Consider the following 552,154-nt stretch of genomic DNA (forward strand, 5'->3'; position numbering starts at 1 on the left):
AGTTTCCTCTCCCATATCACTGAGTCACTCAGTGCTCCAGCAAGGCTGGGCAGAACATGAATAGGTAATATTTGGCAGCAAAATAGCAATCCACAATATACAAGGTACCACAACATTTCAGCAATGTCAGACTGCATTGACAGGGTCAATCCATGCCTGGTTCAATGGACTAATTATCAGAATGGCCTTTCCTCTCAGACCTTCAACCACACTCCCCACTAGAATCCAAAGATTTGGGTTTCCCAGAAGTTTCCTGGAGTGTCATGGGAAGAATGCCGCACCTCTATATCCAATCAATCACCAAGTCTTGTTCATATAAACTCCACACTATTTCTTATGCTAATTTCCTTTCTCTCTACTCATTGGCCACCACCCTGGTTCAGACCCTCATCACTTCTCATCCATTACAAGAACCTCCAAATTGGCCTTCCTTCCTGCCTCCAGTTTCCCACCTCTCTAATTCATCTTCCAAACAGCTGTCAAATTGTTCTACCTAAAGCTCAAGACTCCCATGAGCAAGAAAATAAAATGGTTGCCTTTACTTTGAGGATAAAATACAAACTCATTTATTTGGTATGTAAAGCACTTCACAATCTGGCTATGTTTCTAGGCTTGGTGCACATTACTGTACTTCACCTCCTTGATGTTTCACCCAAACTGTTCTCCTTACTCTTTCCCACATAGTACATCCCATCTCCATATTTTTGTACAAGCTGTCCCCCTTAGCTAGAATACACTTTCTCCTCATTTCTCCCATGTAGAATCCCTCAGTTCAAGTACAGGCTTCCTTCATGGTATCTGACCCGAGCCCCACATTTTCTAGTGTTCTTTCCCACAAGAAATTATTTATTTTGTTTGCATATATTTTACATTTTTAAACCCTATATCCATGTGGTTTTTTTCTCAATAGAAGACTAGCTTTTTGAGGGCAGGGACCATTTTTGTTTTTGCATTTCCAGCATCTAGCACAGTTCCCACCCCCAATCAGCTCTCAATAAATGCCTGCTGAAATGAACTGATGAGGATAACAATTCCTTGTCCTACTGGATGATCTTTATGAGTTCCCATGGACAAAGCAATTAATCACTTGTCTGCTGGCCTTCCAAGGAAAAGCCTGGCCAAACAGTTTAGACCTTTAATGACAGTCCTATCATTGTATCCATACTCAAAACCTTTCTAGCTTGGTAGGACCTTGTGAAGACTGTGATATGGTCTCAGATAATCCAGGTTCACCTCTGTAATATGATAAAGCCTTAGGATGCAACTTAAGAGGAGAGCTATAAATACATTTCTTTCTCATTATCTTGCTGCCAATCACTGACATTTTTTTTTCTTTCTTGTTCTTTATCATTTTGGTACATGGCCTCTCTTCTTCTCTACCTTATAACAATTTAGGGGATCATTGAAAATAAGCAAATCCAGGAGCTTAGTAAACTCTCATCCATTAGGACCTTGCCCTTACTGTGTTTAGTTGGCACTTCCTGATAGTCTTATAAATGGCAAGATTGAGTTCTGGTTGTGGTGTTGTACACCTGTCATCCCTATTTCCAGGGAAGTTGAGGCTGTCAGATCTCTTGAACTACAGGAGTTTTGGTTGATAAGGTATCCCCACTAAGTTTGGCATTAATGTGGTGAGTCCCTGGGAGCAGAGGAGTACTACGTTGCCTAAGGAAGAGTAAAATGGTCACAGTCCAAAATGCAAGAAATCAAAGCTCTATCTCACTCAGAATAGGATTAGACCTGTGGGTTTGATGTGAGATCTTATACTTCCAAACTGGGTGTGAGAGAGAAGAAGAAAAGGATGAAGTGGGGGAAATAGGAAGAAGAAAAATGATGATGGCAGCAGAATTAAAGCAAATCTAGGTTGGCTATTTCAGAAAAAGAGTTATTATATACAGTAAGCAGAAAGTGGGATTATTGTCTTGAAATAACCTCCCAGAGTTAAACATTGACATTCCATGAACTATATGGATAGCCCAAAGGAATTTGAGTGGGCCAATAGACATACTATGGTATGACAGATAGGTGAGCCATTAATAATGCATTAATTAATATACTGACAACTGAACTTCAGAATCAAGGATTTCACTTAATTGAAAGTTCAGAATATTAGAATTTTATAACTGAAATAGACCTTGTTTAGTACAAATCTTTTATATTCCTAAAAGCAACTGCAACACCAGGAACAAGGTCCTAGGTCCTGAAACAAGGAACTAGGTCCTGAAAGACTATGATCTATCTCTCCAAGACTTGATTTCTTCCCCAGTAAAATTTTTCAATCATCTTACTTCATTTTAAGAAACAATAGGGGGGCAGCTAGGTGGCACAGTGAATAGAGCACCAACCCTAGAGTCAGGAGTTCAAATCTGACCTCAGATACTTAATTAACTAGCTGTGTAACCTTGGGAAAGTCACTTAACCCCATTGCCCTGCAAAAACAAAACAAAACAAACAAAAAACCAAAACAAACAAAAAAGATAAAAAAAAGAAAGGATAGGCTCTAAAGAATGACTCATTGTTATTCAGGATACTCACTTGAATATCTTGCCCTTTTTAGAAAATGCCTTTCCTTAAAAAGTATTATGATTAGAGGCTGCATAATTTTAGAGTCCAGTAAAAATCTATTGGAATTAATGTTTTCAGTTTTACAAATTTTCAGCCAAAAGGATTCCACAGAAATCCCTCGATTTTTTAAGGGTTGACTTTTGTTTCCACTAAAATGTTTCATTCCTTGGGAGAATGTTCAGATCCTCTGGTCCATAAAAGTATTTATAATACTAGTAGATAAGTAAGAATATGGTCATCCATGACCTAAATAGCAAGAAGATTTAGAGGCAGAATAAAATTTGCTTAAATTAAAATGTTTAAGCAACAGTCATCTCTTAAACCTGTCTTCACAAAATATCTCATTTGAATTATAAATGCCCAGAATGATAAAATTTAGAGTAAGAATCAATCAAAAAACATTTTATAAAGTGCCTACTAACGGTCAGTCAATGTGCTAGAAGGACTCTTGTTGCTCATCTAGCTCAACCCCTATAACAAGCCACCCTCCAGTCCCTTCATTGTAAACTGCCAATGAAAGAGAATGTAATACCTCTTCAATTCCATGTCTGATTGTTAGTTCTATCTTCCTGATTTAAAACCTAAATTTGACTCGATTATTCTTGGATCTGCCCTTGGTCAGAAACTCTTTTCCATATGACATTCTTTCAAATGCTTTAATGCAGGTCTTTCTTCCCACATTATCTTTTCTTTAGGTTAAACATCCACAGTTCCTTTTATCTCATCCTCATTTGTCATGTATCAAGATCCTCCCTCATCCAGATTACTACCTTCTAAACATTCTACACTTTACCAATGTCCTTCTTAAATGATAATGCCCAAAATTGAACATGGAATTTCATATGTGATCTGAGTATGTAGGAATTTAGAGAGACTCCTCATTATTAAATACTGTGCTTCTCTGAACTTTTTGACTACCATATTACACATACCCCTAATATTTTTTACTCAGTTTGATTCCCCATTCTGTGCTGGTGACATTGATTGTTTGAACCTATGTAAGACTTTGCATTTATCTCTATTGAATTTCATCATATTATACCCAGACCCATATTCTAATTGATTGAAGATCTTTTTGGATTTTTAATCTCTCTCATCCTTAGTTTTGACTTCTAAGTTATCTTCATCTTATCAATTTTATGCAATTATTTTATCTCCTTTTTGATTCTATTTTTTCTTCTTTATGTCACTTTAAAAAACCATTATTGTCTATGGTTTCTCTTGCCAATCTCCATTTATTCTGAAATTTAGAATTTTGGATACTATTGTTATAAGATTATGCTATGCTCTACTTATTACCTGTCTTTCTTTCCATCTTCCATGCCTAATACTTGAAAAAAAACTAAACTGGTTAGTTAGTTTCTTGTTTTACATCCTCATTATATGTTTTCAGAACTTCATTTTTGAGGGCTTCTCAATCCTCAAAATGACTTCCCATAGATCTATACTTCCTTGGAACCCTTTGAAACCCATATCAAGTTAGGCCTCTATGTCCTATATCATATTTTTTTTGAAGGGAGAGGTCATTTCTCCCTAAGTTTCCCATTATTTCCATTCCTATAACCAGTTCCTCTCTATTAATGATAATAAAATTCAATATAGAATTTCCTGATGTTGATTCCTTCATCATTTGAAGGATAAAATTATGATTAAGGCAAATCAAGAAGTCACTAATTACTTTGCTTTTGACAGAAAAACAATCCTAGCAGATGACTGGATAAATGAAAGACCCTATAACTTCTTTATCATACATCTAATTCCCAAATTCCTCATCAATTTCCTTTGTCTAAATGGTCTATTGCATACTCTGATGACAAAAATCACTTCTGGTTTTTCTTCCATTGATCTTTCTTAAATTCTCTTCATACAGTTCCTTTCTCTGGTTTCTTATAAATATACCTTCCTGATGCTACCTATACCCAATCTTTTCCTATTTCTCTTTAAAAATTAAACCCATCTAGAGCCATATTCATGGCTTCTTTCCATCCATATTCAGGGGTTTCATCCCATTAATTCCCTATGATACCTATATGGCCAAATTTGCCTTGTTGCATTATGACTTATTAGAGTTTCTCTTTTTTTTTTCATGTTACCTAAACTTTGGATATTTACTTATAGATATTTGAACCCATGGGTTTTAATATAGGATCTTTTCTTGGATTTTGTCTCCTGTTTACTTCTTAATGTCTCAGCTATTATTCTTTGTTCATTTTAGCTACCTTCCATGGTATCTAGCTTGTTGAATAGACATAGGTAGTTTTCTCTCTTCCCATTCTGTTTAGTTTAAAGTGCTTTTGGTTAAATTTGCAAGACAGCCAGCACATACATTCCTATTGGCCTTTGTTAGGTGTACTCCATCCCTGGCCAAGAATCTGCCATCTCTGTATTTTATATTATAGTCTCACAACCTCTGAGGTAGCTAAGACAAGAATTATTATCCCTATGTATAACATGGGGAATATCCGGCCCTGAAACATTAAGTTACTTGCCTGTGGAGGTATAGTAAATTGATGGAAACTTTGGAGCTATAGCCAGGGTATCAAACCTCATTCCTTCTCCTGAATTAAGAACATCTCCTGAGGGCTTAGGTTTCTAGTTCCTGAATCCTAGAAGGTGCTAGCAGGAAGAAGGCTGATACCCTATAGAACAGTTTCAATTGTGAATCAGTGAGATTCCAGGTTGGTATCTTCTACTCTTTGGGTAAGGGGGTTATGTGTCTGCACAATTCTAAGAGAACCAGAAGTGGAATCTTATTTTATACTAACTCCTTCAATATTGGAGAAAGAGAACATAGGAAAATCCTCTATATAGGGAACAGGTTGTAGGCCAGGGCTGGCAGGGATTATTTTGAACTCCTGATTTAGAGCTAGTATACTTGGGATGTGCCTCAGGCAACTCCCTAGGATTTATCTACTAAGTCAGAGATTTAGTGGAGGGAGTTCCCCACCCAAGCTGGATGAAATCATAGCTCCTTCCTGTATCCCTGTGATAATAGCTGACATTTCTGTAGTGTGGTTTTAAAGTTTACTTCACATGTATTCTTTCACTTCAGCTTCACAACAACCCACTGAAGCAGGCATTATAGTTTTATTTTCCCACTTTACAGAAGAGGAGCCTGAAAGTCAGAAAGGTGAAGTGACTTGTTTTGGGGTCAAAATCCTCCCCCCACACACACACACACATGCAAAGTTATTCAACTAGTCCATGGCAGAAATGAGATTCCCATAAAGGCCTTCCAAACTTCAAGATTCTATCAGCTCTATAATGTTGCCTTTCATGATTCTGAAAAGAGGAGAAAGGGAAAGGAAATATAGAGTACACATTATACCAATAGCTTTATAATTATTATCTTTTTTGATCCTCCCTGAAAGATAGATAGGTGCTATTATTTCTATTTTAGAACTGAAGCAGAAGAAGCTATGTGCTTTGAGTTACATAGTTAGTAAACTTCTGAGCCCAGGTCTTCCTGATACCAGGCCCAGTGTTCTATCCACTATACCTAACCAGCTGCTTCTGTGCAGTAAGCTCTAAATTATTTTTTTCTTTTGGAAGCGAACTGCATCATAGAGATGCTAAAACATTTTTTTTAGGTTTTTGCAAGGCTTGCCCAAGGCCACACAGCTAGGTAATTATTAAGTGTCTGAGACCAGATTTGAACCCAGGTACTCCTGACTCCAGGGCCGGTGCTTTATCCACTACTCCACCTAGCCGTCCCTAAAACATTTAAGTCATGTAAATTCAGTAATCTAGAACCATCAATAATTCTATCACAGCAAAAACTTTTGAAAAAGAAAAAAAGATTTATTTTAGAAGCTTGTTATACAATATTTAACACAACAGAATTCCTTGTTAAAACAAGACCTGTGAGGGTCATTTGGAGTGTTCTAGCAAAAAATCTTGATGTTTGGTCTAGAGGCAATGTGAATTTTCCTTACTTCTCCAATGAGGTTTTTTATCATACAAATTATTACTTTATATTCCCTGGATACTCACTGTCTGACAGCTGGAGGGGACAACAATTAGAAACCAACATGGGATTAAAGTTAGCCATAGATAATTCACAAACTACAGAAAATTAAGAACTAATTATAGTCAGGATAGTGATGATGATGATGATGGCAATGATGATGATGCTGGAAAATTAAGAGCTACTCATCGCATTGATAGGGATGAGGATGATGTTGAATTTTAGTTTCCCTGGTGCCAAATTCATTCTACAATCAGGTGATAGTAGAGGTGCATTATTTCTCTTAAGGCACTAAAACTTTCCACCTATAGCATCCTAAAGGCTACTCTACTGGTCTCAAAAAAGTTACTTTTTCACTTAAAGTTACCTTTGTGACCTAAAGTCCCTGGCCTACAACCTAGAAGTATAGTGAGGACATAGGGTCTTTGTATATTATTCTTAAGTGCTATAAGGACCAGAATCTCTTATACTACTTCTTCATGGAAATTGTGCACTTCTACAAACATTGACCCACTCTTGCTCATGATCCATGTACATTCTGGAAGGAGTATAAGCCTGGGTGCCTGAAGATTCGGGTTCAAATTCAGAATTCCCATTCAGGATTTTTTTTTTAATTAATGCTAGTCATCACATCCTTTGCAATTGCCCCTGATATGTTAAATGACTTGCACAGAGTCACGCTGCAGTATGTCAGAGGGAGGACATTAATCCATGACAAACTAGATAAAATATACAAAGCACTTTACAAACCATAAATGCTAGGGATAGGTATTGTATTTGTGATTCAATAATACTGAAAAAAAATTAGGTGCTATACAGATACTCAAGTGGACCAGAAAGCATCCTTTGTGTCTGTCTGTTGTGCTTCAGGTTGGCTTCCTTCATCTCTAAAAGCAAAAATCAATTATTTCCATGATGGACCTCAATGACTCTCAAACCACAGCTTTGGTAAATTGCCAAAGACATTTCCAAACTGCTTAGAAAGACACATCCACTAGTGAGAACTGAGAAGTGAGACAGGCTCATTCTGATTTTCCACCCACCTGGATAAGAAAAATTCCACTCATCTGTGTTAATGTTTGATCAACATTGGGAGTCTCAAGAAGTCTCAGTTATTCCATTTTTGATTTTCATTTCTAATTTTTCTTGCTTCCTCATATGAACACGGATTCTTGGTTCCTGAGACCTGCAGTTCTCACCCAGTGGATAACGTTAAGACATCATGATGGATATAAAGAGCATGATTGTTGACTACAAGGTCACATTTTTCTGTGAAACTAAAACATAATAAAAAAAAGAGATAGATTTTTCAATTTTACTCTGTATTTTCAAACTTTTAATGCTTTGGGGGAGGAAAGGAAACTCTGAAGAAGTCAGAGGATACACCCAAAAATACCTAGAAAAATTAGTACCTTGGCTATTCATAATGACTTCCAGAGATGGCAGATGATCAATGGACCTGATCATGTTTTTACTGTGTGTGTGTGTGTGTGTGTGTGTGTGTGTGTGTGTCTGTGATCCCTATAACCATGAGCTCAAAAGTCTAGTTCCCATCTGGTACATTGTTTAAACTCTTCTAATTATGTCGTACCTACAGGTCCCTGCCTTCATCTCATCGCCTGCACCTTTCTTCATCCTTTGTAGTCTGGCTTCAGACTTCATCAATCTAAGGAAACTCTATTCAGAAACCCAAGGGTCTTTTCTCAATCTTCCTCCATTTTACCTTTCTACAGTTTTTTATATATTTAAGGCAATGGAGTTAAGTGACTCGTCCAAGGCCACAAAGCTAGGCAATTATTATGTGTCTGAGGTCACATTTGAACTCAGGTCCTCCTGACTCCAGGGCCAGTGCTCTATCCACTGCATCACCTAGCTGCCCCCCTCCCCCTACAGTTTTTGATGCCATTGGCTTTCCACCTAAGCCTTGGCTTCCACAACACTGCTCTCCTCTGGCTCTCCTGCCACCTGTGCGATCCTCTGTTCCCTCTGCTGGATTAGCATCCAGATCTGCAGTCTTTTTCATTCTTGGCTTCCCCCAGAGCTCTGTCTCTGTCTCTGTCTCTCAGTCTCTCTGACTCTGTCTGCTTGTTTCTCTTCTTTCTTTCTCTTTCCCTCTTCTTTCTTTCGTTCTTCCCTCTCCTCTCTTTTCCTCTTTTCTCTCTCTTCCTCTCCCTCTTCCTTCATCTCTCCTCTCTCTCTCTCTCTCTCAAGTTATTTTTTTTTACTTCTCTGTGTACATACTGTGAGTTTGCTATATCCCTCCATCCCTTCCTTACTAGAATGTGAGCTCCTTAAAAGCATAGAGCTTTTCTATTTTCTTCCTGTATCCCCAATGCCAAATCCCTAAGCACAATGACTAACTTATAGGAAGCAATTAAGAAATGTTGGTTGTTGACCTCAAATGAAAAAGAAAGTTATCCTCATGTAGTAGCAGCTATGGTCATTGTTCCACTGACATCCTAGGGCTTCATAAATTTAGGATAATCTGTAATAAGGCCAGCCCCATATATATGTGACATAAAGATGGCCAATGTATTCCAACCCCGATTTTGGAATCAGAATCCTAGTTCTGTTGCTTTAGGGATAACATCAGGAGATTTTAACCTGAGGTTAAGAATTTTTTTTTGGGGGGGGGGTGAAAGGTTCATCAGCTAGGATGAGGAAAAAAAATACATCTTTATTTTTACTAAAATTTACTTTTTCTTCAGTTACTTAAAAACACAATCCTGAGGAGACCTCAATAGATTTAATCAGGTTGGTAAAGGGATCCATGACACATGAAAAAAAGGTTAAGAACCACTGAACCTAGAGATTTCTCATGTCCAGTCTAGTTCTATTTCCAACAACCCATCCAAAAGTTTGATGTGTTTTAAAAATAAAATTCTGAATATCTTTTGTCAGAATTTTGAAGAAGGGTGGAAGTCCCCTTAATCTGATCAGTAATCTTTCATTTTCCCCCAGGTCTGTGGATTCCCATTTTAAATAGTATTTCAGTCTTTTTTTCCTAAGTTTCACAAATGAGGAGATTCACATGACTAAGCAAACATAGTTCAAATAATTAAACAACAAAGACACCTTTAAAGTTCATCTTAGGCAGAATATCTCAGACTGATGAATACAACAGGAGGCAGGGAGCTTCAGAAATCCCAGCTGTGAATGCTTATGGGCTTCATATTACAGGTGGAGGTCGAAGGCTTAACAGGAGAAATACAGGAAATAGAGAAAAGCTAATTAGAATTAGAGACCAAAGTCAACATGCCCATGTCAGCTTTGGTATCCGCTCCTTGATCATTATTCTCTGTTAGCAATGGAGCCTTCCTGAATGACTCCAAAGGCTGAATCTTCTTCTCCAATCCCTGTTTAATCAAGACAAAAATTCCTAGCCTAAAAGCAAGTCATTTCCAGAAAAGTCTAGGCTTTTTTTCTTTTCCTTTTTACAACTTGAATGAGAAAGGAAATGGGAGTGTCATTTTCCTATACATTGCTGTAACTATAAACAATGTCTTATCTTCTTAGCAACTATCATAAAACTTTAAGCATTTAAAATATTTACACCAACCCTTGGAGATTTTCCCTCAGGGTCCTTGGGAGGCTCAAATAAGATAATGTATATACAAAATGCTTTGCCAATTTGAAAAGCACTCTAGAAATGTCAGTTATTATTATTAGACATAAAACTTTCATGTGGACAATTATAATAGACTTTTATTGCTCTCCCGACTTGTAGCCCCTCCTTTCTCCTAGCCTTCCTCCACACAAAATTGAAAAAAAAGAATCTTTTTAGGACAGGACAGATCTGATGACACTGCCCTACAAGGTACCTTCAATGTCATTCTATTGCCTTTGGACTAATATCCAAATTCTACTACCTATCATTAAGTTCCGACCTAAGACCTACTTTTCTCTCCTTAGATCATAGTAGTCCCCTTCGCCTATTTTAAGCTCCAATCACAATAAATTATTTCCCAACCTTAATGCTCCCTCTCCCATCTCTGGGGCAGCTAAGTGATGCCCTAGTACATCATCTTCCTGAGTTCAAATCTGGTCTCAGGCATGAGCTGTTTGATCCTGTTCAAGTCACTTAACCCTGTTTACTTTGTTTGGAGAAGGAAATGACAAACCACTCCACTAGCCTTGTCAAGAAGACCCTAAAGGGGGTCATGAAGAATCAATATGACTGAAACAACTGTACAAAAGCAACAACTCTCAACTTTTTGTATTTGCACAAGTCATCCCTAACCCAACAATGGGCTCCCCCCCCCCCCACCTTAATTCACCCTCTTAGAATCTTGAGTTTCCTTAACTCACATCCCATCCTCTTCCTGGAGACTTCCCTGATCCCTCCAGTTTTCAACCACTTTCTTTCTTTCTTTAGTTTTATTTATTTGGGTCCATCTTTCTCTTCTCTCTCAAGGAACTCCTTGAGATCAAGAAGTTTTATCATTTGTGACTTTATCTCCTGGCTCTCACACAATGCCTTGATTGTGTTAGCATTCTGTATTTGTGTGTGTAGAGTTGTATATGTGTATATGCATGCATACACACACACACACACACACACACACATATATATATATGTATATATTAAGTTCATAATAAATGTTTGAAAATGTCTTCTCTGCAAAATAGAGCTTCACATGAGCCAGTTTCAGTATTAGGTGAACCTTTCCAAAAGAGATCAGGTTTTCCTCACATCCTTTGGTCTCCTCCAGAGAGTCCTGGGGAAAATCTTTATAACAAATTTCAGGTATGACTATTGTTTCTCCTAATAGGGATGAACAGGGTCTCTTCTAGAAAAGGTACTCAATATACGCAGCTTGGTGGTATAGTAGATAGAGAGCTGGCCCTGGAGACAGGAAGGCTCATCTTCTTGAGTTCAAATCTAACCTCAGACACTAGCTGTGTCACTCCTTACAGATCACTTAAACCCTATTTTCATCAGTTTCCTCATCTGTAAAATGAACTAGAGAAGGAAATGGCAAACCATTCCAGTATCTTTACCAAGAAAACTCCAGATGGGGTCACGAAGAGTTGCATACAACTGAAACAACTGAACAACAACATAGGTCAGCTATTTACAAAAGACTCATTATCAAACATTTAAAATATGAAATAATAACCCATCACACTTATTATTCTCTCCAGAGAAGTAATGACAGCTTTGTATGACTGTGAAATAGATGTTTCTCCTTCACTTTAGATCTACACTGTCCTAGAAGCCAGGACATGGCTTGTAGATTTACCAAAAACTGCTTCTTCTACTCTTCCAGAATTAATGCTGGAATCATCTGCTGGGCATTCAGTACCAGCTTAGGAGATCCTGACCTCTTAGACTCATGAAGTTGCTACCCAAGCTGGAAACTTTCATTTTTGGGTTTCACCATTTGGTTCACTTGGAGTGGTTTGCTATTTCCTTCTCTTGTGACTTAAGATAATCAGAGGTTAAGTGGCTTGACCAGGGTCCCACACTTAGCAGGTTTCTAGGGCTGGATTTGAATTCAGGTTTTCCTGACTCCAGTTCCAGAACTCTACTGTGCTACTTAAATGGCTTAGTCTTATATTTCGATTCTACTTCTATTGACAATCCATAGTCTGAATGGTCATGTTATATTTCTAGCTCCCTGAAAAGGAAGAATCATGGAATGTTGGAACTGGCAGGGACCATTAGAGGACCAAATTCTTCAATTTACAGATGAGACAACTAGAGAAAAGCATTTCCAGTTGGGTCCGCAGGGTCCTATGTTGGACCCCCAAGTTTCTTTTAATGGCTTTGGAACTTTTTTATTGAAGGAGAAGCTTTCATCTCCTTCAATTCACAACACAAGATTCGATGCCAAGGAGGTAATTTGTGTAGTAGTCTTTGGGGCAATATACGCTTTTTGCTTTGAAGAAACAAGACTGAAGCTAAACTAGAATCTATTCTAACCTTAAGACAATGTGTTGCTCTATTTGTTTCAAGTTTTCTGCTCAAAGTGTCAGATTCTCCAGGTTAAATTCATAAGATGAATATTTAACGAGACTCTGGAGCTGAGATATCAAACACATGCAGCTGGAAATAATCTGAGTGGGTCTGAACCAGATTAAAATGCAATTGGGGAATAACTGATGAAATAAAAACTCAATAGAATAAAGTTAATGATAACATGTGACTTTCTATGTCAATATGCAGAGCTTTCATCTATTGCTAGTGAACTTATTTCTCTTTGAGTTGGACACTGCCACTAAAGAATCTCAATATTCCTCTAATGAGAAGAACTGGTTAGGGAGGACTAGCCTTTAAAATTTTCAATATTATATTCAATATAAAAAAAAAACTTTCAATATTATTTGTTGTTAGAGAGACACCTTGAATTAGTGGCTAGCCTGTTGACCTCAAAGTCAAGAAACCCTGAGTTCAAGTCCCATATGCTGATTGTGTCCCCCTGGACCAGTCACTTTTTGGAGTCCCAAGTGACAAAGACTGAGTTGCAGAGCAGTTCCTAACCTACATCATTGGAAGGGCTTTCTTTGCAGTTCCCTATACCAATATAATCCCAGGACCAGGCAAAGAATCCAGGGAATGAGGAGATCGAAAAGGAGAAGGAGGAGGGGGAGGAGAAAGAGAAGAAGAAAGGGATAGAGGAGGGAATGGAAAGAAGAAGGAGGAAGAAGGAGGAAGAGGGGAAGGAGAAAGAGGAGAAGAAGGAAAGGCAAGAGGAATGAGAAAGAAAAGGAAGAGGGGTAGAATAAGAAAAAGGAGAAGGGGAGGAGGAAGAAAATGGAAAAGGAAGGAAGGGGAGGAGGAGGAAGAGAAGAAGATTATAGGAGGGAAAGGGGAAGGAGGAAGAAAGAAGAATAAGAAAAAGAAGAAGAAGAAGGAGGAGGAGGAGGTGGAGGAGAAGACAAGGGTGGAGGGGGGAGCAAGACAGGAGAAAGGAGGAGAGAAAGAAGGGGGAAGGAGAGTGGAAGGAAGAGAAGAAGGTTATGGGGAACAAGAAAGAGGAGAAGGAAGAGGAGGAGAAGGAGGTAACATTTATGAAGGACTCTAAGGTTTGCACAGCCCTCTCCCATTTATTAATACCATTTGACCCTCTTACTATCAATATTCCCATTTTGCAGATAAGGCCCTAGAACACAAAGTTAATGCATTTTTTTTTAGGTTTTTGCCAGGTAAATGGGGTTAAGTGGCTTGCCCAAGGCCACACAGCTAGGTAATTATTAAGTGTCTGAGGTCGGATTTGAACTCAGGTACTCCTGACTCCAGGGCTGGTGCTTTATCCACTGTGCCACCTAGCCAACCCAAGCTAATACATTTCTGAGGCAGAATTTGAACTCAAGTCTATGTTCAGCTTTTCCCATTAATGATAATAAATAGCACTTTCAAGTTTGCAAAGTACTGACCATTTTGTCTCTCTCTCATCTCAGTCTAGAAAGATGGGCATCATTATTATCTCCATTTTACAGATCAGGCTGAGAGTCTGAGAGAGGGTATCCAGGATCCTATGGCTATTAAGGGTATGAGGTAAGACTTGAACTCAAGTCTTCCTTAAACTAAAGGAGAACATGACCCTTCAAGAACTTTAGGAATATTCAGATGCTCTATGAGACATTCTCATCTTTCTTTAGTTTTTTTTTAATATATATATTGCCTGATAGAGGATGACAGGAAGCATGGTGTTAGGAACATTTGTGTTTAATCCAACCCCTTGTATGTGTCCATAGATAAGTTATTTGAACATGATGCATCCCTGGGCTTATAAATGGTGTAAGGAGTTTCAGCATCAGGAGTTTCTGGGGCTGCCAGTGTCACAGGTCTATTCCCAAAACAAAACCCTATGGGTAGATAATTCGATGCTCATAACACCCTAGGTCCTATCATAGGTTTTTATAGATGAGTTTTTTTGAGGAAACTGAGGCAAACAAAGGTGAAACAACTTGTTCAGGATCAGTAAGTCAGAGGCTGAATTTGAACTCAGCTCTTCCTGACTCCAGCTCCAGTTCTCCATCCAGTTCAGTTAACTGCCCCATAAATGACCTTCACCAAAAAAAATGGATAAATTATAAAAATGGTAGGCTACCAACTAGTGTTTCCAGGGGAACCGTCTGACTACCCTGTCCTATCTTCCTGTTGGAAAAAGATCCGAGGATGCAGACTCCCAAAGAAGCATGAGTCTCATGATCCAGGCAGTAAGGTATTAGTATTCCTGCCTTGGCAGAGAGTCTGGTTCAGCAGAGGAAAAGCTTTATCTGCGTAAGCTGATTCATGAAGGAAGGAGATGAGGGAGGGGAAAGGTCTGGGCAGTGGAATCCTGGAAAGTGAGGGAGGTTGTACCAGAATCATTCTGAGAGGATATGGAACAGATTTATCCTCATGTTTATTCATGATAATGAAATAGCCGTCCCTAGATAGGCATTTTAATTTGGGAGAAAGTTGTGATCATGGAGAAGGTACATTTTTTTTCAAAAAAAAATTAAATAAAATCAGTTTAATCCTGCCTGGAACATGATTCATTCTTTTGGAGCAAGAAATGGTATGAGATAGTGTCCAAAGGCAATTTTCTTTTCCTTTTTTTTTTTTCTTGGACATGAAAGAACTTTTTCCTTAATCAAAATAACAAGCAGCCTTGTGGACTAGGAAACACCTATGTGGTGTTAAGAAATTTTATCTGCCCTCAATATTTCCCTCCCTCTCCAGACCTACCACTAGGTCTGACATTTCAACTCCTTTGGGTTAAGGCGTTGTCTTCAGAAAGCTTCCACCACCATGCATTTCTGCTATCTGGGAGGGGCAGTACATTAGGAAGTTAGACTGTCAGGCTATTTGGCTATCTAGCAAAGGGTAGGGTTCTGAATGAGTGGAACATGGGACAGATAAGTTTTAAAAGAGGAAAGGGACCTGGCTTTCTGGGAAGACAAAATTCAAAAGAGCCCCACTGAGTCAAAGGTCTTGGAAGATACAGGAAGGCATGGGTGATCTTTGGGGACACAAATTTACAGCAAAGGAATGTGACTCAGGTCTCTAGCCCTCCAGTATTGCTCCTTAAGTTTTACCCTCTTTACTCAAGGCTGTCCCTGAAGGACTCTAAGATCCCAATTAGAATTTTTTTTCTTTTTTGGATTTGAGCAGAAACCAAATTTTTCCTCTGTAATTTCAAAGTGCCATCAAAAATAGACATTTGTTGAATGAAATTTAAGCTCTTTACAGTCTAGTCACAACAAGGGTCTTAGCCATTTTCTGTTCCCTTGACTGTACAATTACCCAGAAATGTAACTTGTTAGTCTGAGACTGAGATGATGGCAAAGTAGAAATTCAAGCAAACTCTCATTTTGAACCTGGCTTCTCAGCAGGGCTGGAGGTGGTGACAAGATTAAACCATTTCCCCCAATCTAATTTAGTCACCTTCAGTTTTCCAAAGCTCAGCATCCCTCCCATGGCAAAATTTAAAGAGATACATCTGTGCAAGGACTTTAGTTTTCACTGCAGCATGGGACCCAGATTACACTGAAATGCAGGAAAAATTGGCAGTCTTTCCTGAAAGAAGGGAAATAGAATTTGTTGAATTAATCACACCATCTTCTATCAACATTTCCTGTCTGTAATTATTCAATTGTATCTGACTCTTCATGACCCCATTTGGGGTTTTCTTGGCTAAGATACTGGAGTGGGTGGTTTGCCATTTCCTTCTCCAGTTCATTCTACTGATGAGGAAACTGAAGTAAACAAGATTACGGGACTTGCCCAAGATCATACAGCTAGTGAGTTGAAAGATGAGTCTTCCTGACTCCCTGCCCAATGCCCTTTCCACTATGCCATTTGGTTTACCCACATTTTCTATTGGGGTAAAGGTTATCAGATATTCTTTAGATCACTTCCTCCATTCTATATCCTATGTTTTAATCCAGATTGTTCAACTTAATTTTTTTGGTCACCATGATCCACTGTTCATAAGATTATCATTCTAGAGTTGAAAAGTGACCTTACAGGTCATTCGGTCTGACCCCCTTACTCTTTACAGATGGAGAAACTCAAGCCAAGAGAGATGAAGTGATTTGGCTAAGGTCATACAAATAATAATAGTGGAGTTGGGATTCAAATTTAGATCCTATAACTCCAAATTCAGTGCTCTTTCCACTGAATCACACTGCTTCCATATTGGTGCATATGAAACTTCCAGTCCCTCGAAACTCTCAGATAGCTTTTGTTGATACTCTTGCTTAGTAGTCTTATTCTCAGGCAGTTGATTTTTTGTGTGTCCAAATGTAGGAATTGATTTTATTGATAGTAAAGTCATTTTATGAGATTCAGTCCATCATTCTTACCCTGTTGAGACCTCTTTGAGCCTTCAAATCTGTCATTCAATATTTACTATCCCTTTCAGCTTAATGTAATCTCCAAATGTGATCTCCAAGCCCTGTATGCATTCCTACATGTTTGTGATAGCATCATTAACATAGCTCAGAGCTAAAGATGGGTTCCTATAGGAATCTATTGAAGATTTTCTTTCAATTTAACATTAATATTCTGGGTCTAGTCATTCAACAGTTCCAATTTTACTTCCTATATTTTGAAAGTTTTTAAGGGGTAGAACAGATGACAAATACTGATTGCTTTTTCAGCATTGACTTGGTGGCCCATAACCTAGAATAAACAAACTATAGAAATGTCATTTTTAGACCATCATAATTCAGTATTATTCAATATTAATATTTTGATGCCCTAACCATGAAGTCTATATCTGCATATCTCATACACACGTGTATATATATGCATATGCATGTGTATATAAATATATACATATTCATAATGCAATCTAATTAAGAACAATTAGTCTTTGAGTGACATTAGATTTCTTAACTTGGCCTCAAAGTATGTAAAAGTTATATTCTGTTAGATAAAAGATACCCACTGCTCCTATTCCTTTTATGAAAATTTTGCTTGTCACAATGAATATTTTTTCTTTAGTTTTTTTGCAAGGTAGTGGGGTTAAGTGGCTTGCCCAACGCCACACAGCTAGGTAATTATTAAGTGTCTGAGGCCGGATTTGAACTCATGTACTCCTGACTCCAGGGCCGGTGCTCTATCCACTGCACCACCTAGCTGCCCCCCACAATGAATATTTTGAGCTTATATCTTATATCTTTAAATCTCTTCCCCCCAAGTCCAAGATTAGCTTACTCTATTCTTCAAGAAGATTATTGATCTCAACAAGGTTTTCTTTGGGAGGTAGTTAGGTGTCACAGAGAACAGAGTGCTGAGGTGTGCTCCCTAAGTTCAAATCTGATCTCAGACACTTACTAGCCATGCAACCATGGGCAAATCACTTAACCTGCTTGCCAAGAAAACCCCAAATGGAATCAGGAGAGTCAGATATAACTGAAAACAACTGAACTACCTATTGAAAATCTTTCATTGCTGTGGTTTCCAGTGGGAGCATCCATGATAAAAATTTGTGTCTAAGAAATCCTAGGATTCATTTGTGATTATTTGAGGAATGGGGATGGTGTAAGAGCATTACCGGTTCCTCCCCAAAATGGTAGATGAATTTACATAAATTTATAGGTTGCTTCATACCCACTTAAATCAGATGATGTTAATTTTTTTGGAAATTATGAGAGAGGGAAAGAAAAGAGAATAAGACTATGTGTATCAATGACAGTCAAAGTGAGGATAAATAGTAGTGGTTTGACACTTGGTATATCCCCCACCAAACTTCATGCCAATTGGAACACAGATAAAAAGGATTAGGAAAGGGATAAATGTTGGGGGGGGGGTCTGAAGAATAGCCCAAAGATAGTTGACATTTCAAATAAAGTGTCTACTCCTGGTTGTAGACTCCTGGGAAGACTAGTGGATTCTTTCATCAAGGCTAAAAGCAATCAGATACCAGATTACCAATCTGGTGAGTCTTTGGGAGAGACAGTGGGGGCATCAAGTTGCCACAAGAGGACAAACTAGCTAGAAATAGAGCAGGTCAAAGTCAAAGTTTATTGTTACCAACAATGGGGTCAGGTCCATGAATAATGGCTGCATTTCCATTCCAGGTAAGATGGGAGAATTCTGTTTCAAAAACAAAATAAAACAAAAAACCCAACATGGTGCTTTCTTTCTTGGATAATGAACAGAGGCTGGAGATATTTGATTCTAAATGACTGGCTCCTGAGAGGTGGTCATACTGGTTCAGGGATTAACTGTATCTAAAATAAACCATTCTCTCTAATTCTTGGATTACTTAACTATCATTCTCTTCATCCTTTGATTAATTATGGTTACATGCCTTGCCCAGATTCTTGGAAAGGTCCATAGTGTTATTTATGTTCATTGAAATATTACTAATGGTGGTGTCATTCATAAAAAAAGCTTTAGTAGGTAGCTGTGGAAATTCTATTTTTAACATTCTTCAGTTCTATAATTTTTTATTTCAAAGTGTCTCACATTCCTCCATTATTTTCTTTTTTAAATTAAATTAATTTTTAAAGGTTAACAAGTAATTATTTCCCCTTCATTAAAAAAGAAAAAAGAAAGACAATACTCTTGTAACAAATATGCAATCAAATAAAACAAATTCTCACATTGGCCATGTCCAAAAAAAGTATGTTTCATCTTACACCTTGATTCTATTATTTCTCTGCCAGTAGGTGGGTAGTATAATTTCTCATTGCTCTTCAAGAATTGTCTTTCCTTTTCTATTCCCACTGCTACCATACTCACTCAATAAGTATTTATTGAGCACTATTTATTAATAATTAATAATAAGAATTTATTAATCATACATAAATATATGAAATAGCATTTATTAACTACTGTGTGCTAAACTTTTCAGAAACAAAGAAAAGCAAATTCATGTAAAAGAATGCACAGCTTAATTGGAATGACAATAAGCAACTGTATAAAACAAGAAACATACAGGATAAATTGGAGGTAATCAATAGAGGGAAGGCACTAGTACTAAAATTGGCTAGGAAAGGATCTTAAAAGATTTTGACTGGAGTTGAAGGAAGGCAGGGAAATTAGGAAGTGTGGATAGCAGGGAGCGAATTCCTAGGATGAAATAAGCTCATGAAAATGCATTGTCAAGGCAAGTTCTTGTTCGAGGAACATAGCAGGGGTATCTTACAAAAATTCTTAGCACTTCAAACTTGAATTCTATTATTAGCTTTCAAACTTGTCTCCTCACTTCTAAACTCTGTTGTTTATATAATTGAATCATTATATCTATGATCCCAAATAATCAATGCATTAAAATCCAAAGTCCTTCACCCTCTCCAATATGACCCCGACACACCTTTACATCCTCATTGTCTATTAGTTTCCCCTCAGAATTTTCTCAACTTGGATAACTCACTGTCACAGGAGCTTAACATTTCCATGTCAAGACATTTCCCTTACCTTGGGTAGCCTCATGTAACTTAGCCCAATCCTTACAAGATCCTGCTAAACTACCACTTCATGAAATCTCCAAACACACCTCAGCTGGTAGGGAAGGACCATGCACCTACAATATGCCAGTCACTAATTTAAAACTATTGTCACACTTGATCCTCAAAACAGCCCTGCCAAGTAGGAACTATTATTATCCTCATTTTACAAGTGAGGAAACTGAGCAGATAGCAATGAATGGACTTGTCCAGAGTCACACGACTAGAAAATATCTGAAACCAGTTTTGAACTTACGTTTTCCAGACTCCAGACCCAGTCCTCTATCTACCATATCACCCAACTGTCCCACAAAGATCTCTCGTTTTTTATAAACTTCAACTTGACCTCAGAACCATAATTTTAGAACTAGAAGAGACTTTTTAAATTTTTTTATTCTTTTAAATTTATTTATTTATTCTTATTTTGTACAAATAATGCATTTTATACATTACTAAAATATTCTTTTTTAAGAGTAACATAATACTCCCTCCCCCCAAGGAAAATATAGACCCGCATAAGTGATAAAGTAAAGGGGAGAGAAAAAATTAAAATTAAAAATAAAAATAATAATAATAGTAATAGTAGTAGTAGGTATGACCAGGTGGCACAGTGGATGGAGCACCAGTCCTGGAGCCAGGAGTACCTGAGCCCAAATCCAGCCCCAGACACCCAACAATCACCCGGCTGTGTGATCCCATGCAAGCCACCCCAACCCCATTGCCCTACAAAAACCAAAAAAAAAAGACCCAAAATAAAATAAAATAGTAATAATAATAGTAGGGGTGGCTGGGTGGCAGACAAATCACTGGCCCTTGAGCCAGGAGCACCCAGGTCCAAATCCAGCCTCAGACATCCAACAATCACCCAGCTGTGCAGCCCCAGGCAGGCCACCCAGCCCCATTTGCCCTGCAACACCCCCCCAGAAAATAATAATAATAAAAAATGTTCTTCAGTCTGTGTTCCAACACCACCAGCGGGTGGATCACATACTTTAAGATAAGTCCATCACAAAAGTTACTTCCATATTTTTCCACTGTTGCCATTGCTGATCACAACTCACACCATTCATACTTCTCTACTACCATGAAGTATATTTTCTCTCTCCTTTTACTCTGTCTCTGCTGTATGGTAGTTGAGTGGTGCAGCAGACAGATCCCCAACCCTGGGGCCAAGAGGCCCCAAGACCACATACCACTCCTTACCCAGCATCCACCTAGCCCTATGGTCCTGGACAGGCCCTCCAATCCCAGTCCCTTGCAAGAAGTAAAAAAGAAAATATGTTATATCTGACCACTCTCCCCCCATGGCCCATCCTCTCCTCCATCACCCACATCCCCCCCTTCCCCCTGTGCCCCCCCTTCTTATTCCAGATGCCTATACCCCATTGAGTATATCTGCTGTTTCCTCTCCTAGCCACCTCTGATGAGAGCAAAGATTCCCTCATTCCCCCTTGTCTTCCCCCCTTCCATATCATTGCAGTAGCTCATTGTAATAAAGAAAAATCTTATTATATGAAATATCTTAGCCTATTCCTCCTCTCCTTTTTCTTTCTCCTATTATATTTCCCTTTTATCTATTGACTCGATTTTTACACCACTATATATCTTCAAATTCAGCTTTCTCCTGTGCTTAATCTATAAAAGCTTCTTCTACCTGCTCTGTTAACTGAGAAGGTTCATATGAGTATTATCAGTATCATTTTTCTATACAGGAATACATGTAGTTCATCATCATTAAGTCCCTCATATTTTCCCCTTCTCCTCCAATCTCCATGCTTCACCTGAGTCCTGTATTTGAAGATCAAACCTTCTGTTCAGCTCTGACCATTCTAACAGGAACATTTGAAATTCCCCTGGTTCATTGAAAGTCCATCTTTTTCCCTGGCAGGGGGCATTCAGTTTTGCTGGGTAGTTGATTCTTGGTTGCATTCTAAGTTCTTTTGCCTTCCAGTATATTATATTCCAAGCCCTACAAGCTTTTAATGTAGTTGCTGCTAAATCCTGTGTAATCCTGACTGCAGCTCCACGATATTTGAATTGTGTCTTTCTGGCTGCTTGTAATATTTTCTCTTTGACTTGGGAGTTCTGGAACTTGGCCATAATATTCCTGTGGGTTGTGTTTTTTGGATCTCTTTCTCAGGGGGATCGGTGGATTCTCTCTATTTCTGTATTGCCCTCTGCTTCTAGGATATCAGGGCAATTTTCCTGTAGTAATTCTTTGAAAATTATGTCTAGCCTCTTTTCCTGGTCATGACTTCCAGGTATTCCAATAATTTTTAAATTATCTTTCCTATACCTGTTTTCCATATCTGTTGTTTTTTTCAATGCAATGTTTCACATTTTCTGCTAATTTTTTCATTCTTTTGGTTTTGAAGTATTGAGTCCTGATTTCTTGTAGAATCAGCAATCTCCCTGAGTTCTATTCTTTGTCTGAAGGATTTATTTTCATCAGAGAGCTTTCTTATCTCCTTTTCCATCTGGCCAATTCTGCTTTTTAAAGCATTCTTCTCCTTAACTTTTTGAACTGTTTTATCCATTTGAACTAAGCTGGTTTTTAGCATGCTATTTTCTTCAGGGTTTTTTTGGATTTCCTTGACTAACCTGACCTCATTTTCATGTTTTTCCCTGCATCTCTCTCATTTCTTTTCCTATTTTTTCCTCTATCTCCCTCACTTGATTTTCAAAGTCTTTTTTGAGCTCTGTCATGGCTTGAGCCCAATTTCTGTTTTTTCTTGGAGTCTTTAGATGCAGGAGCTTGTACCTCCTCATCATCAGATTGTTTTAATCCTTCTTGGGATCACAGGCAAAGTATTTCTTAATGGTGTTCCTCTTTTTTCTCTGCTTACTCATTTTCCCAGATTGAGCCTGGTTTTGGGGTGCTTCCTGAGCTTTTGGGACACCCTCACAAGGATCTCAGTGTGTGAGGCTCTGTCCTCCCTCCTGGTCTGTGAATGACCATAAGCACCTCCCTCTGCCACGGGACTGAGGGGGGCCTGCTGTTCTGGGGGGGGGGTAGACTGTGATCAGGATCTGAATGTGGTCAGAGCCCCAGAGTCCTGTTCTAGGGGCAGAGGACAGAGCTTGGCAGTCTCTCTCCCCCCGCCCCAGGTTCAATGGCCTGGGGGCTCCTGCTTACCAGCTCTGCCTGCTTCCCGTTTCTGGATCTGGACTGCCCTGGCCCCCACTGCTCGCTGTGTGCCCTGAGGGTTGTGCTTCATATTCTTGCTCTGGCAGAGGTCCCCAACTGTTCCCCCAAGTTGTGCTTGGTGCTCCCCAGGGTGTAAATCAGGAAACTTCCCCGCTGCTGTCAGCCGGGGCTCCCAGCACCCTGGGGCTACTTCCCGGAGGCTGAAGTTCCTTCAGTCTGGCAGGCTACCCCTATGGTGGGCCACCCTTCTGACCCTGTGGAGCCGAACCTTTCTGCTCTTTTCCAAGTTACCTTGGGTTGGAGAATTGCCTCACTGGATCCCTCTGTGGGTTCTGTCTCTCGAAAATTTAGAGTCCTTGGTTTATAAGTTTTGCTTCAGAGCAACTAAGGGAAGGTCCTCTCCTATCGCCATCTTGGCTCCACTAGAAGAGAGTTTTCAACCTTCATATAACACACCCCTATATTTTAGAAATGACCAGACTGAGACCCTCTGAATTTTTTAAAAAAGATTTTATTGATGTCTTTTTTTAAACATCCCAGTGGTTTTCCCCAGTGTTCCTTTCCCTTCTCCTCCCAAAATAATATTTTTTAAAAAGACAGAATAAGAAGGAAAAGAAAATCAGTACAATCAATATATTGAAAAAAAGTCCTAAAATATGTACAATGTGCAAACTGGTCCTTGTATTACTTATTAATAATGTGAATGTATGTAGAACCTAGCAGAACTTGAAGTAATATGTAATTGTCAGTGGTTTTTATTATTTATTATTCTCATAGTGATTTCATTATTGTAGGGAATTTCCAACTGGAAACTGCACCAATGCAAATCAGCAATTTTTCTTCAATTTAAGCCTCAGAGAATTATCTTAAAGTACTGAAAGGCTGAGTTATTTGCCTATGATCATGCAGTTAATATGTTTGAGAGGCTGAATTTCAACCTCCATTCACTATGCCATGATGTCTTGCAGAGAGATATAGATGTATATATATATATATATATATATATATATATATATATATATATATATATATATATATATATATTTGTGTGTGTGTGTGTGTGTGTGTGTGTGCAAAATGGACAGAGTGACAGACCTGAAATCAGGAAGAAATCTTCCTGACTTCAATCTGGTCTCAGATACTTAGTAGCTATATGACCTGGGCAAGTCCTATTTGCCTCAATTTCCTTTTCTGTAAAATTAGCTGGAGAAGGAAATGGCAAAACATTTAAATATTTTTGCCAAGAAAACCTCACATAGAGGTCACAAAGAGTCAAACATGACAGAAGTAAATGAGCAACTCTCTTTGTATATGTATAGACACACACATACACATATATAAGCAGCATATCTATATATAAAACATACATATGTACATGCACATATAATTCATTTATAGGTATATATACATATATGTCACCTTTTCTATTAGATCATAAGTTCCTTGAGGACGGCAAGAGTTCACTGTATTTCTTCAAGGCCCTCTCCACATCTAGCCCACATGTTGGGAATTTAATAACTATTTGCCCTATGAGGAGAAGACCATACTTCTCAAGCTTTCTAGATTGTACCTTGGGATAGTCAGTCATTTCAACATCTGGATCCAATAACATATGGAAAATGTAGTTTTATGACCTTCAGAATAGATGCTGAAAAAGGATTGGTGGGTTGTTTGCTCTTTAAAGGTAACAAAACAGAAGCCTTAATAGCATTTTATATGAATATGTATTCAACTTATTAGACAGGAAGGCATTTCTATAGGTCCATAATTCAGTTTTATCAGGTGATGTTTCCTCATCTACAGAATTCAATATTAAAAGTTATAAATAAAGCCTTTACAGAACAAAACATCTTAAGGAGATATTATTGTTTTTGAATTTCTTTGCAGAAATAAGGATGCAGTATAATAAATGTAAATAGACAGAGGGTAGATGGAAGGTAACACAAAGAGAAATGACTAGTCAATGAGAACTGGCGTTGGATAGCATTCTTGAGGCTGGGGGGTTTAGCCCAAGGAACCTTCTAGCTGAGGCCAGGTCTTCCACATAAATGACCCGATTATCATTGTTGTCCTCACCCTGCACACACACCCTTTCCCTGTAGAGCCTCCACTTCTTTTCCCAAGAAGGTGGGCTCTGGCCTTTTGAATGCTTCAGTAGTAATAAGTAATGTCCAATTGCAGCCACAGGAGTGATGACAGAGAGATGGGAGCTGGAGGAAACAGAGGAGCCAGGTTTCCTGTGTTAAAGAAAAGCAGAGAATTGAAATAATTTAAAGAGGTGATGCAGTCCGAAAGGGGTTTGGGTCTCAGGGACCTCACTGGATCTTGCCAACTGAAGAGGTCTAAATAAGCCAAATGGGGGCTTCCAAACTCCAGATACTCACTTTTGTCTTCCACTTGTTTCAGGCTGTACTAAGGAGGATAACAAAAATGGGACACTTGGAGAGTCTCCCTGGTTCAAGAGAACCAACCAGTGGCTCTGCAGAAAAGTCTTTGATGCCAAAAAATAAAGTGTGTGTGTGTGTGGGGGGAGAAATTGACTTCCTTCTGAGAGAATTCCAGTGCCTGAAAGAAATGATTCCAGGTAGGGAAGGGGAGGAATAAATACAGAACAAATATCTTTTCTTCACATACAGCACTGAAGGGGAGAGGAAATCAATCTGAAAAGAATCTTCACTGGGCTGAAGCAAGGAGTCAAATGTCCTAATAAAAAAACTATGATTCAATATTATGGCATAATAGAGGAAAAAACTTGGAGATTGGCTAGACCTGAGATAACTGCCTACTCTACAAAATCTTTTGGTCTGAGGATCTTCTCCAAAAATTGGAAGTTGAGAGGGAGAGGCAGCGGCTTGGACCAAATGACCTTTAAGGTCTCTTCCAGCCCTAAATCTCTAATCACCTTTGGGTCTAGAACTTCTAGATCTCTGGATCCTCACTTTGTAGGAAAAGGTTCCAATATAGAGGGTTTTTTAAAAGTCATGAACATGATACATCCAGAATTTTTTGAGTCGGTCCTCTCTGTGTGCAAGCTGCTCACTCCCTAGGGATCTTAGGCACCTGCAGTAGATTTTTTTTTTTGATGTTTTCTCTTGGCCACGGGGGTTCTATTTTGTAAGTTGTCACTCCAATCCATGAGTTGAAAGATTCCAAACTTTTTCATGTTTTAAGACACTTAAGGAACTGAAAGTGTCTTATAATGTATATTGGGCTAGGGAGGGTCCTAAGGACCCGAGGTGATTAAAAATTGGTATCAGGGTAGGAGAAAGAAATAAAAGGGAGATACCAGGAAAATAAACACTGATCCACTGACAATTTTTGTTATATAATGGAATGGTTGGATTCAATTATTGAGATGCAAGCAGATCATTAACTTTAGTAGGGAGTCATCATTATGAATAATGCATAATGTGTAATTGTCTATTTGGACTTACACCCCAGGAGGGGGGCTATAAAACACTTATTCTGGAAACCCCTGACTCTATTACCCTTAAATGTCTGAATCTGAAAGGGGTGGGTAATGCAGAGTAGTATTTCCTTATGGCTCTGAGTAATTTCTGCCCCAATTTCCTTAAGTGTTTAACCCTGCCCACATATGTTAAAAAAAAATCTACAATCCACAAGGGGCTGAAGTTGGCATATCATTTCCTCCACTGAATGTCTTGTCACTGGCAGAACAGCAACTATTTCCTCATGAATGAATCGTTTGGGTCTTTGTGGCATCACTGAGATATTTTTGTGGCTGTTTTTATGCATCATTGGATAATAAGATTTAAAGATGGAATGAAATTTAGAGATTAGATTACAATTTTCTTATTTTACAGATGAGGAAATTGAAGCTTAGAGGGAGAATGTCATTTATTCCAAGACACAGATAGTAAAAAACACAGCCAGAATTTAAAGCCAAATCTGTACTTTCTTCTGAAATAGAAATTATTGGTAAAGTCAGGAATCAAATGGTGGGTGGGCTGTTCTTTCTCCTAGGATTAGAGATGGCACTTAGGAAGAAATGAAAAGGATCCTAGGAAGCCAACCTAGAAAAGAACCTGGAGATGGCTAACCTCCTCAATTTACAGATGAGGCTATTAAGGGGTCTGAGTAGTGAACCAGTTTGACCTGATATTTGTCCACTAGCTGCTACCTGTTTTGGGGACAGTTGCTTTCCTTGTATTTCTCTAAAATAAATTTTTATTGATTTCTTTTGTTGTTGACATCATCACAGTTTTTCTCATTTCCCTTCTCTACCAAAGAACCATTCCATATAACAGTATTTTTTAAATGTAAAAAAGAAAAAAATCAGCACAATCAGTATATTGAAAAAGTATAAAAATATGTGCACTATACAATAGTGGACCTCTCATTTCCATTAGGGAGTGAGTTGAGATTATCTTCTCGGATCTTTTCTTTTGAGTCATGCTTGAGCTTTATAATTTTGCAACATTTCATTTTGATTTTTTTGTGTGTGATTCTTTCTATTTTCTTTGTCATAGTCATATATATTGCTGTTTTTGGCTCTGCTTACTTCATTCTGAATCAGTTTAAATACATCACATATACTCTTTTATTACAGCACAGTAATATTTCTTTGCATTGATGTTTAGTCATTCTCCAAACAATGAAAAACCTACTATGTTTACAATTCTTTACTATCAAAAAAATGCTACTCTAAATATTTTGGTGTATATAGAGACTTTCTTTTTATCAATGACTTCCATAGGATATAAGTCCAGTAATGGGATACTTGAGTTAAAGGGTATCAACATTTTAATCACTTTATTTGCTAATTCCAAATAGCTTTCCAAAATTTATTGTACCAACTCATAGCTCCACTAACAATGGATTAGTGTGTCTATTATTTCAAACTCCTCCAACATTGACTATTACCACTTTTTATTATATTTGCCAAAATGTGAAATGTAGGGTGTGAAACAAAACCAGGTTACTATTAGTAACAGATCATTCTTTCATTTGATTGTTAATATTTAGTAAACTGTTTTGAAAATTTTTTTGTTCATGTCCTTTGACCACTTACCTATTGGGAAATGACTATTAGTAATATTGTTTTTCAGATATTCAGTCATGCCTGACTCTTCATGACTTTATGGACCATACTGTTCATGGGGTTTTCCTAGTAAAGTTACTTGAGTTGTTAGTCATTTCCTCCTCCAATGGATCATCTTTTGTCAGAACTCTCCACTATGACCAGTCTTGGCTAACCCTTGCATGGCCCAACTCATTGTTTCATTGAGCTATACAAGTCTCTTCACCATAACAAGACAGTGATCCAGGGAGAGGATTAATCAAAATGAAAATTATTTATATATCTATATACACTTAAATACATACATCTGTTTGTATGCATGCACATATGTAAATATATACACACATATTTTACATCTTTATTAATTTAGTTTATATTTTAGATACCAAATTCTAATCAAGGATTTATGATGCAAAGAATTTGCCTATTTGGTTGATTCCTATCTTAGCTTAGGCATATTCGTGTTGATGCAGAAGCTTTCAATTTCATATAATCAAAAAGTATCTATTTTATCTTTGGAACTTGCTTCTATTTCTTATTTACTTAGAATACCTCACTTGCCCATAGCTATGAGAGGCATATGATGTGGTTTTTTCCTAATTTTTATGGTATAATCTTTAATATTAAAGTCACAAATCCATTTAGTGTGCTTATCTAAGATGTTGACCTAAGTCTAATTTTTGCCAGACTTTCCCCTGCAAGTTTTCTCATCAGTTTTGGTAGGGCTTCTCTTGTACTTTGAAATTTATAAATACTTTCCCCATGAATACTTTGGTGAGGTGGATTGTTATTAGCATCCTCATTTTACAGATGAGGAAGTTGAGGCTTATACAGGGCAAGTGGTTTGTACTGAACTATATTGCCAGGAAGAATTCAATCTAGGATTTGAACCTAGGTCTGTTAAATACTGAAAATCCATGCCCATGTCATAAAAACTTTCCTTGTTTTGAGAGAATGATTTCTGTGGAGAACTGGGCAATTTCTTATTCTTAATGGAATAGGTTTAAATTCTAGACCCTTGCTTCCTGTATTCATATATGGTGAGGACTCTGAGATTCACCTTCCAGAGCCAGGCCTAGCATTGTAGGGTATGGCATATTAATCACTCATTCTGGTGTGTTCCCCTTCCTCTGTTTGCTGCTACCAATCACTACCACCCCTGCTTGATATAATCAGTGTCATCAATGAACTTTTAAAAAAAAGTGTATTTACTTTGAAGGCATCTCAAGAACAGAAGTACAAACAATTTCTCCTTTTTTCCTCAGTACCTTCTAAATGCAGCATTGTTGCTATTATGAATCTTTTTCTCAGATACTGTTAATTTACCTTGTGAAGTTCTCTTGTTCCCTTAGGTCTCAAAGGTAAACTATCTGGACGCAAAATTCATCATGGCCTTGGCTTCTGAGCCATTTGAAAATCAAAAGGTCATAGCCTCCAATCTCCTTCACTTAAAACAAAAGAACTTGTGAAAAGACAAATTGTATTTGGAAAACGGGGACCTATATTCATGGCTTCCATAGATGAGGAAGATCAAAACGTCCCCCCTTTATCACATCATCCCTCTTCTCTGACTAGAGGTGCCAAGAAGACACCCAGGGCTGGTCAATGGTGCCTTTTGATTGTACCCACAATTCTGACTGAGCTAATCAGAAAGGCTAGAAAAAATCAAAAAAGAGCCCCAGGATATCTATGCATACTCCAAAGTGTCTCCAAAGCATTTCTATTACATGTTATAACTCTTTTGAAGAAGGCTTCCCAGCCTTTTCCATGCAGGGACTGAGTCAGAAGTACTTGATCTTGAAGACTAGACTTATTGGCCAGTTACTTATTGCATTTTCTTCATTCACTTTAGGGACCTCTCCTATGCTGCATCCTTGCCCCTACAGACTTCAGAGGATCCTTTACCTAAGGAAACTGTGATTCAGTAGAAAGAACCCTAGTAGATTTTGAGTCAGATGGTCTGGGTTCAAATTCTGTTTCTGATGAATAAACAAGTAGCTTAATCTCTCTAGGACTTAATTTCCTCATCAGTGAAGTGGTTGGTTAGACTAGAGGGTCTTTAAACCCCCCTCCAGCTCTTGAACTTTGGCATTCATCTGCCCTGTCACTCTATCGAGTCTATATTCTCCTCAGTGTGAACATCCTCTCTGAAAATACAGAGTACAATTTATACATTCCTGTATCTCTTATGTGTCTCTTGTCCATGTCCTATAATCTCTATAGAGAATCCCACCATTATGTTGGAAGCCTCCATTGAGTTCTGTTCCTAATCACAGTGTTAGCCACGGAGCATGTGGGCTCTCCATTGGTTCCCCCTTCCTCTTAACACAGGAAATTTTCTTTGTTGATCCTACCATTGGCTTCATTCTTTGCTTTTCTTCTACTTTGAAATTCCTTGTTGATAAAAGAAGCAATTACAAGCTAGGAATCCAAACAGGAAGCTCTTGGCACATAGTAAACACCCAATAAATGCTATTTCAGCTGGGAAACACTTTTTATAGCAAATGTCACTGATAAAGGACTCATTTCTCAAATATTTGGGAACTGAGGCAAATTTAGAAGAACACAAATCATTCCCCAATTGAGAAATGGTCAAAGAATATGAACAGGCAGTTTTCAGAAAAAAATCAAGCTAAATATAGTCAAGAGAAAAAATGCTCTACATCAATATTGATTAGATAAGGGGCAGCTAGGTGGTACAGAGGACCATCCTGGGAGTTAGGAGGACTTCAAACATATCCTCAGATCTTTTCTAGTTGTGTGACCTTGGATAAGTGACTCAATCTCCATCTGCCTCAGTTTCCTCAACTGAATAATAATAGCCCCTATCTCCAGGGTTGTTGTGAGGTGTGCTTAATAAATATTCCATTTGCTTTGGAAGACATTGTAGAGATTGTCTAGTACCAACCCAACTTTTAGCATGATTCCCTTCTATCATATCCCAAAATATAGTCATTCAGCCTCTGATAGAAAACCTCCGATCTTAGGATCCAAAGAAATAAATATTTCTGAGGCCCCTTGTCCTGTGGGCACCTGGCTTCCTGATAATCTGGGAATTCATCTCCTTAATTTGTACAAACCCAACAATGCTCCTCTCCAGGAAATAATACCAAAAGGCAGTCATGAAAATAAACATGGTATCATCTGTATAGGTGTCCCAGATTGGGTCTAAGCTTTAAAAGTTGTCCTTGGTCTTTCACATATATCCATTTTAAAGGGCTCTCCTCTCAAAAGTATCAAGAAAAGCAGTGACGATATAAAAGTTTATTTCTATGAAAAGACATACTTGTCCAGAGACTAATTACTTTCAGATTTGGATCTAATTTCTTTGAGCTCTTGGACCCTTTGTTCAATGTGCCCCAGTTATAACCCTGTTAGGTCAACTACAAATGAACCAATGTCCTAGTAACTAAGAGTCTCTCCTCTGATGACAGCTGCAATGACATCAGAGCCAGACATTGCTTAGCAAATTAAAGTGGCTTATAAAGTCGCTCTTAAGAGCCTTTCTGATAAATAGCACTTGACCTGTTCCTTGTATGGTTGTAGACAGCCCCAGGATGAACTGATTTATTTTGGACAGGCTCTGGTTCCCATTTCTTAAGAGCCTTTGGCATCTTGCTCTTCAGAAGGGTAAATTTCAATGGGTCCTAGATTCCCTTGAGTTTCTGGTCCCTTGGAGTCAAATGTCAGATAGATTTCCTCTATTATCTCAAAGAGCAGAGGTGCCTGGGGCTTGTCACATTTCCCAAGTCAATGACTGTCTTGTGGCTTAAAAGAAGCTCATATCCAGAGGCATTCAAAGGGGCAGCAGGAGACCTTGTAATAGTTGTGGAGGAGAAAGTAAATAGTCTTCATCTACCTTTTCCTTTGGTTAGAATCATTGAACCTTGGAAGACGTCTCAGACTTCAGCCAACACCTGAGCAAGGATTTCTTCACCAAATTCTGGCATGGACCCTTTTCTTATTGTAGCACTAATAGCTGCCATCACCTCTTTTTTGAGTTGATCCATTCTACTAATATCGCTAGTAAGTTTTCCTTTACATCAAACCAAAATCTCTCTTTCTACAACCCCACCCATTACGGCTGCTAGATCCAAGTCAAACAAGTTTAATCTTTCTTCCAAGTCATCAAGTCAATTTTGAAAGCATTTATTAAGTGTCTCAGTTACTGTGCTGAGGGCTAGGGAATATCACTTCAAAAACTTGAAAACTGTTAGACTTTAGATTAAATATCCCCAGAATGTAAGTTCTTTCTTCTAAATATCCCCAATTCCTTCAAAGTTCCCATTTCATATGGAATGTTCCAAAGGTGCTTCGCCATTTTGCCCACCCTACTCTGAACATCCTCTAACTAATTATGCTGCCTAAAATATGGTGCCCACAGTAGAACACAATATTCCAGATGTAGTCTAATCAGGCCAGAGTTCAGAGGACCAATCATCTTCCTCATTTGAGACATTATCTTTCTTAAATTGCATTAATTTTCTTGGCTGCCATATCATGCCATATCATTACATTGAAGATTTTGTTCACTAAAACTCCTAGATATTTTTCAAAGAAACTACTATATTTATATGTGTATATACATATATATATATATATATATATATATATATATATATATATATAGTATCTAACTAGGGAATGCTTAAATATTCCTTTTCATTTTTCTCATTTTGTGTGTGTATATATATATATATATATATATATATACACATATATATATATTATCTAACTAGGGAATGAAGTATTGCCTAAATATTCCTTCTCATTTTTGTATTTTTGTTGTTGATTCTTTGGAGAAATGTGAAACAGTAAAGAGAGCTTTGGGTCTGGAGTCAGGAAGACTTGAGTCCAATTCTGGACTCAGATACTTAGCGTGTGACCCTAAGCAAATTACCTAGAACCTAGGCAAATTATCTCATGTTCCTTTTATGTAAAATGAGCTAGAGAAGGAAATGGCAAACTCCATTAACTTTGCCATGAAAACCCCACACAGTATTATGAATTGTTGGACACAACTGAAAAACAACTGAACAAAAATAGTATCTAGCCATATTTCCCACATCTTAGACTTGTGAAATTGAATTGTTGAATCCAAAGGTAAAGCTTTACATCTATTTATTTATTTGTTTGTTTGTTTGTTTTTGCAAAGCAATGGGCTTAAGTGGCTTGCCCAAGGCCACACAGCTAGGTAATTATTCACCACCTAGCGGCCCCCAACATTTATGTTTACTAAATTACATTTCAGTCTAACATCTTTTCTTGATTCTGTCATCTGATTTGTTGAATACCCAGGATCTGAGAAATGCGCCTTCTATGCATTTAAACAAGTTACTGACTGTAATATTAAACTTCATGAGGTCTAACAGATGCACTCCACTAGAGACCTTCCTAGCTGACAGCAAGGCATTAATTATTGTTCTTTGGTTTTGGTCATTAGATGAGATCAGAATTCATCTAACTAAAGTATTAAGTGGTCCTCATCTCTCCATTTTGTCAAAAATATGAGAAACTGTTAAACGTTTTGTTGAAATTTAAGTAACTATATCAAAAGTATTTACCTATTTATCTATAGCTAGCAACCCTAAGGAAAAGAGAAATTAGATTGACCCCTAACTTCAATTCCAAAGAAAACACAGAGGTTCTGGGTTAATATTCTCAAGTGAAATGGTTATTTATCCCCACAATCTTACCAATTCTTCCTGATTGGTCAGAATAGGGACTAGAAAAACAGTTCCCTTCATTGTTTTCTTTCCCTTTGAGTACTGAAATGGACAGTAAATGAAATGGTTATTCTAAAGTCAAGAATTTATCAGCTGCTTGGCTTTGGGTAGGTAGAGAATTCTACTAGATAGTTCTAGTAGATAGAATTCTACTTGATAATTCTAGTAGATAGTTGACAGTAGATGGTTCTAGTTGTAGCAAATGTCTTGATAATTGATAATACTGTATAATGCTCCCATTTCGTGTTTATAATCTGTTTCCTGTATTAGAATTCACAGACAATGTTGCTACTGTGATGATAACATATTATACAGCACTTTAAGGTTTAGAAAAGACTTGATAAAAATCTCAATTGAAATTTATAACAGCCTTGGGATTATAATTATGATGGAAAAAATTGAGGCAAATAAAGGTTAGATAGTTTGCCCAAGATCCTACGGTTAATAGGAACCTGAGGCAGGATTTGAACTTGGATCTTCAGATCCAATTCCAGCATTCTATCCACTCTACCACCTCACTTCCTTGATGATGTTCATCCAAATATCCTCCACCAGATCATGCCCCACCGCCCAAGGGAAAATCCCCTAATTCCTTGATTTTCATGTGAATATTTGAAGTTGTTGAGAGCTGTTTAAATTGTGTCCAAATTCTTTTTGGTGTTTTCTCAGCAAAGATACTGGAGTTGTTTGATATTTCCTAGGAATAGAGGCAAACCAGGTTAAGTGACTTTCCCAGGGTCACATGGCTAGATTTGATCTTATGAAGATAACTTCATGATTCCAAGTCTAGTGTTCTATCCACTGTGCCACCTAGCTCCTCGCCATCAAACTTTTGGGGTCTCCTATTTGCAAGACATTGTTCTAGTTTTTGGAGATACAAAAACAAATAATGAAAAGATGTGAGGATTATTATTATTATTTCCTACATTCGATCATGAACAAATTGATGAATATGAGCATTCTATTTGTTGTTGTTGAGTCAACTCAGTTGTACTCTATCCTCTGTATCACTTAGCTACCCCTTATGAGCATATCTTTTTAATATATTCCTCCTTTTCTTAATTATCCTCTTCCTATTCTATACATTATACCTTTCTGAAGTCATAGACCTGGTCACATTTCCCCTACCACCAATTTAGTTATATTCAGAAAATCAGATTTGCTTTGAAGGATCAGCATCACTTTGCTTTTTATCCAGATTTTATGTGCATTTGTGAAAATATAACTAAAATCATGGGTTTATTAGAAGTACTTTTTTGGATCTTAACTCCTGTTAATTTCTGGCTATCTTTACTCCTATTTTTTCTTATATCATAGCTACTATGAAAGATCTATGGACCTAATTTTCTCCCTCTTTCTTTTTAGTTAGGCACCTTCACTCGATTTGCAAAATTTCAGTTAAATAAGTTCCTACCAGCCTTATTAGGTCTGTTCTATCCCTGTTCTATCCCTTCTATCCCTTTACCCATTCCCCACCCTTCAAACATATTTTAAGGTGTGATAGAAAAATCTCAATTCTGTTCTCAAAATGATCTTCTTAACCATCTCAGAGAGTTCATGTAGAGTAGTATCATAGGAACCTCAGGAAATCACATTTAAAAACTTTTTGTCTATTATTGACTGGCTAGTATATTCTTGTACATTATAATATTTTAAGGTTTCAAAAGGAAATAACATTGATTGCTATCAAAATTTTTTTGGTCCTTAGATGAATTGGGAGAACATTCATATTACCTGTTTCTGTTTGCCACCTCCACATAGGGAGATCTACAAAAGAAAATCTAAAATGGTGTTGCTTTTTATGAGGTCCCAGTGAGAGATATCATAATGGCTTCCTACTTAATGAAATGAGAGTATTAGTTGGTCCCTGAAGTCTATGCTATCTCTAAAATTCTATGATCCTAATTCTTGATGAAATAAATCTGTTGAGATTATTTTATTACAAACATGAGCTTCATTAGTAATCAGTCCCTGGAACACCTAGAGATTCCCAATGGTCATTAAGTCATACTCTGAGAAGCACTGCTCTATCTCCATGAAAGAATAGCTGAGAGACCTAGAGCCACATGTATAGCTTTAGTATTTTATGGGTATTGGTTGAAGCCACTAGAAATTATATTATTGCTATGATCAAAATAATATTATGATCTATTAGACACTAGCTAGAGTCTTAAAATATTAGTATTTCAATTAGCTAGCAATAAAGAAAAAAAGTCCAATAGCCAGATTTGATATTTATAGACATTATGGACATTTATATTAAAAAAATTCTTTATGTCACATTTATTCACACAACCCTGTGAAGTAGGGGCTGTGAATGTATAGATGAAACTGAGGCTGGTAGGGGTTGAGTCACATATCCAGAATCCCACAGTCATTAATTATGTGAGGCAGAATTTCAAATTGAGTCTTCCTAACTTCAAGTTCAGCTTTCTATCTACCACACCATCTAGTTGCCCTCTTTAAACATCTTTAAAGGAATTAGATGTTAACATTTTGAAAACAGACATTTTATATTACAACCTGCCTTTCCAGTTTCATTTCACCTTACCCTTTCCTGCCTCCTACATTCCAGTCAAACTGAATTCCTTGAAACTTCTTGCATATATTCACATACTTCCCCTTCTTTCCCCCATAGTCCCCCATGCTTGGAATGAATTCCCTTCTCAACCTTGCCTTTTGAAATGTTCATCTTCCTAAAAGGACTAACTCTGATGTCACCTCCTGTTTGAAACTTTCCATGATCTCCTTACCCTCACTCCCCAGGTGTTGCTGCTCTCCTTCCCAACATCATCTAGTTTTATCTGTGTATATGTTATGTCTCTTCCACTTTCCTGGATAAACTATAAGCATCTTGAGAGCAAGTACTGTTTGATTTTTGTATGTCCCCATAGCCTAGCACATAGCCAATACTCAATGAAATTTGCAATGAACTGTCAGTAATACCGGTGAGTTCTCATTCATACTCTTGATTGGCCCCTTTTCCCTTTCTTTATGCTTGCCTCTATTCATGTCTTCCCAGATAGCTGCTGATTTCTAGCCCTTTTCAATATCAAGATAACACAAGTTTACAGTTATTCTAGATAATAAAGGTTATTTACCGATTGTGCAAATCTTTTACCCACTCCTCAACAGAGTCAAATTAGGAAACCAAAATGCCATATGAAGTGATGGAAGGAATCTTTCAGGGAGCACGAAGAGGCATGGAAGAAAGTGAGCCAACTCTCTTAGGGTAGGCTTATGGCAGTCCATATTTAATGGTAAATTGTAACTGTGGAGTCAGAGTTATTCATAAATGTATACTCAGGGGTGTAAAGAGTTATAATATATGAACTGACTTTGGAGTAATATGTAATATGCTTAATGTAACATTGCAACCCGGGGAGCTATTTTTTTAAAGAATAAAACAACTGGGGAGTGTAAATATCATTAATACAGAATGAGTGACATGGAAGTTCTCAATGAACAGGGGATTTTCTCACTCTGACAGACTCCAATTGCAAGGGGACTTTGCTGCTAGTCACTCATATTTTTAAAAAATTCATTTAAGTTGGAATTCATTTGAAATAAGACCTACTGGGATTGGGGGTGGTAGAGGCTCTTGAAATATAGCTCTCACTTTGGTTAGGACCCCCAGAGAGAAGCAGCCATTGGTCACCAAGGCAAACTGGAGGAAGTAAAATGAGTCCACTTGCTCTTTCAGATGATGCCATTGGTTTTTGTAGGAATTGCTCAGATCACTCAAATGCAAACAAATATTGAATTGCTTATTGTTTAAATTGACAGTTGCTCCAATTTCTCTTATTTCTCTGTGGTCTTGGATATAGGTGTCTAGTAAAAGTTCTGAGTTTAGACCTGAGTCACCACTAGGGTGATGAAGTTCTAGAACCTTAAAGAATCCAGAATTGATATCTTAATTCAACATTTGGGTCTGTCTGCACATTCTAGACCCTGGTCAACTCAGTGGGGTCCTCTTGGTCCAGGACTTCTACTAGATATTCATAGCCAAACCAAAGAGAACAGAGTAGCTATCTTAATTTGAATAATAACCATTGCATACCTGTTTGTATTTGAATTTTTTTTACGATTTGCAAGGCAATAGGGTTAAGTGGCTTGCCCAAGACCACACAGCTAGGTAATTATTAAGAGTCTGAGGCTGGATTTGAACTCAGGTACTCCTGACTCCAGGGCCAGTGCTCTATCCACTGCACCACCTAGCTGCCCCATGCATTTGAATTTTAAGGATGGAAGAAGAATCATTCAATCTGTTGTTCCAAAAAAGTTGATCCAGAAAAGGAGCACCACAGAGTAATGCAACTCTGACCAATGGCATTTGTGGTTTTATTTTCTTTTGGGGGTGGCACACTATTAATTGTCCAGATTGGGTGAACCAAACATTCTGTGACACCACAAACAACTTAGTTGTGGGACAGGTGATTATTATTCTTCTTTTTCTCCCATATTTAGGTAATGAGAATACGAGAAACCAATACAGCCTTGGACTCCTTAGAGGGATTCTTGGACTTGGCCAATTTCCTTGATATTATCACCTCTTATGACCTTGAGAGCATCAACTTTAGATAAGACTTCATCATCTCAAGTAGCTTCTTCATCTCTGAGCATGACCATACCTTTTTCTCGAATATTTTATAGATGTTTTCTTCCATATATCCAGGGATAAATCCAGGTTTTCTTTTGGTCATATGATTCAGGATTTAAAACATCCTCTCTATTCAGTTGGTTCACCCTTATGTTCTACCTCAATAATGCTTCTTGCCATGATTCAGATTCACTGGCTCATAGATCTACAGCAAAAAAAAAAAGGCAGATTTTCAGTTCACCTAGTCCTAGCCTCATATTTACTAGACCTAAAGCTAGGAGAGGTCACACAGATAGGAAATGGTGGAGATAAGAATTAATCTCCAGGGTAGTGAGGTGATACAATGGATAGAATGCTGGCTCATCTTCCCAAGTTCAAATCTGTCCTCATATACTCACTCACAGTATGACCCTGGGCAAGTCACTCAGCCCTGTTTGCCTCAGTTATCTCACTGTAATATGAGCTAGAAAAGGAAATGGAAAACTACTCCAAGTATCTTTGCCAAGAAAATTCCAAATGGGGTCAAAAAGAGTTGGACATGATTGAAAGGATGACTGAACACTGACCTCTGACCCAAACCAGTATTCTTTCCATGGTACCTCATGACTCAACAGAGTTCATTTAGCTGATACCAGTTGAATAATGACCACTACTAATTGTCATATAGTGTTTTGAGATTCGCAAAGCATTTTATAACAACCCTTGTTGGAGAGAGGCTGTTATTAATCCAATTTTACACATGAGGAAACTATGTGTGTTTTTGTGTACGTGTGTGTGTGTGTGTGTGTGTGTGTGTGTGCGTGTGTGTGTGTGTGTGTGTATGATAACGTCTGGAGGAAAGCAGCTAAGATAGTTAATTGTGGAAGAAAAAGTGCAATGTAAATTAAAAATTATAGTACTGCCAGGATAATGGAACAAGGAAATTGTATCACATAGGGAAATCATGTTTTTAGCTATTATCAGCTAAACCAGAAAGGTTATATTAGCTTTCTCTCTTAGATAGCAAAACAAGTTGGTTTTGACCTGGATCCATCATATCATATGCACAGGAAACAATGTGGAAATTCCCTCCACCTAAAGATTGTCAGTCAATGGCCATTTATTGAGCACCTAATATACTTCAGACTCTGGAATAAGTAATAGGAATACCAAGAAAGGTAAAAAAATAAATTCCTCCTTTCAGTGAGCTCACAGTTTACTGGAAACAACTTTAAAAACTGTATATAAGATAAATTGAAAGCAATCAATAGAGAGATGGCATTAGAATGAAGAGGGATTAGGAAGGGGTCTTGTAGAAGGTTGTATTTTATTTGGGACAGTATGGAAACCTGGAGACTAGGATGAGGAGGGACAGCATTGTAGGCTGGGAAGAAGACAGTGAAAATTTCTGGTTTGGGGGGGAGGTGAAATGTCTTGTTTAAGGAAAAACAGGGAGGCCAGTGTCACTGGGTTGTAGAGTATATGGAAAGAGAGGTTCTGGAATGATGTATTAGGTATATGAAGATTGGAAAGGGGGAGAGGCCAGATTATGGAGGGACTGAAAACCAAACAGAGGATGTTATATTTTATTTTGAAGGTGATAGAAGCTGCTGAAGTTGAGTATGGTGGTGACCTCTGTAACATAGGGGTCTTTTTTAGGTTTTTGCAAGGCAAATGGGGTTAAGTGGCTTGCCCAAGGTCACACAGCTAGGTAATTATTAAGTGTCTGAGACTGGATTTGAACCCAGGTACTCCTGACTCCAGGGCTGGTGCTTTATCCACTATGCCACCTAGCCACCCCTGTAACATAGTTTTAATGTTTGGGTCACATAAGGGTTAAGTGGCTTTACCCAGGTGGTCTGTCCAAGGCAGAAATCCAACCAAAGACTTATCATATTGTTTTACATTAAAAGAGATAAAATAAAAATACTTTGCTTCCAAAGTATTACCAACTGCCATTGACTCCTGGCCCATGAAAGATACTCACTCTGCTCTGTCATTTCCCCACCTCTGAGATGTGGAAAAGGGCATGAGACATCAAGTGGAAGGGTCCAGGTTCAAATCCTATTGCTACTATTTATTGCTTGGGTGACCTTAAGCAAGTTACAGGACCTCTCTGAGCATCAGCTAACACTTCTGTAAAAGGAAGAATGTTGGACTGGATGACCTCTGAAGTCTGAAGTCTTCAACTTCCAGCTCTAAAGCTTGGGTCCTATGGGCTCCATTTAGTTTTTAAACTGTTTTTAACTTCTTCCTTCTCACTAACTTTTCTATAATTTGTTACTTACCCTTCTCCTGGCCTTTTCTCACCTTTGGAAAGGATCACTCTAGACTTTGTTGGTGTTGTGCAGTCATTCAGCTATGTCCATATGGAGATACTGGAATAGTTTGTTTCCTACTCCAATAGATTAAGATAGAGATTAAGTGACTTGCCCAAGGTCACATAACTAGTAAATTCTGAAGCAGATTTGAACTCAGGTTTTCCTGACTACAAGCTCAGTGCTCTATCGACTGCGTTATTTAGCTACTTTCCATTCTAGCCTGTTAATTCCAAATATTTCTGCTCAATACATGTCTTTTCCCTCTTCCTGATCATCTACTATATTTTATCTTAACATTAAATAATTATCATGGCTTGGAAATCCATTAGAATGAGGTATATCAGCGTGGCTAGGTGGCGCAGTGGATAAAGCACTGGCCCCAGAGTCAGGAGTACCTGGGTTCAAATCCGGTCTCAGATACTTAATAATTACCTAGCTGTGTGGTCTTGGGCAAGCCACTTAACCCCATTTGCCTTGCAAAAAAAAAAGAATGAGGTGTATCAAGAAACAAATATAAAGAAGGACAAAGGATATGAGTAAGAAGGAACGACCCTCTTTGGTCTCTTTTGGTCCTAGAAGCATGGAATATTATCACTAGACAGAACCTCAGCATCCTTTGAGTTCCACCCACCTGAATTGTAAGCTCAAAAAGTCTTTCTCTGATGTCCCTGATAGACATCTTCCAGGGATAGGGGCTGTTTTCCAGTTCATCTTCACTTCTGTCTACCTTCAGCTTTCCCAGTAAAGCTGAAGACACAAATAAACCTTTTGCAAAAATTCTTCATCCAGAGCTATCAACATCTTCTTTTTATTTCAATTCCCAACAGGGTCCAAGTTGTTCACTCATGAACTGAAGCCAAATATACATATGCAATAGCCTTTAAAATCCTTGGATTCTTCCCCCCTTAGCCTTTCCAGAGAGGTCCAAGAAGTATGGAACTCACTTGAAATTCTTACTTTAATATCAAACTCACTTTCAAGATTCAGCAATGCATAAGTATAGATTTTATTTTTGTATTTTTTTACTTAGCAAACTCAAGTTCAGGGAAGAAGGCAAGAGAGGAAAGGGGGATGCAGGAACTTGGGAATCATTTAATTTTACAACCTGTTCCTGAACCTTTACATCCGAGCCAAAAGATTATTTTTAAGGAATAGAAGTAACACACTGAAAATATCTCATTTGATCCTCAAAGTTATTCTAAAAGGAAAGTGCTATTATTACTGCCATTTTTTTCAGATAAGAAAACTGAGGCAATCTGAAGTTAAGTGATTTGTCCAGGGTCACACACCTAGCAAGTATGAGACTGGATTTGAATTTGCATCTTCTGGACTCCAGATTCATTGTGCTATGGGGGTCTTTTCAAATACTTCCTGCACCCCCATGCCCCAGTGCTTTTGGTGTGTAAAGAGTAACAAACAGCATCTTCAATCCAGGTGCTTGATATTTTCATTAGTATTGTCTTCAGAAGCAAATTAAAAAGAAACCTGTCAAAAAGAAACATCAACATTAATTATCCAGCATATTCTTGATAGCCTGCTAGGTGGTGCAATGTACAGAGCATTGGACCTGGATTCAGGAATACCTGAGTTCAAATTCTACCTCAAATAATTACTAGCTTTGTGACTTTGGGCAACTCATTTAACCTCTCTGTGCCTCAGTTTCCTCCTTTGTAAAATGGGGTTAAGGACTGTAGTCTCTACCTCTCTGAGTGGTTATTGATGATCAAAGGAGATGACACAAATGCTTTGCGAACCATTAAGTTAAATGTAAATAAATGCTGACTGGGGGTGGAAAAGGTATGTTTTGATACCACCACCACCATGTCCTTCTCTATGGCAAATCCCTTCTTTCATCTATGTCCTTGATTTCAACTCCTCCAGTCTTTACTATAGTAGTCTCATGGACTCCTTTACCTTCCTCACCCATCTCCCACTGTCTGATTCCTTTTTATCTTATTCCTTTTAATCACTACTAAAAATTGCTCTCTCATTGTTCTTTTAATTACTAAATGCTACAGCCTCTATTTAGGTTTTATCCTTCTGGTTCTTCTTCAGCATCTACAAGGTTTACCTTTACCTTATTGAAAATCCTTTCTTGACTTTCATATCATTTCCTTACCCTACATTCTTCTGCTTCTTGGATTGCTTTCTAATTACTTTCTTTTCCTCCTAAGTTTATCCATTCCCTAAGTCACTTTCACTTCTATCCCTCTACATTTTCCTTAAAAAGACTTCTAAATCAACATCTCCCAACACTTAAGACTCCAAATCTACTTCATCTCTTCATATACTTCTCAAGTCCTCATTTCTTTTCATTGGCGCCACCATCGTCCCGTTTCCAGGTTTGAAACTTGGACATCGAAATTGCTTGGCTTCTCCCTTTCCCACACTTCTCCCCTCCAAGCTGCCTGTTATAAAGCCTTGTTGATTCTCCCTCATGTCTCTCAAATTCAGTTCTCTTCCATTCTGATCTCAAACGAGGCACTTATTCCTGGAATGACCTTCTAACCAATGGACTTGCTTCTAATTCTTATCCCCTAGTGTATATATTCTAGTGCAAGATTAGCAAATTCAGGTTCTGAAAGTAGACTTCTGACAACAAAGGTTCTTTACTGTCACAGAGGAATCCATTCTACACATTGTTGAAAATAATCATTTAGTTTTACTTAAAGATCTCCAGCAATAGGAAACTGCTTACCTCCTGAGGCACCCCATTCTCTCTCTCTCTCTCTCTCTCTCTCTCTCTCTCTCTCTCTCTCTCTCTCTCTCTCTCTCTCTCTCTTTGGATAACTGATTGTTGAGGGTCTTTCCTTCCTCTGGAATGCCTTTCTACAACTTATATTTCTCCTTTCTTTACTCTCTGGATTTGAGCAAAATTTTTAATTACTCCTCCATACAACAGAGCTTTACACTTTTGTTATTGTTTAGTTGTTTCAATCTGTGACCCCATTTGGAGTTTTCTTGACTGAGATACAGGAGTGGTTTGCCATTTCCTTCTCTAGATCATTTTACAGATGAGGACAATGAAGCAAAGAAGGTCAAGTGACTTGCCCAAGGTCTGAGGCTACATTTGAACACATAAAAATGACATTCCTGAATTCAGGTTTGGCACTCTACCCATTGTGACATCTAGCTGCCTAATTTTTATTTACTTGAAGACAAATGTCTTATCTCTTTACCCTTGAAATTTTTTTTCCTCTAGTACAAATATCCCTGGTTTCCTTCAATCAATCCTCACATTAGATGAATTTTTTTCAAATTTAGTTTTTAGTTTTATCTATTTAATTTATTTATATTAATTAATTAATTAATCTAATTATTTAATCTATGGAATAGGAAGAAAGAAATGTATATATGATTTCTCAATGGTGTTTTATTAGTGATAAAACCTTACTAAGTGATAAAAACTTACTAAGTTCATGAAATGTATAAACCTGCTGCCAAAATGAAATTTTGATGTGTAATTTGCAGCTCATAGTTATTGTCTCCTAGCTCTGCTCCTGATTTCTTGCTTAACAATTGACTTCTCTACTCTGTAAACTGAGGAAGTGGCATCCCAAGATCTCTAGAACTTTCCAACTCTATGCCCTTCCTTTGGGCCTGGTAACTTGAACCCATTGAGGACAGGGTGGATCTGTTTATTCTTTTTGTTCTATTCTTTCTAGTCTGAAGATGATTTTCCTTGGAAAACACTGACAGACAGACAGAGAGACAGACACACATGCTAGACCTGATCAATTGAAAAAATAAATTTTCTCTGAAACAGTCTTAGCTATCTTTAATATTGAAAGGTTAAGTGATTTTTCTCAGGATGTTTTGGTTTGGAGACCTGCTCTCTTTTACACTGCCATTATCTACCCTTATTTACACCTATATTACAATATATATTAATAAATAAATTAAAATTATAATAAATTAAAATGTGAATTAATTCCCTACATCCTTGTTGTGATTAGATGAGAATTTCACTCAATATCATTCCATCTCTCTTGAGCCAATATCCCTTCTTAAAAATCTTGGTGGCTTTCCACTGTCTACTATAATTAGCTCTAAATTGCTAAGTTGGGATTTAAGGCCCTTCCATCACTTTGTTCCTGTCTTATTGACCACCACTCTCATGCCCATATTGCATCCCTAGTCAAATCGACTTGTTCACTATATCCCACATAATTATGTCTCCCTCTAGTCATAATCCTTTCCTAAATCTCTCCAGTAGGAAGAAACCTCACCTTCCTCCAAACTCACCTGGCATATTTTGTTTTTCATAGTACTTATTACATGGTATACATATTTTCTTCCCTTCTAGACTGTAGGTTTTATAAGAGAAACCACATCCTACTTCTCTCTGTTACACATCTCCCACAGAGAGATATGGAGATATTCATTCCATGTTGATGGTATGTATGAGTGACCCTCTCCCCTGTAGATCTTACCTGTGAAAGTGGTTCTGTTTCCCTTGGATGCAGGTGTGCACTGAATAACCAGGGAAAATGGTGAAGTCAAAAAAGATTGTGTGATACTTTCTATTGTTTACTTCAAACGATTTCTAGATAAGTAGGAACCTTTATTAACACTGAAATTGTGAGGGGGGAAAAGTCATGAAAGAATGACTTCTTAAGAACTACTCTTTACTGTTCTAAATGTGTAAACGCAGGTGTCTTTCTCAAGTGATGATGGTTGTAGGTTCTTCTCCTTTTTCCACAAAGTGAAATCCTTGAGTGGCCACGTATAACTTGGAGATACTCAGACTTCTTTCATCCAGATGTCACCAAACAATTATTGTCATCTTAAAATTCAGCCATTAGTCAAAAGGAGTAAATGAATAAAGGTGCCAATATTGGTACAATGCTCCTGTTCCAAAAACAAGCCATTATGATTCTAGTTCAGGTGTAAAAAAACAGAACATTAGATTATCATCAGTGGTCCTGCTTCTGTAATTTCTATCTGTGTGATCCTGAGCAAATAGCAAGGCATTTGATCTCTATGAACATCTTGGAAAAGGAGGAAGGGGAAGAGATGTTGAACTAGTTGGCTTCTAAAGTCCCTTCCAGTTGCATATTTATGATTTTATCATTCATTTCTATATCACAAAGATTTTTCAAATGAGTCTATATAAGTGAAATGATCTTGAAACAATCACACTAGATATCCTCAAAAGTGTATGCTCAGTGATGATTTCCTTCCATCTTTCTGGCACACTCAATATCTATGAGGACAGTCAATTTTGAGATAAGAGAAATTCTAAATTTTCTATTTTTTAAAAATTGTTAATTGTGTTTCAGCATAGTTTCTTTGTATATTTTATTAATTTAAAAACTTTATTCAGAGAAGAGATTCATTAACTGTGGCAATGTAGTCTAATGACACACAAAAGGCTATGTGTTCCTGACTTAGGTGATGGCTCAATTTTCTAGGCCACAGATTGTTAGGCGGTCTTATCTTCTATTACCAATGATGCTACATTTAGAATCTGAAGCTACACGGGCTGTTTTCCCATGGAGGTGCCAAAGTTCTTCTGACACCAAAAGCTACAAGACATTTGAAGACTTAGTAAGAAACAATTGGTTGCTGCAATACACAAAAGTTTATTTTTGAGATTTTTTTTTTATCTTTTCTGAAGGCAAAATATAATAGAACTGAACATCCATGTATTTTGTACAACAAAAACTTTTTTTTTAATATGAGAACAGACAATCCATGAAGAATTTTTTTAAAGTCTTAGAACGGCTTCCCTTTAAAAAAAATCATGCTTTCTCGCGGTCAACAAGGAGTCGGCATGGAAGATATCATGGCAGTCGGGTCGATGCTGGGGATGGGGGGGACAGAGAGGTGAGGGGAGGCGGGGATGGGAGGGTGTGTCCCTTAGATCCTTGTCAGCTGGTGCCACAGACTGGATGGCAGGATACTTTCTACCTTCTCCATGACGAAATTTAAAGGGGCAAACAAAGTGCTGAGGAACTGCAAAGAAACCAGAGAGACATGAGAGTCAGAAGACAAAACCTCACCCAAGAGGACGACACACATCTGAACCTGCACTGTACTCTGCCTTCGCGACGGGGCAGCTCCCAAGAGAAGCAGAATTTATTTATAGGGAATAGAAAACATGGGGTGGAGAGCTGGAAGAAGGAACCTCGCTAATCAGTATATACTTTATCCAAGTTTAGTAACTCTCCCAGAGTTTCCCAGATAGTCAGTATTAGAGGCCTCCTACTTGGTGGAGCCAGGATTCAAACCCAGGCCCTCTGACCACAAATCTGGCCCAAGTCTGGGGGGGGCACAACTTGCATTCCAACACTTTGTCTCAGCTGGGTGGATGGACAAGGGCCCTCTCTGTTCCCCGGGTGTCCCTTGTTCTGTAGTTCTGACAAGTCTGTGAGGCAGCCAGGGCTAGCATCCAAAGTGAATGGCCTGAGGACCCCTGGCCAGTCGTAGCTGGGACTAACAACAGGCCTTCTGCATCCTCCCTGCCTGGAGTGAACTCTGCTGAATACATCAAGGCTCTGGGATTTCACGGATGTGGACATTCCCTCCTCTGACGCAGATGGCAAGCCTACGTATGAGAGCAAGGTTTATCCCACTCTGACCGTTCTGCTAATGAGCCTTTCTGAATGGAGTGAGGCCAGTCCCCAGACAACAGGAACCTGGTCCTGGATCGGACTAGTGGTCAGAACCCTTCTCATGCAGGCAGCACATGCCAAGAACTAAGGGTCACCATTAACCACAGCAATATGTAAATAAACTTTCTTTGTTCCTAAATTCTTCTGGGTCAGAGAGGGTCTTTTAAGTGAATTCCTTTACATTAGCTCAAATCCTTAAAGCCTTTAGCCGGCCACATTTTTTCAGCAAGAATATAACTATTGAGGCAGCTAGATGGCACAGTGGATAGAGCACCGGCCCTGGAGTCAAGAGGACTGGAGTTCAAATGCAGCCTTGGACACTTAATTATTACCTAGCTGTGTGACCTTGGGCAAGTCACTTAAGCCCACTGCCTTGCAAAATCCAAATATATATTTATATATACACATACATATATATATGAAAAAATGAAGGACAAACATTATTATTATTATTGTAATGAACAGACTTATAGCTATCACATGATATATATGGTATTTTTCCTTTGTATAATTAAAGATTTTGTTTCTAAAATGTGATGAAAGAAAAACAAAAACAAAAGTTGATCCTAAAGCATAATGAAATACTTGGGATCAAATGCTGGCTTTGTCACTTACTTTCTGAACAACTTGCTTTATCTTTCTGGCCTCAGTTTCCTAACATGTAAAATAAGAAGGTTAGCATAGATGACCTCTAAGGTCCCTTTGAGCTGTCAACTAAAAAAATTTTTAAAAAAGATCTAAGGGTCACAAAACTCTATGATGAATGGCTCTGGAGAGCTCTTGTGGAGGTCACTCTATTATGGGATTGAAAACAAAATAAAACAAAACACCAAACAATTAAGTGCATTTTTGTCCCCTTCCACCTTACTAATAAACTCCATGTCCCCTTAAAAAATAAACTTTTTTGTCTTTCTTGTTATAAAATCAAGAATTTATGTTTGAAAGAGGAAAGTTCATATTATATTTTAGATTTGATCTACCAACTCTATTTTAAACTGTTTCTAATCTGCCAAACCAACACCTGCCAGAAAATCAGACCTAATCTACAGAGGGAAAAATAGTGGTATTTAGCTTTGTCAGAGATATAACCTATGTCTCTTGGGGGGAGCCATGCTGTTGCTTGCCCAGTCATCCATATATACCACAATTGCCTCTACCTCCTTACTTCTATCCATAACTTAGTATTAACATCTCATAACTACATAGAGAAGAACAAATCAGGGCAGAATACATGATAAGATTTAAATAAAACATTTGATAGCCTAGGTAAATATATTTAGCTCATTTCTATTTGGGTCTGCAAGTTTTGAGGGTTTAGCAGAAAAGCATAGTGAACATATGAGGCTTCTGATAGTCATGTACTCTGCTGAAATTCAACATTTAAGTGCCTTTCTTGTCTTTTTACAACACACATTGAAATTAGCTATTTACCACAAATAGTAACTTGGGTTCCCAAGAGCTGTTAGGGTGCTTGATCCTCAAAATTCTGAGAGGCCACACCATGAGTCATTTTAAGAGATGGACTTTAATACTGACAGGCAGAGGATGGTGAGCACAGGGAAGACCCCACTGAGTCTGACAATCACATCACTGCAGTAATGCTGTATCCTGAAGGACAATCCTTCTAATTCCATTGAATATAATAAGGAGAAATTTGGAAAACCAAGTTACCAAGGACTTCTATAAAATTCCACTTTTGTGTACAAGATGATGATACCATGTCATTGGGGAATTGGTTTAAACAACAGGGAATATTTACTCTTGGGGAAAATAAAGGGTAGAAATGTTGATTTTTTTGGTATCTAAAGGGTAGTCACATCAAAGCAAAAGAAGTTACTTACATGTGATAAGTGTCAGAAGAGATGACATCAATGGCATGATCTATAACCATATCAACAATGATATATAAGAAGGCAAAGCGATGTAGGAGGGATATGTAACCAGAGGGAGGTGAAGAGTGAGTGTTGTCCTGGTTTTTAATGAAATAGTAAGATTCAGAGGAAGGCCTCCAGTAATCATCTTGATACACAAAGTTAAATGATGAACTGATAGCAGTGATCTGGCTGTTTCACATGAGTGGAAATCACCAAACCCGGAAGAACAACATCTGAAAGCACTACAAACTGGTAGATATGATTGTTTCATTGCTATTGTTGGCCTTTAAAAATCATGGGAAGCAAGAAAGCTGATATTTTAATTTTTTTTTAAAGGTGAGAGTAGAGTCTATGCACTACAATCAAATCTGTTTGCCCTAAAATCCTCTAAAATATTGAAGGTAAAATTGATAACATTTACTTTAAAAAAGGCAAGTTTTGGGGGCAGCTAGTTGGCACCATGGATACAGCACTGACCCTGGAGTTGGGAGGACCTGAGTTCAAATCCAGCCTCAGACACTCAACAATACCTAGCTGTGTGACCTTTGGTATGTCACTTAACCCCATCGTCTTGCAAAAACTAAAAAAAAAGGCAAGTATTATTAAAAGCCAGCATTAGCTTCATCAAGAATAACCAGGCATCGGGGTGGCTAGGTGGCATAGTGGATAAAGCACCGGCCTTGGAGTCAGGAGTCCCTGGGTTCAAATCCGGTCTCAGACACTTACTAATTACCTAGCTGTGTGGCCTTGGGCAAGCCACTTAACCCCATTTGCCTTGCAAAAACCTAAAAAAAAAAAGAATAACCAGGCAGACTAATTGCTGGATTTACTTAATTCTTTTTTCTACCTTCACTGCATTATTGAACTGGTAAATCAGAGAGATGTTGTAGACTTTTTTAAAAACTTCGATTTTAATGAAGTGTTTGACAAAACTTGATATGCTATCTTTGGGGACAAGACAAAAAGATGATAGGTGGATTTGGAACTGGTTGGATGATTTGATCTAAAAAATAATCAATTAATGTTGGAAGATTCAAGTGCCCTAGGGACTTGTTCTTGGTCCTGTGATATTTATCATTTTTATAATTACATAAAAGAAGACACAGATAATATAAAGCTGAGAAGCAAAAGATAAAATGATGGATGACAGGATCCCCAAAATATAAGCAATTGAAATATAATTAGGACAAATATAAAGTACAGATGAAGTCTCCACCGATTGAATAGCAGGTTGATCAAATTATGGCATATGGATACAATGGAATATTGAGCTATAAAAATGATTATGATAAATTCTGAAAAAATTGGGAATGCTAGTATGTTCTATTGCAGAGCAAACCACGAATCAGACCAACAATTCACATTATGTCCAAAATAATTTAAAGTAAACAAATAAAAGGCTGTGAAACTCTGATCAATGCAGTGAGAATGATGACTTCATACAACTGATTAGTAGTGAAGCAGGTCTCTCATCTCTAACCATAAAGGTGGACTTAAAATGTAGAATTAGGCATATATTTACAGTCTTGGCTAATATCTTGATTTGACTACTCATAGTTGTTCCATGAAAGGGTTCTACTCAGGGAGAGAGTCATAAAGAATTAATTGACAATGATGACAAAACAAAAACATGCCAATAAGCCTTTTTAAAAAAAAAAGCAAATAAAAGTTCTAAATTAGAAAATTATAATTAAATTAAGAAAAACACATCCAATTCAGTATGGGGGGAGACATATGTAGATGAGAGCATATGAAAAAGATGTAGAAGTTTTAGTGGATTATGAATTCAGAATGAACCAGCAGTGCAACACAACCAAATGAACCCTATTCTAGATTATCCTGAGAACTGCAGTGTCCAGAATGATAAAGGTGATATTCCTACTCAGCTAAATCCTAGTCCAAACCAACTAAAGAATATGACTTTCTGTTCCGGTCACCATAATTCAGGAAGGGCATTGGTAAATTGTAGTGCTTTCTTAGGGAAACCAGGATGATAAATTGATTGAAGAACATGCCACCTGTAGAAGAACTGATGAAGCTGGGGATGGCTGAATCCAAAGAAGAAAAGATTTGAGGTAGATGGGATAGCAGTCTTCAAAGACCTGATATAATGACATGTGAAAGGAGAATTGTACTTGCTCTGCTTGGACCTTTTCTCTAGAGGTCAGATCTAGATGGAAGAATAAGCTTTCCAATGATGAAAAATGTCTCCAAATGGAATGAACTGTTTTGGGAAGTGGTGATTGATTTCTCAGTGGAGCTTTTGAAGGCAGAGGCTGGTTGTACTTATTAGAGATGCTAAGGGATTCCTGAGAATTACTAATTTTTGAACTCAGTATACTATTGTTAGGCCGATGAGTTTCAATGAAAGTTATCACAGTATTTATACATCAAAATATGGTTTATGGGACTACCATCAGGTGACAGAAAGATGAGACTAAAAATTTCCTCAGGAAGAAATGATTTTCCCTATCCTTGGAGTCCTCCTTAAAGGACAGACTAGCATGAAATATAATATTTAGAATCTAGAAGTATCTAGAGTATCCTTACAATTTAAATTCTGCATTTTACCAATAAGAAAAAGTAGGACTAAGGAGAGATCAGAGAGATTCTTTGCCCCAAAGTCAAGGATGAGGAGCCAGTGATTAGTGAATGAAACCCAGGTTTAACTTCAAAATGCCATTCCACTAATGCTGGGTCTGTGAATATGCTAGTGTTTTACCCTCAATCATTACTTCTAGACACAATTAGCAAAGGAGAACAGCAGCTTCATTTAAAGTCTTGGAAAGAAAAGTTTCCTACAGAGTTAAGATCACCCGGAGCACGGTTAACAGCTCATCTATCTCAACATGCAAAAATTTCTGTTCAGACGGCAGAGACAAATTTACCAAGTCTCAAACTCAAACTCGCAACAATTAAAACAGCATATCATGGTGAGAAAAAGCAACTGTAATAATAATAAAGAAAGGAAGAGTGACACTTCAATCGCCTGAGTCTCATTTCCCTGAAATTCCATTATCTCCAAGAAGGTCATGGCTCCCAATGTGCATCATTAACATTTGAAACGCCCTCGCTTATCTGAATATGTTCCAGGTGCCCTATAGCAATCCAACAATTGACATTTCTCTGTAATCAATAGCTGACTTCAAAGAGTCCCTGGCCTAGGTCTGAAGAAGGGGCTAGGGCTAGGGGTAGGGGGTGGAAGGCAGTGTTCAGTCTCAGGACAGAGAACAGAAGAAGCAGAGACAGGACACTTGAAAGCCAAGAGGGTCAGCATGCTGACCTTCCCACATTCTATGGGAGATTGGGCCTGGAATGATAACTTATTTAGATGAGGACCCTTATCTTTGTAACCAAACACACAAAGAGCGAGTTTTAAGTCACAGGGGTGGATCACCTCTTCCCCTTCTCAGCCCTTTAAAGCAGCTAAATAAATGTCTTTCATTTTACTATTTCACAAAAACAATACATGCTTCTTTGAGTTTTTCTAATGTCAATGGACTGATGTGCTTGTGGATGGAAAAACATATAAACACATTGAACATTTCTTAAGTTCACTACATCTCATGGGGGTGGCATATTAGTTCAATCTCATTTGCACTTACAAAATGACATTATCCCCAAAGCATTATCTATGTCTGAACTGAGAAAATCATTTTCACAAGCTGAAAATGGTTGCAAACAGTCCACAGGGCAGCAGTGATAACCTGTGGGGAGTGTCTGAGGAGCCTGGGTGAGGTGACAGGGGTGATGAATGTGAAGAAGACATTGGGGGCAGGGTGGGGAACCAAAGGGAGATTGTGCTTCTCTCATCCAGGCCATCCATCTTCAGTTTTTCCATGAAGTCCCTTCTTACATTTTGGAATCTGCTAAACCTTCATGAAAGGTAAGATGAATGTGACCCTCTGGATTAGTGTGGGGGCTAACATAAAACAACAACAAACAACAATCATTCCCAATCCTACATAGTTGAACAAACTGTGACCCATGTAGAAGTATTAGCACAGAACCCTAAATTCAACTCAACCCAATTCAATTCATTTATTAAGCATCTACTATGCACAAGAAACTCTGCTAGATACTGAGGATACAATGATGAAATAAGACACAGTCCCTGCCATCAAGGAGCTTACAATCTAATTTATATTTCATAAAAATATATCATTTCATTTATCTAGACATAAAATCAAGGCTCCTGAAAGTTGAAAAAGGAGAGATGGAATTTGGTAATGGAGCCTATAATGGCTATAGCACTCCAAGACACTAGATAGCTGTGTATTCAAGATATGGTAGGTGGTTTTCCTCCTAGTAAGCACACTATTGGGTCTCCAGCTTTCCCCCTCTTACCTCAACCAGAACAGATAACAGGACGAGAGTGTGAAGTTAAGCTTTTTCATGGGTAATAGAATAAAGTTCAACAGTTTTGAACAGGAGAGGCCGGTTTGCATCATATCCAGACATCTATGATGTGCCTCAAGTTGCAACTCACACTAAATCAAGGTATTTGTGAAATCTTTATCTTAATGAATAACATAGATCTGAAGACCTTTTTTTGAAAAATTTTTTTGATATGTGGGGATTGGGGATGGAGAGGAGAGTATACAAAAAGAGGTTACTGATAGTAGTGAATTAATTTGTGATGCTAGATTTGAGTCAAAGGTCTTGGGTTAGAATCACAGCTTTGTCACTTTATGTTCTTGGACAAGTCTTTTAACTTATCCAGGTCTCAGTTTCTTCAACTGCAAAATGAGAATAGTGGACTGGATGACAGCTAAGAACTTTTCAGTCCTGAACCCAATGAGGATGATCTATGGTGAGGCAAATATATCCTGATTTTAACTTTTACAAATTGGATTTTTATTTTCCTAGAATTTAAGCAACTTGTCAGCGGCTCTGCTGAAATTGGAAGGAAGTATTGGTAGGTGATTGGACATAAATAAACTGGAGGGTGTTTAGAGGGGTGTGAAGGATTTATAAAGCATGTCATATGAGAAACAGTTGAAGGCTTTGGGGACATTTTTGTTTGGAAAAGAGAAGAGAGAGGAATGACAGCTGTCTTCAAATATCTGAAGATTGTTATATGAAAGAGAAAAGACTTCTGTGCTACTTCATGGGGCAGGAGGACAAATGGGTGGAAATATGAGGGAAATAGATTTTGAAAAAACCTAGGTATGTTAGGCAACTTTCTAAATGCAGTGGTCAATTTGTCAGATATATAGAAGGGATTCTTGTATTGGTCAAGGGATTGTATTAAATGACCTCAAAGATCCATTCCAGCTTCAAGATTTTACGATGTCAATTATCAATGGGGGCAGGGACATTTGATTGGAATACTGTTTTTTTTTTAAAATAAGAACCAACACAATGAATGCAGCTAAAATGAACTGTACCACCCTCACATCTCCCATTCCTAACCACCCCTCCACCCCCATTCAAACTGCTAACCAGGCTGATTTCAAAAATAAAACAAAACAGCCCACTAAAGTTAGAAATCCTCCTCCCTCTCCCCCAACTTTTTTTAAACCTTGTCTATCTTAAAATTTAAAGGGAGAGCCAGAGAAACCCAAACCCCCTGGCAATGTGTTTTCTTATTATTTCTTTTGCTTGATAATCATCTGTGTACAAATCTGCAAACCGCTTCTTCCAGCCCATGTTGTCTAAGATGATCAGATGACTTAGTGAAAAGCATTTTCTATAAGGACAGCCACTGATGTGTTTTGGTGCTGTCTCTAGAAATTGCCCAGGTCACTAAGTGACTTATTGGCAGTGCCTTTCCCCTGTGAATGGCCTTACCAGCTCAATAATAGCCTGGCTTGCATGTGAACCCATGAGTGGATGGTCCAACTCTGCACTTCCCTTCAATTCATTTCCTCAAACGAGCCAAAGATTTATAGCTTTTTATTTTTAATTTGTCTTCATTAGATTAACTTCAAAAATACAGATTCCATTTACTGAATGGGAAAAGCTACAATATCCTAAGCTTAGAAATATGCCATATAATTCAAATAAGATAAACAAAATGGAATTTATCAATTGCAGATTCCCTAAGCTTTTGACAAGTGACGTTCAATGCTTAGACTTCTCTGCTACTAAGGAAAATCCAGGCGCTTGCTCAACAGTCGGCAGTGGCTAGGTCAGGGCCATCTCCATTTCTAAAATGCAGGGTCTTGCGGGCTTCCCCTCGGGGTCACTTTGGCTTTGCTCTCGCTCTCCCTGAGGGCTCCATACTGAAGAGTACTCACAGCTTTTGCGAAGACCCCCATAAGCTCTGGGAACTGATGCGTCAGGAGGGCCAACATGGCTGTGAAGGAACATAATCCAGCGGTGAAGAGAATAAAGAAAGGAAGCTCCTTCTTTGGGTAAACTGATACTTCGTGGAAAGCTGCGGGGAAGACACCGATGGAACAGTTAGTATTGCCATGAAATAACTTGTAGAAGACTTCTAAACCGTGGGCAGGTGACATGGTCTGGTAGAGAGGAAGCCCAACACCGCTTCGGTTTTCTACCTGGTTGACCATGGGCCATGTCATCTGACTTGTGCCTCAGTTTCCTCATCAGTAAAATGAAAAGGCTTGGGGTCCTGTCTAGCTCTACATCTCTGTTGCGATACAAAATGGTGAACCTTGGGCAAATAAACTTCTAATCAAATACTTGTTCTAGTCCTGCCTTGGTCTCATTCTTTTTCGTGTAGTCCTGGCTGGTCATGGTACCTTTTTACTAGTGTTTGTGCATGGGGAAATTGATTTTAAGTGATGTGTTCACGCTCACAGCTGAGGTTCCTTCAGTTCTGAGTGTGTGTGTAGTGATTTGTGCTAATTCTTTGTGGGACTCAACAATCCTTATTTAAGGCATCCTGATACTACTTCCTTACCCTGCTTTGAGTGATTGCCATATTCAAAATACTTTGTTGAAGGTTAAGAATAGAAAGATAAAAATAAAATCATCCCTGACTTCAGGGGTGGCGAGGGGAATAAACAACCTGTATACAAAAAAGAGCTGATGTGAAGAAGCAAATAATGGTAACAACCAGAAGGTTGTTATTTAAAAAAAAATAACTGGAAATGCTCATTTTACTTGGTGTTAGGTTAAGAAGACTTTTAAAGAATATGATGATTGCTGAACATAGCAGGTTGACAGAAGGAACTGCTGTTGTTATTTTATATGACAAAAGTTCCTTCCCTCCACTAAAAAATCTGGCTACTGGTACCCTGGAGAATCTCTCTCAGATATTAAGCTTCAAATCTATGAGCAAAATTATAAGCTGTTTTTCATGTATTGTGTTTACTGAGGATGCCTTGGAGTCCTGGGGGTAATCAGATGAATCCAAAGCAATTTTCATATCCAGACTTTCTGGGTCTGGAAGCATCCCAGCTTGTGTCTAGGTGAACCCAGCTCAATACAGCTGTGGGCTCAGATGATGTGGCCCAATGATCAACCCAAAACTATTACTTTGGGCCAAGGAGAGGATACTGGTTTCTACCAGGGGGTTCTATGCTATGGTGCCCACATGTCTTCCTTTTTTCTTTCTGGGTGAGTAGAGAGAGTAGGATAGAGACCTTGACCTCAGTGTTAATGATGAGGCACTATCAGAAGTGGAAAGACAATTTGACTATAATTTGTCACTGTAAATTGAAACCGTAAAGATTTTTTCCTCAACAGCCAATGAATAATAAGCAGTAAGCTAGAGACTAGAGTGAAAGGGAGGCCTAATTCATATATTATATCTATGTTTTTCTTTGGGGATTAATGTATTGACTTTTTAATAGCTAATACGATGATCATTACTTAAAATAAAACCCACCATTCTTCCATCTCAAAAAAAAATAACATTTTTTTTTTCAGGAGGCGAGATTCAAATAATCTCATTCACTTATACAATGTGGGAAAGACTTTATTTTTGAGTTTATAAATTATCACCCTTTTAGGGATTCCTTTCAGAAACATTAGCCTTGATCTGACTAGATTATAATTCTACAAGAAGGCAAAAGTAACACTTAGTTCAGACATTAAATAACTATTTTGCTGTAATTTTTCTAAAAAAATATTATTTTCCCTACTTTCAAACTGCAGGGAAAGGAGAATATAAGGTTTAAAGTCTTAGCTCATTATGGTCATTCTCAAGTACTGTCATTTTTGCACTAAAAAAAGAAAGCTAACAACTACTAATTTCTTTTTAAAAGAATAAGGAATTTTTAATTAGGTCTGGTAAGTAAGGAAATGAATAAGGAACCTCCTGCTACTTCCATATATGATGACAGCAATTAGTTCTGAACCTAAACCCCACAACTTGGTGATTTATGACTGGTTCAATCATCTGAAAATTTGCTACACACTCCACCCTCCACTGTTATAGTATTTTTAGTATGAAGCATTTTTGCATTATATCTATGAGATATTGCTATAATTGGAGAGATTATAAAGGGTGGGGGAGAGAGAGAACTTAGCCAAGGTTTGAAGCTTATTATCTGAGAAAGAAAAAATGTCCTAACAAAATGTCCTAATAAAAAGCCTGGAAGTGATACTTGTACACAGTTTACCCAAAACTGATTTGATAACAATTATTTAGCCCAAATTGTCAAAATAATGTTGTAATACACTAAATTCATAAATAATACTTTCCACATGTGGTATGGGTCACTAGATTGTTTGCCTATAAAGTCCTTGAGGGCATTATCTGTCTTGTTTGTTTCCTTACGCTGATGAGACTGTAAAGGTTCTCAATAAATGTTAAATCAATTAGTCAATCAATCTGAGGCACATGGGAAATCCCTCCAAACCAAGAGGATTGCATCACCAAAGAAAGCTTCCCCTACCTCAATTTTCCTTTTCTCCCCACTCTCCCACCTATTACTCATCCATAAGCAAAACCCTCCCCAAGTCATCGCTTTCTCTTCAAAATAAAAGTCCCTCAAAATACCATTATACATGAAAGAATATACTTTTTAACCTTCTGCTGTTTCCATTGATGATCCTTTCTCATTCTTACCTGCAATTTATCCCAAACCAGAAGTACCTAAGATATTCTGGGCACTCAATAAATGGCAAATATTTTTGCTCGAATTTATATTTTCCTTGGGGTTTTATCCTTTGAAGAATTTGGAGAGATTTGGTGAAACCACTAACCAATTATTCAGCAAATCCATCTATTCAACTAACCCATTTGAATACAATTGAATTAAAAGAATAAAAATGGTTAATGGAAATATTAAATTTCTATCACCCCACTCTCCCATCTGCCCTTGTCAGTGAATGCCATCAACTTGGTATAGAATTCAGATAAAACTTACATGGAAGCAGCTCCCTGTCTGCTGTTTCTGTACAGATTGGATAAGGGTAAAAAAGATGCCCTTTTTCCAAGGGATAAGGGATCATCCTAAAAGCTGAAAAGAAACAAAAAACTTATTATAGACTCAACATTCACTTTCCTACTTCACAATTTCAAGAAGGACTTTGGGGCATTTTCAGACTTTGGAGAACTCCTGCAAACAATGTTGGACCTATGGGAACTCTGATCCCTAGAGCAGATAAGTGGGCAATGATGATTATGATCTATTACTCAGGCATTAATCTCACAGTTCAAGTTGTGGGTGTATCGCTCAAACTGGGGTTGGGGGGAGGGGAAACCATCAATAATAATGACCTGACCCATCATCTGTGAAATATTCAAAAAATGTTATGAGCGCTGACCCAAGAATTCAATTGGTAGTAAAGCGCTACAAGGACATAAATCTAAATTGATTCATTTGGAACATGTTACAAATGTAAAAATATGAAAGGTATTTTAACATAGCTTTTTTTCTAAATATGTCCAAGTGGAATAAATTTTCAACCAGGATGTATTTAAAGGAAAAAAGAACTCAAAAATGCAGGACTGGGAGGGGGAATTTTTTTGAGCTTATGAAACTTTTAAATCTTCAAAAATCATCTGAAAAATAATGGATCAAGAGAGGAAGAGATTGATTGATTATCTGCATTTTGGTGATGTCAGGCCACCTGAATTATGCTCTTGTGACTTATGATAACATTAGACCCTGAGACTGAATTATGACTTTCCAATCAATCCATCCTTTTCCATTATCATGGATGTTATTCTCACTGTTGCAATGTCATCAAGCATGTTAGTCTCACTGTTCCTATGAACAGCATTCACTGAGGTGATTTTTTTCCACTGCAGATGTCTTTTCACTACAATACCCTGTCGATTTAGAACACAAGACTTAGAATGCAATCAAACTCCAATTCTCCCTTCCCTGTGCTCTTGTATGTGACTAGTGGGGAGTGAGGATGACGCGTGAAGCCCGATTTTCAGTTTCAAAGACTGTTTCAAGTCATTGCAGCTATATTCTAAGTGATGCAATTACCTAACCCATCTCAAAATCCTGTCAATGTATGTATTTATCTTTTGCATACTTATTTCAAACATGACTGAGAAATACAGAATGTTCTCCCTCACAAGAAACGACAAGGTTCCATTGTAATCGGCTTCGGCGCACATATGGTATTTATTCTGGTGTCTGAATATTATTTAAAAGTAAAAACATTATGTATGTGATTCCAGCATTTGGAATGCAGTCAATCTACACCACAGTGGTATCACTCTGAGGTTACAGCACATTGCCACAGAGAATATAAATCACAATAAACTCGGGATTAGAACAGAGCCAGTTTGCTGGCAGTTTGCTGGGGTAAAAATGTTATCAATTTTCTTCTAGTAACAGAAACCTCTTAAACAGAGATTAAAACATTAAAAACACCCCAGGCTTTAGTGCTTCTTAAATGAAAGGCTCACCCTGGTTCAATCAGATTTTTTTTAATCATATAAGCAAAGATGACTTGTGCTGGAATGTATATGAAAGAGGTCTCTCTAAGCAGGTTGTTAGCTCAAAGACTGCTTGAAAGAACCAAACTTTCCTAAATGAAACTAGCCATTTTTGGGGGGGGGGGGTCAGGGAGAGGGGGAATGAAGATAGAAGGGATAGGATAGGGATAGGGATTTTATTACTCTTTTATATGACACACTAAAATCTCTTCCAGGAAGCAATGAATTGAAATTTTAAACTACAATATGGTACAGTTTTAATACCATTTCCCATAAATGATGAATGTTGAGATAGCATCCAAAAATGTGGAAAAACCTACGTGGAGAATGTGCTTGAAACCCAGGTTCTGTATGTTCATTTTAAAAAATAATGATGTTGCTATAATTAAGCACTTATCATAGTTCGCATGATGTAAACCTTCTGCATTCAAAGTGGTTATAAATGTGAATTTAAATTTCATCCATAGTTGAAACTGGATTTCCACCTCAGGGAGCCATTTTAAAAAATGAAGTATGGAAATTCAAGGTCTTGAGAGTGTTAAACTTTAAAAATCCAGTGGTTTGTTGGTGCCTTTTCAGTGTTCTGTGCCAAACATCTTTTCTTTTGGTATTTGGCATAAATATTGAACTTGCATATCAAGTTAGTTTTTTTCTTGCTTTAAACTGTTTTGGTTAGGGGGGCAGGGAGGAGTAGGGAAGAGGTCAGAAACTTTTATAATATATAGCTATGTATTCAAAGTGTGTATGTTTATATGTATGCGTGTATTTTTCCATGACCATAAATGCTTTTGTGGAGCTCTTAGGCCCCTTGTCAGTTGTCATCTGCTTTAAGTCCATTAAATAACATTAAGACTTTTGGCTTCACTAAACAAAAACAAATACAAAAAAAAAATTTTTCGAACTGGAATTCTATCCCTTATCCACCCTGTTATGCTTAGGTTTAAAAATGTGTGAGATAAGTCCTGGAGATCTCTGAGACAGCTGGATAATAGGTACTTCACAAACTATTCCAGTCTTAACTCTACATTTCCTAGTTTCTTTTCATTTCAGATGATGATACTCCTCCTTCATGATGGATAGACAGTGTCCTTTCCCAAATGGTGTTCAGTCAAACCTCCAGTCGTTGTACAAGCAGTGGGACATGCCAATTTGGGGATATAAATAGTTCTGGAGTTATTCTATGTAGAAAAAACAATTTATGCAACTCTTTTTTGGTAGTTAGTGTTATGGGCAGTTTTCTGGTTATGGGGCTGTAAGAACCCATATCTATCTTCTTCTCTGTCTTCCCATATGGAGACTACTACTGAGGGTTCAGAATTATATAATTTAGATTTATTATCTGTCAAGTTTCTTTCAGCATTATCCAAATGGAATTGCTCTGTGGGAAGCATTAGAATTTTACTCATGGCTGGATAAAGGGAGGTGAGGTGGTAAGGGATTCGGCATACTCCATAAGCCCTCTATTTTACCTGTGCTCCTTAGGTCAAGGCCATGGTGGCAACCCTCCCACCTGAGTGATCTATACCTGGAAATATTCACAAAACATCTGGGGATCCACAGCTACACATATCCACAAACTAATAAATTTTCAGGAACTTGTATGCACCCAGATCTTCTCACAGACTACTGAAACCTAATACATATAAGGCTTTGGGTAAGTCACAATCTCCTTGGGGCTTCAGTTTCTTCATCTGCAAAATAAGCAGTCAGATAAGATGGACTCTGAGGTATCTTCTAGCTCTATTCCCTCTCACTCTATGCCCCGTATCACAGCCTTTCATCCAATAAATCATTCAGACCATAAAATTAGCTCTTCCATCTGTGCAGCTCTCCAACTCAGTTTTAAACACATTCCAAGTGAATGGGCAGGTGATGGCTTTGTGAACCTTCCTACCATGCTGATGATCAGTAGTGCTTCATCCTCTTGTGTAATCCTTTTTAGCATAGGAGTAAACTAGTATAAGAAATTAGGCCTTTTCCAAGTGAGAATCAAAGTTACCAACTATTTAGAGTTTATCTACCGGACAAATCTATAATAACTCTTCCACAGCAACTTAAGAAAATAACTTTTTTTAAAAAGATTTTCCAAGGTAATGGGGTTAAGGGGCTTGCCCAAGGCCACACAGCTAGGTAATTATTAAGTGTCTGAGGTTGGATTTTTGAACCCAGGTACTCCTGCCTCCAAGGCCAGTGCTCTATCCACTACGCCACCTAGCCACCCCATTAAGAAAATAACTTTTTGAAGAACCTATGGTGACAAATTGGATAGTGTAGCAGGCCTGGAGTCAGGAAAACTCCCGAGTTCAAATTTAGCCCCAGACATGTCCTAGCTGTGTCATTTAACCCTATTTGTCTCATTTCCTCATTTTTAAAATGAACTATAAAAGGAAATGGCAAAACCACTCTAGGGTTTTTGGCAAAACAAACAAAAACCAAAACCCAAATAAATAGCATTTATTAATTGTCTACTATGGGCTAAATATTTTGCTAAGGATACAAAGAAAGGCAAAAGGTGAACCCGTTAACTGTCCAGATCTCAAGAATTTACCATCTAATGGGGATAAAACAATCAAACAATAATGCACAAACCAGTAAACACTAGTTTAATTTTACATTCCTCAATTTAGGTCTAGACTTATAAAATATTTCTGTAAGACCTTGATGCTAATATATTTATAGGTAGGGAAACTAAAATTACTTTTTCAAATAATTCGACCATTGCAGAACAAGGATTTGTAGAAAAATGTAACCTTTAAAAGAGTCATCCAACTGGTGCTAAATGAATTTCAGTTGGTATGAATGGGCAATAGGGGACCTAAAAGAAAAAAAAAAGATTCCTTATAAATAAGTGTATAGCGTATGCAGAGACTATCCCTTGGTATAAGTAGTCTATCAGCAATGCACTAGATTGATAGATGTTTTTTACAAAGTCACAAAATGGGAAGGCTTATTTTTATAGGCTTTTATTGTTTCAGTTTTAATGTTCAGTTGGAGTTAACAACCTTAACTTTTTCTGTCACTAAATGTCATTTGTCATCAAATTCAGAGACAGAATAAATAAAAATTATAGTCTTATACTATCTATCAAAACTGAGATTTTTTTCCCCCATTCAAAATAAAATCAATTGCTTTAAAGGAAATTAATGTCTTGTCCTTTCATGGCATCTTTTCTCACCTGTTAAAAAACCCCAAACAAGGGGGTGGTTAGGTGGTGCAGTAGATAGAGCACCAGCCCTGGAGTCAGAAGTACCTGAATTCAAATCTGGCCTCAGACACTTAATAATTACCTAGCTGTGTGGCATTGGGCAAGCCACTTAATCCCTAAAAACCTAAAAAACCTAAAAAAAAAAACCCAACCCCAAACAAAACCTTCAAGACAGACATATTTAATGAAGTCTCTGTATTTCTTGAAAGGAAAAGTAAGACCATGTCCCACTTGGTCAAATGAAAAAAACAGAAACAAAATAAGGCTAAGTGAATTGACCCAAGGTCAAATACTAGCCTTTGGAGAATAAAGAACTAGAAACCAGATCTCTCAAATCCAAGTTCAGTTTTTAGGCCAACAGATCATAGTACCATTAAATAAATAAATAAATACTATTAAAATAAAGTCTTGAGCAGAGGAAGTATTAGGGAGATAATCTTATATCAGCATTGGAACCTGGTAAATTGGGCAGAGAGGGTGGCACATTTAAAGAAGGGTTTCATAAGGTATATATTGCTTTAAATGGAAGCCACTACAAATGGGATTTCTCATATATATATATATATATATATATATATATATATATATATATATATACACTTTATAGACCTTATAATCTGGTCACATTTACAATAGTGTGTGTGTGTGTGTGTGTGTGTGAGGATAACCAGAGCCTAGAATGTTTAAAATGAGTATAATTCAGATAAGGTGGCAGCTGCTTAATGAACTAAGTTACATTGTAAAAACACAGCATAAAATTTTTATAAATAAAACATTTCTTTCCTTAGTGATTACCCAGACTTTGAGGAACATATTGTGTAATTTCAGAGGCTGGAACAGAGATGAATCAAACATTTCTGGAAACCTCTGAAATGTTGATATATTTGTGGTGGAGAACCGAGATTTAAAAGGAAAAAATCCATCTGCTTCAAAACCAAGCAGTTTCATTCATGCATCAGCTGGGCTTTGAAATTTTATTAAAAATGGAAATTAATCTTCTATCTGGTAAATAGGAAATGATTTGATTCCATGGAATGAAAGTTATCTCATTGTTATCATTCATTAAGAAAAAAATTCCAAATCAAAAAAATAAGCAACCAAAACTTTGTGACTGGAATATGAAATCCCCTTCTGGAAAATAAATATTTCACCAAAACAATCACTGTTATGCAGAAGTTTGGGGAAATTTGGTGTGGTTTAAAAAAAAAAATCCCCTCTTTCCTCCCTCTGTTCAAATAATCCCTTGCTACTTACGTACAATCCCAAAAATAAAAGTTGCAAAAAAAGTATTGTTTCTACAGGAGCAGTGAAATTACTTGGGCTAAAAACTCGTTTTTTTTTTTTGGTTTTTTTTTTTTGCTTTGAAAGCAAGAGATGTCAAAATACACCACCAAGTGGCCCAATGGATGAACTGCAGCTTCCTTCAGCTCCCCCCCCAAAAAAAGGAAAACCACCTGTAAGCAACCATTGTGGCTTCAAAGAAGGCTCCCCACAAAGTACTGCTAGCTCTTAGATCATAGGACCCCTTGATATGAATGGGGGGGGGAACCATGCAGCTGCTTCAGCTGGTCTTAGGGGAAATATGGAATCTCTCAGCTTTAAAAGATGGTACATGGAAGAGACTAGTTTCATTTAATTTTCCTCATTACTGGAGGGAACCTTAATTATGAACTAGACATGAATTAGGTAAAGAAGCCCAAAGAAAGTTCTTCATGTACATCTTCGTTACTAGAATGTCTGGTAGATGGACACCTGTTTTAAAAATGGACTTTCATAAGCTAGCTTTGGAAATAGATTTTTTTAAATGAAAATTCAGCATCACATTCATTTATTCAATAAACATTTAAATCTCTATGATGTATAAAGCACTGTGCCGGCTATTACTGAGATAAAAAAAAAATAAGGCATGGTTACTACCCTAAGGGAACTTACGATCTAGGTGAAATCATTTCATATTGAATACACAGTTATATTTATTTAATGTCAACTTTATATACGTTTCATTTGATCCTTATATCAACTTATGAACGAATCTAGTGTGACACTAATATTACCATATGAAAAATAAGGAAATCAAATTTAAGACTTGTCAGCATTTATAAAACTTTAATCGGTATCACCAATTCTGAACTTCAGTCTTCCTTCCCCCCATCAAATTCAGTAATCATGCTGCCTCTAACATGTTTAGCAATGACATGTAAGCTATGACATAATTTCTAATAAGTTGAATTCTGCAAATAAAGGCAAAAATAAAATTCCTTTTGTGCTATGTTAATCTCAAATACAGAGAGATAAGAAGATGATACATTTATCAGAGGTTCTTAAACTGAATTCATTTCTAAAGTGTTTTGATAATTATCGATATAGTTTCCTTTGTTATCCTACTTATTTTGTGTACTTAAAAACAGTCTGAGGATTCTCTAACTTTTATCACTTTACTAAAGGATTTAGTGACATGAAAAAGTTGAGCACTCTGGCTTAAAGTTAGTATTTACATTAAAAGACATTCGAATTTTTTTAATTACAAGGTGTTATAACTATGATTTAAAATTTTTCTAAACTAGTGAAAATATCTCAAATTTTGTTTGGAAAATGTATTTTCTAGAATTGGAGTCATTGGGATTTCTGGTATAAGAGTGGAATATGGAAAATTAGGATTAAGACTATAAGGCTTTTCATAGAAAATCTGAAATATTTTGCCAAACTGGTCATAAATACCACCTAAAGGGAGGCTGTGGCTATTACCTCACTTGACAGCAACCTTAAAGCTTTTATACATCCTAGTCTTTTAATTTACAGATTTGTCATTCATAAAATTATCTAACCCATTGTTTAATACAACTGAAGGTATTTATTTCCAGAAGTTAAGTGAGTAGATGATTTATTTATCTTGACTTGTTTCATTTTCAAAGGGTCTTCTTTTCTGGAGCTTAAATGAACTAATAGGTAAACTACTCCATTTATTTGTTTGTTTATTTTATAAGTCTTTTTCACATCTCCTCTCAGTCTTTGCCCTTTCATATTATTTCATGCTCTATATTCTCAATAGATTTCTGCCAATACCTATTTCTCCAATCACATTAAGTTGCCTTCTCTAGACCTTCTCTAGTCTCACCATGATTTTTCTTGAGTTTCAATGTTAGGATTGCAAACAGTAGTTAAGAAAAGTGTTATAAATAAATAAATAGACACATATATATTACAGAAAAAAGAAAATGCTTTATAAAAAGTAGGTTATCATTTCCTGATGCTCCTTCTTGAAGAGCCCTACTGGTCTTTTATTGGTCTTTTTGGCTACACTATACAATGAGACAACATCCTTAAGGAAGAAATGACAATAACTCCCAGACTCTTCTTCAGTGACAAAGGCTATTGGGTTTCAATTATTGTCAATTACTCTGTGAGGATATTATTTCAATATGCAGATGTAAAGCAGAAAACCCAACAAATTAGTGAGTATATAGATGACACAATAGATAAGAGAGTTGGGCCTTGAGTCACAAAGATCTAAGTTCAAATATGTTCTCAGACATTATTAGATGGGGAAGTCATTTAACCTTTCTTTGCCTCAGTTTGCTCATCAGGATTTTTATGAGGATAAAATAGGATAATATTTATAAAGCACAATATCTGCTACATAATAAAACTGCTTTTCCTTCCTTCCTACATACTTAACCACTTTAAAACTAGTCACTGCTTTGTCTTATAAACAACTGGTCTGAAGGTTTACTGGAGAGTTGTAATGTATCTGAATCAAGAGACTGCCCTGCCCACTTTTTCATCCTTGAATTCCTTTGAAATTTTTAGGTAAATGCTGTAGGGCTCAGTGATTTATCAACATTACTCTTGTCAATTTGGCTAAGAAAACTCTGGAAAATAACCACTATTTTATCTAGTAGCAACTTGTCCAATTCACTTGTCTGGCAACCTCTCTTCTCATTAAAAACCAAGGAAAAGAGTTCATTCAGTGTGTCAGCCTTATTATCACTCCCTCAGAGTTCTTTCTGATGGCTTAATTTTTCATTTATTTTTCACTGATCAGGCTTTCTCTTTGGGCTTTTCTGATCTCACCGAAGCTACCCTTCCAATTTTCAGAAAATTTTCTTTGCCAGCTATCCTTTCACCTGAAATTTCTGATCTCTGCTCACTTTTTAAAAAAAATATTTTCAGTCACCTTATACACTAACTTTTATACTTTTATTTATTAAAAAATCCAAACTGTACAAAGACTCTTTTTTGTGAAAATTAAATGCCTGTTTGATAAATTTCTAGGCTTTGTCGGTACTAAGTGCAAAGACCTTTTGTGTTATAGACACTTAATAAACATTTGTTGGATTCTACTCTTGCATTAGGATCCTGAACTACAACAAATACAGTAGGCTGGATTTCTTGCTGTCCAGCAATCAGAAGATTTAGATATGTCTGGGTCCTTAGAGATCCTCTAGTACAATCCCATCATTGTACAAATTAGGCATTTGAGAGCTGAGATGACTTTTTCAAGGTCCCATAGCTACTAAGTAGCAGAAACATAATCTAAACAAATTTTGTCATTCTGAATTCATTGTTCTTTTCCTTATATCTTGTTGCCTCTTAAACTAAATTGAAAATATTTCCCATCCTCAAGGGTTTTTGAACTATCCATTTTAAGAAATATTCCTTTGCACTATCTATAAAGCTCTACTGTATTTCTCCTCCCAATAATGCATTTAATTTTTAAAAATAAGACCAGAAAGAAAAAAGGGGACCAGATTTCTGAAGGGTTTCAAAAGTGTTTTTATATTTGATCCTGGAGGTAATAGGAAGTCAATAAAATTTAATGAATAGGATAATGATGTGATCAGGAAATATAATGTGACAGCTGAGTGGAGGGAGGATGGAATGAAATGAGGAGACCTGAATCAGGGAGACCAATCATCAGATTATTGGAAGAGTTTAAGCATAAGATAAAGGAGGCTTGTGGCAGGGTGGTTGTCAAAGGAAAGAAAGTTGATATACAACCTAAATATGGGAGGGAGAAAAAGAATGATCAGTTAAGGATCATACCTAGGTTGCAAGTCTGAGGGACTGGGAGGCTAGCAGTGCCTTCTCTATAACTGGAAAATTAAGAAGATTGGAGGGTGTTGGAGGAAAAGATAATTCAGTATTGGACATGATAATTTTAAGATATCTACATCAAGGTAAAGATATCCAATTGTATAAGTTGGAAGTAAGACTAGATATCCAGAGAAGTTGGGGCTGAACAAGTATATTTGAGAGTCAACTGCATAGAGATGATAACTGAAACCATGGTCTGGCAGTCTTTATCTTTTTATGATGGAACTGCATAAGATTTAATTTTCCTAAAAAAAATTTTATTCCTATAAATTATCCCTAATTATACCACTTCTTTCACATACTTTGCTCTTTTCTTTCTGGAAGTTTATTGTCTCAGACTACTTTATCTTACCATCTTACCACCATCAAGTTTCTAAGACTCCTACTAAAAGCAAGTCTACCCACTTAGCACTACGTATTTTGATTAATCTATTTATTTAGGTTCTAGCATTTATCCAGAAGCCTTTATATGTTGTATTTTGATGTTTTTTGTCCTTTCTGTAATCTATCTGATATATAGTTTGATGGGTCAGAATTCCTTTTTTTTCTTCCTCATATAAATTCTTATATTTTTGAGAAAGACAAATATAGACAATAATAAGTCCACTATTGGATGGGAGCATTTATACACTCACACATGCCATGAGCCCAGGTGTATTCTGGGGGGTTGAATAACACACCTGGAATATATTATTATGGGGATGGGAAGAATCTAAAATAAAATCAAAAAACCTCAAGCTCTGGAAATAAATTATGTAACAAGATAATACTCTCCAAGGGAACTCTTTTCTTACCAGACTATCTTAGTGACCCATGAAAAGAACAATTGCTTGAGTCCCATGCCTGTCAGTTTACCTCTAATACCTACTAAAAAAGTTTTTCTTAATTTCAATTCAATAAACATTTACTAAGCACCTATTATGCACGTGGAAACATACCACACACACACTGGGGAATGCAAAGATAGAAAATGAAACAGACCTCGCCATTAAGGACTTTACATTTTCCTTCTTTCCTTCCATTCTTAGAGCAAAATGGGAGGGCCAGAAAGGAGAAAGAATCATAGAGGACAAAGCAAATCAAACGAACAAACATACCAAAAAAAACCCCAAAAGCACTGAAAAGATATTTAAATTTCAATAAAGTACACTAAATGTTTCCAATGAAAATAATGACATAAACATGATTCAGTTAATTGCATTCAAGACTTTTCCCACATTTTTCTGAAAACAGTTCACTTTGACTTTGACATTAATTGTGTTCAACTTATTTACTGTTTTCCCTGACACCATTTATACATTTTTTGTTTTAAATTTTGACTCATGCAATGTTGCCTACAAGGAATTACACTTCATCCCCTTCAGACTTTCCTTGTTAACTTTCATTCTTTCTTCAAAGTCTTGCTCACATCCCTGCTTCTCTATGAAGCTTTACCTCATTGCTAAAGAGCACATTTATTTCTTCATCTTCTTAATTCCATTAGGACTTACTGTCTCCACCAGGCTGCTGAATCTGTTGTGACAGTGGAAGATCACAACTTATTTATGTCTTCTCATTTTAAACTGCTGTTATCCATATGTACTGGATGTGTGTGTGTGGGGGGGGGTAGAGGTAGTATTCTTAAGGCACTTAGAGCAGTTTCTCTTTAATTTTAATATGTGTATTTCCTTCCTCAATTAGATTACAAACTTCAAGAATAGGGACTTTCTTCTTCATCCCCATCTTCAGTCTCTTAAAACAGTAGGAAGTTCAATAAATATTTACTGAATGGATGAATGCATTTGGGTACTTCTTTGCTTTTTTGAACTCAGATGGTCTAACAGTGGGATGGTAAAACAGGTATTTTTTGGTGGATTACCTTGGAAAAACAGTATGGGAAGAGAATGTGTGCATGTGATTGTACATAGATATGTGTACACATGTACACACACACACACACACACACACACACACTCTAACTCCATACCACATATTACTTTTTAGAGACAAAAGCTTTCCTAGGCTTTGACTGTATATTTGCAAAGAAATGGTGATGAAAGCTTTCATCTTCATGATTGTATGAACTTCTCTTCTCTCTTTAAAGGTAGCATTATCACAATAATATTCACCTCAGTGGGGAATTGTGAGTCTAATTAATTAAATGTCTCTAAAGTGATTGGAGATCATAGATGAAAGGAGCTATATAAATGCAAATTTTCATCATTCATCATAAGCACTCTGGGTAAAACAGGTTTAATATCTTTTCATGTTCTTTTTTTAGGAAAATATTTCAAAGAAAGAATATTACTTACTGCCTTCCCACGTACAATGTAAAAGATTCAAAGCCCCCTCCACCCTCTTCCAGTGCTGAAGATGAAAGAAAGCATAGGCTATTGCTTCACTGTCTCCTCTCTTCAGAATATGTTCTGGGGGTAGGATTAAGCTTTTCATTTCTAGTAGGTACTGAAATAAAAAAAGGCAAGAGACAGATGTGTTAATATGCAGTCATCTGAAATTCAACAACACATAGAGATAGATCAATTTCCCCAAAGTACGATTCATGACTATTTCATCAAACTTGAAATCTCATTAGGACATTTGAAGGCAATTATTGAAACATCCAGCCCTTCCAGAGCTTGCTGACAGATGGTTAATGCTGTAGAAGTCTCCTTTAGTGAGGGCCAGAGAGAATTTCAGGCATAGATTCTCTGATCAAAAGAATAATTAGACTCAGTCAGTATAAAAAAGAGAGATTAAGTTTGGATCTAATTATAGGTACATATTTAATTTTGTAACCTTTATAAAATATGCAGAATGGCCATATATAAACTTTAGCATCATATGACAAAACTAACCACTTTAAAGAAACTTACACTGAACAAGACAGTAATTGATTTTAACCACACAACTCTGGCAAAAAAGAAGGATCCGGCACTTTAACTTTATCACTATACTGCTGGTGAATCTATCTTGTCTCTTTGTGTCTCAGTAGATAACTTCATATCCTACTTTACTGGGGAAAGTGAGATCATAAAAAAATCCTCTTGATACCTTCACCCATTCTCTACCCTTCTCCAATCTCTGAGGAAAGAGGAAAATCTTTCAGACTGTCAAAGTTAGACCCCTTTATTTTTGCTCTGATCCAATCTCATTTCCTCTCTGATAGCTTGATCTTTAAACCACTTCTCTCATCTTCAATATGCTCCCATCTACTAGTTCCTTCTCTGTCACCTAAAAATATCTTTAGGTCTTACTTGTAAACAACAACACACACACACACACACACACACACACACACCCCAAAAAACCACCCTCTTAATTTTATCTCCTTAAGTTCTCGGCCTATATCTCCCCTTCCTTTCACTGCCAAACTCAAGGAGCGTTATCTATAATCATTCTACTTCTTTGCCTCTAGATGGACTTTCAACCCCTAATCATTAGACTTTTAACTGATAAAACTTTCTTGGGTTTTTTAAAGTTTGTTTTTTTAATTTATTTAAGGCAATGGGATTAAGTGACTTGCCCAAGATCACACAGCTAGGTAATTATTAAGTGTCTGGGGCAGGATTTGAACTCTGGTCCTCCTGACTCCAGGGCAGGTACTCTATAACTGTGCCACATAGCTGCCCCCAAAATGTTTTTGTTAAGGTTACCAATGACAAAGTCCTAGCTACCAAATCCAAACTTTCTCTGTCCTTTTCTCCGTAATCCCTCTATTTTGAAACTATTATGCATAATCTCCTGAATAGTCTTTTCTACTTGATTTCTTTGACATGACTCTCAACTATTTAACCTACCTGTCTTACCACTTTCCAAGTTTTCTTTGCTAAATTATCATCCATCTCCTTTCCACAATACAATTAACTCTCAAATCTATACTTCCAATCATAATTGGTCTCCAATTATCTGGTTATCTGTCATGGGTTTCCCATAGACATTTTGACCCAGCATGTCCATGTAGCTCATTACTTTTGCTCCTATTTTAAATTCATGCTTTCTCCAAATTTTCTGTTAGGGATATTGCTATCTTCCTGGAAATTACATCCATAACCATGGAATCATCCTAGAGCTAGGGTTCTTAACATTTTTTTTCGTGTCATGGATCCTGTTTGGTAAAGCCTATAGGCCCTTTTTCAGAATAATGCTTTTAAGTGAATATAAATAAAACCAACCATGTTAAAATAAAGATGGAATTTGTTGTCTAAGTTTACAGACCCCCAGAAATCTATCCCCAAAGCTAAAATCCTTTGTAGAGTCTTGCGTTTCTCTTCCTATAACATTCAACTTTACAATATCATATTCAAATCTTTTCCTCCTTGTCCTTATTCAAATGGTCACCATCTTAATTCAAAGTCCTCATTACTTCCTGTCTGATTTATAATTGGTCTCTCTTTCCATTCTCTCCTCTGTCTCATAAATCCCCCATCCAACTTATAAAATCATTTTCCTATAAAGCATATATCTTATTACATTATTATCCTCTTCAAAAACCTCCAGTGCCTCCATACTCTCATAGAATAAAGCAAAAATTCCTCAGATGCCACATCACACTGTTAACATAAATGGAATTTGCAGTCCACTAAAATGCTCGTATCTTCTTTCCCAGAAGATGTCTAACTGCTGTCTAACACTGTCTCTCTGGGGTTTCAAAATCAATTTAATCAGTAAAGATGTTTACATTCATCCCAGAAAGACACAGAGACATTCTGAAAGTTGTACTGTACAAGCCAGAGAGAGGTGTGAAATTATCCATTCTTGGCATCAAAAGCAAAATAAATAACTCAAAACATTGTAATAGGTGCTGGGAATACAAAGATGAAAAATGACTCAATTCTTGCCCCCCAAGGAACTTACACCAATATGACATGTACAAATCAAGTCATGTAGAACGTGATACTTAAAGGAGAAAACATAAGAATGCTATGAAATTTAAGAAAGGGAAGGAAAAAAATAAAAATAAATCCATTAAGTTGGGGTGGAAGAAAGAGAGAGAATCAAGAGAAGTGAGAAGTCCAGAGACAGAAGAATGCAGTAGGGTAATATGAGCAACATTTAGTAGATAAATTTGGTTGGAACAAAAGAGAGATGAAGGAGAATGATGTGAAATAAAGCTGTAGGACCCTGACAAGGTTGAGAACTGGAAGGGACTTGAGTGATCATTTAGTCCAACTCTTTCATTTTAAAGATGAGGAAACAGAGACTGAGAAAGACTGACCAGTCCCAGGTCACCCAGGCAATAACTGACTGAACCACGATGCCAACAGAAGACTTTGGATTTCAAGTCCAGAGCCCTTTCCATTCTATAACATGGATTTCAGAAAGAAGTTGAAATGTGAAGGGACCTTAAAATAACAGTTTATATTAACATTTGCCAAGAGCTTTACATGTGTTGTTCCTCACAAAAAACCTTGTGAGCTAAAGATTACAGATATTATCTCCATTTTATAGAAGAGGAAATAGGGTCTCAAGGGGGTCAAGGGGCTTGTACAGGGTCATAGCTAACAAGTATCTGAAGCAACAACGGAGCCTGGGTCCATTGTAAGTTATTTTCTTTGCCAAATTAAAGAGTTTGTATTTTATCCCATAGACAAAAGGATCTCACTAATGACTGGGGTCAAATAAGAATTTGATTCTGACATTAAGATCAAATTAACTACAAAAATTCTTGTTTTTTAACATTGTGGGTAATTCCATGATTTATTCTATATTACAACTCTGGAAGCTAGGTGAGACAGTGAATGATAAAGCAGGAACTCAGGAAGACCTGAGTTCAAATTCGACCTCAAACACTTGCTGTGTGGCCCTGAGTAAGTTACTCAGTTTCTTCAACTATAAAATTGGAATAACAGCATCTGCCTCACTCAATCATTGTGAGAATCAAATAAGAGAACACTGGAAAAAACCTAGACACACAGGAAGAATTCAATAAATCTCTCCTTCCTTCCTTTCTGTCCCTTACTTTCTCCCTTTTCCCCCCTTCCTTCCTTTCTTTTCCCTTTTCTCCTTCCTTCCCTTTCCTGCTTCCTCTCAAACTTCTTCATTCCTTTCCTTCTTCCCTTTCTCCCATGCCTTATTAAAAGTCTTCATGAGTTGTTTTAGCCCAAAACTTTCATCACCTTGTGAGGGAGGGGAGGTGTCACAGTTTTGTATAAGGCTCCAATTACTTAGTAAGTCCTATGGGCTGTTCATCTAAGAGTCCAGAGAAGGCTGGGTTGTGGTTGGTGAACTCTGATGTGGTGGTGATGGCCTGAAAGCTGTCTAGTCATAGCCCATGAATCCATTGGTAGGAAGTAAATTTGAGTACAAGGACTATTTTTTTGTTTTTTCTTTGTATTCTCAGCAACTAGCAGAGTGTTTGAAGGAAGATAGATTTACTAAATGTTTACTGATTCAAATTGGTTTGGCAGGTAATGCTGGGGAATGCATTATGCTGGCACTGTTTTTGGGAACCCTGAGTCAGCTCTACACTATGATAAAGCATTAGAAAGTAAAAGTTAAGATGCGAAATGTAAAAATAAATTTTATGAAAATAAAAGTTGTTGAAATTTTCAACAGAAATTAGATTTGGAATTTATGAGAATCAGTAAAAAAAGCTAAATAATAATATTTAGTATTATTATTATTTAAAAATAAAATTGCTTTCTTCTTTGTAGTCTTATTTGGCTTGAGAAATACTTATTTTATGATTTTTATGAGACTCTGTATATGAATTTAGCCTAATGAACTGGAGAGCAGTAAAGGAAGTAGAAAGAGGGTCTGGCACTGGTAAATGGGGAGTCCAGTAAATTGGTCCAGTAAATTTTGGGAGACTTAAATATTTAAGAAAATTGTTTGCAAAATAATGCTTTTGAGATGCTAGTAACAGTGCCCCACTCCTGAAATATCACTTCCCCCAAGTTTTAGGATCTATGCTCAAGAAGTGGTGTTATAAAACTAACCAAATCAAGTTCACACCATGGAAACCTAATTTCCTTCTCATCATATGGGTTTTATGTCTAAACTAGGCTATGCCTATAAATTAGATTTATATTCCTGTATGGTTCCAAACACAATGTTGGCCCTAACCAGATAATGAAGACTAATAACAACAATGTGCTATTTTTTGGCTAAAGTTAAAATGCCTGGCACGATCAGTTCTCAACATGTGCAACATTTAAATTAGAAAAGCATGGAACAACATTTCACATCTTACATGTCAAGAGAAAAATAAATGGAAGAGGGCAGATCCCTATCCACAAGTATGCAGAAATCAATTAGAGTAACTGAGGCTTGAAAATCAGAGAATTCTATCTGCCTGCCTATAATAATTATTTGGCTCCTACCAGCTAGATCTGCATACCAATTTATTTAGTCTGCCATCTTTCTTGTCATTTTCTTCAGAGATCCCCAAATAACAGAATTTCTAAAGGATTCAGAAGCAACTTTCAGAATGTATTTGTATCAAGATCCTCTTCCTTCTCCCCCCAAAACCCGAGCATTTACAATGAAAACTTACAACTAAGATGACAATTTTAAAGAGTTAGGAAATGTTCTTCTCACAACTGATAGTGTTCAAGAAAAGACTTGGCTAAACAACTATTAAGGACAATGAAAAAAGAATTGCTTCATTTGGCATGGAGGCTAGACTAGATGGCCTCTAAGAAATCTTCCTACATTAAGCTTTGATGATTCAAAAGGAAAGTGATATTAACTTTACCTTTTGTATAACTGTCAATACTAGAGAACGAATTTCAAATTCTCATTAGTCTTTTCACTTCCAGTAATAAATTAAGTTGAGTTAAGGCAAGATGCAATGATGATGGGTAGAGTGGGGATGTCAACTCAAAAGACATCTGAGAAACACTTTTCTGCTAAAAGCAGAGAACTGATACATTCTCTTACTTCAGAGGTAAAGAAATCGAGGAGAGGTGCTGTTACCCTAGACCTAATTATGTAATCAAGAAAGTACTTGGAAAATTGGAAAAGTTAGGAATCTATAATGATGAGTAAACATGTTAATTTTCAACTCATCATAGCTAAGGAAAAAATAGAGGGTATTGTCAGATATATATTAGACTAGAGCTATGGAACATCTGACCTACAGCACTCACAAGCACAGCTTGAACCAGACTAAAATGGAAGTGGGAAATATTTGACAAAAATAAATTTTAAAAACCCAATAAAATTGATAGTATTAATCTATGTTTAGCTACATTAACTAATTTCTAAGTTAATAAGGGGCTCTTTTTGTATGGTTTAGAGGCTCTCATTTCTATTTGAATTTGACTCCACTATCTTTGACAACAGAAAGGCAGATCCTTAGAGAAGAGATTAGAGGATCATCAGAGTTAAAGGAGGAGGGCTCTTAAGAGAGTATCACAAGTTGCCAGGGAAGTAATGTGTCGTAATGGAAAGAACCCTTGACTTGAGCTCACCCTTTTTGTGAGATCCAGACTCCCAGTACCATCTAGATGTCTCCTAGGGATCTCAGTACATATATCTTAAATGTAATTCATCATCTACCTCATCAATTATTTTTTTTATCAAGAATAACACCATTCTTCCAGTCAATGAGGTCTGCAGTCATGGAAGAATCCTAGACTCTTTAATCTCCCTCATATTTCATGTAATATTGGTTGCCAAATCTTGTCTCTACCATCTTAATATCTCTTCATCTGTCCCGATCTCTGCACTCACACAGCTAATCTTTTCAAGTCTCATTTATGGAATAAGAACAACAAAGTAAACTCACAGGATTATTTTGAGAATCAAATCATAAAAATTATCTAAAATTCTTTGTAAACTATAAAGGAAAATATTATTACTTTCATTATAAAGGTGAATAATTAATATTTTATTTAGTTTTTTTTTGGCCAAGGCAATGGGATTAAGTGACTTGCCCAAGGTCACACAGCGTAGGTAATTATTATGAGCCTGAGGCTGGATTTGAACTCAGGCCTTCCTGCCTCCAGGGCTGGTGCTCTATCCACTATGCAACCTAGCCACCCCTGAATAATTAATATTTTGGAATTTAAAAAACATTGATTACCTTCTTTCCTTGGATGCTCTATTCTGAATTTATAAGACAATATTGCTTCCTGATTCTTCAACCTATTTGACTATTCCTTTTGTTTGCTTTGGTCCTTTGTTTTCCTACCCCTCCCAATAAATATATATACCCTCTCCTAGAGTCCTTTTCTTTCTCCACTCTCTGCCATGGTAATTATTCTATACTCCCATGAGTTTAATAATCATCTTAATGCAAGTACCTCCCAAATTCACATCTGGTATTTATAAAATATCTCCTCTGACCCTAGACCCACATCTTCAATTGGCTGCTGCATATCTTTCTCCATAGGGATAACCCTCCAGCACATCAAATTCAGTATGTTCTAAACAAAATTCATCATCTTCCCTCCTAAGTATGTCCCTCTCAACTTCATTAATTCTGTTACTGTACCAGATACCTGGACTCTACATTTCAGCCACTTTGCACTCTTTCACCTCTCTCTTCTTACATTTAATTAGTTTTTAATGTTCTGTGGACCCTACCTCCACAATGTCTTTCTTACCCATCCACCTTTTTTTCATCAAACTCCCACATTAGTTTAGACCTTCATCTCTCACTTTAACAATTCAAATAGCTTCTTGACTCATGTCCCAGTGTCTCTAGACTTTTTACTCTTTAATCATATAGCTAACAAAATAATTTCCCCAAGATTGGTCATACCAACTTGTGCTCAAATACATATATAGCTTTTTAATATGACTAGGATAAATATAAATTCCTTAAGCTGGCATCTAAATTCAAAATTCAAAATTAAGCTGCCATCTAAGTTCAAATTCAAAATTTGTTGCCAGTCTACCTTTCCTAACACATTTCATATTTTCAAAGACACTAGTCAAGTTGTAGTTTCTATATGTTCCCTGAACATAATAAGTTATATTTAATCTTTATGGATTCATTCTGACTGTATCTCATGAGTAGAATGCTATGCCTCCTCTCCCTTCATTGAGAATTTACATTTAATTTAAAGCTCTGCTCAAGTGATAATTTCTATGTATAATCTTCCCTGCTCTTCCTATTAGGAAATGTTTCTTCTTCCTCAAAATTTCCCCAAACACTTTAGCTTGAATTCTCCTTCTTTTTAAATGTGGCATCACTGATCCTTCCCCATTCTTCTGGGTATAGTTACCAATATCATAGGGAAGAGGTTCATCCCTATCTTAAGAGGGTCAGTTACTGTACTACACTCTTAAAGAACTTTCCCAAAGCAAATGAGACATTAGCACATTCTGGGGACAAGCTCTTAATATTTTATGAGTTAATTCTAGTGATATTAATCAGAGGTATAAAAATTGAAGTTTAAGTTTTGTGTTTTAGAAAAAATAATCTAAACATTTTATAGTCAGAGACACTGTCTTGCCAGTCAACATGCAGTCAAATAAATCAAATCTCTTTAATAATGGTAGGTTAAATCAAACATTTATTAAATGCCTATTAAATGCCAGCATTACTTTAAAGATCACCATGCAAAATGCTGTCCAGTGTATTCAAATCCCAGATTAAAGATTTCTTCAGGAAGTTCAGAATCTGACTATTGGTTTGGCAGCTAACTTAATTTGGTAGTCTCTCAGAGACACTAATTTTGAAAGATGTCCCTGTGCTTCTATTAGGAGCATAAGGAAAAACACTGAATTTAGAGTCAGTTGAGTCTTGTTTGTATCCTAGCTGATAAAAATTTATCTTGCAAAGCTGTTATGGCCAAGTTATGGTGTGCTAATTAAAGGTAGCTTGTTGGCACAGTGAAAAAGATCATTGGGTCTGAAGGCAAGAAAACCAGAGTTCAAATCAGTCTGAGACAATTGTGAGCTGTGTAACCCTAAGTAGATTAACTTCTGGCTGCCTCAGTTTCCTCAACTGTAAAATAGGGATAAACATCTATGTCATAGGGTTGCTGGGAGGAGGAAATGAGATATTTGTAAAATGCTTAGCACAGCCTGCTTAAGAAATGCCTATTCCTTTCCCTTCCCATTTATTTACTTCCATTCTTGCTCTCAAGAAATAAATTTGAATGATATTATTATCATGTATGCCCTTGCTTGGAAAGAAAAGGGAACATTTTCAAAAGAAGTCAATGCAACTCCTTAGGTAGCTCTGCATTGACTTCAAATTCTGAAAGGTAGTGTGTGTGTGTGTGTGTATTAGACAACACAGGAATGTGCAACCAAAGTTGAATGTGAAAGACTGTTGAAGAACTCTTAGAATGTTAGGTAGACTATCTCAGAATATACAGAGAACATTAAGGAAACAAAAAATATTTTGGACTAAATTCATGGAAAAAAGTATTTTGTCTGGGAAATAGCTTTTGTACCCTTTACTTCCTAAATTCTTTATATTATTTGATCACAGAATCATAAATTTAGAGATCCAAGGGTCCTAAAAAGCGGATGAGTCTAATCTCTTCCTTCATTTTATAGATTAGGAAATTAAAATATAGATTGGTAAATGCATTGATCAGGGTCATACACCTAGTAAATCTGTTTGAGGGTCCAGGTCTACCTGACTTAAAATTCAGTACTCTGTTCATTCCAACATGCCCCTCTTCTTTAATATAAGTACAGCTCTAGAACCAAAAGGAAGATGGAAGAGTTTACTAGTTCAACCCTCTTGTTAATGATGAGGGAACAGAGGCTCAGAAAGGATAAATAACTTGTTTAATATCACACAAGTAGAGAGTGTCAACTAGGGCCTTTGACTCCAAATACAGTATTCTTTCTGTTGCATCATGCTGCCACTGTGTATATGTAAAATATAATACATTTTAGGCAGGGGATAATGCCATGTTTTCCTTTATATATTCCTTGAAATAGGAACAGGGTAGGCATTTTAATATCTGTTGAATTCAAAAAGAGTATGTGTTTTTTGAAGTGTAGAGTGCAATGTTAACAGATGGCAAGAAGTATCCAAATTATATTTTTTTCTCTTATAAAGAATAATGTACAATCTGAAAATGCGGAACAAAAATGATTGAAGGAACTGAGGTCTAAGACAAAGGAGAATTATTCCAGTGAGATTAATCCCAGCTATTTTAAATAAGTAATAATCATGCTAGTTCTATTAAATCAATTGAATTACATATCAGGTTACCAAAGAACTCCTCTATGTGATGATGAGACCCCACTTTAAGAGAAAAGGCTGACAGGTGGTAGGATAGTGAGGAAACTTGTAATTACGTTATAATGGAAAGAAAATAAATGTGAAAGGAAATGATACCTTTATACATCTTAATGACTGTCACTTTACAGATGAAGCAAATGAGGCCCAGGGAGGTTATAATTTGCCCAAGGTCACACAAGAGGTAAATGTAAGAGGCAGTGACTTCAGAGCCAGAGTTCTTTCCACAACAGGGACAGCTAGGTGGTGCAGTGGATAGAGCACTGGCCCTGGAGTCATGAGGATAGGAGTTTGAATACAGCCTCTTGACTCTTATTAGTTGTGTGACCTTGGACAAGTCACTTAACCTTGACTGCCTCCCATTCAGGGACATCTCCAGTTGTCCTGATTCATATCTGGCCACTAAACCCAGATGACTCTGGAGGAGAAAGTGAGATTGGTGACTTAGCATAGCACCCCTCACTCAAATCCAATTCATGGCCTAACCTTCCTGAAGTCCTAGTCTTCTTCAAGAACAAAGGACAAACATCATCATCATCATCATCATCATCATCTTTCTACAACACTATGCCATTTCTGATGCTTCTGTTTTTGGATAACACTGAATTAATGATTAGAACATGGCAATGCCTCCTAGATGATATCTCTCTGTGCTGAGGGGTCTCATCAGTCCTCTAAGGATCAATGATCATCTTGGTATAATTAAATTCCAGATCTATATACCTAAACCTAGTCTCTTTCCTGAGCTCTAGTCACCCATCACCAGTCTCCTATTGGATATTTTTTTTTTTACTGGATGGTCTGCATGAATTTCAAATGTTCCAATTTCTCTTTATTTATTGTCTTCCTCTTTAGAATGGAAAGCTCTTTGAGAGTAGGGACTGTCTTGTTTTCCCAGGACTTACTATTTGGTTTTTGACTTTATATTGCCAGTGTTTAGGCAATGAATAATGATTAACCATTGTTCTTCTACCCTTTCTATTATATCTTTTCTTTTTTTTCCCAACAAGGTATAGTCTTCCTTTTCTGTATTTGTTCTATTACATACTTTGTGATGCCTATAAGACTGTATTAAGTAATCCATTAAAACTTTGATTAATTTTATCTACTATTCATATTCTATATACCTCACTTGTAGAAATCTGAAACCAGAAGTATCTTTCCTAGTTTTGTCCCTTGGAATTCCCAGGAATTACCTTCTATCTTTTATCCTTTCTATCTAATAGCTAGAATTTATCTCCTGCCTATTGTCCACCTCAGGATTCAACTTCAACTTTACAGTTCTCTCTCTCTCTCTCTCTCTCTCTCTCTCTCTCTCTCTCTCTCTCCCCCTCCCTCTCCCTCTCTCCCATCTTCCCAACTCCAAAACTAAGGTTCTCCTGTTAAAATAAGAAAACATCCCATTCCACATATTCTTTTCTCATTATTAAATTTTATTTTTATTTATGGAATATAACAAGCACTTCCATAACATGGTACAATAAAAAAAAAGATGATTGCACATAAAACTGCAAATCTACTATATACAGCTGGCTATTCTTTTCAAATACACAACAAAATTATTAAGTAAATTTCTTTTTTTCTTCCCTCTCCATTCCCCTAGAAATGGCCACCATTAGATACAAATAGGAATATGTACATGTATACACACAGATGAATTGTATATTCTACATATTATAGATCAGATTTTGTTAATTATCTATCTATCTATCTATCTATCTATCTATCTATCTATCTATCTATCTATCTATAATTCTCCCTCTCTCTATATATGTACATACACACACACACACACACACACAATCTTATACACACATATTTATATTCACCCTGTATATTCTTACTGAAAATCACATTATAGGACATAGAGCTAGAAGGTTATAGAAGCTAGATCTTAGAGTAAATATGCACCAACCCCCTTGGTTTACAAGATAGGTAGTTTGATATAGAGATAGAGAAAATAAACTTCAAATTAGGAAACCTAGGATCAAATCCTATATTGCTGGCTTTGTAAATGGAAATGGGGCACATACTTTGGAAATCAGAGAACACAAAATAAATATGAGCTAATCTTCTATTTGAGAAAACTGAAGCCATGAGAGGTCAAGTGACTTGTCCAGATTCATATAATATACAGTGAAGATAAAATTCTAACCCAGGTCCTTGATGTGAAATCCAGTATTAACCACTATCTTTGTCAAGAATTTCTGTTCTCTGACATCACCTATATGAACCAACTTTCATTTCTTATTTTGTTCTTTCTCCTCTGAATTACTGATAACTGACAAGTCAAAAGAACATCCATCAATTCCTTAGTTTTCTAACAGAACTTCAAAGTCAATGGAGACAGTTTAATTTTCTTTTCAAAGTATAATTAATTTCCATGTGTATGGGCAAAAGTGAGTCACAATGGTGCACTTGAGTCTAGAAATATTTTTCTTCATAATGAAAGATAGTAAGTCTAAAAGATAGTATTGTTCATAATTAACAAAATCTCATCTGCAAAAAGCTACTCTGAATAGAGTCATCAACCAAAACTATGGCACAAATTCAAGTGAAAACAGCCATAGTAGAAAAATTTTTTAAATGTCAACTATGACAAACATGAATTAAAAGACCTCATCTTGTCCTCTTGGCCCTTCAAAGGTAGAAGGGATGTATAATTCCATATTATAACTACATGTTCCTGGAGAACCTTAATAAATTATTTACTTATTCTGAAAATTATTCTGATGGAACTGAAGGTTATGTCACCCAGATTTAGATCAAATGATTTTATATATATATATATTTATATATATATGTGTGTGTATATGTATACATACATATATATATATAATTAATATATAGCTTATCTGGAGAAGAACTGGCATCTATAGAAAAGGATTGGTATTCTTTATTTCCTCAAGAAAAATCTAATTTGGTCCAATTCAACTCAATTCCATTCAATAAATATTTTTAAGCATTTATTTTGCACTAAGCTCTATGTTTGGTAATGAGAATATAAATATGTAGAGATGACACAGATTTAGATCTCAAGGAATTTATAAGCTACATGTACATATATAATAAAGAAAACAAGTTGTCAAAGAGAACTTTATATTCATTTTCTCATTTGATCCTCTAGTGTTCTACATACCTTTGTGATTATGTACAACCATTAGCTAAAAAGGGGGGGGATGGCATAGATCTTTAAAATGCATGCTTATTAATTTACAAATTATATACATGTGCTAATATATCAATGATTATGTATATGATAACACAAAAATATAAATTAGAAAGATGAAATAATATTTGATCCAAGTATCAAAAGGGAGTCACTGGACTTTGTTTACTGTAGGAGTGGTATGGTTGGAACTATCCTTAAAAAAAAATCACTTTGATGTATGAATGGGATGAATTGGAAGAGACTTGACGCAGGGAGACCAATTAGGAATCTATTTAAATAATCCATTGGAGAGGTCCTGAGGTCCTGAACTAGAGTGATGGTTATGTGAACAGAGAGGAGAGGGCAGATGTCAAAGATTTTGTGTAAGAATATATGATAAGCTTTGGTAACTGATTGGATAGGTGGAGTAAGAGAGGGTGAGGAACATACAATAACATTAATGTTGTGGATCTGGCTGAGCGTAAGGTACCAGGAACAAGTGTTTGTGCTGGAGACAAGCCCCCCATATTGGCTATCTCAGGAACACTGGGGTATGAGGCCTCTTCTGAGGCATCTTCTTCTCCAAGTCTATCTCTCTCTCTCTCTCGCACACACACACATAGGTTCAAGCTACAGTTTCCACTTTAGAGACTATTGAGCAAAACAACCCTGTGAGGCAATATCACAGGAATCATCATCCTCATACAGATAAGGGAACTAAGTATCATAATGATTATGTCATTTGCCTAGGATCACTCAGCTAGTAAGCGTCCAAGAGAACTCTATCTTTTATGCCATATGGCCTCAAACAAATATGTTAGGCATAAAGGAGTGGCAGAGGTAAAGTACTAAAAGAAGTTGAGGAAAGACCACTTTTATTTGGTGTGGGAGTAGGCATGTAAGCTAGATTTTTTAGGAAGAAAGAGACATCGATGCGCTGAGATGAAGGACAGTGTAAAGGATAGGAAAAGGCATGAATAATTGCTTAATGGGAGAAGGAAATACAAGAACCTGGAACCACAAATAGTTCATATCATTGTAAGAAGAATAGAGAGATGAAATTTAATAAGTTTTGTTAATCATTGGTACACCTTACTTCTGTGTGATTGCCTTTTTAAAAGAATCTTCTTTTGCCTGCAAAATGTCAGTAACATACCAGAAATAGATGGCTTGCTTTTTCCTATTACTGATGGAATTGTTTGGTTACCCTAAGACAAAAAAATCTAGACAAAGAAATGTATCTAGTATTTTCTAACCATTCAAGATTCTCATAAATAAATAATTTCAACTGTTTTCTAGAATAGATTATTAGGGATATGTTTGGTAAATGTTGCAGAAAGAAATCAATAATTATAAAGAGACAATATGGGGCATCAAGAACAGGTCATACCAGTCTAACTTCATTTGCTTCTTTGACTGAATTAGTAGATGTGGGGAATGTGAATATATATTTTTGCAAACCTTTTAAAAAAGCATCTAATACTATTCATGTGCAAAAGATGGAGAGATGGGCAGCCAGACTCAAGGAGTAGTTTTTAATGATTCGATGTTAAACATGGCAGAAGGTCTCTAGTGGAATATCCCAGAAATCTGTTATGGGCTCTAAGTTATTGAATATTTTTTTTTCAGTGATTTGAATAATTCCATACATAGATGACATGTTTTTTAAGATTTTCAGATCTCTCTCTCTCTGTTTCTCTGTCACACACACACACACACACACACACACACACACACAAACCGTTAAGATATAGAGCTAGTCAAAAGGAACTATGGAAATCTTCAAAGATGGTGAGTTATTCATTCCTTTTTTTCAAGGTCTTTAAGAAGAGGCTGAACAATCACTTTGGGGGGATGGTGGGTATATTCTGTGTATGAGTTGAACTAGATGTCTGATGAGGTTCCTCTGAATTCTCCAATTTTGTGATTCTCTGATTCTCCAAAATGTCTATCAGAATTCAAGCATTCCAGAATAGAATTTTTTAAAGAATAGAAGGAACTTAGGAGAAACTTTAATATTGAACCTTGGTCTAAATTACATACAGATAAAGTCTTTTTTTTTGCCTCTATAGAAAAAACAGAAAATCATGTTGAGCTTTTTATGGTGATCTCATTGTAGTTTTTGTTGATTTATTAGAGTGATTGCCGTCATTCCAGTGACTAAATTTTCACCTGCTTGTACCCTTGGCTAGCCAACACAGACCTGCTAAATAAGCAGTGATGGGTCAATATTAAGCTTTAAATGGAGTATTAATAAGTTTGGTTCCAATGCATGCATGGAACTACTCTTAAAACAGTGATTATTAAAAACTCCCCTGATATCTTAGATGCAAAGGTAAACTAGAAATTGAAAGAATCTACGTATCACCTTCTGAAAGAGATCCCAAAACAAAAACTTCCAGAAATATTATAACCAAATTCCCCAGTTCAAGGAAAAAATATTGCAAGCAGTCAGAGAGAAACAATTAAAATAACATGGAGCCAGTTAGGATCAAACAAGATCTAGTGGCTTCCAAATGAAAGGACCAGAAGGCTTGTAATATGATATTCTAGAGGACAGAGGAACTGAGATTAGAAACAAGAATCACCTTTCCAGCAAAAATTCTTCAAGAGGAAAATGGATATTTAATGAAATAGAGGTCTTCCAAGCATTTCTGATGAGAAGGCCAAAGCTGAACAGAAAATCTGATATTCAAATAGAAGACTCAAGAAAAGCCTGAAAAAGTAAACATGAAGGAGTAATCATAAAGGACTCAATGGTTAAACTGTTTACATTCCTGTATGGGAAGATGAAACATGTACATGTAACCCCTAAGAACTTTATTCTTAATAGGACAATTAGAAGGTGTCTGCATAGACAGATGGCTCAGATCTTAACTGATTATGTTGAAATGATCACCAAAAATATAATATAAAGGTAAGAAAGAAGGGTACACTGGAGAGGAGAATAGGGAGGGGGAAATTTTTTCATATAAAGGAGACATGCAAGGGAGAACTTTTTTGTGAAGAGGAAAATGGGGGGGGGGTGGTAGGCAATGCTTGAATCTCATTTTCATGAAAATTGATCCAAAGAGGGAAGAATATATATCTATCTTACTTAATAAAGAGATAAGGGAGGCACTGGATAAGAGATATGGGGTGGGGGATAATAAGGAAAAGGCAAATTGGAGGAGGTGGTGGTCAGAAGCAAGAAAAGACTTTTGAGAAGGGACAGGATAAAATGAGAAAGAGAGGGGGGGGGGAGAGAGAGAGATAGAGAGAGAGAGAGAGAGAGAGAGAGAGAGAGAGAGAGAGAGAGAGAGAGAGAGAGAGAGAGAGAAAGAGAGAGGATAAACAAGAAAATACAATGGAGGGAAACACACAGTGATCATAAATGCAAATGTGAATGAGATGAGCTAACTCATAGAATGGAAGCAGAGAGCAGAATGGATTATAAACCAGATTCTAACAATATGTCCAATACAAGAGAAACACTTGGGACAGAAAGACACACCCAGAGTTGAAATGAAGGGCTGAAGTGAAGAAAACAAAGGTAGCAATCATGATCTTAAACAAAGTTAAAAAAAAAAGCAAAATTAGACCTAATTAACTGAATAATTAGGGAAACTACATTTTGCTTAGACAATGAAATAATATCCAAATAAGTTTATACCAAGTTTATCTGATAAAAGCCTTATTTCTTAAATATTCAAGGAACTGAATAAAATTTATAAAAATAAGAGTCATTCCCCAGTTGATAAATGGTTAAATTAAATGAAGAGGTAGTTTTCAGAAGAAATCAAAGCTATCACATAAAAAATACTGTCATAATTATTTAAAGAAAGGAAAATTAAAACAACTTTGAGGTACTACCTCACACCTATCAGAAATGACAAATGCTGGAGAGGATGAAGGAAACAGATATACTAATGATGTGGTAGAGTAGTGAATTGGTCCAACCATTCTGAAAAGGGAAACTCCCAATGGGCTATAACTAAAACTGTACATATCCTTTGATCTAGTAATAACACTACTAGGTCTGTATCCCAAAGAGTAGATACTGGGAGCGGGACACATTTCTAAAGAGAGAAAAATTTCCAAAAACATATTTACTGGGCGGCTAGGTGGCGCAGTGGATAAAAGCACCGGCCTTGGAGTCAGGAGTACCTGGGTTCAAATCCGGTCTCAGATCTGGTCTCAGACATTTAATAATTACCTAGCTGTGTGGCCTTGGGCAAGCCACTTAACCCCATTTGCCTTGCAAAAAAAACAAACCTAAAAAAAAAAACAAACATATTTACTACACCATTGTGATAAACAGGATAAATGAATAATGTCAATAAATTTAGTCTCTTAAATCAAGTTTTTTTTCAGCTATACTTCCACTCCATGTCCTTTATACATACTCAAAGATCTACAATTTGGGGGAGCTTATAATTGGCTTATAGGGTTGATATTGACTTGGAGGACATTTTCAGGGGGGGCGAGTATTGAAAATCACCTAATTGCTTCCCTAGAAATAAGATAAAAAATTGATTTCCACTCCCTTTTCTCTTTTAAAAAACAAAACAAAACAAAAACTTGGAGCAACCTATTCAATTTTTTAAAATTTATATAAAAATAATATTTTTTCAAATGTAACACTGATATGTAATATCCCCCTCAAAACTAGCAAGGACATTTTAGTTCTATTTTCATGCTTGAAGCATTTTAAAATGCTAAGACCCACTACACTCTGTGTTTCCTAAATTGGATTAAGAAACAATTTCATACTCTGTCAATCAGTCTTATAGAGATGCAAAGGTAGGATTGCCATGCTGTTTGCATAAAAATAAAACTTTCATTCTTATAACAATACCCTACAGACACTTCATCACCATATACAATTACTGGGATGTCTCTCTTGACAAGTTTTCTGAAATCCTCATGAAATTGGAGTCTGCAGTGATAGGTGAAATTCTTTTTTCCCCCTTGTGTAATTTTTCAAAGAAATAAATTTATGTCACAAAACTGTTTCTCCTCACCTTTTTCATCCTAATGGCCTTTAACATACTTCATTGCTAAATTTTATCATGATAATATCTACTAAGCATCTAATTCAACTTCTTACAATTTCAATTTAATCTTGACTGTTCAGTCAACATACTACTAAGCCAATCTTTTAAGAAGACAAAATTTATTTGGGGAATTCCTTCATCCTTCCTTGCTTAACAGTTCTCCCAGGTATCTAGTGCTCACATGGTGTCCCACTAATCCCTTTGGTGTACATCTTCATGCCATCTCACTTGCTGTAAATCTTAGTGACAATGTTTGAGCGTCAAGATATTAGAGCTAGAAGGGCAGACTAGCTAGCTAAGTTTGCTTATGGACTTAGAGCGTGTATAAAATTAAGTCTTACACACTTAGTAAATTGTAATCCTCTACCAATGGTTCTTCTCAGCTGTTCCATCCTGTAGCCATCTAGTCCCATAGTATCTGTGATTTTTACTACGAGAAGGTATGAGTGACCTGGGAGAAAGGCATGTTGGAAGATCAGGATATTTTCTGAATGCGAACAAAACATTTTCTTCTTCATAAATGCCTTACTCTATAAGTGTTCAATTTTTCTCCTATATTTTTAGGGTTAGTGGAAGTTATGTATCTTCTTTCTGTCACTATCTATCTGTTGTTCTATCTACTTTTTGTTTTGATGTCCATCCAGGAACATTACAGAACTACCAAGGGCAATTTGTCATAAAGACATTGCTGACCATGGCATGGGTGAAAGAATATACTAGGTCCCCGTGTCCAGAGATTAATTGATACCGAGGGAGATTTTCACATTTCAATGATTAAATTTCATTGATTAAAAAAGCGAAATGCCTAATGCCTATTGTTTGTTATCAATATTAGGGAATGTTCATTTTGTTGGAGCAAATCTTAAAGAAATAAAAAAGGCTCCTCTTATTCAGGACAAATCCCAATACACATAACAAAGATGAAGATGTCCATACATTATCTCTATTATCTGACTGGATAGAATTCGCTCACCTATTTCTTTTTTCTATCAACATATTTTTTTCCATTAAGAATAATAATATCATAACAACTAATATTTTTATAATGCTTAATATGCTAAGCATTTTTATCTCATTTGATTGTCACAACAATTCTGGGAGGAGGGTGCCATTACTATCCCCATTTCACAGGTAAAGAAACTGAGGCAAACTGTTCAGAGACATATAGCTAGTAAAGGAGGCTAGATTTGAACCTAGTCTTGCTGACTCCACACCTGATAAAGGTAGGGGAGAGGAGAAGGAGCATATTTTAAAAACAGGAACCTATTTTTCTATCAAAGTATACTGCAGTTAGAAATAAAAAAGAATTCAGGACTGGGAACAAGGGAAGCAAAAAATATAAACAGGTCCTTTTGCCATGGCTATCCTAATGCAACAGGGAAGAAATGATTTCATTCAATGTTATTATTACTCTGAAATATCCAAGCAGCACATATATAAATGAATTACGCATAAGTGAATAAATTATGACTTAAAGTCAATACAACATACATTTTTAGCTCTAATAAGTACTCATTATCATATACCTGATGAATTGCTTATTTTTAGAGACTAATTTACTTCTTTGTGGATCTCTGGGGCGCTATTTAATTCACAGGAAGTATGAATTTACTAACTGGACCTTAGTGGCCAGAGGGAGTTCAATGTAACCTCCTCCCATTCCACCTCCAAATGAGCGATTTAATTGTCTTTTCCCACAAGTCACATACTGGGAAGTGTAAAACTGAAGTAATATATATGAGCAATAATGAGCTATACAATGCTTAATTCCTTTAAGAACAATTTTTTTAACTTGAATGATTTTGGATGGAATTTAAAAATATATTACTATCTTCCTCACTTTCATAAATAAGAGTATCCTGAACCTTTTATTTTTATTGATGGCTCAGATCACTATGATGACCTTTATTTATTTACTAAGTTTAATATAATTTTCTTTACCCTTTCTTAGTGTTAGCTGCATCAATTGCCTCTTACAGCTCTTTTCCTTTTACTGTGTAATGAGAAATCAGATTATCCAGGAGTCAGAACTCTATAAGTTAAGAGGCAATAAACTCTGAACTATGACTAAATCTCATCACCTTCCCTTTCTCTAAGGTTTCATAATGGTAATTTTAGTGATTCAAAAATCTGTAGAGAATGAAGGGAAATGGAAAAGGCTATCTCCTGATCCCCAGTTTTAAGCTATGTTTTTGATGGTCAAGACTGTCAGAAATCATGCTAAACTTGGAAAAGGCTACTAGCACTACTTTTTTTTACATTTCTATACAAATGTAAAATCTAACAGCTACTACTTATAATGCCTGCTCTGAAAGGATAAGTCAGTATTATTATTATTTTTTTTTCCGGTTTTTGCAAGGCAATGGGGTTAAGTGGCTTGCCCAAGACCACACAGCTAGGTAATTATTAAGTGTCTGAGGCCCGATTTGAACTCAGGTGCTCCTGACTCCAGGGCTGGTGCTCTATCCATTGTACCATCTAGCCACCCCTAGTCAGTATTATTTTTAAGAATAATTAGTATGTATCCTGGATGACAATTCTGTAGTCCTACATATAATATGTATGTATGTGTATGTATGTATGTATGTATGTATTATGTAGGGTGTTTTTCATAAAGCAAAACTATCCCCAGGAAGTTTACTTATGCAAGGCAATTAAGAAAGAGTTCTTTAAAAAAAGAAAAGGGGGTGAAAATGATTTGCCCTATATAACTGAGAGTGACCATATATTTTGTAAAGTAGATTTAACAGAGGGATCAATAGAGTCTTGAGTCTAGAGAAAGGTTTCCTTTATGAAAGGAGTATCATTTTTTCTGGGAATCACTGATACTTCTATTGTTATTTTTTATTCCCATCTCTGCTTAATTTCTGTTTCAGTTAAGAATAAAGTTCATCTGGCGCCTACTCTACCAACCACTACCTCTGTTTATATAATTTCATATATCCTAATCCATGAGAGAGCAAGCTCCAACTTCTTCTCATTCTTCTGTGTTGAATTCTGTCTTTTACTTTCCTTTGTCTTGTATTCCAAGATCTCTCCTTTTTAGTAGACACTATCAGGTCTTGTGCTATCTGGATTGTGATTCTTATACTAATTCTTTCTGGAAGCCTGCATTATTCATTCTTTGATGTAAGGCTCTGGATATTGGCTAAGACATTCCTGGCAGGTTTCCTTTATAATTCCTCTTAGGAGGTGATTGTTGAGTTCTAAATTTGCTCTTTTACTCTAATAGATCCAGGCAGATTTCATTTATGATTTCTTGAAAAAAATTTAAAAAGTAATGTTTTCAGGGAGCCCAAAGATTCTTAAATTATTTCTCCAACTGTTTTTTTTAAATCAGTTTTTTAAAACAAATACTAGAGCTCATTTTTTTAATTTTAAAATTTTGTTTTAATTTTTCTTGCTATCTCATAGCTATTAATTTCTGTTCCAGTTTTTAGGTATCCCATTTCTTCAGTAAAGTTTACTATATTTTCTTTTCTAATCTACTTTTTTTTAATTTTTCCCTCAAGTGCTTTTATTTCATTTTTTATGTCTTGCTTCACTTCTTCTGAAAGTCATGTATTTTTTAGTGGAAAATGTACTTTTCTCCTTGAGTTTCTATGATCATCACAAGATTAACTTTGCAGTAAATTTTTATACCAATGTATTTTTTTAATTGATTTATCTATTCATCTAAATTAGGGCTTGTTCCAGGGCCAGTCTCTGCCTCCACTGTACTTTTGGGTGGGATAATTAACCTTGCTTGATCTTGCCATGGGTCATTACACTGCCCTCTACTACCGAGGGTTTGCCCACCCCCACCCCCCGGATTTCTGAGGTTCAAAGCACTGGATCTCTGTAGCATTTTATGACAACCTTAGGGAAATTAGAGGACCTGAATTTGGTCAATCTCAATCTAAGTGCTAGCTATAGCATCACAGTGGTTATGATCTGCTTCTTCTTCTACCTTTAATCCCTTCTTTTACACAATGGTTCTTTGAATACTTGAATTCAGCTCTAATATCACCCTTTAACCAGACTTAAAAAACCTCACTTTCTTCAACTGACTCTCATTTGGTATGCCTTCCAGGCCCATTTTATCCTGCTGAACTCTTCTGAAGTTGCTCTAACTTGCAAATGTCTTATTTAAAATATGGTAATTAGAAATGAATTCAATATTCTGACTAGGACAGTAAGACAATGTTCTTCATTTTAGATAGATGACTCTTTTTTTTTTTTTAGGTTTTTGCAAGGCAAATGGGGTTAAGTGGCTTGCCCAAGGCCACACAGCTGAGACTGGATTTGAACCCAGGTACTCCCTACTCCAAGGCCGGTGCTTTATCAGTTATGCCACCTAGCTACCCTGACAGATGGCTCTCTTAATGCTTCCTAGAATAGCCTTAGTTTTTTTGTGGCAGCCAAGGCACATTCTTGACTCTTATTGACTTAATACATTTTTTTAAAGAAAAACTATTATGTTCTTTTATTTTGTATTTGCAAAGCTGAAATTTAAAAAAACTAAATATAAATATTTGCATTTATGACTATATTTCAACATATTAGATTCAGCTTGTTCTAATCTGCCAAGTTCTTTTTAGAATATAGTTCTGTCATTCAACATATTATATGGTTTACTAGCTTTTGTCTATACATTTGATGCATTTTCTAAGCCTTCATTCATCCGAGTCATTCATATAAATGTTGCTGAAGAAAGAAGTCACCCTCCAAGTTGACATCAACCTATTATGATTGCTCCTTGGGTCCAGCCTTTCAAATAGGTCTCAATCAACACAACTGTACTATTATCTAGACCACATTTATCCATTTAATCCAAAAAAAAATTGCACAAGAGAATCTGTCAAAATGTTTTCCTGAACTCAATATTTGTCCTTTTTCCTGATCTACCAGTCTGAAGAAGCTAATCTGTCACAACCTAATGTTAATGAAGTCAAGCTGGATTTTAATGAACAGGGTTAGCCTTCCTGGATGCTCATGAAAGAAGTCAAGGTCATTAGTATACAGCTTTCGGCTTCATCTTCTTCCCCATTTCAAACTAGAAACTACATTTGCTCTCCTCCAGTCCTTTGTCATTTTTCTTGTCCTCTTTAGTCTTTCAAAGCTCAGTGAAACATCACTCAAAGTTTGGCAGTTACCTCTTCAATTTGCTGGATATGGTTCCTTCAGGCCTGATGCCTTGAATTCATTGGGGATAACTAGATACGCCTTTGGCATCTTCCCCTTCTGCAAATTTAATACTTCACCACTAAAAACATCAACTTGACTTGAGTCAATAAACATTTGTAAGGCACCCGCTATTCTATATGTCATTATAGAAAAATTCCTTCCTTGAATTATTGTAGCCATATGAGAAAAACAAGTTTACCTTATTAATTTACTCCCTAATAAAACTCATTCAAAGACAGTAGATATTATACCTGAAAGAGGTGTTCAAAAGGGCTAGTGAGGAAACTAAGTTATACTTGGCTAAGGTAAATCATGTCTTTTGCTCCCTAATAAGAATTACTACTAGGCAATGCATATGCATTTAAGTTTTGATCTTCCCCAGCAAAGTGCTCTGCCAAAAGAAATGCTTAGTAGATGATTGCTGAATTGGTGAACTTACTGAACAGAAAACTGTAGCAAATTACAAAAAAATGCAAAAAACCCCACTACAGGGTGGCTGGCACTGAAATTCTCAAACGGAACAAATAATGGCACTTTTAAATTTACTCAGTCATGTGATTTACATTTGAAGACTGATTTACTCTGAGTTTAAAGTGGATGAAGGATCCTAGTACCAGAGTTGAAAGTGACCTAAACCTCAGTACTATGCAATCCGAACACTTCATTTTTGAAAAGAGGAAACATGGGCTCAGGAAGGTTAAGCTGATTTGCCCAGAGTTCCGTGGCGAGCCTCAGAGGCAAGATTTGAATCCAGATCCTCCGCCTCCAGAGCCCGCAATCTTTCCGCTATTTGCACTTTAACCATGTTTTAGTGTTTCTACTAAAGCCCTTTCTTCTTACAATTTTTTCTGTTTGACTTCCTTTTTCCTTCTCATACATTTTCTTGCCTGATGCAATGCCGTTTATTCACGGAGACACAAAATGCCAAGGCGCCCAATTCGATAATTTGTTCTCGCCCAGATTTATTTCCCGAGGCTTCGGGGCCAGACTTCAGCTAGCCCCGCGCCGAGCCCGAGCCCGGCTGACCCTGGGCTGGCACGCGGAGGGCCCCGGCTCAGAACGCGGTCACGGTCACGGTCACGGCCGCGGCCACGCCCACGCCCCCTCCCAGGCGCAGCCAGCCCGGCCCCGGCCCGGCCCAGCCCAGCCCGGCCCCGGCCCCGGCCCAGCCCGGCCCCGGCCCCGGCCCCGGCCCCGGCCCCGGCTCACCTTGGGCACGTGGGGGTTGAACTCCACGGCTCTGTGGATGGCCTCCACCGCGTTCATCTCGGCCGTGCTCAGCCCGCGCCGCGACGCCGCCTCCGGGGAGAACCTGGAAGGGAGGGACAGACGGACAGGGCGTTGGCCGGGGCTGCCGCGGGCCCGGGGGGCTCCCGCAGGGCAGCCGGGGGGGCTCGGGGCCGGCCCCGAGAGCCAGGCCCGCGCCAGCCCCGGCGGAGGCGGAGCGCCAGCTTGCGTCTACTTGTGCCAGAAAGTCATTTTCTCTCTCTAAATAACTAATCTAAAGTGCCTACGGGTACCTGCTCAGTTTGGGGGGGCGGGGGGCGGGCGGGGGCGGGCAGGGGGGGCTTCAAGGGCCAGACCGTGTAGGAAAAAGAGAAAACCATGTTAGGGAAGAGTGGGGTGTTAAAAACAGAAGTTGGGGAGATCTGGAGGGTGGCCCCACCCCAGTGTCGTCGGTGGCAGTGTGGGGAGTCAAGGTGGTGGCAGCGTCGGCAGCAAGCGGGTCTGCTGTCGGCTGGACCGGCAGGGGTGTGCATGCCCAGACTGGGGGCAAATCGGCTGCCCCAGTGGATGAAAAAAAACCAGACCATGCAATCTCTTTCTCACCTCACACCCCACGGCTAACTCCAGAGCTGTACTTGGCAGGCAGACACCACAGGGAAAGCTGTGACACCCCTAGCCCTGCCCTCCCAAGTTGGAGTCGCTGTGTAGGGAGAAAAGATGTTGCAGTAGGTACTGGCGATCTACAGGATAAAAAAAAAAGAATGAAAGAAAATTACTTCGATCTTGAAGTGCACACACACTGAACAGCAAACCTTTCTGAGAGCAGGAAAAGAAAACAGCCTCTGCCCTATCTGCTTCCCGACTCAAGAGAGGGCTGCACGCTTGGGAGAGCTGAAAAACCATCACGCTAATCTTCTTTCACCTGCCAGTCATCCTTGACTATTTTAATAGAAAGACTATGCCACACCCACCTGCCTAGTGGATAACGTGAGCAAACACCACCGGGGACGCTGGCTGTCAAAATGAAGTGATGCTGGTGGGGGGTGGGGTGGGGTGGGGGTGATGGGGGTGTCCTTATTTTGTTGGTTTGTATTGAAGAGGCAAAGGATGTGTGACTCCCCTCCCCCAGGCCCTCCGCCATACTATGGGTTTTCATCAAAACCACTATCTGTCTTGGATTGGTGAAGGAGGAAGATAAAAGCAGAAAAAAAAAAAAGGAAAAGGAAAAGGAAAAGGAAAAAGGAAAAGAAATAAAGGAAGGCATCTCATCCAATTCCCAAGCAGGCCTTTTTTGGTATGGACTATCTGGCAGCCATCACTTGGGAGGTACTGAATTTGATAAGTGTATATAAATCCCTCTTTAGGGACCCACACACACTTACAGTACTCAAGGGAGATACAGTCTGTTCTGCTAACAGTGAAAGAAAAGATCAGCAGACTTTGGAAAATGCATGCTCAGAAGCAGCAATCTCATAGACTAAGAGAAGCCTCTGGTGGAAAGGGCTCAGAGCAACCCATCTCTGTAAGTTGATTCAGGCACTTAGCTCAGCAGAAGTTACGATTCACTTACTTGTCAGAGACAGCCCTTGCTTTGAGCAATGCAGCTGTGTAGCATATTGTGGCCGATTTGGGTAAGCTTATATCTGTTGGGGGGAAAAAAAAGAAAGCAAGAAGGCTTGTAAATTTTTGGAAACAAAGAGTAATTATTTTTAAAACACCATTATTTTAATCATGCTACTCAATTATTATAATATAAATTATTTATACTTTAAAAGTTAGAGGTAGGTTTAGGTTGCTTTATGCAATGAAATGCATTCCTGAAATGATCCTTTTGTAAATTCAATATTTGAAAAGGATCTTGGTAGGAAACTTATTAGGAATCTTTCTGTAAGAAAATAAAGAGGGGCAGCTGGGTGGCACAGAGGATAGAACACCAGCCCTGGAGTAAGGAGGATCTGGTTTCAAATCCAGCCTCAGATATTTAATAATGACCTAGCTTATGTGACCTTGGCCAAGCCACTTAACCCCATTGCCTTAAAAAAAAAAGAAAAGAATCATCTTCTAATTTATCTCTTTGAAATCTGGATTTTCTGATATTAGTTTGACTTGAAACAGCCTACATCTACAAATGAACAAACTCAGATATTAAAAAAAAATATATGGAGAAGTTATTCTCCCTTTATTTTGAAAGACAAAGTTCTTCCTAACTTAAAGAAACATCTGGTAAGCAGCATTCTATTTGAAACTTCCTTAACATGAACATAAGACATTGACCTGGAAAGCAAAATAGTTTTTAACCGTTCTAATTGTTTGTTCTTTTTAAATGAACACTTCCCCAAAAGGTTTTTCTTTAGTAATCAGATTTATGTTATGTTTTTAATAGTTTTTAAGTGGTAGAATCAAAGAATCTCTGAGTGGAAGAGACCTTATGGGTCATCTAGGCTAATTCAATCAATCAACAAGTAATTATAAAGTGCCTACTATTTGCCAGGCACAATGGATTCAAGCACAAAGAATGAAATGCTCTTATATTCTAAAAGGAAAGACAGTAAGGACACATAAAAATAAACAATATATGTGCCCAAATACACACAGACGTGTATATGCATGCACATGATTTAAATACAAGGTGCCCACAGAACTCAGGACTACACCTAAGTAGTTATAGTGCTAGGCCTGAAATCAGGAAGAACTGAGTTAAAATTTTGCCTCAGACACTTACTAACTGTGTGACCCTGGGTAAGTCATTTAATCTTGTCTGCTTTTATCCAGTGGAGAAGAAAATGGCAAACCACTCTAGTATCTTTGCCAAGAAAACTCCAAATAGGGTCATGAAGACGCACCATATCTGAAAAACAACTTAGTTAACATATACAATTTATATAACTCCCATACCTGATTAAAAAATCACCTCTACATAATACTTGAGAGTGGTCAACTAGCTTTGATTTAAAGACCTCAAAAATGAGAAGGAATCCCAGACCTTGGAAGAATTTGGAAGAGTGTGTTAGGAAGTTTTTATTTATATAAAGCTTAAACTTCCTTCTTTTGAAACTTCCACCTATTGATTCTAGTTCTATTTCACATTCTATATCCAAGAAAAATCTACTGAGCACTCCTAGTTCAGAAAATGGAAGACATCTCTAAAGAAATATAATTTACTTCTATTTTTCTTTTGTCTGCTTCTAAGAAATATGATTTTTCCTTCTTTGTCCAGAGAGTTCTCCTTAGCTTCTATAGAAAGACTTAGAGTGAGAAAGATTTGATATACAGGTAAATAAAAATAGATGTTATTGACATCATAGATGACAATCGGTTCTAGGAGTACTTTTTGGTCCTTTCTGAAATATTTATTTTAAAATTTGACTAATCATAATGTTTTAGCATTTACTTAGAAATTCCAACCAACCTTAGGCACCAAAACAGCTTCTTGTGGAAGGGTTTCCTAGCCCAGAACATGCATGATAATAAGAGCTAGACCCTGGAAGTTCTCAGTGCAGGATAGAGGAACATTGACAAATAGAAATACAGCAAAAGATGTTCCTTACATAGTTAAGTTTCCATATACAAAGAGGCTTAGTTAAAATAATAATATAAGTAAAGCCTCTTAATTAAGCAATGGAAGATTTTGGAATCTTATCAAAGAAAATAAAAAATTCTTCCATTTCCTCATCCAGTAATAAAAACTCATAAAAGATTACTACATAACTTGATTTTCAAAGAGAAATCTTCAACAGAGGGAAATTGCAATGGTTTAATAATAATCAAGGAAACTGTAAAAAGTCTCAGCATAAGGTATTTCCTTAAAACAAAGCTTATTAAAAAATTTACATTTAACTTAAGATTTAGAGCCAATCTAAACACAATCTAGAACAAAGATATTTAGGAAATGATGGAATTGGGGGCCTATTTTTTGTTTTTCTTAATATGCATAGTTTACCCAGTGCAAAGCAACAAACTATTGAATTTCCTGGTTTCTAACTAAATTGTCAACAACTTGAGACAAATAGTTTATTTAAAAATTTGGAGTTTGATCAGGAATGGTGCTAAACAGTAAAATTCTATCCATGTCAATTTTAAGCAATTTAGTAAACATTTGAGTGCTCAACCAACCAAAGGTAGGGTGGTGGAGAGAGACTTCTGAGGTCTGTCCTCTGTACTTGGAGCAGGACTCTGGGGCTCTGACCACTTTCAGATCCTGATTGCAGTCTAGGTCCCCCCATACAACAGCAGGATCCCCCCCCCCACCTCAGCCCCATGGCAGAGGGGTGTGCTTGTAGTCATTCACAGACCAGGAGGAAGGATAGAGCCTCAGACACTGAGATCCTTGTGGGGGGGGGGATGTCCCAATAATACTCAAAAGCTCAGTAAGCACCCCAAGACCAAGAGGCTTTTCATTGGTCTCCTGCCTGCCTAGAATCTTTCTGGTTTCTAGTCTACAGCTGCTAAAGCAATTGTACATGTAAGTGCTAAATAAATGCTTCTTTGATTAACATATATGTGATAAGTGAATGAGATCGATGGTGTGGATCAGAAAGGCTCCATTAAGGAGATAGTATTTAACTCTGACCTTAAAAAAAGGACAGGCAGAATTTCAATAGATGGTATAGATACATGGGCAGGAATTGGGAAGAATAGGGCCATTTTTAGCATAATGAAAGCATGAAGCAACAATACATAACATCTTGGGTCTTTCTATTCCCTACAACTTATATACTTTTTCTCGTAAGGGTATAATTTATCTATTCTATATGTATCTTGCATACTCTGACTTATGGACATATTGCTTCATTCATTAGAATGTAAGATCCTTGTAGGCAGGGACTGTTTTTTGCGTTTTCTTTATTTCCTAAGTATCTAGCATAGTACTTGGAAAAGTACTAAACTTATATTATACTAAACTTACTACTAAGTTTTAATATACATACTTGTGAATGAATGGAGGGCACAGGAGGGAGACAAATTTGGAAAGGGAAGTGGGCCATGAACCTAGGTTAAGGACATTATTCATTAGTTGAGAGGGAATGATAAGAGGTGTGTATATTAGGAGAGCCTAGGCCAGCAATAAACACAGAATTTTTAACACTAAGTTCAGCAATGTGAGACTAATGGTAATTGAAGCTAGTCAAAAGTCATTCTGCAGCAGTGTTTTGACAAATAGAGCATTTTGAAGTGATGTTAGGGGTTGGGACCTGTCTTCATAATGGTCAGTGAATGTAGTTGGTCTGGGTTTACTAAGTCAAGGATAAATCCTTAAGTGAAGAAATTATTTCTTCACTTTTTGGGCTCATAATAAGTGCTTAATAAATATTTGTTGAATGAATTCATAAAAGTTCTCTAGGACTATGAGAGTTCTGGATATTTTTGAGCAATAGTATCTTATGTTTGGGATATTAATTATATTTGGGTAAATATTATTTGGGTATATATAATTTTAATTTGGCAATTAATTATTAAATGTAAGGCTTTATTAACAACATATTGAGCCCTGAAAATAGTGTGATGTGCATTGGTTTGGGAGTGAGAGGACCTGGGTTCAAATCCCACCTCTGATATTTACTATCTTGGTGACCTTGAGTACTTTATCCTACTGGGTCTCCATACAAGTGCGGTTGGACTAGATATTCTCCGAGATCCTTTTTGAATCTTGTATCTATGATTCTGTTATCCCAAGATGGGGAGACCATTTAATTGATTGGTCATTAGATCATGTGAAGGAGGTATATTGGTAAAGTAAGGTGACTGTGAAGGAGGTACATGGTAAAGTAGGGAGGGCTCAGCTCACAAGAGTTTGAGGATGAAATGAGGAAGAAGAGGTAGCTTTTCTTTCAAAAAGTTAGTCAATGAAAGGGAATAAATATGAGATGGTTATCTTAATGGGTTACCACAGTCTTGGAAAGCTATTTTTTTGGTTGTTATTTTTAAAGAATAGGTGCAAAGTTGAGATTGAAGGGACATCAGTATATGTTTGGGTAGAGCAGACAATCTAGTAGATGGATGCTGAAGAGATGAGTGAAAGAAAGGATAACAGATGAAGCAAGGTCCTGTGGGAGAGATGACCAAGTACAAAGGTGGAGGAATGAGCATTGGAGAGAAGGTTAAAGATAAAAATGAAATCAGAAATTTAATTGTAACAATAAGACAGGAGTTGGGCACAAGAATTAATTTAACAATTGGGAAATAGATACGGCCTCTTTTGCATATTCATCTTTTTATTAACATTTTTAGAACACAACTAAAAGTTCTATTTTAAATATAAGGACTTCTGTTTTTTATTTTCTAACAAGAGGTTACTTTAAAAGGGCAACACAAAACTATGTTAAAAATTAAAGTAATTAAAAAGATTTTAGAAGGGAAACAGCAAAACAGAAACTCTATAGCATGTACTGATTCAAACTGTATATGTTAATAACCACTAAATTAACCTTTTTTAAAGCTCCATTAGGAGAAGCAACATGACACCATTGGTAGAGATCCCTATCAGGGTCCAAAAGATGTAGGTGCTGAAAATAGAAGAATACATACTAATTGCAAGTGGGCAAGTCATTTAATCTCTAATCACAAGCAAGTCTAAAACTATAATTTACATATGAACTGCTGATCTGGATTGAGGGAGGGAGTTCTCACATAAGGAATTCCTTAGGCCAATGAAATCACAAAGTACAGGCACCCCTACCCTCCAAAAAATGTTCCTATCATTTTTACTCTACTAATACTTCCATATTCTATAACAATCATGGGAAAGCAGACTTTATGTCAAAAAGTTTCTTTGATGTTTAAATTTTCAAAGTTGCCAATATTTAGCAAAGTATGTGTGTGTGTGTGTGTGTGTGTGTGTGTGTGTGTGTGTGTGTGTGTGTATTTGCAAACAATTATATTTAATGGGGAAAAAGTGACTTGCCAAAAAAATGTATAAAACTTATTGTAGTTACAAAGTATTTATTCTTGGGACTATGTTATATCAGTAATTTCTCAAAAAATTAAGATAACATATTCCAGATTGGTATAATTAAAAAGGCATAAATTTCTAAGGGGGATTAGCAGAAAGGAGAAAAATAGTCGTGATAGTTAATATTGCCCTGGTTGGAGTATGTGCCTGCCACAGAACTGTCAAATCAGTAAATTTGTGCTTTTGTCTAGTAATACCTGCCATATGAATCTGAGAAAATATCTGTGTGTTTTGGCTTACATTTCTAGAGGCTAAAAGAACACTGAGAATTAAGTCATTCTTATTTAGAGGAAAGTTAGTACTTATGAGCTGGTTACCCTTTATGGAAGGAATACTTATTACCTTGCTGTTTTGTTTTGTTTTGTTTTTAGTTTTTTTTCTTTGAAAGGCAAATTGGGTTAACCCAAGGCCATACAGCTAGGTAATTATTAAGTGTCTGAGGCCGCATTTGAACTCAGGTACTCCTGATTCCAGGGCTGGTGCTCTATCCACTGTGCCACCTAGCCGCCCCTATATTACCTTATTTAAAAAAAAAGTTCCAAGAGTGTATATCTTTGTTTCTTCTCCTTATATCTTCTTACTGCTAAGAAAATATGTAGAATTGTATGGAATATAGATATTGTAGCTAGTGGTGATGGTGAATCTAATTATATCAAAACTTCTGAGCATGTAGTATTCATAAATATAATTTGCTTTTGAGTCCTTCTGGTTATTAACCCAGAGGTAAAGGAAAATATAAAAGCCTTCTTAGCAAATTTGTCTAGAATATTAAAGTCTTCAGGAGACTCCTTTTTAACAATGTCATGTCTAACAAACTGACAAGTTCAATATTTTCCTCTACTTTTCTACTTTTTTCTAATAATCATATCATGCTGTTTTACCCTCCACAAACTCTCTCTCTTCCCTTCTCAGTATTCACAGAGGTATCATTTTAATTCAAGATTCACACTGCATTAGATGGACAACTGCAATAACCTCCTATTTCATCTGGAAGTTTTCCCCAACTCCTCTTAATCCTATTATCTTCCCTCTGTCAATTATTCCTTATTTATGCTTTGCATATGTTCATTTGCAGCTTGTCACTCCCATTAGATTGTAAGCTCCTTGAGGATCTCATTTTGTATTACCTGTCCTTAAATGTGTCCTGGAACATAGGTACATTTAAAAATGTTTCTGATTGAATAAATTACTTATTAAGATTTTTATGAGTTTTGACTGTCCCTAATACCAAAAAAAAAAAAAGCATCCTTATGAATTCTGATGCCAAGGAGACAGAGGAAGGAAATTATTGGATGTCTCCTAAGTCTGTGAATCACAGCAATGACAAAGGATACCAAATGCATTTTTCTCACTTAAAAAGTAGAATTGATTTCCTTAGGGGCCTGAAAACTCAGTATTAGCTCTAATGTTCCACTTGGCATTCATCTATCTGTTCTCTCATAACAAGTGTTTTTCTGGAAAGGTCAAAGATTTTCCCCCAAAATGTCTTCAATATGAGTATGTGAAACTTATGCAAGTGATTTCATAATATAAAGTGTAATCCTGTGGTCAATTCACAGAACTAATCCTTCTCTCCTTGACTCCTCTATAAGCCAGACTTCCCCAACTATTTACTTTCCTTGTATCTTTCTGATCTTATTCCAAGTCATCTGAATCTTTATGTTCTCTGATAACATACTAAGAATTTCCCAGTCTATTTATACAGCTAAATTCATCCCTGCTAAGGACTTGAACCTTATCACTGTCAAATCAATCTCTTCCTATTCCACTGCACTGTTTAATTTGGTCAGTCCTGTGTTTTCTAATATAGGAAGGAGAGGACACACACTTAGCCAGCCAGATAAGCCAAAACAATAACCGGGATTAGTGGAGTAATACTAATATTGTCATATAATGTGAAGGATCCTGGCTCTGGAGTTACAGCTCCTGAGCCAATATGTCATTTATACTTTACCCACTTCAAATATTTTCTAAAGAGGTATTCTAGGATTTCAAAACACAATAAAACTTGCTTAGTTTATGTGGACATAATTCACAAATTACTCTCATTTACTTAACTGAGTTGGTGATATGTCAGGAAATTAAATTTAGATCAGAACTCAAAGGCTATTTCAAATTTTAAGTTCAGCATTTCAACTTAGCATCAAATAAATCCTAGATTTGATTTATCTGTAGTTGTCATCTTTGTAGTCATATTCATGCAATTACAAATGAGGATATGTCTTTGAGGCTTCTGAAAAGGAAAATGGATGATGAAATACTCTATTTTACAACTGTTCATGTACAATGTTCACTAGACTGTTTGCCACTGGGGGGGAGCGGGGTACAAAAGGAGGGTTGAAGAAAACTGTATAATTCATAAATATGCAAGTGGATGAATGTTGGAAAATTTTCATAACATGTAAATGGAAAAATAAAATATTAATAAAAAATATTCTGATTTACATGTAATAATCTCAGTATCTTAAGAGTTGAGAAATGAATTCAGATATGATCTCATCTAACCCTTTTCTCAATGCAGAAATTTATTCTACAATATTCCTAGAGGATATTGCCATTTTTTAAATGACCTTTAGTCATCCTTGACCATTTCTTCTTTACTTTCCCACATCCAATTAGTTCTTAGGTCCCAGTGATTCAGTCTTTACACAATCTCTTATCAGATCCCTTCTCACTGTACCACCATTCTAGTACAAGCCCTGATCACCTCTCAATAGGATTATTGAAATTACCACCTAATTGTTCTCTCTACCTCCAGTTTTATTCCTCTCTAATTTGTTCCTCATACATATATAATCTTTCCAAGGCATAGATCTGACCATGTCCCTCTCCTGCAAAAAACAAACAAACAAACAAAAAAAACCCAAACCTTAGTTACTTCTCTATTTTATTCTATTGCTCTTAAAATAAACTTCATATCATACTCCTTCCTATCCCACCCCCTCGACATTCCAAGCAAATTGAGTATCTAGCTGTTCTCTAAACATTCCACTGCCATTTCCATAAATGGTCAGCATCTGCCACTCATGCTCAGAGGTACTTCCTCCCATTTAGATCTCTAAACCTTGGCTTTCTTAGGTTCATTTAAAGTTTAGTTTCCTCCAAAGAGGATTCTTCCAGTTGTTAGTTCTCTTCTTCCTTAAATGACCTTATATTTATGCATTCACAAGGTATTTCCCCACTCCCCAGTAGAATATAGGATCTAGACTCTTTTGCATTCATTTTTGCAAGCTTAGTATAAAACACAAAACTCTGAACAGAATAGGTCCTTAAATAATTAACTAGTTAATTAAAATGAATTTTTAAAGTTAATATTCATTCTCTAACAAATATCTGTGCACTAAGGCTTATTGGTTTTATCTTCAATGCATTTCTCACATAAGTCTCTTTCTCCAGATGCTGTCACCAACTCACTCCGGAGTGAAAGGTTATGGCTTCCTGGTCAACCTGCCTGAAATATCTTTCCATTCTGGTCCATCCTCCACTCAGCCATCAAAGGGATACTCCTTTGACTATGGCATCCTCCTTAGCAATCTCCAGTGGCTCCCCAATACCTTAAGGATCCAATATAAAATCCTCCATTTGCCTTTTGAAGCTTCCATAACCCAGCTCTTTCCTACCATTCTAGTCTCCCTACACCTTATCTCCAATCCAGTAACACTACTCTCCATGTTGCTCAAGACACTCCGGCTCCCAACTCTCTGCATTTTCACTGGAGGTCCCAAATGTCTAGAATTCTTTCCCTCCTCCACTGCCTCCTAGGTTCTCTAGGTTCCTTTAAGTCTGTTAAAATCCTACCTTAAACAAGAAGACCTGCCTCATTCTCCTCAGTAGTTGCCTTCTCTTTGAACTTAAGGTTGGGGACTTACAACAGCCCCTCACTCAAATCTAATTCATGTGCTTGTATTGACATCACCTTTCTGGTGGCATGGTCTCTTTTGAAAATGAAGGACAAACATCCATCATCTGGAATTTATCCATGTATCTTGGTTGTACATAATTATCTCTCCCATTAGATTGGGAGCTTCTTGAGGACAGGGACCTGTTTTTTGCTTTGGGTTTTGGGCAGATTGGTAGTCTTAACTGTTGATTTGACTAAGTCAAACTCATTCATTTAAAAGTAGTGATCTGCTTTTCCCATATTTTTGAAAGTACTTGATTCTTTTGATCTTTTGAGGCTGACTCTTTGTTAGACATTTATCTGTACATGGTACAGTAAGGTAGTAAAAAAGATAAGAGTATAGGCCTATATTTAGAAAGAGTTGAGTTTCTATTAGTTCAAAATATCTTTGGAGGATCAGTGGACTATGGTAATGGCTATTTTAAGAACCATTACAAAGGTTTTGAACTTATTTTTCATTTTATGATATACTTTCTAAAGTGTTTATCTTCCTATTATCTATAAGATTTCCAAGAGAAAGCATGAAATAGAACTGGTAAGAACAGAGGAAATGGGTTCTAAATGGAGAGTATTTGAAAGAGAAGCTGGAAAAAAGCAGTAATGAGATAAAAGTGTACTTTCCAGTGTTGAACAGGGGCAAACAAAAATAAAAAGAATTTTTAGCTAAAAAATAGAAAGGCATGACATATATTTTCTGGGTTTCCTCAGATCAGATTAGGGCAAGTATGAAGTTGAGAGCAAAAGCAATCTTCTTAACTAAAAATCTTATGATCTTCCAGAACCTGTAAATAGCTCAATGAAATAAAATTAATTTTAAGTGAGTATATGTAATATAGTATAAAACTGTGGCTTGGGTGAATCCAATGTATAACAGAGACATTATTTAGATTGGATACTAACTTGAATGAACAAATAAGGTATTTGGCTTTGACAGGTTATTTAATCTTTCCAAATTTCTCCATCAATAAAATAATGATAAAAAGACCACAGACTTAGAGCTGAAAGGGACCTTGAAGGTCATTTTGTTCAATCCTCACATTTTACAGATAAGGAAACTGAGTCTCAAAGTCTTGCTCAAAGTTACCCGTGTAAATGAACAGCAGAGAAAGGATTCAAAGAAAGGTCCTTTGAGGCCATTTAGCCCATTGGTATGGAATTCAAATAGAAATAGATCCATGCTGTTCTGCATATTGACTTGGAAAACCAAATTTATATCATGTTGTATTGTATGTTTATTTATTTTATTAATCACTTCCAATTATACTTTGTTTGGCAAGACAAGGTTAAGTGACTTGTCAAGCTCACACAGCTAGGTAATTATTGTCTAATGCCAAATTTGGACTCACGTCCTCCTGACTCCGAGGCCTGTGTTTTGTCTACTGCCCCACCTAGCTGACCTTCCAACTTCTGATCTTGTCTAATTACCTCACTTTCCAAAATAGTAAACTAAATCCAAGAGATGTAAAGGTTATTATCTAAGGTCATACATATGATAAAAGCCACGTTTTGGTCACTGGTCTTCTGATTCCAAAACACAAGTTCTTTTCTACAATATGCTGCCACTCAACAGTTACATAAATCTACAGGATGATTTAATATGAAATTCTTCATAATTTGGGATACTTAATGTATATCTTAAATCATGAGAGAGAAAAATCCCAAGAGATCTCTTTTGCAGCAATCATGCCCCACAATCCAAAGTAAGTATTTTTGGTTCAAACACAATTCAAGGCTAGTAAGATGTCAACTGGAGGGGAAGATCTAGGAGCCAACTTCCTTCCAGAAACAGAGGAGTGTTTCCCAAGAACCTCAAAGGCATGAGAAACCTAGAAGTCCTGATAGTTTCATCACCCATAGCAAACTTCATCAAAGGCCTTACAATCAAAAAATTTGTATTCCAACGATGCCCAGAAAATTTCATCTTCTACTCAAAGGCAAAGACCATACCACTGTGATCTAGCTGTTACTTGCTTTTTCTGAGTCCTGAGAATGTTTTCGTGGGCCCCATAGAAGCTGAACCTGGGGCAAAACTCACGATTCAGCAACTCACTTCATAGTGGCAGCTGGTCAACAAGGTCATATTAGTTCAGTAAGTAATGATAATCTACAGATAAAGATTAAAATGGGTCAATAATTTATATTAAACCCCAGATGAATTTAGTAAATCTGAATAAAAAGACATGCTATATTTTTATTAAATCAAATATATCTATTCATATATATATATATGTATATATACATATATAACCTAGGGTATTTTTTAAGTTCCTTATATTAAAGGATGTTGATGGATGGTGACATGAAGGGATCGAGTCTTAGGAGCTCTCTGATAAAAACTCATAAACTAAGGACTCTAACTAAACTTTCGAGAGACAGAACCCACAAAGGGACCCAGTGAGGCAGTTCTCCTACTCAAGGTAACCCGGAAAAGAACAGAAAGGCTCTGCTCCCCGGGGCCGGAGAGGTGGCCCACCAGAGCCAAAGAACTTCAGCCTCCCAGAGGCAGCCCCAGGGCGCTGGGAGCCTCAGCTCACAGCAGCGGGGGAGTCTCCCGAGCTGCACCCCAGGGAGCACCGGGCACAAAGTGGGGGAACAGTGGGGGACCTCTGCCAGAGCAAGCACTTGGAGCCCAGCCCTCAGGGCACACAGCAGGCAGCGTGGTCTTTCTGCAGCCTAGACCCAGAAACAGAAGCAGGCTGAGCAGGTAAGCAGGAGCCCCCAGAGCATGAGCCCATTGAACCTAGGGAGGGGAGTGAAGAGAGACTGCAGAGCTCTGTCCTCTGCCCCTGGAACAGGACTCTGGAGCTCTGACCACATTCAGATCCTGATCCCAGTCTAGGCCCCCCCATAGAACAGCAGCCCCCCCACACACATCAGCCCCTCGGCAGAGGGGGGCGCTTATTATTATTCACAGACCAGGAGGGAGGACAGAACCCCACACACTGAGACCCTTGTGGGAGTGTCCCAAAAGCTCAGGAAGCACCCCAAAACCAGGCTTAGGCTGGGAAAATGAACAAACAAAGAAATAAGAGGAAGACCATTGAGAAATATTTTGCAACTGAGCCCAAGAAGGATCAAAATACTCAGTCTGAAGATGAGGAAGCACAAGCTCCTGCATCTAAAGACTCCAAGAAAAACAGAAGTTGGGCTCAGGCTATGATAGAGCTCAAAAAAGACTTTGAAAATCAAATGAGGGAGTTAGAAAAAAACTGGGAAAAGAAAGGAGAGAGATGCAGGAAAAAACATGAAAATGAAGTCAGCAGCCTAGTCAAGGAAATCCAAAAAAATGCTGAAGAAAATAGCACGCTAAAAAACAGCTTGGGTCAAATGGATAAAACAGTTCAAAAAGTTATTGAGGAGAAGAATGCTTTAAAAAGCAAAATTGGCCAGATGGAAAAAAGAGATAAGAAAACTCTCTGAGGAGAATAAATCCTTCAGACAAAGAATAGAATTCAGGGAGATTGATGAATTTACCAGAAATCAGGAATCAATACTTCAAAACCAAAAAAATGAAAAATTAGAAGAAAATGTGAAATAACTCATTGAAAAAACAACTGATATGGAAAACAGACTTAGGAAAGATAAGTTGAAAATTATTGGAATACCTGGAAGTCATGATCAGGAAAAGAGCCTTGACATCATTTTCAAAGAATTACTACAGGAAAATTGCCCTGATATTCTAGAAGCAGAGGGCAAAATAGAAATGGAGAGAATCCACAGATCCCCCAGAGAAAGAGATCCCAAAAAACCAACCCCTAGGAATATTATAGCCAAGTTCCAGAACTCCCAAGTCAAAGAGAAAATATTACAAGCAGCCAGAAGGACACAGTTCAAATATCATGGAGCTGCAGTCAGGATCACACAGGACTTAGCAGCAGCTACACTGGAAGCTCGTAGGGCTTGGAATACAATATACCGGAAGGCAAAAGAGCTTAGAATGCAGCCAAGAATGAACTACCCAGCAAGGCTGAATGTCCTCTTCCAGGGAAAAAGATGGACTTTCAATGAACCAGGGGAATTTCAAAGGTTCCTTTTGGAATGGCCAGAGCTAAACAGAAGGTTTGAGCTTCAGATGCAGGACTCAGGTGAAGCATGGAGATTGGAGGAGAGGGGGGCAATATGAGGGACTTAATGAGGATGAATTGCATGTATAGAAAAATGATACTGATAATATTCATATGAACCATCTCAGTTAATAGAGCAGGTAGAGGGAGCTTTTATAGTTGAAGCACAGGAGAAAGCTGAAGTCGAAGATAAAATATGGTGTAAAAATGGAGTCAATAAGAAAAAAAGGGAAATGGAATGGGAGAAAGAAAAAGGAGAGGGAATAGTCCAAGCTATTTCACATAATAAGTTTTTTTTATTACAATGAGCTATTGCAATGATATGGAAGGGGGGAGGCAAGGGGCAATGAGGGAACCTTTGCTCTCATCAGAGGTGACTAGGAGAGGAAACAGCAAATATACTCAATGGGGTATAGACAACTGGAGTAAGAAGGAGGGGGGAGCAGGGGGAAGGGGTGGGGATGTGAATAAAGGAGGAGAGGATGGACCATTTTGGGACAGTGGTCAGATATAACACATTTTCTTTTTTTTACTTCTTGCAAGGGGCTGGGATTGGATGGCCTGCCCAGGACCATAGGGCCAGGTGGATTCTGGGCCTAAGGGGTGGTAGGGGGGCTCAGGGCTTCTTGGCCCCAGGACCAGGGATCTGTCTGCTGTGCCACTCAGTGACCCTACAGCAGAGTCAGAGTGAAAGGAGAGAGAAAATATAGTACATGGCAGTGGAGAAATAAGAAAGAAGGGAGTTGCGATCAGCAATGGCAACGTTGGAAAAATATGGAAGTAACTTTTGTGATGGACTTATCATAAAGAATGTGATCTACTCACAACAGAGTTGATGGTGTTGGAACAAAGACTGAAATGCATTTTTTGTTATTATTATTTGGGAGAGGGTACAGGGCAAGTGGGGCTGGGTGGCCTGCCTGGGGCCACATAGCAGGGTGATCATTGGGTGTCTGGGGCCGGATTCAGACCCAGGTGCTCCTGGCTCAAGGGCCAATGCTTTGTCTGCCACCCAGCCACCCCTACTATTATTACTATTTTATTTTATTTTGGGTCTTTTTTTTTCTTCTTTTTGGTTTTTGCAGGGCAGTGGGGATCGGGTGGCTTGCATGTCACATGGCTGGGTGATTATTGGGTTTACGAGGCTGGATACGGACTCGGGTGCTCGTGGCTGCAGGGCTGGTGCTTCGTCCATTGTACCACCTGGCCATACCTACAATTATTACTATTATTTTTTTTAATTTTAATTTTTTTCTCCCCCCTTTACTTTTTTGCCCAAGCAAGTCTATCTATATTCATGGGGGGAGGGGTATTTTGTTTACTTGTAAACAAGTATATTTTATTAATGTAAAGAAAAACATTTGTACAAAATGAGAATAAAAAATAAATTAAAAAAAGGATGTTGATGCTAATGCTTTTCTATATAAAATTTGTTGAAATGGCACACTACCCATAGAAAGGATTTTTTTATGCTTATTGATCACCCTACCATATGTGTCAAGACCATGGTTTTCATTTTGTGTTTTGGGTAGATTGAAGTCTCAAAATCAACTTGACCACTTCTGGTAGCCTCATATTCATCAGTCTACTTCTGTGTCAAAAGATGGAGTCCATGGTTATCTTAGAGTTGTTCTCCTTTCCTGTTCCTGGAGGCATTCAAACAGAATACAGAAGACCACTGGCTGGAGGCGTTCTACAGGGTTTGCATAATTTTAGTACAGTGTGACCCGGAAATTTGAAGTCTTGCTGAGTTTATTTTTCCTCTCCCTCTTGCTTGGTATAACACAGTCATCAATTCTTCAATTCTGTAGTTCAGTGAATTGAGTTCCACTAGGCTTTAATCTCTCTCACTGGAGACTAAATACATTTCAGACTTTTTCTTCTTCTGTTTTACCTGGCTTTACATGCCAGTGATTAAACTCATCTGGAAACTAAATCCAACAGTGGCAGTGGGTCCTGGCGATGTGGAGAAAGCTGAAAAGCTGCAAGGGGCTTTGTGGAGCTTTAGATAATTCTGAAGTTCACTTCTCAGCTACAGTACTCCACTCATTTCCTCAGTCTCTATCTTGCCTTTGAGAAGGAGCCCCTCTTTTGGGCTAAGAGTACAAGTCAATCATCTAGAGAGCTGTCCCTCTCCTAGGTTTGGCAAACCCAGCTCTTTAGGTTTCCCTCAAAGGATACTATTGGCTTCTGATCAGCTCTGATCAGCAAAACAGAAGCCAGAGTATCCCCTCTCTATCATAAGGATGTCTGCTTCTAATGCCCTGGCAGTTACTGGAATTAGGAGGAGGAGTGGGAAGACAATTTCTCATTAGTACAGATACTTTCCCGATGTCTCAAGGCTTCCTGTCATGCAGACTTCACCAGGAGAAACACTTAAAACTCATGAAGACAGAGAACAGAGTGCCAAGCCTTTCAGTCTAGAAAATCTGAATGAAAGTCTTGCCTTAGACCCTTACTGTGTGACTCTTAGCAAGTTTCAGTTTTTCCATTAGTAAAATAGGGCTGGGGGACAGCTGGGTATAGAGCACTGGCTATGGAGTCTGGAGGACCTGAGTTCAAATCCAGCCTCAGACACTTAATAATTACCAGCTGTTGTGACCTTGGACTTAACCTCATTACCTTACAAAAAAACAAAAACAAAAACAAAAAAAAAAAACAAAAAAGTAAAATAGGACTAACTAAACCTACTGTACAGAATTGCTGTGATGATCATATGAGATCATCTATGTAAAGTGCTTTGCAAATCTTAAAAGTGCTTTGTAACTGGTTATTATTATTATTATTATAAAAGGGCAAAGTCAAGACTTTTAGAAAAAAGTTTTGAAAGTACAATTAGGTGAACTTAGCTTTCCTCAGCAGTACAATAATCTAGAACAATTCTAAAGGACATCCATATCCAGAGAAAGAACTACAGAGTCTGAATACAAAGCAAAGAATATATTTTCCATGTAAAAATTTGTTTTATGTTTTATGTTTGTTTTTAACTTGTTCATGGTTTTTTTGTTCCCCTCTAATTCGTCTTTCACAACATGACTAATATGGAACTACATTTAACATAATACATATTGCTTGCTGTCAAGGGGAAGGGGATGGAAAGGAGGGAAGAAGAAAAATGTGGAACTCAACATCTTACAAACGTGGAACTTAGAAAATCTTAAACAAATTAAAGTTGAAAAGTATCTTTGCCTATAGTTCGAACAATAAATAAATTAGAAAAGAAAAAAGTACAATCAGAATCCTAAATCTTGGCGGGGGGGGGGGGAGAGTTTAGAATGCAAGAACCTTGCTTTCAATCAACAGATCCAAGTTCTGCCATGTTGAGGGCCAGCTCCTGGGAGTGATTTACACATATCCTTGGTGACCTTTTCCATCAGAGATATGTATGTATGTATTCTTACTCATTAAATGGATTTGTTGACTCTCCAATGAACCCTGACCTGGGACAATCTTTTTTAAAAAAGCTTTTCTGATAAAGAACTATGCAGATTTCTAAGAATAAATATGGTAAATTTACCCAGGAAATTGTGAAACTGAGTCTCCTTTAACCAGTCATTCCTGAGATAAGTTTCTGTTATTAAAAAGTCTGAGTTTCTGAAAATAAATCAGTAGATTTTGCATCACAACCTTGCTTGTACCTTTCTACTTGACCTGACTCTCGTTCAATGTTTGGACCCACACTGGAGCTATCACGGGCAATAACTGATGCCTGAAACAGGACAGACCTGGAGGGGAATCAGTCTTGAAAGGAAAGACATTGTCTAAACATCCTGCTGGATCAAAAAAAAAGGAAAGAAAGAACTCTCTTAGAGGGATAGCAGGCATTAAGGTAAATAATTTTTTTTTTTTATTTTTTGATCAGGTCTAAAATAGACAGCATTAATATGGGACAGGGACAATCTAAGGATAGAGAACATTATTTGAAAGTGTTAAAGCACATAGTTAAAAGAAAGAGGCTTGTTAATAACAACAAAACAATTGGAAGAATTTATTGAATGTGTACAAAAATGTTGTCCTTGGTTTCCAGAAGAAGGAGTACTAAGTACTGAAAAATGGAAAACTGTGGGGAAATGGATTAGTGAACATTTTAAACAGGAAGGTCAGGAAGCATTTCTTATAGGAGTCTTTTCATTGTGGAATATTTTAAAAATCTGTCTGACTCCACCTGGAGATCTTCCTTTGGCTCAGAGTATATTAAAAGTTGATGTAGATGTTCAAACTATTCAGCAGGAAGATAAGAGTAAAAAAGAGTGGTGACTTTTACCTCCAACACTACCTCCTCCTAACTTTAATAACCCACCTTTTGTTCCTTTATGGTATAAAGAAGAAAAAACTAACAGAGATAAGGGGCATATAAATGCTACTCAAAAAGCAGTGGTTAAAAGAGAGGAAATTCCATGAGACATGAGAGTTATTTTTCTCTTTTCCCCATGCTTGAGAGACCTGATTCAAAGATTCCAGGGATTGTTTTGAGAGAATACGATAATTTAAAATTTAAATCATTTAAAGAATTAAAATCATCAACAAACAATAGCTCATATGTTTTAACTATGATAGAAAGATTAGCTAGACAAATATTAGCCCCAGAAGACTGGACCACAATAGCAAAAACTGCTCTTACACCAGAATATTACTTAATATGGAAAAGTGAATTTTTTGAGAATTGTACTAGTCAGGCTAAAAGAAATGAAGCAGCAGAGTTAAAAATAACATTTGAAATGTTCTTTAGCACTAATCCATGGGTAAAAGTAAGTAAACTGGGTACAGCTTACAAGCATATAGCAAATATCCACTGCTGAAAAATGGACATGGCTGAAATTGCCTGAAAAACAAGGAGGCAACACTTCATTTACAAAAATAAAACAAGTAGCTAATGAAGATTTTGCACAATTTCTTGCTAGGCTATAACAGGCAATTCCAAGGGGAATGAAAGATCAGACAGCTTGCTTATCTAGCTTATCTAGATCTTGAAGTTAACTGAGAGAGGAATTAAGAAAAAAACACTAGATAAGAGAATTGTTTCATAAAGACTTGATAAAATAAAAACAAAAAATAAAATGTTATAAAATGTTTAAAAAGGGAATTTATTTGAAGTTTCAGAAACAGAAAAGTGACAGTGAGTATTCACAGATGAGAAAGGTGTGTGTTAAATAATCACCAAAAAATGCTATTTAATTTCAAAAAAAGATAATCAGGTTCACTTTAAAGTACATAATTTGATTATTACAGAAAATATGGGATGATTGAGGATTTAAAAATAGAAGACTTCCCTCCCAGAAAAGATTTAAGGCTGTTACTTTAAAAAGAAGTTATCTGGTTTCTCTAAGCTGAAGGAGGACAGGGGATATTCCAATTAGGCTGAGGGATTTTTGAGTGACTGTTTGCCTTCTCAAAAGTTATAGTTATGGTTATAGTTATAGTTCAAATCAATGTCTTAGTTATAGTTATAGTTATATAGTTATAGTTCAAATCAATGTCTTAGAGATCAAAACCTTTGAATGGAAAAATCGATTATGAAAAATGGATTCTCTGCATTTTTCCTCTGGTTTCTTGGAAGATTTGTCACCTTTGGTGGTATTTGTTTTGTTTCCTGACCAGAGTATGTGTGTGTTTATCTGGTATCCTGTTGTTTTTTGTCTTTGTGTAATGTTTAAAGGGAGAGCAAGTTGGGGTTTCCCCGGATTTCAGGGGCCTCTCTGATTCTAAATTCTCTGACTCCGTTTATGTGTCTATATGTGTTTGCTTTAAAATACAGGCAGAGAGGGGCAGCTAGGTGGTGCAGTGGATAAAGCACTGGCCCTGGAGTCAGGAGTACCTGGGTTCAAATCTGGTCTCAGACACTTAATAATTACCTAGCTGTGTGGCCTTGGGCAAGCCACTTAACCCCATTTGCCCTGCAAAAAAAAAAAAAACCTAAAAAAAAAATACAGGCAGAGAGAAGCTCTCAGCAGTCTGTCAGGCCTGCTGTTCTCTGTGTTCTGATTGGCCAGTCTTCGAGCTGGCCCTCAACACTGCCATTTCTACCAGTGATTTTACTTGACTTCAAAAAAAAAAATCACATATCTTGCTTGGCCTCACTAGTTGATCTCTAAATTCAACAACTGCAAAATTAATAAAGTAGTTCATATAAAGATATTGTGTACTGAACATTGTCATCATACTAGTCAAAAACCAGTTAAAAACATTCCTCAAAAAAAAAAAAACTGTTTTTGTTATAAACCAGTGACAAATTCTGAGGAGTAATAATGGCTGGGTAAGGACTGTCTTATTCATGAAACTACATTATATGACCACAGTAAAACGTCCTATGATGATTTGTTGGCTACTCTCTGCTTATTTTCACAAGATAATGATTCATAAATGGCTTCCTTAATAATAATAGTGAAAAACTAATATAGCATTTTAAGTACTGAACAAAATGTTCATTAAATATTATTTTCCTAAGACTTATTTTTCCCCACCTATTTAAGGTGGGAAAAGCTTTACTGAATGTCAGAAATATATCTTAAAATGCTACTTATAAAACAGAGTTCAGATATAATTACTGACATGAGTTGGCTTGATAAAAGTCAAATAAAATAGTATAAGCACCTATATGAACTTTTTGCATGTTTCTTTGCATCCTGGACTGTTTAAAAAAACAAACAAACCTACTTTTCCTTTGCAGTAGATAGTTTTACTTTGAGAATTTGGGACATCTGATTAATGGTTAGAGTAGTAATCCAAAAGAACTTAGGCCAAGTTTTATTACCATTGGTGGAAATGATCACAGTGCTGAGGTAGCTGTGATATCCAGAAGCGCCACTTCTTTTTGTCCACAGAAACAAAAGTGGTCTTTTGAAAAAATTCATGGCACTTTTTCAGTGCTCCAAATGTTAAATAAAGATGGGTCTCCAGAGAAAATAGAATAACAGCTAAACCTATATATTTATATAGCTATGTGTGTGTATATATATATATATATATGTATATGTATGTATGTATATATGTGTATATATATAATTGCCATCAAAATCTAGTACTTTTTATAATATTTAGAATTTTTCTTTAATTTTCATAACATTTTATATGATTCTTATATTAAAATAAAATATATAATATAAAATAACATATATAGATTTTATAATATTTAGAAGACATTAATTCTGTCTTTTTCAAAAATATTTACTCTTATTATCATGCTCTGGACATGAAGACCTTAAAATAGAAAATGGAAAGTATATTTAGAACATGAGAAAAATTGAAACCTAAAACAATCAGTGTCTTTACATTTGAACTGAAGAATTAACTTTAAAGAAATAATTAAAATGACAAATATTCAAGTGGTTATGATTAAAATAGGAAGAAAGGGAACATGAATAGTGGATAGAGAGCTGGCCTTGCAGTAAGGAAGATGTGGCTTCAAGTTTAGTATTAGTAGATCCTAGTTTAAAAAAATGTGAAGAAAACATGCTGAATAAAAATTCCAATCTTTGGGTTGAAATTTTAATTTTAGCTAGTATTTGAACTTTTAAAGAACAATCTAAAGCTTGTGTCAATTTTTTCCATTAGCTTTTTTTTAAAAGAAAGTTATGATGACTTACTGGTGTTAAATATTCTGCATATCTATGGTAGAAGCTAAATGAAGACAAAGATGCCAAAATCCAAATGAAATGAACAGCAAAGGTCAGTTTCCAAATATTAATAAATGCATTAGGTAAGGCTTGGAGAGGAAACTACTGTTTAATGATGCTTTCAAAGAGAGTCAAGCAAGTATACACAAACTTTTCTACCATTCTGAACTTGTGACTTGACTAGAATGGCACAGCTAACATTATATTTGGCATAATTTAGATTCAGAAAGGAAATATTCAACTAAATATGAACTCCTTAGCATCACCTAATATGTGAGGAAAACAAGAACTGTGGAAGTTTTAGCTAGTATCCTAACAAGCTCCTTATAAAATATCTTTCATGAAGCAAAAATTTAATACAAAAACTTGAGAAAAGTTATTGAGAAATAGTGATTAAAAAAACAAAAAACTGAAGAATTTGGGAATGGAAAATAAACAGCCTTTGAGAAAAGTAGCTAGATTTGTAAAAAGTGGAGACATATTAGAAACAAAAGTAAAATTGAATGTAGACAGTTTTCTGGGGGATGGGGTGGGAAATGTCAAATTTAACATAATCCCAGGGGCCATAGAATAAATATTTAATAAAGGATCAAAAATGTAAGGCTGAAATAAAATTGAAGAAAAGGGGAATGGAAGGAAAATACACTTTACCTTACTCCATTCCTAGAACATGCTGTTTACTTTTTTCTTTCTTTAAGGAAAAAAAATCATTTTTGGCAAAAGGCAAGAATCGCATTGTGTCATTTCCCAACATAATATTCAAAAAATTCAGCCACCTGGCAAATGTTATGAAGAAGGATCACTGTACCCATAAGCTATCCAAGAAATAGCTACCCAATGGGCACATTCCATTTTGCAAAGATAACATACAATCCTGCTGCTTGGGTGTGGTTCTATGGGGAGGTGCAGAGGCTGGGATTCAAAATGCTGTCTCCAACATCATGTCTTAGGATGATGACATTTGAACCATGAAACATTAGGGAAAGGGTGTCTCTTTAAGATATCGCTTATAAAAATCTTGAATTCTCAGTTTCCACCTACAGAGCTCAGATAATTGGTCATCAGAAGACTACCGTAGGCTTCCAGTTCTATTATGGTTTTTCAACTTTTCTCTTATAATCCCAATAGAAAAAACATCTCAAAATGAGAGGGAAAGAAAACCAAAGAAGCTTTTTAAAAAAAAATCTGAATCCTCAAGAACAGTAACTTTAGCAGCCATAATCAATTCTTCTGTAAATAACATAGACCTGTGCCAAGCCAGAGCCAAAAAATCCCCTTTAGAATTCAGTTGTGGTTAGGTCATCTGCACTCTATTGACAAATGTTGAACTCTTAAAGCTATAATGAGGTAGCTCAGCAACAGAATGTGTCCTGCCACTAATGAGGCTCTTTTTCCATGAATAATGAGTATGGACATCATCTCTGTTGCCAGGTACACAATATAAACAAAACTGAATACAAGACACTTGGTATGGCGAGTTGTCCACTTATAACAGGAGTTTTTCAAAATATGAGCCAATTTTTTTGCAGAGGGTGGGACCAGCTGTTTTAAGAAATAATCTGAACATATGTTATCAGAATCCAATAAATCAGCTTTGGTTATAACTGAATGAAGACTGTGGAGTGGGACAGAAAGAAAAGGGAGATAGAAAGCTATGAATGAGTTCATTTCTTTATATTACAATCAATCTTACCACACATAAAGCTGATGAGTTTTGTACAAAAAAAAGAGCCTTTTGAGATTTATGAATCCCAAAGACTATTTGGTTAAATTGTTATTTCTTAAATCTAGATATGTAATGTAAATACTGTGTTGAATATGGAATAAATATGCTGGTCACAAGAGTGGAATTCAGCCAAAAGAAGGTAAAATTGGTCTCTATTCATTGGGGGAGTAGATGAGGACAAAAGGGAGTAGAGGAGTGGATGAGGACAATTATTTATTTGAAGTCCTAAAGAACCAAAGTATAAGGTGTATTTTATCTTTAAGACAATCCTCTGAGGACAGAGACCCCAGAAGACAGCATTATAAAAAGATGCTAAAGTATAAATTATCTCTATTATTTAATCCCAATTGAATGCCAAATATTTGGATGTTTTTACTTTAAAGTGCACAGTTAAATTTATTTTTCTTTTTGAAAGCAATTGTGTGATAGCCTATATGTTATTACATGGGATACTTAGGTATAATTAGGCAGAATAAGCACACAGTGTTGGGTTACAGTTTTCTGTCTTTACTTTTCCAACTCATTTTGAGATTTACTTTAAAAAAAAACAGTAACAAATAATAACACTGTTGTACCTTAGTTTCCTACTCTTAAAAACAAGATGTAACCAGATCTGTTTAATTCAGAATAATCTTGAGAAATGGCATAACAATTCCTGTAAAATAACTAAAAATCATACTAGCAAATCCTGCAAATTAGATGTACTTCACTTTAGAAAATGAAAGATAAGCTGTTTGGTCAAGGAGGCACAAGATGGAAGGACCCAAAGGGTTAATCCAGCTCTATGATTTCACTTGGCTTAATTCCTAATATGGAAGCTCAATTAATGCCAATTGGCAACTGTCATTTACAATCCTGGAGAATTGCCTGGGGCATGAAGAAGTTAAGTTGCTTATCCATGGTCAAATGCCTGAAATGGGTCAGTAGCATGACCTGAACCCAAATTTTTCTTACTCCAATACCAATCAAATACCCTATTCTGGCTCTCATAATAATATAATAATTGACGTGTTCCATGGAAACCCAGCAGTTACAGGAAAAAAAAAAGAGTAAAAATTTTGTAAAGTAAGTAATTCTTTTATAACACAGATAATCACTCCCCTAATTAACCTGTTTGGTAAGCACTGATAGTGCGTTTTAGTAATTTAGGTCCATACTTAGTTCCAGTTTTTGATTTGGGAGGTTTCCTTAAAGCAAAATGCCATATAAAAGCAAGTTCTCTATACTGATAATCTTGGTTCAAACTAATCAGATCACAAAATCTCAAAAGGAATGTGAGACTCACTGAGAAACAATGCTGGCAGGACAATTTTTACTGTACTATACAATTTTCCATTTCATTATTCTGGTTTGTCAAGAAATAAAACATCATGAAAACTGCTCAAATCATTTTATACAAGTCTGAATGTCTACACGTTTTGACTAAGACTTGGAATGATTTTATCAACTTAAGAGTTGAATTATATATACCAAACACATGCAAAAAAATAATATTCAAGGACTTACCATCATATTTTGCTAAGACTGCCTGAACATCAGCATAAGCTTGCAGTTCCAGTAAAGCTTCTAAAAGGTTTTCATGTATGTTGAACATGCTCAGAAGAGGAAATTCCTTCATTAGCTGAGAGAAAGGGGTAAAAATAAAAATTAATATTGAATTTCAGGCAATAATTTCATTTTCTCCTCTTTTTTTTTCCAGAAAAACTTGTAACTCTGAATTTACAAAGACATATATGAGAAGTTGAAGAACACTTAGGAAATAAACATTTTCAACAATAATAATTTATATTTGAGTAGATCTCCAAAGTTTGCAAAGTTCTTTCTTTATAACTTTGTAAACAGTATAAGTATTATTTATAGCTACATCTTACAGACAAAGAAACTGAGGCTCTTCTGTGTAGGTAAGTGACTTGACCAAGATCACATTGCTAGGAAACTATAGCGCTAGTGCTTGGGGGGAGAGTCTCCCAACTGCTAGGGCAACATTTTATTCATTTCACCTTGCCACCATCTTCTAGAAGTAGATCATCCTATCATGGTCTTTATGAGGGTCTTTATGAGGATCTTCTCTTTTGATGATGATAGTAATAATTGTTATGATTATTATTAATGTATACATTAGTTTTAAAAAATTAGGGGTTTCCAACTCTCTTCCTCCCTCCACCAGACCTTCACCCAACTCACTAAAAAGGCAAGCAATATGATACTCGGGATACTATGTAAAACATATTTCCATATTAGCCAAGCTAAAAAAAAAAAGAAAAATAAAGAAATTGAAAAAAGTATGTTTTAATATGCATTCAGAGTTTATCAGTGTGCTCTCTTGATGGTGGCCAGTATTTTTCATCATATGTAAAGGACCAGCTTCTATGGAGTGGAAATGAAGGCATCCCTGGTATGAAGGTGACCAGAGTCCAGCATGGCTGTCGAGGGCCAGACCCTAGGAGTGACCTTTGCCACCAGAGATATCCATGTATTCTTTGTTTTTTTAAAGATTTTATTTATTTTGAATTTTATAATTTTCCCCTAATCTTGCTTCCTTTCCCCCACCCCCCACCCCCCACAGAAGACAATTTGTTGGTCTTTACATTGTTTCCATGCATTGATATAATTTGATTGATCTAAGTTGATCTAAGGAAGAAACATAAAGTATGAGATATAGCAGAATTACATAATAATATAATATTTTTTTAAATTAAAGGTAATAGTCTTTGTTCAAACTCCACAATTCTTTCTCAGGATACAGACAGCATTCTCCATTGCAGATATCCCAAAATTGTGCCTGATTGTCGCCCTGTTGGTATGAGCAAGTTCATTAACGTTGATCATCACTCCCATGTTGCTGTTAGGATATACAATGTTCTTCTAGTTCTGCTCATCTTGCTCAGCATCAGTTCATTAAAGGGATTTGTTGGCTCACCAGTGAACACTGACCTAAGATATATGTGATGTCAAAGGTGTTTGAGAAGCTTTTCGATAAGGAAGTTTACAGACTTTGAAGGATAAATACCATAAATTTAACCAGGGAAGCTCTGCAGCTGGGTTTTGTCTGACCTGTTATGTATGAGATAAGTTTTGTTATAAAAGTCTGAGTATTCAAGAATAACGTTAGGAGAGATTGTTTAATGACCCTAAGTGTTGGTGCTTTCTTGAAATCTAGGTGTTCATGGGACATTTCCTTTAACCTGGCTCTTAAGTAAATGCCAGACCCACACCTGAGTTATTGCGGACAATAGTTGACTCACCAATGGACCTTGACCTATACATCTACTGAGCTTGGAATGTACTGGGAAAATTCTGATAAGGAAGGCTAAAAGACTTCAAAGTACAAGTATCTTAACTATAATCAGGGAGATATTCATTTGGATTTCATCTGACTTATTATATCTAAGATAAGGTTATAAGAGAATGGATGTACAAAAATAAAGTCAAAAGAGAGTTATTCATGACATTAAGTTATTTGTGTGTCTCTCCAACCCAGTTCTGATCATACCAAAGAACATGCCAAATCACTGGCAGCAACTGGTGCCCAAACAGGGACCACCTAGAGGCGAATCAGAGTCTTGAAAGGAAAGACTTTGTCTGGGTAACCTGTGTTCACGGAGCACAGCACGCCAAAAGACACAGGTAAAGAGGATATTTTTTTCATTGGGTTTAAAATAGAGAGCATTGATATGGGACAGGGACAATCTACGGATAGAGGACATTATTTGAGAGTGATAAAGCAGATAGCTAAAAGAAATGATGCAGTAGAGTTAAGAATAACATTGGAAATGCTCACTTCCACTGGTCCATGGGTAGGAATAGATAATCAAATAGCCATTACTGCAAAACAGGCATGGCTGAAATCACCCAAAATGGAAGGACGAAATACGTCATTTATAAAAATAAAACAAGGAGCTAACGAAAATTGTGCAGTTTCTCGCCAGGTTGTAACAGGCAACGGTGTAAGAGACCAGACAGCTTGTGTCATTTTGCTACAAAAGTTAGTCACGGACAACTGCAATGCAGAGTGTAGGCAAGCACTACTAGGTGGACCCAGGGATATGACGGTCACAGACATGATTGCCGGATGTCACAATGTGGCAACCTTATCACATCATGCTAGTGTACTGGCAGCAGCTTTTAGGGACACTAATGTACATACTAAGGCAGGTTTCAAGTGGGGGAAAAAAGGACATTTTAAGAAAGAATTGCTTTAAGAAGAATGATTTTAAGACAGGACCCTCTTCAATCTGCCCTAAATGTAAGAAAGGAAAACATTGTTCTTCTAATGTAGGTCAAAAACAGACAAAGAGGGAAATCAGATTTCGGGAAACTGGAAGAAGGGCCCAGCCCAGGCCCCATCAAATAATGGGGGCAGCCCTATCTATGACTCCACCAAGGAGCATTCCCAAAGAGAACTCCTATTTCTAGCATCAAGATTGACAGTGTCTGATTTAAAACATGCCACAAGAGGACTAGATTTACCCGGGGCACATTGTTTTACTTTAATGGAGAGGTAGTACATGCATACCTACAGGGGTTTCTGGTCCTTTGTCTCAAGGAAGCACAGGTTTAATCATTGGACATAGTATTTCTACTGCTGGGTTGTTAGTCATCCCAGGAGTTATTGATGAGGAATTTTTAGGGGAGATTCAAGTTATGGTGCATTTGGACCTGAATACTACTAAATATGAAATACAAAAAAGGACAAAGATTAGCCCAATTGCTTCTATTGCCTTAAAAGGGGAAACAGGAGAGAAAATTAGGGAAACTCAAGGATTTGGAAATACTGGGGTTTATTGGAGTCAAGAAATAAAGGAAACAAGACCCATGATGGAAATAAAACTTTAAGGGAAAATGTTTATGGGTCTTATGGATACAGGCACTGATAGAGCAGTTATATCAACAAAACATTGGCCAAAATATTGAGGGATAGATCAGGGTCCTCCAATAATGGGGAGTAGGTAATGTATAAGTAACAGTTGTGAGCTAAAGTTATCTACATTGGAAAAATGATGGTAAACAAGGTATATTTAAACCATATATATTAAATACATACCTATTAATTTATGGGGAAGAGATATCTTGAAAGATTATGCAGGTGAAGATTGGTAATGAGGAAGAGAAGGTTTTTCATAGGGGGTCACTGTTGAAGATATAATTTTAAAAAAAAGGATATAAAGCTGAGAAAATATGTTGGAAAACAAAAGAACCTATTTGGGTGGAACAGTGGCCCCTCTCAAAAGACTAAAGGCTCTAAAAGAATTAGTTAAGGAAGCCTTAGAAAAATGGTCACTTAGAGGAGTCGAACAGCCCTTGGAATTTTCTTGTTTTGTGATTAAAAAAAGAGATCAGGAAAACAGATTGCTGACAGATTTAAGGGAAGTAAATAACAGAATGGAAACAATGGGGGCTTTACAACCAGGATTGCCCACTGCTTTTGTGATTCCAAAGAACTGGCCATTAGTAATAGATTTAAAAGATTGCTTTTATATTATTCCTTTACAGGAACAGGATAGGAAATTTTTTGTATTCTCTATACCCAGTATAAATCTCAGAGAACCATATGAAAGATAGCATTGGAAAGTTTTACCACAAGGCATGAAGAATGTGTGTGTCAAAAATATGTGTCCAAGCATTGAAACCAATTAGACAAACATATAAAGGAAGTATACTTAATATATTATATAGATGACATTTTATGTGCATTTCCAGATGAAACAGTTCTGAAACAAATATTGAAAGAAACCACAGTTCAGTTTGAAAACATGAGTTTGGTCATTGTACCTGAAAAGGTATGGATTAATTCTCCATATGAATATCTTGGAACTATAGTAGAAAAAGATAGAATTAGACCAAGAAAAATAAATTTAAAAATGGAATGCTCGCATACCCTGAATGATTTTCAAAAACTATTAGGAGATATTAATTAGATAAGACCATACTTAAATATAGGTATTTATGAATTAGGAAAATTATTTGAGATTTTACGAGGGGATTCTAATTTGCATTCACCACGACAATTAACATCTGAGACTAGGAGTCAACTAATTAAGGTGGAAGAAGCTATAAATAAGTGTCGATTTCAAAAGGTATAGAAGTACCTTTTGGGGTGTTGCATCAAGGGACTGGGATATTGGAATGAAGATATCTACCATAACAATAAAGTCTCAATATATCTACATATCCTCAGATGGTGACTAAATTGTTGTATAAATTGATAAAAAGAACAAAAGGATTAATAAGGGATGTTCCCATAGGCATACATCAAATGTATAATAAAAACAGATAAAAATAATACAGGAAGATATGGAATGACAAATATTACTTTCTATTTATCAAGGCCCCATTGATAACAAGATACAAGATAACTGTACCATATTTACAATTTATGAGTAAACAATCTTGGATTTTCCTGACAATGCCTTCTGCTGTTCCAAAAAAAGAGGCAGACACAACTTATACTGATGCTACAGATAAAGGTGTTGCAATCTATGTTATTCCCAAAATAATAGAAAAGAAATTACAAATTACAATATGCCATACTAATGGTATTAAAAGAACAGTCACAACCCCTTGATATGTTTACAGATAGGAGTACAATTATCATGTGGTCAGACACATAGAAACAGCCTTTATTAAACATAATACTAATGAAGAATTATATCAAGTCTAAAAAATTACAAGAAGATACAATCCCTTTTTATTGAACATTTAAATTCCCACACTGGATTGCCTGGGGCTATATATGAAAGTAATCATAGGGCTGATCAATTAATCCATCCACTCCTTATAAGCTTAGTATAAAAGCAAACTAGATTGTCTCCCAAAAATTTTCATCAGAATGCTTCTTAATTAAGGAAAGAAGTTAAAATCACCAGAGAGCAAGCTAGGAATATGGTAAAATCGTGTCAACAATGCATTCCATACTTACCTACCCCTCCCAATTACTCTAAGAATCCTAGAGGCCATGCTCCTAATGAGTTGTGGCAGATGAATGTGACTCATTAATGCACCTTTTGGAAAAATGAAATTTATTCATGTTACCGTAAATACATTGTTTATATACAATGGCAACAGCACAAAGTTCAAAGGCTACTTAAGGTGTGAGTAATCATTTATTCCATTGTTTTGCTATTGCAGGGATACCAAAATCCATAAAAACAGATAATGGCCCAGGATATATTTCTATGGCATTTAAACAATTCTGCCTATATTACAATATAAAACATATTACAGGCATTCCCTGTAACTCCACTGGTCAAGCTTTAGTAGAAAGGAAACATAAAGATCTTAAGAGATTTCTGGAAGTACCAAAAAAGGGGGAATATATAGGGACAAAAGGGAAACAAAAGAGAAGAATAAATCTTGCCTTATATACCATGAATTTTTTAACATTGAATGATAAACAATTAACACCTGCAGCAAGATTTTTTAATAAGGATATGCAACATGAAGAGAAGGACATGGTCATGTGGAAGGACTCCAAGGATGGACAAAGAAAAGGATCTGATCAATTATTAACATGGGGATGAGAGTATGCTTCTGTTTTGTCCACAGATGGAGAAACTGTTTGGATACTAGAAAGGAATATTAGACAGTTATTCATTTTCTATATTACTTGATTCATCTGGTGAATCTGTGCAGATCAGATGAATCAAGTAATACAGAAAATGAATAACTACACTTAAACAGAAAAAGAAAAGACAAAAGGAGAAGGAAGAACAGATCATGAAAAAGGAGGGCACAACACAGACTAATAGCACAATTTGTGATGCTTATGTTCATCGTGAACAATTTGGGAACTGTAATGGGAACTGAATATTGGACTTATGTTCAAAACCTTCCCTGGGTAACTACTATACAATGGGGAGAAAGAATGAATGAAGTTGTAATGATATGGGAAGCTGAAAAACATTTGGGATATAACACATTTACTGTTGGAAATATCTGAGAAGAGAAGTTAGGTATGATTTTTATGGCTTAAATAGTATGACACCCATATGATTTTGTAAAAATTGTACTGTCAAACCATGTATTTAAAGTAAAGCTAATCATACAGCTCTTCCAAATATGTATAGCATGGGATCATTTAGGACCTTAGAAATGCAAGGAGTTCTACTTGAACCGAGTACTAAAGGTATAAGATTTCCTACAGAACCTCCTTGTTTAAATTTATATGCTTGGGATTATACTCATGAATATTTTCCACCTCGGTTTGCATGTCACACCCCATATAGAGGAATTGATAATCATTCTATTTTTTTACAGGAGTGAAATTTTCCTGATACAGCTATTCCATGGGGAATTCCAGGTTATATTAAACCAATTATATATCCAGAAATAGTTAGCTAATTCAGAAATATGGAAGGTATGGAGGCAATAGATGAAATAAGATTTATACATCTGAATATGATGCAGGGCAAAAAAGTCTTATGCAGAAGAAAAATTATTAATGACTGCAAACACTGGATCAAATATCACTTTCATGTAAATATTATTAGAAAAAAAGAGGGGTATAATATTAACTGTTATAATTGCAGTATTCGAGCATGTGTAGATAAAGAAGTTGTGAATGATGACATTTTTATAATAAGACAATCAAGGGGCAGCTAGGTGGCACAATGGACAGAGCACCAGCCCTGTAGTCAGAAGTACCTGAGTTCAAATCTGGCCTCAGACACAATAATTACCCAGCTCTGTGATCTTGGGCAAGTCACTTAACCCCATTGCCTTTCAAAAACCAATAATAAAAATAATATTAATAATAAGACAACCAAAATTTGTTATAATTAAGGTACAAGGCTGATATATGTCTCCTGCTGATGATTTTTTAGTTAAGTATTAAAAAGAATTAGGCAAAAGAGATGTGTGAGTTGCATTGTGTTCAGAATATTAAGTATTATAGCCAGTATTGTAGCTGCTACATCCACAACTATGCACATACAAATTTTAAAAAAGGAAAAGATAGAAGTGAAATATATTCAAGAATTGTCAGAAAATGTTACTAGAGCATTAAGAGTTCAGGATAGAATTAATGAAGATCTTTATCGATTGATTAATGTATTACAAACTTCTGTAATCAACATAGGGGATATGTGGACACGATAGAAATGAGATTACAATTACAATGTGATTATAGATTTACTATTTGTGTTACTCCTTTAAAATATTATAAAAAATATTTAAACAGAATATGGCATAATGATTCTATAACAATGGATAGAAACCAATTGCATAAATTAGTTATTGATACTGTATTGGTACTTGGAATGGAAATGAGCTCAGTTATTGATAATTTGTTTAATTATGTTAATAGGTTTGATCCTTTTCATGAACATATTAGTGAACATGCTTTCTGGTAGTTTTGCATTATTATTGGTATTACGTTTTATTTCCATTTGTCTCAAATATCTTTCTTCTTTGGAACAAAGTATGGGTATCCAAATACATTTCTTAAAGCTTTAGCAAAAGAAGGGGGAATTGTAGAGGGCCAGCTTCTGTGGAGTGGGAATGCAGGTGTCCCTGGTATAAAGATTACCAGAGGTCCAGCATGTAATCCTGCTCAATAAACAGGATGGATGGCTCACCAATGAATCTTGACCTACATATCTGCTGGACTTGGAATGTAATGAGAAAATTCTTATAAGGAGGTCTAAAAGACTTCAAAGTACATGTAGGGAGCTATGCATTTGGATTTCGCCTGACTTTTCATGTCTGAGGTAAGTTTTGTTATACGAGGATGGATGTTCAACAATAAAGTTAAGAGAAAGCTATTCACAACATTAAGTTGTTTGTATATATCTCTCTTCAAGCCAGCTCTCATCATATTGAGGAACATGCCAAAACACTGGTGGCAATATGCACCTTAAGAACTGTCTTGGATCACTTCACTGATCAGAGTAGTTAAAGACTTCCAATGTTAATCACTGTTACTCTATTGCTATTACTATGTACAACATTCTTCTCATTCTGCTTACTTCACTTTGCTTCAGTTCATTTAAATCTTCCCAGGTTTTTCTGAAATCACCCCTCCCTTCATGATTTATCACAGCAAAATAGTATTTAATTACTATCATATACTGCAAATTGTTTAGCCATTCCCCAATGTTTGGGCATCCCCTCAATTTCTAATTCTTTGCCACTGAAAAAAGAACTGCTATAAATATTTTTGTATTTCTCCCTTTTCTGTTTTCTCCTTGGTCTCTCTGGGATATAGACCTGATAGCAGTATTGTTGAAACAAAGGGTAAGCACAATTTTATAGCCTTTGGACAAAGTTCCAAATTATCCTGCCATCAATAATTCATTAGTGTCTCTATTTTGCATATCCCCTTGGAGGGTCTTCTAAGAAAGGTTATCCCATTCTCCTGGGGGATTAAGGTTATAATGGTAGACAAAGAGGACCAAGTATGGAACAGCAAGAATTTGATATCATTTTCAAAGAATTACTATAGGAAAATTTCCCTGATATCCTAGAAGCAGATGGCAAAAATAGAAATGGAGAGAATCCACAGATCCCCCGGAGAAAGAGATCCCCAAAAACCAACCCCCCCAGGAATATTATAGCCAAGTTCCAGATCTCCCAAGTCAAAGGGAAAATATTGCAAGCAGTCAGGACACAGTTCAAATATCGTGGACCTGCAGTCAGGATTACCCAGGACTTGGCAGCATCTACATTAAGTGCTCTTAGGGCTTGGAATATAATATTCCAGAAGGTAAAAGAGCTTGGAATGCAACTGAGAATCAACTACCCAGCAAAACTGAACATCCCCTTCCAGGGCAAAGGATGGACTTTCAATGAAACAGGGGAATTTCAATGACCAGAGCTGAAAAGAAAGTCTGATCTTCAAGTACAGGACTCAAATGAAGCATAGAGAGTGGAGGAGAAGGGTAAATTATGAAGGATTTGATGAACTGTATGTATTCCTGCATGGAAAAATGATACTGATTATACTCATGAACCTTCTTATTTATTTATTTGTTTGTTTGTTTATTTGTTTATTTATTTATTTTTTAGAAAGATTTTATTTATTTTGAGTTTTACAATTTTTCCCCTAATCTTACTTCTCTCCCCCCACCAGAAGGCAATTTGCCAGTCTTTACATTGATCCAAATTAAATGTGATGAGAGAGAAATCATATCCTTAAGGGAGAAACATAGTAAAAAGATAGAGCAAGATCAGATAATAAGATATCAGGTTTTTTTCCCTAAATTAAAAGTAATAGTTCTTGGTCTTTGTTCAAATTCCAGTTCTTTCTCTGGATATAGATGGTATTCTCCATTACAGACAGCCCCAAATTGTCCCTGATTGCTGTACTGATGGAATGAGCAAGTCCATCATTGATCATCACCCCCATGTTCCTGTTAGGGTGTGCAGTATTTTTCTGGTTCTGCTCATATCACTCAGCATCAGTTTATGTAAATCCCTCCAGGCTTCCCTGAATTCCCCTCCCTCCTGGTTCCTAATAGAACAATAGTTGAACCTTCTTATTTAATAGAGCAGGTAGAAGGAGCTTTTATAGATGAAGCACAGGTGAGAGGTGAATTTGAGGATATATTGTAAAAATGGAGTCAGTGGGTGAAAAGGAAATGTACTGGGAGTAAGAGAAAGGAGAGGTAGAATAGGCTATAAGACATTTGTGGGGAAGGTGAGGGGGGATGAGGGAACCTTCAATTCTCATCAGAAATGACTCAGAGAGGAAACAGCATACATACTCACTAGGGGATAAACATCTAGAGGAAAAAGGAGAGGAGGGGATGGGGGAAGGGATACCTGGGGATGTGGGTGATAGAGGAGAGGGTAGATCATAGGAGAAGATAGTCAGATATCACACATTTTCTTTTTTTTACTTTTTGCATGGTGCTGGGATTGGGTGGCCTGCAGGACCACAGGGCTGGGTGGTTGCTGAGTCTCTGGGGTGGAAATGTGGGTTTGGGGACTCTTGGCCCCAGGGCTGGTGCTCTGTCTGCTGTACCACTCAGCTGCCCCATAGCACATTTTTGAAGAGGGACAGAATGAAAGGAGAGAGAAAATATAATCGATGGTAGTGAGGAGGAATGGATGGAGGGAATGTCACAGCAATTGTGGAAAAATATGGAAGTAACTTCTCTGATGGGCTTATGATAAAGAATGTGATCCAATGGAGACAGAGCTGATGGTATCGGAACACAGACTGAACACATTTTTCTCTTTCTTTTACTTTATTTCTCATGAGGTTTTCTATTTTTGTGGGGGAGGAGGTATTATGTTTACTCTTAAACAAGAATATTTTAGTAATGTGTAAATAAAAAAATTAAATAAAATCTTTCTTAAAATTTTGGTGGGGGGAGAAAATGTTGGGATTAGATATTCTATATGAACTTCCTTCCTCAGTCTCCTAAAGAGAGATCTTATCACATTTAGTTAGACTTTTCTAAATTATTATTTTACTAACAAAATAGCATGTGGTCCAAATAGAAGGCAATAGAGCTATCCTTTGAAGGTAATATGTCTAATGTACCTTTCCTTGTAGAAACAAAGGTTTCCAAAAAAAGTCTAATTCATCAGCAAGAATTCATTAAATGTGGTCTGTGCTGTATATTCATCCAATACTTCATCTTACATCAGAGATGTTTGTGATTTCTTTTAAAGAAAAAAATTATATATTATAATCTGACAAAATAAATAAAACTTTGGAGTTCCAGAGAGCATTGTGTTACAAATTAACTTACCAAGAGAATTTTAATTTCCATGAAAGTGACCACCCTAACTCTCCCAAGAGATCTGTAGCAAGTTCTTTGTTAGAAAGGAAACCAAAAGATTATGTCACAGATTATGGATGTTCTGTAACCAATAAAATACTTTTTACCCTGGTTCACTCTGATCACAGCTGATATTACTCCTTGATTTTTCCCCCTAATTAGGTTCTTTTTTTAAGATTAAGTTCTGTATCACTCAGCACTTGGCAGCAAACCATTTTCAAAACTGCCATAATTAAAACTTTAAAATTTTCGTTCAGGTAAAAGTCTAACCTTAAAAAACCTAAACTCACACTTTAATTTCAAACAAAAGTATAACTCCAAATAAAAAAATGAAGTTTTAAACTTTAGAATTAACTCACATTATGAACCAGGCAAAATATAAGGACTTGATTCATATCATGGGAGTAGGGGACAAGTATATATAGCTCTTATAGGAATATGATGCTAAAACCACAGGAGTTAGACCTAGAAGAAAACTTTAAGAAGCAGTGTGATATAGTAGATAAGAGTTTTGGGTTGGATTCAGGAGAACCTGGGTTCCAATTCTCCCTCTTTACTTAGTAGCTCTGATTCTTAAGACTACTGTCTAAGCAAGGAAATAAATAAGCATTTATTAAGTGCTTATTATGAGAAAATACTTTGATAACCCCTTTTATAAATATCATCTCATTTACAACAGCCCTGTGGGGAAGGTGCAATTATTATGCCCATTTTACAGATGAGGAAACTGAAGCAGAAGTTAAGTTACTTACCCATGGTCACACAGCAAGTAAGTGTCTGTGTCAGGATTTGAACTCAGGACCTTCCATTTCTTTATCCACCACACTACTTAAGGTAAAGTATTTAATCTCTTTAAGTCTCAGTTTCGTCAAAAGTAATATGAATGAATGAATGAATGAATGAATGAATGAATAAAAAGAATAAACTCTATAGAGGACTACAAATGAAAAAAGCTGTTGATAGAGTTATCATTCTGAACAAAAGGCTTAAGCTACCATTGTGGGAACGTCCATGGAACCACTGTAACTGACTCTTAATCCTCTCTGGAATCTTTTACTATATATTCCTCCTTTTCTTAGACTGGGCCAAAATTCCTACTATTTCCAGTCTCTGTAGGTTCTAGTTGAAGCATCTCATAAATGGTAAAAGAGACAGAACAATAGTAATGGGTGATCCTCTATAAATAATTTCTAGAAGCAAATGAGAAGACAGAGACATTTTATTCTGTATGGACATGGATGAGACTGAAGAGTCATCCAAGTAGGTATACCAAGTAGGTGTACCAAGTAATGATATTTCATTAGGTATGTGCTTTTTGATGCAAATCTAAGGAGTGATTGTGTGGCAATTGGGTTTTTAAAAAAGAATGAGCTTTTTTTTAACTGCTAGCAAGAGAAGATATTTCTCTGGTCAAGGACTCCCATAGCAACCAGTCCATCACCAAAAATCCTGTTTCCTATCAAATCAGTGGGGGTGAAATGGTTTTGGAACAGTCAAGTGAGAAAGATGTCTTCGTATAACATACCCCTCATTATAATAAACATGATGTACATGTCATGCCACCATTAATTTGGTTGGTGTGGTCTTTGAAATTGAAGGACAACCATTATCAATTACACATTTAATATAGTAGAGGCTTTAACTGGTCAATATAACACACATACATCTAAGTGACATCCCCCTTTGTTTAAAAAAAACATGAATATCATATAATTGCAGTATAATACATAAGACTACTGTAGAATTACAAAATTATAACAATAATCTTGGTTAATATATAGCTCAAAATTTTATTTCTCAGTTCTACTTTGTCCTTATTACTAGCAATACTTTTAGTAACAGGTGTTTCATTGTGCTGAATTTTTAAGTGTTTTTAGAGCTGTGGTAAGCTTCACTTTTTCATCATTCTTAAGTAATATTTCATTCCAGAATTCTAACTTGATTAAGGAGAACATCTATTCTTTAGAAGATCTTCTCATATATTTTTTCTCAAAATTCCTAAACAAATTGGAGAAGTATCTGTTGTTATCTTTTTGCCCAGAATTACATCAACCACTGGCATCAATTAATAACTATCCATTACTCCTGCAAGACATACAACAAATAGCAAAACAATATATTGTGGGACTCCAGAGAACCTAATTGATTAATCATGTTGAATAGAGTGCTGACATATTTATACAATTTAAAAGTTCTATTTGTGCCCTTGCTGTGAAGATGTTATTTTGGATTCTATAATATATCTTAGTTTACTTATAAAAAAGATGATAAAAATGTACAATTCACATGATGGGGTTTTCAGTGAAGAAAAGTAGGCAGTTCTCATAATAAAGACTATTTAAGAGAACATATGATACAGATAAGGACTTTATAAAAGCCAAGCTATTCTGAATGTGTTCAAGTTTCAGCACCCTAGGAGAGTTCTCAGTTTATTTATTACCAGTTATGTACCCTACACTGGTAATTGCTTTCTCCTGGCAGCAAGAAATTTATCTGCCCTGCTCTGCCCAAACACTGAAATTCAGAGTATGAAAGTCTCTCATTCTTCCAAAACTCCTACAATACCTATGGGGAAGAAGATGGGATGGGCTAAGGATAGAATTTCAGTTTCAATTTTACATCATCTGGCTATTGTCAGTTCAAGTTTATTTCAAGGGAAGAATTTGATGCACTTATGAGGTTAACATTTATGAGCTCAAATTGGGGGGGAAAGAGAGCTAAATTCACTGGATTTGAAATGCTCTTTGGACAGCACTTAGCCTGTATGTGTTCTCTTAGCTGTCTTACAAGATGAAAACAGCTGTTTAAACCCTTCAGGATTGATTTGTATCCACTTAAACATTTTATTAGTTTAGTTGTCCATGTATTGTTTCTTGAGTGAGAAAACTGAAGTGAAAAATTTTTACATTTTTTGGGGGAAAGGTAATTAAAGTAGATACTCGGCCAGTTTCCCATTGAAGTCAATACAAGTTTGGTCTAATTAAAGTATATAGAAGTTGGCCTGCACTGCATTCCAACAGCAGATTTTACATTGTTAAAATTGCAAGTTTATTATTATTCAATTACAGCTTTAAATAATGGCCTGACCAGGAAAATTGAAGACACTGTATTGTTAGCTGTTCCATCAGTGATTTTTACTGACACTCTGGGCCATGAAATGAAAGAATGAATTGTTTACCAGTGTCCTCAGAGCCTCATGATATCACTAGATTTATTTTTATAGAGTTCCATTTAAACAAAGCTTTAGAAAATGTCTTACAGAGAAGCTTAATCATGTACCAAACAGAAAATGACACTTTCCAGAGAGGATCTGGAGCAAACGTTTACTCTGGACTGGAAAAAGAATTGGTTGGAAAATGAAAAGTTCAGCCACAGTTTGCTCTACACAACAGGTTTAAATGACCTGTTAAGCAACCAGTTTAACTGGTTCTTCCTTTGATAGACAATTACTTAAACTGAATTGATTTGTAACAAGATATAGAGACTGAGTCAATATGAATAGAAATACCAGTTCAATTGAGTTCCATAATTATTTAGCAGTCTTCTATGAAATGCACTGTGAAAGGTGCCAGTCATACACAGATGCCTCTGCCTTCAGGCATCTTATTTTTAAGTAGGAGAAATAAACATGAGTTAGAATATAATAAGTCAATTTGAGAAGAGAGAGAGACAAACCACTTCTAACTGGAGAAAGTAAAAGAAGAGATGGTATCCAAGTGAAGTCTTGAAGAAAGGGAAGGATTTAAATGAGAGGACAGGATATTACTTGGAATGTGGGTGAATTTGGGCAAGTCATTTATTTAACCTTTCTGGATCTCAGTTTCCTCACATGTAAATTAAAAAAAATAGCTCATCTGTACTATTTTAGATTTGCTTTTAAATAGTCATTTCCTGCTGTAAATCTAAGATATAAGTCAATCAACAGGCACTTAATGGCACTTACTATGGTTTGGGACCAAGATGGGCCCTGAAAATTGAAGACAAAAAAATGAAATAGTTCCCTGCCTCAAAGATCTAATAATCTTATGATATGTTGAGGTTGGGAGGCAGAAAGAAGACCATTCTAAATATGAAGCACAGAAGCAAAAGCACAGAAAGCAAAAGAAGATAAGGTAAGTCAAAGTACAGAAAAGCACAGAAGCAAAAGAAGATAGGGCAAGTCAAAGTAAAGTGAAAAAAGTGATTTGTCTGGAAAATTACAGTAGCATAAATATGAACAAGTAAGCTGGAGCCAGATCATGGAATTAGACAAGTGATTACTTTCTCTAGACTCCCAACACTGAAAATGAACCTGGGTAATATTCTAAACATTTACACCTTTTTTCTCTGTCAAAATCTCATATTGATTGGAGAAAACAATTTCCCTCAACCATGACTGAATATCTGAATACCACTATCAAGGGTTATCACCATTAAAAAATCTCCTGGGAACAATGCTGCTACAAAGGAAGCCAGATTAAAGACAGAAACAAACAAAAACTGGCAGATGTCCATGACCCTCATAGTAAAATTCATTACACTGAAGAGTCACAAAGCATTTATATTTTAAGTTTTTGTTTCCCAATGTTCCTTAAAGTACTTTCAGGCATCAGCAAGGAGATATGAAGAAAACCTACAGGTCAAGCTGTCTTGTTCTTTCACACCAGATCTATTCAACTGGCTCTGAAGAAATGTGATCAAGTTCAGGGGGTAATTTTCATGAGGTGGCAGGGTCAGAAAGAACTATCTATAGCATCTTCCCAAATAGGAGTTGGGAAAGTTATATGAAGTTGCAAAGGTGTCTAGCTTTGAAAATTACTGGAAGAGTCCAGATTACTAATTTATTGGCTTGTTCCAAGACCTCTAGCCCATAATAGCTTGGCATAGGTTGGCAATAAGTTTTCTGACCTCTAACCCCTTTCTTCTTCCTCCTCTGTCCCAAGACTACAAGATATAAAGAATACAGTATTTGATTATTTTTCACATCATAACTTCCCTTCTTATACCTCTAATATTATTCACTCCTCTAGTTATTAAGTTTCAGGCAAATAAATCCACAGATTATATATATCATCTGTATGTATATTTGTTAACTGAATTTTCCTTCATCTTTTTTATATCAATATGCTACCTATGATTTAATCATAATTTAATAGCAACAAAAGTTAATAGCCTGTGTCTCTAATCTACAATCTTGAATGAGAAGTCAAATGTCATGGCTACTATTACCATTATTAATAATTATGATAATAACACTACTGAAAGATAGCAAGGCAGACAATAAGGACTTCAAAGTCAGACTCCTCTTTCCTTGCCTATGAGATCCTGTATCTTATTACATTACTTAACCTCTCAGTGACTGAAGTAACCACATAAGACTATTTAATTGACAAAGAAGCTTTTGATCTCCATTGGTAGGAGAATTTTCTTGCCTGGTTCATTTTGAAATAACATACCCAGGATAAAAATTTACTATCATTGCAAATACATCAGCAACTGAATTATAGACCATAATAATGACCTAACACTAAGCATTAACCTCAATACTTGAGAATATAGTGGTTCTGTGATGTACGTAGGATAGAGTCATGTGGAGATTCATTATAGGAGTCTTTTAAATGATGAGTTTCAGTAATACACCTGAAATACAATTTAATTTTCATATAATTTCCGGGGAAAGGAGAAGAATAGCTCTGTAAGATAAAGTAAGACATACCAGAGCTGACTTGACAGAACAATCTAGTTGAGACTCATTCCATTATGAAATGTGTGCCCAAAATATAATGAAATCTGTCAGTCACAGGTTAATAAGTTGATTAACATATATTAAGTGCTTATTTTATGTCAAAGGCAAAATAGAGTTCTTGCTCTCAAGAAGCTCAATCTAATGGGGAAGACAGCATACAAAGAACTATATATTAACAAGCTTAGATACAGATAAGTTGGAACTACTCAACAGAAGGAAAACACTAAATTTTTAAATTTTACTTTTATATTTTTTAACTCCCGCTATAGGCAAAAGCAAGTCTCAACATTTACTTCCAAAACCTTGAGTTCCAAATTCTCTCCCTTCCTCCCACCCCACATCCCCCACTGAGCAAGTCAGTTACTTGGTGTAGGTTAAAAATGTATAGCCATGGGGCAGCTAGGTGGCACAGTGGATAGAGCGCCAGTCCTGGTGTCAGGAGGGCCTGAGTTCAAATCCAACCTCAGACACTTGCCTTGGGCAAGCCATTTAACACCATTGCCTTGCAAAAAAAATGTATAGCCATGAACACATTCCTACAATAGTCACATGGTAAAAGTAAACATAATCCCCTCCCCACAAAGACTCAAGAAAAATAAGGTGAGAAAAAAAAAGTGTGCCTCAGACTTTATTCAGTCACCATCAGCTCTGTTTTTGGGTTGGATAGCATTCTTATCATAAGTCCATCAGAAAAAAAATGCTTCAATATTTTTTCCCACAGTTGCTATTGCTAGCTGTATTTCCCTCTATCCTATTCCTCCCCACCCCTATTTATTCTATTCACTCTCTCCTCTCACCCCGTTCCTCCTCAAAAGTGTGTTGTATCTGAGTACCCTCTCCTACAATCTTCTCTCTCCTCTATCACCTACACCCGCCCCTCCCTCTGTCCCCTTTCTCCCATCCCTTTCCTCTCCTATTTTTCTCTAGGGTAAGATAGATTTCTATACTTGAGTCACTTCCAATGAAAGTAAATGCACACTCACTTCCCTTTTCTTTCCTCCTTTTCTACTAAACTGCTAAAGCTTTTTCTTGCCTCTTTTATGTGAAATATTTCACCATATTCTACCTCTCCTTTTCCTATTTCCAGTACATTCCATAATGCACTAAAATGAAGGCGGGGAATCAGGAAAGGTTTCCTACAGTACAGGGGTGGGAAATCTCTGGCCCATGGGTCATATTGATTTGGTGTTGCCAAGACAGGTGGGACTCGAAATCCAATAAATCCAGGAACTTTTTACAAGTGAATTAATTAAATGTTTGACCAAATATAGCTGAGAAGGAAGGTTATAAATATCCAAATGGCTCTTGGAAGAAAAGAGGTTCCCGACCTCTACAATAGGAGGTGGAATTTAAGTCAGGCATGGAAGGAAGTCAGGAAAGTTGGAGGGTGGAGAACTTTCCATGTTTGTAGACCATCATAATCAATCACATTCTTTTTCACAAATAGCACATAATATCTGATTGTACAGGTAGCCCAAGAATGCTCAGAGGATCTTCATACCTCACCTACTCCCAGTGCTGGCTTGAAACTCCATGGATATGATTTCTCTAACATTATCAATGGAGAATCCATTGAGTCAAGTCAGTCTCAAGTAGCTTTTAGGAAGGGATTATTAAGGTGGTACAATAACACTCAATACAAAATATCTCCTCATGAGGAAATATGTTCCACATGTGGAAATCTGTTTTACATTTGTAATGTTTCTGTTTTTCTTGACTTCTTAATGGATAGGGATAAAGAGGTTGGAAAGAATTTTGGAACTGAAAATAAATTGAATAACATCCCCTCATTCATTTGATCTATATTCTCCCACAAGTTCAAATAGCATCAGGGACAAATGATCTCAATTTCAGAGAACATATGTGGCAAACAGGTAATTCATAGATCTTGCTTGTGGTAATTCCCTTTCTCCTATTCAAGAGGGTGAGCAAAAAATTTCCCTTCAGTAAAAAGTCAATCTGTGATCATCTATCCTCAGCTCCCAAATCATGATAATACCCTCAGATGACTAGGGATACCACTAAACCACTGATGGAAAACTGGGAAATCCAAAATCTTCTGGACCACTTGAAACTTGCCAAGTTCTTGTACTAAATAATACTTGCCCCTCAACCCCCTTGATAATTTAGAGATGACCAAATCTCTTTGGCTAAGTTGGTATGATTCATGCGCAATGTCATTCCACTTCAAAGTTCTATTAGTATTTGGTCTTAAGGACTATAATTGATAACAATGTGCTCTAATATAGTTAAGATATCAAGACAAAAATGGAGTAGGGGTGTTTTTCACTTTTGCACACAAAAATAAAGTACTTTTCAGTTCATCAGTGTTTTAGCGTCTGCTTATCTCCTTACCTTCAGTATATAGCATATGCCACAAAACATCTCCTTTGCTATTACTGACAGGATTATGATTTTTCTCATTATGCCCATTAAACAAGAAACTGATTTCAACAACATGCTAAATACTCAAGTGGATATGTGATCTACATGGTTTTGGAGATATTGCCAATGAAGCAAAAATACAATCAACCCATGCCTAGCCACCCTATGACAGTCTTGTTCATAGTCTTCTCTTCACCATGGGAGTTATGCCCAACATACTGATGGGCCTTTTTGCATTCTCCTAACATTATGAAAGTACTGAGGAGCATTATTGGTATCTACTGGTTATCCTGTCACTCTCTATTTATTATACATTTTCTTAATTAAAAAATTGTATACTTTTGTTCTTAGAAAATCCTTAATGGTTATATGATGTACTTTGCTAATACACACCCAATCACTTCTCCACTGTCCCTGTAAGACAATTTTAATTCTTTAGAGATTATTGTACCTAACATACAACATCCCTGGTGAACTGTTGGTATTGAAAAGATGGGGCTCTCTTTCCTTAGGAAAAGTCTGGGATCATTAAAGGAGTTTTGCAATTTCTCAAAGGTCATTCAGCCTACTATCCTTATGTTCATTTCTTACCCAGATTCATCTTTTTGTATGGTCTTTCTTGGAGATACAGACTAATAGCCAAGTTCTAAAAGTTCTCCATCTAAATATCTGCTATAAGGTAGGCCTATTTTTTAAATTAAAAGGTGTGAGGCAACATGACTAATATGGAAATACAACTTACATGATTGTACAAATATAAACTATATGAAACTGCTTACCATCCTAGGGATGGAAGGAAGAAAACTTGGAACTCAAAAATTTTATATAAAATTAATGTTAAAATTTTCCTGTACATATAATTGAAAAAATAAAATACCATTAAAAGAAGTGTTAGACTTTTTCCATTTCTCTATTTTTTTTCTATCAATTCCTTTTTTCTACTTATCCCTCAGTATTTATACAATCATCTTCTCCTCCAGCACAGATCTCTCTCTTTATATATACAATGGGCATAATAGGGTTGCTTTACCCATCTTTGTTCTCTTCTATGTCCTCTTTCCAATCCATGAAACATGTCAAATAATAAAGACTAAATAATTACAACAGACAAATAGAGCAATCAAGCCTTGGTCAAAATACTACAGGCTCTCTCATTAAGACCAACAATAGTGCTGGCCCTAGTCTTTGTGGTACAAAGAAATTCAATATTCATTTTTAAAGTCTTTGAGATTCTATTTAGAGCATTCAATTTCAGTCATCTGTCTGCTGGCAGAGCAATGATCATATCTTGACTCATGCCAAAATCATTTACACAGATATTCACTGGGAAGTAAATTAACATAATTCATTATATTTAGAAAATTTGCCTTTTCCATTCAATAAGTTACACCTAAACATCTTAAATACCTCTAAATAGATACTACTAAAAAAACTTACTGGCCTTTAAGGGTGAAATATACTCCCAAATTAACTTAATTATCCTATTCTAGAATTTTCCAGAAAAATGACAAAAGGTCATGAAAAAGGGAAGTAGAAAGAGCAATGGAATGAGAATAGGACAAATGAAAAAAATAGGATGAGAGACTAGAACTAGACCGTAAATTAAAATTGTGATGAACAGAAAGTATGTTATCTTTAAAGTTATCTTAAGTATTTTTCCTTCCAACATATATATTTCTATTTCCAACATAATATAGGAACCTCTAATGCGAGATCAAGCCCTAGGAGGAATAGAAAGTAAATTTCCATATAAGGGTTAAGACAAGAAAATAATCACATTTTTCCCTTAACAAAACAATGATTTCTTGAAAATACTTTTTGCTTATTGATATGAAAAGATAATTGAACATTTCTTAAGCTTGAGGAGCACAGTTGGTGTCTTCTACTTTTATAATGACATTTTACCATAAAGTTCCACTCTTTAAACATTATATAAAAGAAAGTAGTCTAGTCTTTGGCATTAACTCCTGGATATTTCCTTATATATCAAGGCATGTCATCAAATTACAAAACTCCCAAAACCTCTCTTCATTTCTCTCCTCCCTCCATTCCCAATCACTTCTTTCCTCTGCCCCCTGTCTGTGTCTGTATTGGTTAACTTTTAAAAGTGGGCAGAGGTGAGCATTGGAGATTTGCGGGGAAAGAAAGCAAACCATGAAGAATTAACATAAATCTCTGTTATGAAAACATATATCCATTCTTACATCTAGATTCTGGGTTTGCTGACTTCTCCCAACCTCTGCTCCCTTCTTTAAACATAATTTTTTTTTATCAATGATGGAAGAAACTGATTTTTATAAATGACTTCATATTAAAGGAGTTAGTGCAAAAAATTTATTTCCCTTCACAGTAAAATTTGCAGTTTAGAAGATGACTATGTAGAGATTCCATATCAAAGGAATTAGTCTAAAATGGAAATATTTCAGACACGATGATACCAGTTCCTCAGAATGAACAATCATTGGGGGTTTTTTTAAAGGCAATGGGGTTAAGTGTCTTGCCCAAGGCCACACAGCTAGGTAATTATGCTGGATTTGAACTCAAGTACTCCTGACTCCGGGGCCAGTGCTCTATCCATCATGCTACCTAGCTACCCCCAGATTGAACAATCATATTGCACAGGCAATCAAAGACTCCCTTAACTGACAAGTGAAGTTTGTACTAGAACTAAGGAATTTGAAAAATTTACCTAGAACATTAGCTAAGCAAACTGGTCAGCCCCAGCATGGATCAATGAACTTTGTTTTATGACCATAGTCATTAATCATTCGCTAAGTATTACTATCTTTTTCATTTTATTTACTGTCTTAGGTGGGAGGCAGTTTGGCACAGTGGAAAGACCACTTGCTCAGTTGTCAGAGTGTCTAGGTTCATTTTCTATGTGACCTTGGAGAAGTCACTTAATTTCTCCAAGCCTCAATTTTTTTAATCTAAAAAATGAGGAGGCTGGATTATGTAGTATAAGAAATCTTTCAGATCTAAATTTATGATCCTAAGATGCTGCTGACATTTACTTATTACCTATATGATCTTAGACAAGTCATTGAATACTTGTCTGTCTTAGTGTCTTCTTCATTAATGAAATGAGCTTTTAATCTATTTTCGGAAAACTCAAATTATTTGTCTGTAGAGAAAGGAAATAATAAATAGCCTATTCTAAGGACCAGAATATATCTTTCCCATTTTTTCCCAATCTAATGTTGGGCCCACTAACAATAATCCTAAAACATTTTTACATTACCCCCAGGACATCAATTACTTTATTAACCTTGTTTTCAAATAGGACAAAACTGTACCCAACAAGAGCTCTATGTACATTGGCATTCTAAAGCTAAATTAACACTAAAACTTAACCTGAACTTGGAGATAAGACTTTGTTAGGAATAAAGACAAAAGACAAGGCTAGAAGTAGAACTATTCTTAAAGGAAGGTCTATAGAATACACATAAAAATTATCTTCCAGTAGCCTGAAGAGGGCAGATAGCCACCATGTCAGAAAGGACAGAAATGGGCATTAATGATATCCTTGTACCTAAGTTAAAAAAATGTAGTTCTAAGACCAAGTTATTTTTCTCCTGAATGCTTTCCTAGAAAAAAATTATTTTGTTTAAAACAAAAGAGAGGTCAAGAATCTCAGCTTTGCAGAACCACCAAAGGCCATTCAGCCTATTCTCTACTTTTAGATAGCTTTAATCCTTAAGGTCATATAGAAAATGAACCTAGACCCTCGGACTACTGAGCAAGTGGTCTTTCCACTGTGCCAAACTGCCTCCCACCTAAGACAGTAAATAAAATGAGGAAGAGTTATATTTAGTAAAATCAAGGCTATTTTCACTCATTGTTCCTGGTTCTACCCTTTGGAATTAATAAATATAAATCAATTCTTCTTCCACCATGACAGTATTTTTCAAATACTTGAAGACTGCTACCATGTCTCCTATAACTCTCTTCTAGGCTAAAAATCCCTATTTCCTTCTATCCATCTTCATAAAATATGAAGGTGAAGCCTTTCATCATCCTTGTTACCATTCTCTAGACATTCTCTGACATGTACTTCCTAAAATGTAGGACACAAAATTAAAAGTATGATCCCCAGAGTACCATGGAATTATAACTTCCCTAATCTAATAATCAGCTTTCTTGGTCACAGTACTATACTGTTGACTCTTTTAAGTTTTAAAGTCCATTATAACCCTCAAATCTGGTGGGAAGATAGTTGTTAGGACATAGAAGAGGAAAATGTTTTTCCTACCCTTTTTATAAGTTGAAAAATATACTAGAAGAAACAGTGATAAAGAAAGCAATATCAGAATATCAGAAAATCATAAAAAATATCTGCTACCATATTTTAAGAAGCCATAAATAAAAACCATTCAAATCTAAGAGAAGCAAAGATAAAATGAAAATAGAAATGATTCACTAATCATCTCCGGAAAGAAATACCAAAATGAACATTTTCATAAACAGCGTAGCCAAAATTCAGATTCCAGGCAAAAGAAAGAAGACGGCAAGCAGCTAGCAAGAAAGAGTTCAGATACCAAAGATTTAAAGTCAGGATCACTCAAGACTTGACATTTTTCATGAACAAAAAGAGAAAAAGAACAAATCTATCACTAGAGCACACAACTAGAATTAGAAAAGCAACAAACTAAAACTTCACAATTTAACATGTAAGTATGAAAAAAATTAACAAAGTTGAAAGCTAGAAGTTATTGAATTGATAAATAAAATTAAGAACTTTAAAATTTCTAATAAAATAACCAGTGAATCTCATTTAAAAAGAGAGAACAAAAATAAATACTTGTATAAAAATGAAGGAGCAGGATTCTCAAGTGAAGAGATCACACAACCAGAATCACACAACCAGAAAGGATTTTGCCTAATTATATGTCAACAAAACCAATAACTTCAGTGAAACCAATGAATACTTACAAAAATATAAAATACCCTGATTAAAAAAAGAGAAGTCAATTTTCAAATAAATCACTATCAGAAAAAACAACTCCTAAAGAAAAAAACCACCAAGACTAAGTGGATTTAAAAGAATACTAACAAGACTTCAAAGAATAATTAATTTCAACCTTACATAAACTATATGAAAACCTTTACCTAAATCAAAGTATATAAAGTGGAGAAAGGAAACTATAGATCAATACCCCTAATGAATACTGATATAAGAAATTAAATAAAATACTAAAAATAAGCTAAAGAAACATTTTTAAAATGTAGGTATTATACTGGGTTGGATTTTCTTAGGAAACATAAGCTTGATTCAATATAAGGAGTATTAAAAATATAATAGACCATATTAATAATAAAAAATAACCACATCTCAATAAATATTGAAATGTTTTGACAAAATTCAACATTCATATCTATTAAAACATTAGAAGGTATAGGAAATAAATGGACTTTTCTTTCAATATAATAAATAATACCTATATATAAACTGAACTTCCATCTAGTTATACCTTCCCCATTCCAATGATTTTGAGCCTCAGCTGTCAATATGCTCACACATGTCCCACTTTAAAGTCACCCTTCCCCTTTCTACTCTTCTTTCTGGAATACATGCTGTGAAGGTAATGAACCTAAGAACCTGATTTCATCTTAAATCTTCCCCTTTCCTACTCCTATCTTCTGCTCTCACTGAGACCTGGCTCCATCCAGAGGACATCGCTTCCTTGGCCACCAGAAATTTCCATCACTGTTTGAACTTTTATTCTTTATCTCCTTGGTCAAGGAAACTCCTCTAAATTCACAAATAATCACATTTTATCCTATCTTCTCCGGTAGATCACCCCATCCCTGCCATTGTCAACTTTGTGTTTATCTTAACTCTCTCTCTATCCACTGGATGCTTCCCTACTATCTAAAATTATGCCCAAGTCTCCTCCATCCTCAAAAAAACCCCCAAACCTTCCCTTGATCTGTTCCTTCCTGTTAGCTTTCATCCCATATCTTTCATCCATTTCTGCTGAGTCTCTCTCTGAAAAAATACATCAACTAATACCTCCACTTTCTTTCTCTCACTTTTAATAGTATGACTTCTAATTTCATCATTCAACCCAAATCTCTCTTTCTAAAGTTACCTCTCTATTAAATGCCAAATCTATTTTTTCTCAATTCTCTTCCTTCTGGATCTCTATGCAGGCTTTAACACTATTGCTATTAACTCTTCTCCTTGATACTCTCCTATCTCCAAGAGTCTATCAGACACAGTGAATTGGATGTTCTATAGACATCTTAAATTCAAGATATCCAAAACTGAACTCATTAATTTCCCCCCGTCTTCCTCTCTCCCTTTCTTATTATTTTTTTATTTAAAATTTTAAAATTTTTATTTAAGGCAATGGGGTTAAGTGACTTGCCCAAGATCACACAGCTAGACAATTAAGTGCCTGAGGCTGGATTTGAACTCAGGTACTCCTGACTCCAGGGCCAGTGCTCTATCCACTGCATCACCTAGCTGCCCCCCTTTCTTATTTTTTGATGGTACTACTATCCTCTTAGTCATCCAGGTGGCATATTAGCTCATCCCTCATTCCTATTCCCTATATCCAATCTACTGCCAAGATACATTGATCTTACTTTCATAAATCTCTCATTCGTGCCTCATTTTTCTTCTTATGCTGCTGCCATTCAGGTACAATACATTCAGACTATTGGAATAGTTGGTTTATCCCCCTATTCAAATCTCTCACTACTCTGTCAATCATCCTTCACTCTGTTGTCAAATTAATCTTCCTAAAATGCAGATCTAACCATGTTATCCTCCCCCACCCCCAAGCTCCAATGATTTCTCATCAGTCCCAGAATAAAATAAAATCCTCTTTGTGGCATTCAAAATCCTTCATGCCCTACCTCCCTTCACCTTTCCAGGGTTCCCCCTCCTTATGTGCTCCTTCCATACACATACACTAGGATCCATGGATAACAATTTCCTTGTTGATCCTCACATAATATTTCATTCCTCTACTCTGTGTTTTAACTAGTTTTCTATAAAGCCCAGGATTCCTTTTCTCCTCAACTCCACCTCCTAGGTTACCTGGTTTCCTTTATGTCTTGGCTATGATTCTTCCCCTCTACAAGAAGTTTTTCCTGGTTTTCCTTTAATGTTAATGTCTTCAATTGTTGATTATCTCCAATTTACTCTCTATAGAGCTTGTTTGGATACAGTTGTTTGCATACTGTCTCCCTCATTAGAATGTGAGCTCTTTGAGAAAGGATGTTTTTTGTCTTTCTTTGTATTTCCAGTGCTTTATACAGTTTCTGATGCATGATTTTAATCATTCTACAAGCACTTGTTGCATTTAATAAATGCTTGTAGAATGACTAAAACTAGAAGAAAACATTAAATGAAATCAAGAAAAGTTGGAGGCCTTTTCAGTGACATTAGGGTCATTATTACCATTACCAAATAAAATTTAATTTAAAAAGTTAATTTCATTATCATTATCACAACTACCACTACTATTTAATATAGTATTGCAAATACTAACTTGAGCATAAGACAAGAAAAAGGAGTCAAGGGAATAAACATATATTCAAAGAGGAAGCAAAAATATTATTTGTCTTTCATTTAGAGCAGATCTAACATATAGTCTTCAGGCAATATATACATGACACAACTCTCTTGAACATAGCCCAAATGTAATTGGGAAATATTTAACAAATTAAATAAAAGTAGAGCAAAACAGAGAGGATATTACATTTTAAAAGTAAATCAATGTGCAGCTCCCAGGGATTCTTATCTGTAGATTATTGGCCCCTGTTTCCTATTTGAGTTTGATGCCATTTGATCAAGATAACCCAGAGTCAACTAAAAATTAACTGAAACAATGATTTTAGCAAAATAATAAGACCTAAATTAACTCTACCCAAAATATTCATATTTATATATATATATTGCCAATAAAACCCAGTAGCAAAGGACAGAAAGAAGAATTCCATTAAAAACAACTACAGGGGGCGGCTAGGTGGTGTAGTGAATAAAGCACCCGCCTTGGAGTCAGGAGTAAGTGGGTTCAAATCTGGTCTCAGACACTTAATAATTACTTAGCTGTGTGGCCTTGGGCAAGCCACTTAACTCCATTTGCCTTGCAAAAACCTAACAAAAAAAACAACAACTACAGAATGTATAAAATATTTGAGTCTATCAAGAGACACATAAGATCTATATAAAAATAGAAATGAAACATTTTTACAAAAATATAGAACCAAATAATTTGAGAAATAAGTTGTCATGTAGGTTAAGTTAATATAATAAAAATGATAATACCAAAATTAATTTGTTATGCAAATCAAATTATCCCTTTTATTTTCCAGAGTTAGGAAAAATAACAAGATTCAATTGGAAGAACAAAAGATCAGAAATTTCAAAGGAAATAATGAAAAGAAAAACATGAGAAAGAAGGGGACTTAGCAGTACTATACTAGCTCTCAAACTATACTATAAAGCAGAACTCACCAAAATGATTTGGTACCAGTTAAGAAGAGAAGCCAATTAATGGAACAGATAAAATAAACAAAAACAGAAGCAAACAAACAAAAGAGCATAGTTTGGGATAAATTCAAAGTTACTCAGTTACTGGAGTAAGAACTCGCTATTTGATAACAACTTCTGGGAAAATTATAAAGCGATATAACAAAAATTAGGGTCAGAGCAAGCTCTCACATTACATATCAACATAAGCACTGAATGGATAAATGATTTAGACATAAAAAGTGACATTATAAGAAAGTTAAAGGACAAGGAATAAATTACTTTTCAGACATATGTATAGGGTAAGAGTTCATGCATAAATGTACAAAGGAAAATAAAATCACAGACAATTCTAGTTATATAAAATTAAAAAGATTTACACAAATAAAAACTAATCTACTTAAAATTAGAAATATGTATTAGAAATATGAAATATGTAACAGGGATTAAAATCTTTGGAAAATGTTTCTCTCATAAAGGTTTTCTATTCAAGATTTATTAAGGAACTGATTGAAGTTCATGAAAACAATTGATAAATGGGCAAAAGATATTAACAGGAAGTTTCAGAGAAAGAACTCTAGCAATATGTACAAATAGTCTAATTTACTAATAATCCGAGAACTGCAAATTACATCAACTCTTCAAATTAAATCAATCCTGAAATTCTACTTTATGCCCTAACAATACATTTGCAAAGATTATAAAAAAGGAAAATGAAATTGCTAGAGGGATGCAGGGAAAGAAATACATGTGTGTATCACTGGTGAAGTTATAAATAACTCCAGTCATTCTAGAAAGTAATTAGGAACAATAAACCCGAATTTCTATACTGTTTGACCCAGGAATAACAATGCTAGGTCTAAACACCAATGAAATCTTTTTGTTTTGTTTGTTTTTTTACAAATGAATTTTAATTTATTATTACTATTATTACAATAATTTTGCTATAAGAGTAAATAAACCCCCACAAAAAGATGAAAAACCTCAAGAATAGTGAGAGGGAGAGGGAGGGGGAGGGAGAGGGAGAGGGAGAGGGAGAGGGAGAGGGAGAGGGAGAGGGAGAGGGAGAGGGAGAGGGAGAGGGAGAGGGAGAGGGAGAGGGAGAGGGAGAGGGAGAGAGAGAGAGAGAGAGAGGGGGAGAGAGAGAGAGAGAGAGAGTGATAGTAAAAAGATGGAGGCAGTGGGTGATAAAGGAAAGTATTGGGAGGAAGAAAAAGGAGATGAAGAAGAAGCTAAGAAATTTCACATAAGAGTCAAGAAAAAGCTTTTTCAATGGAGTGGAAAGGGGGAAGATGAGTGAGCCTTCATTCTCATCAGAAATGGCTCAGAGAGGAAATAACATTCACACTTAATAGAGTCAGGAAATCTATCTTACCCTAGAGAAAAATGAGAAGAAAAGGATGGGATAAGGAGGAATGGGGGCAGGGAAGGGGGAATAGGTGATAGAAGAGAGGGAAGATTGAGGGAGAGGGTACTAAAATACAACACACTTTTGGACAGGGCCAGGATGAAAGGAGAGAGAGAACAGAATAAATGAGAGTGGGGAGGAATAAAGTGGAGGTACAGCTAGTAACAGTAACTGTGGGAAAAATATTGAAGCAACTTCTCCGGTGGACTTATGATAAAGAAAATAACTCACCCCAGAGACACAGCCATTGGAATCTGAACACCAACTTAAGTACACTTCTCTCTGACTCCAAGGCCGGTGCTTTATCCACTAGGCCACCTAGCCGCCCCTAAATGTGCATTATCTTGCAAAACAAATTCCCACATTAGTCATTTCCAAAGATATATGTGTGTGCATATTACATGTGTCTCATCCTGCATTTTAAATCCATCACCTCTCTAGTAGAAGATTGGTATCCTGTTTCATCTTCAGACCTGAAGCACCGACCTTGGAGTCAGGAGTACCTGGGTTCAAATCCAGTCTCAGGCACTTAATAATTACCTAGCTGTGTGGTCTTGGGCAAGCCACTTAACCCCATTTGCCTTGCAAAAAAAAAAAAAACCCTAAAAAAAAAAGATAATGCACATTTATTATGGGGGTTTAGTTTTCAGTTTTTGTTTGATGGGGAGAAAGAAATAATGATTACCAAAAATAAATTAATCAATTAAATAAATTAATAAACAATTTTAAGTAAATGCAGTTGGCAGAAGGCAATTGAAGGAAGAATTCAAGGAGTCGAGAGAAATTTAAAACTGGTGTTTTGCCAGAGTGCTTTCTATGGTTATAGGAGTAGACAAGGAAAAGGAAGGAGAAAGAGGTTAATTTATTACAACTTCTTAGAGCAGAGAGTGTATATTTATAAGAGGAAGGACATATAGTCAGTGAGTGGTAGGGTAGGAGTGAATTAGGATGGATGAATGATCTTGCTCAAATGAAGAAATGTTTAGGTCTGCAATATCTATAATATTCTCCTGATTGACAAATCTAGAAATTCTGGTGCTAGTTTGCTGGCCCTTCCACTAACTAGCTATATAAAGGCAGGCAATTCAGCCTCCTCATTTGAAAAATAAGAATATAAGCTTAGATCACTCCAGATCTAATGCTTTATGAATAGGGTTATCAAAATTAAAACTTTAAAAAAAATTCAACTTTTTAAAATAAAAAGAAACTTTTCATTTTAGAATTAAATTTCTTTATTAAGACACAATCCAGGGGCGGTTAGGTGGCGCAGTGGATAAAGCGCCGGCCTTGGAGTCAGGAGTACCTGAGTTCAAATCCAGGCTTAGACACTTAATAATTACCTAGCTGTGTGGCCTTGCAAGCCACTTAAGCCTGTTGCCTTGCAAAAAAAATTAAAAAAACCCCAACCCAATCCCATGTTATATCTCTATTTCTTCACAAATAATCATCCAATCCGTCATGCTGTTTAGATGATGACATGACAAAAACAGCATAAGGCCAATCATAGGTACTACTGATAGCCCATTTCTAAAATAAAATACTGGACAAATGGGCAAATTTGATGACAGGTAACTCTATGAATTTAGAGGATTCATTTTAACACCTTCAGCTTCCCCTGGGAGAAAAGGGTGGCAGGTCACCAAACTTGGAGTCAACCTTGAATTCTACCATTCCTTTGTCTCCTGAGGCCAAACAAGTGCCAATTTTGTCTCTGCCAGGTCTTTCTGTTATCTAACCCTTCCTTTTTGTTTCAATTACTATTACCTGAGATCAGGATGCATCCACTTGATCAGACATTTTCAATAGCCTTGAATCCTAACTATAATTTCTTTCCCTTCTACCTATCCTGAAGACTCCTAATCGAACAACCTTTGAAAAAGAACTTGAATTGTTTCATTCCCCTACTCAAAAACTTTTTTTCTGCTGACTCTAAAATAAAATTCAATTTTTCTGGCATTTCAAATTTTTGTTTTTGTTTTTGTTTAACAATAGAAGCCAAATCTATCTTTCCAGTTTCACCTCTCACTACTCCCCCATTTTCCAGACAAACTAAACAATAAACTGTTCCTTAAATATGTACTATTTTCTTATTTGTCTTCTTTTGCCTATGATACTCAAGAAAATCTGCACTGGATTCCTCCAGTTGAAACTTTATCTATCCTTCAATGCTGATGCAAATGTTGTTTTTTTATACTATTTCCTGATCTCTCCACCTACATGTAATCTCTCCCTCACATGAGTCACATTCTCTGTATCCCTCTTATGAATTTGCCTTATTTGTTATCCCACCTTAAACCTCCTTAAAGGTTAGGATTATGTCGTATTCTCATATAACCTACAATATCTCTTCAGTACTTTCAAGATCATTGATTTGATCATTGTGGCTAACTCCTCAATCAATTCACATCACAGATCTTGCCTTATCAGATGGTTTTTCTGAGTTGCTAAGGCTATAAACTCAAGCCAGTCTGGTCCTGGGCTGGATGATCTGAAGTTCAAAGCTAAATAAGCTTGTGGAGAAAGCCCTTCCAGATGACCAGGACTTGTATCCCACTGGTTAAGCCTTGAAGAATCCAGGTTTATTTCTACATCATGATAAGAAAGCTGAGGAATAGGACTTGGGTATAGGTTGTACACAGCAAGTACTTAATGAATTTGTCTCGATCTTGCATATACTGTCAATTAGCTATGTTGCTATCTTTGGGAATGGGTTATTGGTCCTGATAAAATGACAGTAAAATACAGGGTAAAATGATAACAAATCTTTCTGCCCTTAGCCATGCAAGTATTCTGTCCTGTAAGCCCAGACTTTCTTCTCCCCCCCACCCACGGGCCTATTTCTTTGAACAAATTTGAGCAAAATAGGAATTTAAGGCACCTACATGGTATACTAGATAGAATATGGGACCTAGAATCAGAAGAACTCAGTTTAAATCCAACCTCAGACACTTGCTAGCTGTGAGACCTTTTTTAATATGTACAATAAGTTACTTAACCTCTACCTTAATTTCTTTAATTGTAAAATCAAAACATCTACCTCCCAGAGCTGCTGAAAATAAGATAGCATCTGTAAAAGTACAATGCCTAGAATGTAACAGAAGCTTAATCTCCCTCCCTTTACCCCTAAAAAAAAAGCCTAATCATCATAGGATATCATTGTTTCTACTTACTTACCAAGTTTTATGGTAAACTAGTATAAATGAAAAAGGCTGTTAAAACTATAATGGAGCTACATCCATTTAATTTCCAAACTCATTCTGCCTTTCATGATCTTTGAGCTCTTGCAGATCCAAAGTTGCTGCTAGTATTGACACCAATCAAGAACAATATTATGTAGTGGCATTCTTTCAAGGGTAAGCATTTTGAAAGGTTATGCATTGGCTTCAGCTTCCTTTGCCTAGCATTGATATTTCATCATACCATTTAGCAAACCATAACATTGTAAGCAATTCTCTATTTTTTTCTACAGATACAGGGTAGTGATTTTGTCAAAAAGAGAATGTCTTTAAATGGTACCATCTTGATATTCTCCTACCTCCTACCTCTTCTATTCTCCTAAATGAGAATAATCAGGAGAATGTTATTTCACCTGTGTGTTTTATCCCTTCCCCATTCCACTGAAATTGAATTGACATCATTCCTACACTCTTTGTTTATAGAACATGGGAGGTAAATTAATTAAAAACACAAAATTACTAGGTGAGGCAGAAGATCTGGGCTATCAGAACCTAGGTCTCCTAATTCTGATTCCCAGGATGGATTTTTGTTGGTCATTACAATATGCTATTTTTCTGTAGTTTTTTCTAACTATTTCTCAAAAATAACTTGGGATTGAAACTATAGTTCACTTCCGCCAAGGAGGACAGCTAGCTATTCAAACATTGTACTAAACAACCCATCCTTTCCAAATCTATGAAAGGTTTCCATCAGCAATTTTATACAAGCTTGGTCTCAGAATAAATTTGGACAAGATACTTTTTTTGGTACAATAAGTTATAGAACGGTGTAATTGGAAGAGTGTTTGAAATTGAAACTAGTACTTGGGTCTCCTAAATTAAAAAGAAAAACCCTTTCCAATATATTTTTAAAATCCTCATGAGGATATGAGGATAATCATTTTATGCTCACAATTTCTATCAGAAGGAGATTTTAAGCATGGGATATTCACAAAGGAAGATCCAGCTTCTCCCATTAATATGTCTGTTTCTAAACATAAGGTTCCTGGGATGTCTGTGAATCACATTAGTGATTCAGGAAGTAAAAGTTCCTTGATGACCTTACTTAAAATAATCAATAACTTCCTTTATTATGATTTATTATACTTCATAACCCCCCAAATTAAGATTCTAACTTCTCTCTTTGCTTCCTTACATTTTCTTAACTACCTTATCTCTATAAGTTAAAGTCTAAAAAAACTTCTGATATTAGACAGGAACCAGAGAAATATGTAAAACAATTTCAGTAGAATAGGGTTATAATAGAGTACATTTTTACATGGATCCAAATTTAATGTTGGTTTAAAAACATACACAGAACAAGCCTAAATCAACATGATTTAACTTATTCAGTTGATTCTAGAACTGGTTTCTGATGTCAGTTTTTAAAGCATATTATATCGACTTGAATTTTCACTTGTAATGACTATTATAATGATTTCTACCATATCGAGAACTTCCCATTAGTTATCTTGCCACAAGCTCATAATACACAAAATCACACTCACATCTCTCATCATTTTCACTGCCTCCCTGGTCCTCCCAAGCTTTCTTGCACACATCGCTAGCCTCCTCTTAATGTAGACCAAGACATTGGTATCTCGTCCTAGAGAGAGAAAGAAGAATGAGAATTATGAAACCATGAGTGTTCTGCTGAGTAAAAAAAAAAAAAAAAAGAATACAAAGAGGTCCATTTACCATCCCCATAGAGGAAAAACACAAGTGAAGATTTATTGCTCTCCTTCAGCACTTTTGCTATTGCCAAGAGTCAGAACCCTATTTTGGGTGATCCACAACCTGAACCCATTAACAGCAGAGTGAATGTACCACAAAGCACTAAGATTTTGAAAGGTCAGATTATCATGTGCCTGATGACCTAGACAATGTTATTAAGTAAAGACGCTGAACATACAAATTAATATCAGATTAATGATCTAGTTCTTGGTTAAATATTTATTAAAGAAATTCATATGCTAAATAGTGCTTAAGAATATGAATAAAACCCATCTTGCATAAAGACTTATAGCCAAGAATTATACTCCTCAACTGTGCATGTTTCTTCTAAGAATGCAAAGAGGTGAATCTCAGGTTGCATCCTGATGAACAACTTTTTTTCCCTCTTTGACATGAAGTCTGGAGAAGCCACAGCTTGAACTTCTGTTTCATATTATTCTTGCCCTAGCACCAGTGACATCATAATCATCTCCAGGTCCCCAAGGCAGTCTATGGTAGATGGCAGCCTAACACATTCCAGATATGACAATAGAATATGCATTGGAATACAAAAATACTCTTGTGGTGGAGAAAACATTGACAGGCTAAATAGTTATAACAATAGCCAAATACGACTCTTAGAAAATACATTACCAAGTTTTCATCTTAATATTTTATTTAATTCCATGTCTTTTTAAATACGTTTTCAGATCAGTGAGAACATGCATGCACTTAATCCTCTATAAAATTACCATATTTCAGAAAATATGACACACCTGTTGTAGATTAAGTACATGTATAATATGTAACCATTAAAAGATTTTAAGACCAAAGTCCTAACATTTCAAGTCTTAAACAATGAAAACAAGATGTGTGCTGAAAACTTTCCAAGTACCTACAAATTATTTTAAAGATGTGATTATACTTTTTGGATAGATTTAAGCAACAGGTTGAAAGGATTGAATTTTTGAGGAGAAAAGAAACAAGAGGAAAGAGAAAATTTCTTCAGCTGTATTTCAGATTATGTAATTTTATGTATTAATACCCCAATAGTTCATAAAACACTCATTAACTACATATGTCTTCAAAATCCATTGTGTTGTGCCTAATGTTCATGTTTTCCAAATCAGGGCGTAGAAACAGGTGGTGATTAGCGAATTGCTTAACCATGTTTGCTCATTGTAAATTAAATCTACAAGTAATGAGGTATGTGTACATATGCCTGCATATGTGGATTGTATGCCAAAAGATCATTCTGGTATCTGGAATAGTGAAGACTAATGCAATGTGAGTTGTCACACAAAACTAAAATCAACACTGATGCATAATTTGACACTCCCAGCTATGAGAAGAAAACTCCAAATCTCATCTCTTCCTTTATAAATTACAGTTGAGAGAACACTGAAGGAAAAGTCCACTCTGTTCTGAAAACGACCTGTTGATGGGCAATGACACCATTTTCTATAAGGGTGGCTAACTTCAAAATTCAACTAATGAGTACTGAGGATGCCAAAAATGACCTAATTCTCCAGTTTCTGTCTCATGTCTCAGTACTATAAGCCTAAGATAAATGAACATAGGATTAGAAGAACAGAACATCAGTTGATGTAAAGGAAAACCAAAAAGGGGCATTAATTTGAGGTAGTCTTTAAAGACAGCAATAGAACATTTCCATTAAAAAAGAAAAAAAGGCTATTACAACCAGAGCAAATAGCATATAAACAGTTAGTCTCCTGTATTTAAAAATTTTTTTTACTTGTCTTTTTAATATGTGTTATGTGCTTGAACAATCAATAATAATTACTTTCTTTCAGGTGGTTTTATTTAGTAATTATACTGTCCTGAGTTATGAGCTATGCTTGCTGTTAACATATGGGTAAGCATTAACCTCGCTGCGCCTCAGTTACTTCATCTGTAAAATGAGGGAGTTAATCTGGATGAGTTCTAAGAAACTTTCATGCTCTAATATTTTATGATTCTCTGAGTCTTCCAAGGCCAATTTAGTTGTTAAAAACAACTAATTTATATTTTGGTCCAGGAGACATTTTATAATGGAGGAAAATGTAGAAATATTATAGATATGTTTCTGTACTATTAATGTTCACTTTTATGATGATGTCTCAGGCAGAAAAGAAATAACAAAAAGAAGAGTCAAGTTGCAAAGTTATCTGTCTACTTTTATGCATAAAACTCATTTCCAGATCTCTTTAAAACAAATAGAATGCTATTAGAATTCTTTCTTTTGAGGAAAGTTTAGGTGCCAACTCTTTCATGAGCCCTTCCCTGTTTCACACCCCCTCCAACAGAAGGGCTCTCTCCCTTCTCAGAAATGCTTCAGGTCTCCTTTCTGCTGAACCTCTTCCTGGGCCTTTATTGAATTCTTAATTTGTAATATAATTACTTCTGGATGTGTTCAACATCCCATAAGAATATAAGCTCCTAAAGAGGAAAGGTTATCTCTTTCTATCTTGTATCCCAAACATTTAGCATAATCAAGGGATTAAAAACGTTTTGCTGAATTACCTTGAATGGAAGAACCTACCAAAGGATGTGTACACACACACACACACACACACACACACACACACACAAACACACACACACAAACACACACTCACACTCTTAGAGGCAAAAGAGGTCCATAACTAAATTAAAATAAAAACTAACATACTTGTTTTGGTCTAAGAAAATCAAATATTGAAATAGTGGAGATGGGGCAGGGGCAAGGGGCAGAGGGAAGGAATCTCATGTTTTTGGCCTTTATTGATCATAACATTCACAGAATTAACTCAGAAGAAGTCTTACTGTGTTGGGCTTCATACTGAGCTCCATGATGCTGGAGCTGTTGAGATCGTCTGTAGCAGCCTTCTCCTGCCTTCAGAGCCTGTTTGAAGAGTTTCTCTGCCTCTACAATTGTGGTGGCTTCCTCCTCAGCCAGGAGGATATATGCTGTGGCACACCTGTCAATAAAAGGAGCAAAAAGCAATCAGCAACAATAAATCTAAGGGAAACATTTAGGGGATGTGGGCAGGTGGGAGTGCAAGCTGAAATTTGTAATCAAGCTGAGAGCGGGGGTCATCTGGCTCATTTTCTACAATGTTTGTCTCTACAGAATAATTATTGTTATTTGGGGGGGTGCAAGGAAATGGGGTTGCCATTTCATCTTGCCCAAGGTCACATAGTTAAGTGTAATTATTTTTTTTAAAAGAATAAAGAAAAACCTGCATCTCAAATTGAAGTTCCACTAAAAAAAAATGGGTCAGCCTTATACACTAGGGGAAGGGTTCTGGTTTTTTTTGTTGTTTGTTTATTTGCCAAATGGAGATTCTTTTGAACCTGTGGTCTTCTTTGGGTAAGCCTTTTCATGGCATGTCATGGAGTTGACCCTGGCTTCTTGAAATCCATGCTTCTGTAATATAAGCTTTGGAAGATTTGAGTCTTTGTCCCATGAAGGGAAGAAGGTATAGGACAGGAGGGAACACCCATTTATTAAATGTCTATTATGAGCAAGCACTGTATTAAACCTTTTACAACAAGATCTCACTTGAAGATCAACATAATTAATTATTAGAATTCTTTAGTCATGACAATCCATGAAAACCCTCTCTTGACCAAATAAAGAAACAAAGAAGAAAAATGGGATTAGTTCTACTTTTCACAGCAATGATGACAGAATGGCGGAAACGGGGAAGGGGAAAGAAGGGAATTAAGAATTACATACTTTTTAGACTGTCCATAAATAATAGTGTAATTGTAGTTACTCAAAATGAAAAGTTTTTGTCCACTGACCAATGAAAATAAATCATTCTAGAAATGCTAACAACTGGAACATTTTGTTTATTTGTTTTCTATTAGATGCAACAATGAATGACCTTGGGATGATGAGATTCAGTTGAGTCTCACCAAAACAGTTTCAAATAAGGTACCAATGCTGGCAAATACAAAAAATGAAAAATATATTAACCCTGATGAATCACTGTTTCTCACAAAAATTTAAAATAGGATCATGCATTTAGATTTTAGAAATGCCCAGGTTCACATAGTTAATAAGGGTCTGAGGCAGCATTATAACTTGTTTTCCTGACTTGAAGACCAACACCCTCTCCATTATACCACCTCACTCATGGAGTAGTCCTATTTAGGCCAGGAGAGCCCAGAAACCATTTAAGGCAGTACAAACATTGCTGTCCTTTGCCAAGCAGAGACAAAAGGCAGAGGTGATAATGGTTAAGATGACAAACTAAGATGGAAAGGGCCACTGATTTTTTATGAGTAGAGGAAGAATGGTATAGGGGAAAGAGTGATAGATATGGAAGCAGAGGACTTGAGTTTGAATCTTATCTGCCATTTATCTGAATATCCTAGAGCAAGTCATGAAACCTCTCTAAGACTCAATTTCCTCATCTGTAAAATGAGGTGGAAGGACTAGAGGACCTACAAAGGCCCCTTCCAAATCTAAATCTGCTATCTTGTGACCTCACAAAAAAAAGAAAGAATGAAAGAAAGAAAAAGGAAGAGGCAGAAATAGAAAAAAGAGAGGGGGGGGGAAAGAGAGGGGAAAAAGAAGAGAATGAAAGAATGGTGAAGTACTACTACTATCAAGTACTCTACTAAGTTCTGAATACTAATACAAAAACAAAACAGTCCTTCCTGCCCTCAAGTAGTTTAAAATTGTAATAGGGGAAACAAAATATACAGGGAGCCAGTAGTCAGGGAGGGATATACAAGGATGGTGTACAAAAAGCTTGGGCTGAATCCCAATCGAGTCTCTCATCATCCCAGAGGTATTCATGGTTGAAACTGAAACAAAAATGGAATGTATTTGTTAGAATTTCTGAACTGATTTTTGGTTATTATCAGTGACAAAAGGAATCCTATTGAACTTTAAAACATGTCTGACTAATGTGCTTCTTTGAGTAAATTAAAATGGCACATAAGAAGACAACATGAGAAAAGTGGTATCATCACATGAACAATAAGGAAATCTGTTCTAATGATTATGTAATCTTGTAAAAAAATCTTGAAAACACACAAATCTTGAAATTTTCACTTGAAAACACTGAAGGATTATCTTATAAAATGGTAAGATGGTAACAACTAACATTCATTAAATACTTTCAAGTTTTAACTTGCAACTCACAACACTATATCTCCCAATATCTTATTTTAAAATACTTCAGAGAAGTTGTAACTTATAATTTGAATTCATATATACTCTTCACTAGAAGGCCAAACTCTTCATTTCATTTAACTCCCCACTCCCCATCTGTGTGTGTGTGTGTGTGTGTGTGTGTGTGTGTGTGTATAATATCAAGAATGTTAAAGCTAAAATGGGTTAAAATTAACAAGGAATGCTAAAGAAAGAAAAACAATAATTTTAGATATTTTAGAGGAAAGATAAACAAAAAAGGGAAATAACTGCTATTTGGGCTAGCCAGAATATAAATGCTGGATGCTAAAAAGAAAATACATCTACTTAAGATACAGTGAAAAGAACATTTTTATTTGGAATATTAGATATAGAATTTACTTATAACACTTAAATGGGCAAACACTTAATTTCTCTGATCCTCAGCTTCTTCTGTAAAATGAATAAATTGTACTACTGTAGTCAGAGATCCCTTCCAGTTCCAAATCTAGTATCCTACTCAATTCACACTTTGCTTCTATTTTCTTTACCAGGAAGAATAAACTCTGGACTAGAAAAGTCAGAACAAAAATGGCTGAAAGTTAAAAAAAAATCAAGATAAGTAAAATGATAGACAGTACATAATTTTATTTTATTTTTTTTTTTGCAAGGCAAATAAGGTTAAGTGGCTTGCCCAAGGCCGCACAGCTAGGTAATTATTAAGTGTCTGAGACTGGATTTGAACCCAGGTACTCCTGACTCCAGGGCCGGTGCTTTATCCACTATGCCACCTAGCCGCCCCTGACAGTACATAATTGACCATGATAAGTTTAAAGTCACCAGTCCTAAAGGAACTGCTTACCAGGATATTGAAAAAACTGGCAGACTAGCCAAGTGACTGCCAGTGATCTTTAAGGGATCACGGAAGAAAGGTGAATTTCCCAATATTGAAAAAAGGAAAATTTGAAAATTTTGGTCGAGGAGTTAATTCAAGATCAAAGTATTTAATGAATATGTAGTAAAGATCTACCTATCTAGGGAAGGAAAAGCAATCAAAATATTTCTATGGTTCCATTAAGAAAAAGTCGCTCACTCAACAGACATTTCTTAAACATGAATTATGTGGTATATACTATCCTAGGTATGACAAAAAAAAAATTCTTGTCCTCAAGAAGCTTACAGTTTATTGTCAGACTAACTTTATTTACTTTTTTTAAAATAAGGAAACTAAACATATATATTAATATAAAGTGCAGATAGAGTTTGTCTAGATACATTCAAGCATCTGACAATGTCTTTAATGTTTTCTGTGTGTGTGTAAAAGATGCTAGCTATAAAATAATTCAGTCAAAATTAGTTGAATGATGAGATCAAAAGAGTAGTCATTAAGTATTGGCATCAACTCAAAAGGAGGCCTAAGACTATAGAATCATAAGTTTAGAACTAGAAAATGCCTTAGATGTCAATCAGTAAATATTTATTAATCATGTATTATATCCTATGCATCAGACTGTTAAGACAAACCCTCTCATTTTACAAATTAAGAAGCTGATATACATAGAGTTTAAGTGATTTTCCCAAGGTCACATAACTAGAATCTGAGATAGGAGTTCAATCAAGGTTTTCCTAACTCCAAATCCAATACCACATTCAGTGGTCATCTAGGATGTAAGTAAGTTCTACTTCATTGCTGGGTTGCGAGGGAAGAATGGTAGACTATATGTGCCGGAGCATTCCATACTTCCACTTCTTTTGCTTTCCCTTTCATTCTCTATGCTCACCTTCTTATTGTCTCTTTCCCAGTTTCCCCAAAGGTTCTACTGCTGGCAGCAACTCAAGCAGTCAAGAAGTAAGGGGGTTCTTTGGGAGTTTGGAGTAAGAAGAGAAATGTGGTTTTTTTTAATGGGGATTGGGAGGACCACTCAAAAGAATCGCATCTTAAGGTATTTCTAAACTCCTCTTATCTGCAGGTCACTTTCCTAGTTTCTTGAACTGATGACTGATAATTAGAAAGGTAGTGCTATTTTAAACTCTTTTTAACTCTGAAGTTACATCCTTTTAATACCTTGTTAGTAATATTGGTTTTATTGATTTTTATGATTCACAAATGCTTTCCTGAATCTCATCCCTGGACTTGCCTATTTTAGCTATGGCCCTGAATACAAGGCATGATTATAGGTGACACAAAGCTGAAAAGGATAGCTAAGACAAGTGACCACAGAGTCAGGATCCAAAAAGACCTTAATTAGTTAGAATAATGAACTACATTTCAAAAAATTCAATTTAAGAGAAATAAATGAAAAGGTCTATTTTTGGAGTTCAAAAATATCAAACTTAGTAAGTACAATATAGATTTGTGGGTTTTAATGGACTATAAGCTCAAATTGTATCAATAGTGGGATATGGAAGCCAAAAAGAGCCAGTACAATATAGGTTGCATTAAGAAAAGCACAACATGCAGGACTAGGAAGGTGATATTATTGCTATACTCAAGCCAGAAAACTTCTAGAACAGTGTGTTTAGTTCTGGGCAATTAGTTTTAGGGAAGAATACTGATAAACTGGAAAGTAAATAGCATGGCAAAGGATCTGTAAATCATGTCATACAACAATTAGACGGAGTAAAGGGATGTACTTTCAAGAGAAAAGACTTAACTGGAGAACAAAATTGTCTTCAAGTATCTGAAAGGAAAGGGATTTAATTTATCCTTCTTAACCCTTGAAGGAAGTTAGAGAGGAAGATTCCGGCTCGATATAATGGACATTTGATCATGATGACGAGTGCTGTCTTCTTCACTAGAGAACATAATGTGCAGACTGGTCAGGGAGATCATGAAAAGGATTTTTGGTCAAGTCTAAGTTGAACTAAATCATTGAGACTTTTAATCTCTTGAATTTTGTATGATCCACTACTTATTTTGGAAATAATGATAATAATATCTAGGATTTTCAATTTCCCATAGTTCTGACTCCTTTCCAGCTACTGTATAGTCAACTCTCATTCCCGAGAATTAAGATCCAAATTCTTTTTAATGATGTTTCCCCACTTAATCTTACTAAGAAAGCAATAAGTGATTAACTAATTCTCAATAGGAGGTTTGGTGGTAAAACTGACACTTCTCTAATTATGTCAAGAGACTTCTGAAAAATAAAATGCAAAAGAGAAATAATGGATAATATTAGATACTATTTATCCAATGTCAAATAGTTAGATAATTAGAAAGGTAGTTCACTGTCTTGTCTGTGGTCACTTCCTTGTTTATCAACAACTTGATCAGGCCACAAGAAGAAAATGAATACTTAATAAAAATCCAGATTTACTGATTAATTTTGATTATGAAAAATGGCAGTGAGAGAGGGTTGACTCAATCACTTATAGGAAGGTTGGTTAGCTCCTGGTTTTCTAAGTCATTTTGCCTTGAAAAGGAACCTTGTGAAACTATACATCCTTAGAAATGTTGCCTACTCTGAAATATTTTCTTGATCACAGTTGAATCTCATTTGGCATTTTATACTTCTTATGTACTTATGTGGGGACAGGAGAGCCTTTAGGGCATATTGTAGTAGAATGGATTTGGTTTCAGTTTTGGACTCAGAAAACTAATGCCAATATTGGTTAGACTTCATCAGATCAGTCATTTAGCTTCAGGCTTAATGGCAGTAAAAATAGAAATATCTAATTTTTCTGTCTCTAAACCATAGGCTATTATTATAATTATTATTATTATTATCACCATCATCATCATCTTCTTCATCATCATCAGACTTTACAGTTACTTGTCCATGTGTCATATCCCCCATCAAACCATAAGTTCTTTGTATGTATACAGGGACCATGTCTTATCTAAGTTTAGTACCTTCCCCTATTCACAAGCACATTTCTTTACCTACAGTTGATATTTAATAAATGTTTGCTGAATTTAATGAGTCCCCTTCACTGCAAGAAGTACTGGATTTTAACTTTCTTAAATTTATATAAAGATTTTTCAAAATTTTTTAAGACTCTGCTTGCCTATTTACAAAGAGGACCACATAACTTCCCTTAGTACTTGATTCCAATATTTAACAGCACTGTCAGGGCAGCATTTTTTTATATCTTTGAAACATGCAGATATATTTCATTATTTATCTCTGTGGTATGCTTCTCCCATTAGCAGGGATAATGTCTAATAAATGATAGCACTGTGGAGAATTCTGAATCAGTTCTTCTGTTTAAAATGCAAGATTTAAAAAGCAAATTTTGTATTTACAGGGCATTCTGAATTTCAATTAGGTCTGAAAAATTTACTTTATGTCATCTCTATGTGATAAAAATTTTTTTTTGTTAAAAATTCATTTTGCTACATAAAATTATCTAGTTCAAATTCACTATCTACTACAGTCTGATACCAATGGCAACTCTGCATTCCAGACAAGGATGGAATTTTCATCATAGAGATTAAGAGAAGACATAATATTCTTCTCACTTACTCATTTAATTCTAAGGCTTCATGTGCTGCAGAAATTCTGGCTTGGGGGTTCCTTTCTCTCCAGGCTTTCTGCATAACTATTGAATGAAAAAAAAAAAGACAAAAACACATCAATCATTTTAGTAGCATCAGAAGAAATCAAGTATACTGTGACATCTAATTAACTGCTTGAATTAGGAAATACTTTACATACCAAAAGAATCAGTCAGTCTCCCTAAAGATACAGAATCAATTGAGTTTGTTATTCTCTTTTATATTCAGATTGCATTAAGCCTTTGTTCACTGATATATCTACAGAACTTACATTTGGAGATTCAAGAAAAATGAGGAAAAAAGTTTCTAATCGGTCCCTGATCATTGATTTTAATGTCAGAATAAAAACATACTTTATCTTCTGTATCCTCAGAAAACTGAAGTATCAATATCTTCCTTCCAATTCAATTGCACCATATGTTTTTGCCATCTCTCTATTGACAATGTGTGCTGCAAGGCCCTGGACATTACAATGCCTCTTGGAGTGGAAGGTCTCCCTTAAAATGGTTTCTTTTGCAAAACAAAAAGTTACCTATTGTATCCATTACCGTATGTATGTCTAGTGGACTGTGGAGTGTGACTAATGATGAATTAACTAAAAAGTAGGAAACTTTTATCATTTACTTTCACCATTTCTTATGTTCTAAGCAGACAAAGTGTTTTGTTCAATCATTCAATTCTGAATCTTAAGTGTAACTTGCTTTAATACAATATCTGTCTTTGAGGGGGAAAAAACATGAATGCAAATCTCATTTTTGCATATCAAAATGCATTTAAAAGTACTAGGAAAGATATATTCTCTCTCTCTCTCTCTCTCACACACACACACACACACACACACAACTGATTTAGAATTCTGTTCTCATAAAGCTATCACTTTATTTCAGGCCTTCATCTCTTCTAACCTAGATTATAATAATGGTCTCCTAATTGGTCTTGCTTTCTACTCTGCTCCATCTTTCACACTGCTACCAAAATGATTTTCTTTAAATACAAATCTGAACAGTTTATTCTCCTACTCAATAAAAATTCCAATAGCTCTCAAATTACCATTGGGATAAAATATAAATTTCTATATCTAGTATTAAAAACATTTTACAGTCACCTGACTTTAGACATTACTCCTACATTCTCAGAATTCTCTTTCTTCAAATTGCAACTCAAGCATAACTTTTTACATATATATATATATATATATATATATATATATATATATATATATATATATATATATATATGAAGCTGCTGCTAAGTCTCCTCAATTGCTAGAGCCCTCTCTCTTAATCTCCTTGTACATACAACTAATTTGTATTTATTTTTAGCTATTTTCTCTATATTTATTCTATATTTGGGGCTCTCTCCCACTAGAATGTAAGTTCTTTATGAGTTGTTTCATTTTTTATATTTGTTTCCCTTCATGCCTACCAGAGTCCTGGTATATATTAGATACCTAAGCAATTGTTAGACTTTTCTAAAAACAATTACAAAAGGGGGCAGCTAGGTGGAACAGTGGATAGAGCACCAGACCAGTCAGGAGGACCTGAGTTCAAATGTGTTCAAATGACATCAGACACTTAATAATTACCTAGCTGTGTGGCCTTGGGCAAGTCACTTAACCCCATTACCTTGCAAATAAAAAAAAAAACCGAACAAAATAACAAAACTGGAATTTTGTCTGCCATTTTACTAGGTCTTTATGTGTATGAACCTTTGTTTGTAAGATTTTCCTCAAAGATCACTACCTATGATTATTTTCCCTCAAAATTAACTTCCTTGCAGAATGTATCTGAAATACATTTCTCACTTGCATCTGCAGGCCGCAAATGATCTGTGTCACATGTAAAGAATGTCTGATGGTCCTGTGCCGAAAGATTCATGTCATAATAGGTCAAAGGTTCTCGTCCTGTTACCCATGTATACCTGTAAAGGAAGATAAGGCAATCAGATACTTCTGAGAAAGAGAAATAAAAATCCTTTAAATGCCATTATCTATATAGGTGTAGCAATACTAACATCATCTATATATTGAAACATTGTAATAAACAAGTACCAAAAGTATATGGCTCATAATCTGTTTTAATCATATCTGTATAGTGATAAAAACAATTAAGATTATAATTTTTCTCTAGTTCCAGCCTGAATTATGACTTACCATAGACAAGGAGCTAAAGAAAGTCTTTACTAACTAATGATAATGAATAGGAATATTTTTCAGAAGCCATGGAAATGCTTCAAAATGGAAATTTGCCCAATTACTTTGCTAAATTAAATTCAGATACATCTCCCATAATTTCTCTTTATTAATATATGCCAGAGAAGCTTCAAAACATTTTGATTTGGTGATACATATGTAGCGTGAAGCATTAGAGTAGTGTGCCCATATAAATTACAGTTCCTATTAAGACATTTAAATTCTTGTCTTGTGAAAAATGTTTACAGAAAGTCAGCAATGGTTCCAAATGCTACCACAAAAGGAGTTGTGGTGAAGTGTTGATTTTTTTTTTCCCGATGTATTATTTTTAGGGAGGCAGAATTTGCCATCATAGGACCCAGGTTAAATCTAGCTTGGCCACCTGTGTCTGACCTTGGGCAAGTTATTTAACTTTTCTGGCCCTCAATTTGCTCACATTCAAGATGAGAAGATTGGTCCAGATGACCTTTACGATTCCTTCCAAACTGCAGAGCCATCGTCTTTCTGTAACACAGGCTCTATCACAAGCCACCATGGCAGAGTTCCCTAAGCAAAGAGCTGGTCTCCATCGAGGCATGCCAAAGATTCCAGAGGACTGGTGCCAGGGAACCATATTAGTTCTAGAACTGACTAGAAAGTTTTTACTTCATCAAATTTTTAAAACACTTACCGATTATATTCAGCCCCTCTAAATAGATTTAGTGGATTTCGCCAAACTTTGCACTCTGTAGCAAAGAAAAACATTTTTAAAAAATTAACAGAATTAAGGAAAGGAACAATTCATTAATTCAGCAAAACCATATTTGCCCACATCATAACATGATTTATTTTCCAGTTCTCCACATAGGCGATGGTTTGATTTGTAAGAAGAAAACACACTACACAATCTATACAGATTATCAGGAGAACTGGGTTCTGGATAAATATCAATCTTGTGTCTAATGTCTTTATGGCTCAGTTTCTTATTTGTAAAACTAGGAAGTTGTTCCAGATGACCTTGAGGAATGTCTGATAGTTCTGGGCCCAGACCTGACTAGCTGTGTGACCAGGGAAAGTCATTAAACGTCTCTCTGAGACTTGGTCTCACAAACTTCAAATGGAAGTAATAATGGGTGTTCTCTATCTCACATTGCTGTCATAAAGAAATTGATTTGCAAAGTTTGAAGCCCCTCTGTAAGCTGTATTCGCTGGGCTTGGATACAAGAAACTGATCTCCCTTTCAGTATGAAGAAAATTCTATGATGAATTCTAACATCAGTGAAATGTGATACAAAGCAAAAGGAACCTTTTTCAATAGCTTAAATTTTTTTTCTTCAAATTTGACTATCAGGGGTGGCTAGGTGGCGCAGTGGATAGAGCATTGGCCTTGGAGTCAGGAGTACCTGAGTTCAAATCCAGCCTCAGACACTTAATAATTTCCTAGCCGTGTGGCCTTGGGTAAACCACTTAACTCCATTGCCTTGCAAAAACTAAAAAAAAAAATTTGACTATCTTTTCATATTAGAGATGCTTATTACCTATGCAACCATTTTCTGAAGTGTAAAATAGGGATAGTGTGGTGATTCAAATATAATAATGTAATGCTTTATAAACTTAAAACCTATATAAAACAGTAACCATTATTGTAGATTTGAGGGCAGGAAAAATAATATTTAATACACTGTTTCCATGATTGCATGTGTATTTAAGGAGAGGAATTAACATCAAAATGACACAGAGAGTAGGAATATTAAGCTTCTGGTCACAGCTATTAACTTTGTGAACAGAAAATTATGTTTTTTTTTTAATCTAGGCATCATGATGCAAGAAATTATATTGGTCAATGATAGATAAGGTTATGTTCAACTAGTTTTAGTTCCACAGGTTTTGAAGAACAAAAATCAAAATTAAATAATATTGTTTATAAAAATAAAAAATCAATTACAAAAACAGAGTAAATGCTAACCTAGCAAAGTTCAAACAATTCCAGGAATGAGAAGGGAAGCTCTATGACAGAAGGAAGTTTAAAACAACAGAATTTTGAATGGTTTGCCAACTTTGAGAACACACAAGTGACTCCTCTTCAAATGAAAACATAAAATCACAGAATTTTCAAACTTGAGAAGACCTGGGAGATCATCTAGTACAGATCTACTATTTTACTGATAAGGACATTGAAGCCTAAAGAGTAAGTGATTGCCTAGATTTTATAAGGCACTTTCAATGGGGAGGAAGCAGTAAGGGGAGGGATCTGAAAACATTTTTTTTCAGAGGACTTTGCCCCTCATCTTCCTCATACCCTGAGTCAGTATTTGCAAGGTATTTATAACTCCCAATAATTTACATCCTAGAAAAATTGCCTAACCATTCTGAGTTTTATTTCCCTCTTCTATAAAATGTGTAGCTCACAAGGATGTTTCAAGGAAATACTTTATAAGACATTAATTTTGTTGCTGTTAATGTATTATTATTATTATTATTATTATTATTATTATTATTATTATCATTAACTGTGCATACACAGATTTCCAGCTATGGGTTCCTTAGGTGGATGAAAGTAATTCAGTGTAGAGAAGAATCTCTAAAGATTCTCACAAAGGAAAGCCCAGTTGATCAGACTAGTAAAGCTATGTGAAAAGAGCAAGGAGAAAGTAATTACATGAATAGGGAAGCAATGAATAATTGACCAAAATATTGACAGAGAAAAGTAATGAGCAGTCCATACCAGCAGAGGTCACTGTGTGCCAGACTTAGGGGAATCAGGGCAATGATAGGAAGATTTTTTATCTCAAATGCCCAAGTCATATTGAGGAACTGTCCTAGGGCAATGAAAACACTGCAAAATATTACAGTGCTTCAGTATATTGTGATCTATTGAGCATACAATTTATGCCTGTTGATTTTTATTTTTAACAAAAGTTCTCTCTGATATGTTGTGACACATTTAACAAGTCAATAATTGTTGCAAAGCTAATAAAAGGTCTATGAAGACTTTTTTTCCTGCCTTTCAGGGTAGGCAATCAAAGCAAAGAGTAGATCAACACCCCCCCCAAAAAAAAATTAAGCTTTTTATTTTTGTGTCATGAACATCCAGGACATAAGAATTATAAAATTTATCATACTTAAGGCTAAAAGATACTCTACAAATATTTATTAAGAGTCTACTGTCTATGAGGAACTGTCCTAAGACTTGAGAATGCAAAGCAAAGCAAAGCACACAAACAAGATGTGTACAAGGAAAAGTGGAGAGAATCTAAAAGTGAAGATATTAGATTTAAGAAAGACCCAGAAAAGATTCATGCAGAAAGGAAAATTTTAGCTGAGACTTGAGGGAAGCCACAAGGCAGGGATGAAATAGGAGAGAATTCCAGGCATGGGGGAATATCTAATGAAAATACAAAACTAGAAGATGGAGCATCTTTGGTGTAAAGAACAGCCAGAAGTCCATTATCACTGGCATACCTGGAGGGGAATGAGGTGGGAGAACACTCAAGGATTGGAGTAGGCAAGGTGACCATGATGATTAATAAAATTAAATCGGTGATTTAGAAAGATTCAATAATGAGTGGAGAATGGATTGGAGTGGGAAACAAATCAGGGTGACTAAGAAGAAAGGTATTGCAATAGTCCAGGCATGTGTTCCAGGAGAGAAGCAGGCACCTGTAAAACGAACTAGCTATGAATAAGTGAGAATGGGGCAGTGAGGAAATTTAAAAAAAAACAAACTGTGGATTTTGCAACAGAAAAGAACTGTCCAGATTCTACATCTGGTACTGAACTAATTTATGTAGGATCATGTATAATTCACTTAAACTCTATAAACCTGTTTTCTCTTCTGAAAAACTAGAATAATAACTATAGTGTCCACTTAGCAGTACTGTTCTAAAAATCAAATGAGATGATGAATTAAAGTGTTTTTCAAACTTTAATGGATTCTGTAAAAATTTCAGTTATTATAGTGTTATATTACTGAACTTTTCTGAACTGTTGATAGTAAACTAACTATATGTTTCAAAGTTCAGTAGAAAATTAAGAAATTTCCCCCACAGGGCACTATGATAAGAGGATGAAAGTAGTTATTAAAGCTTTAAATTGCACTAAGAATTGGAGGCACCCTGGAGAAAACCCTTTAAAGTTTACAAAGCTGATGTATAGACATTATCTCATTTAATTCTCAAAACAGCCCTTTGAGGTAATTGCTAGATAGTTCAGTTCATTACCAGGAAGTAGATCACTGTTATGCTGGTAAATTGTGAAATAAATTCCCTAAACATTTTACATTCCATTACATATCTAAAATAAATTTAATTGTTTAAAAGATGAATAACTCCAAAGAATTTTAGTGAAGTATAGCACTATATAGTAGGCTACAGTATATGGGGGTCAGTGTGGTGCAAGGTGAAAATCTCTGTTTTGGGAGTCATTGCAGCCAGGTTCAAATTCCAGTTCTGCCAATTCTACCTATGTGACCTTGACCAAATCACTTTAACTCTCAGGGTCTCAGTTTTCTCATCTGTTAAATGAGAGAGGTATATTAGAAAACTTCAAAGTTCTTCTTCTGGATTCAAGATCTCAGGTGCATGGAGTTAAAGCAAGATAACAAATAGATGCAGGTACCCCTTCTTCATGATGCAGTCTTTGATTATGTGGTGTTACTATTTATCCAGGAGGGGGGGTACAACAAACATCATTTTGATCAAGTGTGACTTGATTTGCACCTAAAAACTAGACCTTTAAAAATATCCCTTATTGAGGCAGTTAGGTGGAGCAGTAGATGGAGCAGCAGCCCTGGAGTCAGGAGTAACTGAGTTCAAATCTGGCCTCAGACACTTAATAACTACCTGGCTGTGTGACTGTGGGCAAGCCACTTAACCCCATTTGCCTTGCAAAAACCTAAAAAAAATCCCTTATTGATGAAATTGTACAATTGTTTTTGTCTTAAAAGCTGTTTTACATATATATATATATATATATATATATATAATATATGACATACATAGGTATATATATACATTACCATTCTTATCATTAAATTTTATGCATATCTGAACATTCAGCTTTGAAGATATATTATTAAAGAGCTTCCTAGTATATTTTATATCATTCACTACACATAAATGTACATATGTGTTCAAATACACATATAAATGCATAGACATGCATACAAGTTTGAAATCTGGAACTCACTATATGTTCTAGATAACAAATGTCCCAAATAATATGAAGTATCCTTAGGAAGCATCTACATTAAATATCTTTATAGTTGAAAGTTCAGATACACATAAAAATTAAATGGCAGAGTATGGCATATATAATATTTTCAAAAACAAGCAGTTACAGCAAGAATGCAAATGTAATTTAAATTTGCAGGATCTAAGATAACACAACTTCTTTCAATACAACAAGAAATTTAAACTGCTTAGAAAACCATTTTCTCTTTTTGATGAGGAGCAAGCAAAAATATCATTTAGTTTCAATGTAACTTTATCTTAAAATTGATTTGAGAAGTGGTCATTTGGAAGAAAAATATTTTATAATGTTATTACATAGTCTTCTTAAATTGGGTCACAGCTATGGTAATTTCTTCTTAGCTGCTCTCTTTCTTCAAGAAACTGTCTTTGGACAGAAGTGCCCTGGGCAACATATCCTATAAATATTAGCTTGCCTGATGTTTTAATGATATGGACAAAGGAGGTTACTGCCAAACTCATTACATGAAGTCTGAAAGCAAAAGCTTAAACACAGGTCTCTGGAGAGTCAAAGCTTTTTCACATGAGGCACAATTTCTTTTCCTGCTTATTCCTCTGAAGAACAAACTCCATATTTTAATCAGATTTAAATATATTTTAACTCTAAGTGGAATTTTCTATCTCTCTTAAGATCCCACTAATGCCCTTTGACTGTCATGAAAAAGCTGATTGGAATTCCAACAAGAGCTCATTAATGTCATTACTATCTTTTTTCTTTCCCTTTATGTCTCTGGAATGATGTACACATCCACACAAAGATTTCCATTTCTATCTGTCCATGGAGTCAATGCCACAGGATCATTATGCTGACAAGATTATTTGTTCCACTCCAGTTCTCAAAAATGATATCCACACAATGCATATAATAAAGCAGTATACCTAGTCCTTTAAGTCTATAGAAAATTATTTACCCTTTGGATAGCATCTATTTGGTGCTAAAAGTCTCAGCTAAATTTTAACCTTCTGTATGAGTCCTGAGAGCACCTATTTGGAATGTTTCCTTACTATCTAAGAATATAAGACAATCCAATAGCAATTGTTCGATTAGATGAACAGTATTGTCCCCAGTAAAATATCATTCTAGTGTGATCCACAACCTGATCCCAATCTATTTTTTAATCCTTATTTTTGCATCATTTCCCTATCTGCTCCAATCATACAGCTCTTACTCCACTTTCCCTCCTCTACTCAAGTCAGAGTTATATGCTAAATTATGAGATAGAGATGACCCTGAAATCTCAAAGACATTAAGGTCTGTCAACCAAGCTGGGATGATTCAAACATAGGCTGATAACAATCCATGATCAAAATTCAGCATGTAAACATTATGATATCAAATATATTACAAAGTTATAAAAGAGGGTAGGAAGAAGTATGCTTTAATAAATGAAACCCACTGTAGTTTAAAGAAAAGAGTTCTGGGCTTGAATTCAGGAACCCTGATTTCAAGTTCTGTTTGGGTTTTTTTGGCCACATGTTACTCATATGGCCTTGGGTAAGTCATTTAATCAATTCATTTATCTGAAAAATAGAGTATTTGAATAGATATTCCTTAAAATCCCCTTCTCATTTTCCATCAGCATTAAATATATGATATTATAAGCTTTAAGAGCCCTCTAGCTAGTCTATATGCTTATATCTTTCTTAACTGTATTATAAATTCACTGATTTATACCATTCTATCTGATTTTCTTACATGCTGTACAAAGGATGGGGCTTTGTGGATATAAAGCATTTAATAAATATTTCTTGAAGAGAAGGTTCCCTAACCTTTTAGTTCTTCTGGGCCACACTGACCAAAAAAAACTTGTCAAGGGTCATACAGGGAATTTAATATTTATTGGGTTTTTTTAAGGTTTTTGCAAGGCATTGGGGGTTAAGTGGCTTGCCCAAGGCCACACAGTTAGGTAATTATTAAGTGTCTGAGGCTGGATTTGAAATCAGGTACTCCTGACTCCAAGGCCAGTACTGTATCCACCGCGCCACCTAGCTGCCTGGAATTTAATGTTTATTCATGAATACTATGTAGCCTACATTACTAATGAGTATAATAATAAAATGTAATAGTGCTGCATAAATAGGTTTTGAGGGTCACCATGTCAGACATACCTGTAAGGGATTACATGGATTAAATGATTACCAAGGTCATGGACTAGATCATTAGAAAAGTACCCAATTCTCTTGATACTCAGACTTGGCATTAATCCTTTTACAAAACAGGGTTATTCATAAACCTTAGTTTAAAGACTCTTACTGAATAAATAACTCTGACTTGTGGTTTAAGATAGAATTGAGGAAGATGACATTAAATATCAGCCTTATAACAAAGTCAATGAGAAATATATTTATATATGGGGGCAGCTAGGTGGTGCAGTAGATAGAGCACCAGCCCTGGAGTCAGGAATACCTGAGTTCAAACTCGACCCCAGACACTTAATAATTACCTAGCTGTGTGGCCTTGGGCAAATCACTTAACCCCATTGCCTTGAAAAAAAACTAAAAAGAAAAAGAAATATATTTATATACACATATATATATATACATATACATGTATACACACACACACACACACATACACACACACACACACACACACACGGCATACCTAACACCTGGTTGGATTGGGAAACTCAAAAGCATGGGTAGGATGTGCTCAAGCAACACTTCTTACAAGATTCCCTCTATCCTACCATCCAAGTCCCAGGAGCCAGAGTTTCCTTACCCTCCAAAATTATGTTGTATTTATTTTTCCTAAATTAAGTATCTACTTTTGGATTCATATGTTGTTGCCCCCCCAAGAGACGGCTTTATTTTTGTCTTTGTAACTCCAGTGCCTATCATTATACCAAAAATAGTAGTTGCTTAATACAAGAACTGAAATTTCCCTATGTACCAAATATTTTGCAAGGAGAGAATTTATCAACCATAAAAACAAGAAATTCTAAGAAAAGGTACCTAAATACATAGAAGAAGCCATAGTTTCTGAAATTTTTACTCAAAAAATTTAGAGTAACTTTTTTTTTTTTTAGGTTTTTGCAAGGCAAACAGGGTTAAGTGGCTTGCCCAAGGCCACACAGCTAGACAATTATTAAGTGTCTGAGACCGGATTTGAACCCAAGTACTCCTGACTCCAAGGCCGGTGCTTTATCCACTTCGCCATCTAGCCACCCTCACTATGCCACCACTTTATCCAATATGCCACCTAGCCGCCCCCACTACACCACCTAGCCACCCCTAGAATAACTCTTAATCCCCTCTTTCCAGAGGCTTTAAAAGGACTTTATCAGACTAAGGCAGAGCTTCTCCCACAGTGACATATTCCAAGGAGTATAAATGTGCTCATGCTAATGATGACATTATCATGAACAGTAGCAACATCTATAGGAGCAGCTTGATTTCTAGATCTAGTTTCTTCTAAGAAGTCCTCAAACACTTTCATATCAATTATTTCCTTTCACCTTAAAAAAATGCCTAACATAATTTAGGGAGGGGCACGTGATATTCCTTTTATTATAAAGGAGAAATATACAAAGATGGTGATTTTTCCAAACTCTTCCCATAAATTAATAGGAGTGGAGGGGGAGAGAAAATTCTAGACTTCAGATCTTTTTTGGTTCAGAGGCCTACAAAAGATCCTCAAAATAAGCAATAGTTTATATACTATCTGTAAATATCAAACATTCAATACTTCTTTGGATATTGTCTTTCTTATGTTGTTATCCTTAGAGTGAGGAAAATATGAGCTTGATTCCTGCCTCAGACACATTATTAGATGCATAATTCCGGACAAGTCACTTAACCTCTGTCTACCTCAGTTTCCTCCTCAATAAAATGGTAATAATAATAATAATAATAATAATAATAATAGCACCAATTTTCCAGGGTTGGTTGTTAGGATCAAATGTGATACTATTTATAAAGTGTTTTACAGCTCTTTAAGTTCTCTATAAATGCTAGCTATTTTCATAAATTCTAAGCTAGACATGCAAACATGGGTAAGTTATTTAAATCTTCCAGGGCCTTATACGCATCATTTGTAAACTGCAAAGAATAATATTAATAGAACCTTATAATATTTGTACCTACCTGACAGAGCTGTTATGAGAAAAGCAGTTTGATAGTAGAATTGAGTTGAACAGAAACATCCCCTGAAATTTCCCTATCTCGTATCTCTTTTCATTGTATTTTGACAGTTCTATCTTTAAGCTTTATTACCAAAGGAATTTTATGAAACATTTCTCTACTGGCAATGACTACTAAGGAAAAGCAACAGAGGGCAGTGAGGAAAACTCAGGCTGAGGTCCTGCATGAAACCAACTGTCCATAGCCTCCAAATCCTGGGTAAAGAATTCTGCAAATGTCAACTTATTATCATCCTCTTCTGGGTGCAGAGACTTCATTTAAATTAAAAAGAACATAAGTACAGAGTTGGAGGGAACCTTAACACATAGAACTATCTAGTCCAAACTCCTCAGTTTTATAGATGAGGAAACTGAGATCCAAGGTTTCAAAGATAAGATAACAAAGATAGTTTGCAATGGAGATGTTAATGAAAGACAGTTTAACTCCAGAGACAGTGCCCATGTCTCCAGTCACTCTAGTAAGGACTGTGGTTTCACTGATAATGGTGATTCCTCTAGCAAGGCATATCAAAATTCCTCCATAACTTCATTGACAGACTTTATAAATTGTTGCAGCTTAAATTTTTTTTTAAAAAATTAAAAAAAGGCAGCTGGGTGGCACAGTGGATAGAGCACCAGCCCTGGAGTCAGGAGGACCTGAGTTCAAATCGGTCTCAGACATTTAATAATTACCTAGTTGGCCTTGGGCAAGCCACTTAACCCCAATTGCCTTGCAAAATCCTTAAAAAAACCCAACCCATTGACAACTTTTGTTCAGCATTCCAAGGATGCCACTTTCTGAATTTGGGACAAAATTTATTGTTGGATCCACTTGAATTTTTTCCAGCTTGCTAACACTTGCTAAATCTTGTGCTCTGTTCAGTCTTCACCTTCAATTTCTTCCTCCTCCCTGACTCCTGGTCAGTAAGAACCATCCCCGTAGTATACTGAGGCTATGGAGGCTGGTTTGAGCAGGACTTTAACCTGAGTTTTTCTTATGTCTGATACTTTTTCTCTTCAGTAGTCATAGCCAGTAGAAAAGTGCTTCATAAAAATTCCTTTGGTGATAAGGACTTTAAAGATGACTTAGATAAGGACTAAAGATGACCTAAATACAATGGAAAGAGATACTAGATAAGGAAATTTCAGGGGATGTTTCTGTTCAACTTAATTCTATTATGAAACTCAAAGTATGGGTCTACCCCAAGTAATATCATCAAAGAAATTTAGACAAAGAGGCAAGTGTTTCATGCAAACCTTGGGTAAAACATATCATCTCTTGTAGCCTCAAGTTTTCTCCTGAGTAAAGTAAGGGGTTGTTCTAGATCTTTTTTGTCATTTGAGTAATCCCAGGTTGGAAGAAAACTATCAGCATTTTTTTAAAAAATCTAAGTCAATATCAATCATCTCTCTTTGCTCCATTCACTCAATGACTCCTCCCACTGCATCTCATGACAGGCCATGTGGGAAGGGAGTTTTCACTCTGCTGAATTCTTTTTGCCTCCAAGAAACAGGTTTTCATCCTTGACCTTTTTCATTTCTAAGTAAAGGGAAAGGAGTCTCTGATCTTTAAGATCAGGAGAACAATCTACATGAATCTTGATTCAACACCCATTGTGGGTGTTGTAATCTGTCTAGCATCAGTGCCCCATGGAGCAAGGAGTGATTTAACTTCTTGGACTTTTACTTGCAAAAGCTAAGAGGAAGACTCAACCAGCAGTAATACAGACAAATTTGGACATGCATTTCATGAGACCAATGTCAGTCAAATAGGCCCTGAGATAAGTTTTAAGCTAGTCCACTCAAAAAAAAAAAAAAGAGAGAGGAAGTAGAGCAAAGTTTTATCATGCAGACATTAGAGAAAATATTCTTGATGTTCTTAAGTAGATATCCCTTTGTAAAAGCTACCTTGGGTTAAGTGGTTAAATGGAACCGGATTCAAATCACTAGCTCCTAATAAATGGAGAAAATACAGTAATATAGGCTTAAGTCAGTGGCAAAAGAAGAGAGAACATTCACAAATCTTTTGGAGAACCTAAGTATCCTGGGAGGAAGCTGGTCTGCATCTGGGAGAGAAGGGCAGAGCATTCTGCCATAAACAGCACCACGGTCGCATGGCTGTTTTGAGAATCAAATGAAATTCTCTCTCTCTCTCTCTCTCTCTCTCTCTCTCTCTCTCTCTCTCTCTCCCTTTCTCTTCCTATATATTTACATATATATACCTGTACATGTATATAAATATACTTATATTCATATACATACACACAAATATATATATATGTATAAATATTGTGAAAACCCTAAAAGTATATATATATAAATGCTAGCGAGCATTGTTATGAGTTGTCATTTTGCTTCAATGAAGGGAGTTTCCACACTGGATACTCCCCATTGACATAAAATCAGAGGGAGGTCTAGACCAAATAAATAAAGTTAAATAAAAGTGAATTATTTATGAGTTTCTGGGCAATGTGAGCAACCAGACTGAGGACTGGCTATTTCCCCTGCTCCCCACAATCTCTTAAACTAGCCAAAACAGACATTATGTGCTGAAGATAAAGTAACATCAGCTGTATCTGTCCTCTAAGACATCCAGAATCCAAAAGAAGCATGCTTCAAAGAAAAAACAAAAAGAATTGGTGCCCATTGACCCGAGCTCACTCAGCATCCTTCCTCTACCACCCACACCACTGACTGTGAAGCTGCACCAAATGACACTAGGGCAGGAGAGCCTATGATATCTTCCTTTTCCCTCTTTCTAGGGTCTGGAGCACCGCACTGCAGGAGATTGCTCAGTGATGGTCAGGATCGAAAATGCCCCTCGGAAGCAAAATTGTGTGGGGGCAGGGGGCAACGGCCACAACAAATCAGGGCAGGGGCAGGTCATATCATGGCATCAACAGGGCAGCCCTCTAAACTACTGGTGCCAACCCTGAGAACTAAGGGAAAGAAAGCAGGAGGCAAGATGCCAGGTCAATATTACCGAATAGGAGGTAGCACTCCACTGAATGTGAATAAAAGATCTCAACATCCAGTGGGGTCAGTTCTGAGTACCCAAAGATATATGGGAGCAGGGACTTCAGCTGATGAACCTGCACCAGGAACTTCCCAAGTGTGGGAGGACACTGAGACACTTTGAGATCTAGCCCTCAAGCAGCCATCAGTGAAGAAAGAATAGGAAAGTGAGCAATAGGGGAAAATAGGATAGCAAATGAGGATGGGAATAAAGGGACTGACATCACTAAAGTTCTCAAGAAGAGGAAAACTCAAAGAATGTGGAAAGGAATACATAATATGGAAAACATTAATAATAGAAGGAAACATGGCCACCAGATCCAGTAAAGTAGTTCGGGCATCCTTGAATAATACTACAAGACAAAGGAAAATGATCTAACATTTTATGAAACAAAGGATCCTGTAGAAAATGAAGAGAACATGGAAACACAACTCATTGTTCCTGAGTGTTCAAAAGAGAAATGAGAATTATGAGGACAGATTTTTTTTATATGTACAGCAAAAATAAGGGGCAAAATAGAAAAAATGGAATCAATGATGGCAAGTTTTATCAAATATAAGAGAACAATGGACTGGGAATGTAAATATGCATAAGTGAAGGACAATCTAGAAGAGAAGTCAAATGCAATAATATTTAATTATTTTAAAAGAAAATATATTCACTATGCAAGCAAAATAAACTGATCTTGAAGACACAATATATAGTGACAATCTAATGATTATTGATCTCCCAGAAGACCACAAAAGGACAAAATCTTTAATTGTCCATGAAACCAAGAATAGCCCAGAGCTTATGAATGTAGAATGCCAGTTGAAAAAATTCATGGATAACTTCCAGGGGAAAAAAACTAAGACACATTGGAAGTTAAATTTAGAATTCAAAGAGAAAGACCTGCTAATATAAAGGAAAGGAAATTCAAATAACACAAGAAAAAATGAAATATGATGTTCAAAAGAGCAAAGAATAAAGTCCAGTACTGCAAAGCTGAATTTAATCATATATGACAAAATATAGTTGTTCTATAATAAAGAAGTATTTTAAATGTTTTAAGAGAAAAAACAGAAATGAACAAATTATTTGCTTCTTAATCACTTCAAACAACAGAAATGCAGAGGTGAATAAATGCAGCAGTCATGGAAAAAAGTAATACAGTAACAGTAAGGAGACTTCTTACTAAAAGGAGACGAAGGTGAAGGTGGAAGTCTGTTGTGGTCTTGGGTCATTATGGATAGAACCTGGTGACATATGCCTACAGTGAAACTATTTTTGTTTTGTTTTGAGGTTTTTTGTTTGTTTTTGAAGAGCCTACATTACAGCACAAATTAGGAGTGTTTTTAAGTAGAGAGACAGAGATGAATGTGTGATGTGCTGGGGTCAAATCAAGAGGAAGGTGACCTCTTAGATAAAAGATTGTAAGGGAATGGATGAGAAGGAAAGGGGGAAGGAAGGAGACTTTACTTTGGTAGTAGGAAGGGCTTCCACTGATGAATATTTCTGTGGGTAAAAAGATATGCTCTATAATGGGAAAGAGAGACTTTGTACAGGGTGTGTCCTGGGGGATTTAGTGATTGAGAAGTCCCCTTGTCCTACCTCAGGAGGCAGGGAATTGGAATCCCTAAGAGTAGCTGGTATCTGGGGTGGGAGGGGGAGATGGGAGATTTTGAAGGAGGAAAAAGTAACTGGAAGAGAATATGAATGATGGGCTGGATAATCAGGCATGTGGTGGGAGAAGGACACTACCATGGGGCAGCAACCTCTTTGAAATCTGTAATAATCAGCATTCTTCTGGGAATGATGCACAATGGAAAAAAAAAAAAGAGAGAGACCACAGAGCAAACTCCACAAGATAATGGCAGAAACTGATAATTAGAGGAGCCATGAATCAGAGATGGATCACCCAGAGAAAACAAATAATCTGAATAATGAAGAGAGTGAAAGAAATACTTTTTGGGAAAAAGTTGCAAAAATGCTATTTTTTTTAAATGGAACTAACTGAAGAGGAGAGGAAGGGATAATCTATTTGATTAAGAGGGAAAAGAGGAGGGAGAAAGACTTATTTAACTAGTTAAAAGCAGGAGAGAGAGGAGGCTAGGTGGCGTGGTGGATAAAGCACTAGCCCTGGAGTCAGGAGTACCTGGGTTCAAATCCGGTCTCAGACACTGAATAATGACCTAGCTGTGTGGCCTTGGGCAAGCCACTTAAACCCACTGCCTTGCAAAAACCTAAAAAACAAAAACAAACAAACAAAAAAAAAAGAATGAGAAGAAGCAAGACAGAGGGAATAGGGTATCTCAAGGTGAGGAACAGAAGGAACATTGTACTGTGATTAAGGCAGGAGAGAGAAAATCTTAATTGAAAAAAAATGGAGGGGCGGCTAGGGGTGCAGTGAATAGAGCACCGGCCTTGGAGCCAGGAGTACCTGGGTTCAAATCCGACCTCAGACAGTTAATAATTACCTAGCCATGTGGCCTTGGGCAAGCCACTTAAACCCACTGCCTTGAAAAAAAAAATTTAATAAAAATTGGAGAAAAATATTGACCTAATTCTCATAAGTTTAAACATGAATGGATTAAACAATCGGATAAAACAAAAGTTACAGATTAGATAGTACACTACCATTTCTCAATAAATAGAGGATTGAATCAAGGATACCCACTCTACCCACTATTTTCTGATATAGTTTTGAAATTGTTAGCAACTGCAATAAGACAAGAGAAACAAAAAGGAAGCATGAAGAAAGATAAAGAGTAGATAAAACTATACATATTTGCTGATTAAGTGATAGTACAGTTGATTCTAGGGAATCAACAAAGATGCTAATTTAGACAATAGCTTGAGCAAATTGCTGGATAAAAACAAAGCCTTAGAAATCAACAGAATTTCTAAATAATATTAACAAAACACAAGAAGTAATAACATAAAGGGAAATGCCATTCAAAGTAACTACAAAAATGCATAAAGTATTTGGAGATTATCCTACCAAAGCAATAAAAAGATTTATATAGATTCAGTTACAAAAAAGTTTCTTAACTGAGACCCAAAGGGCAACAAAAATGTGCATACCCTTTGATCCAGCAATACCACTACTGGGCCTGTACCCTGAAGAGATGATGAAGAAAGGGTAAAAATATCACTTGCACAAAAAATATTCATAGCAGCCCTGTTTGTGGTGGCAAAGAATTGGAAATCAAGTAAATGTCCTTCAATTGGGGAATGGCTTAGCAAACTGTGGTATATATGTATGTCATGGAACATTATTGTTCTGTTAGAACCCAGGAGGGATGGGAATTCAGGGAAGCCTGGAGGGATTTGCATGAACTGATGCTGAGTGAGATGAGCAGAACCGGAAGAACATTGTACACCCTAACAGCAACATGGGGCGGGGGGTGATCAATCTTGATGGACTTGCTCATACCATCAGTGCACCAATGCAGGTCAATTTAGGGCTGTCTGAAATGGAGAATACCATCTGTATCCAGCGAAAGAACTGTGGAGTTTGAACGAAGCCCAAGGACTATTACCTTTAATTTAGGAGGGAAAAAACCCGATATCTTATTGTCTGGTCTTGCTGTCTCTTTTGCTTTATGTTTCTTCCTTAAGGATATGATTTCTCTCTCATCACATCCAATTTGGATCAATGTATACCATGGAAACAATGTAAAGACTAACAGACTTCCTTCTGTGGGGGGGGGGGAAGTAAGATTAGGGGAAAAATTGTAAAACTCAAAATAAATAAAATATTTTTTAAAAAGTAAAACAAAGTTTCTTAAATAAATGATTTAAATAACTAGAGGAATATTCAGTGCTCAGAGTTATAGGTCATGTCAATATAATAAAAATATAAATACTACCAAAATTGATTTATGCTTTGAATGCTATACCAATCAAATTACCAAGGGGATATCTTATAGAACTTGCTACAATTGTAACAAAATTCATTTGAAAAAAAAAAGAAAAGATCTAGAATATTAAGGAAAATGATGAAAAGTAGTAGAGAAAAAGAGGTAATGGAACTTCTAGAACTCAAACTATATTATAAAGCAGGAATCTCCAAAAGCATCTTGTAATTTTTTTTTTAAAGTGATAGGCTGGGGGTGGCTAGGTGGCATAGTGGATAAAGCACCGGCCCTGGAGTCAGGAGTACCTGGGTTCAAATCTGGTCTCAGACACTTAATAATTACCTAGCTGTGTGGTCTTGGGCAAGCCACTTAACCCCATTTGCCTTGCAAAAAAAAAAAAAAACCCTAAAAAAAAACTAAAAAAAAAGTGATAGGCTCAAAGGAACACTGTAGACTAGGGAAAATCAACAGAACTAAATAACTCATTATTTAATAAAGTAGAAAACAAAAATTAATAAGGTAAAAAATCATTATTTGGTTAAAAACTGCTAGAACAACTGGAAAATGGTCTGGCATAAACTATAGGCTTAGACTAATACCTTATATCATCTTCCACAGTACATTACAAGTAAATATTTAACCTTAATATTAAAGATAATACTATTAAAATAAGAAAGGTAGCAAATCATACATGTATCTCTCACACCTATGAGTAAGAGATATATTCCTAACAAGAGATAGAAGCAATTAGAAAAGATAAAATGGACAATTCTTAGTATATGAAACTGAAAAGCTACATATACAAAATCAATGCATCTAGGATAAATAGGGAAGTAGTTGAAAAGGGAAAAATCTTAATATCAAATTTCTCAAATAAAGATTTGGAATCTAAAACATAAAAAATTTCATATATATATATATGTATATATATATATATATATACATAGACATATTCATATTTAAGACTAATAAGAACCATCTCCCAATAGATAAGTGATCAAAAGATATGAACAGTTCTCAAAAAACAATTTCAGTCTTTCATGACAACATGAAAGAATATTCCAAATCACTAATAAGAGAAATGCAAATCAAAAAAACTCTTGAAATTGTACCTCACACCCTGCAAACTGAAAAAGATGATCAAAAATGTCAATAGTCAATAAAGTGACTAAGATGTCCATATCTTTTGAAACAGAAACTCCATTATTTGTCTTACATTAAGTAAACCTTCAATACAAAGAAAGTCCCATATATACCAAAATATTTATATCAACATTTTTTTATGTTAGGAAAGAATCAGAAACAATATAGAATTTCATCAATTGGAAATGGATAAACAAAATTTGCATATTGGAATACTGCTGTACTTCAATATAAGAAATGTATGTGATGAATACAGAGAAACATGAAAAGATCTACATATACTGATCGAGAATAAAATGAGCAGAGCCAAGAAAACAATATGCATGGTAATCATAACACTGTAAATAGAAAGAACTATAGACTAAAAACACAAATATTAATGTAATAAAAATATTAGATCAAGTAAGAATAGAATGAAGACATATGAGAAGAATTCCCCTCCACCAATTCACCTTCCATGGAAATGGGACATCTACAAGGTATTATGTAGAGCATATGTTTTTGGATTTTTCTTTCAGTATACTGACCAAGTAAGCTGACTTTTTCTCTTATCTTAAAACAAACTGCTATATGGGATGGCAAAGGATAGTTGGAATAAATATAATAAGAACCAGAAGATATCAATAAAAAAACTTGTTTTTATTTTTTTAGTTCTTACATATAGATATGCATTTATTTTTACTCAGGTAATTTTCTTTCTTTTTTTAAAAAAAGTAAACAATATTTTTGTCTTCTCTCTAATTACACATAAAGACAATTTTTAACATCTGAGATTTTCAATTTGTGAGTTCCAAATTTTATCTTTCTCTCCCTCCCTTTCACCTTCCTGAAATCATAAGCAAGTTGACATATAAGTTATATATGTGCATTCATGTAAAACATAATCCCATATTGGTCATTTTATAGAAAAAAACCAAACCAAAAAAAGGATGTGGGGTGGGGGGAATGAAAAATAGCATGTTTTGGTCTCTATTCAGATGTCATCAGGTCTTTCTCTGAAGGTAGACAGAATAAAAACTTTTTTTAGAAGCGAATTATCCTATGGAATGAACATACAGAGCTTCTTTGGATACTCAAAAATCTTTATCTTAAAATTAAAATTTACTCTGTAAACCCACTTATAACAAATTATCATATAGGTATCAAAAATTCAAGAATATTACTGGGTCCTGTGAATTGGATCCAATTACCTAGGAAGAACCTCAAGAAAAAAAGCAAAGTTTGAATTCCTAAGCTATGTTATACCATAATTGCTCATTATATTATATTATAATATAATGAGGAAATGCCATTAAGAAAAGTAGGTACCTTGTCAATATCAGAATAGTTAATTCATTAGCACTCTACCCATTTGTCAAACAGTGCTAAAAATAAAGTCAGTGAATTGTCCTTGTATGTTAATTCAATCTGAATATTTAGATTTTTTACTATATATATGAAAAAATCTTTAATGAAGTATATTATTGGCTATACCAATTCCTCATCCACCCACAAATACAAACATATATGTATGTATATGTATATATATACACATACACACTCACATATATAGAGATATCTATAGATACCTATATACAAATATGTATGTATGTAAGCATATATATAGAGCAAGATATCTCTAGCCATCTATATACACACATATATGTGTGTATACACATGTATATATAGAACAAGATATCTATAGATACCTATATACACAGGTATATATGTACATACACACACACATACATACATGTCCTGAACAAAGCAATCCACCAGTCACTGACTCCCCTGCAGAAGAGGATACAGGTTTGCACCAACATGTTTGACAAATTTGATAGTCACAAATCAACTAGATCAAAAATAATCTAAAAACTCAAGGCAATTGTTCTCTGAAAATTACGAGGACTCAATTTTCCAAATTATACTTCTTGAGAATAAGGATTGTTTCTTTCTTTGTATTTTATGTAAAAAACCCACTTTTTTCCATTAATGACTGACGCAAAGTAGTTATTTAAGAAATGCTTGACTGAAATACCTAGAATTCAGAATATATTTATGTTATAGCATACCAGTGACGAAGACAAAATTAGAATAAACCTCCAATGATTAAAATGACAGGAATTTAAAAATAAATTCCTCTTTATGGATATCTATCCACAGTAAATTTATTCGGTCATCCTAGCTTAGAAATTTCCACTCTTATTCAGATTTAGTTGCAAATAACCCAATGGTTATGAGCTTGAAACTGTTTGATGGTACACAACAGAAGTGAATGAGAAGAAATGCTGAGTCGGCCACATACCTGAGACACTTTGTCGGTTTGAATCCGAATCCCCATTGCTTGTGTTTGAGTTGCTGGGAGAGTTACTGTCTACCCCTCCCAGAAGGGGGCGTAAATGACTCACTGATACTTGCTCAATGAAAGATGTTCCATACTTCCGAAAATACCACCATTCAAATATCTGGAAAAGAAAGAAAGAAGCACAGAAGTTCAACTGAAGAGTGTCTTGTGATGCATTCTATCTTTTACATTCTATATTTGCCATATTTTTGAGTTTTAACATTGTTAATACACTAACACTGTAAAAAGGGGGGAAAAGCTTATAATAAGCAAAAAACAATCAACAAGATAGTCTTCCTCCAGATTCAAAAGTTTCCTGTAAACATTTTCTGTTAAAAATGTTTTTAATGGGTTGAGCTGTTACATTAATAAAAAGTAAATGTAAGTGAATTGCCTTTTAAAATATACTTATAGATGCCCTATACTTTGGAAATGGACTTAATATGAGTATTCAAATATTTGATTTAGGCATTCAACTTAGTAGAATTTGAATAGAGTACATGTGTGGAATGTGTAACAGTAAAATTTCTTATTCAAGTTAATTTTTTTTAAAAAAAGAATATTCATTTTGCAAATTGAGAGAAACAATCTTGTGGTACCCCAAGTTTCAAATCAATATGATTTCCCACTCATTCATTCATTGCCAATGTTACAGCTGCTAAAAATTGCTTTAAATAAAAACCCAAGTTTCTAAATCTACTAATTTGTAACTGTACTCATATACAGTTTTGCAAAAGAAAAATATTTCTTTAACAACAAACTTCCCAGATTATATGCTGATACACTGATGAGTGACTTCCAAAACTCCAGGGCTATACTCCACAGAGAAAATCCTCCAACAATTTTTCTCTTGTGGTCTCTCTTTCTCCACCACCTGCTTTTCATTCCTCCCTCCTTGTGACAGGTGTTTAGTTTGGATCTGGCTCTTTTCCATCCCCTAGCATTTGTATTCCATAGTAGAAATTTAATAATACTCAAATGTATCTGCAATTGGCTTTCGCAACATTTTCTTGAGATGAAGAAAACTTTCCATTTTTACATAAATCTCTTTACTAAGACTAGACTTGATCCAGAATAACTCATGTCATAAAAATAAGATTTCTGTCGAAAATCACAGAATAAAATATGTATTATTGAAAAATGGGTATTTTATTAATAATCTTTATATGAGTCTCTAAAGAAGGTGAACAGTATATATGTAACTATTCATGAGGACATTCCACCAAAACAATATCTAATCTCATAAAAATGACTTGACTTGTGTAGGAGGGTAAGTATAATGTGAATAACATTAAAAAAATCTAAAACACTGCTTGATGTATACAATTTGGGAAGATAAAGACTGGAAAAGGGATATTATTCAAGTTGATTAAATCATAAAGATATTACATGAGAGGCTGAATTAGGTTCCCAAATCCCAGAGTTCTATAACTAAGAAACACTGTTTTAAAATATGCTATTTTGGAAGCACTACAAGGCCCTTTATCACCCTCAAGAGGCTAAAGAAATTTAAAATGAAGAATTTTTTTAAGGTTTAAATTAAAAATTTCTGAAAATTTACCTTATTCATTCCTGCCCCAAATCTAATTTAGAAAGGAAATACTAGGCCTCCAAAACCTTACAACCTGGGGTATGGTGTCATCATATTCTCTGTTAAATCTCAAGCTCTGGTCAGAGATACTTCACTGTTTCAAACATATATATATTTTAGTGTCCCACAATGTAAACCCAAAGGCAACAAGGACCATAACTGGAGGAATCTTGGTCACTTAAATCTTTCAGGGTTCATAGACAACATTAAAAAACTATATCAGGACCGGGAGTCGCAATTCATAGCAGCAGGGGCAGTTTCCTGACCTACACCCCAGAAGCACCAAGCATAAATTGGGGGAAAGGGGGGGAGCTCTGCCAGAGCAAACACATGAAGTCCAGCCCTCAGGGCACACAGCAAGCAGCATGGCCACCACAGCCCAGATCCAGGAACGGAAGCAGGTGGAGCCGGGAAGCAGGAGCCCCCAGGGCATGAGCCCACTGATCTGAGGGAGGGGAGTGAAGAGAGACTGCCAAGCTCTGTCCTCTGCCCCGGAACAGGACTCTGGGGCTCTGATCACATTCAGATCCTGATCGCAGTCTAGGCCCCCCCATAGAACAGCAGCAGCCCCAAAACATCGGCCCATGGCAGAGGGGGGCACATATGGTCATTCACAGACCAGGAGGGAGGACAGAGCCTCACACACTGAGATCCTTGTGGAAGTGTCCCAAAAGCTCAGGAAGCACCCCCAAATCAGGCCCAGGCTGGGAAAATGAGCAAGCAGAGAAATGAGAGGAAGACCATTGAGAAATAGTTTGCCTGTGAGCCCAAGAAGGATCAAAACACTCAGTCTGAAGATGAGGAAGCACAAGCTCCTGCATCTAGACTCCAAGAAAAAACAGAAACTGGGATCAGGCTATGACAGAGCTCAAAAAAGACTTTAAAAATCAACTGAGGGCGTTAGAAGAAAAACTGGGAAAAGAAATGAGAGAGATGCAGGAAAAACATGAAAATGAAGTCAGCAGCTTAGTCAAGGAAATCCAAAAAAAAAAATGCTGAAGAAAACAGCATACTAAAAACCAGTTTAGGTCAAATGGATAAAACAGTTCAAAAAAGTTACTGAGGAGAAGAATGCTTTAAAAAGCAGAATTGGCCAGATGGAAAAAGAGATCAGAAAGCTCTCTGAGGACAACAAATCCTTCAGACAAAGAATAGAACTCAGGGAGATTGATGAATTTACCAGAAACCAGGAATCAATACTTCAAAACCAAAAGAATGGAAAATTAGAAGAAAAATGTGAAACATCTCATTGAAAAAAACAACTGATATGGAAAACAGATTTAGGAAAGATAATTTAAAAATTATTGGAATACCTGAAAGTCATGATCAGGAAAAGAGCCTTGACATCATTTTCAAAGAATTACTACAGGAAAATTGCCCTGATATTCTAGAAGCAGAGGGCAAAATAGAAATGGAGAGAATCCGTCAATCCCCCCGAGAAAGAGATCCCAAAAAACCAACCCCTAGGAATATTATAGCCAAGTTCCAGAACTCCCAAGTCAAAGAGAAAATATTACAAGCAGCCAGAAGGACGCAGTTCAAATATCGTGGAGTTGCAGTCAGGATCACATAGGACTTGGCAGCAACTACATTAAAAGCTTGTAGGGCTTGGAACATAATATACCGGAAGGCAAAAGAGCTTAGGATACAACCGAGAATCAACTACTCAGCAAAAATGAATGTCTTCTTCCAGGGAAAAAGATGGACTTTCAATGAACCAGGGTGATTTCAAATGTTCCTGGTGGAATGGCCAGAGCTGAACAGAAGGTCTGACCTTCTATATTGTGATTTTAATGAGGTTTGGATTTGTTCCTGTAAATGACCCTCTCATACAGTTGAAAATGAAAGTATTTTAATAATGCAAGGAATAGATTGCTTACAATAATATTCTATATAGCAAATAATATATATAATATATAAAAGAAAGGATTATTAATACTATAACAAAAGTAGAAGATAAAGAAAACATCACCAATTTGGGGGAGCACCAACTCTTAATCTGTTTGGCTGGATAATTTCCATTCAACAGCCACAGTCCCGAATGGGAGAGTCAAAGGCAGAATGTCTTCTCCATGGGTGGGATTCCCTTTCTTCTGCTTCTTCTCCTTCTTTTCATCTTCATCTTCATAATGACTGATTGGAGTCTCAGAATATTTATTAGGGGAGAACAAAGGTTTGTTGCCAAATTCAACTGGAAAGGATCCCAGAGTTCTTATCATGAACGTAGGAAGTCAGTAAGTGTTATGGCGTTAGGAAGATGTCATATGAGGCCTCAAGACACAACATAATTAAGGTCAGTACTGTGAGAATAGCCAGTTCTTTTCAGTACTGTTTATGTTCCAAGGAATGGCTAGTTCCAGGGACTCTAAGAACGCGGTCAAATCACACAGGACATGTTCCAGGGGGGAAGGACACGTTCTCATACAGGCTCGAGTGAACTTACTCATATAAGAATCTCAATTTCTTATACACCTTCAAATACAGGACTCATGTGAAGCATTGAAGATTGAAGGAGAAGGGAAAAATATGAGGGACTTAATGATGATGAACTGCATGTATTCTTGTATAGAAAAATGACACTGATAATACTAATATGAACCTTCTCAATTATCAGAGCAGGTAGAAGGAGCTTTTATAGATGAAGCACAGGAGAAAGCTGAATTTGAAGATAAATTATGATGTAAAAATGGAGTCAATAGAAAAAAAGGGAAATGGAATGGGAGAAAGAAAAAGGAGAGGGGGAATAGGCCAAGATATTTCATATAATAAGATTTTTCTTTATTACAATGAGCTATTGCAATGATATGGAAGGGGGAAGACAAAGGGGAATGAGGGAATCTTCACTCTCATCAGAGGTGGCTAGGAGAGGAAACAGCATATATACTCAATGGGCTATAGACATCTGGAGTAAGAAGGAGGGGAGACAGGGGGAAGGGGTGGGGATATGAGTGATGGAGGAGAGGATGGACCATGGGGGGAGTGGTCAGATATAACACATTTTCTTTTTTTACTTGCAAGTGGCTGGGATTGGATGACTTGTCTGGGACCATAGGGCCAGGTGGATGCTGGGCCTAAGGGGTGATATGGGGGCTCCAGGCCTCTTGGCCCCAGAGCCAGGGATCTGTCTGCTGCTCCACTCAGCTACCCTACAGCAGAGTCAGAGTGAAAAGAGAGAGAAAATATAGTACATGGTAGTGGGGAAATACAAAAAGAGTGAGTTGCGATCAGCAATGGCAACAGTGGAAAAATATGGAATTAACTTTTGCGATGGACTTATAAAGAATATGATCTACCCACGACAGAGTTAGTGGTGCTGGAACATAGACTGAAGCACATTTTTTTAATTATTATTTTTTGAGGGGGTGCAGGGCAAATGGGGCTGGGTGGCCTGCCTGGGGCCGCATAGCAGGGTGATCATTGGGTGTCTGAGGCTGGATTCAGACCCAGGTGCTCCTGGCTCAAGGGACACTGCTCTGTCCACCACCCAGCCGCCCCTACTATTATTACTGTTTTGTTTTATTTTATTTTAGGTCTTTTTTTTCTTTTTTTTTGGTTTATTCAGGGCAGTGGGGTTGGGGTGGCTTGCATGTCACACAGCTGGGTGATTGTTGGGTGCACAGGGCCAGATATGGGCTTGGGTGCTCCTGGCGGCAGGGCTGTTGCTCCATCCACTGTGCCACCTGTCCATACCTACAATTATTACTATTATTTTTTTTTATTTTTATTTTTATTTTTTTTTCTGTCCCCTCTATTGCTCAAGTGAATCTATATTTTTTGGGGGAGGAGGTACTTTGTTTACTCTTAAACAAGAATATTTTATTAATGTATAAAAAATTGTACAAAGTGAGAATAAATATTAAATTACAATTAAAAAAACTATATCAGGATTATTTGAACAGGCGTCAATATCTATGGCTAGGGAATAGGCCAGAAATTCTTTTTTTCTTTTTTTAAATTTATTTATTTATTTTGAATTTTACAATTTTCCCCCTAAATCTTGCTTCCCTTCACCCCCCACAGAAGGCAGTCTGTTGTTTGTCTTTACATTGTTTCCATGGTAAACATTGATTTAAGTTGAATGTGATGAGATAGAAATCATTTTCTTAAGAAAAAAAAAAGTATAAGAGATATAATGAGAATGTGTTTTTTTTAAATTAAAGGTAATTAAAGGTCTTTATTTAATCTCCACAATTCTTTCTTTGGATACAGATGGTATTCTCCATTACAGATACCCTAAAATTGTCCCTGACTGTTGTGATGATGGAACAAGCAAGTCCATTAGGGTTGATCATCACCCCCATGTTGCTGTTAGGGTATACAAAGTTCTTCTTGTTCTGCTCATCTCACCCAGTGTCAGTTCATGCAAGTCATTCCAGGCTTCTCTGAATTCCCATTCCTCTTGGTTTCTAATAGAACAAGTGTTCCATAGCATACATATAACACAATTTGTTCAGCCATTCCCCAATTGATGGACATTCACTCAATTTCCAATTCTTTGCCACCACAAAAAAAAGTCTGTACAAGTGATGTTTTTACCCTTTTTCATAATCTCTTCAGGGTATAGACCCAGTAGTGGTATTGCTGGATGCACATTTTTTGTTGCCCTTTGGGTGTAATTCAAAATTGCTCTCCAGAAAGTTTGGATTATTTCACAGCTCCACCAACAATGTAATAGTGTCCCAGATTTCCTGCAACCCTTCCAACATTGATCATTGTTCTTTCTGTCATATTGACCAGTCTGAGAGGTGTGAGGTGGTACCTCAGAGATGCTTTAATTTGCATTTCTCTAATAAGTAGTGATTTAGAGAAATTTTTCATATGACTGTGGTTCACTTTTATTTCATCTGTAAATTTAAGTCAGAAATTCACATAAAAACCATCATTAGTTTCTTATATCAACATATGCTTTAATCTTTGGTAATAATATTCAAGAGAAAATGAGTCCTGAGAAATATTAAGAAAATTATAGTGAAAAATGTTTGAGGGTCACAAAATAAAAGAAAAGTCCACTTTGCAGCTTGAATGACATGAGTCCTTTCCTCAAGAAGAAAAATGGAAGGCTGTGGGTGGCACACACTAAAATGAAAAATGAAACTCTATTTAAATGGTTGGGAAATGAATGATTAATCATGAAGCAATCATTTCAGAATCAGCAGACCAATCACTGAATATTGAAGCAAAAGTTAAAATGGATACAGAAATATGAATCAAGACATAGTGACAACAAAATAATTCCAGCCAAGCTGTCAACTCCAAATAATAAACACAACGATCCCTGCCTGTAATCACAGGCAAGTCTCTAATCCTCAGGTTACTTGTCATAGGAAGGTGTTGGACTACAAAATGACAAAAGTCCTTCCAGCTCTAAATCTTATGATCTTTGCCAACTAGAGGATCATGGGAAACATCAGTTTAGAGTGCAAACTCATTTGTAAAACATTATAGAGAAAGAAAAAATACAAATAGTATCACCTCACAAACCAATGGAAAGCAAATAAAGTGGGAAAATAATGAAATACAAAGAATTTCGTTTCCCTAAATCGCACAAAGACTATTTTGGGAGAAAACTGGAAAAACAGCAGATAGCAATCAATCAACAAAAATTTATTAGCCACCTACTATGTGACCGAGGACACAAGAGTGAAACAATATCTACAAGTTTTATTCTTATGAGAGAAAGATAAGGTGTGTGTGTACAAGCATGTGTGTATATAAAAAAATAGATACATATAGAACAAATACAAAGAGACTGTGACTCAAAGGAAAAGAAGGATTTGATGAGGTGGCAGTGAGGAAGAAAGTGTTCCTGATATGGTATCCTGCAAAGTCTATGTAGAGACATGGAGACGGAGGACAGTGTCTTCTGTGAAGAAAAGAGAAAAACATCAGTGGCTAGATCTCAGAGTTCAAAAGAGAAGCAATGTCCAATAAGACTGGAAAGATAAGTGGGAGGCAAATTTATAGGGTTTTTAAAAGATAATCTGAGGATCCAACATTTTATTTTAGAAGAAACAGGGAACCGTTGAAGTTTACTAAAGGGAAGGGTGACATGAGATTTAGCAATCAAGGAAAATCTCCTTGGTAGGAGTGTGGAGAATGAACTAGAGTGAAAAATTTGAGGCAGAGTGACCAAGTGGAAGGTCATCATAATAATCTAAGTGAGAAGATTAGGAGGGAAAAAAATATGAGAGATGTTGTAAATGTAGCAATAACAAATTTAGTAAAATGCACATATAGGTTGAAGGGAAGTGAAGAGTTAAGAACAATATGGAGATTACAAACCTGGGAAATTGGCAGGATGGTGGTGCCTTTGACAGATATATGGGGAAACCAGTTTTGTACAAGCTGGTTTTTGAAAGACATGGAAGAACATCCTAACCCCTGCCCTCATACGGGGTAGGCTAGTTTTCTGTTTTTGTCTTTCCTTAAAAAGTATTGATTGAGAAAGTTGATTGGTTCGGGGATAAAGGCTGCTGACATTGCTCCCTGGTCACCTGATACTAAGGAGCTTACTTAGCTTGGACAAAGATAGGAAACTCTGGTAAGCAAGGTTCACTTAGCTGTATTGATTTGAGGTGTCTCCAGTGTCTATTCTAGATGAATTCCTTTTCCTTCTATATTTAAATAAATCTCTTTTGATTAGCTATTTAACAATCTATGATTGTATCACTTTCTTCCAATATCAAACATAAACTACCAGATGACTGGTCTAAGGAAGGTCAGCCTAGAACAAGATGTTGTATCCAATTTGAAGTGTCCAATAGACAAGTGGAGATATTATGACTGAAGCTCAGGAGAGAAAATGGAGTTAGAAATACAGATTTGTCAGATATCTACATAAAGATGAAGATAAACCCATGGGAGGTGGTTAAGTAACCAAGGGAAAAAAAGTGTTTGGAGAGAACAGAGCCCAGGACAAAACTGTAGGGAAATTCCAGTTAGGGGCATACAGATGTCATGCCAGCAAAGGAGATGAAGGAGTGATCAAACAGGAAGGAGGACCAGGAGAGAATATCATGAAATCCCAAGAAGATAAAAAGAGTGATCAATAGTGACAAATGCAGAAACCTTTAAAAAAGACCATCTGACTTTGGCAAACTAAGAGAACATTAATAACTTTGAAAGCAGCAATTTTATTACAGTGACCACATCAAAAGCCAAATAACAAAGAGATATAGGGAGGAAAGAAGTGGAACTATTAGCTACAGACAGCTTTTTCAAGGAATTTTACTATGAAAGGAAGGAGAGATATGGGATAATATATTAAGAGAATGGCAGACTCTAGGGAAGGGGGTTTTTTGGTTTTTAAATATGGGGAGGTTTGGGCCTAAATGAAGTTAGCAAAGAAGGGAAGAACAGAAAATAAGAGGCTGGAAATTTGAGAGGTAGGGAGGATGACTGAGGTTTCAATCTCCTATAGAGGACAGGAAAAAATATGACATAGATAGAATAGATGTGCTAATGTTCCACAGTGATTCTCAATCTTTTTTGGTATCTTGGAGTCATCTTTGACAATCTGGTAAAGCCTATGTCTTTTCAGAATAACATTTAAAAAAAGCATAAATTCAAATTCATAGGATTGCAAAGCTAACCAATTATTCTAAAATTGTTTTATATATATACACACACACACACACACACACTATATATATATATATATATATATGTACATATGTATTCCAAAACAAGGCTAGTACATTTGATCTCTATCGTCTTCCTATGAGATGTGACAAAGTGGAAATGGCATTTAACAAAATAAAAAACATAAGACTAAGGTTAACTGAATACATATATGTATTGGAAACAAGACAAATTTAAATCTCTTAAATCTCAATGCAAAATCCAAAAGATTCTAATTGGCAGGTATTTTTAAATGTGACTAGCATTAGTAACCAATGATCCAAATAACCACTTTTTCATCCCTATATCATCCTTATAAAAATGATCTCTGTATAAATGGAAAATATTAATTATCATAATACAAGAGGGGAATAGGATTTTCATGGACAACTTTCTTCATCTAACCATACCTTCAGACATTCATCCCACTAAAAGGTATAGAGAATATAAGGTTCCATTGTGTCTGTTATTTATTAATCTCTAATAAGTACTTGATCCAATATAAAAAAGAAGGCTTCAAGGATCTCCTCAAATAAGATATCTTTCCCACATATGTCAAAATAATACAAGAATTTATGGTAGAAATAGTAAGACTGGCTAATGAGATTTGTCCCTGTATCAATTCCCAAAAAGATAATTGGTGAATTCATAAGGTATAACCCAATAAAGAACCAAAGAAACTATATAAAACTTGGATATGGTTCTGAATTTGGATTGTTGATAATGTATTCACATGTGAATTTTTGCTCACTTATGGTGAATATATCCTTAAAAAATGTGAGGTTTTAATTACCTAGAAGTGATGTATTTGTACTTGAAATAATTGAAACCCTTGGTCCTATAAGTCACTTGAATTCATCCACAATCTCGAGTACAGTCAATAAATTCCTGTGTTTACATGTGTAACAATTTATTATCTCAGAATCAGGACCCACTGGGACTCAGAGTTGGTTACAATTTGAGGGATACTGTTGCTAGCTCCTATAGACAAACTGTCAATTGTTAAATTTTCAATGTGAGTCAGGAGTACCTGGGTTCAAATCCAATCTCAGACACTTAATAATCAAGAAATATTATAAATCAGTTTGAATTATTCTATTATGAATACTTTTTTTCAGAGAGCAGGTTTCTAAACATTTATCATAGTACTTCGAGTAACAATGTTCATTCTGTACCTATGTTCTTGTGATAGTGATAAATTAGTGAAATAAGTTTTTACTATATGATCAGTGTCCTTTAAATCTCTAATCAAACTGGATCAAAAAATATTTATATAGGATATTTGCTAATATCTGGTGGATTTTCTACCCCAAGTCCAAGGAGAAGAATTCTCTATTGATGATGTTTCTTTAAATGTTCCCCTTAGCAGATGACATTATATTTATTGAAGCTCAAAATTCCCTAAAGCTTCCTCAATGAAATTCAATGTTTTGAGAGAGATTAGCATAACTAGTCAAATGGGAAAAACAAAGCGGATAAAAACAAAAACAAACACCAACAAAACACACACACACACACACACACACACACACACACACACACACACACACACACATATATTACTCAGACTGCAACTTGCAGCAGGATAGGCAGTACACTGAGTTAGGTCTTTAATAGGTGTAGATAGACAATGATTTTCACCAACAACTGCCAAGAATTGGAAAGGCTCACATTTGGTAAATTCCCACAATAATTTCAGGAATTTCTACATTATTTGCTGCTATAAAAGGTAACTTTTTTTAATTAATAAAAGATAAATTTTTAGCACTAATATTCTCCCAGTAGTGTTATACACTTCTAAATCAAGGATAATCTGCAATTAATAAAAGATAATTAGTGATAATTTGAAAAGAATCAAAATTACAGGAAAGATGCATGCCAGATTTAAATAGGAGAATAATATAAAAGAAAAAAGATATGAAGAAACATGATGAAGTGGATCACAATGGATTTGTAGTCTTTCTGACCTTGGGAAACTCACTTCATCTTTGTGATCTTCAGTTTCCTCACACGTAAAAAGAGAGAGTTGGATTCAAGGACATCTGAAGTTCTTTTCAATCCTAAATCTTTGACACTTAAGACACAGCTTGCTAAGGAGCAGTACCTAGTAGACACCTCAATAGATCTCTGATCTCATCAATTTGAGTATTGTCTCCAATAATTCAGATCCCCATCCGTGAAAGTTTTCTCATCCTGTATGTTTCTTGTGCATCCTTATCAATAAGTCCCACAGGAGATTAATCTAACAAGAAGAGAGTCTTCTTTTATATCAATCAACAGGCATTTATTAAACAATTACTATGTGTCAAACACTAGGTTAAATAAATTCTAAGGTCTCTTAACATTATATGGACATATGTGCAGAATGCAGACTCTCAATCTATTATCCCCTACTCTTACATGGCCAGTCTACCATTTTTTCCCCAATCATTCACTTCTGCTCTCTGGGGGATGCTCAAATAAACCTCCATTAACTGTTTCCTGAGAGTGTTCCTAATGACTTCATATGGCTGTCTTCATCATATCATTCAGTGAGAAATGCTTTCAGAGTGACTTGTCATATACTAAAAATGTTCCTAATAATGCAACAATAATTTCAAAGAGAGACAAACTGAATGAGTTATAGAACTAATTTCTGGCTTCTCTTAATGATTTTCACTGTTTCCACATGTTGGTACACCTTTGTATTTCAGCTTCAAGCATTAAAAATCACAGGGATAAGGGGCAGCTAGGTGGCGTAGTGGAGTCAGGAGTACCTGGGTACGCCTTGGAGTCAGGCGTACCTGGGTTCAAATCTGGTCTCAGACACTTAATAATTACCTAGCTGTGTGGCCTTGGGCAAGCCACTTAACCCCATTTGCCTTACAAAAACCTAAAAAAAAATCACAGGGATGTTTCCAATGAATAAAAATGGATCTGTGTGTGTGTGTGGGGGGGGGTGTGACTAAGGGTTAAGTACTATCACTGAAGATTTTAGATGAAAGTATATTTTCTATCAAGAAAAGTAGTTCCTGAGCAGTCATCAAACTCTTTCCTTTAGGAAAATAATAAAGAATAGAAAAGTAGGATTATTAATAAGATCTTGCAACCATATGATCAGATTTTCCTAAATTGGGTTGAATTTTGCTCAGCTGGTAATACTGATTATAAACCCTATCTCTTCCTTTTGAACTTTACATATTTCATATAACAAGTTTCATATTATTTCCTGGATTCTATATATAAATAAAATATATTTCTTGTTACATGTAGAGAAATTTCTCAAGAGTCCCTTCTGAATAATTAATCTTTTATTCATTCTCATGAGAATAAAATGATTCTCATCTCCTAAAATGGGTGATCTCTTCCTTATGACCTCCTCCCTGGGACCACAACTAAAATGAATCACAACAAGTAAAATTACAGAGAATGTTGGAGAGTGAAGAGAGGGGAAATATGAAACTTCCCTTCAGTGTTCTATGAGATAGCACTAACCCATAACAGGAAAGAACACTAAAATGACACCAGCTGGGTAAGTCTTTGAAAATTTATCTGAGAGTCAACAGCTTTCAGAAAGAATAGAAGATTCACTGTGAATAGTAGATAAGCTTTTGAAAAAGACAGGAGTTTTAATGATAAAAGTTATCAACTAAAAACGGTAGAAAGCATTCTGAACTCATCATCAGGAGGGCCTCAATACAAGTATTGATTTGGATAGCTACTTGTTGTGTGATCCTGGATAAGTCTCTGGGTGTCAATTCCTTCATTATTAGTAAGTAGGGATAATGATACTAAGCATTAGGTAGTAAATGGCTCAAGAAAAGGAGTTGGAAACCAGCTTCAGATACTTACTAACTGGGACCCTAGGTGGGTCACTTAACTTCTGGGTGCTTCAATTTACCTATCTATAAAATGGGAACACCATACTCTCTGGGTTGTTGTGAAAACAGAATGAGGTATTATTTATAAAGTGCTTTGAAAGCCTTAATGCATTATATTAAATGTTAGCATTAATTTTTATTGCTGTTTTTATTGCTGTTATTTCTAGAGGGGCCTACCTTACAAGACTGTTTTGGAAGAAACATTTTATTAAGTCTAAAGCAGCACTCACATATGAATGTGAGTTATTATAAGAAATGGCAGTTCACAAGCATCTTTACCCTTTTTTAACCCTGACTTCTTAACCCATGGTTGTTTTTTTAATTCCTTGAAGCTTTTTTTAGAGATATAAGACAGCTGCAGAGTGGGTCCAAGTCTCCTGCTCTAAGCCTCAGTTCCAACCCCCTCAGTTCCCAGCTCCCTAAGCAGGTGTCATATCTATTCCTAAAAAAAATGTGCTCCCTGATTCCTTATCCCCTCCCCAGACACCTGGTACCCAAGGTTCTGGGGAGAGGGGGAGAAGAGGGAGAACAATGGGAAGAAAGAGGGGAAGAGGAAGGAAAAAAAGAGAATAAATGACATAAAGATTCTCCATCACTACAATGATCCAAAAAACTAAAATCTCTAGCAAAAATCATTAATCATTAATAGATCATTAATTATTATAGACTTGATGAGAGTTATCTCCTTGAAGGCTCTTGAAGCAAAGGACACTGAAAATGGAGAAAGCAAAAGATACAACACGGTAATGTTCTGGCTATTCTTGTTAGTTCAAGGTTTCAGAGATGTGCTCTAAGTTGGTCAAATAAAAACAAAAACAAAAAAATGCTGGCATTTCAAAAACTTTTTTTAAGATTCCTATTTTTAAAAGACTAAATCACTATTCTTTAAATGCCTTCCTTTGCCCATACCTCACTTGATTCTTTAGGCCAATTACTTGTAAGGATATTTTTGTTTTGACTGGCCCAATAAATTGTTAAATACAGTGGTAAAGTATATCTTTCATCAGATCATAGAATAAGAGGTGGTAGAGATGTTAGGGATCATTGAGTTTTAAGTCCTGGACTGGAAATCACAAAGTTTGGATCCTTATTCTAGCTCTCCTTTAACTTGAGGAAGTCACTCCCCTTCTCTAAGGCCTCAGTTTCCTCCTCTGAAAAATCAGGAATTATACGATACAGAGAAGCAGGCATCACTAGCATGGGAAATTATACTGACCCTTTCCTGAAAGTGTCTTCTAAACCTTGTTCCATTCATTCCATGGCCAACCACTACCCCAAGACACTCCAATTCTCATCTTCACAATTAGATCCTTACAATGTGGCAAGCCTCCCCAAACAGTTGGCTCTTCCGACTCCTGCAGAGAGCATTAATTTTCATGGTGAACCCAAGAAGCTGTAATCTGATAAGGCTGCTGGCTCCTCAGTTCCCTCCCATTGTCTGCAGCTTCCTCAGCCATCTGGCCTCCACAGCTTCTCACCCTTTCCCCTTAGAGCCAAAAACTCAAGTTTTTATAATACACATGCTCTTGTCTTCTCTGTGCTGCTCCTAAGACCCCAAATAATTTACTCTAATTTTCCTGGTCCCTTCTCTGACCATTTCTCATTCCCAAGACTGTAGACTGGCTGGAACCTGATGAGCTCCAGAAAAATGATGGGCAGTAATTTTTAAAAAAGTACAATTATGGACTAAACTAAAAGATAATATTTTAGTTATCCTAACAGCCCATCTGAAAAAGTGTTATGACGAAAGCAGGTCTATCCATTTTTAAAGAGGCTTTTTTTTAAGTATGAAAAAGAGCTGTCTTGAGAGAATCTGATAATTTGTGAATATAATCCCTTTGGTATTCATTTCAAAAACAGTATCATGTTTGTTTTTCTATATCCTTTATGTAAGTCATCTTTCCAATGTGCAGTATGAGACAAGCATAACAAATAAGTGATCTATGATTTGTTTACCTTGTCTCCTACCCATTTCATGACTCTTTTGCCAACTCAACTACATGCTAAGTTTTACCCTCAACCCAATCTGTTTTCTGATTCTTTTCTTCATCATTCTCATTTTCACCTATTTTCTTATGTTCAACCTCCCTTTTCCTTTGCTTCATTCATGTGTGGATCTGTAGGTATACATCTGTATGCCTACAAAGTTTTCTACTTGCATATATAACACCTATCTCTATACCATATGATCTATGTACTGCTTCATATTACCTTCAGAGTACATACTATGTACTACCACATAAAATAATAACAATTGTAATTTATTAATATTGATAAATAATAATAGCTATGATTGATATAGTACCTTCTATGTTACAGGCACTATATTGAGTCCTTTGAATTTATTATCTCATTTGATTCAGCAACCCTGGAGTGTGTTATTATTATCATCTTCATTTTATTTTATTTTTTATTTTTTAGGTTTTTGCAAGGCAAACGGGGTTAAGTGGCTTGCCCAAGGCCACACAGCTAGGCAATTATTAAGTGTCTGAGACTGGATCTGAACCCAGGTACTCCTGACTCCAGGGCCGGTGCTTTATCCACTACGCCACCTAGCCGCCCCTATTATCTTCATTTTAAACATGAAGACTTCAGAAAGAAGTAAAGTGATTTGCCCAAGGGAGATTTAAACTCTGATCTTTCTGAATCCAGGCATAGCCCTCTAGTCATTTCACCAACTTGGTGCCCCCAATTTAAGTGCCACCCACAACCAACACTACAAATTTTCCCCTTTGAAAAAAAGTAATCTGGTTGCCAGTCTTTTGCTTTTTTTTCCTGCTCCATTCTCTCAACCGAATAGGTTTTGTCCTTGCTTAGGCTCATAAACCAATAAAGGGTTACATTGGCAGGTTAGAGTGGTAATGACAGCTGCTGTTCCTAGGACTGTTTGGGGGGGCATGGGGGGTGTCATGGGGAGCAGAATAAGGAGAAGCTAGTGCCAGGAAGGCTGAGAAGCAGCTGGCACAAGAGGCTGTTCAAAGTTGAGAGGCAGAGAGGCAGAGAACCAGAGTTGGGATCTGGAATAATGGGACAATGGCGGGTTAGGGAGGAATCTGGCTCTGAAACTATCACTTTTGATTTGGGGCCAGTTCTCAACCAATGAGATTGAGCTGCCCGAGATGGATGACTCATATCTGTGCTCCTTGTTTTAAAGAACGCACATCTGGGAGAACAAAGCAGCTCTCTACTGAATGAATTTTATATTCAGGCAGGTGGGCCAGACTAGACTGATGGATTTTGTTTCTACAACAACAGCTACTCCCTTTTCTACCCTTTCCATCCCCACCTCCCCTGCTTCTCCAAGGGTCATTAAGTTCTCTGATCTATAGCTTCTAAAGTGTCTACAAACAAATTTATCCCCCCCCCAAGGGCAATGCTGGGTTTTTTTTTGGGGGGGGGGGGATTACAGCAAAGTCTTAACTCTAAGAAGACTACCCCAGGGTATAGACATTAAACTATTCTCTCTGTGCTGACAGTAAACAAAACCAAAGTGTTTTATGAATATACAGCTGCTATTTATGGGGGACCTGATGCTTTACTTCAATTTGATCTACATTAAATGTACTACACATGAAAGAGGTACAAGAAAGGCCAGAGGAAAGAGAAGCCAGAGCAATGTGGAAGGTGTGATGTGGACAAATAAAACCAAATGATGATAATGTTCCCTAAAACCAAGTACAATGAATAATGTGACAGTGTTGATGTTTCTCCAGTCCTTTGGGCCTGAAAAAATTTTTAAGTGGATAATGAAATCTGTAATTGAATTAAGGCTTTCCTCCAGAAATTTCACCAGCGAAAATCACTTGTTTTCCAAGGGTGCTAGGAGGGCACATGCAACAAGGATACTTGAAAGCCAGACCAGCTGCTAGAGGGAAGCATCAGGAGCTAACAGTTATGTTGAGAATGCAATATACAACTCACAAGTCCTGAATAGCAATATTCATGGACTGGGGAAATTCCTTTATCTAGAGAGGCAAGAGGATAGAATAAGGATCCAACAACCATTTAGAAAGCAAAAGAATGATGGGCTAAGGATAGAACAGTAGAAAAATAACAGAGAATGACTCACAGTTTTTTCTTCCAGTAGCTATACATTCTGAGGGGCCCTCAACAGAGTGCTTCTATGATATAGTCCAAGCTAGGGCTTATTGAAGAGATGAGAAAATCAGTGGAAAAATTCTGACCTAGAGCTTGTCATGTGATCTTCTTTAAAGGAAGGAATGAACTACCACTTGAAAAATAAAATGAACTTTTCTTCTCTGTCAATGACTCCTTGGTGAATGCAATAAGTACTCATCTTGCCATAAGAAAAACATTCACCTTTCTATAGTTCTTTCTATGGTTTTAGAAATAATTGGTATTCCTATGTAGAGAAAGCATAAAAGTTTTAAAGGCAACACTCTGAAAATTAAAAACCCCACAAAATAACTTTTTAAAAAATGCTACATTTCAAAAACATAAAATTGATTGTTATTAAAGGATCATTTATGCATAATGAGAAGCATATTTGTTCATTCAGCATATCCGAAATTTCTTTTCTCTATCCAGAGTTGTTTCTCCCTTGTCCATTAACACCTCTTTTCTCATTTGCTACCTGATCATTCGTATTATCATCTTTTCTTTCCTTGACCTCTATGTCAATTCTTTGGACTAGACTATGACAGAGTCTAACAATGATTCTACCAAAATGCTTTCCCTAGTTGACTCTTCAATATACTGCCTCTTCTTTAAACTCTTGTTAAAATATCAAATCTACTGATTATTTGCTCATTTATGGTACAGTGGAAAAAACATTAGCTCCTGAATCAGAGCATCTGGATTCAAATCTGGCATCTAGTCTTCACTATCTGCGTGACCTTGAGGAACTCATTTAAGCTCCCTTGACTTCAGTTTCCATGTCTAGAAGTTAAAGGCACTGTACTAAGTAGTCCTTGAGGCTTTTCCCAGATCTGTGTCTAAGATTCTATAATACTACTTTGATATCCATTCCACTTTTTTTACTGCTTTCTGGCAAATTGACTTCTTTTATTTTCACTCTCAAAATACTTCATATTAAATTCTTTTGTATTTATTTATATTTATTATCTTTTTATTGAGTCAATGTTTACGTTTATTCTACATTTGCTGTCTTGCCCATGAGAATGTAATCTCCTTGTATGTAGTGACTATTTATGGTACAGTTAGGAGCTGATTAGCACAAATAATAAATTTTTAACTGGTCAGCTTATTTGAGTATATTTCCATTGGACCAGAACCACTTACCCTAATTTATAAAGTTATGCAAATATTAGATTGCAAAAGATTAATTATTTCCACTAATCACAAGCTAACTGTATTTATCTCACCAGGGCCTGCACATAGGTGATTAATAACTACTTGTTATCTGATTGATGTTCACTAATTGCCTCTAGCCACATGTTTTCAAGTCTCATCAGAATTCAAAGACAAGCTCACTAATCTATGGTCTGCCAACTTCATTCACTGTTCTTTTTTTGAATCTCAGGATATTTGCCCCTTATAGTTATCCTGGCCCTGGCAACCCAAACTCATGACTCTCAACTCATTTGGAAGAATAGCAAGAATTGATCATTTTTATTCTATTTCAAACCAAGGGTTATTATCTTTGTAAGAGAAAAACAAAGCAAAATAACACTTGTGTTTTATTTATAACAATTATGCCTTATTTATATCAACTAAGATATGACTTCCATTCACTCCAACCAATCCCTCTTATCTTATAGTGGAATGTTGTTTTTTCTCCAATTAGCTTTTTTTCTAAACCATTTTAATTTTCTTAATTTCTTGACAATGTCCTTAATTTCTTGACAGTATCAGTTCAATCGGTTTTAATAATACTGACACTATTGTTACAGGATTAAGTCATACTTTTGTATTGATCCTCTTTCCTTAGTTAAACCTTTTGTACATTCACGTCAAGCTCTTGAAACAAGAATCTCCCTTTTCCTTCTCACCTCCAAAAATGATTATTTCTATTTGGATCTTTAGAATTTCATTTGAGGTTTTTCATTCATTGTGTGTTGATTATCCCTATAGAATTTTATCCTATCCTATCTTTCCTCTTAAGATTTTGAAATCTTTCTCCAAAAGGATACAGATCAGACTAAAACTAGTCTAATTTTCCTTCTCTAAAGTAAATTCTAACTGCTAATAATCACTTCCTCCTGCTGTTGGTAGTTACTACTACTACTACTACTACTACTACTACTACTACTACTACTACTACTACTTCTACTACTGCTACTACTACTACTACTACTACTACTACTACTACTACTACTACTACTACTACTACTACCACCATCACCACTACCCCTACCAACACCTCCACACTACCACCACTACTACTGGTATTACTACTACTACTACTACTACTACTACTACTACTACTACTACTACTACTACTAGTACTACTGCTGCTTCTACTACTACTACTACTGCTACTACAAATACTACTAAGAGTACTACTACTACTAAATAGTATTTAAATAAAGGTTTAAGGCTTGCAAAGCACTTTTAAAATACTGTCTCATTATATCCACACAATAAACCCTGGAAAGCAGGCACTATCATTGTCCCTGTTTTTGTTTGAGAAACTGAAACAAAAAGAAGTTAAATGATTTGCCCTAAGTCACAAAGCTAATAAGTGTCTAAGGTGAAGTTTGAACTCAAGTCTTCCAGATACTTAGTTCAGTGCTAAGGTCACTATCCAACCTAGCCAGCTCGTTTCCAACATTCCATCCTATGAGTACAAACCAATTTCTTCATGTTGCCAAGAATCAGATCCAATAAAGTATTGCCCTAAATTCAGAGGCAGTTAGGTGACTCAGGGGAAATCCAATGAAGAAGAAAATGGCAAACCACTCCAGTATCTTTGTCAAGAAAACCCTGTCTGAATAACAACAATAATTCTAATTTTCAAAAGATCATTAAAGTACATAATTAAAGTGAATTTAAAACTGACTAAGCACACTGATATGAAAGTATATTAAAATACCCTTGTAGTTCTAATAAAACTAACAAGAAATAATTTTCTCTAGTCTAAAACCCTTTTTTCATATTTCAAAGGTATGTTAGGTCAAGAACAAAAGGCCTTTCTTGGGGGAAATGGATTCATGATGGTAACCAAACTTAAAACAAAGTATGATTTTGGATGTTTTTAGATATTGCCTTCCTAGACTCACAGAAGTGATTTAGAGCTACTGAACCATCTAAGGGCAGTTTCTTCTTTCCCCAAACTCTGAACAAGTACATGTGATTCACATGTTAAAGAGCAAAGAGAAGATAAGGAAGAGATTATGTCAATTTCGACATCTCTCTAAGCTACAAATGGTTTACATATTAGTGTTAAATTAAACACCAAAATAGAAGTCCTGAAGGAACTGTATTTAAAACAACCACAGATAAAATAGATGAGTCATTAGCTAATTTTATTTTAAAAAAGAAGTCAAATCATTAATATCAAAAATGAAAATGGTGAATGCACAGCCAATTAAGAAATAAAATAAATTATTAAGAGCTATTTCACTCAATTTTATATATATTGATAAAAGTGGTCATCTTAAAAAAAAAGATGAATATTTACAAAAATACAAACTGCCCAGATTAATGGAAAAGGGAACTGGATTTAAAAGTGAATTCTAGGAATTCAAGGAATAAGCATTTATAATACATTTGCTATGTGCCAGATATTGAGGTAAAACATTTTTTTTAAAAAATTACTTATTTGGGGCAGCTAGGTGGCGTAGTGGATAAAGCACTGGCCTTGGAGTCAGGAGTACCTGGGTTTAAATCCGGTCTCAGACACTTAATAATTACCTAGCTGTGTGGCCTTGGGCAAGCCACTTAACCCTGTTTGCCTTGCAAAAACCTAAAAAAAATAAAAAAAATTATTTAAGGCAATGGAGTTAAGTGACTTGCCTAAAGCGGCAATTATTAAGTGTCAAGCTAGATTTGATCTCAAGTATGCCTGACTCCAGGGCCAATGCTCTTATCCACTGCACCTCCTAGTTGCCCTAAGGTAAAATTTTTTTGCAATTATTTCATTTGAACCTCAGAAGAACCCTGCAGAGCAGGTGGTATATTATTATTCCTATTTTGCAGTCAAAGAAACTGAGGTAGACAGAGGTTAAATGACTTACTGAGGGCCACACAGCTAAGAATCTGAAGTTTGATATAGATGTAGGCCTTCCTAACTTTAAGCTCATTTCTAACTTTAGGCTCAATGTTCTGTCCACTGCATGACCAGCTGCCTCAATGTCCTAAAATACATTTAAAGAATAATTAATTCCCAATACTATATAAACTGTTTTGACAAAATAGGCAAAGAAGAAATCCTACCAAACTGATTCTAAGACACAAATTTAGTCTTGATACCTAAACCAGGGAGTCAAAACAAAAAGAAAACTACAGACTAAATTCCCTGAATACTAATGTGAAAATTTTAAATAAAACATTACCAAATTACAGCATTATATCACAAAGAAAATATACTATAAACCAGACTAGATTTATATCAGGAATACAACACAAGTTCAATATCAATAGTATCATGAAAATAATTGACTCTATTAATAATAAAAGCAACAGAAATCATGATCATTTTAATAAAGGCAGTAAAAGATTCCTGTAAAAAAATTAGAAAACATCAGAACAAACACTGCTTTCCTTAAAATTATCACAGAGAAACTATATAAATACAATTATGAAACTCATTCCAAATAAACACAGATCTAATTAAGTGGAGAAATATTAATTGTTCATGAGAAAGCCAAGTCAACATAATAAAAATAGTTATACACCTAAATTGTATTTTAAAACTTTTTCCAATTACTTGTAACAATAGTTTTCAACATTTATTTTCTTAAGATTTTGCTTTCCAAATTTTTCTGCAACCCAAGACAAGTAATGTGATATAGATTATACATGTATAAACACACTAAAAATATTTCCATATTAGTCATGTTTTGAAAAAAGAATCAGACCAAAAGGAAAAGAAAAAACCCAACAAAAACATTTTAAAAAGTGAAAAATAGTATACTTTCTTTGATATGCATTCTTATAGTTCTTTCTCTGGAGGTAGCTGGCATTTTCCATAACAAGGTTTTTGGAATTATTTTGGATCTCTGTATTGCTGAGAAGGGTTAAATCTATCATAGGTGATCATTGCACAATATTGCTGTTAATGTGTTCTTCTGATTCTGCCACTCAGCATCAGTTCATACAAGTCTTTCCAGGTTTTCCTGAAATCCACCTGCTCACCAACTCTTATAGAATAATATAAACCCATTATATTCATATGCCACAACTTATTCATCCATTCCCCAACTGATGGGCATCCCCTCAATTTCCAATTTTTTTAACCACCACAAAAGAGCTGCTATATGTTGTGCATGTGGGTTCTTTTCTTTTTTATGATTTCTTAAAGATACAGATCTAGTAGAGGTATTGTTGGAACAAAGAGTATGTATAGTTTTATAGCCCTTTGGGCATAGTTTAAAAATGCTCTATAGAATGGTTGGAACAGTGAATTAGTATACCAATATTACCTAAATTAATTTTCTTATTCAGTGCTATACCAACTAAATTACCAAATAAGGGGGGTGGGGAAGCATAGATTTAAGAGAGGTTGGAAAAAGTTTCCAGTAAAGGATGAGATTTTAGTTCAGAGACTTAAAGAACACAATAGAGGAAGAAAAACACCCTAGAAATGGGAGACAGTAGGAAAAAAGGTCAGAGTCAAAAGTGTCTTATTTATGAGAGAACATACAGACCAATGTCATCAGATTGATGAATATGTGACAAAGAGTAAGTTGTAAAAAGACTAGAAAGGTAGGAGGAAGTCAGATTATGAAGGGTTTTAAATGCCAAAGAAAGGGGTTTTTTTTTGTTTTTTTTTTTTACTGATCCTAAAGACAATAGGGAACCAATGGAGCATAACAAGCAGTTCGGATGGCATGGTCACATGTGTCAGTTAAGCTTTTTAGATGAATTATATTTGTAGAATCTTAGAACTGGAAAAGACCATAGAAATAATTGTATCAAAAAAATTCAATGTTTTATTATTGTCCTATAAAAAGCAGGCAAATATGAGTTTTGAAATAAAAAAAGAACTTAAAGTATCCCTCTGATCTTGACATAATGCCCCTTCTCATGTTCACTACTCTATTTGGTAACAAATTAAAATGAAAATAATATTTTCAGTACTTACCAAAATAAGCCCTGAGATTAGTGAGGAAGTGCCTGTCAGGGCAACGTAGAATTTCGGTGTCAATGTGTTCAAAAACATACTCACTGGAGGGGAGAAAAAGAGAAGAAAAAGAAATATGAATGTCAATAACATAGATTCTCTTCTACTTTTTCCATTTCAGATAATTTGAAATATCTAAAATACAGCAGAACTCTATTATAAATTGATGCTTTGAAAAAAAGGTGGGGGGGAAGGATATATACATGGGATCCAATCACAAATCTTGAATCATAGAAACTATAGCAATTGTTCATTCTGCCTCTAAATTCTATTCTTGTTAGACTATTTTCCATTATGAACTGAACACTCTATGCAAACAAGCTAGTTACTCATCTGTCAACCAAATGCAGGAAACACATATCTCTATTTTTGTTTTCCCAATACCCTTAAAAGCCAAAGTTATAACAATTCTACAGATGCAAAGTAAGTAGAACAGTGATTAAGATATTCTATATCCCATGGTAACCAAAGGGAAGGTTATAAATTGGATGTTCACTGGTAAAATTCTAAAAATTATTTATAGGACTACTGGGCTGTCCTATTTATGGAGCAAATAAACCATGCTAATACACAACCATTTAATAAATACTCTTCCTGCAATCATCTTAACCAAATTCTTCCCTGCTCTTCCAATTCATTTGCTAAGAAAATCTGAGTTGCTAAATTGATTTTTTTAATTATATACTCTTTTCTCAAAGTCTGAACAATGTCCAAGTTAGGTATATTTTTATTAACATAACACTATACACTGCTATATTATATAATTTTAATTATATATTTTGCTATTCAGAAACTGACCTTTAATTGTTCTGATTTATCTTCTACTTTTTTAAGCAATGTGCACTCAATGCATTTCTGTTTCCCTACCATATCCTTCTCTGGAAGAAAGTCAGTTATTAACTCTAATTTTAAAAACACAAAACGAAAACACAGAACAGTAGCGTAACTAGGGTGCCTATGCCAAACAGCCCTAGGGCACCAGGCAGGAATGGCACAGAGAGAAGTAAAGCAGACACTCACATTCTAGTATCCAAATAACTGGAGGGTCATAACGTTAGTCTAATTGTGAGGGAGAGGGATAGTACTATGAAAGATCATGCTGGATTAGGAGAGACAGGCCAGCTATTTTTTGCCAAATACAAAAATTGCTGTTTGTCATTTTCAAAGATAACAGAAGAAGAAAGAAATTAAAGATCTTGATTGATAATAGATTCTATGGACTTGGGATTCGTCTCTTTATTGATCACAATGGGATATCTTCTACCTTTCAAATCATACTACCTACCCCTCCTATTCTGGATTTCTACTTGTATGACCTTGAACTATATGAACACACTATCTTTTTAGTGAATTTTAAAAAATAAACTTGCTGAAACTATAGTAGATATTAAGTTAAATCAGAATCTCTTGAAACTTGATAATGATTCCCCAATTATAGAAAGAATGAAGTGAGAAGAGAAAAAAAATTTTATTAGTTACTTAGTCCAAGAAAAAAAAAGCTTATCTGTGTATGTGTATATGTTTGTGTGTATGTGTGTCTTTTTAAAAAGGAATTGGATTGCATTAAAACAGCAAATTAATTCATATATCAATTAAACAGGTAACAAAACTCAATTCTGTAAAGCATATAATGTAGCAAATGCTTCAATTCTTTATTATATTCAATTCAAGAAGAGGACATGAAAATGAAAATTAGGCAGGCGAAGACAAATAAAATGTACAGAAAGTGAGTGAGTGACAAAGTTAATACCTTATTTTTAATACCTCCATCTTTCAGGATATTGTTGGTAAAATTTTTAAAAGTCACATTTCACTTTAACAATTATATAAATCGAATGTCACCATTGCATACTTAGCATATGGTCTGAATGAAACCTAGCCCATGCACTGGGGCTCCTCTAGTGTGCTATAAAGTTATTATGGTCAGGAAAAGACAACAGACAGACCAAATAGGAGTTATCTCTCAGCAAATTATCAAAGTAGATAATGACCCATAAAGTTTGTTTTCAGGTGAAGTTTTTTCACCTAAATTGATTGAGGTAAATTAAGAAATGCAAGAACTAGGGGTGGCTAGGTGGTACAGTGGATAGAACACCAGCCCTGGAGTCAGGAGTACCTGAGTTCAAATCCAACATCAGACACTTAATAATTACCTAGCTGTGTGGCCTTGAGCAAGCCACTTAACCCTATCACCTTATAAAAACTTTTTAAAAAATGCAAGAACTCTATGTTCCTTTTGATATGATGATGATGATGATGATGATGATGATGATGATGATGATGATGATGATGATGTCCTGGTAATGTACTTGATTACTAACTTCACTTGATTTTAGGTAACAAAAGGAATCCATGTGAAACCAAATGAAGACAACTTATCTAGTCTATTATTATTTTGGTACATTCTGCTAGAGCTAAGGGCAAAAAGTCATCTACTCTAGTCTTCAATAAGAATGAAAAGAGCTAAGCAAATGCTGTAATTGTTTTGACATGTACAAATCACTCATGGTTTTGTAAAAAATAAGTCATCAAAATGTAAATAAAAGGATATCTGATTCACCATGGACCTGATACATTTTTGGATTTAAATAAAAATTCCTGAATTTCTATGTCCAGTATACAAACATTTCAGTCCCAAAAGTTTTGGTGCAGTTTAAAATATAAGCAGCTTAAAACTTAAGTTTTAATAGCTTTAAACCACACTAAGACTTTTGGGACACAATATATACCAAGAAGTATTATTAAAATACATTAGGCATAGCAAAAAGAAAAGGGGAAAATGAGTCTTTTCATTAGGGAAGGAGAAAACTCAACCAATTATACTAAAAGGCAGTCACTTTTAATACATGCTTTTATTTCTTTGAAAAAATAATTGCATGTGCTCCACTGGGATGAAAGGACAAAAAAAGCAGCATTGAAATAGGAAAGGATCAACTTAAAGAATACTCAAGTAAATTAGATTGTCTGAGTCTACAGATTTGAATGACCCTTAGCTGAGGGCAACTAAGGAATTAGTTAAAATGGTCACAGAAGCCATTCATATTAATCTTTTGAGTATTAATGGAGGCATGGTAAAGTCCCCGAAACTGGGAATGGGGAAAACATATCCTCTACATTTTCAAAAGGGTAAATTGAAAATTCAGTTAGATTTCCAAACCTTTTCATAGGCTAAAATATAACAACAAAAACAAATTCCAACCAGCCCAACTCTGGGAAAAGCAAATTCTTGCAAAGCTCTTCTAATTTCTTTTTAAAACATTAGAAAGTCCAATAAATCACAATGAAATTGGTGTAATATATCTTAATTACAGCAATGCTTTTAATTTGATCCAATATGACATTCTTAAAGTGTAATTATTCAAAGGAGCATTTATAATTTATTGAATGTCCACTTTATTAAGGATAATTTTTAAGAAGGTAAACTTTAACCTGATACAATTTTCTCATTTTTACTAAATGACCAAAGGTAACAGAATAAAAAGTATGTTGTTAAGTGTGCAAGAATTGACAAATTAAGTGTATGGGGGGGGCGGGGTTTACAACTGGGGAAGGAATTTAAAAATAACTTTTGCAACTTACAGTGATGAGTGAATAAAAAGAGAAAAACATTCAAAGGGAGCAAGTAAAGGACAAAGGAGAAGAGGGCAAGCTCACAACTACCAAAGCATGGAGGGCTCACTTGTATAAGCATGGTTGAAACTTATCAGTGGAACTAGAGACAATCTATGCTATCAAGCCCCATCCCACGTGGCACCCATTGCATAAGGAGGTCTTCCATTTACAACTTACATCATGCAGGTTTTTGAAAATAAGTTGGTTCCTACTTTTAAAGCTAAACGTATTCCTGGAAACCACAGAATCACAGCAAGTTATCCAAAGCAGGTCTGCATATACTGGCACATTATTCTACTCAAACAACAGGATCTATCAGCAGTGAAAACTGTCCATTTATCTGGAGGGTATGGCTAAAAAGTAAATTAAAAATGTCTCAGGCAATGTTGAATTGGTGAGATGTTATAGAGGGAAATGCAAGAGTTTGCTAGTCCTATGTTCACTGTAAGATCACACAACTGAAATATAAAAAAAAATAATTAAGACAAATCTAGGCGGCATAGTGGTTAGAACACCAGCCCTGGAGTCAGGAGGACCTGAGTTCAAATCTGATCTCAGACACTTTAATAAAGACAACTGTGTGATCTTGGGCAAGTCACTTAACCCCACTGCCTGGCCAGAAAAGAAAAATCTATTTTTTTTTTAATTTAGAAAATTTACTTTACAAAAGATGTCTAAAGCTAGGTTTATAATGGAAAATATTTATGAGAAACTCAGTAAAAAATAGTCTTTAAATTAACTTCTACGACTGGCAATGAAGGGTAATTTTCAATTTATACTAGGGTCACAGATCCAGAACTGGAAGAGATCTCAAAGGTCATCAAATATAATCTCAACTACAGATAAGGAAATTGAGTCCCAAGGAGATTAAGTGACTTGCCCAAGATCACAATATCAGAGAATTGTCTGACTATCTCACTCTTAGAGACACTGTTCTCTCAACTGCACCACAGAGTATGAGACAAATAGTTTCAAGAGGCTGGTATTAATCAAATAGGTTTGGTTTTCCTAACTCTATGAAAATCATCCCATGAAGATTTTGAAGGAAGGGCTAAAGCAGTAAAACTCAATTAAATTAAATAAGCATTGAAGGGTGCACTTTTCCAATTCTTTTATTTGCTTCTTCAAGCAGAGGCTTTGAATCACTCTCAAAGTGACTCATTTTTATTCAGAACTTCAAGACTGCTATGATTGAATTCTTCAAGGACCATGTCCACACATTGGTCCCTAAAACCAAGGTTTCATTTAGAATACCAACAACTCAGATAAAGTTTATGGATGGTTTCAGAAACTATAGGATTCTCAGCAGCCTTTGTCTTGTTTTTCCTCCATTCTGGCACCATCACTATTGATGCAGAAGGCTAAACAGACAGGAATGAGGTACATTTTGTTTATTTCTTTGTACATGAGTTCCCACTGCCAAAAAATTCATCGATAACTGGCCAATCTACTGATGAAGAACTTTCTGTATTTTAGCTCAGTCAGATCCTCAGAAACTAGATTCTGTCTGTCTGGGACTGTATTCAAAGGAGCCTTTCCAACATGGTAGAAATGTACCAGAACTTGTACTCTTAAGATGGTCATGGATAAAAGTCCCCCTAGAATGGGTTGCAATCAGAATAATTAGTAAGAATATCCACACTGATAATACTGAAGCATTTGAGTATTTCAGTAAGCATTATTAAAAGAAATTCCAAAATACTAGAAGGGAGAGTTCAAATTACTTTAATTTTCTTAGTAATGAAGAGTAAAGCAAGGTACTTAGTTCAACATTACTGAAGATCTTTCAAAAATGTTTAAGTATATTTTCCTGACTTTCTCTCCTATCTGTGGATTATATGGGGGGGTATGGGTGTACATTGTATGTATACACACAAACACACATAGAGGATACACTTTTTGAGTTTAATATACATCATTAATATTTTCTCCATAGACAATATAGACAAAAGAACAATAAATTAAATCATGACCTGCAATGTTTGCTGATTTCCAAGGTATACCTGCTCAAACTCAAAATTTAACAATTATCTTTCATGGGTTCTTAATAGCTAGCTTCAACAAACTCCTGACTTTAGAGTACAGTACAGTTTTTTTTTTTTAGAAAAAAGGCTAAAACCACGAACAGATCATCAGTCATATGGTAGGGCTAGTTGGAGATTTAATAGAAGAAATTCACTATTTGAATAGAGGATGAACTTGATAGAATCTCTTTAAGATCCCTTCTGATTTTAAAGATTCTAAGAATCTTAAAAATTTTCTTGTTATTTGCTTCTTTTTCCTTAAAGCGTAATGTGCCAGACCAACTAATTAATTATCTAGATGCTAGTTAATAAAGGTTTTGTTGTGTTGGAATGGACTGTTTCAAAGAACTGCCTAGTGGCAGCAGGATACAAATCTAGTATTCCTTCTGTAAAGGGAACTATCTAGACTTTGGGGCATATAAGGCTGCTAGTGACATTTTCCCTGACCTTCTTAAATTAATTTGTGGTTTACAGAAGGATATCGATAACTGTAATATTAAGCCAAGAAATATCCTCAAGGGCATAAGTTTCCAAACAATTTAATCAGAGTGAATGATCAGTGGATGAATCAAGTCCTGAAATTGGGATATCTGGCTGGAATAATGATAGTTTATTTCACTTAAATCAATATTTTGGTTAAAGTTGAAAGAGTAGAAATTCATCTAAATATCCATGTCTATTGAAGGCACACTGGATACAGCACAGGTTCTTCAATCAGAAAAAACTAAATCCAAATCCCACCTAAAAAATGTACAAGTTGTGTAAATCTGGGCAAGTCATAGAACCTCTTTTTGCCTTAGTTTCCTCTTCTTTAAAATGGAGATGATACATCTGAGAGCTATTATGAGGACAAAATGAGATAATTGTGAGGCACTTTTACAAGCCTTAGAGTAGTTGTTATTGTTGTTAATGATGGAATACTAAAATCAAGTGTTAACCTTGTAGCAAATAAAGAATATTATAATAATAACAACATACTTATATTACACCCTAAAATTTACAAAGTACTTTCACATAAATCATATCATTTAATCACTATATAAAACAAGTCTGGGAAGAACTTCCACTCAAAAATTGTTTTCCCATTTTTCAAAAAGTATGGGGAAGAAGACAATTGCATTATTTAGTCTACCAATTGCAATTTCAAATATGGAGAAAAAAAACAGTTCAGTATAGATATTCTCTCTTTGTTCGTTATATCTCTAACCTGGTATCTGATTCTCTTTTTTCCCTATTGACTGGAATTTGAAGGGTTACTCCCATTTATTGACTTCCTCATCTAAATGAAGGAAATAACATCTAACCTACTTGCTTCAATTCAATTCAATTAGAGAATTAAATCTGAAGACTGTCCTTCCCTAATCACAATATGATATTAGTCCTCAAAACAACAACAATAACAAAATAACACTAATACAACTTTGTTTTTGCATGTAAGGACAGATAGTGTATAGCATATGAATTAAGTATGGGTTTCACCTACAGTTGGAACTCCAAATAGTTAATTGCCAAAATATATTTTAAACCTCTGTTATTATGACAACCTAGGTAACCTATAAACTAATATTTGCCTTCATAAATCCAAGAAAGTAATTTAAGAAAAAATTAAGAAAAACATTTAAGGAAAAACTTAGAAATTAAATTTTTGTGACAGCATTCAATTTTATGTATAAATGTACATGTAAAATTAGTCCTATTCCACAGCTTTTAAAGCAATATAACCAAGAAGGATAAAATTCAGCTTCAATAAGTTCATCCTATGAAATGTGTCTACTTTTCCTTTAAGCCATACCAACTAGCTCTCTATGTAATATCTAAAGCTTCTAGGTACCCTGCCCTTTATAAACTCTGCACCATTTCTCCTGCTGAGGGAAAATAGAAGATATATTTTTAGCCTTGTTCCTATGGCAAGAAATCCATCACAAATCATTCTGTCTATCTTTTCTTTTCTCCCTAAATATCCTAAGCAGTTTCAGTTGCCTTGGCAACCTGTAAAGGTAAACTATTCAGCTAGCTATCTGGGCATCTGGTTCTAGTGCGGAATGGATTTCTCCTGTTTATTTCCTTTTCCCAGCTCTAAGCCATAGGAGACCAAGCTACATCATCCCGGTTCCTCAACCACATGACATCTCTTGTGTTAGGTCTTAATGAGTCACTTCTCCCTTGCTAGAATGAGCCCATCTGTACAGTAATAGCTTTGCAAAGCTTGGTCAAACACAGGCTGCTCTGCTAACAGAGAATAGTGATGCAATGCCTCATAGGATCAATTTCCTCTCAATTAATAGGAATGCTGATAGACTAAAACGTGTGATTTTAGCCCATAGAAGAGTGATGCTTCTCTTTCTCCTCACCTCTTTCTTTTTTAAAGACATCTTTCAGGTACAGCAAGACTTGGGTCCTAGTCCTATAACAGGAACTAACTCTGTCACCTTTGGAAGTCACTTGACTTCTTAAAATAATGCTCTATAAGGTCTCTTATGACTTGAATAATATTAAAAGAACCATCTATGAACTTTTATTTATCTGTTCCTCTTAGACTTACAGTAACATATTCTTATGGGAAAGAACACAACAGATCAGACACTATTCTTGGGATTCAAGAGTGTTACAAATTAAAAAGTGCTATAATGTAATCCCTTTGAAATCTCTAATAATCTCTTAGGATCTACTCAATTCTTCTAGCTCCAACAATTCAGAAAAGGTAGTACTGGACTTGGGAGTCAAAAAGACTTGGCTTCAAATCTCTTATTTCAAACTCAGACATTGGGATGACCCTGGGTAAAATCACTTGAGCTTTCTTCATCCGTACAATGGAGATATCTGCAGTACTTTGCATTTTACTCTCTGTCTCTGTGGACCTGGACAATTTAATCTCTCTGAGTTTCAGTTTCCTTATCTAGAAAATGGCAGGGTGAATTCAAGGAACCCTAAAGTAAGGTTCCTTGCAGCTCTAAAACTATAACCCTATGACATACCTTATCATGTTGTAAGGATGAGTTGAGATAACTGACATTTATATAACCTTAACATGTTATCTATGAGGTAGGTACTTAGATTTATCATCTCAATTATAATTGAAGACACTGAGGCTCAAGTAGGTTAATTCACTTGACTAAGGTCACACATGTAATATAAAAGGGAAAATTTGAACCTAGGTCTTCCTGGCTCTACAAAACTACACCAGAGAATAATGTAGACCAATACTACCTTAAGGTGCTATAGAAATGTCAATTATGAGGACCCTATAAGTATTTGTTGACAAGCTGAATATCTGGGTATTTTAATGCCATTTCAAACCTTAATAAGTCTTATAGAACACCTATATAGCAAAAATATAGCTAAGAATCCTCATAAAATATGGAAATATGGATTACCAAATCAGAAAGCTGAGGATTTATCCATAAAACCTTTTATTTGAACCATTTTTATGCAAAATTTTCAAAAGCATACTATGCCTTCATATATACAATAAACTGCTCCAGTATTTTCTGGATGGCCTGAAATCATCTTTCTAACCCATCATTCTAGCCTCATCATATATGACACTCTCCCATTGCACAGTGTCATCTAGACATCTATTGCTCACACAGAACACTCTCTCATTTCTCTCCATCTTTGTATTGGCTCCCTTCTCTCATCACAGCCTTACAGAATTCCCTCTCTTCCTTCAAAGCACCACAAATGCATCTCCTTCTACATGAAGCTCTTCCAGATTCCCTCAATTGCTAGTGCCTTTCCCCCTCCAACTACCTTTGAAGTTAGTTAGTTTTTTTATTTATTTGTATAAAATGTTTATTTTTTTTTATTAGCTGATGAATGTCCTTGTTGTCTCCTTAAATAGAAACTTCTTGGGAGTACACTTGTTTCATTCTTTGGATTGTATCTCCACTATCTAACATAGTCTTTGGAACATAGCAGTGGCTTAATAAAGTTTGCAATTTGATTGCTTATCAGGATCATCAATTATCACATTATAGTACAATACAATTATGTCCAAGGGGTATATTATTGAAGCATGTTAAGGTTGTTTGTCTTTAATTCTCCATACTTCTCTGCTTTTTTTCATTCTTGTGTCTGCTTTATGTAGTTTTCCTCTTTCCCTCTGGTTGGCAACCAGCATCAGTTGGCAACAGTTATCCCTGATTGTCATTTCCATGCCCAGTTTAATTTGCTACTTTGAGTCTACTATTCAATGGGAAGTTAAATAAATAAAAAAAAATGTGAAAAGGAATAATTTAAATAGACAGTCCATGAGCTCCACTGATACTCAAGTAAGTAATATTAGGAGATCTAGAGGAATGCCCTCCTCTACAGAAAGGTTTACATTTAATGGATCCTCTTGTGAAGGGTTTACAGGAGGATTTGGGAAAGAGCAGAACTCTCATTATAATAATGGTGATAAATTGCAATTCAAATGTTTTCAGACATTTGAGAAAAATGCCATGGATCCTATCTGATTGCAAAAGTCAAATTCCTTTAACACAAAGATCTGGAATTGAAAAGAGGTTGTACAAACAGTCATCACATTCCCAGAGAACAGTCTGACTATAGTTTCATATTGGAACATCAAATTTAGATTGGGCCAGAAGAGTGCCCAGAGATTCTTCCCCCCCCCCTTCTGATCAGTTTGTCATTTTATGTGGGAGAGTGAAATATGTTACAGTAGACAGAGTGCTAGGTCTTGTCATTTTATTATAGGTAAAAAGGAGCCACTGAAAAATGTTTTTGTTTTGGAGAGTGAAAGATGGCACAGTAGATAGGTGATGGGTCTGAAGATAGGAAAACAAGTTCAATTTTGACCTTAGATACTTAGCAGCTATGTGACTCTGGGCAAGTCATTTGACTTCTGGTTTCAACTTTCTCACCTGTAAAATGGAGATGTTAATAATAATGTCAAGACCCCAGGGTTGTTGTGAGAATACAGTAAGGACAAAACACTTGGCTTAATGCCCAGAAAATGGTGCCATATTAATAATACTATTATTATTATTATTATTATTATTATTATTATTATTATTATTATTATTATTAATCTGGAAACTGTTAACTTTAGAGAAAGGAAACTATGTTCCAGTCAAATTTCCTTCTACTTTTATAGTCTGTTTCATAAAATTTAGCTCATAATATTATCTGTTCCTCTAACAGTTTCATTTTTATAGACTTTGTCCCTCCAATAAGAATCTAAATTATATATGAACTTGGATTATATCTCATATTCTTTTCTTATGTAATCTAACTCCTACATTTTTAGATGAAAATCAAAGTCATTTTTAAAGGGGCCAAGCACCAGTCAAGTAAACAAAAACACCAAGATTTCTCATCATAAGGGAATATGTTTTCTGAAAGTTCCTAGCCTGAAGTTACTCTTTTACTGGAAGTTATTTTTTTTAAATTTTTTTTGTTTAGATTTTTCAAGGCAATGAGGCTAAGTGGCTTGCCCAAGGCCACACAGCTAGGTAATTAGTGTCTGAGGTCGGATTTGAACCCAGACTCCAAGGCCGGTGCTCTATTCACTGTGCCACCTAGCTGCCCCCTGGAAGTTATTTTTTAAAAATTATTAGGTAGTTTACTGATGGTAACAAATTGAAGTTGAGATTATCCTACCAAGAAGACTAAGATAATTAATTTAATTCAATATGCTGAAGCAGAAATCGCAAAGGGAAAAATAACTGAGAATGTCAAACTAATTTCCTAGTAATAAGAATTCAAAATATTAAATACAATCAATTGCTTGAAAAGCTGGCTAACATTTATAGGACAGTTATTAATGTGTTGGTCACTGTGCTAAACACTTTTTAATGTTATTTTATTTTTTCCAATTATATACAAAAGATAGTTTTCAACATTCATCTTTTTTTTAAACAGGAACAATTTAATTATTTGACTTAGACATCAAGAATCTCTAAATAACTTGTAAGAGCAACCAATACCTAGAATTGTAAGAGTAAGGAACATTTTACCAAGAAAAAAACAAAATTTGAACTGTCATTATTGATAAGAATATCAAACAAACACTCACATGTACCCCAGAGAGGCAGATTGAATGGTCCAAGCAAGCATCTTTAGATTGCCAGAAAAATCAGAAGACAGTGGGAAACTTTAGAGCATACAAAACAAGGTAACTGCAAAAGGCAGAAGTCCTTAGAAAGCACTGTTGGGGTGATGGGAAGTCTTGTTTCATGTACGTACTATCTGAAAAAAGTTGATGATTGCCTTATACCTAAATTGTGGGAGCCGTCAAGCAGTCTAGATTGGTTTCTAGGGTCTGGAGCAAGAGTTGAGCCAAGTCAAGAGTTCTTCTGGATCTGACAGAGATGGAACTATCTGCCTTCTTATTTATTATTTTAACAATTTCTACAGTTGTTTTTTTAATATACGTTTCTTTTTGGTTTGTATTAAACAAAAAATTAAAATAGCACATAGAAAAACCAAGAAAACATTAAAAAGTGGCCAAAGATAGCCTTGGAATATAGAACTCCAACGGGGGGGGGGAGAGAAAGGTAAAGAGAAAATGATTTGGAGATTATTATATTGCAAGATTAAACAGTGACGTTAAAAAAAGAAGAAACAGTGACACTAACCTAAATTTCAATATCTGCAAGTATCAAGTATTTTCACTTCTTCCCAGCTGCTTTTCTTGCTAATTTCTGAGCTGCAACATTACCTCCATCTTTTGAATAAGCAGGTACATAATTCCACTCAACATTCATGCCCTGAGTCACATTATCCAGTTTAATGAATTGCTCTCTGTGGACAACATCTTTATTTTTACTTGTTTTCCAGTCATTTCCTTTCCAGTTGTCAATCCACTCATTCATACCCTTGGTGACAAGTTGGCTGTCTGTGCACACTATGATGTTGTCCTTATTTTGGACCTTTGCTTGCTCAACTGCTTTGATTGCTGCTTCTAATGATGCACTTTGGTTTGTCTGTCGTCCAGAATACCTATCACTTATGTTTAGACCATGCTCTGATCTCCAGTGGACACCAATACCTCCTTGTGCCCCTTCTCTTCCATTATTTTTGCAGGTACCCTTGACATAGACAATGTTAGAGTCTGACCCTGGATGTGATTGCCCACAATAGCTTCCATGGATGCTAGTCTGCCAATCATAGACACAGCTCCAGGGATTGGGTTTCCGACTCATGTCTAATCTCAAGTAATCCTGACCTTCAGAAAAAGTTTTTTTAAGTTTTTGGGTTCCATATTTTTCTACCTTCCCCTCCCCTCCCACCATGATAGTGAATGATATGATATAGATTATGCATGTACAATCATGGTTAACATATTTCCATATCAGCCATATTATGAAAGAAGAATTAGAACCAAAGGGGAAAAAACTATGAGAAAAAGAAAAAAACAAAATAAATTTTTAAAAGTGATCATAATAATATATTTTAGTTTGTATTCAGACTCTCATTTTTTTTCCTAGGTGTGGATGGTATTTTCCATCATCACAAGTCTTTTAGAATTGTCCATCATGAACTACGGAGATGAGATGAGGTAAGCACTTTACAATTATTCTCTCATTTGATCCTCACAACAATAGGAAAATTGTGACAAACAGAATGTTAGTGACTTGCCCAGGGTTACACAGTCTGTAAGCATCTAAGCTGACTCTGAACTCAGGTCCAACAGGAGTCAAAAGACTCCAGGCCGAATATTCTATTGAATTATCTAGTTGCTCCTAACTACTTACCAAGTAACTCCTAACTCCAAAAAAGCACAGAAATTTCTTAGAAAAGAGAAAAAATTAACAAAAACACTAAATAATTCTCTATATTACAAAGAATCCTTCACCAAAGAAATGTTTTATTACTATTACCCTAATCATTATTAAGGGAAGCTAATCAAAAGGAAAATGAAAGATTGTTATATCACATTCTCAGAGAATGAGTTACTACTAAAATTAGGAATAAAACTCAAAATTGTCATATACACTTTGAGCCCATCATATAACCCTCCTCAGAAAGAGAATGGGATACTTTAACCTTCATAGATCCTTAAAAAGGTTATCATTTTTGGCTTTGCCCTTATCATTTGTACATACTAACAATATCATTATCTGGGAAGATAAAAAACAAAGTTTTTTTTCTAACATTTTTTTTAGTTTTTTGTTTTTGCAAGGCAATGGGGTTAAGTGGCTTGCCCAAGGCCACACAGCTAGGTCTGAGGCTGGATTTGAACTCAGGTAGTCCTGGCTCCAAGGCCAGTGCTTTATCCACTGCGCCACCTAGCCACCCCCCCCCCAAATATTTTTTAAACAGAAATTCTATAGCAATATATAATATCATTTTTAAAAAAAATGTTAACTGGTTTTCAATAGTTTCATTCTGTATGTTCCATCTATACCTTTTTACTCTAATTATTTATGTATATAGTAAGCTTTCAAAGTCCTCCCCTGCCAAGACTGAGGAGTGAATCAACAGAGGACAATAGTTTAGACAAGATCCCACCTGGAATTCACAAAGAAAGACAAAGCTGAAATCAATGCCAACTTCTCCTTTCTTAAAGCTACATAAAACTCTTTATTACAATGACTAATTATTTCTCTCCAGAGGAGAGTGCAGCTACATGATGAAATACCTGCAGGAAGCTGCATGCCTACCCTTCTCTGCAGTGGAGAAGCCACAAAGATAAGAGGACACAAGTGGAAACCACCAAGCAAGATCAACTTTTCTATATATTCAGTTGCTTCAATGGCCTGGTGGCCTAAGTTAAGTACTTTGCTTATTATTTTAAAAATCAAATGACTTGACTGGAATCCAGTAGTAGATGGTTTATCTCCATCTGAATGCCCCAAGGGCAAACCTTATAATCCACAAGCCCAAAACAGAATCATTTATCTTACCCTCTAAACCCAGACTTTCTCTTTACTTGGCTACTGGTTGCAGAACCCACCTCCCAGGCCTCGTTTCACAGACACCTGGTTTCACAATACAGGGTTATCAACCCAACTCTTCACTCTTCTTCAACCCCACAACAATGGTCAAATCCTATCCATTCTACCTCTGCTGCAGTCCTCACATTTCTATTTTTCTCTGCATTCATCCCACAAGCACTTAATTCAGGTCCTTATCTAGCCTCAGTTAATACAATTTTCTCCTAATTGTTCTCCTTGTTACTAGCCCCTCTTTCCCTCCACACAGCTGCCAGATTAATATTGCTAAAGCACAGATCTTATTATTTCATTTCTGCAGTTCAAAAAGGTCATTGCCTCCATCTTATGTCACTAAAAAAAAAATACAATCCCCTCTGCCTTGATAGACATTCATCATATAACTCCAAACTCTTTTTTTCACCTATCTCTTGGCGTTTCAAAATTTAGGTGAAATTAATGTCACCTCTTACCCAAGGCTTTTCCTAATGCCCCCCAGGCTATCACTACTTTTGCTTTCTATTCCAAATTTACTTTGTATTTATTTAACATATTTTTTTAATTCCCTAACTTATGCACACCAAGTTCTCTCTTAATAGAAGATAAGATCTTTGAGGGAAAGGATGTTTTTCAGGTTTTGTCTCTTTACCTACAGCACCTTACTAAACTGCAATGGATATGCACTCAAATGCTTTATTTAACTGAACTGAAAATAAAGAAAAATGTTGATGATGTCTACTTTTTCGGTCTCCTGCCAATGGTATGAATTAAGTTAGAGAATTGAGTTAAGGGGATTCTCTAACAGAAATCTGGCTTCTTTGCCAAATGTATCAAGTTGGGCATTACTATGTGGATTTTCCCACTGGAAAAAGGGAACAACCTTCATAATATAAAAGAAGTCCTAGAAGGCCACTGGATTTAGAACTAGAAAGAATCAGCATCCTCCAGTCCAAATCCCTCATTTCTTTGAGAAAAAGAAGTTTGAATAATGAAGTTTTGTTTTGTTTTTGGATTTTTCAAGGAAATGGGGTTAAGTGACTTGCCCAAGGCCACACGGCTAGGTAATTAAGTGTCTGAGGTCAGATTTATACCCAGGTACCCCTGACTCCAAGGTCAGTGCTCTATCCACTGTGCCACCTAGCCACCCCATAACAATGAAGTTTTTAACCCCAAATTCAGTGTTCTTTAACTTATACCACAAGTCTAACTCTGAGAACTCTGAGATGCAGGAAGGACCAACTTTAGAAGAAATCTCTTTCTGAGGAAAAGTCATTTTTAAATTTTTCCCAAGTCTTAAGATCACTAAGAATCAAAGATATTACTGTGAATTTCCTGATCATGGTAGGGAGAAAAAAAAAAGTCTGCTGAAAGTGAAATTTCTTATTAAATTTTAATCTAGTAGGTTCCATTTCCACAATCTTTGAAGAACTCTTTGCTTAGCTCCAGAGTTAAAAGACACATCTTGTGGAGATGGTTTACGGGATATACTGAGTTGAGACTAGTTTAGTGATATCATGAAGTAGCACAGCTCTAGAAACATTTAAGATACAGATTTCACTAGAGCAACCCATGTCTTTTTCATTATCTCTTTAATGGTTTTGTCAGATCTTTGTAAGTCCATATCATCTGGATTCATAATTTCTGTGGAAATCAGGGCAGAATACTTGTTATAAAGGACCTTTTCCTTTGATTGTCCCTGTCAAGCAATTATATCATATTTAATTTATCCCTCTAAATCTGAATGGCCAACATATTGGAGATTTTTTTCCTTTCTTCCCTTATCCAATGGGTATTAGGCCATATGCATTTTTGAGAAAGTATTTTCCATCTTTCAAAATCCTCTTAACAATAAAGGCTGTCAATCTTTCTGATACCCATATGGGGAAGTTATCTTCTTGATGACACCAACAGAGTTGGCTTAAGATTTTGTCCTTTCCTTTGCCTGAAAAAGAACATTCAAAAAGCCTGTTTTTCATCATTATCCATTGCATTGTGTATAGCAAAACATGAGGACTTCACGAGGCATTCTTTTTAATGCTACATAAATCCTATGAACAAAATACCACCTTATTAATTCACTCCAGAAAACAATTACAGGAATTAAAAAGGACTAAAGCAATATCAAGTATTCAAAGGAATTAAAATTCTACCTAGTACTTCAGTAGTCCTTAAAATTCATGCTAAACAAAGGCAAAATCTTTGACTATTCTACAACTCTAATGGAAATTCCATCAAACCAAATAAAGTGAGAATGGCTAAGGAAACACAGTGGAATTCATTAGTTCAAGGATCCACCTGATAAGATACTTTGAGATTTGCCAGTAATCCATCTCTATAAGTTTAGAACAGCTACAATAATGAGATATAACTTCTTGAACAACAAATTTGGTGCTGCAATATAAAATTATATGGTCTTCGGGTTGGAAGCAATGTTAGACTTCCTATAGACTTCCTTTCTCCTTCATATATAAATAAGAAAACTGAATCATTGGGACATCAAATAAAATATTCAAGATTACACTTTTAGTTTAGTATTCTTTATATTATACCACTGTGATAAAGAAAGAAACTTTATGGAAAATCACCCAAAGACAGGCTAACCGCAAAGGCCTAAATGAGCTGGCAAAAAGACTTTTTTTCCTAACTGAGAAAGTTCCCTATAATCAACAAACCAAATCAACAAGTATTTCCAGTCTGCCATATTACCAGAAATTGTGTTGAGCCCTGAGGATATAAAGAAAGGCAAAAATAGTATCTGGCCTCAAGGAGCTCATAAGTTAATGAGAGACAATGTGAAAACCAATTAAAAATAAGATTAGATATAGATATGTGCTGGAAATGTTAGAAAAAAGTGTGTTTTTAATTGTATCTACTTCTTAAATTAAACAGGCCCCTGCCAATCTATTATAATAAAAACTTCTCAAAATTTATTTTACATTTTTTCTTTCAGTTAAAATAAAAAACTGTAATTTTTTCTTTCATTTAAAATAAGAAACTGTAAATTATGTATGGTTGATATTTTCTTTTATTTCCACCATTTTTCTCCAGTCATATTTTTCTCCAAAGTAAAATCCAACACATCACATATTTTCCAAGCAGAAAGCAGCAGGACTACCCAATAGCCAAAGCACAAATACAGTTCTTTTCATTGTTTCCATGTGGTAATTTTAAAAATTAAAAAATTAACGAGTATTTTTAGATTTCTACTGTATGGTATGAAATGTGCAAGAAGCTGAAAGAAATATAAAATCTGGTTAAGATACAGTTCTCATGCTCTTGAAGTTTAAACGCTAATAGAGGGAGGACATATGATTCCTACACAAATAACCATAATTAAAAATAGTACCCAATAAATGAGAGGTACAAAGTGTTTTCCTCTATAACACAGTAGGCTTTACTGCTAAATAAGGGTGCCTTTACACTTGATGTTTTCTTATCTTTTGAACCAGGCTATAATTATGGTACAACTTCATTTACCTAATCAGAGCTCTAAATATCCTGAAGACCATCGAAATAAGCATATTGGGCAGGGATTCACCAAAAATATGAGATGATGAGGAAGGAAAGTTTCATCCCTGACATGTTCAGGACATCCTGCATCCTCTAGGTCCAGTATAGCTTGAAAATATGGCAACTCAAGAAGATAAGTTTATAAATATTTTATCCTTCTGTCTATTTAAATTGTAGCTGAAGAGAAGGTCACTGTTTCCTGCTACTGAAGAATGAAAACTTGTAATTTTTTTTAGGTTTTTGCAAGGCAAATGGGGTTAAGTGGCTTGCCCAAGGCCACACAGCTAGGTAATTATTAAGTGTCTGAGACCGCATTTGAACCCAGGTACTCCTGACTCCAAGGCCGGTGCTTTATCCACTATGCCACCTAGCCGCCCCAGAAAACTTGTAATTTTTTAACAAATAAAAACAAAAAAGAGCAGAAGTCTTTATCACTGAAACAAAGTACTTTTCAAGGATTAGATATTTCACAACCTTTGTCAAGGAAGGACAAGGTCTGGCCATCAGTATTGTAGAGATTAATTATGGCAATGTAACCTTACACATGTCTGCAGCTTCCTGACAATATAACAACATCCTGAGGCAGACAAATAGACCTGTAGGGAAGCAAAGAAAATGTGTCTGGTAATGAAAACAACAAAGGCTGAGCTCCATTTGGAGAGAGAGAGAGAGAGAGAGAGAGAGAGAGAGAGTGTGTGTCTGTGTGTTTACACAATTTAAGCTTGCCTTGGATTGGTATGGATAATAAGGTCGACTCTCACTCTCTCTGCTTCTGTCTCTTTTACTCTCACTTTTTTCTCTCTCCTCCCTTCCTTCTTGTCACTGAAAACTAGGAATCTGATTTATAAATTTAGTTTTGTTTCTTTTCCAGTAAGGGAAAAGCCTGTGATATTTTGAATAACTAATATAATCAACTCAGAAAATATATTAGGCATACAGAAATATATTAAACCTGATGGTACTTGTACAACCTAAATCAGATTGTTTGCTGCCTTGGGGAAAGGGGAGGGAAGAAAGGGTGGTAGAAATATGTGAAACTCAAAAGCTTGCTAAAGGATGAATGCTGAAAACTATCTCTGTATGTAATTGAAAAAAATAAAATGAAATAAAAGCTTTATTTTAAAAAAAATGTTATCAGGAAGCACCTATAGAGCAGATAAGGGGAAAAGCTCAGATAAGACTCACCAAAAATGTTAGTACAACTAGGAAGCCTTTCAGTAAAAGCAGTTTATCTAAGTACAGGCTACTCTAAATTCTATATGTAGGGACCCAAAATGACAACCTCAAATTAATTTATCTTGATCATAGCTTTCCTTAAGGAATTGGAAGAACTTAGAACCTGAAAAGACCCTAAAATTATTTAATCCAATCCATTCAATTTAATAATAAAATTTGAAATAGGAAATGAAAAATGAGCCATAACTATACCATGTCAAAATGAAATGTATGATGGTTTCCTGATAGGCCATCACCATAATATCCAGAAGGAAGAGGACCCCCAAAAATGAATACTTCCTCAGGACTGTGGGAGCAAATTCATTTAACGTGCTCTTCTAATCCTTATGATAATCTCCTATCCAGCTCAATTCTATCATTCTTTGGTCATTTGCTTTCTCTTTTGATTGTGCCCTTATTATCTGAGGATAACAAACCTCTTTAGTCCAAGTGCTCAATTCTTTTAGTTCCTTCTTGTAAACCTGTGACTTTCTGATAAGACACTGCATCACTCTTCAAGCTGTTTGCCCCTATTCTCATTGAAATGGGAACAGAAAAAGGAGTAATTTATTTCTCATTTCAGTTTATCACTTCCAGATCTCCTCTCTGCCAGTCAACAAAAACAACAGGATCTCACAATAGACCCGGTATTGTACTGAGTTTTTTTCAAATACTGTCTCATTTGATCCCGGGAGGTAGGTGCTGTTATTATCATTCCAATTTTACAGTTTAGGAAGCAAAGCTAAAGGACTTGTCTAAGGTCACACAGTAACTGAAAGATACTGGGATTTTAATTCAGGTCTTCCTGATACCAAACCCAGTGTTATATCTATTGCATCACCCATATGCCTCTGGAAACAAAGAAAGGCAATAGCGTGATTCCTGCCCTCAAAGATATTTCATTCTTTTAAGGGAGACAAAACAGGCAAGCAATTACATACATACAATCTCAAAGGGCGACCACTAACAGTGGGGAAGATTGGAAAGGGTCCTCTACTGAAGGTAAGATTTGAGCTTAGTCTTTAAAGAAGCTGGGGAGGAGGGGGGCAGCTAGATGGCACAGTGGATAAAGCACCGGCCCTGGAGTCAGGAGGACCTGAGTTCAAATCCAGTCTCAGACACAATAACTGCCTAGCTGTGTGATCTTGGGCAAGTCACTTAACCCCATTGCCTTAAACTAATAAAAAAAATTTTAAAAAGAAGCTAGAGAAGCCTGAAGTGAACAAGATAAAAGGTAATCTGATAGGATCAGAAAGTAACAAGGATGCACTAGCATGGAAAAGAACTATCTCTTCTAGTGGGACAGGGCTGAAGGATAAGATAGTGGAAGAGAGGTGAGTGTTATGAGATGAGGAGATAAGAGAGAACTCTCAGAAAAAGTTCTCATTTTTCTCAGTGAAGTGTGAGGTAAGATCTTTAGTTGAGAGGAGAGGTAACAAGTTACCAAAGGAAGATTAAGGAGGCATAAAAAGGTTCAGAGTAATCACCCCAATAAAAGGGATAGTGAACCAATTAGAGATAGGAAAAAAAAAAGGAGTGCCTTGCTTCAGTGAGGACCCTCATTAGATTTTGTTACATAAATTTGAGATGACCCATTTGACACAGTTTTGAAATTTTCTCCAATTCTGTTGAGCAGCATATAAATAGGAGCAAAAGCAAAAGACAGAATAAATGAAGGCTATAAGGGGAATTCAAGTGTAGAGCAGAATAAGCTTAGAGGAGTAGAACTGGCTCACCCAGAGAAGGAAGGAGAAGACAGTCAATGTAGGAGTGAAAATCTAGGAAAGAATTGGGGTGGAGGGAATTGAGGTCACAGGTAAGATGATGGATAGGGTAAGGGGTTGTAAAGCAAAGGGAAAGATGGAATGATAAAAGATAAAGAAAAAAATATTCTACCTTAGAATGAATCACTTGTTGCAATGATCCACCCACCTCCAGACAACGCTTCCTTCTTTGTCAAGGAGTTTAAATTAGTACTTGGTGACCACTCTCTAGCTCTCTTTACTCCAATCCCCATTCTCTTACTTGGAGACATCAAGATACGTTTTGATATCCCCTTAAACAAATTGTCCCAGTTTATTAACATTCTCAACTATAATGATTCAAATCATCACTCAACCTTAATTACGTTTAAGGATACCCATACCTTGGTTCTCACAATTCCTCATAATTATGTCACCTCTGTGATTTTGAATTCTAAGTTTTCACTCCCTAACATTTTCCATCCTTCCATCTATCCCTCTATTACATTCTTTAATTTAATTCTTTAAACCTCTCTTCACTACCTCCAGTCTTTCCCATACCTTCCTCTTCTATTCTATCCAAGATCCAGTCTCTTCTGGTGTGACAAGGCTGAAGGGCAAGATGTGGAAGAGAAGTGAGTGTTGTGAGATGAGGAGATAAGAGAGAGTTTCATAGTCTTGTCAACCAATTCAAATATGCATTGTCCTGTATCAACTCTTTGGATCCCTTGCCCTATTTCTGTTCAAGCCTTGACAATGGTCAACCTTGCCTCTATTTCATATACTACTACATATTGTTCAATATACTGGTTAAGTTTTGTTGTTCTAATTTAACTAAATAATCATAAAACTAACAACAAAAAGTCAAGTTTTAAAATGTTGGCAGTACTATTGTAATAAAAATTCAGGATACTAGATTGTTACTTTGGAATATTTGTGATTCTATTATTCTTGTATAAATAGAAAAATCTACCTCCTACACAAAATCTCATTTTCTTTTAAGACTTGGGGTATCAATGTAAACTAGGGTATTCATCTGTATACCCTAGTAACTCTTTTTCCAATAATATTTAGCTTCAATCATATATGTGTGTTTAACTGTAAAGACCTAAAATATAATTTCTTCATGTACATGTTCAATTTGTATAAGTTCTGACGTACTTTAATAATTTTTTTCATGAAAAGAAGCTGAAGGAGACAAAAGCAGGAGCTGACAACCTGCAGTTGACTCCACACCTGGCCTAACTTCTACTACAGAGATATACAAAAATAAATATTTCCTTTTTTTTGCTTTCTTTCTGAAATGTTGGGGGGCTGTTATTTCTTAATTTAAACAGATTAAGTCAAAGTCTGTAAAGATTAGAAAAAAATTCTCCCCCCAAAAGAAAGTAAAAGTCATTGGAAGAATTTTTTGCAGCACTAAAAATCAACCATAAGCCAAGAAGGAATCCTTTCCAGCAAGTCTGATTATTTTTTTTTAGGTTTTTTGCAAGGCAAATAGGGTTAAGTGGCTTGTCCAAGGCCACACAGCTAGGTAATTAGTAAGTATCTGAGACCGGATTTGAACTCAGGTACTCCTGCCTCCAAGGCCAGTGCTTTATCCACTATGCCACCTAGCCGCCCCTAGCAAGTCTGATTATTAAGATAGCTCTACCAACTCCTTATCAACAATATTATTTACATTAAATTGATGTATAATCCTAATCCTAAATCTGGCTGAATCCAGTGTACTAGAATTTCCCTACACATATATTCTGGTTCAAAATAAACAATTCTGAACCAAACTTTTTAACCAAAACATTGTTCTATGTTGCTTTCTATTCAGTATGAGAGAAAAAAGATTGTTAGAAATCTCATCTGGTATTGATCAACTTGGAGTTAGAAATAAAGATGTAAACATTATGTGATGATCAACTATGGCAGACAGTTCTTCTCGGCAATACAGTGATCAAAGACAAGGCTAAAAGACTTGTGATGGAAAATGCCATCCTTATCCAGAGAAAGAACTATGGAGTCTGAAATCAGATCAAAGCATATTATTTTCACTTTTTTTATTTGTTTTTTCTTTCTCATGATTTTCCCTTTTGCTCTGATTCTATTTTCATAACATAACTTATATGGTAATATATTTAAAACAACTGTGCATGTATGACCTCCATCAGATAGCTTGCTGTCTTTGGGGAGGGGAGAGGAAAGTAAGGGAGAAAAATTTCAGAACTCAAAAATTTTACAAAATTGAATCCTGAAAACTATCTTTACATGTAATAGGAGAAAATAACTTAAGAATTTTTTAAAAAGAAAAAATGCAAATAAAAAAATGGAAAAAAGTTAAAAATCATGTTAAGACAGCATCACCAAGAACCCAAGTAACCAGTTGATTCTCTAGCAAAAATAAATAAATAAATAAGTGTGCTTTATAGAATGTAGACATAGCCACAAGGCGAATTAAGCCTATTAAGGATTTCTACTTTAATAATTTAAAAAAAATGATGCCACTTAAAAATACTGAATCATAGAATATTTGAACTATTAGGGACTTTAGAGATCATTTAGTCCAACACCCCAGTGCTATTCATAACAAGTTACAAAATGAGTGTGCTTATTATACTTGTCTCCTCAAAAGCAGGAACTATTTTTTGTTTGTTTTTCAAATTTTGGTTGGAAGTATCGGGGGGAGAAAAAGGAGAGAAGGATGTCTTTCTTTGTATCCTTGGTGCTTAGCACTATACCGAACACATCTTGGTGATTAATAAATGCTTTTGACTTCACTTAAGTGGCGTAATCTAAATGCTTTGATTTTACTTGATTGGCATAATCTTCAGACATTTTGCCCAGATTCAATTTAGATTTCTATCTTTCCAGAATGAGGTTTTACTAATGGTTTAGCACTAATGATCCTCACCAGGAACTCTTTCAATTCTATTAATTTTCATTACATCATCGCAGGCTGTTTTGCCTGCTTTGGGATTCTGTAATCATTATTATAGACCGAAACTTCCAGGTTTACAACCTTGACTGTGGTTCTTGTTAGAGAAGAGGAAAGGAGAATGAAAATAACATTTATAACTATAATACATTAAAGATGAAGCAAAACTGTTAACAGTACTATATTCAGACACAGAATGTTAACAATGGGCATGAAAACATGGAAAAATTCTATCACTGATTCCTCTCTCCATGAAAGCAGGAAGATCCAGAAAATACTGTAAGAATGTCTTTTACATGCCTACCCAAAGATGAAAACTTGTATCAAACCTATTGGTACCTTGAAAATTACTTTTAATGGAAATAAAAATCTTAAAACTGCAGGAAAGCCAAAAAACCTTTCTCTTTGGTTTTGGTTTTGTTTACAGATTCACTTTTTATTTATTCTCAAACCTCTAACTTTGATGCTTCTATTTCCTTTATCCCTCAAACCTCAATTGTGGGTATTCCCCAAAAGTCAAACCCCCACAACTTTTCTCTGTACTTTTCCTCTTGAAGAAGTCATACATTCTTATTAATCCAAGATATTAAATTAATAGGTAATGTTTATAAATGACTTAACAAAATGCTTTTTTCTATTATTTATTATTCTGAATTTCAATACTAATAAAAAGAACATTACTCTGTACACAGTAGAACATACCAAAAAAAGTATTGTAAATGGAATTATGAATGTACATTACATATTGCTTGTTTCCTTTTAAAGTACAAAATGAATACCATATGTTATTTTCAAAATTGTCCTACTTTATCTGTGCTTCCTACTGAATTTCTTCCTATTATCTTCTGTGAATTTTTAATTGTCTTTTTTGGGCATCACTATTGTGGATCCACCATCTCTTATCCCTTAATTAAAAGTCTAGAGGGGGGCGGCTAGGTGGCATAGTGGATGAAGTACCGACCTTGGAGTCAGGAGTACCTAAAAAAAAAGTCTAGAGGCTTTTTTTTTTTAAATGACCTGTAACAGAGGCAGCTAGGTTGTGCAGTGGATAGAGCTCCGGCCCTGGAGTCAGGAGTACCTGAGTTCAAATCTGACCTCAGACACTTAATAATTACCCAGCTGTGTGGCCTCGGGAAAGCCACTTAACCCCATTTGCCTTGCAAAAACCTAAAAAAAATGACCTGTAACAAATAAGTATAGCCAAGCAAAATAAATCCACACAATGGCCACATTCAAAAAATATATTCTTGTATTCTTCACCTTGAGTTGATGAGTCATCACTCTATAAGGAGGTAACTAATATGTTTTATTGTAGATATTCTGGAGAATAATGGCATTGATTAGGGTCCTTTTTTTCCAAGTTGTTTTACTTTACAATACTGTTGTCCTTATATACTCTGCTCCTACATCTGCTTATTTCTCTCTGTGTAAGTTCATACTACATAAATGAATTTTGTAATTTCTTATAGCACAATACTGTCCCATTACACATCTTATATACTATGATTTTGTTCATCCACTCCCCAATTGATGGGCATCCTCTTATATTTTAGTTACTTTTTTAAACACCCTTCAAGATCATGAAGTTTGTTTTATTTCTAGCTATTTCTTCCTCCCTTTCTATGGCCCTATCCCTAACCCACTTGCTTCCCTTTTAAGTTTTATGTATTTCCAAAAAAAAATGCATGTGTTTTCATTCCCCTGTCCACTTCAGATGAGAGGAAGATTCATCTCCCCACCCCCAACCCAATCTTCATGTTTGTAATCCTATTTTTCATTAATTCCAATTATGAGGAAAAAACAAGTTTTATTCCTTTCTTCTTAGTACATATTAGTTTGTTTGTACTTTCTGTTTACTTTCTGTTCTCTTTCTTCTCTTAAACTAATATACAAACAAAACTAATATACCTCCCATTACTCACTTTTTCTTATTTGATTCATCCACTACTCTTTGAACATGATATGGTCTAAAGGTACACTTGTATCTAGGTTCTTCCCTTATCAGAATGTTAGCACTATGTTATCATGCAACCTATACCCATTGCTCAGATAAATATATCTTTTTTAAATAAATGCAGATTTATTTTTCAAAGTTTCTTTTTTTCCTCATCAAAATGCTTTAAAATGCTCTCATTCCATTAAAAGTCCATTTTTTCCTTCAAAAGGATCCCATTTAGCTTTGCAGGATATTATTCTTGTAAGTCTATCTTTTTTGCTTTTTGGATGATGATATTACAAAATCTCCGCTCCTTAAAAGTTGAAGCTTCCAACTCATGTATGATCCTGACAGAGTGGTTGCTTTTTTCTCAATGACTGCAGAAGTATTTTTCCTTTAAATGAGTGCTTTGGATTTGGGTTTATTTCTGGGAGATTTTTTCCTTTTGGAGTTGCTTTCAGGAGGTGAGCAATGTCTTCTTTCTATCTTTGTTTTATGGTTCTAACAGATATAGGGAATTTAATTTATGCTTTCTCAAAATACAGTACAATGGTACTTTTTTAAATCATAGTTTTTAGGAAGTCCAGTGATTCTTAAATTCTCTCTCAACCGTAAGGGTCAGCTATTTTTTTAATCAGTTGAATTAAATTTTCTTCTTTTTTCAAATCTGTAAATTTTGTTCTAATATTTCCTGCTATTCTACTTCTTCTATAATAATTTTCAGGGAGACCATTACTTGTCTAACATTTACCATATTATCTTCTAAACAACATATTGTCCCTACCAATTTTTCTTCCAGAGCTTACATTTCATTTTTTCAACTTTCTCTTAAGAAATATATAAACTTGGGGGGGGGGGCAAGATGGCAACAAGAAGGGATCAAGTCTTTGGAGCTCTCTGATAAAAGTTGAAACTAAGGACTCTAACTAAACTTTCAAGAAACAGAACCCACAAAAGGACCCAGTGAGGCAGTTCTCCTACTCAAGGTAACCTGGAAAAGAGCAGAAAGGCTCTGCTCCCCGAGGTCTGAGGGGCGGCCCAACAGAGGGGTGGCCCGAGGGAAAGAACTTCAGCCTCCCGGACGCAGCCCCAGGGTGCTGGGAGCTGCGGCTCACAGCAGCAGGGGAGTTCCCTGACCTACACCCCAGGGAGCACCGGGCACAAAGTGGGGGAACAGTGGGGGACCTCTGCCAGAGTGAGCACGTGGAGCCCAGCCCTCAGGGCACATGGCAAGCAGCTTGGTCTTTTGGCAGCCCAGACCCTGAAACAGAAGCAGGTAGAGCTGGTAAGCAGGAGCCCCCAGGGCATGAGTCCATTTAACTGAGGGAGGGGAGTGAAGAGAGACTGCCTAGCTCTGTCCTCTGCCCCTGGAACAGGACTCTGGAGCTCTGACCACATTCAGATCCTGATCCCAGTCTAGCCCCCCCCCCATAGAACAACAGGGCCCCCCCCCACCTTGGCGGTGTGGCAGAGGGGGGCACTTATGGTCATTCACAGACCAGGAGGGAGGACAGAGCCTCACATACTGAGACCCTTGTGGGAGTGTCCCAAAAGCTCAGGAAGCACCCCAAAACCAGGCCCAGGCTGGGAAAATGAGCAAGCAGAGAAACAAGAGGAAGACTATTGAGAAATATTTTGCAAATGAGCCCAAGAAGGATCAAAATACTCAGTCTGAAGATGAGGAAGCACAAGCTCCTGCATCTAAAGACTCCAAGAAAAACAGAAACTGGGATCAGGCTATGACAGAGCTCAAAAAAGACTTTGAAAACCAAATGAGGGAGTTAGAAGAAAAACTGGGAAAAGAAAGGAGAGAGATGCAGGAAAAACATGAAAATGAAGTCAGCAGCTTAGTCAAGGAAATCCAAAAAAATGCTGAAGAAAATAGCATGCTAAAAACCAGCTTAGGTCAAATGGATGAAACAGTTCAAAAAGTTATTGAGAAGAAGAATGCTTTAAAAAAGCAAAATTGGCCAGATGGAAAAAGAGATAAGAAAACTCTCTGAGGAGAACAAATCCTTCAGACAAAGAATAGAATTCAGGGAGATTGATGAATTTACCAGAAATCAGGAATCAATACTTCAAAACCAAAAAAAATGAAAAATTAGAAGAAAATGTGAAATATCTCATTGAAAAAACAACTGATATGGAAAACAGACTTAGGAAAGATAATTTAAAAATTATTGGAATACCTGAAATTCATGATGAGGAAAAAAGCCTTGACATCACTTTCAAAGAATTGCTACAGGAAAATTGCCCTGATATTCTATAAGCAGAGGGCAAAATAGAAATGGAGAGAATCCACCGATCCCCCAGAGAAAGAGATCCCAAAAAACCAACCCCCAGGAATATTATAGCCAAGTTCCAGAACTCCCAATTCAAAGAAAAAATATTACAAGCAGCCAGAAGGACACAGTTCAAATATCGTGGAGCTGCAGTCAGGATCACACAGGACTTAGCAGCAGCTACATTGGAAGCTCGTAGGGCTTGGAATACAATATACCCGAAGGCAAAAGAGCTTAGAATGCAGCCAAGAATGAACTACCCAGCAAGGCTGAATGTCCTCTTCCAGGGAAAAAGATGGACTTTCAATGAATCAGGGGAATTTCAAATGTTCCTGTTGGAATGGCCAGAGCTGAACAGAAGGTTTGTTCTTCAGATACAGGACTCAGGTGAAGCATAGAGATTGGAGGTGAGGGGGAAAATATGAGGGACTTAATGAGGATGAACTGCATGTATTCCTGCATAGAAAAATGACACTGATAATACTCATATGAACCTTCTCAGTTAATAGAGCAGGTAGAGGGAGCTTTTATAGTTGAAGCACAGGAGAGAGCTGAATTTGAAGATAAAATATGGTATAAAAATGAAGTCAATAGAAAAAAGGGAAATGTAATGGGAGAAAGAAAAAGGAGAGGGGGAATAGGCCAAGATATTTCATATAATGAGATTTTTTATTACAATGAGCTATTGCAATGATATGGAAGGGGGGGAAGGCAAGGGGGGATGAGGGAATCTTCGCTCTCATCAGAGGTGGCTAGGATAGGAAACAGCAAATATACTCAATGTGGTATAGGCATCTGGAGTAAGAAGAAAAGAGGGGGACAGAGGGAGGGGGGGGATGTGAGTGATGGAGGAGAGGATGGACCAAGGGGGGAGAGTGGTCAGATATAACACAGTTTCTTTTTTACTTCTTGCAAGGGGCTGGGATTGGATGGCCTGCCCAGGACCATAGGGCCAGGTGGATTCTGGGCCTAAGGGGTGGTATGGGGGCTCAGGGCTTCTTGGCCCCAGGACCAGGGATCTGTCTGCTGCGCCACTCAGCGACCCTACAGCAGAGTCAGAGTGAAAGGAGAGAGAAAATATAGTACATGGTAGTGGAGAAATAAGAAAGGAAGGAGTTGCGATCAGCAATAGCAACAGTGGAAAAATATGGAAGTAACTTTTGCAATGGACTTACCATAAAGAATGAAATCCACCCATGACAGAGTTGGTGGTGTTGGAACAAAGACTGAAGCACATTTTTTGTTATTATTATTTGGGGGAAGGGTGCAGGGCAAATGGGGCTGGGTGGCCTGCCGGGGGCCACATAGCAGGGTGATCTTTGGGTGTCTGAGGCCGGATTTGAACCTGGGTGCTCCTGGCTCAAGGGCCAGTGCTCTGGCCACCACCCAGACACCCCTACTATTATTACTATTTTATTTTATTTTGGGTCTCTTTTTTTCCTTCTTTTTGATTTTTGTAGGGCAGTGGGGATCAGGTGGCTTGCATGTCACATGGCTGGGTGATTGTTGGGTCTATGGAGCTGGATGTGGGCTCAGGTGCTCGTGGCTCCAGGGCTGGTGCATCGTCCATTGTGCCATCTGGCCATACCTACAATTATTACTATTTTTTTTATTTTAATTTTTTTTCTCTCCCCTTCACTTTATCACCCAAGCAAGTCTATACTCATGGGGGGTGAGGGGTATTTTGTTTACTCTTAAACAAGAATGATTTATTAATGTAAAAAAATTTGTACAAAATGAAAACTATCTTTGCACATAGTTGGAAAAATAAATAAATAAAATATTTTGAAAAATACAAAAAAAACAAAAAAAGAAATATATAAACTTAGAAATTCCTCAAGAAAATTCATTTTCTTATTTCAGAAAATGTATGCAGTTGCTACAATTTTGTTTGCTCCTTTTAAGGAATCTCTATATCTACAGTAATTTTTATACTATTTGATGTTTCCTTTTATTTACTTGTCCCTCTAGTTTTAGTTCCTCAATTGAGGCTTGAACTACATCTATTATCTGGTGTCTATTGAGAGAAGTGGTCAGTTCTTCTTGATTTAATTCTGCATTCCTGATATTTCTATAATGACCTCCATCCTTTGAGGACCTTAAGCTTATCTTGATCTTTGAAGTTCAAAGCACTAATTTATAATCTATAGGGCACTAATCTCCAAGGTACGGCAGGATTGAGGGCTATGGACCTCAAAACTCCAGGGCAGTCCTGGTGTAACAATTTTCTACAACATTACTATGGACTGCACCCTTGAGTATTCTGACATCCCTATGGCTTCTTTGCAGGGTACCCATTCTTCCTGACTCTTCCCATGACCGGATATAATTTTGTCTGGCCCATCACTGGACAGGCTAGGAAATTGGGTTTATTGACCTGCACTGTGGAGCTGGCTTTGTTAGAGGTCCCCTTTCCTCTTGTATATAGTTTTTTAGCCAAATTTTATGCAATTCTAGATTGAAAAGATGCCTAGTGTAGTTTTCATCAAGTTTATTTATCATCATTCAATCTGGTGGGAATTTCTAGTGTTGTTTTATTTTTAAGTTTGTGGGTATCTGAATTGATCTCACTACTTTCTGGCAGCCATCTAGACTGGAAGTCTCAAAAAATTCTTCCCTAAGACTAAGAGTTACTATCTCTCATTTCTTTTTCTGACCATTTCTTATGTCAGATCATCTTCCCTTCAAAATATCTGCCCTCCCAGTTGTAATGTTTTTATCATACTTTTATGTCACCCAGGTTTATGGTATAGTGGTAAAAGGTATACTGAAATTTGATCTCACGAGTCTTGTATTCAAACCCCAGCTCTGCCACTTTCTGCCTGTAGGAGGTCTCTTAATCTCATGCCTTGATTTGCTCACTTGTAAAATAGGAGCTAAATTAAATTACCTCTGAGTTCCCTTCATTTATAAATCTGTGACCTAATGATCCCTATATTTAATCAGTTATCAAGTGTTGTGAATTTTTTAATTCAATAATAACTTTAAAATATCTCATTTCCCTACTATATAATCTTCTCATTCTATCTCCTTAATCTAGATCAACATCAGCATCTCTGAGAAATGACAGGAGAAAATGAAAAAGTGCAAACTCAATGATGTCAATCATTTGAGAGTAGAAGGGGCAAAAAGAAAACATGGTTTCAAAAGATTGTCTGTAAACTTGAAATTGGGCTTTTAAATCATACCTATGCCCAGAATGACTCTGACCATTTAGATATGACATTTGTGCATGGAAAAATATTCATAAGGTCTTATTTGTTTCAGGGTAAATATGATTATTTATGGATATCATACAGACATTTTAAATCTAAAGAATTTTTTTTTACCAAGAAGGAGACATATTACTACTGCAGAAGCATATCAAGTATGATTCAGAACTGATGCATTCTGCACAGACCTGTGCCAACAACACAGTTCTTCAGTATGGCAATGGTTTACAGACATTTAATTACCAAGTTATTGCTAATTATAAAGTAAAAAGAAACTGAAATATAATCCTCACAAATTGATTAACTAAGAGAGTAGGCATTAATTTCCTTTAAATGTCCTCTACCTACAATTCAAATTTTATCACTCATGATTCTTTACTAGTCTTACTCTTTTCCCTTTAAAATTGTAGAGATGACCTTGATTCAGAGTATCTGATAAGTACAGCTGCATCTCTGCAACCAGTTCCCTTCCAGCTGACCATAAATTTTCAGGTTTTGTCCCATGTAATAGATCATTTTTGTTTAAATAATGTATGTAATTACATGATAAAAATTGCTAATGATATTTATGAGAATGACATAACTTGAATTCCTAAAGCCACATTATATTCTAATAAGTGCAATTAACTTGTGTTACCAGTCACATGAATATATTAACATATCTAATTTCTTAATGCAAAGAGGAAACCTGGTAAAGTTGATAAGAGGCCCTGATTTAGTCATGAAGATATGAGTTCAAGTTCCAACTCTGGCAGATTCTATTTGTGTGTCACTTAATAAATCATTCTAGGTGTCTCAAACAACTCTCCAAAACTAAAATATGCAACAGACTTACTTATCCTCATCACTGGAGGGAGTTTTCACACTAAGATTTTTCCCTATATCAATAAAATCAAAAAATCTAAACAAAAAACTTTTTATAACTTTTTTCAACTTTTTTATGTTTCCTTAGAAGATAACAGAGTAGCTTGCACAAAGTAGCCACTTAATATATGTCTACTGATAAATTTATATGAATATGACATTGATAATAATGTAAAAGTCTTTTATATACACCCCTTCTCTTTCTTTTAAATATTGTTTTATTTCTTCTATTATAAAGAATTTTTTACATTCAATTTTTTTTTAATTTTTGAATTTCAAATTTTTCCTCCCTACTCTCTAAGATTGTAGGCAATTTGATATAGGATATAGATGTGCAACCATGCAAAGCATAATTTTATAAAAGTCAAGCTTTGAAAGAAGAAAGTAAACAAAAAAGAAAAACTATGAAAAACTTGTGAAGTGAAAATAGTATGCTTTGATCTACATTTAGACCCCCGTAGTTCTTTTTCTAGAAGTGGATAGCACTTTCCAAAATAAATCTTTTGGAATTGTCTTAGATCTGTGTTGCTAAGAAGAGTTAAGTTAATTATAGTTGCTCATTGTATGATATTGTTATTACTGTGTACAATGAGTCTGCTCACTTCACTTTGCATCAGTTAATGTAAGTCTTTCCAGGTTTTTTCTGAAACCGGCCTTCTTATAGCAAAATAGTATTCCATTACATTCATATACCATACCTTGCTTAATCACGCACATCCCTCAATTTCCAATTCTCTGGCACCACAAAAAAAGAGTCACTAAAAAAAGAGCAACTATAAATATTTTTGCATAAATAATAGGTCCTTTAAAAAAAATCTCTTTGAGATTTAATGAGCAGTTCAGCTAAACCCAAGCACTTAAATGAGAAAGTTGTTCTTAAAGGAAAGATAATGAGTTCTCTTGAGAAAACAAAATAAAGTAGTAGATTTAGCTCTATTTTCCAACCAAAGGCACATCATTCATGAGACACCTCATCACCTTGCCTCATAAGTGCCCATGAGAAGCATTTGTAAAAAAGACTACCATGAAAAATGATTCAGTTTATACACTAACATATATTGATGCAGATGAGGAAGTAAAGAAGATATAAAAACCCTTAAAATTTAGTCAACATATCCTTTACTATTCACTGACTTCTCTGCAAGTTTGGGTTTAGGTAAATATAAATATATATATATATATATATATATATATATATATATATATATATACACATATATGTATTAAATAGTTCATGATTAAGAAATAAAAGAAACCAAAATAAGTTTTAAGAAGCCTCACAGAGAGTTTTAATAGTTGTTTCAAGAAGATCTATGTTTTATGCAAAAAAGGTAAGTACATCTGAGATATATTCACATCAAGAATTCTATTCTAACCATTGCTAAGAATTCTATTTTTTTTACTCCTTTCTTAGATTTCATTCACAGAAGAGTCTGAAACAAGTTACAACTGAATATTTCTCTTTTCAGTAAGTCATATTTATTTATAATCATCTAAAGCAGACAGTCATTGAAGGTTCCCAAATGCTGATATTCTCTTTAATGTTAAATCTATTCATAGCCCAATGTCATAGCAACTAAACTTCTGGTATAAATGTATACGGATACAGTCCCTAAAGGGAACAATGATCCTGAGTAAGGTTTCAGTTCCTGGAAAAGATCAGATATGTTGATTTTACCCTGCTTCCATATATTAACCAGTAATTTAGCTTTAAACCTCAAAGTCACTCCAATACATTCTTTGGGAAGAACAAACGAATAGTGAACAAAAACCAAAATAAAACAAGAACAGGAGAATGTGTGGCAAAAAGTCAAGGAGTCCATCAAGGGAGTACTTATCATTTTGGGAAGCCAAATTGTCTACTAAAAAGAAGTTCCCAGATACTTAACTTAGTTTCTATGTGAGCAGAATGAAAACAGAAAAAAAGTTTTGGTGGGTTTTTCCTTTGTCTCATTTAAAATAATTTTTTTCCTCAACAAAAGATCTAGCAGCTTAAAAATACTGAAAAGTATTTAGGAGCAATTTCTGTTGCTACTCTGAAAATGTAGTATCAAGAAGTTAAACTCGTATTGAAGAAAATAAATTATATGGAAAAGGGAGCATGGAAATATGGAGAATTGCTCAACACATACTGGTTGGGTTTTGTTGCTTTTAAGAAATTACAAATAGGTTTTCTTCCCTAGTCTCTCTCAGGGCATTATATGACAAAATGTTGAAACATTTTTTTTTGCAAGGCAATTGGGGTTGAGTAATATATCCATGGTCACACAGATAATAAATGTCAAATGTCTGAGGCTGGATTTGCACTCAGGTCTTCCTGAATTTAGGAGCCGTGCTCTCTATTCACTGCATTATCTAGCTGCTTCAAATTGTTTTTCCATTAAATATAACTTATTATACTTATGACAGCTAGTATTTAAGTTCCCACTTTTAAAATATCAGTTTGTTCTTACTTGTAAGTTACATAAAGACTCAACTATACAGAATTCTCCTGACTCCCTTTTTCACGATGTCAAGAATTTTCAGTCAAGTTTTAGGATATACAATACTCATAATTATAAAAGGAATAACAAAGCAGCTTTCCGTCATTATTCAAGCTTTGAGATAACCCAAAGTAACAGTGGTTATCAAGAAAAAGCTACTAAAAGAATTGTAACATATCTGAATTCTAAATATCAGAAACTGCTGCAGCACCCAGTACTTTGTAATCCACAGGATTTTAAAAAACACTTCTTATAGAATACAGTTAATAGCAACATCTTTTCAAATAAAGTATTTCCCGTTCACGTATGCTGATGCCCATATGCTTTGGACGTTATGCTTTGTTACTCATCAAAAGACATCATTAGGGACATACATGATCAGAAAAGAACTGATTTGGTCATCTAGTGAGAGCAAGGAACAACAGATGGGCAGCCCATGTGTTCAAATGGCATCTATGCAATTCAATTCAATTCAAAAATCATTTATTAAATATCTGTTACAAGCAAGATGCTGTGCTAGAGGCTGAGAAAAATAAGGTCAAAATAAGGAACAGTTCCTAGAAGTTTATATTCTCCTGGGAGGGTAGATGGGGAGGGGAGAGAACTATCCCAGGTTAAATAAATGCAAAATATATGCAAGGAAAACAAACTTTAGATTTGGCAGGGATCTTATCTAGTCCAAAAAATACCTTGAACAAGGATCTATCTTTTTCACACAATAATGAAGTGTTTTTTCTGGCTTTTGCTTGCAGGTCTCCAATGTCAGGAAAGTATAGGTGACTTCCTGACAGGACCCAAAAGAAGCTCTTCTCATGGTTCCCAGAACCCAAGAGGTACAATGGTTTAGGGTGAGAAGCTTAAACTTTTCTGAAGTGCAACTGTCACCTCAACCAAACAGTAATTGTAATCACATTCCTGCTACTAGCATTGCCACGACTACTGTTCAACTGCAGCAAAAGAGCTCAATTACTGACTATGGAAGCCACTCCAACTGGAAGTGAACTTCTTGTCTCAAATCTTTCATATCACTCTAATTAATGGGGAAAAACGGGCCAATGAGGGCCCAGTCCTTAGAATATACCTGAATTTGATCTTACTAATAGGATATATAAAGCATACACATAGATCCTTTCCTAGATAGAATCTAAAATAATGGGAGTCTATTTCCAGCCATATGTGCTTGACAGGCTGGCATTTATGTGATAATAGAAAGTCTTCTATTTGGCTGCAGAGCTGGGAGAAGCAATGATTCTAAAGAAAGGTCCAAATGAAAAACTCTTCATCAAACTCTTTGACTCTTTTGCTTTCAGGTATTAAGTGAGTCTATACCTCTGTTTCTTTTTGCAGTAATTCTTTCCTGGTCTAAGGTAAATAAGTATTCAAATAGAAGAGTATGTGGGTAAAGGAGAATCAGAAGTCCCATTCTAAGTCCTCCCATTGACTAGAGGTAATGGCCACCATAGGGCAATGGCCAATGAGAAAGGAAGCACCTACAGAAAGATATGTAAAGACAGTCATCTGAAGATAGTAGTGTCTTGAGTGACAGTGACTCCTCATGATGAAGAATAGTAAGGTAAAGATAGCTACCCCTAACAAGAACTTTGTGAGTCCTGAATGAAAGGAGAAAAGGATTTTCAATACCAAGAGTCAGAAAGTAAATATCCCTTTGCTACACACATTCCCTGAGAGTATGCTTCATTACGACTTCATAGATAATCTGATTCCACTCTTGGAAAACACCTTTAATGTGCAAGGGGAAAGAACTACCTCCAATGTGTGTGTGTGTGTGTGGGGGGGTTGAATTCTATATATCTTCTTTCTCATAAATTCTCAGTAAAAAAATCTCTTTTCTAAAAATTAATAAAGTTCAATTAATCCAATTGATAATGAGGAACATAATGAAGAAGGTTCAGGAGTGATAATTCTAGCTTATCAGGATCATAGGTATCCTTTTCTAAAATTCTACTGGATTTCTAAGTAACAAATTACCCAACCTGTGAGTTTGAATACATTCAGGGACTGTGGAGAAAGGTACTAAAGTACCCTTTTATTTGAATCTCTCATGAATGTATTATATGAAGGTTCTTTGAGTATATTCATATTTCTCAACTAAACTATGTTTCCTCAATGGAATCAACATTTCATTTTTCTATTTCTATTTCCCTATCACTTTGTACATAGCAGACAATATTCACCTGATATTAGACTGTGATTAAAATGATGTTTGGAGAAGAAGATGCTTCATTTGACTGGAAGGACATCATTCTCGAAAATTGATATATATTTATTTGAATTGTCACAGTGATTAAGAATAATAAGAGGGGCATCTAGGTGGCATAGTGGATAAAGCACTGGCCCTGGAGTCAGGAGTACCTGGGTTCAAATCCGGTCTCAGACACTTAATAATTACCTAGCTGTGTGGCCTTGGGCAAGCCACTTAACCCCATTTGCCTTGCAAAAATCCTAAAAAAAAAAAAAAGAATAGTAAGAAAGATCATAGGAAATGGGCCTTTTTCTTCTAAATAGTAAAAGACGTTATGCCTTGTGTAACATACATTCCTAAGTATTATATATCAAAATTCAATTACAAGAGACCCAACTCCTTTCCAAGAATCCAACCACAAAGTACATTGTGAGATGGCATTTAAAATGTAGTAAATACTTTCTAGACTAAGTTTCTTTCTTTTAAGTACTAGGTTGTTGTTATAGTATCAAACATTGAATTGCACATCCATCTCAATTTTTTACATCTATTCCATTACAAGATTTAATCATGAAAATGTGCATGTATTTGCATTGTAAGAATGTCCTGAGAAGGCAAAAGGATGGAGGGAAGGGAGTAAGGAAATACCAATTTAAAAGATAGCCCTGTAGGGGGAAGGAGAATAAACTATTTCATTTCCAATACTAACCTATTCTGTCCCATTTTCCTCTTAAAACTGTTCACTAATGCCATCATGCTATATGGGAAATAACTGGCACATTTTAAAATTAGTATTCTAAATGTAGTCTGCATGTGCTATTAATTTTCTTTTTTGCTTTTCTTATTTCAATTGTTGCTGATCACTCAGGAGGCAGCTGGCAACCTGGAAACAAAATACAGTCGAAAACGGCCAAGCAGCCAGATGCCTAGAATGTCACGTGCAGATGTTAGGTCGCTTCAGCACCACTTGGCATTTTCTTTTGACCAGTATCAAAAGACTTGTTCTTAGAATCACTGAACCAATGTGTGAATCCAAGCACTGGATTCTGGGTCCCCATTCTTCTTTCAGCTGCCCTCTACCTCCCTCACACCCTCTCAAGCCTACAGCCCAGCATGCCAAAAGGAAAAGGAAAATGGGGAATTAGTTAAATATACAGAGAATTAGCTACAAGCACGGGGTGAGAGACACGTGCCATGAATATTAATAGAGCGCAGGCAATTACAATCATTACAGTCTACTTCCTGTGACACACACACACACACACACACACACACACACACACACACACACAAAACCAAGATGGCACAAGGAAATCACTAACAGAGGAATAAGGCTGCTGCCAACCTGATGAAGCTATGGTACAGTAAGCTATTTCAATGAATCTAGAAAGGACAGTTAGCTTTCTGACTTTGATTCTATTCAGACTTAGCTTTCATAATACTAGGCTACTTAAGTTATTTCAAAGAGTATCTTCCTCTCAAAAAAACTTATAAAAACATTTATCTTATGATACTTAAACATGTACAAATTCAAGGGACGATAGAGAATGCAACAAAATTAAACAATTTCGGGACATGATCACAGTGATTGCTGGAGTTTTTGGTGTTATTAATGACTGGATATTACATCCCAAAGCATATATATTCAGGATAAGGCTTCAATAAATTTGCTTATTATTTTAAGAGAATTTTTAAAATGAGTGTAAATTCAGTTATTTAAAACATCACTAGAAAAGGAGGACTAGATATAATAAACCAACATAAATAAAATATCCAGAGGCCTTGAAGAAGTTTATAACAGGAAGCCTTGTGACTTTATTATTTTGTATTATTATTATTAAAAATTCCAACTTCCAGGGATAGCTAGGTGGCACAGTGGAAAGAGCACCAGCCCTGGAGTCAAGAGGACCTGAGTTCAAATCCAACATCAGATACTCAATAATTACCCAGCTGTGTGATCTTGGGCCAATCACTTAACCCTATTGCCTTCCAAAAAATGCCAACTGCCAAATGAAAAAGTGTTACATGTTCTACTTATCTACCATTGTGAGTACTTTGCAATGGATCTAAAAGAAAAGTAGCAAGATTTTTGTGTAATATTCACATAAATCTTTAAATTCAAGCCTCCAGTTACACATCATAGAAAGTGGAGCATACGATATTATCCTAAATTATTGGCCAGCAATATGAAACTTGTGGAGATGTAAAAATTTTATTTATTCCTCTTTGCCTTTTCACAAACAAAAAAGCAAAGTATGAATGGGAAAAGAACAAGCACCTATTTGTATGAGAATAAAGAACTTTGGTCCTCATATTAAATTGATCCTCCTTGATCAAAAGTCTTTCATCAAAAGTGATCAAAAGAGGTGGCTAGGTGGCGTAGTGGATAGAGCACCAGCCCTGGAGTCAGGAGTACCTGAGTTCAAATCCGGCCTCAGACACTTAATAATTACCTAGCTTTGTGACCTTGGGCAAGCCACTTAACCCCCAATGCCTTGCAAAAAATAAAAATTTAAAAAAGTGATCAAAAGCGATAATCTTAAAAAACTCAAATTCCATTAGAATGAATATCGTAACAAGTAATATGTAAAATTATGTCAAAGAATTCCCTCAGTCTTCCGGAGGTTTTCCCTTAAAAAAAAACCTTTTTTTTCAATATTTAATGAAGTGTGCTAAGGGGAGGGGGGGAGATAGAGTAAAGAAAAGAGTATGGGAGCAGCTAGGTGGTGCAGTGGATAGAGCACTGGCCCTGGAGTCAGGAGGATCTGAGTTCAAATCAAACCTCAGACACTTAATAATTGCCTAGCTGTGTGACCTTGGGCAAATCTCTTAACCCCATTGTCTTAAATAAATAAAACTTAAGAAAAAGAAAAGAGGAGTACATAAATGCCTTCTCCTACTCTTTCTCTTTCTTTCTCCTCTAGGAGGGATTCTCAACCATTTTTGTGCCCTTTGGAAGTCTGATGAAACCTTGTCAGAATCATATTTTTAAAAGTACAAAATAAAATTACATAGGATTAAAAAGAAAACCACTTATATTAAAGTACAGTTATCAAAATATTAAGAAAACAAGCTCATGTACCCAATTTTTTTAAGAGTCCCTATTCTATATCTTGGAAAATACAAGGATGAACTATAAAAATTATACTGATCTGGAAGAGACTCAAAATCAGAATTGAAGAAAATAGCACAAGATGGAAAAAGTCTAGGAATCAGAACCTTCTAAATATATCCTGATATCTTAATTCAGGTTATAAATGTACTTCATAAGATTTGTAATTTTTTAGTATGGATATTCTTTCTACCATTTTAAGTCACAAGAGTGGCCTAGAAGAGGGGCGGGGGGGGGGGAGGAATCTGTCATCTATTAACTTTCAGTGCAGATTCTCTGAACAGGACTTAAAATTTTTCTGTCTTAATAAATCAGCTAAATTTTGTTCTCTATGCCCATTCTGTAATAAATACAGTGGGCTATGAATAATTGATAGATGAACACGATTGGAATATATAACAATTAACTCAGAAGTCAGTAATACCCTTTCTTCTAGTTGGTGGGAAATCTCTTAGTTTAATATTGTTCAAATATCGGCTCAAAAACTTTAAGACTGAACTTCCGAAATTGTCTATTTTAAAAGATACACATTTTGAAGAGGGAATAAAAAACTAATTCATGATTCACTTCTCATGGTACTCAACACTATTCAGAGTTTTTTGGGTTTTCTTGTAATTGGGACTTAAGAAAAATCATTAACCATTTAGAGCCATAAAAATAGGAAATCATGAACAAAAATCTACATGACAAAATGATCTACATAAAGAAATGACAAATGTTAATATGTGACATGAATATGTTGGGCTACATCCACAGTGTTACAAAGCCTACCATTAACTTGTCCCATTCTTTCAATACAACTTGACTTACTAGAATGGTCAGTTAGGTGACACATAGGAGTACTGGGCTTAGAAGACATATGATCCCGAGTTCAAATGCAGCTTCAAACACTTACTAACTGGGTAAACTTGGGGAAGTCTCAGTTTGCCTCAGTTCCTTATCTGTGATATGAGGAAACAGAAAGCCACTTAACTATCTTTTCCAAGAAAATGGGGTCAGGAAGAGTCAGATATGACTAAAAAATGACTGAACTGAACTCTCCTAGGATACAAAGCAATTCAGTTCACTATTACTATGTATGAGAATCTAAGGGATGTTCAAAGGGATTTGTTTAAATACAGTGTCTGATACAGAATAGGAGCAAATAAGTGGAGCAGCAGATAGATAGCAGAGTTGGAGTCAGGTAGACTCATCTCCTGAGTTCAAATCCAGCCTCAGACACTTATTAGCTGTGTGACCCTAGACACCCTATCTGCCTTCCTTAGGTTCCTCTCATATATAAAATGAGTTGGAGAAGGAAATGGTAAACCACTCTAATATCTTTGCCAAGAAAACCCCCAATTTGGTCAAAGAGAGACAGACAACTGAAACAAATGAACAACAATACAGAAACCAAGAAAATATCAATATAAAATATTGCATAATCAATGCACCTGAAATATGGTTTTATATATATATATATATATATATATATATATATATATTTCTAATTTAATGGGTTTTTTTTCACATCATTCCCTTGTCCTAGAATCCTCCTTCTTCCCTAAGTCTATTCACAAAATCATAGAGCTGGAAGGAACCTTAAAGAATAGCCAGTCCAATCCTCTCTTGATCTCCTAAGGCACCAGATTTTTCCACATGGTAAGTAATACATGCTCTGAGTACCGAATATGAAAGGGCTTCTGCAGAAATAAAAACACAGGCATATAAGCCTAAAAGAAGCCCTGCACAAGCAGGAATGCAAGTGCTATAGTTCTACAATGATAACACTAATATAGTATAACCAAACCAGCATAAAATGACATTTTATTGTGATAACAACCAGTCAAACATGAATCACACAGAAATTGGAGCTATCCTGGGACCATCAGTGGCATATCATGGCACCCTCTGAACAACCTTATAAACTTTAGTAGCAATCCCTCATAAGTGACAACATGTTTACAGTATATTGTTTACTAGATGTGCATGCACGTTGGTCCTATGGCATTTTTACAAATGATCACTACTTGAATCCAATAATATAAATTATAAAAGAAATAAATCCCAACCATCAAATGTCAGAGTTCATAATGATATAATGAAATAGATAAATTAATCTTGATACAATATCAAGCAGTAAAGTCTTTTTTAATATTTTCAGTAGTCTTTATAAACACAAAGCAGAAAAGATACAAACTCAACAAAAAGTATATACTACAAAATACTGAAAACTTGTTTTGAATACTTAAGTTTGCAATGCCAAAATTACTTTTACAAGTATTTGACTGATTACTCCTGGTCTGAGAATTATGGAAATAATTATTGTTTGTATACATTGTTTTAACATATAGTGCTTTATGGTCAAGAGGTCTTTAAAAAGTACTTTTGTGTATTGTATTTAATTCTTTGAATTAAAGTTGTTCTGGCAGTCCTGTTACTTTGAAACATTCCATTTGTTACTTTATAATAACTTAGAAAGTGAAATTAGGGTCAAGAACTATCTTAACTCTTGAAATTTAGTCTCAGAACTTAGCACAGTGCCTTACCTGATTAAGTGATACAAACAACCCTGAGATAATGTGTTGTCTGGTCATACATTTACACTGAATCAACTAACAGGGAAATGATAAAATATGTTACATGAGATAAAAACTATAATTTAACAGGTTTGTCTTTAAAAACCCACAATCTTATAATTTAAGCTATTGCTTCACAGGCCGGAAACTGTCTTTGTGAAACCACAAGAGGTCAAATGCATCCATGTAAGAAGGCTTAAGGAAAGATAGTCAAAAAACATGTAGACCAGACTTTATGAATTCTGGGCTCCAAAGAACCTTAAATGACACAGAAACAGAAATGAAATTATGAATCTGTCACAGAATTCTGATTTTACTATATTTCACTTCAACGGAGCTAAACTGAAATGGAAGAGTTTAGGAAAGCAAATCCTGCAGCACAGGATTACAGATTTGGAACTGGAAGGGAGTTAAAGGTTATCTAGTCCAGGGGAGTTAAACTCATAAAAGCAGTCCTCACTTAAAAAACTACAAATTAACATTCTTTAATGTTGTATCTTATCAATGTGCTAACAGAACAGAAACAAAATGAAGACTGGGATTATTCTCACCAGAAGATGAATTAGGAACATTTAATATTCATTAAACTTTTTTCTAAGTGGTATAATGGAAATAATACTGGATTTAGAATCAAGAGACCTGGTTTTGAATCTACTTGAACAAGTCTAAATTCCCTGGTCCTCAATTTTGCCACCTATAAAAATGGAGCTTAAAAAAATAGAAGGGAATATTGTGATGAGTGTTTTTGTAGATCACATAATCAGCAAGTCTTGACCCTTCTCCATAAAAGTATATTCCCAAGCACTCTCCCCAGAGAACACCATTGGTAGCAATTCTATTCTGGAATAATCCCACTTAACCACCTAAAAGAAACCCAAGGGAAGGAGTTATTGCTAAATTCATACAGAAAGAATAAAGCTTAGATACAACCTGGGTTTTTGCCAGAAAGCTGTATTGGGCTGAGATGGAATCAAGATTAGATTACTATTACATAGTCCCATAAAAATATATTCAACTAATAAAGAACTGGAAGCATCATTGCTTACTAAAAAAAAAAACAATCTGATAAGAAGAAGATTATTTTTGTCATGCTTTCTAAGCCTATTTAGGGTCTCTTCAGTTTTAGTGGCTTTTAAAGATGGCCATAACAATGAATATGTATCATGGCTTTAGTAAAATGCTGCAGGAATATTTATGAGTTGGGGGGAAGGGCTTTGAGGAGGAAGGGAATAGAGAAGCTCATTTTAATCTGAGGTTCAAGTATCTCCATATGGTCCAGGAGTTTGGGTCCTAATTTAACAGTGAATACTTTTTTGTCATTTACAATTTTTCTTAATGTTCCTAGAGATAGAAAAGAATACAGTTATAAGCAAACAATAGGATGTAAACACCTTGAGGGCAGGAACTGACTTTTTTTAATCTTCGTATCTTTAGAACCTATTAAAATACAAGGCACATAATGGATACTTAATATTTGTGGATGAACTGAATTTAACTTTCTCCTTAAAATGTGGTTTGCTGGGGTTTTTTCATCTTAATTATTTCTAAAATAGTTGGTCTGTTAAATAGCTGAAAAAGTGAAAATGGGAAAGAGAGGGCTGTTTTTAAGAGGGAAATTTCTGCAAAGCCATTTTGAAGTTTATCCAATTGTACCATGATTGGTCCCACTGGAAAAAAAAATTATCCTCTTTGCCTTACATGAAAGGAGTAATAAAGTTGCTGCTTTTCTCACAAAGTGTATTTTAACCCAGGAAATTTCTCATAATTTATGGTCTTGAAAAGGTAAATTCAACTGAGATTTTTCCAGAAACTAGTGACAGAACTCTAAGAGAAAAGTAATTTTAAATTACCTTGTTACTGTGTGTGAATATTTTTATTGATTTTATAAATTGCTAAATAATAAATATTTGCTTTTAAATTTTAAAAAAGCAATAACTAAAAAGAAAAAGGCAAGTAAATAAACGCATGTTTGGATATTTCCTGGTGAGAGAGGTATTTTTTTTAGGCAAGGCAAATGGGATTAAGTGGCTTGCCCAAGGCCACACAGCTAGGTAATTATTAAGTGTCTGAGGTCATTTTTGAACTCAGGTACTCCTGACTCCAAGGCTAGTGCTCTATCCACTGCGCCACCTAGCTGTCCCAGAGAAAAGTATTATTAAAAATATTTTCAATAATTTGTTGCAGACAAAATGGTCATAGCCCTGACATTTTTTAATAACATCATAAGAAATGAATTGTGAAACATCTTTTAAATGAATACTACATTTAAATTGTCCAATTCTTTTGAATTAATTTTATTGTTTCCTGATGTCTCATGGAGTCATTAGCTTCCACTTGTCAAGTCTAATTTTTAAAGAATTCTTTTCTTCAGTAAGCTTCTCTTTTTCTATTTGGTCAATTCTGTTATTAACTTCGGTATTTTTGGTGGCTCCCACCAAATTAATTGTCTCTTCAGTCACTTATGTAAGTAGAGCCAAATTATTGCCATATAGTTTTAGATATATGCTGGAGTTTAAAGACTAGAATCTAGAGGCTTTTTAAACTAAGCTACAATACTTTAAACTTGTTTTCTACCCTTATCCTTAGCATTTGTATTTCTTCTATCTTGTTCTTTTGATAATAAGCAAATCAAGGCCAAGAATAATTCTATATTTTATTTTCTACATATATTCTCATGATATTTATATATACACATAGTATCCAATAAATTTTGGTTGAGTCTCTTGGAAGGTAAGGAAGGATATAGTGCATTTTCTATATTTGGCTTCCATTTTATTGAGGAATTAAACTAACCAACATAAAAGTAGGAACTACATTCCTTTTTCTGATGTTGATTTTCCATTCCTGCATCATAATTTTTTGTCCTGGTTAGTTTTCATTCCTTCCCTATCAAAAAAGGATATCTTAGTAAATAAAACCAAATACAGATGTCATAATGGACCACCAAACATTCATGGTCATTCACAGGCAATGAGTTTTTAGCCTTACTGTTTTCTATACTTCATCTTGAATAATCCATAACCTTGTCAATATGAGCACTTGCTTCTTCTCCTGATATAGATAGAAACTTAATGACATTATAGACTTTAGATCTTGAAGAATCTTAAAGATTACAGATGAGGAAACTGAGATCCAGAAAATAATATTTGTTTAACTCAGTTCACAACTGAGTAAAAGATCTCAGTTTAAGGGAGGGTAGGAAGAACCCTGAAGCTATCCATTTTATATATGCATACATGTACATAGATATATGTATATCTCTTCTTAAGAGATGGCTAGAATTCTTCCACTACAGTGTTGCCACACTCCCAGTTTCCCTGATTTTAGCTTAATACTATTTTATGTAAAATCTACTAAAAGTAAAAGAAATCTCAACCAATCTAAACATTCTATGTGGCATTGTTTAAATTTATTCAATAGCTTGCAAAGACTTCTAAAGTGAACAAAGACTTCAAATGGTGTAAAGTCTATAATTGATTATGCAATACAGATGTCTAGGCTTTATTCACATTTGCAACTGATTGACTGGCTGTTCTCATCTGACAGAAATATTCAGAACATAGTATTTTGTCACAAATTACTTTAAGTGAATTGAGGCAAATGACTAAATCAATCCACCCCATAGCGGTACAGGTATAAGATACATCTGACTTGGATTTTCAGAATCTCAGTTGAAAAGGAGTGCCTCAAAAAATTAGCTAATTAAACCCAAACTCAAGTAGGCATCTACAACATCCAGTCTCCTCTTGAAGATTGAAGTAATTCATTACGTATTAAGGCAAGCTATACACATCTAAACAGCTGAAATTATTAGACCTCATCCAAGGAGATTTCTTTACTAAAGTACCAGAACAACCCTTTCATAAAATGATTTCCATTGCAATGGAAACAATATATTTTTATTAAAGCTCAAGCATTTAGTTAAGGATAAGCAGAATACTTTTTTCATTTTTTACCTAAAATTCACAATTAACATCTAATATATATATATATATATATATATATACATATATATATATATATATATATATACATACACACACACACACACATATAATTCAGGAACATGTTCAGTGAAGAGTATGTCTGGATACTATTCCACAGTCAGAGAAAGTTTAAAATAGAAGCTGAAGGGTAGATTTCCAATCTGACAACCAAAGACACAGGCTTATAATTCCAAGAACATAAAAGACAACAAGTCAGATGAGCAGTGAATGATAAAGCATACACCCTCTCAGTGCTACCATCTCTTTATGTTTCACTCCTTTAAGTGATGTTTGTGTGCTTTTTTAAAAATAATAATAATTTTAGTTCATTTAAAGAGATTTAGGAACTGGAATAATGAATTTTTAATTTTTTCCTGCTGAATAATTATAATCTAAAAATTTGTCAGGCTTTTCTTTATTCTAAAATTGACATAAAAAGAAGCCATAACCACTTTGCTTTAGGTATTCACTTTCCTATGATAAGCAATTCCCAACCTTAGACTGATGTCCAGTTAAAGCAGATTCTCAACATGGCTTTTCTTAGAGATACTACACAGAAGGAAAAATTACCTAAGATAAAAGTATATTGATCAAAATTTTTTATAAAAAGAGCATGCAGCTATTAGTCCAAAAATGACATTCAGGGATGACCCAATATGGACTCCTGTACAGAGATGACTTTTATAACTTTCAGAAATCCACAAAATAGCAAAACCCAAATGCAATCTAATTTTTTGAGAATGATATGATAGTATTAGCTGGTGGGGTTTGATAAAGGGGGAGGTGAACAAACTTCTAAGTCTGGCAATAAAGTCATTCTTAGGAAGTAGTCTAGGAAATTAGACAAAGAATAGGCAGGTCCTCAGGCACCAACTCTTTTACTTGGGAACACAGTATGTTGATGGTGCACAACATAAAATGCCCTATGTTCAAAGAGTTTGCATTCATGAAAGCTTTTATTTCTCAAAGAGGTGAAGGGAACAAAGATAAAAACATGTGTGAATATTGCACCTTGTTTGCCTCTGCCAGTCTCTGCAGGAAGGGAAAGCAACAAATATCTATTAAGAACCTCTTCCATGCCAGCCACTGCACTAAGCACTTTTCATCATCTGTCCCATTTGATCCTCACAACTACCCTGTTATAGGTGCTACTGGAAAACTGCAAAGAGAAATTAAGTGAATTGCCCAAGGTCACACAGATATTATGTTTCTGAGGGCTGGACTTAACCCAGGTCTTTCTGACCCAATGCTATATACCATGTCTCTAGACACCATGCATACCAGTCTCTAGACCAGAGAGAGAACTTTCCTATGTATTCTTTTCTCCTTAAACAGGCTGTACATAATGGGGGAAAAAAAAAACTGAATTTGGAGTCAGCAAAACCTGCCTCCTAAATTCTGTCCTGCAACCACTGTGTGACTTTGAGCAAGTCACTTTTTCAGTTCTCTTATCTGTTAAATGAGAGGGTTATCAGTTCTAAAATGACAAGTCTATGATTCCACAAGCACCTTTTTCAAGCAGAAACTGCCAATAATTGATAGTAATCTCTAATTATAGAACTGAATAGTTTCCCAAATGTGGAAAAGCCCATGGCTATCAGTTTCTGTAGCAGTTACCAAATGTCTAAAATAGGCCAGAGATAATATGAATATTGATGGTCAATCTTTGACTCTCATGCAGATTTCTGAGGAAGAGGCTTGTGAAGGTCATTCTTTAATTTCTGCATTTCTGAATATGCCCTCTCTGCCATTTCTCGGATTAAAGAGGGTGAGTCACATTGCCTTGTAACCACCTTATAACCTCCAAATACAGCTTAGGAGGCAGACCATTTTCCTCTCTGGAGAAAATTCTTACATAAATATGTATAAAGTGAGAATACTGAAAATGCAGAGCTGTATGCAGATACTCTAGAGTGGTAGGTTTGAAAGAAATAGGAAACAGTTTTGAAACAGGAATGCACATTTGCATTAAGCTGAAATTTTCCTACGTGGTCTATCATTGGACAGTCTATTTAGCTCCAAGGCTTACTCTGGAAATGTTTGGGGCAGTCATAGAAAGCAATTCTCTCCTAAGTACAACCACTTCCCTAACCCTGGGTGGGTAGCATCCAGTTACTCTTCCCTTCCACAAAACCAACAAAGTCACACAGCATGTGTAATTAAATGGTTCTGGGGAACACACAGCTCTTACATGCCACCTGTTTCCTCTGCACACACTAATGATCATTTTCAAAACCTCTTCCGCTTAAATGTTCACAATTCACATCTTATCAACAAAAAAAGACAAATAACAGTAAGAACTCTGCAGGATGAATCAACAAAGAGATTTGAAAAGCAAGTACATTTTAGGTCTGATTTCCTAACATTGTGTGAAATAAAGGGAAAACCATTTTGAAGCACAGCATACAGATTTGCATAAAACTGAAATTTTCCTGGATGATTCTTTAATTTACAATAATAACACTTGTTTGTTTATATATTTAATTTGTTTCTTTATATAATCTTACACTAATTTATCCAGGCATGGTTCCATTCTGAAGTTGGGCCGTGACGCTGACCATCACTGACAGAATACAGTCATCTCTGCTAAATGAATCACAATTATAGCTATCTGATAGTTTTTCTAGGTCATCTTTTATAAACTTTTTGTCAGTAATTGTGGGTTTTTTTAATTTTATGATTCCTTGAGTTTTCTTACACTCAAAATGCCTATACCTCCAAAAAACACTTGAGAAGAGTAGAGTCACAGTCATAGCAGTTAACAGCTCTGTTTGCTTTTAAGTGGGTTAAGTATTGCTATCTATAAAGGTCTAGACCCACTAAATGATGCTAATTAAATATTTATCTCCCATATAGGAAGAAGGGGGCAGAGGGTGACATGATAGTCACTACCAAAACCAGTAAAAAAAAAATTGTCCCCAGGTTAAAGGCTTAAGATCTCCACAACACAACAGAATTTCCTGGACCACTGTTGCCTCTCACACAGAGAAATACTTTTCACAGTAAGAATTACTACACCTAGGAATCTAGGGGATCTAGTTTTTGTCTCACTCTTGATATCCCCTGACAAATATTGTGGAAAGACAGCCATGCCCTGAGTCAGGAAAATGAATTCAAATGCAGTTACAGATACTCATTAGTTGGATGACCCAAGTCTCTTATCCACTTGACTCAGTTTTCTCACCTGTAACTTGCACAATTATAACTGGAAATATTGTCTATTATCCTACTTAACAGGAATATAGTGATATATTTTTACAAGTTTAAACAAGAACAATGACAACATAAACTCACCCCTAAAAATTTAAGTTTTAAGTTTTGATTAAATGTTTCCATATCAAATATTTAGAAATCTCCAAACCACATGGAAATCAAATGCTTTTAAAATGTAGAGGGGTCTAACCCCTGTAATTTGAAATCAAAGCCATTTGGGGACAAGATTCATATTATTCTCAATATGCTGCATGCTAATTGTCATGTTCCAAAGAATCATTCACTGTGCCTACAAAAGGTCTATTTACATCTCATTGCTTTTTCTTTAAATTAGAGAAAGTAATCCTTTTATCCTTTTAAGATTAAACATAAAGGAGAAATAACAGTATAGTAAATGGATGAGTTCTGTTGAATTTGAGAATAAATAATAATAAAAATAAAGATACCTATAATTATTCATTAAATATTCCAATAAAGTTGTGATCATACAGATGTTGATAAGCCCTCCACCAGTATAAAAGCAACCCATTCAAAGCTGCAGATTAATGAGATAATATTTATGAAATATTTGGAGTGCTTCAATTGACATATATATATATATATATATATATATATGTAATAATGACTTAGACAACCACTTTCTCAACAAGGGAAATGAAAATGAGGTAAATCTCCCTTTAGACCCTCATGATAGACCTTAATTAGCTAAGGGAAAATCTATTAACAAGAAACTTCCCTTTCCTCAGAGGATAGAACACACAGGGCTCATTCTTAGCAGTCAAAGCTCTGGTTGCTCAGGGAATAAGATATAGGTGTTGACCCGTAGAAAACTATTTTTTCTTTTTCCCTTCCTTCCTTACAATCAATAAACATTTAAGTAGCTACTATGTCCCAAGCATAGTAGGTGCTGGAAATAAAAATACAAAATCAAGATCATCCCTGCCTTAAAGAAGCTCATTATAGTTAACTGATGAACAAGCTGAGGTTCAGAGCCAATTAAATTGACATTATTCCTTGGAGAAATGGACTCAGAAATTTAAAGCTGAAAAGGACTGCAGTGCTCATTTAGTCCATCTTCATCAGCACTTAATTCAGGAAAATGAAGCCCAGAGATTTTGTGGAGAATAACTAAGGAACATCCTTGGGCCTGGAACCCCAAACTCCTAATTCTCAGTCTACTATTAAATTAAGGAAAAAACAAGATAAAAATAAAGATACTTTTAAAGTAAAATCTCAGATTCAGAGCAACTCTCTTATTTTAAAGATGGGGAATTGGGACCAAAAGAAGTTAAGGAATTTGAGGTCTTGCAAGTTTGTAGGCAGTGTGATCTCATGGATCGATAGCTGGCCTCAAAGTCAGGAAACTATGGGTTTGATTATCACCCCAATCTATACTGCCTGCCATACCTGGAGCCAGGTTTACTTAATTTCTCAATGATCTGGGCAACTTTCTAACAAATTACTTCAAAGAGTTTCTGTACCCAGAAGTTCCCTATAGCAAAGCAATCACAAGGTCTGATCTCTATCTCTACCCTTCACTTAGTGCAAAAGTACATGGGATCACAGATTTAGAGCTATGAGAGAACAATAGAATGAGCAATTCATTAAGATCACAGGTGCAAAGAGCTCAAGGGAACCAATTCCACCAATTTTCCAGATAAAGATACTAAGATCAGGGGCAGCTAGGTGGCACAGTGGATAAAACACCAGCCCTGGAGTCAGGAGTACCTGGATTCAAATCTGGTCTCAGACACTTAATAATTACCTAGCTGTGTGACCTTGGGCAAGCCACTTAACCCCATTTATCTTGCAAAAACCTTTAAAAAAAAAAGATACTAAGATCACTGAGTGTTTGGTGACCCAGATTAAATTTAAATCTTCTGCCTCCATATGGCCGGGCCTTCCTACGACACCACAAAGATCTCTAACCAGAGGGTTATCAAAGGAAAGAATCCTATTTTCCCTAAAAACTCCATGTTACAGCAATATCAATGGCATGTTGATAAATGTTTAAAATTGGCACTCTGGTAAAGACACAATGTATTATGCATTATGGACACAAGGGAAGGCAAAAAAAATGTATCTGCCCAAAAGGAAAACCCTACTAATGGAGAAAACAAAATGCAAATAACTTTGTACAAGCAAAATGCATACAGAGAAGATGAAAGATAATCTCAAGGAGGGGTTCGGAGGAGGAGAAATGCCTCCTGCAGGAGGGTCAAGTAATGAAGGACCCTGGCCCCTGTGGACAAGATTACAAAACATAGACTAGAGGATAATAAACCTGGGTCTGTTCAGAACTTCTGTCACCTCCAGAACCCAGAAAGTGTTGATTAATAAACTGATATCAGACCAAAGGGACATGACAATAACTAGCATAAAATCATAAAATTTTGTCCTTTGCTATCTTTGTTGAAGTTCTCAATGATTTAGTTGAAAGCATAGATGAAATGCCTATCAAACTGTGGACAACACAAGATGAGAAGGAATTATTCAACACAGGGAGTGAAAGAACTGAGAACCAAAAAGAACTTTAAAAAGTATTAAAAAGTATAATAGCAGGGTGGCTACATGACACAATGGATAGAGCACCGGCCCTGGAGTCAGGAATACCTGAGTTCAAATTCGGCATCAGACACTTAATAATTACCTAGTTGCATGGCCTTGGGCAAGCCACTTAACCCCATTGCCATGCAAAAACTGGGAAAAAAAAGTATAATAGCAATACAGATGTATATCAATTGTAAAACATAACATAACATAAGAAAGATGTGGCTATGCACATACAAGATAGAGACACAATCCAGGGAAAGCACTAACAGGGGAGATGACTGAGAATGACTTTCTACAGAAGGTAGGAAGGTAGGAAAGGGTGAAAAGGTGGGAAAAGGAAGACAAGGAAGCTAAAGGGAGGAATAGCTGGATGGTAGAGGGTGTAGAAGAAAGTGAAAAGATAGAAAAAGGTCACACTATCAAGAGCTTTAAATTCTAGAGGGCTTTATATTTTTAACAGAATCACTGGAGATTCCTGAGTAGGGGGTTACATGAGCACATCTATACTTCAGAAAAATAACTTTGGCAGCTAAGTAGAGAATAGAGTGAAGTGGGGAAAGACTGGAGGAAGGGAGACCAATCTGAAGGCCATTATGATGGTAAGGGTGAAAGGTATAAGAAAAAACAAAATATGTTCTGTTTTGATCAAGGTGAGGTTTTGAGATATTTATGGAATATACTGTTTTGAGATGTCCAAAAGAGATTTGGTGATTAGGGACTGTAACTCAGAAGAAACAAGGTCTGCCTGTATATATAGAACTGGGAATCATGTGCATGGGGCTGATAATTTAACCTCTGGGAAATGATCAAATGAGACAGTAAAGGGTTTTACTACATGACCCTGGGGAAATCCTATGTTGAAAGCAGAAGAAACAGCAAAGAAAACTGAGAAGGAGCAACTGGATAGTAAAACTGCAAAAGAGCAAATGTCATAAGAACAGAAAAAAAGAGGAGAAAGCTATCAATATTGTAAATGTTACAGAGATCATGAAAGATCAGGATAGAAAAAAGGACAAAGATTTGGCCTTTAAGAAGTCATTAATGACTCAATTGAAATCAATCTCTCTGTTAAATCAGTATGACTTAGTGAAAGGGATTATTAGAGTCTAGCATGCCCACCACACCTCCTCAACAAAAACCTAGAAAAAAAGTACCAATTTGAATTCTTATGGAGAAACCAAGAAAAAGTCACAATAGTCATTTTTTCCTGCCCAGGAAAGCTTAGGGAGACAGATTGAAAGGTCTGCTGACATGATGGCTGGGCAAGATTATTTCAGTGCTCAGGGACTAAAATAAGGTCAAGAAAGAGCATGGGGGGGGGGCGGCTAGGTGGTGCAGTGGATAGAGAACTGACCTTGGAGTCAGGAGTACCTGGGTTCAAATCCAACTCACACACTTAATAATTACCTAGCCGTGCGGCCTTGGGCAAGCCACTTAGCCCCATTGCCTTGAAAAAAATAGAAAGAAAGAAAGAAAGAAAGAAAGAAAGCAAGCAAGCAAGCAAGCATCAGGGCAGGATGTATTAGTGCTCTAAATAAGTTCTGGTCCCGGAAGAGGTGCCATCTAGCAGGTCACTACTCCTTTCAGGGAGAGAACTCTAGAGGAGAAGTTCAGGTTCAGCATGGGAGCTGATTTACCCTAAGTCTGGCTTGACTCCAAGTCAAGTCATGGTGGTTAAAAACTCCCAATCAACAGAAAAACCTGCATCAGAGTGACAGCAGGAACAGAGGAGAAAAGGGGTGGTGTTGGAGAGATATTGCAAAGGTGAAAGCAGCAGCAGACTTGATACTGGGGGAGGGGAGAAGAGGAGACAGTGAGGAGACCAAGATTCCATCTGGATTGGGTATAAATGGTGGGGTCTCAATAGTGAGAGGGAAGTTTGGAAGAGGGGGGTTCAGTTTTGAATATGCTGAGTTTAAGAGTACTATTGGACATCCATTTCAAGATGTCTGAAAGGCAGTTGAAGATACAAGGCTTGAGGTAGGTAGAGAAATTAGATAAATGGGCAAATTTGGGAATCATCAACATAGAGGAGTTGATCTATGAGAGAGAGAGAGAGAGAGAGAGAGAGAGAGAGAGAGAGAGAGAGAGAGAGAGAGAGAGAAGGCTGTGGAATACCCAATATTCATGAGAGTGACCTGAAAGAGGATCCAGCAAACAAAACTGAAAAGGATTATGACAGGCAGCCTGAAGACAAAGAAAGTGATATCCTGAAAACCTAGAAAGAAGATGATACCACTTTGGGACACTGAACAATAACACAAATTCCAAAGCCAAGATGTAGACTGGAAAAATGTTCAAATGAAAAGAAGGATCCCACAATAAATAGCTATTACAGTAACAGGAAAGCTCAAAATACATTCCCAGAATAAGACAATGATTTGGGGAAAAAACATACAAGTAAAGACTCAGAAAACATTAATCTTGGATACAAACAAGAATTCTTAGAAGAGTTAAAGAAAGCATTAACAAAAAAAAGCTAAAAATAATTTTTAAAACTATATGAGAGCTATTAATAGAGAGAGAGAAATGGAGAAAGAAGTAAGAGCTAAAGAAGAATGATATTAAAAGAAAACTAACACCAGAAAGGACAATGATCAATGTTGGAAGGAATGTGGGAAATCTGGGACACTAATACATTGTTGGTGGAACTGTGAACTCATCCAGCCTTTCTGGAGAGCAATGTGGAATTACACCCACATAAGGGTAATAAAAATGTGCACACCCTTTGATCCAGCAATACCACTACTGGGTCTATACCCTGAAGAGGTGATGAAAGAGGGTCAAAAAACACTTGTACAAAAATATTCACAGCAGCCCTGTTTGTGGTGACAAAGAATTGGAAACTGAGTGAATGTCCATCGATTGGAAAATGGCTGAACAAATTGTGGTATATGTATATTATGGAACACTATTGTTCTATTAGAAACCAGGAGGGATGGGAATTCAGAGAAGGATTTGCATGAACTGATGCTGAATGAGATGAGCAGAAACAGAAGACATTGTACACCATAACACCAACATGGGGTTGATGATCAATCATAATGGACTTGCTCATTCCATCAGTGCAACATTCAGGGACAATTTTGGGGTATCTGTAATGGAGAATACCATCTGTATCCAGAGAAAGAATTGTGGAGTTTGAACAAAGACCAAAGACTTTGATTTAAAAAAAAATTATCTTATGTAATTGTGCTATCTCTTATATTTTATTTTTTTCCTTAGGGATATGATTTCTCTCTCAAAACATTCAATTTAGATCAATGTATAGCATACAAACAATATAAAGACCAGCAGGTTACCTTCTGTGGGGGGGTGGGGGGAGAGAAGCAAGATTAAGGGAAAAATTCTAAAGTTAAGAAAGAAACAAACAAAGAAAGAAAGAGAGAGAGAGCAAGAGAGAGAGAGGAAGGAAGGAAGGAAGGAAGGAAGGAAGGAAGGAAGAAAGAAAGAAAGAAAGAAAGAAAGAAAGAAAGAAAGAAAGAAAGAAAGAAAGAAAGAAAGAAAGAAAGAAAGAAAGAAAGAAAGGAGGAAGAGAGAGAGAGAGAGAAAATTAACAACTTTACAAGACCTTCCTGAAGAAAGTAGCTCTTTGAAAAATTAGAACTCACACCAATATATATATAACAAAACAATGCCAAAAAGACTGAAAATAATAGAATAAATTTGAAGTACCTCATTGGAAAAATAACTAATCTAGTAAAATCAAGGAAAAAATAATTTAAGTATGACCTAAAATATTTGAAGGGCAGGAACCTCCCCCATCAAAAAAAAAAGGAATCTAGACATCATATTCCAAGAAATCATGAAAGAAAACTGCTAACTTAAAACCAGCTAATAAAATAGAAACTGAAAGAATTCATCAATTATTTCCTGAAAGAAATTCCAAAAAGAAAACTCCCAGGTATACTGTAGTCAAAAGCCAGAGCTCCCAGGTCAAAGGGGAAAAAAAATTACTGGATGTCAAAAAGAAAGAATTCAAATACTAAAGAGCCACAGTAAAGATTACACAAATTTTAGCAGCCACTACTATAAGGAAAGAAAGAGTTAGGAAATATATTCCAGAAACAAAGGATCTAGGCTTAAGACAAAGAAAAACACATCCAACAAAATTGAATATATCCTACTGGGAGGGCTTCCAAGCATTCCTGATAAAAAAGACTAGAAGCTAAATGGAAAACATGATAAAACTAGAGAGAAGCATAAAAAAGGTAATTATGAGTGAGAGAACATAATGGAATAATCAAAGATAAACTCTTTACATTCTTATGTTGGGAAATGCCACAAGTTTGCTACTCAGAATTCAATATTCATCAGGAATCACCGAGGGAGTTTACTTAGAAACAGAGGGTCAAGGAGTGGTTCTATTATATTTTGATGATCTCAAAAAGAATGGAAAAGGTGAGAAAGAGGTAAACAGTGGGAGCAGAATAATTGTGAAAATTACCTCACATAAAATGTGTGCAAAAGGAATTTATATAAGGAAGAATAAATAGGGGGTGTGGATAATATGCCTCATTCTTATTTCAGCTGGTTAAAGGAGGGAAGAATACTAGGAAAATAGAGGGAAGAGGGTGCTCAATGGGTGGGGGAGGGGAGGAAGGAAGAAGAGAACTCAAAACTGAAAATAAAATTTTAAAAAGAGATCACTGGTAATTTTGAAGAGGGCAATTTCAATTGAATGATAAAGTCAGAAACCAAATTGAGTTTTTAAGAAAACAGTGAGAAAAGGTGAAGCTGTAAACTGATATAAACTTTCTTCAGAGCAATTTGGAATTACACAAATAAAAATGTCAGTTCTATACTTTGTAACCTAGAAAATTCATTGCTAAGCAAACTCTCCAAATATAACAAAATACTCATAGCAACACTTTTTGTGGAAAAAAAAGAACCAAAAAAAGATGATGCCCATTGATTAGGGAATGACAAAATAAATAGTGACATAGAAATGTAATTAATTATGACTGCTTGAAGAAATGATGACCATGATAAATACAGAGAAGCATGAAAAGACTGAAATGAACTGCTGTGGAGGAAATAAGCAGAAAAAAGAAACTAATTTATACAATGACCACAAAAATGCAAATGAAAAGACCAACAAAACACATGAAAAAGAATTTTGTAAAAGCTTGGGCCCCAAAAAAGATAGTCAAAAAGACATTTTCCTTCCTCTTTTATAAAAGTAAAGAGCTGGTCATCACATTTAGAACATTACATATTAATATTGAACTTTTCTGATATGTTGACTGGTTTTCCTGATTCTTTTTCCTTTCCTTTGTTGAAAAAAATTTTTTTTTTACAAAAATAGCTTTCTACATGGGAAGAAGGAAATTATAAGTGATATATATAAAATAAAATGTCAAAAAATTATTTTTAAAAAATTCATTTCTATCATAACTGAACTTAACAGCAAGACTTTCTTTTTCTATAAGTAAGTTCTTTTAACTTATCTATTCTTAGCTAACTATATTTTTGAAAGTAACCACACTTGTAATTCTGGCTGATCTAATGACTTATGACAGGCTTTCTAGGTTTTGATTCAATTCTTAGTATAACTGATTCCTACAAGTTTCACTGAAGGGATATAGCAGAATATTCCAACAGCAAAAGCAAAATTCACAATCTCACTACATGTCTACTAAAATTATACTTTATTCTCAGTGTAGAAAAATGATTATATGCTAAAATCTCAATCCTGCCTCTTAGGATGATGCACATCTTTGTGCTACTAAAAAGAAATCAGGGGCAGTCAGGTGGTGCAGTAGATAGAGCACTAGCCCAGGAGTCAGGAGTACCTGGGTTCAAATCTAGCCTCAGACACTTAATAATTACCTAGCTGTGTGGCCTTGGGCAAGCCACTTAACCCCATTGCCTTGCAAAAAAAAAAAAACCTAAAAAAACAAAAAGAAAGAAAGAAATCTAATGCTCTTGCATACATAAGTCATACACTCTACTGCATGGGTTCAAGGAATACATTTTTCAAGATAGCTTAAGTTCCTGATGTTCATTCTCCAGAGAATTCCCTCAATATTCCAGAAAATCTGTTTTACTGATGCCAAAGCCTGATTAAATCTTGAAATGGCTAATAATGATAGTTTAAAAGCAAATAAACAACAAATAACAACAAATAATAATCCTTAAAGAACAATAAAATTCTATGAAAGAGATTCTATGGTCTAACAAAATAAAAATGTGGAAATTTAATGTAATGTAATTTTTACATTTAAATTCTAATGTTTGACATTTATATAAGGCTTTATAGTTTACAAAGTGCTTTCTTCACCATAACCCTATGAGATAAGTTATAAAACTATTATAATCCTTCTTTTAGAAATGAGAATACTGAGGCTCAGAGAAGGTCAATGATATGCCCACATAATAATTAATAAAGTCAGTAATGAATGGGACTCAGGTCTTCAAGTTCCAATTCCAATGCTCTTTTTTTTTTAGGTTTTTGCAAGGCAGATGGGTTTAAGTGGCTTGCCCAAGGCCACACAGCTAGGTAATTATTAAGTGTCTGAGACCGGATTTGAGCCCAGGTACTCCTGACTCCAAGGCCGGTGCTTTATCTACTACACCACCTAGCCGCCCCTCCAATGCTCTTTCAAGGAGTCCTAAGAGCACTTTGTCCTTTAAAGAAAATAAGAAATATATAATTCAACAAAGAAAGTTAGTGTCCTTTCCTATAAGTTCATCTCCAAACCTGTAATGATGCTACCTGAAGTTACTAATGGTAAGAATAGAACCAAATGAATCAGAATACACATATTCAACCAAACTGCTCTCACCACTGAAAGGCAGTTCACTTGTTACTGTTATAATGACATGAACACATACCTCAATCTTGGGGAAAAACTGGGCTCCCTGGGCTGCCAAGTCTCTGTGCTCAAGTGAAGGCAATTCAACTGCTATAAGGCGAAATTCATATGTAAGGGCCTTCATAGGATAAAGATATTGAGTCCCTATGAATTTTTGAGGATTTTTTCCCCTTCAAAGAACTATCCTGGGCTTTCAATTATAATTAATTATAATTTCCTTTTTGTGACCAATGGCATACATTTACAAAATGACTACTTGAATTTAGTGGGACAGTAGAGAGAGACAAAGAACAGTGCCATTCAACTTGATCTATGAAAGGATCGATTCTATTACTTGGGTTAGAATTTAATATCACAATTAATGTTTAACCATTCACAGACTGAAAAATATGAATAGAAATATACATGTATGTATTTGTGTATTGTGAGTTACATATATATATAAAGACACATACACACAAAAGAGGAAGACTTTCTTCATTTTCAGCACATTCTAAAATATTTCCCTTTCAAAAAGAAAACCACAAACAACTGCTTATGAAAGTTCCTAATTGAAATTCTTTCCCAAAATGAGCAATGAGTGAATGAGGTTGGGTGTACATAATATACTGACAACAACACAGAGACAGACTTTGAAAATTAAACCTCATTCTTCTCTCTGCTATAAATGTTTCCTCATTTTTTAAAAAAAATGCACAGACACTTTTGTGACATTGATGCATTCATTTCAATGTACAAAGCATATTACAAAACGAATACTCGTGGGCTAAAAAAAGTCAATACAGTTACCAAAAGTGATTTCTCATTGGTGGATATGAGATTCATGTATATAAAGTATACTGAAAGAATTCAGTTTCAATTCTCTATGATCCTCTTCACCTAGTAACAGGAATGATTCCTTAGTCATTTGTTAGAGATCTCAACTTAGCAAATGAAAAGGACTTCATGTAAATAAGCCTTAATTATCTAAAACAAAAGTTTATTAAACTGAACATATCATATATTTCTGGTTTATTATAAATTTCATTCAAGGTAACAGTATCTAGTCATTTAATTCATCAACTGTGTTTGTATTTGAAAGCTGTATCTACATTAGGGCTCATTTTTTCACCTTGACAATCTGTCTCACCAGTGTGCTCTAGATAGGAAGAGAATCTGAAAGACTAGGAGTTTCTATCTGAAAAATTACCAGATACTATACAAAATAAAGGCTTGATGTAACTGTGTTTTAAATTAAATATTTTATAGGTTAGACCTGGTTCCCTTGAAAATGAAATAAATACCTGCTAACAGAGATTACTGTTAGCAGTCAGATTACTATTAAATAAAAGGATTTTAAATTCTAGAGAAGCACAAGGTAAATTACAATGTAGAATACTGGTTACAACTGTACTCAAAGTTAATTACATATAATTTAATATTATGTGATTTGTCATAAAAAATTTTAATATGATTTGAATAATTCCTCCACGAAGTCAGAATTATAAATTGAGATTAAAGGCCTTAGAGAATTTAAATTTAATAAAGCAATATAAAAATATTTTAAATTAAGTATAATACATAGTGTTGTATGTATACTAAATATTCATAAAAAGTGAAAATGTTAATGTATTCTTCCTTTTCCAGACTAGATTTTACCTAGATGAAGGCTTACACAATCCAACAGAAATTCACAAAGAAAAGCCTACTGATTACTTACGATGAGATCTTTCTGGGCAATCTCTGATTACCTAGCAACTACTCTGGCTTAGAACATATGAGTCACTTTCTCTATTTAAATGCCATCATAAAATCTTTTTCTCTTTAGTTTGAAATTGGCTCTCCTTGGGAAGCTTTTGTGATGGTAGTAGTATTTATTAAGGGTGGTAATATAAAAATGCAATGTCCTATATTTTAAAACAAAATTCAAGGTCAGGGGACATTTTTCCCAAATGCCAAATCCCTCTAATCATCATCATAAAATACCAATGTTTAGGAGAAAATTGAAAAACCTAATCTGCCTGGGCAATTACTCTGGCTACCCATGCGGCAGCAATGGCAGCTGTTCAGGGCTTTTACTCCACTTTTACTGCTAGTGTTGCCAAAGCCAGCATGATACTATTTTTCTTCCCCAAACTGAGGACAATTTGGGGGATTTTAGTAAATGGGGTCACTCTACCAAATGGATGACTTAAATTTTAAAGCACTTGGATATACTTTACATAATCTACACTTAACCTACACAACTGTGGGAAATTTGGATGGGATACTTAGCATCTCAATTTTAGAATAAGGAACTAAAGGTTCAGAGAAGCTGTGACTTGTCCAAAGACAAGACTGACTTTAATAGCAAAGCTTAAACTCAAACCTGGGTCTTCTGTCTTCTTGATTCCCAACTCTGAAATTAACTTTGTAAGAAGCATGGACAAATCTCTTAACCTTTTTCAACCTTAAGTATTCTGCTGCCTCCAAACACAGTCATGTTTATCCCCAATCTTAAAAAAAAGTAATAATAAATCATGTGGCCTTCCCATCTGTCAGTTATTCCTGATGTTCTCCCCTTAAGGCCAAACTCTGAGAAATTCCTCTGGACTAGATCCTTTCTCTCTCTAATCTCCTTATCGTATTTCTTCCAACTCTAAAGTATTCTCACCCAGCTAGCAAGGTGACTTCTCTAAAGTGCAGGTATGACCATGATGGTCCCTGTTCTTTGAACTCCAGTGGCTCCCTATTACCTCTAGGATCATATATAGACACCTCTGCTTAGCATTTATAAAGTTCTTCATAATCTATCCCCTTCCTCCCTTTCCAATCTTCTTCTACTTGGTTCCCCTCTATTCATTGTGCAAATCATCAACCCTGATGTGTTTTCAGTGTCTCGTGCCAAACACTCCAATTCTAGCTGCCCACCAAATCTAGAGTGCTCTGCCTCTCACCTCCATCGCCATTCGGTTTCCCAAGCAGCCAATGACTTCCTTCCCAGTTAAGATGCCTTTCATCTGCTGTGCAGATGACTTTTAGTACCTCATGATTTACACAGAATTTTCTCCATTAGAATATGAGCTCCTTGAGAACAGAGGCTGTTTCTTTCTTTATAATCCTCGGCCCCTTAGTATAGTTCCTGTCACTCCGTGATATTACTGAGTGACCAACTAAAATGAGAACAGGAATACCTCTAGTATCCATCTTACAAGGTCACTTTGAGTAACAAATGAAATAATTATGTAAGACTCTCTAAACAAAATACTTAAAAAGCTACATAAATGAGACAGCAAGGTGGTATAGTGAATAGAGTGCTGGGCCTGCAGCCAGGAAGATCTGAGTTCAAAACCCACCTCAAACATATATTAGCTAGCCATGTAAAAATCTTTTCCTGTCTCAGTTTCCTCATCTATATAACAGAAATAATAACAGGATCCAACTCCCAAAGTTGCTGTGAGGATACCTTGTTGTGTTCAAACCTTAAAGGTCTACAATAAATTTATCTGTTCTTGCAAATGTAAACCTAGGCAATAATTGAATTGAATCCTAGATCTGCTACTGAATGCCAATCTTAGATAATGGACAAGAATGTCATCGTGGATAAGGTAATTCACGTTTCTAGGTCAATTTTCTGAACTAAAATGACATGGTTGCAACAAAGCTACTAAAGTAGCCCTGAATCCTAGGATTCTATCATTCTATTGATGGAAATAAAAAGAATGAATTGAACCCCTAAGGAAATTCAGTATGCAGCAAGTCAGGGAAAAGTCATAATTGTCACCTAAGTATTCTTGTCCTTTCTCCTTTCATTATGCAATTTTTTTTCTAAAAAGGTAGAATAAATGAAAATATCTCATTTTCACAGTAGTTCACTTAGATTCGGTTTATACAGTATCAGTCGCAGCTGTAACTTAGCCTTGTTCCTACTCTAGTCTGTAAATGGCTTCAAAATTAAGAGTATACATTCGGGGAAATAAGCAAAATATGACTCAGAAATTTCTCATTTAAATGCTGCAGTCCTCCTAAACTAAATTAAAGAGGATACTAACACCAGGGAGGTAAAAGATAAAGACAACTGAAACACTCTATAGCATCTGGGTTTAAATTCATTCACTTATATTTGTGCTTGACTTTGAAAGACTAGTCAGCTCTACAGAAGTAGGTGTATCTGAATGAAAGAAAAAGTGAAAATTTGCCTTTTTTTAGTAACAATCAAAACTGAATTGGAAGTTCTAGAAAAATACAAGAAAATCTGGGAATGGAAATACTGGTTGCTAATGAGAAAGGACAATATACCCGGGGGAAATTTTGCCATTACTATCCAGGAGCCATGTTTTAAAATTAACATCCATTAATCAAGTCAGTGAGAAGGAAATTGAAGACATCAGTTGGTTTAACTCATTTGAAAATGAGAAAACTGAGAATCAAAGGGGAAAATGATTTGTCCAAGGCAAGTTTCTGAACCTCAGCAAAGGCTTGTAGGACTTCAAAATGTGGGGGGAAAGTCTGAAAAATGTACTTCAGGAGCCAGAGAGCAAATACATTCCACATAGACATATATACTTAATCATAGACTGTAGAACTAAAAAGGTTATCCTTACAGATAAGGGAACAGAGGCCAGAGATAACAGGTATCTTGTTCAAGTCTGAACCTCAGTCTTCTGCAATTCTAGCACACTTTCTAATACACTACAAAGATTGCTATCATGAAAATATCTGGATGTTTTTAGTCAGTCAATAAAAAGGTCTATTTAATAATAACATCTGTCCCTCCTAAACTTCATCTCAGTGAATTATGTAATTAGACATTAAGATTTAAGTTAACCCTTTATTTAACATAAACAATAATTTGCAAATGTATTATAGGTGATGTGATCATGAGCCATCCTCGACTGTAAGAGATAGAGATTTTCTTACATATTCTGTAATGCTAGACCCTAAATCAAAGGAAATCAATAAAATAGCAATAATAGCAATAGCCACAAAATTTATCTCAACAAAATTTGATAACTAGAATCCCCAGTTGTAAACCAAGAGGAATTTAATAAGAATTTTCAAAAGCTGACCAGTCTTTAACAGTCAAGCACAAATATAAATGGAGTAAAGAGCACTCTCCTGGGTTCTGATGGGATTTGTAGAAGACTTCTTTGAAGACAAAATAATAGCTTTGCCTCTGACACTGGGACACTTACAAGGGAGTTAGGATATAGAATAAACCCATGTATATAAAGGCAAAGAGAACTAAGAACCCAAAGACAGTTATGAATGTAATAAGGCATCTGAGTATTGGTGTATTAATAAGAGAGCTTCATTATAGCTGGAGAGGAAAAGGAAGCCAGTTTAGGCAGTTTGTGGGTAAGGAAAACATCCTAGAGTGGCAGAGTTAATTGTCAGTGTAAATATAAAGAACTTCATTCTGATGTTTCAATTTTCCAAGCAACCCAACAGTGAAATGAAAGATATAGATTTCTGAAAGTCACCAAGTGATCACTTTCTTCTTTGATTATTTAAAAAAATAAACCCTACCAGTCCCAGGTGACCCTATTATTAGGTGCCTGAATTCTAATTAATTGCTCTTCTGCTATTTCCTAGCTAGATACCAACATGGCTTTTATCAGTTGGATATACATGAAGATAAGGTTTATAGGAATGTGGCAATATGAAGGGTCAAGTTTGCAAGGAGTCACATTAATATTGTACAAAAGCAAATTCTCTTTCAAGATTTGGGAAAAAAATCTATTTTAAATTTATTTTTTTACACAAAGGGAAAAATGCCATCTTTTTTTCTCTCCTCCATTGCTTGAAAAACAGAAGTTAGAACCATCAAAAATGAGAAAAGCTGCAAAGCAGAGTTTAAAAGCACACTTGAAAGACTTATGTTCAAATCTTCAAAGAACTTATTTCTTTATTGCTATTGTAAACTTGGAAGAAGTCATTTCCCATATCTGTGCTATCTTCTTTATAAAATTAAAGGTTGTACTAAATCAGACATAGTTAATCTTTTTTCTGTTATGGTCCTCTTTGGCAGGTTGGTGAAGCCTATAGACCCCTACTCAGAATGTTTTCTTTAATTCATAATTGAAGGAAATGCTAAATTTAGGTTAGAAGTTCATTAAAAAAAGTTCTTTTTCCCTGAAAGAGATAATTTTTTTTTCCCAGACAAGTTCACAGAATCCCCTGAAATCTATCCACCCAGTTTAAACCTTTCTTCATTAAATGATCCTCTAAGGACCTTTCCTGATCTAATGCCTATGAATTTTGTTAATCCTTTCTAAAGTTAACATATGTAAATTGGCCTATGAGATTAAAAAACCAATCATTCTAGGGACTAGTCAAGTCATGCTAAGTTTATTATCAATCAGTTAAGAATTTTCCCCATAGTTTGTGTGTCAGACGTTTTGCTAAGATAAAAACAATCCTCGTCCTTAAGAAGCTGCCATTATAGTGGGGGAGACAACATGTAAATAACTAAATACAGAGAAGCTATGAGTGCACAAAGAAGGCACTCTAGAGAAAAGAGAGGCATGAGCAGCTGGGGAGACTGGGAAAGGTTCACTGTAATAGGTAGGATTTGAGCGAAATCTTCAAGAAGAACCATGTCAGGGAAACTACACTACAGATGTGAAGGAAAAGAAAAGGCTAAGACAGAGACTGGGCAAAAGGATGGATGCAATTGATGGAATGAGTGTCTAAGGCAGGTAGGCCAATGGCAGAGGACTGTCTCTTTTTTTTTTCCCAAGGAAGAAAAGAAGCTTGGAAAGATAGGAAGGGACTGAATTATGAAGAGTTTTAAAAGTCAAATAAAGGAGTTTCTATTTGATTCTGAAAGCAACAAGGAGTCAATGGAACTCACTGAGAAGACAGTGACATGATGAGACCTGCTCAAAATGTCACCCTGGCAGCTAGATGGAGAATTGGTTTGAAGCTGAGAAAGATCTAAGGCAAAGTGACCAATTAATAGGCTTCTGCAATAGACCAAGTAAGAAGTGATGAGGGCCTGATGAAGGGTGGTGACTGTGGTAAGAGATGGATATAGATAGAAATACAAAAATGAGAGTCATAGATAGATGAGAGATATAGAGGTAGAGATAAAGATATGACAGAGATCTGTAACTATAAGATTATAGAACAGACTGGATACTAGTGAGGACTACAGGAGACACAAGTCTATCTGAGAGACTAGCAGCCTGGGCAACTGGGAGACTGGTAATGCCTCAACTGTTATAGGGAAGTTGGAAGGAGGAGACAGTTTTGAGGTGGGGGGGAGGTCTCTTTTGGATCATTTTAGTAATTTGTTCATTTAAAAGCCTTTTATTAACAGGCTGCATTTTGAATGAACTGGAACTTGTTATTAAGTCAGAAAATTTACAATCTATAGTAGTTACTCTTCCCTATCAGGAAACTATACTCTTAACATGTATATATGCACAAGTTTTTAAAATTCATCTTTAGAGATTGGTTGATTATGATTATCATTCAATTAACTTCTAGTCATCTAGGAAAGCAAAATGCAATAAAAAATACGATGGCAGGCGGCTAGGTGGCGTAGTGGATAAAGCACTGGCTTTGGAGTCAGGAGCACTTGGGTTCAAATCCAGTCTCAGACACTTAATAATTACCTAGCTGTGTGGCCTTGGGCAAGCCACTTAACCCTGTTTGCCTTGCAAAAAAAAAAAATGGGGCAGCTAGGTGGCGTAGTGGATAAAGCACCGGCCTTAGAGTCAGGAGTACCTGGGTTCAAATCCGGCCTCAGACACTTAATAATTAATAATAAAATTACCTAGCTGTGTGGCCTTGGGCAAGCTACTTAACCCCATCTGCCTTGCAAAAAAAAAATATGATGGCAAAAAATGTCTTCTAATGGAATGTATCTACATTTCACTCAAGCTAGATGGTTCCTTATAAGAGTTTTTTAAAATCTAGCTTAAACTGAGAATTATTTAAACTGTAAAGAAACTAGAATACACAGGCTATTTTATGTAAATATAAACTTTTTTCATAATTTTAAGATAGTAGAATAGAGGGTATACAAATTATCTCATATTACATTTTCTAGTATTCCAAACTAATCCCTATATAAGTTCAGAATATACTAATAATAACAATAATAATAATGATATATGTACATGATTATTTATTTAATGAAATTACTATTAATATTTTTAAATCAAACTACAAATAATCAGCAACTTTTCTGGCTAGGAATCCCTAATAACAATGGGACCGATTCACATCCTGTATAATTACTCAGGGGAGAGTCTATGGGGGAAAGTTTCCATATATGGTTATTTTCCCCATAGAATCCCTACAGTTACACAGGATATGAATCTAGTCATTGTGACAGTGCAAACAACAAACCACTAAAACCCATTTATAATCTTGCCAGACAAAATGCAGGCTAACACTTATTGGACCAATCATAAGAGAGAAAATTAGGAAAGGAAAAATTGGTGGAAATTTTTGAAATAAATGGAATTTTTTAATATATACTTTTATATTACTAAAATGGATCTAGAAACATAAATGGGAATGAATTATTCCCCTCTATTTATTTTTAATTGCTAAAGTATTAAGAGTTACAATGTGAACAATCAACAACCTAAGAAATCCAAACAGAAGTTTAACACCAGAACCTCACTTTGTCAGGTGAGAAAAGATGATACAGCAACATGAGTCAAAAATGGAACATGAGCTTTAGGTTACTAACTGAGCTGAGCATGTGAGCCTGTCATAATCTAAATCCCTGTGAGCCATGCTGCTTTTTCAATATTCAGGAAGTTAACAACATCTGTTACTTTGTTGTTCTAAAGGTGAACAAATATGATAAAGTTTCCTTTTAAATCCATGGCTACCTAAGGGAATTTAGAAAAAATTTTGTTGCTTTTATCTAAAAAGTATATTTCTAAAAAAATCTACTTCTGTTAGAAAGACTCAGCTAAAGAGAGGAAGAAAATGACCAGAGTCCTCAAACTAGTAAATTTCCTATGCCAAATAATCAAAGGGACAAACAGAAAACTGATATGCCCTAACTTTTTGACAGTTTCAAGTATCAGAATTTGCTGAAATGATTTCAACCCACATATAGTTAGTTGTCCAAGTGTATCTCCTGTGAGTAGAGATATCTGTGTAAAACTGTTCTCGTTGTTCACTTTTCTACCAATTTGAAGCTACAATTTAAAAAAAAAAAAAACCAAGGTGCTAAGCTTAAGGATGATTCTGAACTACACACATAAAAGGGAAGTCTGACGTTCTTTAAAACAATAAATTTAAATTTAGGCCTATCTATTGCTACAGTATATACATTTGGTTGTCTTTCACATTAAGTGGCTCATGATTTTTGAATACTTTTTTTACATGAAAAGAATGCTACCACATATATTATTAAGATTTTGCATTTCTAGTTCAAAGTGTTATATCATGTTTTTCTTCCTCTATTCCTGTCACAAATTAAAACAAAAATGACGTCTAAAACTGGCCAGGACCACTTGCTCAGATAGTCCTCCTGGATCTAATAAAAAGGCAGACTTCAGACTCACCCACACCATTCCTTAGAGTAAGGAAACTGAGGAGGAGTAACAATAAAGGATAACTCCTTGAGAGAGGAGGTGGGTTGAAGTGCCTTTGCCAGTTGCTTTTCTTTTTAATTTTTAAAAATGGATTTCCTTTCTTTGATACTTTTTAATTAAATAAAAAAATATATCTCCTTTCCTCTCCCCTCCCACCCAAAAAACCCACTTCCCTTCAACACATATTCTTCAGACTATCCCTTTTGTTATTTCTTTTCCTCTTCAATATCCTAGATGGGCATTTTAATCTGATTTCACCAGTAAAAAATGTCATGAGTATTAGTTAGGTGCCTCTGCCTGCCCCATCCCCACAGGAATAGCCCCCAAGTCCCACACTAGTCTGAACAAATATGCTCACTAGCCAGTGCTTACATAGTTCTAGTTAGTAGTCCTGAGCTCTGGGAAGTCCACTAACACTTCTGGCCATCAGGGCACAATTACTGCTACCGTGACACTTTAAATGGTACCCTGATGGCCTGAAGAGTTAAACACAAGGGTGTAACTTCAGGACAGAGAAGGATAAAGTCCAATAAACTGAATACAATTTAATCTTGCATGAAGTATTTACTCTTTAGAGAATCTCTGCTTTTATCAGGTTGCTATGCTTTATCAGGGTATATAACCAGATGTCTACTGTAGTAAATATAGGATAGGGTTGATTTTCCCTAACAACCCATCTAGAATAGATAATAACTGGTTTTTCAACTATATCATTTTTCTAAGGTCTTTTGGTTCTTGGATTTACCAATTTTGAATATTAAGTCTGAATATACTGTTAAGTCAAACTTTGGTCTCAAAATATGTACTTTGAAAACTAAAAATAATATTTTATGTATTCAGTGTACTTCTTCCAAAAGAACTCAAAGTACTCTGCCTACAGAAATTCTTCTTTCACATTCTGCAAGCACAGAGTCCTATAGATCCCATTTTACAGATAAGAAAACAGATTTACTTTAACACTAAGAAAATACCAAACAATGCAAATTAGCTTTAGGAAAAGTTACAGAAATTGTTTTCTTCCCAAAAGGGTAAACATATACAATGCAGCAGAATTGTCCCATCTAAGATTATCTATTAAATACAAATTCAATTCAATTCAACAAACACTCATTAAAGATGTCAGTTATTTTGAAGGCATTAACCAAACTGCTTTGGATTTATATACACAACTATGTGAATGGCAAAGAACTCATGAGCTGTAAAAATTTAGATTCATCAACTCTTATTAGAGTTTAGGATAGAGTTCATGAACAACTCCCCCCCACACCTAGTTTCAACATTCTAGTCACCATTTCTTTGTTAAAAATGGTGTCAATAATAGGCTGAAAAGCAAGGATAGGCATTATTAAAGTTCTTAACATAACAAGCATGGACATCTTTCTCTTTGGAGAGTTGGAAGGGCTGCTTCAATCAGTTACCTTTTTAATTGCTTTCAGGTCTTTTATAAGCAGCTTAAGGAATCAAGAAGTATAGTTTTAGTGGGATAGAATATTGTGCAATGTGACACCAGGGAAGCTGCAAATTGCTGACCTCAAAGGCTTAAAACATAAAAAATAGCCTAATCTGGCATGTATACAATGGAAGATTTCTAAAAGATGATTTCTTTTAGAAAGTGACAAAGAACAAAAGATGGCCCTAAAGTAAAAAAAAAAGAGAGAGAAATATTTCTTCAGATAACTAAGATTCAATTAAACAAATAAATAAATGAATGAATGAATGAATAAATAAAAATAGACCATTTCAAGATTAAGAGTGATCTATTATTAAGGTGGATGAGAAATAGCTGTCTTTCACAAAACAAAATAAAATGCCCAAAACTGTTCCAAATGTTGGAAAATGCTAATTCTATTATAGATAATTAACTTAATTGCTTCTAACTTTATAGAATTCCAAATAATAAATTAGTTTCTAATATTAAATAAAGACACAGAAGTGAGTAAAGCTCCTATACACATACATACACACACACACACACACACACACACACACGTGTGTATATATAACAAAAACAAAATAAATACCAGTAGACAAGACAAAAGACTTAACCTTTGTTTGAATATAAGCTTTTAGGAATCCACCCTGCTCTGCCCCAAGTCTGGTCATGGATACTTTTGACTAAGGACATGAGTGGCTTGCCCTCCTGTTTGACTCTAACCCTACCATTCAATAAAGTTTTTTTTTTTCCAAAAAAATACTGTTATAGAGCAAGAGCACCCTTCCTTCCCACCCCACCTTTCCCCTTATGATTCAATGATCTGGTGGTAGCCATGGAGACCAAAAGCAACCAGCAATCTTCAGACAAACCAGATAGCACAAGGGTAAAATTCTGTTCAAAAGATTAAGATACTGCTCCTTTGTGATATACTTAGCCAAACAGTATCAGAATACCCATTTTAAGAATACAAAGCCTATCAGAAAGTCTCACTTGTATAAAATTCAAATTTCCCAAGTGTGTCTATATTTATGCCTATATTTGTATACCTGAACAAGCAGAATTCCTTGACTAAGAAGGAATTGGAAGACCTTAGTTAAAGACTAACGAACCCTTAGTAAAAGCATGTTTCTAAATGGAATAATTCACAAATGGCAAAAAGTAAATAAAAGTATTAGGGGAAAGTATGTTATAAAAATGTGAACAATCAAAAAGTAAATTTTACTTTTATTCTTTCTGACCTTGATGGGTCATCGTGCCAGTGTCAAGGAAAACAAAGCTACCGTAAAAGAACAGGATTAATTAACTCCACAAGACAAGCCAGCCAAGAAGCAATTTATAAAAAACTGAGAACTATTAAATAAATTGTTCTAGGCAAATAATGAGCTTCACAAAATTATTCATTCTGACCATCTGAGGAGAATGTCATAATTCAAATTTGAAAGAAAAAAATATATGCCCAAGTCTTTCCTCTTCTCCAAAATAAGGCAACTCCTTGCTAAATTTGTATATGTTCTATTGCCTGCAGGTTGCGACCAAGTAGAAGTATTTCTTCACCCTCATTTTGGATATGAGGGAATCATTCAAACACTCTGCAGGGCCATATGGCACATTTATAAATTATATTATTCCACATTTATCATTAAATAAACCTTGTATGCAATAACTCAGTGTAATCAGTTTAGGCTTTCTAGGATGATACTGCTATCCAGTCGTTTTTACTGTATAAGGTTTGCAGGTTTCATTGCATAAGTTTAATCATAGAGAAAATGCTGGATCATTGCTTTGGCCATTACATGTAAATCTAACATATGAAATGGCTCACTTTTCTGAAATAAAATGGATGCATTTTTATTTCTAAAATTAATATCTACTCTTGTGTTTCTAAAAAAATGAAGGTAAAGGAATACAATAGCATCCTTTCTCCTAAAGATAATTTTTTTTCAAGCTTCTCCTTTCTATTCTAACCAGAATCCTCTCTTCTCAAATCCTTCAAGTATTTACATCAAATCTGAGCGCCACCACCATGACTGAACATCTAACAATAGGGATCACTGGCAGTCTTTATCCTATCAATTAATACATTCAAAGTGAGACTACCTAGTTCTTAAGACTCCCCTCTTCCTTCCCTTCTCCCTCCCTCCCTCCCCCTAGGCCTAGTTTTGACCATACTGACATCTCCAGCTTCAAGGATGCACCACCCAGTTAAAGGGGAGTCACTACCCTGGGATCAATTATTTTGTAAACAGAGGCCCCCCCCCCCAAAAAAACCCCACAACTTTTGCTAAAGGCCTGAGTCAAAGAGAACACAAAATCCAGATGAATGAAACCAAGACACCAAGCAATCTTTTTTAAAATAGTAAAAGAGTAGGGTACATTTACTTACATGAAGATTCAGTACCAAACATGGCTGGCCCTAGATGCTGCTCTTTAAAAAAAAAAAAAGGAAGTAGAAAGATTAAAAAAAAAGAGGAAAGAATGAGTGAGTGTGAGAGAGAAGAGATGAGACGACTACACAGCAGGGGTCATGAAGCCAGACAATGCAGTACAGGCTGGATCCAGCTGCCAGATTCTCCTCTCACACGCTTCAGTTTTCTACCATGGAAGTGAAAAGCAAAGGTCTCCTGTAGAACTAAAAAAAACCAGGAGCTGCTCTTTTAAATCCAACAGACAGGAGAAGGCCGATGTGTCTCTGATGGGATGCAGTGAGGCAGCACTAGGTAACAGGAGCAGCAGCCGGCAGATACTGCAATCCCCAAGCCCGGCTCCCAGTAAGACAATAGCAGAGCTTATGCATACACTGGATGACGTCAGGACACTGCAAAGACCGACTGCTGCTGGTAACCAGCGGCTCAGAAGGGGCTTCAACAGAGGCAGAGCAATTCAAATGGGAATTCCTTTGTCACAAAATGTCCAAGACAAAGAGCCAGACATATATTTCCCCTCTCCTGTTAAAAACTTCATCCTTTGATATCAGTCAGACTGAAAAAGCCCTAAGATAAATGAAGAATGTATGCTTTGAAGCTACTTGGCCATGAAATTTATCATGCAAAACTGGTTTTATGTAGCTAGTAGAACTTTCAAGTGAATAGAGTGAAAAGATGGGAGAAATCAACATGTATAAACACACAATAGTCATATCTAAGAAAAGCTAATTACTATTTTATTGACTCTAAATTGAGTGTGGTTCGAATATCAACTCAAGAATTACAGATACAAATATAAGTATGACTAAAATATTCTGGTCATTTGGAGTTGCAGTAGCAATTTAAAACCTACTTCAAATCAAAAGAGAATCTTTAAATGGAATTTCAAGAAGAAATTATGCAACTACTATTTAAATATGGAAAAGCTGTCATTTAGCAAAACACAGGTAGAGAGATAGATATTTAGGTAGATAGGTAGGTAAGTAGATGGGTGACAGATGCATACATGCATGCAAAGATACATAGATTCATAGATATATATAGGGATGGATAGATGAAAAGATATAGATATATATATATATATATTATACATATAGTAACTTCCTCAGTTTGCCTAACTACACAACTATTTCTTTCACCTGCCTGTCAGAATTATTTCCAAGGTCAACTAACTCATTTAAAGGGATTGCATATATGCCCACATAATTAATATGCAAGTCTATAAAGTACATGTACAAAATACACATTTCACACAAAATACCCCAAATACACATGCATTTTTTGTGAGTACACATACAGAAATAACTGAAACCATTAACTACTATGAATCACTTGGCAAACAAAAAGCTTGCTATGTTACCATATTCTCAGGAACCATGCAAAAGAGTCACAGAAAAGAAGCATAAGTAAGAGATGTCTACTACTAGAAGATATCCAGAAGGGTCAAAGGAAAGAGTATTTTTAATAGCTCTTAATGAATAAGCCCACACAGCTGCCATCACAGTAAAAAGAAAAGTACTGAAAAAGAAGGGGAAAAGGTCCAGTTAATAAAAGAAGCCAAAAAAAAAAGTATTCATGTTCTTGAATGCTGCTTGCTTCCTTTGATACTTGGCTTCCTGATTTTTCTAAAAAGAAATAAACATATCTGTTTTTAGAGAAAGAAAAATTTCAGTAAGCATGCTACAGAAAAACAGTTTTGTGAATATTTCCTAATAAAATCCTTCAAGAAATGTATATTTATTTTAATTATAATTACTCAAAGTCTTTCAATCTACATATAAAAATATTTGAAGTTTGAGGAGATTTTGTCTATTTTAATATGAATAAATGTAAAAAAATCATACTCTGATCAGGATCAATTATATAAGCATATGCCTTATGCTTTTTCAGAAACATTCAGGAGCAGTTTTTTCTACTGACATTTTATTAGGTATAATAGAACACAAGTATTTCATGCAAGTATATGTGATTTCTAACAATTCCACTGTCACTATAAAAGATTATTAGTTAATCCTAGTTATGTTCTTAATAACATCATGTGCTTGCAGATCTGATGCCATGGCAGTGATAAAAAAGATATGAAAATTCTTAAATATAAATTGTGACTTATTATTGAAATATTCTGTGATATATTCATGTGAGTATATCATTGTCATTTAAAAAGCTAAGAATCTGAATGTATGTGATTAAGAGCAAGGTGGACCCAAGAACTTCAAATTCTTCCTAACAACTCCCCCAACACCCTTCAAAAACTCTCCCTAATACCCCTCCACACAATTTTCTTGTTACAAAGGAGATCAGTTCTTCAATTCATCTTTAAAACTAGTTCAGTGATATTCATTAGAATTGTTTTAATGTTGAAAACTAACTCTGCATGTAATTGGGGAAAAAATAAAATAAAATAAATAATATTTAAAAATAATTGAAACAATTAGCAAAGTTACATTGCCTTTTATGAAATACTGTGCAACAACAATTTGTTTTTTAAATCATTTAACTCAAAACAAAATGCTTCCTTGAAAGTTAACCACTAGATTAGTTGTCTTCCACATATAAATTAATATATTTGATGCTTACTAGCTATGTGACTTTGGGCAAGTCACTTAACCATGACTGCCTCGCATCCAGGGCCATCTCCAGTCATCCTGATTGACATCTGGCCACTGGACCCAGATGGCTCTATAGGTGAAAGTAAGGCTGGTGACTTAACACCGTACCCCTTCACTCAAAGCCAATTCATGTTGTCTTGACATTACCTTTCTTATATCATGGCTTTCTTCAAGGACAAAGGACAAGCATCATCATCCTCATCAAAATTAAAGAAGATGGTATGATAAATGGAATTTTGTTCAAGTATCTATCTTCTAGGGAGATACAAAGCAGAAAAGTATAAATTGTAAAAGTATAAATTGTCTCAAAGTATTTATCAATTTCGTGGCATGTGAATATTTCATAATCAACAAACAATAAGCAGGGTGGTATCTTGTATTCTCTTTATTTTTCAGTCAACAAAAATGGTAAATAGTCCATTGTAAAATATCAATTACAAAGACCTTTTTTCCTACTAATATGCTTAAAGAGAATGCCTTCAATTGATATGGAGGTGAAAAGAAATAGAGTAAGAGGGGGGATGAAGCAGAAGGAGTGAAGGAAAGAAATGGGGCCAGAAGAGGGAGAGGGAGAATCTGTGGACCTGGACTTACCTTTCCCTGTATAATACAGAGATGCTTTAATTATTTTGCAATTAATAGGGCTATCAATACTATATTGGGAACACAGACCATTATTTGTGAGTGATGCCAGCATAGATCAAACCACATATCTAGATGAAGAAATTAAAAACCCAATTTTTTTTCAAGCTAAAATGATTGAGCAAGGAAGTCAGAGATGCAACTGAAAATGAAGGGGGGGAGAGAGAGGTGGCAAAGTAGTAGCACTGAAAAGCTAGACACTAGCGAAATCCAAAAAAGGGGGGGAAATGTAAAATATATGAAAGGTATGGAAGTCAAAGAAAATAAAAACTTATCCTTCCAACAAATCATGTCAACAGTTTTAGAAAATCAATACTGATTTTGAGATAAAACAGAAGTGAGATGTATAAACTAACTTGTGTTTCACAGATGTTTGTAGAATTGAAATGAATAATCATAATATTGTACTTATTACAATAACTCAAAAATCAAATACTTGATCCTATAGCTTTCATAGGAGTTACACTTACATATGTCACATATGTAGCTACCATGATATGATGATGAAGCACCCACCTATATGCAAGAAAGCAATATAATAGGTTCAGGAGATACAAAGACAAATAAAACGATCCATGCCCTCAAGGAGCTTACATTTTAAAGGATAATCCAAGACATTCTCATCAAGTATATACAAAATAAATGCAACTGATCTTATATAATAAAACTTTACAAAGTTCTTTTTTACTTTTTTTTCTGGTTTTTGCAAAGCAGTGGGGTTAAGTGACTTGCCCTAGGTCACATAACTAAACAAGTATTAAGTAACTAATTTGAACTCAAGTCCTCCTGACTCCAGGGCCAGTGCCCTATCTGCTGTGCCACCTAGCTGCTCCACAAATATTGTAAATAGCTTATCTCATTTGACCCTCTGGGATAATAATACCGTTCCTATAAGTTCATTTCATAAATGAGAAAATTGATTATTAGAAAGGTCAAATGACTTGTCAGAGGTGGGATTTGAAACCAAGTGTATCCTGAATGCTCTTCCCCCTACAGCACAGTGATTGACCTCTAAGATCAAGAGGAAAAAGAAAAGTGAGTAGGAAAATAGTCCTTCGATGAAACATATTTTTAGATGAGAGGACATATGTTAGTTGAAATAACTGCCTTGTAATTGTGTTTTATAAAATTTCTTTTTTCAATTTACACACCTCAATTTAAATCCCTCTTAGCTCATCCTTATATGAGAGAGTGCTGAAGAGAAGTCCACTTTTTTTCAAATCAACTATAGTAATAACAATATATTATAGAAATTGTACTTTTTCTCATTCTTTTAAACAATACATAAAACTACTAAAGGGAATGAGCTAAAAATAAACAGTACCAATCGATCTAACTAGTAAGGGGCAGCTATGTATATCCAAAAAAAAATGACTCAACTCCAGACTGCCCTGTCAGTCTCATGGTATGAGCCTAAAGAAAGAAAAATTATTTTTAAAGATTAGCCTATGGAAAATATAATAAAAAGACAAATGTCTTTTGGACTTAATGAAGTCCAGAAACCAAATTACAATTATTTCTTCTTTACATTTATCATTTGTATTTCTATTCCTTTCTAACAATCAAGATAATATTTTAGTGTAAATTTAAAAAAAATGAACAATAAATTTCACAAACTAAAGAAACACAAATAACCAAAGTCCTTCAGAGATATCACAGCCATTATTTAAGTTTACCACAGCCCCTCTGATGTAGGAAGATTTAAACTAAGACAGTTTTCCAAGGATGTCTATAGAATGCATGGGGGGCATTTTCTGTACAAATAAATCCAATATTAAATATGGCTATCACTCTTCAAATACCAAATTTCAAATGGAATATTGGAAGATGCAATGCCATCGTACCAGAAAGAACATTAGTTGGAAGTTAGAGGGCATGGGTTTGAATACTGGCTGCCGCTCACTCTGGGATCCTGATCAAGACAAGTGATGTCTTTGGACTCCATTTTTCTCATCTGTGAAAAGAGAGGATTGACTAACACATCTTCCCAGTGTATAAACTTTCTCAATTCCCTTGATTACACCCTGCACCCTACATCTTTACCTCAACTATCATCAATAAGTATTCTTCTTCCACCATCTATAATTCATCATTGCTCTACAAGTCTTGTATGTCCCTTTTCAGACCTAAAGTCTGACTATACAACTATACTAACTGAATCTTTGAAAAATGGGTTATCTTATCTCAAGTAAGTTTTCACGTTTTCTCTTATTTAATAAATTCTATCACACTCCCTGGAATGGCTATCCCAAATATCTTCTCTCTTCAAGCTTAGTACACTACCACTATCCCTCTATTTCTTTCTCTCTCTCTCTCTCAAAGGGCAAATTTGTCTTAGGCTTCACTGAAAAAAAACTCCTTCCCTCTCTTACCCAGTTCTGCACTTAAGATTATTTCATCATCATCATCCCTTCATTTCTTTGTTCAAGGTTGAGGATGAGATTGCTCTCTTCTTTTCTAATATAAACCCTGAGCCCTCCACTTGCAACCTTCCTTGAGTCTTTCCTTTCCTGTCGCCTCCAGAACCTTGTCACTTTGATTAACCTCTCTCAATCTAATTTTGAATATCTATTGATTCAATTGATTCCTTTTCTAAAACCTTCAAGAATGCCCAGATATAGGGGCGGCTAGGTGGCGTAGTGGATAAAGCACCAGCCTTGGAGTCAGGAGTCCCTGGGTTCAAATCCGGTCTCAGACACTTAATAATTACCTAGCTGTGTGGCCTTGGGCAAGCCACTTAACCCCATTTGCCTTGCAAAAAAAACCTAAGAATGACTAGATATTCTCCATCCTCAAAAAAAAAAAATCTTCTCTTGAACCTTCTATTGTTCAAGCTATCATCCTACAGCTCACCTCCCTTACACATACAAACTCATAAAAAAGAAGCTGACTACACTCATCATATTTACTTTCACCCTTCCATTCTCTGCCCTTACAATCTGAATTGCATCCCCCACCACTGGGCTTAAGCAGCTCTCTTCAATGTCATCAATGATATCTTTACTGTAACATCCAATAAAGCCTTTTCCCCATCCTCCATCTTGTTGTCTTCTCAGCAATGTGTGACCTGTTTGACACCTTCATCTTTCTGTATGCTTCAGGGTTCTTTTCCCATATGTGCAAATTATTTAGTCTGCTCTGAAGGATCCACACATCCACATCTAATTCTGCCCTCCCCCTAAGGCTCTGTCCTGGCCTCTCTCCTCTTCTATCTTCCTTCTCTTATCAGAATTTCACCTCTTTATGGACAATTTCACACAATGTCACTTGCACACCAGCCATCACTGGCACCTTCATCTCAATGCAAACTTGGCCTCAGTTCTTCGATCTATGAGCTGTCACAGGTTAGCTTTAGTCTTATTTTGCCCAGAAACAATGCATCATTTCCCAGCCATCATCACCCATGCCACTCTACACATTGTTCTGTCCCTTTCTGGTTCCTTTGTAATGGACCATCTTATCCCATTAGAGCTTAAACTTCTTGAGGGCAGAGTCCCTCTTTCATGTTTTTCTCTGAATCCCCATGCTATCATCCTACAGCTCAAAACTCATAGAAAAAAGTTGACTGCACTCATATTTCCTTTTTCCTAGCACACTGTAAATTCTTGCAAAATGTTTATCTATTGATATATATGTAGTCCTAATCTCTTCCAAGATCCAGAGCTACTCCAAGATAGAACACTTGATTGGATATCACTATCTGGATATCACAAAGACAGCTCAAAAATCAACATTACAACAAAGTAGATCTCATTTTCTTCCTTCCTAAATCTGTACCTCTTTCTTATTTGCCTATTTTTAATAGAGATACCACCCTTTCTCTAGACTCCCCAGTTGGTCAGCTTCATGCACTTCACTCTTATCCTAGCCAATATCTGATGAATTGACAAGTTTTACAAATTCTACCTCCTTTTTTAAATATCAGCCAAATTCACACCCTTCCTGATACTAATATCATACCCTAGTTCAGACCTTCATCATCTCTTACTGAGAACATTACTAAAGTATCCCAAATGTTCTCCCCATATCCAATCTCTCCTTTTCTGGGTGGGGTGGGAAACCTTTTTTTGTCAAGTGTCATTTGGATATTTATAATATCATTCCCAGGATATATTTGGTCAAACATTTAATCAATTCACCCCTAAAAATCACCTAAATTTATTGACTTTCGAGTCCTGCCTGCAGTTGCCTTGGTAACACCAGACCAATACCACCCATAAGCCAGAGATTTCCCACCCTTCCTCTAGATAGATACCAAAATGATATCCTTTAAGCAGGTCTGATTACATCACTCGGCTACTCAAGAGCATTAGTAGCTCTACATTTCCTTTAAGGTGAAACACACACACCAATATTGTATAAACTAATTTTTGTATTAAAGATTTTATTTATTTTGAGTTTTACAATTTCCCCCCAAATCTTACTTCCCTCCCCCACCCCCACCCCCCACAGAAGGCAGTTTGTCAGTCTTTACATTGTTTCCATGGTACATTGATCCAAATTGAGTGTGATGAGAGAGAAATGATATCCTTAAGGAAGAAACATAAAGTATAAGAGATAGCAAGATCAGACAATAAGATATGGGGGGGTTCCTAAATTTAAGGTAACAGTCCTTGGTCTTTGTTCAAATTTCACAGTTCTTTCTCTGGATACAGATGGTATTCTCCATTGCAGACAGCCCCAAATTGTCCCTGATTGTTGCACTGATGGAATGAGTGAGTCTATCAAAGCTGATCATCACCCCCATGTTGCTGTTAGGGTGTACAGTGTTTTTCTGGTTCTGCTCATCTCACTCAGCATCAGTTCATGTAAATCCCTCCAGGCTTCCCTGAATTCCCATCCCTCCTAGTTTCTAATAGAACCACAGTTTGCTAAGCCATTCCCCATTTGAAGGACAGTTACTTGATTTCCAATTCTTTGCCAACACAAACAGGGCTGCTATGAATATTTTTGTACAAGTGATGTTTTTACCCTTTTTCGTCATCTCTTCAGGGTATAGACCAAGGAGTGATATGTTGGATCAAAGGGTATGCACATTTTTTTTACAAATAATGTTTTTATACATTAATAAGATACTTGTTTAAGAGTAAACAAAATACCCCCTCCCCCCAAAAAATATAGACTCACTTGAGCGATAAAATAAAGGGGAAGAAAAAAATTAAAATTAAAAAAAATAATAGTAATAATTGTAGGTATGGCCAGGTGGCACAATGGACGGAGCACCACCCTGGAGCCAGGAGTACCTGAGCCTATATCCGTCCCCGTACACCCAACAATCACCCAGCCGTGTGACATGCAAGCCACCCCAACCCCACTGCCCTGCAAAAACCAAAAAAAAAAAAGGAACACAAAAAGACCAAAATTAAATAAAATAGTAACCACCCCTTAGGCCCAGCATCTACCTGGCCCTATGGTCCTGGGCAGGCCTTCCAATCCCAGCCCCTTGCAAGAAGTAAAAATGAAAATGTGTTATATCTGACCACTCTTCCCCCATGGTCCATCCTCTCCTCCATCACTCACATCCCCCCCTTCCCCCCATCCCCCCTTCTCTCCTTACTCCAGATGTCTATACTCCATTGAGTATATATATGCTGTTTCCTCTCCTAGCTACCTCTGATGGGAGCCAAGATTCTCTCATTCCCCTTGTCTTCCCCCCTTCCATATCATTGCAATAGCTCATTATAATAAAGAAAAATCTTATTATATGAAATATCTTGGCCTATTCCCCCTCTCCTTTTTCTTTCTCCCATTACATTTCCCTTTTTACTATTGACTCCATTTTTACACCATATTTTATCTTCAAATTCAGCTTTCTCCTGTGCTTCAACTATAAAAGCTCCTTCTACCTGCTCTATTAACTGAGAAGGTTCATATAAATATTATCAGTGTCATTTTTCTATGCCGGAATACATGCAGTTCATCATCATCATCATTTAGTCCCTCATATTTTCCCCTTCTCCTCCAACCACTATGCTTCACCTGAGTCCTGTATTTGAAGATCAAACCACCTGTTCAGCTCTGGCCATTCCAACAGAAACATGTGAAATTCCCCTGGTTCATTGAAAGTCCATCTTTTTCCCTGGAAGAAGACATTCAGCCTTGCTGGGTAGTTGATTCTTGATTGCACTCCAAGCTCTTTTGCCTTCCGGTATATTATATTTCAAGCCCTACAAGCTTTAAATGTAGTTGCTGCTAAGTCCTGTGTGATCCTGACTGCAGCTCCATGGTATTTGAATTGTGTCCTTCTGGCTGCTTGTAATATTTTTTCTCTTTGACTTGGGAGTTCTGGAACTTGGCTATAATATTCCTAGGGGTTGGTTTTTTGGGGGGGTCTCTTGCTCAGGGATATCTATGGATTCTCTCCATTTCTATTTTGCCCTCTGCTTCTAGAATATCAGGACAATTTTCCTGTAGTAATTCTTGGAAAATGATGTCAAGGTTCTTTTCCTGATCATGACTCACATGTATTCCAATAATTTTTAAATTATCTTTCCTAAGTCTGTTTTCCATATCAGTTGTTTTTTCAATGAGATATTTCACATTTTCTTCTAATTTTTCATTCTTTTGGTTTTGAAGTAATGAGTCCTGATTTCTCATAAATTCATCAATCTCCCTGAGTTCTATTCTTTATCTGAAGGATTTGTTTTCCTCAGAGAGCTTTCTGATCTCTTTTTCCATCTGGCCAATTTTGCTTTTTAAATCATTCTTCTTCTCAATAACTTTTTGAACTGTTTTATGCATTTGACCTAAGCTGGTTTTTAGCATGCTATTTTCTTCAGCATTTTTTTGGATTTCCTTGACTAGGCTGCTGACTTCATTTTCATGTTTTTTCCTGCATCTCTCTCATTTCTTTTCCCAGTTTTTCTTCTAACTCCCTCATTTGGTTTTTCAAAGTCTTTTCTGAGCTCTGTCATAGCCTGATCCCAATTTCTGTTTTTCTTGGAGTCTTTAGGTGCAGGAGCTTGTGTTTCCTCATCTTCAGACTGAGTATATTGATCCTTCTTGGGATCATAGATAATGTATTTCTGATTGGTGTTCCTCTTTTTTCTCTGCTTACTCATTTTTTCCAGCCTAAGCCTGTTTTGGGGTGCTTCCTGAGCTTTTGGGACACTTCCACAAGGGTCTCAGTGTGCGAGGCTCTGTCCTCCCTCCAGGTCTGTAAATGACCATATGCCCCCCCCCTGCCATGGGGCTGAGGGGGGGGGGGCCTGCTGTTCTATGGGGGGGCCTAGACTGTGATCAGGATCTGAATGTGGTCAGAGCCCCAGAGTCCTGTTCCAGGGGCAGAGGACAGAGCTCTGCAGTCTCTCTCTTCACTCCCCTCCCTAAGTTCAATGGGCTCATGCCCTAGAGGCTCCTGCTTACTGGGTCCACCTGCTTCTGTTCTTGGATCTGGGCTGTGGTGGCCAAGCTGCTTGCTGTGTATCCTGAGGGCTGGGCTTCACGTGCTCACTCTGGCAGAGGTCCCTGCTGTTCCCCTAATTTGTGCCAGGTGCTCCCCAGGGCATAGGTCAGGGAACTCTCCCGCTGCTGTGAGCCGAGGCTCCCAGTGCCCTGGGGCCACCTCCAGGAGGCTGAAGTTCTTTTGCTCTGGTGGGCCGCCCCTCTGGCAGGCCACCCCTCCGACCCCAGGGAGCAGAGCCTTTCTGCTCTTTTCCAGGTTACCTTGAGTAGGAGAACTGCTTCACTCGTTTCCTCTGTGGGTTCTGTCTCTTGAAAATTTAGTTAAAGTCCTTAGTTTCGAAGATTTATGAGAGAGCACCTAAGACATGATCTGCTCTTGTCATCTTGGCTCCGCCCGGAGAGGATAAACTATTTTTTTTAAATATGAAAAGGAAGTCCTTTAATAGCTCTCTATAATACAAATATATTCATAACACCTAAAGCAAGGAGACACAAAGAAAACTAGAGATCAAGGGTCCTTAACCTAGAGGCCATTAACTTTTTTTGATAACTGAATTTCAAAAAAACCAATTGTATTTGTATTTTTCATGTTATTTTTATTATATATTATATTTGTATTTTATTTTATATTCTTAAAAACATTCAGAGAAGGGGCATATATGCTTCACCAGACTGCCAAAAGTATTTGTGACTTTAAAAAGAATGTTAAGCACCCCTATTATAGCTAGACTAATAATCCTAATGAATTCCTAATGAATGAATTTTAAGTAAATATTACCAAATAGATTACAAAAAAAAATTTAAGATTATACATTGTTTTTTAATTTAATTTAATTAATTTATATATATATAATTTAATTTAATTTAATTTTTTAATTTAATCAGGAATGAAATGTTGGCTCTAGACTAAACCATATTAATTAATTATATAAAAAAATAAAAACTACATAATTATATCAATAAATGCTAGCAATGTCAGAAAAATCTGTCATTCATTTAAGAATAGCATAGGAATAAGTTAATTCTTGATTAATTTAGTAAATCAAGTCAATATAAAAGGATAAACAAATATTATACATAATAAGAAAAAGTGGAAGGCCTATAATAAGATTAAGGATAAAGCTAGAATACCCATTATCACCAATACTATTTAATATAATATCAGGGATACATTTGTAGGGACAAAACAAGAAAGAGAAATCAAGGGAATAAGCACTATGAGAAACATAATTATCATTTCTGGCAACTGATATGATGATGTATTTGGATAAGCAAAAATGTAATTGAAACAACATATTCAGCAAAGTTGCAGAATATAAAATTAAATATTCAAAGGACTTGCATATTACCTTCAATACCCAGCAGGAAGAAAAAGATAAATTTCATTCACAATAAATACACAGAAACTATAAAAGATTTTGGAATCAATCTACCAAGACATATCTAGACCTGGATGAATCCAATAACAAAGAAATCTTTTATAGAAACCAAGTCGGACATAAACACTTGGGAATGTATTAATTTGTCTATGCCAATATAAATTATATAATACTACCTAAATTAACTTACTTATTCAGTGTCATAATAAATTATCAAAAGATTATTTTATAGAACTAGAAAAAACAATAACAAAAGTCACATAAAAGAAAAATATCAAGAATCTCTAGATTAATAATAAAATACGAAAGAATGGAAACATAGTGGTGCCAGATCTCAAACTTTACTATCAAGGAGTAAGTCTACAACATACAAAATACAAAGTCCACTGTTTGATAAATCCAAAGACTAGATATAGACCAATTTATCATACCATACAGCAAGATAAATTCCAAATGAATATATGATTTAGACATAGAAGATGACACAATAAGCAAATTTAGAGGTAAAAATTAGAAATTATTTTTCCAATCTTTGAATAAGGGAAAGTTCTTGATCAGACAAGACAAAGAATGTTAAAAGATTAAAATGGACATTTTTTTATATAAAATTAAAAAGCTTCTGCAAAAAACAAAAAAACAAAACCAATGCAGTCAAAATTACATGGTAAACAACTGGGAAAAATCTTTTCATCAAGTATTTTCTGATGAAAATCTCATATCGAAGATATAAAAGGGACTGATTCTACTTCATAAAACTAAAGACCAATCTCCAACTGGACAAAAGACATGAAAAGTCAATTTCTTAACAAAGAATTCTAATATATCAATAGCAATGGTTCTATAGAGAATTCAAATTAAAGCAATGAGACCACTTCAGTCTCATCAGATTGGCAAAAATCAGATTGGAGAAAAATGACAAATATTGAACAGGCTTCAGGAAAACAGACACATTATTGGTGGAACTGTCAAGTGACTCAACTATTCTTGAATTTGGAACTATGCCCCAAAAGTCATTGAAATATTTATTGTATACCCCTTTACCCAGTGGTGCCATTAGTAGATATATACTCCTTTAGAGATCAAAGAAAGTAGAAAAGATTCTCCCAAATGCAAAAACATTTAAAGTAGTTTTAAGTAATACAAAATGACAAATTCAACGGGTACCCATTTGTTGAAGAATGACCAAATAAAGTATAGAATATGAATGTAATGGAATTGTAGTGTACCATAAGAAATTACAAAATGGACAGTTTAAGAAGAAATTGAGAATTCTTTTATGGATTAATGCACAGTGAAAACAACTTGGAAAGACTTTAAAATTAGTACAAAGACAAATCATGATTCCAGAAGATCAAAGATGAAGCATATTAAGTAACATCTGCTCCTAGAGAAGTGATAAGCTTATAATACAGAACTATTTGTACATTTGTGGACTTTGCCAAAGTAAAAATTTCTTTTGTTGCCTGTGTATATTTATTATAAAGCGGTTTTTCCCCTTTATTCATGTGGTTGGGTAGGAATGGGAAGGATAGAAGATAAATGCCTATTAGTCAGGAAAAAAAACAAAATTAAATTTAAGGGAAAAAAGGAAAATACAAACTCCTCCATTTGATTGAATACCCTTTACAATATGGCCACAGCATATCACATTCTAGGCTTATGATAGATATATCATTCCTTTCACACTCTATATAGTCAAACTGACCTACTACCTGGTTTTCATATATGATGTTTTGTGGTCCATTGCCATAACTTTGCACAACCCATCCCAGTATCCTTTGATGTCTCTCCTCCATAAGTAGCCTTCAAGGCTTGACTCAGTAGTCAATTCCTTAAGGAGAATTTGTTCAATTCTCCAAATTACTAATACCTTCCTCCATCAGGCAATGTATATTTTGAATATATAGATAACAGCATTTGCTTATCTGTGAACCTGTTCTATTTCTCCAGTACAGTAAGTTCCTTGAGGAGCAGGAAGATCTTACTTTTGTAATTATTTTCTCAGCACCTAACATACTGTTCAATTTATATGAATAAAATGTATATTTAATAATATACTTAATAATACATTATATAATAAATTTAACAGTCTTAATCAAGTGATAGGCTCCCAAATCATATGACTGTTCCTAATTAAGAACAATTAGTTCCCCCAAAAGAAATGCAATTTACTTATTTACATATTCTGAGGAACTGAAAAGTATGTTCTTTATAAAATTTAATTAGCCAGCTCGAAATACTTTTAAAAACCATCCTAAAATGGGTATAGCTTTACAACATGGAGTCATACTTCTTCAGATGTGTTTACTAATATATTTTAAAACAGAAGAAAAATAAGCCACACCATTTCCTATATTTTTAATAATATCTCGATATCAATTAATTTTTTAGAAATTTTCCTCTTCTTGTCGACTTTTGTTTCTTATTTTTTGTTATTACCCATCATCTCTAATATTTTCCCAAAATCCATTATGTGTAATATATATAAATTTCTCTTTACAAGAAAAAAAGAGTTTGGATTTGTTTCTTACTATTTTTATAGATATTGGTATTAAAAAGAGAGGAGGCATGAAGTTAGCCATAGATGCTTTTACTTCAATATCTTTACAAAAAAAAAAAAACTTGCACTAAATCAACGCTGAAAGTAAATGGAATCAACCTATAAGGCAATAAGTTGCAGTACAGGTATAATCTGCTTTAGACAGACCTCGAAATATGAATAACCAAATTTAAAGAACAGATAAATTCAAAGTCAATGATTTGTTTAAAATAATCATCATTCTTTGAAATAGCAAGCTACTGGAACACTGAAAATGATCCCTTTACAATGGCCCAATTTACATATGATTTTAAACCAGGTTTTACCTAAAGTAAATCACATCCATAGTTTAAAATAAATTATTAATACTGAGTTATCTTAAAAAAAAACCCACAAAAATAAAAAAAATGGGGCGGCTAGGTGGCGCAGTGGATAGAGCACTGGCCCTGGAGTCAGGAGTACCTGAGTTCAAATCTAACCTCAGACACTTAATAATTACCTAGCTGTGTGGCCTTGGGCAAGTCACTTAACCCCATTGCCTTGCAAAAGCTAAAAAAAAAAACCCCACAAAAATACTGAGTTATCACTTTAACAAGTAATATTTAAAGAGTCTGAAGCTACCAAATGCACAATGAAAAGTTTCCATCATACTGGGTGATTCTTCTCTGGTATATAAGTAAATTCATTTCGTTCCAAGTAGCCTAATATAAAAGGACATTTACTAAAGGGCAATCACACTGAAATCCACATGAAAATTGTATTCTTGTTGCCATCAACAATTCGGTACCAAAATTTTTGGTACTGGGGTTCATTATATTGCCCTGACCCAAAACAACCAAAATGATCCTTGCTAAAACTTAAAGAGGTAGGCAATAAATTAAATGTTAACTTTACCTGAATATTCCATAATGTGACTATAACTATCAAACCAAAATGATGCCCTGTTTTCTTTACCCTCAATCCCTTTCCAACAGAATCTTCCACTTAGTCACTTACTATAACTTTGGTCAAGACAACCTTGCCATTATTCTTAAGCTCTTCCATCATTAAGCTCTTAGTTCATGAATCAGCCAAGCAACAACATTAATAGCTTTGTGTAACTAAAACAGAGATTAAAAGTAGAATGATAATATGATTATAATAATTCTGACAATTCAATTAACTGCTAAAATCAAGTTTGAACATCCCACAGCATTATGTAGTTTATCAGGAAATCAACCAGTTCATCAAACACAAAACAAAATTTCAATTTTTCAATTCAATTTTACTCTTTAACTGTATATACAGCAAACAATTTATTAATACCTCCAGATCTAAACTTCTTCACTAGATTTGTTTTTCTCTTAGTTAAGTCCCAAATTTGAAGTATTTACAGTTTTCCTTCTTTTAGTCCAGGCAAAAAATATTAGTGTACTACAGAACCACTCATTCTAAAAATCTATTCAAATGTGATCCAGAAACAAAAATGCTAAAGTAAAAGCTAAAAGACCTACAAATATATTCCCTTCAGTTACTGGCCCCAGCTTTCTGGAGCAAATTCCCTATTTAACCACCTGAGAACAAATTCTTTCACAAATCTAAAAATAGAAACAAAACCAACACAATCACAACTAAAACGATCTTTGCTATAACTTACAGAGGGAGGAAGTAAGTTAAACTTTACCTGAATATTCCATAATGCAAGTAAAATATAAGCAGAATCAGGAAGCCAGTTACTTTTTCAAAGAAGTCTGTCTATCAGCTCAATCAGACAAGAAATGTAACAGTCACACTGGGCCACTAGACGGCCAGGCTGCTTTAGGGAAAGTTTCCTGGCATGTGACGTTGAACACATGCACACTACTGCTATCTTTAAATTAAAGAGGCAGAGCACTGATATCCTTTCATGATGCGTCTTTCTAAGCCCCCCCTTTATGCTCAGGGAAAAAAATCATTCTAAAAATAGAATTATAATAAAAAAGTAACTTTTTTTTCTTTTACAAAATTAAGTCAGAAGAACCAAAAATAAAATCTTAATTTTTTTCTAAATGAAAAATGTATCTCTTACGTGTTACAGACTTCTCCAATGCTATAGAGGAATTATCTTCTGATCCTCAAGGAATAAGGTGTAATTTTAACTTCAAAACAAATTCTAAAATATGCATACATGTACATACACATCCCTATTATATATGAACATTCATAACTTCCACCTAGGTGAAAAAAAAACCTGTCTGATGTTAAGCATAAATGGCTATTATTATTAAATCTTACATTTACAATTCCCTAGGTCATCTTTTTCCTTCATTTCTGAATAGTATGATCCATAAGGAATCCAAAACAAATAGACAGAAAATTAATTTGAAATAGCAAGCTACTGGAACACTGGATAGAAAATTATTCATTTAGATGCATCAGTTTCTATTTTTCCCAGAGATGAAACACAAATTGATCACTATGTCACAGTGACCAGTAAGACTTCATTTTTTTGTATTTAATGTTTTAATGTGATGAATTTATTTTGCAAAACCAAATGACTAATTGAACAAAAAAAAACTATCCAAACAAAACAAGGTCACAGCTACAAGACTGGAAGAAATAAGGGAAGGAACTATTGCTTATCTATCCATCTATCTATCTATCTATCTATCTATCTCTCTATCCATCTATGTATCTATATGTGCATATATGTTTTAAAGTTCTTCCTTTTTTGCTAAATAAAACACTTTATCTTGTTACAAACTAAGTATATATGCAATGCTATAGCATGGTTTATAATGTTCATTAAAATTTCCATCCAGGAATATATGCAAACAATTTTGTATATATTATTTACACTTACATCTATATATAATGCAAAAAGGTCTGCAATAATGATATCACTTCAGAGATAAAAGTATGTTCTTAAATAAAATGGACAGTAAAACAGTATTTCATACTGTCACATACTCATGCCAAAGACAGATCACATTACAGTACTACCCTTTTGGCCAAGAACTAACAGTCAAAAGCTGTTAATTCCCATCAACTTCACTTGTCATTGTTGCAAAAAAGCTCCTTCTCACTTTTTCAGGCATTAGACCACATTATCTTAATCTCATTAGAGATTGAGAAGCTTTCCTTAAACTATGTGACATATTTGTTCCTAAGAATAAAGATGTGGAAGTAGTTAAAATACTTGTTGTATCAATGTTTTTAAATGGTTTGTTAATAATGTCTAATAATACCCAGTATATTTTGTTTGTATACAACTGATAGCTGTTGTGGTGTTTGAAATGATGCTATTATACCCTTCACAATTCTCACAGTTAACTATGGATTTCAATTTTTCTCAAAGAATATTATAGAAAAATTTCTTTAAGGAGTTCTCTTTCCTTTCCTGCTCTACCACAATTCCTCTTTTTCTCCCTCTCTCCTCTTATATCTTTGTTCAATATCCAGAACTGGTTTTTATTTGCCAGTCCCAGTTCTCAGTTAAATATGTTAACTTTGGCTAATTTTTTTATGTCTCTTCAGAGTAGACTGATCCTTAGGTCAAGGTGTCCTGGTTGTATTCCAGCAGCATGATTTTTTCTTGGTATGTTATTTTTTAATTTCCTTATTTTTAATCTAGCTTCCCCTTGAGGCCAACGTAACACTAACTCTGGCCTGGAGCCATCTACAAAATGCTACATGTATACAAACACATGCTCAGCAATGCCCCCCCAAAAACTCTGTCTCTCTCTGTCTCATCTCTCTCTCTCTCTCTCTCTCTCTCTCTCTCTCTCTCTCTCTCTCTCTCTCTCTCTCTCTCTCACACACACACACACACACACACACACACACACTCCCCTCCTCCTCTAAAGAAAGAGCCCCCTCCCCTTTTACCCTTACCAGTCCTACACATAATCCTAAGAGCTCACATATATCTATTTCTTTAATGTTTACAAAGCACATTTTTCTTTACAATGTCCCTATGAGGTAAGTAGTGCAAATGTTATTCTTTCCATTTTACAGATGAGGAAAACTAGGAGTCAGAGAAATGAAGTGACTCACCCCAAGTTGCAGAACTATTAAAAACCAGAACCATTATGCAAACTCAAGTTGCTCCTCATTCCAGTCCTGGGCTCTCCCCACATAAAAACACATTTGGTATAGATTGTTCTTTTTTTTTTAATTCTGAACTTAAAATCAAATGAGATGAGTATTTCCATACACAAAGGAGACTAGGAAAAGGGATTTTACATAAAGCTACAAGTCTATACTCCTGGCTTGCTTTCCTTTCTAAGAACCTCATAAATTTAATGGGCTGTTTTCAAAACTGTCCTACCTGATTAGGCTCTTTCCCCCATTTCACAAAATCTCCCAATTAAGAAGAGCAAGGAATAGCAGTCAAAAAGCCAAAATGACCAGGTCCCAAAGAGAGAAGGAAGGAAGGGGAGATAATTAACTACCAAGAGGATTCCATCATAGTCCCTTCCACTGCTGAATTCCAACAAAAGAAAGTACCATCTCAACCACCATTCAGGAAAGAAGACAACATTGGATACCCAGAAATTTGGATTCTAGTTCTGATAGAAGTATCTGTTTGGGGGTGGCTAGGTGGTGCAGGGGATAAACCACTGGCCCTGGAGTCAGAGTACCTGGGTTCAAATCCGGTCTCAGCCACTTAATAATTACCTAGCTGTGTGGCCTTGGGCAAGCTACTTCACCCCGTTTGCCTTGCAAAAACCTAAAAAAAAAGTATCTGTTTGATTTTAAGTAAGTACAATGTTTCTAGAACTCATTTTCCTTTTCAGTACCAAGAGGGAGCTGGAATACATGTCTTCTGAGGATCCTTTCAATCTTGAACATTGCTTGACTAGATGACTGTAGTCTTCAGTCCTAACTGGAGGGGGTGACTTGATCACTGCCCACTCTGCCAATGAAAATCCATTCAGAGTCATGTCACTGTCACTCATATGCCCCCCACACACATACACATACTCCATTCTGCCCCCCTTTTTTTAATCACGGCCTATATTTGTGAGACTAAGAGCCCAACCCAGGGGTCTCAGTTCTTACCAAGGGAAGTGTTCTACAAGGCAGTTTCTAGAATCTAATGAAGAGTCTGAAATAAAGCAGTGATTCTGTATATAGGGACAAAAGAACCACAGACATTGAATCAAGTCCTTAACTTCCAGTAGCCGTATGACTTCCCTTAGGATTTCTAGTTTCACTCTTCTAAAATACAGAAAGTAAATCTAGTGTGGCTTATATCTTACATACTTTTTTGTCATTCTTCAATCAGGAATGAAATACCATGATCACAAAGTTTATGTGAAAACTGTCCTAAGAAGATTCATTTTACAATGTCATAACTACAGATAGTTGTTGTTGTTTGTTCTGTCTTGAAAAAAGATCATGACATTAAAAGAAGTAAAGCCATGACTTACAAGTGAATTTGGATTTAAGGGAGGGAAGGTTGTGCAAAGTCACCAACCTCACTTTCTCCTCCTGAGCCATCCAGTGGCCAAAAAAAAAAATATATATATATATATATATATATATATATATATATATATATATATATATATATATATAGAGAGAGAGAGAGAGAGAGAGAGAGAGAGAGAGAGAGAGAGAGAGAGAGAGAGTTCAGGAAGACTGGAGGTGCTCCCCAAAACAGCAGGAGACCTTTTTAAGTTAAGGTCTTTCCCAGGTCTGTTTGATAGGGGCAAGGCCCGAACAATGATTAAGAACCTTTTTTTTACCAATTAAAAAAAAATCAATTTGGGAGCAGAAGACCCTTTCTGAGCAAAACAGGAAACAATTGTTATTTACAGTCAATCTGAGTTATCTTGGCCCAAACAAGGACCGTGTTGAGGCTTGGGTTGGGACCTATTATTGGTTAGACAAATGACAGCTAGAGTAATTTGAGTTTCAAGCAAGGTTCTTAAGAAAGAAATCTAGTTGGTAAACCATCACCACCACCATCACTACTACTACTACTACTACTACTACTACTAATGAGGGAGAGGAGGGGAAATGTAGTTGGCTAAAGGTGGATGAAACAAACTCAAGTAAAAGCTCAACTCTGACCCAGAAGAAATTTAGGGACAAGATGGTTTATTCAAGAATTACCTGGATAGGCAGAAGTCAAAGAAGAGAGAACAAAGGGATTAAAGGCAGTTGGGAGTGGCCAATCCCCTGAGGAATGAGCAGCTGGTCAGATAATAAAAAGGGGAAAGAACAGGACATAGAAACAGCTGCCAGTTGGCAGCTGGACTAGGGAGAACAGTCACTTTCATCTGTAAAGTCTGGATTTACATATGGAAGCCACACATGTAGTACATGCTGGGGAGAGGTGGGGCATTTGAGATAATTCCCATCTTTAGTAGATTTGCATCTTAGAAGGGGCTGAATATTTCTCGCCAACCATCTAGGTGCCCAGTTTCTGTGGGAAAAACCATAGGGATAGATTTGGGAAAGACTTAAAACATTCACATTCCAGTAGGGTTTCTTGGTGTCTCACCTTGGGGCTATTTTTCTAGTTAACAATAGAATGGAAATCAGAAGCCCACAGAATGTGTCCAGGTGTGCCCAACAATATTTCCCCCACTCACAGGCCATGCAAGATGAGCCTTAACATTTCTTCTTCATCACCACTACTACTATTACTATTACCACTACTGCCACCACCACTACCAGTACTGTAGCAGGGCAGTTCTGGGGGGACAGAGAAATATTGTGACCCTTTTGTGTTGGGGACAAATCTTGTATTTTTTTTCCCTGTACTTTTAAAGTACTGTAATGTATTATCCTGTATTGGCTTTTAGAAAACCCCTCAGGTATCACTATATGTAGACCTGGGAGGGAAGTTGGGGGGGGGGGGATCATGTCTGACCTTGATCTTACACTTAGGGCAGAAGCATGCTCAGTATGTAAGAAGATGCTACTGCATTGCCTCAAGCACTAACTTCTCCTTGGGGACCACCACCTGGCATGCTCAAAAGAAAACCACACCTATACCAGGTGTTAAACCACTCCTCAAACACCACTCTTACTCCTATCATCACAGAAAATACTTAAGGAGTCAGCACCTCCTCTCCGGCCTCTCTTCCTATTTGCCTCCTGGCTGGGCCATTCCAGTTTCTTTCCCCCTTCCTTTCTCCAGGGTGGATCCATGTGATTCTAGTTTCATGCTGTTGGACCAGTGTGGTCCTAGCTCCACACAACTGAATCTACATTGATCTAAACCCATTCACAGACTCATGACTGTTTCCCTTCCTTTCCCCTTTCCTTTCCTTTCCTAACTTGACTATCCTCTTTACTATTCTCCCTTAACTGTCCCTTTATTACCCTCTGAGAAACTCAGCTTCTTCACCTTTTGAAAGTACCTATGCCTGATTCCCATGTGCCTATTCTCCTTGTGGTTTCCTGCCTTCACTTTAGCCCTTCTTTCCCTCAGCTTCTGGTTATCAGTCTGTTCTTTTAAGTCAATACTGAAACTTATTTTCTTGCTACTTCTCTAAAAAACTTAAGTTGTCTACTTTATAGTAGTTTGTAAACTGTTGTGCAACCTGTGAATTAAAGTCTGTCTGTCTTACCTCCCTGAGTGAAAGAGGTCTGTGATTTTTATCACAGCTGTCCCTCTCTACAGCAATCCTCATCCTCATCATCCTCATTTCTTCTTCCTCCTGCTTCTCTTCTCCCCAACTACGAATCACAAATAAAAGAGCTGTGTAAGATATACACAGGGCTTAATTATTTTATTAATTGTAATGATAGCAACAAACATAACCAACTGGCTATTGGAAAAGGCAAATATTAATATAAAGGGGAAAGTCTCAGAATCATAAAGGTTAGAAGAGTCCTCAGGTCATTCATTCCAAACTATACCTGATCAAGAATCCCCCCCCACCACCACCACCACATACCAATAAATGGTCATCCATATTCTGTTTGAAGACAAAGACCTTGCCACCTTATAACAAAATCCACTTCATTTTGTTCTAATTGTTAGGAAATTCTCCAATTAAATAAATGTTTATTAAATAATCCATTGCTGTAATTTGCTATGCTGTGATCTAGTCTCAAATATGAAATACAATAGTACCCTATTTCCTCATCATAATATAGGCAATCCAGAGAAAACAAAGGTTGGAAGAGTCCTACCTTAGACACTCACAAACTTTTATGTGTCTCTGATCAAGTCTCAAAATCTCTCTGGGCTTCAGTTCCCAGATTTTTATAAGGTGGATAATAGTAGTAACTAAATCAAAGAGTTGTTGGGAGGCTCAAATAAGATAATGTAAGTAAAACATATAAATGCTACATAAATGAGAACTGTTGATACTATAGTTAAAAATTGCAATATTCCCAAATACTGTTGACTGATCTCACAGTATGAGAATGTTTACAAGTGCCAGTGAAACAACAAATGAAGTGATTTTGATGAATGTAAAATCAAGACTATTACAGTAATTTTAATTTGAAGTAGGTAAAATGCTCAGTTAAAGTGTAAAAAGATTAAGATTTGAAGGTATGGACTACAACACTAATGCTACAAGTCTGTTCATATTAACATCCTGGAAACCTAGTCAACAAAATAGACATTTCTAACAGAAAACTCAGAAGGAAAAGATTAGGATCAAAATCAAAGTTTTCAAACAATTTTTTTCACCAACCAACATTATGGAGAAAACTCACTTCAATCCAAAGGTAGAAAAGCTTTCAAAAATCTAGAGAGCAGTCGCCCAGAGCAATGTGATCAGTTCATCTGATAGAACAAAAGAGATGTGGACCTGCAGCAAAGCCCTCATGAGCTTAAAAATGTTGAAAAGCATCTATTCAAGAAACATAGACTATTTCAGAAGTATCTCTTTCTAAGAGAAGAAAATCAGAAATGTCTTCAGTTCTCTAAGACACAAACAGATTTCCAAAGGTCTACAATACACTGATGTAATAGCTATGGAGATTCAAGAAGTGAAAATATTAAAGTTCTTTATGTGAAAGATGTTCTCTCTTGTGGCAATTTCTTGTATGGCACAATACGAATTCCAAGAATTGACTGTGAAATCTTATGAAATGATCGTCACCCATCACAAGTCATTCTATGGGCATACAAGTGATGCCCAATGGAACATTGAACATTAAAGGATGGTCAAGATCAGAGATGGAATAATATATAAAGAGATTATGTAAAATTACATTTCAAACTATACCAGTCTCCATGAAAACTTCAAACTAACTCTCTAACCAAGTCAATTTTTCAGATCTAACTGTATTCGTCTTAGTCATTCAAGCATAAACCAAACCCAGAACTACTGAGACTCCCCTCAAGGGCATTTCCACAGTAAAGTTTGCTCAGCTATAAAAGCTGAAGGAACATTTAGATCTTTTCTACCAAAACAGTCTTCAAAATTCTGTGGGTCTTGCTTCTCCAAGGCAGGCAGAGTAAGACCCATCAAATCACACTGCGAGGGTAAACAGCTATTTCATCTCTCTCTCTCTCTCCAAAGAGTAAATGGTGAAAATATCTTCTATTTTGGGGGAGGGGGGAAGAAACACAAAAATTTATGTATCCCAGACAGAGGGCTATTTTCCATTTCTTAACAGGCAAAAAAGGAAAAAAAGTTTTAGTGCATAGAGCCAGAGGAAGGCAAAGATTTTTCCAGACTGTTTTGTGACATGAACATGCACTACATACCATTCAGTATGGAATTTATTTTTAAATTGATGTCTGAGAATTCAGTATGCTGACTGTATCTTAAAAACAATGTCTATCTTAGTCATTGTTTCCATCATCTATCATCAGTTGTGCAGGAAATGTGATATGGGGGAAAAGGGGAATAGAAGAAACTGAAGTTGTTTTATCAGTAAATATTCCTGGGCATTAGAATAAAAATTCAATAGCATAATTGTTTATGTAAATTTTAAATTGTTGGAAAAGGGGAAATGAAGACAGTTCATGTTCTCATTAACATAGCAAGTCAGAATATTAAAAAGACCATTTTTGTCAAAATCCCAAACTTCTTTTAATCACCATATTTACTTTAGCAAGAATTGTTAGCCTATGATCAATGTTTTATTAGCTTTCTTTTCTTATGTTCTATTAAAATAGTTTTGCGCTTTAAATATGTAAAATACTAATAATTCACAATGAGAATTTTATTCTAGGAATAAAACATATTGTCCATCAGGTGATTTTTTTCTGGCCCAAGAAAAAGAAAAAAAAAGAAAAAGATCTGAAATCTGCATCATGAACAATAAAAATATAGATCTTTCAAAGCAATAATAGGGGTTAAATGAAAAATGCATCACTGTATTAGTACTTTAAATTTCCATAAATTGGCTCCATCACAATAAAAATAGATTTTCAAATACTGTTCATTAATCCTCAGCTTTTATAGAGAAGGTATCCATTATTTTTAAGTATACATCAAGAACAGATGCAACAGGATAATGCCACAATGAACAAAATAAAGAGGCCAGGGAACTTCCAGGTATTATACAGTGGTAATACATTTAAGCAAAGCCAAGAATCAAAAATAGAAGAGGAAGTCAAAATATGAAACATGCTAAATTCCCATAAGCTGAATGCTACCCTCCTTTTTAAATAAAATAAAAGCAGGGCATCTAGGTGGCACAGTAGATAGAGCACCAGCCTTGGAGTCAGGAGTACCTGAGTTCAAATCCAGCCTCAGACACTTAAATTACCTAACTGTGGGGCCTTGGGCAAGCCACTTAACCCCATTTGCCCTTGCAAAAAAGAAAAACCTAAAAACATAATAAAATAAAATAAAAACAAAATCCCTCTTCTACATGAAAGAAGTCTTCTACCTGAAGTCTGGGTTTTAAAAGCATTTTATCAATTGTCTTTCTTTCCTAGATGATTTGCTTTATGAAAAGAATGAAGTAATTCCTATTAAATGATACTAAGATATTTCTTTCAAAGACAATAAAATGAGAACTCACTTAAATACAGAATATAGCAATTCATAGAATGTGAATATGAATTCACAAATGAAATATATAATCTTTTATGAAGTAAATAATATTTCAATAATCAACAAAACTGTTTACAGATCTGAACTACAATCAGTGACAAGTAAAATGATTCTTGAGAAAGTTAATAGGATTCTTATTGGATGGATTAAAAGAATTATCCTTGAACACATGTCATCTTTTATGTGAAGATCACAAAAGTTAGGGCCAAAAGCTCTTTAGACTAACTCAAATAATCACAATATTCTCTGTGGATTTTGAAATCTGTCTTCAAATCTCGAATGAGGCATTATTTTTCACTTTTCTTTTTATTATGATAGTTTAAAGTGTATTGATGAGTTGTAACTTGATTTGAACTCTTAGTGTTTCCATCATACAATTGTATACTGTGTGACATAATAGAAGCCCAAATTTCCAAAAATTCAAATTTTTACTTTGTTATTAGTCAACAATTTAAAAAAGTTCAAGACAGTTATTAAATTCTTATAAATGATAAATAAAACAATGTATAACAAATTATGAATATATATATATATACCTTTTTAAATGCCTACTTTAAACTTTTTTTATAAAGAAAAATATTTGAAATGGACAAAAGCAGGGTTTTCCCTGTAATTGTAGAAAAAATTATAATGAATTCCAGATTAAAGAGCATAAAGAATGAATAATTAATAGTTCTAAATAATTAAAGTATTTTTCTGATGTTAAAAAAGATCAATAGGATGTTCATTTCATTCTTATGTAATAAGAATCTGAAATTATAATGTACCTTCAACATGAAAAATTTATTTTCCATACATGTTCATAGTGTCATGGAAAACATCTAGACTAAACAATGAGACCTATAAGGTAAGGCCAAGATGCATCTTCCCAGTAGTAGAATATAACCTTCTCGAGTTGAGAGACTGTCTAGTTTTTCATCTTTGAACTCCGCCCATGCCTAGCACAATGCCTTACAAATGAAAAATGCTCAACAAATACTTGTTGAAAATTAATTCTTTCAAGTGTTCAAAAATGTTTATGAGAAAAAATACACATTGCCATGTGTATCAAAAGAAGGGTACCTAAATTTTCATTAAACATGTATTACCATATACAGAAGAGATTCACTTTTAAAAATTAATCAGGTACCTTTATAACTAGATGACATAATGACTAGAGCAGGTTCTTGGAATCAGAAAGGCCCTAATTCAAATCCAGCTACAGACACTTCCTTAGTTATGAAACCCTTGGCAAAACATGTAGCTTTTCTATTTAAAAAGTGAGGAACAGGGAAGGGGGTTTTTTGGTTGAATTCAACAGTCTCCAAAGTCCATTCCAGCTCTACATCTATGCTCGTATAATCCTATGAAACAGACTGCATCAACATTTTAACAGAAAATATATCAAAGCTTACAAATATAAAAATTATCTTAAGAACATTGGTATTCCACTATAACTATATATCTAAGAACAAGAAACACTGAAAGTACAAATGTTCTTAGCAAAATTCTGAATAAAGGAACAATAATCCTATATTCCAAGATGTCGGTTGTTTTCCAGAGTTCTATTGCACTTTGCAGAGAAAAATATTTAGGAATTATTTTGTTTTCTGTTAATTTCAGAAAAAAAGCAGGAATCACAGCATCAGAAAAAGAAAAAATAATTTTCTTAATAATATAATAAAGCAATACTAACTCAATCTGCTTTCCATTATTTTTAATGGCAACACATTCTATACTGAAAGTGATTTCCAGTTACTATGACTGTCAGTCATATCCAGCTCAGAAACATTCTTTGCAGTTGATTATCGTTGGAAACCGTTGTGTATGGGAACATTGTAAATTATCTTCACCTGGTGTCTTTGAACATCAGAGCCTTGTTCTACTAAGTGCCATGAGAGTGGGAGTGGATCAGAGACTGGAAAGGTATTTATTCACTGGTGTTTTGGTGAATAACAGATACTTGGGAATCTTGATGGAGTATTTGTCTCCTGCCCCTCCACCACTTGCCTGGGGGAGATTGAGGGAGTCCAGAAAAAAGAGACTCTACAGATTATAACCTACTTTATTGGAAGTCATGGTAGGTATATGTTAACCAACCTGCATCTGATTGCTTTTGAAAGCTTTACTAGCTGAATCATACAGTACCATCATGGTTTCTAATACTGATCCTTTCTCTAAATCCTCAGATACAAAATGATATCTTTCCTGTTCATTTATTTCAAGTATAAGGTTCTTTTACTGGAAGAGAAATATCTGAGCTAAAGATAACAAAGCAGTTCAATAGCATATAAATGTATTATGTATTATGTATTTTTCTAACATGTCATTTAACAAAGAAAGACTCCTGATGAGGGAACATGCTTTGCAATTAGGCTGCAAAATAAACTGCTTGATTAATCCATAAAAAAGAAAAAATGCATATGCCATGACTGGGGACTTGCGTCACTAAGAGACTAGGCAGACCACATACTTCTGCCAAGTTAAACAAGACCTTGAGCATTTCAACCCTGTCAGTTCAGTATCTTGAAAATCTTTCCATAAATTCTTAAATATTCACTGGATATGGCACAAGCTTCGTCTGGTTCTGTTCTTGTCAAATGGCTCCTTCAGTACTTTATAAAATCAACAGTCACGTGTTTGCTGTTCTCTCTTATGGTGCTGGTATTTCAAGTTGCTATTACAGGTGAGGAAACTTAGGCAGACAGGTGGCTTATCCAGGGTCACACAATAAATGTCTGAGGCCACACTTGCTCAGGTGGGACAGCTAGGTGATGCAGTGTACAGAGCATCAGGAAGATCTGAGTTCAAATACAGCCTCAGACATTTAGTAGCTAGGCAAGTAGCTTAACCCTGCTTGCCTCAGTTTCCTCATCTGTAAAAAAAAGCCAGAGAAGGAAATGGCAAACCATTCCAGCGTCTTTGCCAAGAAATCCCCAAATGAGGTCAAGAAGAGTTGCACACAACTGAAATGATTCAATAACAATTCCCTGATCCCACCACAGTGGATCCACTGGGCCACCCAGCTGACTCTGTAGCCTGATGAGGTCAAAGAAAAAAGTTTAGGAAGACCTGAAGACATTTAATCATCAGTATGCTAAAAGACAATAAGCCAGAGTAGGTGCCAAAATACTATGATCAATTAGTTGCCTAAGCTAAAAACAAGTAAATCTTTGGATTATTCAAATTTGATAAAAATATTATGTCTTCATCCAAATCATCAATACAAATATGGAATGATCAAGAACTCTGATCTCCACCAAGAAACCTTCAGTCTTCTAAGTGACATCTGTCTGTGATTCACCAAACCTTTACTTTAGTTACTTAATCAGTTACAAATTCACTCTCTCTTACTCTCATCCAACTATCCAGGCTAAAAGATGTCATGAAAAACTGTCAAAATGACTTGCTGAAATTCAGTCATATTCTAAAATATTCTTGTGATCTACTAATTTAGTAACACTATCCGAAAGAAAATACTATTAGTTTCATAAAATGTTCATTTTAAAAATACAGGTGTAAGTATATCCTTTTTCCTTAATATTTTCATTCCTTTGTAAATCTTCTATCCAGAGAACCATCCCTTTGTAACAATGAATTCTGTGAAATGATGATTAAGAGGTTATTATTCACCTTTTGGAGGGTTGGGGGAATGAGGGAGTGGAGTGGTGGAGTAATTTCAAATGGAATGATAGGGAAAGAATCCTAACTGCACAAGGTTGAGAAGAGAGCTGGTAAGTGAGGAAGTGAAGGCATTGGTATAAAATAACTGTTTCAGCAAGCAATGAAGGAGAGGTGGGAAAGAGGATAACTAAATATTCTAAACTGACCAAGTAAGTTTACTGAGAGTAGGTTTACAAGTCTTTATCTTACAACCTACTCTCATCTCAATGAGCTTGCATTCTTCTAATGGTGGAAGAAAAAATGGAAGATAAAAAGGGGAGAGGGAGTGTAGGAGACAGAGAGATGGAAAAAAAACAATGAAGTCCAAAGACTGAGGCTAGCCAAGAAGATATGGTTATTTTTAGGCATATGGAAAGGAGTCAGGAGAATATACAAATAGAGTATATAATGTTTTCATAACTTTTTTCAAAATGCTTTCATGTGAAATAACTTATCTCATTTGGTTTCAAAGTGGCTTGGTTGAGTAAGTTAAGCAAATATGGTTACTTTGTTTTGCTTAGAAAACAAACCCAGAGGGGCAACTTATATAACATTATACACCAGTAAGTTGACAGTTGGAATGTACTTCTTCTGTATCTTGGTCCACTGCTCTTTTAACTAGATCCCATTATATGCTTGCAATTTTTCTGTCTATTTGCCTTTATAAATCATAGAAATGTGAAATAAAATTAGTGTATCAATCCCTATGAGACTCATTAAATTTTTTTTAAAATTCAGAAGCATCTATGTTTTAATATTTGTTCAGTCTCTAAACCAATCAAGTAAAAACATCTTTTTTCCATAGTGATTCAATTCAATACTCTTTTGTATAGAATATTATCAAGGTACCTCTAAAAATTTAAATAATATATGCATTGGTTATTCTTGTTCCACAAGTTTCTTTATTAACTCAAATAATGCTATCAGATTTTTCCCTTACAGAAACCATATCTTTCCTTCATCTTACATTTGCTTAAGCCAGAGAGTCTTAACTGGGAGTACATGTAACACAAGGAGGTCCAAAAACAGATTTCAGGGGATTCCTAAACTTTAATAGGGGATAAAAACCAACTTTTTCCATAAACCCTTAATTAACATTTATAAAGTTTTTAAAATGGACATCTAAAATAAAACATTATCTGAGAAAGGGTTCTTATGCTTTATCAGATTGCCAAAGGGATCCATACTAAAAAAAAAAATTCCAAATTTTCAAGCTCAATGAAACTACTCTTTTTAAAAGATAAGATCAAAAATCTATCCTCCAATACTCCAGAAGGCAACAAATTTTAGTCAATAATTTCATAATTTTATTCTTAAAATCCTTTTAAATTCCCAGAAATTTACATATCTATTCAGTTTCTTTTATTGCTGTTCAGTCATCATCCAACTCTGTGTGATTTCATTTGAGGTTTCTTGGCAAAGATACTGGGGGGATTTGCCATTTCCTTTTCCAGCTTTTTTTTTTTTACAGATGTGGACACTGAGATAAGCCAAGATAAGTGACTTGCCCATGAATACACAGCTTGTGTTTTTGAGGCTGGATTTGAACATGTCTTTTCTTGATTTCAAGTCTAGAGCTTTAGCTTAAAGTCTAAAGCGTCCTTTATTTTTTTTTTTAAATATTCTATGCCCTCTTTCTCTTCTTTGGTCCTGCCACCACCACTCTGGGGCAGGCTCTCATGAAATCAAACCTAAACTACTGCAATAACCTCCCATAATAAATCTGCTTAACTCAAGTCTCTCTCCACTCTAATCCAGCTAGTTGACTCTGTATATAGAGACAAGAAAATCTAGTCTCCTTGCCTTCAATTGAGGTCAGCTCTTTCTATACTCCACTCTACATTCTACCTCACTAGGACACATACAAAGTGTCCCATTCACAGTAGAATTAAAATTACAAATAACCCAAAGGACAAGGGAAAGACATGTGTTGGGAATAAATAATCTGTAGCATATTACTACAATGACTCATGCAAAAGTTGAGTAAAGACAGAGTCAAGAGTCAGAGAGACTAAAATAAGAAGTTTGACACTGAAGATTTGAAAAAATGCACCTCCTTCCCTTATTTTCCCAGGCCTTATCCTGTGAGTACAAATTATTAAATTTGGTTGACAAGCTGTTTTTGATAAACTGTCTTAATTTCATTATTACAAAGGATAGAGCACTGGGTAGGGGAGGGAAAGGGAGAATTCAAAGATAATAAAAAAAACTTTAAATTTAAGTCATGTATAGACTACTTCTGTACCAAGAATAGCAAAATAGTCTAAGAAATATCTCCAAGATCTTAAATAAGAGGAAGGCATTCACAGTAATGGATATTCTAATGAAAATAATTGGAGATGTATAGGATGAAGAGTTGTGGATGGGTTTATAATCTGGGAGCAAAGAGAGAGTATCTCTCATGATCTTTCCCTCTGTTTACAGATCTACTAGATCGTTAAACCCTTTTCAGGAAGGAATAATTTATAAATGGTTTTTATATCCCTTAGGGCAATCTCCCTACAGGTGTATTTCTCCGAACAGTCACTCATCATTTAACCAGTTAATTAATATTTTCTTTTCTGGATGAGCAGGTAGGTCCTTTATCATTTTGGATATCATCTGATTCCATTTTGGATTTGCAACAGTGAGCATGGTTTAAGACATAGATGAATGCTTAGTAAATATGAACTATTTAAATCTCTTTTCTTCTGCCCTAGATAAATTAGAAATTCTTTTTTTGCATAGCACACATATAACTGTGCTTTGGGATTTTCTTCTCATGTTTTCTCTTGACTGAGTGGAATAAAACCTTAATTTCAATAGCTAACCCATATAAAAATCCTGTTTCTCAGGAAGTAAAAATTGAAAACTATTTTGTTTATCTTTAAAAGACTGCCCTCTAGGGTTCATATTATATATAAACACAATTATACTTTTCCAAAAGATTTTATATCTGCATAGGTAATTTTCCTTACTAAGGAATTTTTAAAAGTATGAAATATATTTACATGAGTTAATATCATAAATCTCAAAATGCTATAAATATGTGATTTATATCATTATCAAATAAGCATGGAATCTACACATATTTAAAGAACTTGGAATGAACAGAATAAAAATATTACTCAAAATACTGCAGCTGGTGACTATGTTGGTCCTCACTAAACAGTTTAAAGAAATTATTTTAATTGAATATAAATGAAAATATACTCAATGCATTTAATTTTGGGTTAGTATTAGCTATGCTATATTATAAAATGTACTCAAACAAATTTACAGTCACTTTATAATATGGAAAGAACACTAGATTTAGTTTCTGGCTCTGTCATGTACAGCCTCTGTGACTTTTAGAATGTCCCTCAATCTCTTTAGGCCTCAATTGTCTAAACAGGTAGGATAAGAAGGCTATCTTAGACAACCCTTAAGGTCTCTTCTATATCAAAATTGATGATATCAAACTCAAACAAATGCCTGTAGGCCCAATGCTGAATTACAAAATAACAAATTAACACACTGTATTACACTTATTTATTCTGTTAAACATTTTTTTTCATTTACATTTTAAGCTTGGTATTTTGCCTCCCATGTGCCTCCACAGGCTTTGAGTTTAACAGTTCTGATTTTAGTGTTTAAATCCTATAATTCTTCATAATCATGTCTTCTACAATATTACCAAAATCATTACCAAATTATCTATTATCAAAAATGTTACAAAATTACCCCAGATATTGCCAAAATAAGTAGTTGACTTCCTCAAAAGCACAATATGCTAGACTTAAGTATGAATATAGGCCACACCACATTTCTTCCTGTTTTACCTTCTACTTTTAATTTATGCAACATCAGCCAGTCATGGAGGCACACCAATTTATTAAGCATTTCTACTTTTCTTTTTCAGAAGAGTTAATGCCCTAATAGCACTCAAATAGGCAGAAGAAATATTTTTTTATAAGAAAGCTAGATAAAGAATTAGCTTAGATAGAATGACAGGCATGTACAGGGGAAAAGGGAACCAAAATAAGCCAGGTTCAATTATTGGGGGGGGGGGGGGGAATGATTGCTATAAGACATGAATAATGTAGTACAGGGAAAATTCAAACATTACACTAGGATGACAACTGGGCTCCAAGCTTGGCTCTTCCAGTCCTCTTGGGCAAGTCATGGACTTCTCTGGGTGATAAGTTCCTCAGTGATGAAACGAGGGGATTCATAGTTCCTTCATAACCTAGGACTATGGATGTCTATGAATAGTCTACAACTATTTGAATCAAGAGTAATTATACAGCTATGAAAGTTAATCAAAGGGAGTTCAACTAGCTGTTTAGGATAATGAATGAAAGTCCTATAAAAGCTGACTAGGATTTAACATGAGGAAAATTTCCTAAGAATCAAAGCTAGGCAACAATGAAAGAGTCTACAACAGGAGTGTGTTGGTGTCCCTTCATTAGAAGTCTTCAAGCATGGGGGCTACTTGACCATTTCTACCTTTTGTTGTAGAGAACAGTCGTGTTCAGAAGTAGGTGAGCTATGCAAAGAACAGGGTGATGGACCTGGAGTTGGGAAGACCAGAGTTCAAGACCAGGCATATGTGACCCTGTGGATGTCTGCTTCCAACTATAAAATTGAGAGGAAATAGCTTCTACCTCCCAGAGTGGTTGAGGATCAAATGAGATAATATCTATAAAGTGTAAAGGTACATAGAAGACTCTTAATAAATACTTGTTTCTTTACTTCAAGTACCAGCTGGACTAGGCAGTCTCTGCTCACTCGGTCCCTTCCCATTCTGGAATTTGGTGACTCTGGTGCTGGAAAGGACAATCCCCACAAGGGCCACAGACAAAACTAAGCAGCAATTTCAAAAATGCATGTTACTAGTCAGGGGAATCGCCCACAAAAAGGACAGATAGAATTCTGAGTAATTCATGTCATTTTTTTTAGATGCCTCAGGAATCTGCTAGCCCAGAGAGGGTCCCAGTAGGAGGCCAACTCTCTATCCAGTAGATAATACTGTCCCTCAACTCACTTCCTCCAGAAAAAATAACTCTGAGCCTGTGCTACTGATGGTGAATAGAAGACATATTTCTTTAATGTGTCAGATCATCCTGACACCATGGAGTGCCTCAAATTTGTAAGGAGTTACACTAAAATATTGTAATACTGCTTTCCAAAGGGGGAAAAATAGCTACATGGAAAGTTGAAGTCTCTGACAACATACTATGGTAATCATTGCAAGACAGATTCTAGTTTTTCCTCTCCATGCACTCCCCACTCTGATTCTAAAATAAGAATGAACAAATTGTTAGATCAGCTACACTTAATAAGAAACACAACCCATGTTTTCCGATGTGTTGCCACAGAACTAATAGACTCCTGACTGGTCAAAATTCCCCATCTATCACTGGGTTGGGTGAGAAGGATGAAAAGCATTCCTAAAGATCATTAACTCCATCAGCTCTGATTCAGTGAGAGCAATGAGTCAAATGTATAAGAATACAATACACTGGAGGCAGCTAGGTGGTACAGTGGATAAAGCACTGGCCCTGGAGTCAGGAGTACCTGGGTCCAAATCCGGTCTCAGACACTTAATAATTACCTAGCTGTGTGGCCCTGGGCAAGCCACTTAACCCCATTGCCTTGCAAAAATATAAAAAAAAAAACTACACCTAGAAAAAGGTGAATGTGCATGACATTTCAGAAAACAATGTTTTCACTAAAAATATTTAAATAGAAAAGAAAAAAGAATCGGGTACCTTTTCAGCTATAACAAGGGGATGAATTCTTAAACAAGAGCTAGAGGAAACCACAGAAAATTGTTACATGAAATGGAACACTTTAGTAAAAACAAACTTAGTGTAGCTAAAAATAAGAAAAAGCTAGACAGAAAAAAATATTTTCAAACATTTGAAAAGCATCTGATATGCAAGATACAAAGGGAAATAATAAACTTAAGACTAAAAGTAATTGTAAACATGCAAAAGATAGGAAGAAAAAGTTCTCAAAAAATTTCAAACTTAAGAATTATAAGAAAAATTTCTCCAAATAAATGAAAAATGCAAATCAAAACAACTGAGATTTCACCTCACACCAATAAAATAAACATAAGAAAGTTAAAAGGTAACTAGGGATATATTATACTAACAAGAAATAACAGCAAGTCACAGAAATTCTATTTAAAGTAACTACAGACAACATAAAATACTTGGGAGTCTACTGCCAAAGCAAACTCAGAAACTATGAAAACATCTATAAAACATTTTTCATGCAAATAAAATCAGATCTAAATAACTGGGTAAATGTCATTTGCTCATGGCTGGGTCAAGCTAATATAATAAAAATGACAATTTGGCCTAAATTAAATTACTTATTTAGTGCCATACCATTCAAACTTTCAAAAAATTGCTTTATGTAACTAGGAAAAAAGTAATTAAATTCATAAGGAGGAACAGAAGGTCAAGAATATCATGGGAATTGGGGCAGCTAGGTGGCGCAAATCTGACCTCAGGCATTTAATGATTACTTAGCTGTGTGGCTTTGGGCAAGCCACTTAACCCCATTGACTTGCAAAAAAAAATTTAAAAAACACAACACTAAAAACAAAAAAAAAAAAAGAATATCATGAAATTAATGAAAAAATGCAAAGGAAGGAAGCCTAGGCATACTGGATCTAAAAATTATAAAGTATCAGTCACCAAAACTGGTACTGGCTAAGAAACAGAGTGGTGGATCAGTGGAATATATCAAGTGCAAAAAAGTCAGTAGTAAATGGCTACAATAATCTGCTGTTTGATAAATCAACAAATTCCAGTTTCTGGAAAAAAAAACTCCTTTCATTAAAAACTGCTGGGAAAACTGGAGGATAGTATGGCAGAAACTAAGCAGTCACCAATATCTCAAACCCTAGATAACAAGATAAGGTCAAAATGGGTATAGGATTTTGACATAAAAGGTAACATTATAAAAGCCAATTAGGAGAACAAGGAATAGTTTAGCTCTCAGATCTATGAAAAGGGGAGCAACTGATAATCAAAGAAGAGATAGGGAACATTATAAAATACAAAATGGATAATTTTGATTACTTTAAATTGTAAGTTTTTATATAAATAAAGCCAATGCAACCATGATCAAAAGAAAGGCAGTAAGTTGGGAAACAATTTTTACAAGTAGTATTTCTGACAAAGGACTCATTTCTAATATAGTAAGAGTACTGAGTCAAATCTATAAGAATACAAGTGATTCCCCAATTGATAAATGGTCAAAGGATATTAAAAGGCAATTCTCAGGTAAAGAAGTCATGGTTATCAATAGTCATAAGAAAAAATGCTCTAAATCATTACTGATTAGAGAAAGGCAAATTAAAATAACTCTGAGGTACATCCTCTCAGATTAACCAATATAACTAAAAAGGAAAACAATGTTGGAGGGGATGTGGTAAACTAATGCACTGTTGGTGGAGTTGTGAACTGATCCAACCATTCTGGAGAACAATTTGGAATTATGCACAAAGGCCATAAAACTGCATACATTATTACCCTTTGATCCAGCAAAACCATTATTGGATCTGTATCCCAAAGAGATCACAAAAAAAGAGTAAAAAAGACATATACAAAAATATCTATGGCAGCTTTTTTGTAGTGACAAAGAATTGGAAATTGAAAGTATACCCATTAATTGAGGAATTGATGATGAAACTGTAGTATGTAAATGTGATGGAACACTATTGTTCTATAAAAAACCATAAGGGACAGGATTTCAGAGTAGCTTGAAAAGACTTGTACGAATTGATACTGGATGAAATAAAGCAGAACCAAAAGAACATTACACATGCTAACAACAACATTGGGTGATGATCACCTATGATGGACTTGTTCATTTAAGCTGTACAATAATCAAAGACAACTCTAATTACTATTAATATTCAGAGAAGGAACTATGCTGTTTAAATGCAGACCAAAGCTTATCTTCAATTTTTAAAAATTGTCTTGGATATTATTTTTTCCTCTCATGCATTTTTTTCCATTTTGAAGTGATTCTTCTTTCACAACACGATTAATATGAATCTTATGTTTAGCAAGAGGGGGGGAGGAAGAAAATGTAAAACAAAATCTTGCAAAAAAAAGATTGTTGAAAACTGCCATTCCATATAGCTGGAAAAAATAAATAAATGAAATATTATTTCCTGCAAAAAAAGAAAGAAAAAAAGAACTAGAGAATTCATGAAGGAAAGTATTATGAAATAAAACAAGAAAGGTAAGAGATAGCCAAGGCTATGCTGGAGCCAACTCTTACCAGTTTGTGAGAATTGATTTTTAAGTTTTCAATGTGAACATTTATACCTCTGAAACTGGCAAATACTACAAATCAGGGCTTAATTGTTCATTGATTGTCTAAAATGAAGAAAGAATAATACAGCTTAAGTTTAAAAATTTTTAAAATGGGGGCAGCTAGGTGGTGCAGTGGATAGAGCACTGGCCCTGGAGTCAGGAGGACCTGGGTTCAAATCCAGCCTCAGACACTTAATAATTACCTAGCTGTGTGACCTTGGGCAAGTCACTTAACTCCAAAGGAAAAAAAACAAAAACAAAAGGTAACTAGTAGATAGATAGGTGGATAGAGCATAGTCCTCAAGAAAGATCAGAGTACAAAATGTGGCCTCAGACTTAATCACTCACAGCTTGGGTAATATCACTTAACCATATTTGCCTCAGTTTTTTCTTTAAGGCCCACTTTAGGTCTTGTCTCTTTTTTTTTAGTTTTTGCAAGGCAATGGGGTTAAGTGGCTTGCCCAAAGCCACACAGCTAGGTAATTATTAAGCGTCTGAGGCTGGATTTGAACCCAGGTCCTCCTGACTCCAGGGCCAGTGCTCTATCCACTGCACCACCTAGGCACCCCAGCCTCAGTTTCCTCATCTACAACATGTATTGGAGGAAAAAAGCAGACACTTCAGTAGCTTCACCAAGAAAACCTCAAACCAGATCACAAAGAGTCAGACACTATTGAAACAACTGAATAACAAAAAGGAGAGATGACACTAGTAGCTGAAGTCATCAGGAAAGGCATCATATAAGAGCTGACATAACCAAAAATCTTGAAGGAAATAGGGTCTTCTCTGAGAAGAAAGAAAGTGTACCCTAAGACTGCAGGCCTGGCAGTAGAAGTTCAAATGTCAATGTAAGAAATAACAGGTGGTAAAGAGTTTGACTGGACCACATTGTACAGAAAGAAAAGGAAGCTATAATGATGTTACACAGAAAGGATGTGATGAGCTTGGGAAAGGCCTCAAAGGCTAAATAGAGGAATATTTATTTTATTCTAATTTGTCTAGTCTTTAGAGAATAATCAAAAAATTATGGTAGATGAATGTAACGGAATATTATATTCTCTCATGAATGATAAAAAGTAAGTTCATTCTATGAGCCAGGTATTTGGAATAAAAAAATACAAGAAAAGAATGCCCTTGTCCTCAGGGAGCTTATGTTCTAATGGGGAAAGACAACATGTAAATGGGAACCAGATGGGAGAAAGGAGAAAGTTCATGTGACACAGGAAATAACAGGGAAGGGGTATGTTGGTCTGGTCGGGGTAAAAAAATGGAAAAAATCTAACTCTTAAGAGTCCCCCTGGGTCCCAGATGCCCGTTCAGAGTTCAGAGGGTAGGGGATGAGGAAGATGGTCAAAGTGTGAGCAGCAAGGTTCAGAAATGGTCAGGACATAGCTTTCCATAAAGGATAACCATATATGAAAACTTTGGAGAAATATGGAAAGGTATATATGATAATATAGAGTAAAGAAAGCAGAACCAGAAGAATATAAACACACTTTAGCAAAGTAAATGAAGACAACGATTCAAGTCATCAAAACCTGGATCAAATACAGAGGACAAAACTGGCTCCTAATTGCTGCTATTGCTCTTCATTTATTCAGTACTGCCCAATTCTCCATGACCTCATGGACCACAGAATATCAGGCCCTTCTATCCTCCACTATCTGTCCAAGTTCATGATTGTTGTTTCCTTGATACTATCAGTCCATCTCATACTTTGCCATCTCCATATCCTTTTGCATTCAAACTTGCCCAACATCAGGGTCTTCTCATCAAGTGGTAAAAGTATTTAAGCTTCAGCTTCTCAAGATGACCTTCAAGTGAATATCCTAAACTAAAGGGGATCTTAAAAGTCTTCTCAAGCATCACAATTCAAGAGTCAATTCTGCTGCATTCAGCTTTCTCCACAGTCCAACTCTCAGTCACACGCTACTGCTGGAAAAACCATAGCTTTGATACCAAATTATTGAACTTAAGTACACATTCTTTCCTGTTTAAAAAAATAGTAAACTATCAAGCAAAAAAAAAATAATAAAGCAAAGTTACATGTTCTCACTGTTGGAATCACCTTATGAGATAGTTTCATTTAACTGATTTTTTAAAGTAGGTTGTATAGGATGGAATCATTTATTGACAAATGAATGATGTGTCAGAAACAAAGTGCATTATTTAAAAAGAGAATAAACCTAATACAAAGCAGATATTGTTTTAGACACAAAAGGAAAATATCACCACTTCAACCATACAAAAAGTTAATTCATAGAAAGAAATTGTGAACTTTGTCTTATGCTTTCTAAAAATTTCAAGTGAAGAAATTGATTGGAAGTGATTTAAGATTAAATGATTCCTAAACTGCCAACAACCCTAAGATCAATAAATAGTTTTTCTTTAATCTCTTCCTTGTCTTCACCCAACATAATTCTAAGAAAAAAAACCTATCCTGTACAACCCTGAAGAAAAGAATATCACTCTGTGAAGTCAGGTAACTGTGGAAATCTCCGAGTAACAGCGCATTTCTAAAAATTATTATATATTGAAAATAATTATTTTCAAAATTAAAAACAAAAGAATGCTATACACTAAAAAGAAACTGTCTTTGTGACTATTTTCATTCACTCTATATGTATTTTCAGTAGCTAAAATCAAAAACAAGAATATTAATAAAATACCAAAATTTATCAGACTTTCCCCTCCAATTCAAAGTGGTAATCAAAGACAGAAACAATTAGGATACTACAGGAAAGAAAGATTTGCCCCAAACTATTGTAAAAAAATATAAAAATTTCAGTATTTCCATGTGTTATTTAAGTATATAAATTATTATGAATAAATATAATTTAGGGATAAACTAAAAAATAACAAACGTTTGTGTTCTTTTATATCACCTGGTCACTTGAAATTCAGAATTGCAATCTATAATCTTTATCAGGCCTAACTAAAAGATTTATTTATCTTAACTCCTGAAAGTATTTCATGCCTCTTCTCCACTGAATTCATAATCCTAGAACATTTTTATTTTTAAGGAATTCAGGTACTTTACCTACATTTTTAAAGAAAAAAAAAAGAAAAGGAAATCGGAAAAAAAACTATCCTTTTGAAAAACATCATTCAAATGAAACTTTCTCTGAAATCACTGGTTCTCTTTTTAAAAAGTTTACTGATTGTATCTCTTTGTATACCTCCCAAAGAATCATCAGTTACAATAAAGTATTTGCAAATGAAAAAGGGAAAAAATTCAGTAAAACTAATTGAATCATCAAAAAAAATTCTATTGTTATATTCAATGTTTCATACCCATGGAACCTCCCTCTGCAAAGGAGCTGGGAAAGTATCTTGACCTATCTTCCTAGGGTTCAAATGTGTTCTTTATAATTTGTTGACATTGTAATAATTGTATATAATATTTTTCTAATTCTGTTCAATTTCTATCAATTCATCTATATTTTTCCATGCTTTTCTGCATTCATCATGTTTTTAATTTGTCATAGCACAGTAATATTCCATGACATTCAGGTAAGCACTATTTTAGCCATTCCTCCAATTAAGAGGCAGGTATTATCAGTTCTTCGATACCCCTTAAGAAAAGCTGTAAATATTTTCATGTACATGTAACTTTTCTTTTTGTCAGTCACTTTCTTGGGATACATGTCTAGCAGAGGAATCTCTAGGTCAAAGGGTATTTTGGTCACTTTATTTGCATAATTGCATATTTCTGCCTGGAATAGTCATACAAAGCTCCATCAAAATTGCATTAGTCTGTTTTTCCACAGCTCCTCCAACATTGACTATTTCTGTCATTTGTCATTTTTGTCAACTGTCTAGGTGTTTTGATTTGTATTCCTTATTAATAGTGTTTTGGAGCATTATTTAATTATGATTGTTAATAATTTCCAATTCCTCCTCTGAGAACTATTTGTTCCTATCCTTTGACCATTTGTCTGCTGACAGTTACTTCTGGTCATATATGTCTGTTAAGAGGTCTATATACCTTGGATACCAAACCTTATGAGAAAAATTACATACAAAGTTTTTTCCCCCAGTGGACAATTTCTCTTCCTATCCTGGACACAATTTTGCTTGTACACAAGCTTTCCAAAATCATGTAACCAAAATAATCAATCCCCTATTGATTTAAGAAATCCCTGCTCAGAACTGTAAAAGGCATGCAACCTATTTCTCTACTAATTTTTTATTGCTATTCAATTCATACATTTATTTTTAATTTATTGTAGAACATTGTATAAGGTATTGGTCTAAGTCAAATTTGTGCCATAATGCCTTCCAGTTTTCCAACATTCTTCTCAGAGGGTCCTTTCCTAGGTAATTCATATTTTGGGGTTTATCAAACAAAAAGTTACAGAGTTCCATGTTTTTTTATCCTACTTTCTCTAATGTGTTTCATCGGCCTCTATTTTAAAAAATATTTTATGTTTTACTATTTTATAATATTGTTTGAGGTATAGATGTGTTATTCTCCATGCCTTCCATATTTTTCATAATTTTCTTTGATTTCTATACTACATTAATTTTTCATAATATACTAAAACAACCTATCCCCCCCATGCTTGTCTGCTCTCTACCCTCAGTTCTCCTCCAAAAAAAAAGTAAACTTTTTTCCCCTAGCTTTGGAGTTTTACTTCACTTATTTATAATTTCTCCTCTACTTCCTTTTCCAATCTTCTTATCCTTTACTCCCTTCTTCAGATTCTAGGATCCAGTGGTCTAACATTGTTCCCTGCTGTTCCGTGAACAAGACAAGACTATCTCCTGACTCAAACTTGTCCTCATACTTGGCTTTTCCTCCCCATCCTACTGGTCTTGTCAGCTTCCTTCAAGTGTCAGCAAAAATCCCATTTTCTGCAACAAGCTTTTCCCAGTTCTTAGTGCTAGGACCTGAGAATAAACTGGAGAATTTATCCTGAATATATCTTGTTTTTACATAGCTGTTTGTATATAATCTTCCCTATTAGACCTAGTTTCTTGACAAAAGAATTGGTTTCAATCTTTCTTTGCATTCCAAGGACTTAGCATAGTGCCTAACATAGCACAGCCTAATGTAGTCAGTGCTACACAATCAAATATTGATGACTTGACTTATTGTTTTTACTTTCTTTCATTTCTGTACCCCCTCTAAATGGTTAATTCAAAATCCTCCTACTCTTCAATCTATTTTTTTAGTTTATTTTTTCCATTTTTCTTCACTTTCCAGTTCTCTTCACTAATTTTTCCACGTATATTATGAACCTTATTTTTTTATTTATGTCTATATATATTTATTCCTTCAATCTCTTTGTGTTGTTCATAGAATTAAAGCATTTGAAATACTAGAGCTTTCTCTATATATCAATCTCTATATAAATCATAACCCATCATATTTTCTCATTGTGGCTCAGTCTTAAAAATACCAATTCATGAAGAAAATAATGAGATTTTAAGGATTGCTTCATGGTAGAAATCACCACATGTCTGAAACTAAGTAGTCAAATTCTATGCCCTGTGATCATTCTCTTTCCTATCAGCTAAGCGGCCTTTATTGGTTCATGTCCTACTTTGGGGGTATTGGTTCCACCAATAACTCCAATTTCACTTCTGAATCAAGTTGGTTACGGAAGTATATTCCTCTCATTGAGGAAGTATTCCCACTTGTACACCAACAATCTTTCTATTGATAATTTGTTTCCTATACCTAAAAATTCTGTTATTTTTCTTTTATTATTTTATACATTATAGTGCTCAGGATTTTGGATATCATGCTCTTCAGATAAATCATCTTTACTTACATAGCAGTCATGTGTTCTGTTAGTTTTACTGCTTTTTTGCTCTCCTTTTTTTCCAGATTGCTCTTTACTTCATTATATTTGCATTCCAAATCTATTTTTCTTTTTCATTTTTAAATAGATTTGCCAATGTGGATTCAAGTTTTACTAACCTACCAATTATTTCTAAGGTTTTACTCATGTTCATTATTATGTAATCTACAAATTCTGCCATTTGTTCCTTCTAATTTCCTCTCATTTTCAATTTCTCTCTTGAACCCTTCTGTATTATCTTGTGATTATGTTCTGTGTTCAAATTGGATTCCACAGGGTTCTGTTTTATGAGTAACTGGTTCAATTAACTTTTCTCTTATAATATTTATTTGGAGAAGATTATAGTCTTTTAAGTAGTTTAGTACTCATCTTTTATTCTAATTTAGTGTCCTCTGTTGATTTATCTGTGTTCTAAATTTTTTTTAAATGAATTGTTTTCATCTTGAAATCTTAGGTAGTTTTAGATTTAAAACTTTTTTCTCCTATATTTCTTTGTCATTCAATTTCTGACTCCTACCCCTTTGATCAAGGATAAACTCTTAGGGCTGAACCTCACTAATGTCTCAGTCTTCTTCAAATTTCCTTTGGCCTCAGTCCCTCCTCCAAGTACCTGTTGGGATGTCTGGTTCCAATTATATTTCTGTTCCTTTTTCTTCAGACTAGGTAAAGCAACAGATGCTGACACTGCCTTTTAGTTCTCTGGCTAGACACAATTAGTGTCTGCTTCTCTTTGCAGGATTGGGATGTGTTCCAGAGATCCTGTCACACTGTGGTACCCGAACCGAGAAGCTACCCAAGGCAAAAAGGAAGTCTCAGTTTCCTCCCCTTTTCCCCATTATGTCACCTCCTATGATTATGCAGAATCAATGACCAGTGCAGGAATGAAAGAAGGGCAAAGATATGTCAGAAGACACTCTCTATAGAAAGAAATCCCTGAATGAGTTCCAGAACACAAATGGCATGTATGCCTAGTCAGAGCATGGAACCTGGTGGGGAAGGTATGCTTTCCTATCCTGTGGATTCAGTTATAACTGCTCTACCTCTTATTTATAACTTCTCTTTGGAAAGCTTTTTAAAATTATTGGAACTGGAGAAAATATTTAGTTCTCCAAACCAACCCCCAAATCTTATAGGTCATGTAATTTGGAAGAGGCTCTTCATTATTTAATATAATGGCTTTTTCATCAGTCCTCATGCTCCTTCTTGACTTCACTATAATTTTTAACACTCCTTATGCTCCTCCTCCATTATCTTTCCTTAGATTTACAGACACTATTACTGCTCTGTCCTGAGTCTCCTCCTACATATCTAATTGCATTTTCTCTTTTGCATGATTATCTTAATGATCCTCACAAAGCAAATTCTAAGATGGCTTGCTTGATGAATAATTATCAAAATTATAAATAATTATCAAGAAATCCATGATGGACTTGCTTCTCCCAACAGTATAATAATCAAAGATTATTCTAAAGGACTTGTGATGGAAAAGACCATCTACATCCAGAGAAGGAACTATGGAATCTGAATGTAGACCATAGCTTACTATTTTCAATTTTTAAAATTTCTTTGATATATTGTGGATTTTTCCCCCCTCATAGTTTTTCCCCCTTCCCTTTTTGATTCGATTCTTCTTTCACAATATGATTAATATAGATATTTTAACATCATTATAAATACATAACCTGTATTAGTTTGCTTTCTTTGGGGTGGAAAGGGAAAGAGAAGTGCAGGGAATGAGGGAGAAAAATTTGAAACTCACAACCTTACAAAAAATGATTGTTGAAAACTATCTTTGCATGTAATGGAAAATGAAAAAATACAATTTTTTTAAAAAGAAAATCTGATGAAAAACTACAGTAACTGACCTCTTCAAACCCAGAATTATATAAAAAAACCCATCCTCAATTCACAGAAAAAAGAAAAGGGAGCTGCAGTAAAGCCAGCACTAACACAGGCAAATAAGTGTTACAGAATGACCAACAATAGGCAAGGGCCTAAGGGGCACTCTGCCCAGAGTCAACTAGAGTGAACAGCTTCACTAAGAAAGTCACAGGGTACGTTGCAAATCTCCATCAAAGGCCTTGGAAGTCTCAGAAAGGGGCAGCAGCTCTGAAAGGCCATAACATCCCAGGCCTGGCTCCAAGGTCCCTAAGTAAAAAAATCCTGAAACACCAAAAAAATCCCTGAATATTTATGACTCTTAACATCACGGATTGGGAGGGGAAGGAGGTCCTAAATCTGAATGAAGTGAAGGTTAGGTCCAATTAGCCAGGTGATCCAGAGCCAGACACTAACTACTCCACAGATTACCATCTCATTCAAAATCATAGCAGGGGACTGAACTATCTATTAAGAAAATAAAGCTGGAAAGATGACTAAACCAAATAACACACTGGAAAATATCAAAATTTATTGCAAATCTAGAGATCTTAAAAAAAGAATGAGAGAATAACTCTATAAGGCCAAGTGATAAGATAAGTGATTAAGAGGGAGAGAGTTCCAAGTGATACAAGTAGAACTTATGTTTTAAAAAAAGCCAGTTGAATATACTATATTCACAGTTTCATTAACTATCTGCTTTTTATTTTCTCTAAGTTAATGGAAATGTCCATTTTAATTGAAATTTTGGTTATGGATTTAAAATAAGACTTTAAACAAAAAAAGGATGTTCTATTAAAACTAGGAGCAGACATTGCTTAGAATGAAATTTAAAACACTAAAATGTATCATTTCTCCTAAAAAATGTGCATAATGCACAGAATCGGGGATAGTTACATTTAACATATATAATTTTTTTATTCACAAAAAAAAGCGAATACAATTTGACAGTGACTGAATAAGCAGATTCAAACATGTCTCCAGCAATTGACTGACCATGATTAAGTCACTTAACTTCAGTCTCTTCCTCTGGCAAAAGGAGCTAATTCTTCTACTACACAACTCACAGGACTGAGTGTCAAATAAGATCATATATATAAAGTGTTTGCAAACCTAAAACACAACAAATGTCAGCTATCATAATTGTAGTCTACTTGTTATGTCTTAAAAATTAACATTTAGTTCCAAAACTTCTATTTTCAACTATTATTTAAGGACTCAAGTTAAGCAATTGTCATCTTAAGACTGATATCTTTATGATTGTTGTCCTGTGTGAAAAAATGTTAATTCATGGCAAAGTCTTTACATACACTTTAAACAGTGAAGCAATTTTACTGTATTTTGTGTAACCCCTTTTACAACCACTACTCTGGCGGGAAAGAAAAAAACAACAGCTGTTACATAAAATCCCACAAAAATCCAAATCATTTTATTCATCAGTAAGTCCACACTCACTGTACTATCAAAAGCAGTCCAGTTGGTGTTTATTTAGACAAACATGCCCAAGGCTTAAAGAAGGGAAACAAAATACCTACCCTGAGAATTATCTATAACTAGCCTAAATATTATTCACAAGAGTTCCTCAAACAAATCTCCCCTAGTCCTATAGGCAAACAGTTGATTTTTTTAAAATGCAGCCTTTATTATCAAATACCAACATGCTGACTATTTCTGAAGTTGTAATACCAGTCTAGCCAAGTACAGAAAAATTCTTCAGCTGGCTAGCATCCGAGAATTTTTTTAATGTCCCAACAACTCTCATGGAAGGATAGTAATCTTCATCAACAGAAGCCTTAAAGTAACAAGGTACAGACTTTCCATTTATTCCAATAATTAAAATAGCATTCTGAAACTTTTATTGCACTTCTACATTATATTAGACTTTATTTTCCCTATGACAAGGTCAACATCAAGAGGGCAAGGATCATAGTTTTCATTGTCTTTGGTTCTCCTACAGCACCTAGTTCAGAGACTTACAAAAAAGTAAGAATTCAATAAACATTTAAGCTAAATTCCTACTTACATAGAGATAGGGGAATGGCCTCTAATGGGACCAAGTCTTTCTCACAAAGCATCCACTCAACATAGTAGAGCTCTTTAAAAGTATTTATCTGTAACTACATGGGGTAGCTAAGTGGCTCAGTGGATACAGCACCCGATTTAGAATCAGAAGGACCTCAATTCAAATCCACCCTCAGATACTTACTAGTTCTGTGACCTTGGGCAAATCACTTAACCCCAATGCCTTACCCCTTCCAAAACAAAACAAAAAACCCACACATACCTATACTAAAGAAAAAACCCCACTGTGAGTCAATTGGTGAACTAAGTATTGCACATATGTACAAATACAAAATGAGCTATGTGATAAAAAAAATTGTAAAAACAGCTTTGAAAGATAATGACCTTTAATAAAATGATCAACACAATGATCAGCCAGGATACCAGAGGACTCATGAAAAAAGATTGCTGCTCCTTCTGATAGAGACATAATTGTCTAAATATGCAGGAAACATTTTTATATAGTCAATATTTGAATTCATTTTTGCTTGACTATGCATATTTTTTATTTTTGCAAGACAATGGGGTTAAGGGACTTACCCAAGGTCCTATAGCTAAGTAAGTATTAAGTGTCTGAGGTCATATTTGAACTCAGGTCCTCCTGACACCAGGGCTGGTATTCTATCTACTTCGACACCTGGCTGCCCCGACTGCATATTTTTGCTTGATCTGACATATTGGTTACAAGGGCTTTATTCCCTTTTTTTTTTTCAGACTGGAGCAGAAAGTAGGAAGATGAGAAAATAAAAGTTTGTTGTTTTTTAAAAAGATTAATGGAAAAATATAAAGTAAGATAATTCCTGTCCTCAAGGAATTTAAATTCTACTGAATTTACAAGTTTACTGATAAATAAATACAGGATTCATACAAAAAAAATAAGAAAAGTACTTAGGAGTTTTCCTATAAGCCCACAGTCTTGTCCAGTGGAAGAAAGCAAATTATACCACACAAGAAACAGCCAGTTATGTGTTGATCCCATCCAAAGGGTCCATTTTAGAAAAAAAATTTAGCCATGCTGAAGATGGGGAGCAATTAAGGTGCAGAACAATTGTGGAGATCCTACTCCTTCCCAACTCCAAGGATCACACTCCAAAATTTTTTTCTCAGTTCTTTCTATTAGTTACAGATTAATAATACCCTCTTAGGTTAACCACCTACTAAGTGCCAATGGCTGTGCAAAGTAAAAGGGGATACAAAGAAAAAAGCAAAAAATAGTTCCTTTCCTCAGGAAACACAATCTAAGTGGTCAAAGGGAAACATTAAACTGAACAAGAGATGGAAAAATTGGTCAACAATTCTCAAAAGAAGAAATGCAAACTATTAGCCATATGAAGGACTGTTCTAAGTCACTAATGTTAAAAGAAACACCAACCAAAATAACTTTTAAGTTTTATCACATACCCCCAAAATAGTGGGGGAAAAATCAATATTGAAGGGATCGTAGAAAGACAGGCATATACATATAATCTTGGTCAACCTATAAATTCTTCCAGTCATTCTAGAAAATAACATGGAGTTAGGCTTTTTAAGTGATTAAAGTGATTAACATAACCATATTTTCTGACCCAAAGATATCACTGCTAAATCTAAGATAAACTGTCCTTTTCAAAGGTCCTTTTCATCCTTTTACTGATTAAAAGGACAAAAAAAAATTCTATATAAAGGGAAAGGTTTGCATCAATAACTAAAGTATTTAACATATTAGCACTGTTTAGAAAAAAACCCTAAAAATAAAAACTTCTAATATATGTAAAATGAAATGGCTTTCAAATAGGATTGGAGCAGTTTTACAGAAAATGAACTGTGGAGTCAATACAAAATCTCAAACCACCTAGTGACAATGTAGAATGATGCCTCAATTGTGTCATCATTTTGTGGTTTTAAAGCTGTAGAGAAAATTACTTATTTAATAAAAACTACAGAAACTTGAGTATAAATAAATAATTTCAACAACATTAAAGATGTTGAACTTTTAAAATGCAGAGGATTATGGTGGCTTAGAATATCTGTATATAATTTTTATGATTACAGAGAGTAAAAGTTAAAAAAAAGTCTTAAAAATTTGGAGCCTGAAGTATAATTATAAAAGCATTATATGTTTGATAGAGGACATCTGGAGAGGTATGACTTTTAAGTTAAAGATCAGTTCCTGAGAGACAGAGGATTTCATTTAAACCACTGAAGCTATAAAGAATATTGAGGAGCCTGAAAATTAAAGACTGAGCGAGGGTCTAAAAAGTTGCTCTGTGTAAGAAATGGAAGTTGGGAGCAGTCAGCTACCAGAAGGTTTCAGCTAAGTGATTCCTGATCAGTGGGAGAGGAAATTTTCTTCATTGGACAATTATCACTCTTCAGCATCCTCTAGAGTTGGAGAGAGATGAAGCTTTTCATAAGGGCCTATGGCTCTCTGCTGCCATCTCTGATCAAAGAAGAAAAAACAAAGCTTGATATGTTTATGAAGTCTCAAAAGCCCTGGTGATATATTAAGGAAGGAAGGAATAAAGTATTATTTGGCACTTAGTATATGGAAAGCACTGAACTAAGCACTACAAACAGAAATGTAAGACATCCCTGCTTTCAAGAAGCTCCCGTTCCTCTTGGATAAAACAACACTTAGAGAAAATTTCAGCTACAAGTCAGAAAAGTCATTAGGGTACATTTACAAAGGAGACAGTAAAACTTCTTTAATGTCATTTCTGATAAAGTTACCAATTACCAGTGCCAATGACTTTGGTTAGAGGAACTTTCTTTTCTGGGTTTACAAACAGATGTAGCTCCTGAAGAAGCAGTTGTCAGGTGTTAACCTCCCAGGATGATGGCTGAAGCTGGAACCACAGCTACTCCCAAGGCTCTTGGGTTTGGGGTTCACCTGGGTCCTAGGGGAAGTGGGGGGGGATAGTGGCTTGACTTGGGATGAACATGCTGCCTCCTGCTTCTCCCTTGGGATGCCCCCTGCTTCGGCTAAGATGGACCATTTGTCTAATGGGTAACTAGAAGTCAGAAGTTGGTGTATTTGACTGGTCCCCACCTAAGTTAGGTTTGTTTGCCAAGCTTAAATATATCAGCCAGAGCTATGTGAATGCCATTCTGACCGGACAATACAACATCCAGGTGAGTAAATAGATGGCTGAGCTCTTCTATACATTCCAGAGATAGCTAGCTTAAAGAGCCTTATTTGTAGTATTCTGCTTTAAAGGTAACTTTTGACAAAAGAGATTACTAAATATATTTTAATGGTGACTATAAATTGAAAGAGCTTGTAAATGCTACGTTCCAGTAGAAAGGGAAAAAAAGGATCTGCCCTTCTGAAGAGTAACTGGGACCAACGACAATAGCAGTTACATGCAGTGCAAATGTTTTTGAATGAACCAAAGATGACCTCCAAAGTCCACAGTCCAGAGATGTAAACAACCCCAAGCAGATGGATTTTCTTCCTTCCAGTGTTTTCCTGATAGGTTCATCTAAGTGTGTACCCAATCCACCAGAAATATTGAGAGCCTTGGTGGGAGAGCATTCCCCAATCATCAAAAGCCAAATGCTTTAGATCTATAGCCTACAAGTCATTTAATCAACAGCCATTTATTAAGCAATTACATTGTGTTAGGGACTAGGCTGGACTAGGCTAAAGGCTTGCAGGGGTATAAAGGCAGGGCAATATATATGTGAATGTGTGTATACAGGGACATATATCCCCGCCTTCAACAACATTATTAAGACCTTAAATTCAAATTGAAAGGGCTCACATATAGTATAAATAAGCAGCATTTCTGGGGTAGCAATTAACTAGAAATAAAGTAGATGGGGCAGCTAGGTGGTGCAATGAATAGAGCACTGGCCCTGAGGTTAGGAGGACCTGAGTTCAAATCCAGTCTCAGTTAATAATTACTGAGTTGTGTGACCTTGGGCAAGTCACTTAACCCCAATTGCCTTGCAAAAATTAAAAAAACACACACAGAAAAAATATTTTTGTAAAATTAAAAAAAAAATAAAATAGATGTCCATACAGATTGAAAGACAATAATGTAACTAGAGGATGTAACTAGAGGACACCTCATTAACCCCCCTTCACACACACAAAACACTAAATATGAAGAATTCAGAGAAATTAATCATCCAAAGACCTCAAAGAAGGGGGAGCTCTCCAGTCAATCTTTTCCACTCTGGGGCGGCTCTAATAGAAAGCAAGTTTTTTCTTGATGTTAAGTTTAAATTTGCTGATTTTGGCAATTTCTAACTAATATTCCTTGTTTTGCCCTCTGGGCCCCAGCAGAACAAGTCAAGTCACTTCAAATACCTGAAAACAGCTATCCAATTTAACACCACTCCCTTTTCCACAATCTTCTCTTCTCCAGGCTAAATATGCCTAAATTACTTGAACTAATCCTCAAAAGTAATGCACAGATGCAAGAACAAGTGAGATTCATGTCTGCACTTATCCTGGATCACAAAAATTCATCATTTGAAAAATTCAAATGCGAAATCAAAAATGGTTTTGTCCCAATCTTGTCTAGTTTTTCTTATATTCTCTAACTTTTAGCCAAATGGAAATTCAATTTTCATTTTAGAAAAAAATAATAAGAGAAATGATTTAGTATTTCTAAGTCCCTGGTAACTCAATGAAAAACAACATGACGTGGATAGAGAGAGGGAAGAAAACATGGTTTCAAGTTTAGCCTTTGATACACAATAGCTATATGGTCCTATAAGTCATTTAATCTCTTATGCTCCTAGTAAATCCTCTATAAGCATAAATTGCCAAACAGTTGTGCAACTGCATTGGCAAAGGGAGTTTTCCTTCCCAATAAAATCCTCCACCACTGAAATTATAGGTCTCCCCAAAATTTCTCTCATTCTACTATTCATATTCCAGCTATTAAATATTACTGAAAAATTTGCTTTTCCTAAAGATTCATTTTCTGAACAGAAATTTATGTGACAGAAATATGTCCTGGGGAAAAAGATTTTCTAAATTGATTATGTCAAATAATTTATGACTAAACTCAACAAACTGTAGTCTTTTTTCAGTCATATTGTAAATTTATATTTAACAAAAAATCTCAACATCACATTACAGTTTTTTCTAAGAAAAGTGCAAAGTGGTTAACAAATTTCTTCCTCTAAAACCCACAGTATTTACAACACATACTTTTGGGAAAGGCATTGGTCAAATCACAAATGAATGTAAATCACTGAATCGCAAAGCATTCTAAAAATTTTTCCACCTCACTAAAAACTGCACCTATCAAATAAACATAAAAGAAAAATTTGTTAGAAAAGAAATGTCATCTCTCTAGTACCAAAAGATCTCTGAAAAAAACAGTAGAATATAAAATTTTCAAATAATCTATTTCAACAGATAATACAGTGAAATGTCACTCTATCCTTGACAAAGATGATAAAATTCCAGGTTTCATAAAAATCTGGATAGAACCACTTGCTATAAAAAGATTCTTGTATTTAAAAAAAACTGCTTCAAGTTCATATTTAAATTACCTTGCTCAAAAGCAGAGGTATTCTTATAATTGAGCTACAGTGCTTAAAATAGTGATTCAAAAGTAAAAGCAAATGATCCTTGTCCATGAACCACAGAGATTTCCTTCATGTTTTATTTGTTTTTATTTTTTTAACTCCCTGAATGTTTGTACATTATTTATGAAAGGCAGGGAGGGGTAGTTCAGAAGATTGTGTTGGATTTAGGAATAATACAGAAATACAGAACTCAAATTTGATTGTATAAACTTAGTGGAACAGTCCCAATAAAACCATTTCAGGGTTAATATTCCTAGTGAAGTCCTCTCAGGATTAAAAAACAAATATTAAAGAAAGAACAGCCTATTATTCTTAAAGGATTTCTAGAAGAAAGCCCCTTGTATTCCAAACAGGTGGCTTACTTTCCTAACTTTTCATAAGACTACTTTTACTGACTACTAGAAAGATAGTAGACTTTTTCCCATGAGAAAAACCTTGCATTCCAAAGACACTCATAAGACTCCTCTTGTTTGATGATAAGTAGTAGACTGTTCCCTAGACCTTGCGTTCCAAGACAAGTTACATTACTTCAATAAGATAGTTATAATCCTGAAGGTTATTCTCACTATCTGGATGATGAGGTAATACTTTATGAAAACCTTTCCATTCTTTTCTTTGTTGCTGGCCTAGATTTTCACAAGTAGAATGTAACGCTAAAGACTAACCAATGAGTACACAGAGGGTCGATAGGGAGGAGGACGGGATCACATTAGGCCATATAATCTTGCTTAACTGTCAATTCGGGGCAGCTCCTTGATCTTCACTACCTTTGTGAGACTTGGAGTGTGATCTTTTCTTGAGAAAAAAACAAAATAAACTTTTTTTTTTGTTTTTGCTCAAAGGAGTCTATATTTTTAAGTGGATCTTTATCCCACACACAATACCACAAAACCCACTTACAAACTCATCCTTTTCCTGAAAAATAAACATGGAAAAATGCCCATCTTAAATAAAAATCAACTGAGGATCTTCTTAGCAGCCATAATAGATGGAGCAAAGACTACCTTGATCGTTGTGCCATGACAACAGTTAAATTAGACTTGAATTTAACTGTCAATGAAATATTTTTTTTTAGGTTTTTGCAAGGCAAATGGAGTTAAGTGGCTTGTCCAAGGTCATACAGCTAGGTAATTATTAAGTGTCTGAGACCGGATTTGGACCCAGGTACTCCTGACTCCAGGGCCAGTGCTTTATCCACTACAGCACCTAGCCGCCCCGTGAAATATTGAAAAAATAGCCCTACAGGACTAGTAGTACTTTAACATAATCTGAAGAATGGTTAATAGCAACATTCAATCAAGAGTCATACAGAACAGTGCTTTACTCAAAATAATGCTTGTGATTATATTGTAAGTAAAGCATTTTGTAAACAGGGAAGCATTATATGAAGGTCAGTAATTGCTGTTATTGTTGTTATTATTCCCTTTCAAGTGAACTCAAAGAGCTTTACTGAGAAAAGTCAACTTACTCATCTTCAGATCAATCAAACTTACCTAAAGAAGATGGCAGATCTTATTACTCCTTGGTTACAACTGTCTGAGAAGCTTGGGAAAGTGATAAAAAGAGTCCCATTACTATTTCTTAAATACCACTTAGAGATTTTTTGGAGAACATGTAGAATCCTGGGAATTCTACTTAGTCTTAGATGACTTAGTTCTTTCAGTCAACAATCATTTACTAAGCATCCCTATGCTTAATCAAGACTACTCAGTTTTTTTTTTCAGTCAACAATCTTTTATTAAGTATCTCTGTACAAGACACTTAAATACACTGGAGATCAAACAACAAAAAGCAAATTTTTTTTGCCCTCAAACTCACAGTCAATTTTGTAGAATATTATGTGAATTCCCCATTTCTCCCATTTTCTTCCATGTTATATTTCTTTTGCTTTAGAAAAGAAATTATAAGCTTAGAAGTCTGAAAAAAAGTAATCAGATACAATACCCCCCCCCAAAAAAAAAACAGGAAGGACAGTGTACCATGGTACAAAAGTCAAAGTTCTCCCAGTCTCAGTTGCCTAATCTGTAAAATGAAAATCTTGACCTAGGGTGAGATCTGAGAGGTTCTGTTCTAATTCTTAATCCACTATGAATCTCCAGAGACCTTATCTCAGACTCTTCCAACTAAAAAAGTTTTTTTCAGTCATTCACAATAAATTTTAAAATCATTTCATTTTTTCCCCTGGTTTTTAAATCCTATTATTATCCTAATTTTCACTCAAAATGTAACTGCACTATTTATACACATTGTTTTTCAAAGAAAATGTATTCTTAATTCTCAACAGTAAATTTGGAAGAAAATTTTTGAACTGCTCCTTATTTGAAAGCGGAAATTTACCTGTATAAGAACCCAGAATGGTGGAGCTGAAACATTTTTGTCTCTTAGGGGCATCTAGTTCAAAACCCTCATTTAAATATGATGATACTAAGGTTTGAAAAGAGAAAAATCTTGTTGCCAAGGTCTCTCAGCATGTAAAGTGACAGTGTTATCCATGACTGCATGTGCCCCAAGCTTGGAACACTCTCCCCTCCCATCTCTGCCTCCTGAGCTTACCTGGCTTCCTTCAAGTCTCATGTGCTACAAGAAGCCTTTTCCAGCCCTCCTTCAAAGCTGACTCTCTTTCCTCTGAGATCACCCCAATTTCTCCTGTTCACATTTTATTTGTGCATAGTAGTTTGCGTTCCATCACTCCCATTTGACAGTGAACATCTTAAAGGTGGGGACTGTGTTAGGCCTTTCCTTGTATCCCCAGTATTTAGCTCAGTATCTGGTACATGGTAAAGACGTTAAAACTACAACTTGGTTGTCTCACTGAAATTATAGAGGAAGGAACTGAACCTAAAATGTTTTTAATCCAGGACTTTCTAAATCACTAAGCTCCTCCTGCGCACAAGACAGCTTAAAGTCTAGGTGGGAAGGTAAAACCTCTTATTCAGGAAACAACCTATCCAAATAAGCTACTAGATGTATGGGACCAAAAAGAAATTGAGGGGTTTTTTTTAAAGTATCTGGGCATAGTGGGGCAGCTAGGTGGCACAATGGATAGAGCACTGTCCCTGGAGTCAGAAGGACCTGAGTTCAAATCCAAACTCAGACACTTAATAATAACCTAGTTGTGTGACCTTGGGCAAGTCACTTAACCCTACTGCCTTGCAAAAAAATAAAATAAAATAAACAGATCAATAGATAGATAAATAAATATAAACAAAATATCTGACCATAATAAAACCCCAGGATAATTGCACCATACGCACACAAGTAATAAAAAACATGAGAGTAAAAATGTGAATGGTAGAACAAGATATCTTTTCAATGATCAGGAATAGAAAGAAACTCCAAGTACTTGATCAGTAAATTTACTTATATTATTATTGGGTTGAAATAATTTAAAAGCATTGCCAGGGGCTATTAACTGATCAACTCTATATTCAGTATTCAGTATCCAACTCCATATGACTGCACTGAATCAGAATTTTCCTTTTTAAAAAAAAAAAGACATCACTTTACTTCATGGAACAAAATAAATGTCAGGAAAATTGGGTGGAAAACCCAATGATGCAAAGACTATCTTCACATTGACTCCAATATAAGAGCTGAAATATGCTGAAAGATATGCTTTTCAATTGTGGTTGAAAAGTCCTCAAAAGTCCTTAAACTGAATTTAAAACTTTTGGCAAAAGGGAACATAGAAATGAGCTCCAAAGTAATTTCAGTTTTGTTCTGCATGTTGGTACTGTTTTTTAGCACCTTCCAATTCTAAATCATCCTCTAGAATTGACCATCTCACTGACTTTCATCCTTGAAACATAAGACTATTTTATGCCTATGCAATCAACTTATAACTGTAGAACTCATGAGATAAGTGACATAGAAAATTACTATCAACCTAAGTCCCAGTCTAAAAGTCTCATCAAGCTTTAGTTGTTTTCTCTAAATCAACCATGAATTCATTTAAGTAAAACATACATGAACCGAAAAATAAAAATAAAAAACAAACACCCAAATATTCTTTAATCTTACAACAAAAGACTGAAAAAATATTTAGTTATGCTCAGGATATCAGTAAGGAAATGTAGATAGTCTTTACTCCCCCATTTCGCCCTATGTTCTTATTGAAATAAACGTATTCCTCAAAAACACTGCATTTTTATGTGCTGAAATCTTACTTATTCCTCAAAACCTAACTCAAATGCTGCCTTCTCTGCCTAATCTTCCCAGATTTTCCCTGGTAAGAAATTCCTTCTTCTTCTTAAGAAATAAATTTATCTTTCATTCACATTTATTATACATTTAAGACATTCCACACATTGTGCTAGACACTGGGAAAGATACCAAGATAAAATGAGATTTAGTTGACATCCTCAAGGAACTTACAATCTAGTGATTACATAATATTTTAATTCTGTTTCTCTTATGCAATTTTTCATTGTCTGTTTGCATATATAAATATATATATATATATATCCCCAACTATATTATACATCCTTTGAAAACAGATACCAATTCTTATTATTAATATTTTCATCTCCTCTGGGATCTCTTTGCATGATAATTCCTACATAATTAAATATTAATGAGTGAATGAATAAAAATCATATTCAAAATTTAATAAAATCTTCTTGAGAGATTGGGGTATAAGAAAAGGGTCTTTTTTAAGGAGACTTAAGGCTGCTATCCCTTCAAATTCATGAAAACTGGGAGCAAGTCACTTAGGCTAGCTGTGCTCCAGTGTCCTCATCTATACAATAGAGATAATAATGCCTAAGTTATGTGTCTCACTGGGGTACTATGAGCAATAACTGTTTATAAAAGCACTAAACAAATTACTTCTTTTTGTCACAGGAAAAGAATTCTCATTTGTATAGGAAATTTCATTATGATAAAGTTCAATATTTGTAAATAACATGCAACACTACTACTAGGATAAATCACTTTTACAATGAATCAAACTACAAGTAAATACACTTGAGAATTTTAAGAAAGGAAATATGACTTCCAACTGGGAGGATTGAGGGAAGGCTTCGTGGAAAAGATGCTATTTGAAACAAATCTTAAAGGACAGATAGAATTTTTTTAAGCGTTTTTTTTTTTTTGCAAGGCAAATGGGGTTAAAGTGGCTTGCCCAAGGCCACACAGCTAGGTCATTATTAAGTGTCTGAGACCAGATTTGAACCCAGGTACTCCTGACTCCAGGGCCAGTGCTCTATCCACTGTGCCACCTAGCCGCCCCGACAGATAGAATTTTAATAGGACCAAGTATAAGAATAGAGAAAGCAAAGACCTAGACAACATAGAACCCAATATGCATTCAAAGAATGATGACTAATGCAGTTTCACTAGATTATAGGATAAATGAATGGAAATAATAGGACATAAAGTTGATTGTGTATATAAGTTGAAGTAGACCTTGACTTGACATAATTCGTTATATTGTGGTAAAAAAAAAAAAGACTTCCTAGATTCAGGAAGCTTAGGGAATTCCAGGAATCTTAAACCTAAGACATTAACTGTGTGATAATAGACAAATCACTTAATCTCATTTCAGAAACTCAGTTTCCTCAGCTGTAAAAAAGAGATAGAAAAACATTCCAGAGTAGGGTCAAAGCTCAAATCTAGCCTTGACAATTACTAAATGTGTAATTTGAGGGCAGGTCATTTAATCTCCATTTCAGTTTCCTCCATTGCAAAATGAGATAATTATAGAACCCACCTCTCAAGATTGTCATAAAGATGAAAGGAGATAATCTGTATAAAGGCACAGTGCCTAGAACATAAATATGGATAATAAATGTTTCCTTCCTTCCTGAACAGCTTTGTTTTCACAAAATGACTTAATATATTAATATTAGTTGTCATTACTGCAAAGTGCTCAAAAGTTTTTACTTTATTCATAAAGTAACAGAGAATTTTTGAGTGGTACTGACAACTGGAAGATGGGAGATAGACAGAAGTCTTTTTGTTATCCAAGGGAGCAGAAACAACCATCTCAACTCATTTTGGGGCAGTGACCTGGAAAAGAGGATAAATGCAAGAAAGAATGAAGAGTCAGACTGTCTTCTTAAAGCTTATAGAATATTACATTATTATGGAAATACAGGTGAAAGTAGCACTAGGTCTTGAATCTAAACTGAAAAAAAGATTAAGTACATTAAATTAAACTCATCAAAAGATGGTTGCATGATAATGAATTTTTCAATCAATCAGAGTTATAGAAGGGTTTATGATCATGATAGCATCTGACAAAATTACATATCCTTGAAATATTGAAATATTTATTCCTTGATGCTAAGAGGGACAATATAAGTACAATTTTAAAGAACAGAGCTTTATCAATTAGAAGAGCAAGGAATTGTTTACCTGTCAGATTTATGGAGAGGAGGAGAATTTATAACAAAAGAAGAGATAAAGAACATTACAAAATGCAAAATGGATAATTTCAATTATCCAAAATTGAAAAGTTTTTGCACAAACAAAATCAAAACAACAAATATTAGAAGAAAAGCAGAAATCTGGGAAACAATTTTGACAGTGTTTCTGAAGGCCTCATTCATAAAATACAAAAAGAGCTGAGTCAAATTTATAAGAATACAAGTCATTCCCCAATAACCAGTAAATAAATGGTCAAGTTTGTGACACGCAGTTTTCAGATGAAGAAATTAAAGCTATTTATAGTCATATAAAAATGCTCTAAACCACTGTTGATTAGAGAAATGAACATTAAAACAACTCTTCTGGATCACCTCACACCAATCAGATTGACTAAGATGACAGAAAAGAGAAATGATAAATCTTAGAGGACATGTGGAAAAACTGAGACACCAATACACTGTTGGTAGAATCGTGAACTGATCCAACCATTCTGGAGATCAATTTAAAAACTTTGCCCAAAGGGCAATAAAACTGTGCACATACCCTTTGATCCAGCAATACCACTACCAGGTTTGTTTCCCAAAGAGATCACAAAAAAGGGAAAAAGACTCACAGAAACAAGAATATTCATAGCAGCTCTTTTTGTGGTAGCAAAGAATAGGAAACTGAGGGGATGTTCATCAATTGGGGAAAGACTAAACAAGTTGTGATATATGAATATAATGGAATATTATTGGTCTATAAGAAACTATGAGTAGGAAGATTTCAGAAAAAAACAGGAAAAGACTTACATGAATTGATGCTGAGTAAAGTGAACAGAACTACAAGAACATTATACACCTTAACAGCAACACTGTATGATGACCAACTATGAGAGACTTAAGTCTTCTCAGCAATACAATGATCAAAGAAAATTCTAAAAGACCTGCCATGGAAAATGTCATCCACATCCAGAGAAAGAATTGCAGATCAAATCCTGTTTTATCTTTTTAATTTTGTTTTTATTGTTCCCTTTTGTTCTGATTCTTCTTTCACAGTATGACAAAAATGGAAAATGTGTAACATGATTTTATATATATATATATATATATAGATATATATATATATATATATATATATATATATAGAGAGAGAGAGAGAGAGAGAGAGAGAGAGCCTATATTAGAGTACTTAGTATCCTTTGATGGGGAGAGAAAAAGTCAAGAGGGAGAAAACTTTACAAAAATGAATGCTGAAAATTATCTCTTCATATAATTGGAAAAAAGAACAAACTTCAAATGTTGTTTATATTAATTTCAGAAAGCTAGGAGACACAGTGGATAGAGTGCTAAGCCTGGAGCCAGAAAGACTTCTCTTCCTATGTTCAAATCGGGCCTCAGACACTTACTGACTGTGTGATCCTGGGCAAATCACTCAACCTTGTTTGTCTCAGTTTCCTCATCTGTAAAATGAGCTGGACAAGGAAATGGCAAAACGACTCCAGTACCTTTGCCAAGAAAATGCCACATGAGGTCACAAAGGTTCTGGACCAGACCAAAAAACAACAACAACAATTATAAAGCATCAGTCATTAAAACTGTCTGGTATTGGCTAAGAAATAGAATGGAGGATCAATGGAAAAGATTAGGTGCAAAAGAGATAGCAGTAAACAATTATAGTAATCCGCTGTTTGATAAACCCAGAGTCCAGCTTCTGGGATAAGAAAGTCACTCTTTGATAAAAACTTTGGGGAAAATTGGAAGGTAGTATGACAGAAACTTGGATTAGACCAACATCTCACACCCTATACCAAGATATGATCAAAATGGGTACAATATCTAGACATAAAATACTATATTATAAACAAACTAGGAGATCAAGGAATAGTTTTAACCTGTCAGATCTATGAAAAGGGAAGCAGGTTATGACCAAGGAAGAGATCATTAAAAACAAACCAGATAATTTTGATTACATTAAATTAAAAAGTTTTTACACAAGCAAAACCACTGCAATCAAGATCAAAAGAAATGTAGTAAATTGGGAAACAATTTTTACAATTGCTATTTCTGACAAAGGACCCATTTCTAAAATATACAGATAACAGAGTAAAATTTAGTAAAAAAAAAGCCATTCCCCAACTGACAAATAGTCAAAGGATATGCAGAGACAATTTACAGATGAGGAAATCAAAGCTATCCATAGTCATATGAAAAATTGGTCTAAATCATTACTGATTAGAGAAATGCAAATTAGAGCATCTCTGAGGTATCACCTTGTCCTCTCAGATTGCCCAATATGATCAGAAAGGTCAATGAGCAATGTTGGAAAGGCTGTGGGAAATCTGGGACACTAATGCATTGTTGGTGGAATTGTGAACTGATCCAACCTTTCTGGAGAGCAATTTGGAATGAGGCCCAAAGGGCAATAAAAATGTGCATAACTTTTGATCCAGCAATATCTCTACTAGGTCTATACTCTGAAGAGATCATGAAAAAAGGGTAAAAAGGGTACAAAAATATTCATAGCAGCTCTGTTTGTGGGCAAAGAATTGGAAATTGAGTGAATGTCCATCAATTGGGGAATGGCTTAACAAACTGGTATATGTATGTCATGGAACACTATTTTTCTATTAGAAACCAGGAGGGATGGGAATTCAGAGAAGAATTTGCATGAACCAATGCTGAGCAAAATGAGCAGAACCAGCAGAACCATATACCCTAATAGCAACATTGGGGTGATGCTCAACCTTAATGGACTTGCTCATTCCATCAGTGCAATAATCGGGGACAATTTGGGGGTATCTGTGATGGAAAATACCATCTGTATCCAGAGAAAGAATTGTGGAGTTTAAACAAATACCAAAGACTCTTAGCTTCGATTTTTTTTAAAGTGTCTTATGTACTACATAATTTTGCTATCTCTAATATTTTATTTTCTCCTTAAGGATATGATTTTTTCTCTCAACACAGTCAATTTCAATCAATGTATAGCATGGAAACAATGTAAAGGTTATCAGATTGCCTTCTGTGGAGGATGGGGGGAGGGAAAGGAGGGTAGGGGGGAAAAATTGTAAAATTCTAAACTTTACAAAAAATTATAGGTAGAAAATGCTATTTATATACTTGGAAAGTATTAAACACTTTTTACAAATATTTTCTCATTTGATCCTCACAATAATTTAACCCAAATTTTATAGTTAAAGAAACAAACAAATAAAGGTTAAATAACTAGACCAGGATCATACAACTAAGTGTCTGGGGTTGAATTTGACTTCAGACTCTAGGCCCAGGACCTTGGCACTACCTAGATATCTCTAATGTATAATTTAATTTATTTATAATTATTCAACTAATGTATAATTTAATTGAATAATTTTAACCCACAATTATCCAGTTCTATATCCTAGACAGTTGTGTGGCAGAGACAGAGTTCTGAGCTTGGAGTCAGGAACATATGAATTTAAACCATCTCAGATCATGACTAGTCCCTGGGTAAGGCATGTAATGATTATGTGCCCCAGTGTTCTCATCTATAAAACAGAAATAACAATATCACCAACCTCTCAGGGTTCTAGTGAGGAAAAGGATGAGAAAATATCTTCAGAGCATTTTTCAAACATAAATACTAGAAGATAATAATAATAATTTCAAGTGTATAAACTGCTAAAATACATCCTCAACTCTAGAGACTTGTTTTCAAAAACTATTTAAATAACTATAAAACCATTTAAATCATTTGGTAAAAAAGAAATAGCAAAATTGTACATTTAAAAAATGATGCCATATATAAATTATTACATGCTCTGCTCCTACAGCCCCTCAGATAAAGATAAAAAGACTACTAAATAAACAACAATGATATGAAGTTAGTTATATCACTACGGTTTTTTAAAAGCCAAAACTATTCTACTATTTTTCTTATTAAACAAAGCTCTATTTGATTCTTCCTGCCTACAATTAGTTTTCTGTCCTGATATAAAGTTGACCTCTGAGATTATTGCTCTTGGAAAAAAATATGACATGTAATAAAATTTTGGGCATTTTAGAAAACCTTGTTCAAAGCTTAGTCTGCTAGGTTTTCAGTAAAACATAAAACCATATTAACAAACCTTCTTCATCTAAGCATAGGCTCAGTATGCCACAAGCCCAAACACATGCTGTAGTGTTTAACATCAAAGTTAAAGTGTGAAAGCTGACCTCTGTACTCTATTGGCCTTTTTCTCCCTTCTTTTTAAGGCATTTTTCATTACAAGGTTCTGGAGCCCCTGTAAAGGAACAGAGTTATCTCTGTATAGTCTAAAGCAAAGGATGCTGGGAATTTTCCCATTTTTAACCTCCTTACTTTAATTGGCATTAGGTCAATTCAATGAAAATAGATCAATTCTCTGAAGGGCAAGTAGAGAAGGACAAAAAGGAGAAGAACACAGTTAAAGAAAATATTAGAGAAAAATTTTATTTCTATATAGATAGATATAAAAGAGCACTAAAGCTCTTAATTTTCAGTATATGCTATAATTTCCCCCCAAATAAGGTGTTATAAAAAACAAGATGATTCATTTTCTTTACCACAAAATTTGATCCATAAGTAAAAAATATTGGATTTCAAAAATAGCAAAGTATATTATCAAAGAAGGTACTCTTTAGGGCAATACGCCAGGCAGGGAAAGTTTCAAGAAAAACTGACATTTTAGCATATTTTTTATAACCTAGAAATTGCACTTTGGTCCTACATTTTAGCATATTTTTCTATAACCTGGAAACTGCATCACTGATCTTATTCTAAAGCAAGAATCCTAGACCACCTCTGGGTATTTCTTTCTCAGCCAGGCAGTGCTTATAAAAGCCACGAGGAGATAATGTTCTCAATTTCCCAGAGAGGCCTGTATACATGCGTCACACTTACCATCCCTTAAAAACAACTCTTGGAAGAGAGCAGGCTCTTGGGAGACTATTTGCCTTCTCTATCACAAGAAAAGAACAACAAGGCAAATGAGTGGGGAAGATCTGTAAGCAGTCAAATTGCCGATCTTAAAAAAGGAACAGGAATGGGTAAGGAATTTCTATCTCTTCCTATACAGACCTTTTCAAGAATAAGGAAATAGTTACAGCTTCAGGAAGCTAATAGGCCTTTTCCCATTTGCCCTTTGGCATTGATGAAGCAAAACTATATTGAGGTAGATTAATTTAAATCTCAAAAATGGAAAGTGTCTTTAGTGGTTATTTGACTTTAGGATATACAGAATTCCCAGACAGATGATCATAGAATCTAGGTTTTGAGATCATTTAGATTAAATGCATTAAAAAATAAAAACATTATTTACCCAAGATCATATTCAATGGGATCACAACTCCAAAAATTCTGACTATTATCTCTTGGCCCTTTCTATTCCACCACAAGACACCAGTCTCTGCCTGAATTGGACAATCTTATTGTTAAAAATAAAAAAATAAGGGCCAGCTAGGTGATGCAGTTGATAGAGCACTAGCCCCGGATTCAGGAGGACCCCAGTTCAAATCTGGCCTCAGACACTTAATAATTACCTAGCTGTGTGACCTTGGACGAGTCACTTAATCCCATTTGCCTTGCAAAAAAAAAATCAAAAAAGCAAAATAATAATGATAATAATAATAATAATAAGACACTAGAGTCAGGAAGACTAGAGTTGAAAAACAACTTCATTCACTTACTAGCTGTGTTACCCTAGACAAGTCCTGTTTGGTTGAGTTTTCTCATCTGTAAAATGAACTGGAGAAGGAAATTGCAAACCACTCCAATATCTTTGCCAAGAAAATTCCAAATGGGATAACAAAGAGTCAGATATGACTTGAAACAACTCAACAACCACAAAGGTGGCTCAGTGGATATAGCACCAGGACCTGGAGCCAGGAAGACCTAAACTTAAATTCAAGTCACTTAATCTCTGTTTTCTTTAATCCACCAAAAAAGGAAATAATAAACCAATCAAGTATTTCTGCCCAGGAAACTCCCTTGGAGAGCACAGGAATACTGTGATTCACACAGATCATGGAGAAACAGGACTGAACAACCACACTGTTAAAAAGCTATTCTAAAGCCTAGGATAATGGCTAGGGTGCTTAATAAATATTGTGGATGGACTGGATTAAAATCTGCCTTCCAAAAATTTCTACCTTTTGATCCTATTCTTTCTAACAACAAAGAATTAAATAACATTCTTATTTTAGAAGATAGCCCTTCAAATATTTGGTTTTTTGTTGTTGTTGTTTTTGTTTTTAAGTTTTTTGCTAGGCAAATGGGGTTAAGTGGCTTGCCCAAGGCCACACAGCTAGGTAATTATTAAGTGTCTGAGACGTATTTGAACTCAGGTACTCCTGACTTCGGGGCCAGTGCTCTATCCACTGCACCACCTAGCCACCTCTTGCTCTTCAAATATTTGAAAACCATTATCATGTTCTCTTCCCTCTTTGGATTGTCCAAGCTAATCGTCTTCAATTCATTCAATCACTTCTCTGTTATATAGTTTCAAGATGATGAAATTCACTTTCAAATCTGTTTTGTTTTGTTGTTTTATAACTGGTTCCTCTTTTTTTTTCCACAAAGAAATGCTGAGGGGAGGTGAATTTCTCTCAACCATTACCTTCTTACCTCAGGTATCTGCTTCCACATACAGGTTAAACTAGTCCTGGGTTAAACTTAGTACAGCATCATACACAAATAACTATGCACCCTCTTAAGTTTCTATTTTAGTGCTTGTTATCCCAGAAGTGAAGGAGCCACACACAAACTGTCAGAGTTATTTAGTGAAAAGGGTTTTTAAGTCGTTAGAAGAGGTATATTATAGCTCATTATGTATGCCATATAAATATATATATACATATATATATATATATATATATATATATATGCTTTCCACATTAACAACACTATGAAATAAGTAGTACAAATGGGTAGTTGCTACCTACTTTTCATAGCCTAGAAAGAACTGCACTGAGGGGCGAAAACTTAGGTCTTTGATTCAAAAACTCTCTCCGGATCTGTATATACTTCCAGAACTCCGAGCTCCCGCATTATTTTTTTTCTCTTAGATATGAGAAAATCATTTACTCCAGTCCATCCTCAGTTCAGTTGCCAAATTAATCTTCTTAAAGCGCAGATTCAACCATACCATCTCCCTATTCAATAAATTCCAATGACCAATAATTGTCTGAGGCAGGACTCTTAATCCCTCCCTCTACTTACTATTATACCTAGCTACCTAAAGGCAAGCTCTTTTTGGATTTGGAAACTAATCCTCCGGGAGGTTCAGTGATTTGAGTAATTCCACCGTGTCACAAAGATAGCAAGTGGCAAAGTCAGAATTCAAATCAGGTGCTCTGAATCCAATCCAATCCAATCCAATGCGCTGTTCTATTATACCCATGATCGATCAGCTCACTTCCGAAAACCTGGTGAATATGAATAAGCAGGTAGTATAAATGGGTTGCTGTTATCTACTTTTTTTAGATGAGGTCAGCCTAGAAAGAACTAATGGAAGAGCTCTAGAAAACAAAAGCCCTAACTAGTTCTAATTGAAAGTAGTTGCAAGACTGCAACACACACACACACACACACACACAAAGACATGAATCTATTATTCAATAAGAATTTACTCATGACTTTAGGCACTGTGCTTAGGATCTCTGAATAAAAATACAAAAATAAAAATAAAAAATAGTCGTGTCCTCAAGAAATTTACATTCCAAGTTTGCATTAAGTAACAAACAAACTAATTTTAGAGTTTAATATAACACATAGAGATGCGTGTCTGAGATCTGCTGGGGCAGACCAAAATTCTCTTGTAATACAATAATTTCAGAAGTCCCAGAATTTGTAAAAGAAAAAAAAAATAGTCGTGGAGATGGAAACTGCAATCCACTTCGAGCCAGATTTTTCAGCACTTTCTAAAACACTTCTCATTGTTTTGGTGTGAAATGTTGGCAAGGTGTTTCCGTCAGTTTTGGGGGGGCTTGCTGGTGAGATGTTTTCCATTTTCTGCCAGCATCGCCGAGGCTGAGAGGCGAGGGTCTGGCCCCATGTGTTTTGCCCGCGGGGTCCCGTGCGAAGCCCCAGGCCCTGTGCAGAGCTGGTCCTCGGTCAGTCTCCTGCCCAGGACTGCCTTCCGCCCATGAAGTCCCCGGGCCGGGCTTGGAAACACCAAGTCTGGACGCGCGTCGCCCAGCGCTTCTCGGCGGCTGAGGGAAGCGGAGGGGAGCTGAGCGAGTTCTCGAGGCTGCCGGCGCCGGCCCCCCGCGCCGCCCTCCGTCCTGTTCCTCCCGCGTGGGCTCGGGCGCCCCGGGAGACGCCGCCAGCCCGCCCCACAGGGGCCGACGCGCCCCGCCGGCCCGGCCCGGCCAGGCCCGGGTCCAGCCCGCCCCACAGGGGGCGACGCGCCCCGCCGGCCCGGCCCGGGTCCAGCCCGCCCCACAGGGGGCGACGCGCCCCGCCGGCCCGGCCCGGCCCGGCCCGGGTCCAGCCCGCCCCACAGGGGCTGAGGCGCCCCGCCGGCCCGGCCCGGGTCCAGCCCGCCCCACAGGGGCCGAGGCGCCCCGCCGGCCCGGCCCGGCCCGGGTCCAGCCCGCCCCACAGGGGCTGAGGCGCCCCGCCGGCCCGGGTCCAGTCCGTCCCACAGGGGCCGACGCGCCCCGCCGGCCCGGGTCCAGTCCGTCCCACAGGGGCCGACGCGCCCCGCCGGCCCGGCCCGGGTCCAGCCGCGGCTCCCGGGCCCAGGTCCCCTCGGGCGGGACGCGGCGCCCGGAGGCCGGAGCTCCCTGGCCAGGCTCTCTGGGGGCTCCGGGCCCCTCCTCCAGACTCCCGGCGGGGACGGTGGTGGCCGCCTGTGGGGCGGGACGCGGGGGGGAGGCGGCCCGGCGTGGCCCACGCGCGCCCGAGCCCGCTCCCGGCCCGGGGCGGTCCCCACGCGCGACTCCGTACCCTCGGCGGCGGGGGCGCCCCCGCCCCGCGCGCCGCCATCCCCTCCCCCCTCGGCCCGCGGGGCAGCGGCGCGAGTTGCACCGAGCCGGGCCCCGGCCGGCTACCTGAGCTCAGGTTGTCGTTGATCCGCAGGGGCACCCTCAGGATGTAGACGAGGAAGAGCATGATGAAGAACCACACGGTCCAGAGGTAGGTCCAGGACCACACGATGCAGGACTTGAGCTGCTCCAGCAGCCCCGGCCCCGCTTCAGCCATGTTTGCTGCCTCGCGCACCGGGGCGCTTTTTTTTTTTTAAAGTCAAGAGTTGCGCCGGGCTGCAGCTCCCGCCGCCGCCTCTCCGCGCGGGCCGCCCGCAGGACGCATGGGCCGGCCCGGGCCCGGCCTGCCCGGCCACAGCGCGGCGAGCCGCCCAGCCACAGCGCGGGCGCCCGGGCTCGGCCTCGGCCCCGGCCCCGGCCCCGCCGGCTCCCCCCGGCCCGGACTTTCTCCTCCCCTCCCCCGCCCGCCCGCCGAGGTCAGCCCGCCGCGGCCGTGCCCCCGCCCCCGCCCCGCTCTCCGTAATAGTTAGGATCCCGGACCCGCCGAGCCCCGGGTGCCGCCTCTTAAAGGAGAACCTGCGGCCGCCGGGACAGGCGGCCCGAGCCCGCGGCCCGAGCGAGCCCCCGCGGCCCGAGCGAGCCCCCGCGGCCCGAGCGAGCCCCCGCGGGAGCGGACCGGGAGCGGACCGGGAGCCGAGCGGGAGCGGACCGGGAGCGGAGCGGGCTCCAGGAGCGGCCCGCGCGTGTGGGACCGTCCGGCCCTGCCGGGCACGGCGGCGCGTCCAGTCTGGGAGCCAGCTACGCGGCAGCCGAGGCCAGCACTCGTACTGGACAGACACACACAGACAGACAGATCGATAGACAGACAGATAGACAGATCGATAGACAGACAGATCGATAGACAGACAGATAGACGTACAGATCGATAGACAGATAGACAGATCGATAGAGATAGACAGACAGATCAATAGACAGATAGACAGACAGAAAGATCGATAGACAGATAGACAGATAGATAGACAGATAGATCGATAGACAGACAGATAGATAGATCGATAGACAGATCGATAGACAGATAGACAGATCGATAGACAGACAGATAGACAGATCGATAGACAGATCAATAGACAGACAGACAGACAGATCGATAGACAGAAAGATAGAGCAATAGACAGATCGATAGACAGACAGAAAGATAGACAGATCAATAGACAGACAGATAGACAGATCGATAGACAGAAAGATCGATAGACAGAAAGATAGATCAATAGACAGATAGACAGACAGATCGATAGACAGACAGAAAGATCGATAGACAGACAGATCGATAGACAGATCGATAGATGATACATAGATAGATAGATCAATAGATAGATACATCGATAGATACATAGATAGATAGATAGATAGATAGATAGATAGATAGATAGATAGATAGATAGATATGGGGGCTATTATAGATATATAGGCAGGTCATCCCAAAAAGCATAAAATAAATAGGTTTGCAAAGGAAGTCAATTATATAGAAAAGCAGTGATCAATGTATAGAAATTTAAAATGTTTAAATATCCATATATATATGGGATGCTTATATGCAAATACATCTGTGTATGTAGAGAGACACACTGGGCTAGAAAAAGCATAAAATACATGGTTACGAAGGAAGTCCCCTCAATATTTGTGTGTGTGTGTGTGTGTATCTATATATTGAATATATGTTTTAGGAAAATCTCCATCTATGTAACTCATCCTTGCATATAGGCAATATTTCAAAAGACATAAGTACTTAGGATTATAAAGGAAACTAATTGTATAGAAATACAGTGATCAACACAGGGATATTTCAAAGATATAAAATAGATGATCAAAAGAGAAACCAATTATATAGACAACACAGGGATGTTCCAAAGGTATAGAATATATGATTAAAAGAGAAACCAATTATACAGAAATAGAGTGATCAATATATTTAAGTGTATAATATTCTGTTGGGATACTATATATATATATATATATATATATATATATATGTCTTTTGACCTATATCTGGTATGATTGCTTCTTGGCCAAGAAGACCAAAATGACATCACTATGTTTGAGACACATTACAGTGTGTCTGGTATATGCAGATATGCATAACTATTTACACATATATGGTTACAGGCACACATGTAAAGGGTGTCCCAAAAGTGTAATACACATCTTGCATATAACTAGCTCTTTTTTCCCCAAATTATACATTTATTTTATAGTATCCCTTATACCAGCAATTTCCAAAGTTAGCCTACCTCATAAGTCACTAGAATTAACCAACTTTCACTGAAATCTTAAACTAAAAAAATGCAGCATTACTGTATTGGAGGCAATCTGGCATAAATAAATCTTCAAACTCAGCCAGTTAGGAGCCATCTATCACTTACCATTATTTATTTATTTTTTTCATGCAACTTTTTTGGTACTCCTGCCTCCCTTCCCCTCCCCCAAAAAACTAATATTATTAGTTTTTCTTTTGCTTTATACATTAACAGACCAGACATACTCAAATCTTCCTTCCTAGGTCAAAGTGGCCTTTTTTACAATACAAGTACCTCCTTGTGACAATTTGGCTCATTAGGCTATAAGCCTGCTACTTATATCCATTAAGCCAATTATGAGCTTTCCCTTATGCCTGTGAGTGAAACTGTGGATAATGAACTAAGTCAAAGAGTTGAGTGTAAATCCCACTTCTGTCATCTAAAAGCTGTATGACCCTGGGCAAATCACTGAACTTTTCTTTGCTGCAGTGACTTCCTTTGTAAAATGGAGATTATAAGTTTATTTTAACAATATAATTTTAATAGAATCTACCTCCCAGGATCATTGTAAGAGTCAAATAAGATAAAATTTCCAAATAGCTAACATGCTATGTAAATACTAGCTATCATAACTATTATTCTGTATCCTGCCTTATTAAAACATTGCTACCTATATCTACTGATACTTTAAAAATCTTGGTCTTTTAAGTTGTCATCCTAAACCCTTATGGCTCTTCTTTAGATTTTGAAAGCTTAAAATTATTGAAAGAAGATTGCCTCAAACAAAATGAGGTCTGGGAAAGACTTTAATTATGAAAGGCCAAAGTCATTCACTGATTCTGGGACCAGAGACTGTCTTGACTGGTGTCTTGCCGGTGGGTTTTGAAGACTCTGGAAGTGAAAGTGGGGTTGATAACTTTGCATAGCTTGCTTCACTTAAATCCAATTCATTCAACAGTCAAGACAGCACTCTCCTGGTGTCATTGGTCTTCAAGAATGAAGTAGAAGGGGAAGCACAGTGGATAGAGCACCAGCCCTAGAGTCAGGAGGACCTGAGGTTCAAATCTGTCTCAGACACTTGCACTTACTAGCTGTGTGACCCTGAGCAAGTCACTTAACTACCACTGCCTTGAAAAGAGAGACAAAATGAAGGATAAATACCCTCATCACTTCTTCCATTTCTTACCATTTCTTCCAACTAATATTCAAGATGTTAAGTCATTTATAATTTCAGGGGAATATGTCATTTTCAATATTATTCAATTTATTTCTTATTTATTTTGCTATAATAAAATAGTCTATGCTTTCCTCTTGACTCAAGCTTATGTTCTTAGTAGTTTAATGAATCTGTGATCTCATCAAGATGGATATTCCTTACAACTGTGACTTTTAGATAGATAAAGCTCCCTATGTTCAAAGGCAAGTTTTAACCACTAGAAATAACAATATATTCAAAAAATATATTCAAAAACACCTTGTCAATGTACAATTGTGAAAAAAAAAGAAAAGAATGTAGAATTAAAAGAAGAGGTAGGTTAGTTATTGAGAGAAATAACAAATGGATAGTCATTTATGGGCACCCCTGGAACCCATAAAATGTTTGGGGGCGGGGGTTAAGCCTAGAAGAAGGCCTATAGCACAGTGGATAGATCCTGTGGAGGAAATCTTTAGAAAAATCATGGACAAGAATTCCACAGGATGAAAAGTTGTATCCCTTGTACCAGAAAGACATCTAGGTGGCAGAGTGAATAGTCAGGAACACTATTCTTCCTGAGTTCAAATGTGATCTCAGATACTTACTAGCTTGTGAGCAAGTCACATAACCCTGTTTGCCTCAGTATCTACATCTGTAAAATGAACTGGAGAAAGAAATGCAAACCATTCCAATATCTTTGCCAAGAAAACTCCAAATGAAGTCACAAAGAGTAGAAAATGCCTGAAACAAATCAACAACATAAAAAGTTCCTGGCAATCAGTTGATCAATCAACTAGTGTTTCTTAAGCACCTACTATGTGTTAAATGGGTAGCTGTTTCTCAGAGTAATTGCCTACTCCCTCCAGAGAAGATGAAAAATACATGGTTCTTTCTAGACCCTGTAACTGGAATAAGTATACATTAACTCCTTTAAGGAGGATCCATTGGAGAGCAAGTCTATTGGCAGTAGTCCTGAAAATTCCAGACCCAATAGTGTATATTAAAGTTGCTGCAGTTAAAAATCTTGAAATTGAATCCTGGGATGGAGCTACCTCCACTTCTCAAGACAATGCTCTTAGATGAGTGTTTCACAGGGCCCAAAGCCTTTACTTTGAAAAAAAAAATAGTCTTCAAAGCAGGTCTGGGTCACCTGCATTCCCAAGCTAGGAATAATGGAATAGGACCCCAGTTCTATTTTGTTGGTTTTCGGAATGTGATTAAGAGGGACAACTTCTTAATCTTATCCTGTTAGAGGTGAAATTCTTGAACTAGTGCAAGATGAACCAGGGCAAAAACATTTACCAAGAGTGTTTCATTAATCTAGAACAAAAGTTGGCCATTCAGAGATGGTCAGATACCACTGTAGTTCCCACCACAAACAATTCCAACTACTAATCCCATGGTGACCTGCCAGGCAGGAAATCAAAGTCTTTGGTTGCAGAGCTGAGTAGAAAAATTCATTCACCTTACTAGTGACTAGACCATTGAAAGACAGGATAGCTATACTGTGTTGTCACCAGAAAATCACCTATTGGGGCTTTGTCTAGCATTTGCAATGGTATCTCGATGACATGGGAGGGAACCATCCAAAAGGCCAAGGACTCCCACAGTCATGATCTTCTTTGATTACAAAGAACAGCAACAACAAATGTGTTAAGCACTGGGCATACAAAAAATAATAGGAGATCTTACATTAATTTAATTATCAAACAATCAAAACGCATTCATCATTTGTTTTCATGATTACTGAACTGAAGATACTCAAAAGTTATATCTTTTGCCTCTGTATCCTCAGTCCTTAGAACCCTGCATGCTATCACCTCCGTGATGTCCTGGACCTCTTCAAGAACCAAGGATAAACAATCTCTGTAAGGAGGAGGAAGAGGAGCTGACCCATTAGGAACTCACCTGGGACTGGCGAGTTGGCCAACACAGCTCCTTCCTCACCTTTCCTTCCTTCTTCCCCTTGCCTTCCCTTCCTTCTGTCCACATAGGGTATCATGCTCTGTCTAAAGGAATGTACATTTTGATTGATGAAACCTGGCAAGATATCCTAGGGTTGACCAGCTTCAAATTCACTCTAGTTCTCATTGACTGTTCAATAATACATCCCAGACCAAGCCCTATTTGTAATTTGGGGGGCCCTACTGGCTCAGAGTGGGTATGGATAGCAATTGTTCCTATTTTGACCAGAAATCCTGAGGGTCTTCCCCTCTCAGATTATTTTTTTTTACTAATAAAAGAGATAATTCTTTGTTTCATCTCTCTCTAACCTAACCTTAAACTCTGAATGGGTTTTGCCTCAAACTGAGACCTTAGTTTAAAAAGCCAAGGCCTCACACAGCATCCAGGACCATCTTCATGTCATGGCATCATCTCCCAAACAATAGGTGTTTAAGAAATGATAGTCAAAAACCATCCTCCACTTGGTAAATGGTCAAAGGATATGAACAGTCAGTTTTTGGATGAAATCAAAGCTCTGTAGGCATATGAAGAAGTCCTTCAAATCACTTTTGATTAGAGAAATGCAACTTAAAACAACTCTTGAGGTACCACCCCACACCTATTAGATTGCTTAATAGGACAAAAAAGAAAAACAATAAACATCGGAGAGAATGTGGAAAAATTGAGACACTAATGCACAGTTGGTGGAGTTGTAAACTGATCTGACCACTCTGGAGAGCATTTGGAACTCTGCCCAAAGGGAAAACCAAAAATGCATACTCTTTGATCCAGCAGTTTTGAATCCCAAAGAAATCGTTTAAAAAGGGGGAAAGAACCTCCATGTGCAAAAATATTTATAGCAGCCCTTTTCATGTTGGCAAAATATTAGAAACTGAGGTGATGCCCATCAATTGGGAAATGGTTGAATAAACTGTAGTGTGTAAATTTGATGGAACACTAGTGTGCAATAAGAAATGATGAAAAAACAGATTTTGGAAAAATCTGGAAAGATTTGTATGAATTGATGCAAAGTAAAATAAGGAACCAGGAAAAGAATGTACACAGTATCAGTGACATTGTGTGAAGATCACCTGTGAATGACCCAGCTCTTCTCAGTAATACAAGGATCCAAACATGAACAAAGGATCCACTAAGGAAAATACTATCCATATCCAGACAAAGGACTGATGGATTCTGAATTTAGATTGAAGCATATTTTCTTCTATTACTTTACTCTTTTTCAGGGTTGTTTTCCCTTTTGTTTTATTCTTCCACAACTGAAATACATACAGAAATATGTTATACATTATAGCGCATGTATAAACTATATCAAACTACCTATCATTTTCAGAAGAGGGGAGGGGAGGAGGGGGAGAAAAATTTGAAACTCAACATTTTATAAAAATGAATGAAAATTCTTTATAATATGTAATTTAAATACTATTCAAATTTTTAAAAAATTTTAAAAAGAAATGCAAGTTGACCAACTGCTAGGCACTGTGCTAAGAAATAATAAAGATAAAACTTTTCATTCTTCAGGATTCTTTTCCATGTTTGTCCACAGATTTTTTTGCATAGGATTCATACTGTATTCCAAAGACCTCCTTCTAGGTATTTTTACATTTAATTGATTCCCGTGGAGCCCATAAATTATCTATCACTCTGAATACCTACCTGGATCACTTCTTTTTCCACTTATAGATTTGCTTGATAATATCCCTTAAATCATGTCTCTTTGGTCAGAATTGGAACTACTGCTGCAACCTGAATAGACTTACTAGGACTCTTTCTACCACCTTTGGGTGATCTAGACAGTTGTTTCTTTAGGTTTTCAGGTTTTCAAGATTCACAACTCTTATGTGTATGTTAAAAAAAAAAAAGAAAGACCTATCACATTCAACTTAGATCACTGCATACCATGGAAACAATGTAAAGACAAATTGCCTTCTGTGGAGGGTGAGGGGAGGAAGCAAGATTAGGGGGAAAATTGTAAATTTCAAAAGAAATAAAATCTTTTTTAAAAAAAAGAAAAACAGACAGACAGAGGGGGAAGCTAGGTGGTGCAGTGGATAGAGCACCAGCCCTGGAGTGAGGAGTACCTGAATTCAGATCTGACCTCAGATATTTCCTAATTACCTAGCTGTGTGATCTTGGGCAAATCACTTAACTCCATTGCCTTGCAAAGACAAACAAACAAACAAATAATCAATCTGTGGAGAGATTTCAGGGAATTCTGAACTTGGGTAGAAAAAAGTGTACATCTTTATTTCAATATAATTTATTTCCTTTACGATCCAATGTATTTGATTTTCTACACATTAGTCTGATAAGAGTTCTATAGACTTCACCAGTTTGTCAAAGGGGTCCATGACACAAAAAAAGATTAAGAATCCCTGATCTGAAAGAAATCTCTCTCAGTTTGTAAAACAAACTCTAGGACTGAGGCTAGTACCATTGACAATATTTCACTTGAGATATTCCTTTCACTTGGTAATAATCAAAGGATCATTGTACAAAGTTAAATGCATGGTTGCACTCATCAAGAAATCTTGATATGTTTTTTAACACATACATGAGAAACTCCTTGTTTAGAAGAATTGCTAAAGCTGCTTCTCATTCCACCAAGTCAAATGCTTTAAACGCAACTATAACTATCTGCCAAAGAGAATCATTTACAAAAATCTGCTTGCTCCCTTCTAATATTTTTATCTATTAATACCTTCAATTTGCATATAGATCATCCTCTTAAAGATTTCATGAGATGATAAAGTAGATATATGAGTCAGTAATTATTGATGTTCTCCCAATTGCCTCTATTAGATATTAATGTCATCCACAATTTTTTCCATTCTTTTGTTATCTTCCTATCCTTTTGATTTCTTATAAAAAGATCCATCAAATGCTTTCAAGATTGTGTTAGCCCCAACACATATTTCTTCCACATATTTGGTTCAGCATCTCTGATTCATCTTAAGTGTTTTTTTCAATCCTAAAGTACATCAGAGAATAAGTTCTTAGTGCTCAAATGGGGTGATCTGTCATTGATGAGGAAAATACTTCATTATAGAACATTGACAGATATATTCCATTTGACTTCTGATTTGATTCCCTGCCAATTTCATTTATTAATGCTTTTAGGATTCTGTATCTTAGCTGAGTCTCAAGCCAAACTTTCTATAGGTTTGTCTTTCCTTCCACTGCCTTTCACTGTTTTATGAGCTGAAACTATTCATAATCTTCTTTGAAATATTTACAATTGTGTGTGATTTCCAAACTTGTGTTGCCCCTGTATGCAATCTCTCTCAGCTTGGCAAATAGTACAAATGTATTCTGGCTTATGCAGTTTTTGGGTTCTTTTAGCTTCCTTAAGAAGAATTTTATAACTATTCAACTTTGTAGGAAATGGTTATAATTGAGAGCATTATCTTTTCCCAATTTTATCATTCTCCAGTTTGGAATAATGACCGGTCCTTAAATAAATGCTTTGAAGCTAGAGTCCTTTTTTCAGTATCTTCTCATCCTTTTCCTGTCTTCTGATTTCATGCTGAATTTGTCTTGCTCTAATCAATAGGCTGAACACAAAGGATCATTTCCAAAATCAGGTAATCAACTTTCACCTATTAAACACTTTCTTTGTATTGGCCATTGAAAGTACAAAGACAAAAAAGAAAACAATCCCTTCTCTCAAGAAACTTAGCTTACTTGGGGGAGATATAATATGTAATCTAAAAATATGATCCTAGATTTGGAATAAAAGAACCAGGGTTCAAATCCTGTCTGTATCACCTAAGGTCAGAGTGATCTTGGGTAAGTATGTAAAATGTAAAATGAAGGAATCAGGACAAGACCTCAAAAGTTTCTCCCATTTATAAACCTATAATAAGTAAATGTAAACTGTTTTATTAAGTCATTTTTAGTCATGTCCAATACTTCATGATCCCATTTGGGGGTTTTTTGAGCAAAGATACTATAGTCATTTGCCATTTCCTTTTCCAGCTCATTTTACACATGAAGAACTGAGGCAAACAGGATGAAATGACTTGTTCAGGATCACACAAATAGGAAGTGTCTGAGGCTGGATTTGAAATTTGACAGATGAGTCTTCATAACTTTAAGCTTGGCATTCTATCCACTGGGCAACCTAGCTGCCCTGATAACAAACTCTATACAAGGAAATTTCATGAATCGGACTAGGCACTAACCATTGAGATGATCAGGAGAAACTACATGCTGGAGATGATATTTGAACTGAACTTTAGAGACTAGTGTTTTTAAGAGATGGAGATGAGGACGGCTAGGTGGCACAGTGGATAGAGCACCGAGCCTGTAGTCAGGAGTACCTGAGTTCAAATCTGGCCACAGACACTTAATAATTACCTAGCTGTGTGGCCTTGGGCAAGTCACTTAACCCCATTGCCTTGCCAAAAAAAAAAGGTCTAGAAGAAATAGGGAAGCATGGAAATGTTATGAATAGAGAAGCTACATAATATTGTTCAATTCAAGTCTATCAATTTATTGGCTGCTATTCAGCTAAATTAATGATAGTAGGTGTATAAAAATGTTGTTAATTCTTAGCACTCCTTGTGCCCTCCCCCTCCATCACTTCACCGTTGTCATTTTGAAAGCAAAAAAAGACCCGAGTAGAACTGATGGCAACTTTTTTTTTATTTTTATAAGTTTTGTGGTTAAAGAATTTATCACTTAAAGGTCAATCTACAGATGAGTCTCTCCTTCCTTAGTTAGATTGAATCTTATCGTATAGACTCAATTATTCACATCAGAACAGTACATTAAACTCTTCTAAACTGATAGAAGACAGGTAGAGCTTAGGAGCATTCAGGCTCACCTTCATACCATGATGAGGAATCTGAATACAACCTTGTATAAAAATTTTATGATATAAATTTATTTTCATGAAAATACCTTCCCCCCAAGGGTTTTTTTGTTGTTGTTGTTGTTGTTGTTCTGAATGTTACAGTATAATTTGCTGCAATGATATAGATGATCAAAAGCATACAAGAGGATGTAGAATATATACTGTTGGTCATGGTCAATGCTTTGATTAATTTTGTAAAACTTTTTTTTAAACTTCTTACAGGAAATGATACACTGAATGTGATATAAAAACAAAATGAATCAACAAAATTTAGACATTTACAACCATCTTAAAATGTGTGTAGGAAAATTCTATTAATATGCACTTCCTTATCTGTGGTAAACTAATTGATTTTTATCTTTCTAGTGCCTTGATGGAATAAAACTATCAGGAAAAAGCAGTGTAGTCAACCAGAATCCCAGTGTTGGAGTTAGAGAATTATTTGGAAGAGCATTTAACACTGAAGTAGGAGGCCATGGGCGTTAATTTTAGCAAGGTACAACCTCCCTAGGCCTCTCTTCCCTCATCTGTCAAATAAAGAAGTTGGACCAAATGATCTCAAAGGTCACTACCCGCTCTGGATCCTATGCCAAATCTACTGCAAAGTTCTAATTTCCTGTGACATTTTATTAAATGGCATGCTAGGAGTTGAATAATTCATATTCCAAGAATATCAGTCAGTTAATTTATGTTATAAAAGACTGCTTCCTCATTGCTTATTCTTCAGAATCATTAATAGCTGTTCTTGATGATAAAGACATGAAGATGTTTACTTTATAACCAACATATCAGATATCAACATTACTTCACAATATAAAAAGCTTTACAGATTGTTGTAATAATGATTTAATGTTTTATATATCAAAAATTGTATGTGCTGTCCTTGAAAAAATTTCAAAAGAATTTCAGTTCCAGGAGTTTTCATTAACCATTTTCATCTCTTTCTAAAGCAGGGGTTCTTAACCTGTAGTCTGTGAACTGATTTGTTTGCTTTAAACATTCTGCTACTGCATTTAAATATAATTGGTTTCTGTTTTTATTCCTATGTACTTTATTTTATGCTTTTAAAAAATTATCCTGAGAATGGGATGATGGACTTTACCAGGCTACTAAGGCAACACAAAAAAGTTAGGAATTCCTAATCTAAAGACCATGAATGTAAATTTTTTAGAGGTATAAAAGATTAAAACATGATTAGACTTAACCAATCTCTTATGAATCTGTGTAAAATATATTAATCACAGATTATCATAATTTCCAAATATTTTAACATAAACATATATTTAGACTTGAGAAATTTAGTGTTATTTAATTAATAACATTAAAATATTAATATTATTAATGCATACTTTTGACACCTGATAAATATTATGATTTATTTTCTATTAAATAGGGAACATAACTAAAAGTTTATTTCAAGGCAAGTATTGAGTAGAATCTAAGATATAAAGGGAATTCAGAGACCATCTAGTCCAACCTGAGAAGGAATCCTCTCTCTAACTTTCCCAAATAGTAGGCATCCAGTTTCTGTTCTAACACCACTTATATTTCAAGGTACCCTACTCCCTTTTTTTCCTTTTGTACCCCTCCCCCAATCTGGGGATGTCATTATTGAGGAGTTTTTCTTACCACTGAGATAAAATATGTTCTCTTATACTCACTGCTCCTAGTTCTGAATTCTATAGGTCAAGCAAAACAATTCTAATTTTGTACAATGTGAAGACCTTTCAACTTCTTGAAAACAGGTCTCATGTCCCTTCCAAGTCTTCAGTTTTTTTTTTTTAGGTAAAAGATCCATACTTCCTTCAACCAGTCCTTTGTTGGTACCTCTCAGGTTGCCTCCCTTGTATCCTTGCCAGTTATCAATATTCTCCCTAAAATATAGTCCCCAGAATTGAACCCAATACTCCACATGTGGTCTTAGGCAAAGTACAATAGGAATATTATCTCCCCAGAATTAAATACAATACTCCACATGTGGTCTTAGGCAAAGTACAGTAGGAATATTATCTCCCAGTCATAGGCACTTTACCTCTTTAATATGGTCTGAATATTTGTTGAATTATGTAGTCTTTCACATCCTGAGAAGTTTCTATATCTTAGTGAAACTCCTCATTATCTATTATTGCTCTTCAAATGAAGGTTTCAAAAATAAAATGAAGGTGCCTTGTTGAAACACACAGCAATCCTGATCGACAGGATGCCAGGTAGAGAACAATAATAGCTTTATTAAAAGACGATGGTAGTCTAGCCCTATCCCTGGGGGATCTGCCACCGGCAATGGAAGGGTAAATCCTAATCTCCATTAGGAAAGCAAAAGCACTAAGCTCCCCTTGAAAGGAAGTGGAAAAGAAAATGAGCCAACAGCCCTCCTGAACATATACTAATGATTTCTCCTTCTGATTCTATAACAATAAAGTGCTTACAATTATCTTAAGTTTTGCAAGGAGTCATTACATGCATTTTCCCAACTGATCAGGAGAGGATACTAGGGGAAGGTAAAATGACAATGTAGGAATAAATAAATGGATCATCTCAAAAATATCAAACCAAGATCCAACTTCTCAACAAAATCCAACTACCATATTATCTGGCAAAGTATAGTAGAACACACATTACAGCAGTAAATGGCAGACCTGAATTCTAGTCCTTATCATTTATTAACTCTAATTTTCCTGATAATGAAACAGCTTAACCCTGCATATTTTGGTATAAAATATTTGTCATAATATGTAATCTTTTTGATATTTGTGTTGCCTCTGCAAATATTTTTACTTTAAAATTTTTCATCAGTATTTGTTAGGGATATTGGTATTGATGTAGTAATTCTCAAATTCTTTTGTTTCTCAGGATTCCTTTACATTCTTAAAAATTGTTGAGGACTACAAAGAGCTTTTGTTTATATAGGCTATAGTTACTACATTAAAATTTAAAATGGATAAATCTTTAAAAATGTATTTATTCATTTAAAAATAATAATAAATCAATTACATGTTAATATAATATATTTTTATGAAAAATAATACTATCTTCCAAAATAAATATGAGGAGAGTGACATCAGTTTACATATCTTTTCAAATCTCCTTTATGTGTGACAATAAAAGACAGCTGAATCTTTATATCTACTATATTTAGTCTCTTATGATATGTTGTTTTGGTTTCAAATATATGAAAAAAATCCAGCCTCATACAGACATATAGCATTTGAAAGAAGGCAAATAACAACTTAACATGATTTTTTTTTTAACGCAATGGGGTTAAATGATTTACCCAAGGTCATACATCTGAAACTGGAGTTGATCTTAGGTACTCTTGACTTCAGGACCAGTCCTCTATCAACTACACTACCTAGCTATCCCAGCTTAATATGATTTTGAAAATAATCTTGACTTCACAGACCCAAGGAATGAAGGACTCCCCAGCAGTCAGAGCAGTACAGCTATCTCTGGCCCAATTGTACCGGATCTACAGTTGCTTCCTCAGTCTATGCTGGATTCACAAGGTCAGACAACAAGGCTAGCAGCTGGTTCTTGTTCTTGCTCCCCAAACGGTACACAACCTCAGGCCCTTGGCATGGATCTTAAACCCTATACTTTTCCCTGGCTCTATTTTCCCTGTGCTCCAGGCAGGGCCTTCCTGGCTTGACCCACCTCCCCAGTGCTTATAGGCCTCTGGCAGGCTCACTGACCTGAGCTGTAAAAATTATTATGGTTTCTCCTTTGATTTCTTTTTTTTTTTTTGGTAGTTTTTACAAGGCAATGGGGTTAAGTGACTTGCCCAAGGCCACACAGCTAGGTAATTATCAAGTGAGGCAGGATTTGAACTCAGGTCCTTCTGATTCCAGGGCCAGTGCTCTATCCACTGTGCCACTTAGCTGCCCTCTCCTTTGATTTTTTTGATCAACCTCACAATTTACCCTGATTTTTGTTGAACTAGGTGTGGGAGAGACTGGCATATAATGCTTTCTCCTAAGCTGCTATCTTTTCTGTTTGCCTCAGAGATATATCTACATATCTATATTCTTGCATTCTCCAAAAGTGACCAAGCATCCAAAAACATCTCGCACTAATGAAGACTGACACAGAAGGTGGATACAAAGAAATAAAGCTATTTTCTTCAAATTGCTGATACTGTTGTCTTACTTGTGCACTCGTTTTTGCTTTAGTCAGGTTTACCTATGACAACACAACTCCAAACAGCATTAATTTAGTCAAGTGATATATAACAACCAATCACATAACCAAAAAATCAGCAAAACTAATCATATTCATTCTACTCTGCCATTTCCTCGTTTGTAAAATGAGGAGATTGGATTACCAAATGAGAAAAGAACCTTCCAGCTCAAATATTCTATAATTTTATGACTGGTAGAATGATAGAATTAGCCAGTGGATTCAAACTCTAATTCTAAACAGATTGCCTTGTTTTTCTTTTTATTGCACTGGATGAAATGATTCTTAGGCTTTATGTGGAATTACAATTCATGGTGTTTCTATGAATAATATCTTATTCCTCCTAAAAATTTTGTTTCAGTTTTTTTCATCACAAACATCACTTTGTATTATTTGGATCAAATTTTCTTTCATTTATGTTTCTAATATTCAAGAATAACTGCAAAAAACCCAAAATAAACAAAGAAAATGTCAATTATCTGTCTTATTTGACCAAAGTTGAAAAATACTTTAACTACTCAAGCCTTAAACTGATTTTCTGGGTTAGAATTATATAGCTTGACTATCTACAATTTTACATAATCCAAGATAGTTGAATTCTGTACAAACTATCTCCTTGATTTTGTGCCATCAATTCATTCTCAGTGCCTTCTTTGTTATTTAGTGTTCATTACTATGCACAACTTAATATCATATGAAGATTTAACTAATTGACTTTACTTCCCTGTTATTAAAGCCAGTAAGTAAATGATTAAGACTGAATAAATGATTTCCCAGAGGTTGCTAATTCTCTGTCATCATTATCTAATAAAAGACTTAAAATTTGTGTTTGTCCCTTTGATGAAAGCTATTTATCTATTTTTTAAAAATTTTAGTATTAGAACTTTAAGTCATCAATTATAATGAAGTTTAGTATCCTGTGCTCCCACAAGTACCTTACTAAAGCCTATACGTAATCTTAAATACTTAATTTCCACTTACTGATGACATCATATTGTTTTATCCAAAATTGTACTAAGAACTGTCTAGGCATATTTATTTAATGTTCTCTATAAATTTATTGATAGAAATATGTTATGTTAGTATGTAATTCTTACCATCCCTCTTTAATAATTTGATTCTGTTATTTGAAAGTCCAAAACTCTTGGTAATATAAGGCCACAGTCCTTTTTCTCCAGTAATCTAATTCAGTTCTTTTGTAGAATAGTATTCGTGATCTTCAGTTATCTTTCACTATACAAAGCAAGGTTTAGGTTATCCAGTGGAGTCCAAGAATATACTCCCCGGCAAGGACTTAATTTTGTCTAACATGTCCAGGTATATTTGTCTAGTATTCTTTATAAATTTATTGATAGCTATTTAATGTCCATCCTTTTTAACCCCATTCCAAATACCCTGATTCTGTTCATTTAAAAATCTGAGATCTTGGGTAATATAAATCCACTTAAGAAAGCCAACTTCATGTTTCTACATGTAGTGTCTATGTGCCTATCCAAGTACTTGCAGGAATAGAAGGCAGGTGTCATACTTTTCAAGCACAAAAACTGGATTCCAGCAGTCTCTTTGCCTGGGCCTGCCATTGAATTTACTCTGTCTTTCACAAATAGTGAATTCCCTGCCACAAGATAAACTCTGAGTTCTCTAATGTGACTGGAAACAAGTAGAAAAGCACCACCATAAGTCCCTGTTCTCTACCACAGGAGGAGCTAAAACCCAGCTGCAGAGTTCCTAACTGTTCCTCAATTGATTATTCCTAAAAAATGTTAGTTGAATATCATCTAGGAAATGTGCTTTAATCTGTATTACTTTGTCTGCTTAGAGGAAGAAAGTTAAGTAAACTAAATTTAAAAATTTTGCCCTTTCTAGAATTTCTGTGTTTTGTAGCCCAAATTCTATTTATGCTTCTGATAATGTATTATTTTTATTGAATCTTTACAAGGAATAAAATATTACAAAATGTCCAAGTATTCTTGTCTGTCCCTATGGAAAATGACACCTTAGTCTAACAGTGAAATATAAGGTCAAGGAGGAGGTAGGGTTTGCCTGAGGTCAGGCTTTAGAGCTTTTCTGATTGAGTAAATCCATACTAATCACACCCAACTCATACTAGTTAGACCACTTAGTCACCAAAAAAGCCAGAGATGGGGGATCTGACTCACTTTCTGATAATCATAGACTTTCTATGATCACTTTTATAACTTTAATAGACATGGAACTTAACCAATATCTGATCTCTTCTGCTAACTGCAATCTGCATGCCACCTGGTGATGACATTTACACATAAAATTTTGAAGACATAATTAAATGTAATCCCTTCATAAATAAATTATCTTAGTTTCTTCTTAAATTCCCCATTAATTTCAGACTCCCTGGAGATGGTGAGAATTATTTTTAGCCTCAATTTCTCTGTTCTCTGAAGTTCATATTATCTATCACTTTTTCCTCTCAATTTTAACAAATATTTGATAAACACAACAGTTAAAAATATCACTTGATTATTTTGCTACATGATGTTTAAAGTTACTGTTTAAATAAATCCATTTAGAGAGAGACATTCAGATTTATTTCCTTCATCTCATTTTCCTTTTATTGGTATATATAATTTTGGAAACATTAATCTAGAAAAGTGATGTGTAAATCAAAATTTTTTTTCTTGGTAGATTGAACTATATTTTTAATACATGGGAAGGCGAGAGATTTGCTATTAATAGGAAAGAGAAAAGGAAAGAAAGCTGACTAACCTGTATAAATTGTAAAGCTATTATGTTATAAGAAATGATGAAGGGTTTTATGTTTTTCTTTCCTTCTCATGGTTTTCTTCCCTTTTGTTCTAATTCTTCTTTCATAACATGACTAAGAGGAAATATGTTTAACATAGTTGCACATGTATAAACTATATTGGATTACTTACAACAGTAAGTACAAAGGGAGGAGGAAGGGAAGGGAGAGGAGAAAACTGTGGCACTCAGAATCTTACAAAAAATGAATGTTGAAAACTATCTTTACATGTAATTAGAAAAAAATTAAAAAGAGTAAAAACAAGTGATGAAGGTTTAGGAAACCTGGAAAATTTTGTTTGAACTGATAAAATGAAATGAGAAAAACTAGAAGAATTTCTATGATAATATCAAAATTATAAAGTCAAACAACTTTGAAAGACTTGGGAATTCTGATTAACACAATGGAACCAGAGTTTTAGAGGATAATGATAAAACATGCTTCAGATAGAGAACTGAAAGTTCTCAAAGTGCAGATTTGGGGGCATGAATAAGGTAGATTTTTGCTTTGATGATATATAGACAGATAGATATATACACATGAGTAGCTAGGTAGCACAGTCAATAGAGTGCCAGGCCTGAAGTCAGAAAGATCTGAGTTCAAATTTGACCTCAGGTAGGGAAGGGCATGGCAAATCACTTCAGTATCTCTGCCAAAAAAAATCCAAATGGGATCTTGAAGAATTGGGACACAAACGGAAAACAACTAAACTGAAAGAAGAATACCATCTTTCCTATGAAAGTTTGAGTTTCTTAAAATTAAAAGTAATCAGCTAGAGACTATATGATCATCTATTTAAATTTCATCTCATCCCTAAGGAGGTGCTCTATGTGGAAAAACATTCCTACAACCTGTCCTGTGATCTCAAGTGGACTCTCACATATATTGGACTAGTGAGACAATAGTGAAAATTCCTGAGGCTATGAACTTCTGCTGTAATGTTACTATCTACAGTGATCTCTTTTATAAAGATCACTATGACAATCTCTATTTTAAAATATCTGGGGAAATGGACCCATTATTGAAGCTCTTAACTGAAATGAATTATGTTCTGCTTGAAAGAGACTTACAAAATTTCTTATCTCTAAGACTTGTTTTCCTCTGACCCATGGTTTCCTCCCTGAGAATATCAGAGTTTAGTTCATTTTGCCTCTACTCATAGAACTTGACTTATATCACTCTAAGGACACTTAGCTCCCATGCTAAGGTGAACAAAACAATGAATTTAGGACAGTTTTTATTTAGTCCAACCCAGAATTCTAAGTCCTTACAGCATTACATCATAAGTTCATAAACAACTAAAATACTTTTCCTCTTTGGTAGGCCTCTATCTTCCCTAGCAATCTATTTAATCCTTCATAATTATAGTTCTTATACCATATACCTACCCCACCCTTCCTTTTCTGAAAAAGGGGATAAATTTTAGAATTTCTAGAGAGTCCAAAAACATTCCACTTTGGTAGGTTCCAACCTTACACATTCAGATGGTACCAGTGAAAGGAGAGGTGCAAGTTGATCCTTCACTGCATAGATTTCTGCCATGCCAATCTTTCTTGACCTTAATGTTATTGCCTAATGAACTCTCTCTTGTTCTGCATCTCTCACTCCCTATTAATGTATGACTCCATCTGGTTTTGATTCTTTTTCTTCTGGAAGACCATATAGTTGCTGTCTCAGTTTGCTAATTTATATATCTACTTTCAAAAGTAAGATGTATATTCATCTTTGAATCTCACAGTATTTATTAGTATCTTCAAAATATGTGTATATATATACATATACATATACATACACACATGGACATATATGCTTACAGTAAAATAAACATTTGCAGTGTTGGAAGGGTACCATATTTTAAATTGAGTATTCTTGCATCTAGGCCAAAGAATTCTTACATGGCCATACTAAACTCCAACTTGCAAGTCCCTAGTGATATAGTCAGCTTGTATTGGCTAGGATTCAAGGCCTGGCATTGCACAGGCCAGTGACTTCTGGAAGAGCACTGTAAGTAGACCACTATGGAGCTAAGCTCCTGAAGGGAAATGGAAACACCCAATTGGTCCTTTCAAAAGTTGTGGTTTCAAATATTTGTTGACATAGTGCAATCTGTCCTTGTGGAATACCCTTATTAAAATCCTGCAGATCAATCAACTCCCAGCAATAGATTCTGGCCAGGAATCAGTAGCTAAAATATGTATAATAATTCAGTGAGTTTATCCATGACCAAGTTTACCTATCCTTCCCCTAAATCCTAGTAAATGTCTGGCTCAATTCTCCTTTGGCCTGTGTTGCCACCTGGTGGTTTCCCAATGCATGACCTTTATGAGAAGCCCAAACTCCATCCTCTTCCCATCCTGACATCTTTTAAGGGTAGTTCCCAACATTTTCACTGCATTACCAATGTGCTATTAACTCATTCATCCTCATTTAAAAGCTGAAGCTGTGATTTTGAGAAAAAAACAAAGATGCTTATTACCAGTTCAGCAAGGACTCCAGAAAGGTGAGTTCACACCTTTCAAGAACAGCCTAAACTTTAAGGGAGCTAGACTTCCTCCTACATATGTACCAGGACTCAGCCGGCTTTGTTTTTGTTTTTGTTTTTGTTTTTTAAAAAAAAATCTCACCTGTAATTTGCTACATTTAATACCCTCTTCTCATCTTTTTAATTGAGAGCCTTTAAAACCCCACAGAACTATTTTAGGTTATAAAATCATCTTAAATCACTTTAAGTTTGGGGGGTTTATTTATTTTATATTATTACAATAATCTTGTTATAAGAGTAACATAAACACCCCCCCAAGAAGATGAGAAACCTCAAGAATAGAGAGAAAAAAATGTATTTCAGTCTGTGTAGTTGCCTTTTTTATCATAAACCCATCAGAGAAGTTGCTTCAATATTTTTCCCACAGTTGCTATTACTAGCTGTATTTCCCTCCACTCTATTCCTCCCCACTCTCATTTATTCTATTCACAATCTCCTTTCATCCTGGCCCTGTCTAAAAGTGTGTTGTATCTGAGTACCCTCTCTCACAATCTTCCCTCTATTCTATCACCTATTCCCCCTTCCCTCCCTCCCATTCCCCCTTATCCTATCCCTTTCTTCTCATTCTTTAGGGTAAGATAGATTTTTATGCCCTATTAAGTGAATCACTTTAAGTTTTATTAAACTCAAATTGACATATTCATTTTGGAAGAGTAGAAAAACTACAACTCTGAGATTAGAGAAACTGAGTTTATATCTCCCCTCTCATGTTTATTGCCTGTATCTTCAGGCAAGTCACTTCTCTTCCCTCAGGTTCCTCAATTGTTAAATGAGAGGAGTGTACTGATGGCTTTAGATATCTTTCCAGTGTGTAATCAACTGTTTTGATTGTGTAATGACTGTGTAATCAACTGTTTTTTTCTGTAAAAATGGTAAGATGGCAGGTAAAATGTTTTTTGCCACAAAGGATCTCATTGATTAGATAGCCAATGTGCTAAAAAGCTACCTCAACTGAATTTACACAAATAATTATATGCCTTCACTATTTATTAAAATTAAATGAAAAATCTTAAGAAAAAGGAATCTTGATTATATTTTTATATAATTTTTTCCCTAATAAGCCTCATGAATTATATAATACCAAGGAATTTCATCCTTGGGGAACAGTCAATATTAAAAACTCCAAATCTAATTTTAATACTTAACAAACCACCACTGATTGTTCTCAATACTTTAAACAGCACATCACCAAGATAATCTTTGGATAAATGACAAACTATCCCCTGGGGAAATTACAGCTTATTCTAGGGTCTTCATCTTCTCATTATCTAAGCAAAATGCAGTTAACCCTCTATCCCCTCTTAGGAACAGACAGTCTCAGACAGAAACAAGTTTTACTTGTTAAACCTAACTCCACCCAGCCATTATCAGTGAGTAAGAAACAAATTCCACTTGTAGAACTTGGTTCTCCTCCTTCCTTTATTAATGTGTCTTTAGATCTGAACACAATTTGCAAGGGCCATATCAATATGGCAGAAAATAGTGGGGATTTAATCTGATAAATTGATAGAGAAATTAACTGATAGAGAAACCAAACCAGAATTTCCACTTTGATCCTTTACCTGGAAAGTACTTTCTACTCACCTCTGACTCTTGTTATCTTTAGTTCAAGGAATAAACCATCTCCTGAATAAGGCCTTTCTTGCTTTCACTTCCCCCTCCTTAGATCCTCATTTAGTATTTTCCCCCCTAAATTACTTATTTTGTATGTAATTTTTACTGACCTATCTATGTTCACATTGTTCCCCCTTATCTGAACAAAGGCTGCCAAGGATCATTTCATTTTTATCTTTGTATTCTGCCTTTACATGTTTGGCATATGCACATATATATCTGCATATATTTATATAGATATATAGATAGTGTGTGTGTGTGTTCTTAATGAATATATATTGAACAGAAAAAAAGGTAATCATAACCCAAAGTCCATGTATTCCAGCAACTAATGTATTTCAAGTTGACAGAGGAAATTCATTCCAGAATTATAGCCCCTCTTAATCTTAGCCCCATCTCATTGAAATCCAACATGCCATTAGAAGCAAGTGGAAGAAGAAAGAGAATGCACAGGCCAAAGGAGGAAGATGAGGCAGAGGTCCAAGTAACCTAGTTGAGCTTAACACAGATGTGATGGGAATAGAGACATGGAATGCCAGACTGCTGTTTACACCTGGCAGGTCACCCTACCAAGCTTGTACCAGCCCTCCCACTGATTGAGAACTCTTATCTCTACCCTCTCTTACAGGACTCTTGCTCTCATTCAAATCCTTCTTATCACAATATATATATATATATATATATATATATATATATATATATATATGTATATATATACACACACACATATATTAGTGAAAAATCCACCTTCCTCAAGCCAATTTGCTTAGTTATGTGCTATCCCAGACTCTTTTGATATTCCAGACTGAGTATTTTCTTTGTGGCTTAGAATAATATTGTAATAATAGATCATATTACCTTTTTTTGGTTGTACTATCAGCCGCTCTTCAATATTTCTTATTCCCATTGTTTTATAGTTTCACAAGATATTAGGTTTAGATTTGGAATGGACTTCAATCCATCTAGTTCAACTCCTTATCCTATAAGAGATGTCTAAGGCCTAGTGACCTGTGCAAAGCCAAAAAAAAAATAAAAGGTAAGTCAGAGATTTGAGCCTAGGCTTCCTAACTCTAAACCCACAATCTTGACCCTGATACAACAACAAAACCCAACACTAAAATAATATGTATTCAAACTCTTTCTTTTCCTTCCTTATTTCATTTTTATCAAGTTAGGAATAAAGTTGGGAAGACTGGAGATAAAGGGGGAAAAAAAGTATTTTGAATACCTGACCTAAAGCAACCTTCCCAAGTATCTTTATAGCTGACTCCTTTCTATTCATTTTCTCTCTTCAAATCTCAGTTTCCTCATTTTCAAAATGGGGTGATAATGATAACATAATAGGGCTATTGTGAGAATCAAATGAGTTAGCAGTCCAACAGACCAGAGGATCTTCCTCATCATATATGTTACAATGTGCTTTGTAAATTATAAAGTGATTACTATTACTCTTAACATCCTTCTTTCCCATCTCTCTCTTTCTGTTCTTTCTTTCTTACCTACTAATAATTCTGAAGTTCCCACTAGATAACTATAAATCTATTAGAGATTCAACTCTATCTTTTAAAATTTAGAATTAATCAAAAACAATACTAAAAGACTTGTGATGGAGAGTATTCAATTTTTAAAGAGTTGTGTTATGAATTATGTATGGTTTTTTCTAATTTTTTTCAGTTTGGATCTTTCACAACATGATTAATATGAATCTATGTTTAGCAGGGTTATAGACATAGAGTCTAGTATTACATTGCTTTCTGTCATAAGGGAGAAGGGAGGAAGGGAAGGAGAAAAAAGGGAAAAAATGATTGTTGGAAAATAGTTACAAATAGTTGGCAAAATAAATTTAAAAAATAGATAAAAATTAAAATGGACAAGTATTTAGAGAATATAAGAAAATAAAAGAAAAAACTAGAAATAAAATAGAATCTGAAGAGTATAATTGGGGACTGATTACTGAGACTAGTTTTAGGAGCATATAAGATTAATGAGCCTGCATGATGGAGGTCCCTTTTTCCTTTTTAGAGCAATTATTTAATAATTGTTTGCTGTCTGCTTACCCTGTGACAAAGGCTTCTGAGTCAGAACTCAGTAACCTTATAAAGTTATTTGATCCTATTCTCTTTCCATCCTAGATGTGTTTGATCAAGGACATAATAACTTAAACCTCTGAGTGGGGTGGTACCTACAGTAATTCCTGTTGAAGAGGCTGGGGCCCAATGGGTAGTATATGCTTGGAATTTTAAGCTACAGTAGGGCTAACCAAGGATTAACTAAGACTGAACTGAGATTGACACCAACGGGCACAGGGCCACCAGACTAGACTAGAAAAAACAGAGTAGGTAAAACTTCTGTGCCAATTAGTAGAATTAAACTTCTTAGTGGTCATACTACATTTTTAGTCTGGTCAAGACAAGGAGACTCAATCCTCCACTCCACCAAAAATAAAAGCCTATGGCAGAAGTAGAAAGTTGCAGCAGAGATAGCAACAGTGTTGATGTCAGCTGCTTATTTTCCCCCTTACCAGGCTAAAAATATGGCATCTCAGCTCTTTGCCTCTTCTATGTCCTTTTCATTGCTTAGATGAAGGATTGTTAGAGATAATTACAGCCTTTGAATTGTTGAAGCTTTGAAAGGTCATGAGCTTTGAAAGGTTGAAAAGATGCTTGTTTCAGGAGTACATGTGCTAAAATTGGAATAATACAAAAATTAGCACAGTCCCTGCACCAAGATGATATACAAATTCATGAAGCTTTCCATATTTCTGAAGTTAAGATGGTGAATAGAATTTTAGAAAAATTAGAAATGATAGACCTCTAGAGAAAATTGAATGTGGGGGGCGGCTAGGTGGTATAGTGGATAAAGCACTGGCCTTGGAGTCAGGAGTACCTGGGTTCAAATCTGGTCTCAGACACTTAATAATTACCTAGCTGTGTGGCCTTGGGCAAGCCACTTAACCCCATTTGCCTTGCAAAAACCTAAACAAACAAACAAACAAACAAATGAAAATTGAATGTGGATAGAAATAGATCTTTTTTTCTTTTTTAAGAACTTTATTTTATTTTGAAATATACCTTTTCCTCAATGAAACATAGCACTTACACTAAAATTGACCACAATATAAAACCTCACAATTGGATGCAGAAAGGCAGATATTTTAAATTTATCCTTTTAAAATCATGATGCTATCAGAATTACACGTAAAAAAAGGTGATGAAAAAGATGGATTAAAAGTAATTATAAACAAAATAATTTAATCATCAAGAAGATAAAACAACAAATCATAGAAACAATCATAATTTTATCAAGGAAAGGATGAGACAATATATCAAAATTTATGGGATGTAGCCAAAACATTTCCTAAGGGAAATTTTATATCTCTGAGGGTTTATGAGAATAAACTAGAGAAAAGGAGGATAAATAAATTGTACATGCAACTAAAAAAGTCAGGAAAAAGAACAAAATAAAAATCCCTTATTAAATATCAAATTAGAATTCTGAAATCAAAGGAGAAGTAGTAAAATGGAAACTAAGAAAACTATTGAACTAATAAATAAAACTAAGATCTGGTCTTATTAAAAAAACAATAAATAGAGAAAGCTTTTTTAAAATTTGATTTAAAAAAAAAGAAAGAGGAAACCAAATTAACAGTAACAAGAATCAAGAGGGTGAATTTGTTACCAATGAAGAAGAAATTAGAGCAATAATTCAGAGCTATTTTACCCAACTGCAAAGACATCTAGCAATCTAAATTAAATGAATATTTACAAAATATAAATTAACCTAGATTCACAGAAGAAAAAACATTCTTAACCCCATTTTAGAAAAAAGACCTTGAACAAGTCATCAATGAACTCCCTAAGGAAAAAAATCTACAGGGTCAGATGAATTTATAAGTGAATTCTATCAAACATTTAATGAACTATTAATACCTTTACTATGTAAACTATTTGGAAAAATAGATGAGGAAGAAGTCCAACAAAATTCCTTTTATGACACATACATGATGCTGATACCTAAACCAGGAAGATCCAAAACAGAGAAAGAAAATTATAGACCAATTTCCCTTATGAATATTGATGCAAAAATTTCAAATAAAATATTAGCAAGAAGTTTACAAGATAATACATTATGATCAGGTGGGGCTTTATATATATTAGGAATGTGAGACTGGCTCAAAACTAGGAAAACTATCTGCTTAAGTAACAATATCAATAGCAAAATTAACAGAAATCATATGATTATTTCAATAGATTCTGAAGAAGCTTTTAGCAAAGTAGAAGCATCCATTCCTATTAATTAATAACTTTGAGAGTATAGGAATAAAGGGAGTGCTCTTAAAATGATAAGCATTATCTATCTAAAACCATCAGCAAACATTATTTGGATTGAGGATAAGCTAGAATTTTTCCCAATAAAATGATGGATGAAAGAAAGATGACCATTAACACTATTATTTAATGTTGTTCTAGATATGTTACCACTCTTTGCAGATGCTTATTATAGTATACCTAGAGAAACTTAGAGAACCAACTAAAAAATTTCTTGAAATAATTAGAAACTTTAGCACAGTTACAGGATATGAAATAAATCCACATACATCATCACTATGTCTACTGTCTACCCACAAAACTCAGTATCAAGAGGTAGAAAGAGGAAATTTCATTTAAAATAACTGTGTAGATAGTATAAAATAGTGGGCACCCACCCACCTAGACAATCCAGGAATTATATGAACCGAATTACAAAACACTTTTCACACAAATAAAATCAAATCTAAACAACTGGAAAAATTTCAGGTAGGCCAAACTAATATAATAAACATGATAAGTCTACCTAAATTAATTTACTTATTCAGCGTCATACCAAAAATTATTTTATAGAGCGCTAGAAAAAATAATACCAAAATTCATTTGGAAGAAAAGAAAGTCAATAATATCAAGGGAATCATTAAAAAAATGCAAAGGAAAGTGATCTAGATCTAAAATTTTATTACAAAGCAACAATCATCAGAACTATTTGGTACTGACTAAGAAATAGAGTGGAATAGATTAGGTACAAAAGTATAAAAATGACTAAATGACTAATCTACTATTTGATAAACCCAAAGACTCCAGTTTCTGGGATAGGAACTCATTATCTGACAAAAGTTGCTGGAAAAACTGGAAAATAGTATGATAGAAACTAGGTATAGACAAATGTCTCATATATATACCAAGATAAGTTCAAAATGGCTATATAACTTAGACATGTGATACCATAAGTAAAGTAGGAGAGCAAAAAATAGTTTACCTGTCAGATATATGGAGAAGAGAGGAATTTATGACCAAACAAGAGATAGAGAATGTGGGAAAGAATCCACAAAGATGAGAGGGTATTGCCAGAATCTCACAGATATTTATGAGGATAATATATTACAAAAGCCAGGATGTCTGTTCTTTGTGGTATCTGAAAGATGCTAGCCTTTTTACAGGAAGGGGAGAGTTAGACAAAAGGAAAGGTGATTAAAGGAATAACTTTGCAGTTAGTCAGGAGTTGACCAAGGGTCTGTGTTATTGTCCTTTGTACCTACTCAGGGAGGTTACTGTTCACTCCCCTGAGCTTATTAGTCTGATGAGCAGAGTGGGAAAACGTAAAGGAGTGAATATATCAATTAGACTGTGACCTTGGTCAATGATTGGCACAAATGAGGAGGAACAAGTCTTTTAAAATACATATAAGGCCCAACATTGCTGTGATTCAGGACATTCTGTCCTTAAGAGAAGAGGTCTGTCTTTATTTTTTCTATTTATTAATTTTTCTTTTAAAATTTTTAAGGGATCCATCTTTGCAAAGATATATAAATAAAAGCCATTTTTAATCATTCTGAACTAAGTATTTATAATGACAAGTCATTGGTAACAGAGAACATTATGAAATGCAGAATGGATCATTTTGATTACAATAAATTAAAAAGGTTTTGCACAAAACAAAACCAATGCATTCAAGATTAGAAGAAAAGCAGAAATCTGGAAAACAATTTTTACAGCTAATGTTTCTGATAAAGTCCTTATTTCTTGAATATATAGACAACCAACTCAAATTTGTAAAAATACAAGTCATTCCCCAATTGACAAATGATCAGAGGATATGAGCAGGCAGTTTTCAGATGAAGAAATTAAAACTATAGTCTTAAGAAAAAGTGCTTTCTAGATTAGAAAAATCAAATTAAAATAACTCTGAGGTACTTATCTCACACCCATCAGATTGGCTAATGTGAAAGGAAAGGGAAATGACAAATTCTGGAGAAGATGAGGGGAAAATGAAACATTAAGTTTTTGTTGGTAATATTGTGAACTGATTCAACCATTCTGGAGAGCAATTTGGAACTATGCCCAAAGGCTATCACATTGTGCATACCTTTTGATCCAACAGTACCATTACTTGGTCTGTATCCCAACAAGATCATAAAAAGGGGGAAAGGACACCCAAATACAAAAATATTTGTAGCAACTTTTTTTTTTGTTGTGGCAAAGACTTGAAAATTGAGGGGAATGACCAAACAAGTTGCGGTATATGAAAGTAATGGAATACTATTGTGATAGAAGAAATGAAGATCAAGTTGATTTCAGAAAAGTCTGGGAAGACTAGCATGAGCTGATCCTGAGTGAAGTGAGCAGAAGCAGAAGAACACAATAACAATAACATTGTGAAATGATCCACTATGGTAGAAGTAGCTCCTATCAACAGTTCAGGGATAGAGGACAATACTGAGAGAAATTATAGAAATTATAAAAAATGCCATCCAAATCCACAGAAAAATTATAGAGTCTGAATGCAGAGCAAAGAAGACTATTTTCACTTTTTTTTTGTTTTTTCTTTCTCATTTTTCCCTTTTCTTCTGATTCTTCTTTTACAAAATGACTAATGTGGAAATATGTGTAACATGATTGTATATGTATAACCTATATATGCTTGCTATGTAAGGAGAGAGGAGAAAAATTTGGAACTCAAAATATTATAAAAATGGATGTTAAGAACTATTTTTGTATCTAATTGGAAAAAATAAAATACTTTTAACTAAAAAAATGGTTGAAGAGAAGTACTCAGGATCCAATTTAGCAGTTACAAACCTACAGCTAAAATACATGTTTCCTGTAAGCAAGAGAGCCATCCTATACATTAACCATTACATACTGTAAAGTAAACAGTGAGATTGAATGCTTTTTAGATATGGCTTTAAATCTAAACCCATTCTTCCCCAAGGACAAAGGAGTAGTAAAAGAAGTGCTTTCCTCCACTTTTCCCCACTTTCCTCCCTTGAAAGGAAATGTTTGTCCTTTAGTTTTTTACTTTCTTTTCAGTAAATATACCTTTGTAAAAACTAAGTAATTCTAACTGATTAAAAAGTATTAGGGTGCTAATCACTCTTCCTATCAGTGGCCTATTTTTCCCATCCAAAGGCTTAAACAATTATTTCCTCCTGATTCAATCATTCTGTCAGGAAAGAGGAAAAAAGTCAAGTCAATGAATGAGAAAGTTAATAGAAAGTTAATGTGCACATGCCCCAAAGTGAAGAACAAATCCCTTCAATATGCATATTCAGGAGCCAGTTCACTAAGCACATTGTGTCCCTGGTGTTGGGCCCTCATTAGCTAGCATACTACTAAACATATAGTTTACTGAGCATACTGGTAAACATATAGAGATAATATGCAATTTTGGAAAACAGTCTGCATTTCTTGAGTATGAAAATAACACTAGGATCACCAATTTTAAACTAAGTTTTGTATATGCCCTTTAGTGCTATTGTTTTATGAGAAATCACAAATGGTCGGACTCTAGAGAAACAAGGGACAAATTACAGGAACTGATGCTGAGTGAAGGAAGCAGAACCAAGAGAACAATGTACACATTAACAGCAATACTGTGAGTTGATCAACCTTGATGGATGTAACTCCCCTCAGCAGTTCAGACCTAGGACAACACTAGGAGACCTATTATAGACAATGCTATCCACATTCAGAGATAGAAAAACAAAATAAAGCAAAGAAAAACCTACAGAATCTGAATGAGCTATACAATAACATTTTTAAAAATTTCTGTATTTTTCTTTCCTATCTCATGGTTTTCTTTCTTTTACCTTAGTCCTTTTTAAAAAAAAAATCATTTCTTTAAGTCAATGGGGTCAAGTGACTTGCCCAAGGTCACAGTTAGACAATTAAGTGTCTAAGGCTGAATTTGAACTCAGGTCCTCCTGACTCCAGAACTGGTGCTCTATTCACTGCGTGACCTTGCTACCCCTCTTTTCCCTGAGTCCTAATCCCTCATACAGAAAATGACAAATGTGTAAACATGTTAAACACAAATGTTTAGGTACAATATTCACCTTGCTGTGGCTGTTGAGGGGAGATGAGTGGGAAGGGAAAATAGAAGGAAATTATGTATGCAATTGCATGTGGATAAATGTTGAAAAACTTTCATAACATGTAATTGGAAAAAGAAAATATCAATTGTGCAAAAAAAAGAAAATATGCCCTTGTAGCAAGAAAAAACATTCTCAATCTTTCCTGTGATAGATAGTATGTTCAAATTATTTTGTTTTTTTAAAAAATGTTATTTTATTTTCTTTGGTTTTATGCAAAAGCAAGTTTCAATATTCACTATTAAAACCTTGAATTCTGAATTCTCTCCCTTTTGCCCACCCTAATCCCTCTTGTTTAGAAAGCAAATTATAACTATGTAGTCATGAAAACAATGAAAAATCATTATCACAATAATCATGTTGTAAGAGTAAACATACCATCAGTTCTCTTTGATATGGATAGTTTTCTTTGCCATAAGTCATTCATTTGCCATAAGTTAACTTAGGTCATAATATTGCTGAGAAAAACTAAGTCATTCACAGTTGATCATCCTAAAACATTGTATTACTTGATTTATAGTACATTTCCCATTACATCTGCTCATGTAAAATGTGTTATTGAGAGCATCCTGTTCATCATTATAACAGAATATCACTTCATCATAATCACATTATCTCAATTTGTTTATTTATTTATTCATTTATCTATTTTCCATCTTATGGCACCCCCCAATCTCCAGTTCTTCTATAAATAACTTTATATATACATATCCTTTTTTTTCTTGTTTTTCATCTCTTCTTGTATTATAGACCTAATAGTGGCACTGCAAGGTCAAGGGATAGGCATGGTTTTATAGCCCCTTGGGCATAGTCCCAAATTTCTCTAAAGAATTGTTGTATCATTTCATGACTCCTCTAATAGTGCATTAATCTCATTTTCCTATATCCCTTTCAACATTTGGCATTTTCTCTTACTGTTCCATTAGTGAATCCAATAGGTATAAGTCAGTACCTCAGAACTGTTCCAACCCACATTTTTTTCTATCAGAAATGAATTAGGACATTTTTTAAATGATTTAAATAGACAGTGTTGATAATCTCATCTGAAAATTATTCATACATTTGGATCATTTATCAATTGAAAAATGGTTCTGGGGCTGGGTGGCCTGCCTGGGGCCACATAGCAGGGTGATCTTTAGGTGTCTGAGGCTGGCTTTGGACCCAGGTGCTCCTGGCTCAAGGGCCAATGCTCTTTCTGCCACCCAGCCACCCCTACTATGATTACTATTTTATTTTATTTTGGATCTTTTTTTTCTTCTTTTTGGTTTTTGCAGGGCAGTGGGGATCGGGTGGCTTGCATGTCACACGGCTGGGTGACTGTTGGGTCTACAGGGCTGGATGTGGGCTTGGGTGCTCATGGCTCCGGGGCTGGTGCTTCATCCATTGCACCACCTGGCCATACCTACAATTATTACTATTATTTTTTTTAATTTTAATTTTTTTTCTCTCCCCTTTATTGCCCAAGCAAGTCTATATTCATGGGGGGCAGGGATATTTTGTTTACTCTTCAACCTTTTTTTTTTAGGTTTTTGCAAGGCAAATGGAGTTAAGTGGCTTGCCCAAGGCCACACAGCTAGGTAATTATTAAGTGTCTGAGACTGGATTTGAACCCAGGTACTCTTGACTCCAGGGCCAGTGCTTTATCCACTGAGCCACCTAGCTGCCCCATATTTTGTTTACTCTTAAACAAGAATATTTTATTAATGTAAAAAAATTGTACAAAATGAGAATTAAAAAAATAAAATTAAAAAACAACAAAAAAGAAAAATGGTTCTTCTAATAAAAATATTACAAATTTGACTCAGTTCTCTGTATTTGAGAAATGAGGTCTTTATCAGAGAAATTTCTTTCAATATTTTTTCTCACAGTTACTATTGCAAACTGTATTTTCCCTCCATCCTATTTCCCTCACCCCCATTTATTCTCTCTCCTTTCACCCTGTCCCTTTTTAAAAAGTATTTTGCATCTGACTACCTCCTCTTATAATCTTCCCTCTCTTCTATCACCTCTGCCCTCCTCTTCCCTTTCCCCTCCTATTTTCTTCTTGGGCAAAATAGAATTCTATACCCAACTGAGTATGTATGTTATTCCCTCTCTGAGCCAATTTCAGTGACATTAAGTTTCACTCACTCGTCCTTACTTCCCACCCTCTTCCACTCTACTGCAAAAGCTTTTTCTTGCCTCTTTTAATGTGAAATAACTTACCCTATTCTACCTTCCCCTTTCCCTTTCTTCCAGTATATTTCTCTCACTCCTTAACTCCATCTTTTAAATGTTAACCCTTCAAATTCAGCTCCTACCTGTGCCTTATCTATATATGCTCCTCCTAATTGCCCTAATAAATGAGAAAGTTCATATGATTTATCAGTCATCTTCCCATGCAGAAATATAAAACAGTTCAACATCATTAAGTCCCTTATTATCTATCTTTCCTGTTTACCTTTTAATGTTTCACTTGAGTCTTGTATTTGAAGATCAAATTTTCTGTTTAGCTCTGGTTGTTTTATCAATAATGTTTCAAAGTCCCCTATTTCTTTGAATGTTCATGTGTTTCCTTGAAAGACTATGTTCAGTTTTTCTAGGTAGTTGATTCTTGGTTGTAATCCAAGCTTTTCTGCCTTCTGGAATATCATGTTCCAAGTTCTATGAGCCCTTATTCTATTGTTATCTTGATTGTGGCTCAATTATGAATTGTTTCTTTCTGGCTGATTACAATTTGACTTGGGAATTCTGAAATTTTACTATAATATTCCTGACAATTTTCATTTTTGGGATCTCTTTCAGGAGATGATCAGTAGAGTCTTTCAATTTCTATTTTACCCTCTGCTTCTAGACTATTTTTTTTAGGTTTTTGAAAGGCAAATGGGGTTAAGTGGCTTGCCCAAGGCCACACAGCTAGGGAATTATTAAGTGTCTGACACTGGATTTGAACCCAGGTACTCCTGACTCCAAGGCCAGTGCTTTAGCTATTACGCCACCTAGCTTCCCCTGCTTCCAGACTATTATAGCAATTTCCTTGATAATTTCTTGAAAGATGATATCGAGACTCTTTTTTTTGGATCCTGGTTTTCCAGTGATCTAACAATTTTTAAATTATCTCTCCTGGAAATGTTTTCCAGGTCAATTATTTTTTTCCCAATGAAATGTTTCACATTTTCTTCTAATTTTTCATTCTCTTAGTTTTATTTTATTGTTTCCTTGATTTCTCACAAAGTTACCAGTTTCCCTTAGCTCCATTCCATATTTTAAGTAATTATTTTCTTCAGTGAATTTTTGTATCTCCTTTTCCCTTTGACCAATTCTGCTTTTTAAGGTATTTTTCTCCTCATTGACCTTTCTGGACCTTTTGGCCTAGTCTGGTTTTTAAAAGCTTATTTTCTTAAGTATTTTTTTGAATCTCCTATACTAAGCTGCTGACTCGATGTTCATGATTTTCCTGCATTTCCTTCTTTTATCTTCCCAATTTTTCCTCTGCCTTACTTGATTTTTAAAATCCTTTTTGAACTCTTCCATGGCCTGAGTCCAATTCAGATGTTTCCTAGAGGCTTTGAATGTAGAGTTTTTGCCTTTGTTATCTTCTTCTGGGTGTATATTTTGATCTTCCTCATGACCATGGTAACTGTCTATGATCATTTTTTTTTCTTCTGTTGTTTGCTCATTTCCCCACCTATGACTTGATTTTAACTGTTAAGATGGGGCTCTGCTTTCAGGATGGAAGACATAATGTACCTTGGGGATTTTTGCAGTTGTTTTCAGATATACTTCTAGGGACATGAGTTTTCAATTCTTTCAAGGTCTTATGATCTAAAGAGAGCTTTGTTCTACTCTCCTGACCCGTGCCCTGGCCTGTGAGTGTCCATAAGCACCCACTCTACTCTGGAATTGCAAGAAGACTCCCTGCTCCACTGCAGCCATAAGCTCTGTTGCTCTTCTGCTACTCTTCCAGGAACTCAAGACTGTGATCCAAATCTGAATATGGACAAAGCAACAGAATTCTGCCTCAGTGATAGCAAAGAGATGGTTGCAAATCACAAGGGACTTGATGTTGAAGTGCTTATATTCTTGCATGGAAGATGATGCTGATAACTCATATGGACTTTCTTATTTATTAGGCTTTTAGGAGAAAGATATATAGACTCCCTATCACCAGTGCAACAGAGCTTATGGCTGCAGTGGAGCAGGGAGTTTCCTCACAGTTCTAGAGCAAAAAAGGGGTGTTTGTGGCCACTCACAGACCCCTGTACCATCCATGGACTGGGAGCTCCAGAAGCAGCTGCCTCTGCTAATTCATTGGCTCCAGAGGTCTACTCCTGGTCTGCTGGGATATGATCTGTACTGTTGAGATCTGCACTAGACTGTGCTTCACTCTCTCCCTGATGGAGCAGACTTATCCTGATGACCTTTCAAGTTGTCCTTGGTGATCTTTGAACTGAGAGGTCTGGAAATCACCAATGCTGTCAGGAACTAGGTGAATACCACTGTCTCTTCCAAATTACTGGGGTCCATTCACTCTGGTGTGGCCCATGTTGCTTTGTGCTCCTCTCTCATCTTGGTGCAGCAGACCCTTCTCACGCAATCTTTCAAGTTGTCTTGATCTGAAAAATTGTTTCACTCAGTCTTTGTAGGTTCTTTCATTCTAGAATTTGGTTAGAGTCGTTATTTAAAGGTATTTGGTGTGATTTGAGTGAGTCCCTGCCTTTACTCTGCCATCTTGGCTTTTTTTTGAAGGATACCTTTAAATTCAGCATTTCAAAACAGTTTACCACTTACTATCACCAGCTGAACTAATGCCAGTAGCCTACTTAACCTTTAGGGTTTAGTTTCTTTATCTGTGAGATGAGAAAGTTGGTAAGATGACTTCTATGGTGCCTTACACTTTTAATATTCTTTGATGGAGTTAGAGTGGCATGAAAGTGTCTTGTCTCTGGGGTCAGAGGTGCTATATTTGAATCTTTCCTCTGATACTTACCACCTAGGAAAATCATTTAACTTTCTCATCTGTACAATGAGAGGATTAGATTACTTGGCTTTTGAAGTCCTATCCTGCTCCAGATTTGTAATTTAAAATAGATTTAAAAACATAAAAACATTTTGAGGTGTTTGAAGTAGGATATTTAAGAGTCCTCACTCAGCCATTTTTAGTCATTATTTAGAAAATACTCTATGGTTACATTATAATTTACAAAGACTGACATACTGGAATATATGCATTTGTTTTCTTGTGACTTAATAAATGGCCTCTCTCTATTTCTCAGTCCTTTTCTTTCTGTCCCAATTCTCAAACATGATAATGTATTTATAAAAGACTTTAAATGCTCTTGCTAAAAATATCACAAGCAAAAACAAAAATCTCTTCATTCTTTCATTGACTCAGACTCTTTATAACCCTCTCCTGCTTTTGACCAAAATTCTTTTGCAATTTGCAGGCCTTCAGTTTCCTCAAAATCCAGGAAAACAAAGAAGGGGAGATAAATGAGTAAAGAAATTTTCTTACAATAGACTCATTCATTGTACCCTAAATGCTTTCATGTTCCATTTGTCTTCGAATATCAGCTGAAAAGAGAAGAATATTATTTCTAAAGTATGCAAATGATGGAAGCTGCCTTGATGTTCATCTTTTTTTATTCTTTAAACTTCATTTATTCTTTGAACTTCAAAGTATGTTTTATTTTATTTTGAGACTGATAGTTTTGAAAATGAAATTTGGTAGTTTATAAACCATTAACCATGAAAGGAAGGGAGACTCTTATCCCCAACATGGCCTCACTGAAGAAATCAAAGAAATTATCTTTTTAAAAATTGTACCTTAAATAATTCAATATATGAAAATCCATGTCTACAGAACAGAGGTGGGACAGTTTTCCCAACCTCTGGTGATTTTCTTTCCTACAGCTCCTGCTCCTGATTCCTTCCTAATCTTCCCTTTTGCTCTACATTTTCGACTTATGTAAGACTTTTCTAGACATAGTTGATGTACTAGATAGAGTGCCAACCCAGGAGTCAAGAGGACCTGAGTTCAAATCAGCCTCAGACACTTGACACTAACTGGCTGTGTGACCTTGGGAAAATCACTTAACCCTGATAGCCCTGCATCCTGGGTCATCTCCAGTCATCCTGAACTATATCTGGCCATTGGACCCAGATGGCTCTGGAAGTGAAAATGAGGCTGATGATTTAGCACAGCCCCCAATTCAAATCCAATTCCTGTGGTTGTCATGGCATTCCCCTCTCTGATGATGTGCTCTTCTTCCAGTTCAGTTCCCATCTGGATCACTGGGACTGTCTTCCTTCCCAGTTACTGCTTCCAGGATCCTGTCACTCCTCTGTTGTAGCTGAGATCAGATCATTGAAAAGTCAGCCAGACATTTTTCCCCATTTGATCCCTCTGGCTACTTGGTTTTTCATAGTTTAGTTCATGGCCCTGAGGCTCAGATTGGTGCAAACAAGAAAGGCAAAGAAGTTGCACCTGAAAATTTTAAAAGAAAGTGACTCTAATCACCAACCCTGATATTTCACTGTAAGTTTTTCATTAAGACATTCAGACTTTGTTGAGCAGTGTCTAGTAGGAAAAATTTATTTTTAGACAAGAAGATAAGCCTGAAAAGATTGTGCTCTATTTTAGGGGAAGGAGAGATGTTTGATTAAAAATAAAAAAAGATATTTTTCAAAATTTATTTTTTAAAATAAAATAGTTAATTTTTTTAAAAGTTAAGTTTAAGTCTTGGATTTTATTTTTTTATGAATAAGGTAGATTAGACAGTTATTATGTTTTCCTGTCCATGAGAAAAGAGATCTTTCAATTTGAAGGATTCTAGTAATTATGCCTCTTCTCTCCAAAATGAGAGTCTTCACATCCAGGAGCCACAGTGTTTTTGGAATGCAAAAAAAGAAAAGAAAGAAAAGAGAAAAGAAAAAAATATGACTGAGTATTCAAAAAATACTAACCCTTAATAATAGCTATCATGATAATATTTACATAGTATTTTAAAGTTTTCAAGGCACTTTATAAAACTCAATTGATCTATACAATCACTTGGAAGTATAAGCTATTATTCTCATAATTTTATAGAGGAGGAAACTAAGACTAAGAAGTTATATCACTTCAGAAAAATAAATTTTCTGGAAGCACACTAATGGAATATATACTAGGTCTACTTCTGAAGAGATAGAAATTTCAAACAAAAGTGTTAAGTCAGTGTCAATGGAAGATCAATAGGAAAGTAAGTTTTAGTTCATTTCGCACTGGCCTCAGGTATCATTTTTTATTGAAATAGTTCTAGAAATAGTTTCCCTCAGTTTCATATTCTATTGGGAAAACTTTCTTGATATGCTGACTAAATTCTCTCTTCTACAATTTGAACCAAAGATTTCTTCTTACTCATTTCACCTAACATAACTTTCACATCCCTTATAATTGTCATTTTTTTTTTTTAGGTTTTTGCAAGGCAAACAGGGTTAAGTGGCTTGCCGAAGGCCACACAGCTAGGTAATTATTAAGTGTCTGAGACCGGATTTGAACCCAGGTACTCCTGACTCCAGGGCCGGTGCTTTATCCACTCTGCCACCTAGCTGCCCTCTTATAATTGTCATTTTGCCAAGAAAGCCCCACATCTACTTTATTCACATAATAGTCTCAGGATAGACTAATTCAATTTTTTTCAGTTAAGTCCTTAAGTCTTCCTTGAACCAAATGTTACAAACTCTGTAACACATTATAACTTTTTAAATATTTCAGGGGCCCCTAAGGCTATGTAAAAGTTGCCATGAAAATGGACTAAATAAAAATAAACCCTTCACACTTAAACCTTTCACACTCCTCTATTTTTAAAAAATTTGAAAAAATTTTATGATACACAACAGATGAATAAAATTTTGTGAGACAGCATGTTGTAATAATTAGTAGTGATTGAAGAAATAATTTGAGGGCCTTCCTTTAAAATAGTGCCTTTCAAACAATTGAAATTTTTTGTATATACAGCAAGAAAATGAAAAATAAGCAGTATATATGTAATTTTAAATTTATCATAGCTCTGACTAGTCCTTTAAGATACTATACTCAAGGAGGGGTAGCTAGGTGATGCAGTGGATAGAGCACTGGCCCTGGAGTCAGGAGGACCTGAGTTCAAATGTGACTTCAGACACTTAATAATGACCTAGCTATGTGGCCTTGGGCAAGCCACTTAACCCCATTGCCTTGCAAAAACTAAAAATAATAATGATAATAATAATAATAAAAATGATAAAAGTTAGAGAAAATTATAGGAATTGTTCCATGTTAGCTGCACCTTTGGCCTGAAATCATTCTCAAATTTCTAACTAAAGCTCTTCATTTAGACAATTATCCAGAAAGGAAAATTCTTCTACCACACATTAAAAATTGCTCAGTCATTTGTTGTTTTAGAGGGATGCCTAGAATACTGAGAGGTTAAACAATATATTCAAGCAACTGCATTCAAATAAGATATTTATAAGTTAAGTTGGAAATAATCAACAGAGAGAGAGAAAGTTCTAGCATTAAGAGGGAGCAGGAAAGGCTTCTCATGAACATGGGCTTTTGTAATAATGATTGCCATTATAATGACATTAGAATCATGGGCTCTCCAAGTTGAATGATATCTCAAGGAAAAGTATAGTGCAGGGGGAATGTTTGGATTGGGTTTGAATCCCAGATATTTCATTCCCCACTTGTGTGACTTTGAGCAAGTCATTTCATTTAGTCTTTCTAGGTCTCAGTAAAATGAGAAGGGATGGGATGGGGTCAGACTAGATTACCTATAAAATCTCTACCAGTTCTAAATCTTTGATTTGATTCAACCCATATCCAAACAGGGAATTCCCTTTGTAAAACTCAAGTAACCTCCACAAATGGGTAATTGCCTGAAATAGCCCATTTTACTTTGGTTGTTTAAATTTATTAAAGTTTTTCCTGGTACTGACCTAAAACCTGACTTTCCTACTTCTAGATACTATATTTTTTATAAATTAAAGCCTCAGAGACAAAGAAAAGAATGGATTTTAGTTTTAAAGCTATGTTGGGCCATTTTTCCTATTCCTATTATTTCTGCTTCTCAAAGTACTTATTATGAACAAAGCTTGCCATTTCCTCTGCTAAAGCAGAAATTGTAAATTGTAACCTTCAGATTATCTAGAAATTGCCTTCAACATTTTAGCTACGTCCATAAATAGGGACGGTACAGTCTGCTTGTCCCATATGATGCCCTTTCTTTGAGTATATTTTCGAATGATTATTTAGGAAAAGGAAATGGCAAACTCCTCTAATATTTTTGCTAGGAAAAACCCACATGGGCTCATAAAGAGTTAAAGACTTTACTGAACTTAACTCATAAAGACTTAACTGAAACAGCCAAACAACAACAAAGATGTGGATAGTAATATAGGAAAATGATTGTCCTAACCCCTAACATACATAATTTACTTACTCCTTAGCTTTGTCTCCAGAGATTCTCCAGGTTGTCTGTTCTGAGTTTAATGATGTGGAAAGAAGGTTCTAATAAATTTTATGGTTGTTTAGGCTTCCATGAATTCATAACTGAGAGAATGAATAATAAAATAATATAAAAGAGTTTATATGGTACTTGAAGGTTTACAAAGCATTTCACATATGTCTTTTGAATTTCACAGCAACCATGAGAGAGATGCAATTACTACCTTGATTTTATAGATGAGGAAACTGAGGCAAGTGGTGATTGTGACTTAGCCAGGATCATACAGTATCTGAGGGAGGATCTGAATTCATGCTTTCCTAACTTGGAGGACAAATTAATATGCTCTGTGCTATCCAGCAGGCACAGATTAAGTGGGATTGCTATATGATTTAGTGGAAAGGGAATTGAATTTTGAAGTCAGGAGATCTGGACTCTATCACTTATTCCCTAGTAAAAAGAGCCAGGTTGGATAGATATATATAGATATTATAGACATGAAGATCTGAGTTTAAATGTGGCTTCAGATATCTACCAGTTGTGTAACTTTGGGCAAATAACTCAACTTTTGCTTTTCTAAAATGAAAATAATAGGGGGGAAGCTAGGTTGTGAGAGGAATATTGCCCCTTAAGAGTTAACATCTGGGGGGCGGAGCCAAGATGGCAACAAGAACGATTGTCTTAGGCTCTCATAAATCTTTGAAACTAAGGACTCTAACTAAATTTTTGAGAGACAGAACCCACAGAGGGACCCAGTGAGGCAGTTCTCCTACTCAAGGTAACCTGGAAAAGAGCAGAAAGGCTCTGCTCCCCGGGGTCGGAGGGGTGGCCTGCCAGAGGGGTGGCCCGCCAGAGCAAAAGAACTTCAGCCTCATGGAGGCAGCCCCAGGGCACTGGGAGCTGGGGCTCACAGCAGCAGGGGAGTCTCTGGAGCTATGCCCTGGGGAGCACCTGGCACAAATTGGGGGAACAGTGGGGGGTCCTCTGCCAGAGTGAGCACGTGAAGCCCAGCCCTCAGGGCACACAGAGAGCAGCATGGCCAATGCAGTCCAGATCCAGGAACAGAAGCAGGAGGAGCCGGTAAGCAAGAGCCCCCAAGGCATGAGCCCATTGAACCTAGGGAGGGGAGTGAAGAGAGACTGCCAAGCTCTGTCCTCTGCCCCTGGAACAGGACTCTGGGCTTCTGAACACATTCAGATCTTGATCCCAGTCTAGGCCCCCCCCCATAGAACAACAGGTTCCCCCCACCTCAGCCCCGTGGCAGAGGGGGGCGCTTATGTTCATTCACAGACCAGGAGGCAGGACAGAGCCTCACACACTGAGACCCTTGTGGGAGTGTCCCAAAAGCTCAGGAAGCACCCCAAAACCAGGCTAAGGCTGGGAAAATGAGCAAGCAGAGAAACAAGAGGAATGTCATTGAGAAATACATTATCTATGATCCCAAGAAGGATCAATATACTCAGTCTAAAGATGAGGAAACACAAGCTCCTGCATCTAAAGACTCCAAGAAAAAACAGAAATTGAGATCAGGCTATGACAGCTCAAAAAAGACTCTGAAAATCAAATGAGGGAGTTAGAAGAAAAACTGGGAAAAGAAATGAGAGAGATGCAGGAAAAACATGAAAATGAAGTCAGCAGCTTAGTCAAGGAAATCCAAAAAAATGCTGAAGAAAATAGCATGCTAAAAACCAGCTTAGGTCAAATGCATAAAACAGTTCAAAAAGTTATTGAGGAGAAGAATGCTTTAAAAAGCAAAATTGGCCAGATGAAGAAAGAAATAAGAAAACTCTCCGAGGAAAACAAATCCTTCAGACAAAGAATAGAACTCAGGGAGATTGATGAATTTACAAGAAATCAAGACACAATACTTCAAAACCAAAAGAATGAAAAATTAGAAAAAAATGTGAAACATCTCATTGAAAAAAAACAACTGATATGGAAAACAGATTTAGGAAAGATAATTTAAAAATTATTGGAATACCTGAAAGTCATGATCAGGAAAAGAGCCTTGACATCATTTTCCAAGAATTACTACAGGAAAATTGCCCTGATATCCTAGAAGCAGAGGGCAAAATAGAAATGGAGAGAATCCACAGATCCCCCCTGAGAAAGAGATCCCAAAAAACCAATCCCTGGGAATATTATAGCCAAGTTCCAGAACTCCCAAGTCAAAGAGAAAATATTACAAGCATCCAGAAGGACACAATTCAAATATCGTGGAGCTGCAGTCAGGATCACACAGGACTTAGCAGCAACTACATTAAAAGCTTGTAGGGCAAAAGAGCTTGGAATGAAACTGAGAATCAAATACCCAGCAAAAATGAATGTCTTCTTCCAGGGAAAAAGATGGACTTTCAATGAACCAGGGGAATTTCAAATGTTCCTGTTGGAATGGCCAGAGCTGAACAGAAGGTTTGATCTTCAAATACAGGACTTAGGTGAAGCATGGAGATTGGAGGAGAAGGGGAAAATATGAGGGAATTAATGATTATGAACTGCATGTATTCCTGCATAAAAAGTGACACTGACAATACTCATATGAACCTTCTCAATTAACAGAGCAGGTAGAGGGAGCTTTTATAATTGAAGCACAGGAGAAAGATGAATTTAAAGATAAAATATGGTGTAAAAATGGAGTCAATAGATAAAAGGGAAATGTAATGGGAGAAAGGAAAAGGAGAGGGGGGAATAGACCAAGATATTTCATATAATAAGATTTTTCTTTATTACAATGAGCTATTTCAATGATATGGAAGGGGAAGACAAGGGGGGATGAGGGAATCTTTGCTCTCATCAGAGATGGTTAGGAGAGGAAACAGCATATATACTCAATGGGGTACAGACATCTGGAGTAAGGAGGGGGGGGGACAGAGGGAAGGGGTGGGGATGTTAATGAAGGAGGAGAGGATGGACCATGGGGGGAGAGTGGTCAGATACAACACATTTTCTTTTTTTACTTCTTGCAAGGGGCTGGGACTGGAAGGCCTGTCCAGGACCATAGGGCCAGGTGGATTCTGGGCCTAAGGGGTGGTATGGGGGTTCAGGGCCTCTTGGCCCCAGGACCAGGGATCTGTCTGCTGTGCCACTCAGTGACCCTACAGCAGAGTCAGAGTGAAAGGAGAGAGAAAATATAGTACATGGTAGTGGAGAAATACGAAAGAAGGGAGTTGCGATCAGCAATGGCAATGGTGGAAAAATATGGAAGTAACTTTTGCAATGGACTTATCATAAAGAATGTGATTCACCCATGACAGAGCTGTTGGTGTTGGAACAAAGACTCAAGCACATTTTTTATTATTATTATTTTGGGGGGTGCAGGGCAAATGGGGCTAGGGGGCCTGCCAGGAGCCACATAGCAGGGTGATCGTTGGGTGTCTGAGGTCAGATTTGGACCTGGGTGCTCCTGGCTCAAGGGCCAATGCTCTGTCCACCACCCAGCCACCCCTACTATTATTATTACTGTTTTATTTTATTTTGGGTCTTTTTTTTCCTTTTTTTTTTTTTTTGGTTTTTGCAGGGCAGTGGGGTTGGGGTGGCTTGCATGTCACACAGCTGGGTGATTGTTGGGTATATGGGGCTGGATATGGGCTCGGGCACTTCTGGCTCTAGGACTGGTGCTCTGGCCACACCTACAATTATTGCTATTATTTTTTTATTTTAATTTTTTCTCTCCCCTTTACTTTATCGCTCAAGCAAGTCTATATTTTTGGGGGGAGGGGGTATTTTGTTTACTGTTAAACAAGAATATTTATTAATGTATAAACAACATTATTTGTAAAAAAAAATGTGCATACCCTTTGTTCCAGCATACCACTCCTTGGTCTATACCCTGAAGAGATGATGAAAAAGGGTAAAAACATCACTTGTACAAAAATATTCATAGCAGCTCTGTTTGTGGTTGTCAAAGAATTGGAAATCAAGTAAATGTCCTTCAATTGGGGAATGGTTTAGCAAACTGTGGTATATGTGTGTCATGGAACACTATTGTTTTATTAGAAACCAGGGATGGGATTTCAGGGAATCCTGGAGGGATTTGTATGAACTGATGCTGAGTGAGATGAGCAGAACCAGAAAAACTATACATCCTAACAGCAACATGGGAGTGATGATAAACCTTGATGGACTCACTCATTCTGTCAGTGCAACAATCAGGGACAATTTGGGAGTTGTCTGCAATGGAGAATACTATCTGTATCCAGAGAAAGAACTGTGGAGTTTGAACAAAGACCAAGATCTATTACCTTAAATTCAGAAAAAAAAACAAAAACCCTGATACCTTATTGTCTGATCTTGCTATCTCTGATACTTTATGTTTCTTCCTTAAGGATATCATCTCTCTCTCATCACACTCAATTTGCATCAATGTTTACCAAACTGCCTTCGGGGGGGGGGGGGGGGGGAGTAAGATTAAGGGAAAAATTGTAAAACTCAAAATAAATAAAATCTTTAATAAAAAGAGAGTTAACATTCCTAGTGAAGTCCTCTCAGGGTTAAAAATCATTAAAAACAAAGACAGACTATTACCCTTAGACTATTCTTAGAAGAGGGAGAGAGGCCTTTCATTCTCAGTCAGGCACCCTCCCGATTCTGCTGGGGAGTGAAACAGTAGACTTTTTCCTAGAAAGACCTTGCATTGATTCTGTTAGGGAGGGAAATAGTGGAGTACTTCCAGAGAAGAGACCTTGCAGTCTTTAGTTAGCCACCTGTTTTGATAATGGACTGTGAGAACAGTAGTGCGCCTTCTCTTGTTTGCCCCATGGGGGCGGTTAGGTGGAACAGTGGATAGAGCATCTGCCCAGGAGTCAAGAGGACCTGAGTTCAAAGCTGACCTCAGACACTTAATAATTACTTAGCCATGTGGCCTTCGGCAAGCCACTTAACCCCATTGCCTTGCAAAAACTAAAAATCAAAAAAAAAAAAGACTTTGGATACTCAGACATTAATTCATTTAACAGGTCATTAGAAATCTTCTGATACAGTCACCATCGGGATGGTGAGGTAATATTTTATGAAAATCTCTTATTCTTCTCTTTGTTGCTGGGTAGATTTTTTTGTGTAAAGATTGTAATTCTTAAAACTTTAACCAATCCGGTTGGAAGAGAGGGGGCTGGAGGGGGGGGGCATGCTAGGCCATATAATCTTGCTTGACTGTCACCCGGGGCAGCTCCTTGATCTTCACCACCTTTGTGAGACTTGGAGTGTGCCCTTTTCCTCGAGAAAAGCCAAAATAAACTTTCTTTTTTGCTAATAGGAGTCTATTTTTTTAAGTGGATTTTTATCCCACACAGTTGACACAGCAGATGGAGCACCAGCCCTAGATTCAGGAGGACCCAAGTTCAAATCTAACCTCAGGCACTTAATAATTACCTAGCTGTGTGATCTTGGGCAAGTCACTTAACACCACTCCCTTGCAGAAACAAAAAATGACCACTATGTCATTCAGAAGTTTTTTGAGTTCAGTTACCTGGATCAGAAACTGGCCCGGGGTGGGGTGGGGGTGGGGCAAATAGGAGGCCACATTCTGCCTTTGGCCAGGTCATCCAGATTTCCTCTGACCAGCAGGTAGTTAATGAGATGGTCAAGGAGCTGGATGGCCATGTCCTCAAAAGCGTGAAAGATCAGAATGGGAGCTATGTGGCCCTTCAGTTCATCATTGGTGCTTTGGCTGTCGCCTCATCCAGCCACCCTGCAGCACTGCCCGCTGAGCAGAGCCTGCCTGTCTGGGAAGAGCTGCAGCAGCCCAGGGAGCAGCTGGTCCAAGATCCATATGGAACAGGGCCACCCTCATGACAAGAGCAAGTTTGTTTCTGAAATCCAAGGCGAGGCCTTGACCCTCAGGTGGCACAACTTTGCCAGCAACATGGTACAGAAGTGTGTGCCCCACCCCGCATCCTGGGTGCTGCCAGAATGTGGCTCCTCACAGGGCCTCATGCACCTTGAGGAAGGACCATGTGGTCCAGAAGATGATGGGCACAAGGTCCTCCTGCAGGAGGTCTGGCCCCACATCTCCACTCCTCACCAGTATATATATATGGGGAGCATACTGGTCAAGCTGGGAGAGTATTACTTGAGAAATGCCTGTAGCTGGGCCCCCCACTGGGGTGCTGGAGGGGCGCTCCTCCAGTGACTTATCAAAACACAACTCAGCTCTGAAGGCGGCACCTTTTGGTTACACAGGCCTATTTATTGACTTGATTCATCCATTTGTACATTTTTAAAGTTCTTGTGTATATTTTGGGGGGTGGGGGTGAATGACTATCTCCAACCCTGATTAAAGCCCTGGCAAAGCACAGAATGCCTATGTATGATGTAATTGTATCAAAAATAGCCTCCACATATTTTGTAAATTTTTACCATGAAAAGTTACCAAAAAAAGTTTTTAAAAGGAAAAAGTACAGTATTCTTTTAATAAACTGGCTTGCCATCTAGTAGGTCTACTACCCCATAGCACAATGGGTTTACAGAACTGTGTAGAGGATAATAGTCCTTATCTCCCCCCTTCTGTGAAGTCTTTTATACCAGATGGATGGTTACCTGCATCAATATTCAGATTTAACCAAGGAAGTTGTCGTGTTTTGGTTATTCACAACCCATTGCCCAGGTAACTCAAGGAGGACAAGGACATAGATGATCTTAGAAGAGTAGGGCTTCCCTCTTTTGCTGTGGAACTACTTTTATTTACAGGCACTGCCCTTTGTTTCTCTAGCATTGTATAGAAGATGCTCCATGTCTGCTTCTCTATGGAGTGGTCCAAGAGGTAGCAGAGTAAAATCCCCCATCCATGGTGGAGAGCTTTTTTCTTTTTTGCTTCCTATAAATATGTGCATTGCGTGCGTGTAGTTTTTATGTGTAACTTTACAGATCTTGGTTCAATGTTTATTACAAACTTTACTAATTTGGTAGTGAAGCTTTTCTTGGCTGTACAGATGTACATTTGTAAACCTTCATGCTGTAAATGTAATTTGTTTTCCCTTGGGAGGGGAGAGAAAATTGCATTTTAGTGTATATTCAGATCCCCCACCCTATTGCCCTGACATATAGTGTTGTATAGTGTAAATTTATTTCTCCAAATCAAGAGTGATTTAAAAAAAAAACATTATCTTCATAGGGTTTCAGAAGTCTGAACCAGGTTTCTTTTTATCTATTGTGAGAAATGTCATTTTGTTTTATAACATAGCTGTTGATTCTCTTTCTACAGACATTTTGAGAATTGGATTGGATTAAACTGAAGTCAGGGTATTGTGCATAGTCAGAAAGGTCTGGACTGAGAAGGCAACTCACTGCGGAAGCCAAGGTTTTTTCCATCTTCCCACACGTGGTGTGATTTTTTTTTTCTTTCTAGCGAAGAGTCCTCTATTTTTGAACAGCCTCCCAAGTAAGAGCTGATCAGTAAAACACCGTTGTTTTCTCTGGACATTGGACATTGTTAACAGTAACAAGATGACTTATACAAGAGGCCTTATGTACATTTTCCCAAGAAGCTTTTTAAGGCAAAATTGTGACTATGTGTATAATTAAAGTAGTTTTTATGAAAGTAGTTTGCCTATGAAAAAATTTATAATATTAGCACCCACCTCCCAGAGTTGTGAGGATCAAATGAAATATTTGTAAAGCTCTTTGCAAAACTTGAGTTGTTATAATACTGTATGGGTCACTTCACCTCTTGAAGGCTAGGTGACTTTTAATGAGTCTTCCAACTTCTAAAAACCCTATGCTACTATGAGTCTAGTCATTTCAAATTCCCTGAAGTTATTTGTGTTTTTCTCTTCTGAAAATAAGCAAACATTAGGCTAGCCAATTAAAGGGAATGCCATGAATATTGTATTTTAAGCAAAGCATTTTACAGTCTGTCACAATATCCTTGTAAAAAAGATAAATATGACTGTAGGTAGATTTTGAACTAGTTGACCTAAAGATTTATCTATTGACATGAACTTCGCATGACTTCAGTGAACATTTTGGTACAGATCATTCCCCAACCCATACCTCCATTACAGATGTCTTTGTTCCAATATTATCCTTCCTTTTTCTTTGGCATCTATTCTCCACAATTATTTGTCCCAATGGAATCTTTTTCTCTATTAACCATTTGGAGAAAAGCAATAAGGTAGAATTAATTCATGCTAAAATGTGAATGACTAACAAAATACCTTTGCTTCCCTTTCAAGTAATGCTTACATTTAAAATTGATGGTTGTTCATTCTCAAGAAGGTCCAAAATAACATTGCTATGTTGGGGTATGTCCTACTGTAGCTGATCAGGTCAATAAAGGGCTGAGAATAACTCCACTACTACTGCTGGCTGGACACAAATATTTCCATATGAAGATTTGAAGTGGGTATATCTCTAAATTTGCATCTCAACATTTATAATAAAGAATAAATAGTAGAGAAAAGTAATTCAGCAAAAGTAACCAACTCATCAACCAAGCCTGGCAGCATTTAAGTTTCTCAGACCCATAATTCCATTCTTTTGTAAAGAAAAGAGATGGGTATTTTCTTTTTTTCTTTGAGCTAAGCTTAAAAACAGTTTTTACACTACCAACTATAAAAGGTTATTATGAGGATTTTAAAAAAAAGGCCTTGTGGCAAACTCCCCTAGGAAAATCCCATATGGGTCTAAGTAGACATTTACCAGGAAAGGGCAACCCAAAATGTGTTAATGAAAATATTTTAAAATAAATACGAAATAAGGATAAAATAGCAAAATATGGTCATAGGGGTCTAGTCTAGCACTATTCAAGGTAGAGGGTTAAATTTGGATGATTAATCTCAATGCCTGTTGGAAATAAACTAAATGTTCAATCTGTGTTAAATGGAACTCATCATCCCCCCCCCATCCTCAACTTCCCTTTTTGCCATTGAGCTCAGTATTATACCAAATGAACTACTGTTGTTGAGCAGAAAAATAAGTGAAGTTTCCAATTCCTAAGTCTACTTCTTCATGGTACTTGGAGAGTTTCAGCTGCTCTTCCTGTTTTGAGTTTGATAAAATATCCTTATTAAATAGCTCTCATTTATCTTTTTCCTTCCTGACCTCCTAGAGCATTTGTCTGTACCATAAATGCTGGCTCTTGATCTTTGACCGTTTTATGTAACCTTGAGCAAATTACTAATCTCTTGGGATCTGTTTCCTATCATAAAAAATGAAAGTTAAGACTAGATTGACTGCAGTCCCTACCAGTTACGACAGGATATGATTTTATTTGTCTCCTCTTCTCAACAAGAGTATAAGATTCTTTCAAGTAAAGCCTGCGCCATACATTTATTATATATTTTGTATATGGTGCTAGGTGCATATTTATCATATTAAATTTATCTACTGCAGTATTTTTGAGATATGTCTAATCTAATTTAACCTAACCCAATGACTATTAGGTCTTTGCACCATTTGCAAAGCACTGTGATAGGTAATGGGATTACAAAGATGAGTCTTTAGGGAAGTTACAGTCTAACAGAGAGAATTTTCCATTTGGTTTTGTTTTTCTAAAGATACTGAAATGGTTTTCCATTTCCTTTTTCAGCTCATTTTACAGATGGATTGTCTAGGGTCATACAGCTAATGTCTAATGCAGTATTTGAACTCAGGAAGATCACCACCTAGTTGCCCCAGGTAGGGCATACCTGAATTCTATCCTACTTTAGAATACTAGCTGTGTGACCATGGGCAAATCACTCTCCCTCACTGCCCAAAAGGCATGTTTTTTTAATATGTTTTGAATATTTTAATTTCTTAAGAAGTCAAGGGAAAAACTATAAACATTTCCTTTCCTAAAAAATCATACACCGTAGCAGTCTGATTAGCAGTTAAATCATTTTTAACTTTTATGATCCATAATTAAAAGTATTACTCTGAAGACTCATGATAGTACAAAGATTGCCCTGGGCTTTTAAAATACAGGCCAGAGAAGAATAACCTCTACTAGGACCTACTAAGAGAGAAAAAGGCTTTGACTCTAAGCCTTTGATGATCAATGTCCCTATTATCTGAAGAACAGCTTATTTCTCATCTTCCTGGTGGCCAATGAAGTCAGCTCTCAAAGTCTAAGAGTAGCAACTTTCATCGGTGGAAGAAATATTCATCAATAAAATTATTGATACTAGAGATATTAACATCTATGCCTACTTACTGAATTGGTTTAGCCTATAAATAACTGAGAAATATGCAGATTCAAGACATCTTTAGGACTTTCTTCATATCATAGAAGGGGAGCTGGGTGTGCTAGACCTGAAAGCAAGAAGACTCATATTCCTGAGTTCAAATAAGGCCTCAGATGCTTTTTAGCTATGTGACTCTGAACAAATCATTTAACCCTATTTGCCTTAGTTTCTTCATGTAAAATAATGACTGAAGAAGGAAGTGACAAACCATTCTAGTGCGTTTGCCAAGAAAAGCCCCAATGGGGGCAGCTAGGTGGCACAGTGGATGGAGCACTGACCCTGGAGTCAGGAGGACCTGAGTTCAAATTCGGCCTCAGACACTTAATAATTACCTAGCTGTGTGGCCTTGGGCAACTCAACCCACTGCCTTGCCAAAAAAAAAAAGCCCCAATGGGGTCATGAAGAGTCAGACAACTTAAACTATAGAATATTACCTTCAGGTCAGAAATTTATGTTTTTGCCATCTTAATTCAATAAGTGAGGGATCCATGAATTTTTTTTCTATTATGAGAAATACCTTTTTTATTTTTTTAAAATTTTAAACAGTATCTTATTTTTCCCCAATAACCATGTGAAGACAATTTCTAACATTCATTGTTTAAATTTCATTTTTAAATTTTTTTTAAGTTTTCCTGTATTAGACATAATTATCATGTGAAAGGAAAAGACCAAAAAAAGAACAGAAAAAAGTTAAAGCAAAAAATAGTATGCTTCAATTTGCATTCAGACTTATCAATTCTTTCTCTGGATGTGGATAGCAGTTTCATCATCCTTAAAACTGTCTTGTGTAATTATATTGTTGAGAATGGCTAAATCCTTCACAATCATTGATCATATGGTATTGTTGCTCTTGTGTACAACATTCTCCTAGTTCTACTCACTTCACTTTGCATCAATTCATGCAAGTCTTTCCAAGTTTTTTTGAAATTAACCTGCTCATTTCTCATAGCAATCATATACCACAACTTGTTCAGCCATTCCTCAACTGAAGGGCATCCCCTCAATTTCCAATTCTTTGCTACCTCAAAATGACCTGCTATAAATATTTTTGTACAAGAGGTGTTCTTTTTCCTTCTTTTAGATCCCTTTGACAAACAAATCAAGTAGCGGCAATATTAGGCCAAAGATAAAGCATGGGGCAGCTAGGTAGCACAGGAGTCAGGAGTGCCTGAGTTCATATCGGATCTCAGACACATAATTGCCTAGCTGTGTGACCTTGGGCAAGTCACTTAATCTCACTGCCTTGTAAAAAAAAAACCTTAAAAAAAAAGTTAAGCATGGTGTGATTGCCCTTTGGGCATTGTTCCAAATTGATCTCCTGAATGGATGAATTCACAACTCCACCAAAAAATGCGTTAGTGACTCAATTTTTCCCAAATCCCCCCCCCCAACATTTATTATTTTCCTTTTCTGGCATATTAACCAATCTGATAGATATGAGGTGGTATCTTAGTTACTTAATTTGAATTTTTCTAATCAGTTGTGACATAAGCTTTTTTCTTTTGACTATAGAGAGCACTTTGATTTTATCTGAAAACTGTCCATATCCTTGGGATCATTTACCAATTGAGGAATGACTTGTATTCTTATAAAATTGATTTCACTTTCTATATTTGTGAAATGAAGCCTTTGTCAGAGAGATACTTTATGCTTTGTTAGAAGGGATTCTCTAACACGGGGTTTCCTCAGTAACAATATAAACAAATTAGGAGAGCAAGGAATAGTTTACTTATCAGATATATGCTTAGTAAAACTTAAAATACATGTTTTTTCATTATATAGAAAAGTTCTTACAAGTTATCCAACTGCTTTATATTATGGAAACTGATTATGTAAATACTACTCAGTTATTCTAGAGTAAAATTGGAATAGTTAAATAGAGGTAGGAAGGGAAAGAAGCATTAATTCCTCCCACAGCTCTTCACAGATAGAATAAAAAGCAACTCTTCCATTGTGTGTGAGATTTAAATGTCTAAGTAGACATTTATCAGGAAATGGCAACCTAAAATATGTGTTAATGAAAATATTTTAAAATAAATATGAAATAAGGATAGAATAGCAAAGTATGGCCATAGGAGTCTAGGAAAAGCAATTTTTCTAGCACTATTCAAGGGAGAGGGTTAAATTTGGATGATTAATCCTCTCAATGACTGTTAGAAATAAACTTAATGTTCAATATGTGTTAAATGGAACTCATCATTCCCACCCCCACTTCCCTTTGTCCATTGAGCTCAGCACTATACCATTCACCCAGGTTCAAAACCCGTTATCCTTGACTCATCTCCTTCAACTTCACTCCCCTAAAATCCAATTTACAAAGTATTGTTCCTGTCTCTTCAGAATATTTTCTACTCTTCTGTCCCTCCAAGAGCAACTACCACCATAGAAAAAGACATCAACTATTTGCCTAGATTATTACCACAGCCTCCTAACTGGGCTTTCCACCTCCCCTCTCTCCCTTCCGTAATCTATCGTAGCTGACAAAACAAAAAAAAAAAATTCTTCCTAAGGTACAAGTCTGCTGGTTACTTCCAAGCTTACAACTCAAGAGTAATTCTCTTTCCTCTAGGATAAAATACAAATTTCTTCACTACCCTATCCTGTACCCTGTATTGTCTCCTGCCCATGACTCTCAAACCAGGTATCTCCTCCTAGTTTTGCTCTCTCCCTTCTCAAATTATGTATATATTTATCTGTGAATTATATGCTACACTCCCCGCCCCCAGCCCTTAGGCATTTGCTGTGTGATCCTTGGCAAGGAACCTGATCTTGCTTGCCTCAATTTCTTCATCTGTAAAATGAGCTGAGGAAGGAATTGGAAACCCATTCCAGCATCTTTGCCAAGAAAATCCCAAAATAGGTTGAAAGCTGTGTGTGACTGAATGACCACAAACCTTACTCCAAGTCAAATATTCTACTAAACTGAATCTTTTTATCTATCTATCTATCTATCTATCTATCTATCTATATGTAGACACACATCACTTTTTTTTAAAGGTTTTTGCAAGGCAGTGGGGTTAAGCGGCTTGCCCAAGGCCACACAGCTAGGTAATTATTAAGTGTCTGAGACTGGATTTGAACCCAGGTACTTCTGACTCCAGGACCGGTGTTCTATCCACTGCCCAACCTAGCCACCCGACACATCACATTTTAGCTCAACTACGAATAGCACAAAATTCCACAATTGTGTCCTTACATATTACTGACTTTTTAAGGTCCCAAGATTTATGAAGTTTCCTAAAGGTTTTACAGGTGTTCTCCAGTTTCTTCAAATTGACATGTGTGCCTTTAGGTATGGAATGAAAAAAGGCACTGAGATCTTTTGAGGTAGGTAGTACAAATACTATTTATTACCCCCATTTTACATAGGAATGAGGTGCAGAGAAGTGACTGTGATGAGGTAGAAGGAACAATGGCTCTTCAAATTCTTCATCTGAAACTTCAATGTGACTTTGAACCTTAATCTCCCTTCATCTTGGTTTCCTTTTAGTAAAATGGAGTTGGACTAGCTGATCACTGAGGTCTACTCTAGCTATGATCCCATAACCCTATATTGCTAGTATTTCAAGGCAGGACTCAAACCTAATCTAATTCCAAATCTAGTGCTTTTTCCCTGTACTGTATTTCTTTCATATATTATTTAATTTTTCCCATTTTGTTGAAGGGAAGTTCTTGTTGGTACTATTGAGGATAATGAAGTTTAAATTTTAAGGTGTATATCTAGCAGGCATCTAATATCACTAGGTTTCATAAACAAAGTTGGTTACTCATTCATCTTCAGTTGCTCTTTAGTGTTGATGTATTTCCATTAAAATTATAGTTTGCTTCTATTTTCAAAATATCTGGCTAAAAACAGGTAGGTGACATAGCAGATGGAATGCTAGGTCTGGAGTCAGAGGGTGAGTTCAAATCCCAGCTCAGAATATTACTAGCAGTATAATCATGGATAAATCACTTAACCTGTTTCCTCAACTATAAAATAAGCTGGAGAAGGCAGTATTTGCCAAGAAAACCCCAAATGGGACCATAGTTCGATATGAAACGACTGCACAATAACAACAAAATATTTTAATTGTAGTTGTGGTGATGAAACAGAAACACAATAATTAATTTATATTGGTCATAGACCTAAGATCCCAGTGAAAGGACAATCTGGCTCCTCCTTCATTTCCCCCTCCCCCACACAAGGGGATTAAGCTGGTTTCTCCTCCTTCCCCACTAAAATAACAAAGCAATCTCAAGGACTTTGGTTCTAAGGGCAAAGACTCAAGCTGTCACTCTTGATATAACTTCCTAGTACCTTAAAGGCATAAAAACACTCATCTGTGAGGGGTCTATACCTTCAAGACTCAGTAGAACCAGGTAGACTACAAAACAACTGTTTACCCAGAGATACCCATTTTTATTCTCAGATGGGGGGGGGTTGCCAAAGGCACTGAGTTATCCAGGTTAAGTACAATTATGCTTATGGAATGTCCTTTCTATGCTATGGTTAAATAAATGTTTTGTTAACTTTTGAATGTCCACCTATCACACAGCATAATTCACCACACTGTCCAACGAGCTAACAATTTATATAGTAGCCATCTAGTCCACTATTTCCATTGCTTTTGGTCATATATTTAAAAAAAAAAATCAAAATGACATACTATCACCAGTACATTTTCTTCAGAATTTTTGGGTACAATCAAGTGTGATATAAATTTTAAAGGTAGAAATATATTAAAGCCCAAGTATTTTAGAATTCTACAACTTCATGTCATGAAACAATCAAGATCAGGCTTGCACTATCACCAATGGCCAAAGTAGGGGAATGCCAATGACAAGACAATGCCACTGGTAAGTCTCCCGAAAACAGAAAGAAAACATTTTGGATGCCTAGAAAGAATGAAAACATCAAGACATGTCAAGATGATAAAATAGTTTATTGTATCCAGGAGGGGACGAGGGTCCAGACTTGGCTCTTTCTCAGGAAGTAGTCTTCCAGACTTGGTTCTTCTGATTGCTTTTAAAAAAATGCTCTTGTGGAGGCAGAAGCTACTTTGTCTCCTATTGCTTGTGCTGACTGTCACTGAAGTCTTGGAATTACTGATTGTCAACACAGGAAGGAGGAGACAATTACCATTACCACTGACCCTGTTCTGCTGTACCTCTTCAGGATGGTCTGGAGTAGGATGGCAAAGTGAAGTGACCAAAGTTTGGGGCTAGACTTTCCTGGCTTAAGCACCAACTTTCCAGCATACTGTAATGAAGGGACTGTCACACAGCTACGAAGACCTTCCTTTCCACTTTCTTTCAATCACATGCTTCTTTGCCACTTACAAAAACACACAGACCTCTAGCCTTCTCAACCCACCAAGCTCTTTGTCTCCTCCGTAGAACTGTCAAACTCTGAGTCACTCACACCAGGGCTGTCAACTCAAATACAAAGAGGGACCACTACATATATATATATATATATATATATATGAATAAAAGGATCTTTGCAGTGGCACATTGACTTAGAAAACTGCATTATAACATTATCAATTAAAATATTAAAAAAATATTTTCCAGGGGCAGTTGGGTGGCACAGTGCATAGAGCACTGGTCCTTGAATCAGGAGGACCCAAGTTCAAATCCAACCTCAGACATTTAATAATCACCTGTGAGACCTTGGGCAAGTCATTTAACCACATTGCCTTAATATAAAATTAAAAAAATATATATTTTCCAATTACTGTGTTGCCAGCCTCAATGCTCATGGTTGACACCTCAAACTTATGCTAACTGCCTCCACTAGCTTTTCAATCCAAAGAATTCCAATTTTCAAGTCCATCATTCTGCTGAAACTACTGTCAACAATTAATCTGAGATTCTATAGCCTTTTTTTTTACCATCTCTATTCCCACTTGTCCTTTCTGCTATCAGATCCTGATTCAGAGTTGATTACTCCTTCTTCCAAATGCTCTAGCCTCCTGCTTCCATCATATTTTTTTGGCTGCTCCTTCTCAAACTACTTTTTGTTAGATCATTACTCACTAATCCCTCTCTCCAAGATCCTTAAATCCTGTGGTCCCTTTTTCCTCTATATGAAATGGTTGAGTGACATCATAAATCCAGCTGAATTTAATTTGTTCTATGCAAATGACTACCAGGTCTATATAAATTTTTTTCATGAACTAGTTTCATACCATCAATTGTTTGTTGGACAGGACATATCCTTCATTCCTTATCTCGAATTCAAAACATCCAAAGTAGAACGAATTTGCCAGCCAAGCAACTTTCCTCTCAAGCGGTTCATAACTCTTAAGTCATTCTGGCCTTAATCCAGTTCTACCTGACCCACAAGCTTAGTAAGTCTCCACTCACCCTGTTTTAAGATATCATTAGCTCTTACTTGGACTATTATAATACTTTTCTAATTTGTCTCTAAGTTTCTAGCCTTTCCCTTCTTTAATTTATCCTCTACACAGCTGCCAACATAGAGGAGTCTAAGCATGTCATTTCCCTGCTCCAAAACTTTCAATGGCTCCTTTCCCCCCCCCCCCCCACTTTTTTTTTTTAGGTTTTTGCAAGGCAAATGGGCTTAAAGTAGCTTGCCCAAGGCCACACAAGTAGGTAATTATTAAGTGTCTGAGACCAGATTTGAACCCAGGTATACTCCTGACTCCAGGGACAGTGCTCTATCCACTGTACCACCTAGCCACCCCTTCAATGGCTCCTTAATAACTCTGGAATAAAATGTAAACTTCTAACCCTGATATTTAAGGCCCCATACAGTTGTTTCCAATCTTCCTTTTTTTTTAAATATTACTCAGTCTTATGTACTCTAAACTGAAGACAAATTGGACTATTAGCTATATCCTAAATTCAATATTCTATCTCCTGCATCTATTAGTACATATGGCCAAAGTTAATTCTTTTCTCACCACTACTTATTTTGCCAGCCTCAGTGATTTGCTGCCTCCTCCTGAAAGCCTTCTCTAACAGTTGTCAGTGTTCTATGCTTATCTATGTACAAACTGAATGCCCAGCACTTAGGATATTGTAAGTATTTAATACACATGACTTGAAATCCTCTTAGAGGAAGGTAGGAAGGGCAGAAAAAGAATACTTGGTATGCTTAGAAAGAATTAAAACATCTATACATTTCAAGCTAATGAAATAGTTTATTGTACATAATAAAAGTGGTGTTTCTTAAAAAAACATTTTCCAGCTCCTGGACATCTGCAGAAGATGATGAGGAAAGGATTCCACTCTCAAGCAAAGTGAGTGTTAGTTTAGTTGATGAAATCATAAATCCATTCCACTCTCAACAACAAATGCTATGTTACTACAGGCTTGAAACTCCTGTAGCAAAGCATCAATAAATGTATTTTTTTAATATTACAAACATGCTTATTAGCACAGGAAGATGGAAAAATTTAGAATGTTACAGCACACCATATGTACCTCCCAGCTTTTCTAATTTACAACTAGTGAAGAGCCACAACATCCAGAGAAAGTATTTTAAAATAGTATATGACTCACCAGTAAGTGACTTTCTAGTCAAATAAATAGGAAAATTTTCATTTTAATGTCACATTGAATTTTTAGTACATTTCAATCCAAGGGAAAAAAACCAACATGGTCATAAGTACAGGGTTTTATATATATTACAATCTGCCTTGTTATATAATACATTTGTGGCTGTGTGATAAAATGTAACTTGAGGGGAGATTAGAATCCAGGCTCAATTGAGTAACTGTCACAGGAAAGAAGGCATTAAATACAATTCTGAAGTAAGTATTTTTGTTTAATTTCAAAATCTCAAAATAGCATTAGATCTTGGCCTTGTTTAAAAAAAGTTTAGTTAAACACTAAGCTAGCTAAATAACTATCTTGAAAGGTTTAAACATAATTAATATAGAAAATACTTTCCCTCTAAACTCAATCTTACATACATAGAAGAGGAAAGGGGGAAAGGTAGACAATTTCTTCAGCAGCATATATGGCTAAATCCATCAACCACCTTAAACTAGAAATGGTCATTAAGGACCCCATTAAAAAGAATCTGGCAAATTTCAAAAAAAGTTTTCCACTTCATAAAAGACATCAATTAAAGGGTTACATCAAGCAAATATAGTTTTCATACACTTTCATTTTTTCTTAACCAAAAATCTAGAGGCAATCACCTCTCTTCAGTGTAGGAAATAAAATACTTCTTCTCTAATGTGATTTGCAACCCTCTTTGAACATAAGGGAAAAAACTGAAAAACAAAGATTGATTAGCTAAGCCTCGTGCTCTAACCAAACTACTTAATTACAGTGATTTTTCAATGGCAAAAACCCATGCTGAATGGGCAACTTGACAGTTTTGAATACTTTTGTAATATTTTTATTTTTATACATGGACACTAAAATGATCCAGTCATGCAGTGTTCATCTTAAGCATTCTGCATCTCTTTCCCAATTTTGTAACTAAGGATCTTATTCCAGTCAATCTTAGTGCGTGTAACTGGCAATTGTCGACGTAAGGCTTTGAAAGTAGTGTCCGACATAGTCTGGTAATTCTCACTGATGGCAGTCTATTAAAAACAGAATAGAGTTAGTTATAAAAGAATATAAAAGTAACAGGACAGTCTACAAAACAGATGCTTTTTTTTTCCTACAAAAAAACTCTTGTGTTGTTCATATGTGCGCAATCCGTTTCATGCTCCTAAGTGGTTGCATTAAAATACCAAAATGTTTTAAAATCTGATAGAATGAAAGTAACACATTACAAAACAGCTAAAGAAGTAAAAGAAAAGTATGTTTATACTTGGAAGAATAAATTTATGGAAAAGCAGATAATATTCCTGGTTCTAAGTCTGTATACAAATAGTTTAAAATGTGATTCCTGAAAAAAATTTTAAATTTTCTAAGTTATAAACTAAGTTTAAGTTCAACAATGTTGTCTAGACATTGATCAATTAAAAAAGTGGGGTAAAAATTTAGTCTGAATGTTCTGGGGAATTGTCTATTTTCCATAAGTATACTTCTAAAATTAAAATAATTTGTTTATTCTGAAGGACAGTAACTAATAAATTTTATGGCTTCTTTTGAACTTTAAATTAAGGTGGATTTACTTTTGAAAATAACACCTTAGTCTCAAGTAATAAACTTTTATTAAGATCCTATATTATGTGTCTGGCACTGTGCTAGGTGTTAGAGATACAAGTTCAAAGAATAAAACAATATTTATATATATGAGGATCTTCAATTAGTTGAAGAATTGTCTCCTAATTATTTTTGAGCAGATAAGATACATAAACTTGCTTAAATATCTGAAAAAAAGGCATCTAGTTAACATAAAGCAATTAGAACTAGAAATTAAACTAGGTTTCAATACCACTCCCCACTCCCCAATACCCCTACTTTTTTAAAAATCTTAACCTGTGAGATTGAATCTCTAGATTCAGATCAGCCCCCTCCTTTGCAGTGTTACTGAGTAGTCAAGTAATTTCCCCAGAGTCACACAATTAAAGATGAGTTAGAGATATGCCTTAGAATACAGGTTTTCCTGACTTCTAACCTGTTTCCTTAACCACTATGACACATGGGCTCTCCTTTTCAATGTCCTTATCCAACAGTAAGTATAAGGTACTAAGCTATAGTCATTACCTGATATTCATTTTCTGCTGCTTCTACAATCTTAATAAATTCTTTTGCTGTTTGGGCTTCATTCTAAAAGGAAAAACAAATAATGAAGTAAGTTTTAAAATCTTTAAAAACCAACCATTTATATTTGAAGAGGAGTTAAAATATTTGACTACTTAATAAAATCACACAATTTAACAAAACCATCCTGCTGGGACATTTGTTCACACACAGGCAAACCAGATTTCTCTCCCTCCTCTAAAATCCCAGTGTGTTCTCTTATTACACTTCCACATTCTATCCTGAATTAGAATTTTTTTTGTTTAAAGATTTTACTTGCTCTACAAGTATAATTGGCACGAGAGCAGGGATTATTACTTCTTTGTTATCTTCCACAAAACTTTGTACAAAAAGAATGTTCAACAAATAGTTGTTAAAAGAATGAATAGTAAAGAGAATGAGGTAATACCACTGGCTGCTTTGTATTAGGAAATATATTTAGAAGGTTATATCTAACAATCATGACACAGATGCTTATATATTGATGAAGAGGAATTAGAAAATAAAGCAAAATCATCTAAGCATACAGCTTAATATTAATACAAATTCTATACTGTGGTTAACTATCCCTAAAAATGATATAGACCATTTGATTATGTTCCTTGAGAAGAGTGAATGTCTTTTCCTTTCTTTCTTTGTAGTTTGCGAAGCTTAACCTTGGGTCTGGAATAGAGTAGACACTTAACTTACTTTAACTTAACTTCACTTAAGGGTATTTTATTTTATTTTTTAATTTAGAAATATTTTATTTTATTAAAAAAATCATAGCTTACCACTGTAAGGCCAGTCCTCAGTCCTGAACAGTCCCTTTAAAAATGGTGAAGACAGTGCTAATAATAGCAGATGGTGCTAAGATCATACTGTCTACAAATATTTAACTTAGTACTTGAAGTGTGCAATTTTTGCCTAATAATCAAAATCTTGCTAGGAAAGGAAACAGAACTACCTGCTCATTATTCTTGTCATGACTGAAGGAATAATACATATAGAAGGGCAAACTAGGTGGCACAGTGGATAGAGCACTATGGAGTCAGGAGGACTGAGTTCAAATCTGCTCTCAGGCATTTAACCAGTTACCTAGCTGTGTAACCTTGGGCAAGTCACTTAACCCACTGCCTTGCAAAAACAAATAAACAAAAAAAGAATACATATAGAAATTACAATTAAATGTAGAAGACTTATGGGTTGATTTTCCTTTATTAGGCAAAATATAATTAATGGATTTCTTTTCATTGTGCACCCAAAGATAAGAAGTCACAATATTACATGGGTCAGCATTTGTTCACTTCACTTTTCAATTTCAGTACCTAAAATGATCATAAGTAAGACTATCATGAAGATCACTTAAGCAATAAAATTTCTTACAGAAGATGATAAACAAAGGAATTCTAAAGAAAATCTGACAAGATCCTCTAAATACATACAGACTGGTAAAGGGAACAGTGATAAGTTAAAAAAAAATACGGTTCAAAATTTTCAAGCTATAACCTTTTTTAGATTACTTAAAAGCCCTGGTCATTAATCCTCCCCTCCAAAAGAAGAGCTGGAAGATTCTACAGGGTATGCACAAAAAATGAAACTGATTTTATCTAAAAAGGAAATTACTAGTTACTGGTGTGTGGTGGTAGGGAGGGATGTGTGCATATGTGCATGTAGCTACCAGGTGAAACTACAGGTTGAAAAAAAAACCATTGAAAAAAATGAATGGATGAGAAGATACTGTGTGCAGTTAAGAGTGGCCTCAAATGGACTTATTTAATTATAATACTAACACTGAAAAATGGATGAAGGTAAAGCTTAGCCATAATCTTCATTTAATCAATAAAAAATCAGTCATGATGAAGAGGTCTGAGAATCTGCTTTAACTAGAATTAAATATTTGCTAAGTAATCATGTAGCAAAGAGTAACTAATATCCATTTAGAGTACAAGCTCACTTACAAAACATTCCAGAGGGAAATGATAGAAAAATATGGGTAATTTTGTCTTATAAAACAGTTAAAAACAATAGAAGAGAAAATGAAGACAACAGAATACTTGATTAACAATAAAACTAAACCAGATCATCCAAAGATCATTCATAGATAGAAATGGATGAACAAAAAAAGCAGTACAATGGAGCAGAATTAGTATTTCTTTCTCTTTTTTGATTTGTCCTCCACATAATAATCCTAAAGTATATTTATTTGTGTTTTCTTATCCTGGCTGATTTTTTTGTCTGGTCTATGGATTTGTTATATTTGAAGATGAGTTAAAATAGTTGACTACTTAATAAAATCACACAATTTAACAAACCATCCTGCTGGGACATTTGTTCACACACAAGCAAACCAGATTTCTCTCCCTCTTCTAAAATCCCAGGGTGTTCTCTTATTACACTTCCTCAAATAATCCTGCAGTAAAATTGTCACTTCCTGATAAAGGGGACACAGTGGTCCTTACTGTTTCTAAAATAAAAAGAATTCCTAGTTAAAGTCCTTTACAATTCAGCTCCAGGCTATTTATCAGGCTAATAAGTGCGAGTCCAGGTTCAGAAATTTACTAGCTAGGTGATCATGGGAATCATTTTCCTGCCTCTGCCTCAGCTTCTTTATCTATAAAATGGGGATAATAATAGAATGGGCTTATACAGTGAGGATAAATGAGACCACACATGAAATGCACTATGCAAATCTTAAAATGCTACATAAATGTCAAGTACTATTAGCTGCTGTATTTAAGGGAGAAAAGCTCATCAAAAATGATTGCTTATTGTATAAAATTGTACATATATATACATATATATATATACACACATAAAATTGTATATGATTATATAAATTGTTCATCTGATGTCATAGACAATGTCTTCCCAATGCTAGATTATGTTGTTCTACAGATGCTTTCATTTGTGGATGATACTGTACTAATTGCCTTCAGTATATTACTGTTCAGCAGCAGCAGTTCACAAGCTTTAAGTTTTACAATAAGATACAAAACTATTTCAAGAGATTCTCTAATGATACATGTTGGGAAAAATGAATGGAAGTACATTGCTGCTATCTAGATATGCAGTTGGAAGGTTTGTCCATTGATTCAATAAAACACATATAGTGATAAGAATTGGATAATAATCTGAGACTAGAAATGACTATGAGGACAAGTGTATACTATAATATAAATTTATGAAATGATGCTGTACTTTCAAGTAGCTCATGCTGCTGCCTGACAGAAAAGTCCATCCTTTTTCTACCTACCTAGATTCTCCTAATGATGCAGTTTGCTTGTTAATCTTGGACCACCACAATATTTCAAGACTAAAAACTGAAAATGGCCCTTAGGGCAATGGAGAGATGCTCAGTGCACTTCTGGGAGCTGTAGTATACTTCCAACATACAAATAACAAGAACCATAAGGGTTTTAAGTACTAGGGAGAACAGGGTTAAACAGGCTAATGTTTTATATAGTATACAAAAAGTACAAATAGAGAAAGGTCTTTGGTATGTTAGGAAGATCTAAAGATGTTGGGGTAACAAGGACAAAAAAAAATAATCAGCCAGGATAAGAAAACACAAATAAACTCTGAACTGCCTAATGAAAGGATTGGATTACTTATGTTTGAGCCAGGGAGTTACACCCAAGGGCAATATGTGAACCCCTGACATATACTAAAACTGATCTTTAAGTATTAAAATATAACTACTTACAGACACTGTTAGAGATTCTTGTATGTCTTTATGGCTCACTAGTTGAACATTGCCATCTTCATAATAGTGAACCTATTCAAAGAAATTATAGCATTGCCATTACAATACCACTAAGATTGGTAGAATTTATTTTATTCTTTATTATTTATAACAAACAATTGCAGGTCAAGTGCTTTACAATTACAGAAAAATAAAATTCTCTGAAAAATTTGTTCTAATAATGTTCTATGTCAAAAGTGAATTAGCAGGGGCAGCTAGGTGGTGTAGTGGATAAAGCACTGGCCCTGGAGTCAGGAGTACCTGGGCTCAAATCCAGTTCAGACACTTAATAATAGCCTAGCTGTGGGACCTTGGGCAAGTCACTTAATCCCATTGCCTTAAATAAATTAAAAAAAAGTCAATTAGCAAAACACACTGAGCTATAAGACATTCCACAACCAAGAAACTATAGAAACTATCCAAGGCATAATGCTTTAAGCTTTAGATTATAATCTTGTAGTATTCTAAAGCTCATTAGATCAATCATATTTGAATTTGATACTAGATACTTAACCTAATAAGATTAGTATAAAAGTTTCTTCACTTTATATAAAATTGAATATATATAGATTTTTAACTATCTTAGTTAATTAAATGTAAACATACCTGAATTTTCAAGATACCAACCACCTGTGTGGTAGAAGGAGTAATTGTAAACTTCCACTCTGATCTCCAACGACCATTCCTTAAAAATAAAAACAGCTATATAAATAAGGTAGTGAAAATAACTGAATAAGCTATGTTTAAGACAATTTTATGCTAAAAATACATTGTATGTGTATGTGTTTAGGGAATATACATATTTGTGGGAGACCAGAATGATGCTACAATATAGGAAGAAAATATGATTCAAGGGGCAGGCTAGGTGGTATAGTGAATAGAGCACTGGGCTTGGAAATCAGGAAGATTCATCTTCCTGAATTTAAATCAGTCTTAGACTCTTAGCTGTGTGTCCCTGGGCAAGCCACTTAATCCTGTTGCTAGCATTCCCTTTTTTGTAAATAAGTTGGAAAAGGAAACTGAAAACCACTCTGGTCAGTGAGGAAAACATCAAATGGGGTCACAAAGAGTCAGACATGACTGAAACAACACCACACCAACAATATATACTACTTTAATCTCAGTAACATGGAGCCCAATTAACCAAAGACTAATTTTAAGTATTAGTGAATTTCCCAATTATACTTCTTAAAGTTACCAATAAATGGCTTTTTCTCAATCCTTAACCTTTGAGACTTATCCTGATCCTTGAAAGGCATTTGACATAGTTGATTACTCCCTCCAAAAATATTCTCTTCTCCCTGGATTTTTGTGACCTACCTCTCTCCTGATTCTTTCTCTACTTATCTGGCTACTACTTTCTAGTCTGTTTTGCTGAATATCATTCACTTCTCATACTCTATGAGTGTACCCCTAGTTCTGTACAGGGACCATTTCTCTTTTTACACTGTTGCTTGGTAATCTTATCAGCTCCCTTATATTCAATTACTCCTTAGTTTATAGGTAACTCTCTAGTCTCTTTCCCTTGAACTCCAATCACAAACAGCAATTTTGTGCGCATTTATAACTAACTCAACTTTTCTCCAATTATCTTTTCTTCACTTCCCTATTTAACATTGTCTTTGGATTCAGGAGGACAGAAGTCCGAATCCAGCCTCAGACACCTGCCAGTTACTAACTGTGTGAACTTGGGCAAGACATCCTGATTCATATCTGGCCACTGGAAACAGCTCTGAAGAGAAAGTGAGGCTAGGATTTAGCACAGCCCCACTTCATTCAAATCCAATTCATGTGTTTGTAATGGCAACATGCCCTAATATCATGATCTTTGAAAATGAAGGACAAACATTATCAACATCTTTCTAAGTCAAACAGATTCATAGTCTTGATTCTTACCTCTTCCTCATTCAATAAGCTGTCAAATTTTGTCATTTCTACCTTTCTGACCTTCTGTCCATGCTCAGTATCTCTTGCCTAGATTATTGCAGCAACACTACTAAAGATGACCTCACTGCTTTTCTCTCCCTCTCCAATCCATCCTTCCCTTAGCTATCAAATGGATATTCTTCAGATATAAGTAGGATCATATTACTTCCCTGATGAAGGTTTCCAGCATCCTCTAAGACTCAGCTCATGTGCTATATCCTCCTACGAAAGGCCTATCCTGATCTCTCCTTCCAGGACTCACTCTCATCCCCAAAATTGCTTTAGATAAATTTTGTATTTACTTTATGATACATATAAATATATAGTTCTCCCCCAATAAATAAACTCCTCGAGGACAGAGATAAGCAACAAACAGTGTTTGGCCTATAATGTGGTAGGCAACTCATTTTACAGATGAGGAAACTTTAGGTCAGAGAGGTAAACAGACTGGGAGTCAAAAAAATAAAGGTCTGAAAAGGAGGATGCAAATCCAGGGCTCCTGGTAACAAGTGTCTTCTTCTGAATATCCTATGAATTAATAATAAAATATGATCTATGTAATAATAATTTTTCCTAAGTGCATTAATAGTATGCATTCTAAAAATGTAAAGTATACTAAAATATACTATTAAAAAGGTTTAACCAGGCCTTGAGGCTGAATGGTATAGGTATCCAATTAATCCTGTACTATACAATTTAATATATTCTATTGCTGCTGGTTTTAGGCAAAGAACATACTAAACATTGGATACAGAGATCGATGTTCTATAGCCCTAACTCATAAGGATTCATACTAAAGGAATACAATATGAAACAAAGACATGTACAAATAATTACAACAAAAGTTGCTATTCATCAAGAGCAGATGAAACAAATTTGATTGAGCTGGAACCAGAATAGGGAGATGTCAGTCTAAGCATGCAATCTAACAAACCAACTTTCCTGGGGAAATCTGCTTTTAGAATCAAAGATCTGAGAAAAGAAACCAACAACTCAAAAATAATTATTAAAAAAACTCATCTTGGGGCAGCTAGGTGGCATAATGGATAGAGCACTGGCCCTGGAGTCAGGAGTACCTGACATTTAATAATTGCCTAGCTGTGTGACCTTGGCAAGTCACTTAAATCCATTGCCTTACAAAAACAAAAACAAAACTCATCGATACTACATCTCTTTTGATTTCTCTAGAAAATCTTTCCTTATAACCAAGAAATGATAGTATCTTACAGTTTCCTCCCCAGTACCATCATCCCTAGAGAGTATACAGTAAAAGCTTAATAATTATTATGGAATTAAAATTTGGTATTTCTTATTTTTACTTTTTTATTAAAAAAAGAGGTTAAGTTGCTTTCTTCTTAGTACAATCTCCAATTGGTGAAAGTATCCTCTCCCTGAGGGCACAATCTATAAACTTACAATTTTAAAGAGTTTATTTATTGCTATCATTATATTAATAATACTGATTCTCCAATACATCATACATAAACACATATACTCATGTATGTGTACTCTCTCTCTCTCTCTCTGGCTAGTTAAGTTGAATTCTATACCATTCTCGGATGGTTGCTAATCACTGTTACCAATAAAAAATGTGGTCAAAAACTAAGATAATCATTAGAGTGGATTCAAATAATTCAGTACATGAAAGCCTTAACTTGAACTTACCAAAAGTTTTTTGCTTGAAACTGATGACTTTCTATGCATGCAATAATGGTTTGCTGTCCATCTATAGTTTTACCATAAACCTGTGTTGCAAAGAAAACACATGAAAGTCTCAGTTTTAGTATAATAGAATATCAGTCATTAAACAATTATTAAATCATTTACAGAATGCATAATATGCTGGTAGCTATATATTAAATAAAGGAAATTATTATTCTCATATAGTAGACAACAGAAAACATTCTCAAAGTAGATCTTTTGACTTATGGTATTTCTTCATTTATAAGACACACCCTTTTTCAAAAAATTTGGCATCTAAAAACTGGGAGCATCTTACACAGTGGTTGTAGATTTTTTACTTGCATTTCCTGCTTTTTTGTGCTCGGTGTCTTTGCACCCATTGTTTTGCATTTGTTATGGGTATGTTAGATTATGCTTTGCCACATTCTGCCCAGAAATGGTTCAGAAAAGATTTTTTGTACAGTGCTGAATTCAAGTTCAAAATGATCCAGTTTGCAAAAGTAAGTGGAAATCATGCTGCTGAATATTAGTTTGGTCCTCCTCCAACTGAGAAAACAATCTGAGATTGGCTATGGGAAAAAGAAACCTTACTGAAAACATCACAGCAGAAGGCCATGATAGGCAAGTGAGAAGAATGGCCTGATTTAGAGAGGGGATTGAAGATATGGATTAAAGAACAAAGGTCAATTGGAATTCCTGTGTTCACAAAGATGGTTCTGCATGAAGCAGGAAGAATTGCAGATGAAAAAAGAAGTTACTGATTTCAAATGAGGACACAATTGATGCTTCGGGTTCATGAAATAGAATGGACTAAGCATACATACACGCACCAGACTTGCCCAAAAGATGCCTGAAAGCTATGAGCACGAGGTCCTTGAATTTCATGATGAATAAAACTTGAATTCAATAACAACACCATTTCCCCCCCAAAAAATTTCAGGCCCCAAAATTAAGGTGCATGTTATACGTGGAGAAATATGGTATTCATTAAATGCATGTGAAAACAAAACATTTTAAGTAAACAGCACAATAAATTTGTTCAAATTCATAGAAATTTGAACAAAAAAATTGTTAAGATAACTCAGTTAATTTGATAATTAAATAAAATTCTTAAATACATAATAATAAAAAACAATAAAAAACTGCTTCTTAGAAGGTAAACAAGTAAAAAGAAAACATCTATGTCATTATCACATAATTAAAATGTGTATGCTTACTGCATGTACTGCCTCACTCCCTTTTTATGCTCAATGTATGTATGTATATATATATAAACACATATTTCCCATTCCATTTGAAAGTCATAGATTACTATTGATTTTAGCTAGAATAAAAAGTTTGAGAAACAATAAACAGTAATTATATTAAAAATCTTTACAGGAAGGCATAACTAAATAATTTTGCTTTTTTTTTTTGGTAAGAAATAGGGATGGTAGATAAATTAGAATATCGCCATTTTCAAATTCCACTGGCTCAACAACTGGCTCTTTTATCTTTATAGCTACCTCTTCTTTATACCACAAGGCCCTGAAGAAGGTAGGCAATTAACAAATAGCTGTTGAACTAAACTTCACATCAAATAAATAAGAAGTTAGACTATGTCCTTAACAGATGATGATAAAAAATAACAAATTTCAAGATTAGATATTTAATTAGGTGAGGCATTTCAAGGCACTTTTTGCAAGTTCTAGCAATAAAAAGTTCATCATATTATGCATGGAAAAATTGTTTAAAGATAATCTTGTCTATTGCTTACTTACTGTGCAGACCCCATTAGGGTAATGTTCCTTTACATAGGCTCTCATGGCAATTTCCACTGCATGTCTCCAAGCTTCAATGGCATTTTCACCTTCGTAGGGCCTGGGGTCAGTAGCTTCCTTTCTTAAATGATCAAATTTGAAAGAGACTCTATTTTTGGGATCCAGAAATTTTCCATTTCCTAAATCACCATGCTCTGTTATTAATACCTTCAAAAAAAGAATAAATTTTGAAAAATGTATTATTTCATATTTAAACATGTTTACTTAACTAGTTTCATGAAATTTTAGACCAAAAGCTTTAAGCTGAGTTGACAAATGAAAAAAATATTTAAAAAAATAAAGGCTGTTCAGATATTAATTACTGCTTGCTCTTAAAACAAATACAAACATAATGGAAAAAACAGAAAGGGAAGGGGAAGTTAAGAGGTAGGATAATAGTGAGGAGGGAACAGTCACAATCAAAAAAAGTTTCCTGATCCTAAAGAGAGAAAAAAGGGAGGGGGAAATGAGAGAGGAAAAAAGCAAAGAAGAGAAACTTAAAAAAGAGTACCATAGATTTCCCCTTAGTCAACTGGGAAACAGCTGGAGAAGTCATTATAGAAATGAAATGGCATACTATTACATCATAAAGAGAATTCCGGATTGTCACAAAAGTGAAATACGTTAAAAACAGAAGAAAATTCTACAAAGATGGCAACATTATAAAGAAAAATAAGTTCAAAAGTCATGGAAACATTTATCAATCCTGTGAATATAGGATAAAAATGTTTCCCATCTGTCTAGAATGTAAAAAATATTTTCCTGTTTCATAGAGATGAAGACTAGGCAAAAAGACATTTTTGTGATCAAAACATGGTCTGTGATTTTGTTTTGTCTATGATTACCCCTAACAAACTTAAAAAAAATTTTTTTTTGTTTTTGTTTTTTTGAGGGTTTTTTTGCAAGGCAAATGAGGCTAAGTGGCTTGCCCAAGGCCACACAGCTAGGTAATTATTAAGTGTCTGAGACCAGATTTGAACCCAGGTACTCCTGACTCCAAGGCCGGTGCTTTATCTACTATGCCACCTAGCTGCCCCCCCCCAATTTTTTTTAACCCTTTCATCTTGAGTTTTAATGGGGATATATGGGGGAAAGTAACAACAGTGATGACAAAAAAAATAGAAGCCATTAAAAATGAACTGAAGGGCGGCTAGGTGGCGCAGTGGATAGAGCAGCAGCCCTGGAGTCAGGAGGACCTGAGGTTCAAATCAGGCCTCAGACACTTAGTAATTACCTAGCTGTGTGGCCTTGGGCAAGCCACTTAACCCCATTTGCCTTGAAAAAACCTAAAAATAAAATAAAAATAAAAATGCACTGAAAAAAACTGAAGGAAACAAGCAAGGCAGTTTCAAAAGAAACCTGTAAAATACTCATATGCAGGCAGACACACACACACACACACACACACACACACACACACACACTTTCTCCACTTCATGCTGCTTACTTTTAAAAATAGATTTTAATATAAATATTATAAATACTTAATAAAGTCATTGATTAGAAATTATAAAAGCAAGGCATATGAAATGGAGATTTATGGTATCATCCTCTTTTGGAGTTCCTGCTACGTATCAAAATCTCTTTGGTATATGAGTTCAGGATGAAATAAAAATAAAATATTCCATCATTTTATAGCATCATTACAACATTGGCGACAGCATTTATTATTAGAGCAATTAAATTTTGCGGGGGGAAGGAGGGGTTTGCACAGCATTGGGGTCGAGTGACTTGCCCAAGGTCACACAGCTAGGTAATTACTAAGTGTCTGAGGCCAGAATTGAACTCAGGTCCTCCTGACTCCAGGGCTGGTGCTCTAACCACTGTGCAACCTAGCTGCCCTTGAACAATTAAATTCTTTGAGAAAAATAGGATGTCAAATTTATCAAAGATTATTATGCCCATTCAAATGAGTAATCTTGAAATATATCGAATTAAATAGTTTTTGTCATTATGCCTTTATAGCAGTATAAATGAGCTATTTTTATCATACCTGTTCATCATAACCATCAATTTTTACTGGAGTAAACTGGTCCAAGTTATACTGTGCAAATGCACTAAAAAAGAAAAAATAAGGCAAATTAATTGAGCTCATTCCATTCATTCTTTTAGATTAAAAAGAACTAAAGGAAACATAAAAAACTATTAGTAGACTAGCACAAATGATTCTATTTCCAAATACACTGTTAACTTGAAGGAATTTAGTCTTTAAAAACCACATACATACACACAAATCTAGATAATTTGTTTATTATCTGTTTAAAGAAAAAGGGTCATGTTCTATAAAAATTTTCTATTAAAATATAAGCATGAAATCTAGGACCTCAACTGGTTCTGTTACTTTGAGACACAATGGAACTGCTGCTGACAAGTGCTCACTAAGACCAGAACAGTTATCCTTAAAAATGGCAGCCTACCCTTAGAGAGTTTTATTATTTCCCTGGAGGAAATCATCTGTCTCTGTAGAATCAGGCTCCTTCTCTACAAGTGGTCTCCAAAATTATTCTGATTAGCTCAATTTTTCATGGAGCCATATGGATTAGATTTAGTATAGTCCCCTACAATCTGGTTTGGGAACCATTAATGTCTATGTCTACTTCGGGCTCAATTTAGGTGGCATCTAATCTGGTCTAGTGTGGGGCACTGGGGCAGGGTGAAAACTAAATTATGAACATCCACAAATGGTAACTCATGTGAGCATCTAACCTTTCTGTCTTGAGCCACCAGTGGTCAAAAGGAGAAACCAAGCCCCTTTGTTATTTCTTTAAGGAAGACCAAAATACAACTTGAAGAAAAAAGTTGTGATATTATAAACATATAAACTGTTATATTGTATCTAAAATCTGAAAAACTTTCTTAGTCAAGTTAAATGTCAAATCATCTTTTTTAGTTACTTTAAGTTAAATATTTATTATAAGAATTCTACTGCTTATTGCAATATTACTAGAACATATTATTCAATAACACTGTAAAAATGAACAACTTTTTATCCAAGGGTTTGTTTTTATTATTATCATTATTGTTATTGTTACAAAGGAGAAAGTAATTGCTAAAAAAAATTTAATTTTAAAACAAATTAATGCTCCTGCAAATAGCTAGAAGTAAAGTGGATATCTACTGGGCAATGACTAGGGAATAGTTTAACACATGGATAATTTGTATTATTAAAAACATCATAAGTTCAGAAAAAACCTAGAAGACAAAATAAACAGAATCAGGAGAACAATTTACATAACAACACAGCAATACGGAAAAATAAAATACTTAAATACTTCGGAACTCTGATCAATTCAGAGCTCAATCATGGTTTTAGAGGCCACATAGTGAAGTGTGTCTGTTTATTTCACCTGAGATGTAGTAAACTATAAGGAATAAGACATAAATTTTCAGACCCAAAACTACTATGTTTAAGTGTTTTTTTCTCAAATGTAGTTATTTTTACTAAGGAGACTCAATAGGATATGTGGAGAATTATTGAGAAATAGCAATGGTATAAAAAGCATGAATAAAACTTTTTAAAATGAAATATATAAAATGCTGCAGCATACTCTTAATATTCCTGATTCTTTAAAAACTTTTTGGGGCAGCCACGTGTTGCACCATCCCTGGAGTCAGGAGGACCTGAGTTCAGATCCAGTCTCAGACACTTAATGATTGCCTAGCTGTGTGACCTTGGGCAAGTCACTTAACCCTATTGCCTTAAATAAAAAAACCCCAAAACTTGTTACTTATATTTTTTATTTTTACAACTTTCATCTCCCAATAACTCCCAATCGGTAACCTGACATCTAGAGTCATCTCTTTTAAACAGGAACATTAAAAGTATAGAAAAAATATTTCAGTAAAAATAACCAGTACATGACTGTATATACAGTATTCCTCATCAACATTCCCACACTTCTCCAAAGATGGGAGACACATTCTTATACTGTCCTTTCAGATCCAAGTCTGGTATTAAAAATTAATTAATTATAAAGTGATCAGTTCAAATTTTCTTGTTTATTTTCATTTACATTGTTATTATTACTGTATATATTGTTTTCCTGGTACCATTTACTTCATTTCCCATTGGTTCATTTAATTGTTCCCATGTTTCTCTAATGCCATAAACATAGTTACTTAGAGGTACAATATTAATCATGACATTCATGAGTTACAATTACTTTGGCCATTACCCAATCAGTGGTGTCTACTCTGTATATGCTACTACAAAAAAGAGTGACATAATATTTTGACATATATGGAGTTTTCTTTTTGTCAGTGTTCTTCTTGGGAAATATACCTCATTTTTGTCATTTTATTTGCCTAACTCCAAATTGAATTCCAGAAAGAGTGGACCAATTCACAACTCCACAATACTATATCATTCCACAATCGCCCCCCCCCCCCCCCCCCCCCCCCCGCAACGTTAGACTATTCCCTTCTGTTGACATCTTTAAACCTCATAGTTTATGACCTGCATTTCTCACCGGTGATTTTGTAGACTCATATGATTATTAGTTGTTTGCAATTCTTTTGTCAACTGTCTAGTGATTCTTGGTCTTACACATCTGAATTAATTTGATATACAGATACATACACACACACACACACACACACACACATATTCAGATTTTATCAAAGATATTTAAAAATAAATTTTCCCCAATTAATTCTTTTTTTTTTTAGGTTTTTGCAAGGCAAATGGGTTTAAGTGGCTTGCCCAAGGCCACCCAGCTAGGTAACTATTAAGTGTCTGAGACTGGATTTGAACCCAGGTACTCCTGACTCCAGGGCCGGTGCTTTATCCACTGTGCCACCTAGCCGCCCCAATTAATTCTTTCTTAATTTACTTGTGTTCATTTTATTTCTTCTATGATCACCTCTATCTCCTATTTTCTCATTTTAAGTGTGAAAAATACCAAACTGTCTTCTAATTTTTTTTTTTGGGGGGGGGGGGGTTATGGCTTTAAACATTCAGGCTTGGGTAACTATTTGAACTTCTTGTGAAATATAGTATAAGTAAGTGTTCTGCTCACCTTTCTTGTTTTTTCAGCAGTTATTATCAAATATTAATATTAAATAATTTTCTTTTTTTAGTAAACCTGGTTAATTAAGTTCATTTGTTTAAATTTGTCCTTATCTAACCTGTTCTAGGCATCTTCTTTTCTATTTTTATTCTCTATCAAAGTTTTGATGACAAAAGATATTCATGTTCTGAGTATGTTCCAGAAAAACTTGATAAATATTTGATAAAACAGCAATTACAGCATTATGAAAGCTAAGAATCATAAAATGTGTCATTATGTTATGTCCAAAGACAGAAAGAGACAGACAGACAGACAGACAGACACACACACACACACACAATTTCTAGCTTAAAAGAAATGAGAAGCAAGTCTGAAAAATTTCAAAGAAACTGGTAATTAGAGTCAAGAAGTATAAAAAAAAGATATAGCATCTGCTATTAGAATTACAAGAGAAATAAAACAAGGCAACTTCTAGAAGATTACTTTATCTCTACTTGATAGAACAGCACAGGGGCGGGGTGTGTGTGTGTGTGTGTGTGTTTTACTTCCATCAGTGACTCAAAATCCCAATTCATTTGATGTCCTGTCTAAAGACATCAAATCACAATTAAACTGAAGAGAAATTATTCTATTCAATGAACTGTGAACACAAACAATATTAAAAACATTTTATTTCTAAGTATTTTACATATGGAGAGTATAACATTCAGTACTTACTGAGCTGCCCCTTCCCTGAGAAGATTATCATTATTAAGCAGTAATCGAACATCTGGAAAAAAGTTTAATTAAAAGTATCTCATTATTTGTGCATATATGAAAATTTTACCATAGTCTAGTCACAGATAACAATGAAAACTGGTTTTATTCTGTATCTTTCCCTGAAGAAAAATGATGGGGGGGGGGGAGTATCAGTCAATTCCAAAGGGGTTCTAAAAAAAAAAAAAAGAAAAAAGGAAATTAACAGAACTAAAATAGTTGCAGGAAGAATGCACTGTATCCCCTTGAATAAACACTTTTAAGTACTCTACCATTTAATATGACAACATTAGCATCAATTTCATAGGTGGCCACTCTACAGAAAAGTGATAAGGAAAAAGTTTGTCATTGGCTGCAGGCATTCTTTCCCAGTTTTGGAATAACAAACACACTACACATGCATTTAAATTAATTCATTTTTTTAACTGCCCTACCTATGTTGCTGTCCTCATTTTGGTGATAGATATATTATCAAAAAGTTAATATTTCTGTTATTAATCATCATTAGAGTTTTATAAAGGAATTGATGAAGACTGTTATCCACTAAAAATTATTACCAATGCTTACCTCATCTCATATAATTATGAATATTAGAGACAATTTGGCTTTTATTAAGACTCTTACCAAACTACAACCTATTTTTTGGGGTCTAGAGGTCTACTTTAATTTATCTAGATAGACTATAACATGGTGGTAGTGGTGTTCTTATTCAGTTGTTTTTCAATTGTGATCCCTTTTGACATATTGGCAAAAATTCACAGATGAAAAAACTGAGGCAAGCAGGGCTGATTATACCAAGGTCACACTGCTATAAAATATCTGAGGACAAATCTGAACTCAAGAAGTAGTCTGAACTCTAGTCTTGGCACTCTATCCACTGCACAAACCTAACTGTCTAGAACTGAATTTATTCTCAAATTATTGGAACACTGGAGACTTCCTATACAATTATGCCTAAATAAGACATCATGTGTATCTAGGAACATAAATCTGAATTCTTTTTTTAAAATAAAGATAACTTGGGAGATTCTATTTTAAAATTTCCTTCTATCCTGAACTATTGTCCTATATCTCTTTTCTTTGAAGCTCAATCTCCTCAAAAAGATCATCTACAATAGGTACTTTCACCTTCTCTCTATTTATGCTTTTACAATTTGCCTTCTGACATTGTTATTCCATCAAAACTGTTCTCTCCCAGTTAACAACAATAATCTCTTAATTTCCAAATCCAAAGGCCTTTCTTTTCTTAATCCTAATTTTCCTTCACCTATTCACAATCTTTGACACTTTGATCACCCTCTGGCCTCAACAATGTTTACTCTTTAGGGTTTTGAGATACTACTCTCTCCTTTTCTCTTTCTACCTAACAGAATGCTTCTCCTCAGTCCCTTTTGCTGGTTCCTCATTTAAATCACGCTCTGATTTAAATGTGCTCTTCAAGGTTCTGACTTGGATATTCTTTTCACTCTCTATAATCAGTTGGTGATCTCCTCAGCTCCCATGGATTTAACTCCCACCTATAAAGTTGATAATTCTCAAATTTACCTATGCTATCCCAGACTCTCTAATTGCTTTTCAGACATCTCAAAATAAAATCAATGGGCAGCTAGATGGTGCAGTGGACAGAGAACCAGTCCTGGTCAGGACCTGAGGTCAAATCCAAACCTCTGACACCTGGCTGTTTGACCTTTGGATAAGTCACTTAACCCCATTGCCTTGGAAAAACCAAAATAAACAAACAAATAAATAAATGAATGAATAAAATCCAACAATTAACAAAATAAATTAATTTAAATGCATGTATAGCATGTTTATGCTATTCCAAAAGTGGGAAAGAATGTCTGCAGCTAAATGATTGAAACTTTCCACCTAAACTATTCCTCACCTTCTCTCCTCTGACATGGCTACTGCTCTAGGAACTAGTGGTGGGTCTGCCTGACTCCAAACTAGCCTCTATTCAGTCACTAAAATAACTTTCCTAAATCACTAACCTAACCATGTCACATCTGTAACTCAAAAAACTCCACTGGCTCTCTATCATCTCCAGAATCAAAATCTAAATGCTCTGTTTGGCATCCAAACCCCTTCATAACCTGGTTCCTTCACGCATTTTCAGTTTTCTAATATCTTACCCCTTGACATCTCTGTTGATCCAATAATACTGACTTGACTGTTTAACCAACAAGACATTCCAACTCTCGGGAAAGAGCAAAACACAAACTCAGTTGAAGATAACACAGTCAAAACTCCTATATCCAAAGCCCCAGAGAAAAATATGAATTGACCTCTATTCATTAAATAGCTCCAAAAAAAGTTTTAAATATCAAATAAGAGAGTTAAAGGGAAAATTGAGAAAAGAAATAAGAGTGATGCAAGAAAGTTATGAAAAAGAAATCAACAGTTGATTAAGGAGGCATAAAACATATGAAAAAACAATATCTTAAAAAAACAGAATGGGGAAATGGTGAAAGAGGCACAAAAATCAAAAGAACAGAAAAGTGTCTTGAAAAGCAGAACTGGCTAAATAGAAAAAGTACAAAAATTCAATGGAGGGGAAAAACTCTTAAAAAGCAGAATTGGTCAAATGAAAAAAGGAGATACATTCACTGAAGAAAACAATTCCTTAAAAATTATAACTGAGCAAGTTAAAGCTAATGACTTTAAAAGACATCAAGAAGGGGAGGCAAACCAGGATAAGTTGGAAAAGAGATCATGTCCAAGTTTAGATGTGCTTCAATATTCACTAACCTATGCTGGTGCACTTAAGGAGCCCTAGTTGCAAAAAAACAAACAAAACTTAAATTAAAGAAAAATTTTGAAAAAATAACACTGATACTCTCATCACCAGTTAAAAACATTTTTTAGAAAAAGATTGTCAAGCAAATGAAATGAAAGATCTCATCTTCAAATATACAATTATTCCAGTATAAGATTCATGTTTAATGACTGCCATGTTCTTTTTCCCTCCCAAGGAAAAAAACTTAAAACTTTTCTGCCAACTTTGAAGACCAAATTCTGTTGATGATCAATCTAAGGAAAGTCAATCAAATATAACAAAAGATTTATTTAAAAAATGAGAATTCTTCAACTAAGTGCGATGTGAGCAAAAATTTCATGAAACAAGTCACTTCTTTTATTATGAAACAAAGACTGATGTAATTGCTTAAAATTTTTCCTGGCTCCAAAATATGACAGCAAGTATTTCCTCTCAAGCACTGTTTTAATATATTTTGGGAAAATTTGCAATGGTAAAATATTTAAGGCATTAAAAAAATAAAATTTTAAAATCTGAAAAAAAATTACAAAATTCTGTCTCAGATGACTATGAATGGATTACAACTATATAATACTTTATAGGGTAAATAAGATTAATGATTTTCAAAAATGTATATTGAGGTAGCTAAGTGGTGCAGTGCACTGGCCCTGGAATCAGGAGGACCTGAGTTGAAATCCGGCCTCAGACACTTAATAATTACCTAGCTGTGTGACCTTGGTCAAGTCACTTAACTGCACTGCCTTACAAAAGCCTAAAAAAAAACACCCCCAAAAGTATAGATTTATCACTGCTATATTTTAATTTTTTTAATTTTCAAGAAGTCAGGGAGGAGGACAAGTTACTGTATTTAAAAACTCAAATGAACTATATTAAGATACATTTTACTTCAAAATAGATTAAAACTCCAAGATGCCAAAGATTATGGATAATGTGCACCACAAGGTATTTGGGATCATAATCAGGTAATCCTTTCTTGGAAGAAAAAACTATTAGTTGATCATAATAATCATGTACCGACTATTCTTAACTGTGAGAGAAAGGTTTTTATGACATGGTCATACATCAATTATCCTTACATGATACTAATTAAAATTTTCTGACTTAAGGTAGAAGTCTTCAAGAAAATGATTACTGGTTTATTTAAAAAAAAAAGTCATATCAATAAACTGGCTAAAGTAAGCCCAGCTTTTTTACTGATAGATTCTGTCAAAAAAGCATTTTTTCTTCCTTTGGAGTCTCTTATTCAGGCTAGAAGGATCCATTTGATTCTGGTCTCAACATAGGTACAAAAGGAAATGCATTTTCCATTTTGAACTAAAATATAGTAATTCTTAAAACTACTTTGGGTATAATAATTAGATTTCTTACTAATTATACTACTCCAAAGTTTCCTTACCTAAAACAGTTCAAAGTAAACTTTTTGTTGCTGTTTTGCTTTAGTGCCAGGGATACAAAGAAAGGCAAAAAATAGAGAAAGGTAAAATATACTGCAAATATTTATTAATTTATTCAGGATAAGTTTCATAAGCACATATCTTTGATTTGTTTAATCAAATAAAAACTGAAGCATCATTTACTATCTGTATAAAGCTACAAAATCAAGCTAAAAGACTTCTAAGTTATGCTATCTAGAATTACACACAGATAATATAAATCAATGTTATGTTAAATAGTAATGTATAAGAAATATTAAACTGATTCTTTGCTATCACTGATTTAAATTAATTCCAATCTACTACCTTCTCAAATGTAAAGTTTCAAGGTAGTAGAAAGAAATTTAACATATATCAGTTTTATTATCCTATTATTCTGACAATTTCTGGAACAAAAGTAAGTATACTAACCATTGATTTTCTGTTTAGATGCAAAATCAATAATTACTGTTTCTTGCACTAAGTAAAACAACCAGATAGGAGATAATTTGCTAAAGACAGTTATTCTAAAAAGAGAAAAGGAGAGATTTTTGAACTTGCCATTATCAGATCCTTAAAACAGTGGAAATTTCTTATATGTAGCATTGAGATTAAAAAATTCTGTAATTTCTTGCAAAATAACTTTAAAATGTTATGCAAATGAGTTAATATTCTACAAATCTGATTTTTAATTATTGTAAAGCTTAACTAATTTGGTCTAAAACACAATACCTGAATACAGATAGGATGCTTTTTTAAACTATTTTTCTTCAGGTTTCTCTTTTTTGGGGAGGTGGTTATGTTTACTTTTACAACATGACTATTGTGGTAATGTTTTTCATGACTACACAGTTTTGATCTATATCAAGTAACTTGCTTTCTCAATGAGGGGGAGTGAGGTAGGAGGAAGGGAAAGAATTTAGAACTCAAGGTTTTGGAAGTGAATGCTGAAATTTGTTTTTGCATAGAACTGAAGAAAAATAAAATAATATAAAGGAAAAAAGAGCAGAAAACAGCATTAAATTAAGCCCTTTCTAATTTTAGAATTATGGGATTATGGATAGGAAGTTAGTTTTGAAGTCAGGTAGGCCTGTATTTAAGTCCTGTCTCTGACACATATCACTAGATAAATCACTTTAACTTTTCAGTACTCTAAGTAATTATTTTATAAGCTGTAGAAAGTGATGTCTTACATTGGTAGAAGGAGTTCAAGACTTTTCTATTTTTAGTACAAATATATATCAACTTATGTAACATCAATTTAAAATACTGATGAGTCTAAATTGAGAGGTTTTTCTACCTGATATTGGTGACCAGGTAATTATTTTCAGCAAAAATAATGAGGATATAATTACATTATGTTCAATTTAGGAACCATACACTGGTAAAATCATGACTTACTCAGTGCTCAAAGAAACCTTAGAAACTGTTTAAAACTTGATTTTAAAGATAAAGATAGAGGTTTAGAAGTATGGAAGTAATTTAGCTAGAAATGAGGTGAGGTTGGGATTTGAATTCAGGTTTTCTAAATTTAAAAACTGTATGCTAAGTTAGTAATTAAAGTTACTAAGTTTCTACGTTAATAATTAAAACACTCACCATTAAATACTTCATTAAATTCTCCTGGGGGGGCATGGATGATGAATTTTGCTGCTATGCGCACCTGAAATAGAAACAAACAAAAAAAATAGAACATGAAAATAAACAATTATTTTGAAAGGGAGCAAGGCATACCAACAGCAAAACCTAAAATCTCAAGCTCTCTTGAAAATACCATTAAGATATTCTAATGCAAGAAGAAAAAAAATCATTCCAAATTTACTGTCATTTGAATAATAAATATTAAAATATATAACTTCAATATAAAAAAAATACCATTTAGAAGCTGGATGCCAATAGTTGTCTAATAATCAAAATTCATTCTTAAAATCTTTTGAGTAAAACGCAAAGAAGTGTGAACTTTTCATGAATAGATATATGTTATTTAGACATATGAAAGAAACAAATCTGTTTTTAAGTAAGGAATCTGTCACAAAATAGTAGAAAATTAAACAGGAAGAGGGGATAAAAAGGCATCAAAATATGCAAGGTACAAATGATGCCAAAGCAGCAGCTGAGAAGTTTAAGTCACAAAATAAATGATAGGAAGAATATCAGTAATACAAAACAATGAAGTATAATTCAGAAAAGAATAGAAATAATAGCTATTTTCAATAATAGCAAATTAAAGGCAAACCTTCATAGTCATAATACTAAAAGAGAAAAATTATCTAAACTATTAAGGAACACCAACTTTGAAATGCTTAGAGAATATTTATCTTGATATATCTAAAAGTTTTTCATATTTATTAAAATATTTTGATCTATAAGTCTCTTTTTAACCTGAGCAATTTTAGTAATCTAACACAATTAAAATTGGTGTATCTGTGAGTGTAAGAACCTAATATATGGACTTTTCAGGTTCATTTGTAGGATGTTTGTGGAAATAATTCTTACAGCAAGATTATGAGAAGCATAGCCTAAGTAAACTAATATAGACAACAAAATAGATATAATAACCCAATGATAACTAAAGTAAAATACTCTTTGATAAGCTATTGGAATTTTAAGTTGATATTATTTCTATTCCCAACAAAAATGGAGGCATGAAGAACCATAAAAATCACATCAACACTAAACTTTCAGTTTTAAAAACAGCCAAACATCAATTCCTTTTTTAAAAATTTTATTTAAGGCAATAGAATTAAATCCCATTTGAAATGTCGACCATTATCTATAGCCTTGCAATTTGGACTCTGATTATTAGCAAGCACTTAATAAAGGGCCTACTATAAAGACGTTATAATAAGCCTTGGGAATACAAAGAAAGACAAAAACAATCCCTGTCATCAAGGAGCTCACAAATCTAATAAGGAAGATAACACACCAACAATCACGTACAAACAATGTACCCTGGATAATTTGGGGGTAACCAAGGAGGAAGGGCATTACATTAAGGAAGGCTGGGAAAGGCTTCTTAAAAAAAAGATTTTTAACATCAGTTGTACAAACATATTCATAGCAGCACTATTTGTGGTGGCAAAGAATTAGAAATAGAGTGAATGTCCATCAATTGGGAATGGCTTAATAAACTGTGGCACATGTATGTGATAGAACACTTGTTCTATTAGAAACCAGGAGGGATGGGAATTCAGGGAAGCCTGGAAGGATTTGCATGAACTGATGCTGAGTGAGATGAGCAGAACCAGAAGAACACTGTACACCCTAACAGCAACATGGGGGGTGATGATCAACTTTAATAGATTTGTTCATTCCATCAGTGCAACCATCAGGCACAATTTTGGGGTATCTGCAATGGAGAATACCATCTGTATCCAGACAAAGAATTGTGGAGTCTGAATAAAAACCAAAGACTGTTACCTTTTAATTAAAAAAAAAAACAGGGGTGGCTAGGTGGCATAGTGGATAAAGCACCGGCCCTGGAGTCAAGAGTACCTGGGTTCAAATCCAGTCTCAGACACTTAATAATTACCTAGCTGTGTGGCCTTGGGCAAGCCACTTAACCCTGTTTGCCTTGCAAAAAAAAAAAAAAAACAACTAAAAAAAACTTATCTTGTTATGTAATTTTGCTCTCTTATACTTTATTTTTCTTCCTTAAGGATGATTTCTCTCTCATCACATTCAACTGAGATCAATGTATAGAATGGAAACAAGGTAGACTAACAGACTGCCTTCTGTGTGTGGGGGAGAAGGGAAGCGAGATTAGGAGAAAAATTGTAAAATTAAAAATAAATAAATAGATAGATAAAAGGATTTTAGCTGAGATTTGCAGAAAGCCAGGAAGAATCAATAAACATTCCAGACAGGAAGAATCCGTTGGTGAATAGAAGCTAAGAGACAAGGAGTATCTTATACAAGGAAGGACTTTGTTGCTGGGTTGTATAGTATGTGGCAGGCATTAAGATGTAAGAAAACTAGAAAAGTAGAAGGGTAAGAGGTTAGGAAAGGTGTTCAGAGTAAAAAAATTAGTCTTAAAAAACAGAACTTTAGAAAAAGAGTAAGACACAGAGCCCACTTATCATTAATGTGTCTGTTCTAAAGGTCCAAAGTATACATTCAGTTAAAAGGGAGTGTCTTATGAAGCAAAGTCCTAGCAGGTTAGGCTAAGACCACAAAACATCCCTGGATCAAATAGATCAGGCATTAAAATTCTCTAGAAATCCAATAGATCAATCCAAATCAGTGGTTACTGATTTGTGAGGGCTCTGTAATGTCTCAAGCAGGAGAGAAAAAAAACGTAAGAACTTTCTACAAGTCTCAAAGTTACTCTGTAATAAATAGAAGCCGGGCCCTCTACCCAAACAGGCAATCTACAAGTTACAAGAGATTTGCAGAAATTACATTTCATGTAGCCTTCATAGGACAGTTATAAGTAGTTATAACAAGTAAAAAGAGTGGGAAGGGAAGGAGATCCAAGTAAAAGAATGATTTTCTGCAGCTTCTGTCATTACTCTTATCTATTCCTGAGGATTGAAGCTTATTGAAAGATATATTTCTAAAGTATCAGATTATTTCAGGTGTCCAATATATTAATTAAACTTTTGTCCTTACTAACAGTCGTCTTTTTGGTGAGGAAAAAAATAATTTGTTGTTTTTCTAGGTTTCTACAGTAGTCTACAAATGTTGGAGGTGGGGGGGGTGGGACAAGGGTTGAAACTAAGTAATACCTTAGGTAATTGGCATTTGACACTTGTGAAAAGCTAACAATGAATAAGGCATGGTTAGAAAGATAAAAAAAATAAAACTTTGATTTTAATTGAGGAAAAGAAATTAAAAATAGGTACTACATGAGAATCTTAATATTCTTATTTAAACTATTAGGTTTAAATTGCTAAATAATGTTTTATTACTGGGAATTAGCCACAACATTGAAAAAATGTAAATTTTCTCCTAAATAACTCCAATTTTTATAATACAAATTCGATGTTACTACATAAACTAAGTAAGATCAGACCTGACCAGAGAAACCTCTACTGTAGGCAAAAGTTCACCATCTTGTTATATAATCAAGTCCATCATTGTTAATTCTGATAAAAATCAAATGACTTGATAAACTTCTTTTATGCACATTATATATGAAGATAATGAGGTGTTACCTTTTTGTTGGTTGATTTACTGCAAATCAATCTGGAGATAAAGTTAGATCCTTTAATTATAAGAAAATGTATCTATCCTCAAAGACACTAAAAAATGTTAGAAAGTAGTTCTGGGGATGGCTAGGTGGAATAATTACCTAGCTGTATGGCCTTGGGCAAGCCACTTAATCCCACTGCCTTGCAAAAAAAAAAAAAAAAAAAACCCAACAACCTAAGGAAAAAAAATAAAGTAGTTCTGTTAAAAAGTCTAATATTTCTGGTTTACAAAAACTGTCCTGAACAAAACAAACAAACAAAAAAAAAGAATTCTTTCTATGAACAAAATGATTATGCTTAGGAGCTTTTGTTGATGTTAATACAGTAATCAAAACGTGTTCCATAATCACAATCACATCTTAAAAAGATAAAGCACTTTACCTTCACTTACAAATAAACTAGCATTTACAAAGACTAAGTTTTGCAAAATACTTTACACATGTGGCTTCACTTGAACCTCAAAATAATTCTATTATTATCATCCTCATTTTGCAGATAAGGGAACTGAGACTGAGAAAGGCAAAGAGATTTGCTCAGTGTCAGGAAGAGGCTCCTGTCTCAAGCAGAATTTAAGGTCTTCCAGACTTGAAGTCCAAGACCACTATCCATTGTACCATTTAGCTTCCTCTTTATTTGTATCTTGACAAGTGCTTAAGCCACTTCCTACATTTTAATTATTAGAAATCTCTGTTGGGGTGGCTAGGTGGCGCAGTGGATAGAGCACCAGCCCTGGAGTCAGGAGGACCTGAGTTCAAATCCAACCTCAAACACTTAAGAACTACCTAGCTGTGTGGCCTTGGGCAAGCCACTTAACCCCATTTGTCTTTCAAAAACCTAAAAAAAAAAAATCTCTCTGAAAAGTCATTCAGGGAAAAAGGAAGATTTCATAACCAGCCTCTCTCTAAAAACTCCCAGTTACAACAATAACAAAACAGTAGTCATCCATGCCAGCTAGCACTTTACATATTTCCTTATTTCACCTACACAACCTTGTGAAGCAAGTGCTATCTCCGTTTTATTGTAAGTAGTATATAGGGCAGAGACTGAGTCAGGTTAAATTACTAGTGCAAGGTCACAAGGGTCATATTTTGTGGGGCAAAAACCTAAACCAAGTCATCCTAACTTCAAGCCCCTTTCCATTCTCCATAAACTAATTTTTTCTTTAATTTCAACTTCATTTAAAAATATATCTTCTGAAAGTAAATTGTAAAGGCAGGAAAAACAATTGTATTGTTTATATTTTATTCTGATGGTGTGAAATTATGGCATGATAATTTGATAAATACTCTCCTACACTTACTTTTAAAAGAAATTCTAATTTTCCATCCCTTTTGTTTTTACAAAGTCACTGCTTTCAAAAATCTCTAAGTTTGTCAATAATTTATCCTAGAAAGGAAAAGAGAATCAGGTTCTTCTCTCCAATTCTACCTCTTCTGACATATTTTTAACTAGCAGTGAAACATCATTTCAACATACCTGATAAAATTATTCATACCTCTACATGAGTGATAAGTTACCAACATTTTGATGATTGCAAAATGAAATTTTTTTGATACTTTGAATAACAGTGGGATTTATATTGTCTCACTATTACATCTTTACTAGCTTCCCAAAACATGGTCATAACTGCACAATTATTTTGTTTTGAACCAAGAAAAAGAAAATCTGATATATATTTTATATACCTTTTAAATTACAACTGGGCTAAAGAACTAAAACAAAATAATTTTCCTCTAAAAAAAGAAGAAAGGAAAAATGAAGCAAATAATTACAAAGCAATTTCAGAACATTTTAAGCACTTTATTTCAATAATCATCTAAGATGGTTAAGGTAACACATGCTGTTGTCATTGAATATTCTTTGTACCCCAAAGGTCATAAGGTGGGTAACCTTCAGAACAGCTTTTTTATCCTTCTCTATAAACAAATTTGAGTACTTCAAGAACTGTGATTTTTAATTGGTGCCAGTACCCACTTCTATCAATGCAGGCACAATCTCTGTAATTTAGTCAACTTTCATGAACTTTTCAAAATTTAAATTCATCATGCTAAGGCTAAATCATCAGACCAGCTGATTACAAGAACTCTGATTTTTCTCGAATTTTATAGATCAACACTGCCCCCCCTTACCACTGATGCAATTCAGCTCCACAAAATACAGTAAAATTATTTCCCTTAGAGTCTTATGTAATTTAAAAGCCCTAATATGAATTAACATTTTTACCTGCCATTAAAAACACAGCTTTGATCACAACAGATACTTATTCAACAAACCTATTTGAACCACTTAGCTTAGTAGTTCCCAAACAAAGTGTTCTTCCCTGGTCACCCCACTTTCCTGCTTACCTCCATCCCTCTCCCTCTCCATTAGAATGCAAGTGTAGCCCAGTGGTTTGCATGGAAAATTTTTTCTTCGTTGAGTTCATCATTCAATAGACAACAAGTATATAGGGGAGCTTTGAAATTTTGACATTAAAGAGGTACTCAAAAACTCAATTAGACTGGTTTATTTAAAGATGAACAAAGAAAAAAATCATTTAAATAACTGGGTTCTTTAGATTTTTAACTGTGGCAAATGTGAATTGCAACTTTTGTTTGTTTCCTGTTTATATACAATACAGAACAAATAGATTTTTTTTTAAAAAATCACATACAATTTCCTGTTTCTAATACTTTGCAACCTGATGGAAACTCCTTAGAGAGACTTCTGATCCTCTAAGGAAAAAGAAGATTCTAATCACTGGCTTAATTAATTATAAAGTTCAGAATCAAGGGTTCAGAGAGAATGAAACAGGGTATACTGAAACTTGCAATTTAAAATGCATATCATGAATTCATTTTGTGACTGATTTTCAATTTCTGAAACAATCTAATTGTGGAAAATTAAGATTTTAAAACATAAGTATTTGAATTTATCATGCATCTTTATCTTTTCATTCTAGAGTGTTTACTTACTTCTATTATATAACTACAAAAATAAGAATAGCTTCTAATTTTTCAATTACCTAATTAATAAAAATATTCTTCAAAAAACAGCTGCTGGGAAAAGTTAAAAAGCCTAATATAGTTGTGGAACAACTTACAGTCATAACAACAGAAGATTTTAAAAAAAAATAAACCTGTGGAATTTTCTGACAAAATGAGAAAAAATATTTAGATTTCATGAGTTTTTAAAAGTATTTTATCATGAAGTGACAAATATTAGGTTAAAGAATAAATTCACAAGAACATTATTTGATATCACAACTTTTAACAGTTAAATATTTGAGACATAATAAAAACACAGGAGTGCTTATATTGTTCAACATTCTACACAGCAAATTTCTGAAGGACAATTAAAGACAACTACAACTTGGACACACATACGTATACATATACACAGATATATATAATCATATATAAATACATATATGTATATATATGTATTTTGTGCCTTGGCAACTGTGGTGTAGTAGAAAGAGTATGAGTTTAGAAGTACAAATCATTTATTGATCCAAGTAAATCATCTTTAAAACTGAGATGGTGAAGTTTACACTAGCTGGTAAGGGTGAGGAGGATCAAGAATGATAACAATACAATATTAAACTATTATTAGTTACTGTATTTATCACCCATTCTTACCTATAGAACACACCTACCATAAGGACATCCACTCTCTCACTCACCTACCCATGTATTTTCTCCATATTCTTTCCTAGTCTTCTCTTTTCTTCCTTTCTACTTTCAATGGACCTCTCCTCTCCTGATTGCTTCTTCTTTTTCACTCACTTTTTTTCTTCCTCTTCCTCATTTTTTCCTTCTCCTGCAGGTTTATTTCTACCACAATAGCAAGATATCATCTATTAATATAAGAAATGAGTACACACATATATGTACTATAGTTAAGAATGAATTTGAATATATAAAAATCTATAAACACACTTTTAAAAGTGATTCAGTAACAGTGTGTTAAGACTTTTTTCTTTGGTACCATGAGATATACTGAGACTTTTAAGAGCCCTTAGAGTAAAATTCCTATGCCCTTCTTTTTTTCTTTTTTTAGTTTTTGCAAGGCAAATGGGGTTAAGTGGCTTGCCCAAGGCCACACAGCTAGGTAATTATAAGTGTCTGAGGCCGGATTTGAACTCAGGTACTACTGACTCCAGGGCCAGTGCTCTATCCACTGTGCCACCTAACCACCCCTCCTATGCCCTTCTTGGCAAAGGGTTCTTAACTTAAGGTTCAGTCATACCCAAAGAGGCCCAGGGATATTTTCAAGAGTTCCTTGAACTTGGATGGGGAAAAAATTGCATCTTTATTTTCACTGACTGTAGGTGGAATTTAATATTTTATTCAATTAAGAATTTTTTAGAAATTATTCTGACTCCATAGGTCTTATCAAACAACCAAAGAAGCTTAAGACAGAAAGACTGTTCATCAGTCAAATGATTCAACTATTCTCTCTTTTTTAAGTAGATCCAAAGAACTGACTGTAGTTACTAATTTTTTAAAAAATAATAACTTTAAAATTCAAAATTAATTTCTCTATTTTCTAGATTAATTTTAAAAAAAATTGTTGCAAGTTTTTAGAGTATTTTACTACTAAACAAAAGATATGGAATATACTTTACAGCAAATTAGTTTTCTTAAATTTCTAGAGAAAGGTTCCAAGGCTCCTTTAGATCCACTAAGATTCACTTCCCAACTTTACAGCCAGTCATAGTATGAACATGAATTCTGACATTTGTCTTCTCTTTTCTTGAAATAATATAACTCAGATGACTATGAATTTGCTAAATGAAGAATCTGAGGTGGAGGATCTGTAAAGGATAGGGAAACTCTCATGAAGGAAACTGGAGAAGTCCAGGGAAGAGAAAGGCAGAATATGGCAACTGTGTCTTGAACTTTGGGATGTCTGGTTCACATGGCCCAACATTTTAATTATTATCCTGATTCCTTGCTGACATAAGCAGTACTCTCAAGACTGTCTTGGCCTTCAGTAACCACTCAGTTGTCAAAGTATAAGAAGTCCTATGCTCTCTTGAGATGTAGTGAATTTTATAACACCTTTCAATAAATAACTTATATTTTTGTTTTTTCTTTCTTGTGGTTTTTCCATTTTGTTCTGACTCTTCTAACACAACTTGATTGATATGGAAATACATTTAGCATGACTGTGTGTGTGTATATATATATATGTACATATACATATACATATATATATATATATATATATATATATATATATATATATATATATATATATATATATATATATACACACATACATACACACACAGATCCTCCTGACTCCAGGGCTGGTGTTCTATCCACTGTATCACCTAGATGCCCCAAGCTTAGAGAAATATTAATAAACAGGTATGCTAATCTAATTTTATTTTGTTCTTCTTTGAGGCCAACTTCTTATATGTTAATATTTGTACCTATTAGGAGAAACTCTGGAGGTTATATATATATATATATATATATATATATATATATATATGAATAATTCAATTTAATTATTATTATTTTAAGGCCAAATTCAGAGAGGTTTTCATTTTATCTTCAGAATAACACTTTGAGGTGGGTATGCTTATTAACTTCATTTGAGGTTCTATTCACTGTACCAGCTGGTATAGTCTGACGAATGGTCTAGTGCTTTCTGGAATTTTGGGAAAGGAGAGAAGGTGAGAAGAAAAAATAACTATTTGGGAAAAGGTTCATGGGGCAAACAATATCAGTTTCCTCTCTTTCTTATTCTGCTTAATTAATTTTTTGTTTATTTGTTTTGATAGACATCTAGTTTAGTCTGGTAAAAGAAGTGATAATAAGGATTCCTTCAATTCAAGTTTTTATTAAGCACTTCATAATTACCAGGGATGGGATATAAAGACAAAATACTTTCCTTCAAGTATCCTATCTATTTATGGTATAAATTCTGATAAATGTGTAGTTGAGAAAATGACACTGGGTGCTATAAGGGAAGGTTTTTTAAAATAGGTTAAAAAAAAGCCAACCAGGAAAAAAAAATCGATAGGATAGCTCCTCTGTCATCCAAAGGAAAAAGGATGACAATCCAAAATGAAAGGAAAAATGTAAAAAAGGTAGACAGATTTTGTGCAAATAAATTAGAACAAAACTCCCCCAAATGAATAAGAAAACAATCATATGAATAACAAGAAACTAAGTTAAGAGAAATTATAGATATAAATATGGATATAATATAGATGTAAATATCACCAGAAAACAAGGCTTGGATCATAATATGATTTGCCAATATGATGACCAATTATTAAGAAGAAATTCAGATGGAAAAACCAATTTAGGCCAAATTCTACCAATGGATTGTTTGCTGGCATTTTTGGGTAAAAAAAATGAATTTCCTATATCTAACCTTTCTTTTAATATGCAGCTAATTCCTATGTATAAGATTATCATCTCGATCCTGTGTTATTTTGTTTGTTTGCAATTTAGTCTGAGTGCTCTATTAAAGAACCATTAGCTCTATTATTGTTCTATTAGAACATATATCTCAGGTATAATTTTTAAAAATGTTTACTGCCATTTTTATGAGGTTGTATTTCTTATAAATTATTTTTATATTTTCATATTTATAAAGTCAATGGAAAAGGGTTAACAAATAAATTTTCATTTTATATACAACCATTAATTTTTCTAACATTTAAATGTATAGGGGCAGCTAGGTGGTGTAGTGGATAAAGCACCAGCCCTGGAGTCAGGAGTACCTGGGTTCAAATCCGGTCTCAGACACTTAATCATTACCTAGCTGTGTGGCCTTGGGCAAGCCACTTAACTCCATTTGCCTTGCAAAAAACCTAAAACAACAACAACAAAAAAAACATTTAAATGTGTAAATCAAGGGAACATGTATATTAGGTGAGCTGTTTTGTTTAAAAGCTAATATTTCTGCAGCACTAAAAAATTTCTAAAATATCATTTGGTGCTTACAACAATCCTGTGATGTACTAAGTATATACTACAGTTATGGTCCTCATTTTTCAGGTGAGAAAATTCAGAGAACTTAAGCGACTCGCCCAGAGTCACAGAGCTAGTAAAAATCAGAGGTAGCATTTGAATGTAGGTCTCTTCTGACTCTTAAAAATTAAATGATCTTCCCACCATGTCACAGTGCCATTCTACAAGAATCCCTTTAAATGACTATTTTAATTAAAAATTACAATAATTAATGGTACACATTGTTAAATTAAAATTAAATCTTCCTTTGATGACTCAGGATGTATTTCTGGATACTATATATCCTTTAGGCTCAGGATTATGAACTTCTATTATCATTGTACAATATAGTAGATCACATGGGTTGCCTCAATAAAGATCCACAGTCAATCTAAAGAGATTAGCCTAACAGAAAAAAACAAGTAGATGAATTCTTAATAAATGAATGGGTAACCCTTGGAGTTAATCCTAAAAGCACCTATATCCTGGATGGGCACTGTAGATGGATGATGAACTAGGCCTTGTAGGAGAGCAATTACAGAGAACTGCACGATCATTTCAATGACTTCAAGCTGCAATATCCTAATTTTTAAAAAACCAATACTTTTCTGCTGATGGTACACCAATAAGTCAGGCTATGTACCCATAGTCTAGGTTAGGTGCTGGGGCTAAAAAGATCACAGAAGAACAAGTTCCTGAGTTTAAGGCCTTCATATTCTATACAAGGACACAACACGTACACATAAATGTATATACAGACAAATCAAGTCAACAAAAATTTATTAACTGCTTACAGCCACTATGTTAAGCTGTGGGATATAAAGACAAAAAAACCATCAGACAACTTCAACAGCCTAGGTATGAGGTAACGAGGAGCTACACTGGATTGATGATAGTATTAGAGGAAAGAAAGGGTTGTACATATGAAGGTAGAAATGAGAGGAATTGAGAGTAGAGAAGGCAGGATGAGAATAAGGATGGCAGGATGAAACCTAGATTGCCAGCCTGAGTGATTGAGAAGGCACAACAGTAGGAAAATTAGGAAGACAGGAACTTTTTTGGGGGGAAGATTAAGTTAATTTAGTTTGGGACACTTCATTTGTCATGTCAATCAGATAATCCAATTTGATATGTCTAACAGACAAGTTGGGGATACAAAAATAAAGTCAGAAGAGAGGATAGGATAGGCAAATAAATCTGAGAATCACTTGATAAGAGCTGGATAGTCGAATCCATGGGGGGGGGGGGTTGGTGAACTCACCAAATAAAATATGCCTCTACAAATATAGAAAATATACAAAAATAAGTACAAGTGCACGAGGATGCATTTCTATCTGTAAAGAATGGGAATGGCTTATATAGGCAGTACCATTTCTAAGAGGCATAAATGAGGAGGGTGCATGCATTCCAGGAATCAGTCAGGAGAATGTTCCATGTGACTAACAGAAGAGCCAATTGGCTGGACTGACCTAATGAAGACTAATATATAATAAGGCTAGGTTTTAAATGCCACACCAAAGAATTTTATGTGAGACTAGAGGTATTAAGGATTAAGAGTAACAGAGTGACTAGAAAAGACCCATTATGTTTTAGGAATATCACTTTGGCAACTTTATTGAAGATGCAATGCAAAGAGAGATTTGAGGGTAGAAAAACCATTTGGAATACTATTCCAACAACTCAGTTAAGAGGGGAGGGAGTTGACTCAGGGAATAGAAGGCTGGACCAGGAGTCAGTCAAATTGGAACTCAGACACTCACTGTGTGAACCTGAGCAAGTCATTTCACCTATGTTTACCTTAATCAAATGGAATAGGAAATGACAAAAACCACTCTAATAACTGTCAAGAAAACCCTTTCTGCATGGTCATGAAGAGTGACAAAACTGAATAACAAGTTAAAAGGGGATGAGGAGGCAGCAGCTAGGTGGCACAGTGGATAGAGCACCTGTCCTGGAGTCAGGAGTACTTGAGTTCAAATCCAGAGTTCAAATCCGACCTCAGACTCTTAATAATTACCTAGCTGTGTGACCTTGAGCAAATCACTTAACCCCATTCACTGTCTTACCAAAAAAAGGGTGGGGATGAGGGACCTGAAACAGGGTGCTCCCCCTATGAATGAATAGAAAACAATGGATAAGAAAAATAGAGGTAAAGCTGCTAAGACTTTGCAACTAATTGGATATGTCAGGTGAAGAAAGTGGGGAATTGATGACTCCAAATTTACTAACCAGAACCACTGGAGATGATATATCAAAAGAATAGAAAGGTCAGAAAGGGGTGGTATATAAGAATCTTTGAAGAATCAAAACTATAATCACTTAAGTTCAATGCAAAAAACTCATGTTGGTTTTAACAATTTGTAAATCAGAAATTTAAAAGACTTTATCTAGGATGTATATGACCAGAAAGGAGTGTGCTGATCACAGAGTAAGAGATGACAAGGGCAAGACAGAGTGAAAAAAAAAAAAAAAAAAAGAGCTATACTTGGGGTTAGGTACCCCACTGAGTTCAAGACGATTATGGAAGACAAGGGCAATAACCATCAGATGAGAGGACTTAGTCAGGCTGAGATTCACTGAAATGTAAAAGTATATGATTCTATATTAGTCCTCTAATGACCTTGAAAATTGTGATAGCTTGTCATTTATCTTTTTTTAAGTTTGTTATTATTATTATTATTATTATTTTTTTTTTTTTTTTAGTTTTTCAAGGCAATGGGGTTAAGTGGCTTGCCCAAGGCCACACAGGTAGGTAATTATTTGGTGTCTGAGGCCGGATTTGAACTCAGGTACTCCTGACTCCAGGGCCAGGTGCTCTATCCACTACGCCACCTAGTTGCACCCCCTCCCCTTTTTAAGTTTTTGTAAGGCAATGGGGTTAAGTGGCTTGCCCAAGGCTACACAGCTAAGTGTCTGAGTGTCACTCAGGTATTCCTGACTTCAGGGCCAGTGCTCTATCCACTGTGCCACCTAGCTGCCCAATAAATTAGCTTTTAAGCCTAAGATCACTTCTTCCAACTACATATTTATAAAAACCATTTTAAAAAACCCTAATTTTTACAATCTACTACTGAATTTTACTACCAAAAATGATCTAATCCAAATGATCTTATGTAAATTAATTGAAGCTGCTCTCAAATACAAGTTTTTTGTGTTTCAAAAAGATACAAATCATTTTCCTATTAAGTATCAAAATTACTTCTGACTTTAGAAGTACAAATTAATTTTCTTCCCTTCTGCAACACTTTTTTACAAAGTGACAAAGTTCAAATTGACCAAAAAATGTTAATGTTCAAATATACTACCCTGAAATACAACCCCCCCTTCTCTCTCAATGCAAATTCCAAAAGTTAAAATATCAATATTAATTCACTCCTACCTATACCTACACCTCAAATATACAGGAAATGGAACCAATTTCTATAAACCAGTAGTGTTTCCTGAGGGTTTCCCCGAGCAGCAAAAACTCCTCTCAATTCACACTCCTTACATATTTTCACAATCCCCTTACTCAAATATACACTGATAATAAAATTGGTGAAAACAGCATTATTCATCTCACATTGTTGATCTTGTACTTTATAAGACTTGAGTCAAAACTCTTAAGAGTCAAAACTCTTAAAAATCTAACTCCAATGGATCATTTCATGAAATAATCATATAAATGAGACTTTCAAGTTGATCTTTTAAGGATTGTGATACCTAAATCCATAACTTTTTTAATAAATATTTTTGTTTAATAAAATATTTTTGAATAAAGCAACAATGGTCAATAATGCAAATTCTCTTAATTTCAATTCTAACACCAATATTTCCATATAGTTTCTCAGTCTGTTTTTCCTTCCCAGAGTGAATGTAGGGTCCAATTTGTTTCCCTGAAATTTTCTCAAATCTTTACTTTGATAACACAGGATGTTATGGGATATGCTATCTATCTATATCTATATCCATCATACCTCTTTTTCTACCTAATTAAGAACAATGAGTAGGGTAGTTAAAATGTCTTCAGAGGATATTTTGAGGTTAAATATGTGTTTCTACATCAATAGTTTAGAATTTGATTCCATAATAAGGGGGAAAAAAATTCAATCAGAACTATCCAAAAATGAAATGGTTGTTCTAGGAGGTTTTGAAGATTGATTACTGGAGGTCTTGAAGTATAAGTTAGGTTAAGTATTCACTGGGGAAGGACAAAGTTCATGCTTCTAGTGAGATTCAAAGAACTCCAGCAGCTCCCTAAAACCTCCAGAATCAACTCTAAAATCTTTTCTCTGAAGTTCAAAGCTCTTCATTAACTGCCTTCCTTTGCATTCTTCTTATAATTTACACCTCTTTCCTAACTTTTCAATGTATTAACACTGGATTTTTTATAGTTCCTCAAACAACAGTTCATTTCCTGATGCCATGAATTTTCATTGTCTCTTTTGCCCATGCTTGGAATGTTCTATCTTCTCATGTCTGCCATCTGGTTCAATTAAAATCTATATTCTACAGGTAGCTTTCCCTGATTCTTCTTTATTCAGCAGCCTTTCTTCTATTAATTATTTCAAATTTATTTTGTATATAGTTAACTTGCATGTTGTAACATTAGACTGTAAGCAGATTAAGAGCAGAGACTTTTTAATGCCCAATATTTATTATGGTGCCTAGTACATTCTAGACATTTAACAAATAATTATTGATTGGTGAGTGTAAGGCTAAAGGAGCTCTTAACTACAAGAGTCTATAAATTTATGAATAAAAACCTTCCCCTATAATCATCATGATCTCTCTATAGTTTTAGTTAAAATAGTTTTAATGAACAGCTGAAATTCTTATAGGCTTAAAGTTTGGCTGCAGGCTATAATAAAATCTTTTCATTTTGTAAAGATCATTCAGTTTGTTTTGAAGAATCCCAGGTTACCTCCATGTCATGATGAAGCAAAGGAGATCTTTGACAATTGTTCTTTGCAAGAGGTATTATTTGGTTTAAAAAAAAAAGGACCAAGGACATGTCATATTTCCCCACGTATAAGATACTCCCCCCCCCCCCCCGAAAAATTTACTGGGACCATATTATAAAGTGGTTGTAGATTTTCTACTTGCATTTCTTTCTTTTTTGCACTCATTGTTGTATATTTTTTATTTGCATTTCCCACTTTTTCATGCTTGTTGTCTTTGTGTTCATTATTTCTCATTTGTTACCAGTATATTAGGTTACATTTTGCCATAGGGTTCAGAAAAATTTTTGTACAGTCCTGAATTCAAGTTCAAAGTGATCCAGTTTGCAAAAGTAAATGGAAATCGTGCTGCTAAACATCAGTTTGGTCCTCCTCCAACTGAGAAAACAATCTGAGACTCATTATAGGAAGAAGAAACCCTACTGAAAATATCCTGCAGAAGAAAGCCAAGAGAGGCAAGTCAGCCAAATGGTCTGATTTAGAGAGGGAATTGAAGATATGGCTTGAAGAGCAAAGGACAAGTGGAATTCCTGTGTCCACAAAAGATGGTTTCACATGAGGCAGAACAGTCCAGAAGAATAAAGCCTGAAAAGAGATTGCTAGATTTAATAGCCCCAGGGGGTCTTCTGGTAACACAGGAGGAGCTGTATTTTCCTTAGATTGCACAGAAGAATCAGATTTCAGCAAGTGAGAGGATGGTGATGAAAGCACTTGACCATGAAAAGGAGGGTACACAGAAAGCCAGCTTGGAAGAATGGCAAGGTCAAGAGTTTTTTACATGTTTGAAGATAGCAGAGAAAGAACTAGGATAGAGATGACATATTAAAGAAAGGATGTGCCTCTAAACTTCATATTTCCCAAAGGTCAAGTCCACTATGCTGCACACAGTAGGTTCTCAAAGAATATATGAAAGGAAGGTGACTATACTCATAAAAATCAGTCTTTAAGTCTAATGTTATTATTATTATACCCCATGTTTATCAATGTATCAGAGGGATTACAATTTAAAACTCTTTATAAATGTCACAAATTCCTAGATCATAAGGTAGATATTACAGTGGTAAAATCTTCCTTCACATCAGGATTTTCTTTGTAAATATGCCATCACTAACATTAACTGCATTGAGTAGTAATTATGGTGTATTTATATCTAGGCTTAATAAATACAAGGCTTTGTTTGTGGTGGCAAAGAATTGGAAATTCAGTGAATATCCATCAGTTGGGGAATGGCTGAACAAACTGTGGTATATGTATGTTATGGAACACTACTGTTCTATTAGAAATCAGGAGGGATGGGTATTCAGGGAAGCCTGGAAGGATTTGCATGAACTGATGTTGAGTGAGATTAGCAGAACCAGAAAAACACTGTACACCCTAACAGCAACATGGGGGTGATGATCAATCTTAATGGCTTTGCTCATTCTATCAGGGCAACAATCAGGCACAATTTTGGGATATCAGTGAGGGAGAATACCATCTGTATACAGAGAAAGAATTGTGGAGTTTGAACAAAGACCAAAGACTATTACCTTTAATTTAAAAAAAAAAAACAAACCACATTATTTTACTATGTAATTTTGCTATTTCTTATTTTCCCCCCCTTAAGGATATGATTTCTCAATCATCACATTCAACTTAGATCAATGTATACCATGGAAACAATGTAAAGAATAACGGACTGCCTTCAGTGGGGAGTGGGGGGGGAGTGAAATTAGTGGAAAAATTGTAAAATTCGAAAAGAAATTTAAAACAAACAAATAAATACAGGGCTTAAGCATGCACCTAAAATCAGTACCATCATTTTTTCCCTATAAATTTATCATTTCTATAGATGTAAAAATAGCAGCTAGGTACAGTGGATAGGGTGTAGGGTCTGGAGTTAAAAGACTTTTCTTCTGGAGTTCAAATCTCACCTCAGACCTTCCTAGCTGTGTGATACTGTGCAAGTCACTTATGCATGCATTATCTAAAACATAGTGCAAGAGGACAGCACTTTGCAAGTCTTAGCTATAAATTATTTTTTATCATCAAGTAATAGAAAAAATTTCATTTCATTTAGTAATAAATGGTCTTCAAAAATCTATTCATGTGGGGCGGCTAGGTGGCGTAGTGGATAAAGCACCGACTTGGAGTCAGTAGTACCTGGGTTCAAATCCAGTCTCAGACACTTCATAATTACCTAGCTGTGTGGCCTTGGGCAAGCCACACAAAAACCTAAAAAAAAAAAAATCTATTCATGTACTTGTGAAAAATATAATCTACTGATAAAACCAAAGTGCCTTTTTTTGGGGGTTGTTTTTTGGTTTTTGCAAGGCAATGGAGTTAAGTGATTTGCCCAAGATCACACAGCTAGGTAATTATGAAGTGTCTGAGGCCAAATTTGAACTCAGGTCCTCCTGACTCCAGGGCCAGCACTCTATCCACTGTGCCACCTAGCTGCCCCAGTACCTTGCTTTTTCATCTGTATTATAAAAAATATTTTTACTAAAAATAAAGATTAAGATATTTGAAAAGATTCAGATTCTTTCCTATGATATATAAAGTCTAGTTGAAATACTCATAAGTATTCAAAGAATAGTTTGTAGTGATGTGAATGACTTCATAGCAACAGAAAATGTGTTGGTGATTGGACTATAACCAGCATTTCCATCTGTACCTCAAAGAGCATGAGGCACTTCCATTTGACTATATATGAGGTTCTTTTGGTTATGAAACAATTTAGGAAAAATAGATGAATTCTTTCTATTCCCTACTCTCACCCAAAAGCTGGTCACATAGCACAACTTTTTCACAGGCCCCATCTATTGTGTTATCATTTTATTTCAAATATAAATTCTTAACTCAAAAATAATTTGGTTATCTATATAAAAAGTACTGTATGGAACAGAAAGCTCAATAGTCACTTCATGCCCTCAAGGAGTTTATAAACTAGCAGGGAAGATAAATTACAGACATAAATAAGGACAATAAAAGGCAACAGCAATATTATAATGAATCGTAAAATATTCTATGTCCCACAGGTGTATATAGTTCAGAATTCCTTTCTTCAGGTATACATATCTCCAGAGCACTGCACACAGCAGACATTTAAATAAATGTTGGTTGAAGTTGAAATATAAAGTACCATAGACAAGAATTCAGAGAATCAAATTTTTCTTCTAAATACAGTGAATAGTTAACTGGTTCTTAAAAAAGACTGGGGGGCAGATAGGTGGAGCAGTGGATAGAGTGCTGGCCCTGGAGTCAGGAGGACCTGAGTTCAAATGTGGGCCTCTGTCACTTAATAAGTGCCTAGCTGTGTGACCTTGGGCAAGTCACTTAATCCCATTGCCTTAAATAAATAAATTTTTTTTAAAAAAAGAATGATTGGGGGCGGCTAGGTGGCGTAGTGGATAAAGCGCCGGCCTTGGAGTCAGGAGTACCTGGGTTCAAATCCGGTCTCAGACACTTAATAATTACCTAGCTGTGTGTCCTTGGGCAAGCCACTTAACCCCATTTGCCTTGCAAAAATCTAAAAAACAAAAAAAACAACAAAGAATGATTGGGATTTTCAGAAACAATATTTTGGGGACAGGGAGGAAAGAATGTGTAGGAACAATATTAGCAAGTGGAGGCAAGAAAGAACAAAGCATATTTAACAAGTGGCCATACTATGAAAGAATTTTGAAACAGAAGTGATGAAATTAAAATTAGAAAGATAGGTTGAAAAGAGATTCTATAGAACTTTAACTGCCAGGCTTAAGGAGACTAGAAGTTATTCAGGAGCTAGAAAGGGAATTTCAGTATCATAGCATTTGGTTTAGGAAAATTAATCTGGTGGCAGTACAAAGATGAGGAGATTAGAAGCTGGAAGACCAGAAAGGAGGCTATCTATTGTCATAGTGGGGACATGAGATAATAAAGACAGAACTTGGATAGTAGACAATGGAACTGAGAGGAATAGATTCAAAGGGATACAGTGACCCAAATTTTGGTCATTAATTGAATGCAAAAGAACAAGACAAATGAAAACTTAGATGTCTTGACGTGTATTAGCCTGAGGGGGCTAGCAGTATTAACAGAAATTAGAAATTCTGGATAAAGAGGTAGTTTCGGAGACCAGGAGTCTGCTTTTTTGCTTTTAGACATGCTGATTTTGAGATACCTATGACATATCTAAGTAAAACTGTCTAAACAATTTAAATGTAGGACAGGAGTTCTATGAGAAAAGACAGGACTGGAGACCAAAAATTGGGATAACTACATATAAAGAGAATTAAAGACATAAATGGACAGGATTATTGAGAGAAAATGTAGAGAGAAGGGAACTTTTCAGTTATTATTTAAGACTCTTGGATTTCCTCAACATTACCAACTTCAGAGAAGTATATTAGGCAAAAGACAAGATTTAGAAGTCAAGAAGATCTGTGTTTGAATCCTACCTTAGACATTGATATTGACATTTACTAGCTATATGACCCCAAGCAAATCATTTAATCTCTTTGGGCCTGACTCTGAAGTTCCCTTCCTGTTCTAAATCTATGGTCCCAAAGTTTGGCGTTTTTTTTTTTAAACCTAAAGTCACAAACCTTCACACAATCTTATTTCTCACAAAATGGTTTCACAAGCTGACAGAACAGAGTAGACCCTAGATAGCTGACACGAAGAATTGAAGGGTTAAAATTATATTCAATTTCTGTATCTGAATACAGAAGTAATTTTAACCAATAAAGTTAGTCAGTACTTTCATACCCCTCATACTTCTGTTGTTACTTTTGGTTAGGAAGAGAGAATTCCCAGAACATATTATATATCCTTCTGCTACCCTGTGGCATTATGAGACCCTTAAAAGATTATTAACCTTTTTTGATTCATCTTTTTAAAAAAATCTAATTATATACTTCTGAAAAAATTTAACTACTGATAAAAGCAAAGTACCTTGATTTTTTTGTGCCAGTGACTTAATTCTTTTTTTTACTTCTAAGGTAAAACCTATGAATTCCTTGCTAGAATATTTTTATTTACATAAAATAAAAACACATAGGAATAAAAAGGAAACAGATTATATTGAAATTCATTTATAAAAAATTTTTTAAAACTCTATATTCACAGACGCCCTGATTAAAGAGTCTGTTTTCTATTCAATAAGCAGTATATGCCATGGCCACCCATGCTCCTTGTCCCTTTTTGGAACCCCTCAATATATGGATGTTGTAGGTCTCGAAAATTCCATGTTAGATAGATACTTGCAGTTTCCCAGTTTACTGGTACCTCAAAGGTAGGAAAGCAGTCATATCCTGAAGCACCTACATAGCCTTGGACATAGAGTGAAAGTGGATCTAGGAATCCTTGTGAAGAGTGTGATGCATTTTTTTTTACAAGACCAAACTAAACTTTCCTTTCCTTTCTTGGAATTAAGATAGTTGTGCCTTAGATTCCTTGACAACTTCCCTAGTCATTTCCCTTTTTTGCTCTTCCTAGTCACAAGAGTATGGGTCTGTCCTGGGGAAGGGGTTTGAGGAATAGCAATTATTGTCAACGGAGTGACAATTAGTTTGGAGAATGGGAATTAGTGGCCTGCTGGCCTCCCTCCTAGCATGTCTTCTGTTAAAACAAAAAGCATCATCACTGACTAGATCTTTTAATTCTGGGAAGACCTTTTAATTCCAGCAATGGTCACCCAATGAGCTTTTGCTTTTATACTGGTTTTACTAAACAAAACCTGTATGCAACTAGAAAAGTTACCCAAAGAAGTAGGGAAAAAATATTTTTAAAGGCCCTAAGAGGGCATATAAACAAAAGTTACAGTGTTGGCACAAATAACCATTTTCTACCTCTCCTCTTCTCCTTTATTAAAAATTTTTATTTTAGGCAATGAGGTTAAGTGACTTGCCCAAGGTTACACAGCAAGGCAATTATTAAGTGTCTGAGGCCAAATTTGAACTCAGGTCCTCCTGATTCCGGTACTCTATCATCTACCTAGCTGCCCCACAAATAACATTTTTTTTTAGGTTTTTGCAAGGCAAACGGGGTTAGGTGGCTTGCCCAAGGCCACACAGCTAGGTAATTATTAAGTGTCTGAGACCAGATTTGAACCCAGGTACTCCTGACTCCAGAGCTGGTGCTTTATCCACTGCACCACCTAGCCGCCCTTAACAAATAACATTTTTAAAGAGTAATTAAATTACTAATTTTAGAAAGAAGAACTTTGGGGGCAGCTAGGTGGCAATGGATAGAGAACCAGCCCTGGAGTCAGGAGGATCTGAGTTAAAATTTGACCCCAGACACTTAATAATTGCTTAGCTGTGTAATCTTGGGCAAGTCTCTTAACCCCGTTGCCTTAAATAAATAAAATTTTCTTTTCCATAAAAAGAGCTTTTGTTTTACTTATGAAATATTTTTAAAATTAAAAGACTGCTTTTCTTTTTGTCAACAGCAGGCAATACAAATAAAAGTACAAAGAGGAAAAAGGGATTGTTTACAGCTGACTCATAATGAATTATATAAAAAAGGAAGTACTTGAAATTACTAAAGATAACTTTGTTCTGAGAGGCAGTATGGCCTGGTTCTAGTGATGATGCTGGTTCTTCATTCTCAAAGACCATGACATCAGGGAGGTGATGCTATGCTATGCAAGTGAATCGGGTTTTGAGTGAGGGACGGGCTGTGTTAAGTCACCACCCTCACCTTCTCCTCCAGAGCTGTCTGTATCCAGTGTCCAGATTTGATTCAGTATGACTGGAGATGGCTCTGGATTTGAGTTAATCGGGGTTAATTAAGTGACTTGCCCAAGTGTCTACCAACTATACCATCTAGCTGCCCTGTATAGAGGTGGGTTCAAATAAAGAAAGACCTGGATTCAAGTCCAACCTAATACCTAAAGGGCAGTAGGCTGTGTCTGACAAGCATTTAGCTTTTCAGTGTCCTAGGCAGATAACTTTCTAAAACTCTTTTATGAAGCCTTCTCTAATTTCCTCCAGCACATTTTTGTACCTTTCTGATGCAGTCATATATTACAGTGTTACACGTGTGTCATATTCCTCACCAGATTGCAAACTCTAGAAGTCAGGGATCAGATTTTTTTTATCTAAACTTTTTTCTCTGACAGTACATAAGCCTTTAAGCTATGAACTGAATTGCTCTTAACTGCCGATTTTCTATCAGTTATCATTACTGTTACAATAATATCTTCTAAGTTTAAAAGCTAGGATAAAAAAAATTCAGAAAAATAAAAACTCTTGAAGATTAAAGTAAGAAGCAGCAAAGTAATTAAATAATTCAAGTGATAGGAATCAGGTGAAGGAACTCCCTGAGAGGACTTCCCTCAACCAATGCAAGTCAGCAGGATGTCTCTGCAATTACAGTCTTGAGACTTGCCTAGAGCACTGAGAAGTCAAATAAATTTCCTAGTATCACAGCCAGAATGAAACTCAGGAGCCACCCTTAGCCCTAGAAACAATTCTTGACTAAACAGGACTTCTGATTCCTTCTAAAAAACGAACAAAAAAAAAAACGCCAAAAACTTCAGTTCCACAAGCTAAAAATGATGAGATAATTCAGACAAATTTAGAAACAAACTACTTTTGTTTAAACATTTACTTGAATTTAACTGAGTCTGAGCAATGACAAAAGTTTATTGCAGTTCTGTTAAGTAAGCCTATATATATACTGCTGACAGTAGATAATATTTTAACGAGTATTTTTTAATGGAAAGATTAAAACTTCGTAGTAGGTTTCCTTTCCGATGCCAGTTAAACCACACAGAGATACCCCAATCATATAATTAAAAGAAATATGCTGTTTTAGACCTTTAGAATGCACGGCAGTCCTATATTAACCAACCGTATTACACGACCCTCAACTAACTGGGGTTAGGAGAAATCAGTCAGAATATAGATGAAGATTATTAATGATTTCCGAAAAAGACAGGAAGAGTGTAAATATTCTATTAGCTCTTTTGACTCCAAGTTAAGGGTCTTTTTTCCTCCGCTTTAAGCGTACTGAATTTTGATGAGGTCTGACACTAGATGGTAACATTTCCAGTGCCTGGATTCTCTGACTGCAGACACTGAGCAAACCCCGCAAGACTTGGGGTATCCGGGGGCCGACGAGCGCTTCTGCACTTATCCAAGTCCCGGGCTTCCTTTTCCCCACTTCTGTCATTACTACTGCCTCCTCCCGAGGGCTAGGCCGCCTCGGATGAAGTTTTCTTCTGCTTAGGAACATTTCCACCATCTGGCTGGCCACTGAAAGGGAGGCTTCAATTGACTTTCGAAGCCGAATCATTTCCTTATTTGTGCATTCAATCGCCTGGCTCTGGATGCGAGAGGGGTCATCGCAATACGCCGTCCCCACTCCTCTGAAGCAATTAAAGGTAGTTTGGGGTGGTTGTTTTTTTTTTTAGGTGGTCGGAGACACGCAAAGTATTTCAGTTTCTGCAAAATGCAGCGCGACGAGCTAGTCAATTGTGAAAGTCTAAGACATAAATAAAATGCACGGCGGGTCCCCCCACGAGCCTGCCCCGCGGCCGGACGGTGAGCCCCCGCCCCGGCCCCGGCCCCGGCCCCGGCCCCGGCCCCGGCCCCGGCCAGGCCCTACGAGGCGCGGAGGGGCTGACTGACAGGGGCAGCGGCCGCGCGCGCGGCGCCCCCTGCTTCCCCTGCCGCCCCTGCCCTCCCCACGCCCGGCGGGTCTGGACACCCGGGGCGCCGCTGCCCTCACCGCGCCTACCTTCTCCTCGTCCGACAACTGCTCCTCCAGATCCGCCATCTTCCCTCTGGCGACAGGCGGCGGCGGCGGCGGCGGCCACCTGACTTCCCCCTTCCCGTCCGCTCCGCGGCGCTGCGCGCCCCCGCAAGGGGCGGGGCCCGGCGCCTGCGCACTGCCTGCCTCCCCCCCACGCGCGCAGCCCGTGAGCGCCCCCGCCGGGCGGCTCCGGCCCTGCCCCGCCCCCGCGCCCTGCCCCAGCCAATGAGGCGGCTCGGGCGGGCGCCCTGGAGGGCGGGAGCCGCCTCCGACTGGAGGAGAGGCGCCGATTGCCTTAAAAGGCCTGCGGCAGCGCAGCGGCTCCAGACGCCCGGGGGTGTGGCGCGGGACGGACCTTTGCGGACCGCTCTCCCCCGTGGAGGGGGGCCCACGACCACCGGCTAAACTCCCACCGTGTGCCAGATACTCTTTTTTTAATTTTAATTTTAATTTTTATTATTTTTTTCCAGTAAAAAAGAGGCCGACCAGCCAGCAGGAAGGGAACCTCCCCAGCACTGGGGGAGCTGGGGCCCTCTGGGGTGGGGAGCACCCCGGCTGGGTGAGCCCGGGCCCCCCAGTGATCTGGGACAGACATCAGACTCGTTTGTGCCGAAAAACAACCCAGATCTGCCGTGGTAGAAGGCGAGACTGAGTGTGGAAGTCCCCCCGGGGGGGGGGGGGGAGCGTGAAATCTACACTCGGGAACTTCAACTTGGACTTGAACTAGGGCCGGCCTGGCCGGTGGGGGAGGGGAAGGAGCTACGTTACGCCCGAAGCGGCGAAGGGAGCCTGAGGATGAGGATGGAGAAAACTCAGCCCCCAAATGTCCAGATTTGAGTTGAGCCTCCTCCACAGCATCCCTTAAAAATCCAGCCCCTCTGCTGGGAAGCTAGCACTGCGTGTGATTTAGAAAAATAAAATAAAATTTCAATGAAAAAAAAATCCAGCCTTTCCTTGAAAAATCGGTCCCGGAGTCAGGAGGACCCGAGTTCAAATGCAACCGCAGACACTTAATAATGACCTAGCTGTGTGGCCTTGGGCAAGCCACTGAACCCCACTGCCTTGCAAAAACTAAAAATAAAAAAAATAAAATAAAAGTCACAACCCATTGCCTTGCAAAAACTAAAAATCAAAAAAAAAAATAAAATAAAAGTCACAACCCATTGCCTTGCAAAAAATAAAAATAAAAAAAAGCCACTTAACCCCATTTACCTTGCAAAAACCTTTAAAAAAAAAGTAGAGAAATCTATACTACCTCCTCAGGAAGGAACCCCATTCCATCTTTGGACAGTCTATCTATTCTGGGAATTTTTTTTCCTTTTATCAAGACAAATCTAGAGGCAAGCTAGATAACCATGAATAGAACACTGGTCCTAGAGTCAATGTGTTCTCACGTAGTACCTGTGTGGACCCTGGGCAAGTCACTTAACCCTGATATCCTCTTCTCTCCACCATATATAAGATTAAGCCTGCCTGGCTGCGACTTCCACCCCTTTGGTTACTAGTTCTCCCTGTATTCCACTTCTGATATTTAATAGTCATCATATATGGCTTAATCTTTATGATATTCAGTTTTCACACTGTTCAGGGATTTATGAGTGAATTACATCACTAGATTGTTGTGAGATAATTGAAATAAAGATGTTGCTAACCATATACATGTTATCTCCTCTTATGACAGTGGCAATGTGAAATATAGCCATTAAAGGTCCAATATCAAATTGCATAAGATCTTGAATGCTAGTTCTTGAAGTTCTAAGAAATTTCCACATGTAGGGGAGTGATACAACCAGACCTGTTCTTTTGGACCAGAGGGAGAAAATAAATGAAAGCAGGGGAAACTAGCTAGAGACATAATTTAGCAATACACAGGACTGTACCAGACAGGTGATAACAGTAGGAAGAAGGAACAGATTTTTAGAGGTAGGATGGTCAGGATTAGGACTGATTAGATGAGGTGGGTGAAAGAGAGGCCTCAGGGGGTGACTAGACCAATAGGAAACTAGAACTCAATGCTAATAAGATTAAAATTTTCAACACTTTAGGACAGTTAGCTTTGCTGTTTTTCTTTTGCTACAGAACTCATTCATAATTCCAGCCAACTGTTAAACTATTAAAAAGGGGCCCTGAGAAGAGTATGAAACCATCACCACTGACATATGACACAGCAACTGATATATATATATATATATATATATATATATATATATTTTATATCTACCACTTAGCCCATGTGAGATATGTATAATATAGTATTTACTTTTCTTTAGCATCCAACTTTTAATTTACAGCTGTATAGTCCTTTGAGGTTTGCAATAACCCTATGAGGCACAATATTTTTCTCCATTTTACAGATAATGAAACAAACTCAGAAGGTTTATTATAATAATTACAAGATGATTATTCCTTGGACACATACAAACATAATTATAAAATCATAATGTTTTGTTGATAAGTTGCCATTGATGCCTCCATTTTTTTAGTTTACTTTTTATTATAAAATGGAGGTTTTAGGTCCTGGGTCTATCATTTATTAGATGTGGGATATTATGAAAATCATTTTATCTTCCTTGAGGCTCAGTTTCCCCACTTGGAAAACTGTGATAACAATCAATACCTCACAGTGTTCCTGTGTTGAAGGCACTTTGTTAAACCCTAAGAATACAGAGAAATGCTATCATAATAGAGGTGAGGAATTTATAGTGACTGATATAGGCTCTTAACAGCTCTTGTGAAGGGTTGACCAGCATTATGAGTGAGCTCTGTAGCCACAGAATAAGAACCACAAAATATTGAAATTCATAACTTTGCTGGCTATAATTTATTGTCTCAGGCAGCAGTTAGCATTGGTGTCCCATAAATACAGATGTGGGAATGAGAAAGAGGGAGGTTTGTGTATATATTATATGAGGCAACATGGTGTAATGGATAAAAGGCTGATATTGGAGAAGTCAGGAAGACCTGGATTTAAGTCTTGTCTCTGACACCTATTGGTTATGTGACCAATTAATGAGTCATACCTTAATTAAACACAAATTTCTAGCTTAATGATGAGCTTCCTGAAACTAGGGCATGGATTTTGGATTACTTTGCCTGAAGATTTTTCTTTCAAATTACATGTTCAGTGTGGTGATGATGGGGGTTACTGTTGTGAGCAATTGGCTTTTTTAGAAGTGAAATTACCAGCAAAGAAGGAAGCAAAATGACTAGTTTACAGAGGGCTCAAACTCACAACTCAAGCATCAGGCTCTAACTAAATGATCAATTTTTCCAAAGGTAAAATTACAAAGTAAAAAATGAATAAACTGTTACTTATCTTTAACATAGCTCACACCTTATATAGTGTTATTCAGAATCACTTCTCACAACTCGGTGGTACCAGACTTTCAGAGCTTTCAAATATGATCTCAGACATTTACTAGCAGTATGACCTCACACACACATCATTTAACCCTATCTGCCTTAGTTTCTTCAACTCTAAAATGAGCTGGAGAAGAAAATGGCAAACTACTCCAGTGTCTTTGCCAAGAAAATTCCAAATGCAGTCATGAAGAGTTAGACGTGATGAACAACAATAATATATTATCTGCATTATTTAACTATACATTATAAAGTCATCTAATTATTTAACCATATACAGACCTCCACAGGGCTCAGAAAGATTAAGTAATTTACTCACAGTCCTACAATTAATTGACTCTTGGACCTATATCATAAGTTATAGACGTAGAAGGATCTCATATAGCATTTAGTCTAAACCAGCTCTTTTTAGATAAGGAACCTGAGGACCAGAAAGACAGAGATATCTAGCTACTCAAAGTCTTAGGAGGTGGTAAATGGCAGAACCAGGAATCAACTCAGCTCTTCCAATTCCAAATCCATTGGTCATCCATGGCATCACAGTACTGCTATCCTGACTCTATGGACACACAAAGAATTGAAAATAGGTTTTGTTAAGGGCAACTGGGGGAAGAGGAAAGGACATGATGACACTGGTTGGGGTGTGGGAAAATAGGTGCCTTTTGACTTGAAGACATTAAAATGTAAACTCTTTCTGAAAAGGGATTATTTCATTCATTGAACTTATCTACCTACTGGTTGACTGGCACAGAATAGATCTTTAAGAAATGTTTACATATTGATGAGCATATGTTGGTAGATGAAAATCACTATTTTGTCATTGGTCAGTCCTGGACAGAAGTCTTTTTCCCCTAAAATAAAATTTAGCAAAGACTAATTGCCTCTAGCCTATAACTTCCAAAAGAGCCAAAAATATGTGTTTAGTGACAAATGTGTTTCTCTGTTTGTGACTCCCAGGCTTGGCAGATAGCTAATCTAATGTTTCTAAATGTCAGTAAATCTAGTGTCAGTAAGTCTAAACAAAGGGAATAGAAAAGATTTTCACCGACTTTCCCCTCAGATCATTTATGGTGTTTCTGTGACATCCAAAAGATCTGAAGATTTGTTCTTTTATGTTTAGATCTTACTTGTTGTCTCCTCCATCAGATCTGTTCTACTACAACAGCTAACAAGGGATTGGTAGTACAGTATCTTCTACCCTGCAGATTTTAGGTAAATTTTGACCAACTTCCTTTCCTAGCAGCCTCATCAGTATCTGATCTTATTTTGCAATAATTTGAGTCAGAGAGTGTGTACACTTTACATTCTGGTCTCCATGGTGATACCAGCAGTAACATATAGTTCTTAACAAGCCTTTCTGTAACAGGACCGCTCCCACCCTTCTCAGAGAATTAAAGAGACTCATGAGATCCAGCACACCCAAGCAACCTTCATTATTTGCAAGATTCTTCTCTTTTTATGTTCTGTGCTGGCATTCTTCATCACAATTATTGGAGATGGGTCTCTCAAGTGCTTGTGCTTCTTGAACAAATATGTTCTTGAGCAAATATGTTCTTGAACTTAATATCTTTTTGTTGAGGTTCACATTTCAATCTTCTCTGACTCTTTGCAACTCCATTTGGGGTTTTCTTGGCAAAGATACAAGAGTGATTTGTCATTTCCTTCTCTGGCTCATTTTACTATTGAGGAAATTGAGGCAAATAGGGTTAAGTGATTTGCCCAGGTTCACACATTTAACAAGTGTCTGAGACCATATTTTAACTCAGTAAGATGAATATTCCTGACTTTAGACCTGACACTCTATTCAATGTGCCACCTAACTTACCAAACTTTTAGCTTTGGCAATTGAGCAATCTGTCAGATTATATTTAACTATTAACATTCTCACAAGTCCTCACAGAAATGTAAATGTAGGAAGCACATAGACAGATAAATATTGATCACATTTGTAGTGGAAAGGGTGATGACCTGGATGGTTCTTTCATTTACTATTTGTCATCTTGAACAAATCAATTGATAACTTAGGGTTCTGATTTCTTCACTTGTGAAATGATGGATTTGGACTGCTTAGTCTTTCAAGTCTGCCAATTTTAGATCTATGAACCTATGAAATTTTAGCTCACAGAAAAGTTATACAAAAAAATCATCTAAACAGGAATCAGCTCAATCAGATATATAGTGGAAAGGGCATTGGAGTTGGAATTGGGGTCCTTGGGTTAAAATTCTGGCTCTGCTACTTATTACCTATTTGAACTTAGGCAAAATCAGTTTGCTTCTCTAGGTCTCTATTTCCTCATCTGTAAAATACAAGTATGAACTAGGGTACCTCTAAGGTCCCTTGCGCCTCTAAATCTATTATCTAAAATAACTTTTTTTGCTTGATAAAGGTAGATTTAACAACTTCTCAACATTTACTCATACAGTACCCAATTCAGATAGGAAAGACCCACAAAAAAGGAAGATAAAGGACTAAGATTCATGAGGTTAAGACAAATATTCTCTCTCTCTCTCTCTCTCTCTCTCTCTCTCTCTCTCTCACACACACACACACACACACACACACACACACACACACACGATAGCATCTTGGGAACAAGTGAAGATTTGCAGAGAATGTAGCTTTGGCTAGACAGGTAAATATACAGAGCATATTTAATGTATCAATGTATTTATAATGCATAAAAATTATACAAAGGTAAATATACAAAATAGGTACCTTTCCCATAGTCCTGTTGGAGCTTCTTCTTGGAGGATGTTACAGTTCCTGGTTAGACTGTAAATACTAGAAAATCTCTGAACCTCTTCACTCTCAGCGTAAGTAAAGGTATTTTAAAAACAAAAGAGATGGAAAAGCGCCTTCTCTCTCTCTCTCTCTCTCTCTCTCTCTCTCTCTCTCTCTCTCTCTCTCTCTCTACATGACAATCAGAGGATTGGGACCTCTGCTCTCTTACAAGTTCACCTCTTCTTACCCTAAAAGCCTGCTTTCATGGAGGGAGAGAAAGACAGAGAGACAGAGAGAACTCAATGGCCCTATAAACTTATCTCTAAATCAGGAAAAAGCAAAACAAAATAAAACCTAGAAACAAACTAAAAAACACAATTCTCCAAACTGCAAAATACACAGATATCATTGGCACTCCCTTCCTTCTATCATATCTTTTTGACCTTGCAAAAATTTCTTTCCAACATATTCATGAGTCAACTGTATAAAAAATTATCTATGGAACTCTAAGGTATCTTTTTCAAAGACTTTAAGAACATAATGTGGGAGGAAGAGGACAGCCTGTGGGGACATTTAGTGGATTGTTATTGTCAAATTCTAGTCTGAGGATTACAAGATGGACTTTTATATGACCTACTTTCTTTTAATCCTGTTTTGACCATGGGAAGAGTTTGGTTCTAGAACTGTCAATTCATGCAGTGTGTCCTTATTTTAGTACAAAAAGGTAAAACTAAGATCTTCAATGACATCTGGGAATGAAGATGGCAGAGTAAGCAGTACATTGCTGTAACTCTCCCATATTCACTTCCAAACAACCCTAAAATAGCACTTCAATCAAATCTTGAAACAGCAGAATCAGTAAAAATACGGGGTGAAACATAGCCAGGGGAACAGCAGACTACAACTCTAATAACCACCATGAGAATTGCCATGTTCTTCAGTAGAGCCCTGGACAAATAGGCAGCCTCCAGTGGCCAGACCCTCACATGCTTCAGTGAAGCCCTGAGGACAAGCAGAAATACCCCACCAGCCTCAGCACACTCCAGACCCCCAGCTAGACTGCCAAACCCCTATGTCTTCCAGCAGTGTCAGTCACCCCCAACACCAATTCCTCAGCATAGTACCAGACCCAAGAGTACTCATAGGTCAGGGCAGCATCAAGTAAACAGCAGGGTCTATGGCATCTGGTAAAAGAAGTCTGAGATGGTATCCCTTCCACTCAGAAGCAAAGCTAAAAATTAAAAGAAAGGAAAAAGACCAAAAAAGATGAACAAAAAATCCAACAATAGCAAAAAGAATATGACCATAGAAAGCCATTGTGGTGATAGGGAAGATCAAGACACAAACTCAAACAAAGACAGCAATATCAAAACCCCAAAGAAAAAACAGAAAAATGATCTTAAACTAAGAAAAATTTCATGGAAGGGCTCAAAAAGTATTTTAAAAATCTAATGAGAGGTAGAAGAAAAATTGGGAAAAGGTATGAGAGTGATTTAAGAGAATGATTAAAAGGAGTCAACAGTTTGAAAAAAAATTATTTTAAGCAGTAGAATTGATCAAATGGAAAACTAAATGCAAAAACCCACTGAAGAAAACAACTCCTTAAAGAGTACAATTGGCCAAATGGAAGAGGAAGTACAAAAATTAACTTAGAAAAACAACTTTTTAAAAGTTAGAATTGGACAAGTGGAAGCTAATGACTCTATGAGACATCAAAAATCAATCAAACAAATTCAAAATAGTGATAAAATAGAAGAAAATATAAAATACCTCATTGGAAAAAACACTGACCTGGAAAACAGATCCAGGAGAAACAGTATCTTAATGATTGGACTATCTAAAAACTGCAATCAAAAGGAGGACCTAGATAGCATCTTTCAAGGAATAATCAAAGAAAATTGCCCTGATATCCTGGTACCAGAGGGCAAAATAAGAATTGAAAGAATTTATTGGGGGGTGACTAGGTGGCGCAGTAGATAGAACACCGACCCTGGAGTCAGGAGTACCTAAGTTCAAATCTGGCCTCAGCACTTAATAATTACCTAGCTGTGTGGCCTTGGGCAAGCAACTTAACCCCATTTGCCTTGCAAAAAAAAAAAAAAAAGAAATAATCTATTGATATAGATTCCCAATTAAAAACTCCAAGGAACATTATAGCCATACTACAAAACTATCAGGTCAAGGAAAAACATTTACTGCAAGATACCAGAAAGAAATAATTCAAATATTGGGTAGCTACAATCAGGATTTCACAGACTGGACAATGGCATTGATTGAAACTTACTCACATAATAAATATTGGCTCAAAGAGGGGATAATATACAAAATAAGTTGAACATAGAAATATATCTTACCCAATAGCAAAACAATGCTGAGGAGGGAATGGGCAAAAGGAGAGATGACAAATAAGAGGAAAAATAGGATGGAGGAAAATATGGCTAGTAGTCATAGCTGTGAATGTGAATAGGATGAACTCTCTCACAAAATAGAAGTAGACAGAAGAAGAGAACAAAAATCAGAATTCTACAATATGTTGTTTATAAGAAACACACTTGAAACAGAGAGACACATACACAGAGTAAACATAATGACTAGAGCAGAACCTATTATGCTTCAGCTAAAGTAAAAAAAACCTGGGGTAGCAATCCTGATCTCAGACAGCAAAAAAAGACATACTTAAAAGAAATGAAAAAAGAAACTATATCTTACCATAGACAAGGAAATTATAACAATACTAAACATATATGCACCAAGTATAGCATGCAAATTCTTCAAGAACTTAAGTGGGTTACAGGTTCATGACAAAACAAATAATGAGAGCATTAAAAAATGTAAAATTGTATTTTGATTATATTAAATAAAAAAAAAGCTTTTGTGCAAATAAAACCAATGCAGCCAAGATTAGAAGGAAAGTAGAAAGCTGAGAAACAATCTTTATAGCATATGGCTAATAAAGATTTTATTTTTCAAATAAATAGGGAACCAAGTCAAATTTACAAGAATACAAGCCATTTCTCCAAATGACAAATGTATATAAATAATTGGTTTTCAAATGAAGAAATCAAACATATCTATAGGCATATAAAAAGTATGCTCAATCACTTTTAAAATTCAAACAATTCTGAGGAATCACATTACATCTATTAAATTGGTTAATAGGACAAAAAAAGGAAAATGATCAATATTGGAGAGGATGTGGGAAAACTGGTACACTAATGTGTTGTAAATTGATCCCCTTATGGAGAGCAATTTGGAACTATGTGCAAAGGAAAACCATTCTGTGCATACCTTTTTGATTGAGCAATTCCACTACTAGTTCTTATCCCCTCAAAAAAATCCTGAAAAAGAGAAAAGGGTTTATATGTGTAAAAACATTTATGGCAACTCTTTTTGTTATAGCAAAAAATTGGAAATTGAGGGGATGCTTATAAATTAAAGAATGGCTAAACAAGTTGTAGTATATGAATGTAATGGAATATTATTGTGCAATAAGAAGTTATGAGCAGCCAGAATTCAGAAAAATCTGGAAAGTCCTGATCAAACTCATGCAAAGTGAAATGAACAGAATCTGAATAGCTAACAATATTAACAACATTGTGTGATGCTCAACTATGAATGACTTAGCTCTTCTCAGCAACACAGTAGTTCAAGACAAGTAAAAAATATTAACAAAGGAATATGTTTGTCACAGCCAGATAAAGAATGGTGGACTCTGAATGCAGATTAAAGCATACTTTTTTTTCACTTCCTATATTCTCTTTCATGCTTTTTCCCTTTTGATCTGTTTCTTCTTTCACGACTATGAACTAATATAGAAATATGTTTTATATGAGAGCACATTTTATGAAGGGGGGAGAAAGAAGAGAGGGAGAAAAATTCTGAACACAAAATATTGTAAAAATGGATGCAAAAACTGTTGACATGTAATTGGAGAAAAATAAAATGCTATATTTAAAAACATATAAATGAACAACAACAATATTCTACTAATTTTTATATGACTGAAGGACAATACAATAGTGTCAGAAACTTTGAAAGTGATTATCATAAATGTTTAACATGATTATACATGTCATACATGTATAACCTAAATCAGATGATTTGCTGTTTTCGTGGGGGGGAGGGAGAAAAATGTAAAACTCAAAATCTTACAAAAAATAAATGTTAAAATTATCTTTATATGAAATTGTAAAGAATAAATTTTAAAAATGGAAAAAAGAAAAAAAGAAGATGATCATACAGAGGACAATGGATAGGTGGGTTATGGAGCATAGTCAGAATGTAAAACCCAACAGAGGGAGAGACTGATAAAATAAGTAGAATATTAGGGAAATGTATGAAAGTAAGAGAAAACAAGTTAATGGAGAGGGCAAAAGCTAATAGTATTCCAATGATATTCTTGATATGTCAAGGGAGAGTAAGGAAGGCGTCTAGCATAATGAATGGATACCCTGTGAGGGAAATAATAGAATGATCTGGACAAGAGTTCGAAGAATAGGCATGGCTGCAAAACATGGATTGTGATCTCCATTATAGAAGGGAACATATAAATTGAAAAGATTGTAGATCCATTGCAGGCTAATAATCAGACCTGTCTGTATTCAATCAAATTAAGGTTGTTTCTTTGAAGGAAAAGAAATAAGGGGAACTTCAGAAAAGAAAGATGTCTCCATCTTGGTGAGGCTAATTCTCTTGTTCTTCCCTTCTACATATCAGTCTAGGACCAATTCAGTGGTCAAATATGTCACTCACCACTATCATTATGGCCTCAGAGTGTCTTTCAGGAACCGCACCATGTCAGAAGCGTGCTGACAAAACACAGGCTACCAGGAATCACACAGAATAATGATCCTATCCTGAAAATGCAACTGCCTTGTAAAAAGTAGACCAGCATCGTAGTAGAGGCTATGGGAGGAACCAAACACCAAATTGATATAACTTATTTCTTGCCAAGGGGGAATTTTTTAGCTACACGTTCTTTCAAAACCCTGTACAGATATGTCTTCAGGAAACTCTTCCTGATTAACCCTTCTAAAACCTGATAACTCATTTAATCTTTTCTTATCACTATATGTTGAGAGTCAGGAGATTCAAAAAAATAAAACACAAATTTTTAAATATTCTGAAAATGAATATTTGAAATTTAAATTAAAATCTATAAATTTCAGCCTATAGGCCACCTAAAGATATATATATATATATGTATATACATATATATGTATGTATGTATGTATTTATGTGTATATGTATAGAATCAAGCCTAAATCTGAAAAGTAGACACATTTATTTTAAAGTTGCAAGAATATTGTAAAAGAATCAGTTCATCAAATAAAAATATAAGGCCTACCTAAAATGACATCCATAAAAACATTTAGAATTTCTCCAAACTGAAACAGCTAGGTATAAAACTTAGGATCATGGATTTATAACTAGAAGAAACTATGGTTTTTCTCATTTTACAAGTTAGGAAACTGAAGCCCTGGGAGGTTAAGTTTCAGTCTCACAAGGTCTCACAGGGTAATGAAAGACAGAACTAGAACTCAGATCCATTTCTTCTTACTGCAGCATTATTTCCACTGTACCACTTATTTTTACACATATATTTCATTGAAAGAAACTAGAAATCAATTTAGAATCTCCTAAATAGACTGAAAGAGCTTTCTATAATATGAAAGAGAAAATAAAACTTTCATCAAGCTGGCAAACATATAGAATATATCAGAAGAAACCAAGGTAGAATGAATGAATGAGTACTAGGTTTGTAGGTTGAGCACATAGAACATAACAAAAAGTTGGCCAAAAAGTGACTTCAATGCTTAATACATGTAATTCAATAAACTATCCTATGACTTCTTTAACTGGAACTTTCTTCAATATAGAAACAGGAAATGCTGCATAGATAAGATTTCCTCCCTGACATTGTTTTTTTTCTTTTCATATGTGGCAGATTATATAGATAAAAATGACTCAGAGGTGGGTAAACTGGATTCAGGCTATTGGGCTATTGATAAGGAAAGGTGAAGTAATATAGGGCAAAGTTTTATTCTACTTTCTTTTCTAACTTTCATAAGAGTTGCTAAGGGAATGATACTTTTAACTAGTGACAGGTCAGAGGGCAGTTCATTTTAATTTTTAAGCATTAATATGAGAGAAAATACTATAATGCATTTACCACTTCTCCATCTAATTATTTATTTGTTTTAGTGATGATAGGATTTCAGAAAAGTAACTGGATAATTTATAAGAGAAACCACTATGCCTAGATACTTAGATCAAGGGTCTAAAAAAACTAGAGAATGCTCAGTTTTGTACAACCAGATCATATTCACTAAAACTGGTTTAACTATTTAGGAAGTGAGGGATGACTTTAGAATGTACATTTGGAACCCAAAAAAGTTCTCTGATATATTGAAAATTACAGACAATGAAAATAAAAATGGAGTCAACTCTGATTACAGGAAGACTATAAAAAAACACCATTACCTAATAATTAGCAGATCTTATATAATATAGACTAGAATTGTTCATACAAAACTATTTGAGTTATCCAAAATTGGACAATTTCTCTTAATAATTAGTTGCTTATCACTGAGAGTATTCAAGCAGAGGCTGGGCCACAATTATAGGAAATTTTGTAAAAACAATTCATATTTTACTTTGTGGTTGGATTTAGATAACCCTTAAGGTCTTTGCTAGCTTTGTGTTTCTGTCATTTGGTGATTAATTATACATCAAGAAACAATGATGAACTGAAATTTGACAATGATTTGAGCTACATAAACAATAGCTAAAAAATAAAAATTATAGGCATAATTAATTAGTTATATAATTAATTAATTTGGGAACCATTTCACTGAACATCTGCCATGTGCTCAGCACTATAGGCACTACAATGAATAAAAAAAAGTGAGATTTCACCTCCTGTCCTGCAAATTGATGAAGATTAAAAAAAACAGTCAAAATTTAGTAGTTGTTGGAGGATAGACACATTATTGCACTATTGCTAGAGTTATGAAGTAGTCTAACCATTTGAAATATTAATTTGAATTTGTATGAGAAAAAATGACTAAATTTTCCATGTTTTACCTAGAGATTCCACTATAGAATATTTAGCTCAAGAAAGTCAAAGACAAAAACAGAGGTTCAATATGTACCAAAGCATCCATAGCAGCACTCTTTGTGATAGATAAGAAATCAGACAAAATGAGTATTCAACAATTGGGAAATGAATAAAATGGAGTAAGAAATGATAACTATGAGAACTTCAAAGAAAGAAGAGAATATTTATATGAATTCATAGAAAAGAAACAGAAGAGAAAAATAAATATATAAAAACTATGACAATGTAAATAAAAAAATTATTAAAAGAAATTTAGCCTGTTAGTAATGGAAAAAAAAACAATGAACACTGCAGAGCACAGATAATGAAACATACTTTCCCCCCTCATGACTGAAGGTTTTTCCCTCAGGACCTGAACTAAGGGATTAGTAGTCCTGAATACTGATTAATACATAGTTAGATGTGGTTACTATATGGGATATTTTTACTTAATTCTTTCTTGTCACAAGTGTTTAGTCTGGAGTGGGAGAGAAGTTGAAATGACCATGATATAAAGACAATAGGTATCAACAATGTATTTTAAAATAAAATAAAAAGATAGATTATGATTTGTGCCATATGGATACAAATGATACAGTTTAGAAGACTTGAAACAAGGAGGCAGCAAAAGTAAATTTATGGTAATAGAACAAATCGTTTAACTGCATAATATAAGAATGGCCAGAGTGGGATGAGATCAATAGGATTTGGCAGCCTAGTAGAAATGGAACAGATGGGACAGGGACAAATTCAATTCTGCTACTGAGTACCAGTGAATCGAGTCATTTAACCTCTCTACTATAAATTGATCTCTACAACTTTCTCCCTCTAAGTTTTAAATCTTTGATCCTATGACTGAGATTTGTACCTATGATAACTAGGAGAATTAATGTACCATTAATAAAAATAACATTAGAAGGGACAAGTTTAGGGACAAAATGTTTGGGATGCTCTAGAGACACTTAGATGAAAATATTGTTTCCTCCATAATTATTATTATCTTGTCCTCCTTAAAAGGTTCCTGTATTATCTTTGGATTTTTACTTGAAGACAGAATAAGGGAAGAAGGAAAAATAAATCTTTCAGATTGGGTTTATCAGGGGGTACCTGTATCTTCCCTGAGTATCATGATAGGACCAAAACTTTGGGAAATATGACAATAAGTATTCTTGGCTATGGCAAAGATTAGATGACTTTCCTAAAAATATGTCTTCCTTCTTGGTTGGCATCTCAAGATCTCAAAGGAGTTGCAGGCATAGTTTGATTGAAATATTGAAGTTGTAGATCCGCTAACCAGTAAGTTATTTTTTGAACATATACTTGGGGTAGGACTCTTATCTCAGGCAACACATAGAGCTATCTCAGCTGTAGAACTTTCAGGGAAATGAAATCAGGGCAACCAGCCAGGTCCTTTAGTTACAATTTCCCAGGATGCTAGCCATGAAGCTCTAGATATAGCAGAAGCCTGGATCATAGATCATGAGAACAGCATTTTCAACTCAGCATACTAGGTATCCAGTTACTTTATAGGCTTATAATTTCCAACCTCACTCTTTTCAATCTAATCCAAAGGATGAAGATGGCAAAGGTAGAGGACTGGAGGGAAAACTGTGAAGCAGAAAAATCTGTCCTTAATTTCTGTTCAATATCCTTTCCATTTCAGTGATTCCTTCCTTCCTACTTACCCCCATTTATCTTTCCCTTTTCCCAATAAAAATAAAAGGTCTTTGATCCCTTGATTTTCATTCATAAATCTTAAAAGAATGATTTCCCAGGAATTATTTACATATAATTATGGCTCAAACCTTTAGAATCAAGAGTCAATTGGAAATGGAATTTGGGGACTTGCATTTTAAACTGCAAAACTCATAACTTAAAAAAATCAAAGATCAAAGTCTTTTCAAACCATACTTCACTATAGTTTCTGATTGGTGTGTTTTAAAAGTGTTTGATGAATATCTGAACGAATCTATGTCACTACTCTATCCAGATATAAAACATAACCATGAGTCACAACTTTCCTAAGCCTCTATTTCTCCATCTAGAAAATAGGGGAAAGAATAGGGGAAAGAATATGTATTTCACCTGTCATACAAGGTTGTCAAAGGGAAAGTATTTTGTAAATTGTAAAGTGTTCTATAGATGTGAGATATAATTATTATTATTATTATTCATGAAAAGGGACTTGATGGAAATGAGCTAAGTTGGTGAAAGTGATGGGTGATGGGTTGGTAAAAAGGGGGTATGAAGTCTTACTGTGTGGGGGAGGTTGTTATACTTAGAGGCAGGAATATATTAGATGTTAAAGTGGTCTTTTCCTTTTCTCAGGTTCCTCTATTTAGTAAAGAGATGACTAGATTGTGATAAGAGGAAGTTTGTTTACATAACTGCTGATCATCTACATTGCTGGAGAAGTAAAGAGTATTCTTCCTTTTTTCCAGAAAATGCCTCAGTATTCTTAGGTTAGTTTTTGGTTGGTAACATAATTGAAAGCTCTATAAAAAGCATAGAGTCTTCATAACAAGTCTTAGCTACATGAATATACAAAGATAACCATCAGAGTCTTTCAGAGAAATATTACTCTACTTGCTATCTACTTTTCCTTTGTCATTTCTTTTACTATTTGATATTTTTCAAACTATTGTATTGATTTAATGCATATTGTTTTTCATGATTTTTTTATTCCTAATTCTAAAGCTATTAAGTTCATCTTTGAGGATTTACGAAAGCAAAACCACTTATAGTGGTTGTAGTGTCAGGAAATCAAAGCAAACATTAAAAAAAAAACAACAATGTGCAAAATATTGACATTACACAGTAGAATGTCACCTTTGTTCTTTTTAACATTTTTAAAAATTTTGTGTTTAACTGACACAAAAACTTCAATATACATAGATCAAAAAAGCTTTATGTGAAACTGTGGACTTCTATTACATACTGTTTTAAAATAAGTGTATATTAAATTTAACAAGATTGAAACAAAATTGTCCTTTTTTGTGTCCCTTTTTGAACTTTTTGTTTCTATGTATTTTTAAATGTTTTGTTGATGTTTTCTTTCTTCTTTTTCTTTTCTTTTGTTTTTTTTGTATCTCTAGCATGACCTCTTTCCCCTTTTGCCCATAGCAGTTCTACCTAGTAGCAATTAAATACAAGCAAGCAAAATACATCAACCCTTTTGATTCCTGCTACTAAGAATTTTATAATCTAGTTAAGGGAAAGAGGATGCATAACTATAGAAAATTAAGTAATAATTCCAGGAAGCATATGATGAATATGGTAAGTGCCTAATAAGTAATGAGAATTGAGATCATTAAGGAAGATTTTATGGCATCATTTGAGAAGGCTTTATGGGAAAGCTTAGACTTGACCTGGGTCCTGAGAGTTTGTATATAAAATAATTAAGCAGATGCATTGAAAATTGAGCAAAGATATAAAGAAAAGAATGTTCAAGTTGCGTTTGAAGGACACTGACCAGATGGTGGGAATTTGGCCTATAATTTCATTAATATAGTAAACTCCTGGGTAAAGAAATTCTCTTGGGACGGCTAGGTGGCATAGTGGATAGAGCACTGGCCCTGGAGTCAGGAGTACCTAGGTTCAAATCCAGTCTTAGACACTTAATAATTACCTAGCTGTGTGGCCTTGGGCAAGCCATTTAACCCCATTTGCCTTGCAAAAAAAAAAACCTAAAAAAAAAAAAGAAATTCTCTCTATCAATGTAGATGGACATCTTCAACTAGATGATAATGACTAATGGACCTTATAGCAATCACAAGAGTGAAGCATAAGGGTCTAAGACATATTTCACAAATGAACATTATTAATATATTCAAACCCTCTCTAAAGTCCTATACTTATGCCTCATTATGGAATGTGACTAATGCTGTGGGTTTTTTTTTTTGGGGGGGGGGGGTTCAAGGCAATGGAGTTAAGTGACTTACCTGAAGTCACACAGCTTGGTAAAAAGTGTCTGAAGCCATATTTGAACTCAGGTTCTCCTGACTCCAGGGTCAGTACTCTGTCCACTGTGTCACCTATCTGCTCCTAATGCTATGTTTTTGAAGATTTTTATCAGCAAAGAAGGAGGTTTAGCAGAACCTGCCAAAGTAGAAAGACTTCAAGCATGGACCTGGTAACAAATTTTGTGTCAGATGGTAGATAGTAGTCAACTAGGTAGCCCAGTAGATAGATCACTGAGATGAAATCAGGAAGATCCATCTTCATGAATTCCAACCTGACCTCAGACACTTACTCTGTGAGTGTGGACAAGTTGCTTAACCCTGTTTACCTCAGTTTCTCATCTGTAAAATGAGCTGTAGAAGGAAATGTCAAACTACTCCAGCATCTTTGCCAAGAAAAAGAGTAGGACATGAATTAACAACAACAACAAAACCCAGTTAAAAGTTTTTTTTTTACTAAATGGACTAATTAGCAGTGATTCATTTTCTTTTGGTTGCAACTTTCTATTAAGGTATAAAGAGTTGAAGGATTCCTAAGCTTCTTCTTTTTTTTTTTTTAGGTTTTTGCAAGGCAAATGGGGTTAAGTGGCTTCCCCAAGGCCACACAGCTAGGTAATTATTAAGTGTCTGAGGCCTGATTTGAACCTCAGGTACTCCTGACTCCAAGGCCGGTGCTTTATCTACAACACCACCTAGCCGCCTTGATTCCTAAGCTTCTAAGAATGGACATGATGCTTTTAATTTGGATTCTTAAATAAGATTTACTAGATAAGTTGGCTATTTTTGGAGAAGTTGCTTTCACCCCCAGGTTCTAATGATGCCTAATGGTGAGAATCATAGATTTTAGAAATGGAATTCTTCAAATATCATTAAATCCAACCCCCTTGTTTTAAAGATAAAGAATGTGAGGAGACCTAGAAAGATTGCATGACATCACATGGGTAACAAATTAAGAGAACTGAAATTTGTACCATTGTCTTCTGACTCCAAATCCAAATTATTTTTGATTACATTAAATTACCTCTTGACTTTTTTTTCATCTTTTGATCTTGCTAACTTGACATGTGTCTTGAATGCTACACTAATTAATGCACTACTTTTGTTTGAAAGCAATATAGAGTGATCCCTTCCACATCATGATTTTCCCCATTGTAGTTTCAATATATGACCCAAGGGGTCACATATGAAATTAAACAGGAGTTTTGCAGAAGTCACAGATGACACTTGAAGGCTATTAAGCAGCATACAAAGTTTAGAAACTCAGAAATGCATTAAATAAATATATATAGAGAGATAGATAGATATAGATATAGTATTGTATTGTATAATAGCAACTCAGATTTTACAGTAAAGTACTACAGATATACCATAAATAAAAAAGAGAAAAAATCAGACATCTTCTGGCATGAAGGAAGGGGTAAAAATTTTATGTGTATTTTCTAAACTTTAGGGGTGCCATGCCACTAGTCCCCATGACATGGAAAGAATAGCTGCACATATAATACTTTTGGATTTGATGGATACTGATAGCTATGACAGAGATAATTATATAAATTATCTTTTACCAAAGATTACGGCTATCAGAGGCTATGCATTTAGTAGGAACAGTGTCTGATAAAATCTATATATCCAGAGGGCCAGCATCCAGCAACAGGAAAATTTTTGGAAGCAGTGTACTTGTATCACTAGAATGTATCATCAGTCCTTCAGCATTAGAGGTGTGTTACCTCTCCATGGTCACTCATGTTTCCTTTGTCCTACCATATATCTTCCTTGTCCACCAGGATTTCTTATAAGTGTGTTTTTCCAGGGTCTTCTATTATTTGTGTCTGTTCTTCCCACTGTTGCTGTGCATATTTGTTAAAGTGTGTTGCACAGATTTATGGAAGAAATGTTTTATTACTAATTTTTGTGTTATGTTATTTCATTAAATACCTTTGCTTTGAACTAATTGTGTCTTCTGACTGTTTCTTCAAGAAAAAACACACTGGTGGGGATTTGTGAACTATGTTTTAGGTAATGCTGATCCACAGAATACTTTGAATTAACCTTCTTTGAACAACTGGCCTTGCAAGTGAGGGAGCTGCCCTAGGTGTTCAAAGAGTTTTGAACTATTCCAAAATCTTAGCAAATTTTTTATAGTTTTCTTCCAAAAAGAATGTGATATTATTACATGAGACTTTCAAAACAAAGCTCATCAAATTTTTTAAAGGATAGTCATATAAAGAATATTTCTAAAATGATTTTGTAGGACATTTCAGAATTCTATCTTTTATTTGTACCAACAATTAGCATTTTTATCCAAAGGAAGGAAATAATATGAAATAAAGCAGGAAAGGTAGGTTGGACACAGATTTTGTAGGGCTTTAAATGTGATGCTAAGGTGTTTTATTTTATACAATAGATCATAGAGAAAGAGAATTGAACATTTTTTCAATAGGTAAGATGGTAAAACCTGTACATTAGAAAGATTATTGTGGCAGCTGTATAAAGGATGAATTGCAGGATGTAGGTTGGGGGGGTAGGGTGAGGGGGGTGAGAGTTTGTGTGGAAATCGTGGAATCAGGAAGAATTTATTGAGTATTTTTGTGGAAGCAGTGGCATCAAGAAGAATTTATTAAGAGGCTATTTTAATAATCAATGCAAAATTTGATAGAATTCTGACCTTGGACAGTAGACATGTGAGTGGAAAAGATAGAGCAAATGCAAGCTATATTGTCAAGGTAGATTTTTCTGGCAACTATTAAGATCTATGGGAATAAAGAAGTCTTCAGACACCTCTTCATCCTGAAAGATCTCATCAGCTCTGGAACTCACACTTCATTAGTACTCTATGTTCCTGAAACCTCCTCTCTCGCTCTCTCTCTCTCTCTCTCTCTCTCTCTCTCTCTCTCTCTCTCTCTCTCTCTCTGTTTGGAGGGGCAAAGATCTCTCCTTCCAGAATCTCTGTTTAAGACGAGAGCCCAGGTGAATCATCTCTCCATTTTCTGCCCAACTGAATTCTCTGGCTGTCTCTATAATGCCCTCCCTGAACTTTCTGTTTCTTTTTGTGGTGATTTTTCCTTCATTAGATTGTAAATTCCTTGAGGGCAGTAATCATATTTTGTCTTTCTTTCTATCCCCAGGAAGTGCTAGAATACTTACATTTTAACTATGAAAAAGAGCTATATATCCTCAGTAAATATAATATCTAACTCTTAATAAATGTTTATTCATTGACTGACTGAAGTCATGGATGACTTTGGAGACAGTCTAGGTGATTGGGAAGTTGGTATCTTCAACTTAGAAAACATGGAATGAAAAGCAGGCTTAAAGTAAAAGATAATTCAATTTTGAACATATTGAGTTTGATTTGTTAATGGGATATCCGGATTAAGAGATCAGTTATGAATGTTAAAATCAATTCTTCTGTATACCAGTAAAACAGATTTGGAAGCATTTCAAATTCCAGGTGCCTAGATTTTAACTGGGAAAAACTATTTCATTTGTGATGATATGAAATTATATTCATCCCTAATAAAAAATAATACATTCATATTGAGTCTAAATTTCTTAAATTTAAGAGAAAATATGAGGATGACATTATTGTTCTGATTATGTTCTCTCACCATACTGGTATCAAAATCAGAAAACTAAGAAAGGAAGGTCTTTCTAGAGCTGAAAGGGAAGGGAGCATTGAATTCTTTGTGTACTATTTCACTATGATATACCCCATAAATGAGAAGTTCAAGAACCCTTCTCCTTTAATGACTATTTACTGGTTCCTTAAGTAGAGGGGAACTTCACTTATTTTCAATGAACATTATTATTGCAAGGTTTCAGGAGACTCATTAATCTGTCCCAGGTCTTTCATTTTTAAGAGTGGTCTTATTTTCTAGAAAGGGAAGGCAACTATAATCAGAGAACAAGATTTGGAAGAGACTTTCAAGGTTATTTAATCTGATCCCTGAAATTTCCAGATTAAAAAAAAAACAAAGAAAAAATCAGAAAGATTTAATGATTTACTCCAAATCAGTGAATCAATGACAGAATCAGAACTAGAACCCAGGTCTTAGTGTTTTTTCTACTGTTCCTAGAGGTCCTTTGTTCATAGCCTTGGAATAACCTTAATATTGGGATCCCTTGTACATAAATTAACAGAATGAGGATTGAAGTTTGATCTTCCTTGAAAACTATAAATATTATTCTAATATCATGCTCCTGTGTGGCAAGCATGATTCTGGCTAATAGCTGACTTTCCTTTTCCATGGATATGGGCCATTACTCAACAGATGGCAGAGGACCAAAAGAAAGGCAGATTGGAAGCAGGTGTTCTCATCTTAGGTAAATTATTAATTTCACCATTAAACCATTGAAAGATTTGATGCATGAGTGCTTTAGTTTAAAAATGTAATTTATATTAGTAATTTTGTACTTAGGATAATTCAATTATAGAACTAACTAGTCTAAGAACTCTGAAAAACAACAAATAATTTTATTTTTATTATAGCTTTATTATAACTCCTAAACAAATTAAACAAAGCTTGAAATTTTATTTCACAGAATCTTCCTCTAAACAAAACTTTACTAATATAAGGGGAAAAAATATCAATCAAAAATTTCCTTTTTCTTTTTTCCTGTAAATCTTCTACTATAAGAAGATGTTAAAGGCTGGGAAGAGATATAGTGGGCCCAAATAATTCTCAAATTATATGATTATTTTTGAATACTGACATAAGCAATAATACAAAATATCCTGAATGTTCCAATTGTATATTTAGACCTAACACTAAAATCTTTGGGTAATTTTTATTTTAAAATGAGAAATTTAATTTAGGTATATAAAAGATATAAACACTAGTTGAGATATTACAAATTAAAGAAATGATGATGATGATAATAATAATAATAATAACTAGCATTTATATATGTTGACAAGGTGCTAAATGCTTTACAATTATTTTCTCATTTGATTCTCATAATAACCATAGGAGGTAAGGGCTATTATTATCTCCATTTTATGGATGAGGAAACTGAGGCAAATAGAGGCTAAGTGACTTGCAGAGGGTTACCTAGCCATTAAGTAGCAAAGGCTGAAGTTGAATTCAGGTCTTCCTCACTTTTAGGCCCAGAATTCTTGTCCACTGTGTCACTTGGATGTCCCCAAAATGGGCCCAGTAAGATTAAGAATTTTACTGCTGTATTTGCAAGGAGTGATATAATTTATGATAATTTATACAATTGTATAACTTATGATCTTGGAAAAACAAAATGTCAGTTGCCTTGGTCTAAACCAGTCTATTCCTTTCTGTTTGCTGTTCATAGATGAAGTCCTCAAATGAGTAATTTAAACCTGAAAGTATTACAGCAAATATACCATATTTAAATTTTTTTATTAATATCTTTTTGTTTTTGTATATTTTTTATTCTAATTATATCTTCCCTTTCTTCTCCACTCAAAGAGAAGCAGTTTTTTAAAAAAGACATTTCAGCAGGACTAATACATTAACTGAATGACAATAAGTTCAGTGTTCCATGTCCTTAGTTTCCTACTTCTTCAGATAAGGGAATGAATGAAGATATTTATTAAACATTTACTATGTGACAAGAGCTATGCTGAACATTAGATATAGATAGATATAAATGAGCTCATCTCCCAGATGGAAGAAATCACACAAACACACACACACACACACACAAGCACAGTAACACAAAAAGTAGGCTTTGAGCTGTATTCAAATCCCAGAAGTCCTAATGGTTCAGTGGTGGGTGGGATGCATATCAAGGACTAGGAATCCTTGGGTGCAGTAGAAGGGGAGATAATCAGCCTTGGTGGTCTTCAGTATCACTGAAAGGATTGGAATTGTGACTGCCAGCTTTCCAATCCATATGAGCTGTCTATCAGTCCAGATGGGATCTGGCCTGGCCCTGGCCAGGGAGAAGAGAAAGAAGGAAGGGTGCCTTTGGTTGGGGCAGGTCTGGAGAGAGAGAAGAACAAATGAAAAGAAGTGGAGGAAACCAGAAAGGAGAAAGAGGCAGAGTTTTCCCTTCCTTGCCATATTTTCCTGGCAGTTTCTTCTTCCTGTTAACAGTGAGAAGAACTATAAAAATAGATATCGAAAATGCACAGAAACCACAGACTTGGGGAAGTCAGAAGGAGGATTTTCACTAGAGAAGGAAAAATTGTTAGTAGATAATGGAAACTGCTCATAAATACTTTCTCTGGGCAGTTTCCTTTTTTTATTGGTAAAGTGAATGGATTAGAATAGATGATCACTAAGATCCAATTTAGGTCTAAATCCTTTAATTGTATACATCAAATTATCTTGAAACCTGCAAAGTCAAGGACAAACCCTGAGAGGGTTTGACTGCAAGACGAGTGAATTATGAAACATTCTAATTTTTAAAAAAACTATTAAAGGAAAAGTTAAAGACTAATAAGAATGGTTCTGTATAGTACCTTATGATTTTTTTTAAAGGATGGGGACTCTAGTAATTATTAAAACTGTTAAACATAAAAGAAAAATTGTTTTAATTTTTTAAAAAGAAGCAGAAAATGTTAAACTTGAGTTGAAAACCAAAGTTTGAGAACACTGCATAATCATGGACCTTCCTTTCCAGTCTATACTGAGAATGCTACTTGATAACAATTACCTATATTTCAGAGACCACTTTTTAGGAGGTGAATAAATCCCTCTAAGAACTGAATTTGCAAAACTCAAGTGAAGAAATGATACTTGCTTCTTCCATTTCATTACTTCTCCTTAATCCCATGTTTTTCTGAATCCATTCCCTTCATTCTACTTGAAATGCCTCTTTATTGCACAATCCTATGATCAGTTTTCTGTGGTCCCTTCTTGCTCAAGATCTATAATCCTATGAACTTTCCTCTGTCACAATTTTCAATGATATCTCTTTACAATTATTTTTTTAGGTTTTTATTTATTTATTTTTTTTGCAAGGCAATGGGGTTAAGTGGTTTGCCCAGGGCCACACAGCTATGTAATTAGTAAGTGTCTGGGGGCTGAATTTGAACTCAGATACTCCTGACTCCAGGGCCAGTGCTCTATCCAATGTGCCACCTAGCTGCCCCCGATACAATTTTATAAAAATATTTTCTTTTATATTATTGTGACCTAGACAAATGCCAACTAGCTGGTACAGTGTATATAGCGTCCATACCCTAGGGTCAGGAAGACCTAAGATCCAATTAGACTCTTACTAGCTATGTGACCCTGGTCAAATCACTTAACACTGTTTGCCTCAGTTTCCTCATCTGTATGTGCTGGAGAAGGAAATCACAAACCACTTCAGTATCTTTGCCAAAAAAAATTCCAAATGTGGTCACAAAGAGTCTGACACAACTATACAATTAAAAAACCCTGGACTTGTCATTTGACCTCTACACAATTCAATTTCTTTAGAAGGATTGGCCATAGCAGTGGAGGATATTTCCAGTTTGTGAAATCCAAGGGTGAATTGCTGAGTCATTGTAGAGAATATTCAGAAGTCACGACTATAACCTTACTGTAAACCAGGAATCTTATCCATCACACCAAATAGTCTTATTCTGTGTAGTTTATAGGGTACTTACTAGAATATGGATGACAAATGTAATGGAGTCATAATAACAGTTCTGTGTGGCAGTCCTGAATATTGAAACTCCAAGTGGATGGGCAATTTCTCTGGAACTCAGTTACATCATCTGTAAAATGAATGAATTGGTCTAGCTCTAATCACTAGATGGTCTCTGAGAGCTTTCCCTGTTCCAGATCATTGTTTCTATGAGACTAAAATCGAAAAAGCAGTCCTCTCATTGTAGTGGTAGTTGGATTTTTCTGAAGACTCCATTGTTTTACCTCCCTTGAAAGGGGAAGCCCACACTTGACAGACCACAGACCAGATTATTTTGCCTCTTTTTCTGTTTGAAGAAATATTGCACAAATTCACAGTTCTGGAACCAAGCTCTACCAGGTATTATAAGAAAATAAGCATAGGAAATATTATACAATTCCACTTTGTAATTACCAGTTCAAAACTTGGCAGAACAAAAGTTATGGTATGTCTCTACAGGTACTCCTCTCCTTAAATCCCCAAATTTGATACTTTCTTCAAGAAGATCCCTAAATTGCATATAACAGTATTTTATGTATTCATCTAACATGTAGGCATAGAGAAATAACAAAAGTTACAAGGCCTGATAGATTGGCAGAAAAAGATATGCTAGAACAAAGACTACCCCCACACACACATACATACATTTCTTCTTACTATGGAAAAGTAAGGAATGATAGTGTGCTTATGTATTTTGTAGTTTGAAATATATTTTCTATGTACCTCCCATTTTTGCCCTTTACACCAAAGATATATATATATTTATGTTGGAGATGCCAGTCAGGACAGAAACCTTTAGTTTATTTGATCCACTGACTATATCTTAAAAGGTATTATTACTTTCCCTTTGTCTTGGAGGAGAATTCTCATAAGAGGAGAGATGGGTGTAGGAATGAGTTAAGAGAAAGAAGATGGTCTAAAATAATATTTTATGCAATCATATAACATGTATGCATAGAGAAATAACAAAAGTTTACAAGACCTGATAGACTGGCAGAAAAAGATATGCTAGGAAAAAGAACACACACACATAATGTGTAAGTATATATTTCAGAAAAGCACAGGAGAAGCATTGCAGTGGGTAATATTAACCACCTAGAATTTATCTTGACTTCTGACTCTGCCTATGGATACTAGAAGAACAGACTGAGACAAGTGATAAGAGGCTGAGAGTCAGGCAAAGGAGGATCAATTTGGAGCAGTCCATACTGCAGAAATGATACCAATGGACAATTTTTGTCTCTCCCTCCTTCCCCTTCTTTCTTTCTGGGAGATCTTAAGAACCAAGCTTTCCTATTTGTAAAGTTTACATACTTTTCCTTTCATTGCATGAGAATGTGGAATAAGATTAAAAAAAATGTACTCACCTACCACCTTCAGATTTTTAATGTATTTCATTTTGGGGGAATGGAAAACAAAGGAAAGGCAGTGATAAGAGGTGGAGAGAGAGAGAGAGAGAGAGAGAGAGAGAGAGAGAGAGAGAGAGAGAGAGAGAGACAGAGAGACAGAGAGACAGAGAGACAGAGAGAGACAGAGACAGAGACAGAGACAGAGACTGTTGAAAGTCACAAGTATTTGTTCTGATGGGAGGGGCTCTAAAGTTAAAGTAAATCATTGATTTGAGCTATAAGTAAGTTCTAAGTAGAGTGGAGAAGTTTGCTGAAAAAAAAATTGGTATAGTAGTGCTGCCAGTGGTGACTGTAGATTAAGTTACATTTAGTGGGAGGAGAGGGACTGGAGGAGTCATTCCACTAGCACAGGGTTGTGGGCCATCCAAGAACAAGTAGCTCCCTCCCAATCAACTGCTGTATGCACATGTATACACAATACATATGTACAGATATGGCATTCACATGTATATACACATGTGTGTAATAGAATGCACAGTATATATTATCACAATATGTACATATGTACATATATGCATATGGTGTGTTTATATGAGTGGTATGTACATTACATGTGTGTACACACACAAGAGTAAAGGCCAATTTTGTTCTCATTTGTCTCTCTACGGCTTCTTGTGTTGGCAAGGACAGGTTCATGTCAGCTTTTTTTTATTCTTACTACTTTTTTTTTAAGGTTTTTGCAAGGCAAACGGGGTTAAGTGGCTTGCCCAAGGCCACACAGCTAGGTAATTATTAAGTGTCTGAGACCGTATTTGAACCCAGGTACTCCTGACTCCAAGGCTGGTGCTTTATCCACTACATCACCTAGCCGCCCCTATTCTTACTACTATTGCGTGTTTTGGATAACTTTCCAATTTTCTTTATTTTTATTTTTCTCTGACTTGGAGAGGAGCTTTGAGGACCCTTGCCTTCTACTTTCCCCCAACCCTGAATTGGTTTCAAAACTCTTATTTTTCCAGAGGACTGATAGACTCAGGGTCTCTCTCTTGCTTTTCTTGCCAAAGCAGAGCTCTAACAAACCTCAGCTATAAACATCAAATGGGATCTAAGTCCAGAAATTATATTTTCATTGTTCTGTGCTATCCTTTCATAAGTTCTAATCTCTGTCCCAGAAGTTGTAGGATTCATGTGTCTTAAATATTCTTTTTCTCTTTGATATTTGTGTGTGTGTGTGTGTGTGTGTGTGTGTATAGCTACTACTTTCTTTGGTCTCTAGAAGTTGTTAAAGCTAAGTTTCCAGTGCAAAGTAGTTATTTGAGCTGTCTTATTGTTAATGAACATCTTGCTTATTTACCTGAGCTAAAATTTCCTCAATATGATCATAACATATTATAATCCTGGATACTTAATAAATTTGCACTCCTGTTTTCAAGGAAAGATTTGTGTAAGAAAGAGTAGCCAGGTGCAATTTGCCAATGAACTCTGATGACAAAGCTAAAAGCTGCCAAGTTCATTGGGATGAATGTAAAAGAAACATATGCCCATGAGAAAAATTTCTGCGAGTCTGTATAAAAGAAGCATATGCTCATGAAAGGAATACTGCTGTGGTTTTGGTGGTAAATATGAACATGCACATGTATATGCATTTCCATGAATTAGATAGATGATAATAGAGGACTCAGGAAAAATAATGTGGTCATGCTTGTGTCACATTGAGTGACCACAAACAACAGTAGCACAGTTGTAATTCTTGGTTAGATTTGGCCTAGCTTTCATTTCTGTTAGATTACTAAAGACATATTTATTTTTGTATATAAATTGGGAAAGAATTTTGAATGTTGGATTTGAAATATTGTTAAAACGTGCAATTTAGAACTCTGCTAGTAATTAATGGATCTGTGAAGTTTCATTCTTAAAGCTAGAAAGTTTGGGTCTTGAGACCTCCTATGTAAATGAAAGAAGAGAATTTGGAGTTTTGCCTCTGTAATATCCTATAGCAGTCATTTTCACATGCAGTCTGCCCTTTCCTCTGACTCTTATGAATTTTACTTTAAACTGTTTTGGGCAGGTCCATAAAACTACTACAGGAATTTAAGGTAGCTATTGATTTTGGCCCGAATTAATATCTGTATTCTGCAACTTCCTTCCCATTCCTGATTGTCTTTTGCAGCTTTGTTTTCCCACTTTGGTGATCCCTAACTCCCAAAGACATGGAGTTTTTAGAACTGTTATTTGAATTTTACAATTTTTCCCCTAATCTCACTTTCCTCCCCAAACTCCTAATAGAAAGCAGTTTGATAGTCTTTACATTGTTTCAATGTTATACATTGGTCAAAATTGAATGTGTTGAGAGAGAAATCTTATCCTTAAGGAAAAAATAAAATATAAGAGATAGCAAAATTACATAATAAGATAACTTTTTAAAAAAATTAAAGGTAATAGTCTTTGGTCTTTGTTTAAACTCCACAATTCTTTCTTTCTTTTTTTTTTTTAAGGTTTCTTTTCCCCCAAGGCAAATGGGGCTAAGTGGCTTGCCCAAGGCCACACAGCTAGGTAATTATTAAGTGTCTGAGGCCAGATTTGGACTCAGGTACTCCTGACTCCAGGGCCAGTGCTCTATCCACTCTGCCACCTAGCCACTCCTCCACAATTCTTTCTTTGGATTCAGATATTCTCCGTCACAGAAACCCTAAAATTGTCCCTGACTATTACACTGATGAAATGATCAAGTCTGACATGGATTTTCTTAATTAAATACTCATCTTTTTTTGTCTTAGTGAACATCAATGTTAGTTTGTACATAGTTATTTGTTTGCTTATTGTTTGCTTATTGTTTTTCTGTGAATTCCTTTAGAAGCAAGGACTGTTTTCTTCCTTTTTGTGGATAGTGCTTAGCACTATCCTGATATTTAGTACATGCTTCATAGGACTTTGCTGAGGACTTGTTTTAATCCTATAACACTCATCTCATCAACCACTAAATACCTTTGCTTATAAGAATGGAGTTTTCCCTTCTTTCTACCACTTCCTCTATTTCCTTAAGAAGCTGAGATACTTTCAGCTTTTCTTATTTAATATCCTGATATTTAGTAGGTACTTCATAGAGTGCTACACCTTAACTCATGAAGACTCATCTTTCTGTGTTCAGATATAGTCTTAGACACTTCCTAACTATGTGATCTTGAGTAGGTTAATCCTGTTTGCCTCAATTTCTCATCTATAAAATGAGCCTGGAGCAGGAAATGGTTAATCACTCTATTATCTTTGTTAAGAAAACTCCAAAAGTAGTCCTGAAGAGTAGGTTGTGAGTAAAAATGACCAAATAATAAAATCAGTGCAGTTAAAATTAGAAGAGAAACAGTTAACTGGGTGGGGGGGGAGAGTATTTTAGCTAATTTCTCTGATAAGGGCCTCATATCAATAAATGATTTAAGTGTGCAGGGTATCTCAAAAGTCTCAGTGTAAATATAAACTTTAATAAATTAAATATAAAATAACTATTAAAGTTTAAAACTTTGCTAATACCTTGGGGACACCCCACATAAGAAAAGGAGAAATTATCCAATAGACAAATGGTTAAAGGGTAATAAGGAAATCTAAGTTTCCAACAATTACATTAACAATGCTCCAAATCACCAGTGATAGGAAAAGAAATAGAGAGAGGACTAAACCAGTGATTTCATCAATGGAGGGAATGTCCAAAGAAACTTTTCCTGTCAAAGCGGGCCTTTACCTCCTTCCCTCCTGGGCACTTTATACTCTTTAAAGATAAATTTATTTGAGAGGTTTAACTGATTTTCCTGAGGTCATCATCTGTGGGTATCAGCAGTGATACTTGAAACTAGATCTTCCTGATTCCAACTGGCTTTCTATCACAATTCTAAAGATCCCTTTGTGACCCTAGCAAATCAATGCCCTCCATGGAGTTTTCTTGGAAAGATACTGGAGTGGTTTGCCATTTCATTTTCAGTGGATTAAAACAAACAAGTTAAAATGACTTGTCCAGTAAGTGTCTGAGTCACATTGGAACTCAGGTCTTTCTTTTTTTTTATAAAGATTTTATTTATTTTTAGTTTTACAATTCCCCCCCCCCATAGAAGTCAATTTTCCAGTCTTTACATTGTTTCCATGGTATATATTGATCCAAATTGAATGTGATGAGAGAGAAATCATATCCTTAAGGAAGAAACATATATAAGAGATAACAAGATCAGACAATAAGATATCAGTTTTTTTTTTTTCTAAATGAAAAGTAATAGTACTTGGTCTTTGTTCAAACTCCACAGTTCTTTCTCTGGACACAGATGATATTCTCCATTGCAGCAGCCCCAAATTGTCCCTGATTGTTGCACTGATGAAATGAGCAAGTCCATCAAGATTGATCATCGCCCCCATGTTGCTGTTAGGGTGTACAGTGTTTTTCTGGTTCTGCTCATCTCACTCAGCATCAGTTCATGTAAATCCCTCCAGGCTTCCCTGAATTCCTATCCTTCCTGGTTCTAATAGAACAATAGTGGAACTCAGGTCTTTCTGACTCTAGGTCCATCACTCCCTCCACTGAGCCACCTTGCTGCTTAGGTGGCTAATTTTACATATTAGGAATCTAAGGCTCAGACAATCTTAGGGCCTTGGCCTTGGCCTCCAGGGCTTCCATTTAAGGAGGACCCAATATAATCTTCTCCCCATATCCTACCAGCTTTGTTGTTTTTGGTCTTCTTTGGACTTCTCCAACCTGCCCCTTGTAGAATACTTTCTCTCCTCCAGGTTTTCTTCCTTTTTACTTTCTTTTTGTTTGTTGTCTTCCTAGATTAGATTATGAATACCCCAAGGGTAGGAACTTGTTTTTGTTTTTATTTGCATTTGTGTTTCTAACACTTACCACAAAGTAGACTAATGTTTATAGACTGATCAAAACTTTCTTAGAAATAGCAAGCCAAAGAAACAGGATTCAAACCTAGGCTCCTTCTGACCCCAAAGTATCTCTTTCCCCACTATACTCTGCTGCCTCTGAAGGTGCTGAATTATTTTTGTAGAACCTTCCATGACAATTCCCAATACTAGAAAAATCACAGACCCAGTTCCTTTCCCAGTAGCACCTACTTCACTGAGTTTTGTGTGGATCAAATAAGATAACACCAACAAAGCTCTTTGTAACTTTAAAGCTCTATATAAATGTTGTCTATTATTATTATTATTATTAAATTGTACCCTGCAATCCAGATAGTTCTCATTTCTCAGGGAGTGAGGTGGCTGGGAAACATGATATTAAATGTGATCAGGAGTGTCTGTATCTTTTTCTAAGACCTGACTATGAAATCACACAGATATAATTTAACTCTATAATTAAGGATCTTAGACCCAGACTCAGATCCTTAAGGCAGTTAGTATCTTACTGGGAAAGGGACCATTTTCTATAGTTTATCTTCTCAGCTCAACCTGGGAGACATATATTCCAGACTTGTCTGCTTATTTCTTACTGCTCCATCCAAGAGGGACCAAGTAAGAAAGTTACCCTATTCTATTAAAATTGGTTGTGTGTGTGTGTGTGTGTGTGTGTGTGTGTGTGTGTGTATGTGCGTGCATAGATAATTTCTTACTAGTTAAGGTTGGTGAAATAGCTGCTAAACTAATTTTGGCAAAATAGCCATTGAAGTGCTACTCAGTCTTTCAATTTCTTTTTCTCCTTTTAAGTTTTATTTCCTCTTCTATTTACACCTTGTCATTTATTTCTGTTTTAACCTTATCTCCATTGTACTCTCCTAGGCAATAAAATTCAGTATCACTATAACCATGTGGTAGCTACAGTCCTACACCTTTCCATTGAGAGGAGGAAGGTACCCTTCACCATCAATTCTACAGGACTGAGATGCTTCATAACAATCAGGTTGATTGCCTTTAGATTAACATGACTGTTTGAACTCTATGTTTCTCTTTGTAGTAGTCTTTTTATATTTCTCTGAATGCCTCATTGTTTCTTAATCAAACTTTCCAATCTATAGCTAAGGTTGAGGACAATACCTATAGAAATTAGAATGGAATTATCCTTGATAAACAAAATTAAGACTTCTTTAAATTTTAAGAATATTTTAGCTACATAAATAATATATTAATTTTAAGAATTTAATAACAAAAAGGACAACTATATAAAATAAAATATGGAAGTATATTTAAAACCTCATTTTCAATTTTTCTTTCCTATCCTTTTGCTTTTTGAAATTGGTCTTATCTAGACTGATGATGTTTGTCTTTCATTCTCTCTCTCTCTCTCTCTCTCTCTCTCTCTCTCTTTTTTACAAGGAAGTGGGGTTAAGTGACTTGCCCAAGGTCACACAGCTAGGTGATTATGTCTGGGAGTATTGTAAGGAGTAAGAAGCTTGGAAAGGTAGGAAGCACCATGTTAGAGGGGGCTTTAAAAGCTCAAAAGAGAATTTATATTTAGTCTTGGAGTTGATAGGTGAATATGAGTGCTTATATTGAAGGCGCAGGGCTTGTGATATGTTCAGACCTATACTTTAGGAAGATCCATTTGAATAATAGACTGGAGTGGGAAGAGACTTGAGATGGGGAAACCATCCAGCAAGTTATGATAATAGTTCAAGCATCAGGTGATAAGGATGGTAGCAGAGTCAGGAGAGAAGGATGCTTATAGGAGAATTATAAAAGTTGAATTGAAGGGACTTGGCAACTGACTGGATATGGGGAAAGAGAATGAAGAGACCTAATGTTACCTAGGATACAAGCCTGTTTGACTGGGAGGATGGTGATATCTTCAACAGGAATAGGAAAATCAGATGGAAGGATTTGGGAGAGAAAGGTAATAAGTTCAATTTTAGAGATGTTGAGTTTAAGACTTTCATAAGATATCCATTGAAATGTCCAATAGGCATTTGGAGATAGAAGACTAGAGGTCAGGAGAGAGGATAGAGCTGGACAAATAAATCTGAGGTCATCTGAATAGGGATGATAGCTGAAATACAGTCATCCTCAAGGGGAGATAGTATGGAGAAGAATTTACCTTCCTCACCTCCATGAACAACATCTACTGACCAATTGTTACCAATGGGCAGATAAGCACAAATCCCTGGCAATGGCAGCACCTCCTCCCTGCTCCCACCCCAGACCACTGACTCTAATATGTAACCCAGCTCTGACAACTATTATCTAGGGGAAAAGGTCTAGTTATCCACCTGAAATACAGGTTGCTCAGCCTAGCTAAAGCAGCAAGGCAACCTGAGAGAAAGAGACAGACAAGTCAGATAACCTTGACTATCATCTCTTCTCAGATCTCCTTAACTTCCATATCACCTTGATGGAGATTGACCAGGATCTTAAAGCCTTGGAAATAGCAATACTTCTAGCTTAGTGGCCACAGTTATAGTCTTAGAAGAAACCAGATGCAGCCTGATCAATTGTGCTCTTGAAAGTACCACAATTGCAGCTCCTGGAGACTCAGAAAAATAAAAGTTTGTTTTTGTTGTTGTTTTATGATCATCAAAGTGAATTTTGAAAGTCAAAGTCTCCCACTGCATTCAGGGCCATTTCCAGCCATCTTGATCTATATTTTGCCACTGGATCCAGATGGCTCCTGAGGAGAGAGTGGGGCTGGTGATTTGACCCTGCCCTCCCTCACTTAAATCCCAACTCACTTGCAAATCATGCCATCACTTCCCTGATGCCATGGTAGACTTCAAGACAAAGGACAAATAACAATAACAACTTTGGCAATGTAGAATGGTTTGACATCAAAAACTGATAGAACTTTCAGTGGACTTGTACACTAAAGAGAAGACATTACTTTCTACTTTCATGAAACTCCTTAAGGACCATAGGACTTGTCCATCAGACTTGCAAATGAAACCTTGCATAGATTTTTGTCTATGTAAGACATTAGAATGTAAGGTTCCAGAGAATAGGGCCAATCTTTCTCTTCTGTTTGTACACAAGGATTTAGCACAATGCTTTGCACATAGCTTTAAAATTTAAAAATAACTTTTTTTCATTGACTGATTGATTGATTCATTATCCCCTGAAGAGGTGAGCCCTGGAATTTATCCAGGGGAAGTGCCCTGGAAACTTTTTTTTTTATTCAGAATAGATTTGCTCTCTTCTATTCCGAAGATATTCTTCAACAGTTCTCAAAGTGTGGTCCTTAGTCTTGTACCCTTTAGGGGTGCAATGAAGTCAAAAGAATTTTCAAAAATAATACTAAGGTATTCTGATTTTGGTAAACACAAGCAAAAGTACTTTGAGGGATCTTCAATAATCTTTAAGAATATAAAGAAATCTTGAGACTAAAACCTTTGAGAACTGCTGTCTTATAGCAGTTTCATAGTGGGGGTTCATTGATTTTTTGATCACAGGAGTTCAGGAATTAATGAAACTTAAAAAGAAATTCAACCTTCTTGAAATTTTGACCCTAAAATCTTTAACACCTTGTTATCCAAGAAATGTGACATCAAATTTTATTGAGGTAAAGAGTTATATGGGAGGGCATAGGGAGAATTAAGTCAGTTTGAAGCTCTCTCTCTCTAAGGCAGAATTGATTTAAGATATTAGATTAATGATAAAATAAATAAAATTTCTTCTGATAGATTTTCTTGAAATACAGAGCATTTCAAGCAGCTCAAATGCATTTAGTGTATTAGTTTGATCAGGAATTTCATTTGTATGTTGGAGCTCTATTGGAAATGGTCTGACTTTGCTACCTTTGCATCTTTTCTCCATCTCATCCAGGATAACTGATAAAATAATATTGAACATATTACATGAGCAAAAGGATTATGCTTGTAAAATTTTGGGTTGGAGGAATTCCCCATTATTAAGCAATTACATTTATTAACTAAGGGCAGATGCAGAGAGGAGCATTTAGGTCTTTTTTTGGGGGGGGTACCTTTAGACTTTTACTAGAGAAGGTTTTTCTGATTATAGAAAGGGAAGATCAAAACAGGGACAGAGGGAAATTAGAAGGAACTAGAAATCCAAAAAGAGATAGTACAGGGAGACAGCATCTGTTACATATTTCCATTCTACTGCTAAATTTAGAATGAGAAAAGTATAGAAATATCTTTATATAACATCATTAAAATACATTTTTTGAGAACCAAAAATATTCTTGTTACTAAAAACAATAATATTCATTTTATAAAGTTGAACTGAGAAAATAGAAATTAAATAAAGACAAAAGGCCTTAAGAGAGTGTGCCTATTCACTTAAGGCTATGTGATATCCATTATGACAACTAAAAGGTCAGTTCCATCCCCATAAAGAATCTGTCTGGCAATTTTTCTCAGTCTAAGGGACTTAGAAAGATATATATGAGATTCTAAAACCCCACACCAAAATCCCAAATTAGAAGTATACTGAAGAAAATATATAGTAGTTCTTATTTTTGTGGAAAAGGATCAGGAAAAGTGATTTTCATAGATTTAACTTCTTAATTTCCTTCATGCAAAGAATATTAGCTCATTTATGGGAGGTACAGATCATATAAAATTCCTGAACCCAGAATTTTTCTCTGGAATAATCTCTAACTAAAGGTTGACAGTAAGAGTTCTGAGTACTAGGTATATTATCTCAAAGAATTATTTTAAATTCTCTATAATCATTAAACCTCCTTCTCAATGAACTCAGGACTCTATGTGGTTTTCCTTGGGAATTAATTTTCCTCTTCCCTTTTTAATGTTTGTCAGAGACTTTGAGTTTTTACTTTCTTTTCTTCATTGAAACTTTTTTTTTTAAATTTACTACCATTTTCTGAGACTATTGTCCAGAGAATCCTTTAACAAATAAAAATATTTAAGAAAAACAAACTGAAGTATCAACCCTGGTTAATAGCATATGAAATATCCAGCATCCCTAGTCTACCACAGTTCACTTGAGTATTGTCATAAATCTTCTGGGGTCAAGATTAGTCATTATGTAAATCTGAATTCTGAAATCTTTGAATGTCATTTTATGTTAAATTATTGTGGCCATTGTGTAGATTGTTAACTCAAGTCTTTCTCTGAATTTCTAATATCCATTACTACTATCAGAAAAAGGACAATAGTTTATATATAAATATTATAATGCTTTATTTAGTCTTTCTTAGACAAGGAGCACATACCTTGCTTTATGAATATTTTATTTTTTATTCACCTTGAGCAGTCGGATAGACCTTCTGCGGGAACCATTCTTAATATTCAAGTTATTTCTATAGAATGGCTCAGAATTCTTAGAGAAGAATGAATCAGAAAATAGTCCATGAATAGGACTATACATATGTTGTTGCCTGACAATACCAATATTCTAGATTTCTCTCCATATTTTTGGAATGGCTTCTTTATAGATACTTGGCCTCTTTGGTTATCCTTTTAGGATAGACTTTCCTATTAAAGTATACAAGCAAGTTAGATTTACCCACTGACAAGAATTTCCACTCCCCCAGGAGTCAGAGCTTGAATTGTAGTCATAGACCCTCTTCTGCTAACCTGAAAGAATCAGTTTTAAACCGGGGTCACTCAGATAAAGAACTCCCACTGAATGTCCTAGAACAGAGGGCGAGGTTAATCAAATTTACAAATTTCAGAGTGACATTTATCCTTTTGTTTTTGTTTTTACAAGGCAATGGGGTTAAGTGATTTGCTCAAGCTCAAGCTACAGCTAAGTAATACAGTGCCTGAGGCAAAATTTGAACTCAGGTCCTCCAGACTCCAGGGCTGGTGCTCTATCCACTATTCCACCTGGTTGCCCCCAATTATACATTTTTGATCAATTGTATCTTTTCTCTTTTTCTAATATTTAAAAGCTAACCAAAATATGTTTAATATTCTTTTAAAGTGGATTGGGTCATTCAGGGTTTTTAAGAATTTGTCATTTATTATATAGCATGTCCCTAAAGTCTTAGTATAGTTATGTTTTAATAGCTTCAGACATAATAAACAAAAAAAATCATTTGAAAGTTTTCTTTTTACAATTTTTAAAAACTCATTTGGTTTTGTGAATTTTAAATAATAAATTTTTTATTTGAATAAGGCTGCTTATCTTTTCTTAGGCACTGTGTGTGGAACAGTTTCTGGAAATCTTTCACAGCATGGTGGATAAATATAGGAGGTTTTCTGCCTTGGCCACCTCTGTGACCTAATCTATCTCCATTGGACTTTTCCTCATAAAATCCTGTTAAAATCATCATAAATGCACCAAAACCTCATATCTGGATATCTTTAAGGCTAGAATTCTACATACAGTTCTTTCAATCACTGAGTATCAGCTGACAAAAGTTTTTACAAAGATTAAAATTGAGTAATTATGTATTTCACAAGAAGATGATTATGTTGAATTTTAATAAGAAACAACATTTAAAATTTTAAATACTTAACCTTTTGATTGTTGTTGTATATTTGTAGCTATTTCTGAAGTCATGAAAATTTTAAAAAGCAATAAGAAATTTTGAGACATCTCGAAAATGTTAATCTCCAAAAGTTCAAGGCCTGTTCACATAATTTCAAGATTATCTAGGTATTTGTTATTTCTCTTTCCTGTTTGTTAACATCTCTACTAGAAAAATGGAAAGAGAAAAAAGAAAGAAGGTGAAATTAAAAGGATTAATTTTTGATGCTAGTTACTGAAGATAGAGATGGTTAAATCAATTAAAGTCAAGTTTACATTTAATTTATGAATTTGTATTATTCTTATCTCAATTTAGTTCTAGTTTTGATAAAACTTTAAATTGTTTATCCTGTGAATTGTTCTAATAGATAAATGGTTGGGAGACAAAGGGATTAGTAAAAGTTGTATTTTAAAACCCTAGATGTCTCCTTGTTAAAAAAAAAAAAGATAAATTATTAATTACCTAAGAGCAAAATACCCATGTTCAAGCTGTCACTCTCTTGATTCAATAGGTTTTTAAAATTTATAAATAAACAACTAAGCAGAAGAAACTAATCAGTGGATTCTAAAATGTGAAGTATTTTCTTTATTAGTTATTTAGGCATTTATAGAGACCAAAGCTCACTTTAACACTAATATTCTCAAAAAAACATTAAAATGATAAATAACCTGTAATAATGTATAATGAGGGCAAGCAAGTTAAAAGATGTTATCACAGATGGCTTGTGTGGGAAAAGGGACATTTATATAGATAGCACTTTAACATTTAGAAAGCACTGTACATATTATTAGCTCTTTTAATCCTCACAATAAATAAGAAATAAGCATTTACTAAGTGCCTTATACTTTATAAGAATTATCTCCTTGGATTGTCATTATAACCTTGGGAAGTAGGTTTCTATTATCCCTATTTAACAGTTGAGGAAAGTGAGGCAGACATAGGTTAAGTGACTTGCCTGAGGTCACACAGCTAGAAAGTGTCTGGGACTGTATTTAAAGGCAGATATTTCTGACTGTAGGCCCAGCACTCTATTCACTTTACCATTTATCTGTCTAAGACAATAACCCTATGATATAAGTGCTGCTATTAACCAATTTTGGAGATGAGGAAAATGAAAGAGATTAAGGGATTTATTCATAGTCACATGACTAATAATAGTATAGGACAGTGTTTGAGTTCATAAAAGGAGACTCAAAGATTACTATCCTCATTTTATAAATATCACAATTTTTGGTTATTTCATCTTTCTATCTGCCTTACAATTTCTAATCCTGTTCTTTAATACTCACCATGACCCCCCAATATTTCTACCCCTCAGATCTTTCCCAGACCATTATCTCTGAACTGGTGATATTCTTCTCCTCCTTCCTGGTGAGTCAATTCTACTCTACACTATCCTGTTCTTGAATTCCTTTCTCCATTTATCTTATCACCAATCTTGCCTTGCCAAGCCCAGTCTTGGGTTACACCCAGGCTCCATTTGACTTTCATTCTATTTACATGTTATTGAATAAAACAGGAGAAAGTCTTGGAACTGTACCAACTGGGCCCACTACAGATTTATGTTACACAACCTTAACAGGGCTCTCACTGTGGCAAGGTAATCCTTTTATACCTTTCTAATTGATTCCCTATGCCATTTACCAAAGCACTTTTATAAACATTGTCATTTCTCCTCAAACTTTCCATGACTTTCCCTCCCCCTGTCTCTCACCTGAGAACCCTCCCTAATATTTAACTAAAAAACAAAAATTTCAGGTCATTAGTTCAGACCTTTCCTTTCTCTCCTCCTCTCATTTCACTCAAATGCCATTTTTCTACTTCTTCATGCCAACCTCATATGAAGAGGTGACCCTTAAATTGTCAAGGCAGACCTACATGGAAAAGTGATGTCATCCTATTCCCTTTTTTTCCTCTTTCATTCCAATCTCATTAATTTTTAAACTTCCCCAGTCTATTGGTTGCCTTCCTATTGCTTACAAATACACCTGCCTGTCCCAATCCTCAAAAAACCTTCACTTAGTCCATTTCTATAAGCTTTCATCTCTTATAATGGCTTCCTTTTGTGGCCAATCTCTGAGGAGACTGTTGATGACTGATTCCTTCATTACCTCCCACATTCTCTTCTTAATTTTCTACAATCTGACTTCTGAACTGAAACTGCTTTCTCCAAAGTAATAGCAAGGTTAATTGCCAAAATCTAATGTGTTGAGGTGGCTAGGTGGTGCAGTGGATAGAACACCTCGCCCTGGAGTCAGGAGTATATCTGAGTTCAACTCCAGCCTCAGACACTTAATAATTGCCTAGCTGTGTGACCTTGGGCAATCATTTAACCCATTGCCTTGCAAAATACAAACAAACAAACAAATCTAATGTGTTTTTTTCCTTTCTTTCTGTCAATCAGCTTCTTGACATTCTCTTCTTTTTTTTCTCTTTATTATTTTCCAATTATATTTATAGTTTTCAACATTAATTTCTGTAAAAGTTTACTCCTCACATCTTTCCCTCCCTAACCCCTCTCTAAGATTAGCAAGTTATCTGATATAGATTATACATGCACAATCATGTTACACATATTTCCATATTAGTCATACTGTGAAAGAAGAATCAGAACAAAGGGAAAACCCACAAAAAAGAAAAAAATAAATTAAAAAATTAAAAAAGTGAAAATAGTATGCTTTGATCTGCATTTTGATTCCATAATTCTTTCTCTGGATATGGATAACATTTTCCATCACATTTAGAACTGTCTTTGATCACTTTATTGCTGAAAAAGGACTAAGACTATCATAGTTGATCATCATACAATATTGCTGTTATATGCACAATGTTCTTTTGGTTCTGCTCACTTCACTCAGCATCAGTTCATGTAGGTCTTTCCAGGTTTTCCAGAAGTTCACCTACTCATAATTTCTTATAGAACAATTTCTTATATCATATACCACACCTTGTTCAATCATTTTCCAATTGATAGGCATCCCTTCAATATCTAATTCTTTGTCACCAACAAAAAGAGCTGCTATAAATACCTTTTTTGGTGTGGGTCCTTTTCCCTTTTTTTAATGATCTTTTTTTGAAATATAGCCCCAGGAGTGATATTGTTGGATCAAAAGGTATGCAAAGTTTTAAAATCCTTTGGGTATAGTTCCACTACTCTCAGACTGATTGGTTCAGTTCAAAAACTCCATCAACAATGTATTAATGTTCAATTTTCCCCTCATCTTCTTCAGCATTTGTCATTTCCCTTTTCTGTTATAATAACCAATCTGACAGGTGTGAAGTGGTACCTTAGAGTTGTTTTAATTTGCATTTCTCTAATCAGTAGTGATGTAGAGGCCTTTTTCATATGACTATATATAGCTTTAATTTCTTCATCTGAAATTGGGAATGGCATATTCTTATAAATTTGATTCAATTCTCTATATATTTTAGAAAAGAGGCCTTTATCAGAAACATTGGCTGTAAAATGTATTTCCCAGTTTTCTTTCTAATCTTGGTTGTATTAGTTTTGTTTGTGCAAAATTTTAAAATTTACTGAAATCAAAATTATCTGTTTTGTGTTTTATAATGCTTTCTACCTCTTGTTTGATCATAAATTCTTCTCCAATCTATAGATCTGACAGGTAAATGATTCCTTGCTCTTCTAATTGGCTTATGGCATCACTTTTTATGTTTAAATCATGACCCATTTTGACCTTACCTTGGTATAGGTGTGAGATATTGGTCTATGTCTAGTTTCTGCCATACTATTCTCCAGTTTTCCTAGCAGTTTTTGTCAAATAGTGAGTTCTTATTTCAAAAACTGGAGTCTTTCGGTTTATTAAATTGTAGATCACTATAGTCATTAACTATTGTTTCTTTTGTACCTAATCTATTCCACTGATCCATCACTCTACTTTTTGGTCAGTACCAATTAGTTTTGTAATTATGGTATGGCTAGGCCCCCTTTCTTTGCATTTTTTTCCTCCATTAATTTCCTTTATATTCTTGATTTTTTTTTCCAGACAAATTTTGTTATAATTTTTCAAGGTCCATGAAATAATTTTTTGATAATTTAATTGGTATACACTGAATAAGTAGTTAATTTAAATGATCATTTTTATTATATTGGCTCAGTCTACCCATGAGGAATTTTCCCAGTTGCTTAGATCTGACTTTTTTGTGTGAAAAATGCTTTGTAATTATATTCATATGGTTTCTGGGTTTGTCCTACTATTTTATAATGTCTATAGTTATTTTGAATGGAATTTCTCTTTCTATTTCTTGTTGTTGATCTTTGTTGATAATAATGCTGATGATTTATGTGAGTTTATTTTATCTGCAACTTTGCTAAAATTGTTAATTGATTCAAGTAGTTTTTAGTTGATTCTCTAGTATTCTCTAAGTATATCATCATATCGTCTGCAAAGAATGATAGTTATGTTTCCTCATTGCTATTCTAATTCCTTTAAATTTCTTTTTCTTTTCCTATTGCAAAGCTAATATTTCTAGTACAATATGGAATAATAGGGTGATAATGGGAATCCTTGTTTCATCCTTGTTTTTACTGGGAATTCTTCTAGCTTATCCCCATTACATATATTGCTTATTGAAGGTTTTAAAAAAGATAGCTACTTATCATTTTAAGGAACATTCCCTTTATTCCTTTGCTCTCTAATGCTTTCTACAGGAATGGATGCTGTATCTTCTTCAAGATCTGTTGAGATGATCAAATGATTTCTGCTTTGTTATTAATATGGTCAAGTATGCTGATTGTTTTTCTAATATTGAACCATCCCTAAATTCTTGGTATAACTCCTGCTTGATCATAGTGTGTTATCCAGGTGATAATCTCTTTGATAATGTTTAATTTAATTTAATTTAATTTAATATTTTTCATCAATATTCATTAAGGAAATTGTGCCATAATTTTCTTTATTGGTTTTGGCTCTTCCTGGTTTAGGTGTAGGTACCATATTTGTGTCATAAATTTGGAAGAACTTTTTTTCTTCTACTCTTTCCAAATAGTTTATATAGTATTGGAATTAATTGTTCTATAAATATTTGGTAGAAGTCACTTTTAAAACCACCTGGCCTTGGATAATTTTTCTTAGGAAGTTCAATTTCTTTTTCTGAAATAGGGTTATTTAAGTATTTTATTTCCTCTTATAATATTTGGGGCAATTAATGATTTTGTAAATATTCATTCATTTCACTTAGGCTGTCAGATTTCTTGACATATATTTGGGCAAAATAGCTCTGAATTATTGCTTTAATTTCTTCTTCTTTGGTGGTGAATTTCCCTTTTTTCACTTTTGATACTGCTAATTTGGTTTCTTTCTTTTTTTTAAAATCAAATTAGCCAAAGGATTTCTAATTTGGTATTTAATTGGGGTTTTTTAATTTATTCTTTTTCTAGGTTTTTTGAATTGTATATCCAATTCATTGATCTCTTATTCATTTTTTTCATGTAAATGTTTAGATATAAAATTTCCCATAATGAGTGATTTGATTGTATCCCACAAGTTTTGGTATGTGTTGTCATTGTCTTGGATGTAATTATTTGTTATTGCTATGATTTGTTGCTTGATCAACTTACTCATTGTTTTTTTGTGTTTTTTTTTTTTTGCAAGGCAATGGGTTAAGTGGCTTGCCCAAGGCCACACAACTAGGTAATTATTTAGTGTCTGAGACTGGATTGGAACTCAGGTACTCCTGACTCCAGGGCTGGTGTTCCATCCACTGTACCACCTAGACACCCCCCCCCCCCATTAATTTTTAATCTATCTTTCCAAGGCCCTTTATTCCACATGATTTTTATAACATCGTGATCTAAAAAGGAGGCATTTAATATTCTACCTTTCTGCATTTGATTGTGAGATTTTTGTGTCCTATAGCCAAATTTTGTGTAGATGGCATACACCATAGAGGAAAAGGTATACTCTTTCTATGTCATTCAGTTTTCTCCAGGGCTCTGTCATATCTAACTTTTCTAAAATTCTATTCAATTCCTTAACTTCCTTTTTTTTATTGTGAGATTAGATTTATCTATCTGAGAAAGAGAGATGGACTCTTCCTGTAACTCACCTAACTTCTCCTCTAAGAATCTGGATATTATACCACTTGGTGCACATATATTTAGTATTGATATTACTTCATTATCTGTGATGCCTTTTAAGAAGAGAGTTTCCTTCCTTATCTCTTTTAGTGAGATCTGTTTTTGTTTTTGCTTTATCTGAGATTAGAATTGTTACCTCTACTATTTTTTTACTTCTGGTGAAGCATAATATACTTAGTTCCAGCCTTTTACCTTTGCTTTGCATGTTTCTATCTGCTTCAAATATGTTTCTTATAAACAACATCTTATAAGATTCTGTTTTTTAATCCACTCTTCTATCCATTTTCCTTTTATGGGAGAGTTTATCTACAGTCACATATGACAACTAACTGTATTTTCTTCCATCCTATTTTCCGTTTTTTTTATACTTTTCTCTATCTTTTTATCCTATCCCTCCTCACCTGTATTTTGCTTTTGATCCCACCTCCTTCAATCTGCCCTCTCTCAATAAGTCCCTCCTTCCCTTTTCTTTCCCCTTTCCCCTCCCACTTCACTATAGGGTAGGATAAATTTCTAAATTCAATTAGGAGTATGTTATTCCTTCCTTGAGTCAAATGTTGAAAGTAAGATTCAATAAGTACTTACCCTCCCCTCCTCTTTCCCCTTACTATAATAGGTCTTTTGTGCCTCTTCACATGTTGTGATTTACCTTATTCTTCCTCCCTCTACTTCTCCTAGTACAATTTTTTTTTATGCCTTAATTGTTTTTTAAAATATCATAACATAAAAATCAACTTATCCCCACATGTATATTCTTTCTAACTATGTTAATAGAAATACAGTTTTTAAGAGTTACAAGTCTTTATCTTCCCCTGTAGGGATGTGAAAGTATAATTTTATCAAATAATTTTTTTCTTTTCTGTATACCTTTTTGTTAGCTCATTATCTTTATTTATTTATTTATTTTTGCAAGGCAATGAGATTAAGTGACTTGTCTAAAGTCATATGACTAGGCAATTATTATTAAGTGTCTGAGGTCAGATTTGAACTCAGGTCCTCCTGACTCCAGGGCCAGTGCTCTGTCCACTGCAACATCTAGCTGCCCCTCCTGTATATCTTTTTATACATCACCTGAGTCTTGTATTTGAAGATTCAATTTTCTGTTCAGTTGTGATCTTTTTATCAGGAAAATTTGAAAGTCCTCTAGTTTTTTGAATGTCCATTGTCTCCCTTGAAGGATTAAGCTCAGTTTTTTCAGGTAGTTGATTCTTGGTTGTAATGCAAGCTCCTTTGCTTTCCTGAATATCATATTCCAGGTCTTCTGATCCTTTCGTGTTGAAGCTGCTTAATCCTGACTGTGACTCCTTTCTTCCTAAATTTCTCATTATTGTTGAGGACATTACCATCCTTTTAATCACCAGGCTCAAAACCTAAATGTACTATTCTTGATGCTTTCTCAGCCTCCCATATTCAATCTATTGCCAAGGCTTGAAGATTCTGTCTTTTAGAATATTTTTCATATATATATACACACACATACCCTTTTCTCCTCTGACATAGCTAGCACCCTGGGTAAGGCACTCATCACTTCATGCTTGGAATTTCACAATAGATTTCAGCTTGATTTCCTACCTCAAGTCTCTTTTCACTCCACCTCATCCTCTGTTCACTCATCAAAATGATCTTCCTAAAGTATGGTTTGTGGTATGATTCCTTTGTTATACTTCCAAGATTAAATATAAACTCTGTTTGGCTTTTAAAGCCCCTTATAACACAGGCCCTTACTACCTTTCTGGTCTTCTCTCACTTTATTCCCCTCTAAATTTTCTATGATCCAGTGATACAGGGTGTTCCTCTCATGTGACGGTCTCTTTTCCAACTTAAAACATTTTCACTGATTGCTACCCATCCCAGAAATGTTCTCCTTCCTCATCTGTTTCTTGATTTTCCTGTTTTTTTTAAGTTTCAGCCAAAAATCCCACTTTCTGTAAGAAACTTTCCCCTGTCCTCCTTAATATTGGTGTCTTCCTTTAGAAATCATCTCTACTTTAGTCTGTATTCATTGATTCTTGTCCTTCATTTTTGAGGAAGATCAAAATGATATCACTATAGAGACAAATTATAGCGTGTTCAACTGTGGTTGATCAGAACAATGCAAACTCAGGATGCTCTACCATAGATTGGATACAAAAAGTCTATGTGAACAATTGGAGTCTTTAAACTTATGTAAGTCATATTTCTTTTGAGCTGCTTCAATTCTACCTTCCTCATAGAGTGCATCACCCTCACTGATGAAGGCACGCCATGCTGGGTGGTCCTATATCAGTGTTTCCTGTGATATACAATCAATTCTAGTGCCTGGTATCACTTCTTATGACCCCCTTGTGAATACTTGCCCTGTGTGAGTTCTTCATAAAATAATCCTTTTTTTGGCAAGTGTATATTTGGTATTCAAACAACATGAATTGTTGCATTCTCTATAGTAACATTTGAATGCTTGGCAGTTTAGCTCAAGAAAGGATTTCAGTATCTGGTATCTTCTACCAGGTGATTTTCAGAATCTTCCTAAGACAATTTAAATGGAAGAGACTTAATTTCTTCACATGGTGTTGGTGGACTGTCCAGGTTTCACAAGCATCCAACAATAAAGTCAGCATAACAGCTCTGTAGATTTTCAGTTTGGTAGTCAGTCTAATGTGCTTCCCTCCTACACTTTCAGAGTCTCTCAAATACTGAGCTAGCTCTGGCAATGCATGTGTCAACCTTATTGTCAATGTGTATCTCCTTGGAAAGTACACAAAACTTCTCCATTTTCTATATCTGAAGCTTCCACATTTGGATGATGTGCTGCTGACTGATGGAGAACCTGTGTTTTCTTGGTGTTGTTAGGTCAAAATTAGCACAAGCAGCAGAGAATTGATTCATACTTTGTTGCATCTCACCTTCAGAGGCTGCATTGAGTGTACAATCATCTGCAAATGGAAGAACATGCACTAACATCCCCTTCACTTTAGTTTTGGCTTGTAGTCTTTTCAAGTTGAAGAATTTACCATCACTGTGGTAACTGACCTTGAGGCCATGCTCATCCTCAGTAATGGTGTTTGATAATATGACTGAAAGCAACAGGTTTTTCACAGCCTTGTTTCATGCCATTGGTGACCGGGAAATATCAAGAGCATTGTCCACTATTCAGAACCTAAGCATGTATGCCATCATAAAATTAACACACAATTCTGATGAACTTCTCCAGGCAGCCAAATTTTGACATTTTCCTTAAGCCCTTTTGACTAATGGTATCAAAGGCCTTGGTCAGATCTGCAAATGTGTACAGACCTCTGCTCTGCTCCTGGAATTTTTCCTGGAATTGTCAGGCAGCAAACACCATATCAATTCTTCCTCAACCCTTTCTGAAGCAACATTGGTTTTCAGGGAAGTGACTAGCTTTTGGGTGAAGGATCAGCCTATTGTGAAGGACTCTGGTAAGAATCTTACCAACAACGACTTAAAGAGAAACACCCCTGTGATTGTCACAGGTAAAGTTATCTTTAACTTTAATAGGAAAGTTCGAAAGTCCCCTATTTCACTGAAATTCCATCTTTTCCCTGAAAGAGGATGTTCAGTTTTTCTGGGTAGTTGATTCTCAGTTGTAAACCAAGTTCCAGAATATTATATTCTAAGCCCTATGAGCCCTTAATGTAGATGCTGTCAGATCCTGTGTAATCCTGACTCTATAGTCACGGTAATTGAATTGTTTGTTTCTGCAAGCTTGTAGTATTTTCTCTTTGACTTGGGAGTTTTGGAATTCGGTTATAATATTCCTGGAAGTTTTTCTTTTGAGAACTCCTTCAGGAGGTGACTGGTGAATTCCCTCAATTTTTATTTTACTTTCTGCTTCTAGGATCTCAGGGCAATTTTGCTATGTTATTTCTTGAAAAATGAAGTCTAGGCTCTTTTCCTGGTCATGACTTTCAGGTAGCCCGTTAATTTTTAAATTATCTCTTCTGGATCTGTTTTTGAGGTCAGTTGTTTTTCCATTGAAATATTTCACATTTTCTTCTAATTTTTGACTTTTGGGGAATAGTTTTATTTCTTCCTAATTTCTCGCAAAGGCATCAGCTTCCTTTAGTTCCAGTCTGCATTTGAAGGAGTTATTTTTCTTCAGAGAACTTTTTTTATCTCCTTTTCCAGCTCCAGTACTGCTTTTTAAGGCATTCTTCTCCTCATTTGCCTTTTGTGTTGTCATTTCCATTTGGCCTAAACTGATTTTTAACGCATTATTTTCTTCAGTATTTTTTGGTATTTCTTTCACCAAGCCGCTGATTTGGTTTTCATGATTTATCTGCATTGCTTTCATTTTTCCTCCCAATTTTTCCTCTATTTCCCTGAATTGCTTTTCAAAGTCTTTTTTGAGCTCATCCATAGCCTGAGCTCATTTTTTATTTCTCTTGGAGGTTTTGGATACAGAAGTTTTGAGTTTGTCATCTTCTGAATCTTCCATGGGACCAAAGTAATTTTCTGTGGTCAGAGTCTTCTTTTTCTTTTGTTTGCTCATTTCCTCAGCCTGTGACTGATTTACTGCACTTCCAAGGCATTGGGGGTGGGGTTGGGATACCCCACTGGGACCTTAATTCCTCCAAGGTCTTATGAGAGGCTCTGACTACTTTCTTGCCTGTGCTTTGATATGTGAATGATCATAGGCCCTCCCTTCTGCCCTGGAGCTGTGAGGGTAGTCCCTGCTTGGCTATGGTAGTATGGAAGCCCAAACAGCAACCTGGATTTGAGTATGAGCAAACAGCAGAGTCCTGCCCCTGCCCCTGCAGAGATGTTTCTGCAGTCTCTCCCGACCCCTTTACCATCTGTGGAATTTGCTCTGGATGTGCAAGCTGGCTTCCTGGATTCCTACTGTAGGTTTTCACTCTGAGGAGGCCAGTGCTTGCTCTGTGCTCACTCTGGTGCAGCAGTTCTTTCACCACCCCTTTAAGCTGTTCGTGGTGATTCCTGGGCTGTGCTGTGATGTGGCTGCGGCTTTTTTCCAACCCTTGGTCCTGGGGAAACAGACCTTTCCTGTGGAACTTCTAAGTTGTCTTTGACTGGGAAATTGTATCACTCAGTATTTTTGTGGGTCCTGCCCCTCTAAATTTTGGCTAGAATCATAATTTGACGGCTTTTGGAGTTCTTTGGGGAAACGAGTTTCTGGGAATTCTTGCCTTCATGCTGCCATCTTGTCTCCACCCCTTATCTTTATAGAGATGAACAATGGAGGGATCCCTGAATTCCTGGGGGGGGATAACCTCTTCCTGCCATATAACCAGGAAAATTTCAGTCAGTTTTCGTATGAGCAGTGGAACTCCCCACCTTGTAAATCTCAGCTGGAATAGAATAAGCACCAGGTGCTTTGCCACATGAAAGGAGTCTAATGGCATTCAAAACTTGTTCTTCAATTGGAACTCTAGCTAGGGACAGATTAACTTCAACTTTAGATAAATGGTCAATAGCTTCTGCATTGATTGATGATGGTCTTTTAAGAACACTATGGAAAAGTTTAGCCCATCTCTCTAGGCTCAGGTCCCTATCATTAATCAATGTGGCTCCATCAGCACTGAGTAGTTGAGATGTCTTTGGCCCATAAATAGCCTTAATTGGATTGTTACTATCTGCATAAAATTGAATTTTATCTGCTTTCTTACTGAGTCAAGAGTCCTGAATCTCTCTAAACTTTGCTTGTACTTTACTTTTGTTGAACTTAAAATGCTGCCTTCTTAGAAATGAACTATGCTGCTGTGGAGTTCTTGGTTTTCTCATTTGGTAGCTCATGTATCTCCTCATTTTCATCAAACTAATCTTAATTTTTTCAAGTATTCTGATTCAGATGAACAAATGCAGTGCTTAACACCAGATCTCTGAAATATGTCCACCCTTTTTCTGCTTCACTGTTGCCAACTATGTGTTGGCTCACCTAAATTCTTCCCACTCAGAGACTCTCTAATCTCGACATTAATTCTTCTAGTAGTCATTTTGCCTTGGGGCCAACACTTTGGTTGAATATGAATATTTAGTTTGGAAAGGATGAATCTGTGATCAGTCCAGCACTGTACCACACATCACCTTCTTCACACTCACATCCTATCTGTCTTTTCTCCTTACAATTATATAATCTATTAGATGCCAATGTTTGCTATGAAGGTGCATCTAGGAAGTTTTATTGCCTTTAGATAAAAGGAAGACAGTGTTTGTGATTAGAAAGTAATGAAATGCACAAGTTTTCGGTAGTAGGCAATCATTGCTGTTGCTGTTTCCAACTCCATTCCTCTTAAGGACTCCTTGACATGTCTGGTAGTATGAGCCTACTCTAGTATTAAAGTCACCCAGAATATAAGCTTATCCTCTTTGGATACATTGATGATAAGGGTCTCCAGATTTTCATAAATTTTTTTTGACTTCATCAGGATTCATCATGGTGGGAACATGGGCACTAATGATGGTGGCATGGTGGGTTTTTTTTGGTAAGGCAGGGTTAACTGACTTGCCCAAGGTCACACAGTTAGATAATTATTAAGAGTCTGAGATTAAATTTGAACTCAGGTCCTCCTAACTCCAGGATTGGGGCTCTATCCACTGTGCCACCTAGCTACCCCAGCATAGCGTTTTCCTACAAGTGACAATCTCATTGTCATAAATCTGTCATTCACTCCTTTTGGTAGGCATAGAAACATGTTGACTAGATTAGTTTTGATTGCAAAACCTACCCCAGCTTCACAGTGCTCCCCTTCACTGCAGCTACTCCAGAAAAATGTATATCTAGCTCTGACTCCAGTAAGCTGGCCTTCATTTGCCAGTCTTATTTAACTCAGCGTTGTTTTTTAGATGTGATACCTGTTGGGTTCTCTTGTAACAAGAGAACTTTTGGGTCTACCAGATCTTGTGTTGTCTATGAGTATTCACACATATCATGAACCAATGATGAATAGAATAGAATCTTCTTTGAAGAAGAAGTTTTGTACTCTGTGTGTGTGTGTGTGTGTGTGTGTGTGTGTGTGTGTGTTTTGACTGCTGGGTGGGATACCTGCCCGCCTCAGTAATCAGGCCAGTGTTAGGTAAGCAGACAATTTTTAGGGCACCTTTTTTAACCCCTTCCTCACACCAGGGGGTGAGCAGTGTCATCCTTAAAAGGACTGCAAAATCTCACTTTCAGTGGGGAAATGATGCTATGGCCTGGGCTGCCTATGTGCAGGGTTGTGACTACAGCTCACGTATATCAACACTTACTGCTTTGTCACTTCCATAGGACTTTGAGATAGGTATGATAAAATGGTATGGGTGATGTCTTTTTATTTGTGCATAAATTAGATTTGTGAGGCAGAGTTGCACTAAGTCGACAGCCTCACATTCTCTTCCAGAGTCATGATCCAGAGTCAAGACAACTGGTGATGACTCTAGATGCTGTGGATGACCTTGATGTCTTTGATGTCTAATCAAGCTCTAGATGCTCCACCACACCTGTTTCAGCTGTCTTCATAGTCATTGAAACAAAGGGTTTCATATGCCCATCTACCACTGGAAGATTTCACATGCTTAAGGTAGACTCCCTCACCACTGCTCTCACCTCCCCCTCCTCCCCCCACCCAAGTCCCCCATGCTCTTTGTGCATGCTACAGCTTTTTGGAGCTGGTGAGAGGTGACTCAGGTGGACTTCAAAGGTGGAAAGCAGCCCTGAAAAGGGTTCAGCAACTCTCACATCAGAGGTACTAGTCTTCCTTTAACACACTCTCTATATGTATATGTCCTCTTTATTATAGTCCTTTGCATTTTATCTCCCTCAATAGACTGTGAGATCCTTGAGGGAAGGACTATTTTTGTCTTTATAATCCTAGCAAAAAAAGATGTATAGATAGAATGCTTTAATAAATATGAGGGAGATGTAGGGAAAATGTAGTACGGAGGAAGGGAGGTTGAGAGTAAGTGAGTAGATATTTCACATGTACAAGTTAGCACCTGGGCTAGGCTTTGAAGAAAGAGAAGGATTTTAATCTGAAGAACTGTAGTGAGAAGTGTGTTTCACTGGTCAAAGAGGATAGCTGCAGAGATTAACTGAAACTTCAGAAGCTTCTGATTTCCACATTTTCTCATTTTACCAAAGTATAAAGTTGCTACTGTAGTTGGAGATGAAATCATTATCATTTTATTTTTTAACAAGTCCTTTTCTGAATTCCACTCAAAGATTCAAGACTAAAAGTTTTTTTTTAATTATGGATTTTAGTAGCTCTGGTTTAGTAATTCAATTCAATTCAATTCCACAAATATTTACTGAGCTACTAAGGTGGGCCAGATACTGTGGTAGGACCCCAAGATACAACTACAAAACTCAAGGAGCTTCCTTTCTAGGGTCAACTTTACTTTTCTAGAGCAGGGTTTCTTTATTTTGTGTCAATCTGGCAAAACATATAGATGCTTTCTTAGAATATGTACACACACATATGTGCACATAAACCTTTCTATACAGACATTCATACATATGTAACTTTTATTTAAATAACTGCTAAGTTTCAGACAGAGGTAAACTGAAAATAAAGAGATAATTCCCCACCCCTCCATCCAAGCTGACAGAACCAGATTAAGAGTTCCCTGAACAAGGGCAGCTAGGTGGTACGGTGGATAGAGTCAGGAGGCTCTGGAGTCAAGAGGACCTGAGTTCAAATCTAACCTCAAACACATGACCTGGGACAAGTCATTTAAACCCATTGCCTAAAACCCAAATAAATAAATCAAAAAGAAAAAAAAAAGAATTCCCTGAACCAGAGGGAGGTGCCCAGACTTCATCAGTCGGCAGTCAGCCCAGAACTTCCAGAACTGAAATCCAAATCAAGTGAGTGCATCTGCTAGATCTGGGGACAGAGAAGTGGAAACTGAAGCCACCTGGGCCCAAGACTAGCATCAAATGAAATGGAATCCACATTGTTCCTGGAGAAACCAAACTGTTCTGATTTCTTGAGTTAATTTAACAGACTGGTAACTGCCTTACTTTGTCTTGAGTAGAAGAATCTTGGCTACAGTACCCTGGCCATCTGGGAGCACCTAATGGGAGCTGATTTTCTGGGGGGATCTTTTTTCTGTTTGCTACTGGGGTTTTAAGAGGATCATATACTAGTCCAGGAAAGGGCCCTTATTAGTTGATTTGATATTTTTGTTTTAATAATTTATAATAAAAAGATTAAAGTGATGTCCATAACTATCTTTTTATAAACAATCTCATTCTGAGATGAAAGCTCTAGGGAATGGATGAGGGGAAAGAGTTTGTCCTTCATTTTTTCTTTTTAGGTTTTTGCAAGGCAATGTGGTTAAGTGGCTTGCCCAAGGCCGCACAGCTAGGTAATTGTTAAGTATCTGATTTGAACTCAGGTCCTCCTGACTCCAGGGGTGGTGCTCTATCCACTATGCCACCTAGCTGCCCCTCTTATCCTTCATTCTTAAAAGGGACCATGACTTCAGGGAGGTGATGATCTTCTTAAATGATCTGAATGGACATCTTCATTGGCTGTTATTCCCACAGCTCCCTCTGGTGTTCTGTAATACACATTGTTATTGTTTAGTAGTTTTCAGTTGTATTCTACTTTGTGACCCCATTTGGGATTTTCTTGGCAAAGATGCTGGAATAGTTTGCTATACTTTCTCCAGCTCATTTTACATATGAGGAAACTGAGGCAAACACGGTTAAATGCCTTTCCCAGGATTACACAGCTAGTAAGTGTCTGAGGTCAGATTTGAACTCAGGGAGATGAGTCTTTCTGACTACAGGTCAAGAACTTTATCCACTGTTTCATCTAGCTACCCCATGGTGTTAAAATATGGCAGAGGGATGAGAAGAACAGGTCCCATTATTCACATAACCCTTTCCTTGTAACATGGAGTCAATACATTTTGCTGAGTTGTGTGAGCAGTCTGGTACGGTGAGAGTAAATTTTAGTACCTCAATAAGAAAGTAGGAATAAGTTTGTCAATGTAGTGTAAATGATAAAAAGTTCTCATTACCTTAGTAAGATGATTTATGAATTTAGTCTAATAACAAAGGTTGAAATTACTACCTTAATCAGAGAGTTCGTCAGCCTAGCATAAATGATTCCATTTTTTTAAGTCTTTATTTTGTCATTGAGCTGTCTTGAGTAACTTGTGTAACTTTTTCAACAAAAAAGATAAATATCTGTTTGATACAATGTAGTAAACTACATGTGTATATTCTTAAAACAACTGATATGTAGACTCTTCAATAAACAGATCATTAAGGAGAAAATATAGGTCTACTTGGAAATATTGCGCATTTGGTTCTGGATCATGGCAATAAAATGAATGTCACAATAAAGAGAGTCACACAAAGTTTTAAGTTTTCCACTGCATATAAAAATGTTGTTTACATTATACTCTAACCTATTAAATATGAAGAAGTAATATGCCTAAAAATGTACTTACTTTAATTAAAAATACTTTATTGCTAAAAAATGCTAATCATTATCAGAGCCTTCAGTGACTTGTAATCAATATGCCTTACCTAGGTGTTGATGGCTGTTGACTGATTAGGGTGGTGGTTGTTGAAGGTTGGGGTGGTTATGGCAATTTTTGAAAATAAGATAACAATGAATCTTGCCAAATTCATTGACTCTGTCCTTCATTTGAATGCTTAGATGCCATTACAGGGTCATAAATGGGCCTAGTTTCAATATTACCATATCTCAGGGAATTAGGAAGACTGGGCAAAGGAAGAGAGATGGGGAATAGTTAGTCAGTGGAACAGAGTTTAGCAGGAGACTATCAATTAAGTTCACTGTTTTATATGTGCATGCATTATGGCACCCCAAAACAATGACAATAGTAACATCATAGATCTCCATAGCAGATATAATAAAAATGAAAAAGCATGTGCTATTGGAAAAAAATGACTTCAATAGATTCACTTAGGAGAAGGCATGCCTAGTGGAAGGAAGATCATGGACTTATCCTAGCTTTAGAAACAGGACAATAATAAAATACAATTCATAGCTTGCCTCCTACCCAAAAAAAGGATCCTGAACTCACGTGAACTAGGTCTAAATTTTGTTCTCACTTCAAGGTTTTATATGGGGGGAGGAACCAATAAGTGTTTAGGTATAATTCATGTCGAGGTCTCTCCAAATACGGATAACAGGATCCTCAGTTGTTACAGAGGCATTTATTGTAGTAAAGGCATATCAAGTATGGAATAACCTTTATTTTATATCACAGACTCAAAGATGAGCATAGCAGAAATTCAAAGGAGGTATAGAGCAGATATAGAAACATAAACCACTCAAACAACATTAGATTTTCTTTAGAAGGTAAATTGCGGGGGGATAAGGTGGGACAAGGGAGAAATTTTTAGTCCTCTAATAGCAACCCTCTTCTTTTCCCAAGGAGCAGACTTCTAAGGAGATATTGTTCCACTAGGAGGACTACCCCAGGACTCTGGAACTCAGTTGGAATTATATAACCACTCCCAAAGTTCACAATGCTCAGGAAGTCTCCTTACTTTGACTTAAAGGCTAAGATTGTATTCCAGGAAATGAAATATCTCTATCTTCTATGTAGGAGCAAGTGGTTTAGGCACCAATTAATGTTTTTCAATTTTCTTCTTAGATTGTAACCAAGCACACCTGCCACTGCTATGTACTGCCACCAGTTGCTATCATTCACTCCTGGGGATGGGGCAGGAGGAAACACCTCTTGACTCTTTTCCCCTTCTCTCCAATACACTTTGGTTTGGAAGTCAGAAAGACTGAACCAGAGGAAAAAAGACCAGGAAAAAAATAGAAACAATGAAACAGGAAGAAGTGTGACTAGTTTTCTTTTACAGATTATTGCAGCTTCTCCAGATTGCCATCCACACTCACCCCCTCTTAATTAACAATCACTTTGGAGGCAGTACCAGCTACTGGGAACAAACCAAAGGAGTTCCATAGATAGTCTCCAGAGGTGCCAGGTCCATTCCTGTATCCATGAGAGGTGCCCTTTTATTATGGAGCACTCTTTGTCATTTTATCAAGTTGATGAAGTAAACTTCTGCCACTCCCTAGTACAATGATATTTTTAGGGAAAATTGAGGTAACAGTGGATGGAGAAATGAGGATAGAGTCAGGAAGACCCAAATTCAAACTGGATCTCAGACACTTGCTAGCACTTGCTGCCCCTCCCCTTCCCACCTTCCCCACCCCCCACCCAGGAGCAAATTAAGTTAACCTCTCTCAGCCTCAGTTTCCTCAACTGTTAAAAGGGAATAAAAGCACCTACCTCAATGGGTTGTGAGTAAGTTCAAATGAGGTGATTTTGGTAAAAGTGCTTAGCACTTAGCATAGTGCTCAGAATGAAAAAGGCACTAAATAAGCTCTCCCTTCCCCTTCCCTTTTCCATTTTGGAGGTTGGGGTTCATATTAGAGAACAGTATGAATTAAAAGTTGAAAAACAGATTGGGTCAGAAGGATTTGAAATCAGACTGAGAAGTTAAGAACTAGTTTAAGAGGTTATGGAGTCACTGATGATTTTAGGGTTGGTGAGCATAGCTCTATCTTGTTTGTTGTTGAACTGTTAGTCATGTCCAACTCTTTGTGATCTCATTTTGGGGTTTTCTTGGCAAAGAAGTTGGCATGGTTTGCCATTTCTTTCTCTAGCTCATTTTATAGATAAGAAGCTGAGGCAGACAAGGTTAAGTGATTTGTTTGGGTCAGTTAGCAAGGGTCAGAGACTGGATTTGAACTCTTGAAGCTAAGTCTCCCTGTTTCCAATCTCAGTGCTCTATTCACTGTACCACCTGGTTGCCCAGAGCTCTACTAGATTACAAGATTAATGTGAATAGAAGGGAATAAAATTGGAGGTGCATTACTAGTTAGGCACCTAATTGCCAAGATCAATTGACAAAACTCCAAGAAACTATACTTGTGATAAATCAGTGCTATTATAAGAAGGGCAAGGGCTCTCCATTCCAGTTGGGTCAGGGATCTAGTCTCCAGGAAGACTTATCAGTTCAAAGTGGTCTATTTATGGACCTAATTCTAGCTGATCATTTCTGGCCTTTTCTTATTCCTTCCTCAGGGCAGAGTTGTCCTGGCCTTAAGATCCTCGGAGAAATGGCTCAGTTGACAGACCTTTCCTCTTGAATGGTTTGGATCATTCTCTCCAGGACAGGACTGGGAATATCAAGATATGCTATTATTGCATGGCATTTTGTTTTCTAATAGTACGGAGGAAATGAAACTATTGTTTTATAACTCTGAAGGACATATATCTCCTTGAAAGAATACAGAATCCTTAGCTGACTTAGTGGTAATTCTGAGTTTCTGGAAAGGGATAAAGGAGAGTTCATATTTAGCCCATATGGAAAGGCAGCCTATATACAGAAGCCTCTCTAAGAGGGCAGCAATTCTGTAACATTCCTTTGATGTGAATCTCAGAGAAGGAGAGGTGTTGGCAAAATGGGTCAGGGAATACTGAGCGGGTAGCAATACTAGGTGAGCCCCAATATTACCTTAGCTCTCAGAGTAGTGGTATGTTAAGAGGCTTATGACTTCTTGGTCATTTTACAACAGATGACCCTGTTTCCTGATGAAGAATTGTTGAAGTATTGTTCCTACAAGTTCCTACAAGTGTTGTTCCTGGAGCTACTTATGTTCATCATATCAGCATCTCATATCAGAAGAAATCTGTAACTATCTTGGAGGTATTATTTGGAAAGTGTGTCTTATGCTCTTGTTGCTGCCCTCATGCATTGTCATCACTTTGCATTAGGAGACCTACCACAAACTGAAAAGATTCCCTTCTTTTGAAGGGAGGAAGAAAACCCCAGGATCTCTGATTTTTTTGTTTTCCACATTTTTTTCTTCTTTTTTGCTTCCTCTCACTATTGTGATTCTCTGGAGGAAGAGAGGACTAGTTATATGTAGTTACATGTTATTTTTTTCTCCCTACCTCCATTTTTCTTTAGTACTGGCCATGCCAGAAGGATTGTCTAATAAAAAACTCTAAAAATATTGAAATGGTGCAAAGTCATCTGATGCCAAGAGGTAAAACCAATAGTTTTAAACAATATGTATTACCCATCCCTTAATTTTTCCTAAATGAGACAAAGATGTCCTGGGACTTGATTGAACCCTCTTTTCCTGATGATAAGTCCCATACATCTATTTGGGACCTTTTCTGACTTGGTGGATTTCTGAAGACTATGTCAGTCTTCATTTCCTTCATCATAACTATAGTTTTCATAGAGGTCTATGGAAGAAAGGCTGAGTCCAGAGAAACTAAATGTCAGAGTCTTTGATGTGTTAGAGCAAAGCAAACCTCCTTTATTAACTATTCAATGCCTTGTGCTTCATTTTGCTTCAACATTTAAATTTAGCTAAGAAAATGCCATCTACAATATGCAGGAAGTCATGATAAGATATTCAGTGAAGATAAAATTTTGGATTTCATTTTCATCTTTTTTACCAGCCAGGTACTCTACAAAATATCATGAATAGGCAATTTGGTGGCTGGTTTTTACAAAGGGGATGCCTTCTATTCTCTATTCAGTTGTAAGCTCTACTAAATTGGGTCAAGTATATTTTGTATTTCTTTTCAGTGCTCAGCATAGTGCTCTGTCTATTCATTTAAAAAGTTGAATTGAATTTCACATTTCTCCAGGCTTCTAGTCAATCTCTTTTTTTTTTTCTTTCTATAATGGCTTCAATCTTGTGCTCTGAGCCTTTGGCTTTTTGCCTTCTGTCTTCTGTTGGTGATATGTTTAGGAACAGTTATGATTAACACATGTTCAGACTGTTTTTTCAGCTATTTTTTCCATTGAATTGAGTCTATTTTAACTACCACAGGGCATGGGGTATCTCATGTTCTCTGGGGGAAAAAGTTTTTCTTCTATGTCACCTTTGGTGATTCTACTTCAATCCATTGTGACCTGAAAACTATTTTAAGTTAGTTTTCCCCTCCTCCCCCAAATGTCTCCATTTACCTACATCCACCAGACAAAACAGATGATTTATTTTTTCTCTTTAGTGCAGCAGGGGTTCATATGATGATCAAAGTAGCTATGATACAGGTCAGATGGGTCAGAGTAGGATTGAGTAAAAAACATCCAAAAGGATCACAGGTAAGCTCAGCACTATGACTATATCTTTGAAGTTATCAAGTCTTCACATCAAGTACTTGGCATATTAGGTTTCAAGTAGCTTTCAAATAGCATCACCCTTTGGAAAGACACCATTTGATCCTCCTAGGGGAAAGAGGAACTAACAGTACTCAAAAATAAAATGACTGTCAACACCCTTAGAATACTTCCTACTTGTGAATGACTTGTATAATAAGTTAACATTTATTTTCTTTTGGTGTTGAGACTAGGTCTTACTATCTAGCTTGGGGTGAAAGTGCAAGGCCACTCCCAGGCTCCAATCCACTGCTTATCAGCTGTTTCTCAATTGGTGGGTACACCCTTAATTTCCATTCCTTTGCCATCACACACACACACACACACACACACACACACACACACACACACAAAGAACTTTCAAAATTATTTTTGTACATATGAGTCCTTTTCCTCTTTCTTTGATCTCTTTGGGGCATAGAGCTAATAGTGGTATTACTAAGTCAAAAGGTATGCACAGTTTAATAGTTTTAGGAGAATAGTTACAAAGTGCTTTTCAGAATGATTGACCCTCTTCACAGCTTCTCTAACAGTGCATTCATGTTCTTATTTCTTTTCTGTCAGCTTTGTTAATCTGATTGGTATGAGATGGGAACTCAAGAGTTGCTTTGATTTGCATTTTCTTTAATGATTAATGACTTGGAGCACTTTTTTCACTTGACTTTTAAAGATAGCTTTTATTTCTTCCTCTGAAATCTGCCTGTTTATATTCTTTGACCATTTATGAATTGGAGAATTGCTATAATTGCTATAATTTTCCAAAATATCTTGAAAATGAAACCATTATCAGCGGCATTGCAAAATCCCCCACCCCCTCCAGCAACTACTTTCATATTGGTTTCATTTCTCCAAAATCTTTAGCTTTATATAATCAAAATTATACAGTTTATCTTTATCTTCTTTAATCTTTGTTTTGATCATGAGCTCTTCCCCTATCCATTTGAAATCTGAGAGATAATTTCTTCTATATTCCTCTGATTTATTTACCATACCACCCTTTACATCTATATCATGTTCTTAGTTGTAATTTATCTTGGTGTAAGATGTGAGATGATGGTTTCTAGATACCTAATTATTTCTGCTTGATTACTTTTCAGTTTTTCTAGCAGTTTTTCTGTAATAGTGAGTTCTTTCAGAGGCTTGTGTATTTTATTTTATTAAAGATTAGGCTACTAATTTGGTGAGTTGTCCAATCAAAATGTAGCCCACAGAACACATAATAAAAACAATGGAGTTGACTCTGGTCAACTTAGCAGGTATTTACTTATCTTGATGTTATACTGTCCAATCAGAACAGAGCTCCCCGGTAAACCAACCTAGCCAGTCATCTAATTAAATCTTTTTTTTAAATTAAATCTTAATATTTTTTTATAACAACAAAGCAGCTCCATAATTGATCTTTCTCCTCTTGCTTTAAACTAGAATGGCATGCAAAAGGATAACAGGTACTTCTTAAGCTTTAGAAGATATTGAAGAGTGATATTGGTATCTGAAACTATTGTCCAGTAGATTGTTGGACAAGTGATTGTTTCATCTTCTCACTTCTCTACCTGCTTTCAACCTTCTTTTGTTTCTTGGGTCTTCCTAGTTCTTCACTTTAGTGTCATTTTCTTCTAACAAATAATAAACTCCTGGAACTCTGTTTCACTTTTTACTCATAAGGTTAAAAACCTCAACAAATCTCCTCAATGAAATCAATAGGCCTTATTTGATCCAAATAGTTAAGTAGTCTCTCATTTATTTTGGAATTTAACAATTGGGCAGTTAGATGGCACAGTGGATACAGCTCTGGATCTATAGTCAGGAAGACTCAACTTGAGTTTAAATTTGGCCTTAGATTAGCTATGTAATTGTCAGGCAATCTCTTAACTGCCTAGCTTCTTCATCTTTAAAATGATCTGAAGAAAGAAATGGAAAACTACTACAGTATCTTTGCCAAGAAGGGTCATGAAGAGTTGAATATGACCAAAAAATGACGGAACAATGACAACAACTTAAAACAATTGTATATAAAATAAATTGAAGGACTATAATGCTTTGAAACTCTTTAGTTTTCAGTATGGTCTACCATTATGTATCCTTGAAACCATAATTCTTTGTAATCACATTTTTAAATGCTAATTTTTCCTATGTCCTCAGTTAGTATGTAAGCTCCTTTAGAGTAGGGATTATTTCATTATATTTGTATGATTACAGTGTTTGCAGTATAGAAGATATTTAATAAATGCCATTATCTTAACTTAGTTAAGACAACTCTGTCAATGCTCTATTAACTGGCTATTGTTACCTGTTTATTATGGCACTTGACCTTAAACCATCAAATCATCTGCTACTATCTGCCAAATCATAGTTTTTCTTTTTTCCCACTCCTTCCTAGATGCCTGACCAACAGCTTTGAAAATATGAAATCACTTAATGGTGAATTATTTTCTTTCCATTCTTTCCATTTCCAGTCAGGAAATAATATCATTTGTCTGATTGCCAAAGAAGGGAAGGTGTTTTTATTAATAAAAATGCCAATTTGAGCTAATCATAATGTGACTACTCTACACAAAATCCCTTATCAAAATATGCTGGGTTTTATTAGTAGAGAATATTTTTTTCTCTCTAAAAAGTGATCAGGGCAATGGAAAGAATACCTATCACAGAACATGCCATGATATACACTAAGAGGAGTTGAGTAAGCTCTATCCTCTCTGTCTCCTGACAGAACAAAGTATGAAATGCATTGGATAAGGTGAACTCTTTGACAGGTATCAATTCACCTTGTACTTGTGTACTTATTGACCTATTGATGTAGTTCTTTATATTCTGAAGGGTATGAAGATAGAAATAGTGATTGAGATGGGATATAATGCATAAACCCAACTATTTGAAGGGTTATCCCAATGAATAGGGGGATGGACTTATTCTTGGTCCCAGAATGCAGAGCTAGGATCAAAGGGTGAAAGTGACTTAAAGTAAGGGAAAAATCTTCCTACTAATTAAAGGTATTCAAAATCGAAATGGGTTGCTTGAGGAGGTAGTAGATTCCCTCTCGCTGGAGGGTTTTTTTTTGTTTGTTTGTTTTAGGTTTTTGCAAGGCAAAGGGGGTCAAGTGGCTTGCCCAAGGCCACATGGCTAGGTAATTATTAAGTGTCTGAGACCAGATTTAAACCCAGGTACTCCTGACTCCAGGGCTGGTGCTTTAACCACTACACCACCTAGCCGCCCCTCACTGGTGGTTTTGTAAAGGGATGAAATTTATTGGAGAAGTTTTAGAAGGGATACTTTTTAAGTATGGTTTGGGCTATGTATCCTATGAGATCCTTTTTAATTCTGAAATTCTGTTACTGTGACTCTAATTTATCTGAAGTAGATATAGAAAGAAGAGAAAGAGAGGTTGTTCCTCAAGAGAGGAGAAAAGGGAGAGGGAGAGGAACAATCTCTCTTTCTCTTCTTTCTATATCTACTTCAGATAAATTAGAGAAAAGGGAGAGGGAGAGGAACAATCTCTCTCTTCTTTCTATATCTACTTCAGATAAATTAGAATCACAAAGAGGAGCTGTTGGGAGAGATAGAGACAGAGAAATAGAGACAGAAGTGTCAAAACCTACAATTAGGAAGAATCATAGAGACATAAACTCATCAAACAAGAACAGAGGCACAGAACCAAGATGAGGAATTACAAGAAGAACCAGAATTGTACTTTCCTGGAGAAACATGTATATTTCCATGACCTTAAGGAAAGGGAACAATATGAGTATCTTCATTTTCTGATATTGTGAGTTTCTATTGAATAGAGATCCTCAGGGAAGATTAAATATCTGGAAGAAAACAAGCTTTATTTAATGTGTTTCTATATGAGCATTTTCTGTACTGTTTGTCAGGTGAAATAAGGACTGTTCTTGTATTGGTATCTTCATCTTTCATAGGTAAAGCAATAGAACGGCAAGCATTTATTAATTGCTTACTACAGACCAGGCATTGTGTTAGTGCTGGAGATAGAAATACAAGCAAAAATAAAAGTAGTTACTTCCCTTAAAGAGCTTCCATTTTGATGGAGGAAGATAATAAACAAAAAGGAGCTGGAAATCAAGGTGGGGAAAGAAGATCTAGATATGTATTATTTTTTGTATTCCCAGAGCAAACTCTGGATGGGGACAAGGTCTATTATTGAATTTTATTAAAAAGTCATTGTGATTAAATGTAATCATTGTGATTCCAAAGTCTGAGTTTCTGGGTCATCCCTCCCAATCACATTTCATAGACTCATGATTTCTCCTCAAAGAACCTCAGATCCATTTTATTGATAACATACCTGAGGGTAATCAACATTAACAAGAAAGGCAACTCTCAATTATTCACATATGGATTCATGAGGCAAAGATATAATACTTGGCTGCTTTCTTCCACCATCCAACTCACTTGTAGCTTCTTCTGGCACTTTCGTGTTCTCAGGGTATTAAGGTTTACTTTATAACCAGCCTCCTCCAATTGACGGTTGAAGGGAAAAATTTTTTCATACTTTATATATAAAAATGTTTTCTGCATTATGTATTGCTTTGGATTATTGCCCCTTTCCATGCCGATTATTTGTTTCCATTCCTTTCCATTCTTTTCTGTTCTTTTTGGACAAGCAGTGCTTCCCTCCCATTGTTTTTCATATCTTATCTTTTAAAAAAAAAACCTTTTTTATCTCTCTTTTTCTTTTCTTTTGCTTTTAAAGTATATAGTGACAACTAGGTAAACCTCTTATTTTTTTTTAAAAAAAAAGGATATGGAAATATAGATGCCCTCATGCTTAAAGCAAATCAATACTATATGTCATTCAAAAAAGACTAATGATCATATTTAACATTTTTAAAAAGTAAAAAAAAAAAAGAAATGCAAGAGCTCTTCTAGTTCACAGCAGAGGGGAGATCCATATTTTTTTTTTTTGAGAAAATCTGTCCAGAGGGCAAATCTTTCTAGTGAGGATCAGAAATTTTTTTTGATAGCATGCTTTTCTTTGTCTTCTCACTTACTAATTCTTTATATACTCAAATTCCCTGCTGAAATTTCCCAACATTTCTAGTATTGTCTGGATCACTCAATTTAGTTATTTATTATGCATCTTTATGATGTCCTTTTCTAATTTTTCTTCATAAGATTGTAGATAAATTTCTTGAAGAGAGAAATCTATTCTATTTTTCAAGCACATTCCAAGCTTAGCCTATTGCTGGACCCATATTAGAGTCTTGATTTTTTAGAGTGCTTGATCAATAAATATGTATTAGTACTTTTATTTAGGGTGATAGGAATAAGGATCATCCAATCTCAGAATTGGAATGAACTTCAGAAACCATTTATTCCAACCCATGCCTGGAAAAAAAATTGCTACTACAACAATCTCTGACAAGTGGATATCTAGCTCTAGTTTAAAGACTGCTTGCTTTATTTGGTCTCTCCATGCATGGGTTAAAGCAAATTCCTGTGTTCAGGATTTATAGAAAATATACTCAAGGATGTAATATAATCATGAACTTTATTGTTATTTAACACAGCATACAAAGAATATATAAAAAATTTATGGCAATATAAACACTAAGAGGTTTGTCCCTATATCCAAGAAATTCACCCTGTCCGGAGAGTAAGGAGGATCTGCTGGGGAGGGGACAAGATGGGTTCAGGTGACAACCTTATATATGTTAAGAATTGGCTTGGTTGAGAATAAGTAATTAGTGCCAGGTGTGAGAGGTGGCTTTCCTAACCAGATCTAGGTGTGATGAAAAAGTTTTGAGTCCCTTAGGATACCAAACTTGGATAATATCCTGGTAGGGGGAATTTCTTTATTGGGATCACAAACTGGTCAAAGGATCTTACAGTAACTAAGGCAGCAGAAGGTGAATGACTATTAACCCTTACAGTGGGTTAAGTTCATTCTATCAAATACTATAAGCCTTATCTGCCTGTCACAGAGTTAACAGTGGAAAAGTACCAACTATCTGGTTTGCCTCCATGTTTCTATGGTCATTAGAACCACTTAGCCTAAATGACTCCATATTGGAGTCCTATCATTACAATATGAAATCAAACAATATAAAGTTTACAATAATCACAAAAACCTGATACTCTTTCACTCCCAAAGCAGTCCATTCCATTTTTGGACTGCTTTGGGAGTAAAAGAGAATTTTTTTTTCCTTATGTCAATTTGTCTTTTTCGTAATTTATACCTATTTTTTTCTACTCTTGCCTTCCATGGCCAAGCAGAACAAATCTCTAATTGCTCTTCCACCTTATTTTTCAAATACTAGAAGACAGTTACTATGTGACCCCATCCTCTTCCCTTTCCCAGGCTACTACTTTGATTGGTCCTTGCACAGCACAATTTTCAAGCCCATGATTATTCTTTTTGTCCTCTTTTTTTTGTTTTTTTAGGTTTTTGCAAGGCAAATGGGGTTTAAGTGGATTGCCCAAGGCCACACAGCTAGGTAATTATTAACTGTTTGAGACTAGATTTGAACCCAGGTACTCCTGACTCCAGGGCCGGTGCTTTATCTACTGTGCCACCTAGCTGCCCCTTTTTTGCCCCTTCTGCATCCTCTTCAACTTTTCCATGGCTATTCTAAAAGTGAAATATTCAGAACTGAATTTGAGATCACAGAAGAGATCTGATCAAGCATGCCACGGTGGGATTATTATTATTATTATCTCTTGGTGTAGATGGCATTGTCTTTTTTGAATGACATATAGTATAGGTTCAGTACAATGCTTCAGACCTGTAAAGATATTATTAGATATTGATTGTCATCTAGTATGTTAGCTATCTGTCCCAGCTTTGAGTAAGCAATAAATCTGACAGATATACTATCTATGTCTCTATTCCAAGTGAGTGGCAAAACTGTTAAATAATATACACAGATCCCTAGGGCATACCACTAGAAACTATCTTCTATGTTGACATCCAACCTCAAATAGCTACTTTTTCAGGTCAACCATTCAGCCAGTTACAAACCCTCCTAATTATCAACCGTCTCTCCATGTTTCCATAAGAATAACATAAGAAGTTTTGTGAAATACTTTCCTAAAACCTAGGTAAATTGAATATCTCACATTCCTTGGTCTAGCTATCTAGAAACTGTCAAAAAAAAAGAAATGAACTTAGTCTGGCATGATCTATTCTGGATGAAGCCACCTTTTCTAGATAGTCACTTAAAAACCAAATCAAACCAGAATTATGATTTCATTGAGATTGAAAACTCAAAATGAGATTTCCTCCATCAATAAAGGTGGCTATTTCCTCTAGGTCAGAAAGATCCAGTATTTTGCTAACAACACAGCTATCTCTGGCCCAGCTTCCCCCAACTCCCAGACTTCCCTGACCCTCTCCTTACCATGGCCAAACTTTCTCAGCACCCTCCCTGATTCCTCATCCTCTATGGTCTGATTTCCTTGACACATGTAGATTCCTCCTTCTACACAACCCTATTGGTCTCGGCTTCCTTGAAGCAATTTATTGGTAAATGAATGTAAATGTCTCAGCCTTGGGTATTCTGGACCTCTCAGACCGGGCAGGTGCCTGAGGCCAGGGAATTACCATCCTGATCAATGATTGGTCAATCATAATTTCCTGATGGGATCTAGGGGCCTCTATCCAGAGAAGCCTAGTGTCATTGTATTCTTGTTTTATGTCCTTGCTGGGTCTGGACAAAGAAATGTTCCATGACTTGCCATATTCTCTTAAGTATTTCAGAATTTGTCTTTGTAATAATATATTGAAGAAATTGTTTTCTTGGTTATGCTCATTTCATTCTACAGAAATTGATATGAGACTTCCCAGGTTCCTTGAAACTGTCCCTTTACTGCCTATTACATTCATATACCATGATTTCAGTTCTCTTTGCCTCCACAAAAAGAAGCTGATTATATGTATATATATGTATATATACATATATATACATACACATACATACATAATAGTCTTTTCCTTTTTCTTTGACTGTTTTGGGGTTTGTAGGCTTAATAGTGGCATCTGGGACAGAGTTCTAACTTGCTTTCTAGGATGACTAGAGTAGTTCACAGCTCTACCATCCATGTGTCAATGTAACTTTTCCTCTAATCCCTTCGACAGTTATCATTTTTCCTTTTTTTGTTAACTTTGCCAAACTTATAGGTTTGAGGTGAAGCCTCAGAGTGACTTTAATGTACATTTCTGTAATTATTAATGATTTGGAGCATTTTAGATAGCTTGGATTTCTGCCTATTCATATCCTGTGATCACTTTATCATTCTGGGAGGGTTGTGTGTGTGTGTGTGTGTGTGTGTGTGTGTGTGTGTGTGTGTGTGTGTAAATAAGCAGCTAATTTATTAAATACGTAATACATATGCATGCATATACACATATGATATAATGTCTATAATATAGCCAATTTAGTATAAGCATAATATATTCATATATAAATATTTAAGATATGTGAGAGATCTAAAATATATTTTAAGATGTTTTCTTTTGATTTGTTTTTTGATTTGTTTTCTTTTTGATTTGTTTTCTTTTGATTTCCTTTACCAGCCTCAGTTCATTTTGAGCTGACAAGATTCTGAAAGGAATCACTGGCATTTTTTTTGTATCAGTCCTTTGCCTCTATCCATTTTCTGTACCTATATTTAAAAAAATATAAGTTGGTATATGAATTCTTTGCATATTCTCATTGATTTCTTTAGACAAATCTGCCTTTTCCTTCTCTCCAGAAGCATTTCTCTTTGTATCTGCAGAATTTAGTTCTTGAGAACTTCCCATCTTCCTGGATCAAGCATTTTAGTCCATGAGATTGTACCTAGCTTTTTTATCCTAAGGCATATATCTGCACCCATTTTCTTCTCCTTTTCTCTCACAAAATCCAAGATGGATAGATCTCTCCTTCTTGAAATGTTCCCATTGTTGTCAAGTGTTTACTAATTGTTTTCTTAGAATCAGATTCAGAAAAGAGGTAATCCCTATGGTAAACTCTACAATTTTTGAAAATTGAAATTATCTTTTAATTAAGTCAGAAATTATTAACTACTCTGCTTATGTCAGAAAGAAAGTTCTAGCAGATTTTCAGATAACTGATATCTCCTTTTAACTACCATATCATGCATCTGTATCCCGAAATTCTAATCTATTTCCTCTTGCAGCCCAGATGGCCTGAAGGACATTCTAATAACAATATTGTTTCTGTTCCTGCCTCCAATGATCTTTACCCACATGCTCTATCACAATTCTCCCCTCTGGTTCCTGGATTTCCTTGTGAGAGTTTATCTTCTTAATAAATAATGCTACTCTGCTGTACTTCCGTTGATTATACCAGGAATTCTTTTTTTAAAAATTTAATTAATTTATTTCTTTTGAATTTTATAAGTATTCCCCTAAACTTGCTTCCCTTTCCTTAACCCCCCCCCCCCCCCACACAGAAGGCAGGCTGTTAGTCTTTACATTGTTTCCATGGTATACATTGATCTAAGTTGAATGTGATGAGAGAGAAATCATATCCTTAAGAAAAAAAATAAAGTATTAGAGATAGCAAAATCACATAATAAGATAATAGTTATATGTATATATATATATATATATATATATATATATATATATATACATATTTAAATTAAAGGTAGTATCTTTGGTCTTTGTTCAAACTCCACAATTTTTTCTCTGTATACAGATGGTATTCTCCCTCACTGATATCCCAAAATTGTGCCTGATTGTTGCCCTGATAGAATGAGCAAAGCCATTAAGATTGATCATCACCCCCATGTTGCTGTTAGGGTGTACAGTGTTTTTCTGGTTCTGCTCATCTCACTCAACATCAGTTCATGCAAATCCTTCCAGGCTTCCCTGAATTTCCATCCCTCCTGGTTTCTAATAGAACAGTAGTGTTCCATAATGCACATATACCACAGTTTGTTCAACCATTCCCCAACTGATGGCTATTCACTAAATTTCCAATACTTTGCTACTACAAACGGGGCTGTTATGAATATTCTTGTACTGGTGATGTTTTTACCCTTTTTTAATGATCTCTTCAGGGTATAGAACCAGTAGTGGTATTGAAGTGGTATGTTGGTTTAGCTGGATCAAAGGGTATGCACATTTTTTTTTAGGTTTTTTGTAAGGCAAACGGGGTTAAGTGGCTTGCCCACTTAACTTGGCTTTGAACCCAGGTACTCCTGACTCCAGAGCCAGTGCTTTATCCACTACACCAACTAGCCCCTTGGTATGCACATTTTTATTGCCCTTTGGGCGTAGTTCCAAATTGCTCTCCAGAAAGGTTGGATGAGTTCACAGCTCCACCAAGTATTAGTGTCCCAGATTTTCCATATCCCTTCCAACATTGATCATTGTCCTTTCTGGTCTTATTAGTCTGAGAGGTGTGAAGTGTATACCAGGAAATTTTTTTTTTTGGTAAGACAATGGGGTTAAATGACTTGCCCAAGGGCACACAGCTAGGTAATTATTGAGTCTCTGAGGTCAAATTTGAACTCAGGTCCTCCTGACTCCAGGGCAGTTCTCTATTCACTGTGCCACCTAGCTGCCCCTATATATCAGGAATTCTTAACTTAGGTCCATGAATTTATTTAAAATGTTTTTGATAATTATTATCATGTAATTTTTTTCTTTGTAATTCAATGTATTCTATTTTATACATTTGAAAACACTTGAAAAAAAGAGATACAATAGCTGCCACAGGAACCATGACACAAAAATTTAGGAAATCCTGAATTATACTGTGGCTTTTGAGAAAGGTATATATTCTAGAACTGTTTTTTACTTATAAGTCCCATCTCTCTCTCTCTCTCTCTCTCTCTCTCTCTCTCTCTCTCTCTCTCTCTATATATATATATATATATATATATATATATATATATATTCAGGGATGTTTGAGAGAATAAATTGTTTCATTTTCAGTATAATCATTTTTTCCTCCAAATTTAGTGAACTCTACAAATTGGGCTTAGTTTCCTATTTTGTATATTGTCTAGACTTAAAATGATGGAGAAAATGTTAGGAATATAGCTGTAACTTAAAAGTATGTCTTATGTACATTTTTTGGGGGGGAAATTTGCTTGTTAAATATTTATTAGCACACCCTATGTGAATACATTTTAAAAATGTAACTTCTAATAAGAAGCCTTGATGGTATGTTGATAATTTACCAACATGCTCAGTTTAAGAGTAGTAATTCTAAGCAGCTAATTTATTAAAATATAAAATGCTCAAAATGGGATCATTGGCAATTGGATGAATTCTACTTTATATTATAAGTTCCATTGGGTACAAAAAATGAAACATCAAATTAATATAGCTGAATAAACAATTTGAGACTGGTTAATGACAGCTGGTAAACCACAGCTCTAGCCTTCCTCCTCTTTATTATTTCTTCCTTTCTTCAAAAACTGCTAAATTTACCTTCCCATAATTCAATCTTTATACTTATTTATAATTTCCCAAACTTTTTTCTTTAGTTCTAGTTCTGTTCCTGTTCTTTCCCCATATCACCTTTTCCCACCAATGCTGGAAAGTCTTTATCATGATCAAAACAACCTTAAAAATATCAGATGAGAATTTTTTCCAGGGTATATTTAGTAAGTCTTTAAAACATATATGCAGATCATCATCATCATTAAAAAGTACTGATTAAGCAACTGATTGCATGTGGCATCCTCCTGTAACAGGAAACTATATAGGTGTTTGCCCTTTAAGAGCCAAGATGACTTGGCAGGTAGAGATGGGTGAATAGAAAGAGTTTCAAGCAAATGACTACTTTGGGGAAAAGTTTAAAGTTCAGAATAAACAAAGAGGGTCTTTAGTAGGGTCTTTGAGAAGAGCAGTAGGAGTTATTATAGGGAGAGCTATAAAAAGAATTGAGGATTGGGTTCATTCAGAAAGAGCAAAATTGCTATTCCAAAATTTACCAAAGGAATAGAAACAAATCATCCAACATTATTTTGAATGTAATATTTTTCCCTGTTGTAATAGCATTTGTTTTCTAGTAGTCTCTTTAGCAGAAGTTTTTAATTTTTTTTTTTATACATGGACTCTTTTGGCAATCTGGTGAAGTTTATGGACTCTTTCTCAGAATAATGTTTTTAACTGCACTAAACAAAATATATGAGATTACAAAGGAAATCAATTATGTTGAGATAAAGGTAGAATTTTTTTTTTGACACACAAGTTCGTGGACCTTCTGAAATCTATTTACAGATTACTTGAGAGTCTTCACCTCAAATATTAGCCAATAAATAAAAAAAAATGCTCTACAAAAGAAAGGATTAAAAGGTAATTTGGGTATGTAAACCATGCTGGCTTTGGAGTTAGAGAACTTGGGTTCAAATCTCAGATCTCTTAATTGATATGATTTTAGATGAGTCACAATCACTCTCACTGGTTGCTCACTGGTAAACAAAGGAATTTGAATAAGGGGTCTGAGATCTTTTCCAGTTCTAAATCTATGGTTATTTGATATATACTGACTAATTGCATCCATCCATTTATTCATCAGGAAAATTATGATCTAACTCTGGCAGTAGCCTCCAAATCTTAAGTTATAGTATATCTGTTCAATGAAGATGAGCCTCTATTTCCAGAGATGCTGGTTTGGAATTATGAGAAAAATAGTCACGTATTCTTGGTGAACCTCTTCTCAATTTTCCATAACCTCTAGTGATACCTCTCTCCCTTCTTATAAAAGTAATATTCAATAACCTGAGTTTTCCATTTAAGCTTATCATACTTTTGAGTAATTTCCATCAAGAAAATTTTTAAAGGTAATTAAACTCTAGTCACAACTATTGAAATAATTTAGTTAACCCTTTTCATCCTGAGAGATGTGTAGTGGGATGTTGATTAATGGTCATTAAAGTTCAATAGTGTCATAACTAAAAGAAAAATCAAGCCCTTTAATAATTTTATTATTGAATGTGATCCTAACATTTGAAAAGAAACACCATTGTATGTATGTATTGTAATATGGCCTCAAAATTAATTTGACATGTATCACATGAATAATAATTTTAAAAATTAAATTAATAACTTGAGTTTTCTCTCCTTAGGCCTGAAAATTTTGACTTCATGGTGTTTCTATCTACTTCCTCTTGTTCTTTGGGATTGATTGTTTTTGTAGTAAGTATGTGAAGTTTTGTAATGTTCTCATCTTTACCTTTAAAATAATTCAAAATTCCCTAAGATCATCTTTATCTAAGACCATTATCTGTAATTCCTGCATTTCTGATAGGTATTATTTGCTTTTTCAAATTTGCTTCAGTTGAAATGCTTGCCTTACACATTTTTTTTCCCCAAGGTAATGGGGTTAAGTGGCTTGCCCAAGGCCACACAACCAGGTAACTATTTCCTTATAAATTTGATAAAGTGAGAACATTCCTTTGTATTAAAAGGACTTGGATTCAGATCTTAATTCTGACTCTCAACTCTGGGGAAGCCACTTAATTCTTGGGCGTTCATTTTACAAATGATTCAGATTAAACTAGATGACCTCTTTGACCATTCAACTTCTAAATCTATGAATCTATTTTCATTCAAAATACTAGGAGGATTCTCTTAAAGAGGTCTCCTACAACAGTACAAAGCTATAAATAGAATGTAGTCTTTGAGGGTCATGCTGACAATTGTTTGTAAAATTCAGTGCTCTTGAAAGTTCAGAACTGAATCTTCAAAACATGCATCTTGGGGTGTTTTTTTTTTTTACATATTTCAAATTTATCGAAGTTCTAACATAGGGGTAGGTAGGTGAACCTGGAGTTAGGAAGACTCATTTTCCTGAGTTCAAATCTGATTTCAGAACTTCCTAGCTGTATGACCCTTAACTCTGCTTGCCTGTTTCCTTATCTGTAAAATGAACTAGAGAAGGAAATAGCAAATCACTCCAGTATCTTTGCCAAGAAAATTCCAAATGGCATCATGAAGAGTTGAACATGCCTGAAAAATGACTGAATGGTAAGTTTCAACATTGCTGTAATTTTCTTTGCCACCTTCCAAACTTCATTTTTTACTTCAATTAATTTTAATTTTAAATTTTTTTGAGTTTTTCTTGAAATAATTTTATTTTATTTTTTTAAGATCTTGAGTTTTGCAATTTTACCCCAATCTTCCTTCCCTCCCTCCATCCCCCCTCCCCAATGTTAGTCTTTACATTGTTTCCATGGTATACACTGATCTACATTGAATGTGATGAGAGAGAAATCATATCCTTAAGAAAGAAAAATAAAGTATAAGAGATAGCAAAATTACATAATAAGATAACGGGTTTTTTTTCTTCTAAATTAAAGGTAATGGTCTTTGGTCTTTGTTCAAACTCTGTGATTCTTTCTTTGACTAGGGATGGTATTCTCCATTGCAGATACCCCAAAATTGTCCCTGATTGTTGCACTGATGGAATGAGCAAATCCATCAAGGCTGATCATCTTTCCCATATTGCTGTTAGGGTGTACAATGTTTTTCTGGTTCTGCTCATCTTGCTCAGCATCAGTTCATGCAAATCCCACCAGGCTTCCCTGAATTCCCATCCCTCTTGGTTTCTAATAGAACAATAGTGTTCCATGACATACATATACCACAGTTTGTTAAGCCATTACCCAAATGAAGGAGATTTACTCAATTTCCAATTCTTTGCCACCCCAAACAGGGCTGCGATGAATATTTTTGTACAAGTGATGTTTTTTACCCTTTTTCATAATCTTTTCAGGGTATATACCCAGTAGTGGTATAGCTGAATCAAAGGGTATGCACATTTTTATTGCCCTTTGGGTGTATTCAATTAATTTTTAAAATGATTCATTGATAGTCTTTTCTCTCCCTCTCCCTCTCCCTCTCCCTCTCCCTGTCCCTGTCCCTGTCCCTCTCCTTTTCTTTTCTACTTTTAAAGTATCATAGTAACCCTTACAATAGGGGAGTTAAGCCTGTATTTGTGAGGATATACAAAGAGTCAATAATAGGGCTGACAGAGGCAATATAGTGTAATTTCAGAGGTATAGTATTTCAGAGTATAGTAAGTACATTATAGTAAGGACATTAATTTCCTTCTCCCTTAGGTCCCCCCCCCCGCCCCTTTTGGAAAGTTTTATTAAGATTACTGATCAAATGAGCCAATCTGTATAGGATTCTTTGCGATCTTAATATATAAATGCTTTTTAAAAAAAATTATTATCTGGTCTCTGGCCATCAAGTACTCTGGAAGTAGATGGTAGACAGAAAGACAAAGGAAAAATAGTTGAATTTTAAGACTAAGTGATAAGTGAATGGACAGCATGACTCTTGGGTATTGGATGGGGATGGGGGGAAGCAGAGAGAGAGAAAGAGGCAAATAAAAGTTAACTAGGACTGGAAAACAGAGAGGCATTTGAATTGTTCCTGGAATATAGTAGAAGCTTCATAACAAATTACTTGTTGAATGACTGTTGGGTTCCAGGTGTACAACAGCAAAATTCATTTATTTGTTTTATTTCCCATATAATACAATTTTATTGTTTGTTTTTATAGATTACATCCTTGATTCCAAACCAAAAGGAAATTTCAGAAATTCAACGTCTAAACTATGAGCAGGTAATAAAGAAAAATAATATTTGTTACAAAAGGGAAATCATTTTACATATTTCAAAGTAAATTTAGTATCCCTTAATATATGTAATATAAATTCTTTTTTAAAGAAAGGTTTTATTTATTTTGAGTTTTACAAGTCCCCCCAATCTTGCTTCCCTCCCCCCCCCACAGAAGGTAGTTTATTAGTCTTTATGTCATTCTCATATTATGTATTGATCTAAGTTGAATATGATGAAAGAGAAATCATATCCTTAAGGAAGAAACATATAGTATGAGATACAGCAGAATTACATAATAAGAAAACATTTTTTTTTTTAAATTAAAGGTAATAGTCTTTGGTCTTTGTTCAAACTCCATTATTCTTTCTCAGGATACAGATGGCATTCTCCTTTGAAGATATCCCAAAATTGTGCCTGATTGTTGCCCTGTCGGTATGAGCAAGTCCATTAAGATGATCATCACCCCCATGTTGCTGTGAGGGTGTATAATGTTCTTCTGGTTCTGCTCATCTCACTCAGCATCAGTTCATGCAAATCCTTCTGGGTTTCCCTGAATTCCCATCCCTCCTAGTTTTTAGTAGAACAATAATGTTCCATCATATACCACATTTTGTTAAGCCATTCTCCAATTGATGGACATTCCCTCAGTTTCCATTTCTTTGCCACCACAAACAGAGCTGCTTTTTGTAATGGTGATGTTTTCCCCCTTTTTCATAATCTCTTCAGGGTATAGACCCAGTAGTGGTATTGAAGGATCAAAGGGTATGCACATTTTTGTTGCCTTTTGGGCATAATTCCAAATTGCTCTCCAGAAAGGTTGGATGAGTTCACAGATCCACCAACAATGTATTAGTGTCCCAGATTTCCCACATCCCTTCCAACATTGATCATTGTCCTTTCTGGTCATATTGGACAGTCTGAGAGGTGTGAGGCAGTACCTCAGAGATACAACAGAAGAATTGAAGGAAACTCTGAGGCACCGAGTTCCTCCTTGGGAGAAGTACCTACAGGAGACAAAGAGTGAAAAGAGATGGGGAGGGAAAATTCTGGTCTTTTCTCCTGGCCGGAGCCCTAACTAGTGCAGTTTTGTTTGTTACTGAGATGCAGGTCTCTGGAGGAAGATGACTCTGTAGGTGGTGGAGGACAAAAAAGATGCCCTTGACTCTCTAGGGCAGATATCAAACTTGAGGTCTCCTGAGGAGCAAAACTCTCAAGTGTGGGAACCAGATTAAAATGTAATTGAGAAATAGTTAACCAAATAAATGAAAACAGTGATAAGACATTTGAGGTTAATTTGTGATTTTTTAAGTCAATATGAGTGTTTCAATTTGTGTTTGACATCATTGCTCTAGGGTGTCAGATTTAAATCCTTTCTCTTTCCATTAATTTATAAATAAAACTGTTATGTTGAGCATTGTCATCATCTTAATTGCTTATGCCAAAAAAGTAGTTTAAAAATATAAAAAAAGTTTAAAAATGTAATTACTGGATAAGTAGAAAAGAGACGAGCCGTTCATGTACTAAGAGTAGGGGGTAATAGATGGCTACCCAGATACTTTTATATTTGTACCAACATGTAGTAGGAAGAGCTAGAGAAAACTCTTCCAAAGTTTTAATAACATCTTTGTGGGATGTTTATCATAGGACATAGAAAAAGGATTGTTCAGAACGAGAAGGCATATGTGGTTTGCCATCTGTACCCTATCAGGAAGTAATCATGTTAGTTAGATAATGGTTCTATTGCACTATTGAATCTTTTTTAGATCCTGGAAGCCTGAGAGCTGTTCTTAGGGAATGACTGATCTTTCCAGGTTCCACCTTAGAGGGGTCAATGAACTACAGAATTGAGATAGGTTCCCTCAAATGTACTCAGTCCCTTGTGTAAAAGGAAGTCCAAGACATGTTGGTTATGTTAGCATTTGGGGATCAATGTGGAGGGATCCCCAGAAGATCTCATTATGATATTGGCATTGTTTTGAGCCCTTACCAGGAGCCTCATTGGAAAAGAGAATGATAGGGTAAGAGTCAGAACATTTGGGTCTTTTATCACCAAGTCCTATCCCTTCAGGGCCAGAATCAAAATAAGGGTAAATCACAGTAGAAAGAAAGTCCCATCATGGTACTGGAACAAACACAATGTTGAAAGACCTACAGGAAAGCTCCATTCTATATTACTTAATTTGATAATTACTAAAATGAAAGAAGGACCTGCAATTCCTTCCTTCCTTCCTTCCTTCCTTCCTTCCTTCCTTCCTTCCTTCCTTCCTGCCGCAATTGAGGTTAAGTGACTTACCCAGGTTCACATAGCTAGTAAGTGTCTGAGACAGGATTTGAACTGAGGTCTTTTTGACTATCGACTGCACTACCTAGCTGCCCCATCTGTGATTTCTTATGGGAAATCTTAAGTGTGGGAACTTCTTTTATAAAGATATTTCTAGCCTTCCATGACTACAGAAATCCTAGGGAATTGCCTAATTAAGTAATTAGTAGGGTGGGGGAGTTAGGTTAAGGTTATAGAACTAGTAAGCAGCAGAGTTTAAATTTAATCACAAATATTTTTTATTCCAAAAACCAGCATTCTATTTACTATACTATACTATTGACTGCCTTTATAATGTTAAATTAGTAATTTATCCTGTGTTAATTTGACAAAACAGCTATTGTGCTAATGTGCACTGTTTTAATGGGAAAATCTTCTTTTACATACCATAAATATATCTTAACAGGGAGTACCTTTTGGAGGCAATGTCATAGCCCAGTGGATTTTAACAGAATGAATATCAGGTCTTGAAGGGTGGAGGAACTATTTTGGGATGGCACAAGTCCTTGTAATGCTTCTCAGCACAATAGTTTTGTCCTTTTGAAGTCTTAAGAAAGAACAGAGACACAAAGAGGCTCAGTGTATTCAGTCATTGCTGCATTGACAGCAGACCTGTTAGGCAACAGCTCTCAAAAAGAACCTTCGGGGGACTGGCAAGAGAAAGGAACAGTACATGGAGTACTTGGATTAATTTTGGAATCTGCATATTTATCCTTCTATTTTCAAGGCCCATTAAAAACACAGATTTGTATCTTTTGAGCCAATAACTATGAAATGTTCCAGGACTGAGCAAACTTTCATTTTGCCCTTTTTTTTTGTTTTCTAAGCAAAATCAATTTAAATATAAATTCTATGAGTTTTTTCCATTAAAATACAAAAATCATTTAGGAATAGAAGGAAAAAACTAAATTCTTATAACTTTTTTTTTTTCACAAAAGTACAAGTAAGTGATTAGAATGGTGTTTCTCTGTGAACTGCATGGGTATTTTGCAGATTGGTATCAGAAGAAGCACTGTTTGTTGCAGTTACAATCAAGGGGCTCCATAATAATCTGGCATTTTCTCAATGTTAAACCTATGATTGATTATACATATTGGTAACTGCAGGGATCTTCAATACTCCTTACTTGCGATCCTGATTGCCTATAGCCTAAAGGTAACATTTGTGCTGAGTGACCCTCTGGATTAAGAAATCCTCTGCATGTGTTACTTTTGTGTATATATGGCAATCATTCCCATCATGGGATCTTGGCAATCCTCAGGGCTCCTTGGTACTTCTGTCCCAGCTTTTCAGTCTCAGTCATTACACTGTCAGTTATTCAGGGAATGCATTTGGCATACAGACAGTCCCTCATTGACTGCATTAAGTCCTTCTTGGCTTTGATGGAGTAGTTGATAAAGCTAGAATCACCCAAAATGTAGTAAAGGGGGATCCCAGTTGTGTGTTATATTGGAAGAACAAATAGGATGGATGCTGGAGAATTTCCTCTTTCTTGGAGAGCACTGGGTTTTTTCCTTCTTTCTTTTTTGACTTTAATATATCTTCTTTTTATTGTATTTTTTCTTCTTAGTATGTTTTTTCCCTCTTCTTTGCAAGCAAATTATGACTCTCCTTTAGTCATATCTGCTTTAGAAATGCAGCTGTTTCAGTATACTCACAATCTCTCATCTAACTGAACAAAACATTGACTTCATAGCTGCATATTTCCTTTTCCTTTTTTTTTTTTTTGTATTCCCATGTTGGAAGAAGCCTTTCTATACCTACTGCCACTCTTTTTTTTTTTTTTTTTTTTTTTTTTTTTGCAAGGCAAATGGGATTAAGTGGCTTGCCCAAGGCCACACAGCTAGGTAATTATTAAGTGTCTGAGACCAGATCTGAGACCGGATTTGAACCCAGGTACTCCTGACTCCAAGGCCGGTGTTTTATCCACTACGCCACCTAGCTGCCCCCTGCCACTCTTTTTAAAAGGCATTTCCAAAATGGCAAACAAATTTAACAACAATAGCAGATTACATTTCCATAGATCTTTTATAGTTTTATTTCCTGGGATGTTGGGGTGTTTTGAGATCCAATCCCATAACATTTTTTTAAAACAACAGTAAACTCCAGAACTTGGTTGCTATTGCTGCTTCTTGGTTTACTATCTTGTCTTGGACTGGGTCCTCTACCACCAGGTTAGCTTTTGAGAAAGGGATAATAATAACTGATGCTCATAAAGCATTTTAAAGTTTTCAGGGTCCTCTTAACAATTTTTTTTTAGGTTTTTGCAAGGCAAATGGGGTTTAAGTGTCTTGCCCAAGGCCACACAGCTAGGAAGTGTCTGAGACTGGATTTGAACCCAGGTACTCCTTACTCCAGGGCTGGTGCTTTATCCACTGCGCCATCTAGCCACCCCTCAGGGTCCTCTTGACAGTTATGTCCTTTGATCTTCATAGTGCCCTCTGAGGTAGATTCTATAAGCAGTATAATTATTACCATTTGAATGATGAGGGACCTGAGGCTCAGAGAAATTAAGGGATTTGCCCATAGTCACACAGCAGCAAGGAAATGTCAGAAGCATCTTCCTAACTCCATGTTTATCACTTTGTCCCCTGTGCCATTTTTTTGTTACCTTGATCCTTTCTATTTTTCCCTACTACCTAAAAATTGCACGTGACCCTTCTTTAGTTGATAAAGGTTCTACCTCTATATGATACAGAGGTACATGTAGGGAAATAAAATAATGAACAAAAGTAAAATTATGTGAGATACTTGGGCCTTATCACTTGTATCCAAGTGATGCTATCTGTATTTTTTTCTGACAATCCTTCTACCATATATTTTTCAAGGGAAATGAAAGCAGCATGGTATAATTTAGTGATTGCCAGACTTTTTTGATAGCCACAACTGTATTCCCCCACTTTAGAAAGATGTTCCCAAATACCATTTGAACCCTTAATTTCCATTTTGGATAAGTCTCTATCTTTGGACTATGGACCAATTTGATCTAGTGTATAATTGATCCCTGCTGTCAAGATGCTGGAAACATCCTATTCTCTGTGGTTTAGTCTCTAAAATGGAAAAAAAAAATAAAGCTTACCTCCTACTTGTCTCACAGGGATTTAGGAAGAGCTTCCATTCCAGATACCTTCTGAGATGCCCAGAATGCAAATAATAATAAAATGTCAGCCTTTGCATCTAAAGATGGTGCTACCCTCCAAAGACCATATACCTGGAAATATTTTTTACTAGTCAAGATAATTTACTGATACTTTCTTGCCTACCCCCTTCCTTGCAAGTTCACAAGACCCTTGGATAAAGAGAGGCTCTTTTGGGATCCACCCCCATGACATTGGCTTCAACTGCACCTGCAATAAACATCCAGACTGACTATAAGTTCCAGCGACAAAGATTTGCTAACAGTGGAAAATTCATGATAATTTTGTTTTTCCTTTCTCAGGAGGTGGGAGAATAATCATGTTTTATAAAAAATTGCTGCAAATGGTCTACTTTTTTTCCTAGCAAATTGTGGAGGTTAAAAAATAAATTTGGAAGGTTAAATCTAAGAGACTGATTTGGTTTTACCTGCTGATTTACAGTTTTTGATTCCATTTAAGCCCTATCTGACTAGTTCTGACTTCCTATAGGTTTTAGATTAGCATTGGCAGGATGTGTGCTATATAACTCTTTGAAATGTGATTCTCCTTAGCAGAAAGGAATTTGCAGCAATACTGCAAAGATTATAATCTTGGATCTTCCTGTGGTGAGATTTATAACTTTGACCTTAGTCACTCTCTCTCTCCTGGAAGAGAGTCACTTTAAGTTACCAGTGACAATAGTTTTGAGTTATTAGGTTTGTGCGAATTGCCTCCTATAATGTCAGAAGCGTGCTTCCTGGTAACTGGGCAGTATTAGCTATGTGAAATAAAGTGAATTTTAATGTCTACTAAAGGCAGTACTCTGATATATGAGCCACCTCCATAACAATGAAGTTTAACTGCAGAAAATGTTAACACCAGATCAAAACCCCTCCCAAGATATCTGTTAATTCATAAAACTCCATGAATTCAATTTTAATAAAGTTGAAATAGTCTCTGAAAGCATCTGGCTAAGGGAATGAAAAGGAAGAATTAAAATCCAAAGTTATGACTGGATTAACTTTTTGCCAAAAATAATATAGGAGATCATTTTGGGAAGGTTATGATAGAAGGCACTATCACAGTGGTTAGAAAGTTATAAGTGTCACTAAGACCCGGACTCTGGTACTGCTTCTGACACATACTGACTGTGTGGCCCTGATCCAGTCTTAATCTCTTAATACCTCTCATAGAAATTCCCTTGATGTGTATGACACTCTCTTGAATTTGTAATAAGCATATCTACTCCACACATATGAGCATGTAAACAGCTTGAGTGTGTTGGTCTGATTACCAAATACTTGCGAAAATACTAGCTTAACTTTAACAATAGAGCAGCTAGGAGGAGTTCCTGAAGTCAGGAAGACTCATCTTTCTGACTGTAAATTTGGCCTCAGACAATTACTAGCTGTGTGATCCTGGGCAAATCATATAGCCCTACCTCAATTTCATCATGTAAAATGAGTGGGAGAAGGAAATGGCAAGTCATCCAGTGTTTTTGTCAAGAAAGCCCCAAATGGGGTCATTAAGAGTTGGATACAGGAGTAGCTAGGTGGTGTAGAGGATAGAGCACGGGCCTGGAGTCAGGGGGACCTGAGTTCAAACTGGACCTCAGACACTTAATAGTTACCTAGCTGTGTGACCTTGGGCAAGCCCCTTAACCCCACTGTCTAAAATAAATTAGAAAAAAAAGAGTTGGATACAACTAAAGAATGACTGAACAACAAAACAATTAATTTTACCAAATGATTATTTGTACTGGTCAGGTTGCCTAGACCCTGAAATATGAAGCCAATATATCCCTATATTGATGCAGACAACCTTGTTTTTTGATTACCTTAGAAAAAAAGAGTTGATTGACCAAAAATAAAAGTGGGCTGCCCTGAACTGTTGCCTCTTTTGATCATGAAAGATTTACCTGGAGGAGACCAAAGTAGAATCAGGAAATGTAACCACAGATATTTTTAAATTTTAAAAATTATAACCACAGACATCAGAATAATCCTTGTAGGCTTCCTAAAGCCCAGAAGATGCTAATTGTATTCCCACAAGAAAATGAACTCAAGGGTTGGTCTCTAACCATGCTTACCAGATTCAGGTTCCTACACAACTTTAACCTTGGACCTTTTATCCTCCACCTTCTCATCTGCCATCCTCATTTCTGCTCTCCAGGGGTAGTAAAACATTATTTTGGGCAATTTGGATGTGCTTTTTCACTGAATATTTTCTATTGTATAGATGAATTAGAGTAGGGGCTGTCTTCTCTCATAAAGAACTGATTTATTAAGATAATTGAGTATCTTATGTCTATTAAAGTAAACAAAAGCAGTATGAAAAATCACTGTAATGCCTTTTCTTTCCTCAAACAGTAGGCATGGTTTTGGCTATTCTTTTTTATGTCATGCTGTGGGGATTGTATTTAATAAATAAATAAAAGAGCCCTAGGTAACCTTAACCAATATAGGTTTCATTCTCTGAAACTGTTAGTTGTAGCCTAGGTGACATCTATACTGGTAGATAGTTTCCTACACGGACAAAATCATAGATCTGATTCAAATCAGTCAGTTAATAAACATTTAAACAATAACTATTTACTATGTTAAACATTGGGGATACCAATGTGAATAAAGAGGGACAGTTTCTGCCCTGGAGGAGCTTTCAATCTATTGGGAGGAGACAATTCACAAAAGAAAACTGAAATGTTGGAGTAGAGGGAGAAGGAAGGAGGTGAGGAAGAGAAAGTACCTGACAAAAGGAATACAGTGAAGTCAGGCAGGAAGTAGTGTAACAGCTGAAAAATGAGAAGATATTTAAGCTGTATTCTTTCCTTCAATAGAGGCTCAGAGTTCATTCCCCCCTCCCCCCTTCAATCAGAGAGGAAGAGGGGAGTGATGAGCAGGTCTACCGAGGCTGATGCTCTCATCTTAAAGGATGATGATAGTTTCTGAGAAGCTAGGAAAGTTAGAGGAGTCAGTGGGAGAAGTCTTGAAGTAGTGTAGCCAGGTAAGAAATCTCATTAACATTCAAGTAGAAAACAATGATATTTATTTGCATGAATTTATCATATTCCCAGGGCCTCATTCTTGTTTGCAAATTAAAAATGAAACTTTTATTAATGCTTAACTTAGACCAATAGTCCAAGGGCAGGAAGTGGAGTCTAGGTAAGGATTTGGTTTTTAAATTCAGTTCTTTTGCTGCTGATTTATAGATGGGTATGTTTGCTCAGTCCAGTGGAAAGAAGATTGGAAATGACATCAGAGGACCTAAGTTTGAGTCCAAGTTGTATTTTGATTTGTTTAGCTTTTTGAGACTGGGTCTCCCTATCTCACCCAGACTGAAAAGGTAGCAGACACTCACTGGGCCAATCCAAACATTAATCAGCATGGGAACTTTGACCCCTTCTGTTTCTGACTGTTTGTTCCTCCTTAAGCAGTCTGCTAGCTTTTGACTCCTGGGGTTTCACCATATTGTTCTAGACAATGCAAACACCCAATCAACTTAGCCTAGGACAACTCAGAACTTTGATCCACCTGCTTTAGTCCTCCCCCGCCCCAAAGCAAGGTTTACTGACCCATGGATATGTTTCTTACTGCTTATAAGACCTTGTGCAAATTCCTTTCTGGTCTCAGTTTCCTCATTTGTAAATTATATGGGGGTGGCTAGGTGGCCTAGTGGATAAAACACCGGCCTTGGAGTCAGGAGTACCTGGGTTCAGATCTGGTCTCAAACACTTAATAATTACCTAGCTGTGTGGCCTTGGGCAAGCCACTTAACCCCATTTGCCTTGCAAAAAAAACCTAAAAAAACCTGTCAAAATATGTAAATTATATGTAGTACATTGGGAAGGAGCATTGGATTTGTAGTTCAAAAGCCTGGGTTAAAAATAGATATTAAATGAGTAGCCTCAATAAGATTAAATGCAATTTTATTTGATTTTAATATGTTTATATATTACTATACATATGCATATGCATATACGTATACACACATATTTATAGTGTGGTTTTCCAAGTCAATATGCAGCCCATAGAGATCCTTACAGTTGGTCCTCATTTCTATTTGAGTTTGACACCCCTGGTTCAATCCCCCATCATTGCCTTCATGACAGTGAGCAAATGACTTAAACCTCTCTGGACTCAGTTTTCCTCACTTGTAAAGATGATCTAGGGAATTTTCATCACTAAGACCCATGCCTGACCAGATAATCTCTGAAGCCCCTTCCAATTATCTCTAAATCTGGAGATAAATGCTATGTAGGTATTGAAATGTGTCTCCTCGACCACTAGATGGCGCCCTTGCCTTGTGTTGCTACCCCCTGGATGCACAGAGTTCTTTGAACTTCAATGACTTGCTTTGAAAACCAAACATGCTCCCTAAACAAAGGGTCACCATCCGTCCCTCTGGACTTCTGTTTTTACTTTTATAGTCATGTAATCAATATGTTGAAAGAGTAATTAATTTTTAACTTCAGTCCATGGGGAGATCAAATGTTGGTGGGCTTAATGGGTAGAACAGGTTTTGAGTATTCTGGAGAAACAGTGATAAGGCAGAAAAGTAAAGGAGGAGAAGTTTCCCGTTGCAAAAATTTGTGCCACCAAGCACTGTTACTAATCACAGAGCACCAGGGCAGGATGACCACTGCCTGTTTTCCTTTTATTCTTGGGCTCTTTCTTTGTATGTTTTTGCAGATCTGTGCTGTGTGGAGTGAGACTTGGGTTAAGGATCAGGACAAAGTGAGCTCATATTAAGTCCTTCACACACACACATACAGACATACACACAAACACATTCTCTCACATACATACACACCTCACACTCATTCTTACACACTCACACACATGTACACACACTCACACTCATACACACACAAACATAATCACTCACACTCACACACATACACAATACATTTTCACAGTCACACACATACACAGTTTGAATGAGAAAATCAAAAATTGGCCTGCAGATGAGTTGTTGGCTTGCAGGCTTGAGACCCCCCCCACAATGTTATAAAAGCCCCAAACTTCTCTTCATCTTTTGTAATGTTTACTGTTTAGAGATAGAAAATATCCCTTCAATTCATCCTCCACCTAGCTGCCAAAGAGATATTCCTGAAAAGCAGCTATGCCTGCTTATTGCCTTCATCACAATGCAGGTTGCTCCGATTGCTGTTTAAAGCCTTTCACAACCTGACTCCAATCTAAATTTCCAGGTTTATTTTCTATAATGCTTCTTCACAAATTCTACACTTTAGCCAAACTGCTCCATTTACAGGCATCTGATTGATTAATGCATCAGTTGGTGCTTAATAAATTCTGATTGATTGAATATATTAAATCTCCAGCCTATGCCTTAAAATGTACTCACCTCTTACTATTGCTTCTTAGAATTCCTAACTTCTTCAAAGGCTGAACACTACCTCAGAGGGTCCTGATAATAGTGGAGTCGTAATTAGTAATAGAGGCAAGGTGAGGCAGACCTGAGACTCACCTCTTTGTGTGAAGGGTTGAGTCCCTACACCTGGCTCATACAGTAATCATATACTCTCTATTCATTCTCTAATCATGAGTATGCACGCAACCCTTCAGCAATCAGAGGTAAGACTCAGCCCTGCCTTACCTACTGCCCCCCTCACTGAACATCCTGGGCATCTCAGACTGAACAAACGCTTCTTGAGAAGAATTCTTTCACTTTTAAAAGTTTTCTAATCTCCAGCTTTTAGCACAATGGCTGCCTGGGGGATAGCTAATAAATTCTTGTTCCTTAATTAGTGACTTGCCCAGGGTCATTGTTCCTTATTAAATGATTGAAAATATATTTGAGGAACTATGGTCCAGTGGAAGCAGTGTATAGCTGAAATAAATCTGGCAGCAGGTAACTTATACTAGATCTCTCTTTCTCTCCCCCTTCCCCTCTCCCCATCCCTCTTTATCTCTCTCCCTCTCTATCATCTCTATGCATACACACACACACACACACACACACACACACACACACACATATACATATATAAGTATGTTCTTACTAGATCCAGAGTCGGTTATAATTTATTTATATTTAATATAAATGAGTATATATAAATAACCACAATATAAATAAATGAAACATAGATTTCTATATTAGAAATTTTTAGTTAGCATGGTACCATGAATAGGTCATTCTTTGAGTCAGAAAGAGCTGGGTTCAAATCCTATCTTTGATTCATGCTTGCTGTGGAACCATGAGCAAATCACCTAGCTTCTTCATGCCTGAGGCAACTCTCTAACTTAAATTACAGAATAGTTTCCAATCTGCCTTCCAAGGGGAATTTCCCCAATGAATTCTTCACAATAATGATAATAAGAATAATAGGCAATATTTATAAAGAGCTTATTATGTGCCAGGAGCTAAGCACTTTATAATTATTAGCTCATATCCTCACAGCTATTCTGGGAGGTAGGTGCTATTATTATTATCCCCATTTTGCAGTTTAGGAAACCGAGTCATATGGCTATTTAAGTGATTTGACCAGGGTTACATAGTTAGGAAATGTCAAAGACCAGATTTGAACTCACATCCTCCTGACTCCAGAATTGGTGTTCTATTCACTGTACCACTTAACTGCTCGATGAAATCACAAATTAGGACTAAGAATTATTAATCAAATTTTTTTATGTGAGCACTTTTATTTTTGCACATTTATATGTAAATATACATAAAAATACCAACATATCAAAGAGTGTATGTATATATGCCCACTTAAATATATATATGTAGATTATATATGTAATCTCATTAACATTTTTTTGATTTAATTAATTTATTTTGAATTTTACAATTTCCCCCCTAATCTCACCTCCCCCCCCCCCGAAGGCAGTCTGTTAGTCTTTACATTGTTTCCATGGTTTACATTGATCGAAGTTGAATGGATGAGAGAGAAATCATATCCTTAAGGAAAAAAAATAAAGTATAATAGAGATAGCAGAATTACATAGTAAGATAACATTTGTTTTTTTTTTTTAAATTAAAGGTCTTTGGTCTTTGTTCAAACTCCACAATTCTTTCCCTGGATACAGATGGTATTTTCCATCACAGACAGCCCCAAATTGTACCCGATAGTTACACTAATGGAATGAGCAAGTCCATTAAGTTTGATCATCCCTCCATGTTGCTGTTAAGGTATACCATGTTCTTCTGGTTCTGCTCATCTCACTCAGAACCAGTTCATGCAAATCCCCCCAGGCTTCCCGGAATGTCCATCCCTCCTGGTTTCTAACAGAACAGTAGTGTTCCATAACATATACCACAATTTGTTCAGCCATGTCCCAATTGAAGGACATTCACTCAATTTCCAATTCTTTGCAACTACAAACAGGGCTGCTATGAATATTTTTGTACAATGATGTTTTCACCCTTTTCCATGATCTCTTCAGGGTATAGACCCAGTAGTGGTATTGCTGGATCAAAGGATATGCACATTTTTTTTTTTGGCTTTTGCAAGGCAAATAGGGTTAAGTGGCTTGCCCAAGGCCGCACAGCTAGGTAATTATTAAGTGTCTGAGGTCGGATTTGAACTCAGGTACTCCTGATTCCAGGGCTGGTGCCTTATCCACTGCGCCATCTAACTGCCCTGATATGCACATTTTTATTGCCCTTTGAGCATCATTCCAAATTGCTCTCCAGAAAGGTTGGACTCAACAAAATTTTTTGAAGGATCAGACCCTGTGCCAGGAATGGGGGATACAAAGATAGAAACCAGGAACAGTTCCTATCTTCAAAGAACTTATATTTTGCTTATATTCAAATGAGTTAATAATCATACAATGCTAGCTCAAGTACTATCTAAATATTAGTCATTGTTATTATATATTGAATGATTAAATACATAGAGATTGAACCTATTATTTATGTTGAAATTAATTAATGTTGGGGTGGCTAGGTGGTACAGTGGATAGAGCATTGGCCCTGGAGTCAGGAGTACCTGAGTTCAAATCCGGCCTCAGACACTTAATAATTACCTAGCTGTGCGGCCTTGGGCAAGCCACTTAACCCCATTGCCTAGCAAAAACCTAAAAAAAAAAAGAAATTGATTAATCTTTTGAAATATTATTATTGAATGATTATTCAATTACAAATCAATATTTATTAAAGACCCACCATGTGCTAGACTGCTGCTGCTGTTGCTGTTTGTTCTTTGTCATGTTGAGTGCTTGGAAATATAAAAAAAAAAGGCAAAAGGCAGTCCTTGCCCTCAAAGAGCTTACAATCAAATGGAATTATAAATTATTAAATATAGAGAGAATAGACCTGGGATTTCATTGATTCAGGGAGCTTTCTGGAGGGGATCTTTATCTACGCAGATCAGCACTGTATCTACCATTTGTGATTTTGGAGAGTTGTCTGAAACATTGAAAGATTCAGTGACTTAGAGTTCCAGGCAGATTTGTATCAGGTTTGTGTCAGAAGTGGAATTGAATCTAGGACCTTCTGGCTTTGAAGGTGACTTGAGATTTAGTATTAGGCAACAATCAGTCAATAATCATTTATGAAATGCCTATGATGTGCTATTTTCAAAGCACTATCTATTTCCACTACTGGAAAACTCACTGAAAGAATAATAGTTAACATTTATATGGGACAGTTAGGTGGTGCAATGGAGAGAGTACCAGGCCTGGAGTTAGGAATAATCATCTTTTTGAGGTCAAATCTGATCTCAGATATTTACTAACTGTGTGATCATAGACAAGTTACTTAACCCTGTTTGACTCAAATGAGTTGGAGAAGGAAAAGGCAACCCATTCCAGTATTTTTGCTTAAAAAAAAACCCAAACCAAATGAGAACAGGAAAAGTCATACATGACTGGAAAAACAACTGAGCAGTAACAAAAATGTTTCTATACTTTCTAAACATATATATTTATATACATAGCATTTACAATCTGTAGATATTATGTCAAGTGCTATTGAATTGTTGTCTCATTTGATCTTCAAAACAACCTTGGGAGGTAGGTGCTCTCATTATCATCCCTATTTTACAGATGGGGGAAATAGAGGCAAACAGAAGTTAAAGGATTTTCTAAAGACACACAGATAGTAAGGGTCTTTAGTGATATTAGGATTCAGGTCTAGCCTGACTCTAGGTCAGATGCTTTGTCCTCTACACCTAGCCACCTCTGCTTGATATGTATCTTGGACTTAACACCATAAATTAGATTCACTGTGGGTCATTACTTTATTTTCTTTTCAGTCATTTGTAGAAACCTACAAGATTTTTTCTAAGTAAATAGGTCAGAGAAAGAATTAAAAATCAAGCTAAAGGCAAACCTTTAAATGGTCTCAATGCAGTTGGTTTCCAAAGTAATACTTTCGGACCAAAAATTTGTTAACTTCTGGTCTTAAAACTTCTAGTTGAAGACTAGAGGAATTGGGTTAAAGAAAGGAGGTGACATATTGAAATGTGATTAAAGGGGAATATTCTGTAATCTTTATTTTATTTTTTTATTACTGGTTCAATCTGTATTCCACTTCAAATGAACTACTCTTTTTTTTAAATTAAAGATTTTATTTTGAGTTTTACAATTTTCCCCCCAATCTTACTTCCCTTCCTCCCAACCTCCAACAGAAAGCAATTTGTCAGTCTTTACATTGTTTCCATGTTGTACATTGATCCAAATTGAGTGTAATGAGAGAGAAATCATATCCTTAAGGAAGAAAGATAAAGTATAAGAGATAACAAGAACAGACAATAAAATAACAGTTTTAAATGAACTACACTTAAGTCTCAGTTTACCCTTCTGTGGTTAGCACCAGGGTTAACCTAGTCAAGTAAAGTAGATAATTCAATTTGGAAAATATTAAGTATTTATTGAGTGCAAAGTATTGTGCTACGTCTGGGACATATGAATAAGAAATAAATGACAAAATACCCAGGTAGATTTCAATAATATATATATATATATATATATATATATATATATATATTTACATACATATATGTATATATATATATACACACATATACATATATAAACTATAATTCCATAGAAGAAATGTTTACTAAGTACTATTGTACACTGAGACTGACTCAAGTCAGCTTGGTGCTTCATGTTTGAAATTAGAATGAAATGGGTTATTCATATTCCAGATAATGATGAATAAAATTAGGTTTAATTAGTTATATCAAGGAAGCATTTAGTTATTGATAACTCCCCTACTTCTGTTTTGGCCATATTGGTCTGCTGGTCAGCAGCTTAAAGCACAAGCAACTCTCTTTGTGGTCTCCCAATAACTATGCCAGTAACATAAACCTTAGTCTATTCAGCTGATGTGTCTATTCACTTTATGGTTTCAAAACTTTTAAGAAACCTATAAGGCAAATAATGCTCCCAGAGTGCCAAAAACCATTGAAGACACAGAGACAAAGAAGCAGTAATAAATTAGACAGTCTTTGCTTTCAAGAAATTGTAATTCTTCTGATAGACATAGCATATACATAGATAAGTAATTTGAGGAAGATGTGGGGTTCCAACATTTCAACTGGAAGCCTTCTTGGAGAAGGTGGTACTTGAACTGAGCCTTGAAAGAAGACAAGGTTTCCTGAGAAAAAGAGATAAAGGAGAGGCACATTCTCTCCAAGCAGGATGGCTTGAGAGTCTGTATGGAGGTAGAAGATAGAATGTAGAGTCTGAAGTATAAATAATAATCAGGGTGAAAATATCACTAACAATGCTTGGAAAAGAATGTTGGAGCTAGATTTTGAAGGGCCTCAGACTGAGGGAGAAGGTAATAGAGAGCCACTGATAGTTTCTGAGTAGAAGATTAGCAGGGATCATACTCTATCCAAGTTAAAATATGATCAAATATTCAGAAATAGTATGAAAGATCAGAACAGGGAGAGATAATTGCTTCTAGGAGAGATCATGGGGCAGGTAGATGGCACAATGGATAGAAGAACTGGGCCGGGAGTCTGGAACATGTCTTCTTGAGTTCAAAGAGCCTCAGACTTACTAGCTGTGTCCCCATGGACAAGTCACTTAACTCTGTTTACCTCATTTCTTTATCTGTAAAATGAACTGGAGAAGGAAATGGCAAGCTACTCCAATATCTTTGCCAAGCAAACACCAAATGGGATCACAACTGAAACTGTTTTAAACAACAACAAAGAGAGTGATTGTGAAGGAAGTAGCAACTGACCTAGGCTTTGAAGGAAGAGGATTTCAACAGGTGAATTTGTAGAGATTCAGGGAAAGAGAATTCAGTCCTGACATAGGGTTTGGTGTGTACTAATGCTGGGAGATTGGGGGAGGGGAAGTTATCCAGATAATTCTTTCCACTTTCTTTCCCCCAAGTGCTTTTATCTGAACTCCTCAGATAATTAAGATAATACTGAGAGTATTTCTTGCTTGAATTATTCTGAATAATTGCTTCCTATCTCTACTCTTCCATGCAAGTAGAGCTCTAGCTACTTGTTCCTGGAAAAACTGAACATATTTTGAGAAAAACAGTGCCCAGGCCCCTCTACAGTGAGTTCCATTTTTTAGACTTATAGGCCTCATCTCAGAGCAACTGCCAAAGTGATATTATACAAAAGAGTAGGGACTTTTTGTTTACATCAGAATGTGCTAAAAGACCATCTCACACAGTGTGAAAATGCCTGTTATTCTTGGTAATATTTCATTTCCTCCAAAAGTCCATTTTCTTCAGCTTTCCATTGTCAGCAGATAAAAAAGACACAATTAAATCAAGGAAACCTGGCAACACAGATTTTGGAAAATAAAATGAATTCAGTGGCTGACCTGAACAAAGGGTAATTTATAATGTTGGAAAAACACTACTCTCTCCTGATCCAAACAGTGCTCATGTTAATACAGGGTAGCCCCTCAGATCTTCCTTGCTGTTTATCTTTGAGAAAGGGCAGGGTTTCATCCATAAACCTTGAACTGTTTAGCAGACAATTGATCACAAACATTCTGCAGCAGAGTGAACCCTACACTGGGCCCTGTGAGGATATACAACAGAAAAGAATAAATGTAATCAGTACTCTGTACCACAAAAAAGTTGATTCATGGATTTAGAATAGAAAAGTCCATTTAGTTCGGTTCCCTCAATTTGACAGATAAGGAAACAAAGGTCTAGAAAGATGAACTGACTTACTCAAAGTCACATGTAATAATCGAAAGAAATGAGATTGAAACCTAGTTCTTTTGCTCCAGATCCAGTATCTTTCCATTATGTCATAGGTTTATGGTAAGAAAAATCCATGTTTAATTATGATTCAGAGGACCTTCGGAAAAATCCTTTAAATTCAATTTTTCCCCACTTATAACTGAAGGTGATTAGGCTATGATTACTGAAGTTCCAACTCCCAAACTCTTGGATTCTATGATTTTAAAAGTGAAGTTAGAGTGGTGGGGTTAGCTTCCGATTGACTGATTTCTAGCTTTTAATATCTACTGGCTTTGGGAAAATCATTCAACAATATATGGACAATTTAATTTACCTCTCTGGGTCTCAATTTCTTCATTTGTAAAAGGAGGGGATAGGAATAGAAGAACCTCAAATGTTGCCTTTTAGTTCTAAATCTCTGATCATTTGACTTACCTTCTTAAGTCATAGTCAGTTTGCTTATCTGCATTGTTGGAGGGAGTTCTGCTATCAGGAGTTCCCCACCCAGATGAAATCATAGATTTTTCCAGACAGATCTATATGCAATGCAGAGGCTACCAGTAAGAAAAACTAGATGTACAGGTTAGAAAAAGCTGTAAGTTAAAGGAGAAGAGGATCATGTTTTAATGAAAAAGAATAATATTCAATATTTGTACAGTGTTTTGTTGCTTATTTGATAAGGCAGCTTGGTGGAGAAAAGGATGGATCTGGAGTCAGGAAGACCTGAGTTCAAATCCACATCAGCAACTTACTAGCTATATGATCTTGGAGAAGTCACTTAAATTCTACTTGCGCCTCAGTTTCTTTAATTGTCAAATAAGAATAATAAAAGCAACTTATTGTTTTTTAAAAATTTTTTAAATTTTATTTATTTTGAGTTTTAAAATTTTTCCCCTAATCTTCCTTCCCTCCCTCCATCCCTCACAGAAGGTAGTTTGTTAGTCTTCACAGTGTTTCCATGGTATTAATTGATCTAAGTTGAATGTGATGAGAGAGATATCATATCCTTAAGAAGAAAAATAAAGTATAAGAGATAGCAGAATTATGTAGTAAGATAATGGGTTTCCCCCCCTAAATTAAAGGTAATAGTAAAAGCAACTTATTGTGAGAATCAAATGAGATACTATTTGTCATGTTTGGCACATAGTAGGTGAAATGTAAATGCATATTCCCTTTTCTGATACTCCTCCTTTTTCTATTCTTCCCTCTAATATATCACATTTATGGATTTTCACTGCCCTTTCTTGGAACCTTTTAGAATTATTATTATTATTATTATTATTATTATTATTATTATTATTATTATTACCTATTTTCAGACTAGGAAACCGAGGCTCAAAGAAAGATTAAGTGACTTGCCCATGGTCACACATCCATTAAATGTTATACCCCAAGTCTCAAACCTATTTGTCCCAGGCATGTGTTGTGAAGGAGATGTTCTAGGCAAGAGTTATATTAACATAGGCTGATTTCTGGAAACAAGTTTTGCTGGGAGTTAATGTTGAACTGTGAGGCAGTGGGTGTTGTAGCCTGAGACTTGTTGAGGAATTAAGAAAACCTGAGTTCAAAACCTATCTCCAACATTGAACAGGTGTATGATTGCTAAAAAAATAACTCATTCATCTCTTGATAAATAAGTCCCAGGTGACTCTTTAGTTGTAGGTTAATTATGTCTCTTTTATTGTAGAGCTATTCTATAACCTGAGAGTTGCCTGGATCAATGAAACTGCAGGTTGAGACAAGTACTTGTTCAGTCATATCTGATTCTTCATGACCTCATGAACCCTCTTCTGCCCATGGATTTTTCTTGGCAGAGATACTGGAGTGGTTTGCTAGTTTCTTCTCCAGCTCATTTTACAGATGAGGAAACTGAGATAAGCAGGGTCAAATAGTAAGTGCCTGAGGCCAGACTTGAACTCTAGTCTATCTGACTCCAGGCACAACATTCAATCCACTGTACACCTAGCTACTCTTTATGAAACATTCTAAAATATCAAATAATCAGGATTTGTGATTAGATTCCTTCCTGTACTATGGCTAGCAATTTGGAATGAACATCTCTGAGTTGAAATCTTTAAAGTGACTGGAATCTCTCAAATTAATTTATTTTAACAAGATAATAATCAAGGAGATTGTACAGATGATAATTTATATGAGTTGGATATAGATTTAGAGTTGCAAGGGATCAATTAAGGGGATTAAATTTGACCCTCTCATTTTACATATGAGGAAACTGAGGCACAAGCAGTTAAATGACCTGCCCAGGATCACACAACTAGTAAATGTCTATCTGAAGTGGAATATGAACCCAAATCTTGACATGAATTCCAGGAATCTCTCTCTGCTATATGCCATACTGCTGAAATTTTTTTTCTCTTAATAAAAATTCTTATTTATTATTCAATGTTAAATAAATGCTTTATCCAAAACATTACGACAACCTATTTGAAATAGTAGTGTTAAAGATGTAGTTAGACTCAGAACCATGACAAAAGTTCTCCGGCAAGGAATAGAAATTATCCTCCTTTCAGTTGTTGCTCGATCTTTGTTTTTCAGTTCATGTCTAATGCTTATTGACCCCATTTGGGGTTTTCTTGACAAAGATGCTAGAGCGGTTTGCTAAGTGACCTTACCAAGAGTCACACCGCTAGTAAATGTCTAAGGTCAGATTTGAACTCAGGAAGATGAGCCTGTTCCAGAATCAGTACTCTAACCATTATGCCACTTTGCTGCCTGTCCCTCAGAGTCCATTATTAGTTCAGCTAAAGATTGTATTCTGTTGGAAAACTTTTGAAATGCCAGGGCCATGATCTATCAGAACTTTCATGAAATCAATAGCTTGATATACAGATTAAATGTCAAATAGTCCAGTAGCAAAAAAGGGCTAATATTGACTAACCTGTAGGTAAATGAAACCTGTTTTCAACATATTTCCTGATTAAGGTAAAATGGAAACACTGAGTCACTGTACTAACATTTTGTCTGTAATAATAATAATGATGATAATAATAACAATAACAACAATATCAGCTCACATTTACATGATAATTTACTATGCTAGGTAGTACAAATTTGCTCATTCCTATTTTGAGATGAGGGAATTGAGGCATGAAAAGACTTGTCCAAGTTCATGTAATTAGTAGGAGCCAGGGTTTGAACCCAAATCATTTGACTGGAAATGAACACATATCATTCTTCCTTTCAGGAAAAAGGGTTGTACTGTTTACTCAAGCAATAGAAATATAGAAAAAAGAGAGATGTGTGTTCTCTGAAATAAATAAAAGAGTACGATCACATTCCCAGCATATGTCACATTTTATGAATGGGCCTGTTTTATCCTCTCTCAGATTGAGTGGGGAAGTACATGAATAGAGTAGAATGACTTTGTGGAGTCAGCCCCAATTTTAGCTTCCTGTGCATTTAAAATATTAGTTTACTAAACCAGCAGAGTTTCATTAGTCCAGGATAATTCCTTAAAGCATTCCCTTAAACCATTAGCTTCCAGACAGTCATTAATTCCCTAAGACATGCTCTGGGATGAGATCATTATAATAATAATAATTATTATTATTATACTAGCCCATTTAAGTTGATATTTGGAAAAATATTTCCATGCATATATACACACATGTATTTTATAAATACACACATGTTTATATACACATATGTTTACATGTATACATATACCCACAAAGTTTTGCTATTGTAATTTTCTGCAATAACCTCTGGGGTAACAGTTTTCCATCTCTTCCCCCAGGAGAATTTGTAGGATGAATGACTCTTGAAGCAGTTCATTATGATTATTTGGCTTTTTACAGGAGTATTTAACCATGACTATTGGCAGAAATAGAACAATGATAGCATTATACCAGAATATTTTTCTGAATTTTTTTAATTTGGAGTTTCAGATATAAATCTGTTGAAATCATATGACTGATTTCTAGAGTGCCAGCTCTTGAGGCCAGAGTTTATAAAACCTCTGAATTTGGTTCTTGTTTATAGGGATTGTTACTGCTGATGAGTATGGTGGCTGTTGAGTCACAGCACTACCAAGGGAAAACCCCTAGATTACTCATAATGGAAAGAGCAAATGTCACAAAGAATAATTTTTTGTTTTTTGTTTTTGTCTTTTTCAAAGTAAAATTAGGTTTTATTAATTGGAGAAAAAGTACTTTCATGTTACTTTTTTTCCTGACTTTGAAAAACTGAGGGTGGCAGCAAAAAGGTGCTGGGTAGATTGGGGTAGATTGAAAAGAGCAGTTGGTAATGGCAAGTGAAATCTGACATTTCAGTTAAAGCCATTTGGACCATGACAAAGAGGAGGAACTTGCAATGACAGAATCCACACGCAGTCCCCTCCCACTTTTCCCTCAACTGTGTTGGAATCTTCATGAGGAACTTTGACTGTTTGGGGAAATCATTGAGAAATTCAGTTTCAACACGCTTGGATGCCAGAGATCTTTTTTTTTTAAAGTTGATTAAGATTTTTTTTATGCATTTTTGTCATAACAGCTAAGAGGTCTAGGGATTAGTAGATGTCTGTGCCAGCCTGGAATCATGTAGAGCAAAGAATGCAGCCCAGGGGACAATGAAAAATGGAATACAAAAAGAGAAAAGTTTTATCCAAAACAGAGTTGCTTTGAAATACATTATTACCCTTTGCTCCTCATGTCCAAAATGATATTATTACTTCAATTTAATTTTCTTGCTTAAGTTTGGGGTTTATACATTTTAACTTTGTACATATTTATTTAAAATCTGATTCTTGCATTCATTCTCAGAATTTCAGAACATTTAACTTCTTCTGAATAGGGTACAATATATATAGGCTTGAATATGGAACAAATGTTACTCTAGGTGCTTCTATATTGAGGTTAGGATCTGGATAAAAATCCTTGTCTGAAATAAGAATGCAGTTTTCTTTTTAATAACAATTTTTTTGGGTGTGGACTGGTAAATTACTTTTGTTACCTTTCTGTCACTTTGCTATCATTGAAGGAAATATTTATCATATTGTGACAAGAATACTGCCACTATGGTAATATACTAGTGGGGAAAAAACACACAGTTGTCCTTTTTATTTGTTAAATGCTTATTTTCAAACCAACACAAGAGTAGTTTTGACAGGATAATAAGTTGTACTAATGATGAGCTTTTCATTATCTTAGATATGCTTTTGCAATTTTCCTTGGTTTCTGCTCCCAGGTCAGATGACAAGTCAATAGTCGTTATAAACCTCTCAGCAATATGATCAATACCTTTGGCTGACGTAATCTAGACCTCTGGTATAATTTACAACAAAGGACAGTTTGGGCAAGCCTCTGTTTTATTACCTTCAATTCTCCGACTGAAATATTTCACTAGTTTATGACTGAGGTTATTTGGAATGTTTAAATAGATGGTTATTTAATAATATCTCTGAAGCAAAAAAGTCAAGCCAAAAAGAGGGAAGGCCATATTGAGGAACTGAGAACAATCAATGTTTCTTTTCTTTGTGTAAACTATGTTTTATCTGAAAATTATCTATGATTCCAAGAGCTGGATTATATCTTTATGGGTGTAAGATGAGTAAATGATAGTAATAATTCATTTAGATTGATCTGAATGCTACTGAAGCATCTATTTTCCTACTGGATACATACATATAATCTAGCCCAAACAATGACACATTATTTTGCAATATTTCTTCAGAATAAGAATAATAGTTTTGATCACCCATTTACAAATAGCACGGAACTGTCCTCAACAGAAATGAGACTTGAAAGAATAGTGGTTCCTTTTCTCATCAATACCCATTTCCTATAATTTAGGATTTTCTTTATTTCCCTTGTGAACCCAGGAGGAGGAAAGGGGGAAAAGAAATTGTTAATGGTATTAAAAGAAAATGGGGGCAGGTAGGTGGTGAAGTGGATAAAGCACCAGCCTTGGAGTCAGGAAGAGCTAACAAATCTGGCATTAGATACTAAATAATTGCCT

At 35.7% G+C, this 552,154-nt stretch overlaps 2 protein-coding genes, 1 non-coding gene and 1 pseudogene across 6 annotated transcripts; 1 reads left to right on the plus strand and 3 right to left on the minus strand.

Annotated features, from left to right (window-relative positions):
• Positions 1-46,080: 46,080 nt before the first annotated feature.
• On the minus strand, positions 46,081-350,720 carry ST7 (suppression of tumorigenicity 7). 3 transcript variants are annotated; one of them, XM_074193850.1, is made up of 15 exons: positions 282,281-289,971; positions 209,769-209,851; positions 186,431-186,590; positions 167,470-167,524; positions 166,413-166,528; positions 164,577-164,652; positions 157,785-157,939; positions 154,775-154,872; positions 120,827-120,941; positions 96,638-96,710; positions 95,050-95,152; positions 70,643-70,793; positions 58,521-58,613; positions 55,476-55,615; positions 46,081-46,700 (listed from the first exon to the last, which is right to left on the minus strand). In XM_074193850.1, the coding sequence occupies exons 1-15, from the start codon at positions 282,300-282,302 to the stop codon at positions 46,605-46,607; spliced, it is 1,536 nt and encodes a 511-aa protein (XP_074049951.1). In that variant the 5' UTR covers positions 282,303-289,971; the 3' UTR covers positions 46,081-46,604. The 3 variants fall into 3 exon arrangements, with proteins under 3 accessions (XP_074049951.1, XP_074049950.1, XP_074049952.1); XM_074193849.1 differs by lacking the exon at positions 282,281-289,971 and adding an exon at positions 350,467-350,720 and having other exon boundaries at positions 46,082-46,700; XM_074193851.1 differs by lacking the exon at positions 282,281-289,971 and adding an exon at positions 298,557-302,354 and having other exon boundaries at positions 46,082-46,700.
• Positions 350,721-374,476: 23,756 nt separating this feature from the next.
• Positions 374,477-374,580, plus strand: LOC141494570 (U6 spliceosomal RNA). Its single transcript, XR_012470482.1, has one exon. It is a non-coding gene; the product is annotated as a U6 spliceosomal RNA (small nuclear RNA).
• A 32,264-nt stretch (positions 374,581-406,844) lies between these two features.
• On the minus strand, positions 406,845-460,715 carry CAPZA2 (capping actin protein of muscle Z-line subunit alpha 2). Of its 2 annotated transcripts, none has more exons than XM_074193853.1 (10): positions 460,455-460,715; positions 430,166-430,229; positions 424,340-424,391; positions 420,607-420,670; positions 418,575-418,781; positions 416,797-416,876; positions 413,812-413,890; positions 413,167-413,238; positions 409,446-409,508; positions 406,845-408,370 (listed from the first exon to the last, which is right to left on the minus strand). In XM_074193853.1, exons 1-10 carry the CDS (start codon positions 460,461-460,463, stop codon positions 408,230-408,232), a joined length of 831 nt encoding a protein of 276 aa, XP_074049954.1. In that variant the 5' UTR covers positions 460,464-460,715; the 3' UTR covers positions 406,845-408,229. The 2 variants fall into 2 exon arrangements, with proteins under 2 accessions (XP_074049954.1, XP_074049953.1); XM_074193852.1 differs by lacking the exon at positions 460,455-460,715 and adding an exon at positions 454,364-454,517.
• A 71,237-nt stretch (positions 460,716-531,952) lies between these two features.
• Positions 531,953-542,214, minus strand: LOC141494161 (rRNA-processing protein FCF1 homolog; annotated as a pseudogene).
• Positions 542,215-552,154: the final 9,940 nt, after the last annotated feature.

This window comes from Macrotis lagotis, chromosome 7, assembly GCF_037893015.1.
Source record: "Macrotis lagotis isolate mMagLag1 chromosome 7, bilby.v1.9.chrom.fasta, whole genome shotgun sequence".
NCBI classification, from domain to species: domain Eukaryota; kingdom Metazoa; phylum Chordata; class Mammalia; order Peramelemorphia; family Peramelidae; genus Macrotis; species Macrotis lagotis.

Excerpts from the sequence above, each read along its gene's own strand:
- ST7 (XM_074193849.1), bottom strand. The coding sequence starts at position 350,617 with ATGGCTGAAGCGGGGCCGGGGCTGCTGGAGCAGCTCAAGTCCTGCATC. Across the intron at positions 154,873-157,784 it reads TCAGTATGAAGCCCAACACA|GACGAGATACCAATGTCTTG; the intron begins GTAAGACTTCTT and ends TTCTCTCTCTAG. Across the intron at positions 95,153-96,637 it reads GCAAGGGCTGTCTCTGACAA|GTTCTCCCCGGAGGCGGCGT; the intron begins GTAAGTGAATCG and ends CCTCCCTTCCAG.
- CAPZA2 (XM_074193852.1), bottom strand. The coding sequence starts at position 454,402 with ATGGCGGATCTGGAGGAGCAGTTGTCGGACGAGGAGAAG. Across the intron at positions 416,877-418,574 it reads ACCCTAATGGGGTCTGCACA|GTTTATGGTAAAACTATAGA; the intron begins GTAAGTAAGCAA and ends TTTGCAACACAG. Across the intron at positions 413,891-416,796 it reads TTTCAAGCAAAAAACTTTTG|GAATGGTCGTTGGAGATCAG; the intron begins GTAAGTTCAAGT and ends TTTATTTTTAAG.